The sequence below is a fragment of the Mastigoproctus giganteus genome, chromosome 4 (assembly GCF_048544385.1).
Source record: "Mastigoproctus giganteus isolate SK-2022 chromosome 4, ASM4854438v1, whole genome shotgun sequence".
Taxonomy (NCBI): Eukaryota; Metazoa; Arthropoda; class Arachnida; order Uropygi; family Thelyphonidae; genus Mastigoproctus; species Mastigoproctus giganteus.
In genome coordinates, this window is record NC_143578.1 from 17,316,867 (window position 1) to 17,893,582 (window position 576,716).

At 37.3% G+C, this 576,716-nt stretch overlaps 1 protein-coding gene across 8 annotated transcripts; it reads left to right on the top strand.

Moving 5' to 3' along the window:
- The first annotated feature begins 22,527 nt into the window (after positions 1 to 22,527).
- Positions 22,528 to 400,919, top strand: LOC150086442 (prominin-1-A-like). 8 transcript variants are annotated; one of them, XR_016546893.1, is made up of 25 exons: positions 22,528 to 22,690; positions 242,512 to 242,802; positions 251,170 to 251,231; positions 261,350 to 261,555; positions 263,091 to 263,211; positions 270,900 to 270,966; positions 277,855 to 277,935; positions 279,866 to 280,071; positions 286,030 to 286,104; positions 286,927 to 286,990; positions 287,896 to 288,043; positions 299,641 to 299,793; positions 303,396 to 303,528; positions 307,879 to 307,955; positions 314,543 to 314,663; positions 320,589 to 320,741; positions 323,682 to 323,771; positions 332,865 to 332,945; positions 334,565 to 334,630; positions 337,034 to 337,114; positions 340,914 to 340,982; positions 356,947 to 357,036; positions 359,370 to 359,491; positions 381,619 to 381,730; positions 399,994 to 400,108. XR_016546893.1 is itself a non-coding variant. In XM_090372582.1 (25 exons), the coding sequence occupies exons 2-25, from the start codon at positions 242,571 to 242,573 to the stop codon at positions 400,286 to 400,288; spliced, it is 2,844 nt and encodes a 947-aa protein (XP_090228708.1). In that variant the 5' UTR covers positions 22,528 to 22,690; positions 242,512 to 242,570; the 3' UTR covers positions 400,289 to 400,919. The 8 variants fall into 8 exon arrangements, 7 of the variants coding, with proteins under 7 accessions (XP_090228708.1, XP_090228715.1, XP_090228713.1 ...); XM_090372582.1 differs by lacking the exon at positions 381,619 to 381,730 and adding an exon at positions 380,867 to 380,917 and having other exon boundaries at positions 399,994 to 400,919; XM_090372589.1 differs by lacking the exon at positions 381,619 to 381,730 and adding an exon at positions 369,002 to 369,084 and having other exon boundaries at positions 399,994 to 400,105.
- The last annotated feature ends 175,797 nt before the right edge of the window (positions 400,920 to 576,716 follow it).

A 576,716-nucleotide genomic window follows, 5' to 3' on the forward strand; every position in this document is an offset into this window, starting at 1 on the left:
GAACCCTTTGGAGATGAAAGGGGTGTAAGGAATCGTCGTGCCAGCCACGCTGTACACTGCAACGAGACACTCCTAAGGCAGAGGCACGGCACGTGTGCTGGTAGTAGGATTATTCTGGACGGCATTCAACACACTTTCTTCCATGGTGGGAGTTCGCATTGAACGTGGTCTGCCCGCACTCCTGTTACCTCTAAATGACCCATAATTGCGCAAATTTTGATGGACATGCACAAACAAACGGTGGTCCGGTACATGTCTGTCTGGGAAGCGTTCTCCATAAATTCATTGAGCGGCTTGTCCATTGCCTTCTGCTAATCCATACACTAGGTGCATGTCTGCCAGCTCACAGTTCATATATCGATGCATGCTCTTCTTGCGGTGACTACTGCTTGAATGAGTAAACCAAAAATTTTCCCCTCTTATGAACTGATGAACAGCACCGTATACCGACTTAAGGTGACGTTTCCGGTTATGGGTTCCTATGCGATTCACATTCCTTTAGATGTTACCTACCTCTCCTAAATGTTTGTACCAATATTTTTGAGACACCCTGTATATTTTGTATGTCATACTTTCCGGATTGTTTCATGATTGCTCCTGAAAGTAATTTAGAAGTTTATATAAATGTGTCTGATTCTGAATAGTTACAGAGCTATGACTTTTTCGATATTTAATAAAATGTTTATGCTTACCAGGTACACGTATTCTTATTCAGTTTTATTATTATTTTTTATCATCGAAAACTCCTAGGTGTTTTTTAAAATTCAAAGGCCATTGCTTCATAACCATTCAGATTCAGACACAAACACACATTTACAGGGACTGTGTTGTTTATTTAATTTTTTTTTCATGGTTTAAAGTCCTAAATCAATCCTGAAATTACAGCTCACATGTTGTGAAACACCCATATATGTACACACACATATATAGGATGGTAAAAATAAAGTGGAACACTTTGGTCACCTACAGGTGACTCATAGTTTCAACTGCTCAGAGATGAAATTTTGAAAGAACAGTTTATAGACTCTGACGAAATAAAAGGTACAAAAAAAATTCCAAAAAGTGCTACCAGAGTGCATTTGGCATTGCATGTAGCAACAAAGCTGGTACACAGTGCAATTTCTTTAATCAGATTACAGTATAGTAGACTAAAGTTATAAAGATAAAACTATGCAATGTGATAGCAGTTTATATTGTGAATGTGCTGGAAATGCAGTACAGCAGAGTCAGGCCGTTGCTAAAACCACGTCACGGAAATGTTGCAAACATGCTTTGTGATGCTTTCTTCCAGGTCAGCCAATATTGCGTAATAAACTTGCTAAAGATGTTCCTATAACCAGAAGTCATAAATGATAAGATTTGGAGGAAAAGGTAGACGGACATTGGCAGAATGCTAGGAAATGATATGAATGAATCCTACACCAAACAATAACAGATGGCATTGGAGAGAAACTTTGGTAATTGTGGACATACCACTGTTATTCAGAAATAAGCCTCTTCAATCCACATGATATTCCAAGGTCACATGTTACCTCCATCCTAGCCAAAACCTGCAAAACGAATTCAGTATTATTGTTATGGATCGTATGGAGCTAAATGGTGTGGCACATGGACCTTATGAAGAAACCATTGCAGAAGGAGGGATTAAACAGTTTTTCGAACTGATATACCATCATAACATTGCTCTAACACCATCAGTGGAGTGCATGGCACATTGGCCATAGCAACAGTCATTTTGTCAACAACAACTTTTGCAATTGGTTAGTATCCTACACCAAACAGTTGCAGACAAAATGCCTGTCTGCTCTTATGTTGTCTAATCCATTTTGGAAATGGAATTTTCTTAATTTTTTAAATGGTGTTTCTCCCAAGGTGCAGCCAAGGTATTACTTGTTTTGATAAAAGAACCTTACCAGTAAAGTCTGATAACTTATTTGCAGCACTATGTTGGCTTCTATGTTTTAGTGTGGTTGCATCTAAGCTGTATGTATCAGAAGTCATGCCATAAGATCTACTTTGCTTACTGACTGTAGCACTAAGTGTACCCAGGTGTCACTTTTTTTTTTTTTTTTGTGCCTTTCATTTCTGCTTTAGACATTGTGTATTCCAATCATCACTGCTGGACAATTTGCCGTTTGCTGCCTATAGGTTGCCAAAATGATGTACTTCAATCAGTATTAGTATTAGCTGTATGGTGCAAGAAAGCTTGAGACTTTTGCTGCACCGCCCAAAAAAATTAATTAAAAAAATAATAAATGAATGAATAATAAAATAAAACAAACTACCTATCTGACTACCTCCTCATGTAGGTATCTATCCAACTGATCTTTGTTCCCCCATTATCAGCTTCAACTGCTCATTGAAGCAACTTATATTTCTCTCCCCTAGTTTTGCAATCATGCTATTCATTTTACTTTTCCTGAGGGCCTTGTACACCTCAGCCAAGTCTTCTCTAATATGCCTAGTTACCAAATTCTGTAGCCCACATATTCAGTCTTTCCTCATATGGAGATCCCTGTGCCAATCTCACCAGGCATGTTGCCTATCTTTGGACCCTTTCAAGAAGCTTGATATCTTTTTTTAGGCACAATTTCCATGCCTGGGCACAGTGTTCCAAGTGTAACCTTGCAATTTCCTTATACAGTATTATTATGACCTCCCTATCTCTACAAGCAAACATTTGATAAATCATTGAGAGGACACCTTGGGCCTTTCTTGCTGCCTGTCTACACTATTCAGAGAACTTCTTGTCCAACCATATCACAATTCCCAACTCCCTTTCATCCTTTGTTTTTAGTTCAACTTCTCCCCCCCCCCGGTGTATGTTATTTGGAGTTCATATTCCCAAGTGTAAGACATTGCATTTTGCTGCATTAAAACATAGTTGTTATTGTTATTAAGAACTTTATGGCACAAGAGCAGTCAAAGGCCAAAATGTGCCAAACAAGGATTCTAAGTAACAGCCCTGCATGAAGTCAAGAGTTTAAAACATATCTGCCACTTTTCTGACCATCCCTCACACACACAATTATCTGGAATATTTTGGAATTTGAGGGTTTTTGAGTTGTATGAGTATATTAATTCTCATGCAAATGGCATGAGAATTAATATGCCTCTTACATTTTGCATATTATAGATGCTTACACAGTAGATACAATGAAATGCCATAATGTGAATTAAACTTCTTAGTCACACCAATACCATACAGTAAACCATTGATTTAACAGACTTTGGAAATAATGGAGAGCATCCACTGAGCTTTTTTTTTGTCCATACATGATCTAGTAATATGATTGTCTCGGTCTGATGGCATTTACTATCAGTTAAAACAGGTTAATTAACAATAAATCAGATTTAACTCACAACTGATGAGAAGGCTGGCCTTGATAATCAGATAAAAAAAAACCAAAATACTGTATGTAGCATTTTGTACTCTTTTATGATCATTGAAGTAGGAAACCAGAATTTTTTTCTGTTTATCACTTTCCATCAGCCTATCAAAAGACAGGCTGATGGAAACCTACCAGATATCATTTGAACCTCCTTTGAGAGTACTTGGAAGCTCTTCAGACTGTCAATAAACTTTAGTCAGAATTAACACTGCCACTATATGACATTGCAAAATTTCAAGCCTCCACACAACTGACAAATGTAGTAAAATACAGTATTACAACATTTATTGTTTTTTATTTCAAAGCACAGTACTTTTTTTTTTTTTTCATAACATTCATGCAACTTTGGAAAATATATGCATTTCTTTTCAGTTTAACAGACAGTTGGATTTAGCAGACATGCCCTATCTCCATATGGTCCATTAAATGGAAAATGGAAGTTTTGCTGTGCTTTATTTCCTTTTGCTTAATTTTAAAATAAAACTTCTTTCTTATCTTATATATTATTATTGATTGTGCTTTAATATCATAAATTGTTGAAGGACTTTAATAAGTGCATTATGGATTTTACCTTTTAATAGTCTTTTACAAATATTCAGTTTCGGTTTGAGGTTATTTCACAGACTTTCTTAGCTTTTTGTTTTGGATATCATAATTGATGGATGGATTGATTATGGATGTGGTGATATTAATTCATTTGCTCAAATGACTGCCACTTCAATGGCAACAGCTTGACAAAAAAAATGACAGACTTCAGTTCCTTTGCTGATCACATTTTGATTTAATGTAAGCAGTAAATACAGTATTTTTGAAGTTGCTAAAATTTTTTAGTTAATTTTTTCATATAAATTGTTTTCTTATTATTAATATATTTTTTTGTTTAATGCATTTTTAAAATTTTTAATTATTTAATTCACAATTTCTTTTTTACTGAGCAGGCAGGTGGTGCTACTGTCCTTTAATGTATTATTTTTCAAAGGTGCCAATTGCATGAGTTTTCTCGATAGATGGATTGATGGGTAGCTGGATTTTAACTGTATATAAAGCTAAATATAGGATAAAAAAAATTTTAAAAATATATAAAAGCCTTCTCCCCTTATTTTAAGGAGGGGGAAGAATCCAATCTCTGGCATCAATTTAAAACTTAATGATCATATTTAATGCAAAACATGTCCAATAGTTTTTCCTCTGTCTCTAATGCCATGATCTAAGGTAAATTCAACCTGCATATTCCAACAGACAAGTATAAATTTTATGTATTTTTATATAAATTAGTAAGTTCTTGTAATATTTTGTTGTTTGTTTAAGGAACCTTAATCACTTTTGAGGCTTCTCTGATTGTCACTAATATGGAGATTGAAAAGAGACACTTGATCTCATACTTCCTCTTCTCACACAGATGAGAAGAGCATACCTTCAGTAGAATATCCGTAATTTGTTAAGTTTTCTTAAGTAAGTATTTTGCAGTTTCCATGTTTGAGTATCTATATGTGTGACCAGTTAGCTAACTGTTCCCTGCATCATAAGCAAGATCTCTGCATCAGAAACAAATATTCCAGAAACACCAAAATTTGCTCTTAAAATTATATTGAAATAAATACTGCATTTGAATAATGTTGAGAAATAAAACATTCCTGTGAGATCTTTTTCTTCTAACAAACTCTGTGCTCAAATGAATGGTGATGAAATAGAACTAATTTGTATCCATAGTTTTGTGCTGGGTAGAATTTTTTGGAACACCTTATTTGGATACTTTGGAGCACCAGAGTAGCTGAAGCCATTCTGTTTGCTTTCAGGAGTAGCATTAAAGACCTCGGATATCAATTTATCATGGTACTATTTAGAGTGTTCCTCGGCAGTGGTGCATCTAGTGCTAAAATTGAAAAATTTAGTGGTCAGTTTGCTTGTGTTGTGTGGTGAAAACCTTGAGTTTATTGCTGAAAAAAAGTAATGTGTCCACCATCCAAAACTAATTAACCTGAACTACAGCTTGAAACAAAAAAAAACCCCATAAAAGTTCCATATCAACTAAATTGAATTAGTCTGTTGAAGTCATCCTGAAGGAGCGTTGCTTGACACTGATTAAATGCATTACTCCCTCCAAGGAGAATCACCATACACCCAGCAAATGACACCTGCTACCTCCATAATGAATGAACTAAGATAAATGAACTGAATAAAGGCAGAGAACCCCAGGAAACGTCAGTGTTTGTCGGTTCCAAAAGGATCATATTTTGGTCACTGACTGCCATATAGCCAAATGCCAAAAGATGTCTGTATTCAAATTGAATACTAAATGAAAAGTATAGTCATTAAAAAAATTATTTATTGCTCCATGTTCATGTGCAAAGTGCACCATATGCCCCTTTCTTTCTAATTTTTCATATTTTCATAAATCTTTGGTTTTGCCAGCTTACCAGGTGGCTAGGCAGTGATAGCTGTTAGGGCAGTAGTATTTGTACAATGTCACCACTGCAAAAGAAAGAAAAAAAGAGAAAGAAACAGATGAGCCAGTCCTCTGTAAGTATATATAGAATAAAAAAATAAAAATAAAAACTTGGAAGATAACTGTTATAAAACAGTGAAATGTGATAAGCTGTTTGCTTTATTAAATTTAATCATATTGTGTGCATCTATATACCAAAGTGTAGTGCACTTATTTGCTTAGCTTCTCTGACATGGGATGGGGTTAAGACAGATCTTTACAGGAGGATGAATAACTTCAGTTTTAATTTCTTTAATTATATGGTGTTGCTGCTGTAGACACTAGGATTTAAATTTCTGTGAGAACAAATTATCATAACTTTATTTTTTTTTTAATTATTAATATTAATTTTCAATTATGAAATCATTACCTAACTCTGGGTTGGCACATATGTATAAAATTCTATTCAGCACATTAGTGGATGACAACACTTTTTCATATTATTAACATTTATTATATATAGCAGTCAAATCATTATATAATACAATGCTTCCTTTAGCAGCATGGTAGCTTATTAATTCTAGGCTCAATAACACCATGAAAGGACGCAACAAGAGAGAGAGAGAGAGAGAGAGAGAGAGAGAGAGAGAGAGAGAGAGAGAGAGATTTGTTTAAATGCTAGAGTTTAATGTGGGGATGGGAGACTCAAACTCTAGAACTGGTTTGACACTGCTAGTGGTACTGTTACCCAAGCACAGTACTAAGTACTACAGGTTCTAATACCTCTCGTGTTTGGAGTTTTCATAAAAAAAAAAAAAAATATATATATAATGATAGAAAGTGTGTCTGTTCTTTAAATATGAATGAATACTTTTGATTTTTGTACTGTTTATTGTTTATTTTATGAATTATAATACTGCTCATTGCTGTAGAGAGGTTCTCCATTCAAATTGATGAAATTATCCATGTAATAAATTAAGTTGATAGTGTTTAGAAATATTCTTGTAAAAGTGAAGTCCTCTTAATAAGTGAACTCATAAAATCAGATTCCATTGCAATTTGTATAATGCTACAAATTCCTTCTTGATTTATTACAGTCACATTTTGAGTCATGCTATGTGAAGCAATATTTATCATCCCAGCTGATAAGCGATATTAACTCTCATCTACACATTAGATGATACCAGTGAAACTAAACTAGTACCATTTTATTGTATTTTAATTGTCTTTCTGTTCTCTTTGTTTTAATGTTTTGTTGTTTTCATTTAGTTTTCTTGACATATTAACAGTATACTAAGAAAACAAATTTTTCAGTTATTTCTGTTTATTTTTATTCAGATATGGTTTATCTTAGTTATTGTAATAGTCCAGCAAGTTAAATTAATCCACACACTAATGTGAACTGAATTAACTAGTAATTGATGAGTTTAATTCTTCTTATCAGAACTCAAATTATCAGTATGTATTATTCTCAAGTTTATCTGAACTCAAATTATAAGTATTTATTATTCTCCCCTCCATCACTGTTATTTGGTTTTGAAACCAAATAACAGTGAAGGGTACTATTTGGTGTAAGATGTGGATGCACATCTTACACCAAATAGTACTGAGTATTATATCTGTACAAATCTGCACAATCTGGGAAAAAATAAAACACTAAAAAAAAATTAACTCTTGGTGGAATCTTGCTCTTTGCCTGAGATTGACTAGCTATGGCTTTGATTGAAACCTTCAAAATCTCTCTATTTTGCAACAGGATTTAAAGCCAAACCTCTCTAAATAAATGACAAGTGGCAAAACTAATGTACTCGCACAGAATACAGTACCTTCAATCTTTGATTCTTGGTATTGATGGTATTATTTTCTAAGGCACCAGCTGATGTTATATCTTTGTGAAACCTGAAGTTAGCTAATGAAGTTCAAATAGGTCTATGAAATTATATGTAATTTAACATTTGAAGCAATTTAAATAGTGCCATACTTGCTGATTTTTCTTATGGAACATTCTTACAATTTTGGGTTGTTGTTTTTTTGGAATTGATTATTTTAGACAGAGATTTATACTAACCATATTTATTTTCTTTACCATTAGAGATTCTTCACATTAGAGAAGGTAAAAAGATCAGTTTTCAGATAAATATTATGGGAAAATCTTCTTCCCCCCTCCCCCATCATTTTGTCACTTTTAATCTGAAGCAGGTCTTTGTTTTAAAAATAGTTTAGAAAATGTGTAATCAGATTTTTATGGCAAATCCTTTTTAAATGCTCTATCAATTAATACATATTTAAATGCATAATGTTCACTGTAAAAAGTACCAATATTTGAGAGGGCCTCCATACTGAAATTCCAGTTATGCCTCTGACTTCAAACTTGGAAACTGATTCTACCTCTTCATACTTAAGTAGGGCCATAGAAAACTTCTATGGCCCTACTCTTCTTTATGATCTTTCTGTACATTTTGGTGTCATGACTGAATGACAGCGAGAATTTTCTACATTATGTAGAATAATCTTCTTATGATTGAATCCAAGGAAAAGAGTGAATTCATGTTAAGCTATATTGAACAACTCAACTTTGCTACCAATTAAATATTTTAGGTACCAAAAATTGTTTCACCATTACCAAAATGATCAGAAAACACATAGAATGGTCTTATATGAGCAAAATAATAGAAAAAAATATATTTCCTGTTTATACTCCAAGATGGCTGCATAGGATCAGAAGACTTCAAGAAGAGAGAATATAATAACAGCACCATATTTAGCAGTCACTTGTGTTTGAACCATGGTCAACTCAAATGCATGCTGTACCCTTACATCTGACTCATCTGTGTGGCTTCTAATCTTCTCTACATAGCAGATGACCATCTGCTGATCAGATATTGATACATAGCTATAATTTCTTTTGCTACAGATAGTGACAAATAAGGTTAAGTATTTTTTTTTTTTTTTAAATATTAAATGTTTTTGTATATAATTAAAACTGGAATATTTTGCATTAAACTATAAATTAGTTTGCCATTTCAAATAAAAATATGATTTAAAATTATCTAAGTTACCAGTTCTATTTTTGATCTAAAGAAGAGGTGCTCAAAGTGCAACATGAGGGCTGGGGGTGCCCTTGGCCAAGTTTTACCAAGCACAAAAGAAATTTGAAAATTATCATTAGTCAAATTAGACATCCTAGAGGTAAAGTAACTATAGTGTTTTACATGGCATCAGTAAGCTTCGATGCATTCATATATAATCATGCATCCCAACCCAATATTTTGATATACACACATAGCTGCAAGTACTTGGAGATCATTCTTTAAGTGTAACTAGTAAAAGTTTGTGTTTTCTTTTATTGCTATTCATGATTAAATATAAATTTAAAAAAATGTATATTTTCTTGTTAACCTTATTTATGTTATTTTTTAAGGAAGACAACATGCATCTTCCTTGGCTCTTATGGAGCCAAACAGTATGATAGTAAATTAAACCCTACATTTACGGTCTCCGAAAATCCCCAGTGCAGCCTTTTAACAATAAAACATTGAGCATCACTGGTCTAACGTGATTAGTTAAGCAATTAAATAGTATTTTGTCAATGTAGAAATTTCATTCTCACGTGATTATCACACTGAATAAAATAGTGTTTTTGCCAGTGATAATGAAAAAGTAGCATATTTATCTGATGCTGACATTATTTCTGTTGTTCTTGTAATGTATATAGTCAAACTCTATAATCATTTGTTTTTGAGAATAAAAGTTTAGTGTAGTTTAATTGTAAATGAAATTTGAAGATACTTTGCTGTATTATATCAGCTTTGTGATTGTAAGGAACACACACACACACACACACACACATGTTTAATTAGACATATAGCCCATATTTAACATCTTTTGTTCATTCAGGTGCTAAAATTACACATCTGCTGGTGATAGCATGTAATAGTGAGAAACTACATTGTGTACAAGAAATGAAATATAGGAATTATAATATGTTTTACTAACCTTTTTTTATATTCTTTTGAATTCTTATTTCATTTATGATATAAAATGCCATATTTAATATAGAATGTTCACTATCAAATTTACAATTTGGCATCTATTTAGAAAACTTCTATTTTTTTTTTTTTTTTTTAATAAATGTTTGGTGCCCTTAAGTAATTACAATAGTTTTCACTATTAATATGTCAATTATAACGTACAGATATATGTATTGTTTCCTACGATGTTTATAGAATAATAAGAAATATTTATATGTGATTTTTGATACAGCTGTGAATAGTTCTGAAAACATGAATGTACAAATTCAAATAAATTTTCCACCTGAACACAGGGAAACTTCATAGTTGAAGTGTTTCATTTTATTGTATGTAGTAACAAGAAAACAGTTCTGTCCATATATATGATTCTAACTAATCAGTATTGAATACAACAAAATCTACGAGTGAGAATGTTCATTCCAAAAAATAAGTATGGGGTGGGTGATGCAAAATATACCTGTCAGACTTTAAAGCCAAAAGGGCAGGAGTGAAATAATGTACAAAGCTGCAGTTTTTCCTCCCAAAATAATTTTTATCTTGACAGCAATCTGAACAGATATGTTTTGGGGGAAACAGACCAATAACTTAACGAAAGCCAAAAGCAGTTTTAAAACTAATTCTTGCATTGCTTCTGTTGTGACATGTAGTATCATAAATAACAGGAGGTAATGCAATTATAAAGCCTGATAAGTGTCCACATGGGACTAGTAATGAAGTAGGCTGTGTAAGTGTTACTAAAAACAAAAGGCATGTTGTTACTTGCTTATACACTACTGCTAGGAATCATCGAATGGAATGCAGAATTTAAATATCACAATTATAATGTATACAGAAAGGATCTATGTACGTATTTCAGTGTTGTAGTATTTTTGTGTAGTCAATCATTCATGTAATGTAGGTTTGTGTGTTTAGTGTTGCATTGTGTTGTATGACTTGCTGTTTAGCAATCAGCCAGCAGAAAATGACCCACCTGAAATTTTGCTGGCTAGTTCCCATCTTTTGTTATGAAGAGGTGAGCCATATGCACCATTCATTTGTACTCTGCATTGGTCTGCTCCCTGGGATGTGTGAAAAATAAAGTGGGAGCAAGCCTGTTTGCTCTTGCTGCCAAGGGGAAAATGGGTCTTCCATGTCTGAAAATAATTGTCCCTGGGATTGGGAGCACAGTGTGGTGAATGTATTCATTTTCATTTGCAAAATGAGAATGGTAAATAGTTCTGAGGTGATAATAGGCTGAATAAATATGAAGCACATTTTTCTTTCTTTTTGAGTTGAAGTTGTAAAATATATTTAGCTACAGCAATAAGCTACGAATCTATTCTTTATAAGTTTCAATTTTAAGTTTACTTTTTCCTTAAATGTGTTTTAAATCATTAGTTTATATCAGCATCTAAGCCGATGCTGATGTCCATTGATTTGGGGATGCAACGAGGTCTGGATATGAATAGTATGACTGTTGATGATGCTTTACAAATTGCTGATAAACAATAAATATTTTTCATCTATATTTGCACATGAAACTTTTAGGATTTGGTCAAATATTTAACTTTGAGTTAAATGATTTTACGAATAGCAGAAAGTTAGGTCATAGAGAAATTGCTGCAGCTAAAATTGAACAAGCCGTTGGGCTGAGTATCTATTCAGTTATATGAAGACCAGTTGCAAAAGAGGCTTAGACAATAATAATAAGAGCATTCTTAGCTTTACAGGAATCTACTCTGTAGATTAGAGATGTGCAAATGTATCCCTATTCACAAAGGTAGGATAAAGGGTGAAGTGAATAACTACAGACCTGTCAGTTTAAACTCTATGCTAGGGAAAATAATGACATTATAAAGAAGTAACCCATGATAACCTTGTTAGGAGTGAAGTCAAAAGGTGATCATGCCTTACAAATATGATTAGCTACTATGAAGTTATTAGAAAGGAAATGGAGAGAGAATAATTTTGACATCTACTTAAGATTTCAGTAAATCTTTGACATTATTCCACATATACAATTGTATAAATAGGAGCAATGTGGCATTGGGGTGAAGTTACTATTTATGTACAAGGCGTTTCCGAAAAGTAAGGTAACACATTTTTTCTCTCAATGATGTTTAATAATACGAAGTTGAAATTACACACCAAGAAATAAGTGAATATGCACTACTTCTCCACAGTCTCCAGTTTTATTGATGCACTTGTCCCAACGATGGATCAGTTTATCAATACCAGTACTGAAGAAGTCCATGCCCACACGCAGTAAAGAACATTACACCGCCTGATGAACTTCCTCATCCGTGGTTAAATGCTTTCCTGAAACATGTTTTTTCAGAGGGCCAAACAAATGGAAGTCTGAAGGCACTAAGGCTGTGTGGGGGGATGTTACAGAGTTTCCCAATGATTACAACGCAACCACTCGCAAATGGTGTGGCAGTGTGTGGAGTTGCGTTGCAGTGCAACAAAATCATGCCATTTGTCAGGTGTTTTGGTCATTTGCGTCAAATGTTGACTTTCAGTTTTTCCCAACATTGCACAGTAAAGCTGTGCATTGATTGTACCTTCCTTCGGCAAGAAATCCACCAACAGAATGCCTTACCAATTCCAGAGCACTGTGGCCATGACTTTTCGGACACTGGGAACAGTTTTGAATTTTTTGCACACAGGAGATTGTGGATGTTTCCAGATCATGGAGTCTTGTTTACTCTCCGGGGCAAAGTGATGAACCCACATTTCGTCTGCTGTAACTGTGAGCAAGAAAATCCTCCCCTTCATTGCTGTATCGCAACAGGTTCTCCAGACACATCCCCATGCGTTTTTCTTTGTCCGCCTCTGACAATTGTCAGGGCACCCAGCGGCAGCACACCTTTCAAAAGCCAAGGACATGACGAACAGTCAACTTACTCGTGTTCACTATTTGTGCAATTTCACGCAGTTTCAGTTGCCTGTTTTCAAGAACAGTGCATGAAATGTCTTCTGTCTTGCTCGATGAAGGCCTGCTTGATGTTGATCTTCAATGTCAACACGGCCCACTTTAAATTCATTGCACCAAAAACACCTGCTCTTTGTCATCAACATCAGCATACACAGAAACCAGTTCAAGGTGAATTTCACTTGGTGAAGACCCTTTTGCTTGCAAAAAGAAACTTTACGAACACCTGTTTTGGGCCACACTCGCACGGTAACCACCATTTTGCAACTGCAATCTTCTATGTGGCGACAGTACTGCAACATTGCATTGGCAGTCTTTTTGAACGTTATTAACAGGGCTGTCTGTCCACCGCGTTTCATCTCATTCCCTTTCGCCATTAATAAAATATATGTTACCTTACTTTTTGGAAACCCCTCGTGTAAAGGGATGGTCAAGGTGTAGAAGAAAGTGGTTTTTAATGGAAATTTCTCTTCACGGACTAACGTGATGAGTGGAGTTTCACATGGGTTGATGTTTTTGTACTTTAATTCTAATGTTTATTAAAAGATTTATCTAGGTATTTCAAGTGTGATGTCTAACTGTTGTGTCCAAGGGTGGGCACAGCAGTTAATGATAATAATTGGAGCATGCCACTTCAAGAGGTTCTAGATAAATTGGACTGTAAAATGTCATTTGAGGTTAAACATCAATAAATGCAAGGTTCTGCATTTGGGTAGCAGTAAGGACAGAATGACATTAGCATTAGTAAAGCATATGCAAGAAAACAACCTTACATAGCATCAGCCAAAAAAAAAAAAAAAAAACCCCCATTTCACCCATCCATCCACTCCAAATATTTGTCTAATTTTACCTTGAACTTATTCACGTTGCTGACCTTCACTATAACAGATGGTAGTTTGTTCCAATTATCAACTACTGGCCAAAGGCAAACTTTTGCACATCTATCCTACAATTTTTTCCTCAAATTGAATTTATGTCCCCTCAGCTGATTAATCTGGGCTAGAGGAAGAATCCCATCGGCATTGAGCTTGCCCAAACTATTTATGGCCTTATACACAATCAGATCACCTTGCAGGTGCCTGGTCTCCAGACACTGTACTTTGCAGAACTTAAGCCTTTCTTTGTAAGAGCAACCCTTTGTTCCATTCACTAATCTTGTTGCTCTTCTCTGTACTCATCCCGCAGCTCTACATCCTTTCTAAAACGAGATTTCCAGACCTGCATACAGTACTCATTGTGTGGACTGATCATTGCTTTATACAAGGGGACAATCACCTTATCCCTGCCAGCAAAATTTCTGTATGTCGTTGACAAGATACAATGGGGTAGCCTTTTTGCACTGCTCAGAAAATTCATATCTGACTGCACAATTACCCCCAGGTCCTTTTTATTCCCCACTACCTTGAGTGTAGTACCACGCAGTTGATAGGTTACTCTGGGGTTACTACTACCCATATGCAGTACTTTACATTTGTCAATGTTAAACTTCAGTTGCCACCTCTCAGTCCTCAACTTTTCCAGATCCTGTTGCAGTAGTGTACTATCATTAACAACCCTGCCAACTTTCATATCTGCAAACTTAGACATTAACCCTGATACGCCTTCATCACCATCATTGATAAATACCGAAAAGAACAATGGACCCAACACCAAACCCTGGGGAATTCCGCTAATAACATTAATCCATGAAGAGCAGTGTCCATCGATAACCACTCTGGCTTATCCCACTCAACCATTCTTTTATCCATTGTAGCAGCTTGCCCTTAATGCCATACTGCTCCAATTTGTACAGTAGTCTTCTATGTGCCACAGTATCAAAAGCTTTCGTAAAATCCAAGTACGTGATATGAAAATTATTCATTGCATCCAATTCCTTTGTGACCACATCAAAGTATCCAATCAAATTTGTCAGACAATACTTCCCCTTAACAAGCCTATGCTGTATCTGAACTATAACTGCAGTCTTGTCTAGATGATCCTGCATCACTTCCTTAACCAGTCGCTCTATTATTTTCCCTGGAACAGAAGTTTGACTAACAGGTCTGCAATTACCCTTGTCACCATTTGTGAATTGGGGACACATTTGCAAATCTCCAGTCCATGAGCACCTCCCCTGAGTCCAAGGAAGTTCTCATAATTATGGCTAAGGGTTTGCTTCTTTTGCTGCCTCTAATAGAACTGGATAAATCTCATCCACCCCAGGTGCCTTATGTTTAACTTCAACAATTTCTCCTCCACTTTGCTCTCAGTTATTGCAAAATCACTTAGCTTCCTCTTAGAGTTGGAGAAACGTCTGGCATTCCCCTCCTTGAATAACTCGTGAATGTAGATGCAAAATACTCATTCAGTTTATCAGCTACCTGAGCATGATCATCAATAGTCAGACCATCTATGTTAAGTTGTCCAGTCTGATCCATCCCTTTCCTTCTAGAATTTACATAAATAACTCTTTGCTGTTTTTCTTTGCATCCTTTGCCAAAGATTTCTCGTAACCTGCCTAATCTCCTTTGTGACTTGATTACATACTATCTGATATCCATTTAGACCTAAACCTTGAACAGTATTTCTTACTTGGCATGAAAATCCTAGTACCCTCCAAGATTACTAACCTGAAGGCTTCCCATTTAAAATTCACCATTGTTAACATAATCAGTTGATTCCACTGTATAGAATTTAAAAGCCCTCTGAGACCACTGTAGTCACATTTATGAAAGCAAAAACCCTTATCCCGGATTGCAGTTATATCTAAAACAAACATCGGTACACTGTGATCACTGCTGATAATAAAATTAAGAGTATTGCTCCTTCTGGTTACCTCTCAAACATGTTGCTGTAGAAAACATCCAATAAATCCACAAAAATCTTGCTAGTGTGCGAGTGACCAGTCCACAAGTTCCAGTCAATATCTGGAAAGTTAAAATACCCCATTATAAGACATTCGGATTTACTGGCCCGCTCTATTTCTCTACACAATTGCTCATTATACTCATCAGGTTCATTATGTCTATAACAGACCTATTCTTATTTTCCATTTCCCAGTGCTTGTCACACCACACTGACTCAACATTGCATTGTCTGCCAATGTAAATGACAAAGGTCAGGGAATGACCACCGCATATCTCCAGAGCAATATGGCCTTAGTTGCTAATGTTCATAAAAAAAAAAAAAAAGAAGCCAATGTTAATTGGATGCACTTCCTTAGATTTTGTTTTTCTTAACTAACAGCATAACCCCTCCTCCCTATCTTTTCTGTGCACATTGTACTCCCCAAATTCCAATTCAGCACTGCTTATATCCATGTGGCACCACGTCTCTAATGTCCCAAAAATATCCGCCTTTGATGTCTTGACCAGTACTTGAGATTCATCAAATTTATTTACTATACTCCTAGCATTGGTGTACATGCAAGCATACATACACCTATTCTTAACCTTAGTTACCCTAGCACAACCCATGTATTTACTTGTTCCATGATTACTCCCAGCAGCCCCTGAAATCCCCAGTACCTCGTTTTGCAGGCTGCTGCTCATTTCAATAGAAGGAGCGCACGAATCACTTCCACCTCTGCCTATGACTACCGTTTTGCATTCCATTTGGGTGATATAAAAATGGGTAACTGGGCAGATATGAAATTATCAACTGCAGTGCAAACTGCCTGAGCAGCCCATGCGATTCTGCCAATGATATACAGGAGCTTTGGCAGCAAGAACAAAGAGGTAATTATTGAATTGTATAAGGGAATGGTCAGGCCACATCTGGAATACTGCATAGAGGTTTGAAAACGTTATTGTTGGAAAGAGTGCAGAAACAGGCTCCGTGATTACTTGGGGAATAAAGAGATATTCTTTCCAAGAAAGACGTGCCACCAGTGTTGTGGAGGTGGCTTTAAAATAAATTTGAGTCAGGCTTGGACAAATTACTGGAAGGAATAGACAAATGATAGTTTGGATAAATTTAAGGAAAGTTTTGACAAATTACTGTAAGGAGTGAGCAAATGATAGGTTGGATAAATTTCTTGAAAAAATGAGCAAATTATTTATTTTTTTATTTTTTTTAAATTTCAGCTGATGTATATGTATAAGCCTTGCATTACGTTACTAATGCTGATTAATGATGAGCATATTGGAGCGGACATATAATTGAAATGATTGTCATTTCTATGATTGATTGGATACATTTTGTTCTCAATTTTCATGTTTCCTGGACAAAAACATTTCTGATGAAAAATCATTCAACCCTCACGAGAGACCGACTAATTTATTCTAGTGTAAAAGCCCATAAAAATTCCTCACATTGTTGATGGGAGTTGACCTGGGCACTTTCTACCGGATGTGGAGGGGCATGATTATATCTACTATGCTGCCTGTGAGGGCTACATTCAGTCTTTGATTCAGCAAATTTAATGTGTGCCATGAAAACACTCCGCACATCACTAGCCTACAGCTTTGTAACATATGAGTCTATTGATTCATACTGCTGTCACTATATCCTCTCCTGCCACATAAATTCTAGTGGTTCTCTATGGAAGAAGTGGAACAAAGATTCATTACAGTAGGCTAGCTTTGTTCTACTTATCTAGTGTTTGTATGCTCTTCATACCCACCCTCATAGATACCACAGTTATCGACTTATCCAATTCATCTAAGCTTCCTCTTCCATTAATACCTCACATTCAGATTACTACTGACTACCAAGAAGAACGGAGCAGAGTTAGGTATGCAAACTATGTATTCGTCTTCAAATATAGACAAATACATAGTTTGTATTCGTCAAAATTAATGAATGAATAGTCAAAATGAGCTCGAAAAAAGTGGAGATGTATTATAGGGTTTAGGAGCATCGGTCATATTGCTCCTTGTATATTTTTGTGTGTTCTGTGATCGATTTTCTGTTCAGATGAAAAACACGATTTTCCCGGAAATAAAAACCATGCTACCCTTTCCTGAGACGGATAAACTCAGCCAGGTTCTGAAAAAGGCTCATAAAAATTACTCATGTCATCGACGAGACTCCAACTAATGCGGGGAGAACAGCAAAAATACCTAGAACATACATACAATACATAGCGTATTGTATGTAGAGTGTGCAAGAACTGGCATCTCAGAAGTTTAAGGCTATTTTTTCTTCATGACACCAATTGAAAAATATTTACTGAACCTTTTAGCTTCTGATTTTCTTCACCAATCTTGTGTTTATTGAAAATTTTCAATTTTGGATCGCTTTGTACACTATGAGAAAGTAAGATGACCAGCCTGTTACTGCAAAAACTGGGGTGTGAATTAAATATGCAAATATAGATTGTGGCCCACAAAGATGATGATGGGTTTTCCCTATCATTGCAATATTTTCACTAAACAGTTAGCACAACTAAAAAACTAACAAAATTTCAGAGGGGAATGATAATTGGAATGTCATGGGGTGAAAGTGTCTGTGTATGATATTGCCCAGGAATTCTACAGTGAAAAGTTGTTAAGTGCAGAAAATATAAAAAAGTAAGCTCTGAAAGGGGTAATGGAACGTACTGGCTGATGGAATTTGTGTGCTTTGAGAAAAGTGGAAACTTCATCTCTTTGTTGGAACTTAAAAAATCTGAATTGAAAATGTGTAAGTGTTTTCATGACATACAAAGTTGAATACTATTAATTTCCAATGATTCCAGGGAAAACAATGGAGTCGCTGGTTAAATAAGCATTGCAGAGAGTGGTAAAATGGATGCTCTTTCTGGACCAATGTTACTGGTGGAGCACCCCAGGGTTTGGTATTGGGCACAAAGTTGTTTTCTATATTTATCAATGATATTGATAAATATTGAAATTACCATTAATTTCCAATCATTCCGGGGAAAATAATGGAGTCGCTGGTTAAATAAGCATTGCAGGATCTTGTAGATAACACTTGAGTAATATTTCAACACATCATGGGTTTGCTAGGGGGAAGTCTTGTCTGACCAATTTTGTGACCAATTGGATACTATGATGTGGTCACAAAGGAACTGGATGCAAAACTCAATTTAGATATCATATACTTTCAAAAAGCTTTACTGTTGCATATAGAAGACTACTTTACAGATCGGAGCAGTATGGTATTAAGGGCAAGCTGCTACAATGGATAAAAGGATGGTTGAGTGGGAGAAGACAGAGAGTGGTAAAATGAACACTGCCCTTTGTGGACCAATGTTATTAGTGGAACTCCTCAGGGTTTGGTGTTTGGCCCAAAAGTTGTTTTATATATTTATTAATGATATTGGTAAAGGTATATCAGGCTTAATGTCCAAGCTTGCAGATGACACAAAAGTTGGCAGGTGTTGTTAATGACATTGATGACAGTATGCTACTTCAAAAGGATCCATAAAAGTTGGGCAGATGGGCTAAGAAGTGACAACTGAAGTTTAACATTGAAAAATGCAAAATAGCGCATATGGGTTACAGTAATCCCAGAGAAATGTACCACCAACTATGTGGTTCTACAGTCAGGGTGGCAGAGAATGAAAATATACCAGAGGGTAATTATGCAGTCAGATATGAAGTTTCCTCAGCAGTGCAAAGAGGCTACAAGAGCAGCTCATGGGGGTATTTTACAATGATATATAGGAATGTTGCCAGCAGGGATAAGGAGGTGATTATCCCCTTGTGTAAGGCAATGGTCAGGCCACACCTTGAGCACTGCACACAGGTCTGGAGGCCTCATTTTAGGAAGGATGTAGAGTTGCTAGAACGGGTACAGGGAAGGGCAACAAGATTAGTGAGGGGAACGAAGGAGTCTTCTTACCTAGAAAGGCTTATGTTCTGCAAATTGCAGCGTCTGGAGACTAGGCACCTGCAAAGTAATCTGACTGGGGTGTATAAGGTCTTAAATGGTTTGAGCAGGCTCAATGCTGATGGGATTCTTCTCTTGGTCAGATTACGAACTTGAGAAGCATAAATTCAAATCGAGGAAAGACAGTTGTAGAATAGATCTGCGCAAATTTGCATTTAGTCAGCGGGTAGTTGATTGCTGGAACAAACTCCTATCTGTCGTTGTAGTAGTAGTAGTAATAGTGGCATGTGATGCAAGAAAGCAAGTGTATGAGCTTATGCAGCATCAGCCAAAAAAAAAAAAAAAAAAATCACACCATTCCCTTGAAATGCCTGTCCAGTTCCTCCTTAAATTTATTCAACCTATCAACTTCCACAACGACAGATGGAAGTTTGTTCCAGCAATTAACCACCCGCTGACTAAAGGCAAATTTCCGCACATCTATTCTACATCTGTCTTTTCTTAATTTGAATTTATGTCCCCTTAGGTTCATAATCTGAACAAGAGGAAGGATCCCATCAGAATTCAGCGTGCTCAACCCATTCAAGGCCTTATATACTTCAATCAGATCACCGCTCAGGTGCCTAGTCTCCAGCCACTGCAATTTGCAGAACTTAAGCCTCTCTTGATAAGAGGATCCCTTCATTCCCCTCACCAATCTTGTTGCCCTTCTCTGTACACGCTTAAGTAAATCTACATCCTTCCTAAAATGAGGCCTCCAGACCTATACGCAGTACTCAAGGCGTGGCCTGACCATTGCCTTATACAGAGGGATAATCACCTCCTTTTCCCTGCTAGCAAAATTCCTATATATCATTGACAAACCCCCATGACCTGCCCTGGCAGCCTTCTGCATTGCTCAGAAAACTTCATATCTGCCTGCACAATTACTCCCAGGTCTTTTCATTTTCTACCACCTTAAGTGTAGTACCACACAGTTGGTACGTTTCTCTGGGGTTACTTCTACCAATATGCAGTAGTTTGCATTTGTCAAGGTTAAACTTCAGTTGCCACTTCCCATCTGCCCAAATTATCTAGATCCTGTTGCAGTAGCACACTGCCATTATTGTCATTAACAAACCTGCCAACCTTTGCATCATCTGCAAACTTCGACATTAAGCCTGATATACCTTCATCAACATCATTGATAAATATACAAAACAACAGTGGACCTAACACCGAACCCTGTGGGACTCCACTAATAACATTAGTGCAAGAAGAGCAGCACCCATTGATTACCACCCTCTGTCTTCTCGCACTTAACCATCCTTTTATCCATTGTAGCGACTTACCCTTAATACCATTCTGCTCCAATTTGTACAATAGTCTTCCATGCGCAACAGTGTCAAAAGCTTTCCTGAAATCCAAATATATGATATCAAAATTATTTTTTGCATCCAGTTCCTTTGTAACCACATAATAATATTCTATCAAATTTGTCAGACAAGACTTTCCCTTAACCCCATGCTGTGTCTGAATTATTGCTGCAGTCTTGTCTAGATGATCCTGCAATGCATCTTTAACCAGCGACTCCATTATTTTACCCGGAACAGAAGTTAAACTAACTGGTCTGTAATTACTCGTGTTACCCTTCGATCCTCCTTTGTGAATTGGGGATACATTTGCACATCTCCAGTCCGTGGGAACCTCCCCTGAGTCCAAGGATGCTCTCATAATTATGGCTAAGGGTTTGCTTAGTTGCTTTGCCGCCTCCTTTAATATAACTGGATAGATCCCATCGACCCCAGGTGTTAGTTGATAGCTTAAATAAATTCAAGGAAGAACTGAACAAACGCGCAGATTATGTTAACTTCGATATTTGCTCTGGCATAGTTTCGCCATTTAATCTAAACAACACTAACTCGAAATCTGAAAATTCATTTGACTTAAATCGATGAAAATTCAGTGTTCGCCGCTACCTTGTAAGAGATAGTTTTGTTACAAGTTTTGCAGCATAAAAGTAAGTGAGAGTGGAATGAGCATTTGCATTCCACTCGCACTTACTAGTGCGATTTTAATTTAAAAAAAAAATATTGCTAAATGATTTATCTGAAATATAATTTATCAGTCTAATTTGTTGCATACACTCTATGTTTTATAGTATGCATAATTCTTGTAGTCGTTGAATCCAGACTGTTTTTCTAAGAAGGGTGGAGGACGATTTATTTATGATAGTATATGTGATCAGCGGCGAAACTATGAACTGAGGGTTCCCCGAACGGCACTCGCATATTGTTTAACAACCAAAGAAAATTAATCGTTGGACCACCTGATTCTTCCTCCCCTGTAATGGTGGACTTGGCTGTATTGTAGTTTCTGCACTCTATGTGATAATTTATATCGTAAAGCACAGCGCATTTGTTCTAATATATTCAAGCTTTGGAGGAGTTCGTTCCTACTGGATCTGCCAATTAGTCGGTCTGAAAATTATTTAAATTTCATGTTTCTTTGGAGTGTCAACTTTGTATAAATTCCATTTTTCCCCATGTTTGAAATATGGCATGCTCTGAATTAAAATTTAAATTTACTTTACATTATTCATTTTAATTTTACAAAGGCAAAATTTAATTATTTCTTTATTCTTTTAAATCTCTTTATTGATAAAAAAAATAATTTTTAATTTTGTGTTGGATACCATAGTGAGTTTTAACTGTAAAACTATCCATTTAATATCCATTTCAATTGTCCATAATGTATAGTTAAAACTATACAATGTCAAACTGTCCATTTAATGTATAGTTTTTCAGTTATAACTCAGTTTTCAAATTTTAAAACTATTCATTAAATGAATTATGATACTTCTTTAAAATTTTGCAAACATGAACACCATATTTCTGGACTTGAGCTTCAATCAGTAAGGAATGATTTCCTATGTTATTAATATTTTATCCGTTAGGTGGCGGGCTTGGCATGCTCATCTCTATAAGAATGCTACAAAGATAGGAGAAACGCGTGTAGATGGGAAGTTGATGTTTCGTCTGTTGGTGGATGCAAGGGAATTGTTTAAGTTGAGTGATTTGACGTGTGCTTCGATTTATTACCATAATTTGGTACTGCATTCTTGTAGAAATTTGTTTTGCAGAACTTTATTAAATATGTCATGACAAAAGTGTCCTGCGATATACAGCCAAAGGTATGAAAATGCCACTTTATAGTTTTATTTGTAAACATAGCCAAGGAGGAATGAACTATTTTTGTAACTTTCCTCAGCTGGCGTGATTTCTTTATGTTGTAAGTATGTTTTCCGCAGACTGTTTTTACGAAATAAAATAAAATAATAAGTGTATGCAATTACGGAGATACCTTTGACTTTTCGTATTATTATTATTATTATTTGATTTCACGAAATCAAAGGATAAAAACCCCGCGCTTTGCTTGATTGTCTTCTTACCCGGTGAAGAAAAACAGCATTTTTTAATGTGTTTTTTCATAATCCCATGAATTCTTAATAAGAATATTTCATGTGCAGTGACAAGAATAGAATCTATTCTGGATGTCTGTGTGATTCTGGAAGAAAGGGGCAGTAGTCTTAGGGAGAGAGTGTGTGTGTGTGTGTGTGTGTGTGTGTGTGTGTGTGGGGAGTGATCAACAGTCGAATTCTAGTTAGACATCGAGGCAAACTGGTTTAGACTTATTTAAATACTTCCATAGAAGAAGCGTACAAAGTTATGTTGCCTTTGCTAACGTTCCTTACTTCAAAATTTTTTTTCTGATTTTTAAACTTGACGATTTAATAATGTAATTGTCTTGTTTATAGCAGTCGTGATTTTATATCTTTTTCCCTCTTTGAATAAAGGAACAATTCACCCAGTATGATATGCACAGTTTATTTTCAAGTGAAATAATTTGTTTAGCCTTTGGGATAGTTAAAAAAATTAAGATCTGTGGCTGTTTTTCTATAGGTATTACCCCTATTGTAATTTTGAATATCCATATTGCAGCGAAATATCTTTCGCTTATTAAAGTGAAAACTAATGTTCTTTTAAGTTAATGGAATATTCTGATATATGGAGTATTTTGATAAAATGAATAGGAAAAAAAATACTTTTTTTTTTTCACGACTATTATGTAAAACTTGTCATTTAGATTTATTTTGTTTTTAGATACATTTAGTGGCCTATCAATGTATAGGGCAGAGGACCCAAAATGAGAAGAAGAGCAAAAGTCGCATAAAAAAACAAATAAAATATTGTGGATCATATTCCGAGCGCGTGATGATATGCTACCGTTCAGCTTCATAATTCTTAGATTATCAATCATTATTCTTAATCTTTTCGGTTTTATGTAATTCATATTGCAGGTGTGCGTTAGTTTAGTTTAGTTTTCATTCGTTTAATTGAGCGAAATTATTTGCTAATGAGCAGTGCTATTTTCAGTTTTTTTGCATAATTTTTTTTTCAAGATTGATTAGTGAGAATAAGAAGAAACTACCAAAAACCTCTTGTAGTACATATTTTTCTCATTGAATGAAGAGATCTGCGTTCAGATCCTGTTTATCGCCCATCATCAGTTTTGTGTCAACCTGAAATTTTAAGGGATAGTACACTTACTGCTAATTATAATTTGTTATTATGTATTAATTTGCTTATGAAAGCAGATTTAAATTACATGGCACACAAGGTCAGGTGAATAAAGATTTCGAAGTGTTTAGAACGCTACTACTGTTATTGAAAAACTGTCTGCACAATGAATAGAAGCACTGAATTATTCCTAATATTTCTGGCTATGCAGATCAGGCCTCTTGTTTTTGACTGCATCTCTGATCTCTTAATAAGAATATATATACACTTAATGATTTCTAACTTTATATACTGCTTAGTGTAAATTTGTAATGAATTATACCTTTTTATAGTAAAAAAATAATTTTAGCATAACTTAACTTTTATACCTGTCAATCAGAATTCCCCCCTCCCTACCTCTGTGAAATGGAAAACTGAAATCTGAGGACTGATGTTTTGTTGCAAGTTATCACTATTATTTTTAGAAATGCTAGATCATGATCACACTTCTCCAGTTCTGAAATTTCAATTGGTGTTTTCCATCTGATTTTTTTTTTGTTTAAAAACTAGTAAATAAAGTTTTTATAATCTTTTCATCTTATCCAATATGATACCTTGACAACTACCTTAGGATATTCCAATTTGGAGGCAATCTTCAGTATTTGATGATCAGCCTGAATGTTTCTAATGCAGGAGAGTATATCCCAGGGGCTCACATTTGGCTATCCCAGGGGCTCACATTTGGTTATCCCAGGGGCTCACATTTGGTGAGTATGGGCTTGGCAAACCCAGGGTCCTGAGCTGGATATCATCATTCTTCTATTTCTTGCTTTCTTGGTGATTCCCTTTTACACTCTCTCTCTCTCTCTCTCTCTCTCTCTCAGGGTAATGTGGGAAATTTTTTTTTTTTTTTTTTTTGGCTGGTGCAGCATAAGCCTCAGGCTTCCTTGCACCATATGGCTAATAATAATAATAATAATAATAATTTGTCGATGTGCAAAGTCACTAATGTGATGCATCATCATCAGTAATATCACATTTATCCTTGTATTAACACCCTGAGGTTTTATTATAAATATAAAATAAACCTTTGTGTATATGCAACCAAAGAACCACTTTTAAAAAAATGTGGACATTGTGGGATCCAAAATAAAAGTTTTTGTTATGCAGATATTTTTAACAAATTCAGTCTTGGAACTTCATGATGCTATGGATTTGTCCACCAGATTATTCAGTTAAAACTACCCTTGTTCCCCCTAGCCATAGTGAGGTAGCTTTGTGGCAGATTTTGGCTATTTTTGGGTCCCTAAATGCAGTTTTTGGAACTAATATCATCATTAGTATGACAGTCATTTGATAATTTGCAATGAAATATAATCAGTATTTATAAATAGTGGTTACATTATTTATTTAGATTAAATAGACTGCTGACTTATTTCATTATTAATTTTCATATAAGAACTTTTTTTTTTAGTTTGAATGGTTTGGTGCATGTCTTTTTGCGCTTAATGATAAATTTGTCTCAGGATAATGTACCATCCTAATAAAATTTAAAACTGACTAACCACTGCTAGTTCCATTTTGTCTAAACATATCCTAGCACATTGTAAAGCAACTGGAGATATCATTCAGAATATAATTTACTGTTCTGTGGGAAAAAGCCAAGCAATCTGGGTAGATTATCCATTATACACATTTTTATGTGCATAATACTCAGTATTATGTGCATAATTTATGTAATGATGCACTTTTAAACCTTATTGTAGCATAAAATTTTTAAAACAAACTTCACTGTAAAATGAAGTTTGTTGAATATGGTTGGGTTAGTTTTGGTTAGTATTATACAGAAGTGATATTGATGTAATTTACTCTTGTTTCTCTTGTTCTACTTTATTAAGTAGAATCTATAAAATTATTATATTCATGTAATATAGTTTGTTACTCATAAAAATGTGAATTTATTTGAAATTAAATGGAAAATAAAAGCAAAAAATTTTAGATAACTAAATTTTGGATAACTAGAATTCTCTACATCCTTATGAGCATAATATTTATCAGATTATTTGTTATTGTATTATATCATTTATTTATTCTACCAAATTGATTTTGTCATGAACAGTGGCCCCTAGTAGGGCTTTTGGAATGTTATGGATTTCTACATTTGGTTTAATATAACCAGTATTGCAATATTCTTAAGTTTACTTGTTTTCTGGTACTCTTACCATTAGTCATTTATTTGCAAACTTTCCAGATATTCTAAGGATGGACATAGCACATTAACTCATTCTATCACTTTTGATTCATTGACGTTCTTTCTTATACTGCCCATACTAATGTTTGCTGGGAGCATTAGTTTTACAATGGTAGAATTTCAAGGGATGAGACTAAGTGGCACTTGAGAATTAAACTAATTGAATGTGGTATAGGGGTTAGTAACCTTCTAGGCTTCCTGTGGTGTGGTGTTGATGGTGAATTTTTATAAAAAGGGGTCAGTATAAAGAAATTGTTTGTGATATTGCAAAATTATGTATATACAAAGGAGCATCTGGAGGAGATTCTTTCCACTAACCAATAAAGTTCCTCCCCCCTCCATTTAAGTTTAAAATTAATTCTTGGTCAGTTTTTTTTTTTTTTTGTTATATACTAATGATCAAAATGAAGAGGGTGCATTTTTACCATTTACTTCCAGTTGTTACTATTTCTTTAATCATTTATTTTTACTCCTGATGTTATGGCTTGTATTTGGAGTTTTCCAGTTACTATTTCTTTAATCATTTATTTTTACTCCTGATGTTATGGCTTGTATTTGGAGTTGTCAAAAGCTAAGCAAAGAATTTTTCAGAATAAGCCTTCTCAAACCTTGTTTGTAATGCTAATGTTGTTGATATTTGGTTTTTAGAAGCATTAGCAATTAAGGCCATATTGCTCCGGGGATATGCAGTGGTCATTCACTGACCTTTCCGTATCCTCCACATTTGGTGGTCATGGGCTCGAACCCCCCCATCTAATCAAGAAGCATGTGCTACGCACTGCTGCTCCTGGCTATGGAGGTGCTGTAATGCTAATGGAAGGAGACCTAAAGCAATTTTCTCCATTTCATTAGCAAGAGAATTACTTGCATGTACTCTTTTTAAACTGAATTTTAAAATACCTTAAAATGAACATAAAAATTGGACTCTTATGTAGGAAAGTAAATGAAGTTTTCTTTTGCAATTCTAATTAAAATTGCAGCTGATAAAGATTTTAAATCAATTTTTTTTTTTTTACTCATATGATGGCTTAATCCAATTTTTAACCCAGTGTAGGAAGTTTATTTCCCTTGGATTTTGATTGATGTATGGGTTTCTTCTACGATGCAGTTGTCTGTAGTAGATTTGAATGAAAGTAAAAAAGTAAATGTTTGAATAAACAGGTAAAAGAATATTCACAATCTTCCCTCTCAACTTTGCAAATTTTTGTAAATTGTAATGCAAATTTATTTTTGACTTCTTGAATTTGATAACAAATTGTTTTGACCCCATCTCCCTGTTATATAACAAAATACAGTACTCTAATTCATTTTATTTCTTAACTTTTTCACATGAGTTCTTGGATGTGTGTGTGTGGGCTTACAACAGTTTTCAGAACATGTGTAGGCTATGTACGTTTAATGCATTTCTAATGGCAGCAGGCTCTATGGAATAGGTTTATTTGTGGAATTTTCAAGTTTTGGTAAAATGAATAGTTTGTACATAACTGCTTTTAAATCTTAATTTGTTATTTTGGCTTGAATGTCCAATTTTAAGAAATTATTTCAAAAATCTAATGAGAATTTAAAAAAAAATGACATTGTGGGGGGAAAATTACTTTTTTTTTTATATGCCGTAATCAGTTGATCTATGGGCAGATTTAGTGGAAAAGCTTGGCGAAACTCAGTCAGTTGCTCTTGACATTTCTAAGGTATTTGATTGTTTGGCATAAAGATCTTCTAAACAAGCTTCCATCTTATGGATTGCAGATTTTTTTTTGCAATTGGGCATCCAGTTTTCTCTTTGACTGCTCACTCTGGCTGATGGTAGATAGCTCTCTCTTCCAACTTCTCCACTAATGCTGGTTGTTTGCAACATTAATTTTTCTCCTACTCTTTTCCCTCTTGTATATTAGTGACTTCTTCCACTGACTAGAAATCTTACCTGTAGTTTTGCTGATGATAGCCCACTGCATTGCACCTTCCAGTTCAATAAACCTTGCCATGCACAAACAGTCTAACTTCTTGATTATCCACCACCAGTTCTTAAATGCTTCTCTCCAGGTAAATTTCTCAACTGTGTTAAAGGTAACTTAATTTCTAGCTCATTTTTGTCTTATATCTTGCAAAAAGTTCTTCTGTGCCTATCTTATCATGCAACTAGAAATAAATTTTTAGATAAGATCACTTAACTCTGTTAGGGAATTACCCTGACTTCTAATCTTTTGGCATAAGCATATCACAAATACTGCTTCCTCTACATCTAAAAAACTGGGTTCTCCCTTTTGCTCTTGGCATTACTTTTCTTCTAGACAACTGCTTACCCTGTACAAATCTTAAATCCACCCTAACATGGAATATTGTTTCTACATTTCTTCCCAGGGAATTCAATGGGAGGCATTGGGGCATATTTCTCCCTTAACCATCAGTATAAGTGTTCCTAGGTCTAAAAAACTAACCTGGTTGTCATTGCCCTTATGATGATACCTGGATATGATAGTAGTTCCCTCTTTTAGACTATCAAAAGAGATCTCCTGCAAAGTCTATCCACTTTGTCTTGTAGATGTTCTGTTTTTGCTGCATATCTTTTCTACAGATATGCGGCAAAAATATTAGCACTATTCTTCTGTAATTCCCCTTTCTCTCTTTTAAGCAGTCTGAATGCATGCTGCAACTAGTCAGTATCCATTTATTTTTGAACTTTGGGCTCACAGGACCAACTTTTCTTCTTCCCTTTGCATTATGTAGAAATTAAAGTCTAATTTCAACAAGTATCTTCTCTCCTTTTGACCCATTGACAGTACTTACTACTACAGGTTCTAATACCTTTTTTTTTTTTTTGTATTTGGGGTTTTCATAAAGTGTATGTAGTAAAACACAATGAGATTTTTCTGTATATATGTGGTCTCTGTTATTGGGTATATCCACTGGCTTATTTTGCAACTTGTTGCAAAGACAGATCTTGGCAGTATTACTTATATGTACTGATTTTGTGTACATGTTGTGTGTTATGGTCACAGGCAATGGTATGGCAGTTTAGCTAACAAGAGACAAAATTAGGTAAGGAATTAGTATAGATTTGCACTCCTGCCTTTGTCTAATAAACTTAGAATACTGAAAGAAGTAGTTGGAGGAAAGTGAACAGTAGTGGCCTCCGTAGCCGAGTGATCAGGAGCAGGAGTGCAGTAGCACACGCTCTTTGAGTAGACCGGGGTTCAAGCCCCTAACTGCTAAATATGGTTAATCTGCACTGGACCAGCGTGGCAGATAATGGTCCACTTCCCTCATCATGAATTGTTAAGGAGGCTTCCCCCTGCGCATGTGTGTGTAGAATCAAGAATATGAAGTTATTAAAATCTTGTTTATACTCTGGCACGACCACCATGTAAGTAGAGTATTACAATAAATCAATCAATACAAATCATTAATTGTATTTAGCAGTCATGGCTTGAACCCCAGTCCACTCAAAGAGCATGTGCTATTGTACTCTTGCTCCTGACCACTCTGATACGTCAGGCATATTGCTCAGGTTATCCAGGAGTGCAATTTCCCGGCCTTGGTAGTAATGGTGCTGGATTTTGTAGATATGCAGATCAGTAAATAGTTGTACATATCATATTCTTTAATATATTTATTATCTTATAATAATCTTATATGACCACAACACTCAACATATATACAAAATGAGTGTGTCACCTGATTCAATTTCATCAACTTTAAATCAAATCTAGAGAATTTATTCAGTTTTGACTTTTGTAAGCCCAAATCAGAAATTTGAAGCTAAGTGCAAGTGTTTCTATTATAAACTGTTTACTAGAAATGCAGATGTTGCAAACACTTAATATTTATAGGCAGTTTGGTCATTATTTGAAAATGGTCTTTGAAACTTGTTTGTATCACAAAGCCTGCAGAGGAAAATTGTATGTATCCTCCACACAATAGAGTATTCATGAATTTGAATATGCAGATATTTTCTTGAACCTTCTATCAAAACAGTGATCTTTCTTTCCAGTCCACTGGTTGCAACTTTGGAACATCTTTACTTTTATTTTCTTTGCAATTGTATTTTTTTTAAATTCACCTACAAACGTTTTCCTGTTAATATCTTGCAACCTGTCCAATTTCTGCATTACAGCTAGCCCTCCTACAGTATGCATTAACAGAACAAACAGTTAATAAAGGTTGGAACCAGGTTAATTTATTTTAACAAAATGAGGGTTATTAGCAGTTAATCAAATTCAAAATGTAATTTCAATTAAGACTGGGAATAATGGCCATATAATGAGCATCCATAGATTCAGAAGCAGTGATTGCAGATGTGTAAATATATTTTCTGTTAATCTGATTAACTACTGTGAAGTTGTTGCAAAGAATAATTTTGACATCTACTTACATTTCAGTAAAGCCTTTGATGCTGTGCCACAATCTATGATTGTTCTGTAACTTAGAGCAGTATGGCATTAGGGGTAAATTCCTGCTATGGATAAAGGAATGGTTAAGTAGTACAAGACAGAATAGCTATTGCCCACTGCTTTTCATGGACTAATGTGATATGGGTTCCACAAGGGTGGGTGTTGGTCTCCTTTACCATTTTTAATATTTATTAATGTAGGTGACTTAAGTTCGATATCCATGTTGCTAATGATAAAAAAGTGGGAATGGTTAATGACAATAAGCTGGGTGCAAGAGGATCTAGAATTAAACTAATCAGGTGGGTTGGCAATTAAGGCATTAACAGTGACAAGGTATTGCATTTGAATAACAGTAATCCCAGAATAACACGCAATTTGGGTTGTGTGAAGTATAAAAAAGATTTAGAAGTACAGGTAATTGTATAGTCCTATGTGAAATTCTCTGAACAGTGCAAATGAGCTGCTAGGATGGTTTGTGGGGGTTCTGTCAGTGACATATAGGAATTTTGCCAGAAGGGACAAGGAGGTGATTGTCCCATTGTATAAGGCAGTAGTTAGGCAGCAGATTGACTACTGCATACAGGTCTGGAAGCCTCATTTTAGGATGGAAAAAGTGCAGAGAACAGCAACAAGATTAGTTGGGAGGTAGAATAGAGAATAGTTCTGGAAACTAGGCTTTTTCTTTGTCATGTGCATATTGTGTTCACCATGTTCTCTAAAAGTAACAACTTTACTCCCAGGGGATGAATTTTCGTGAAATTTTATATATGGGCCTTTTAAAAATATTTGCCAACCCATTTCAAATTTCATAAAAAAATCATCTGACAAATAGAAATCCAGTTTTTATATATATATTTATATATTTTTTTCATGCAATTTATATAGAATAGAATTTCTTAGATTTAAATATAGTTTTAATGTAGCATTGTTAGCTTTAGATAGTCTATATACACTTTACATGTCTTATGTAAGATGTGTGAACTGGTATCACTTCTGAAGAGATGCCTATGTATAGGGAGAAAAGAAAATTAATAAATATACGAGAGGAGTAATAAATATTAAACAATTGTAATTAAATTGAACATCCAAGTTTATTGAATGTAAAACTATAGTTTTTTACATTCTATAAAGTTTTAGTAATTAATTGATAACTATTTTTCAATTTCTGTTAATTGCAGAAAAAGAAAAAATTGAATTATGCCTGTAATGTAATGCAAAATTTATGTTTAGCCAAATATTTAATATTTGATCATGTCACTAAAATTCAAACTTCTTACCATTTTTAAGTTTCATGACCTGATTACTTGTGTTAGTTCTTCCCAAAAAATTTAACAATTTCTTCTGTAAACTTAACTTCTGATAGAATTAGTTTCTCCATTATGAAATGGCTGTAGACTTTACTATGGAGTCCTGGCAAAGAAAATAATACAAATAGAATTAAAATAAATATTGTAAAGCAGAGCAAGCCTCAGAGTTCCTGATCATGATTCCACATGACGGTATGAATTGGCATAAGATTATCTTCTTCCCCTCGTGACTTGCATTTGCTCATCAAACAAATTTTTATGCATAATAAAATGCCCAAAAACATGAAATATGTTTACTAGTGCAAGGATTTTTTTTTTTTCATTAAAAGTTTTTCTAGCCCAAGGTCAGGTTAGAATACCATAAAAGAAATTTTCTGGTTCTGTTATTAAGTGGGATGCACCTTTTTGTGTATCAGTGATGCCTAATGAGAGGATCCCCCACCCATGTTAGTGGAACCAATAATTGCCATTTATACTTGGTTGCAAGGCAAATAGAAATAATCATTTAGTTCTGGGTTTTTGATGACAAGTGTGTATTTGTATGAGTATTCACTGTTACAAATTCCTGATATCATTCATCTTTGGGTATATCTCCTTTCAATGAAAAATTTGTTATGTTATATAGGGAAGTTACAGGTGTTGTATTAATTATAATAAATATCACAGGCACAATATGGCCTTAGCAGCCCTTGTGCCATTAAACAATAATAAATATCACATTTCTAAATGTAAAGTTTTTCACTTTGGGAGTGGGGGGGAGAGAATTTGAAATTTGGCTTGTGTCACTTTTGTGGGGTTGTGAACCACTTAGCTTCTGGAGTTGTTTTCTAAATGTAATATGCCTTTGATTATAGAAAATTTGAAACAAAAATTAAAAACATGAATTATTTCTATATACATTTATGACCTTGCTGTGTTATCACTGAGGTAGAAAGCAGAAATGAAGAAAAAGTAGTGGAGCCTACTTTTTGCTTCTTTTGACATAGTGATTAATGGAACTTATTTCAATATAATTTTTTTTTCTAAGATAAACTGAAATAAAATAGCACATAAGAATAACTTAATTCTTTCCTCCTTTCCTGGTATGTTTGTAAACCTCTTTTGGATTGGACTGTAAACACAAGTGTTCCAAATAGCCCTGATAATGAGGGTGACAACCATTTTGTTTTAAGATGGCCTGCAATAGTCTCATTGAGAGAATCTAATAGGTCCCTCCACATTGTGAAGAATCCTAATAAGAACATAGTTGTGTTCTTGTAGGCATTCTATTTTATTATTATTATTTTTTTTTTTTTGAAAACATTGTCACTGAAGAGTTTTCCAAAGCATTCTTGCAACCCAGATTGCATGGATGCAGTGTATAGGTATATCATATGACAATTTTCTAAGTGTGTTCAGATGTTTTACATTTGGACGCTCTAGGTGAATTGCACTAGACAGGAGGCCAGTAACAAGTAATTCTAATTAGAATGATTTTCACTGAGAATTTGCATTTTAATTTTTGAAATGTAAATACATCTTAAATCTTTATATATACAACATGGTATTTGTAGTTTTAATTCTAAGTTCAGTTGCATGTTTCTATTTGCTGTCATTAAGAAACCAGAGTAAATCAAGCAAAAGATTAGGCATGACCTTGTTGATTGATGCTGATATGGTCATGTTTGTAGTCATTAATCAGAGTGGAAAGTTGTAGTTAATGGATTTCTCTATGGCTTCGGAGAAGGTCAAAGTGATGCTAATGAGATAATTGATTGTAGATTTGTCTTCCTTCTTAGAGATGGATTAAATATGGGCATATATTCATGTAATAGGAATGCAAATATGCCATCAGAACCTGAACTTTTTGGAATAAGATTATTCAAGATTCTAATGTGCATAGCTGTGGAACATATGTTCAGTTCTGAAACATGCTCATCCATAGAGTGAATGTTTTGGCAGTCAAATGTTGTTCTTCCACACTGTGGGGAAGGGGGAGCTGGTTTTGATTCCCATATGGATGGGTTTGTATATTGTGGCAGAGAAGTCAAAGCTTGCTTTTCTACACACCTTCCATTCTAGGAAGTAGGCTTATTAACCATAGAACAGACTATTTACTGGTGCCTTTTTTGTTAATTGTCTAACACTTAATCTTAACCCAGTAAAATTGTTGTACCAAGTAGGTGTATTATCCAAGAAATTGCTTTTGGTGTTATTTCTTAAATACTAATAATAGGTCAAAAAAATGAAGTGTGTGTCCTTTATACTTGAGGATATATCCATGGTTACTAACAGTCCTGGCATCTTGAAGACACAAGCAGAGGAGTTGTTTGTTGCAGAATAGCAGGACTTCACTGAAATTCAGTTTGAAAAGCATTTGTCTGCCATATGGCAAGCCCTAGATGTCATACCTGGAGAATGACTGAAAAACTTCAGGAAGTGCTATTTGTACCTAATCTACAAGCTCTAATCAAAAATATTCTAGTACTGTACTTCATCTTAACAAAAGGAGAAAAAAAATACATCCAACGTTCTTGCCATTTTTGAAGCATTATTTGGGGGTATTTCATTGTGAGCTTGATTGAGTTATACTGTCCCATTCAGTTGGATGGGTGGAATTTCTTCAAATCTGTTCTCTCAGCTTCATTTTGAATTTGGGGAAGAGAGAAATGGTATGAGCTAAGTTCAAGTAAATATGGTACTATTTGAGCCTCTTGTTAAAAATATTGGTTTAATAAAATTTAACAGGACACTTAGCTGAAATTCTTAAGTGTTTCATAAGTTGGCAGCACACCCTCTGATTAGGAAAGTGTACTGTTTAATTTTCCTATATTCTGGTAAGTCAGTTTCTTTTCATATTTTTTGAAAGGTATCTAATGTTGCCATTTTAAGCCAAAATCATAAGTGTAAAAGTTTTTTGGTAGGTATATCTTTCTGAACATGGTTTTTATTTTATTGTATTTTTCTCCATCTTTGAGACAAGCTACTTCTATGGCTAATATTAATATTGCTTAACTTTCTGCTGCTTCATTTTAACTTTTCATTCATTCAGTTCTAATGGGAATAGAGCCAAAGCCATGAAGTTTTCAGAGATCTTTTTATAAAGAGACGTAATAAATCTCCTCTAGCATTTTTGGCATTTGTACCACTTTTCTGTTATATTGCCAATTTTTACGTCAGTTTTTTTTTTTTTAGTTATGTTGCAATTAAATGAAATTAAGGAAGCTATTTATGTTTGTTTTTCTCTGTTTAAAAATGCTATAAGTGGTTATAAAACAACCACTCCACCCAACTTTTCTTTTTGCCACTTTTGGGATAAATTCACTAAACAGGCTACAAGTCTTTTTAATTATTTTACATAGCATATACATAAAAATGGTACCAGTGGGAGATGCTTGGTGTTTACTTTTACCAATAAGTTTTATAGGATAAATAAGCAATAAATAGTTAAAAATAATTTTAATTCTGACATTGTATTCTATAATATGATCAAAAACACCATCAGAGAAATCTTTATCAGGGGGATTCAACTACTGAACGGTGAAAAACTGAGATAGCAATGTGGGGGAGGGAACAGAACTCTGTGAAAATTATCACAGCAACTGGGGTTTTTTGGTTTTTTTTTTTAATGAATGTGGTGCTGTAAAGATTTTTTTTTTGCTATATTTTTCCCATTTAAAAAGTAATTAATGATGGAAATCAAAAATGGATACCACACTAGAGGAATATATTAACTCTAAAGGTATTTGGGATATCAAAAGCAGTACAAAACTTCAGTTGTCTCTACGGTAATACCAGGAGTGTTGTAAATGAATTTAAATGATTTTGGGCTTGCATACAAGATGAGAAATTTCATTTTAGTGAATATTGTGTTCAGGAGAGATATGAAGGCAGGGGAGGCTGGGTGAATTTTCTGATCAAAACTTACCTGAAGGTGGCAAGCATGTTCCTTGAGTCAGATTGAGGTAATGCAGTGTAGTCAGTATAGTATGAAATGACTTGTAGTGATTTGAGAGTAGGACAAAAATAAGCAAGATTGTCTCATTATGAGTGACTTCAGCCTACCTCTTATAGACTAGGAAATATATGGACTAGAAATATGCTGTGGTAAGTTTTTTTTGAATAAACTGGTTGATTGGTTACTACTTATCCTAGATGTTCAAGAGGCTGTAATATCCTAGATTTGGTTATAAGGAGCCTAACTGTATCAAAAATTTGGCAGTGACCACAATGCCATAAAGTAGGTTGTATCTAAAGAAACATGTGGTCAAAGGTAAAGGCAAGAGCTTTAGTTTCAAGAGGGGGAACTAGAATGGAATGAGATTTCTTGAGCTCAGTTAACTGGAGAGACTGTAGTATCAGATCAAAATATACTATGGGAAATACTAAAGGGATTGTAAGATGCCAAAATGGATGCTAGTTAGGTTAAGAGTTCAAGCAAAAGAAACAAGCATAGAACAATTACATGATTCAGAGCTCTATGAATATTATAAGAGAATGTTACAAAACCACTGATAATTGGTGGAATTTGATTATGAGAAAGCACTAGCAAAGAGCTAAGAAAGGGGGTATAGAGATATCCTGTTTCCTATTGTAAGATGTAGACCTTACAAATTAAAATAGAAATATTTGTCTTGCTAAAATAAATCCACGAAGGGCAATGGAAAGTGAGAATTAAGTTAAAGGCAGAGTATTAAGTTAAAGATAGTAAGTATTAAGATTTCATATTTAGTTTTAATGTAAATAAGGTTAAAGTTGGAAGAATGCTGGATTTAGTAATGAATAGTTTTGGATGTGGGAATTAAAATAGTGGCTAAAAGGTAAACAAGTAATTTAAATAATACAGGAGAACAAATAGATAGCTCAATGACTAGAGAAGGGGTGCGATTTGAGAACAGGCATAAAAGGGTTGCTGAGGGAAAGGACAATGGAATTTATGAAGTGTCTCTTTTGATCTAAAAACTGTTAGAAACTAAACAGGAAATGAGTGGACGTCCAGTGTTAGTGTCAAAAGAAACCGGCATCAGGCTGATTGATATTTGAGTGTTTCGATATATTTAGAGAGAAAGGTGTGAAAACAAAAATGAGAGTTTTTGGAGGTTACCAGCAAACATGAAAGGTCATACTGGCGTGTTAAAAAAAAAAAAAAAATAATAATAATTTCTAGAGAAGGGTTATGTTGTGCGCTAGAGAGACAGCTGGGAGAGTTGTTTTGGCAAATAGAAAGGAGTGGAAATTTAAACAGAAAATGGGGATTGGTTGGAGTCCTTAGGGAGGCATTCAAAACTTGAGGGAAAGAGTAAAGTTTGGGGTTGGAGAAAGTGTCCATTTCATCTGATTTCTGTGTGGCGTGGTCTAAGGGGAGAAGGTTGTGAGTTGCAGGTTGAAGTAGAGGTAGGCAAATTTGGTAATGTAGCACTTGTAGAAAAAGTGTTGAGTAGCTTGCAAAAGAACTGCTCGTAGGTTCCAGCTCCCACCCATAGAGAATGAGCCAAGAGTGTACACATGTGCCTATATAGCCTACCTGAGATGGTGCATCCTGTCTGCCACTAAGGAAAGCAGTTGCCCAAGAAATGGGAGAAACCCAGAGTGCCACATAACCGAAGTAAGCCTGAACGCAAGGAATGTGGGATCAGCAGCCATTTTGGAACGTTAAGTCTGTTCCCTGTTTTTTATTGAACCCTGAACTCTTGCACTCAATCTGAACTCCTGTAAGAAATTGATTGACAGTTCTTTCTAATGAAGTTAAATTTGAAATAGGCAAGTTAGTAATAAGGTTGCAATAGTTTGTTATGAATGTAGATGATTATGAATTAGCATAAGGGTGGTAAAGGGGATGACTAAGCTGATAACTAACGAGTAATTAAGGTAGAATGAGGGATTAATAATGAATTTTACTGATGTAAGAGGATACCAGTTGTAAAATCATTTCACATGTTAAAGGCTAGAAACAAATATTCTAAAAGAGTAATAAGAGCTGAAGTAAATATTACTGATGTAAGAGATAAAAACAATTGGTAATGTAAGAGGATGATTGAGTAATCGAGGATTCAAATTGAGTAGAATACAAACTGTGATGTTAATAATTCGTAAATTGAGAATAGTTGATGAGATAGTGTAGTGTATAGTAATATGGTTTACATATGTATATGGAAATTGGTATGCTTGTATGTCATTATTTGTTTCTTTTATGTAATGTTGTCTTTAATGCTCATTAAAGATTTGTAAACAAATGTCTTTACATACCCTAGAATTTTTGAAATTTTCTGTAAATTGCAGTCAGATTTGCATTTGTGGGATGGGATTGTGACATCAGTGGGATATTCAGTGAATTGCATTTTAAGTTAATAATTATATTATATTCATTCATCTCCCCCCCCACTAGGATGATATGTGAGTACAAAACAGAAAATCAAACAATCCCTTAATTCATTGCAGTGAAAAGTATATAGAAAACCCAGCAGAAATGGCAGATGAGTTAAATAGTACTTTTCAATGATATTTATAGTTGAAAGCAAGCTTGAATCTCCTGAAAATGATCTCAAAGTGTTTGTTAGAAAAGTTACTGAGAATAAAGGTGGGCAAAACTCAAGGGGAGGTTATATATATTTTTTTATAATTAAAGAAGGCTGCATGTGAGTATCAAACCATTGGGAATATTGAGGTTCAAGAGAAGTGCTGTCTTCCCAGTCCACAGGTGATGCCAAACAGGAGTTGGGTAACTATAGTTGAGAGAGACTTCTGGTATGGGATCATCTATGGTTAAAGATGTGATTTGGGAATATTTTGACAAAAATGGTTAGGCATGATCTATCCTTAAATTCATCTGGGATCTATTTGCTATATCAGTCTGGTGAATTACTATTGACATAATTGTTAAAGAATTGTATGCAGTAATGTAACAACTTTGACATCATGACTTCAGGAAAAAGTTTGGTGCTGACCCCTGTGGAAGGTTGCTATATAAACTGGAAGTTGAGTTATCAGTAATATCCTCTGTTGGATTGCAGTCTGGCTGAAAGAGAAAAAGGGTTATCATAAATGGTCAATCTTTGGGGTGGACAAATGTAATAAGTAGTTTCTTCAGTACTTGGTGTTGGATCCCCTCCTATTTTAAATTATCATAAGTGATATTAATGAGAGTATATAAGAGCTGTCAAAGTTTTCTGATGATTTGAAGGTAGAAAGGGTGGTTAACAATTGGAGCCAGGCCATGATGCTTAAAAAAAAAGACTTGATTTGTTGTACATGTGGTCCAAGAAAAAGAATATGGCAACTAAAGTGTAATCCTTCTAAATGTAAGATTATGCAGTGTATTAAAAAAAAAGCAGTTAAGAAAGAGCATGCTGTCCTCTCCATGATTTATAGGACCTTTGCTAGTAGGACATCATTATTCTGCTATACAAGACTGCATTTGGAATATTTGGTTCTGGAGCCAACATTTAAAAAAAAAATCCCTCTGAGATGGGTTCAAAGAAATGTGGCCAGATTAATGAGTGCAGAAAACGCACATAATGAAAGGTAGCTTAGAAGGTTGGCAACTAAGCATTTTTAAGGGAAGATTTGATTGGTGTGTATTAGGTATTAAATACAAAGAACTATGAAATTTCACAAACTGCATTGCAGCCATAGATAGAAAACAAATTTAGTGCCCAATTGATGCAGGCTCAACCTTTTACAATTATAGGGAAGATCATTCTGTTGTGCTGTTAGTACTTGTGAATCCTGAATGTAAATTTATTGCAATTTATATAGGTTCACATGGCAGAAATAGTGATGGAAGTGTGAGTTTGAAAAAAAAAAAACAAAACACAAACTTTGGTAAAAAAAAAGTCCAATCAACTCGACATTCCTACTGCCACTCCCTTATTTAAAATGGTGAGCCATAGCCACATGTTATTGGAGGAGATGAAACATTTCCATTAAAAACTTACTTGCTTCTAGCCGACATCATTCAAGGAGGAGATGAGGCTAAGAAAAAAATTTCAATTATCGATTGTCCAGAGCTAGACGAGTAGTAGAAAATGCTTTTGGCATTCTAACTGCTCGATGGAGAGTATTTCGTAGGCCTTAGAGATACAACCCCAAACAGTTGACAAAGTGGTGCGTGCTGTCTTCACAATATGTTATGCAAAGAAAGTGAAATGCCTGCCAAAATAGAACCTTGACCACCATATAGAATTTAGGTTTCCTTCGAGGAATTGCTACACTTGGATAGCTTCACGTGCTACACCGTTACACGTGAAGGTATCCAAGTTCGAGACTCATTTAAAGACTTTTGTATCTCCTGCTGGTTCGTTACCACGACAGCAAACGCAGTTCGTCGTGGAAGAACACAAAATTAAAAACGAAAACCATGTACCTAATTTTTTTTTTTTTTTACACTTAAACAACACTAAATTCAATTTCCTATTATAGTACAAGAAAATATGCATATGTATGTCATTCACACTAACTTGAAGATGTTTATTAATTAATTATAATCATACAGATGTATACAACCAGTATAAAAACACTTAAATTTATGTCATTTTGAAATCTCTTCCTATTTCTTGACGCATATGTTGATCTCGGTAATTTGGTGACTTATTATTATATAGCATCTCGTGCAATCTCACTTTTTCTATCAGCATTTCTTCCATTTTCCTCTGCTCTCACCTCATGAAATTGCTGTTCGAACGAAAATGTAAGCTCCTGAAAACGTGAGTTGGCCTACAGTATCATGTGAAGTACAGCGAATGAAAAGTCTCCTACCAATACAACTAAATGGGAAACACGAGATCTCACAAATTTGATGCTTTCGTGTGTCAGACCAATGTATATTTGTGCCCTGGGCAGAGTTTTTCAGCGCCCTTTTACTAAGGATATATATATATTTCTTACCTCATTGTTCTTCTGTTTTTGGTTCCCCGTGCAAGAACCCTACTAGCCTGTACCTTAATTCAGCACTGCCTACCAATACAACTAAATGGGAAATATGGCTCTCACAAATTTGATGTTTGACATGTTTTTATGTGAGCTCACGTTACGTGATAATAGTATTTATACCTTAAGGAGAATGCAAGAATAATATCCCAAATGATGTGCAACAAATTCAGACCTACGGGTTCCACAGCAGACGATCCAAGAGCCACCCTCTCCTCGCTGCTGATCATCGTCGGCGGCTGTGCTGTCAGCAACGCTCAGAAGGACTGGAAACGAGTGTGTTGTTGGATGACTCCAAATATCTGGGGCAGCACGCCGACCGACGTCTTCGTATGTGGCGCAATCAACGAGTCCACTAACTCATGGTGACCACCACCCATGCAAGTGGCGTTGGTTGCTTAATACAAAGGGTACTAGGAAAGTTTTGCAATACAACTTTGTTTATTTAATTTTTTCAAAGTAATTTCCTCTACATTCAATATACCTCTCCATCCTCCGAAACCAATCTTTAAACCAGGTCTGCCAAGTTTCACTAGGGAGTAAAGCACACTCGTTGTCCCAAGCCCGTAGGTCCTCATCACTGGAAAACCGCCTCCCTTTTAGCTTCATTTTCACATGCGGGAACAGTGCAAAGTCGCAGGGAGCAAGGTCTGAACTGTAGGGAGGGTGCTCGAGAAGTTTCAGTCCTGTCGTGGTCAAATATTCGGTGCAGGCTTTGGCGCGGTGAGCTGGAGCATTATCGTGATGGAGGTACCAGGTGTCCATTCTTGACTTTGGCCGCAGGTTCTTCATAGATCCAATGACTTTAGGCAGGCATTGTTCAGTATGCCACTTAGCTGTGACTGTCTTCTGCGTGTCCAAAACGACACGTTCCACAATTCCACTCGATTTGAAAAATACAGCAATCATTTTCTTTACAGATCGGGATTTTCTGACAATTACGGGTGTCGTCGTCATCATCAAAGACCCAAACTTTGTTTTGAGCCTTGGTCGGCAGATCGTAATAGTACAGCCAAGTCTCGTCACCTGTCACGATGTTGTTCACATACCGAGATTGTCCCTTATCAAACTTTTTTAACATCTCCCGGCACCAAGTCACACGTCGTGTCATCTGCTCTTCAGTCAGTTGATGCGGCACCCAGAGAGAACAAAGTTTCTTCACGTGCAAATGATCTTGCAGAATCGAACGAATTGCTGGTGCATTTAGGCCCAAAGTATCCTCTATCTGTTGGTAGGTCACTCGCCTGTTTTCGTCAAGCATTTTCCTCACAGCAGTAACGTTTTCCTCCGTAACTGACGTTCGTGGCCTTCCCGGCCTCTCAGAATCCTCCAGAGTGAAATTTCCCCTTTGGAATTCTCTATACCACCTGAATATCGTTGTACGATGTGGACAATCATCATCTAGTGCAAGAGTCATTTCTTCTAAGCACTGGTCTATGGTTAAACCACGCACGAAATTATACCGCAAAACTGTCCCTATCTCATTTCGTGACCACGATGCCATCGCAAGCACTTTACACTCTCACTACTAATGAATAACTGAGCCCATCGACTTGGCGCGGCGGCTACTATGCACGTATGAACATGTCTCAACAAGCAGCTTCCTGTGATTCATTGTTGCGTCATATTGCAAAACTTTCCTAGTACCCTTTATATTGCACGTGCGGGGAGGTCGAAAGCTGGGACCACCTGCTTTACGACTGCCCACAATACGAAGACCTCAGATGCACCCTCATCACGAAAATCCATTACCTCCCCAAAGGACTTGAACATCACTTCATTGACACGGAAGAGGAGTACCGAGCGCTCTCCCAGTATGCACAGGACCTCTTCACAAGGAGAAGGGTGTTAATTGCTATACATCGAGACTGATAGTACAGTAACATAAATCGCATAAGACAGAGACAATTCCTGGAAAAGAAAACTGTGGAAGAAAAGAAAATGAACGGAAAAGAAAGGAATAAAGAAAATAAGGAAAAAAGAAGAAAAGAGAATCAACGGAGAAAAAAAAAAAAAAGGGGGGACAGGGATTGCCTCATGAGTGTCCCAATCTGAATCAAGTGGACAAGAATAGAGACAACAAACTGCAGCCTAGCTCCCAAAGCCTCACGGCAGCCTGAAGAGGGCACCCTAGCCCCCTTCACCTTTAAACCCTACTCCCCCGGGGAGACGATTCTCTCGTCGCCCCCCCCCCCTCATTTCCACTCTGGTGGGGCATGGGCATGCCACACTAAACTTGGGGCTGTCTTCCCTATTGGCTCCATATTTCTGTCTTTCTCCCCCCAGACTTCAGCCTTCCCCCCCTCTCTATCTTCACGCTAGCGAAGTCCCACACACCTAAATTTAAATACATCCAAAATATCTTCACCCACGTTCTGGCCCAATTCAAGCGACGTCAACCCCACGATTGACGTTGGCACATGTATGCACGTTGTGTGTACATATATGTGCTTGTATACATGCATATATGCATGCAATATAAATACATTCTTTTTTTTTTTCTTATTATCCTTTTATTTATTTATCCTTTTATTATTATTTTATTTATTTATTTATTTTATTTTCTTTTATTTATTTATTTATTTTATTTTCTTTTATTTATTTATTTATTTTATTTTCTTTTATTTATTTATTTATTATTATTATTTTTTATTATTATTATTATTATTTATTTTTTTTTTTATATATATTTTTTTTTATTATTATTTTTTTTTTATTTTATTTTTTTTTTTTTTTTAGGTCCTAGCCACTGAAATCTCAGGAAATTAGGTGGCAGGACCTGCCAGAGTAACTTAAGTCTACTGGGTTCCTGGTCTGCCTCCACGGGGCTAAGGTGGGGCAACGTTGGGCCTCAGCAGGGGTCCAGCGGCTAAACGACCAGATGAACAACGGTACACGGCACTACACATATACAATATCCATACACTTTTAAATCTCTGGCATTTCCAGTGAACTGGTACACCCACAATGAAAACTACGCGGAGATGGGGGGAACCCCTGGTGCCGTCTGACACTAAATACACCTTACCTTAGTACCCTTTGTATGTGGCATCGTTTGCTTGCAAGAACTAAGCGTTGGTCCGTATGGACCAACGCTTAGGCAGCTCTTAGGAGACCATGTGTACCTTTTTTTTCTTCCTTCGGATAGAAACGGGATCTTACAAGACTATAATGCAGAATGGTGGACTCAGACCTGGTTCTATGTGCCTGGGGTTGGCCATCGGAGGGGAATGTCCGGGTACCGACTGCTCCCAGTGGAGCAGAGGCCCCTTCCATACAGGCCATTTTGCAGAAGTTCTGTGTAAATTCGGCTTTTCAGGTGGAGATAGACTGAAGTCTAGGTGCCACTGAGTCAGTCCCCAAAGTTTCATCTCATACTGACATGGGACTAACGTGGAATGAATACTTAAATTTCAAGGAACACTTCCTAAAGGAAAAGAAGACCTATGCTGCTTTCTGGGCTATCTGACAGGAGCTTGCAGGCTGTCACAACACCAAACATACTTTAATAGATGTCTCACACCCATACCACCATATGCCTCAGAAATCTGGTCCTCTGCATCTACCGCTCGATGTAATAAATTTCTGTCAATGGAATATTGGATTCTGCGGTTGTGGAACCGTCTGGGAGGGAACCCCTTCAACTCGAAATCCATTCTAGTCAACCTAGGCATGACCTCCTGGAAGCTCACTGTCCTCAAAAAATCTGTCAACGCTTACCAAGCTGCTAACTTGCCATATTGATGCCCCATCAATAGAAGATATCATCGCACTAGCAAAAGGAAGAAATAGAAGCCATCGCCCACTTAGGATGAAGCTATCCAACTTGGACTTCCTAAAAGGAATGTTCCCATGTAACACCATTGAACACTTCAACACCTCCTCCATTGATCCGGTAAAGTTTGAAGTCAATAAAACCTGCAGAAGCCAAATTATAGACCAAATCTGGACTAATTTTCTCAACTGGACTCAATTTTCACAACAGGACTGTTGTGAAAATTGAGCAGTTTTTATTAGAAATTTGATGATATGAACAATTAAATGCAATAATATAATAAATATAAATAAATTTATGTTAGTTGCTGATAAAGAAGTTAACCTATGTATTTAACTCTTCAATTATCAAGATCTGTTATTTCAAAGTGAATACAATTAAGCAAATGTATATTTCTATTTAATAGTTATTATTATACAATAATTGTATTGTAAAGATCTGAAAATTTGTACAAAAGTGTATAATATATATTTTAATTTCTGTACAACCTCATAGCCCACTTGCTGTACAGGGGGTGAACCTTGTGTTAATTAACTGATAGTAAGTAAAATAATGCGATAATGCGCCATGTCATCAGGTCCGCACTGTTCGCGGTTTCAGGAACACACTGCAGATATCACATATCTTGATTGTCCTCTGAATTCATCTGACCTCAATCCAATTGAACACCTGTGGGATGTTTTCGGACAGGAAGTGAGGCGTATGGACACGCAACAGTCTTCTATTCAGACACTGTGGAAAGCTTTGCTGGCAGCATGGCGGCAGAACCCTACGGACGTCTTCAGACATCTAATGAAGTCAATTCAATGCCTAGGCGAATAGCGGCTGTTATCCGTGCGAACGGTGGCCGAATCACCTGTAGGTGGTCATAATTCATTGATTACCTAGTGTATATGCTAACATTGCTAATACAAGTACAGTATAAGGATGTTTTTATTTAGGAAAAGTCTATTTTAACATTCATATTTAATTTACTGCTGCCCGTTATGGTTGACTGCTAGCAGGTGTGTATCACAGCTTATTTGGTTCGAGTGATCCCACTTATAAAATTGAACTGCTATATTTCATTCCCAGTCTTGGCTGGGAATGAGTGACATGTTTGCGTTGTTGCAAATTATAAAATATATTATGAATCCTCTGTCAGGATGTGATTAATCATCTGTGGTTTTGTAGCCTGGAAAAATCCTCATGTCCCTCCATAGCTGATCTACTGTTCTAAATTACTTTTATTACATTAGAAAATGATCCTCATATCGCTGAGGATCGTTTTCTAATGTAATACTACTTTTTCATTCATCATTTACAATAATCATTCTCTGATATTGTACAACATTGAAAATATGCTGTTCTCTTTAGTTTGTCGATTCAGAGCTATAAAGCATCTGTCCTAACGATTCTTATCTGTTCTGACAGTATGAAATTTGCTATTAATATTTTTGTTTCAAAATGTTTTTATTTTTGACGGGTTGTTATATGATACCCCCTTCCCTCTTGTATTTGTACTTTGGTTTGACAATAACCAAAATTAATAAGTAGTTTACAGAAAAGCAATTAATGTAAGTGAACAGTTCCACAAAGTTCAAACATGTTGTGCTTTCAGCTGATTGAATTAACTAGGTTTTCATGCAGATGTAGGAACTATATTAAGTAGGGTTGTGATGAGGTAATGATTTTAGCCTAAGGTGTGTCGTAATTTGAAATCTTTACTGTGTGTGTGTGTGTGTGTGTGTGTGTGTGTGTGTGTGTTAAAAATGAACTCTTAAAAGTTGTCTGTGGTAGTGGTCCGGTATGGCTATAGCCAGACTGTGTTGCCATAATGACTGGTTGCTATGGTAAATGCATTAACCCAAACAAACAAGCTATTTTGACTTAAGTAGATTCAAAAATCCCATCTTTATTATATAGCCAGACATGAATATTTCCCATTTTAGTTCCCCCTGCCCAGTAGTCCTAATAAATAGGTTATGGCCGCAGATATTATAGAGTTGTTAATGACTGTTGTAAACCAGTAATAAATTTTGGTGGCAATTAATTTTCTCATCCATGGGAATTTCTTTATTGGCTACCAGCAAATATTGTTTGTCACCAATTATTGAAATTCTTAAAAAAAAAAAAAAAACAAACCGCAAAGTTGAATGTGCGGTGTTTGTCCTATGAAAAAGGTCAATCAGTGCTCCTGAAAAAGAGGCCAATCACTGGGCACAGGAATAAAATTATAACTTTCTGGTTAACACTAGTATAAAAAATCTCATTAATCGTCTGCCCTATTTGGTTTTAAGTTTTTACTTAATTTTTATTTACTTGGGTGGTTTAAAATCGTAATAAAAAATAAATAAAATAATTCTACAGCAAGCGTATTTTAACTTGAAAAAAACATTGATAGGGCGATTTTTAAGGGTTTTTATGTTGTAACGTGCTCATTTGACGAAAAAGGTTGCTGGCCACTGTTCTAATTTCTCACAGTCGTGAGGGATTAGAACAGTGACTAGCTGAGGGTGGCGAATTACCGAAATTATATTGTACTGTTTATTTTGTATACACTGCTAGACTTTAGAAAAAAGGGCAAGGGTTATAAAATTGATAAACATCCTTGCAAAGGGCGAGCCATTTTTTTTTAAATCAAAAGCCCCTCTCCCACACTTTTCGTTCACCTCTTTTTTTTTTCATCAGCCTGCAATTATTTCACATAATTGCATCCTCGTTGCAATTATGTGAAATATGGCAATTGCACTGTTTCAATAATTTCAGTAAAACTTAAAACAGCGTTCAAGTTCTCGCCAACTGGTTGGTCTGTACTGATTTGGGGGAGCACTAAGCAGTCTCTTCATGATATCACTTCTGAAAACATCGTGGCAACTAAATAAGACAACTTATTTTTCTTAAATTCGATAAGAATAAATTTGTTCTTTTCGTTTTTGCGCAGAGGCAACTGAGGCTTCGCATTGTAAATTACGTGTCGGTGGCCAATTCCTCCTTTTTATTTCTTTAAAGGAAGTTTGAGATGCGGCAGTTTAAAAAAAAAAAATAAAGCAACCTCTCGCCAAAGACAATAATTCAAATATGGCATGGGGGGGGGACAAACAATTCATCCCATCCAGGAAGTTGAACCCAGTCCTCTTTCCCTCGGTATAGCAGGTGTAACCTGTTTTATGTGAGGGGAGTGAAGTAGTCATTGAGCTGTCTGACTGTTCAATTTTATCAAATGTGCTGCAAGGTTTAGAAACAATCCATATTTAAACTAACGAATATTTATATTTTGTCTCAACCTACAGAATGTCTAGATCCGACTCAGATGGCAACATCCAGTATTATAATACAGTATTCAGTTGCATAGAATGTGTCAAATCCTTTTTCGTACAGATTTCTATGCTGTAACCAATTATAGTGTCTGTCTTTTGAGACTAGTGAAAAATTCTTATTTAGCTTTATCATCTGTTTCCAGTCGCTGCATGGAGTCCAGTGACTTTCCATTACTGTCTGAAAGATTTATTGTGATATAAAGTTACTGTATTCGTAATACTGTTTTCTGATGCTTCGCCTGAAAGATTTTTCAGTTGTCTGCTAGAATTCTTTCACATTGAACTTTATTCACGATATTCGATTCCGGAAAAGGTTCTGACAGCCAGCCAGTGCTATTTTAACATTTAATGAACTATTCTGTTTGACAGACCCGTACTCACAGTTGCAGTCGTTGGATTACTTTAAAGTTGGTCGTGAAAAGAAGGGAAGCGGGTAAAAATTTGATTTGTTTATATTAACCAATGTAGTGCGCTTGCCCATTTTGTTTTGCTTGTTTTAGAGCACTTATGCCATCTTTCTCAATCGAACTTTTACACTGATATCCACAGCGGGATTTTTAGCCAAATCCAACTGAAATATTTGCTAAATCGGACTGTCGTGATAGAAATATCAGCGATAAAAGGGATAAAGATGCCCATTAGATTAAGGTCAGTACTTTTCAGCCCCTCTTTCTCCCCCGTCTGTGTAGGAGTTCATTTGGGTATATCCCCCAAATTTGTATTGTTTATTTATTTAACTTTTTTTTCAGAAGTTTTCCAATTGTAATGTAACTTCTTTGAGAACTAACCTATGGTACCATTCTTTGGGATGTATATCATAGCGCCCCGCACTTTTCAGGTAAGCTTCCGAAAAAGAGTACAATCGAATATTTATGAAGAGAAAAACGTTTGCTCTTGTGGTCTGTAACTAAGCGCGGGCCTCTGGTAAAAGAGTGTGGTGTTTTAAGGCTTTCAAGCGGAATTAAATACTCGGAATTTTTTTTTTTTTTTTTATGTGAACCCCAAACACGAGAGGTATTAGAACCTATAGTACTTAGTACCGTGCTTGGGTTGGAGATTGAGAAGACGAAAGAAGATATTTGTTGACATTGGACTTGAACTTCTGTAGATTGTAATTTTCAGGAAATACGTATGAAGGAAGGTTGTTCCAGAAAACGGCAGTTGAATGAATAAATGAGGAAGATGAAAAGTTGGTTCTGTGGGTTTGAAGTTGGACAGTAAATGGATGTTGGCTGGTGGCGGCACGTGTTCGGACTGTTTTGAAAGAAAGAGCGGGAATTATAGAAGCTAATTCAGAAGAACAGTGCCCATGGAAGTATCTGTAGAAGAGGCATGCAGCAGAAACAGTGCGTCTATGAGACAGCGAGTGGAGAGACTGTTAGAGATGAATCATTAATTAACCTAACTGCCCTCTTCTGAATGGAATCAAGAAGCCTGAGAGAGGTTTTGGGGGCACCACCCCAGATGTGGGAACAATATTCCATGGCAGGGCAGATTTGCGATTTATACAGAGTGAGCAGCTGTTTGGAAGAAAAGTAACGGCGAGAGCGAAAGAGAAAACCAAGTTTTTTAGACGCAGAGGAAGCAATATTTGTAATGTGCTTGTGCCAAGAGAGATTAGAAGTCAGGGTAATCCCCAAAAGAGATATCCTTTTGCCTAGAAATTGGAGTGTCATTAAAGATAAGCGTAGGAGCAGAAGAATCCTTTTTGCGAGATATAAGACAAGACTGAGTTTTAGAAGGGTTGAAATCAACTAAGTTGTCTTTGCCCCACTGGAGAATTACCTGAAGATCGGCATTTAAGGAATTGGTAGCAGATTTTCGAGAAGTTGAAGCCAATTGAGCAGGACAAGGTTTCTCAAAATGGAAAGTTGAATGCAATGTGCTATCATCGGCAAAACTATGGATAGGATTTCCAGTCAATGGAAGAAGGTCATTGGTATAAAAGAGGAAAAGAGTGGGGGAAAGAACTTAACCTTGGGGGACACCGGCATTAGTGGAGAAGTTAGAAGACAGAGAGCCATCACCCTCAGTGAGCGATCAGAGAGAAAACTGGATAACCAATTACTAAAAACAGTTGGCAAACCATAAGATGGAAGCTTGTTTAGAAGACCTTTTATGCCAAACACGATCAAAAGCCTTTGAGATGTCAAGAGCAACTACTTGTGTTTCACCGAACCTTTCCATTGAATTAGTCCATAAATGGGTAACATAAGCCAGAATATCACCAGTGGATCGACACTGACGGAATCCATACTGGTGATCGTTGATCAGACGGAAGGTTTCTAGGTAGTTTAAGAGTTGGCGGTTAATTGGTTTCTCCATTACTTTAGAAAGAGTAGAAGTAATTGCAATGGGACGATAATTGGATGGGAGGGATTTGTCACCCTTTTTAGGAACTGGCTGGATATGAGCAAATTTCCAAGCAGAAGGAAAAACACCTTTAGAATAAGAAAGTGAAAAAAGGCGGCAAAGAATAGGAGTAAGATATATTCCCCCCCCCCCTCTTTTTTCCTGAGGCTTCGCAAACAAGGGGACAATTTAAATTCTGAGTGATCAAAGTATCAGAATTTTTTTTTAACATATAAGCTACCGGATCAAATATTTCTAGCCTTCTGATGCCTAGGGAGCTTGTGTAACTTAGAAATTATAATTTGGATTACGGACATGATCCTTTGATTTGATTGGTGGAGAGACGGAAGGCAGAGTTGTTAGAAATTGCCATTCTTCAGAGTAGATTATGGTTATAAGTGAGGTAAATTTTTGTTTAAAATTGGAGGTTGGTGGCTGAGCTCCTTCAGAATGGAGAGGCTTCTTTGATGGCTGGAGAAATGGCAGTTAAGTCTTTAATTTTTCTGAATGCAAGATTCTGTATTTAAGAAATATTCATTTAAAGAATTTGGAAGGGCCATATCCTCAACCGACGAGAAATTCACTTAACGTAAAGGTTAGTACAATAGCATTGTGGTTTTACGTAACTGATTATTCAGTGTAGTGCAATATCAGGCAACTCGTTGTGAAAGTATTCACAATATGAAATATAAAAACGATGCCATTTTCACCAATTTGTTGTCACTTAACGTAAAAACATGATGCTAATGCACTAATCTTTACGTTAAATGAATTTCTCGTAGGTTGAGGCTATAGCCCTACCAAATTCTTTCAGTTTACACTTATATATCATCTGGCGTCTCGTCTACACTGAAAGGACAGAATTCATGGGATACCTGGTTTCTGGGCAACGCGACGCTCAGTGGGTGATAGTGGGTGCCCGACGCATGGGTCACTATCGCGGAAGTGGTACAGAAATTGCAACATCCCCGTTCGGCAGTATCAAGAGTGTATTGGAAATAAGCCATTTCCGGAATAACATCTCATCGTGGACAGCGCTGTGGGCTGAGAAAGGATGGTGGATGAACGTGGCCGTCGACGTCTGTCTCGCATTGTTTCAGCCAACCGGAGAGCGACAGTGGCACATCACCGCAGATTCCAACGAGGGAGTTTCTAGAAACGTCTCCACCAAGATCATCAGGCGATCATTAGCTGCAGTAGGTTATGGGGGCTGCCTAGTCACCAGAGTCCCACTGCTAACACCACGACACAGGACTACGCCTCAACTAGGCGAAAGAACATCGGCACTGGACCTTGGATGATTGTTGTTATTTGGTTTTTAGGAGCATTAGCAACTAAGACCATATTGCTCCGGAGATATGCGGTGGTCATTCCCCGACCTTTCCGCATCCTCCGTATTTGGTGGTCACGGGCTCGAACCACGGTCTAATCAAGAAGCGTGTGCTACGCACTGCTGCTCCTCCCCACCTGGCTACGGAGGCACCCTTTGGATGATTGGAGATGGGTCGCCTGGTTTGTTTTGTTTCTAGTTATTTCGAGCGGACGGGAGGGTGCGTATCTGGCGCAAACCGCAGGAAGCTATGCATCCGTCACGTCAACAAGGAACTGTTCAGGCAGGTGGACTGTCAGTAATGGTCTGTGGCATGTTCGACTGCACACGTTGAGACCTCTGGTACGTCTAGACGCATCTCTGAAGTCCAGCTTACGTGTCTATCTTTGCAGACCATCTGCATCCCTTCATGGTCATCGTGCATCCACAGGACAATGAGCTTTCCCACAGAGCCGTGCTGACTAGAACATGGTTCAAAGAGCATTCTGCAGATTTTTCCACCATGAATGGCCGACCCGTTCACTGTACATGAACCCTTTGGAGCATCTTTGGGATGCTGTGGAAAGATCCGTTTGAGCTTTGGATCCTCCACCCAGGAATGCGATGGAATTATGGACAGCGGTACAGCAAGCATGGATGGAAATACCCGTGGAACATTTTCGTGAACTAGTGGACTCAATGCCTTGCCGTGTGACTGGGCGAAAGGTGGGCCTACCCGTTACTAGGTAGGTATCCCATGATTTCTGTCCACTCAGTGTACTTAACTGCGTTGTCTTATTGTAACACCAGGATACCTACCCACCCACCGATATAGGCCAAACAGCCTTGAAACGGCTATCTGGGTGGTTTTATCCACTAAGAATAAGTAACGATAGTGTTCTACACTGACGAAGCGTTGCCTAATCGAGGTAGTGCAGTGTTAAGCAACTCATTGTGAATGTATTCACAATATGAGATGATAAAAACGATGCCTTTTTTTTTTCACCAATTTGGTGATTCACTTACGTAAAAACATGAATCTTTACGTTAAGAAATATTCATTGATAATGTTGGAGGTAATGCAGAAGGGTGTAAATGAAGATTAGACTTAAATGCCATCGTGTAATTGAACATGAAGGTTATTATTCAGTATAAGTAAATGGTTAGGAAAGTGCGTTTTGTAAATATCAGTTATTTATCGTACCTTTTTCTATTTTGGGAGAAAGAGCAGTGCTGAGCTGCAAGATGGTTCGAAGGAGAATCCGTTGATCCAGCGTTCGATTCAGACATTTTTGTTTTGGGGAAGAATTAAAAATTTAACTGGAGGATGCATATGAAGAAACGGATCGAAATTCTTGAAAGCAAAAGATGGGTAATTCATCTGGTGAGAACAATAAAGGAGAGAAAACTACGAAGATGTTATGGGTGACAATAAGTGGTTGCTGTGTTACTCTCCGTCTGCTTGAAAAGTAACAAGGATACATATTTATAGTTTCTTTTTTCCTTTTTTTTTGTTAATGCAGCAAAAGCCTTGGTTTCCTTGCATCTTTTGACCTTGACTATTACTAAACAACTAAGTGTTCACTTAAAAGTAATAATAGACATTATTTTTCTGCTTCGTTACCAGTGGGCGGTCAGAAAGCAGCAAGAAATGACATAATTCCGTGTAAAAATGGCGTAATAGTTATAACATCCAGCGTCAAAATCGAAGGATTTTTATATTTACTAAAAATAATAAGATAAACATAGCTGTAATAAAATGTTTTAATAAACTTTAATTTCTTTGTTGGCCACCTAAAATGAAACTAGACAGGAACTAAATTTGTCAGTTCGAAACTGACAGGTGACAATCCTAGAGTTTTAATTATTTAAAGTTTAAATATCCTTTTTTCAAAGGGCAAAAATTATTTGGGTGCAAAAAAAAAAAAACCCTTTGTACCGATACAAAATAAGTTGCCTATGATTATATTTCTTATGAAAGGTTCTTGGTTAACCTAAATTCGGTAGTTGTTACAGATTTTGGGTTGAACTAGTATAGAAAGAAGTAGAGTGGAAATAGATCTTGGAAACAAACAATATTGAAACTTCAGCAGCATTTTTTTGTGACCCCAAAAACCTCGGTATCGGAGAACCATTACAATTACTAGCCATAAGGGTACAAGTAGTTTTTAGCAAGATGATGGAATGAAATACAACTGACATAGTTTCATCAACTCCATTAAGCAGTAACTTTTTTTCCAGAAGGATCAGTGAGATGGCGAGTTACTTTAGTCAACTATAAACTATCCGAACGAATTGAATTTTCTTTACAATTGGATGAAACTACTTCATTACGCAATTTCCTTTAAACATTTTGTAAACAATCCAAGTAAATTTAGTGCATAAAGCCTGGTGCTTCAACACGTATAAAGCATTATACAAGTAAGTTATAACCTATTTATGTAGGTAACAATGAGCAAACGAGGTTTGCTGCTTATTTACGATCTCATACTGATGGTCCTTCGTCAGGAGTTGTTTCTGTATTGCACTCATCTTTATTTAGTAGTTGCAAAGATGAGTGCCAAATTCGCTGCACCTAAGATTATTCTAAAATAAAACTAATTAACCGAATGTATCTAATGTAGGTACTCTGCATCATGAGGTTCATTAAGAATCGTGCAGTATTTAGAACAACCTTTTTTGAAACAGTTCTTTTGATTTTATCAGATAACCATCAAAAAGTTCTGGTTCCATTGATTTAAAAAAAAAAATTGCCGACTGTTTTATAAACAGTTTTTTTTTTCCCCCCCCTCGTTACGGATTGTACAATGTTGAATCATTGCAGTACAGCAAGAACTCAAATCTTAGGTAAGTTACCTAGAGTCAATCCCCCCCCCCCTTTTTTTGTTTAATTATTATTTTTTTTTTTGTTTAGGCGTGGGTTTAAGAAGTGCAGCCAATTTATTTTTCAAGACCAATCTGTCAGAATATCACCTTTAAGCATTATCTAGTATGCTGGTGGTATCAACTTATTTGAAAACCTTCATGTTTGCAACGTAATAAGAATTGCAGTGTAATTTTTTTTTTTTTTTTTTTAACCTGCAATCTGATTTTTACTTTCACCCCCCTCCCGAATTTTTAGCTGTTCGAATCCTTTAAATTGTAAAGCTAGCAAATTGCTCTAGAATTCTGTATATTGATTGAAGTTTACAGCGTCGTTGAACCAGTGGTACGTCTAGGAAAATATTATTAATTATTTACATTATTTGCTACTTTTTATATAATTTCAGAGGTAAGGCGTGAGGGTGTATACTGTATGTGCTTTGACTGACCGTAGTTCAGAACCCGCCTAACTCATGGTTACATGAGTTAGACGGGTTTATATAAACAGAATACTGTATTTATTTATTATTTAAAGTCTTAACTAATTTTAGTCACTAGGAGCGTTAGCATATATGTATAATACGCCTATTGCCTACCGGGCTAGCCAGTGTCTGCCTGGCAACCCAAAGGTCGCGGGTTCGAATCCCGCCTCGGGCTTGGATCGGAGTAAAAAACCTTGGGAGGTGCATTATGGCCACAGAAGCCGATGCGCTAACAACTAACAAAAAACCCTATTATCTAAACCAGGTCTTTCCGTCTGCCCGCATGTAGTAATCGTGAGAGGTGTCCTATAACAGTAAGGCAACTGGTAAAGTTGAGAATGTTAGTAGGAAGTACGCACAGTATTCTCCATGATCATTTGCATATGGCACGTGTTTGTTACGCTGGGTTCCAATACTACTCACACCTGAATAATAGAAAGTTCGCATAGAGGTTTGTCAGGAGTTGCAATGGATGATTACTGAAAATTGTGATATGATCACGTCAGATGAGACACGAATTCATTTCGACCTAGAGAGTAATCAGCAAAACTGTTTGGAAGTGTAACGTCATCGCCAACACTGACAAAAATCAAAAGTTGTGGCATTCTGCAGGAATGGTTTACCAGCATTGTGCTACGTAATACTGTACAGCTGTTATGGAACCTTAGAGCATACTTTGCTGGATCGAATTCATCGCAAACGACCACAACTGCATGCAGGTGAGTGGAAGAGCTGACATTGCGCATACAGTCATCAAGTATACTTAGCCAGCATTAATGGCAAGTGTGTTCCTCATCCTTCCCTACAGCTCAGACCTTGTAACCTGCGATTTATTTATTATTTTTTTTTTATTTCCAAAGTTAAAAAAGGAGCTGCGAGGAGAACGTTTCGAGTCGTCAGAAGTTGTAAAGCTATCGGAGGCTATTCTTAAACGCATGTCAAAAGGTTTCCACCATGTTTTTGAAGAATGGTGGAAACGTTGGAGTAAGGCCATTTCAATAAATGGAGACTACTTTGAAAAGGACCATCAAAATATGGATGATAATAAAGGTACGTTGTGGAAAAAAAAAAATCATCCTTTATTGAACAACCCTCGTATTTTCCTCGTCCGTCTGTAATAACTCGACTCCCAGTGGATAAAATTTTATATAAAATTTTATTTTACTCTAAGTACTATTTTTCGAGCCGCACCAATGTTTAAAATCCGGCAATTCTTTTATTTTTAATGTCTGCATGTAATAACTCGATTCCCAGTTATTTTCGCGAAATTTCATATTTAGATGTTTCCGAAAGTTTGTAGAGCTCTTTTTAAATTTCATTAAAAATGGAGTTATTTATTTTTGTTTTCATATATATCACATGAGCTATCTATATACCGTATATTTTAGCTGCATAATCATCTGTTATCGTTCTGCTATTTCACGAGTCGACGTATGAAGCCTCGCCACCATGCCCTGTCCGTGTACTTCACTGCAGTTTCCTCTTCTCTTAATGACATCAGTCTTTATCATGTCCTGCCACCTCATTCTTGGTCTCCCCTTGGTCTTTTGTCCCTTAATTGTAAATCAGCCATTCTTCTTGGCAAACTCCTCTCGTTCATCCTCTTGACACGTCCAAACCATTTCAAAAGGGCCTCTCAGTCCTATTCTGGAGTTTTTCAACCTGAATTCTCTCTCTAATCACATCATTCTTGATTTTGTCGCGTCTTGTCTTTCCGGCTATGCTTCTCACAAATCTCATTTCTGCCCTCAGCATTCTGCTTTCATCCTCTTTCTTCAGTCCAAGTTTCAGATGTATACGTCATAATTGGTATGCAATAGGTCTGGTATAAGCCTTCTTACACTTCAGTGGTATGTTCCTGTTCCAGATCAAATCTTCTGTCTGCCTATATTTTAGTTGCAGCACTGGATATTATGTTTATCATGCACTGGTTGAAACTTCCTACCAACGTGAAATATGTTTATTAAGGTCGTAGTGCTCGATTTTTTTTTCAGGTCTTGGTTTACAGTACACGACATGTTATATTCGATGTTTACTATATGCTGAATTGCAGAACTTTCATCTGTTTTTCTCGTAAAATTTTCCGTGAAACATTTTTTCAACGTTGCTTTCTAATCTTATTAGACCTAGTCTTCCAGAGTGTGAATGTTCCTCGGAAAGTATTCTGGAACTAACCTCCAAATTTTGAAGTTGCGCTGACTGAGCTCAGGCGAGCGAAATTAGGGGATCTTAAATTTGTCAGAAGCGGCGAAGCGAGCAGTTGTAACCATTTCCTTAATCAAGTATTATGACAGCTTTATTTGATTGCATTATTTGGATTTTTGTGTTTAAATTTGATTAGGCAAATCAGTGCAGTTCACAAACTCCAGGTTGTGAAGGGTCTTTTTATTGCACTACAATGAAGATTGATTAATGAAAGGCTAAAAATAAGATTCCGGTTTAATGTTCAGTGGTTACTTGATTTAATGGCTAAATTCTCTTTTCAGTGACATTCTTTTTTTTATCTCATTTATATTACTTCGTTCAGTTCTGTTAAAATAATCACAGAATTGTGATTATACTAACAACCCCCTCTTCCAACCGTCGGGATTTCATCACACATCCCCATTGTAATAAAAACACTCGTGAATTACTTGCGCAGACATCAGTTAATTTCATATTTAAAAATTCTCACTAAATTCAGGTTAATATTTCAACTCCATCGAGACTTCGAATTATATGTGATTTACCTTTGGAAATTCAAGGCCAGTTGTGATCGTGTATAACAGAATTTACCTTTGTGCTTATGCTTTCATTTTCTAAACAAACAGCCCAGTGGATACAATATCTTTTGGTTAGGCTGTTCCTTTGAACAACAACCAGAGGTTAACTGTCGGTTAAAAGATCCAAGCTAGCAAAGCAGTAGTGTACTTTTTTTTTTTTTTTTTTTGTGGATTAAAAATCTGTGATTGGCCCCATCAAATGCACCACTAAAATCCGAAACATCAATTTTGGATACTGGTTGAGTTTCAGGTATCTTAAAACTCCTAGATGTAACAACTTTTTGACGAAGTTGAACTGATGGATGCTCAGGTCGATACTTTTTTTTTTTTTTGCTAGGATCTTAAGTTTTGGTATCTGTAATCAAACAAAGGAACCATATCAACTTTCTTAATGGTAGGAACAATGTTCACATGATTGAAGGCAACAAATTTATAATTGAGAAAAAAAAAAAAAACGCTGAAAAAGGAACAAGAACTTAGCACAAAATTCATTTTTTTAATAAAAATGAAAATCAATATAGGAACAGATGAAGGATCTGTTGAAAGATTATCCTTCATCATGAAGGATAATCTAAAAGATTATCCTTCGTGATGCCACATGATCATGAAAGAAATAAATAACCAAAATAAAACAAACTTCGAGCGTATATTAGAAATTTATTTATTTTATTCTATATAGAGACGAGTAGAAAACTTTCAATGTCAGCAACGGCTTTTGGAAATGGAGAGTCCGTAATCCTCGTTGCCCAGACGATCTTGATACTGTAGCATTGGGGGGGAGTGATAAAATAAGGATTGAGAGCCTATAAATATCCTCAAGTGTTTACTGTGGGAAGACGATTAGTGGGACATTTAACCTAAAAGCGGTAACAGTCAGAGCGAAGCCAGGTTGAATGAGTCATTTAGAACGGAGCGGTGTTGGTGTGCTTCGGCCTCCGATGTTCGATTCAAGTGTGTTTTTGAGATTCTGAGTATTAGAGCGTGAAGGCTGGGGTGATACGATAGCCCTGTTACTTAAGCACATCCGTTGAAGCTGTGTGATTAATATGTGAATCTTTTCAGTCAAAACGTTACGTATAAGTATATAAATGTTTGAAAGTTCAGTACTTAAATTGAAAACTTCAAATAACTGTGTATTTATAAAACAATGATAGATCGTGTACCTAGTCTCCTTATTAGTGAAGACTTTGGTAACCTGAAGATGACAGATGGCTGTTAAGTAAGGTTTAGTTTTAAGTAGTCCAAGGTCGGTTTGCACTGTTTTCTTCATCAGTTCGAGGGGAAGTTGAGGGTGAGTAAAATGAACAAGAATTTTTTTGTTTTTTAACCTCGTTTGGAGAGGTTTGTGTGCGAATCTCCGACGGAATTCGAACAGACCTTAAATAAAAAAATTTTTCTGTTTATACTCCGGGACGACCAAACGGTCAGAGGAGTTCACAAGATAGACAGAATACAAGAAACAGCACCGTATTCAGTGGTCACGGGCTTGAACCCCGGTCACTCAAGGCACGTATACTTATGCACCCACGCGCCTGACCACTATTCTACAGCTTCGCCTTCGAGACTAGTTTGCGGATAGGGGAGTGGTCCCCCCTCCAAGTTATTTGAGGTTTTTCAGCGGCACAGCTTAATGACCTTAGATAACATCTCAATTTGGCGGCTGTTGGTCATATATAAATTCTAAAATATTTTTATTCCTTAAACTATAACAGAACGAAGACCTGTTTATTTGTGCTTTTGTGTCAACAATACCACAGGCAGATGAGCAGTTTGGTGCTACAGTAGCATCTCCTTTCCTCCCTTCCTTTCGTTGCCACATAAAAGGTCTCCGACAAAAAATGAGTTATAATTATGGCTGTTGGGAAACGTACAAATTGGACTTAATGGTAGCATCCTGTTTCCCTGAAGTTTTTGAAGAGTTGCTACTTCCTTTCATTCGTGCATGCGCGCGCGCGCGCACACACACACAACTCTCTCACTCAGTTGCTGCTTGCTCATTTTATCATAAAATATCTTTGTTCCTCAACTTTGAATAATATATAACGCGTTATTAATCTTCGTTTGTATAGAGAATGTACTGTTTTGGACTTTATTGGTACTTTCTCGTAGTCCCATGTAACAAAAAAAAAAACATTTGTTTCTTAAATTGGGTGTTCTTTCAACTCAATTGCTGAGCAATTCAGTTTTGAAAGACAAATTTAATTCTGCATAAGAAGTAATCCATAAATGTTATTAAAGGGAAGAGAAGTTCTGAATTTTTTACCAATGACGTTGAACCTGCACTTTTTTTTTTCATTATCAGAACTACATTCCATTTTGAATTCTCACCTCCATCCCGATTCAGTCTGAAAATTTCATCGTCATTCGGAACAGTAATTATAGGTTCAATATGTTTCACGAAAATAAAGGAAATTAATGCATAAAAAATAGGCTAAACTTTATTGGTTGCAGAGACTAGGGGTGGTTTTTTTTTTAGCTCACTAGGTTCACCATGGAGCCTTTTGATAAATATCTTATAGCACCATCTAAAGTATAAAATAAGAATAAAGTAAAAAGAATATAAAATTAAACTGGTGAAAAATGGAATCCTTAATTTAAGATAGTTTTGAATATAGGAATGTGGTCAAGTGAACACTAATTAAAAAGAAAAACCAGTCAGCATAAGATCGGCCGTTGTAGCCGAGTGGTCAGTGCGCGGGTGCATAAGTACATGTGCCTTGAGTGACCGGAGTTCAAGCCCGTGACTGCTAAATACGGTGCTGTTTCTTGTATTCTGTCTATCTTGTGAACTCCTGACCGTTTGGTCGTCCCGGAGTATAAACAGAATTTATTTTATTATGATCGCAGATCTGTGCATCTGTTTTATCAGAAGATCGACATTGAAATTTGATCATTTTGCTATTAGCTAGCGACTGGAAGATCTTGAATTGCAAATTTCCGTTTAAAATAAAAATCAACCGCATAACTAAATCAAAATTTTTTTCTATTTTTTTAAATAAAAAGAAATTGAAACAAACTGCTCTCAACAATATCGAATGTTACCGTTATAATGTAACCGGAAGAATTTTGTATCGTTCAGGTGAATCAAAAATTTATTCTGAAATACAGTATTGATAAAATAAGTTGCCTTTAGTATACGTATATATTATGGTCTTAGTATTAAAAGGCGAATCTTCAAATTCGCCTTTTTTTGAAATTATTTGAAAAACATTTCAAATTTACTTATTGTTCATTAGTCATTTACTTATTAATTCCAGCAAAAGAAATTCAGTTAGTTTAAGAAATAAAAATCTAACGTACATTACCTAACTTGTTTTTACTGCTCTATAGGATAATCCTAAAGCAGTTAGAAGAAAGACCGATTGCAGTGGAACGTTGATTATCTCAAGTAGGTAGCAACTAACCATTTCGGATAAAAATTGAAGAGTGAATCTTATTTTTATCCGAATGGTTGTCAACGTGGCACATACAACGCCTTTTCTCAATTTTTAGCCAAAGCCTTGTCATTAATGGCTAGTACTAAACTTCTGACGTTTCATGAGCATTTGAGAGCGAAATAACGTGCTGGTTCACTTGCCCATAAGTATAATAGCAGACTACAATACAAGGAGGCTTCCTTAATCGCTTCGCTTAAAGTACTGTATTTTAAAAGGTTAAAAATAACTGGAAAACATAAACATGGCGTGACAATGTATTACTAAATTCTCACGAGAGCAAAAATTCTCTTACTCGTTAGGAGTTTCACTCAAAAAGCATTCCGAACATTAACAAACACTTTTCCACTACACAAATATAACAGTGTAAATGCTACTCCGTATGCAGTATTTCCAAAACAGTTGCGTTGCTCATGATTTTTCTTCTTTTTTTACATTTGGTGTGTGTTTAATTAATTGAATTTTTATTTTCTGATTAACGTGAAAATTAGATAATTAACTTATATCTAAAAGTAATTTGTTTTCACTTCATTGCACATACCTCAACATATTTATTCAACTTTTAATGTACTTTACTTATTTTCTTCTGGATTTTAATAAAAAAAATAGAAATAACACTTATTTTACTCTCTGATTTAATAAATTAAGCAAATAGCAGACACATGCATCAGATGATAGTTTGCTGCCAACACTTTCGTAATGTACTTTTCTTATCAGGCTTGGAATGTAAAGCAAGCCTACTTGTCTTCCAAACAAAGGAACCTTAAAACGCACCGAGTTTACAGATGTTTTATAGATTTTATTCCTTTTTGATGCTAATCAATCAGCGAACTCTGTATCGTTTTTTAATAATAATATTATTATTTTTGCCCCTTTAACCTATTCGAGAAACAAGCATGTTTTCATTGGCATTTGTCCTTATATAATAAATGAGTTTAATAAACAAGGCTTAATTAACACTGCTGTTATTCTGTGTGGCATGTAAAGCAGAAAGGATAGGATATGGCATCATCGAGGGAGCAACACCAATTACGACTTGTTTTTAATTTAGCTGTTTGGAAGCTTTCCTATTGATGATTAACATTGAACATATTTAATTAAAAAACTGTCGTTAGTTCATTAAGCTGCTTTCCATAATTAATTATCATCCTTGTCCCATCAGATGTTAAGCAAGCTCACAAATGACAAAACTGATAAAATAGATAATTGCAAGTTCGTAATTGACCATTTCCAAAGAATAACAAATGAAGCAAACTTAGATTCATTCAGTACATATTTGTCTTATTAAACAACTTGTTTGTAATGTATATGTTTTAAAGTATAATTTTGAAATGAGGTAACACAGGATTCAGTTTTTTGAAAATAAAACTAATGGTGAAAGAATGAACAACGCTAATAATGGGCTAATTCCGTCGCCCATCTATAAAGGTGTTGCTAACAGGCAATTTTTAATAGAAATCCCGTTGATTTACAAGTTGGTAATCCAACTTTTTTTTTTTTTTTAATTCATGATTACAACTTCCCAAGAGTAACCTTCACTGTTAACCTGATATGTGACGCCGTGCATAGTCGTAAGCCAGTCTAATTAACTGCGCCTGCCGATTGGGGACTTGGAGGATTGTGCTACTGCTACTCGTGCGTCAGACAGAAAAGAGGTCAATTAATAATGTGTCGACAACCGTTGTTCGATTGTTCATGGTGGAGGTCATGTGTGGAAGGCATTTAATGAGAGTGATTTATGAAACTTCTAGATTGGCAGAGAAGATAGCTTCCTCCTTTCAAACCCTGGTGAATAGGGGCTTCTGTACTATATATTGTGTAGTGGTGTTACTTCCTTCTAGGTACCTTCCCCCTCTAAAAGGTAAATATGTATCATGCGTTTTCAGTGTTCCATAGGAATGATGTCCAATCATCCCAGTAATTCAAGAAAGAAGTTATTAATTTTCCCCATCCATTTTGAAGGCATTGAAAGAATGTGTTTTTAAATACATTCAAATATGAAAGGCGGTAATGTTCAAAATAGAGTATTTTGAACATTACAGGAAGCAAAGAAAAGTAGGCATTAATCTTCGAACCTACCCACATAAACAGAAATTATTAATGAAGTACAAACCAGAATGTGATCGCCTTCTTTAATGATAGCAAAGATTATTAAAGTGGGCGATCTAAATAAATAAGTATTATCTTGTAGCCGAGTGGGCAGGCAACGTGCTTTGAGTGACCGGGGTTCAAGTCCCTTGACTGCTAAATATGGTGCTGTTTCTTGTATTCTTTCGATCTTTTGAACTCTGACCGTGTGGTCGTTCCGGAGTATAAACAGAATTTATTTTGTCGCCCTCTTTATTTGTGCGCTATCTTTTTGGTTCATGTCTTTAGGCGAAGCCTTTTAGATAACCCAAGTGATCAAAGGGTTGAAGCTGGCCTGCGAAGTGACTACTTTGTTTATAAATCTCTTAACAATACAGTAACTCTTTGTGGGGCATCCCATCCTGTTGAAAGGTGAAAGATCACCTGATCCAACTTCTCCTTTCATCTCTAGTTTGGATTGATGTGTTCCAACATATCTGTATTCACGGATACAATAATCAAGAGTTTATTGACAACGAAATACTGTCCAGTTATGAAAGTGGTTGTGAAACCGGACCGTAGTCTTGTTTTCTCATTACATAAGAGTTTGTTATTGCATGTGTTTTCTACAGCGGAACTTAGGCCGTTTCACGTAATTGCTACTATACAAATTTTCTATTGCAGTGTAATAAAACTATGTAGTTAGAAATACAATGAAGTAAATGGGAGTTTACTGTTTTCACGTGAAAACTTATTCTTCCTTCACTTATTAAACATGACGTTATGTCTAAAGTATTGGGAGAAACATAATTAGATTATTCACCCACCAACCTTCATCCCAATTTGATTCATCTCCTAGTTGAGACGCAACTTAGATTTTAAATACATCTAAGGTCTCAAACGAACGTAGCCGTTGTAGTTCGAATTAGATAACAATAAACATGCATAATGTTAAATTAGTTCTAAGTCCCATAATACAACACTAAAATTTGGAATTTGTTGTTTAATTGTAATAGTAACTGAGTTTGGTCCGCACAAGTTAAACTTGCTGGATCCAGCGTAAATATCTATTCGGTGGAACTATTTTTAGAGCTCTCTTCGAAGATGCACGTAGAAGGAACCATCTGTTTATTAATGATCAGTATGTTGCAAATTATATCGCACCGAACCATCGATTTGAACCTACTTCGATATGCATCATGAGCACCAAAATTACTTGTTTTTATATTCTTTATATACTTTCCCCCTCCCATCCTCGATCATTAGCTGATGACTGTCCCGGATAATTATACGGTATTTGAAATGCCCTGTTAATAGTTGTTTACTGTGAAATTTGATTCATAACTGCCGCAGTAATAAATTGCTTCTTAGCACAGCGATAGAATCATTCACTTCGCCACGACCACTAGGTCAGAGGAGTTTACAGTTATTCTTTGACAATGAATACAATCATTAACACCGTATTTAGCAGTTAAATTATTCTTTTCGACAATGAATACAGTCATTAACCGTATTTGGCAGTCGTGCAGAATTGAACCATGGTCCACTTCAAACTTGTGCTACTGCACTCTTGTCCTTGACTGCTGGGCGTTGTTACCAGTTAATTCCTAATTAACTCATTATAAAGTAATTGTTTTCATTTCACTGCACAAATCTCAGAACGTAATATTAACTCACAACGTAATATCTATTTATTTATTATTAACATATACACAACAGGCCTACGCCCAGTTAAAGTGTATAACAGAGCAGAAAAATACATGACGATACAAAGATTGTACACTAATGTATAAATAAATAGAAGAATACATACCATTTAATCATTACTTTTACATTGAACTATCCGCAAACCTGCTCCAGATAATTCTGAAACTTTCCTGTCCACAGCCATATCCAGATCATACTACTTTAGCCAAGAAGAACCATAGTTAACCATAGTTTCTTCTTGGATTTTTAATAAAATTGAAATGCAATGAGAATTTCACGTATATTTTGTGCTTTAATGGATAAATAAATAAAAACCTCAGATCGTAGTGTGCGGTTAACATTTTTTAAATGTTCTTTACTTATTTCTAACCCGATTTTAAATATAGGATGCTCCCTTAATGGACATCGTCTATAAGCGATACCTCTTGTTGACACCTAGGCCTGGGTTCCGGCCAGAAGTGACAGTATTAGAAATTACATATTAGACACTCCCCCCTCTAAAATGGACACTTTCTAATACGGACGCGGTAACTTTAATAGATGCCCTTTTGGTATTTTCAGCTTCGTAGGTGGGAAACTTTCAAGAGTAATTGAACGCGCACACGCAAGGTGACTAAAGTTCGAGATTGGTGCAATAAAAAGAACACAAAGTGAAGTATCTCAAAAATGGCTTTATTTTTTATTCAAAGTAATCACCATCTGATTGAATACGTTTATTACACCTTTCTAAAATTTTCTGGTAAGAGTCTGCTAAGGCATCCAAATAGAGGATGTTCAGTTCAGCGGTTATATTTTTCTTTATGCCTCAACATCCTGAAATCTTTCCTTTTAGGGCAGTTTTCACTTAAGAAAAGTCTGCTATATCTGGAGAGTAGGATGGGTGGTTGAGCTGTACGCTGCCACATTTTGGTCAGAAATGTCCACAAAAAAAGTGCGGAGTGGCCGGGGCATTGTCGTACAACAAGAACAAGCTGCCTTCAATAGTTTAGAACGCAGCACTGACTCTTACCCCTTCAGGTACAAATTCCTTGCGAATCACATCCTGTTTGTCGAAAAACATGATCAGAATTGTCTTCATTCTGGACGTCTGTAAACTTTTTGGGCCTTGATGATGATTTTGAATTCCACTGTTGTTGTTTTTTGGTTTTTAGGGGCATTAGCAACTAAGGCCATATTGCTCCGGGAATATGCGGTGGCCATTCCCTGATCTTTCCGCATCCTCCGTATTTGGTGGTGATGGGCTGGAACCACAGTCTAATCAAGAAGCGTGTGCTACGCACTGCTGCTCCTTCCCACCTGGCTACGGAGGCGCCTGAATTCCACTGCATGCTTTGACGTTTCGTCACTGTGTCGTACTGCAACACCCAATAATCATCTCTAGTGACAATAGTCAACGAAATTAGGATTGCCTTGACAAGTCTCGGTGCAGTCTTTGTTTGATGACACTGTCCGTTGCTTCTGCTCATCTTTGAGGCTGTGTAGCACAAATTTTGCAGACCTTCCTTTTCCCTGAATCTTCATTCAGAATATAACGAATGGTCTTCATATTCAACTCATTAGCTATCGTTTTAGAAGTCAACGACGACTCTTTCCGCAATTTCCCTAACTTTTGCAACTCTATCCTCATTTCGAGAGATTGACGGACGCCCACTTCTTAGATCATTGCCAGCATCCTCAGGTCTGCCTTTGAGCCGCTTATACCATTAAACTTTAAGAAGGATGTAGAGTTGCTAGAACGAGTACAAAGAAGGGCAACAAAGATTGGTGAGAGGAACAAAGGGATGCTCTTACCGAGAAAGACTTAAGTTCTGCAAATTGCAGTGCCTGGAGAGTAGGCACCTGCGAGGTGATCTGATTGAGGTGTATAAGGCCTTGAATGGGTTGAGCAAGCTGAATGGTGATGGGATTCTTGCTCAGACTAAGAACCTGAGGGGGCACAGTTTCAAATTGAGGAAAGATAGTTGTAGAATAGATGTGCGGAAATTTGCCTTTAGCCAGCGAGTAGTTGATTGGTGGAACAGGCTTCCATCTTTTGTTGTGGAAGTTAAATAAATTTAAGGCTGAGCTGGACAGGCATTTGGAACGAATGGAGGGGTGAAATGGGAGCCGTTTTTTTTTTTTTTTGGTTGATGCTGCATAACCTTGCTTTCTTGCATCGTATGCCTCTACTAATGCAAACGCACTTGTACGACTTAGCGTTTCATCACAATCATTGGTAATACCAGCATTATTATTCAAGTTAGGAAGTAGGTGAAAGTCCGATGATGCTAGATCTGATGAATATGGGAAATGGTCCAAGATTTCAAACTACACTCATGCAGTGCAGCCCTGGTGGAACAAGATTCCTTTGGGTTTTCATCGGCGTTTATCTTTGTTTTTATGAAATACCTCACAAGGTGTGCGTATTCTACCTCTGTGACTGGCCTTAGTAATCCACTAGCAACTGTCCATCAGCATCCAAAAAAAAAAAAAAACGGTGCTACCACCTTGCTAGCAGAAGGAATAGACTTGGTTTTCTTTAGAGGCAGAGAAAAGCTGTATTTTCAGTTTGGACTATACTTTTCTGTGGCTGAAAATGGACCAACGTCTCATACATTGCCACAAATCTTGTAGAGAAATTTGCTGCTTAGGGACCCATCGTGTTGACATCTTTTTCAGAGCGAGAACCCGTTATTACGTGGTACACACATCCAGATGTGTGTGGCCGCCTCCGTAGCCAGGTGGGTAGGAGCAGCAGTGCGTAGCACACGCTTCTTGATTAGACCGGGGTTCGAGCCCGTGACCACCAAATACGGAAGATGCGGAAAGGTCAGGGCATGACCACCAGCGGAGCAATATGGCCTTAGTTGCTAATGCTCCTAAAAACCAAATAACAAACAACAACATCCAGATGTGATTCCCCAAGTCGCTGGCAATGTACTCAACTGCCACTTGTCGATCACTCATCGTCAGATCATGACACCGTCAACAATTTCTGGAGTGATGAACGTTGCAGGTCTTCCACAGCATGGGTCATCATCCAGGCTCTCCCCACCTCGTTTGAATTCTACTGCTCACTTAAGCATGGAATGGGCGTTTTCTCCCACTGTTGTAATTATATCCTTCTGAATTGCTTATGGCGTTAGTTCCTTTTTTTCCAAATATTGTTATGATTGCACCGTAACTGAATTTTGTCCATCTTTCCTCATTCACACAACTTTGACTTCACGACTTGTAATTAAAGATGTTATTAATACACCCATAATGCTGAATGTATTATTGTTAGAATATTATTCTTATGAAATGTTTTGGATTCCAGAAAAATGATACTAACGTATAAGCTTTACTTTTTTCTTCTGGCTTTCTTTCTTTTTTTTTTTATATAGTTTAATCAGCTGCACTTTTCAGATTGAAGATCTGTGCCAAACCACCAGAAATCTCTTCAAAATAGGTCACGCAAGGATGACACACTCATTTTTCTTAGCTTTGACCTATTTTCTGTGGGTAATCCGCTCATGAGCTTGTCGAAGGAAAAGCCAAGACATTTATTTCTAACTGAATTTAAAGTCTATCATACGAGGAAAAGAGTACTGTGTATCTTCTGATCTTAGTTGGAAATCAAGTTTCGACTTTTGGAGCAGTTGACGTATTCTAAAACATTGATTTTCATCAAAATAAAATCTATACTGGACACTGCATAAGATTCTTATGCTGGAATAGATATACTATCACAAGGCTTGTTTTTGATCGATAAAAATCGTGAGCAAATAAAATAACTCATTTAGCCAGAGGTTAGTACGCGAATTCTCCTAGGACTAAGATAAAGTAATCAATCATATGGAACATCGCTTGCGTGATGAAAAACATGCTACGTGTCATGTCTACACGTGCGACTGTCAAATTCGCTCCTTCTACTCAAGAAAGAATATTCTTCGTCGCCTCTATCATAACAGATATTCGCCTCTCGATTCTTTATACCATTAGATTTTCCATATTAATCTGTATCAATTAACTTTACTTAAGGAATTTCACTTTTTTTCCTCTGGATTTAGTTAGGTTTCATTCTTCAACTATCATTTCCAGAGTTAATTATGTCTAACTGAATGAAAGAAGTCTCTGGCATAACTTTAAAACTTTTTCACAGGTCCTGTAAGGATTGCAGCTTCTTACATCGTGGACATTTCCTCACCCTCGTCTTAAACATTTTGTCAATAAAATCTTACTCTTGATATTACTTTTTTTTTTCATCAGCTGCAGACTTGTTTTGAGGCACGTTCAGATATATTTGCATAAAGCGTTCGTTGTCAGCGTCCGTCTGTCTGTCCATCCGCCAGCATTTAACTTACTCCTAATGCATCGATTTTCATGAAAATCGTACAAATATTAATCCTGCAGTCCCCCCCCATATGCCGCATAAGCTATTCAGCTACTGTATATTTTAGATAAAGAAATTTTTATTATGTATGCTTTTGATTTGATGAATGAACGCCGGATGAGTGGAAGCAAAATGTTCTCGGTTTGCGCATAGAAGTCATTGGTTTTTGAGCTCCTCAAAAACCAGTGAAACAGTTTAATAAATTTGTTACTATTTGCTTATTTAATTACAGCACAAACGCAAAGAATTATTTTACTTATTAATATCTAGGAAGAAATGAAGTGCATTACGAAAGTGTTTACGGTGTACTACGATCTGAGGTATGTGCTGCTATTTAATTTATTAAATCAGACCATGAAATGTCTTGCATTTTCAATATTTATTAAAATCCAGGAGGAAATAAGTATGTTTCAAAAGCTGTGTAAATATTATGTTGAGAGATTAGCAGCGAAGTGAAGAAAATTACTTTTATATGTTATGGTTATTTACTTTTCACTGCTATTAATCTCCGAAAATAAATTCAATTAAAAATATTTTTAATTGAATTTATTAAAACATTTTTACACTGGTTGAATTTCTAAATAGTAATTGGCTAAAAATTAATTCAATAGTATCAGTCAAGGAGCGCGTATAGGGGAAGCAATTGTCGCTATTAGAACATAAGTTTTATTGGCCAAAATGTTAAATTTTGGCTAATAAAACTTATGGCCACACTATTTTGATTCGCACCCTCTCTTCCCACCAAAGAACTTTGTAGGTTCTGTTGTGTGTAGATACATTGTGATAGTTCATCGCCCCCCTCCCCTTCCAGTGAATAATTTTCTCTACATAAATCCATCGCTTTTTGGCTTCCTCCCAAAAAGCGTTGCAGTCTGCTGCTCAGTTTAAAAGTTCTAATTGAAGAGATTCAACATTCAGTTCAACTTAATTGTCTTGTTTAATTCTTTTATTTTGCTTCTCCATCCCCTCCGATTATAACTTCTGGCAAGGTTGCTGCTTTACAGATTTTAGCAAAAGGGCGAGGGTTTTCGTCTCGTTAATTTTGAAAGATGATAAATATAGTGGGAAATATAGTAGTGGCAAATGATGGAAGGAAGCAAACTTATATACAGCATAACAAAAAAAAAAACTCATGTCTATCTCATCTGATATTTCTTAACCCGATTCGCGTCCGTTGTCTTTAAACTGCCCACTTCCACAACATCAGATGGACGCTTGTTCCGACAACCCTCCTGGCTGAAAGCAATTTTCACACATCTGTCCTGCAACTATCTTTTTTTCAATTTTCCGTTGTGTGTGTTTCTGGTGTCCGTGATCAGCAAAGTTTGAAAGGCCCTTTAGATAAAAAGCTTCTTGTTTAAGATATTTTTGTATAAAATATTTTATTCATATTGACTGGCCTCTGGCTTTACCAGGTGTACATTAAATAAATAACAGATAATGAACTAAATCACTGTATATTATGGTATAATAGCAATGTAATATACATTAATAATAAAATCATGAACCAAAACATTAGGACCACTCCATCTCCATGAGTGGACGCATACCGCCTCACGAGTGACGTCATCGACCGGCGCAGCATATATCGTGATGGCACGGTTAGTGCTTGGCACTTCGTCAATACGAAGATATGATTCCTTAACATGAACCTCAAAGATTCTAAGCAGATTCCTTACGTCAGAAAAGTGCTAAAACACCAAATACGGTTGCTTCAGAATTAATTAACCTGAATTAGACTAGAGTTTAACCCAGTAATCTGCTCAACTGGTAGTGACAAAAAAAAGGAACACAACGTTGACATTCGAATAGGTGGCACCCTAATGAAAAAAGTTCCTTACGTGGGACGAAGGCTTTGCTTTTAGAAGGCACTTTTGCTTACATAAGCCAAGGCGTACGCAGCCGGTGGGCGATTAGGCGAGATCCAATGAAGGTAAAGGACCCTGCAATAATGATACAATACGTCTAAAGGTGCCCATTTCCGATCCCACAAGCACAGCTCAGTAGGTAGGTCAACAAATTAACTCTTGCGACCTTTCCGAGTGGTCAGGAGCGGGAGTGTAGTAGCACACGCTCTTTCATTAGACTTGAGTTCAAGCCCTGACTGCTAAATACGGATGGACGTTCTGCCAATTGCATTGGACCAGCGTGGCAGATTATGGTTCATTTCCCTCAATATGACTCATTGAGGAGGCTTCCATCCTGCAGTGGATTGATAATGGCTGCAGTTTTTTGTTTTTTAATAGCTTATATCGTTCCCTTCTGGGATATAGATTCCTGTTAATATCGGTGTTAATTGGGCCTTATATACGTATGTTGTCTGATTTTGCGTGTGCACACTTAAAAAAATTTGAGAATTTACCATAGAGTTTTTGCCTGTGTTTAGACAAAATTATACATTAGTCTAGACTTCGATCATGTTTTCTAACCCTACGATTTTTTTGCTTATTTTCAGAACATTTTTGTGGCACTCTTTTCCTACTGAGTATTATTTTACAAAACTTTCTAAATATTCTTCAACTATGACCCGGACTGGATAACATGTCCACGAGTTAACTATAGCTTTTCATGGTGCTACAGGTTTTAATTTGGGGATATACTACCACTGTCTAGTTGACGGTTTTTTTTTTGCGGTGTACATCAAGATTTCTTGACTTGTATTTATTGTAAATAATTGTTGTTAAAATTAATTAGTTTAATGATCATGTATACTGTATATGTTATGCATATTTACTGGTCTTTGCAAGTTTGAGACCACTTCCACTATCTAATTTTTTTTTTTTTTTAATCCCTGATTGGGGTCTCCATGGATTTCCTTGCACCCAAAGGTATTGAATTCTCTTCTTTGGGTGTAGAATTTCGTCTCTGTTGGGACAGTTGTGTAGATATTAGAATTGGCCCACCTTCCATTGGTTAGGGATTTGTACCCAGAGGTGGTCGTCCAGGTGATTTCCATTTCTGGTTAGCCAAGTGGCCAGCACAACGCAACAGGCACAATATGCACAAACATACACAACTACTCACATGCCTGTCCTTTTAGCAGAGTTCTTTATTTGCGCCGTGAAACGAGACGGAGTTGAACTACGTTCCACGTGCCAACCCCAACAAATTATGCATACCTACTGGCAAAACTCATCACAGGAATCCTAGACGCACCCTCTATTTAATATTATTAGATGCTCAAGCTTGTGGGTCGAGAACAAAGACTACCGTCAGATTTTGTCTCAAACGTGTTCCTGTCTAAAACAACTAGTCCTTATAATTCATAATCCCTACAAATCTTATAAAGAAAACAGCTACAGGAAAGACACACAGCAATCATTTTCGATGGTGGACAGCAGCGGAGTAACTATGGTGACCGGTTTAAACACGTAGAAAATAGTTTCTTCTCTAAAATGTTGGGTTTTCGGCCCATCACCGTGCAAAAATTACCTTGAATGGTTCGAGGAACATTCAAGATTTCCATCCATCTATCTTGGCCTTAATTGTCGATCTGAATCCAGTTGAATTTCTGGGTTATGTTGGAAAGGACAGTTTGGCTTTTGGTCGGAGTTCTCTACCGACCGCTACAGCCGCCAGATGTCGTGATTTGAAGAAGCTCCAAATCTGGAGCTAGACTTCCGCATACACCTAGCGGAACCCATGCCACCACTTGTTCAGCATGTAATTGGTGCGAAAGTTGTTTATACTAGATATTAAATGAAGGTTTCTAATTTTTTGGTCGGTGAGTGTATATTGAATATATTATACTATTAGGAATTCAATACTGTTATATCTGGCAGTTGTTTGTAAACAGAAGCAGGTGATAAAAATAAGCACCCACTCATAACTGACGGTTCTTCCACGAATAATTGCGGTGTTCTCGGACACCTCCAAACTGTAACCAGTAGCCTGTATTTGTTGCAGCTGAGGTTTCGCAATTTCAGCCTTTCCCTACCTAACTAGCTGTAATCAACTTTATCCTTTTAGCCCCTGCCGTTCACGATTTTAATTATAATATGGTCATCACTGCATCCAGCGCTGACATTAGGGTGAACGCCCCGAGCTTCATCGGTAATGACTCAGCGGCAGTGTCTGTTGGCACGCATTTTTCTCAATAATGACAAGAAGTCACGATGATGGCTAATTTTCTCATCAACGGCAGACGTCACACAGTCTCAAGACGCCTGGTGCATGCCTTGAGTCTTTCCGCCCGAAAAGCAAAGACATTCGCTTCATCGAACGTTCAGAGAATTGAGTAAGTGTATATATGCGGTTATGACACTTCGTTTCTTCTCGATTGGTGAACTCATTTATTTTTTATTTCTGGTGAAGACGCGAGAATAGATTATCGTTTGACTAATTTGGAATATCTTCTGCAGTTGTGCAGAATATCTTCTGCCATTTCTACTTTGGCTAATCTTACCAAGTACTAGTTCTTTAGCATTTAGTCAAAGATTATTCTAAATTTTTTTTTCTTCCTACATTACTTTTTTTATTTTTCCCTTCCTTCCCTTTTCGTGTCCGCTGGTCAGTCTTTTTTCCTCTTAGCTTCCCATCGTTCACTTGATGACGTTGAGCTCTTGTGTTAAGCGTGTTCCCAATAAAACTAGTTTTGCAAGCATTATTGTGGTGGGTGAAATTCCAGGTAAATAAGAAAACTGGCTTCCCTTCTATTTAGTGACTGAGGAAGCTACGGTACATGTTTTGAAAGACTTAAGTCTTTTTTTTTTTTTTCTTTTTTGTAGGCTAATGGAAGCTTGTTTGTACCGAGTAAGAAAATGGCTGCATGTCACGTAATGCCGGCATTTATGAGCTAAACAAATTAGGTTAGGTGATGTTTGGAAAAGGAGTGAAAGAAGTAAAATTAGCTGGTCCAGAAGAGATGATGTTGTAGTTGCGTGTGCAAGACCGGGAGAGATAAAAACGTACGAACGGTGTTTGTTTACAGTTATCGGGAAACTTAGATTATCTTGACTTCTATAACAGTGTGGGTTTAACCTTAGTGTCAATTACGTCATTGCACTTAAAGATTAAGTGGAAGAAAAGGATTTTTCATTTTCGTTTCAAATGTTCTCCGACGAAAATAGACTTAAAGCGTTTTAAATTGTTCTTAAAATGGAAGTATTTTTTAATAACCTTTTTTTTTTTACGAATGATTACTAGGCACGTTGTGGGAGGGGTATGTAATGTTTCTTATTTGTATATCCCTTGAACTGTATTGCTGGCAGAATGGCAATTGTTGCTTATAAGTTGAAACAACAGCTTCCCTCAAGCACTGAGGCCTACAAGCTACCTGGCAGCGCTGGGGAGGACCAAAAAATTATAAGGAGCTGAGCGTCCTTTTATACTTTATATGTGAATATAGGGTGAACTGCCAATTTCTCTTGAGCAAATGGCACACAACATTAAAGAACAAACATTTATTGTGTAACCTATTTCCAGGTATACACATTAATGGTATTCATTCACAGTACAAATCAAGTTGTTGCTTTTTTCTTTTAATTCCTCGTGCAATGTAGAAGACATTGCATTATTCATCATTTTTATAGTTAAAATCTGCTCACATTACTTCATTTATATACACTTCATTCCTATAATAATCACAGCATTCATAGTATTATTCACACCCCAGTATTTTCAACGCTACACAGGTTTGGTCAATTCTGTTTCTAAATTTAATGAAGTCCTGAAAATTTCTGAATTCCCCATTGTTTGTTACCTCTTTCTTCCAGCCACAATGTAATATACTTCTTTACCATCTAGTATTCTCATATCACTCTTGCAGCACGCACACAACTTTTTTGCTTTCACTCTGTCTTTTCTGGGGGAAAACCCCACATTTTTTGCTTTCAACTTCCGATCCCCGCCTCATTAATTATAACTTACTCTAATCAAAATGTTATTCCTCCAAACTCCCATTCTCATACGCCAGCAGACTCTAATATACATTAGAGTCTGGCGTATTAATTCACTATTCACCACTCGACTCGTCCACCACTTTCCACAGGCCTCCCGCTGACAGTGTTAATGAGGCCACTGTACTCAGACGCTCTACCCAAATCACCTTAAGTAGCGGTGTATGTTACAGATTAAGCTGTTTATCTGCCTAACCTCCTCTAAGTGCCCTTTTAAAATTACCCTCTTCTTTCTACTCACTCATAGCCACATACTTCCCACTTTTAAGAACTCGGAGGTCTCAGCTCCGTCTGTTTATTTCGAAAACTACTTTCCGATTGTACTTTCCGTGTTTCTCTTTATTTCTCAGGTGTTATGCTGCCAAACATGCTTTCTCTAAAAGTAATACATTTGTAAGACTATCTTACAGTGTTTTGACTATTATAAAGCTAACTCCTCCACCTTGGAAAGGCCCGAATTCAAATCTCATCGTTAATGGAACTTAGTCGAGAGAATTTCTCTGGGGGAGGTCAGACATTCATGCTACAATTCCTTTCTCAGTTAACGAACTCTTGGTCTAAGAAACGCACTACTTATGTCAGAAATTGTGGGTGAAAGGGATAATGAAACGGGGAACTAACGAATGACCTTTAGTCACCTATAATTTCTATCCACTATACTGTAATTTAAGTTTTTGAAGGCGTGCTCCAGGAAGTTTTCGGATGAGAGTAACTTGCGTTCGTGGATTGACAAAAAAACGCAACGAAAATGCGACCGTTGTCATAAGTAAACGCATTACAGGCGTTTTGAGCAGCCAACTATCGTACTAGACTAAATGTTCTGGTTCTCGTACGATCACTGCAGTTAGGCCTTGTTAGTAAAAAAAAAAAAAAAAAAATTCTGTTTATACTCCGGGACGACCAAACGGTCAGGAGTTCACAAGATAGTCAGAATACAAGAAAAATCAAGCTGCCGTAGCCTAGTGGTCAGGCGCGCGGGTGCATAAGTACACGTTACACGTGTCTTGAGTGACCGGGGTTCAAGCCCGTGACTACTGAATACGGTGCTCTTTCTTGTAATCTGTCTGTCTTGTGAACTCCTCTGACCGTTTGGTCGTCCCAGAGTATAAACAGAATTATTATTATTAAACAGCACCGTATTCAGCAGTCACAGGTTTGAACCCCGGTCACTCAAGGCACGTGTACTTATGCACCCGCGCGCCTGACCACTAGGCTACGGTGGCCTCTAAATTGGAAGAGTGACCACCTGGGAATACGCTGCGTAGTTTTTGCTTTCCTTTCCTTTAGTGTTTTTTTTTGGTTAACCTGTGGAAAATATTCTTCCAATTTTCACGTATCATTTAATTTTGTTAATTGGTAAAAGGTAAAGGTAATAAAGTGTAAATCTGTGCTTTATATCTCTACTCTTATAGCCTGTGTGTAATATTCCTCCTGTTTTTTGCTTATTAGAATCGCCATTAGTAGAATTAAAATTTAATTCGTAAATGTGATCACAATGACTGGCGCTTACTAAATATCGTATAGGGAATGGTATTGTGTTAGGGAGTGTGTCCATCATAAATTGATTTGATCGTACAGTGAGCCAATCCTAAAGCGGAGGTCCACTGTAGTGAGCCTTGTAAGGCGTATAGAGCATGTATACTGGCAATGAGTCAGTGGATTGACAATCGCCAAGACAATGCGACACGAAATGATTCGCCCCCACCAACCATTGTACCACACTCCATACCAGGCACGAGCGACGCATGACCCAGTCAGTACCTCTACTGATTGTGTCATGCTGTTTTTTTCGTCATTCTCCACCATATTTAATAAAATTTCGATGAAAAAAAAAATATAATTCAACATCCTCAAAACTAATTGACTAATGTTAGAAGTGAATTTGGAAGAGTCATGGAAGTTGATACTGCAAATGAAAACGATGAAGAGTCCTCGAAGCCCAGTGGTAAACGAAAAGCGAAGAAGCGAAAACAGACTGCCAGAAGTAGTCCATCAAATTGTTCAACACGTAATACACAGCTGGAGCAGCAACAGGACTTTAAGAAACACCAAGGCATCCACGCACAGTTTTTAAACGTACATTCCTGAATAATGATTTCGGTTCAGTCTGTTCCGTGTGTTTGGTTCAAGAACGATGTGGAGATCTTTTGTCAAACAGCATTTCCAAATGAGGGGATGTAAGTCAAATGTCAGCCTGTAGCAGCTGTCGTGGCTCTCAAGAACAAAGTGATTCCGGCTCTATCGAAGTCAAATGGTTTGAAATATCATCCGATGCCACAGCAATTGCCGAAACTAGATTTGGTAACCGAACGTCTTGTATCTCCGAGGCTCCCAGTTCTGCAGATTCGTCGCCTGCGGCATTCATACGGTCAATACGGGATCCTCGGTCAAGTGATAAAAGCTCACCTAACTTAACTTCCGCTATTCGTGCTCGGCGCGCACTTTTTTTTTTTTCAAATGATTAGTCCCGTCTGGAAACTATGCCAAGAACTGTTTAAACTAACTGTCTGAATCGGCTTCCTAAATAGCCTAACTTTGTACGAGGTCACAAAGTATTGTTTTTATTTTTCTTCTGAGAAATATATTGCGACTGAAAGTAAAAATAGTTTAGTTTTTTGCGCTTCATTGTCGCGGCAATGTCAAATTGCTATAAAAGTTTCTAAATGATTTACTCAATTTATGTACTTAATTCGTCTCGGACCGGCACCGGTCCCGCTGACCACACTTTGAGTAGCATTGGAACTTAAGTTAACTATAACGTGTGAAAAATATTTGCACTTAAATTTAACAGTGCATGTTGAAGTAACCATTTTTGAACAAGGTTTTCGTAATGTCATTTCAACACTGGCCATTTTCGAGTACAAATAAGAGGATGGATTGCAAAGTAATGTTTCTTAGTTCAAAGCCCACCGCTACGTAGTGCAACAAGTTATAATTTATAGCCAGTAGTTTCTACTGGAACTTATAATAGAGAATAGGTGTAAAATGCCGCATCTGCGATTTGGACCATATTGTGCATTGTCTTTAAAAGTGTGTTCCCCGGCTGGTTTCCATATTGTACGCGCTGAAAAATCCTGAATAACTCGTGGTGGAGGACTATTCCCTCCGCCTGAGATCGGATAACTACACCCTTTACTGGCCTCTAGAAATTCCTTCGGTCTATCACAGAACTCGAACCCAGACACTCCAAAATTGGTAAGTGTCGAAACCACTATACTGTCACGCAGGACCTAAGTTTCTATTCAGCATGTACACAGTAGTGTTAAGGGTTCGTTTACAAGTCTACTTGTTTAAATGGGAAGTGCCGTTGTTGTGAGTTTGAGACACTGAATAATTATACCAGACCAGTAAGGTCCGACAATACTAGTGATAAGCATAATCGATTATGGCATTTTCATAATGCCATATGAATATAGCAATTTCAATAGAGAAAAGCTTGGTCAACGGTGCACCAAACTTGAATGAAAAAGTTATCTATTTTCAACAAATAAAAACCGAAGAATGGATTCTGTTTTTAAATAAAAGTTCAAGTCTGTTAATGGTAAATGTCTAGTTAATGTTTTGTAGTATTTTTAACTTGCTTATTATTATTACTGTGTATGTCTACATGTCTTATAACCAAGGCAATTTAATGTAACTTTAAGACGCAGCACCCCCACACAGTCACGAGCCGCCACTGGAACTGGCCTGTCAAAGCGACGGGCTGAGGTACTTTTGTAGGGCCATTCAGATTATTCGGCATGAGTGCTCCAGAAGAGCAAGTAGAATCGAGAAATATATTTGAATGCGTATTTGGAGAACTTGACATTGTCAGACAGAGGACTAGGGCAGCATCCAAAGTCAGGTGAGCAACTTGATTGGAAGTAGCTTTACCATCCAAATGCAATGATAATGACGTGACGCGACTTAGATTCAGCTGATTGATGAGAATCACTGAAGGAAACCTGCTTGGTGATCAACATAGTTGATTACAAAATCAACATAGTTGATGATTGAAGAAGAAAAGTTAACGAACATGACTTGATATTGGCGGGATTCGATCCCATATTATCAAAACCAAAGATAAAGTGCTCCACTCATTTATGCCCATCACTACATGTAGCGTTCGTAAGAACTTAGTTACTGGAATTAGTTCTGCACCATCCCATAGCTCGGATTTGGCTCAAAGCGAATATTTTTTTTTTTATTTGCTCCCAAAGCTTAATGAACATTTATCTCCGAACCAGCAGATAAATCCGATGAACAAGTCAAAAGTAGCCGCGAAAAGATGGTTTCTCAACCGAAAATTTTGAATAGCATACACAAATTTGTTAACCCCTGGACAAAACGTATCGGTTAGGTAGAGCGTATTTAGAAAAAAATGATGCATGAAATTTTACTTTTTTAATCTATAATTCCATTCTTATTTCTCTTCCTTCAAAATTGAGTCATTCCTTTTTTAAAAACTCATATTCCCGCTCCCGATGGTGAAGACCTTTTTTCTAAATGTTTCCTTAACAAGATTGATTCAGACTGTAATTCCATCATATTATGTTTGGGAAATTGTGTTCGACTGTTATGCATTCTATTGTTCGACTGTGTACTACAGTACATACAAATATTTAGTGTTTGGGCTGTCATGTACGGTACTTCAAAAGTATTATATTTATTTAAATAGTTCTGAAACTGGTTCATCTGTTTATTTTAAGTTACCTTAGGACGAAGTGACCTTAAATGAAGACAAATGACTTAAGCTGCAGACGACCGGGCTAGCCTGGTGGGTAAAGTGCCTGCCTGGCAACCCAAAGGTCGCGGGTTCGATTCCCGCCTCGGTCTTGGATCAAAGTACTGCATAAACCTTGGGAGGTGCATTATGGCCACAGAAGCCTATGCGCCAACAACTACCAAAAAAAAAAAAACTTAAGCTGCATGAGTCATTTTCAGAAACACTGGAGGAAATAGAGGATGGTTTGCCTTGCTCCTTAACACTGCTTGAAGTTCTATTGTTATCAGCCTCTGCAGCTTATGAGTTATGAAAGCTTCCTAATTCCTCTCTCGATTTTCTTGGCAGATTTTTGACTGTAGAGTGGTACTGCTTCATCATTTGAGGAATACTTTTATCCTCAAAATTTAAGAAATCTGCGGTGACGCCATCCTGCACACCCTTTTAAGATGAATTGCATTCTGCTTCTCAGTCCTTAGCTACTTCTGTTTAGTTTACTTTTCGCAGTTAACCTGGGTTTGAATCTTATCAGGTGGAAGGAATTTTTATGACCATTCTTTAAAAGAAGTTTTATGAATATCTTCATAATGGAATTATTTCATGTGACGTATGGAGTCTTTTATTGCTATAAAATGTCGTTGGACGTTCATCCTAAGGTTATTTGCTTGCGTGATAGTTCAGTTTTTCGTGATTAATGTTGCCTGGTTAAAATGCGAAAAGAATAGAGGGTCATCATGTAGCTCACTACTAAGAATTGTGATTATGTATGCATTAATGTTTTCTGGCAAAATAGTGACTTCCCGGAATTGATATCTTTCGTCCAAGTTTTCATGTCTATAAACGGGCCATTTGCAAAAAGGAACAAAGGAGGCCTTTGGCCGCGAATTCTACCGTGCAGAAGACTTGGCGAGTTGCCTCGACCTTCTGTACCCGATTCGATTGCAAAATTCACGCGTATTCTCCACAGACTAAGCGATTTTTGAAAGTGTCACGATGTGCAAGGACAACACTTATCCTTCGGATGAACTTTCGGCTGAGACATTATTTTAATGATGTGAGATAGTATTGATACATTGAAGAGAAATGGTCTTTTTTGGCTGCTCTTAAACACTACAGTAAAACTTCTATTTTACTATCTCCGATTTTTATATTTTATGTATTTTTAGTTTTATGAAAATCCTCTTTAAAGAATTGACTTCAATTTTTCTTTGAAGTCGTGTGTGGTTACTTTGGCTACTTCGATATTTTGTTTATTTACTGTATTTCAGCATCGTAATAAAGCTTCCGGGATTTTATCTTCGGTTTTAGGTCATTGAAATGTGATAGAATTTTAAAACTGTCTTGTTATAGATTTCTGTCGTCACAGTATCTATACTTGTTATCTTCACTCGTTTTTTATATTCGAGGTTAACTATATTCCACAGTTGTAAGATGTCAGTCTTTGATAGCTGTCCTGGATAGAGCTTGATCTATAAATTGATATGCATCTGGTGCATTCATTTTATTGGTAAGAATTTGAACAAAGGGTAACTGTTTCTTTCTGTTAAACTCTATCCATAGGGCGATGTCGAGTGTTACAGAGAAGTGATTTCGGGGTAGCAAAGGGATTCGTAACAGCTCGTAATCTATCTGAGAATCCAATATGCATGTTCCGATTTTCTTAAATGAGATTGACGAAGCGATACAGGGCGTAATATCAAGATTGGTAGAGTAGTTAATGCAGCAAAATGCAAGGTCACTTGGGAATAGCAACCCCAAAATAACTTGCCCACTTGCGGTTGAATTAAAAACAGTACAGGAAGAATGGGATTTAGGCGTTACGGTACTGTCGAACATTAAGTTCCCCGCGCAGTGTAGACAGGTGGCAAAGAAGGGCCACGGTGTCTTATCGATGATTTTTCGTACATTTGTTTATAGAGATAAGGCTATCATAATATCACTGTATAAGGCAGTTGTAAGACCCCCCACTTGGAATACTGTATTCCACTATGGAGACCACACCTAAAGGACACCAAGCTTCTTTAATCGGTCCAAAGGTGGGGCAACGCGCCTATTGAGATCGGCAAAGGAGTTTCCATATGAGGAAAGATTTCGAATGTGTGGGCTTCAGGCATCATAGAGGACACCTGATAGCCCGTGGCCACCAAATACGGAGGGTGCGAAAAGGTCAGGAATTGACCACCGCATATCCCCGGAGCAATATGGCCTTAGTTGCTAATGCTCCTAAAAAAGCCAAATAACAAATAACAGGACACCTGATTGTGGTATATAAGGCTCTTGGAGGGAGAAAGTAAAATGAGGGTGAAAATTTACTGTTATGCAGAACTAAGGGACATAAACTCAAATTACGGGATAAGAGGCAATGACTGGATTGCGGGAAGTTTTTTTTTCTTTTGACCAGCGATTTTTGATTACAGGAATCAAAAATCGCTGGTCAAAAGAAAAAATTCCCTCCATGAGGCCGGTAGCTTAGTGCGCCTCTGATTCAAAGATTAGTTGGATAGGTACTTACTTGAGGAGGAAGTCAAATAGGTGGTTTGTTTTATTTTATATTGTTTTTGGCTGGTGCAGCAAAAACCTCGGGCTGCCTTGTGCCGTATTACTAATACTTCTGTTGTTTTCTGAGGACCCAAAGTTTCTGTGCAGTCGCTTGTTCTTTAATATCTCAATACTTCTAGTAACGCAGTGTATGTTGAAGCTAACAGAAAAGTGCTTTAACTGCGCACAGATGCTTCCTTGTGCCGTATTACTAATACTTCTGTTGTTTTCTGAGGACCCAAAGTTTCTGTGCAGTCGCTTGTTCTTTAATATCTCAATACTTCTAGTAACGCAGTGTATGTTGAAGCTAACAGAAAAGTACTTTAACTGCGCACAGATGCTTTGGCAAAAATTCAGATCCCCAACTTGTTTAAAAGTAATTTTAAGTCGTCTTCTACAAAATAACATGGGCCGTTTGGATCCTCATGGTGGTTATGAATAGCGTTAATTCTGCTGTTTTAGTTTGCCTGAAAGGATATTGTGTGATATAATTTAACCCCTTCCATTTGTTCATAATCTAGATGCATTACCATACAGCAGTGGTTAATTACTTTAGTTGGAGCCATTTTCACTATTCTTGAGATAATACTGTTCAGAGTTTCCAGAACGTTTCTGTCCAACTAATTATGGATTACAGAAATAGGATATTGGAAAAGCAGCTCTTGTATCAAAGTTGCTTTACATTTCTCGTATGCGGAGTGCGTTTAAAGTAATAGAGGTTGGCTGCTTACCACTGAGATGTATCAGGTAGAGGCAACGTGGGCGCACTATCTTCTGTAATTACGATAATTGGTTCTACCAGCGGGTCATTTGACTTTGATTCAATTGCTCTCCTATTTCAGCATTGTGTGAGAATAGATGTGTATTACAATTTTATGACATGTGCGTGTTAGGCTTCCCTTAATGAACGTGTCTAAATTAGGTAAGCAACTCGCAGGGGGATGCTTGATTTTGATCTAGCAGGTGGCGTTCGTTACGCGTCGCTGTTGGAAATTTTCCATTTTTCTATTTTTTATGCTCTCTGCTTATTTAAACATAAACCTAATATATTAGTCTCGTTTTCTCATATGCAGTACGGGACTCAATAATACCGAGCCTTTGTTTTATGATTCCAGATTTAACCAAACTGATTAAGAGGAGAGTACCGTAAAAAAAAGTTATAGCTAAAAAATATTTAATGATTCCAGACTATTATTAAATACTTTAAATGTCTGGGATGAGGTTTTGGTATTGGAAAACCTGATAGAGAATGAATGCATCAGTTTAGTACAGGAGTGGCAAACCTCTTTCCTGCAGCGTATCACATGCCGGAAATGGGTATGATGCCATAACTTAATTGTATCAAATATATTCAATAAAAGGAAATCAGAATAAAATAATGCTGATATGGAGGCGGTCCTAAGTAGAGGTTGAAGGCAGAATACAGCCTCTCTCTCATGATCAGAATAATGTGAATTTTTTTTTTCATTGCTACATAATGATTCCTCGGAAATTGCTTTAGCCCCCACCCCTTTATAAAATCTCAGGAACACCTCTCTGCTGTACCCCTATAATACTTATTTATTTATTTTTTTTTTTTTAACTGCTAAACACAGATGAAGGCTTAACCAGTTCTAAAAGCTTGGACGCCAGAGACAGTTAATGTGAGGAGGATGGTCAGACTGGAAGATTTCCGAAGTCGTTTAAGATTTTTATTCTCGTTTGATGGATTTTTTGTAGAGTAAATATTGACAAGTGTTTTTTACCATTTAAGTTAAAAAGGAGCATAATTTACATTTGGAATGATTTAAGAAATTTTCTTTTATTAAAAAAAACTGATAAGGTGGGTAAAGATTCTGCACTGCTGAGAGAAGAAATCTGACTTTCAAGATGTTGAAGCCTAGTGAATAATTTTTTTACTCTGTAATAACAGACTGGAACACCAACTACGTGTGTGGGGGACCTAAAGGGGAAACCTTTCAGGTACAAGGGGAAAAAAATAAGCCATTCAAGTTTTATTTATTTATTTTTTTTTTGTCACCACTAAATTTTGCATACATTGGCTTAAGTATAATTAATATTTGTAATGTGCTTATTTTATTTCTTTTTGTTTATCCGTACACAGTTTATTTGTAGTCATCTCGGAATAGAAAAATACAAAAGTGAAGCAGGCTAGATAGGTTACAGCTTCATAGTAAAAAATTCAGGTTAATATATATGATAATACTAGAAAGAATAATAAAAGTAAATTGGTAAATTAAAATTATCTTGCATAGATTGAAATGATGGTTACAGGATGAGGCAGGAAAATGAGCAATTTTAAAAACTCGATAATGAAATGAAGAAATTGTATCTGCCAAATAAATTATAAATATGCTATCTTAAACTATATAGCGTGGTGTTTATTTTTTAAATATGATATCATCGAAGCTACTTCCGTCTGCGCAAGCATTCTTCTAATCTTCCACGCATGTTATCCATGACGCTGCGCAACATCTCCAAAAGAATTCCCGCAATTTCTTCACGAATTCTTTCTTTCAGTTCTTCAATATTATGTGGGCGATGAAAGTACACTTTGCTTCTTAAGTGCCCAATTAAAAAAAAAGTCACGCTAACAGTCTGGCCTCCAAGGTCCCCAATGTCACCATTCCTGGAGAACATGTGGTTATGAAAAAGCAGTCGAATGGCGTCCATTCTCACTCTGGCTTTTTATGAGATGTCGCCATCTTGAAATCAACTGGCCTTATTAACTTGAGGAAACCCGCTAGTTAATTCATCAGTCAAATTTGCGACGATGTTAGCATATCGGCCTGACGTCAGTTTTTAACCTTTCCATTATCTTTAAATATATGGGCTGATAATACCGTGAGATGAAATTGCACACCACAGTTACCCGATCACTGTGCAATGGTTGCTGGTGGAATTGGCGAGAGATTTTCTTTTGACAAATAACCAAGTGTGTTTTTTTTTTTTTTTTTTGTATATTCACAAAATCGTTTGGATGGAAGGTGAGCTTCATCAGACAATCCATAGATTGTGAATAAAGTCTTCACCATGATCCACTTGAGTTAGCTTCCTTGACAAAAACCTTTTACGAGTAAGGAGATATCGAGGTTTTAATTATTGTATTTAGAAGAATGAAAATTTGTCTTAGTGCAGTATTCGTAGTACGCTTTTATTGGATAACTTCAACGACAGTACAGGCCGACGTGCAGAACGCTTTGGACTCCATATGAGAGCGTTTCTGACAGTTGCAACGCTTTCTGGTGCACGGGCACTTCTTTATCCACCAGCAGGCTTCTTTTTGAGAGAAGAACCAAGTTTCCTTCAAAATTACCTGTCCATGTTTTAATGGTAGAGCAGACTGAACAGGATTTTGACGCTTCGGCTTAAAGTGAATGCGAAATAAACGTCGAGCGGCTTCCGTAACAGTCGTTTTTGTAAAATGCCTTTATGGCGAAAGCACATTGTGCACCACACCACTGTTTCATGGTTACTAAGTAATAAGGACTTTATTGCTGTTAAAAACAGATGAACACTTTACCAGTGTATGTAAATATCTCAGTTGAAGTGGTAGACCAAATAAAGGTTGGCTCTTTATTTGGTCTCCTCCTTTGTCGATTGTATGAGATGAATATTAAGATTGACGTTTTTCATCATAAAACAAAGTTGATTGCTCTATTTCCAGCTCTACCAAACAGATGTACAAAGGGTACTAGGAAAGTTTTGCAATACAGCTTTGTTTATTTAATTTTTTCAAAGTAATTTCCTCTACATTCAATACACCTCTCCATCCTCCGAAACCAATCTTTAAAACCAGTTCTGCCAAGTTTCACTAGGGAGAAAAGCACACTCGTTGTCCCAAGCCCGTAGAAGGTCCTCATCACTGGAAAACCGCCTCCCTTTTAGCTTCATTTTCACATGCGGGAACAGTGCAAAGTCGCAGGGAGCAAGGTCTGGACTGTAGGTAGGGTGCTCGAGAAGTTTCAGTCCTGTCGTGGTCAAATATTCGGTGCAGGCTTTGGCGCGGTGAGCTGCAGCATTATCGTGATGGAGGTACCAGGTGTCCATTCTTGACTTTGGCCGCAGGTTCTTCATAGATCCAATGACTTTAGGCAGGCATTGTTCAGTATACCACTTAGCTGTCACTGTCTTCTGCGTGTCCAAAACGATACGTTCCACAATTCCACTCGATTTGAAAAATACAGCTATCATTTTCTTTACAGATCGGGATTTTCTGACAATTATGGGTGTGTCGTCATCATCAAAGACCCAAACTTTGTTTTGAGCCTTGGTCGGCAGATCGTAATAGTACAGCCAAGTCTCGTCACCTGTCACGATGTTGTTCACGTACCGAGATTGTCCCTTATCAAACTTTTTTAACATCTCCCGGCACCAAGTCACACGCCGTGTCATCTGCTCTTCAGTCAGTTGATGCGGCACCCAGTGAGAACAAAGTTTCTTCACGTGCAAATGATCTTGCAGAATCGAACGAATTGCTGGTGCATTTAGGCCCAAAGTATCCTCTATCTGTTGGTAGGTCACTCGCCTGTTTTCGTCAAGCATTTTCCTCACAGCAGTAACGTTTTCCTCCGTAACTGACGTTCGTGGCCTTCCCAGCCTCTCCGAATCCTCCAGAGTGAAATTTCCCCTTTGGAATTCTCTATACCACCTGAATATCATTGTACGATGTGGACAATCATCATCTAGTGCAAGAGTCATTTCTTCTAAGCACTGGTCTATGGTTAAACCACGCACAAAATTATACCGCAAAACTGTCCTTATCTCATTTCGTGACCACGATGCCATCGCAAGCACTTTACACTCTCACTACTAATGAATAACTGAGCCCGTCGACTTGGCGCGGCGGCTACTATGCACGTATGAACATGTCTCAACATGCAGCAACAAGCAGCTTCCTGTGATTCATTGTTGCGTCATATTGCAAAACTTTCCTAGTATCCTTTGTATTAGGGATTTCAGGACGCTCTCTTCCTCTGCTTTCGGTGCTAATTAAAGAATTTGTACCTTCTCACCGTAAGCTCAAACAATAGACATATCTTCCAATGCCGTACTTTGTTGCTCTACCAGTATTTCTTATCAACCTTTCTTTTCTTTAAACGGTTTTTTCCCTGCCGAATTGTCTTGGTGGCCGTTATTTTTATCCGCTCGTATTATCTCACTTGGACGATCCCTGATAGAATTCTTCCACTCACGACAGCTCCTTCATGATGGCAGTCCATAGTTGATCCAACTATATTTTTCTTTTCAGTTTTTTCCTCTTTCAGAGACAAGCTTCCTTGTCTTATAGAACTACTTTGTATCCGCTGTGCTTTTTTTTTTTTTTTCTCAGTTAGTTTCTTAGGCTGTCGGGTATGTCAGTGCATTCTAGTTGGAGTACCTTACTTTGTTCTGTTTCAGAGAATTAAATTTTTTGCTTGTAATAATAGATGTAGGGTTAGTTTAGTTTCATGCTCTTATGCGAGTACTTTTGTCTGGTTTTTAGGTCCATCTACAGTCTCCCCGAGCGGGGTTTTTGTTACTTAAAAGCTACCGATTAGGAAAAAAAAGCATTTCGGAATGCAATGCGAGATCGAAATAATAAGATGGAGTTAAACAAAACAGAAAACTTCAACGTTTCATATTATTTTGTTATCTTTTAAGACGTCGGTGTGTTTTCTTGTAAGGTAATTTCAGAAACTAGATTTTCCTCTTAACACAACATTTTCTTTTTTGTGCGTTTGTTCAAAGTTTTCACTCAAACATCGCATTCTGGAAAAGGAAACTGGAATTCGCAAGGTGGAAAACTCATTTTCCTTCTCACAGCACTTATGATGTCAGAAAATCCATTAGAGAAGAGGGGGAAAAAATCTCGAATCACATTAGTTTACGATGCGCGTTTTCAGTGTCTTCATCACGTGCGAGAATGTGATTAAGAAAGGAATGTTGTCAAATATTTATGCATTCTTACTTGGGAAGGAAAGGAAATCTTGGCGCATGGCATCTATCTTACGACTTCATCTCTTTTTTTTTTTTTTCTCTTCACGTTTTCTACATAACGGGAAGATAAATTAATATCTCGTTCTTCCCTGGACTTCGTTCTTCTGTTATGGCCAGAACCCAGAACGGGTGTTATTTTTTTCTCCCCAACATATTAGCCAGCAATGACACTTTACTTGCTAGAATTTCTAATTTAAAACAGCCTCCTTGGAATATTAATTTCCCATTTTTTTCCGCAGCGTTTATTAGTATCGGAAATGGTTGTGCCTGTCGGGATGCAAATCCCCTACAGCAAATAGAATATTCTGTAATTATTTTTTCGCTTAAAATTATTATAATGAAAATACTTCCTACCTTCAAATTGCGTTTTGTTCCCTTTTTTAGATTTTGCTTACAAATAAATAAGCACTGAGGAAACCAATTTAGTAGTATTTATCATAAATTTTAAAATGAAGTTACAAAAAGACTTCTTCCTCACCTTACGGTACTACATGAACTTCGTTTATTGTTTCACAAGGTGCCCTTCAGGGCTCGCCCTTCGTTCCGTTTTTTTTTTTTTTTTTTTTATCTATCGTTTACGATCTCTCAAATGTATTTCATTTGTTAATGTTGAGTGGCAACTCCCTGCAGGTGAACTTAACTTCTCGAAGTCTAATTCTCCGACTGATAGAGGCGAACTATAATCCTGGTTTTTTTTCTCACTGTTGCTTAGCAGAAATGTTTCTAAACCCGGTGAAGTGTAACTTACGTCGCTTCCAGTTCGACCGATTATTTTATTGGACTAATTAGGAACCTCTCTGATTATTCTATTGGAAATTCTTTTCCCTCTACCAACACCTTCGAAGATTTAAGTGTCTCATTTCATTCTGATCTTCATCCCTGCTGTCATATCGATCTCATATCTTTGACTTCTAAATTTCTTGATTTAATTCAGCTCTACTCTACTTTGTTTAACGGTGTCAGTTGTAATCCTTTTCTGCAAATGACTTGCACGGCTACTTTGACTGTTGTGATTTTGGCAGTTACAGACTTTGAAAGGCTAACTCAACTATAGGATTAAATAGGCATCTACCTCCTTAGCGAAACGACAATAGTTGTACTTCTCTTCAGTAGTGTGTCACGAAAGAATTTATGGAAGATCTCGTGACATGTTTTTGACATACTTAATGTAAATTCCAAGAATTAGGCCTTACCTTTTCATTGAAGGTCTCCTGTTTGTTTTCTAGAACAGCAGGGATTCGCTTCTGAACTAGATAACATTGGCGTTCCTTGTTTATATTCAGCCATGCATGCAGATTTGGGTACTCTCCCTTTTTTTTTTTTTTTCCGAATTTGTTCGGATAGCAAAAGAAACATGTTTAAATAAAATTTCTCGAGTCTTGTATACACTGTCTTCTTAGAAGTATTCCTGCATCAGTAATTGAATAAAATGCATTTATTTACTTTATTAAAGAAATTGATTTGTCAGTCAGCTTTGGCCTAAATGATAGTAGTAAACCCTCGCCTCTCAATCACCTTGTTTTTATGGGACGAATAAGTTGAAACAGCCAATTCTATGGAATAGAATTGGCTGTTTCAACAAAATGTAGGTACTATGGAAGTTGCCCAAAATGTAATTATACGAGGTGTTGGTATTGAACTTTACTGAGTTCTTAGAGTGTGTAAGTGGTTTAAGATTGACCTGGACGCTTAAGTTGTTTTTATGCTGGCTTTGGCAACATTGCTTTCACTTCTTGCTCCAGGGATATACACTAGAAAGTTTCAGAACCTTACTCTGAATATGGAACAAATTTGTATGTTTGAAGTAGTAACCAACTGATAGCATGCTCGTGTTTAGCTGACCCTGTCACCTAGCAAGAACATTCGTCGCGTTGAGTAACTCTTTTTAGAAAAGGGATACGCCACGGGGCATAATATTGCATTTAAACGGTCCTTAAGTGTTGGTAGTGTGTAAACTATTATTCACGATCACTTCTGCTAAAAAGAAAAATCGTGCATGGATGCCAGTGATGTTAATGTTAAACCGGAAGGTGCAGTGCGTTGCTTCTCCATAGATTTGAATCGGAGTGACTTCATTGCTGCAGCGAATACTGACTTGTGACAAATTTTATTCACTTGTTGAGGATTGACAAATTCCGAAGTGCAGTGCTCAGAATTGACGACGTAATCAGTCTATATGATTTCTCTGCTGCCAGCATTGGCCCTTCCCATGGTGATGGAATATGTCTGTATAGGAAGAACACCTTAAAGGAGCGATGATATCGTAATGTAGTACTTAAGTACAACTCTTAATGACTTGTCACTTCTCTTTTTGCCCTCTTTTCCTAAGTATAAGATTAATGTTTTAAAAATGTACATCATTTGAAATTTATTTTAATTTCCTTTTGTTTTCTGGCGGTTATTTTGAGACGTTTTGTCTTCTTGAAAATGAGAACGAACTTCTCTTTTCTTAGTCTCTCTCTGCAGTTGTACTACGTGGTAATATAATGAAAGTACTTCGCTATTTATTCCTTGCAGTTTAAAGTTGAACTGGTAGTTGCTGCAAGATGCGGCATGCCAGACATTGTGGTAATTTGACGTAAGATGTACGAATCCCATTCTCAGGTGAACTGTTATGGGGCTAATTAGTTTTGCTTTCTTGAATGCAAACAAGGCACTGTAGGAAGAATAAAACACTCCTTATATTCAAAACTCACGAAATCGTTATCCAGCTCTTGCTTGCGTATCGAGTTGCCAGACTTCCCACTGAGTTGACGCAAGATACGTAAAACTCATCCTTGAGGTGAACTGTCAGAAGTTAAGTGTTTTCAGTTAGTTTGCACGCAAGTTTGTTTAGATGGCTAATTAGTTTAATTCATTTTGTACTGACTACTGTTTCTGAAAAATCTGGTGTTACAGGTCTGAATGATTTAAAAAAAAAAAAAAACAGTGTGTCATCCTCTTATATTTGATGCTGTTAATTTTTTGTGTTAATATTCACGGCCTTGCTGAAGTCTCCACAGAAAAAAAATGTTAAGATTCGATTCGGGTCTTACAATTACTTTGAAGACCAATCATGGCTTATCATAAAAATGATATGATATATTCAGATCTTCGAAGAGCCGGTAGGACTTAATGAGGAATAGTGGAGGCTTCTCCAGTATTGTAAACTCTTCTAGTTTACCGTGCCATTGAAATAGTGATTCGGTAATCTTCTCCTAATCGCCTTGTCGCTATAGAAGGTGTGAGCAAAAAGTTTGGGAACTGACTTTATCATAAAATGGCGATGTGGTTGCCTGAGTTGCAACATGTTGGATGAGTCATCTAGATAGAGAACGCTTGAATCATCCGTTTATCTGCAGTCAGCGAATTTGCACGCGCGTTGAATAGAAGGTTTTTGTGTTTCTTAGCAATTTAAAATGATTTTTTATTGGGAAGCTAATTTGCGTCAAATTTTGGTTCGAATTGGAAAAAAGTGCAATAGAAACCAACGAAACGTTAAAAGCAGCTTTCGAAGAAGATGGCATGCGTTCTAAAACTTCAGTGGCTGCCAAAGTTTAGAGGCCCTTGTCCATTGAAGATGATCCTCGCTCTGGCCGCCTTTCAGTTTGAAAGACTGTTCATTCAATTGCTTGCTCGTGTTCATGATCTGATCAGAAGTGACCATTTAATTATCTAAGTTCCAGTTGAAATTACCATTTCTTTTGGGACATAATGGCCGCCGTAGCAGAGTGGTTAGCACCTGTGTGCATACGTACACGTGCCTTGAGTGACCCAGGCTCAAGCCCGTGACTGCTGAATACGGTGCTGTTTCTTGTATTCTCTCTACCTTGTGAACTCCTCTGACCTTGTGGTCGTCCCGGAGTATAAACAGAATTTATTTTTTTATTTATATTCATCAATTTCCATAAAAGAATGCCGCTCCTTTCAGTCAACTTTTTACTTCTATCTTCAATGAGGCTACTTTTCGCATGTTAGGATTTTTTTTTCCCCGACATGCTGCTGCTTCTCTTCCCCCCCCCCTATCCACACACGCGCGCGCGCGCACACACTTCTGCCATTACTGATAACGAACCGTGGGTGTGTCGCGATGACCCAGAAACAAAGGCCCTAGAATTCTTAAATGGAAAGCACCCGGTGCTTTCCATTTAAGGGTTTCTTGTATGTTGTTGTGGTCCCCACAGTCATAAGTTGAGTGAATGTCTGTTATCCGAACTCTTACGTCCGCCACGGCTAACTTTCTATGAAAGAATTCATAGAAATGAATAAAATGCATGTTATAAGGTATATCACCAATTTAGGAAGGATATGGAGCTGCTGGAACGAGTACAGAGAAGGGCAACGAGATTGAGGGGAACAAAAGGTTGCTCTTACCAAGAAAGGCTTCAGTTCTACAAATTGCAGCATATGAAGACTAGATGCCCGCAAGGCAATCTGATTGAGGTGTATAAGGTCTTGGATAGTTTGAGGAAGCATCAATGCTGATGCAATTCTTCCTCTTGCTTAGATTACGTACTTGAGGGGGCATAAATTCAAACTGGGGAAAGACAGTTGTAGAATAGATGTGCGGAAATTTACCTTTGGAACAAACTTCCATCTGCATTGTGGAAGTTGATGGCCTAAATAAATTCAAGGAAGAACTGGATAAACTTTTGGAGCTAATGGATTAGTAAAATTTTTTTTTTTTTTTTTGACTGCTGTATAAGCTTCCATCATATGCCTCTACTAACTCTAATGGCAGAGTTTTTTTTTTTTTTTTTTTTTTTTTAAATTCCGAATCTCATCTCAAATTCCTCTGTTATTCGTGAGCGACTGCATTCAGGGTGGGAACGTGTACATTTCACATTACAGAAAAATAAATAAATAAAATTTAAAAAATATTTACTTAAATTCGGTGGGTATGCGATGACCGAAAAAAAAAAAAAAAAAAAAAAATATATATATGAGATGCCATTCCGAAAATAAGTTTCGCTATTCAGAAAACCCTAGAGTCAAAACTGTTAGAGATAGCGCTGTGAAAATCTGTGAGTATGTCATTTAGGGTATGGGGAAGCGATTTGCAGAAGGAAAAAATTAGTTAATTTCTGCTACCAGGTGAGAAATTGGCACTGTAAACATAAGAGGGAATACTTAACTTAGAATTAGATTTTAATATCAGAACTTAGAAATCTGCAGATTGTTCTATGTGCTTTCCTTCACTTGAGAAGACATTCCGAAAATGGACTGCGTGCGACACAGTTTCGCGTAGCATCTCATTGGAGATGTTAGACACATGCTGTTTAATGTTTGCTTTCAAATCGACAAGCGTCTATGCCGCCACGGTAAACTCCGTCTTTCAGGTATCCTCATAGCCAGAAATCCCAGGGATTGAGATCTGATGATTGGGCTAGCCAGAACTGCGTGAAGTCTCTAGAAATGATTTCCTAATGTTGAACGGATCAGTTCCCTCGCTTGTCGACCAACGTGGGGAGGGGCGCCATCTTCCATGTACACTACGGTCTCCAAGCATTTGCCTTTTTTGCAGAGTGGGAATAATGTGACCTCTTAGAAGAGCGGAGTACCGTGCACTAGTTACCGTACACCTTACAGGGCCATGAAGTGTGGACTCTTCAAAGTAAAAAGGTCCAATTATAAACTCTGCTGTGAATCCACACCACACTGTAACGTATGGACTTTGTAGTGGTCTTTCATGCACAGCATGAAAGACCACGAAAGAGAAGTTCCCCGAATTCGGCAGTTTTGTGCATTTACAGCCTCATGAAGAGTGAAATGTGATTATCAGACCACAAGATCATTCGAGCCCATGTATCGTCAAGTTCCATACGAGCTAGAAATCGTAGAGTAAAGTCTATTTGTTTGTTAATCACAAGACTTTAGTTCTTGCACTACTTGAATCTTGTACAGGAACCTGCGTAAAATTATTCAAAGCACTTTACGTACAGTAGACCAAGGAAGCTTTCAAGTCTCTTGACACACCTCTGGCACTACTGACCTGGTAGTGTTTCGCATTCTGACTTGGAGGCCATTGCTACCTCCATCCGATAAGTGGTCGTCCCCTGCCTGGAATTACACCCAACTCACTGGTCGTTTCAAATTTCTTTATTAGTTTTCGAAGCCCTACTGACGTCAAAGGTCCTTTACGCAAACCTTTAAGTTTCCGATATTCACGCATTGCGTTACTATTATTCTGGTAGAAGTTTTACTAAAAGAGCACGTCCATCTTTTTGTAAGTGCCATAATGGTTATTGACAGTGGCGTTGGCATTTCTGCTTTTATCTAACAGGATATCATTTGCGTGAGCAGCGTGTCGAAGTAAATGACAACTTTTACATTGCAGCGCCGTTTTTACCCTGGTGGCAGAAATTTGAACCAATTTTTTTCTTCTACAAATCGCTTTCCCATACCCTAAATGACGTACCCACCGATTTTCACAGCGCTAACTCTAACCGTTTTGATACTAGGGTCTCCTGAATAGGGAAAATTATTTTATAACCACTCGGTATACTGTATATAATTGTGTGCGCGGGATATCAAATGGTTCGTATTATAATACAAATATTGTTCGCATTATTTAAGGGGAACTGCCCTGTCTGGATGAAAGGTGATGAATGAAACAACATAAATATGTGAGGGGAAGTTATTCTAAATGTCAGATTTTTATTTTCCCTAAATATGCCCCCCACCGAAAAAGTTTTCTGTGTTTACATGACAGGTGAGTGAATGGCTTGCATACGTGGAGTGCGTATGCTTTTTCTAATAGCCCCCATCCCCAACTTCTCTATTGCAGAGGGACAACCAACTGTGGAAACCCCGTGTTGTTGACGCTCTGCTGATTATAAACGCTGCTGTGCTTTCTGTGTGGCTTTGGATTTGCCGACACTGGTTGTTGGTCTGTTCGGTGTGGGACATTTAATAATGTACTGATAACTATAGCGACGATCTTGCCCCCCCCCTCCTGGCCCGCTGACTGTGTTCCCCTAAACCCATTGCCTTGGCCAATCCCACTACCTCCCAGTCCACACCTCTCGCCAAGTGTGGGCAACGTTGGGCCTCAGTTGGGGTCCAGCGGCTAAACGGCCAGATTAACATAACACTACACATTAGCATTAGTAGAGGCATATGATGCAAGAAAGCAAACTTATTCAGCATCAGCCAAAAAAAAAACCCACTCCCATTTCACCCCTCCGTTCGTTCGAAATACCTGTCCAGTTGAGCCTTAAATTTGTTTAGGCTATCAACTTCAACAACAAGTGATGGAAGTCGGTTCCACCAACCAACCACCCGCTGGCCAAAGGCAAATTTCCGCACATCTATCCGACATCCGTCCTTCCTCAATTTGAATTTATGCCCTCTGAGGTGATTATTCTGAGCAAGATGAAGAATCTCATTGGCATTGAGCATGCTCAAACCATTCAAAGCCTTATACACCTCTATCAGATCACCTCGCCGGTGCCTAGTCTCCAGACTCTGTAATTTGCAAAACTTAAGCCTTTCTTCGTAAGAGCAACCCTTTGTTCCATTCACTAATCTTGTTGCCCTTCTCTGTACCCGTTCCAGCAGCTCTACATCCTTCTTGAAATGAGGCCTCCAGACCTGTATACAGTACTCAAGATGTGGCCTAACCATTGCCTTATACAAGGGAATAATCACCTCCTTATCCCTGCTAGAAAAATTCCTGTATATCATTGACAAGACACCATGAGCTACTCTTGCAGCTCGTCTGCACTGCTCAGAGAACTTCATATCTGCCTGCACAATTACCCCCAGGTCCTTTTCATTCTCCACCACTGTCAGTGTAGTACCGCAGAGTTGATACGTTGCTCTGGGGTTACTGTTTCCCATATGTAGTACTTTACATTTGTCAATGTTAAACTTCATTTGCCACCTCTCAGCCCATCTGTTCAACCTTTCCAGATCCTGTTGCAGCAGCATAGCGTCAGTAGTGTCCTTAACAACCCTGCCAACCTTTGTATCATCTGCAAACTTGGACATTAAACTTGATATCCCATCATCAATATCATTCATAAACACCGAAAACAACAACGGACCCAACACTGAACCCTGAGGAACTCTAATAACATTAGTCCACGTTGAGCAGTGTCCATTGATTACCACTCTGTCTTCTGCCACTCAACCATCCCCTTATCCATAGCAGCAATTTGCCTCCAATGCCACACTGCTCCAATTTGTGCAGCAGTCTTCCATGTGCAACAGTATCAAAAGCCTTTCTAAGATCCAAATATATAATATCAAAGTTATTCCCTGCATCCAGTTCTTTTGTGACTACATCATAGTATCCAATCAAATTGGTCAGGCAAGACCTGCCCTTAACAAAACCATGCTGCGTCTGAGCTATAACTGAATTCTTGTCTAGATGATCCTGCAGTGCTTCTTTAACCAGTGCCTCCATTAACTTACCTGGAACAGAAGTTAAACTAACAGGTCTATAATTACTTGTGTCAGCCTTTGATCCTCCTTTGTGAATTGGGGTTACATTTGCACATCTTCAGTCCATGGGTACCTCCCCTGAGTCCAAAGAAGCTCTCATAATTATGGCTAGGGGTTTGCTTACTTCCTTTGCTGCCTCCTTTAATATAACTGGATAGATCCCATCCACCCCAGGTGCCTTTTTTATGTTTATCCTCAACAATCTCTCCTCCACTTTCCTCTCAGTTATTACAAAATCATCCAGCTCACTGCCAATGTTTACTTTACCTACATCATTCTCCTTCCTGAATAACTCCTCATGCGTGAATGTAGATGCAAAATACTCGTTTAGATTGTTACCCACCTGAGCAGGATCCTCAACTGTTGAACCATCAATATCCAGTGGACCAATCTGATTCATCCCTTTCCTTCTCGAGTTTAAATATGTAAAGAACTCTTTTCTGTTTTTCTTTGCATCCTTTGCCAAGGATTTTTCGTAGTCTGCCTTTGCCTGCCTGTACAATATCCATACACATATACAATATCCATACACTTTTTTTTTAAATCTCTGGCCTTCCCAGCGAATTGGTATACCCACAATGAAAGAAACGCGGAGATGGGGGAAACCCCTGGTGCCGTTAGGCACTAAATACACTATACTTTACACACCTCTCGCCTTTGAGCCTTACCACCACAAACCTTCTTCTCTTAGCCCCTGCAGAAAATGGGCTCCTCTGTCTAACTTATTTTTTGGTGGAAGTCTTCCTATCATCCACCATCTTTACCCTCACTTTTTCCAAACTTAGACAATTCCCCCCCCCGTGCTCCTCTTCCAATAAACTTCCAGTTTTTTTTTTTTTTTTTAACTAGGGGCCACTCCCTGGCAAGCTCAGCCGACGTCCAGAGTTCATCTCTCCCAGGAACCTTCGCTCTCTACTGCCCGGCCCACCTCACGTGCTGCTGGACGGAAATTGTAGGACTGGTTTTTCGCAGGCCCCTAGGCCAATCGGCAGGGGGTACAACAGACCAACATAACCCAACACTACATGACACAGACTACACAATCTCACTCTTTCTCGCCTTTACACAGTTTGTATTGCGTCACAATCATTACAAACACAGGATACTCCCCAGGAGCTGGAGCTGGCGCCTCCGTAGCTTCTTGATTAGACCGGGGTTCGAGCCCGTGACCACCAGATGCGGAAAAGTCAGGGAATGACCACCGCATATCCCCTGAGCAATATGGCCTTAGTTGCTAGTGCTCCTAAAAACCAAATAACAAAAAAAATCCCCCAGAAGCTGCTTGACAAGAAACATTTTTTTGTTTGCAAGCTGAACCCGACACAAGAACTATTAGAAATTCCAAAATATGCTGATCAAGAATCCTTTCAGAAGTTGCATAAACTTTGGAATCAGTGTATACAGTGTTAAGGCATTAAACATAAGGTTTTATCACTGGAGGGCATGATACAAATTAAAATGCATTAATCTCTGCGAGATTTCACATCTGCATTCAAGTTTGAATTATAATAAGTGGTTTTAATTAACATTGGATCATGACATTTGTACTTATTTACAGATGTGTTATATATTCTGTTGTAGACGAGTAGTTGAGTCCCGGGTACAGAAGTACACGAGCTTGAACACCACTATTACCGGTCAGTGATCGTGGTGTTCAAGCCGGCGTGATGCGGTAATGTTTTTGTGTCTATCTTGGGAATTCATGACTTCCGAAAGTATAAACAGAATTTATTATTTTAATTTTTATGAAAAACTTGTTATCGCAGTTATTCCCTCTTCTTCGAACTATGAATTCGGTACGTGATTCCCGAAGCTGTTTATATTGCAAAATTTGTAGAGATCTGTGGTGAGGGAATTAGACTTGCTTTAATGGGAATATGTGCTTTTAATAGTAGATATAAAAAAATTGTTGACGGTAGTCAAGAATGGAAAATTCTTGCGACCTTGTTTTCGTAATCGAAGGGGCATCTACTATTCCTGTGAGTTTTGCCAACAGTTGAATATTTGCCGTAATTAAAAATTCTATGATATTAGGCCGAGGTTGGAGTGGAGAATCATCTTGAGATTGAACGGATCCATCAGAATAACTGGTAAGCTTATTTTCTCCAATATCAGTTCAGTCTTCAAACTTTTTTGATGACCCCTTTTGTGGGCAGTTTGAGTGGAGAGAGACATTTGATTGTATTCAATCAGAAGTATTTCTAATCTGTCATTTTCACCTTTGTTAAAGGTGTAAATGGGCCTTATCCCCCGTGGCCAACATTCGATCTGTAACAGCCGGGCTCCTTATATACGAACTAAAGTAATCCGAAAGAATGTACATCGACACTCGGAGGTGTGTAGATGTACATTCTGTGTACATCTACAATTGGAGGTTTTCGGTGAGAAAAGTAAAGTTAGTAATTGGGAAAGTTGCAAGAGAAGTCGCATTTCGGGAGGGGGAACCTGCTACACACCTTCAACATTATCCGTATTACCTACCGATGTTTCCTAGCTGGGGCTTCGTTGGGACCCATGTTTTCATTATTGTCCTGCTGATTGAATGAAAAAAATAATCCTTGTATGCACATGGAATGTAAACTCACGAATGTATTTTGTGAAAATTTGTGCGAAATACGAGGATGCATAATTAAAATCTAAAATGCTCAGAATTTTCTTTTGCTTTCACAATTTGCTTTTTAAGTTTTGTTTTGCGTCTACAGTTGTATTCTGTGTGATTCAGTTTAATGACACATACGTAAGTTGGAACAGTGCCGTGGCGGCTGTCTGTAAAGGGCCATTGAACCCTGGTACTGCACAATAACAGTGAAAAATAAAAGTGAATACTGTACTTTTTTTTTTTTCTTCTATTTATTACTGAATTATATGTATTTTGTTTATTGCTGATTCATTTATTTTATGTTTATAACCTATGTTATTAATTATTTAAATTAAGTATAACAAAATATGCTCATAAGTCAACAGAACGAAGAGAAGCAACATGTCACTGTCAAAGTGACTCTCATAGCTTAAATATAGGAAAACAATTTCAGAGTGTCATTATTCTTCCGACATGTAATTATTTGTAATGTCGGTTATTTGGGGAAAAGAAATCTGGGAATGACATACTGGCTCGGGACACAATTTAAAGGTGGTCCAGGATGAGAAAGATATAGGGGTTACGCTAACAACCACATATGGTTTTTCTTGCAGTGTAAGCAGGTGGCTTGCAAGAGTCAGGGCCTATTATCAATGAGACCTTTATCAGCAGGGTGAGGTTGTTTATAATTATTACTCTGCCCTCGTGGGTTGCACAATTGGTGTAATCAGAATCCTGTCAACGACAAGAGGAATTTTTATGGGTCTTTTTCACAACGTGGCTGAATTAATCGGTCTCAGGCGAAGTTAGCATGGTTTTATTTTTCTTCCGGAACTCTGGTTTTTAGTCCAGCAAACAAATCGACCACTGAATACACTCAATTTACAGACATATTACATGCTGATGCGCTTTAAAACACGACAAAGCATTCATTAAATCTCTTTATAGAATGAAGGGAAACCTCATTTGAAATATTGTCTTCGGATCTGGAGACCCGACCCGATTTCCCTAATGAGGAATGATCTTCCGGCTAAGTTGAAGTCGATTTTTTTTTTCTGCTGATTTAGAAACCACTTTTCTTATTGACGGTTTGAGGTAGTGAAACTCATGTTTAGTCTCCAGAGGAGTTTCTGGCATCGCTTCCTCCCCCCCATCTCCTTCTGCCCATGCACGCTAGTAAGTACTACATATTTTTGGTACCTTTCGTGTTTAGGGTTTCATAATAATAAAAATCTTTCATTTGTCTTGATTTAATGCCAATAAATTCACCTATGCGCATGGAAACTTTGGAATTCGCGTATGCTTTGCTAGTGTTTTCGCATTAGATAAGATAAAGCAAAACGTGTCCCCACTGGAACACATTGAACATCTAGATATTATCCAATAAACAACTAGCCACCACTACTGACTTCGGGAGAAACAAAAAAAAAAAAAAATAATAATAATCTTGTTCATATACAGGTGGGAACTACTGACAGAGGAATTTAAGAGATCGTTTAATTTTGCCTAATAATATTGTAACTTGTTCTCCTTCCCATTGGAGATCTTGGTTGTTAAATATATGGTCATAGTCCACGTATAGACTATGATCATTTATATCTAGATATTATCTAATTAAAGGCAAACAAATACAGGTAAACTTCATTACCGATTACGATAACTGGTCTCTAACGTACACAGAGCTTGACTTAATCAAGTATTAACTGGGAGGTTGTCATTGAGTTCCAGATGGAGTGATAAGCCTCCTGTGGGCTGTTTTCGTTTCGTATCAGCTCGATCATTCTTGTCTTGTGAGGGAAGATTCTTACGTGCGCAAATCGATTTTTGTCTTCCTCTGCATCCACGGAGAAAGTGGGCCGGTCGTATTCTGCCTGACGGCATCTGATTGTCGCCCGTCTTGCTTATTGTCACACCGTTATTTACGCTTCATCGTTCTGACTTGGGAGACTATAGTCATGCGCTCCGGGATGCAGCAGGGAAAGAAGTTGAGAGAGACCTATAGTGGTAGGAGCGAGCCTAGGCCTGACTTGTTAACGGTACTGTATATGGACTTGTTGCGCAGGAAATAAAGGGGGGGGAACACTAAATTTCTGGTCACCTCTAACAACAAGCTCCATCTTTTTCGCAAACGTTGACCATATTAAAACTTTCTTATAAGAAAAAAAAAGTACGAGAGTTTGAGTGATAACTTAAGATTACTGATTTCAATAACAGCAGGCTTTACACACAAAGCACAGAAATTGACGAGGTAAATTGTACAAAAGTAAACTTTTTTTGTACCACTTGGTTAACCATTGAAGAAAGAAGTGGTACAAAAGTTATCTTACTTTTCTGACGGATATAGTTGAGCAGGATTATCTTTTTGCTTTCTTCTGTTTGTTGCTTTTTGGATACCCAAAGGTCGCGGGTTCGAATCCCGTCTCGGGCTTGGATCAGAGTAAAATGCAAAAACTTGGGAGGTGCATTATGGTCACAGAAGCCGATGCGCCAACAACTAACAAAAAAAAAAAAACCACTCTGCTCGTAAACTTTGAGAGCCAACCTTTTTGTTACTCTCTAAGATTTTATTTGTGACCACTAGTCTTAGTTTCTTCTGCCAATGCAAGTACTGTACCTAGTTTCTTTTTATTAATCTCCATCGAGGCCGCATGATTATTAGTTTCCCTCATCCTGTCTGTAATCCTAATTTTAAACTCTACATTCTGCACCTTAAGCCATTTTTTAAAAATATTTACACCTAATCTTGTCTGTTTATTTCAAGTTGCTACTCCTGTTCTGAAACCACACACTCGATATGAAGTTTTAAAATTAATTACTCAATATTTTAAATTAAAGAGGGATAGGTGGGGTGGTTAGTTAGCAAGTCTGGTATTTCATTACGAAATTCATGTTAAGTGTTTTAAAATAAGTATCTAGTTTTATAATATGACTAGCACCTTGATATAAACAAAGATAAAATTCAAACATTTTCAAAGTAACTTCCAGCTCAAGGTATATTGGACTTTTCTTTGGTTCTTCTATTAATCATAACTTAAGCAACCATTAAAGACTTAATCTCATTAGGGGTAGTGACTTATTTACAGTCAACTGATGTGCTAACCTCAATTTTAAATAAGTATCTTGTAAATACATATTTTCATAAACTACATCGATGAAGGGATAGAGGGCGTGATGTCTAAATTTGCAGATGTTAAAATTGGTAGAGTAGAGTAGTTAATGATCACTGTCAAGCTGAGCTTCTTCAGAGAGACCTAGATAGACTTCAGGAATGGTTAGAAAAATGGCAGCTATGCTTTAATCCAACAAAGTGTAAGGTATTACACCTGGGAAACAGTAATCCCAAAATAACTTATTCACTTGGAGTTCAACTAAACCCAATACTGGAGGAAAGGGACTTGGGTGTTACGATACGGTCAGACATTAAATTCTCTGAGCATTGTAAACAGGTTGCAAGGAAGGCCCATGGTGTCCAATCGATGATCTATAGAACTTTTGCAAGTAGAGATAGGGACGTGATAATCCCATTATATAAGGTTTTTGTTAGACCACACTTGGAATACTGTGTTCAAGTATGGAGACCGCACCTAAAGAAAGACACCGAGCTTCTTGAAAGGGTGCAAAGACGGTTAACTCGCCTGGTGAGATCGGCAAAAGGGCGTCCTTATGAAGAAAGACTTTGAATATGTGGGTTGCAGAGTTTGGAAACTAGACACCTTAGAGGAGATTTGATTGAGGTGTTTTAAGGCTCTGAGAGGCATCAGTAAAATGAATGAGGACGAAATTTTCAAGATTATAAATGATGCTAGAACTAGGGGACATAAATTCAAGTTACGGCGGGAAATGTTTAGATTGGACTGCAGGAAGTTTTAATTTAGCCAGAGAGTTATAAATTACTGGAATAAGTTGCCTACATGGGTCGTAGAGACTGACAGTTTGGGGAAATTCAAAGGTCATCTGGATAGTACCTTCGGGTCAGGGAAGCGCATAGGATGATAGGTTTAATTTCCTTTTCTTTTATTAATTATTATTATTATTTATTCAATTCCTACTATTAGTTCACACTCTCCCTATATATATTTATATATCTTGTTCAAATTTTCAATCGTTAATAAAATACTTTTTATTCATCCACTCAAGTTCAAATACATTTTTTTAAACTTGTAGTGGATGACACTTGATGTTAATACAGTTTTTTCAAATATTAATTTATTAATTAAATTTAATCAATTTTAGTTTTATATGGGAGAAAAAATTTCTCTTATATAAGATATAAATTTAGGAATAAATACCGTCAGTGGCGAAGCGTGTAGATCGCGGGAAAAAATTTCTTTTTCAGATTCTTTTTTTCATTCTGGGTTCTAGTCTGAGTCAAGGAGGGAACAAAATGGAAAATGAAACATGTGAATAAAAATAATAGTCCAACACCATATATAGAAAGGAAAATGGAAAATTGCAAGGAAATTCGCTTTCTATTTTTTGCCACTTAATATTGTGATTCTGTCATATGTATATACATATTTATATTAATTGTAATTATTTAATAAAGTAACTAAAATAATTTTTCTTTGTTGACCTAAGTAGGAATTGACTTTAAAAATTTTTTTTATATTACTTGTTTTATTTTTTTATCATTGTTTTATTTTATTATTTTTTTTTTTTTGCTGGTGCAGCATAAGCCATAGGCTTTCTTGCACCATGCGGCCATTACTAATACGAGGTGATAGAAATTTCGCAGACTTGCTCTGTGGATTTTTTTTTTTTAATGTAGAAAAGCATATATTAATAAGTATGACCCATATGTCAGTGAGAAGTAAAAAGTACTCTAAGTATTTCGACATAATGCTAGTTTCACACTGACGACGTTGCCAATCAATTTAGTAACGTCCGATGTCGTATTTTGGTCACTGTAAGACACTCCATTTGGGTAGACTTGTTACCAACGAACGATAGTAGAGATTGTAGTCCTCCATTTCTCCTACAGAACATCGACTAGTTGGGGAATCAGTGTAGGTAGTGTTGGTTTGGTCCTCAGTGGACGTTTCAGTTTGTCCTATAGGTGTTCCATAAGGTTCAAATCGGAATTCTGTTTCAGCCATTCCAAATTTTGTGCATCATGTCCCACAACCGTTATTGAACAGCACTGGCAATATGGCACTTGACATTATCCTGTTGAAACAAGCATGGGGCTGTACCAAAGGATTGCTGCATCGTTCGTACCACGGAATTGTCCAAAATGTTAGTCGGCATATTTTCTCTCGACGATCAAAGGTTGAGGGAAATATGCTGAATATCATACCATGATAAATAGCGCCACCCCATAACCGCACCTCCTCTGAACTTCATTCTTGGCACTCCGGCAGCCCGCTTTCTTCATACCCGCTGATCTGATTGGGATAGGGTATAACGAGATTCGTCAGGCCAGAGAACAGATTTCCACCCATCTTTGGAACAGTTGCAGCTTTCATTGCGCATGGAAGAGGAAAGGGACAACTAATTGCGGTTGGCGATGTTTGCTCCTTTGCTCTCCAGTGAAAACAGATGCCTTAAAGTCGTGGTTGATATTTTGCAGGGAAGTTCGCCCTTTCATTTCATGATAACATCGCCAACAGTCGACTTCGGATGGTGTCGGAAGACCAAAGTCTACTGTCGCTTTCATACGTCTTCCTGATGTATCTATCTGAGTTGTTTCTTTATCCAGGAAGATCCGATGGACTATGAAAACAGAGGTTTCTGGATGCTTTTTTTTCGAGAGTTTTGAAGATTCCTAATATTTAACACTGTCTCTTGCTTCCTTGCGAATTTACTTTTTTTTATCACACAAACAGATGATTAGCATCTGTCATTCTAGCTGTTATGCAAGAATCGAATTCGTTCCCAACTATTGCTAATCACTGTGACACATGTCAGCTCACTTCTTTGAAGGAAACTGATTTTTTTTTTGTGAGAATTGTCTGGTAGAATCCAGATAATAAAATCCACTTCGTTACTTTGTTCCCGATTTCTTTTTACTTTAAAAAAAAAGGGGGAGGGGAAATCTTGGAATTCAATAACGTGAGAAACTTGGGTTTTACAAGCATGGATGAGTTAGCCGGTTTCATGCGGAAGCATTTGATTTTTTTTATCATTACAGAAGCAGAAAAACAAGTGTCACTGAAGCCAGTTGGTTTGATTTGTTATTTTGCAATCTAAACAGCCTCCCCAAAAGAATTCTTATTTGGAGAAATTTTTCCACGTAGTTTCAGAACTATTGGAACTGTTGCAGGTAGAGGTGATCACGGATTTCAACGTTCTGACCCCTTATCTTTTTGTTTTTCCTCGTTGCTCTGGTTCATAAAACAGTCAACGCTGGCTGATAAAGCAAACGCTCGCCAGCCTTCGACCACGCACAACTTTCAAGTTACCTTGGCGCTAATCCGAAGAAATCCAACTCGGAGTACTTCACTAATTAAAATAGGAGTTCCGCCATAGTTCTGCAAGCTAAGCAGACTGAGCTTTGCATAAGTCTTTCTGATAAGACATTGGCCTTTCACCCGCGCGGTAATTGTCTTTAGTTGCTCGTGACTGCACTTCTTGAATATAACAGATCAATGCCTTATTAGAAAATTCTTTTGCTTTTTTTTTTCCTAAAGCAAACCTCGCTTTGTCGCCCTAATTATAGAACGAAGATTGGAAGTCCTGCTATTTTAATTAACGTTAGTATTTCATAGGTATAAAGTTTCTCAGTTGCTTTGTTCTAAACTTCAGCTTGCCCTTCTCGGATACAACTGACATGGTGAGATAATATTAAAAAATTAATTTTTCTTTTCTGTAATCCTCTGCTACTGTCTGAGTCATTGTTTTCGGACCACGCCGGATGGATAGAATGAGAGGTGCATGCCTTCTAGCTCAACTTGATCCTTTTATGCCTTGGGAGAGGATATTGGCATGCTCATAAGGATAGATGTTTTGGAATTCTGAAAATGCACCTTTACTTTCTTCTTTAATTGGCTCTGTTTTCCACTACTAATAATGGCAGTGGGAAATTAAAGTTTTAAGAGTAATTTTATTTCTCATCTCTGTGAAAGATAAAATTGCAATGGTGACGTACTCGTGTTACGATATTCATAACCACGAGTGTGTTCGAATTAACTTGAGTTTTGATTCCGTCATCTTTTCAGCCTTCTCAGGCACGTTCGGAAATGCATAACCCGCCTACCGTCCTCATTTTCTTCCGTCCGTTCGTCTATCCGCTTGTAACAATGCCTGACGTAGCCGAGTGGTCAGAGCGAGTGTGTATAGCACGCGTTCCTTGAGTGGACCGGGGTTCAAGCCCGTGACTACTAAACACGATAAATATTTGTATTGACGATTTATTGTAGAACTCTGGCAGAAAATTCATTCATTTCAACTCTACTCCAAGTGGATGGTTTGAAATTTCATATGTAGATCTTTCTTTTAACCTTAATTTTTCGTCACTTGTTCCCTAAGTTTTGACAGGGACACTCGCGTGACGCCTCTGATTTCCCTTTTTTTAATTATAAAAAAATAAGTTTTAGCCTTTTTACTTGATAATAAAATGGTATATTAATTATGATTTTCTGAACCCAATCAGAAATATTGGGGGGAAAATAATAAACGAGAAAAACAAATTTTTTTTTTTTTTTTTTTTTTTTTTTTTTATAATTTCAGGTCGCTGATTTTCCCCATATTTAAAACAAGGCGCTCGCTTGGCGTCCGGCAGACACCCGTAAAATTTGTCAGTGTTCGCGTTTAGTCAGCGAGATCAGAGACCAGTGCCACTTGCAATATTATTGCAAATGGCATTGATCTCTGATGTCAACACTGCACCAGAAATTCATTACCGAAACCCAGTACAAGTTCAGCGATATTGAGTTGTTTTCGTTTCAGGTTTTCAGACGGCCCGATATGCAAATCAACCAGTCAATTCCTGTACAGACGATAATCCATGTTAACTGGCAAACTATGATCAGAGTAATCAATGCAACAGGCAACCACTCAGTTTTGTGATACTGGGCAATTCGATCAACAGCAGGAAAAGTGGGTTTCAGGGACATATAGACATGTATAGTATCATGTACGGCTCCAGGAACTTTAGTTCAACTTCGCCGTGGAACACTGATGCAGAACTCTGTAAACGGCCAGAAAGGCGTGTAGTGTTTAGTTGTTTCTGGCTACTTAGTTACTAGGAAGACGGTCACCTGGAAAGAATGTCCAGTGTCCGTCTGTACCGCGGAGAAGCTTGCCACAACTGTGTAATTGTACCGTAACCCACAGTTACAATCTCGTACAGAATGTCCAAAGCAAGCTTGGGATCATTTAAAAAAAAAAAAAAAAACTAATCCCGCTCCAAAAGCCTGAAGCCAACGCTCATTCACCTTCCAGCATTCGCCTGATAGGGATATACTAAAGTGAAATGATAAGCTTAGAAAAGCAAAAGGATGAGAATCCCGCACAAGCAAGCCTATGCCAGCAGTAAATCCTCCGTAGAGCTAGTGTGAGGCCAGCAATGATTGTAGAGAGAAGGTTCAATAAAATTCAGCAGATAGTTGTAGCTCGGCAGCAGACGGCAGTGTAGATTTGTGGTCCAGGTAATTTCTTCAGATGGGACCTTCAGGGGTGATGGAAGCCGCATCAGTGGAATCGCCGGAGTCTCGAGAATGCGTGGGAAGTGGCACTTGCATCATGCCAACTTCCTTGCGCACTCAAGCACTTTGTGTTCAAGAATTTTGTATTTTTTGTGAAGCTCTCAATCACTGTCTGTCGGAATCACCGGATTTAGCTCTGAGATTTTTATTTATTTTTTTTCTCTCCTCAAAATTAAGTTTCCATGTAAGATCAAAGATTTGCGAAGATGAAAGGTGACAACAGAGAAACTACTAGCACTACTATTCCCGATAAGCCAAAAGAAGCCTATTGAGAATTCTTCCGGAAGTTGCAAAAGCGTTGAAATTGGTGTATACCGTGTCAAGAAGACCACTTCGAAAGAGATCCGCCCGAATGACCTGTAAGCTTCATTTCACAATTATGTGGTGTGATCGAAGTGTTCAGTCCCCGAATACTTGGATTATATATCATCCATTCCATTGGCCTTTGGAGTCCGGTAAATTACGTACCTTCGAATTTAAGTGCGATTGTGTGCTACCTCTTTCATTAAAGTAATCGTCCTGTAGTTTGTTGTCGATACTCTTTCAGCATAAGCAGGGAACTGTTGAAATTCATAATATTTAAGTAGCATTGACTGGGGAATATGTAATACACGCTCCATGTATCTTCCTAGATATACGGTCAACTACCTTTTGTGAAGGTACAGCCTGTCTAAATTCATAACACCGATGGATTTCGAAAAGACACCGAACAACAAACATACAATAGGCGGTCAGTAAGCATTTACCCTCACCTAGAAGTATGAGTTAGGAATTTGAGACATGCACCACGCACAAGTCTCATAAGTTAATGTATATTTAATTTGATTTTCTAGATCTGTTGGTTACTGAACTAGAGCGAGAGGTACTGTGCTGGAGAAGGTAGAGTTCCGATCCGTTATGAAATCTCTTCATTTGCAAGGCAAAGAAGCAACGTCCATGAGGAGATGAAAGCTGTATAGCCTCATTTGAAACGAGAGAGAGAGATTTGATAGCAACTGAAGTGAATATTAGCAATGAGTCTCTTTGCGCCATAGTGCGAGTTCCTTCACATGTCTAAGGTGGTAGCCTGATGGTTTCCGAAATTAGTGACCTAGCCACAAGTGTGGAACACAATTGTTGGGCTGCTTATTTATTTTAATTTTGTGATGATGGTTGAATTCTGGGTACATCACTACGACCCAGAAGAAACAACAGATATGCAAAGAACGGAAGCATTCATTTTCACCCCCACCTCAAAAATGCAGGCTTCAACAAGGTCATGTTCTTAATCTCCTGGGCCTCTAAAGGTACCACTTTGCAGATTGTCTCCCAAGAGACAGCACCATCACTGGGGGAGTACTCCGGAAACCTCCTGGGAAAATGTGTTTATCAAGTTGAAGAGAATCAGGAAACTATTCAAAGGTGTTCTCTTAGCCAACCATGCTCCTGCTCTCATAGTGGACTTGTCAATCAGGTGTGCAATATGACTTTGCAAATCTGCACTACCCACCTTATTCTCTCGACCTTTTTCCCTTGAGACACCTTTTTCCCTTAAATGAAGAATCCATTATGGGGCCACAGATTTCAGACTGATGTGGAGGTAATTAATGAAGTGGAAGCCTGATTTTCTGCTCAAAAGGAGTCCAGTAGTTCTATTCAAGAGGCCTGACAGAGCTTATCCGCAAATGGGGAAAATATGTAGCTCTAGAAGGTGGCTTGTAATTTAATCCTTATTTATGTAGCTAAGTTTCAAATTCCTAACTCAGGTGCAGGTGAGGGCAAATACTTTTATTTTATTGACCATCCATCGTATTTCGTCTTAATAAATTTTGATTAATTTGGTTAGTCTTCATGGGAGCTACCTGTTTATTTATCTTCTCTATCCACGGAGATGTCGTATATAGAACTTCCGCTTATTATATTTTATTAAATAAAAAAAAATAAAAAAAATCTTTGAAATATTGGTTTAATCCTAGTGTAAATATATACGATTACTAACTCCAACGAATATCCTTTCATTCTGCGCATATATATTTATTCTGTTTGAAAGAAGGAACTTGCTTTCGAAGGAATCTCTTGAGACCACAGTATACTTCTAAAACCACCCTTCTAATCAAAACATGTCTTAGAAAATTGCCAGAGATCTTGTCTCTTGTGCAGAGTATTAAGTTGTGATGGTAATAAATGCATATTTAAATTTGCATTCGATTCTACTTATAAACGAGACTTTCCGTCGTAATTAGCCTTAAGCCGAGATGGGCATAATATTAAATGTCAGATTTATGGAAAGGATTTGTTAGGCAAGTATAGTTTCATCCTTATTTATTTGACACCGTTCACCTCTTTACACATGCGCACAGTTTAATCTCCCGTCTCCAACTACTTGTTGGAAAGAGTAGAATGACGGCTTCAGCAGGTTTAATGCACAAATCCGATCGTTATCAAGAGCTGTCAGAGCGCTCTGCCTTTGCCCATTATGACTCGAATCTGGCGCAGCGAAGTAATATCTCCGTCCTACTAGTGCATCGGTGCATGACGAAACTCTATTTGCCTAAGACTGAAAGTTAAATGAGTCTTGTTTATGTAAAAAACGAGACCACTATCGCCTTAGATAGCCTTTGTTGGAGTAGTTTTAGTTACATTTCAAAGCAGAGCGATCCTGGCGTACCGTGATTTCGTTTTGTTTATTGTTAAATATTTTTCTATTTATTTCAACCAAAGGAAGCGATATGTGTTCCAGTTTGAACGTCAAAATAGTCTCAGCGCAATATTGAACTTTAGCAATCATAAGACTGCTGAATAATAAAGAAATTAAAGTAATAATTGCATATAACACAAGGATGGACTCTCCTAGTTAAAAAAAAAAAAAAAAAATGTATGGATGCCAACTTCTAATTTGTTGCTAATATTCTAGAAATGGGTGAAACTGCTAAGAGTATACGCTCCAAAAGGCATAGTTCTCAGCTTCATTGACACGCTCAAACACTCCCGCCACGATAAGGCATCGATCTCCTAGAAATAAATTTTAACAGATGGAAATTGAACGGTGCATAAAATTGAGGCGGCAAGCATTTGGAAAGCTTAATATAGTCTTCAAGACAAACTTTCCACTCTGTCTCAAACGAAAAGTTTTTGATCAGTGTATCCTCCCTGTCCTAACACGTAGTTGTGAAACATGGACATTGAATGCCAAGCTTTACTGAGAAGTATGATGCGCTGAATTTTGAACATAACCAAAAGAGATTCTTCTCCTTTGGTTATATTTGATTATGAAGAAACCAAAATGGATTCTACAATAAACCAAGGCCTGCTACATCATTGAAAGAACAAGCATTTAAAATGGAAATGGCAGGGTCACATACGAAGAATTGACGATAGATAAGACTACCGAATTTTGGAATGGACACCGCTTGACTCAAAATGCCAAGAAAAAGATCAAAGAAGGGCGGATCGGTGAAATTTGCTGATACATTAGCAACAGAAAGCACAGGACCGCGGTTTTTGTAAACTTGGAGGCCTTCATCTTGCAGTGGATCGATAGTGACTAAAGATGGTGATGAGTATGTATATTTTAGGAATAAGAGCCAAAACACCGCCCTCCCATGCCACTGAGAGGTCAGTATAGAATAAAGATGTCATGAACGTTAAAGCAGTTTGGAGGATAGCGAAGTGATCGGTAGTAAGCCACGACAGTCGCGGCAAATGTTACCGTAAATGTTTCATACTAAGTTAAAAAAAAAAAAAAAAAAAAAACGAATTTTGTCAAGGATTAAATATTTATTTGAAGCTCTAACACTCCATTGGATCGTATCAGCTCATAGCAGAAAGCTGTATAGCTTTGGAAAATTTGATGCATCATGGGCTGGGTTTGTCGGCCAGCTCACCTTCAATCCCGAATTCCTAAGACCAAAGAGGATGGCGAACTGATCAGTTCGCCATTGGTATCAGGATTGAAGGTTCAAAAAATCCTTCAACCCTCCAATATTGTTCAGGAAAATTCGTTTTCCTCCTGTAAGCAGGAGGAAAACGGATTTCTTGAAATGCCGAAAACAGATCTTTTCTTCAGCTGCCCGAAAATCAATGTTGCAAACTGATTTTAATAAAAGGAACCAAATACTGATATGCAATGATACAAACAAGTAGCTATAATACCATAGTGTCGTTGTGGTTAGCTTCTTTTTAATCTGTTACAGTAGTGGATTTGAAGAATCTTTTTTTTTTTTTTTTTTTGTTGTTGTTGGATTCAAGTTTGAAGGGAATATCTGTAAAGTTATGGAAGTGACGATTTTGCGTAGTTTGATATTAAGGATGTGTTGCTTGAAGTATTTAGTTCCTTTTAATGTTCCCTGTTGAAAACATGTACAATGGTTTGTTATGTAGTAATCTTTTCTGCGGTGTTTAAAGTTGCTAGATTATCCCCGATAAGTTGTTGGAGTGGTGGGTTTTTTCCCTTTTTGCGCAAGGCCTACTATGGCCAAATTTCGCCCTCCCAATAAGTAACGATTCCAGATTGGGTGAAGCGAATTCCAGCTTGGTAAGGACTATGTCTTATGAATTACAAATTTGTGTATGTTCCAGAGGGATATTTTCACGACGTTGAGGAACTCCGAAATCTGTCTAGTATCCCACATGTTGTTCACATTCTCATAGTCCCTTGTTGCGTGCGACTGTCGGAGACAACTGCTATCTGCAGTTTGTAGAGAAGGTAGAGATGTGTTGAATCACTCTGCGCATTCTCTGTTCCCTAGATTCTTTTACGTAAGTTGTGAATGATAAAATTTCTTGATTTTAATTTTACTAAATGCAGATTTTTGTTTTTTTCCCCATCATAATATGCCTAATACAAATCAGATACATTCACAATTTGGTAACATCAATAACCTTAATTTTATTGGTACAGGCGGTGTAACTATAGAACGTGTTTGTGGTCCTTGTATAATTCTAACAGATAGCAGCTAGTTCCAAAATCTAGTTATTGGTCACTGGATTCCATTAGCAACCTTCGATTGGAAGGGTCGCTAATGTAATTATTTAATTACAGCAGTTGGGTAATAGCGGGAAGAAACTCGCATATTTCGTCTTGATGCGCTTGGTAATTACAAAGTGGAGTATCCCATGCACCACAATTACCGTCTTTGTTCAGAGAAATTAATTAGTTACTCTTTACTTAATGTATTGGGACACTAAGGAAAGACAACTGTTTACTGATCAGATTTGAATACAGTTTATTATTATTTATTCAAGTCAAGGGAAAAAAAAACTTACATCTACCCCTAAACAGCAAATATTTGCTAGGAGGGTGAACATAACTATAACAGATTAACAATGTATACATTAATGTAAAGGATACAGATCAAATTTATTACAGCAGGCTAAGACAATGTTAAGGATAAATTCAGCATCCCCCCCCCCCCGAAGCACGGTGCGAGAGAACAGGCAAGTTGTAGATGGTTGTCCAGAACAGGAGGGGAGTGCAGTTTGTCCTCAAACACAGAAGCCTACAGAGAGCGGAGGAGACTTGAACCATCTAAAATTGCAGTATTGCGTAGGTATCCGCAAAGACTTTGCATCTGTAGGTCCTGCCCACGCAAATCGCCTCTGGGTTAATATTTAGGTCGTTCAGGAGACCAATCGTTTTTGCTGGAAGCATGACTGAGCGAGCTGATGTGGTTGAGGTCAGGTCGGATCTTAGATGTTTGGTGATTAGCATTAGTAGAGGCATATGATGCAAGCAAGCTTATGCAGCATCAGCCAAAAAAAAAAAAAAAAAACCCTCCATTCATTCCAAATACCTGTCCAGCTCAGCCTTAAATTTATTTTGTCTATCAACTTCCACAACAAAAGATGAAGTCTGTTCCACCAATCAACTACCCGCTGGCTGAAGGCAAATTTCCGCACATCTATTCTATAACTACAATTAGTTGCTCTTCTGTTATCTTTGGGTAGAATGATGAGCCTATTGATGATGGGAGCATCTAGTCTTTCCGAAATAAGCTTGGAGAGGGTCATTATATTGTTAGTAGTGATTGTTTCCATGGGGGTCATTCCATGCAGTGAGTGCAGTATAGCCCTAGAGATAGTAAGGGGATGTCCTGAAGACCTATTGCGGGATCGCAGCAGCTAATAGGTTGGAGGAGCGGAGGACCAGAATTCTGACGCGTAGAGAGCCATGGGCACAACACAAGTTTGGATAAATCTAGATATTAACTCCTTATTGCTGTAACCAACCAGTTCCTGACGAGCAGACCAAAGGGCTGCGAATAATTTGTTTCTTTTTTTATTATTATTATTATTATCTGTTTATTTCCATAAGGAAACCACCCCGGGACGGCAAAGTGCCAGGAGGGTGCTAAGTACATATCAGGGTACGAGATACTACGTGCAGTGGGTTACATATACTGAACACGTAGTCTCGTCCCGAAATATTATATACACATTTTATGTTTAATACATACAGTATTTACACATTTATGATTGTGTACAAACATTATACAGCTCATATATTTACAATTCATTAATAATTCCACATATAACTTACATATTAACATAACTGTTACAGAAGGTATATTTTTACAGTCAACAGATTATTATTGTTCTTAAAGCAGAAAGCTTCACTTTTATTCACAATTCTTTAGTACTTTGCGGCCGATTCATATTTCGGTAAGTCTGTACGAATCCTGGAAGATCTCTTTCCGGTATGTTGCATCCTCACACAGTTTTTCGGCATCTATCTGTAGTGAGTTAAATATTCTCGCTGCATTTGATGGGAAGAATCTTTGCAGGCTACTAAGATTGTTCAGGACTGAACGCAGTGGATTATTTAGTTCTCCGCAACGTCTAGCAGTGGCACGCGGTTTAACTAGAATATTATCCAGGACTGGAGCATCCACTCTGCCTGTGAGCATTTGTGCGAGAGTGTGTATGTTCCTGTTAATTGTCTGCTGCATCCAGGGTGTGATGTTAAGGTTTGAGTAGAGAATGGCCCTTGAGATAGTAAAAGGGTGGCCAGCAACTCTGTTAAGCCATCGCAAGAACCAGTACTCGATCCCAAGGACGGACTTATAATGTGAATCTGGAGCTGAAGACCAGATTTGCGAGGCATCTTGCTTCCTTGAAGTGCTCCAGAAAAGACAGATTTGAATCCCAGACAAAACCGAGGTCCCTGTGAGAGCTGACAAACTTTATTTAATATCAGTTTATAGAGACTTGCATCGGGATTATTCTTTTCCTCTTTGTGAACGTCATCCGGGCAGATTTTTCTGCTTTTATCTAGAGTCCAATGTAATGCAGAAAAATGTTTACCTCATTTATTTGCTTTATTGCAGCTCTTTGGACTGAGAGAGCTCTCTTTATGTGTAATGCAGCACGTAGTCTTGATGTTAATAGAAATTTCTTTATTCCCGTCCAAAAACGTAATAATATGCGTATTTGTTAGTCCCGATACGTTTGGTAATTTAATGAATGTTGTTTAATACTAGTCTTAATTTTGTAATTTGTATCGCTTAACAAGTTTTAGGATTAACATAAAACATGCACGTGTGTGTGTGTATATATTATACAAATTCCAAGTTTATTTCCGTATTGTTAGTCAAAAATTTGACTTTATTCCTATAGATTTAAGCAGAGAGTGTCACAAAATCGAAAAAACCGATCTTTAAAACACACGAAAGAGGAATCGCTGATTTTTGATCCAGCGAACCGATTGAAGAGTACATGGTTACTGACTTGCATTAGATTTTTTTCCCCATTAAATCGTAAAGAGATTTCGCCAATGATGATATCTCTAAACTGCTTTTGTTGTTCTGGTGTGCGAAGGATGTCATTAAATTTCAGCGTGGGAATTTAATGATGAGGATTGGGTTATTACCTTGGCATTCGGTTACTCTTAAGTAGTTCAATTTTTAATCAGTAAAGAGTCGATTAAAAAATGACTGAGTAACTACTTTACTTGTAATAGGGATCAGTAAACTTTGAAAGGTGCTGTGACCTCTCGTTCCTTACTGTTCTCCCCCTCCATCAAACAAAGTTCACTCCCATCTCCCCAAAGCACATCCACCTCCCCACAGCACATCCTAAAGAATTGTTTACTTATTCACTCCCAGCGTGAATTCCATCTAGTTAATGAGTTATACGCACATTTAAAAGTCACTGGACTAATATTCTTCACTGCTAATATAAAATTTTTATTCCGTCCTCAAACCTCCTGATAATTGTCCACGCTTGAAATCATTCACGCATTCTCCGTGAATGATAACATTTAAATCTCGTTAATATTAATTTGACTTAAGAGAGCTCTTTAAGGCGTTATTAGGATGTGAGTGCCGACTTCACGTTTGTTATATGTTGCAGTAGGTTGGCCATTGCCATTTTAAGAGCAGATTTTAACGTTGACTCGTCTGTGTAATGGAATTCAACTGTAGAATTCTTTATCCATTAGTTAGAAGGTATTGTCTCTTGTTTAGAAACAATTTTATTTTTAATTTTTTTTATCTTCTGATTCGTTCTGTTTTTTATTATACTTGGGGCTATTCATCCTGTTTAGTTTGCGATGGGCATAATTATCATTCGATCTTTTTGTTCGCCCCCTTGATAATTGTTCGTTGGTGTTCTTACTACCTCCTTTGGCTGTTTATTCAAGCACAGAATTTTTTGCTTTTGTGTTTTTCTTTTGCTTCAAGTAATGGACGAAATTTACTTGAGATATCTAAGTTATTCATCCTACCGTAGAAGTTGCGAATGCTATAGTTCTTAGGTAGGATGTATAACTAATCCCATGCTTCACTAGTTGGACCGCACACCCCTAATCGGATGTCTCACTACATGAGAAATTTAAATGTCTTAACGCCTCACTAATTTTGCATAACCTCTTTTAATCATAGTATTTCATTTCCGGCATCTTGCTGGCTAGTTTGTTTTTGTCCCATTTCTTTGCATTGTAGAACTCTATGCGACTTGCCATATGCGGCCCCGATGAAATAATAACGAAGGTTAACATTTTTATTTTTGATTCTACTGCTATTTGTCACCTTTTTGTCTAATGTAGACAGTAGACTTCCTTCCCCCTTTTTTTTAAAAATTAATTTGGCCGGAGTTTTGCTTTTTTTACAACACAACCGGTGGATTCATCCTTTCCTATGTGTTCGTGAAAAGGGGGGAAAAAAAACCATTTTATATGGCGGCCTGATGAATTGTGTTCTGAAGGATTGTGGGAGGTTTGGGTTAAGAATTATTTATTATTTTTTTCATTCATAATTTATTTTAAATTTAATAATCTCTGAAATTTTATACATTCAATTTTAGTAATTTACTATAATTATTTCCTGTTATATTTTCTTAATTTCATTTTGACCTTTTGTAAAGTTACATTTTGGTAAGTTACAATTCTTTTCGGTACCTTGTAAGTTCAGTAGTCGATAAATTGTTGCAGTAATTATGATATTTTGTTAATTTAAATCTGATATTTTGTAAAGCTAATCTAGTAATATTTTGCCATTGTTAGGAATAACATGTTTAACTAATGTGGTTAACTCTTTATTATAAAAAAGAAAATAAGATAATTAATCTACTCTTGTTCTTCAATATTAAGAGGCCCGTAAGCTGTTATGTGATGTATCTTTTGAACGATAAATTGTAAAATAAGTTTTCACTTTCCTAGCCATTGTGGCCGTACAGAGGGTCTGTTGTGTAACTAAACTGAGTTAAATATTTTTACAGTCAATCATGAACTGGATGTGAGAAGCAGAAACAGAACGCCTATGAGTTGGAGAGAGACTTTGTAAAGATGGGTCATTAACTAACATTACTGCCCTCTTTTTCAAATGGAGTCTAGAAGGCAGAGAAAGGTTATGGGGACACCTCCCCTGATATGGGAACAAAATTCCATGGTAGGACGGATTTGAGATTTGTACGGAGTGAGTAGCTTTTTAGAAAAAAAGTAACGCCTAGCTAGAGCTAAAGAGAAAACTGTTTATTAAATTCAGAGGAAGCAGTATTTGTGATGTGCGTATGCCAAGAGATTAGAAGTCAGGGTAATCCCTAAATAAAGATACATGATCTTTCCAGAAATCGAAATTAAGTTGTATTTGCCTCACTGGAGAATTACTTGTAGATCAGCATTTAAGTAATTGGTAGTGGATATTCGAGAAGTTGAAGCAGTTTGTGCAGGGCAAGGTTTCTCAAAATGGAAGATGGAATGCAATATTTTATCATCAGCAGAAACTATGGATATGATTTCCAGTCAGTGGAAGGTCATTATTATACAAAATGAAAAGCGTGGGAGAAAGAACTAAACATCGGGGATTAAGTAAAGAAGTTAGAAGACCAGTGGGTCATTACCATAATCGCAAATCCATAAGATGGAAACTTATTTAGATGTTTATGCCAAATACGATCAAAAGCAACTGTTTGAGTTTCACCAAACTTTTCCAATGAATTGGTCCGTAGACTCGCCTTTTCCCTAATTTGGGAAAAAAAAAAACCTGGCTGGCATCCTTTTCCCCACTGACAGTGACGTCATTTCTGCAGTGCATGTATTCCTAGAGGCCAAAGAGAACTTTTCTTCGCAGCTGGAAACAATCCATTGCAGCATCGGTGGCAAAAGTGTTGATTCCAAAGAAGTCATGTTGAAAAGTAACATATTACCAGACTTCTCCCCTTTATACTCAGGCCACGAAATTTCAAATGGCCCTCGTCCGATGCCTTAAGCTGACCATATGCATTCACTTAATACTTCAAACAACCTTTAGATTATTTCGTCTGTGAACGTTAAATCAAACATTTAATTGTCTCTGTGCGTCTGCACCTGTTTCACATTTTAACCGATTTCTACTGTAATATACTGATTCTCATTTGGGTACTCGAACGTTCCGATCTGTCGCAAGACAGATCAGAATGGCATAGTGATACCTAAATGCACTGTGCCATTCAACCTTGATCTAGTGATTATACGGGCTATCTAATTTTACTGCATTTTCACGATCTAGGAACAACCGACTTTAAAAATTCTGTTCTATAAAAATTCATTACATCGTTGCTGTACGAAATTTGTTGCACAGGGGCAATTAAATGCGAAATTACGTGGTTACTAATCCCCGGTTGCCCACTATTCATCATTGTTAATGATAAAGATAATGGTGTTGCTAATGATGTATTCCCAAGATGAACGTTAATCTCGTGTCGCGTCTTGAGAATCTTTTGAAGTGTCTTTTCCGGAGCATTTCACTTATTTCGCTTGCATTGCCGCTTAATATGTTTAAGTGACTTCGATTTGCGTCCTCTAACGTCTGTTTACCAGATTTATTGGAGGGAATCAACCAGATATCGTTAGGAGTGATAAGACTTCTATCATGTTTAGTTTTACCGAAAATTAGTTTATTTACTGATCAGTGGTATTCGTATTCTTGACAACTTTCTCTTTCGTAGTTCATGGAATGAGTCATAACAGTCCATCTCCTAGCGTGTAGTCATTTCAGTGAATTCCTTGAAGCTTGCAGGTAACACCTTTTTTTTACGATGCAGTCATGCATTTGTAATTGCATGGCCAAACATGGAGAAACTCGCTGAAAACAACTGAACTGGTTCTTATTCATTCCATTGCTTCTTGAATTGTGTGGTTCGCGAAGTCAGATTTAAATAAACGTGCGAAAGTTAATATATTAAAGTGTAGGACTAGGGTAGGACAGTCGTGTATATATCAAGTGGAAGACTTCTGTGAAAAATCCTAATGATTTGCAAAATTCAACAATATTTTACCACTTATAAGAATTGTTGCAAACTGCATTGCATATAAGCACAAAAAAATTTTCAAACTACCTAACGTTTAAAAAAAATTAAACAAGCAAGGATCTGCACTCATGCGCAGTGCTGCCCTTGGTGAGTATAGGGAAGGCTAGCTAATATTGGTACAACTGCTGCCTGAAAACACAAAACCCATCCATTGAACAAGCCTGATGGGCGAATAAATACTAAAAATAATACAGTTCAGAGAAACCACAGTGACCACTTCACGGAGACTACTACCTTGTCGATGTCTCTTATGACACACGCGCGCGCGATTAAAAAGTTCGGAGGCAACTAATATTTTAGCAAATGAAGCTTACCAGCTTATTCAGATGGATATCCTTCGAAGTAGTTTTCTTGACACTGTATACACCGATTCCAACGCTTTTGCAACTTTTAGTACAATCTTTATTGTATAGTTAGAATAATATAAAATCCATCAAAGCTATACAGCTAGGGGCGTTTTACAGATATGTTCTGCGTTTTATGACGAACATGTCATTGCTGATTAATATGAATACCTAATAATACAAAATAACACGGGGGTATCTATTAAAGTATGGCGTTCATAACTATAATTAGAGAGAGACCCTTGCATGTGCACAGGTTGCAATTAATTCATCGATTGTAGCGTCACTACCGACAAGGCATGTTGAAAAACCATTAACAGTGCTTTCAAGTTTTGTAAGCGTTGTTAATATAGTTCCTGTGTCCAATTTGAATAATTTCCCCGGTCGTCAAATCTGTGCCCTTTCGGGGGGGGGGTAAGCTTGGGGAACGGGGGAACCGCCCTCGTGGTAGCACAGTTGTTACAATGATCGTCCTTCTCACAGCGGGTGGAAAAGAGTACGAATCCCGCCAATGACGCGAGGAATTTTTGTATGTCATTTTCGTAACGTGGCTGAGTTAGTCGGTCTCAGGCGAAGTAGCGTGTTTTTTTTTTCTCACGGAAACTCGAATTTTTCGCCCAGCAAACAGCAAATCGACCACAGAACATACGCAATTTACAGACATGTACTGAAATATGGTTTAAGTTGCTTATGTGCTTAAAACCCTACAGCACAACGGGGAAACCGGACGCTAAATCCGGAAAGTAAGGGTGTGTGTGTGTGTGTGTGTGTGTGTGTGTGTGTGTGTGTGTGTGTGTGGACATGGGTTGTTTATGTGGGAGCGGCTGCCGAACTGTAGTTTCACTCTGCCATGGTACTGTGTATTTCAGCACTGTGATAATACAGAACTTTATAAAATGGCTAGAAATTAGTGCTGTTTGTCTGGTTGTTTCTGGCCACTTTGTTACCACTTTACTTCCCCAGTACCCGCTCACACCACGAGGAGGGCCGCAACTGTTCACGTACTTTCCTTAGACAAAATCTCGCACCCACAAGTAGCGCAAGTCCTATGCGTGCTAGCGGATCCCGCATCGATAGGAGGAGCAAGAAAGGGGGCAAACTCAGACGCCAACATCCCATCTTATCCCAGTATAGCAGTACATACTTGCATAAACACACAGAATAAATCATATTTAATAATGCGGCTGAAGGGTCTCGAGTTCATCAGAAGGGTCCCAAGGCATTGAATGAATGTTGGTTCAGTAGGTTATTCGACTGTTGCATTGAATTATTGATATAATTGAAATAGTTGAAGCTCCAGAAGTTGCAGTTCCAGGAGGATTGGGCCATCTATGAACATGGTGGTACGTTTTGAAAGATAATGGAACTTTTTGGTTTGAAATAAGGAAATGTTCCTTTCCTGGAGAGATCTTGTGTTAAGGTTGATATTCTTGAAAATCTTGGTAGATGCAGTAAAACAATACATGCAGTGGGAGACAATACTGGAGTGCTTTGCGAGAAATTCTTAATGGAAAGTGGAATGTACAGAGACATTGTCTTGATGCAAACGCCCAATTTCCTGAAGCCTATTTTTTCCGAACAGCATCGTGCGATAGCCGTAGAAGTTTACTAGTTCACTGTTTCATCATAGGGAAATAAATTCATTATGAACAACGGTCTCTGCTAAAAAAAAAAAAAAATACGGTAAACATGATCTTGACTATTGATTGAATTAGTCTTGCAATTAGCAGCACATTAAAGAAAATACTGACATGCAAGAATTGTCGTTTTCTGACCTTCAGTGACGATGTGAGACACTAGTTTGGCTGAAGAGCATCAAATTTTTGCCAAATCATGTGTTTAAATTGACATACTCCATAAAAAAATAGCAATATTCAGCAGATTTGCCGTTAGTTAATTGTCGATTATTCCTGATAAGAACAGGAGCAATTGAAAGATTGGTGTTTGAAGACAGCCAGAGCTAGGATCAGCCTCGATGGAAAACCGCCCTTTAAACTCTTAGAACTACTGAAAAGTGTTGGGCCGAAAGCCGTTTTTAACCCTTCTTGGGTGCATGTTATGTTTTTTCCTAATTTGAAACAATTTGTTGCAAATTCTCTGCTCAGTAAAATCATCCATTTTAAAATGCGACGAAACACATGATAACAAATTGACGAGTGATTCATTAATACTCGCAACATTGCACACGTACAATGACTTTTTATGCTTTTATTCAGATAGCATTTAGCGCCTATTCAGAAATACGTCTTGCAGTTCTGTGGTAAATTGATATTTAATTTTTAAAATCATTATTTGAATATATCATTTATTTTAATTCTAGTGCCCAGAATTTGTGGCGTCGCTGTCGCATCAACCTTTCCTTTCTTCGTGTAACTTAACCAGTTTGTAGTATTTTAGATTTTATTTGATCTTTTGTAAAATTGATACAAAGTGGACACTTCATTTCATCCTAAGAACTTGAATTCAGTTTCATTTTATTCTAGCATACCCCGGTCTCAGTTTCGAAATTGGGTTTCTTTCTTTCCGGTCCACATCAACCCTTTTAATTTCACCAGTTCCGTAAATTCTGTTGCATATTTTACTTTTCGAATATGACAAAACCTTATTTAGCTTCATTCTTACTAAAAGTCAAATGTCTCCCATGAAAAGGAACTGCAAAGCGTTAAAACTTAACAACACACGAATAAAATTGGTTAATCCATGGCTTTTTTACTTCACAAATAAAATTGTATTCGTTTTCGATTTTCCTAGAAATTGCGTAGTTTTCTCCTCCGCTGAACTGTTTTATAAACTGCCTCTCCCACCCAACAAAAGCATCAGTCAAACAGCCCTGAATTTAACTTCGCCTCACTCGTCTTGACATGGCTTCATCTTCCAAAGATAATGGACAGGCTGACTTCATTCTGACTGGCGTGTGTAGTGTTACAAATCTTCGCAGACACTTAATATGGCCATTTTGTATTTTGCTCTGTAACCAGAGCCATCTTTTAACAGCAAGCGGAATCTGATATTGTATATATCAGACAGTATTTTCGCACGTATCTGTTAGTTATCAGTGTCCCAAAAACACGTAATAAGTATCTCTTATTGTCTTGTCTAGTTTGGTTTGGTATCCTTTTTCAACTTTCCCAGTGATAGTTTAAGGAATACGTATATTGTACGTACTTTAAGGGATATGGTTGTGTGCATTTTAGTTGAAGAGTGAAAAGTTTAACTGAATTTGGTAATAACGATGTCAGTTGGACAAAGCATTAGTCTCTTGTTACAGTTGTCAGAATAGCTTACAGCTAAATTTATTTTTTGACATTCTTCTTCAAATGAGTAAAGTCTGTTGGCTTGGTATGTATGGTACTTAGACTAACCCACTTCGCTGTGCCTTGTATGATTGGGTTTCGCAGCAGCAAAAAGCAAGGTGCGGATACAGTTGGCTCAGAAATACCAACACTGGACAAAAAATTCATATTAGGGCTACCCGAAAATTACCTTCATCTGCCAGTGTGTATTATGTCTCTAAATTGTGCCTATTTTGCTGGACTTAATCCAAGTTTCTGAGGGGGGGGGGAGACCGTGCTATCCTCGCCTGGGACTGACTAAAATAGTCAGTGGAGGAGAGGAAGTGGAAGTCAACATCTGAACAGTGAAGAACTTAAGTCGTTGCCTGGTCTGACGATGTAAGGTTTAGGCGCGTCAGCAACTTAGACCATATTGCGCCGTATATATATTCGTATTGTGCGTGTGTCCTGTGGTCAATTTTTCTGATTGCTGAACAAAACACGAGAGTTTTTGGGAGGGAAAAAAGTGCTACACTTGCCTGATAACATTCAGTGATTTTATGGAGAAGGTCCTTGAGTCATTGGTTGAATTCGAACTCTGGTCTTTTCCACCCAGTTTGCGGAGAACGGTTATTATATCAACTCCGCTATCCATGGGGATTTGGAGGATCAGAATATGGCATCAACAGCTTGAGCACAATGACATCCTGTCAGGTGCCAACAGTGCAGGCTGTTGCAGGGGTAATATGTGAAGGGTGTTTTTCCTGGTTCACATCAAACCCCTTGAAACCAATTAATGGAGTAACATTTGGATCCACGGGTTATCTGGAAATTGTTTCCTACCAGATGCTAATTTTCTTCATGGCTGGACTTCGTGGGCAGCACAGTTGTTATAACCACCGTCCTTCCCACACCTTTTGGAAAAAACCTGAGTACTAATTCCGTCAATGACAGATTTTATGGGTATTTTTCACAAGGTGGCTGAGTTAGTCTGTCTCAGACCAAGGGTGGCATGGCAAACCGATCACAGAACACTTGTATATACATTATATACGGCGCAACGTGGTCTATTGCTCATGCGCCTAAATAAACAACAACAATATTCTTGGCCACAGCGCAACCATCTTTGAATAGGTTGTTCCAGAAGATTAATGCACAACATCACAAAGCCAGAATTGTACAGAACTATTTCCAGGAATAGAGTAAATTCGCCTTATTGTGATGGCCTCCACAGTCGCCAATCTCCAGTTAAGTACCTATGGATGAGTGGATCCACAACCATCCAGTTTGCTGAAACTCTTGGAAGCAGTTGAGTTATCGTGGACCATTATCCTTATGGCACGCTCTCGACACTACGTTGAATACATGTCGCGACGAATGCCGGCTGTTCTGAAGGTTAAAAGGAGATCTATTCCCTTTTATGTAGGCGAGCCTAATAGTGGCCACTCAGTTGCTCATTGAACACTGAAATATGACAATTTCCGGAGTAGAAATGCCACATACCGCCTTTAAAAAAGGGAGATGATACTGTTCAATTTACAATGATAATGTACCAGTTAAGAAAACTAATGCATGAATGAAAATGTTGATTTTAAGTATTAACGTGGTGAATTTAAAAATCAGCAATAATAATTGTACATAATATTTAAGCAGTTTTATATAATTAAACTAATTTGACTGATATATTCAAATTAATAATTCACTCGGATTGAGTTAGCAGTTTTTTCCTCCTTCAGGGAAGTTGTTCATTTTTCATGTTTGTGTAGATACAGGCAATTTACATACGTAAGACACAGACTCCTCACGTCTGTGGTGCCTGGATAGTTATGTTCATCATCAAGAAAATGCATTAATGCGTGTAATTATATATGCCGTCTTCTGCAGGACCGTGCATCTTCCACAGGTTGGAGTATAGCAGAAACCCCCAATGCTGACATCCTGACTAATCTGACAACAACTGTGACTTGTACAGTGTTAGGAATATTTGACAGTTCTGAGTTGTGGAATGGAAAAAGAATTGTGGTCTGATGGATCACGTTTCCTTCTGCACAGTTCTTACGATGGCGAAAACATAAGCCAGTGGACTTGCAAGCGTGGCCGACACAGTCTATGGGCTTTTTGAACACTAACTTGTGGGCCGTTTCTTAACGAAATGGAATGCATTGTATAATTATAATGCTATTTGGCATTATCGCCTTGAAATTACATCTTAAATTCAGATGTAATCTTTCATGCACTTTTTTTTTTTGTTTAACCTGATGAAGAGGTGTGCATTTCGAAACGTCGGAATGAATAGTGAACATCTTTTTATCATTAAATTCAAACCTAATATTCGAATGAATTCAATATATTTTCGATTTTTATCAGCTGTTGGTTGCGAGCAGTATAAAATTTGTTAATCTGTCGGCATTTTTTCAGAGAAAATGATGTTTACGCAAGTTTGTAAGTTCTACTCACAATCCCCTAAAGTGGAAACTCATTAATATGTAGTCCTTTCTGCCACTTCCCAGTACCCGAGCTAAAATAATGCGTATCTGTTTTGACGCCTTAAAGGAGGAACTTGAGACATCGCGGCGCAATTCTGTTTGTGTTCGACCTGAAGCCCCCTTAAACCAATTCCCAGTCGGTTACTGAAACTGCACTTTATCGATTATGGATGATCTCGTTTTTGATTTTTTTCCCCTCTTTTTGATGCAGCTATTGTCTTCTCGTCAGCATGTTTGCTCCTGGGATATCACGGACTGTCTTCCTCCAGCGAGGTAATCGTTCGCAGTGGGGAAAGATGGAGGGAGGGAGGGAAGGATGGATATGAAGGAAACACGTGAGTGTTCTCGAATACCCGCTTTTATGGCGCCTTTTCTTTCCGTTTTGTTGCCGTCTCTTTTGTGTTTCGCATGCGTTATCAAGCTTAGGCTCTACGCACACACTGGAACGTCTCCTAATTCATCGCAGCTTGCAAGGTATAAAGTTGGCGGTTTCAGTGACAACTCAAGTGGAAAGTATTTTAATCGTTAAAGTGAAACCTTGTATGACAAGATCGAGTCTGTTATTTTATCTCACTTTCAGCCCCTGTTGATTACACTAAGTCTACGTATAATATAGCCTCCGGGTTGCTTGATGAATAGCAGTTTATGGATACCGGTACTTTGTCGAAAAAATAAGTACAGTAATGGTATCCTCGTGACATGTCATTACATGAAAATCAGGTGTTAATTTGCCGTAGTGCGGATGGAGCCAATTTTGGTTAGATTTATTGTATGTACAGTGATCATAAAATAACTTCCGGGATTTTTAGGACTTATTTCTCAGTACTTGTTTTGGCCCCCTTCCCAGGGGAGAAGAGCATCTGTTCATCATAGGAGTCAAATTTATAAAGCCTTTACATCTTTTGCGCAGAACTATCCAAAGAATGGCAATTCAGCCCCCCCAGAAATTAATCATTAGTTAAAATTGCCCAAGTTTCCCACCACGCCCAGACGATGACTTAAACTCTCAGGATAGCAGTATTCTGCACCCTGACAGAAACCTGACATGACAAACCTCCCCAGGACTACCCTGCAATGTGTAGGAACCCGGGGCCCCCCATGCCAAATAAGTAACCACATAGGGAGGGAGATGTACAGGCAGCCAGGGAAGCAGATTAGCTGAAAAATATCAGTAAGCTAGTAGTAAAGGGATGCAATGTAGAATGAAAGAAAGATGGAATGAATAGGCTGGACACTGAGTGAACTAGGAATTATGGTAAAAGGGAATAAATGGCAGTTTTGGTGAAAGAAAGTGACCTAGCATGAGGGGAAGAGTGAATGGGAATGAGTTGAAGAGCAAATATAATTGGCCGAAAAAATACAGAGTTAAAAATAACTTACATTACTTTATATATACTAACAACACAAACACTATCATTGCATTGTCCCGTGGCCTGCAAAAAACTTGTGGCTAGGCCTACACCGCAACTGAAGAATAACAGTAAGTTGAGGTGCCCAGAGAGGGCAGTGCAGAAAGCAAGAGTCGAATAAATGAAATGAAAGCCAGAAGAATGAATGAAAGTGTAAGTGTGTGAGGAAAAAGAACACAAACCGTAAATGCTAGTTTTAATTAGTATTTACTTAGTTAGTTAATTAGTATTTAATTAGTATTAAAAAAAAAAATATATATATATATATATATGAAACTTAAAAAAAAAAGGTATAAAATAGAATGCAAGTAGAGTGAGAATGCAGATTATGAATGAAGTAAATGTGTGTTTCTCCTCCCCCTCGCCTGGTGGGTTAACCACTGCCAACAAACATATCCCACCGCCAGAGCGGGATGGGCAGTTGACCTTCCTACCGGATTTGACACTACATGGACATGACGCCGATGAAGACATTCTGTGGCGTTGCTCCCAACACGCCATTGGCGATCTGAACTGCGTACTCTAACCAGGTTCTCTTTAAAAAAAAAAAAAAAAAAAAAAAAAAACCCATCCGCGGGCAGGGGAGGGAGGAGACAGGTCTCCTCTCCTGCCTGCCTACTCCCATACTTCGCCTGGTGGGGCTCGTTGCCACTGACCTCTTTGGGAATGCCTACTCTATCATCCCTGTTCTTCTCTCCCCCCCCAGTCTTCAGTCTCCCTCCCTTCTCTCACTAAACTGACCGAGTACACACCCTTTAACAATGCCGCCAAATTCTAATAAAAGTCTAAATTATACAGTTTTCTTGTAAATCTCTTTTGACAAAATTCTAGTGTACACCCCCCCCCCCTTTTTTTTTTAGGTTTGCCACTGAAATTCATGGAAATTAGGTGGTGGAGCCTGCCAGATTATTTAATAATCTACTGGGTGCCTGACCCGCCTCCTCGTGGCCAAGTGTGGGCAACGCCTGAATGATCAGAGAAACAACAGAACATAACGCTACACACTTAAATCTCTGGTCTCCACAGAGTCACTCACAAAGACTACAACGCGGAGATGGGGGAAATCCCTGGTGCCGTCAGACAACTAACATACTACACTTTGCGGTAATTGTTTTGAAATTGTATAGCTCTTTGACGAGACCGGCTAACTCGGCCACTGTACGAAAAAAAAGCCCATGATTCTGCCGGCTTTACGGAATTCACATGTCATTTTATTTATCCTAATAATAATACTCCACCTGGTGGCACAAATCTGATATTTAGAGCACATGCCTATATAGTAATATTTCAGTTATCCTAAGTTTCAACTACTTGTGCATAGGCTATCAATTTAAAGATTAAAGAAAATTTTAATAGTGAAGAGAATCATTGTGCGTTTTTTCTTTTTTTTTCTGTACTGCTACAATAAACTTTTCGTCCTCCCTTAAAAAAAAAAAGTCAACGTCTGACCGTTTGTGAAAAGCGCTCATCCGCTGTGCTGATTTAATTAACCTTGACATGGTTTTTGGCGACGATATTCCCATTTCAGTGTCCATTACCTTTTGTTGAGAGAGCGAGGACGACGAATCTGTTTGCTTACATCCTTGATCGCTTCCGCAACTCTGATTGTGTGGAATACCAGATCACAAGCCCTCAACTATTATTTGGGTTCACTGGATCTTTTAAGGATACGGTAGACAAATTTTCTATTTCCTATTGGATGGCGCAGTTAGAAAAGATGAATGACGACTGCTTTTTTGCATTACTACAACAGCTCTATTTTTTTTGTTATCCCATTCTATTTTAATATATAAAAAAGAGAAACGTTTACTTTGATATGCATCGCATAGTGACTGTACTAAATACGGCAATCGAGGTCGATTTTCTTTTAAGTATTTGATTTGTACAAATTTAATATTTATGGCATTACTACCTGTTCGTATATTAGGGTAAAGACAGGACCATGCAATGGCAGCATTTTGTACATCCTTTCTTTTGGTCCCCCTCTGCATCAGAACGCGGCTTTGACTCATCCAGTGCACCAAATTTTGCATAGTCCGGGACAACAGTACTACACACACACACACACACACGAACAGGCGCTTTCACACTGAGTTGGCTTTGAATTAGCACCACCTACCGAATATCTCGTGGGAGCAGGGTTTTTCCGTAACATAGCCCGCAAGGTGTTAGTTTTTATGTGGATAGTGCTAACCATGCATTGTCCAGTAATGCCGTAGGTGGGTGGTCGTAGCATCGAATGTCCGTTTCTAGTAGGTCCCAAAAATGCCTCCATTGGATTGAAATCGAATGCGTGGGACGGCGGAGAATTCATTTTCTTATTCCTAAAATCAATTAGCGACCTTGAGGCATGGCATGCTTTGCTTGTTGATGGACTTCGGAGTTGGGCTGGTTACACCGTCATCATGAAGGGGTGTACGTACTTGGTCGGGGACGATAGATAGGTAGGCCTTCCCGTTAGCCAACAGTGATCGGTGGACCCAGGGCATGCCTAGAAAAGTCCCCAAATAATAATATTACTGCAGAATACCAACAGTGCATCCAGATGTCATGGCTTTGCAATTTTCCAAATGTGGATACTCCATCAGCATAATAGAACTGGAAACGGGATTCATTAGACCAGGAGACTCGTTATTATTATCCGTTTATTACCCACAGTTTGTGGGTCACCCCGGGACGGCAGTGTGCCAGGAGGGCGAGAGATTTACATGCTGAGGTGCGAGGAACTACATGTACAAGAGTACATGCGTGCTCGATCCGAGATATTTACACAATTGAACATACATATGCTTTAAATAAAAACAGTTGATAGCAATAGACATCAGAAGTGGGGAAAAAAAAAAAAAAAAAGCTGCAGGCAAAAAGACCAGGTGTAGGTGATCGTCACAGGTTCAATAGTTGGTAGCAGTTCTTGAAGCATTCCTTTCTGTAGAGCTTGTCCTCACAGAACTTATCAGGGTTGATGCCCAGTTTATTGTAGATTTGGAGGCAGTTGCCCGGAAACATGCCTCCTAAGAGAATCAACATAAGTTTTAACCGCAGAGGGTGGCAGGAGTCGCGGCGTTCACCTCTTGTCTTCTTTGAGCCAGAGATTAACAGGGACACAGATGAAGCATCTATTTGGCCTATGATAAGCCGAGCAAGCATGAGTGCATTACTTCTCATAAGTCTCCAGGGAGTGGTCCCTAGATTAGTTTGGAGGATGGATCTAGAGATAGTAAAATGGTGACCCACCACCCTGTTCATCCATCTGATCAACCAATATTCCAGACTGAGGCATTTTTTTTTTAGGTGGGAGGCAGGAGCAGATGACCAAATTTCAGATGCATAGAGAGGGATAGGGGTAATGCACCTCAGGAAGTACCGACAAAGCAGCGCTGGTTGATGCACACCAACGAGCTCCTGAGCAACGTACGTGACACTGCCCAAAGTGCCGCGTACGTCTTCTGTCTCACTCTGACAAAGTGAGGCTGGAAGGTGAGTCCAACATCCCAGGTGAGGTCTAGGTCTGTGTGGAAAGTTCAAATCTTGGAACGTCATTTTTAACTTTTTTTTTTTGTTATCTGTAGTTGAGCAGATTTGGAAGAGTTCAAATGCAACCCAGTATGGCTAGATAGTTTCCAGTTTCATTATCTGTGTAGAGGCCTGTTGGTTAGTATCAAGGATCTGGTCAGAATGGTTTGAAGTCACATAGAACTTCAGATCATCGGCATAAGAGACAATGTTAGAATTACATGCTAGGAAAGGTTCTAAAACTGCTGCGAAGAGAATTGTTGAAAGCACCCTCCCTTGCGGGATGCCTCTTGTGACGTCGACAGTTACCTGGAAGTCGTTGACAGTAACAGACAGGTGTCTGAGAAGTAGGATGGAGTTCAAGATTTATAGTAAGGTATTTGCCAGACCGAAGTAGTGCTTCACAATAGTAAGCTTTAGAATAGTAAAATAGGCTATCGTATGCCGATTTAATGTCCAGGAAGATGTCAATCTGGGATTTGTTATTGATGGCCTGTTGGATTCTGAAGAGGGCATCTAGAAGATTGGTAGCTGATCTCTTGTGCAAAACGGTATGAAGGTACCCGAGCCTGTGACCAGAGCAGTGCTGGGCAATTGCTGGCTGAATTGCTTTTTCGAAGACTAAAGAGCAACTGATGGAAATTGGTCACAGATCTATTGGAGATTTAGGTTTCCTAATTTTTGGAATAGGCTTGACATGGTAAGATCTCCAAATTGATGGAACTCTTCCAGATTGTAAGGTTCATCTAAAAATGTAGAGTAGGTCAATGTATGTGCTGCATATTTTTACTATGAATAGTGGGAAACCGTCTGGTCCTACAATAGCTTTGTTAGGTAATTTATTGATGAAATCAATCCGGGTCTCCCTAGATATTTTTGTTGTTCATCTGTGCCCTAGGTAATCTGGGGCTGTTATTATTATTCTGTTTACTGTAGGAAGCGTTCGTATGAAAATGTTCGTACCCTTACCTAGAAATAATAGCCCTAGAAAGGTGACTTCACAGGAACTTTAATCCAGTCCTTTTCGATGTACCCTCCATATATGGTAACACATTTCTCCCATCTATGGATCAGTTGTTTAATGCCTTGATCATAGAAGTCCGCACTTTTTGCCTGAAACCACGATTCCACTTCACTTACGACTTCCTGAGACGAATAAAAGTGGCGTCCATGCAATGGTTTCTTGATTTCTCAGAACAAGAAGTCTGGTGCTAGGTAAGGAGAATAGGGTGGGTGCTGCAGTAGTTCGAAGCCGCACAAAAATCGAACAGAACAGTTCGCGAAAACATTCCATTCGATATTGCTTCTGCAAAGGCTTCAGCAATCTTGGAATCCATTGTGTGGAGACCTTGGGCATGTGCAGATGGTCATGTAAAATGCTATGGGCAGACCCATAAATTCCCACTGGATTTGCGGTGAAATGAATTGTCACATGTCTGTCACTCAGCACCAGCTGCTCGACCTTTGGAACCGTCTCACTGTCTGTGGATGTTGATGGCATTCCTTCTCTTGGCTCGTCAAAGACACCTGTACGACCGCATTGGAACTCCCGTTTCCACTTTTTTTACAGTGTCATAGGATGGACGATTCTGCCCATACACAACTTTCATTTCTTCATCAATTTCCTGAGCTTTCTTGCCCTGCAAATGCCAGAACTTGATCACTGCTCGATACTTCACTTTGTCAACCATAGCCTCCTTCCTCAGATTCCCCCCTCTATCTCTGATGTGTAAGATCACCTACGGGAATGCAACGATTTTTAGGTACGATGTGGCATTCAGACGTGAATCTGTATCAATTGACCTAACGTGTGCCAAGAATTATCCCCACACCATGACACTGTCCCCGCCACCTTGCACAGTAGTCGTCAGACATGACGGGTCCATGGATTCATGTTGGTTTCACCAAATTCTGAGCCTTCCATCAACATGGTGCACCAGGAACTTGGACTCGTCAGACCTAGCAACTGTTTTCCAATCATCGATAGTCCAGTGCTGGTGTTGCCCACAAGAGGCGTGCTCTCTTGTTTTACATTGATAACAAAGGTACACGATGTGGCTGTCGGCTGTTGTAGCCCATTCGCAAACAAAGTGCGATTAGTAGTCCGTTGCGATACTTTGTTCTGCGCACCAAGGTTGTATTCTGACGTGATGTGCGACTTTGTGGCCAGTCTGTTTGCTTGCACAATTCTAGCCATCCTCTGACCTCTCTCATCAACAAGCGATTTTCTTCCACAGGAGTGCCGTTGAGAGGATGTTTTTTGTTCTTTGCACCATTCTCTGGCGCCTCCGTAGCCAGGTGGGAAGGAGCAGCAGTGCGTAGCACATGCTTCTTGATTAAACCGGGGTTCGAGCCCGTCACCACCAAATACGGAGGATGCGGAAAGGTCTGGGAATGACCACCGCATATCCCGGAGCAATATGGCCTTAGTTGCTAATGCTCCTAAAAACCAAATCACAATCACCAAATCGCACCATTCTCTATACACTCTTGAAACTGGTGCGTGAAAAGTTCAGGAAAACTGCCGTTTCAGAGATGCTTTTCCAGCACGTTTTGCACCTACTACCATGCCACGTTCGAAGTCCGTTAGATAATAATATGCTTTATTAACATAAATTTTTGTACAATATTTTATACAAATATCATTCCTTTTCCCCATTCTTGCTACGGTTTGTACGCTTAACTGATACTAGAAAGGTTGTTCTGCTGCATTTATATCCACAACTGTGGTCAAGTGACTTGCAACGTTGTGGGACAAACCATTTGTATGCACAGCAGGGGTGTACCTAATAAGTGGCAGCACAATGTATATACAACTCAATATGGTAGTAAGTCGCTGATGCTTCTAAAACCTTACTACATATTCCAAGTTAATCGTACCTATAACGTTGTTAGACTAGTCTCTGTCCAGTCTTTTATACAGTCAGGGTAATCATCATCTCGCTTTCCATTTGTACTTTTAGTGAACAACATGCCTTTTGTGCAGAGGGTGTAAAATCCTCCCAGATTCACAGAAGATTGTTAGCTCAATGTAGAGTGTATTAGTTAAAGAAAGTATAACAAAAGGGTGGAAGGATTAGAAGTGATAAATAAGTGTGTGGTCGTTAAAGATCATTGCTGATTAAGTTAATGCTCTCATTCAATGAAACGGACTTTACTTGAATGAGATTACTTGTTTTAATTGAATGAGTGTTAATTTTGTTTAGTTTTGTGCAAGGTTGGTTCTCAAATTCTCACTAACGAGTATAAACTGATGCGTTTGGAGGTCACGCAATTTTCACAGCGGTACCGAGATGGAGAGGCACTCCGACGAATTGTGACTGAAGAAGCAGCAAAGCATGGAGTGGAAACACACGTCATCCCAACAACCAAAGAAATTGTGTCTGCGTTTTTCCGGCAAAATCATGTTTACGTTGTTTGGGGATTTAAATGAGCGTATTATAGACTGCCATTTTGGAAGAGAAAAAACTTACTTTTTTGATCTACCCTCATAGGTAAACAAACAGCTTTTTTTAGCTGATAAAATTAAAACCGGAATAACAGTAAGAGGACTTAAAGCTTCCGAAGATTTTCGGACTTTGAACTTCACCGGGAATGCTAGAAAGGCATGCAATGAACAGCAATAAATATAAAGCAAAATCACTTAAAGAATACCTGAACCAGAATCGATGAATCGACCATAAAATACCTGCTATTTACTGACATAACATATGATTCCTCATGGCCGTGCCACGCAAATTCAAATCTTTCACCTATGTGGACAGATTATACAAAGTAAAGGATAATAGAGGTACTTTTATGTTGTTAAGAATATTGTAGATTGCCTAAAATCTTGGAAAAGCAATTAACGCCATCTCGCTGTTTAAAGTTGGTCACTGACGAGAATCCACGAACAAATTAGTCGACCTTTTAAGGTCTAAATGAAGTTCATAATAAAGCATAGTTTAATTTCTTAACATTTGATCTGCCTGTGCCACCACATTCGAGGGCTGAGGGGTAAGTACAATTTATTGTCATGTAGTTGATTTATATTCCTTCAGTACAATTTCCGTGCCCCCTAACTTTCTGCAGGCGCCTCCGTGGGCAGGAGCAGCAGCAGTGCGTAGCACACGCTTCTTGATTACACCGGGGTTCGAGCCCGTGACTACCAAATACGGAGGATGCGGAAAGGTCAGGGAATGACCACCGCATATCCCGGAGCAATATGGCCTTAGTTGCTAATGCTCCTAAAAAAAACATAACAATAACATAACCTGACTTTCTGCCATAGCTATGAGGAAAAGGTTATGCAGTGGGAATAGATTATAAAGATGGGAACTCATCTACAGTGGATTTTTTTTTATATCTGTCTTATAGGAGTAGGTGTGTCGAATGCTCCAGTATTTACAGTTCAGTTGGTTTAGAATTTTATAGGTGCTGCTCCATGGTTTCGTATTGAAGACAACGGGCCATGGCTCTCTGCCCAATTTAGGTCGCAGTTTGGAGGAACGAACCGCAGTAATATTGTGACTTTGATATCGCTGGGCACAAAATCACGGGTATGAACAGTAATCATTATTACCTTTTTATGTTACTTTGTTCTTCCTTGAATTTTTTTTCGGTCGATGAAATTCTGATGGCGCTATTGTTGTTTGATCGTTTACATTCACTTCCATACGCCTAATTTACATAATCAGTGTAAATATGGATTACCATTTAGAATTTACTTTGACAACTGATGGAGTTGCAGTTTTACAAGGATTTAGGCGTTATGTTGGATGAAAACCTAACTGGCTAGCAGCTTCCAGGTACTTAGTCAGGTATAATTAGAACCAATAACTTGGGGATACTCGACTCAGTATGCTGAATTATCCAATTGATTTCTATGCCTCAAATTTGGTCATCCGCACTTTACTTCCTTGGAATTGAATACTATTGTGAGGCTGCTCGAATGTGCCTTCTTTAGAACTGTCGGACATTGTTATGGAAATAATCCATGCTCGCTAAACTTTTATTATAAGAAAGATTCTCTATAAACCTTAAATGATTTCTACCATACAAGGATAAGAGAAACACTGAAAGCAAGCATCATTAGTGTTCCATCAAATAGCCGATTTGGAAATTTGAGATTGCTATCTCCAGATAGCATCGTGATCTTCCTAAATACGATGAACATCAGCCTAGTATTATTTTGTGAGAAAAGCACTGGATGGTAGTCCTCAAACTCATACCTGCATTTCCAACTTCACACCTTTTGCAGCATGAATTTCAGCAGAAGGCTCTTCCATCAATTTCTTGGTGATCTGTTGGATTAAAGTGACAGTTTATGGAGACAACTACACTGATGGATGATACTCACGCAATGATACAATCACCCAGATGATTGTAATTATGTTCTCATAAGATGATCTAGAAGTAACTTGATGACCAGCCACAAAAATGTGTCTGAGTGGATAGATACAAAAATCCCAAAAGAAAGTATTATAAGGTATAACAAACACCGGGTAATAATGAGAATAGGAACCAACAATGTACAGAATGGACGCAGAAAGTTGTTAAAGATAAATTTTTTTTTTTCTCGAATTTTTCTTCTTTGAGATATTAGTTAACGGAAAAATTGTTAATTTGTATAAAAATTGTTAATTTGCTGTAGTGATGTTGGTGAGATTTATTGACCGGTCATTCCTGTTGAGGATAAGGTCACTGTAAAAAGGTGTTCCCTCCGAAATATGGACGCTGTAGGATTGGTTCTTTGAGGTGATTCAAATTTCGCCAATCAATATGTCAAGTTATTATAACAGATAATTATTTAAAAAAAAAATCAAACGTTGAAAATAACCACCACCTCCTTGAATACATTGAACGTATGTTCGAAATTTCATTCTGTATATTGGCTTTTGGTTCCTCTAGTCTGTGTGAGAATTATTTGTATACCCTTTGCTTTTTAGCATATCCTGCAAATAGCAATCCGTCCACGTTAAACATAGATTTTGAAATTATGCAGATTTGAATATCGTTCATGAATTTAGTTTCAGTTTTGGTCATTTAATTTTTTAGGTGTGACCACCATTACTCTTTCGACTGGTCATTCTGGTTCTGTGGTTGAGGACATGGTCACTGTAAAAAGGAGTGTTCCCTCCGAAATATTTGAATTTATACAGTGCTACTTTTTTTTTTTTTTGTTATTGTTAATTTTTCTTTTGGAAGAATACACTTGAAGTATTCGCTTTTGTCTTGAAGTATTTTCTCTTGTATGTTCGATCCCTTTCTGACTTATGGGTATACTGTTTGGTCTATAGCAGCCCTAACCTTAGGGCTCGAATTCTGGATGTTGAAGTGGCTCACTAGAAAATTAATTTCCGGCAGTGTCTTCCAAGAAAGCCCTAGAATCTTAGTATACTTTCGGTTAAAGCAGTCTGGCATTTACAGTTAATAAGATCGTTCCTAAATCTATTGCCGTAGCCGAGTGGTTAGGCGCGCTAGGGTGCATAAACACGTGCTTTGAGTGACCAGGGTTCAAGCCAGTGACTGCTAAATACGGTGCTATTTCTCGTATTCTTTATATCCGGTGAACTCCTCTGGCCGTGTAGTCGTGCCGGAGTTATAAACAGAACTTATTTATTGTTTTAGGATTTCTCCCATTAGGGCAGACTGATTGTAGTGCCCGAGGTCCACCACGTTTCACGCTTAGTTATGTCGCTTGGGCAATATCACCTTCCTGGTGACTAAATGTTCAGACCCCCCACCCCACACACACAGGCGGACTTGTACTGACGTTCTGGAGCCGCTGAACATACGATAATATACAGGTCTACAAATCTATTGAGTGTTTCCACACCGCGTGGGAAAGAGCTGAGTTCGAGTCCTGTCCATGACGTGAGGAATTGTGCCTTTTTCACAACATTACTGACTGTTGGTCTCAGGAGAGGGCAGTATGGTTTGTTTCTCCGGGAAACTCTGGTTTTTCATCCAACAAAATAGGTAACCGACCAGAGAGAAACAACACGAGCAGTTTACAGACATGCGGGTTGATGAAGTAATTCTCCGGTGGCCGTAATGAATTCCCCACCCAGTAAATTGGAGTTGACGATGGAATCAGTCCCTGGGATTTATATTAGCATGTGTGTGAGAATTATTACAGATTTGTTACTTGTGCAGCAGGCCTAATTTTCGTTTATAGTGGAAACCGGCGTAGCCTTTTTGCATATATTTTATCTTGGTATTAAAGTATCACATGTAATATTAAATTCTGGTATATTTCGGTAAAGTGTTTTTTTTTTTTTTTTTTTTTCCCTTCTTGAAGAAGAGGTCCATTCTTTATTAAGTTTATGCATTACATGAATACGATAAGAACGGCCTTTCGTGTACTTGAATGAAACCCATTTGTGATGCAGATCTTCTCGGTGATTGTTTTATTTAAATGTTGATTTGGAATCTTGGAGTTTTTCTTCTTTTAGCAATGAAAAATGTCCTGTTTCACGTAAACGGGTTACTAATTACGAAATTGTCGATCTGTTTGGTACTGATGAAATAGGATATTTTCCTCGGAATTCGCTTTTTTTTTTTGTTCTTTTACGATTTTGAACAAATGTACTGTTCAAATATACATACATGTTCACAAATTTCAACGATTTCTTTGCCACGAACAAACTGGTATTGGTAATTTTGTGTAAGTGCAACCTAAAAACTATTATTCTGGGTACTGTGTACAGTGTTACCGATGTCGTTTTGTAAGACTTGCGTATGGGTTACTAAATTGATAAAAATTAGCTCTTACATTTTTGGTTGTGAGAATTGAGTCACTCTGTAGACTTAACTTTGTTAAAAAGGGCTTACCAGGTGTAACACGAATACTCGGATGACCGGGGATAGAGGAAGACAAAGGGGATAAATTGGCAACTCATTCACGTTTCTCATATCAAACTTTTTCTCCTCCCTGTAAGGTAAAGCAGGTATGATTAATCACAATTTCCAGACCCTCACATAGTTGAATAGCAGGCACGTATTTCAATCTTGGAGGTCAAGAACACGCTTCATATCCTTCCAGTCAAGAAAACTTCTGTATAAGGAGCAAAAATAAACATTTACGATTTTTGTAAGATTCCGCATACTCACTAAGTCCAACCTTCCTGAAACGCAAGGTTCCTTTAAAAGTAAGTAATAATGCAGCTTGATTAAAAATTAACGTCTCGAAATCAAATATTTACTCACGCATTCTTTTCTTAACTTTAAATCACGAATCTTTCCGTTACTGCAGGGAATCGATAGCTCTGTCGATATTTGGAAAGCTTTGGATCGACGAGTCCATTATTTCAAAGAGAACTTCGCTCAACGAGTTTCTCTGCTTTGGACAAGCAATGAAAGGAATTTACTATTGGAAAATTCTAATAGTTATCGAACGCTACTAATCAATAATGCCGGGGTTTTGTGTACACGACAATATCTCGTACTACCGTCAAGTTTCGGGAATGTCTTACGACGAAATGTAGGTTCTATTTTGAATGTACTTAAAAACATTGATTTCGGTAAGACAAGATCTTGCTTTAAATTGCAGTTGTCTTTTCCCGCTCCCCCCACGCAAACAGAAAATTTCTGTTTTTATTCTGAGCATCTACACAAGGAATAAGGAAGAAAAATAGCTCTATCTTATCAATGTTTGGGGAGAAGTTTAAAGAAATCATCTGTGCAATCCAGAAAGAAGCCAAGACACATGAGCAAATATACAAATGTCATAGAAATTGTATATTAAGGATGAAAGTTGTACCGTGACACCCTTTAATCCTCGTTCTTCGTGATAGTATGTGCTTTCATCACTTGTTACTCGTCTATAAAGGTTGGGCTCGAATCTGGGGAATTTCTTAGGGGCTCTTGAAGTGATCATTTTAAAAAGAGAACCTATGCGAATAACTTCGATTAAAAGAGTGCCAAGGAAATGATATTTAAAAGTATCGTTTTGTATTCTCTGACGTTTCCTTAATTTTACACAAATGGAAAGGATCACCATAACTGAGAACTTAAGAGTATGGTTCGAAACACAAGAGTGACGTTATGTTTCTTTTCACTTCTTTCAGAATGCGTAGGTTATTGTTGTGGGCGTTTTCTTTAACATATTCCTACAAAAGTCTATTAACGACATTTAGCGAGTGTCGTGGTCTTATTCTTTTTGAAATTGTTTTTTTTTTTTCCTGTTAGCGCATCGGCTTCTGTTGCCATAATGCACTTCCCAAAGTTTTTGCACTACTCTGATACAAGCTCGAGGCGGGATTCGAACCCGCGACCTTTGGGTTGCCAGGCAGGTACTTTACCCACCCGGCTAGCCCAGTCGGCTTTGAAATTGTGATAATCCCCTGGCATTCCTATGCCAGATAAAGATTATACATATTTGTATCTCTGAACAAGGGATAGTTCGGCCAATACACACATGAATTGTGACTTACGTTGTCTTGCTGAACTCGCGCTTTAACAGCTACTCCTCGGCGACTTTAACTCATTAAATTCTAGTTAATAGCATAAACTGGAATTCAGGTGGAGACTTTTAAAAGAATGCGTAAATTTGCTTTGCAAAAACAAGACATCTTCAACAGAGTCGGGATTCAGTTCGGTTCCTTCTGGAGGAGAAGAAAAAATATTTTCCTGGCTGACAGGGATGGCAAGAATGAAAAAGCAAAGCTATTTTGTGTAATAAACATGGCCAAAATTTATATAAAATAGACATTTTCCTTTTATGTTCACAAATATTTTCTTCATTCATAAGTGAGGGTTTGGTGCCGTTCAGGTCTTCTTAACGAGACTATAGTTAAATGTCACATTGACTTGTACCTTGAGGCCTTTTTTAAATAACTCCATAAATGTTGCAATATTTTATGCCCCTTGTATTTTTTCAGCAATATTTCTTTAATTTGGTCATTGCTTGTGACTCGTCTAACATCGAATTTTTTTTTTTTTTTTTTTTTATGGCTTAAAAATATGTAAAAGGATTTTTACATGTCTTTCCATTTGATATAACACTTGAGTCTAGGGAGAATTTAAATCCCAGTTCGATAACAATGATTTGGTATTACGTGAGGCGATAATAGTATCTGGTAACTTTGTTTTTTACTTAACACAACTCTACCTTGAAGTGATATCAGTAAGATTGTGTAGATTCTTTAGCAGGTGGGCTTACCGGGATGCTGTATGGGTGCAGTCCAATGCGAGGAGAAAGATTTAAGTGGCCACTCAGTGTAAAAACCCTTTCAGTCAATTTCAGCCCTGTTGGGTTTTTCGTGTATAACTGTCTCGGGTGTATCGCGATTGGTTCAGTTACCAAATAACATCCGGCCAACTGTGATCCTATGGTCGGAAACAGCACTTTGATGCGGGAGGTAGACAAGATTTGTGCTTGTAAACAAAGGCTACAATCAGTCAAAAACTCAGTACAACAGTGATAACCAAAGAGGCGTTTCAGAACAACTCGACTTACGTCGTCACGATTGGGGTATTGCAACAGACAACTGAACTGATACTGTCCTGTCAGCAAAAAAAAAAAAAAGGTACGGTTACAGCAGGTAGTGGCAGATTGGGGGGGGGGGGATTCCTGGTCTAACAAATCCCGGTTCCTGCTGTTTCAGCGCTATTAGTATGATGAAAACTGAGTCCATGGTCACTGCCGTTGTCACCTATATCTGAATTGGAACTTTCCTTTTGCCTGCTTAAATGGAACTTATAATCCAAGAAAAGGAAGGTATTGGTATGAAGGTTGTTAGCAGGGTACTCTCATACAATGGCATATGGTCGAAAGCGCCTTACAGGATGTTATGGGAAGACAGTCATAGGGCTAGGGCGCCATACTTGGGATCCTGTGGTTAGTTGAGTTAGAAAAGTCTGACAATTTTGCACTGGTCAGGCCAGTTGAAACAGTGTCAGCATCCCACGTCATGCCGCCTAAGGACATTAATCAGCATGGCGTCAGCAAGAGCAGTGTGGGGGCTTCAAATTTGGATGCCCCCACACTGCAGTCATGATGAGGAAAGGCTTCTGGCATTCATACAAAACATGCACGCCAATTAGTCATATTCCTATCATACCTACATTCACACTAGAGGGTTTAGGGTTTTTTATAAGATTCAGGGTGCACATTATTGTTATTATAAGACTGCTGATAGCATTTAGCATTCACCCTCCATTTGCCCTGTATCACGCATTCTTGTACACGGAGTACACTACAGCATCCTGAATATGAATACCACACACAACTTAATTTTTAATAATAATTAAGACCAGTCACATAGCACTCACTTGGTCACTTTTATCCCTTTTTTTATCTCTCTTGCATCATATGCCACTACTAATGTGTGATAAAAATGTTATATGTGCAAAACATTTTTTTCTATAGCGCTCTACTAGCATATGAATGCTATGTCGGGGCCACTTTAAATTATTTTCCCAGTAATAATGATATGGACTGCTTTAATTTTGTGTTGATATTCACCATTTTTCACATTATTAATGGTGCAAATCGTTCCAGTTTTGCATATTCATAAGAGAATCGTTTATGTACTAAGTTTTATCTGTTTAAATAGGATGTAGTAGCTGCATCCTGCCTAACAAAGGGTTCGTTACAAACTATTTACCTATTACTAGTTTATAGGTAAATTAATTCTGACTTGAAGATAAAGACCTGCTTAAGGCTAGTTTTGAAAAATCTAGTTTTCCTTGTGTATGCACAAGAATCCCTGAACTGTTTACCATCTTGATGAACGTGTGGATAATACTAGTTCCCAAAGGATGAATACCAATTTTAATAGAACAAGTTGGAAGGTTGAAGACTTTTTTTTTTTTTTTATTCACCTTTTGAATAAGAGTCGTTTGAAAGCCTAATGAAAAACTGTAGACAGATGAGTTAGCTAGCAGAAGTATATGATGCAAGAAAGCAACTTTATACAGCATCAGCCAAAAAAAAAAACCTCATTTCACCCATCCATTCGCTCCAAATATTTGTCTAATTCTGCCTTGATTTTATTTAAGATATCAACTTCTACAACGACAGATGGAAGCTTGTTTCAGCAATCAACCAGCTGCAGGCTAAAGGCAAATTTCCGCACATCTATTCTACAATTCTTCCCTCAATTTGAATTTGTCTCCTCAGACAATTAATCTCTGAAAGAAGAATCCCATCAGCATTTGAGCTTGCTCAAACTATTCAAGGCCTTATACACCTCAATCAGATCACCTCACAGGTGCTTAGTCTACAGACACTAATTTGCAGAACTTAAGCCTTTCTTCGTAAGAGAGCAACCCTTTGTTCCATTCGCTATTCTTGTTTCCCTTCTCTTTACTCGTTCCAGCAGTTCTAAATTCTTCCTAAAATGAGACCTCCAGACCTACAGTATACAGTACTCAAGGTGTGGTCTGACCATTGCCTTATAGCATTCACACAAAATAAGGGATATTCACCTCCTTATCCCTTCTAAAAAAAATTCCTGTATATCATTGACAAGACACCATGAGTTACTCTCGCATCCTGTCTGTTGCTCTGAAAACTTCATATCTGACTGCGCCAGTTATCACCAGTTCTTTTTCACTCTCTACCACCCTGAGTATAGTACCACACAGTTGATACGTTACTCTCGGGTTACTGCTACCGATATGCAATTTACATTTGTCAATGTAAACTGCACTTCTCAGCCCATCTGCTCAACTTTTCCTAGATTTTGTTGCAGTAGTATACTGTCATTAACAACCCTGCCAACTTTAATATCTGCAAACTTTGGACATTAAGACCATCAATATCATTGATAAATGCAGAAAATAACAATGGGCCCAATACAGTACCCCTGCGAAACTTCACTAGTAACATTTGTCCACGAAGAGCAGTGTCCATTGATTATCACTGTCTTCTCCACTCAACCATCTCTTTATCCATAGCGGCGATTTGCGCTTAATGCTTTACTGCTCCAATTTGTACAGTAGTCTTCCATGTGCAACAGTATCAAAAGCTTTCCTAAGATCCAAGTATATGATATCAGAATTATTTCTTGCATCCAGTTCCTTTTCGACCACATCGTAGTATCCAATCAAATTGGTCAGACAAGACTTTCCCTTAAACCCATGCTGTGTCCACACTATAACTGGATTCTTGTCTAGATGATCCTGCAGTGCTTCTTTAACCAGGGCATCCATTAATTTCCTCGGAACACAAGTTAAACTAACAGGTCTAATTCCTGTTAGTTCCTTTGATCCTGCTTTGTGAATTGGGCTCACATTTTCACATCTCCAGTCCATGGTACCTCCCTTGAGTCCAAGGAAGCTCTCATTATTATGGCTAAGGGGTTATATGAAGGTATGCTGAATAGGGTTATATTAGCCCTATTCAGCATACCTTCAATTTTTAGTAGAGAAATTGGTTAAAAAAAAAAAAAACAATAACTTAGATTAGAACTGATCGTGTAACGTTCTTAAGATGCAAAGTAACAATTATCGATTCGCTTTCTAAATGCGTGCCATTTATTTTTAACAGAGAACGTTTAAATGTCTTTCAGCTTCAGAACTTGGAAACGAAGTTGTCAGTAAATAGAAATGAAGGCTTAAAATACGTTAACACACTTACAAATGTCCACACAGGATTTCGTAATGGATGACAGGTTAAGCCTTGTGAATTGTATATTCCATTATTGGTAAAATCTGCATTGTAGATATGCCCATAGGGGTTTCGCTTGGTAGTGATCGAGTGCAGATGCGATCTGCGATGCTTAGTGCTGTCCCCTTAAATACAATGAATAAAACATCTGGCAGATTGTGTGGTTCGAATAACAAGAATAGATTTTTGCATTTTGACGTGCAGCTTTGTTCCGATCATCCTTCATTACAAACTAACGGCAGGTGTTTTCAAAGTACGCTTTTATTTCGATAAAAATAAATATGCAGCAACTGAACTTAAATGTTCCCAGATCAGAAGATTTAAAAGCTTAGATTGCCCTTATTGCTTTCTTGAATAAATTGCGCAGAAAAGAAATAATCAAAATATATATCCAATTTCTCAAGAAACATTTTTTTTTTTCCCTCCATCAAGAGTTTCATTTCGGATGCACTCTGGCGTACATCCAAATCGAAATTGCATTATATTCTTTCTTATTGGATTCTGCGAAACACTTTCTAAATAGCATCAAATTAGAGCCATCTTGAATTGCGCCAAGTCGGTTTCTGATGGATGGAGGGACTCCCACTTCCCCATCCAAAGATTGATTCTGAAGTATTTTTGTATGTGATCAGTAAAATTTGCAGACAAAAGCAGTCTTTATAAGTGGTACACCATAGAAACCTGCATATATCTTCCAATGAACGTGCCCACTAGCCAAGATCGACGTACTTCTTCCATCGGTTAGGTAGACGATCAATCACAGTGCTGTAATCAGCCATGCTCACGCAATGGCCGATGATTTGATGGATGTCAGACGATAATTGTGCAAATTATTGTAAAGATCAACGTGCTGATTTTTTAGCGAGATTCTTCTGTAGTTGAGTGTAAAATTCTGCGTATGCGTTTCAGTATTTCACACACTCCCTGTACGCATTTCTTAGAGCGCTACCGCTTAGGGCAGGGACGTTTACTGCATTTGGAGTTGAAAGCATTCATCCACTATCAAACAGCTTCATATGATCCGGCATGATTATGCATTTAGGTTAAAACTCCTGGAGTTAAATAAACGAGCTAGGGGAAGAGGAGTTAAGAGTGGTTCAAGACATGTCTTAGGTGTTATGATTCAGTCTGACATGAAATTTTCCATGCACTGTGAACTGGCAGCTAGGAGGGCACATGGTGGGGAGAATTCTTTACAAGGGGATGGTTAAACCGCATTTAAAATATTGTACTCGGGTCCTGGAGACTAGGCCTAAAATATTTTTAAATAAATAAAACAACTTTGGGAGAGGGCTCAGAGAAGGAAGACCAGATTGGTGACGAGTGCAAAACGATGCACATATGAAGAACAGCTTGGAAGGCGTGTGCAAAGTTTGACAACCAAACTCAACTAAAGGGAGATATAATTGAGGTGTATAAGGTACTGAAGGGATTGAGTAAAATAAATGAGGTTTGTTCTCCCTTGTGGGTGAGACACTAGCTTGGGTATACAAATATAAAATAGCAGAACATTGGATCCATGAATTATGAAGTTCACTTATGAGGAACTGGTTGCTAAACACTGGAATAAGTTTTTACCCAACGTAGTGGGGGCAGTGAATCTGATTAAGTTTAAAGTAGAGTTGGATGATTACTTTGTGGGAATAGTGTTTTATTTGAATTTACTGTTATTTTATTCGTTTTTGGCCGATTCAAAGTTTTCTTCCTTGCATCATTCGGCTTACTAATACTAAAATCTCCTAAACCTTCTCTACAGGTTGACACACAGACATTGTTCTTCCTAATAAGACATAATCTTAATTACTATCCAACAGTCTGTACACGATAAGCTTTCTTTCTTGACCCATAGCGAATGATTGCCGAACACGCACACTCATTGCGCCATTTATATGAAACAGTCTAATATTACCTAACGGGAGTTAACTCGCGCAACTCGTTGCTTTGTTTCTAATCCAAAACAACTTAGCTCCTAATTCCTAAGGGCGGATAAGAACAAATGTAGGTTTTATGGCAGAAGCCATCTTATATGAGCTTCTGCACTTCTCACTGGAAGAGAAACTTTTTTTTTTTTTTTTGTTACATCTGCCTCAGTTTTTATAGCACTTCACTGATATGGGCATTTTAAATTAGAAGCGAAATGGGGGGGGTAGAGGCAGTTTGTGTCAGCAGAAACGTAATCTTTAAGGGATTTCTATTCGATATTTATAAGAAGTCGTTTTTCTGGTATTCGGAGAACGAATTACAGGATACACCCACATAAAACTTCTGTAGAACGGATATAAATGAAGTGATTCGCCCACATTGTTTCAGGTCGGAGAACGTGACTTGACTCATACAATGAGCTTCTTTATAAAGAATTTCTACTATATTTTTTATTTTCACAGTTAACACTCACTGGGAGGAAGTAACATCATCAGGTGATGAGTGAGGACAGTTACAAAAAAAAAGTCTATAAATAGTTTCATATTGAAATTTTAGGTGTCATTCATTTCAGAAATGTGTGGTCCCAGTCATTTCCACTCCCAGTATTCCAAGCCCCACTACTTTTTTCTGACAGTATCTCAGCTACCATGCATGTCACTTGCCCTAATTACTCGCTGTACGATTCCTTCCTTTTTTTAAAGGTGGTTCTTGTGCATTGTCAGTCTTCTTCTGAGAAGGAATATCAGAACACATGGATATCGGAGAGACATATTAGACAGAATGAGTCTTGACTAAACAGTAAAGTACTGTATTCTTATTTTTAACGAACTAAGAAGTGCATGGCGCATAAAATTTCTGAAGTAGTCAGGGTTTAACGATTTTGTGGTAATTAAATTTGATAATGTTCTGATAATTTAATTTGGTAAGTCTGTTACATGTGGATGGTTATAAATAAGTTTGTAAATAAAGTAAGTTAACAGTGTTATTTGAAGTTTAAATTCCTTCCCCTCAGTTTGAGGGAAGTTTGCAGAAGTAAAAGTATCGTGTAAAGATTGAAGTTGTAGTAACACTTGCCTAATACACCGACCGCCCTTCCGTTGTTAGTCACATCCTACCCAAGCACCACGCGTCAGATAAATCTATGAATATGCTTGTAGGTAGCGATCCACAGAGTTATAAGAAGTGTCTGTATATGGTATTTTAACGGCTCTGAAAATCGGTGGATGTGATCTGAGGCTGTTTTGCTTTGCTTGGAACCATTGGGATTTTTTTTTTTTTTGAACAAAACCATGAATTCAATGCTGAAGTCTTTTCTGGATGTCCTGGACGATAATGGACTACCTACATTTGTGGCAGTACGTCGGGAAAGACCTATGCCCGTAGCAGCAGACAACGCCCCATGTCTTATTGTGACGGACTGGTTTGAGACCATGAGCATCGAAAAGTTGGATTGGCCAGTCCAGAGCACTGATCTCGATCCTACAATTAACTTTTGGGTGGAACTGAATCGTCGGGTGCTTGCGAAGAGAGACTCGCCAAAAAAAGAGAATTGGTCGCCGTTGCGAAGGCCAAATGGCAGAAGATATTAAAGGACACTTACAAAAAAAAAAAAAAAACCCGGTGGAGAGTGTTACACAGACTAAAGGCTGTCAAAAAGGCTAAACCTTTCAGCGCACATTATTACTGTTCCTGTAAATAAAAGTGCAATGTAGAAGCAATTAGTCTAATATGAGACTGAATAAGATATTTTTCTGATATAAAAATGCCTTGTGATGGTGGTATAAAATATTTTGAAGAATACTTTATTCAGAAAAATATTAGGTATAAAATGGCTTCTGTTATCTCCACCATTTGAAACTCATTATTTCTCAATATCTTCGCAGTCCTGTGTGCTTCTCACCATGCTTGACTAAATAATAGTCTTTAGCAATCACTCTGGGAATACCTTTTACTAATGTCAGCTTCTGGTGTGTTCTGTCGGTTCTCAGCCGTAGATATAACCCCCACGTTTATTAAAAATGCAATTATAAAAATCGTTTCTTCGGTGAAATGCTGCATCAGAGGCTTCTTTTCTCCAAGGCTCCTTTTGCCTTAATTACCTCTGTCATTGACTGTTATTTCTGTACCTTATTAAAATAAGCATCTTTTTAAAGGAATCCCGAAAGATCGATATTGCCATGACGACATTAGACTGAGTTGCCGGTGGGAAGATAATATTGTTTCAATTAAGAAAAGTTGAGTATTGGCAAAAGTTTTTTTTTTTTTTTTTTGCTTTAGAATCTTCCTTACTTTTAACGTATGTTTATAACATCTTCATGTTTAAGTAATTATGGTTCTTATTCATAATGGAAGTTTCCTCGCACTTTTAAGTTATTAGTAAATTAATAAGAGGAGTTTACCTCAATATAGTACGTGGAACACTTCCGTATGATACCCTCCAGAAATTAAAACGGATATTAGTAAATTAATAAGAGGAGTTTACCTCAATATAGTACGTGGAACACTTCCGTATGATACCCTCCTGGAGGGTATCATACGGAAGTGTTCCACGTACTATATTGAGGTAAACTCCTCTTATTAATTTACTAATATCATTATAAACGTAGAACATATTGAGTATTACAGCTCTGATTCATACTATCACTTTTAAGTTATAAACTAAGGAAGACAACAGATGTACTGTATTTCAGTTTGCGAAACTCGCTGCGACTTGGGTCGGTGTTGTACAAGATTGATTATTTTTAAATGAGAATCCATGAAAATGCAAGTAACTTTGAGTAAAACATTGATGCTAGAGATGAAATTTTACAAGAAAGGTGTAATTCTCTGTATGCGCCTTGCTAGCAGTAAATTAACATGACTTTCAGAATAGAGGTGCTGCTGTTCGTTGTGTAATATAACTCAAAAACAGTCGTTTAACACTTGTCATTTACTTGGTGATTTTTGTGGGAAATTTCGATATCGTAAGACACCATCAAAATCTGCAATATGGAGGATGGGCGCAGGTTAGAGCTGACAGCAGTGCAATATAAGTCACCGTGGAGGATGTCATAGTCAAAGGTAGTTCCCATGTAGTGGTGAAGAAATTAAACGCTTTGGGCAGAAACTATTTCCACCAGACTGGAAAATGAAGCCCTTACTGTTGGTTACTGGAAAAAGTGGACAAAGACCCTTGTCGATTGAACTTCTGCTCTGAGATCTGGTTTCATCCGATTGGGTATGTAAACTCAAATAGTACTTCTCTGTGGTGTAGGAAATCCCCTACGCCCTGTGAAAATTGGTGTGGTAAGCGATAATCTGCCACTGGATAACATAGTCCATGAATCCTGGAACTCTTCACAGAGGAGTATATTGTTAAAGCTTTATTTCAGCAAGATAGCGTAACAAATCACGTCACGTGCGTCTACCGAGCTATCTTATTTTTTCCGAGATTACAATTTAAAAAGGGATGTGTTGGTCAGATTTTCACTATTTCACTTGGGTGGCAACGTCAAGCAATGCCTACAACAATCACTAGAATAATCGAAAAGCAACACATCAAACATTTCCTACATACTCCGCCGTTTACGAACATTCTTCGTTGTGATCATGACTCACTTTCAATATTTTTGTGGCAAATTAAGTAACATTAGAAATGTTGTAAATTTCATGTCTCCAGCACTCTTTTACTCGAAGTTATTTGTATTTTCATGGGTTATTATTTAAAGTGATCACTCTGTAGTAAAAATAAACACTTCACATCTAAAAAAAAATAGATCTTTTATTTGTTAATGGAATTTTCAGATTTCTTCACTAAATTTCTAGTCAAACCAAAGTGGCCTCTATATTGGTTATTTACTTCTCCAGTTTAGATCCGCACGAGACGGATCCACCCATTTCTTTTCTTGCTGAATACATTCAGTGACTTTTGACTTTGCTATTTGAAAAATTCATTTTTACCAAATTTCAATTGTTAGAACAGTTTTTTTGTTTAAAATTGCTTCAATTAAAATTAATTGAACTATATGGACAGCGGAGGTTCACTAAGGAAGGAGATTTATTGTTCTGGAATGCTTATAAAACATTCTGGATCTCTTATAAACTGGAATGCTTATTTTTATTCCTTCATAGAAGTTTTTACATCCAATCTTCTCACCACAGTTTCTAGATCAGCCACCGGGGCGCTTAAACAGAGTTCCGTGAAAGGCTGTAACAGGCGTATGATGTTATGCGCAATGCACTTTTTTTTTTTCGTTCAGCTTATGTAGCTGTATTTCTGTGTTCCACCAAAAATCTAAAAAATTCTGCTTATAATTTGCTTAATTCGAGGATGTTATAATTTATGCTTTGTGGTCTTTTACACTTGGCGAACTTCCAGTTATATTTTTATCTTTTTGACATGATTCTGTTGAATTTATGCGTGACTATGTGAAGGCCGTACCTAGTGCGCCTTTCTAGTTTGCCATTCCTACCTGCAAGTGGAAGTTTGACTCGCCTGGTTTATCGTGGTGGCAGCTGTCAAAAGTGGAACATGCATATCGCGCCACTGATTGCTGTCAGATGAAAGTAAACAGCCCACAGGGAATGTTGTCCATCCAGGAATTAAATGCTCAGTTTCTTCCGGAACACAGTTTTTTCCTTATCGTACTCTTCTCTTAACTTTCTTCCTTTCCTCTCTTCCCTTTCCTGTCATCTTTTTTTTTTTCCCCATTTTTTTTTCTTATGGTGTTCCCCATTTTCTCTATGGCATTTTCCTTAAAAAGTTAAACTAATTTTCCCTAGGACATTCCCCCCCCCCATTTTTTCTGAAGTATTTTTCCTTGTTTCCCTTTCTTTTTTTCTCCCTTATGGTACTCTTCCTTAATTTTTCTTTATGATCTTTTTTTCCTGCGGTATTTTTTTTAACTTCTACCTCATTTTATAAAATCAGTTTATATACTGTCCCTTGCTTTTGATCAATTAATCTACCTTTACCTGTAAACAAGATTAAAAACCTCCGTTTTTCTGCTGGATTTCAACTCTTACAAGCAGATGAGTGGCATGGTAAAGTCAGTAGGATTGGACACCAGGTTTAATTTCAGTCTAGTAAATTTAAAATATTCATCTATAAAAATGCAAATTATTTTCATGTGCTCTTTTTCGAGAAACTTGTCTTTTTAAACCCTAGAAGAATCTGCATTCCTTTTTGTAGCCACGTGGTTTCTAACAGAAGTACTGTGACCTTTATCAACTGCGCTAAGTACAGGACAAAGCCCTTTGCTATGGTTCAGTAGCCACCTGTCCATCGATTGCGAGCTTCCCTTTTAGCGCCACGCATCTAGACAGGTGTTCGGTAAACATTACAGGAAGTGTTTCAATCTGCAAGCTAAGGCGTACGCAAAATGGGATAATGCCAATATAGTAAGAAACATTTCTCTATTCAAAAAATAAGGTTTTTTGACACTACTTCAACGATTAAACTAGCAACATGAAAACCTGTTCTATCATGTTTTTCACGTCCTACCACGAATGTCATGGATTCAGTTATTTGATTTTAAATTCATTAAAAGCCCGTTTTGTGTGTTCAACTTTAAATGACTGAAAAGTTGTTACTTCTAAAAATTCATTTTCCAAATGGTGATACACTCGAGGCTCTCTTGAGTAGTTGGTTAGTTGAACCCTTCATTTAAAAAATCTCTAGCATCACATTGAACGACATACGCTTATTAAGTATTTTGCATGAAACTAAAGTCTCCAAAAATCTTCCTTCAAGTACTATAGAAAAACAAGCCTGCTCTACAGGCAGTTTGCTTATGTACAGCATATTTTGGATACTCCGTGTTGGCAAGGAAATTTCCCTTTATTATCGAAACCCCGATAAATCGCAAAATGAAAAACTTAAAGGTGACAGAAACGTACTTTTATTTACATATTCATAAAAGTATATCACAACCTCAGAAGGTGTAGGCATAAAATTTGATATGTGCATTTTTGAAAAAAGAAAAAACTAAAAGTTTACTATTTTCTCTTGGATGGTGTTCCTGTGAATGGTGCTCGATAAATTTTGGAGCATCTTGTCAGATTGGCTTTCTTGGAAAACACAAAGGGAGATTACTTCGGATGTACAGACTAGTTGAACCGCCCCCGGATCGGGAGTCTGCTGTTACTTGTCGCCGCTCTCGGCAAACTACTTTTCTGATTGTAACGAATGTGTGTGTTTTTTTTTTTTTTTTTTTCAGTAGTCATGAAAAAACATAACACAACTTGTAAATGAACTCTGCAAATTTCTTTATTTTTCTTTCTCCTCTGTCGTGTCAACCGTAGATTACATGCCTGCTTTATATATCCTTATTATTTTTTTTTTTTTTATTTTGTACAAAGATATCACGCCCATCGCTTTAATACGCGTCTGAGTTATGGACCCCATCAAGTATTGTCAAGAAATTCCTGGCAATTGAATATTGGGTATTGAGGTAATTGAACAGGACCCAAGGGAAACCCTGTGGGGGTGGGTTTAATTATCTTTATTATTCTGAAAATCCTATTCCTCAAAGAGGCCTACAATTATATTATATTATGTTATATTTTTTTTATCCCCTTATTTTAACCCCTCCCACTTTAACACCTGACTTGATTGATTTCAGAAAATTCCCAGACTCACGGGGACCCCTAATATAATAAGGTATTCTTCCACTGGACTGGCTGAGTTTAGAAATGACAGACACACACACAAGAATGTAGAATATACAAATTTGTTTATTATTGTCATATTATATATAAGAAAATTACAATAACCTTTAACAGAATACAGTATTTAGTTTGACACTTGTTATTTTACTAATTTTTAAATGTGTATATATCTTGTAATTTACAGTCAACCTTGTTATCAAAAGAACTACTAAATCCTAATACTTATATATATCTACATATATATCACTGTGTCTCTTCATGTTGCTCTACAAAGATTTCAGTAGGTCCGGGCATTTTTTACCCCTCACAATGCACAATCTGTCTCTTTGCTCCTTAACAGTCCATGTAAGTCAATAAACCACCATCAGCCAATGAACAGACAAAATATAATTTCATAAGTGCTCGTTTCCCAACTTATTAGGAAATACATATATATTCATTCCAGAATCCTTACTTGCAAACATGTCAACAGTCAACAATATCCAACCAATTTACTTAGTTACCTTTCCGTTCAATTAATCCACTATTTCACAATTAGGGCTAGATGCTCATTTAATTGTTTACCTGTTTAATCATTTTCTACCCCAAATAAGTCATACTCACAGCAATTTAACATTCACAATAATTCAAGGACAAAATTTTTACTTCCTACTACAGATTAACTTACTCTTAAATTGCATTACTCTGATCTCTATACTAAATTGAATTATCACTCCTTAAGTATTACACTCGTTCAAATATATATGTATATATATTTAGTACTTTGACATTCTCTCTTAAAACTTATAGCGTCCTCCTAGAGTCCTTTTCATTATTAAATTAGTTCCCCTTTTTTTTCAAATTATATTCTCAGTACTTATTCTAACACTTACGCAATGGTCTGGTATTCCTCCCTGCTCGGTCTCTCTTCCTATCTGCTCGGGTTGAGGACTGGAAAGCGAAAGGTTGCTCATCCGGGGAACACAGTAATCTATCCTGGGTTTCTCTACCGGGTACGGCACGGCTGAAGATAATACCGGATCTTATCTCCTTTCTTCTTCCATCTGCGTTGCGTCCGAGGACTGGGATACCTTTCGGGTCGACTAGTCACTCAACTGCTCAATCGAGAAATTTGCTTCTAGGGCGTTTCACCATTCTTCCTCCATAGACTGCATTAACTTCTTCAAGGGAACGATACTTCCGACTCTATACTTTCACAAAATAAATTCTTATAATCAATTCTCCCACTACAGCTTCCATCTCTCCAGGACTGCTTCCACCACAAAAACTCCTCTCCGAATGATCAGTATCAATTTTTTCTTCCCTTCTCTCCTTTCTCTCAAATTTCCCACCGCTTTCTTACTGGCCAATCGTTGACTTCCACATCCTTTCATTCGTGCTCCTATTCGTCTCCCTTCATTTCCGTGGGCGTGCTTTCTTTTTCCTAGTGTGACCGAACTTCCGATAATCTGGAAAATACTGGTAATTTCTCGAAATTAAACGTAAGTTCCGGTCAGCTAAGAGTGTTTCAGGCTTTCTTTGTGACCTCACCCCCATTACTACGTCGCCCACACCTGCTAGAGGTCGAACCGTGAAATTTATTAATAGGGCCACTTCCGCACTCAGCGCCCTTTCTATAGTGTATATGCTCCTGTCTTAAGTGGGATTTGTTTCGGTCCATTATGATTGCTTTTACTGACTCGCTTAAGGAATTTTTCCATACAACCGAGATTTAACTAACTGGGTGTGTTTGGACTAACCTTCGAATTTCAGTGTTTCTTAACAAATGATACTTGTCTGAAACTAACTATATACGCCACAATTAATTCTTCCAATATTTAACAAACTTTATTAAATTATTGTAAGGCTGGGTCCTTACATTGCATTTCTCTCCCCCTAAAATTTATATCCCATATATATAAATTTTATACAGGTCCTCAGGCGGATGTGCCTTCTTCCAGGGCCTACTTATTAACTACAATCTATCCCTCCTTCTAAATTTTCTATATACAATTATATACATGACATTACTTAAATTTTTTTTTTTCTAAAACTATTCCCATCCCATGTTTTCATTAAATACTGCTCCTAAATACATTTGTTGTAGTCTGTTTGTCTCTTTCAACTTGAGGGCCCTTTCCCCATAGGAAGTTTCAGTTCTGTGGTTCCATGGCCATTCGATTCTCTTCGACTCTGTTGATTCATTTACCCAGTTGTCATTCTTTTCACCTCCACTTTCTTCCACTTTATTTAACAGTTCGCTATCTTCATGTTTCTCTTTATCTTTCTCCTTTACTTCTAATGTTCCCACGTGTAGTGTTTTGGTCCTATTCCGCCGTCTGGGTCCCTTCTTTCGCCCTTTCACATCAATTTTTTCAGTCTCTTTCCACTTCTTTTCTTTCCTTTCAATTACCGAGCTTGATCTCTTGTCGTTTCTCTCACTTACCGGACTTCCATAATTCATCTCTCTCATTTCTGGCCTATCCTTGCACTCTATTGGACCAAATATGAGGTTTCTTGAGCGCCAAGGATAAAATCGACCTCTCTTGATCTTCCATGACTTTCTGGGATCAGTATTCCCATACTTGACTCCCTGATCCACCATCTGAGTCCGGCAGAATCTGGCTATATGCCCATATCTGCTGCACCTATAACACTTCACCTGACCTTGATGATTCCATTTATGTCCTCGATTGGCCAAAACTATTGGTTCTTTATTCATAAACTTACTTCTATGTGTGAGGGGCATCGTCCTTGTGCTGCCTGATTTATTCCTCCCTTTTTCACAGGAATTATTTTCCCAGTGTCTAAGATGCAGAGCATTCATACTTATATGCTGCCCTTGATTTGTGCCCCTGTCTTGGCAGTGTTCATTTCTGTCCCCGTGATATCTATCCCTATACCAGCAGTCTTTGGCCCAGTGATTGCTTCGCCCGCATATATAGCATTTCTTTCCATATCTTTCTCGCCTAACTTCTTTGACTTCCCCTTTCCACCCCTCTGTGTCGTTGTACTTACCTCTTGTGCTCTGCCCCGTTTGCGGTCTTTCACCCCCCTGCCTATTATTTTCATCTAGTGCATTGTTTTTTGTGTTTAATTGCTCTAATAATTTATTTAACTTTATTTCCATTCCCGCTATCTGTTTTTCTAGCCCTTCTAACTTAATTTCGCCTTCCCTTTCTTTATTACCTTTCGGTTTTGTCCCTTCTCCTGTGGCTAATACATTTATGTCCCCTCTTATTGCCCCCCGACCTTGGAGATCTAGCTTTTCCTCATCAGTGGCTAGTTTCATGGCCTCGGCTAATGAATTGGGTTTTCTCCTTAGAATCTCTCGCTTATATTTATCCCTGACCCCCATCAAAAATTGTCCCATCAGGATTTTGTCAAAGGCGCTATTTTCTTTTTCTGATACTTCTGTATTTAATTTTACTGTTAAAAACCTTTTGTAATAGTCCTCTATGCTTTCGCGATTATTTTGACTATAATTATTTAATATCCCGATTCCTTCTAGGAACGTGATCTTTGGGGAAAATAACTTCCTTAATATCTTTTCAAATTTGTCTAATGTTGCTATTTCCATCCCTTGGGTCTCCTCTAAATACCTAGTCTGGGCCCTGCCCTCTAGCTTGAATTCCGCCATCATGACTATTTCTAGTTCCGTTAATTCTTCCTTTTCCTTAATCATTTTTAGTTTTCTCAGAAAATGTTCCACATTTTCTGATGGTTCCCCTTTAAATACTTTTAAAAATTTGCTTAACTTAATTGGGCCCCTATTATCATTCCCTATACTAACAATTGTTTCTCCTGATGTCTCCTGCCCGTTGATATTTTCCTCCCTTTCTCTATCCCTACTGCTGTTCGCTCTCCTTGTAGCCATGACTTATCTTTCGAGGTTGGGGTTTAATCTAATTAACTCGTTATTTGTTGTCAATACCTTTCTTATTCTATAACTTAATTCACCTAATTCTAAACACAAGGAAATTCTATTTCAGTACCCACTTTAACTACTTACTTTTTCACTTTTCACTTTCTGGCTCGCCAGCTGAATTTTTTTCTATCAGTTTCAGCAACTGGATTACATATATATATACATATATATTTTTTTTCTGTCGTTCTGAACTCAGCCTTCCGTCGTGAAGAATTATCCTGGCTGGCTCGCCAATTGTGGGGGTGGGTTTAATTATCTTTATTATTCTGAAAATCCTATTCCTCAAAGAGGCCTACAATTATATTATATTATGTTATATTTTTTTTATCCCCTTATTTTAACCCCTCCCACTTTAACACCTGACTTGATTGATTTCAGAAAATTCCCAGACTCACGGGGACCCCTAATATAATAAGGTATTCTTCCACTGGACTGGCTGAGTTTAGAAATGACAGACACACACACAAGAATGTAGAATATACAAATTTGTTTATTATTGTCATATTATATATAAGAAAATTACAATAACCTTTAACAGAATACAGTATTTAGTTTGACACTTGTTATTTTACTAATTTTTAAATGTGTATATATCTTGTAATTTACAGTCAACCTTGTTATCAAAAGAACTACTAAATCCTAATACTTATATATATCTACATATATATCACTGTGTCTCTTCATGTTGCTCTACAAAGATTTCAGTAGGTCCGGGCATTTTTTACCCCTCACAATGCACAATCTGTCTCTTTGCTCCTTAACAGTCCATGTAAGTCAATAAACCACCATCAGCCAATGAACAGACAAAATATAATTTCATAAGTGCTCGTTTCCCAACTTATTAGGAAATACATATATATTCATTCCAGAATCCTTACTTGCAAACATGTCAACAGTCAACAATATCCAACCAATTTACTTAGTTACCTTTCCGTTCAATTAATCCACTATTTCACAATTAGGGCTAGATGCTCATTTAATTGTTTACCTGTTTAATCATTTTCTACCCCAAATAAGTCATACTCACAGCAATTTAACATTCACAATAATTCAAGGACAAAATTTTTACTTCCTACTACAGATTAACTTACTCTTAAATTGCATTACTCTGATCTCTATACTAAATTGAATTATCACTCCTTAAGTATTACACTCGTTCAAATATATATGTATATATATTTAGTACTTTGACATTCTCTCTTAAAACTTATAGCGTCCTCCTAGAGTCCTTTTCATTATTAAATTAGTTCCCCTTTTTTTTCAAATTATATTCTCAGTACTTATTCTAACACTTACGCAATGGTCTGGTATTCCTCCCTGCTCGGTCTCTCTTCCTATCTGCTCGGGTTGAGGACTGGAAAGCGAAAGGTTGCTCATCCGGGGAACACAGTAATCTATCCTGGGTTTCTCTACCGGGTACGGCACGGCTGAAGATAATACCGGATCTTATCTCCTTTCTTCTTCCATCTGCGTTGCGTCCGAGGACTGGGATACCTTTCGGGTCGACTAGTCACTCAACTGCTCAATCGAGAAATTTGCTTCTAGGGCGTTTCACCATTCTTCCTCCATAGACTGCATTAACTTCTTCAAGGGAACGATACTTCCGACTCTATACTTTCACAAAATAAATTCTTATAATCAATTCTCCCACTACAGCTTCCATCTCTCCAGGACTGCTTCCACCACAAAAACTCCTCTCCGAATGATCAGTATCAATTTTTTCTTCCCTTCTCTCCTTTCTCTCAAATTTCTTACTGGCCAATCGTTGACTTCCACATCCTTTCATTCGTGCTCCTATTCGTCTCCCTTCATTTCCGTGGGCGTGCTTTCTTTTTCCTAGTGTGACCGAACTTCCGATAATCTGGAAAATACTGGTAATTTCTCGAAATTAAACGTAAGTTCCGGTCAGCTAAGAGTGTTTCAGGCTTTCTTTGTGACCTCACCCCCATTACTACGTCGCCCACACCTGCTAGAGGTCGAACCGTGAAATTTATTAATAGGGCCACTTCCGCACTCAGCGCCCTTTCTATAGTGTATATGCTCCTGTCTTAAGTGGGATTTGTTTCGGTCCATTATGATTGCTTTTACTGACTCGCTTAAGGAATTTTTCCATACAACCGAGATTTAACTAACTGGGTGTGTTTGGACTAACCTTCGAATTTCAGTGTTTCTTAACAAATGATACTTGTCTGAAACTAACTATATACGCCACAATTAATTCTTCCAATATTTAACAAACTTTATTAAATTATTGTAAGGCTGGGTCCTTACAACCCATTCACCATCTCTGGATCTGTTCTATATGCAAATATGAATATGACACGATGAAAAATTAATATTCTGGAAAAGAACCTCATCACTCTTGCCAAACTGCTAACTAATAGGATTGATTTCCCCCAACGTGCAAGAAATCATCTTAGCCTCAAGTACCCATCCAAGAGAGCAACATAAACAAGGTTATAGGTCAACTCTTACAAACCTCGTTTGCCTTAGATGTTCCCAGCAAACATCACGGAACATTTCAACAATATGCAAATTACCCGAACAAACTAATGGAGGACAAGAAATAAAAGAATATCTTGGAAGACTTGTATCGAAGCACCTCCCTCCAGTGAATCTACCAGTCCATCACATGCTATCTAAAGACGCATAAAATCAGGAACCTCTATATTTCGAGACTTTGGCCGTCTTTTTAATAGACTGTAAACTGAATTTATATTGTAAATTTAATCAATTCTCCTGTGTATACATGTTCAAACCTAAGTTTTCTCCCTCTTGTGAACATGTATACCTATATTATGCCTACTCCAGCTAAGTGCGTTGTCAAACATTATCTGTTCTTTTAATTTATGTAATTTTCACTTATACTTCTATGTACCATCTTCTAGCCAATATAGGGGGTGAAGTCAAGCTTAATAATAATATGCGTTAGCACTTTTTTATTATTATTTTTAAAATCATGCTCGACCACGCGGCCGTAGCCGAGTGGTCATCGGAAGGGTGCATAAGTACACGTGCCTTGAGTGACCGGGGTTTAAGCCCGTGACTGCTAAATACGGTGCTGTTTCTTGTATTCTCTCTCTCTCTCTCTCTGTTGTGACTCCTTTGGCCGTGTGGTCGTCCGCGAGTATGAACAAAAAATTAATTTCAGTGAACCGATTTTTTTAGAACGATTTGTGGAGACATCCGAAATCCCACTGAAGTGGGACAAAGAAATAATTGGAGGAATGAATGGGTAATATGGCGGATCGTAGAAAGGAAATATTCTCGGTTCAAGTATTGCGCATATGAAAATCCACTGCTAGCTCGTTTCTTTATCGGTTTATCAAACTTATAAATCATTTAATTATTATATTAACTAGAAGAGTGAACTAATGTCTTATTTCAGTTTTTTTTTTATTAAAAATCTGAGGAAATTAGGAGAAATTGAGTGAATATTACGAAAAAGAAATAATCGATTTAAGAAATAAAAAGCAAACTGGCGTGAAATGTAACGTACATACAGACTTTTTTTTTTTTTTTTCTCGCTCAGTATTATGGCTAGTGTAGCAAAAATATTCAAAAAAACATCACCCACAATCAAACCAGCCATCACGTGACAAAGGGTATGTTCTAATTTTGAAGATTTTCATTTACACGCATTTGAAATGAAATGCATGTATCGTACATCACTTTTCCTAGATTGATTTAACCTAGTAGTTAAAATATTCATACGTGTTTTGGGCAACCCTTGTTGTGTTTGACTCCAGTACAAGAATTTTAAATTCTGTTTACTAATAGATTATTTCATTTATCTGAAACTTTAATAATGCTTGTTTAGGCTTCAGCAGATGCCCTTGGTTACTCGTGTATATGTTTAGTAGTTATATAAGGCCTTATTTTATATATCAAGCAATGTAAACATAACTTTGTGTTAACGTCTGTGTGCTCTTACTGCGTGGTGTTGTACAGACGTGTTTATTACTCTGTAGAGGGAGTAGGTAACGCTGTTTGGCAACAAAGTGCAGAATACTTTCGTATTCTCTGCCCTAGGGAGTAAGTAATGCTGGAACGTTGACATCCGTCAAGGATGTGGAATTGTAACTCGCAATAACTAGCCTATCACATTTTATAGCTTGGGTCAGCAGTGGAAGCCCTCGTTTGGGAACTCTTGGTTGGTGAAAATTGCATAGGTGAGCCTACTGTGTGTGGTGCGACCACTTAGGTTTAAGACGATATTGTTTCTGAGCAAGCTCTTATGTGGATTACAGGATTCTATTTATTTCTCTCTAAGCAAAGGCAGTCTCATTTCTAGGTGCAAATTTTATTTATTTATTTAAATCAGATTGAGGAGGTGTACACCTTACCCCGGAAACAGCATACAAAGCCAGGGGGTTTCTTGCTAATATACAAGGAGAGTAACCATTTAAGAAATTGTCTCAGTTCAATAGACAAAGTACTTTACAATATTACTTGAATGAATACATAAACGTTACACGAGTGAATATAAATAGTCAAAGAATACATATACAGTCACATGACTAATATATAAGGAGAGTGACATTTAAGGAATAATCTCAGTTCAGCGACATAGTATATGACAATATAGTACATAAATGCATATCATGAACATAAACAGGGAAATAGTCACATGATTAATTGGTTAGGGCATTTCTTTTACCAATATCGATCTGGTAGTTGTTTGGCAGGATGGTATATACGCGATGCACAGCCTTGGTCTGATAGTTCTTTTATTTGTAAAATCGGTCAGTCTGTCTGTCCAGGGTGAGGACATATCAATAGTATTGGAAGGGAACATCCTGTCTATAGATTTTATATCCTGTTCCTAAGTGGAAATACCAAAAGAACTTTCTTATGATTTAGCATGTTTTTAGATGTTATTGGAGGTTTTACAACAGCAGCAGCCATTATGCATCAATATTAGGAAATAACAGGTGTTATGAAAAGTGAAGATGTGTGCGTTATGTGGGATTAAGTATTATATTCTGTCATAGCATTTATCTTTTTTTTTTTTTTTTTAGGAAAGTGAGAACTGCATTAAAAAAGAACCGGACCGAAGCAGAGTTAATGTCAGATCTGTTGTCTAAAATTTGTTGCAAAGTTGTGGATTGTTATTGTTTATAGTCCGGCAGGACCACTAGGTCAGTGGAGTTCGCAATAAATCATCAATACAACTGTTAATCGTATTTAACAGTCACGGGCCTGAACTCCAGTCCACTCAAAGCGCGCGTGCTACTGCACTCACGCCTCTGACCACTTGGTTACGCCAAGCGTGGAATTTTAATAATAGAAAGAAAAGAAATCCCTCCTGGGGATTTCTTTTCTTTCTATTCAGTATGGTCCATTTGTAGATCAAAGATTGTGACTTGAGCATGGCAGTTCGGACAGAAAGGCGGATCTGAGGAAGAGAGAAGATACAAGTGGGCTGTATGTCCTATTTTTAGTCTTGGAAGCGTGACTAGATGCGGAAGCTATATGGCCAAGACTGGAGATTCGGTTTAATCTGAAGGAGTTTGTTGCCTTCTTGCTAAATGATTTGCCAGTGATTTGTACTTCGATTTTTTACAAGACTTCTATAGTCAGTGAAAGGGATTTTGAAAGAAGCATCAACTGGTCATAGTAAGTTTGGCTAAGGACCCAACAAAATTTTACTATTTTCATGTCCATAGCTAACTCAGTCATCAAGTTATGATAATGATCAAGTAAGATAGTTATATTTCTTTGGTTGCTGTAAAGTGAGAAGGGCACGTTGTTCATCTGGTAAGGTAACTGACTGGAGATTATGGAGGATGGAAAAACAACAGCAGCGCCGATATGATGGTCAGTTTTGCAGGCATCTGTTATATCTGGGTAATAAGATTCATATTTTGCAATTAGCGGTTTACGAAGCTGTTTTATATTCTGTGGAGAAAAGAGTTTTTCTTCAATTATTTGAAGGGACAGATCACATGTTGCAGGACAGAAAGACCATGGAGGAGCGGTGAACTAGTGGTGGCTATTTCGGAAAGGTCTAGCTGTCAATTATCAAGTAATGAGCGAAGAAGTATGTCTGTCAGCAGGTCGATTTATTGATGGATAAATGAATAAAAGTTCTCCCAATCTGGATGGAGTAAACAGATGTTTCCAAGCTCGATGCACGCGTTAACTTTTGATTTTGATAGCTTAATTTAGTAGCAAAATTTCTCGCCGTAGAGAGCGGAGGGTCATTAGACATTATTTGGGAGTGTATTTCCTCTGTTTATCATCTTTTGCTTTCTTTGTTCTTAGCGTGGTAAGTTTGCTTATTCTTCAATATAATGAAATGAGTCTCCCAAATTAGCTTTGGGGGAAAAATCGCATTGAAATTTAAGTAAATATTTTGAGGAGACTTTTGATATAAGCTTTTTTATACTTCGGAACAGCCACCGGGAGGTTATTCCTAAGGTGGAGGCTGGTCCAGACTCCTCTTTCCTACCATATGGTGGCATATAACGACAAACGCGTTTCTTTAAATATAAGTATAGAATTTGTCTTAATAAGTATTCTCTCTCAAAGGAGAACAGGCGATATGAAATTAGCACTATTTCACATTTTCCTAAAGCTGCATGTACATTCAGATACATGTATCAGCACAAGTCGCATAACTTAAGTTTGTGTTTATGTAAAAATCACACGCTAAGTTGGCAAATCATTCCAGGAATTTTTTTTTTTTTTGTGTGCATTCCAGCATGTGTTCATTTGGTTATTATAGGACAAAGGTTGGAAAAAAAAAAAAAAAAAACATGTGAAAATTATTATATATTCAAAGCGAAATAGAATACAGAAAGTACAAATCAAATAGAACACGAATAATGCGAGTTTTAAACAAACATGTCTTAAACATTAATAACTTTAAGAGATATATGAAGTCTTTCTATCTTCCAAAATATTACTGACGGTTTTTAAAGAAATCATCTAGGCGCCTCGGTGGGCAGGAGCAGCAGTGCGTAGCACCCGCTTCTTGATTAGATCGGGGTTCGAGCTCCTGACCACCGAATACGGAGGATGCGGAAAGGTCAGAGAATAACCACCGAATATCCCCGGAGCAATATGGCCTTAGTTGCTAATGCTCCTAAAAACCAAATAACAAACAAACAAACGAGAAATGATCTGAAATTCTGTTGACCTAAAAGTAATGTATTGTATTGCATTGCAGTTTCATTCTGTCTTAACGTTTTCTTTTGTATTTATTTTTTTTCTTTTACGAATCAGCTCAAATCATTTTTAATAATACTGTAATAAGAAAATCATAAGCTTCGCATGGCATGAGGGCCTCACATTTCAGAATCATTGTTCAACCATAAAAAAAAAAAGCGTACCCAGCGTTGTGAACACTTCGGCAAGAATTGGCGGTGTTACTCAACGTGGATGTGGTCGCGAGATACGCCCAGCTCTGCTTACAACCAATTGCACTATATGCATCTCTTGTTTGGTCTTCTGCTCCGCCATCGTATGTAAACACAATCCTGCTGTCGAGTACTGGATAATGAGATGGATGAATAGTGATGGGCAACCCATTCATCTCTATACCCATTCATCTGTATTATATACCAACTTAAATATCACCTCCTGGCGAGTTCGCATAGCATCATAAACGCTCATCGGTGTGATGAGTTTAAGGCTTTTTATCTCTACTCATATGCTGAATGCAGTAATGGATACTCTTTCCTACCTGCTATTCAACCTCTCTTGTCTAAAGAATTTCTTTCCATATAACATAGTCAACCCTGTTAATTCATTGGCAGTAGATCCTGTGTCGGAGCAAGGAATGCAGAGTGAAAAGCCTATCTGTGAAGCCCACACCTTACTTCAACTATAGAACGGGAGCACCCCGAAAGAAACTCCTCCGATGAAGATGGAACGAGATATATTACTATGTAAAGTAATACTCTGTAGTAATGAGCTCTAGTAATATAATATAAACATATGTAATAAGCAGTTAAATCTTTTATGCAACGTAAAATCACGGATGAACCACCACTTTTGTAAGATACTGTAAATAATTGCTGTTCACTTTTTTTTGTACACCCTTCTAGCCAGTAGTAAATGGGGTGAAAGCCAACACGTGTTGGAATAAACAGAAATAAAGCTGATTAATTGTTGAATCTGTGCATTCATCAGTTCCACCACTTTATCGTAAAATCACCAGATACAAACTGTATCTGGAAAAGCGATGCGAGAAGCGTCTCATATAAATGTAGGAGCTGAAGTATCGCGACATGTCCATTTGACATGTATCCAGATGTAAACGTAGCTTAATAGAAATTGCCATAAAACTTCTCGTATAGCACTTATGTTACAAAGTCCAAGGATAGGCTTGTCGCCAAGCGGACACAGCTGATGTGAAATCACGCTGTTAGTGTGTCCCCCTTCATCTCTGTTTACACTCCAGATCGCAATATCTCGCGTGTGCGGTTGTGGGGAGAGTGTCTGCAGTTGGCGTGGGAATTCCTCCCACCCCGCTCTCTACCTAATTGCCTGTTGGTTCGATTGCACTGTGTGTTTACCAGTTCCTCTAGACCCGCAATCCCCCGAGTGTTGAACTCGTTTCAGATGTTGCATTAAAAGCTGTCAGATTCAAGGAATTCGCCTTTCTGCGAGCAACCAGCCTTTGCTACGTGTTTACAGTGTTTTGCGGTGAACATTACTGGGAATTTGCTCAGCAGTGTTTGGGAATGGTGCGTGAGAATGTTGCGTGAGAATCTTTTCAGTTTGATATCACATGTCGCAGGTCGCGATGAATATCCTTGTATCACTACTTAGCAGTGGGAGAAGTAAAAATAACTGTAGATTTAATTTTTGGTACCGGGTGTGCCATATCTGTGCAAAACTTCATCTTCGTGAATCTCCTGGAGTTTTGTTCTTGTAAGAAGCTTGTAGAGGATGTTCTGAGAGATCTGCAGTCTTGTTTGTGACGCAAGGGTCGTCCTCGCATAAGGAGGCCAATTAGTATGTATCCATTTTCATAACTTTGTAGATCTACTTTTGAAAGTTTGTCTTAGATTACTAAATTCATTCCATGAGATTTTAGAAATTTAATTTTATTTTCTCTCGGACACCCTTTTTTTTTTTTTTTTAAATGGATTTTCAAAAAATTAAGTTCAAGAAATTGGTCCAATGGAGGACATCGTTCCCAGTTTTCAACATATATTTATTGTTACGAGGGGGTGTCAAAGTTCTGAGTACGAAGTATTAAAGACAGGTGCAAAATTCTGTTGGTTTTTTGTCCTCTCTTGTTCACACCGAAGTTCAGTAAACTTATATTTAATCTTCAAAGCCTTTAATCCTTATTCTCCAGGTTGGGTATCAAACCAGGCTTGCACAGCTGCTTTTATCTGTTCATCTTTAAAATTACAAAGATTAGACTTTGTTTCTGAACAAATAATAGTCACTTGGGACCAGATCTAAACTATACAGAGGAATGATTTAATTTTGGAAATCTGTATTCATAAAATTTAGCCTGTGCAACGCAGGCTTTGTATACGGGTGCGTTGTCACGGAGAGTAAAAACCCGATGACTCTGCTTTCCTAGTCTTTCCCCCCCCCCCCAATTGCTGCTTTTAACACTGGCATAATACATCCCTGTTATTGTGGTTTTAGTTGCGAGGTAGGTAATCAATTAATCCTTTTGTGTTCCAGAAAATTAAGGCCAGCACTTTTCCATCTGATGGTTGGGTTGGAAACTTTTCGTGGTTGAAAATCCCTTGTGCTTTCTCTGCATGTTTCCTGTAAAATGTAGCTAAGTTTCGTTACCAGTCACCAAACTGGATAAAAATCTACCTCGATTAGCAAGAATTAATTTTAAGCTCTTTTGATGACTCCACCCTCTGTTTACCATGAATGGAAGATTTTTTTTTATTTTGTTATCCATCATGCACAAACTTTTTTGAATATTCCCAAATGCTCGTGCATTATTGTTAATGTTTTCGTGTGAAATGTTCAGACTAAAATTCTTCTGATTTTGTTCAATGCTAGCAATTGTTTCCGAATGTTTTGCTTTAGGGGGCAAGCTGACCCCCAACTAATCTCATCCTCAACTAATCTGTATTTTGAACTCTGCTGACCATTCTACAACGGTAGCATAATTGAGTGTTACTGTTTCAAACACCTTACCATGTTCTTTCATGGATTTTTTTTTAGCATTTTTGACCAATTTTGGTCGAAAATTTGATTACTGAACGCTGCTCGATTTTATGGGTATTCATTCTTCTCTTCTTCCACCTACCAACATCAAATTTTAGATACGGCATGACAATTTTTTTCCCCCTTATTTCATAAGACATTAAGCTATCCAAATAGCCTGTTATGATTTATTAATAAATTTTCAGAAACTCATTACTCCGTATCTCATTTGCGCATTTTGTTATTTATTAAAGCGGAAAAATCTAGATTTCAAAGTTTTATTACTATTGGATAATGCGCCAGGCATCCAAAAGGTTTAAGTCATCTGAATGTTGAAGTAATGCTCCTACCACCTAATACAGCTTCTTTAATTCAGCCATTAGATCAAGGCATTATATCTACCTTTTAAAACTCATTACATCAGAAAATCGTACAATGGATTTTGGAAAATTATTCCGAATCTGTTGAAGCGATGGAGACATGGAACTTTTTTTTTCAATTGTGGACTGTATCGGAATCATAGCTTTTCCTCAAAGAAGTAAAACTGTCAACCTTAATTGCAGCATGATATACATAAAATTAGTCACGGCATGGTGGTGCCAGAGGTTCATTAGGCGGCATATCTGTAAACTTTTAAAGCGGAAAATATTCCTCTTGATGAAATTCAAATAATCTTAAATTGGTGACTGAGGACATGACAGATACAATTATCAAATCGACAGATGCTTGAAATAACTCCTAAGCCAGTAATTTTGCCAGTTTTGGTCGAAATACTGATCCAATATAGTAGAAATAATTCCAGATTGTTACATGATCTAGAAATTGAGAAAGATGGATTTATAGAGAGCCCATTGTCTGCCGCCCTTGCACAAGTTTGTGTAGAACTGGCGGAGTTGAATCTGGCCTTAGCTGGAAATTCTTCCGGTCAGACAGATTGTATATTCCTGTCTGACCGGAAACAATTGGTCGATAGCCGGTATAACCATACCGGCTATCGACCAATTGCTTTTTCGTCAATAATTACTAAAATTATTGAAAAAAATCATGCTCCCATATCTTGATCTCAAAAAAGCTTTTAAAATACAAAAAAACATTTTTTCTCATTGACACAATGATTATTTCCTATCTTCAATACAGCCTAAATCGCAGATTTCTCCTGTTCCTCACTAGTACTGACAATATTCTCATCACAAACTCAACAGGCATTCCTCAAGGTGGTGTTCTCTCCAGTACCATATTTTCAGCATCTCTTCAACCACTTCTACAAGAAAATCCAAATCTACTGGCATATGCCGATGATTTAAAGTTATCTCCAGAGCCAGTGATGATATTCGCAAAGTTATCCATGATGTGAAATCAAATATCTGAAAGAACTGTCTGACTATAAATGCGAGCAAATCTACTAAAATTACTTATTCCCTTCAGAAACAACCAAATAGAAATAAAAATTGCAGATATCCCAATCCTAAATGTCTATGCTCACAAAGATCTTGGAGTTGTCTTTGTTAAAAATCTGTCCTTTAATGCCCGCTATTTATGTTGCTCAAAAAATGCAAAGTGGTGAATGAAACAGCAGCGATTCAAGACAAAAAGTCATTAAGCATGCTCAAAGATGCATCTTTCACATTCTGTCTTATGCTTCCAAAATCTGCTCTGGTGCTCAAGTAACCGTCAAGAAATTCCTTGCCCTAGAACAGGGGGCGACCAATTTTTTTTCTTCAAAATGTGCCGCGATCTACCATATCAAGAATCTCATTGCACAATGGTTAAAAAAAGTTAATCAACACATATTGAAAAATGTTTATAAACTTAAATTAAATACAATTCAGAATTCTTATTTAAATTTTTAATTCATACGAAGTTTGTGTCTTCATGTCATCTGCCAAGCTTCCGAAATCGAGGATATACTGTGATAAGGCCAACCGTAAAAAATCTTCTGTATGGAAGTCCGTAAGAGTAGTCTTCGTTTATTTCAAATACAAAAAGGCCGATTCACATAGACATGTGGAACCAAAACAGGAATTTAAAAGGTCACTGCATTTTTTTTTTTTTTTTAAATTTGGATACTTTTCTTGGCAAACATATTTCCAAAAGCCGGCTTCTGATGATCTGGCTTTTAGAAGTTAACGTTTCGCAATGTCATAATTTCATTTTCAAGTAATATTTTCTCCATGAGAAAAATCTAAGCGATTTTTTTTCTGCAATTTGTTGCATATCTAAGTCTACATTAAATGGATAAGAAATATATTGAACCATGCTTCAATTGTTTCAAAATCATCCACAACTTTCTCAATTTCAGAAACATATTTCTCGCTATTAAATTCAAAAACAGGACATTTTTGCAAATGATCTTGCATATTTGCAGAATGATCGGAATTTTTTTTTTTGTTTTTTGTTTGAGATCCTTAAACATTGCCAAAAATTGATATTTATATGCAGAAATGCTAATCAGTGTGTTGAAGTGCCTTTCTAAATTTCCTTTTTTGGGCTTAGTGACGGAACCATTGCAAATCAAACATTTTTTTCTTTTATCCTAACAAGCTATTCTAGTTCCCACTCTTGACGAAAATGATACGTTTTGCTCTTTTTTGTAGTATTCATTTAAAACAAAGGGTATTAAATTAACGTATAAGTACTGTCCAGTTATTAATATTAAGTAAGCTAAATAAGAATTTGACACATACACTATGCTCTCAACAACGTAACTGCGTGCATTTCCATTAGACAAGCCTAGGGCTGCGCAGCGACGAGTAGTCACGTGGTTCAACGGATTTGTAATAAGCGTATATAGTGGAGTGGAGCGCATAATAATAATATTTACAATTTGACTAATCTTTTTATATATATTTAAGATTCGTCGTGATCGACCGAAATTAAAGCTGCGATCGACTTGTTGGCCACCCCTGCCCTAGAAGATTGGGTTCCTAGATGGCTCCAATAGTAAGCTTTGTTTTCCCATGCTGTACAATATCCAGGCAACCGCTTTATGAAAACTGAAAAACAAAGCCTCTGCAACAGATGATCAACGAGTCTGCAGTCATGCTTCTTGAAAAGTTAATTACTTCCGCATGCGATTCACCAAACTTAGCCAGTATAATAGTTTCTCCCAACAGAGATTTTGTCGCATTATAGCCTTGGTTGCTAATGCGCCAATAAAACCCAACAACCAACCAACTCAACAGAGAAAATTCAAGAAACCAACAATTCAAATCCAACCTCTCCAGGCTCAACAAATGAACAGAATGTTCCCAATGCATTCCTTTATCTCCTAAATCATCACAACATTGATTGCAAAAGGTTTACTCAACTCTGAAACCTACAGGAGTCAGATCTTCGATAAAATGAAGAGAAATAAAAACAGCCTGCCTTCAACCCAGTAATTGCAACCCAAATTTGCTGTTCTGCAAATTTTTTTTTATTAATTCATAAGTATATTCATTGTTAATGTTTATATGAAATCTGCTAAGTATTCCATTATTTTATTTCCTTTGTATCATATTATCTGCCCTTAGCCATGTTCTGTGATGGGCTTGCTGTATTTGCAATAAATGAATACTTATTTATTATTAAATGCAGTCATTTGAATTAAAGTTAATCGTGGAAAAAAATTAAGTGAAAATTTACTTCCTAAATTTCAGAAGCCACAGTAGTGTTGTAATTCACTTGGGTTTAGTATTTGCTAAAAGGCAACCCATATCGAATCAAATGCTGAAAGGTTAAAAACTATCATATTACGGCCACCCAAGGGCTATCTTATCTACCCATTTGTATATTATGCCCATAAATTACATGTTCTCTTGTTCGTTTCCGAGGAAGAACATTGCTATCCATGCCTGAGACCAACTCAGCGAAGGATGGGAAGGTGTAGCCATAAGTACCTCGCGTCGTTGAAGGATTCGAACCTGGTGATCTGTGATAAACAGTGCTCCTGCGCAGACTAGGCTAAAAGGTTAGAAAATAGTGTGACAAAAAAGTAATTATATATATATATCAACTGGGGAAAAGTTGCACTGAAACACATGAAATATTACTAACAGCTTGTGTGGACGAGGCTCCATCCCGAGCATAAACATTTCAATAGTTTAAGCGTTTTAAAGAGGAGAGCGAAGATTATAGACTATCTTCGAAGTGGACAGCCCGGAATTGTAGGACAAAGTACACTAATTCACAAGCAAGTGAGCGCCGATTAACACTGAGGATGCTAGCAAGTGCGTTAAATGTGAATGAGGAATCGATAAGGTTCTTATCGATTCCTAAAGTTTGTTTCACACTGTTTGTGATGAGAAAAAAACTCGGACGACTGGGATGCTTGCAAATATTGACTGATAGTGAACCAAGTTTTCTAAACACATTTTTACTGGGAACGAGAGTTACTTCAGTAAGAGTGATCCTGTTACCAAAAGGTATCGCAGAATGGAGATTACCAAGACCAAACAAGATTCGTTTCCAGAAATCGCGTGTGGAAACAATGCTGATCGCATTCTTATATCAGAAAGGGATAACTCAGAGTAATTCGTTTTAGAAGGTATTAGAATTTAGCACTATTGAGCCACTTTTTTGGCGAGAATCAAACGCTTGCAATCAGATTTGGAACAGTCTGGTTGGCGATTGCTGCATGATACTGTTGCACATGGAAGACTGCTACACAAATTGGAGCAGTGTGACATTGGAGGCAAATTGCTGCTATGGATAAAGGGGTGGTTGAGGGGGAGAAGACAGATTGGTAATCAATGGACACTGCTCATCGTGGACTAATGTTATTAGTGGAGTCCCTCAGAGCTCAGTGTTGGGTCCATTATTGTTTTCTGTATTTATAAATGATATTGATGATGGTATATCAAGCTTAATGTCCAAGTTTGCAGACGATACAAAGGTTGGCAGGGTTGTCAAGGACACACTACTGACACTATGCTGCTGCAACAGGATCTGGAAAGGTTGAGCAGATGGGCTGAGAGGTGGCAAATGAAGTTTAACATTGACAAATGTAAAGTACTACACATGGGAAACAGCAACCCCAGAGCAACGTATCAACTCTGTAGTACTACACTGACAGTGGTAGAGAATGAAAGGGACTTGGGGGTGGTTGTGCAGGCAGATATGAAGTTCTCTGAGCAGTGCAGACGGGCTGCAAGAGTAGCTCATGGAGTATTGTCAATGATATACAGGAATTTTTCCAGAAGGGATAAGGAGGTGATTATTCCCTTGTATAAGGCAATGGTCAGCCACACCTAGAGTGCTATATACAGGTCTGGAGGCCTCATTTCAAGAAGGATGTAGAGCTGCTGGAACGAGTACAGAGAAGGGCAACAAGATTAGTGAATGGCACAAAGGGGTGCTCTTACGAAGAAAGGCTTAAGTTTTGCAAATTACAATGTCTAGAGACTAGGCACCAGCGAGGTGATCTGATAGAGGTGTATAAAGCCTTGAATGGTTTGAGCATGCATCAATGCTGATGGGATTCTTCCTCTAGCTCAGAATAATCACCTGAGAGGGCATAAATTCAAATTGAGGAAAGACAGATGTACGATAGACGTGCGGAAATTTGCCTTTAGCCAGCGGGTGGTTGGTTGGTGGAACAGACTTCCATCCCTTGTCGTGGAGGTTGATAGCCTAAATAAGTTTAAGGCTCAGCTGGACAGGTATTTTGAACGAACAGAGGGGTGAAGTGGAAGTGGTTTTTTTTTTTTTTTTGGCTGATGCTGCATAAGCTTGCTTTCTTGCATCAAATGCCTCTACCAATGCTAATGACAGTGCGCCCTCTCACACAGCGATCAATTTACAGACGTTTCTGACTCACATGCAGATTGTAGCGCTCAACCACCGTCCTTACCTCACTTGGCTCCAGTGTTGAAATTCAGATTGCAAGGACACTGATTTGATTGCGTTTGACATTCAGCAGAATTAAATTTCAAGGCAGACAATTTTTCCAAGTCAAATCTAGCATGAAGCTTTAACAGGTGTATTCGCCCTCTTGGGATGGAGTAAGAAAATATTTTCCTTTACCATATTTGGCCTTATTTGAATCCAGTGTCATTACTTTTCTTTGCTGTACTGTATGTTAATAAAGAAGAATATTTCTTTAAAATAGTAAGTTTTGTGGCTTTAAAATTTAAAAAAAAAAACACTTCTACATTTATTTCATATTTTAAGATATATAACGTGTTTACTCTTGAGGACTGGTTCATTCATGGACACATGAATTATGCACTTGACGCAATAACTGATAATGGTATTATGAGAAGTGAAATGTGATACTCTCGCATTTCACTTGTCATATGTGACAGCAAGTTGACTTTAAACTTTGCAGCTATGTTTGAAATACGAAGCCTGACCAGATTTAGTTTAGCAAAGACATCTCTTAATCAAAGGGTTGTATTATGAGTTAGTAAAAGAATCGCCAAATGGCCAGTACGTAACGATTATATGGAATCATAAAATATGACCTAGTTTCACGCAACTACTGTGATATAGTACCATGATTATTTTGAACATTTGTACCTAATATTAGTCCTTATACTATGCTTTCAGCAATCAAGAGGGTTCTACATTGAGATCAAAAGCTTTTGAAACTCGAAATAACACTTCTATATGAAGTTTTTATTTATGGGCATTGCTCTTGCAATTACAGGGGTAGGGAAAATAACGTGATTTGAACCCACTGCGAACAGCTGTTGCGTAATCAGACAAGCAGCCTTGAAGATGCATGTAACGAAGAGAATTGGAGGATATTATCCTGTATGGGGCTAGGAATTATGTATAATTCATGGCAAGCTTTAAACGCGCCAGGAGCTCCATTTAAATATTCACTTAAATGAATATTTAAGTAGTTTTACTTTTGCTTGATTATTACCAGTGCTGTGTAATTTCTCTTCATGGTGATTTTAGGAAGGTGTGGACAATTGCAAAAGTGAGTGATATACTGCAACCTCCATATGACGCTGGTGTCAGGCGGAAATGTTGATACCCTCATTATAAGCGAAGAACATTATAGCCGAAAAATTTACTTTTTTTTAACATAAATACACCTTATTTACTAATATTTTTATAAGTATAATACAGACTAAAAGACAGTAATAATGGACGGCTGTATGGTGGTGAAACATGGTCAATAACAGCAATAGATTGGAGGAGAATTGAAGCATTTGAGATGTTTTGTTGGGGAATCTTGATGAACATCAACTGGAGACACAAGAAGACGAATGAAGATGTCCTCAGAGTAGCTGAGGAACAAAGAACAATCAAGAAAATCATAATAAAGGAGGAAGATGCGGTTCCTATGATATCTCTGGAGACTATGATTGGATAGTAAGTATACTTGAAGGCGAAAGGCAGAGGACGACCAAAAATCACACCACTTGAATGACTTTCTCCGACTCACAAGAATGAACTACAGTGAATCAAGACAAAGCCAAAATTCGGAATGAGTGGAGAATGGCGACAGGGCTTTGCCCTTAGAATGATGATTATAATGGACGGCTACATTTACACACAATTACTGCTCCAGAGGCTGTAAATACCCTTTTATTGTACAGTATATAGCTTAGGGGAGAAACTAGGTGTCTCGAACGAGTCCTGTTTACAAAAACTTACTCTGTTGGATATAATTTCCCCTCTTGGAAATACGGGAGTAGGATGTACAATAGATGAGTATATACAGTATTCACCTTTTTTCGGTTTCCAATATGAAATTGCTGGTTATCTGAAATACTTTTTTTTTTTTTTTTCATAATTCGTTTTGAGGGAAGTGATCATACCCACAGTATATCCGAAACCACGTTATATCGCGGTTTCACTTTATTTTATTATTACTTTGTGTGTGTTTTGAATATATATATACTGTACATATATTTTTATTCTACTATTTATAGGTTTAAGTTTCAGAAGATACTTGACATTGGACTTGAATTCCTGTAAGGTTGCAATTTATAAAAAAATGTGAAGGTGTTGATTGTTACATGTATGTTAAGCGCCAAAGCAACTAAGATTTAGAGGCGTGAGTATGTAGCGTGTGTATTCTTCTGTCATTATCATGTTTCATGTTTGCTCGATGAAATATTAGTTTCCAAGAAGAAGAGGGGGGAGAGACCATGAAACCCTCTCCTGAGAAAGACTAACCCAGCCACGTTGTGAAAAGTCTATATGTTCTTTGATGGGATTCGAACTCTGCACTTCTTTCACCGTCCTTCCCGGTGTAGGACGATGATTATAACCACTGCTGTCTGCTAAGACATACAAATGATAGCTGTTCCAAAGTAGGACAGAAGGATCTCACTCGAGATCTGGGAGATGTATCCAATTCTAGCACGAATATTTCTTATTTTTACAGAAACAAGAAGTATTTAGAAGAAAAGTAACGCTGAAAGCAAAAGGAAGAACCTGTTTTTCTGCGGAGGAAGCAATATTTGTGATTTGCTGAAGTCAGGATTATCCCCAGTAAAGATACAAAATGTGTTTAAATGAGAGTTGTTGAAGAAGCGCTTGCCAGAAACAGGTTTTTTGAGAAACAAGATAGGGCTTTTTTTTTTTTAAAAGAATTGAAATTATCAGACGATCAGCATTTTAAGGAAGTGGTAGTTGATATTCGAGAAATTGTAGCTGTTTGTGGAGAGGAAGGTCATTAATATATATACGCACACACAGGAAAAGAGTGGGTGAAAAAATATAAAAGTTGCAATTCCAGCATTAGTTGAAGTTTGATTATAGAGAGCCATCTACCGTTACAAGTATTGAAAGGTCAGAAAATATTGGCTACTGAAATACAAAAGGCAGGAGACAGACTATAAGATGGAAGCTTTTATGAAATGTTTATGCCTATTATGATCATTCTGGCCTTGGAAATGTCTAGAGTCTCTAGACCAACCCTCTTGAGTTTTTCTGAAATTTTCAATGGAAGTTGTCCAAAGATGAATAACAAAAGCCAAGATATCACTAGTGAATACACAGTAATCTGTACTGGCGATCAGATGTACTTTCGAAACGGTGTAAGACTTTTTTTGATGGATTTCTCCCTTACTTTGAGATAAGTACAATGCATCAATAGTTGGGAGGGATTAGTCATCTTTTTTACAAATTAGCTCAATATAAACAAATCCTCATGCAGAACACCAGCTTAATAAGTTTTTTTAAGGTGACGCAAAACAGAAGTTACTCTTCATCACAGTTTTGAGAGAGAGAGAGAGAGAGAAAGACTGTAAACATCTTAACATCAAGATTGTTAAGAATTCTTCTAATCCCTTTCGGAATACCAAGGAAAAGATTTGAATTGAGTGTTTGCCAGTATTAATTAAGTTAAATGATGCAAGGAAGTGGGCTTTACTGTTCCTATTCGTGCAAGTTAACAGACCAATTTTGTTTTGAACTTATCCAAACTCACTACTTCTGCAACGTTGGGAGAAAACATAGTCCAGTGTTCTCCAACCTGATGCCACGAAAATCCAGTATTCTGTTATTCCCTGAGATTTTATATTAATATCCACTGGTTCCTGTCTCACCTACGATGGAGAATAGACCTATCTCACTCATTTTATTCATCGCTGTATACGCCTATCTTATTCTCTCTCTTTTTCAAACTTTTAAGTCCACACATTCTGAGTCGTTCTTCAGAAGTACATGGATTTGCACTCATCGCTACTCTGGTTACCCTTCTTCGAAGCTTCTTCAGAAGTTTTCTTTTTTTTTAGGTGCGATTTCCAGACTTGAATGGAGTATTCCAAATGCGGTCTTGATCATCGTCTGGCATAGATATGATGATTTTCTCGCCATTAGCAAGGACCCTGGAAATCGTGGGCAGGATATCATGTGCTTTCCTAGCCGCCTGTTCACACCGTATGGAAAATTTTATTTCAGATTGAATCGTTATCACCTGTCTTTTTCGCCTTGAATCATTTAGCTACTCTCCTGCCTAGCTTATACGAGACTGCAGGATTTCTGTTCCCTTCCCCAAATGGGTAATTTACCATTTAGAAACATTGAACTTTTATCATTGATGATTGTATAATAAAAAAAAATTCTGTTTATACTCCGAGACGATCAAACGGTCAGAGGAGTTCACAAGATAGACGGAATACAAGAAACAGCACCGTATTCAGCAGTCACGGGCTTGAACCCCGGTCAGTCAAGGCACGTGTACTTATGCACCTGCGCGCCTGACCACTAGGCTACGGGGGCCCCTACTCTATTAGTGAACGGGTTAGTGCCCTTTCACCATGTTTTGTTCGTAGTCAAATGCCGAAGTAGATAATTGGTATCGTTTTAATTGTATCTCATATTATGAATACCTTCACAACGATTTGCCGTGGTATTGCACTACCTCGAATAAGTAACGCCTCTCCAATGGAGAAGACTATTGTTACTTATTCTCTGCTCCGCCACACAGATTGCTTCGCTTCAAGGCTTGTTGGCTTCTCATGATTCAATGGCACTAACCCGTTCACTAGTAAATCTTACACGCAGTCTCATGCTTTATATATATATATATAAACCATTTCGATCGCTACATATGTGACTGCTATTTTTCGGACCGTTTATTTAATCCACCCACATCTTTTTGAAGCAGCATGGCCTGGCTGGAATTGTTGAAAAATTGTTAATTTTTCAATAATACTTATTTTAACAGAATTTTGCACACACTCCTCGTTTTTTTCTTTCCCCCCTCTCTTTTAAAGATTAGTTTGGAAAACTTTCAAGTTAGTAAACTTGAATGTAAGCCCTAGTGACTCTGATCGGCACTGATATGATACTCTCCCACAATAAAAAAAAATAAATGAATAATTAAATAAAGTTGGACTTATTTAAGGTAAGCGAGCTAAGAAGCAGTTGTTCCACCTCCAAGACCTGAGAAGACGATGAAGTATAAAATACTGCATGATGGTGAGGGGTGTTGGGAAAACAGTGCACGTGTTGGCTGAAAATAATTGTCCAAAACATCAAGATAATTTATCCCATTTACTTTTCAATGGAGAAATGGGCTAATAATTTTGTAACGAAATCCACCGCTGATTAATTTTTATGTTTATTGCGCATTTGTTCACACACTGCATGCTGGCAGAATCCACTGTGTGATATAAAAACACCCAAAAATAAATTTTACTTCGTTAGAGAAGCACTTCTTCAGATGAGTTATAAAATCGAAACATGGCAGTAAAATGTTCACGTGCCTATTGGTAGTGTTCTTTAAACCAGTTACAGTTCGTAGGCAATTGAATCTTTTGTGGAGTACACTTGTCGCTGATAAAAACTTACGCGAATCGCATCAAATTGAGTTGCCTTGGCCTCGCTGGAATGCTTCATAACTTAAAGTAATATTCATGGACGTTCTTTACCTTTTAGCATGACAAAGTTGATGTTTTTTAAATTTATTCATCACAAATTCTGGTAGACCTTATCCTTTTATCCTACGATAATTTCACTAGCATTGGTTCTGCATTATGTGGAAATAAGCCACTAAAAACACATTGCCGTGCTATATTAGGTCGAATGTAGCTCTGCCTAACGGTCTTGTATACAGTACGGTAAAAATAACTTCTTAACGTGATCTTTTAATGGTGACAACTGCAAACTATATCAAAAGTTATAGTTTATCTCACCCAGAATATTTAAATGAAGATTCCGTTGCTCATCTGCGATTCAGGTTAATCACCTAGTACTGCACTTACATGGCACTTCGGAGATTTGGAATTCTCATACATGCAGTAACCTGTTAGACAATTGGTTAGTGACAGGACCATTGCGGAGCAAGTTTTGGCGCTGGGTACAGTCGCCCCCGCCAACTTTCCTGGAGAAGGTGCTAGTTAAGAAGGTCAATAGCCCTGTGGACGAACAGTCTTGTTTCATTAAAAGCGAGTATGCAAAGGCAGCACAGTTTAGGAGTAGCGGAATGGCCTTGCTTCAGGGTGTCATATGGATATATATAAAAGATTCCTGTCATTAGCATTTAGTTAGAGGATATTAAACTTCTATGTACACAGTTGTATATCGAACAACCCAATTAGGGTACCAACCTTGCTAATTACAATATACATCGATGATATAACATTGAGCCTTTCCAAATTCGGGTCAGCATATCAATTATATTACAGAAAATACATATGAGATTGTAAATGGGGTTAATTGAGATAGTTAGCCAGTTGGATAATGACTTAAGTTGATCTTCATTCCGCAAATCTTTTCAAAACTGTTTCGCAAGCAGATATCAATTTGTCTTGCTTAATTTATCGCGCTTTTAATTATGTACTCGTATGGTACAATTAGGGTATATACTTAGATTTTAATGTTTTGTATTTTGTAGCCATCATGTGTATAAATTGATTCCTCAGAGACGTGTGTGAACCCACCAGCAACAAAAAAAGGTTTTTATACACACTCGGGCTTTGTGTATATTGAATATGCTTGGAATTGTAAGGTCATCGTCTTACCTTGCGTTTATTTCATCTTAGTGGTCTTTAGAATGAGTCCGGCTTCGTCTGTTTGATTTCCAGTTAATGCCGTTATTCTTTCTTCTGTTATTTCAAGGAAAAATCGAGTGGCATATGATTCAGCGATTTTAAGAATCATGGGGAAGGATTCCTAAAATCCAAAATAAAGTCCTGTTTTTAAGCTTTCCATTCAGCATAGGTGTTGATGGCTTTGAAGGATATCATACTAAAACACTGGTTCCGGGAGCTTTTCCTAAATATATATATTTTTTTATTTAAACGTGAACAGTAGATACATTTTCAACAACTATTTATATTCTATGTACAAAAGCAAAAAGGAAAAATAAAGAAACTTTTTAGAAAGAAATACAAACGTTTCAACATTTCAATTTCAGGAACTAAGAAAACAGTTTCTTGGCATTGGATCAGTCTTATTTCACACGTTGATGAACTCTTCAGTGATGGTGAAGAGGTGACCGCCACTGTTCCATTCGCTGTTAAGATGATCCAGAGTTTCTGGTCTTTTGCAGTGGAATTCGAGTAGAAGTCTGCTCTGCAACTTCTCCGTAGGCTCCACTTGAGATGCTGCGCCGATGTGTCGACAGGAGGCACGTCGTGTAAAGCTGTGTCATCAGCCGGTCTAAAGCGTATAAATATAAGTGACACTTGTGAGCCCTCGTGGGTAGCATAGTTGGTATTATTGCTGGGTTGAAAACATCCGAGTTCGAGTCAGTGACGTGAGAAATCTTTATGGGTCGTTTTCACAGCGTCGCTAAGTTAGTCGATCTCAGGCGAGGGTAGTATGTTTTTGTCTAAATTCTGGAAACTGGTTTTTAACAGCAAATCGACCCCAGAACGTACGTAGTCCAGATAAATTGCATATGTACAGCGCAATATGGCCTAAGTTGTTGATTCGCCTAAAATCCTGCAACAACCAACCAGCCGACACGAGTGATTGCGTTCTGCAATAAAAACAAAAAGGTAGGTTGCTTTTCACATGAAGCAGCACACAAAAGTTCACCTTTTCGCTATTCCTCTACCGTAATCTGTACGCCCATGAAGAATTTCTAGTCTACTACATCTGATATTGCAGGCTTTATCTTCCCTGAAAAGTGACATTTCAGACCTCCGTGATGGTATAGTACACTCGCTGGCCAAAAAACTAGAAACATTGATTCAGTATCTAGCAGGACCACATTTTTGCCCGAATTGTGCAAGCCTTGCAGCATGCCATGGATCTCTGAGGAAATTTAGCTCTAGATTTGACCATTCTTTCATCAGGTTATTTGGCAGCTGCTGTATTCTGGTCTGTAGGTAACTGCGAAGCCGAACTGCTCCTTCGAACATATCCTAGACATTTTCAATCGTTTTCATATCTGGAGAATTCGGCAGCCAGAGCAGATGTTAGAAATGTTATGAACGTTCTTCGAACCATTCAGACGCAGTTTTTGCATGGTGGACAGTTCCGTTGTCCTGAAAGAATCCATCGTAGTCCAGATAAAAATTATGCATTGCTGGGTGAAGTTGGTCCCATACGATAGACGATATTGCCAAGAAAACACACCACGATGCCAGTTCGAGCTGCTTGATCAAGACAGTCTGGATGCATTACTCAATGAGATTCTTGCCATACTTCACCCTGACATTCGCGCAAAAAAAAAAAAGTGTAAATGGAGACTCGTCGGAAGCCCACTTGTTCTTTTTCCACTGTTCTACAGTTTAGCTTTTGCGTTGGAGTCATTTCCTGCATACTGGACCGATACTCTGACAGACAATTTGTTTTAAATTCCTGTGGTCTCTGACTTGGGGCCTTTCTGCCGCATTTCTTCCTTTTTAGACCTGCATTCTCATTTCGTCTTTGTATACTTTTTTGAGAAGGCTGCTTTCGAAACCCAAGTGACGTCCTTTGTTTTTCTCTTAGTTGTGGTTCCTGTTAAACGTGATCCAACAATATCTTTCTGAAAATTGAAAAAATTAGTGCTCCCTAACTGGATCGATTTAAGAAGCTCCAGGAAAGTATACAGTATTTATCTGATAACAAAGAACATTTTTGATGATAATGTGATCATCTTTTTGCAATTCGTACATTTAATTATCTGTTGGTACCAATTGTAATCGTGATATTTCACATAATCCTCTTCTCGCGATCTCTAAATTAGAATGACAACTTTCCACTTTTACATGGGCTCAGATTTGACTGAGCCCATGTCAAAAACCCACTTAGATGCAGAAAAATCATTTTGTTTTTTGAATTACTTTAAAACATCGCTATTGTTTTAATGAGGATATCTGTTTAATCAAATTGAATCGTCAACTTAATTAAGGAATTTATGTACCCTCCACAAATCGACTCGAACCGGTTCACTGGTTATTGCTAAGACAAAACCGGAACCAACCAAATTTTCTTTTGCAAGAAAATTCAGTTCGATGTTCTGTCACGCGCTGTCTGGAAACAACCTGCCAATAATGACTGACGGCTTGCGGGAAGATAGATGACCACCGCCCGAGATAATTTTGTAAAAGTACTCTTGAGCTGCGAAACAGTTAACCTATGGTAGGATGGATGCAGCTCCCGCCGTATTTAGACATTATATTAGCATTCTCCCCACCCGTAGCTATTCGTCATTAATGTGCCCTAACTCTATGATCAATAAGGGGAAGGAGTTGGGGGAAAACAACAAATCTGAAAGACTCACAACTACTACCGGATGAAAATAATCTCCGAGAGGACTCCCTAGCGGGATTTGAATCCTCATCGTCGGGCTCATCACGTCAGCTGTAATTCACCCGTAACAATGGGGAACTCTAGGATGATACCGCGAGTACGTGCGGTGCGGAAAAGTGGCACTAGCGACCTCTCGTGTTAGTTTACTTAAGTGTATACGTTGCTTAATGGTAGCACATTCTGATCTTTTCGAAAATTTGAAATTTGAACAGTTACAGTTCACTCTTTATAAAGTGAATTCGTTTAAATTGGCATATCAATTTCACAGAATTTGAAAATATTCAGCATCTCCTAAAAGGTTCGGAGGAGGGGTAAATCAATAAGTTTCATAGCATTTATTGTGAAACATTCTAATTTGGGTCTTTGTTTACAAATCAGGGACTTGATTTTCCTGTCCACAATGTTCTTAACGTAATTCTTTAAATGAGTGGAGTTAAGCGAGAGTGGTCAGCAAGCAGGTGGTCTGCTATGACTAACCCAACTACCCGCGAAAAAAGTTTCAGACCTTTCACAACATACTTCATTCAGAGATGACTACAAATCATTATATGCGATTACCTTTTGTTAACGGCATCATGTTCTGTAATATATGCTAGCTCCTTGGTTAATGATTAGGATGTCCAAGAAAGTAACAGAAGGGAGATGACTGTAACAGCGATTTACCCCTTATTTGATGTCAATCGGAAGCTCATAATCCCATTCTATCTTGTAAAGACTTGTATACATTGATTTTTAATCCCTGATAAGGAAATTCGGATTTTATTATTATTTTTATTAAATTTATATTCTGTTACCAGATATTTCCAGTGCATCTACAGTAAATTGGCTTTTCATTAGCGACACCCGCTACTTTAGTCTGACGCTGAAGGCTCAGAGTCGGGAATGGCTGATATAAGATTGTAGTGTAGTCCATTGTAAGACGTGGCGATCAATTTGAATATCTGTGAGGAAGAATAGGTCACCGTCGATCTTTTCCACTTCGAACGTGCAATGATTGTGGGAGCAAGACGTGTAGGTGCCAGTATCTTGAGAACAGGCAACATGACATCCGTTCTGTGGTTCACAAGTCTACTGTGATACCACGGAACGGAAGAACTGTAGTGTCGCGAGTCTGCAGTGACTCAACAGCAATCGAACAAGCAGCCAAAGGTGGCTGCACTTGTGGTCGACGCCCGTCGTGAACGTAATGTCTCGTCGTATAACACAGCAATAAAGCAGCACAGTGGCCCAGCTAACAATTAAGTACAACGTAGGGGTATCAAGACCAATATCAACATGGACTACGCGTCGGAAATAGCCTCGTATAGGCTATGCTAGTCGATGCTCGTCATGGACACACGAGCACTAACACTAGGTTACCGACATGTGGAATTCTGTCACTTGTCTGATCCCATTTTCAGCTATAATGCTGATGGGCTTATCTGTATTTGAAGAAAGCAACATGAGGCTATAATACTTGGATGCACTGTTGATTGATCGGCAGGCTGGTGGCAGTGGTGTTATGATTTAGGGACTGTTTTCGTGGCATGTTCGGGATCCTCTGATTATCGGAAACTCGGAAACTGGTTATATCATATTTATATAAATCGATGGTGGGGGAGGGGGACTCCTTTTCTGTCATCGCCGACCGAATAGAGACACATGGTGATAGTGTATCCAGAGAACTCCGGCGTCTATCCACAATTCCGGTAGGTTGCTAACTGGTTTCAGGAACATGGCAATGAATTGTCCGTCCTCCCGTGGCCTCTCAACTCGGCCGATCTTAACCCAATTGAGAGCGTTTGTGACTTGGTGGAAAAGGACATTCGATGCTACTACCGTCCAACCGACAATGTGCAGGAATTACTGGACGCAATGACATCCTACAACACCATGTGGAGTCCATACCAAGGCTTGTATGGCCTCTGTTATGGGCGAAACGTGGCCCAACGAGATATTAGGTAGATGTTGCTTAATGCAAAGCCACATCTCAGTATCCATATTTCTAGGAATAGGAATTCCATCCTGTTGAACCTCGATGTTAAATCAGCTGGAAACAATTCTCTAACACAGCAAGCAAAGTTGCTCAATTTATTGAGTTCTGAATTGGATTTAATAAAATAATAAAAGACCAGTCAACTTTTAATTAGCGACGAAGTCTCCACACACTAATTTTGAGTTAATAATTTTAATGTATTCCTTTCAGTCTTAAGTATATTTGATTTCTAAATCTTAATACTTGCACTACAATCTGCCCTCCCAATTGATCCAACAGGTTTTAGTAGGAAAGAGCGTTGTATATTCTCTTCTTATAGAGTTCTATTTTTATTTTTTCTCCCAGTTCGACTGAGCAAAGTTTTATCTTTGTGTGGGTATTGAAACAAATATTCCAGGAAGTGTGCTTTCCAAAGTTGTTCCAGCGAACTTCAGCAACATTTGGAGGTATCTACCAATGCAAGGAGAAAACTACTTTGTTCGAAGCAAACGACTAATTAGGGACTTTTTTTTTTTTTGTGTTCAGTTCTAAAGTTTTTGAGACTTCGGTTGTATGTAATTAAAGCTAGATTTTTACACCATATTAGGTGCCATTACTTTATAAATAAAAATCGATTAACTGAAGGACAAAGTTATCCATTTGCCTTTTTCAAAACAGGAAATACTGCTTTGACTGGAAACGTAGAGGTTATCTGAACACGTACGCACGTATACTGGTTGTTTGCTTTGCTTCTTTTAGATAGTTTGACAGCTGTTTCCAACAGTAAACCACGCATTTCTTAACTTCCTGGAGTCTAATTGCTTTTTGGCTAGGCTTAGCGAATTTATAAAACATAAATACGTCAAAAGCAGGGGACTTAAGTATCGAACAAGAAGTCAGATATGGTGGGGTATAGAAATAATAAATATAGTTGACTTTAAGTTATAGTAAGGGAAAACCACTAGAGGCTGTCATTTACTATATTTCAATGGGCAGGAACCTGTCCACTTTCCTGAGCCTTCATGCTAGAGAAGGGAGGGCTCTTAAGAAGTGTTGGGGGAGATTCTGCATTGACCCAGTTGCCAAAAATTGGACGTTTATTTCGCCCGCCGTCATTTTTATTGTTGCGAGTTAGCGGATGGCAAATATTCTTTCTGACACTTTTCTGAAGTTCAGTAGTTCCATTATTTGTGAAATGTATGTGAGTGGAGGAAGGTTATGCTTGTATAGGATCTAGTGAAGAAGCCAGTACTCATCAGACGAGATAGTATTTGTCGCAGATGCCAGATTTCAGCTCCACATGTAATGAGGGACTGAACAAACTTAAATATACTGCGTGTATTTTTACACACTGGGTGACATGCAGGTGTTTTGACTTGCCACCCAGATCTACAGACTTTGTGGATGTCTGCAACTTGTTTGAAGCTTATTTTTGAGTCAGAAATTACCTCAAGATCTCTGTACTTGGTGACTAATGGTATGGGAGTTCCATGGATTTCTAGGTTCAGCTGTGTTGGATGTGATTTTAGAGAAAATATCACGAGTGCAGATTTCGTTAGATTTATTTTCAATGAGAACTGCGAGAGAAGTTGCTAGATTCTGTAGCTGTTGATGAGAATCCACGCGGCTGATGCAGTATTTGGGCTGTCGGTCTCGTGGATTCGATAGAGGGAGCTTTGGAGACCATCAGCATAGCTAATAAAATTAGTCTGCTGGCATAGGAATGGATGGATTGCGGCAGTAAAGAGGAGCCCAGATAGAATTCTGCCCTGAGGAACAAACTTTAACTGTCCTTGTGAAGAATTTTTTTTTATTCACAGTCAGGTGGAGAACCTTTGTCGTAAAGCGCGACTAAGAATTCAAGAACATCGCTTTAGTATCTGTTTAGCAGTCACAGGCTTAAACCACGGTCTACTTACAGAGCGTGTGCTTTTGCACTCTCGCTCCTGATCTCTCGGCTACGTAACGTGTTTCTTGAATACAGTGCAGAGTACACCACAGCTTGATAGTGAGGTTGGATTTGAGGGGAGAGAGAGAGCCCCCCCTTGTACGACAATTTACCATGGCCCAGTTCGTTGATGCGCTGTAAACCCAGCAATATTTAAGTGACCAAATGTAAAATTTCGTCGAAATACATTTGTACATCCACTCGGATTTGTATTATTATATGCGGGTGGATCATGATGGAGACAATAGGCGCCCTACGTATATGCGAAAACTCGCTTTAAAAATCTGAGACGCTGTTCTTAAAGTTCGAATCGTTTGCAAGAAATTCCATTCCCTTAATGAAAGAGGACACTACGTGAATACAAGCCTTCTGCTTCTGGCGTTTTAACCCAGGGTGTGTTTTAGCCTTCTCAATGATGTTCCACCAATAAGCCTTCCCAGAAGTCAAACTTCTCCAACTTATTATGATTTTTTTTTTTAGTCCTCTTCTACTTCATTCATTCATCTTTTCTGCGGTCTTCCTCTCGCCCTCCTCCCGGTATGTTTGCATTTTATTATACAGGGTATGTCAAAATTATGTTAACACTCATATGGGGAAAAAAAAAACAAAAACACGTTCATTGTAATCAACATAAACAACAATAAATTTCAAATGTTAATTTCATATAAATGTTAACATAATTTTGACGTACCCTGTACTTTTAGTTGACCTGCTGTCATCCATTGACCTCTAAGCAGTCAAAAGTACTGAACGTTAATGTGTGTACATCTGACAGGTTCCACCATGTTCCAACCAGGCAAGTCGCTGGCTCTTCACAAATCTGACGATAACACTCTGGTGTTCAAATAAATCCTAGGATGTCAAATCTCGATCTAAATATAGCCCTTGACCACACCTACACAATCCCTCTATCGGATGAAAGAAAAGGTCATGCAAAATTTTGGTTGAACTGGTTCCAATTGAGTCCAAGGAGGTTGCGAACAGACAGACATTCCAAATTATAAACGGTGTTCAGAAAGTCAGTATAATAAAGAAGGAAAAAACTAATAAAATGATGTGCTTTGTTACTGAAGGCAAATTATTTTGTAGTCAGTTCCCCTGGAGTTGTGGGACTGCTCTTTAAGTGTGTGTGGGGGGGGGATAAAAATAATGCGCAGACAAAACTAAAAGGAACCAGCAGGCCGGAAATAAACAACTAAGCTTAAATATGTAAGTAGCTTGGACAGCATATTTTATATGAGGTTTAAGTGCTCGCTGGTGGTTAATAATACGTAGAACTTGCTGGAAGTGTAGAAATATGCTTTGTAAGCTGGCTGGCTTATTTTATTATTCTATTTCTTTCGAAGTACCGGCGACCAGTCCTTAATATGCAATTTAATATTCACAGACAGAATTATAAAGTTACTGTTTTTCTTCCCAGTTGGTAAGAACTTCAGCTTTTCTGTGTAAACGTACTCAAGGAACCGTATCCAATTAAGACGCTATTGTTCCTAGACGTTTAACGTTCTGCAACAAAGCACCATGAAATTATCCTAGAATTTTCTGCAGCACCACGTGTGGTAAGATTTGTAATTATTACCTTACATAAATAATTAAACTTTACAACTTTCTTTGTATATACGACATCTTGCAGGTAAACTGCATCCACAAAATATTACTCACAGGTGTTGTGTATCCGCACTGGCTCTGCTGGCTGGATCAAACTCTTTTCTCCTTCCAGGGTTTTAAGCTGAAATAATTTCAGCTAAAGTGTCGATAAGGTTTCAAGAATGACCGTGACCTTAAAGAAGGATGCCTATTCAGTACTTATTTCTGCTTCACGGCCAAATTACTTAAATATGCTTGGTGATTCAAGGAAAGGGGTCACGATAAACGGGTCAGTTGAACTGGGGATCGCAATAAAAAAAAAAAAAAAAATGCACCCACTCGCTATGAATCATAAGAAATATTTATTTTTCTGGATATTATGTTTATTGGCATGCGCTGGTTGGAAGATTGAATGGGTAATGCGTAGAAATTTAAGTGTTTTTTTTTTCATTCAGTTGATCATGTCACTCAAACTCTACTCTTGATATTTTTGTATTCCAATTTGAATTCACCTGTCCACCACTCTTCTGTTGTGCAATGTTGATGGCTCTTAGCCCAAGCAACCGCAACTTTAGATTTTTTTCGGTTTTAATAAGGGTTTTCGGACCGCTGTATGACATAAAGTAATGCATGTTTAAGACGAAGTTCTACTGTGGATGTAGACAACAGTTTGTAAAGGAGGGGGGGGGGGAGAAGGGAAAGGGAAAAGGTGGGAAATTACGAAAGAATTAGAAAATGCAAAAATAGTTTGCTAACAAGAATCATAATCGTTTTCAGATAAATATTTTGCTTTTATGTTTGCCATTAAACAAGAGTTTATTGATAGCTAGTAGGGATCCGCCTCCCCGAGACAGGGGCGGTGACGTGACCTGGAAGTTGACTTGTCGGGGGGGGGAATCAATTAAGGATAACATTATAGATTAAAGATTTTAATCGTGGATGAGCTGTTGCTCAGGTAGCGCATTATATGTAGGTCAGTGATGATGATGTGGATGTAGACACGGCGGTTTCTACATCCTGTCGAACGCAGCTCGAATTTCGGGTGCAGTAAGTCGTCGATTACGTTTAGAAATCGGTGTTACGGTCATATCTTGTGCTTCGGTCGTCTTGATTATGGTTTGTCCTTTAAACTCGCTCTCCTTGAATCATCGAATGGTAATTTGTATTCTTTTAAATGAAACATCCAGATTTTTGCCAATATTTATCATGGAATAACTTTCTTTGTAAACTTATTCTTTCTGAATGACGGGTGTTCGATTTTTAAGTTACCGCTCTTAGTTCTCAGTTTATATTATTGCAAGACACTAATAATTTACAATCTTCTATAATATTGAAACAATACTCGCACTTTTTATAATATTCTAGAATCATCTACGACTTTCTGGAATATTCTCAGATTTCTTAGTTATTAGTTTATTTTTATACATAATAGAAATTTTTTTAATAAGTTGGTAAGCAAATTGGTCTTTTTTTTTTTTAATAAAAACATTGAACAGATATTTATTTAAAGTATACCCAGTAAAATAAAATAAAATAAAATATTTCCAGAAGCTTTCGGAACTCGTGTCCCTTTCTCAACTGACAGAATTTTTGAATACATTACAAGCAAAGTGTGGCACGTTACTCATTCGTCATTGTTGTAGCACGGACGTGTGCTGCCTTGCGCCAGTGATCATCCATCAATAAAACGGTTGTCTCCAGGATTGGATGTATACGCATGCCTTTCTGGCGATTTAATGCCTTAGGGTTGTTCATTATGTTTAGTGACTCTAGCCATAGGCGGTGGCGAAAGTGTCGCGCGTGGTCCACTATCTCAAAGTCGCGCTTGGGGTCAAGATCGTGGTTGGTAGCCCAAAAATGTTCTGCAAGCGCGGACTGGTCAGTTTCGGCAAGCCGGATTGCTCTGTCGTGTTCCGTGAGGCGATCCTGGAGACGTCTCGATGTCTCACCTACGTAGCAACTGTTACAGGCCCTACAGGTGATACGGTACACTACATTGCTGCGTAAGACAGGTGTGACAGGGGTCTTCACACTGGAGACAAGTGAACGCAGGTTCCTACCTGGTAATTGTACACATTTTATGTTGTAACTTCTCAGGATCTTCGAGATACGTCCTGACACTCCTGGATAGTACGGAATGTAGGCGGATGATATGCCGACTTGCTTCGGAGGTCTTGGGTTGGAAGTAAGTTCTTGTGCCTGTAACAAGCATCTGTTTAGTACATGGGATGGATAACCGCATCTGGTTAAGTCCGCCTTCACACGGGAGATCTCGTTACGTCTAATTGTGTCGGTGCTGGAATGGCTCCAGGCCCTGGAGAACAGGGTGCGGGCAGTGCTATTGAGATGGCTTGGAGCGTGGCCGGACCCGTAGTTGGTGAATTGACCGCACCACATGGGTTTGCGGTATACTGAGGTCTCTAGATGTGGGCCTACGCGATGCACTAGCACGTCCAGAAACGGGAGCGAACCGTCCACCTCTGATTCTACGGTAAACTTGATGAAATTGGATAGAGAGTTGAGGTATTCTAGTACCGTTTCAGAACCACGTGGTATTATGGTAAAAATATCGTCGACATATCTACACCACGTTGTAATAGGTGTAGGTGGGTTCTGGTGTATCTGCTTCTCCAGATCTTCCATGGCGATGTTAGCTACTACGGAACTGACAGGGGCACCCATAGCAGTGCCATGTACTTGTTTGTAGAGTGAGTCTTCAAAGGTGAAGATGCTGCTAGAGAGGCATAGGTTGAGGGCGGTACAGATGTCATCAGTGGATAGTGACGTCCTGGATTGGAGGCTTAAGTCGCTCTCAAGGAGCCTTCTGGCGCAGTGCACGGCCTGTTGGACGGGAATCGAGGTGAATAAAGAAACCACGTCAAATGATGCCATGACAGAGTTATCAGGGATTGAAATGTCCTTAATGGTGTTAATGAATTCACTGCTGTTTTTAACGGTGTGAGATGTATTACCTATAAGAGGCGAGAGGAGGCTCGCGATGTGTTTGGACAGTTCATACGTTGGGGCACTGCAGCAAGACACTATAGGTCTGAGAGGAATACCCGGTTTATGGATCTTTGGTAATCCGTAGAATTGTGGTAGTTGGCAGCCAGTAGCACGCAGAAGATGGTGAGTCGCGGTCGGGATCTTCTTATCTTTAAGCCATGCGTGGACAAGTTTATTAACATTTGCTTCCAGACGTTTCAAGACTTTAACGGGAGGATCAGGTAGAGGTTCATATACGTTAGGATCGAGTAATAGGGCCAAGGCTTTCTCTCGGTAGGCTGATCGGTCCAGCACAACAGTCCGGCGCCCTTTATCCGCAGGAAGTACAACGATGGAGTTGTCTTTTCTTATAGATGACAGGGCGGCACGTTGGCGGTGGTTGAGGTTTGAGCACGTTTTTCGAGTGTTGCGGAGGACTGCGGCAGTCTTGAATCGGATCTCGTCGGCAGTTTCTTCGGGAAGGTTGGTAATACTGGCTTCTATGCCCATAGCGAGCTGTGTGATGGGAGGTTTCGATGGTATAACGGCGAATTTCATACCGTTTGATAAAACACTCAGCTGCTCGTTGGACAGTTGTTTGTTACTTAGATTCAAGACGAAAGAAGTCGTGTCGTCTGAACGAGTGTTCGTCTTTAAGGAGTTAGTTTCTATGCTCAAGTTTATGAACTTGCGCTGTTGGCGTAAACGGTAGGTATCCGAGGTCTGACTAGCCCGATGGCAGATGGTATGTATAAGGTTTGTAAATACAATAGGCGAGACCTTACCTTGTATATGTTGTATATGTTGTAACAGACCTCGGATACCTACCGTTTACGCCAACAGCGCAAGTTCATAAACTTGAGCATAGAAACTAACTCCTTAAAGACGAACACTCGTTCAGACGACACGACTTCTTTCGTCTTGAATCTAAGTAACAAACAACTGTCCAACGAGCAGCTGAGTGTTTTATCAAACGGTATGAAATTCGCCGTTATACCATCGAAACCTCCCATCACACAGCTCGCTATGGGCATAGAAGCCAGTATTACCAACCTTCCCGAAGAAACTGCCAACGAAGAAGCCAGTATTACCAACCTTCCCGAAGAAACTGCCAACGAGATCCGATTCAAGACTGCCGCAGTCCTCCGCAACACTCGAAAAACGTGCTCAAACCTCAACCACCGCCAACGTGCCGCCCTGTCATCTATAAGAAAAGACAACTCCATCGTTGTACTTCCTGCGGATAAAGGGCGCCGGACTGTTGTGCTGGACCGATCAGCCTACCGAGAGAAAGCCTTGGCCCTATTACTCGATCCTAACGTATATGAACCTCTACCTGATCCTCCCGTTAAAGTCTTGAAACGTCTGGAAGCAAATGTTAATAAACTTGTCCACGCATGGCTTAAAGATAAGAAGATCCCGACCGCGACTCACCATCTTCTGCGTGCTACTGGCTGCCAACTACCACAATTCTACGGATTACCAAAGATCCATAAACCGGGTATTCCTCTCAGACCTATAGTGTCTTGCTGCAGTGCCCCAACGTATGAACTGTCCAAACACATCGCGAGCCTCCTCTCGCCTCTTATAGGTAATACATCTCACACCGTTAAAAACAGCAGTGAATTCATTAACACCATTAAGGACATTTCAATCCCTGATAACTCTGTCATGGCATCATTTGACGTGGTTTCTTTATTCACCTCGATTCCCGTCCAACAGGCCGTGCACTGCGCCAGAAGGCTCCTTGAGAGCGACTTAAGCCTCCAATCCAGGACGTCACTATCCACTGATGACATCTGTACCGCCCTCAACCTATGCCTCTCTAGCAGCATCTTCACCTTTGAAGACTCACTCTACAAACAAGTACATGGCACTGCTATGGGTGCCCCTGTCAGTTCCGTAGTAGCTAACATCGCCATGGAAGATCTGGAGAAGCAGATACACCAGAACCCACCTACACCTATTACAACGTGGTGTAGATATGTCGACGATATTTTTACCATAATACCACGTGGTTCTGAAACGGTACTACTAGAATACCTCAACTCTCTATCCAATTTCATCAAGTTTACCGTAGAATCAGAGGTGGACGGTTCGCTCCCGTTTCTGGACGTGCTAGTGCATCGCGTAGGCCCACATCTAGAGACCTCAGTATACCGCAAACCCATGTGGTGCGGTCAATTCACCAACTACGGGTCCGGCCACGCTCCAAGCCATCTCAATAGCACTGCCCGCACCCTGTTCTCCAGGGCCTGGAGCCATTCCAGCACCGACACAATTAGACGTAACGAGATCTCCCGTGTGAAGGCGGACTTAACCAGATGCGGTTATCCATCCCATGTACTAAACAGATGCTTGTTACAGGCACAAGAACTTACTTCCAACCCAAGACCTCCGAAGCAAGTCGGCATATCATCCGCCTACATTCCGTACTATCCAGGAGTGTCAGGACGTATCTCGAAGATCCTGAGAAGTTACAACATAAAATGTGTACAATTACCAGGTAGGAACCTGCGTTCACTTGTCTCCAGTGTGAAGACCCCTGTCACACCTGTCTTACGCAGCAATGTAGTGTACCGTATCACCTGTAGGGCCTGTAACAGTTGCTACGTAGGTGAGACATCGAGACGTCTCCAGGATCGCCTCACGGAACACGACAGAGCAATCCGGCTTGCCGAAACTGACCAGTCCGCGCTTGCAGAACATTTTTGGGCTACCAACCACGATCTTGACCCCAAGCGCGACTTTGAGATAGTGGACCACGCGCGACACTTTCGCCACCGCCTATGGCTAGAGTCACTAAACATAATGAACAACCCTAAGGCATTAAATCGCCAGAAAGGCATGCGTATACATCCAATCCTGGAGACAACCGTTTTATTGATGGATGATCACTGGCGCAAGGCAGCACACGTCCGTGCTACAACAATGACGAATGAGTAACGTGCCACACTTTGCTTGTAATGTATTCAAAAATTCTGTCAGTTGAGAAAGGGACACGAGTTCCGAAAGCTTCTGGAAATATTTTATTTTATTTTATTTTATTTTACTGGGTATACTTTAAATAAATATCTGTTAAACTATGGACCCCAGTACTCCAGGCCCATTTGTCACTAAAAAACATTGAAAGTTATAAAAAATGAAACGTGATTCCAAACTTTTAGATGGGAGTGTACATCCTTTCTTCCATAACCTAATCAGTGCCTTATACAACAGGAAAGTCTTTCTCTTTGCTGGAAAAATTCCTTCTGTCATTGACAGAACCCACGAGCTGTGCTCACAAGAACTTCATATCAGATTGTATAATTACCGTAGTTTCAATTTCGGTTCCAAACATTAGTCTAGAACCGAAATTAGTGCCATTCAAATATAGCATCAATTCTAAACTTCATTTATCATCCTATATGCCCAATTGATCCAGGATTTGTTGGAGTAGTAGACCCTGATTAATGTCAATTAATCATCCTGCCGACCTTTATATTGATATAGGCATATGGAGTTAAACATTTAATTCCAGTATTAATGAACTGCTCAATCTGATGATACTGTTGTTTATTTTTACTTTAATGACCATTGTACATCCATTTTATGTTGAATATAATAACTTTAGCAGCAGTTCATTAGTAACGGTATGGTTAAAAAAACATGTTTCAATTAATTTAAGCGCGTTGCCTTATGCGTAAAGCGCCCCTTCTCTCCACAAGGTTTGTCTGATTGCAACATAACTACAACGCCTGATCAGTGGCGGCTCACGCAGTCTCAATGAAAATGTCCTGGTGCTACTACATTTACCTCATTGAATACCTTCTGGGATTAACAGAAATGTCGACTTCGGACCAGGACCACATGCTCACAATCAGCATTTGAATTGACTGTTGTGTTGAAGCTGAAATGGACCAAAATATATATCGAAAATTAACTTGAATTTGGGGATACATGAGAGGCTACCGTTTTTTTGTTAAGTCAAAAGTTGTCTCCACGTAAGCTTTGGAACTTTTTTTTTACATTTGATTCAGACAGTGTCATGTTGTAACAACATACGTTGGTATGGGTACACCCCAACGGAATTCTTTATCTCGGCTAATTCTTGTTTAACTGAATATAATGCATTATGTTGTTTGCGTGCTAGACATTGTGGCACATTCCAGTTGACGTGATGTAGTAATTGCGCAACAATTTGATCCACCTGGCCAAAGTGTCGATGATTTCAAATACATTTCTGGCTAAGAGCAACATGACCATGCTCATCCACTTTGTGGTTCAGCATGACTCCAGATTTATCGTTTTCGACACTAAAGTTTGCACTCAAAGGGCGATGACTTCATGGAATTCCTCCAGCAGTACAGAATCGCTGTAAAAATTCCAATGGATATAGAAATTACGAAGTCCAGACTGTCACCATCTAATAAGATGTCACATGATCTTTTTTCCCCTCTTTTATTCCCTCCCCTCTCTCCCCTCAGTTGGCAGTTCACCATGGGTATACCATCCACTGTTAATTGCTACATACCAAAAAGCACGATTACAATCACCGCAACATTGTGTAATTAACCTGATCCATTATCGTAGAGCATCCGCATCGTTACTGATAACGATTTTTTTTTTTTTTTTGCTCTTAAATCCTTTTATCAAAATTCGTGGCTTGAGGCTGGCGTTGTTTTGGGATAAGATGTTTCACGAGGTCATACAGGAACTGTTAGCCGTGATCTACTAGATAAACATCAAACTTATTATTCCTTCGGGCATTATTTCGTAACGGAGAATTAGCTGACATTTAGATCCTCCCGATAGAGACGCGCACATGGGGCAAGTAGCGGCTGCTGAAGATTGACGGCCACAAGCATCTAATATGTCCCGTGAATATTAAAAGCTGAAGATAACAATGGATGATACTTGAATTAATAACTGTCCTTTGTGACGATGATAGAGGCGCCGACCTAATTTAATATCTAGGTAGGATTTGTTTTAGATTAAGCAGGCTAGACTAATCGATTTTCCTTGAAATTTTAACATGAAATTCCCTGGATGCATATTCTATTAAATTCTCTTTTCGCTTTTAGTCGAAAGACAACAAATGATCGTAATCGACGTGTATTACGTCGTTGTTTTGTTGGTTATTTAGCAATGGTACCATTGTAGCAAAGAATTCTTTGCTTATTGAAAACATTACAATAAAAGTTACTGAACGATATCGGTTGTGGACAGTATCTGTTGATACTGATGTTGTTAAAGAAGTGGCCGATGAGTTGAAGGCATCGATGTTCGCGCGTGAATGTTTGCAGACTCAAACAGGACTATTGACCTGTATAAAAGTTATTGGGGATGCACGGTTCTGTAAGCCCTTTAAATAACTGGTTATTGTATTCTCAATAACTAGTTTTTTAAAGGAAAAAGGTTGAGGTTGTCAAGCCATTAGCTATACTAATGGGAACGTCCTTGAATATGGGTGAAATCCGTGGAAATGGGTAAACGTATCCCTGATGGTCTGTTTATTGTTAATGTAACCAAACTGCACACCCTGAAGAAAAATTTCTACATAATTTAGTATAATCGTAAAGCATTTGACAAAGCATTAGCATTTCACTGGTTAAAAAAAAAAAAGTGGAATATATATATAATTTTTTTTTTCTCATTATATATTCCATTAGATGTCTGAGGAATTCTAACTTCAGATCTGACTATTCTTCCATCAGGATATTTGTCAGCTGCTGTACTGTGATCGGTGGAGAACTGCTTTCTAACATTTCTCGATTGGATTCAAAGGTGGAGAATTAGGCGGCCAGGGTAGATCTTATAAATCTTGAATGTTCCTCCTGCAAGAGAGAGAGAGAGAGAGAGAGAGAGAGAGAGAGAGAGAGAGAGAGAGAGAGAGAGAGATTCTACTCGCTTTGGTGGGAGACCGTCCTCAGGTCATTAAGGTCTACTCACTGTGATCAATACATGGCATTCTTAGATCCTACTTTGATGAATGGTTTGTTAAAGTTTGCGCCAAACATATCAACGCCCAGACTTGACGATCTTGCAGCATGGGCGAGTATGAACAAGCTAAAAACCTCACAAGTAAATTAAACTTCTGGGCTTATTATTGGATGACAAGTAAATCTCAAGTAGATTAAACTTAAATCTTGGCTTATTATTGGATGACAAACTGACCTTTTTGCCAAATGCAACTAATTTGGTATATAAAATCAAATTTTACAGCTGCTGTAACAAGAATTTCTAATGTCTGAATAAGAAAACATTTGATGTATTTCAAGACCATATTCTTACAGATTGTCTCGCATGCTGCAAGCGTTTGGCATCAGAATATTGTTAAGGTTGCTGTGAAGAGTAATATCAATTCAAAGATCTGTTCTTCTAACTGTTCACTGCGTCCCTCGTACGGTTTCAAATAATGCACTCCAAATTCTTGGTGGTGAAATGCTCATAGAGTTATATTTGTAAACTAAAAGTTAAAGAAAGGGATAGCTACAACGTTTTTGGACGTACCATCAGACTTAGCAAATGACATTAAAGCAGAAAATAATCTGGACTGAGAACAGCTATTTGGCTGTCCAGATGGGACAAATCTGTCTGGACTGGTAACAAAAAAGTTTATTCAACAAGTGACTTGTGTGACTTCTCCGGGAATCTGTTCATGGTTCATACCATCTATGACTACAGCATATTTACTAACGGGTCACGGTTCTCTCAGGGCTAAGCTCCATGAGATGGGGCTGGAGCCAGATCCATTCTGCATTTGTGGTCAGAATGAGGATTGGGAACATGTCCTGTTAATGTCCACTGTACTCGGAACAGAGACGACGTCTTGTAAATTGGCACCCTAATCTATTGGTGGATAATGTTCATATCCTTCTATAAAATGAACAAAATTTTACCGCCCTCCAGATCTTCTCAGTCTGAGTTTTTTCAGAAGATAACTGAACTTAGGAATCAGTTTAGTTAATTAATTTGAAATCAAATTGGTGTGCAAGTTGCATGAGCTGCATTTAAATGGGAAAAATAGGCTACTGTGATTTATTGGAATACCTGGTTACAATTGTTGTAAATAAGGCAGATATCAAGTAAACAATGTAAATAATAAAAATATCAATACTAGGAGGGAAGCCCTTAGGACACTTCGGGGGGGAAAAAAAAGAAAAACCCTCTTAAGTTCATTATTTGAATCTTGTTACCTCCCACTTGTTGGACTCTGTTGTGACCAATATAAAAGTCAAACTACAAGCTCAAACTCCACTTTTGGATTAGATAATATAAATCGTGCCATGACAGTCTCATTGCGACTGTTCACAGCAAATTTCATCACTCTCAATTTTCTGATCAAATGATTTCCTAGACTTGACTACGTGGGAAATGATGAATTGTGAAATAATGTATTATAGGAGCACTGTCTCATTGTGGCTGTTGACCTCCTTCCTGACCCTTAGAAGTTTTTGTCATCTGCATTCAGTACATCTCTTTTGTGGAAGATTGAAAAGAAAGATTTCTAATTGTTGAGTACCTTTGACTGGAAGGATGACAAGGATCATTATGCTTTTCCGTGGCAGTGGCCTCTTGTAAGGTTGATATTTCAAGTTGGGTAACGTCGTTTTGGACCAGCTGATGTTAATGGGCTGTGACAGTCTCATTGTGGCTGTTCATAGCAATCATCGTCACCATTAAATTGTTGATAAAATTTTCCTGAATTTGACTGCGTGGCAATCAGTGCTTTATAAAGAACCAGTCTCATTGCGGCTGTTGTTTCCACTGTCGACGCTGCTTCCATCTGCTTCTAGTACGCCTCTTCGCGTGGAAAATTGTAAAGATGTATTTCATTGCTGTGTATTTTGGAGCGAAAGTGACGAATATCAACATGCTTCCTGTGGCAGTAGTCTCATCGTGACTATTTGCCACTTTTAAATGCTTTTGTATATAGTTTTAACTTTTAAATTTCGTTGTAGTATCTAAAAGTTAAATTCCAGTAAGATAAAATATCAATTTCTGAGTAAAATAATTACTAGGTTAATTTACACAGGGGTTTTTTTTTTTTTGCACTCCTGGTTTGGGCAACCTGGAAGCGGGATTGCATTATCTCCGGTGGGTGCTGGATTTTGTGCGTTTCAGCACTGCAGGTGATAGTGAACCCAGACCAGCACACTAGACTGACACACAAGCGTCAACACTTTTTCGGGCCTACTCTCTGCAGAGATTCTGCACTACCACAGATGAACAAGGTGGAGATGGGCAAATGCCTAGGCCCCCACACACAGGAGATAACACGACCTTTTAACGGTATGAAAGGACACTATATCAAGGGAACATATCCCATACAATGATATCACCTCCAGCCGCTTGAGTAGTGGACACGAGACAATCTGGATTCATGATCACGTTCACACCACACTTTAAACTCACCAGTGGGGGTGGGGGAGTGTAAATCGAGACTTGTCAGACCACATGATCCTTTTCTGCTGTTCCACGCTCAAGTCTCGGCTTTGGTGGTATCACCCAGTCGAATATTTCGATTTTTTTTTTTTTACACAACGTAAAAAGCTTTCATAAGGCACGCGATTACAAAATCTCGGAACCTTAAACTCGCCGCAATTGCTGGAAGAACAGTTGCAACGTCGAAATGTGAAAGATTCCGTCATAAGAGCAACAATTTAGATCTGATAAAATTGCTTGTTCTTGACTCTGTTCCTCACAAGGAACAGTCAAGAACACAATTTTGTGATTCTGCTCTGGCTCAATACGCCAGATCTTATTGAGAAGAGCAGCCCTATATTTTGTAAGACTAGCCTTTGCACAGGGTGCAGGACCTCTTGGTCCTTACAGTGCTATTGCTGCACGGCCTTTGACCATATGGCGCAACACTGCTGTAACGACGTGTTTTGTGGGCACGGTGCGGCCAAAGATCACTCTTATCGGGAGTGTCCGAGTAAAACCGTATTCTTACCTAGCTAAACTCCACTCGTGGGTAGCAAGGTTGGTATAATCACTGTTTTCCCCACACCTAGTGGGAAAACCTGAGTCGTGAGGTTATCTTTCAACAGATAGCAGATGAAATGTTCAACAGTCTTTTTTGGAAAAGGTACTAAGTGTCCTTCGTAGAATTCAGTGGTTCTTAATGTTTAGTGAAGGCTGCTAGTCCGTCAAAACTATTTTCTCTCTCTCTCTCAGCTATCCTTCAACTTCACAAACCATGATTCAGTGGCTCCTGTTCGTGATCTGATTAGGAGTGAGTGACGTAACTATCTATGAACTTATTGGTTAAAGTGGTATTTCTTATGGAACAAGTCGACGTAACACAAGATTTGGGGATGCAAGGCATTTCAACCAAGTTTGTGCCTCCCTGATGATCAGAGTGGCAAGTTCTGGTGTCATGATTTTTCTCAAAGTGCTGCTAAACCACATTGTTTCGTTTATCATTGCTGATTACGAAATCGTGGGTGTATGACTAACCCGGAAACAAATGACGAATCCTCTCATTGGAAGACTTGTTTACTCCGAGGCCCAAAGAGAGCAAGATAATCTCGATCAGATGTGAAGATCATGCTTATCAGGGTGTGTTTTTTTTTTTTTTTTTTGCTCGCTGTTCGGAGAAAATGGCCAGAAAAGGAGCTCCAGTTGTAGGGTTTAGAAGCTTCGGCAATTAAGGCCAGGCCATGTTGTTCTATGTTACATATTGTCTGTAAATTGCATGTGTTCTGAGGTCCATTTTCTGTTTGCCGGATGAAAAACCAGTTTCCGGAAAAAAGGAGGATGCATTTTGACACTTTACGTTCAAGAATTTTTTGTTAAGGAGTCCATTGCAGTCCCTCATATGCCATACCTGTTTTTTTATCCCCCCCAGCTTGAAGTCCCCCCCTTGAAAGGTCATAGATTTGCCACGACTGAGTCGTTGTAGGGTTTTAGGAGCATATTAAGGCTATATTGCTTCGTGTAGTGTCTGTAAATTGCGTGTGCTGGACGAAAAACTCGAGTTTCCGGAATAAAAAAAAAAAAGTAATAATGCTACCCTCTCCCGAGGCCAACTAACTCAGCCACGTTATGAAAAAAATACCCAAAAAAAATTCCTCCGGTGATCGATGGGACTCGAACTCGGGTCTTTTCCAACCGTCGTGGGGAGGACGGCGATCTTGCCAACTGTGCTACCTCCCCCCGAGGGCGTAACGACTGAGGAAATTACTCAAACGTAACACTGGAAGTAGTAGCAGTTCCAAAAGAAGCCTATCAGGAATGCTTCCAGAAGTTACAGAAGCGTTGGAATTGAGGTGTAGTGTCAATGAGACTACTTCAAAGGATATTCATCCAGATAGCTGGTAAGCTCCGCCAGTCCCGAAACTTTGATTACAACTCGTTCAAAGTTCATCTTGCCATTACACACCATTTTCTCAACTAAATGAGCCACAGGGACTCCTCTAAAAATGTTTTTAACTTAGACTTTGTTTGCTATCTGCTTCGTAAACAAAATTGAACAAAACTGTTTCCTGTTCGTAGAAGGGAAACCAGGATTAGTGATTATAGCTAAAGCGTATTTCCTTGGAATTTCCTGCCCTATTCTGATAGTGGATATTGTAATTCTTCTGAAACTGATTGGAGAGGGAGGATAGGGAGAGTTTTCCGCATGGTGATTATTTCCCATTAGATGATGGATTCCTGAAACTAACCGTTATGCGACATTTTTTTGGGTAGAGTAAAAAAACTCTACCCAAAAAGTAGTTCTCATGCAATTGAGACTACTTTCATTTGTTAAATTAATTTCATGCATCTTGCCGTGAAATTCAATTTACTGTCGTCTGTATAACGTTTATTTTTTTTTTTAAATATATTTAATGTTCTGACTAGAACCCCAACTAAACAGGGCGATAATACGGCAAAACTCGGTTATAACTTCTCTCCCTATACAACCAATTCTAAAATAGAATTGGTTGTACCAATTCCAAGTTATCTGAAGTTGATTCACAAGCAATAAAAATCTAGGATTACATTATCCAAATGTAGAAGCAGTTAATATATTTCGGACTTGTTCAAGTATCCATACCTTGGTTATTATCGTTAAATTCTCTCCCAACTTTTTCATCATCAGCAAATCTTGAAGGCCACGTTAGGTAATGTTGCAGTGCGTTACGTTTCAGACGGGTTCGGTTTTTCGCCTAAATTAATGGAATTTTTTCATAAATTTAAGAACTTCTCAGGCAAGAGCTACTTGGGTGGTGAGAAACCCCTGCACTAATGATACAATACATCCGAAGATGCCTCTTTATAACCTACTCTCTTCCTCCGTTATCTGTCCTGCTCCGCAAGCACAGCTCATCCGATGCTATGGAGTAGAATACTTGGTCCTGAGGTGGGGCAACTAACAATCTATAGGTGGATCCTCCACACCAACCTCAGTCCTAACCCCATGGAAAATGCAGATTTCCATAGCAAATCTCCACTTGCAAGCAACACATCACAGGGATTGTAAACGCACCCTCGATTTCAAGCATATGTCCAAACACGATGGGCCGAGAACAAGGACGCACGAGATTTTTGCTGCCGGACTGCCGTTAACAATTTAGTATGTTTTCCCTTTTGAAATTTAATCATCATAATTGTTGAAAATGTCCACCTTCTTTAATATATGCACGGACTCTTCATCATATTCAGTTCAGTTCATTTTTTTTTTTTGTAATGTTTGAACGTCTTATGTTCTCAGTTTCAGTTTGCATATTAAATCAGATGTCTTTCAGTTTACTCAGTGTGTGTGGAATTATTTTGATGCACTTTGCCTTTCAACAAGGCTCAAATAATCGAGCGACGTTAAATCTGCGGGGACCTTGCTGGCCACAGATGATTAGAAATTATACCGATATGAGTCTTTCCATGTTGCCATAAATTCTTTGGCTGTGTTGCAAGTGGCCTGCCTCTTGTTGAAACCAACCACAAGTAGAATTTTAGACTTCCACCAGTCCTTATCCTAGACGTTCTACAATTATAAGAACCTCAATAAATGTATAACCTTTCTTGAAGATAGTGAAACAACTGTTCAGAACTAAAGAACAAGTAATTTTAAAAAAAATTTTAAAGTCAATTCCTATTTAGGTCAACAACGAACTTTCGACTTCAAAAATTTATCGATTTTCGCAAGAATTGAACTCTCATTTTTCACCTTCACGTGAAAAATACTGAAATCCTTGCATTTTACCGATTGAGCTACTGCCTGTTGATTTCAATTTTATTCCTAAATTTATATCCTGCTAAATATCTTATATAAGAGAAATTTTTTTTTCTCCCATATAAAACTAAAATTAATTAAATTTAATTAATGAATTAATATTTGAAAAAACTGTTAACATCAAGTGTCGTCCACTACAAGTTTAAAAAAATGTATTTGAACTTGAGTGGATGAATAAAAAGTATTTTATTAACGATTGAAAATTTGAACAAGATATATATATATATATATATATATATATATATATATATAGGGAGAGTGTGAACTAATAGTAGGAATTGGAAAAAAAAAATAGAATCTAACTGGTAATTAAACTGTATTAAAATAATATAACAATTTAATGTATAAGAGGTTCATAAGCGGTTATGGACTATACTTTAGTAACTGTTCATGAAATTCATATACGATATGAATGTGCCAATATCAGTAACTTGTTGTAACAATAAATTGTAAATATGCAGTAAATAAGTCTTCACCCTCCAAACCATTTTAGCCGTACAGGGATCATTTGTGAGGGGGGAAGGATAATAAATTAACAAAAATAAATGTTTGTCATTATTGATTAACTTAATAAATTGGTGTATTAAATTACTTTTTTTTTCGTTAATCGCCTCAAGGGAGTAGAGGTCCGATTGACGTGAACGGCACACTACTGTCCAAAATGCAAGTTTCTTTCCAATCAAAGCAGCAAAACCAGCGACAATAATGCAACCCCTTTTGCTTGTGTGCCAATATATGAACACGATTGTGATGGGGGCCTGACTGTAACAGCCTTTTGTGTACATGAATGAGACATGGTCGCTTTCAGTGTTAGACTGCTCAGCATTTTTTTTTTTTTTTGAGCGATAGCATTGAATGCTGTTCTTCAAATAGGCCTCTGGGGTTGGGTATATTCATACTATAATTTTTTAGTGTTTCTCACCAACCATTTCAAAGGCCTTCTTCCTCAGGAAGAAGGCCTTTGAAAGCTTCAGTTATTTTAGCGCTTTTAATCTAGTATATTTTATTGCATTTTAATTCAGTTTTATTATCATTTTATTTGTATATTCACTGTAAATTACATTTGTTTTATTTTATCCTAATTCAATATTTTATTATCAGTAACGATTTTGTATAATCGTATTTTGTTTGATCTACTGTAAAATTTATTGTAAACTTAAACTTTAAGATTTTGGTTTTCGTTTTTACTTCAATGGTTGGTGAGAAACACTAAAGAATTATAGTATTGAATGCTGGTTAAATCAAGTTTTTCTTTTGCTTATTGAAGGACGTCCAGTTTTTTTTTTTTTTTTTTGTTTTGTCACGAACGTACCTCTTTCACGAAAACTGGTTAAGTTATTGATTTATGTAGTATTGCTGAATTGGGATATTTTTTGTCAAAATTTAGTTTTGACTTTCACATTATTTAGCTAAACAACAATAGGTTCAAAAATTTTTAACCTATTATTCGTCTATAAACACGTTCAGACTGAGAATGTCACGATGGTTTCATGAACAAACCGATGTAGATATTTTTGTAAGTGTATCCTAACAACTACTGTTTCTGCGTGCACAGGTAGTATGTAGTGTTATCAAATTGAAAGACATTAAGTTCTTTCATTTCGGGTTGCGCGAATTTTGAATTACCATGTAGTACTAACTTTTACAAATTTTTAATTGCAAAATGTTCGTCATCGAAATTTGATGAATAAGACGCACTTCCCTAATATCTGGTAGTCACCTTTTACAAAATACATGTATGACATGCTGTTGTTTTGACATCCAAAGATGATTCATATTTTAAAGTATTTGCATGCTCGTGTGCCAAAAGAAATAACTCTTCACTAAGCTTAGCCCAGTGCTTGGTGTATCTCTCCACCTATTTGAACCCGTTATCTGTACTTCTTGCACCAATTTCGAATTGCAGTCAAGGTTGATTAACGTATTATCTTATTTCGGTATTTGTTCAGCTACACAAAAACAGGAACTTCGTCTTTAAATTCTTATTTTGGTAATTATGTAGTAAATAATTACTTAATATTTATAAAAACTAATTCTGATTAGAGGGTCGACTGTCTTCCAATTAGACAGACATAATTTATTAGAATTTGGAGTGAAAGATATTTAATTTTGCCGTTTCTGCGGTTTGACTTGAATTTGAAAATCTTCAGTCGGTGCTAACTAGTGATGAGCATAATTGAACGGTAGTACTCGAGATATTTAAATAATCGAATGATTAGTAGCCACTAATTACCGGTTATATATTCAAATAAAATATAATTTATTTAATAAAGTAAATTTTAATTCTAATAACAATTTCATTCTAATGATTATTTTGGTGATGTCATTCGAATGACATTATATCCAAATAATTGACTTTCACAAATGTGGGGGCACTCTCGTTCGTACTGTTAAGCGCCATGGTTACTTTCAATAACAGTTGCAGGCTTAAACTGTATGTGACCTTTAGGGCAAAAAAAAAAAAAAAAAAAAAAAATAAATCGAAATGGCTCACTTCTGGGTTATTTGCACTCTGGGATTTTTGTTATGTTACTTGTGGGTTAAGAAAGTACTTCTTGACTGTTCATTAACTAAGAACCTGGCAATTATTTTTGCCAAGCGATACTCTGTTGGATGTTCTCAGACGTTGTGGGAAGAGCAAGAGATGCATCTAATTTTTTTTTTTTTACTCCCTAAAAGTTTTTCAGTTTGTCTCTCTGCAGTTTACCTGTTTTCTAGTTTCACGTAGAATCGATTTAATTAATTCTCTTCCGCCTTCGTAGCTGCAAATTACCGAACCCAATCCTACTGTAATGACCGTGCAAATTTAAATTGGTCTCGTGTCTAGCTAAAGTAGCATGCCGTGAGCGATATGCGAGATCCTGTCATTACCGAGCATGCGCACTAGCGCTGTTATCAGCTGGCGCGTTCTTGTAACGAAATTGCTAAAATTACTTTTCTAGTGTAGACAATTTACAGCTTATTGCTTCAAGGGTAGTACGTCTAAATATAGAAGATGACAAATTTTCATTCAAATGTTTCTTCTAGCCAATCTGCCTAACCGACTTGCGGATTTACCTGTAGATGTGCGTGAAATTTCCTGACGCAATATGGATCCCCCCCCCCCTTATGCATGGTAGCGAGGATGTCGCTATTAATTTTCTTCGTGGTTGCCTTTTGCCTGGTGTTAAATTCTCCAGCAGAATTGGAAAGGCTGAGGCGTGTGTGAAACTGTTACCGTATGTTGAATCCACTGATCATTTACCGTTAATTTGCATAGTTCTTGTTAGCGTCTTTTTTAGAATTTCTTCCGCAATGGTTTTGATCTTTTAAGGAAATTTCGTACAAGATTCGGCAAAACTATACCGAGCGGATATTTGATCTCCGATTGGTAACTTTAACTGTAGGATCTTCTGTGCGCCAACACAGTCCACAATAAATCAACTCGCAAAGACATTGTAAAGAATGTTGTGTAAGCGGTTACAGATAGTACAAAGCCATTACGGTTGGTAAGATCAGATGTCAGGCATTCTGTGTACATGTTTACTCAGATGGCTGAAAATGAATGGCTGTTGAAACGCCTTGTATTTAATGACGTTCCAAGGTGAACACGCACATATGCATTAACTTTGCCTGTGGCGTGGAACTGTACTAATATTATTTTGGAACAAGTCTGAGACTTGCCAAAGTTTAATTTGTTTTGGGCTGCAGAAGGGTGTACGGCTGTTCTTCTTTACAGAAAGAACAATCACTGGACCTTATCTAGACACGCTGAAGAATTATGTAGTTTCGCAAATTACTCTGGATGATCCTAACAACAATGGCGTCTATGAGACAAGATAAGCAAGTTTCGCACAAGGTGAGCCATTTTCCTGGAAAAGAACTGAAAATGGCTCATCCCCCTTCACTTCCACAAGGCTGTTTGGATCTCCACTTTTCAGGGAAGATGGAAAGTGTATATCCTGATGTGAACGACTTATTGTGAAGAAACTCTGCAACAATTGACACATGGTGGCATAGTGTTTGGAGGTAAGGCGCCACCGGTGATCTCCCAGAACTGTGGCATGTGTGTGTTTAATATTGGGTTGGGTTTTGTTGTTTCTTTTGATACTTCCCCGCAGGGCCCCAAATGGGACCCGACGTTGCCCGCCACCACCACCACTAGGAGATGATCCCGGTTGCCCGTCATTCTCTGGCTGGTCTCTGCCAGGGTCGCCTAAGCTTCCTGAACGGAGTTAATAAAATAATAAAAAAAAGTGGGAGCAAAGGTTGATAGTCGAAGAATGGGAGTCAAAACAGGGAGGGAAATGGAAAGATGAAGAAGGTGAGGGAGGCAGAGAAGGAACGAAGGGTTGGACACACCTGGGCCGGGAAGCCCACCCAGGGAAAGTAAAAGTTTGTAGAGCAGAGAATCCTGCAAAGAGGAGCGACATGTGGCATCCTACACCCGAAGGTGTCATCGGCACCAGACCCACTTTACGGTATACAGGGGCATGGTCGCCCTGCACCTGAGGGAGTCAATAGCGTCCGATCCACTCTGTGTTGCATAGATGCATAGTTATACTACACCCGAAGGTGTCGGCGAAAAATTCTCCGCTTGTGAGGGTTTGTAAGATATGTTATCACCCTGCACTCTAGGGGAGTGCCAGTGGGGTATGCAGATGAGGTATCCCACACAGCGGTTAGCAAGGTGGAGAATCCCGCACTCAGAGGTGCCAGCATATGAAGTCTTACCGCAGCTGAGAGGTTGCACTCCCGAGCAGTGCCAGCAAGAATCCTACCCCACTAGGGATTTTTAAGGGGAGGGAAATCCCGCACAATTGTGTCAGTATAGAGGTCTTGCCTCAAATGAGGTTTGCATACTGTGGGCAGTGTTTCCTGACATTAGTGGTTGGGAACACAGAAGTCAAGGTTAGTTCCGTTGTGACAGGAGGTCTAGAGTCTTTAAACACCCAGATTAGATATTTCTTCTTTGTCATGTTCGCCTAAGGTTGAATGACTGAGTGTGCGAACTCCGAAAGAGCTGCTGTGTGATGTTCAACCTTAAGGAAAAGATGTTAATGATGGCGGGGGTCGTCTTGAATTTTTGTATCACCTGAGTCGGAATTCCCTATATAATGGGCAGGTATACATAACATGGTCCCACTTTTCCAGTTCGTCACAGTTTGGGTTTAGCAGGCATCTTGACGAATGGCCGTACAATGGCTCCACATCTTTCAGGGAAGCACGAAATCCTTGAGCTTGTGAAGCGTTGTTTTCTAAGAGATTTTTACATTCGATTTTGGTTAATTTTCATGGATTATTAATATTCTTCCACATGGGCTCAACTGTTGACGAATTCTTTCAGAGTGAGGATATTCTTGAAATGGTGTTTCCAGTCAGGTTTCGAATATATCTTGGAGGTTTTAGGGAAATGAATTAAGGCAAGTTGACCCCCTACCAAGGCCGCCGCATCCGAGAGGTCAGGCGAAAGGGTGCATAAGTACACGTGCCTTGAGTGACCGGGATTCCAGCCCTTGACTGCTAAAAACGGTGATGTTTCTTGTACTCTCTTTATCTTGTGAACTGGTCGTGCCTAGTATAAACAGAAAATTTATTTTACTAGCCCTATATGCACGAACATTCGCACTTGTAGAGAATGGATTTATTACAAGCCCATAACCAGCCTTCTAAATGACATGAGAGCACATTTATAAAACTCAGTCGTTTAATAGTCGAGGAGGAGTGGTTCTTTCATACCTCATCGCCTATTATAAATGCTTGAATTAGCCGTTATTGGCTCTTTCAGTTTTGGGTAGTCATGATCTCATGGTTATGATTCATAAAAATAGCTATTTCTTTTCAAACTCAATATATGCATCATGTAATATTCTTCCACAAGAGATTAGAATCCCATCAAGTACATTTTCTTATCACATATTTTATCGTTGTAATTTAATTTTTGGACATTGGGATCAAGTAGGTGCACCACTTGTTTGTTTGTTATTTGGTTTTTAGGAGCATTAGCAATTAAGGCCATATTGCTCCGGGGATAGGTGGTGGTGGTGGTCATTCCCTGACCTTTCCGCATCCTCCGTATTCGGTGGTCACGGGCTGGAACCCTGGTCTAATCAAGAAGCGTGTGCTACGTACTGCTGCTCCTGCCCACCTGGCTACGGAGGCGCCGTGCCCCACTTAAAACGTGTTCTGATCACTGGAAGTTGTTTCCTCTGAAAAGCCACACATACTGCCCTCCAAAAAGTTTTGGGACATACGTCGATTTCACACTGACTCACTGCCACACGCTACAATAGGGTTTCGATTTACCTTTTCCTGCTGTGACCTTAGCAGATATCACAATGGATATAATCGCTGCCCTACCCACACCGGGTGGATCCTTTTCCACCCGGTGTGGGTAGGGCAGAGTTTGAATCCCGTCAATGAATTTGAATCCCGTCAACGAATTTTTTTTTATTATTATTATTATTACAAGGCTGAGTTAGTCGGTCTCAACGAGGGTTGCATGATTATTCCCCTCCCGTAAACTGGTTTTTCGTCCAGTAAATAGACCACAGAATAAACTGTTTAAACGCAATGTACTGGCTCCTAATAGTCTTACCGTTTGGTCGTTATGACACGCTCCACCCTCCTAGGTGGTTTGGTTTTCCTACCGACAATTGACAGGCTGCAGCGAGTAGTCGTCGATTTTATCCCATCCCACAGGTGTTCCTGTGTGGTTTAAATTGGCTATCTGTGCCAGTCATTCCAACTTTTGTACATTCGTGTCCATCAATCATTTTCAAACATCGTTGGTGGTGTGGCACGGTGTACTATGCCGTTGTAACAAACATGGGTGTGTACTAATCAGCTGCCACATTTTAGGGATCCTCTGTGACAGTATGGTGGTTTCTCACTCCTTTGAATCCCATGGATGACTGGGAACAGCTAATGGTTTCTTCAATTGGAGATGTAATTAGCTGATCTCAGGCGGAGGGAGTACGGTTTCTTCATTACTTACTCGGGGTTTTTCAGCCCTGGCAGCAATTTGCCCGTGAACACACTCTTGTATAGTCACAATGGAGCAATACGGTCCTAGCAGCCGACGCCCCCCCCACCCACCAAAAAAAAAAAAAAACCAACAACATTGTTGGGAAGATAGAATTCATCAAAATATTCTCATACCGCCTTCCTTCATTGTTTTCACAATGCACGCTGGTAGCAGCGTTCTTCATGTAGCCTCAACATCTGCTCATCTGTTCGGAATATGGTGTAACCAAATTTATCAGCCCATAGAACTTATGTCCACTTTTATACGGACCTATTACTGGGTTCGTTACACCTTGCAAGGCCAGACTGCTGATTGCAGTTGATGTTTGGCATTTTCACTGCCCCTCTACCATGAAAATCGAGGTTGTGAATCCCTGTATGTAATGTGATCGTACAGACCTCTTCTGTTTTGCATGAATGATTATTGTTATTACCCTTCCAAGTACTCTAGTCATGTAGAGTTAGTGTCAGTGGTTTTTCTGTGCGTTGTTGGATGGTGGTGGTATCGTCATGCTTCCATTTGATTATACCATCACCGACGGTTGGGTAGGCTGTCACCAGTTTTACAAATCGACAAACCAGCAATATGACATCCGACAGTAATACCCCTTGCTTGGTTGCACGTACGTTGACCAGAAGAAATTTGTGTTGCTCATACGCCTTCCTTATATACTGATCTGAATCATTTGTTTATCTGGGATGGTCCAGCGGACTATCAAAACAGGGGTTTTCAGATGCTTTCTGGAGGATGGTGTATGTTGTAAACCACACGGAAACCTTAGTGATGGTTTAAATTAACATAATCGATGTGAACTATCTGCCAATAATGATTCTGATATCAGGAAGTATAATGTAACTAAACTGGACATAGATTTATTGGCTTGTAGACCGCTCGGTGACAAGTTGTAAACAAGTTAACACGAAAGCTCAGCCTGCTGCAGAGCAATTCCATCTTTGGGTATTTCCCATTAAAGATTTTTATTGAATTATTTATAATCACCCTTTTGTTTCGATAACTTGAATTAAAATGCAGTTTTTCAAACTGTTCGAAAAGCAAACACTAAAGCAAAAAATATTCCAAGTTGTAGGTCTACCTCTCTGATACAGACTGTCCCGTTATGGTAGTTTTGCGTGCGTTTTAAATCATAGCTGACCATAACTTTCTGGTACTGTTATGACGTTACCTTTCATGAACTCCGGAACTGTGCTCCGTACATCAGCACCGATTGTGGCCGGATGGGTGTGCTTTGTAGCCACCGCGTTTGTCAGCTGAATTCAGCTGGGATTTTAATGTTCATTCGTCATCGAATGATAAAGGTGCCCGTTCTTTTGCAAGCCAAACGTTTGTGCCACCCCGGATGTTCTGTTATGGATTGTTGACTACCCAAAGCCCGCTTTTGTTTGAAGTTTTTTGACATTAAATAATAGTAAGTTCTATTTTGTGTTGGGTGTTCTGCGGCTAATGCTTCTGTTTATATTGTGCTTCATGTCATCGTTATGATAGCTGGAAGTGTTAATCTATAAGGGGATCTTTAAGTGGTAGATTTTCTTGCATCGTGTGCTGTCTGAACTTACTTTTTTGTATATCTACTGTTTTTCTTTTTCCAAAAGGAAAGGATGGACTGTTGACCGAATCAAGTGAAGGTTATGGTGAAGATTAATTTGGACTAATACTTACGAATCCTCGGGGACGTTGAATTGTAACGTGTTGAATGGTAAATTACGTGCATTAGACTATATCGTTTTTAAACCTATTACGGAATTACCAATTAAGACAGTTATCTTTGTGAAGATCTTAGAATTATTCCTATTGAAAGACTAAATTATTTTAACTTGACTATCAGTTAAGCATAGTGTTGCTTCTATCTGGCTAATTATTAAGAATAATTATCACAGTTTGCTTTTGCAATTTTTTTTTTCTTGATTATAATGTTATGGTTCTTTAAATTGACTCCAGAGTCTTAGGATGAATTTTTTCCCATTTTTAAACTTGTACCGGTACAAAAAACCTCCATGATGAATACGATTATTAAAGTTGTTTTGCATATCGTTATGCCTTCAGCTATGTTAACCTCAATTCTTAAGCGAAAATAATAGCTGTCTGTCCACTGATTTATGTCAACTTTGCTCATTATCTATGGATAACGGTGCCTCCGTAGCCAGGTGGGAAGGAGCAGCAGTGCGCGCAGCACACGTTTCTTGATTAGACCGGGGCTCGAGCCCGTCACCACCAAATACGGAGGATGCGGAAAGGTCAAGGAATGACCACCGCATATCCAGGAGCAATATGGCCTTAGTTGCTAATGCTCCTAAAAAAACTAACCAAACAAACATATCTATGGATATCCTCTTGTGCCAAGAGCATCTAGTTAATAATGATCTTTGCAGATGAAACATTTAGGTCGATTTGTTCTTTTTTTTTTTTTTATATATCATTTTACATGCTTTTTTTCTTTCTTGGATCCGTGCAGATACAATAGTCTTATTTTGGGGAAAAAAGTTGTAAATACTTGATGAATTATATTTATTCTCGATAGAAGTGAAATAGTCTTTCGTTGATGGTTATAAATTATTGTTTCACTTGAAATATATTGTTTCGAATAAAGCTACACGCTTGCCTACGTTTTTGGAATGGCCGTTTGAACATGGTGGTTTCCTCATTACAAACTATTTCTAACTTTTCCTTGTAATCGTCCATTGGTTGTTGAATTCCCTTGAAGAGCCTGAGCGATTTTCCGGTGGATAGCATACGAACATTTACCACTTCGGTTTTATGGTCTCTATGGAGACGGATTCTCCATAGAGACCATAAAACCGAAGTGGATTCTCTATGGAGACGTATTCTCCACGGAGAATCCATCTCCATAGCGGTAACTTGTACCGGTAAAAAGCGGTAACTTGTGTCTACATTAAAATATTAAACTTAAGTTAGGTAGAAATAAAATAGCCTTTTATTAATATTCGTTAAATTTTTATACTGAAGCAATTGATGGTAAGATGAGCGGCAACATGCATATCTTTATCGATTTAGAGAAAGCTTATGAGGGATCCCAAGGAAAGTAATATGGTAGGCATTGGGAAGAAAGATGATCCTATATGGGTACAGTGTTAAGGCTATCCAGGTTATAATTTTAGACGAGTTAAGGTATAGAAGGAAATCCCATATTGTTTTCCGATGTTTTGTTAGTCTATAAGAGCAGAGAGGGGCGATCATAAAGTTGGAAGAGTAGACAAGTTCTGGAGTGTTAATGGTTTGAAGACTAGTAGAACGAAACGTTCATGGAGTATGGAGGGGAGCGTGGTGAGAATGTAAGATGTGATACAGAAGAATAAAACAGAGTGGAGAGATCGCAGATATAAGTAGAATAGGTTCAAGTGGGGGGGGGGGGTGCTTTGCCATCGGCGTAGTACCAGTAAGGCTTAAAGGACAGTAGTGAAACAAGCATTGATGTATAGAATGGAATGCTGGCCAGTAAAGAGACAAGAGGAACAGAGGTTACATGTAGCGGAGATGATGCTAAAGTTGATGTGTGGTGTTACAAGGAAGGACAAAGTGAGGAACGAGTATGTAAAGGGGTGGGGGGAAATGCTGGAAAGACCTGAGATGGTTTTGCAACATAAAGCGACGGCCATAGATGGCCCTAGTGAATAAGATCTTAGGTATGCCAGCAGAAGGGATACAAAGAACAGGAAGACCAAAGAAAACGTGGTAGGCGACAGTGGGAAGGATATGGCAGAAAGTGAATTGGATGAGGATTTGTCCCCAAGTAAGAACAAGTGGAGAGATAAGAAAACTGGCCTTCAAGTAGGCGGAGATATAGCTTAGGAAAACAAGACACTTAAATTTCAGTGACGCTTCTTTTTTGATAGTTGTACATCAGCGTTTCCCAAACTGGGGTCTGTAGACCAGTTCCACAGGGTCCGCGAAACGTTCAGAAGGGGTATCAAGTAATGTTTGTTTGTTTGTTTATATATATATATATATAGGGGTGGTCCTCAAATATTTTTTATTTTTGAAGGGATCCTGAGATCTCAGTAGTTTGGGAGCCACTGTTATACATGATCATGATCGACTGATGTACAAATTGGAAGAGTGCCATTGAGATAAGTCATTGCTATGAATAAAGGAATGGTTGTATGGCAGGAGACAGTGTATTAATGGCTGCTGTTCTTGGACTAATGTTATGAGTAGGGTCCATCAAGTTCTGTTTTGACTTCTTACTGTTTTAATATTTATTTACGATTTTAATGTAGGTATATCAAGTTTAATGTCTAAGTGTGCTAATGATACAAAGTTGGGCAGGGTGGTTAATGACAGTAATCGGGTAGATGGCTGAAAAATGCCAGTTGAAGTTTAATATCTATAAATGCAAGGTATTGCATTTGGTTAGCAACAATATCAAAATAAAGTACCATTTGAATGGTATCAAACTCAAGGTGAGGTGTGATGAAGAACTTGGGGATGATTTTAGAGCTCACTGGGGTTCTGTCAATGATATACAGGAATTTTTCCATCTGGCATTAAAGAGGTGATTATCCTGTTGTATAAGGCAATGATTAGGCTGCACATGAATACTGAAAACTTGAGAAACTGTAAATGGCTGTCTCATTTTAGGAAGGATGTGGATCTGTTGGACCGGGTGCAGAGAAAGTGCAACAAGATTAGTCATGGGCGCAAAAGGAAATTATAAATTGCTGCTTCTGGCCTTAAATGGGGTTGAGTAAATTGAATTCCTATGGCATTCTTATTCTTTCTCGAACGACATACGCACGAGGGGACATTTATAAATTGGAAAAGGATGGTTGCAGGACAGATATGCGAAATGTTCTTTCAACCAGAGAGTATAGTTGATTGTTGAACATTGAGACTAAATTGTTGGAACAAATTAGACTTTGTTAAAATTCGATCGTTAGAAAGGACGGGCAAATGAAGGGAGTTTTTTATTTTATTTATTTTTTTAATGGCTGATGCAGTATAAGCTTGTTGCGTCATTTTGCTGCTACAAATACCAAAAAGAACACTTTTTTTTTTTTTTTACTTTTTTTTTTTTTTTTTACTTTTTTTTTTTAACTAATCGATGGGAGTTTTCGCATTATATTGGGATGTACCACGAACAATTTTATTGCATGGACTACCTTTTTAACGCTACATGTGCTACTCGACAGGGCAAAGTCCGCTATTTCATAAAATTTATCTTTCTCATATTATTTGGACTTTTGACTGTGGAATATCCTTTGTGTGAGCAGGTTTGTGTTCAGCCGTCTTTTTGTTTAGCTGTGACACAATACCGTTTCCAGAAATTCAATTTCTTAGTCGCCTCTGGCAACCATTTTTTTCGATCTTTGGTCAGTATTTGCGTTTGTTCTTTTAGATTGACATCCCTTTGGTATAAAATTTTCAGACTCCTTCCTATGTGCCCGTAATTTATTTTATATTTGTCTAGAATTATGCACCATTTTTGCGTCATCGTGATTAGATTTGGCCCAGAAACTGCAGTTTTCTTTAAATACCTGTCAGTATTCGTCTCTATAGGATTCACACCGCAAGTGTTCTTCAAATAATGTATAACAAAATGCTTCTGTCTTCAAATCTTGTATTATTCTGCTCGCAAAAAAATGGGCCATACATTTAAGGACATGCTCTCCTGCCATCTGTCAGCAATTCGCCGAAACTTGAGCGGTTGCACGGTAGTCCTACCATTCAGCGAATTAACGTTGGTGTGGAGCTTCCCTTCACTTTTTAAAGGTTCAATAAACTGGTTAACTTATTTCTCTGGGCTTGGAGGAAAGGTCTTATTGATTTTGGACACTTTTGGAGGGCTAGTAGGGTCGATTTAATTAAGAATGTTAAGTTGTTTTATTTTTCTCCTAGAATAGATATCAATCATCCTGCGTTTTGATCTTGTCTAATCAGGGAACGCACAAGTAGAATATTTGGACAGTCTACGCCGGAAGTTCTTTGGTTGTTTCCTGTATAGGTCACAGCCCTATACAGGAAACAGTTAGTTAGATAAAGGAAATGTCTAGTAATTAGTACGGTTTTTTTTTTTTTTTTTTTTTTTTTGCGATTATTGATTTTATCCGTAGAAGTTAGATGCGAGTAGAACACCATCTTTGGAGGAAGGGGAATTTTTTTTTTTTTTTTTAAGCACTAAGCTATTCCCAGTGTTAACATCGTATGTGTGTAATCTTCCTGCCTTTATATAATAATTTTGTGATTTTTACTCGTGCGTTTTTTTTTTTTTTTTTGGTTAAAACTTAGGATGCTTTGAATGAGTTTTTGGTGCCGTTATAACTTATAGACAGTGTCCACTCAAGTAGACAGAGTTTACTAATTCTTTAATGTTATGCGCTCATTGCATAGTACATATTTTAAAACGAGCTGGATTATCTAACCCTGAAGAATGTATCCTATAATGAAACCGCACCAATTAAACAACAGTCCTGGAGGTTAAACTGTTTTTACTAAGATTCGTCGAAAAACGTGGGAAGTAGAAAGGTATGTGTAAGTTATAGTACAACTGAATGCCTGTAGTAAACAAACGCTTCAAAATCATTCCTCTTCACTCTAGACGACAACTCCATGGGTCTTTTTGTCTACAATATCAAACTCTGTTATCGACTCTCCATCTCTTTTTGAACAAATACCTTCCACTATACCCCGTTTGAATTATCACTGCCTGTTCCTCGTACTCATCACTTACTTGGTAGTCCTCTGTTTCGAATACAGTAATTACAAGTATTGATCCATCTATACTAATTTACACTTAATCCATCTATCTATAAGAATTTGCTCCTTACGCTCTTTTTCTTAATGTAAATTTTGTATATATTTTAATTCTAGTTTTGTATTGATTACGGTTTTGTATTTTCTGTAACTACTAGCGTTCGCACCTTTATTTAGTGTGTGTACAGAGTTGATAAAAACATAAATATCACTTTATTGTAAGCAAATACCATACACCCAACAAGCATTGTAGGAACATTAAAACTTACATGCCATGGATAGCTCATAGGGCATCTCTGTGTTTGTATTAGTCAATTTCGAAATTGCTGATTGATTAATTTGCTGTTCGGATGGATCTCCTTCAGAGTAGTCTACCGTGACCTTATACACAGAATCCGACGTTTCTGCAGTTTCTAGAAACATTCCTAATTCGTTGGAAATCTAATGTTTAGGGGGGGGGGGTAAACTTGAAAATTAAAAAAATAAATAAATAAAATAATAAAAACGCCTAGCGAAATACGGTGGGTATGGTATACATGGGAGACCAGTAATGGAGTGCTTCGCAAGAAATTTTTTAATGGGAAGTGCCAAGTGTGCAGGAGCATTGCCATGATGCAAGTAAATCTCTAAAGCTCACTTTTCCGGCCGTTTTCTCCGAACAGCATCTCGCATTCACTGTAGAACTGCTTTGTAGTATTCCTAATCACCGTTTCACCATTCTGGACATTTTTTGGTCCTTGGAAAAGATGGTCTTTCTTTTTTTTTTTCCTGGTCAATAACCATAAACCCATAATTTGTCATCAGTAATGATAAAAGAAAGTGGGAGTCAGCAGCACGTGGATGAAGATCGTGACTTGCGAGAATTGGCCACTCTCTCCGTGATCATCAGTGACGATGCGAGGCAAAAACTTGTTGAAACGCGTCGCATTTCCTACAAGTGTATTGAAATTGATGTAACATGGTTCATAAGAATTACCAGTTTCACTGATAGTAAATTCACGTCACGAAGTTTCATGTAAACTTCGATCACTCCTGATTGGATCATGAACACGAGAAATTGAATCATTGGTTTGTGAAGTTGAAGCTCGGCCAGAGTGGGATCATCTTCGATGGAAAGCGGTTCTCTTTAAACTTTGAGAACCGGTGAAAAGTCTTATAACAACATAGCATCTTTTTTTCGAAGGATGTCTTTAACATTTTGTGGGTTTCTGTTTGACCGAAATCTACGTTTGACCGAGCACGTTGCGACATGTCGCATTTCGTTTTGAAGCTATAATTTCAAGATACGAAATCGGTCCCTAGACTTAGATCACACTTTATTAATTCTGTTTTGGATAGATGGACTAAATTTTGTTTTGAAGTCATACATTCTGATTGTAGAGCACTTTCTTAAAGTTCTTTTTTTTTTTTTTTTTTAAGAATCAAGACTAGTTTTGATCGTCAATAACTCTGAAATCACGAATAAGAAGAAATGGACTGCTTTTCATTAATGGAAATACGTTCAGATTCCTTTGCATTTATTCGGAAACCATACCTAGAAAAATAATTTGATTACTGAATTAATGGAATTGTTTTCTCAGGAGGAAAAAAGGACCTGATCTTGAGGTTTCGATGGAAGAGGCATTTTTTTAAAGAAAGAGTAAGAGCAATAATACCACAGAACAAAATTTAGTTAATGTCCGCTTAATGATTTATAACAATTTTTTTTTTTTTTAAATCCAAAAAGTCGGCTACCTTTATGCGTGAGCCGAGAACATTTCACTTCTGCGCAACCGCCACATTGTCCGTTTATTCCTCCATCCAGCACATGGCAACAACCTGATATCCAGTGTTTCAGCTGCAGTATACAATGGGAAAGTCTATGCGATATGTATGAAAAATAAATAATTGCCAGATTTCTATTCGTTCCATTTTAATGAAATTTGGAAAGGATAGTCAAATCGGTCTGAAAGAGCGAAATATGTATTAATTTCATGTAAATCCATCCATCGAGAGTAGAATTATTACATGCCGAACGGATGGACAGAGAAATAACTGCCGGATTTATATTGGTCTGATTTTAAAGAAATTTGAGGTGACTTTTTTATAAGCTCAAATATAAAACTATTACCCTGTACACCTACACCCACTATGAGCCGAGTTGTTATTACGCTTGGACGGACGAACAGACGTGGTGAAGACAATAGGCACATTACGTATATATGCTATTGCCCTTAGGGGCGCGGAAGATAGGTACCACTCTGTATTACTCCCATTGAAAGCCTCAATATCCAAAGATAACTTTATTTGCTAGCGACGAAAGAAAAAAGTTAAGGAATTCCTTCGAATATCACAGAAAGACTAGTAGGGGAGGGGAGGGGGGAGATCTTTTCAGTATTAAAATTTAATTTACATTTAAGTTTAAATACTAAATAATTTAAAAATTTGGAATATTTAATTCATTTTAATAAGACTGATTGAATTGTTTTTGATAAATTAGATGTGCATTCTCCGTTATTAAGCGACTGTGTGTATAGGCTTTAATTTTTTTTTAAAGAAAATTAATACTATTGGGAAACTGATGCGCCGAAATAAAGCTTATGTAATCAAAAAAAAAAAAAAAAAAAAAATTGATTCCTTGTATGGAAAGCAGCGTTTCCCTTATGGATTTTTATTTTTGTTCTCTTAAGTATTTAGTAATCCTCTAAATTTACATAAGCTTTTCAGCTTCACAAGATTAGCGGGAAGATTGTTCGAGTAGCTAATTAATCTTTGGTTAAAAGCAATTTTTATTTATTTTTTTTTTTTACCTTTAGTCTGCAAATATCCTTTGATTAAATCCATGTGTCCGTTTGCATCTTTGAGAAAGAGGAAAGATCATTATTAGTGTAATTAAAACTTTTAACGAATTAAATACTTAAATCGTTTCATTACGCAGATATCTGGTTTCCAGATTGTGGATTACAGGACTGGAACCTTTTTAAGAGAACACGATCCACAAAAACTGAAGCAGTCTCCTTCATTGCGACGTGGGTGATATTGTCATGTTGCATCGGTTTTTTGGGTTGATTTTCCTGACACTATCATCCGGTTGACTAACAGAAGCTAGGAAAATTTATCAGAATTTTCTTATTTTCAAGGAAACTTAAGCCGATCATGCTTATTATGGAGTTAATGCGCCTTAAAGAAAAGCAAACGAACCAGAAGATTACGGTGGTCTAAATTCAGACGGTGGTCATTATCTACTGTGGAAAATGTCGCATTGATGAACTCTAGACGTAGTATTTCGATGGGCCAATTGTTTTTGAACTTTCTTCCTGACTCATAAACAGTTTATGCTATTATTATTATTTTTACTGTACGATAAAATATAATACTTTTCCATCCACTCTGTTACTTGAATAACTCTACAGTGCTACGTACAATATACAGTATTTTATTTTACAATCGGGTATCTTTGTATTAGGAATATTTTGTGTAGTGAATACTGCACGGCAGACCGCCATGCAGCGGTCTGCCACCTCTGTATTAGGGCAGAATCTGGCACTTCAGCATTCGGTATACTGTGTATCGCGAGAATAGGCTGGAGACTTGTCCTAACAGTTCCAACAGATAAAGAAACCCCAAACTCTAAATATAATCATAGTTTTTCATGTAGAATAATTTTATTTGGGATGATAGATGGGACCAAATTGGCGGGGACGAGTTCCTCGGACTTCGGACCTATCAGATACCAGGTAGATATTTCTGACGCAAAGCTATCTTTATATTTTTTTTTATTATTATTATATTTAATCCCCTCTTATGTACGTTCCAAGATCCTGCAAGTATCGGATCTCATGGCTTTCGAATTTGTGAGATTCAACTGTTTTCAAACCGATATCAAACTCAAGACTTCTGTGACTCGTCTTCAGAGGTCGTCGCTAGTGTTGCAGCAATGTAATATTGCTTAATATTTCAGTGTATTGACACTTGCCCACAAACTTGCTTGCCAAACTTAAACACATCCTTGTTTAACATCGTTACAAACCTGTATGTCTTCGTAGCTTAGTTGCACTGCTGAGAAAATTTTAGATTATATAATTTCGCCTACGTCTTTCCTCATTAGCTACCCTTTTAATTTAGCCTAGAATCTTGCAGTTACAAAAATATCTCAACTGATACCTCCACTGCGTGTCTCGAAAGGTCCAAGTTCAAACTGCGTTGATAAGACGAGTAGCTTATTAATATCTTGCGAATCTAGAGAAACTTACTTCTCGGATAGTAGCCTAGCTTTATTAAAGACCGGAGCGACTGGTGGTATAGGTTGCTTAATTCAATTCCCACCTAATAGGGGTCTCTGAGATCAGCACTAATTAGTAAGTATAGTACTTGTTTTTGACCTACATCACAGGATGAATCTAAATAACATTGCGTGAATCTCCACGTTGCAGTCATCATGCTTTTAAATCATTAATCTCTGATAACAGCCCATTTAATCATACAACATTACGAATGTTGTATGATCGAATGGATTATTTATATTTAGGAGTGAATATCGCCGACACTTTGTTTTAGCAAGTTGGCTCAAGATCTAATGTTGCAGGCATTCAATGGCAGAAGTCTTTTTTTTTTTTCCCGCCATATTAAAGTTAGTAATATTAGGACAAAGGCCTACCCCTCAATATAACCGTGTTTTTCATCCAAAATGAGTTTTTGATTAAAAACAACTGAAAATCTTGTTCGTGAAGTTGCTGGTTGACATTATTATATTATATTATATTATATTATATTGTACACTGGTGTGCAAAACTTAAGGACCAACACTATGTCTAAAGGTTACAACCACTAAATCTTTACTTACGGCACTCTTTACTGATGAGAGTAGATTCAGTCTCAGCAGTGATTGTGGACGTCAGCTAATCTGGCGAGGTGGGTTAGTACAAGGTATCACCCCGCAAACATCGCTGAAAGGGATCGATATGATGGTCGAGGTGTTCTAGTCTGGGGAGGCGTTATCCCTACTGCTTTTGCGGACAAAGTGAAAGTTGGAAACACTTGCTTCTGGAGTGTGTACATTACCACGGGCATCAGAAACCGTCTCCAGAATAAGATCCAGGACTCCCCCCCCCCTCCCCCAGCAGATCTGCATCAACTGATATGTACCCAGAACAACCTTGAAGCCTTCCAGACCTTTGCAGCTGAGGTATTGTCCTGGAGGACACTGATCGCCAATCACCGACGTGGAAATCCCGATCATTAACAGCGCCACTGCCAACTGAAAGTCACTTCTTCTACTGACTGTTACTTCAGTGCAAATCCCCTCCTCCCCTCTAACCTGCGTTCTGCACTGTTTCCTGGGCCTGCCGTGGAACAAGGTGCAGCCTTGGCTCACTTTTTCTTTCTCACTCTGTGCAGGATAGATAACCACTCTCCCATTTATTTTATTTTTTTTTATTTTATTTCTCTTTCTCTGCTGGCACCCCGACTTACATCTTCCTCTTCACTTTAGCCAGGGTGTGGGATTAAAATTATTTCTTTAATTATTATTTTTCATTTATTAGCGTTTTTTTTTTTTACTCGTGCTCTGTTCTGATACCTGGAACTTGGGCTGTCACTGGTGCCAGGCAGCTCTTTCTTTTTTTTCCCCTTTTTTATCACAGGAATTTATTTTTTTATTATTTTTTATTTAATGTTATTTTTATTTATTTAATATTTTCTTTTTCACCACGAGAAATTAGTTTTTTTTGTTTTTTTTTTTTTCACCACGGGATTTTTTTTTTCTTGCACCACGGGAAATTATTTTATTTTTTATTATTGTTATTTTTTTCCCCCTCTCTGGAGTGGGCCCCCAGAGAAATCTTGCCCACCTTTTGGCAACGTGCTCCATTGGGACTGGCCCACCTTCCCGTGGTGTGGACGAGTACCCAGAATCATCTGTCCAGGTGACAGAACACACATATAATACACACAAACCTACGTCACACATATCTGACCCATTTGTAGTGATACTGATCTTCACAGAGATAAGAGGCGGAGATGAACTCACGTTCTAGGAATCGCCCCCTTACAAAAACACATGTCCACATGTTTTCTTGGATGGATGTACAAAACTCCAGATACTGGAAGGCGGTACTGTAACTGGTGCACGCTGCTGTACTGAAGTAATCCTTCCCCATGTGCGTTTGTTCCGAGGTGCCATTGGCCCCGAGTTCGTGTTTATGGATGGTAACGCCACACCCCATCGCACTGCAACTGTTCATATGCTTATGGAAAGCGAGGACATTGTTGGTATGGATTGGCCTGCCCGTTCCCTCGATCGATCTAAATCTCATCGAACATATATGGCAGTGTTTCTCAAAGGGTGTGCCGCGTCACATTAGTGTGCCGCAAAATTTTTCAAGTGTGCCGCGAAATCTTAAAAAAAAAAACTAGCGTCGTTTTTATTTTAATATCACTGTCCGAATATTTTATTTTGGTTGTAAGAATTGTTTGCATAACACAAATATAATAAAAGTATAAATAAAAAAATTGTTAATATTATTTTTCGTTTTATTTATTTAATTTAGAAATTTCTTCTATGACTACGTAGGTGTGCCGCGAAATTTTTCTTCTTTGGAAAATATGCCACGAGAGTAAAAAGATTGAGAAACACTGATATATGGGACGCTCAGATGAGACGCCTAGGGGCACGTCCACACCCACCAGAAAATCTTCACCAGCTGAAGATGGCGCTGACAGAGGAATGGACGATGTTACCGCAAGTTATTCCAAGTGTTAACATTATTCCAAGTATAGACATGCGGTGCAAAACCTGCATCGACATTAGGGATGGCCATATCTCCTACTGAGGACCACCTCTTTCCTTTGTTCCATCTTTGGCAGTGATGCATCTGTATCATGGCAGCCAGTACTATGTTGCCATTTTTGAATAAAGTCCATCTGTACCATTTTTTTCTGTTGTGTCGGTGTTTCCTTCATTTCTGTACCTCACGAGGTTCCTTTGGTATGCTTTTCCCATATCCAGGTCACTCCTATGAGAAGCTACAGGTGAAAATCTGCTGGTCCTTAAGTTTTTCACACCAGTGTATATTCATGTCGCTTGGTAGCTCCCAGACATACGTCTATCTCCACCTGTGTACTCCGTTAGCAAAAGAAACTGTATTCAAATCCAAACAGTAAGTGTTGTGTAGTGTAAGTGAAGTCGGGTCACTTTTCCACCGGGGGCAGGCCACCACGTGCAGGATATCTTCGGAATATTCACCGCATTCCACGTTCATTCGAAAATAGCAGTAAAGTAAGGATGCAAAAAGAGAAAATATTTGCTGGGAAGCCAACTAATATTTCCGTTAGTCAAATATTTTCTACTGTCGTGTTTTTTTTTTTTTTTATTATTATTTTTTTTTTATGTGCAGCTGGAAATTGTTTTCTTTCAAGTCCTAAGTTTTTCTTGAACAGGATTATCTGGTTATAGCTCAACCTATTGTGAATGATATGTACCAGGGTAACTATGGAAACGGCGCTTACGGATGTGGATGAGAGCAGTACCACATTTATTAGTGCGGTGCGTAAAATGAACTTTCTCGAAAACAATGCGTTTATTTTGAACATTAATGTACATCCAAAGCATTTATGTAATGAAAAGAGATATTCGACAATAAATATTCAAACAGGCGTGTACTAAATAAGATCGAGATTTTCATTTTGTTTCTATTTTTCCAGGCATTAATAGCTCTGGCTGTAGTGATCAAGGGCTGAAGCAAAACATTAAACTACGTTCGCGTCATTCATTTTTAGTGTTTGATGAAAATAAAACACTAAAATCAATGCTCGATTATATGAGCAAGGTGGCCTCTAGCACATCCTGTAAAAGTTTTAATTGTATTGTAAAGTGGGTTGAAATTTAGAATAACCTTGTATAATCTGTAGCACGTTCATGAGGCTCCTCCTAGAGTAAGATTTCTAACTTTGAATTCGCGTCTCTTTTTTTATCGATACCATTTTATTAATTTGGAGAACATAAAATTCAGTGCTGTTTAGAAACAAATTTAATATTTGAACTGTTTAGCAGTGTTGGGGAAATTTGAACACTGCTTTCTGGAGCGCAGGAATAGTTTGACTGTTATCTGAGATGACTAGAGATAAAAAATCATAATCATATGGGTTTAAATCAGATGACATTGGAGGCCAAACCAATCCTTTGCCTCAGAGTAACTTGTATACTTTAGAGAGGGGGAGAATAGTGTTTTGTCCAGCGGCACCGGGTATTGCCCTGTAAACCACGAGGTATACTTTGTGACGCAGTATAATCTCTGCAAATGCTAGAGATGGTGTAAGTTTACGTTGTGTAGTGTTGGTCTGTTGTTCCTCCAGCATTTAGCTTCCAGAGCCCCAAGTGGAACCCAGCGTTTTCCGTCCACCGCTTCTCGGATGCAGCTGAGGCGGTGGACGAGAGAGAGAGAAAACGAGAACGCGCGCGCTCTGGTGGAGACGAACCTGGGCTGCGCCTGAGCCTGCCCGGAAGGGTTCTAGTTAAAGGAGGGGGAAGGAAATCGCTAGAGGAAGACGTGAAAAGGGGGTGTGGTGCTTTGTTTCTCTATCCATCTTTAAATCATCATAGTATTTATCAGGTTCAATTAAATTAGTAATGAACCAGTGAATTAAAAGATCGATAGTGAAACTGCATCCTGTAAGGAAGAATGATTTCATTCTAAAATAGTTAGTCCCTTCTGCGGTCCATCTAGCAAACTAAGACGCATTGTATTTTTTCTAGACATTTCTTTATTGTAAGGTTATAAATTCGTTCTTCTCAAGCTAATGTCGCAGTGGTAAAATCTTCATTGACTGTTTTCCGTTAGTGTCTGTGGTGTTGGAATGGAAGGGGAAAGCGGTGGGACGAAAAAGAAAATCCGATAATGTATCAGAAGCAAATTTAACAGGCCCGAAACTACCTCTTCAAGACTTGAAGAAAGCTTTAGAAGATTTTGACTCCACGAAACATTCTGAACAGACGCCATCCCTTCTTCTGTCTTCTCAGTGCATTTGTATTAATTTTTTTCATCGATTCTACTACAAACAGGCTTGCACGAGCTGCGATCATAGTATCATTTCCGTTAATGGAAACGGCTAGATTCAACAGTTTATATTGATCTGTCTAATCTGGCACGCCACTTACCCCACGTAGTGCAAACTTGCTGGGAGAAAATGACTTCTGCTTAGCCAGCCGAGAAAGTGGGATGGAGGGTTGTATTGTTTGGCTTTAGAGACTCGGGGATAAGAGGGTGTTATCAGAAACTCTTTCGCTATCTTATGTCTGCCTTCCGTGTGTTGTTTTTTCTGAGATTATTTTCTGTTTCTATTGATTTGATGCCAATGTTTGATAAAAATCTCGCATAGCTGGAATTTCAAGTTTCAGTCGAAGAATGCCTTGTATTATAGCGTATTAGTTATTTTATTTTTTTAAATTCAACGTTGAGTAGCAGTTTTGTTATAACACCAACCAAGTTCCTTTCATTCATTGCCGGAATGAGAGGAACTTGTGCAGGTTTCAGAGCCAAGCCTCTTCAAACGAATAGTTGGCAAATTCCTACGATCGCTTAAGACTCTGCTTATCTCTGGCATTGGTGCTATTTCATGACGACTGGAATTATTGGTGTAAAATACAGTTAGATTCTTTTTTCAGTGCACATGGTGTGTCGTAGTAGTTAGGTTGTTTTATCAATGATGTATAGGAATTTTGCCAACAGGAATGAGGATGTGATTATTCCATTGTATAAGGCGATGGGTAGGCCACATCTTGAATACTGCATACAGGTCTGAAAGCCGCATTTGAAGAAGGATGTGGAACTGTTGTAACAGGTGGAGAGGAGAGCAACGAGATTAGTAAGGGAATAAAAAGGGTATTCTTACTAAGAAAGACTTCAGTTTCGCAAATTGCAGTGTCTGGAAACTAGGCACCTTCGAGGTGATCTGATTGAAGTATTTAAGGCTTCGGATGGATTAAATAAGCCAAATGCTGATGACTTGCATACTCTTGCTCAGACAACACACAGGAGAGGGCAAATTTTTTTAAATTGAAGGATGGTTGCAGGATAGATGTGTGGAAATTCTTTCAACCAGCGGGTAGGTGATCGTCTAAACACTTCCATCTGTGTTATTGTAAGTGGGCAATTTGAATTTTAGGAAGAACTGGATGTTCTTCCTAAAATTCGCAGGCCGACTGTTAGATATTATTAACTCTGGGAGGCATTTCCAATAGCGCTGCAGGTCCAGATGGAGTTCATTATGTAATGCTAAAGCATTTACTTGAAGAATACTTGAACCTTATTAATTTTTTATAATCGGATCTTCTCTGAAAATGCCTATCCTTCTTCATTCTATTCTTTCATTATCGCCTTACCAAAACCAGGAAAAAATCCTTCCTGTGTTAAAAATTACAGGGCAACATCTCTTACGAGCTGCATGGGAAAAATTTTCGAAGGAATGGTTCATACTAGGTTCACTTACATCCTGGAGTCAGAAGCTCCTTCCAGATCATCAGTATGGCTTTCGAAAAAAGATCAATCCTAGATGTGCTCATTAAAGCCGAATCTCATATCCGCAATGCCTTTTTTCATGAAACAATATCTAGTCATGGTCTCTTTAGATCTTGAAAAGGCATTTGATACTACATTGCGTCATGGTTTTATTATGGACCTTTACCATCTTGGGCTTAGGGGCCATTTGCCGGAAATAATTCAATTTCCTGCAATTGCGTTCTTTTATCCTCTGCCAGGAGCAGTTTATGACTCTGCCAAGAGCAGAGTCATAAACTGCTCCTGGCAGAGGATAAAACGGCTAAATATGCCGTTCCATCACAGTGCTGTGAGGATTGCTCTTGGGAACTTTCAGAACTCCGATCCAAAGTCTATATATTGAAGCGCATGATCCCCATTACACCTGCGTAGAAAAACACTACTGCTGCACTACACTGCTAAGATCCAGAGTCTACCATCGCACCCAAGTTGGGAGTATCTATATAATACTCGTTGGAATCCTATGAGAGCAAGCCAAATGAAAATAGACCTGCCTCGCTCTGGATCAAAGAGCTTGTTCAGACTTGGAATGTCAATTTAAATGAAATTTTCCAAGACAGCTGCACCTGTTGCTCCTTGGACATGTCTGTCTCTCAAGAACACTTCCTCCAGTGGGGAAAAAATATTATACCTCCCTGCAATATCAGACAGTTACATTCAGCTCATGCTACTGTGAACAACCATGCCTGTAAAATTTATTTATACGGATGGTTCCAAAACAGAGTATGGTAGGTGCTGCGGTAGTTTTTCCTTTATATACAAGTTCAGCCACACTACCGCTTGCTTGCAGCGTCTTCATCACAGCTGAATTATATGCCATTAAGTCAGCGCTTAGTAAGATTATTGACGTTACTATCTCGGCGTTACTTTTCTTCTAAACAGCTACTCATTCTGTATAAACTCAAATCGCACTACCATGGAATACTGTTTCCCTCATTTGGGGTAGTCCAGGGTGTAGTCCAGGGTTTTTCTCCATTCAGAAGGTGGTTAGGTTAATCAATGACCCATCTCTTGCAAAGTCTCTGGTTAATAGACATCCCGTTTCTGCTACATGCTTCTTCTCTATATACATCCACAGACACGATTCTTCTGAATCGTAGGTCTCTCTCTCAAATCTATCCGAACACGTGCTGCAACCAGCCAGCATCCTTTTACTGTCCAATTTTAGACTCACAGAACTAACTTTCCCTCTTCCTCATTTATTCTTTCGACTTCCGTTTTTTTCGAAGAAACTCCTCTCATGTATTTCCTGAAAATTACGATCTGCATAAATTCAAGTGTAATGTCAGTAAATATCTCTTCTTCCTCAGTCTTGAACCCATACACCTTATTAGGTATTATAGGTTCTAATACCTTTTTTGTTTGGGGATTTCATAAAAAAAAAAAAACCGTCCATCCCCTCTGATAATTTGCCTAGGTGTGTGTGTGTGTGTGTTTTTTGTTATATGAGCTCGCTTCTTTGCGTCGTTTGCTACTACTAAAGTTGATATTTAAATTACTTTTTTCATGTGAATAAGTTTTGCTGCTCTGTTAATAGGCCAATTTGTCTTTCATTATTCACTATTATTTCTGAGAATGAATTGTGAATGATGAACACACTCCCTACTGTGTTTTCATTTATTTTCTATTTTTAGTTATGCCTTGCTAGTTCTTCCATCAGCTCTGCTAGCTAAACTGGGGGTTGTATGTCTCGTATTTTGAAACCTTAAAGGAAGGTGCTGTCTTTGTGTTTTTGCTTCCTCAAAGGAACTAAGGAATAAAGAAGGCTACACGGAACAGTCGAGTCCCCGAGTGGAGGCTGCGTTTATACTTTGCAAAGTTATTTCTCACCCTCGAGGGGACTTGTTTTCTGGTGACACGCCTAAGCATTTGACTTTTAAAAGTGAGGGTTGCGTAACATGTGACCACAACTCAGTCAGATACTTCCACCGGTGGGAGTATCCGACTCGGTTGTGATATCTGACTCAGTTTACTTTTAAATTTTTGAATAATTTAAATGGCGAGTCGAAATTTTACCTCCTTAAAAAAAAAAAAAAAAAACTCAAGTAACTCGGAAGTATCTTCAAGCCGACCAAAATGGCCTTCGGTTTAAGTCCTTCACTTTGGAATCCTAATTATTGCAATTAGATATTAACGACTTGATCATTCGTAGGCTCATTTTCTTTTCTCTAATGTGCCACAATCGTCCTTGGCATTCTTTCTTGCAAAAGAATACCAAGAAGCTGAATATATCACCTTCTGTTAGTGGGCATTCTCTGCTCAATTTGCGTTGTTCATTTTGTCTGTAGTGGCTGTTTAACAAATCTCAAATCTTCATTCTTGAAAAAAAAAAAAAAAACTCTTTACCTCGGAAGCCTGCTCATTTGATGACTTTCCTATCTTTTAATACATTGTTTATTAGATATTATAAGAAGTGCTATTGCGATTTTTAACTTTAACATTATGGGGCTTACTATTAAACTGATTATTACAGATTATCTCTACATCGTTAATGTAGAAGACTGAATATTGTTCCAGTTTTTCGATTTTACTTTTCAGTTTATTGCGATATGATACTATCGCCTTGGAAATTATCCGTTTAGCCTGAAGTGTATTCTGAGTTTGCATGTCTCCAATTTTAGGTCAACCGTATTAGTTCGTGTGAGACTGATCGCTTCCTGTTTCATACTGTTGGGACTTTCATCCATTGGGAGTAGTAAGCACTTATGCCTTTAAGGTACCTATTAACATAAGTCATTGTTTATGATCTTTCTAAATGTGTACTCGCCTTATTTTTGCCCTACTACTTTGCTCTGGAGTATTTCCGGTATCAGACTTCATCGCATACAGTAAAAAATAAAGTTATAATCAGATTTGAATAATTAACAATTACATGAGTAGCCTTTAGCCAAATACGTTATTTTCACCTGTACGAACAGATCAGTATTGGGTATATTGAGAAGTTTTAATTGTTTATGGACATAATCTGCTTCAGATATTCTGAAAAACAGCAAATTCTAAGTTTCTCAGAAAGAAAAGTTTAGACAATGCACCGAGAACTGTTCATGGGCCTCTTGGATTCTCTGGTGCAGCAGGCAAGTAGCTAGCGTTGGTGTGATCATTTCTTTTTGTAACATCCATTTTAAATTTGTCAAGGACATACTCCATAACCTTGTGTACATATTTAATGCCAGGCATTTTCGTACTTGAGAGAAACAGCACAGAAACTCATGGATAAACGAGCATTTTGCCTATCGGCGTTGCCATAACTTTGCATTGATCCTTTCTCGAAGAGCGAACCATGTTTCGCCGTAAACCTACTGCTATCGTGATTCTGAATACTTCAGTTCTTGTTATTTAGAGTTGTGCGTACCTGAAATATGTAGTTCAACGTTTTCGCAGGAAGTCTATGAATAAATCACGCAAACGCGAAAACTTATGACTTTTTGACTTTGCCACTGAAATAGATATGTCAGAGAAAAGTATATTTGCTCTATTGAAGCTCTAATGCAGTGTGGGCATTACATAACTGAAAAGCTATTGAAAATAGGAACACTTTACTGTAAGGAATTTCCGTTTATATGTTATATACGGTTGAGGTTGTAACTGTTTAATCGCTGCTGGGATAACAACGCAACATTTAACAGTGGTCCGTTTTACGTTGCAGCGTACGGGTTCGATTTCGTAACATGCAGATCGAATGTTAAAATATGCTACCCCAAGTATAATAATACAATACAGTATATTTATTCTATTCTCGTTGAGGGTGGAAAGATTATTTTAGGGAGTTTTGAACATCAGGGAAAAAAAGATATATACAAAAGATATATATGGAAGAAGAGGTATGGGGAAAGTGAGGACAGGGAGAGAGGGATATCAAGGAGTGAAGTGGTGGCACCAGTGGAAAGGAGGTAAAACGCTAGGGTGTGATGAGGTGACTATAAAAATGGTAGGATATGCTAGCCAAGCAGGGCTGCAATGGATGCACAGAGTAATGAAAGTAGTGTGGGAGGAGAAAAGGATACCGAGAGAGTGGAAAAGAGGACTTGATTGTGCCTATATATAAACAAAAGAGGATAGGAAAAAGTGAATTATAGAGAGATCACGCTGACCAGTCACATATGGAAATTCAACGAAAGAATTATAGAGAGGAGAGTACTAGAAAAGATATATAGATAATCGGATGAGAGAAGAGCTGAGTAGCTTCAGAAGAGAGAAATCGACCACAAATCTAATTTTTGTTGCGAGACAAATGATAGAAAACACTAAGAGTATGGAAGGGAAGGGAAAGCTGTACATGGCTTTTTTGGATAGGTCTATAATGAAACCTTATCGAATGAATGGTTGAAAAGCCATTGCTATCGGACTTGGACATTTATACTAGAAGACACTGAAAAAGGAATTGGTCCATAGAATGAGAATTTGTTTTGAAAGCATATGACGTATCTGCACCAAGAGCTTGTTTCGTCAAACTTTTCTATATAGGATGTCTTTACAGTTGAGTCACACAGCAAAGATTCTCTCTCTCTCTCTCTCTCTCTCTCTCTCTCTCTCTCTCTCTCTCGGTGGGAATCCATATTGACCATCAATAGAAAGTTTTGAGATTCGAAAGTGTTAAGATCTAGAAAATATATTTTATCATTAGTTTTTGTAGTCTGGGGTACGTTATGCCTGGTTCGGTCCATCTTGTTAGATTTTGGACTATTTCAGGTCGCAGGTCGTCATTAATGAGTAGCCCATCTATTATTTAAAATAAGGTGATAATGAGGTTTTTTTTCAGTTCTAGGAACTTCTGATGTGGAGAAAATTGCCACGTAGAAGGGAAAATAACAGTTGAGCAAGACTACGAAAAGACGACTTGAAACATAAGTTAACTCTGAAATATTTTAAGAATAACTGGAGAAACACCACTAGGAGCTGGGCTCTCCTTGACAATATAGTGACTTATTTGGAGAAGTCACTCTAGCATAGGAGCTAGGCTCTCCTTGACAATATAGTGACTTATTTGGAGAAGTCACTCTAGCATCGCTCTCGTGGGTAGTACAGTTGGTATATTCATATAATATCGGTGTTTAAATACACCATAGATAACTCTTAATAAACTACAAAGTAGTTGTTGTAGGCATCATTTGCTCTTTCTCATTGTGCTCTGCCTTCACGACGAGTTGCCATGATATTGCACTACTTCGAATAAGTAACTCTTCACTAATAGAGAAGGCTATTGTTACTTATTCTCAGTTGAGTACCACCACCCAGACAGCACTGTTTCACGGCTATTGGCCGATCATCAGTCATGTCTGCATTACCAGGGTACCTGCCCACCCACTGATGATCGGCCAATAGCCGTGAAACAGTGCTGTCTGGGTGGTGGTACTCAACTGAGAATAAGCAACAATAGCCTTCTCTATTAGTGAAGAGTTACTTATTCGAAGTAGTGCAATATCATGGCAACTCGTCGTGAAGGCAGAGCACAATGAGAAAGAGCAAATGATGCCTACAACAACTACTTTGTAGTTTATTAAGAGTTATCTATGGTGTATTTAAACACCGATATTATATAGATACCAAACTCTTAAAGTATTATGCCTTGTGCATTTATTTATTTTAAAAAGTTGGTATATTCATACCATCTTCCCCACGCCGGGTGGAAAAGATCGAATTCGAATCCCGTCAATGACGCGAGGAATTTTGAGCCTTTTTCACAATATGGTTGAGTCGGTCTCAGGCGAGGGTACTAAGGTTTTTTTCGTTCAGCAAATGTTTGATAGACATTTTAGTTGCTGATGCACCTCAAACTCTACAACAGCCTCTAGCAGGCGTGACAAGAGAACGAGGGTTGCGTGAATGCAAGTGTTGCAGGCTTTGTCTCCTGAAAACGAAGCTGGTGATTTGAACAAGCCAATTGCGACGTGCTTTAGTATTTATCCTCCACCTCGACTGTAGAGCAGTCGTGCTCTTTCTTTTGTCACAGGGCCGCATTTGCGATTTTCTGTGACTCCTGGGCTGAGTAAGAAAGTTGATTTAATGTTGTATTGTTTTGCTCCATATGAGCTAATGAAGATCTTTCTCTAAAATAAAATAAACTACAGCATTTAAGCTTAATAAAAAGATATTTATGAATATGAATACAAGAATATTTACAATTTAAGCCAGAGGTTTCCAAAGTACATGCGTAGTGTGTTGGCATCTGAAGTTTGTAAAGCATTGATGGAAGTATATTCAGCGGTGTCTATATCAGAATGTTGAGGTGCTTGCTTGTGTCTAAATATCTTTGAAACTGAATGTCATGCAAACTTTAGGAAGTCTTTCTTAACTAGCGATAGTTTTCAAAATTCTTTCGCGGGAGGGATAAAACCTTGTCGAGTGGTCGGGGCCGGCTAAATGGTATTATTAATAATGCTGCATTACGATGGTAGTTAGACCTCGGCACGATTTTCCTTTTCAAATTGATTTTTCGTGTTCTGCGATTTGTTTTCAGAATAAATTGGTTCCCACACTTATCAGCCATATAAAAAAAAAAAAAAAAAAAAAAAAAAAACCAACCTAAACTAATTAGGGGAATAAAGACACTTCTCCGACAAGCCACTCGGTGTTGACAACTTTAAAAAAAAGTGTTTTCTTTATTAGCAATCTCGTTATTGCATGGAAAAACCCGAAACAAATGACTTTTTTCGTTTTCTATTTAAAATTTTTATTTTTCTCATTCCTTCTTCCCGTCGTCTACTACAAGAATCATTTTACAGTTCAGTAAAAAAAAAAAAAAAAAAAAAAAACTCTAGCCTTAGTAGAAAACATAATGAGACTTCTAAACAAAGTCGTCTTTTTTTTTTTTTTTGTCATTAATCGTCACTTGTACACTTATCTTAAATATGAGTTGAGATTTATTTTATTGGAAAATTCTTTAAAAAAGCCTTTATCTCTGCAGTATTTCCATCAGTACTAAGATTCTGTATTGCGAGGAATAATATTGGTCCAATTGAGGTTAACAGGACTTGAATAGAGGCTAAAGAAAGTGGCAAGTTTCTAGAGCCATTACATAAAATTTTCAACAGTCGAAGCACGCTGCAAATTCCATTAGATCTATAAAAGTAGAAAGAACCAAAAGGGAGGAGAAAAAAGCGTGTTTCTGGAATAGTGCTTATGAACCATGGCAGAGGCACACATTCTTTAGCAAAGTTTGTCGGCACACAATCTAATGAAAGGTCGATCGCCCGCCACATGACAGTTTAGATAAATTAGACTTCGGCAAACTGCTTATCGTATTATATTTCAGTTTTCCTTCTGGAAAACTTTGTTTTAAACGGTTCGTAAAAGGGGAAAATGGAAATACTTGGTCGACTGGAAACTTAGTGATATGGATGGAATTTCTCATGCGAGATAGTGTCGCTTTGTGTTCCAGTAAGACTTTTCTCATATGTGTTCCTTATCTAGAAAACAAGGCAGATGGAACAATAGAAGTGACTAAACTCTATTGTTCGATTTAAATTAGCTGTCTTCATATTTGTGACTAGGTGTGAAGGTACTCGATTGAACGAATTTTGGAAATGTTCCCGGCATTGTATAAGGCTGTGTTCCCCTGGGATTTCTCAGTTATTCAAATTAAAAATTATTTATATTCTGTCATTTGGATTCTATAAAGCTTCATAGAACAGACCCCAATTCATACGCAGTATCTTTTTTTTTTTTTTTTTTAATAAAGCAAAAAAAAAAAACCCAGCATGGATTGAAAATAATGAGTTCGCTGTTTCGTTTTCGCAAGATGTTCACCCCTTAATCCCCTTTCCATTCAGATCATGTTCTCTCTCTCTCTCTCTCTCTCTCTCTCTCTCTCTCTCAAAAAAAGTTAGTTTGAATGTCCTTTTTAGTTTTACCGAAACTATTGATCCCTGCAAAATGCTTACTTACAAAACAACCACCACCACCTTGATTGGGAAATCTCACCCCATCTAGAACTGGGTGATTGATTATTGCTTTTATGTAGAATTTTCTTTGGCAAAAGCCGATTCATATGTTGCCATGCGAAAGAATATCGTATATCGTGGAACTAGCACCAGTACATTTTTTTTTTTTTTTTTTTTCCTCTTATTTTTTTTTTCCCTCTCTTCCGAAAGGGTTGTGAGAAATCAAGATGTAATAAGATGAGTTCACCAACATGTGATGCTCATCTGTTCCATTTAATTCTGCTTTAAAAAAAAATCGAAAAATTTTATTCGAAAATATTCCATTTAAATTTCCTGTATTTTGATTTAAATATAGGAGTTGTATTTCTGCGCCTTTTGAATGTTACGGACCAGTTGAGCCGTGTAGTCGCGCAGTCTGTTCACATACCGACCTGTTGCTATACTCCGCTCTTTTTTTTTTGTGTGTGTGTAGGTTTAACCGTGCTGCCGCGGGCCTAGCATCAGACGTGTCTTTTACGGGCGCGTTGCTTCTAGTGAAATTCCACGAACCTGCTCTAGGACCAGCGGGGATGAGTCACCGACGGATGTGACCCTGGGCGGCAGTATGTTACACAAAGCGTACTGTACGGCTTTGACGGGAGGGGTGGCGTGTTTCTATTGATGAGGCGCTTTCGGGCCGGGACTGCTGAACGTGTTAATGTTGGACGAGCTGCCTGTAAGTGGGCTGACGGCCTGTCGAAACTTCTTCGGAACTGTTTTCAAAAATATTGTACGCCCAAAGAGACGGACCAGAACAGTCTTTGTCTTGTTATGTTCATTACACGCGCATATGTATACATGATTGGGATTAATCGTCATACCTTGGAGTCGTTTTACTGTGGTCATTCTGTTCTTCGTGTGGAGATATTTACTGGATTTTAGTGAATAATGATTTTAATTCAGTTATGAGCCAGTTATTGCGTATTGTCTGTTAATCATGGCTGGATATTTTGTGTGCACGCCTAGTCAAGAATTGGTTAAACGAATTTCTTGGCAAATAGCCTTGTTTTAATGCCACTGGGCTGGTAAGTTATAGCTTAGCACCGAACCCAACTTTCTCTCAATATTCAACTTTAGTAATATACAAATAACGGCAAATATGCAGTACACTGAATTTTTATTTATCTGATTTCTACTGAGAAATTTATCATTAGCATGTTTTATTCAGTCAAAATTCTTGTAGGGTGTATAGTGAAATAATTCAGATGGGCATTCAGTAAGTTTGTGTGCATGACCAGTAGTAAGATGCAGCTATCTGGCAAATAACCATAAATCTTGCATCGATCTTATCTCTTGAGTACTTTAGGCAAACACAGATGCTTTTACATTTTGCATACGGTCTCAGGGCAAGCGGTTGGAACCTACAAAGATGGAAACGTTAATTTAGTGTACCACGGAATTTTTATAGTCTCTTATATTTGTTACGGAGTTTCCACGAACTATATATTTATTGACGCGAGTTTGATATATTTAAATGTTCACCCTAAAATGAGAAAAAACATAGTGAACTACCAAATTATAGATAATAAATTATTGACAACTATTTATGAGCTGCTTTATATATATTTAATTAAAATCGATTTAATTTTGAAGTTGGTATTGATGGGACTCCAATTGAGGAGATTATTGACAAAGACAACCACTGTTTCCTCAATTGTTGAGGATTTTGAATCTCAATAGCGAAATTAGATAGGCTATGTCGGTTAAATAAGCATTAAATACTCCATGGATAACATTGAATCAGCAGCGAATTTTTATCGCTGCTGGTTCATTTTAAAACTGTGATATAATAATAATAAATTTTCTGTTTATACTCCGGCACGACAACCAAGTCAGTAGAGTTTACAATAAATCGTCAATACAAATATTTATCGTATTTAGTAGTCACGGGCTTGAACCCCGGTCCACTCAAGGAACGCGTGCTATGCACCCTCGCTCCTGATATCACGATTTGATTTGAAATTTCAAGCAATTTTTAAACTGCATACTGAACCCAGCGTACAGCCACGAAGAATAAAACCAGGAGAGTAGAGTTAGTGGTCCAGGACGGAAAAAAAAAAAAAAAGAAAATGAAGGAAGATATCAAGCTTCTAGAAAGGGTTTAGAGAAGAGCAACCAGGTTGGTGAGGGGGTACCAAATGATGTCCATATGAAGAATGGCTTAGAAGGCAGGGGGCTGCAGAGTTTGGTAACTAGATATCTTTTGGGGAGGGGGGGGGCTGATAGTGGTATATGATTCCCTGAAGGGAATCAGTGTAATGAACGAGTGGAGTATGTTTTCATTGGCAGAAGAGAAAAGAAATCGGGCAACCTAAATGCAAAAAGTTGGAGAGGAGCGGAAAGCAGGATCTCACGAAGTTTACTTCTGGGTGGCGTGTTGTCGATCATTGGAATAATTACCTGTCTGCTACAGCGCTCGAGGGAAAGAGTTGGTAAAGTTTAAAGCAGAGTTGGATAGCCACGTGAAGAGGTGTTTTTTTTTTTTTTTTTTGATACTCAGGAACGACCACCGGGTCAGTGAAGTGTACAATAAATCATGAATACCTTCATTAATACTTTTTTTTTTTTACCTTCATTAATCGTTTTTATCAGTCGTGGGCCTGATCTGCGTTCCACTCAGAGCGTTTTCTACTGGAGGGGGGGAAAAAACTTCATTGCACTGTAATTATTGTAATTAGTTTGATACCGAAAGTGAAGCACTGTTACATATCATGTAACAGTGCTTCACTTTCAACATTTTCTGGATTTTTATGTATTCTTTACTGGTTATTAGTAGCAGTTTTGAACTTTCCGATCCGCCTCACCCACCAAAAGCATTTAGAAACGTTTGGGACGAAAGTTTCTCATCTTCCCCCCCCCCACGTCCTGTGTGGAATACCGTTTGTAGTTGTACACGTTTAGACATTTAATTAGGGTAACGAATTTGTTGTATGCACAACGCCGTGTGCATTTGCCATCGCACACTTGTGTATATATATTTGGCAGTTAATCTGAATATTAATGATTGTGGCTTCAAATTTTTTGTAATTTTTAACCACAGTGAAAAGTTAATTAACTGTGAACGGTTTCCAAATGGATATTAATATCGGAGCAATTATTTTTGTGTGGAGCAGGACTGTTCTCCTAACTCCAAAAAAGTCATTAATGTTGTCATTACTACTAGTTCTGTCATTTACATCTCATCCATTAAAATTTGTTCATTTAATGGTCGATATCGTGGTCGTCGCTCCAGTTGTGCTTGCTACAGTTTGTTGCGTGGGAGTAAGCCGGCTGTCGAATTCTTTACTTTTCTTGTGAATTTTCTATTAGTGCGGAAATTTGTTTTACATTGTGTGAAGTCATGGAAAAAATCCCCCCCCCCACCCAAATATAACAGTTTCTTCTTTTGTTCAATGACAGAAGTATTGCACGAAAGCTGCTGCATGTTCAACAATTTCCGTGCGAGGTCATTGCAGTTTATTCATTCTATGATCGCGAAGTCACGTGCGTTTCTACCTTGCTCATTCGCACTAGACTTTTAAACCGCCATAGTTTAAAAGTTTTTAAATATCCAATCCCGCTTATTTAGGAAATTTAAAATTATATTATGGAATAAAGATATTTATATAATACAACTTCGCTTTTGTAATTCTTTTTGTACATGAAGTAATTCATAAATAACTTGAACAGGAAATGGGTGTGAAGGTGCTTTCAACCCCCCCCCCCCCACCACAAAGTGAGAAGATAGTTCATTTCTGTTGACCTTGAATACTGAGCTAGACTAAAATGGATGAATTCGTTAGACAACCTGTTGATACTTAATTTATGATAGCTTATATTATATACTATTTTGTGGTACCTCAAGGTGTACATGCATTCTTTTAATTCCATTCAAAATTTTCTTAAATCAAACAGGCAGCTTTTAATTCCATAAACTTGCAATTTTTTACATAGTAGTTTATGATGCACAGTATAACAAGGTTATGCTTCGCAAAAAACAATGTAAATCACATCAACAGACTTAAAATGAAATTTCTAGTAGAGAAAGGGAGTACTAGTAAATTGAATAATTTTAAGGGTAGCATTAGTAAACTTTGGATAATTTAAGTATTAAATGATTTATTTAAATCTGATTCAACTAATTTGTTTGATTTTTAGAGGGATTAGGACATGTTTTGTTTGTTTGTTATTTGGTTTTTAGGAGCATTAGCAACTAAGGCCATATTGCTCCAGGGATATGTGGTGGTCATTGCCTGACCTTTCTGTATTTGGTAGTCACGAGCTCGAACCCCGGTCTAATCAAGAAGCGTGTGCTATGCACTGCTGCTCCTGGCTACGGAGGTGCCTACAAGTAAACTTAAGCAACTTTTTCCAGAAGTCTCCTTACTTCCTGGGTAAATTCAATGTGTTTTTCAGAATCTTTCTGTGAACTGTCCATATTAGTTCAGTATTTTAATAAGCACAGTTAATTTGAATGGTCAATTTTTGGAGCCATTTATATTATGGGGGGGGGACTTTGGATAGGGTTGTGCATGAGCACACACTCACTCATACATAAGAGAGGCCTGTCCCTATAAAACAGTCATTTGACTGAATTGCTAACTTGCTGCGCCATCTAAAGTTTTGCTGTTATTTTAGAAGGCACATATTGTTGTTCTATAACTCTTTTTTTTTAAAAGAAAAAAGAGAATGAATGGTGATCTTTATCGTAAGTTGAAAATGAATTTTGGCCTATTATTAGAACAGTTTGGTTTAAATCCATGTGATATTTTTACCAGTTGTGATCTCTCTCTCTCTCTCTCTCTCTCTCTCTCTCTCTATTTATTGCCGTTTGAATAACTTCTTAAATTCCAAATAGTCTAGAAAGATCATTCTCAAATTAATATTGGATCTGTTTTATTTTTGGCATTTTCATATATTTAAATGCATTTGAAAAGAGTGTCAGTTTCATGATAATAACCAATTGTTGGAAGTAGTTAATCTTTCAGGAATGCAGAATAACAAGATTAGAACTTATCACATTGACTTTTGGAGCTGGTCTGTTTATCTAGTTAATTGTGTCCATTTTTGATTTATGTAGATAGGGTAATATTCTGTATATACAGTAGAACCTCATAAATCTGGCATCCTCAGGATTCAAGCACATGCCAAAATTTTGAAAATTCATTTTTTTTTTTTAAGTTAGATGCATTGCCCAAGTAAGTGTTCAGGAGTAATTCATTATTTTTTATTAGATAATTATGATCTTATCCCTATAATCTCCACACAATGATAGTCTCCAGCATTATACCAAATTGTTAAATCATACTGCTGAAATGGTCCAGTGAGTGATGTATTTGCCTAAGAAATAAAGGTCTGGGATCATATGCTGCCTCTAATATTGTGTGGGGATTGTCCAATATTTTTTAATATGAGGTATTATTAGTGTGATATGATATACTTGAATCTTAGGAAAGCTTTTGATACTGTTGCACATGGAAGACCACTGTAGAGGTTGGAGCAGTATGACATTAGGGCAATTTGCTGCTATGGATAAAGGGATAGTTGAGTGGGAGAAGACAGTGGAAATATTTGTCCACTGCTCTTCGTGGACAAATGTTATTAGTGGAGTCCTGCAGGGGACTGTGTTGAGCCCATTGTTATTTTCTGCATTTATCAATGATATTGATGAAGTTATATCAGGCTTTATGTCTAAGTTTGTAGATGATAGGTTGACAGGGTTGTTAATGACAGTATGATACTGAAACAGGATTTAGTAAAGTTGAGCAGATGGGCTGAGAGGTAGCAACTGAAGTTTGACATTGACAAATGTAAAGTACTGCATGTGGGTAGCAGTAACTCAAGAGTAACGTATCAACTGTGTTGTTGTTGTTTGTTTGTTTTTAGGAGGATTAGCAACTAAGGCCATATTGCTCCATCAACTGTGTGGTACTACACTCAGAGTGGTAGAGAATGAAAAGGACCTGCGGTAATTGTGCAGTCAGATATGAAGTTTTCTGAGCAGTACAGACAGTCTGAAAGAGTAGCTCATGGTGTCTTGTCAATCAATGATAACGGCTCCTCCATAGCCAGGTGGGAAGGAGCAGCAGTGCGTAGCACACGCTTCTTGATTAGACCGGGGTTCGAGCCCATCACCACCAAAAATGGAGGATGCGGAAAGGTCAGGGAATGACCACCGCATATCCCAGAGCAATATGGCCTTAGTTGCTAATGCTCCTAAAAAAAAAAAAAAAAAAAACAATGATATACAGGAATTTTTCTAGCAGGGATAAGGATGTGATTATCCCCTTGCATAAGGCAATGGTTAGGCCACATCTTGTACTGTATACAGGTCTGGAGGCCTCATTTTAGGAAGGATGTAGAGCTGCTGGAACGAGTACATAGATGGGCAACAAAATTAGTGAATGGAACAAAGGTTGCTCTTATAAAGAAAGGCTTAAGTTCTGTAAATGACAGTGTCTGGAGACTAGGCACCTGTAATGTGATCTGATTGAGGTGAATAGTTTGAGCATGCTCAATGCTGATGGGATTCTTCCTCTAGTCCAGATTAATTGCCTGAGGGGACACATTCAAATTGAGGAAAGACAGTTGTAGAATAGATGTGTGGAAATTTTTTCTGTAGTCAGTGGGTGGTTGATTCCTGGAACAAACTTCCATCTGTCATTGTAGAAGTTGATAGCTTAAATAAATTCAAGGCAGAACTAGACAAACATTTGGATTGAAGAATGGATGGGTGAAATGGGAAGGTGGTTTTTTTTTTTTTTTTTGTCTGATGTATAAGCTTGCTTTTTTGCATCATGTGTGTCTGCTAATGATAATATGAGAAATCAAATTGCCTTAAAAACTAAATGCCTACTATGTACTATACTCTGAAGCAGCATTGAATGTCTTGCAAAATAATTTTTACATTGTAAAAACTTAGTGACATGCAGTCTAGGAAATATGTAAAGGAAACTAGTGTTTAGAAATTTATTAATGGAACATAATGCATAAAGTCATCTGTGGTGCTTTATTTTTTTACTTCAGCTAGAGTGTTTCCCCTCTGCCTTTGTATGTTTGACTACACTCACAGAAATATTCAAAAATTACCACATTTTTGAGGTTCTGCTATATAAATGCTTTGTAAAAGTTGGCATAAATTAATTACTGAGCATCAGCAAGAGCAATATAACTAAAATGCCAAAATATGGTTAGTTTAAATCCAGCAAGTGTTCACCTGGTTATAAACAAAGTAATTTTTATAAATGCAGAGTCTCGTTCCTTTATATTTGTTTCCTACATAGATAGTAGCCTTTAAAACGTATTTATCAAGAAAATTAGAACACTTGTATTGCAAAGAATGGGGATTATGTTGAAATAAAAAAAATTTTTTTTTTTGTAGTAAAATTTGTTACTCTTTTGAATTCTGTTTATTTTTATATATATAAGTGCATGCTAATTTTTAATGTTTTTTGATAGGTTCTTTCTGTAAACTCCCTTCTAGCAAGGGCTAAGTGCCTCTGAGCTGTAATATTAAGATGGCCAGCAGTTTATTGATTTGCACATGGATTATTGTAAAGATCATATATTCAGAAGGTGCTGAAACTGAAGAGTCTGCTAGTCAAAATGTTAGTGTACTACACTTCAGTGATCCTGTGCTAGTAGCAAAATATGAAGCTTCACCTGCTTTCGACCCTCGAGGGATGGAACACCTCTATACTGTTACAAACTTATTTCTTGACCTCATCCAGAATGAAGGGCTTCCACCAGGTAGGCAAAATTCTAAATTCATTAGTGCAAAATTTAGCAAATCAATGGTGTAACAAAAAAAAAAAAAAATTGATTTAACTGCAAAAATAATGGAGGGAAACTTAGTTAAAATAATTTAATTTTATTTTTCAATTTGACATCTTTCTTTTACCACTTATGCACTTTGGTCTCACTGTAACTGTAGTAGCATAATTATACCTCCTGGTTATAGTACAGCAATAACAGTGAATTGTATAATTATCCAGAAAGGGGATGGGTCATACAAGTAGACCAAGATAAAAATTGCATGGTCTTGCAGTCACTTTCTGATAACTTTTCAATGTTTCTATCATATATATATTTGTAAAAGAATAAGTTTACCTCAATATGATATGTAGAACACTTCCATATGATACTCTCCAGAAATTAAAACAAATGAATAAAAAAAATCAAATCTTACATTACAGTAAGAAATTATTAACAATAATTAAAAATCAAATGAACACAATTAAAAATCAGTTTAACGCAACTAAAAATTAAGTAAAAAATTAATTAAAAGAAAAAAATGCAAAACGATTTTCCTTCTTGAAGCTGACAATGCTTTTCTACTATACATCGTGATCACAGGAATGAAAATTACCGAATAGGGGTGAGCATGCAACTTAAATAGGGATTTTGTCCTCGCGCATGCACATAAAAAACACACACGAGTTGGAGATTAGATATGGTTGTCGAACATTAACAGAATTCTCATGTAATTTAATTTTGACTGGTTCTGCAATTAGTCTTGTATAATTATGTTAGACACTAAGTATTTTGGCCTTGTTAAATAAGTGTTTTTCATTAATGGCATGAAATGCTAATTCTGATGCTGCTGAACGAGAAGTATGAACTGAGGCTGTGTGTTGATTAACACAAATTCAGACAAATCAGTGTAGAACCCTGATAAGACAAGTTGCAATGACCACAAGAAATGTATAATAGGTCATTTATTTGTGTTGCAAACAAGGAGAGGGTTTTACGTGGTTTCCTCTGAACTTTTGCGTTAATCAGCATGCAGCCTCAGTTCGTGCTTCAATTTTCAGAAACCGTCAATTAAATTACATGAGAATTCTGTTAATGTTCACTGACCATATCCAATCTGGTCCTTTACGTGCATGCGTGAGGACAAATAATCCCTATTTAAGTTCCATGCTCACCCCTATTTGGTAATTTTGATTCCTGTGATCATGACATATGGTCAAAGCATTGTCAGCTTCAGGAAGGAAAATAGTTTTCCATTTTTTCGTTAAATTAAATTTTACTTGATTTTTAATTGTTCATTTTGATTTTTAATTATTTCTTAAGATATATATATATATATATTTTTTTTTTTTAAATTGTTTTCATTTTAATTTTTGGAAAGTATCATTCGGAAGTGTTCTATGTATCATATTGAGGTAAACTTCTCTTATTCTTTTACAAATATTGATATCAATGTAGAAGGTATTGAGCATTGCATTGCTCTGGTTCAACACACACACACACACACACACACACACACACACACACACACACACACACACACACACACACACACACACACACACACACAGTGAAACTCCAGCAAGATACCTACGTTTTATAAAACATTTAATAATATGTGTAATATTTCTTTTAAGTAATATCAAACTGGTGTAGCTCACATGATCCTCTGGGTTTTATATCACTGGTTTGTGTGATACAACTGTTATTTGGAATAAAACATGTCAACACAAACAAGGGAAGACTGGAGAACTTATGTGGAAATCCTCAAACCTTGGATACTATGTTCAGATTTTGGAGTAAATATCTAATCAGCAGTGATGGATAGTAGGTTCAACCAGAATTAAAAATAGTTGAAAAATAAAATAGCTGTTGAATGTCTACAAAACTTAAGCACCTTCAACAGCTATTTTATTTCTAAACTATTTTTGTTCTAAATTTCATTGTCTGTGGTCTTTGTTTCAGAAAACAAAACTAGAAAAAAATTAGTTCTTACTTGTTTCTGAAAATTTAGAACAAGGACCTAAGACAACGTAAGAAATACTTGTTTGCTGCTGTGTGTTGATTTATTATAGAGAGAATAAATATTTTATTTAGCTAATGCCATTAGAAGGCCTTCTGAAAAGCATTTAGTATCCCTTTTCTAACTAGTTTTTTTCACTTTGCCACATCCTAAAATGTGGCAAAGTCATGCTAAATTCTAAACTTATGTACTGTATTGAAATTTTTATTTCAGCTTGCCTCCAATATTCAATTCTTATGCACAACCATTAAAAGAACTGAAACTTGAAATTTTGTACAGCCAAAAATTTTGGATAATGTAGCATCTTGTCACAGATTTGGGGAAAAGAGTGAGGTGACCCTTGTATGTTTGGCCTTGAGAAAAAGAACAAGGTATATAAACTAAAACAGAAACTAATGTTGTGCGAGATGTGGTTACCTTGAAATTATGTTGTATATAGTATCTTGGCATTGTAGGAGTTGAAACTTGTCACAGCATTGATACCTGAATTGCCCATTTAATTTGCAGTCAGTTCAGATTAGCATGCATTGAATAAAAGTTGTTTTATGGGTTTAATTGCATTTCATGGAGCAGTGAATTTGCATCACCTTTTGTTTCAGATTAGAGAAAAAAGCAATAACTCAATGTTCTTTTCTGCAGAGTTGCTAGTAAAATTGGTATTTTTCATGGGACATATATCAATTTTAACACAAGATTTTGGGATTGCAACTTGTTTCAGCCAAGTTTAGGCTTCACATTCTCCCTGATGGTATATGCTGCTGATCCACAATGTTTCTTTCATCATTAATGAGGTGACAAATCGTAAATGTATGACTATGATCAGGAACCATATTCTCAGTTTAAGACTGTATTCGTCACTGTCCAGAAAAGCAAGACAGATCAAATGTGAAGATTTTTTATTTTTTGACTTGCAGGACATTTTTTATTATGAACTTGTCCCACGTAATTAAACAGTGAACCAGAAATAGTATAAAACAGTTCTGTAGAAATTGAGTTTAGATATTTGGAATGTGTGAAGCAAAGTGTGCTTTGGGAAATTGGTATTGCATATAACACCACCTCCTGCACATTTGGGACTTTCCTTTTCTAGAATTTCTTTTGAAGCACTCCCTCTGAGATCCCAAGATTTGTCCTCAGTAACAAAGAACACCACAAATTGAAAAGATAGAATAACAGGTGGCATGACCCATGGAGTTATAACACTTGTCTACTTATTCTTTAGACAGATTAAATACTGCACTAGAAATAGCAGTGATGTTCATCTCCATTGGGTTACTGCTGTACATGCCACCAAATCATAAATACTGTGTCTACTAGATTTAAATTTTTAAATACTTCTCCCTTTCTGTATAACTGTGGGACCTTGATGGACACTGTTCCTAATGTGGAAACAAATACTGACTGGATAGATAAATGGATAGGTAAATATTAAATTTGATTGATCAACATATCCTGCATGCATATTGTGCACCTATCTGGAAATATCATGACATTAGATCTTTCTCTATGCTTCCCACACTGATTGGACAGTGGTTGCTTTTCAGTAATCATTTCCCATACATACTGTGCCACATTAATGATCCTACATGGAAAATAAACAAAGAAAATTGTATATTACAAAAATAAGTCTAGCAAGACTAAACAAACAGGCCATCAGTCTAGCGTTAAGGCTTAGAAGTAACACGTGTTATAGACAAGTTAATTCAGACTGTGGACCAAACAGTACTGAAAAAAACCCATGCAATTCCCAAAAGATTAGAAATAATGGTGAGAGAGCTAAAAGAGAAAGAAACAAAACTCAGTACATTTTTTGCAGAAATCCTCCCAAAGATAACCTTGTACAATTTAAGCCTTTAATATGTGTGAAAACACATGAAATAATTCAGAATCATTAACTTTTACAATGGCATCTTAATTTTCAATCATTTATGAGCATAACTGTAAAAAATCAATTTTTGTATTGAAAACATTTTTTAATTTTTAAAATAAATCTCTCTGACACCCTTCATGTGTTTTTTTTTTTTTTCATAACATCTTTAATGTCTGCATTTAGACGTTGTCTGTAAGCAAAATGAAAGAAACATAAAAAAAAAAAAAAAAAACTATGCCCGACACTGATTGGTACCTTATTACTTACATAAACAGCCTTTGACACTAGCAGCATTCCCATTTGCTTCCTCCTTTGGATCAAATGTTATTACAGCACCAGTCTTTTATTGGACCTACAGATACTGCTAGTTTTAAATTCTTGCTTTGGAGCACTTGATAATTATATTCAAGAATTGGCATTATGAAGCTAACAAAAACTTTCCTATTGTTATATTTTATGCCGTGATTTCTTTCATACAAAAGAATAAATGATAGATTGAAAGTCAAGTCAAACCAGTAATGAAGGAATACTAAAATTCATATTGACCTTACTTCAGCAGATATTATAAACTTTGTCACTTTGGTGGACATTTACTGCCAATGTGCCCAGTAAGTGGTTAAGATAGCATGGGAAAAGGCCAGGTACATCAGATAGGCTAGCAAGAGTATTCTGATCATTTTCATCTCAACACTTATCAGAATAAAATCTGAATAGTCTGGAATAAAATTGGAAAGACTAATTGGAAGTATCAAAATAATCCCAACCAATATTAAACCAGAAAGTACAAGTTATTCAATTCAAAGGAAATAGCTCCTGCTCTAAGAGAAACTTCTACCAGAGTATCTGCAGTTACTTAGATATTCCATGAGCAGTGTGCTGTGTATGTAAACTGTACTATTTGAAGATGATGAAGCACCCGAATCTATGTTGGTTTAATTATCCTTCTTTCCTATTTGGAAATATGTACATAATGGAGTCAAATGTTAGGTCACAAGAACTTGTCTTTGAGACCTTCTGTGACAGTGGTATTGCAAAGACAGCTTTCACTGAAGAAGAAAGACAATACCACAACGTTTGACTATGTACATATTTCCAAATCAGAAATAAGCATAACTAAACCAACATAGGTTTGAGGGCTTAATTAGCATTAGCAGTGGCAAATGAAGATTTTTATTATCTTCAAGTATCTGCAGTTACCTCCTACACACCTGCTTTAAAAGAAATATATTTTTTTGTTTCTGACTAATATTCTCAGAATCCGTGTAGATGGAATTCTAAGAGTCAACTAGCTCTATACATTGATTTTCTAAAACTTCAAATAAAAGTTATTCTTTCTTTTTATATGGTTTGATCAATTATGTATGATCGTTCAGTTTTATTGACATGTGGCAGAGAATAAAATTTCTGTTCCAGTGGAATATGTTCCAGGAAGTAGATTTTCATGTTTTGTTGCAAAAATTTGCAAGTTGTTTATTCAAAGACTAAAATGCATTGTGTTTATTCTACTTCTCCAAAATTTGCCACTTTTTTAGGTGTGTTAGCATATATATGCATAAGTGCCTGTCTGAGTGGCTGCATAAGTCTTCACTGTGTCCGTCTGTCTGGTCCACACATAACAACTCTACTCCCATCCAAGTTGATGGATTTTCATGAAATTTTATATTTGGTTCATATAGAAAGATTTCTTGAGCCATCCCAAATTGACAAATAAAATCTGGCAGTTATTTCTTTTTTTATATACAAATTGTATTGAAAAAAGAAATAAAGAAATTCATGGATTAAATGTAGTTTTAATGTGCTATTGTTAGTTTTAGACAACCCATGCATGCAATGCATGTATTGTTATGCAAGACTAGAGAGAGAGAGAGAGAGAGAGAGAGAGAGAGAGAAGAAAATTATTCATTTTAATTACACTATATAATATTTAAGTTTCAAGAATGTCAAAATAGAATGCACCCAAAATGTATCATACTATGTTCATTACTTAGCTTGTAATGGAAGTATGTTATCAGACATTACTTAATAAGAAAAAAGTTCAGTCTGTCACACTTTCAGTATAAGTTTTAATGCCCCTCCTCCCAACCCACGATGATTGGTTTCAAAATCAGTCTGACTACAGAAATCTGTTTGTATAAATGAAGTGCATATTGCTTGAATGAAAAGTTGGATCGATGCATAATTTTCAACTTGTGTCCTGTTTTTCCTTGGAAAATCAGGTCCACTTATGATTTTAGTTCCCCCACCCATACACAAATACAGGCTATTCCCGCTGTAAGAGTTTTTTTAAGCATCAACAAAATCGAAAATATGAACATTAATTTCAAAAAAAAAAAAAAAGTGAATGCTAAACATTCATAAATACTGCATTTCAAACCATGTGTGTAGCTATACAATAGTGTTCCCCACTTTACGATATTAATCCGTTCCAGAGACACCATTGTATCGTGAAAATATCGTAATGTGAACTGAATAAGTTTTTTTTTTTTTTTTTTGGTAATTCGTTCCACGACCTCGGAAGTTGAAATATTCGCTATATAACTCTAAAAGGTGGTTTTTATAGTGTAAATTGTATTAGTTACCAATTCAAATCATTAAAATGCACTACACCTTCATTGTTATTATATGTTCTGTTTTAAGAACCAATTTTGAATGGCTTTGTGATATTTTTCTAAAGCACATTTTTGGAGGCCACTACCATAAAACAATTTGCACTTTCTGGTTCATTTGGCTCTTTTGTTAGTGCAAGCAATCATAAATGGGTAGTAAATTTTATCTTAATTGCATTTTCAAAAATACCGATAGCTGGAATTGTGGTTTTTTTATGTTATTTTTTTATGTTTTTTTATGTTATTAAATATAAAATATTTTTATATTTTTTATGTTATAAAATAACATAAAATGTTATTTTATAACATAAAATAACATTTTATGTTATTTTTAATGTTATTAAAAATAACATTAAAAATAACATTTTTTATGTTATTTTTATGTTTATGTTAGTGAAATGTCTTTCCCCTTTACTGAAACTTTCAATCGTATAAAAACAATTTTCAGAATCTTCTCTTTATTTTTTATTTTTTTAAGCTTCGTAAACTTGTTACACCATGCATATCTTGTTAGTTGCAATTTGTGTGGTCATTTAAAAAATGCTTATGCATGCTATTGAAATTCATAAAGAGAAGATTATCTTGGAAACAAACACCTCTTGAAGCATTTCTGAAGATGACGACTCCTTGTGCAACAAACCAATGAGTGCAGAGCCAAAAAGTAAAAAAGTAAAGTGCAGCCATTATCAACCCACTGCAGGATGGAAGCCTCCTCAACAATTCATGCTGAGGGAAACGGACCATAATCTGCCACGCTGGTCCAGTGCGGGTTGGCAGATCGACCATATTCAGCGGTCAGGGGCTTGAACCCCGGTCTACTCAAAGAGAGTGTGCTACTGCACTCCCGCTCCTGACCACTCGACTACAGAGAATTTAGTTGATGATGATGATGAAGAATTAACATTTGTACATCATAAATAATTTCTTTATCATTATAATTTGCTTGATTTTACAAGCTATGTTATCATTTCTTTGGATAAATCAAACATTGTTTAAACAAACTAATTAGCTAACTAATTTCATTGTTGAGAATATAACCCCCATTTTTAACATTGTCTGTGGGAAATAAGTTTTTGCTTTGAGTGTGCTGCGATAGGAAAGAATTAACTCGTAAAGTCTAACTACCTGTATTGGCATACACGAATGTATGTTTTTGCATTAATTGACAAGAAAAATACAGATTGCTCCAAATTTTCAACATGTACTCAGTTCAATTCAGATTTCTTAGCATTTATAACAGTGTTAAATCATTAATTATTACTGTTTGATGAAACATGAAATGTAACACATCAAATATTAACTGACTTGTTTGTTTACATTATGTGTATGCTAACAGTTAACTTTTAGGCTCCAGTAAAAAGAAAAAAAAAGTTTTATATAGATTTTATTCATATTGTATATTTACTAATTCAAAATATATGAAATTATGGCCTTTAAATATTATGAAGCTAGCCAAAATGTATCTTAAGCATTCGCTCAAGTGAATATAGTGCTTCAGATGGATTTTGGCTTCCTTTGGTCAAAAGTGAACCAATATTGGTCTAAATGAACCTCTGTTCATTTAGTTTTATACAGTATTGAGTTTTAAGAAAAAGAGACCCTGGCAGCAAATGTTCATTGAAAGGTTTATTTGAAAGGAATGTTTATTTAAAAGGTGTTATTCTGCTTTCATTTGGTTTACAGGATGTTCGAGGATATTTTAAGTAAGTTGAATGAAGATATAATAATAAAAAAAAAGAAAAAACTAACCTAGAACTATGACTTGCTTCAACATTTTTCTTTATTAAAGAAGACTATATAAATAGTTTCTAAGTTTATGAAATGCTAATGCTATGCAAGATGTTAACTTTATTGTAAACTTTCAGGTGTTATAACTCAGGAGGTCTTTAGAACACCCTTGAAAGTAATAAATAAGAATAGAGGAGAGGTAAGGATCAAAAATTTTTTTTTTCCTCTTGACCCAAGCTCAATGCTAGTAAAACAGTGATATGAATTTTAAGGTAGACATTGACAGCTAGTTTGACTTGAAAGCCTCCAGGAAAGTGTGAAACTTGTGTGTGTGTAAATCTATTATGAAATAATGGAAAGGTATTAGAAGAAAGAGTGGTAAAATGTATATCAGATCAGATTAATGCCATCAAATTATAGATTAAACATTACACCAGTCTGTAATCTAATCACTACTATAAGAGTGTAATTTGTACCATACAAGTGCTCAAAAGTATTTAGTATAAGAGTACATAGTGGGCCATAAGGCAAAACGAACCTGTAAAGACTAAGATAGCCTGTGCTTGTTTACTTCATTATACTCTATAGATAAATATAATTAACAATAAAATTATAAAATAGAATAAAGATAAAATAATGATTGAGGCTAATTAATGATAATAGGATACCTTGAATGGTACTTTTTCGAGGGCTAGCTCCATTCAATATATCCAATCAATAATTAGCAAAGCTCTGTTTCTGTTTGTTATCTGCCTGTTTAACTAGGCCCAAATTATAAATGTTAAGCCAGTCTATACTTGCAAACAGGCAATATAACAACTAGTCCAACAGATAGTGTTGAAACAAATAATACAGAAAATGTGAGCCAATCATAAATATCACTTGAGTTGTGGTGTTTATATTATATACATGTGCAAAAGAAAGCTTATGCTGCCATAAGGGGAAAGGAGGTAAGAACTAGGAAAGCAATTTCCCTCTAAATACTGTAATAGATCTTAAGGTATGAGGCTTATATATACACTGTGCTGCCACTTTATTAGGTACACCCCTGCCGTGCACACAAATGGTTTGTCCCAAAACGTTGCAAGTCACATGACCACAGTTGTGGATATAAATGCAGCAGAACAACCTTTCTAGTATCAGTTAAGCGTACAAACCATAGCAAGAATAGGGAAAAGGACTTCGAACATGGCATGGTAGTAGGTGAAAGAAGTGTTGGACAAAGCATCTCTGAAACGGCAGTTATCCTGAACTTTTCACACACCATAGTTTCAAGGGTGTATCGAGAATGGTGCAATGAACAGAAAACATCCTCTCAATGGCATTCCTGTGGAAGAAAATCGCTTGTTGATGAGAAAGGTCAGAGGAGGATGACTAGAATTGTGCAAGCAAACAGACAGGCCACAATGTTGTACATAACGTCAGAATACAACCTTGGTGTGCAGAAGAAAATATTGCAACAGAACACTTAGTCGTACTTTGTCGCGAATGGGCTACAACAGCTGACAGCCACATCGCATATTTTTTGTTTTCAATGAAGAACAAGAGAGCACACCTCCTGTGGGCACAGCAACACCCAGCACTGGACTATAGAGGATTGGAAAACAGTTGCTTGGTCTGACGAGGCGAAGTTCCTGGTGCATCATGTTGATGGAAGGCTCAGAATTTGGCAAAAACAACATGAATCCATGGACCTGTCATGTCTGATTACTGTGCAAGGTGGCGAGGGGAATGTTTTCTTGGCACACGGTTGGGTCCATTGATACTCAGATTCACATCTGAATGACACATCATACCTAAACATCGTTGCTGACCAAGTGCATCTGTTCATGTTGACAGTTTATCCTTAGTCAGATGGTTACTTCCAGCAGGATAATGCAATGGTGCACAAAGCCCCAGTCACTATGGAATGGTTCCAGGAATATGACAATGATTTTTCTTTGCTGCTGTGGCCTGCTCAGTCCCTGGATCTCAATCCTATTGAACATTTTTGGGATGAGCTGGAAAGGGCTGTTCGCTGCAGGCCTACACCTCTGTTGAATCTCAAGGAACTGCGTGACACATGTCTGCACGGTACTCCATTCCTGCAAAAAGTTTTCAGCATCTTGTTCAATCCATGCCTAGACAAATTCGTGCTGTTTTGAAGGCTAAAGGAGGCTCAACATGCTACGAGGTAGGTGTACCTAATAAAGTGGCAGCACTGTGTGTGTGTGTGTGTGTGTGTGTGTGTGTGTGTGTGTGTGTAATATTCTTGAACACAACTTTTAAGCCTATGTTCTATTTTAATTAAATTTTCAGTTGTGATAATGCTGCAGTTATATGGCATTAAAGCTATTGTAGGATTAAACATTATACGTGCATTGATATATTAGGTCAAAGTCCTGATTGATTTTTGTTTTGCAAGTGGTAGTGAAAATTTTTATTATTTTGGGCAGGAGGCATTACTGGTAATTAAGGCATAACTAACTGTAGTATGGCTGTCTGCTCAAACCCCTGAGGAAGTAGCAGAGAGATGGCCATGTGAAGGAATGTTACCTTCCTAATTCTTCCTAGTTAGGCGCCTCCGTAGCCAGGTGGGAAGGAGCAGCAGCAGTGCGTAGCACACGCTTCTTGATTAGACCGGGGTTCGAGCCCGTCACCACCAAATACGGAGGATGCGGCAAGGTCAGTGAATGACCACCGCATATCCCGGAGCAATATGGCCATAGTTGCTAATGCTCCTGAAAAAAACAAACAAACTTCCTAGTTATTTTTTAATTTTTCTTAACTTAATCTTTAATAATTTCCTTTCTCCTCTAACTTTAAACCTCTAATCTTTTCAAACTTTACATTTATATATTTCTTTTTGATTTCATGTGAATTGTTAACTTAGAACTATAGGCACACCAAGAACTGCTAGAACAACAATGGCTATCCAGTTAGTTAGGCCTTAATTACTGGTAATGCTTCACCCAAAATAATAAATTTTCAGTACCACTTGCAAAACAAAAATCAGTTGGGACTTTTTGCTCGCACTACACCCTGTGTGTGTATACACACACAGGGTGTAGTGCGAGGGTGTCTCAAAAATATTGGTACAAATGTTTAGGGGAGGTAGGTAACATCTAAAGGAATAATGAATCGCATAGGAACCCATAACCGGAAACGTCATGGGAAAGAAGTAGCAGAGGCACAAGACAGTAATTAGTGGCAAACATTTATTTGACATATTAACAATGGAGTACGTGACGGATGCATTTCATGATGCTAAAACAGATGCTCGAAGGCATCCACCATAAGACAAGATGCATGCGTGACACCGCAGAATGGATTGGTGGACATGGTCGAACACATCTAGACTTTCTTTGACAGTAGCAGCAGTGCAGAAGAGTCTTGCCACGAGATCCATTTCTGTCTCCACAGGCTATTCATACACGATAGATTTGAGGGCCCCCATAGAAAGAAATCAAGGCTCGATAAATCAGGTGAGCGTGGGGGCCAGGTAACGGGTTCACCACGGCCAATCCATCGACGCCCAAAACGCCTGTTCAAATGGTCACTAACACACCTTCCATAATGGGCAGGTGCCCCGTCATGTTGAAAACAAATGTTGCATCTCACATTTGCTGGAACATCGTCAAGTAACCCTGGTAGAGCTTGTTCAAGAAAGATCTGATATTTAGCAGAGTTAATGTGGGATGGTAACAGGTATGGGCTGACTAAGCAGTCATCAACCATACCTGCCCACGCATTTATTGCAAAGCAATGTTGTGCTGCATGGGGGCGCACATCATGTGGGTTGTCGTGAGCCCACACATGAGCATTGTGCTGATTTGAATAAGCCTTCCCGAGTGAAATAAGCCTCATCCGTGACCAAAACATAGGCTGAAAAATTCAAGTCTTGAACACTTCCTTGGAGAAGCTACTCCGCAAAAGCCACACATGCAGGATGACTTGGGGAGCAGTAACTGAACCCTTTGGAGATGAATGGGGTGTAAGGAATTCTTGTGCCAGCCACGCTGTACACTGCAATGAGACACTCCTAAGGCAGAGGCAATGGCACGTGGTTTGGTAGTAGGATTATTCTGGATGGCATTCAACACACTTTCTTCCATGGCGGGAGTTCGTGTTGAACGTGGTCTGCTCGCACTACTCCTGTTACCTCTAACTGACCCATAATCGCACAAATTTTGATGCACATATGCAAACAAACGGTGGTCTGGTACATGTCTATCTAGGAAGTGTTCTCCATAAATTCGTTGAGCTGCTCGTCCATTGCCCTCTGCTAATCCATACACTAGGTTCATGTCTGCCAGCTCACAGTTCGTATATCGATGCATGCTCTTCGTGTGGCGACTACTGCTTGAATGAGTAAACCAGAAATTTTCCCTCTCGCAAACTGATGAACAGTGCCGTGTACAGACTTACGGCGACGTTTCCGATTATGGGTTCCTATGTGATTCACATTCCTTTAAATGTTACCTACCTCTCCCAAACGTTTGTACCAATATTTTTGAGACACCCTGTATATTTAATCTCATATGAAATATAAGAATAGATGTAAAATGTATATCAAATCAGATTAATGCCATCAATTTTAGATTAAACATTACATCAGTTTTTATCTAATTACTACTGTAGGAGTATAATTGGTACTATATAGGTACTCAGAGTATTAAAACATTGGCATAAAAGTACTAAGTCCAAAAGAATCTATAAAGACTAATATAGCCTGTATTGGTTCATATTGCTATACCCTATAAATAAACATAATTAGCAATAAAATATAAAATAGAATAAAGTAATGACTATGTAGCTAATTATTGATAATCGGATACATTGAATGACACCTTTTCTAGGGCTAACATCATTCAATATATCCGATTACCAATAATTAGCAAGGCTATCTGTTTCTGATTGTTGCCTGTTTAACTAGGTCCTAATTATAAACATAAAGGCAATCTATGCTAATTTTTAAATTTAACAGCAAATAGGCAAAATAACAGCTAGCCCGACAGATAGCTTTGAAACAAATACAGAAAAAAAGTGCCAACCATAATTTTCACTTCAGTTGTGAAAATTATGGTTGGCAAAAGAAAGCTTATGCTAACATAAGAAGAAAGCTTGAGGTAAGGATAAATATAGTAATAGTACCTCAGTTTCCCTCGAATTACTCTAATAGATCTTGAGGTATAAAATTTAGGATAAAAAGTGAAAAAACAAAGAAAATAGCTTTTAAAATGGTACTTAGGATATACCGGGAGTGTAACTGCCTGACCCTTTAGTAAGGGATCCTGGTATAACTACAAGGGTTAAAAGATTGTATGTAATAAACCAAAAACTGGATTATAATAATAAAGAAATATAGAATAACAATTGTAGATAGTAGTAAGGAAATATGGAAATAAAAGAAAACTATTACCAAATGTAGGAATATTTAAATAAAATTGCCTTTTGTAAGAATATTAAAATAATTCATCCTATCTGATATAAAAAATAAATAGGCAACCATCCTTACAGAACTGTTCAATTAAAAGTAACCAGTTATGAAAAAAATAAATAAATAGGAATTTACAGCTTACCGCCCTTTTCTGCACTAAGTATAAAAGAATGAAATTGAATTCTGGTCTTTCCCCTAATCGTTTAACTTCAGCCTCGATTGAAGATTTCTTTAGAAATTCCTCCAGTCATCGACTGACTCGAACCCAGACATCTCTGAAATTGGTGCATTGCTTCCTATTGTGGGAACTGCCAGGTGAAAGATTATTGAACAAATGCATAGAAATTGAACACTGGGAATCATGATATGAGATGTCTTCTCATATGAGAGTGGTGAAAGCCTAAGAGAAGGCACTTCATCACTCCTTAAAACTGTAATTGTTGTCCGAATAATGTAAGTATATGGCAATATTTCTTACAGATTTCATCAGATGAGATCGATACATGTAGGTGATGACATAATATTGCCTCAGTTGTTGCTTTCAGCTATACAAACACATTCTGCAACAGTTGCAGTTATTCCTTGCTTGTGTCAGGATGGAGAGTTATGTGCAGTTGATGCCACGAAGAAAGTGCTATTGCTTTATGTGAGGAAGGATGTTCTTCCTGTCATATTGCTTATAGAGTGTCTTGTAATCAGTTGACAGTGAGTAGATTTCTTTCCAAACTCAAGAATACTGGTTCTACTGATAGGAAAAAAGGAACCGGATGCAAACGAGTCTATGCCAAAACAGGACTGAGTTTTGAAGCACTTGCACCTTAAAAACCGTAAAGCTTTTTCGTCTGAACTGAAAAGAGAATGAGAAGAGCTTACAGGAGTGGTAGCAAGTGCAGTAACAGTTAGAAGACGCCTCTTCAAAAATGGACTTGTAGCCAGTTATCCTAAGAAGATGCCCCTCCTCACACAAAAAAAATGAAAAAGGCCCAATTAATTTGGTGTAAGGAGCATGTCAAATGGACCCAAGGCAGTGGAAATCAGTTATTTTCTCTGAGAAGAAATTTAACCTGCATGTCTCTGATGGGGAGACAAAAGATTTGCCATAGATGTGGTGAAGAATACCATCCAGACTGTATGGTGTCTACAGTGAAATTCCCTACCAGTCAAATGATATGGGATTGCATTTCATATGTGGAGTTGGTCACCTGCAGTGTATAAATGGTTTTGTAAATGCCAATGGATATCTGGCTGTATTGGAGGGCAAATTGCTGCCAACCATTAGACCATTTCAACCTGCCAAGTAACTGCATCTTTCTGGAAGACTGCTCCTTGTCACTGGCAAAAAGTGTAAGCTAGAATTTGTGTTTGGAATTGCAAACTATCAGTTGATTATCTTCAGAAATTGATGTCAATGCCTAGACAGTGTGCTGCTGTCATCAGGACCAGAGGTGGTTCAATTAAATATTAGTTTGCACTTGGTGAACATTTTTCATTTTGTTTTCCATTTAAAATGATAAATTGAAGCAAATTGAGGGCTTCAGATAACATTTCAGCCATAATTGTTGTGTTTATGAAACTGTTGTATAAATATTGCATATGCTCATTTTGGAATATTTTGAGAGCACCTGCCAAATATTACTTAGCTTTGCCTTCTATTAATAGGTATTTTTTGCTTATATTTCTATTTGTGATGCTAGTCATTAATTTAACACATTATGGCAAAAAAGGGTTAGAAATGTGAAATTCTTACTTGAACACCAGTGTATATATATTTTATTTTTTCATTATTATTTTAAATGGGCGTTAATGTGAAACTGCATAAATTGAAGCATTGTAAAGTGGGGCCTACCTATATATGACATCAAAATTATTTTTTGCATCCATTTACTTTGTGACCACATCATAGTAACCAATAAAATTGGTCAAACACTATTTCCCCTTAACAATTCCATGCTGTGTTCGACACATTCGCACATCTCCAGTCCTTGGGGGAACCTCCCCTGAATCCAAGGATGCTCTCATAATTATGGATTATGGCTAAGGGTTTGCTTACTTCCTTTTCTGTGTCCCTTAATATAACTGGATAGTTACCATCTACTCCAGATGTCTAAGTTTAACTTCAATTTTTCCCCCCACTTTACTCTCAGTTATTGCAAAATCATTTTGCTCCCCCTTAGAGTTAAATAAACTTCTGGCCTCCACCTTCCTACAGAATTCCTCATGTGTGAATATAGATGCAAAATACTCATGTAGTTTGTCAGCCACCTGAGCAATATCCTCAACAGTCAAACCATCAATATCAAGAAAACACTGATTCATCCCCTTTTCCTTCTAGAGTTTGCATCAGTAAAGAAGTCTTTGCTGTTTTTCTTTCCATCCTTTTGCCAAAGATTTTTTGTAATCTGCCTTCACTTACCTTAATCTCCTTTGTGACTTGATTACAGACTAGTTTATATCACTTTGATATTATATCCATAATTCACTAAAATGAATATAGTGACTCTGACAGACACCTTGGCCCTATTTGCCCTTCTGTTGGAAAACCTACATAACTAGTTTATATCTACCATAGGCTTTTGTGGCATCCGATAATTTATATACATTTTATGCACTTATTCTCAGCTTCAAGTTTCATCAGTTAATCTGACATCCATTTAGGCCTCTTGAAGACTATTTCTTAGTTGTTATGAAAAGCCTAGTAGCTTCAATGTTTAATTCCTTGAACACTTTCTATTTAGAATTTGCTGATGGTGACATCATCAGTTAGTCCCACTCTGTAGAATTTAAAAACTGTCTGAGACCACTGTGGTCACCTTTTATGAAAGCAAAAACACCTCCCTTTCCCCTTGATGGCAGTTACACATTTAAGTAAATCCCAATATACTGTGATCACTGTCACCTAGTTGCAGGGATCACAGTGAATTGGGATTTACTGAAAGATGTAACTAATGATTTTTATCTGCAGATTCTTAATGTATGAATAATCACTGCTGATAATTAGAACAAGAGTATTACTCTCTTGTTGCCTCTCTAACAGGCTTCTGTAGAAAAAATAATCCAATAAATCCACAAAAGTCTTGTTAGTCTATGAATGACTAACCTACAAGTTACTCCCACTTGCATAACAACTTGTGTGTGTGGCCGACCGGGCTAGCCGAGTGGGTAAAGTACCTGCCCGGCAACCCAAAGGTCGCGGGTTCGATTCCCGCCTCGGGCTTGGATCAAAGTACTGCAAAAACCTTGGGAGGTGCAATATGGCCACAGAAGCCGATGCGCCAACAACTACCAAATCAAAAAAAAAAAAAAAAAAAAAAAACAACTTGTGCATCTTCTGTAAAAATTATAATTTAACAGTTCCCTGTTGTAGTCTTTTAATCTACTTATTTTGGATAATTCAGGTGTGTTGTAATCAAGGTTTTATGTTATATTATGAAAAATCTCTCCCTTTTGCATTCCTTATTTTCATAGTATATTGTTAGATTACTATAAGATTTTGTTGTATCTAACTCTAGCAATAGGTGGATGATGTCATTGCATTACCTATACGTCATTTTATTCCTGCTGATCTTTAGCATCCAAGGCATTAGCATTAGTAGAGGCATTTGATGCAAGAAAGCAAGCTTATGCAGCATCAGCCAAAAAAAAAAAAAAAAAAAACCCACTTCCACTTCACCCCTCTGTTCGTTCAAAATACCTGTCCAGCTGAGCCTTAAACTTATTTAGGCTATCAACCTCCACCACAAGGGATGGCAGTCTGTTCCACCAACCAACCACCCGCTGGCTAAAGGCAAATTTCCGCACGTCTATCCTACATCTGTCTTTCCTCAATTTGAATTTATGCCCTCTCAGGTGATTTTTCTGAGCTAGAGGAAGAATCCCATCAGCATTGAGCATGCTTAAACCATTCAAGGCTTTATACACCTCTATCAGATCACCTCGCTGGTGCCTAGTCTCCAGACACTGTAAGTTGCAAAACTTAAGCCTTTCTTCGTAAGAGCACCCCTTTGTTCCATTCACTAGTTGGACCCTCCCACTTCTTATTACCTCCCACTCCTTATTCCTGCTGATCTTTAGCATCCAAGGCATTAGCATTAGTAGAGGCATTTGATGCAAGAAAGCAAGCTTATGCAGCATCAGCCAAAAAGGCAGTTGGACCCTCCCACTCCTTATTACCTTTTTTTTTTTTTCCAAGTAATATTTGCTCACATTTTTCCTCATTTGTAATTCAACATTATAGGTTACCTTTATAAGAATGCACTGCATTGAATGAGCATAATTTAATTTAATTCTTAATTTAACTGTAAATTACAAATTCCAGATGTTTTGGTACTGGAGTTTAGAAACATTCGTAATGTATAGTATATTTAAAATTAATTGAATATGCTTATATTCAATTAATACACAGTGTGTATATTTCTTCATTAAATTATTTGTACCTGTGTATATAATGTCTTTCAGCTCCTGTATTAGCTGACTGTCTCTCCTCCTTGCATTATGCAATTTGTGAAAGGCACCATACAGCTTTTCCATCCCTATCTCTTTGCTATGTTTTATTATGATTTTTTTTCGTTACATATTTTTTTTCTAATTTTTCATTTTTTCCCCCCATTTCTTATTAGAAAATTGTTTTCAAATATAAATTCCCTATTTTTTTTTTTAGGCTACAGTTATGCATTGTCTACTTAATGATTTAAATAATGTTTACTGATGGAGTGCAGAATTATTCATTAATTCTCTACTTCATTTAGGGCTGAATGAGCTGATACTTTGCAATGTGTGCTTGAGAATTTTGTGTGTCCATGAGTGAGCTTATGCATGTTTGTATGTTATTAAGCAAAGATCTCTGTATATTATTCTATTTAACACTCTGCATAAATATTTTTTTTTTTTTTTTTTTAAAGCTGCTTTCTCACTTCTTGGGGATGTTATTAGTAGCCCTTTCTGGTCTGATATTGGCAATATTGTTGCCAATTGCTGGCATTATGTTCTGTTGTTGTCGCTGTGCTGGTCGGTGTGGAAGTAAGAGAAATATCATGGAAAAAAGAAGAGACCCATGTCGTCGTATTGTTTATGGCCTCTTCATGTTTCTTTTTATTTTAATTATGATGTGAGTACCTTTTTTATTTGATAAGTTTATTTTGAATGTTACAATTTATTTTATTTTAATTAAACCTTGTTAGTTTTAAATTCATTGAGTTAAAATTATGATTTAGCTCTTTATCTGAAATCATTGAATCTAACCTGATGCTAGTTTCATTTTGCTTTTAATTTTTGTTTTAAGTTATAACATGATATTTAATTCAAGGTAGTGTCGTATACTCTTCATTAGTATTTCATGCAAGAATGCAAGCTTATACAGCATCAGCCAAAATAATAAAATTATAAAAAAAAAACCATGTCATCTGTCCATCCCTTCTAATAATTTGTTTAATAATTCTTTGAATTTGTTCAGACTACCTACCAGTGAGTAATTGATTTCTAGCAATAAGTTACTCTCTGGCTTAAAGAAAATTTGTTCCCTTATGTGCATTATCTGAGAAATAGTAAGTTTGTGTCATCAGCATTCAGTTTAATTTATTTAAAGCCTTAACCATTTCAATCATGCTTCTTTGAATCACTTTATCCACAGCAGTAAACGTGTGCTTAATGCCATGCTGCTCCAATTTGTACAGTAGTTGCTCATGTGGAATGGTATAAAAAGTAGTATTTGCAATCTAAGTATATGATGTCAAAATAATTTTTTGTATCCTTTTATTAATAAATCAACTACCTAATCAGATTGGTCAGATAAGATCATCCCTCTCCAAATCTGTACTGTGATTGCCATGTAACTCCTTTCCTTTCAGGATGATCTTGCCTTATGTACTTCTTTAGACACTTCCTCTTGAAAAATAGGGAAGACATTTGCACATTTCCAATTTGTAGGGACCTCTCCTGAACCCAATGATGCCCTTCCAAACAAACCTTTAGCTAATGTTGGCTAAAGGTTTGTTTACTGCTATGCTGCTTCTTTTAATATAATTGGATCGATTTAGTCAACCCTTATTCACTTTGAGGTTCATTGACTTCAGTTTCACTTCCCTTCCAGTTATGAAATCATTTAGATTGGGATGTTGGGTTTTAGGAAACTATTTGTCTATGTAGATGATAGGTGGAAAGTGCTGCTGTTAAAGAATGCTGTTGTAAATAGTAACCAATTCAGGAAAAGGTGAGTAAAGCACTTCATGTGAACTGCAGCACACTATTTGTACTGTTGCTGGCATTGCAGCAATTAGTTGTGGGGGGAGAGGAGGGATAGATAGACAGATTTAATGGTAACAGTTGTAAAGATTGCCGAAGTTATCATTGTATATCTCGTTTAATGTTTTTAATTCTATAATTTTCCCACTTCTGTAATTAAAAGCTCAATCAGATATTGTTATTAGGCTGTATGGAATGAAATATATTTAGCATACTTTTTCTGTTTACTGTCATTCAACAGAGAACTCTTAATTTGTACATTGACTACCTTATCTTGTAATGATAATCTTTTATTCTTACTTGCTTGAGTATATAGTTAGAGTAGCTCTGATTGTAATTTGTTAATATTTTTAAAGCTGCAGTTTTGTTAATGTGCTAATTCTTCCAACTCTCTTTATCTAGGTTTGGTGTTGTTTGTGCCTTCGTTACCAATGAATATGTAGAACATGGAATTCATGCATTACCTCAAACCTTTCGACAAAGTATTTCAGATTTTCACTTGTTTTTAAACAATACTGATTCTGTAAGTATGAGTTTTTATTCAGACATGTATTTATTTTAAATGTTTTGATGTAATATCTTAGTTCTAATGTTAGTTCTAATACCTTTCTAACTTGCTATTTAAGTTGTGGATGATTTGTCATGCTTCAGTATAAAGTTTTTAATTATAAATGTTAAATTGTGTTGCTGTTAATTTTTTGTTTTGATATTTATGTCCTATTGTTCTACAGAACTAACTTCAAATAACATTTACCTCTAACAAAAAACCATCAGCTGTTGAGATACATAGGATAGTTATCCTCCCCTTGCACTGTTTTCAATTCTAAGTGGAGTAAAGGTATTTATAAGTCTGTCCTATTTATGCTGCTTTGTTTTTTTTGTTGGGTTCTCCTTTTCCCAAATGCTAGATCCAGATACCCGACTTAACCTTTTTAATCTTTTTGTCAATTTGATTCAGTCGATAAAAATACAGTTCTAAGGTAGTCTTTTGTCTTCTTCTGAGATAAAATGAGATAATCCAATACAAAAAATATTATGCATTTCAACATTTGATAATTAAATCTAAGATTTTTTTTTTTAAAGATACATTTAAATATATTGGTTATTGTTATGATGGTTTAATGGCACAAAGGTTGCTGTGGCCTAATTGTGCCTATCTATATAATTTAAACATATTGGTGGCCACCTGAATAAAACTAATTGTAATTCTAGGCATTATAAATATAACTAATTGTATTTCTAGACAGTTTTTTTTGAAATTTTTAACATTAGAAAAGGTATCATTTTGTTTTTTGATAGCATATTTTCTTCAGTTAAATTCAAAGAAACAAACTTTGTGCAATTTGAGCCACCAGTCTTTTCTTAGCAGAATTCTTGTCTCTTTAGATTGCAGATTTGATTGGATAAAATATTTAAAACCCTTTGTCAATCTTTGTCTCTGTTTATATCATTTTTCAAAACATATAAACATATACTTGACTTTTTATTAAACATTCCATAGTGTTCATTTCATTTAACAGAATTATCTCATGTAGATGGTCAAAGTTTAGAGTCACTATATTAAATTTCTTTTGAAAATTGCTTTTATAATTCCTTTCCTTTCCTTACCTTATGAGTTATCATTAGAATGTACAGTATTACATCACTTTCAGTATTTTTTAACTGAGAAAACTTCATTTAAACATTACCTAAATATTGCATTGTTGCCTCTAGTAACATTGCAATACTTAAGTTGTCTGAATAGTGTAATTGCTTGCTTGTTTAGGACTAAGTACATGTGTAACATATTTCAGGCAAATATATACTAAACAGTAAACTGTTATTGAAATAAGTAATGAACAAATAAGTAAGTTTCTTACAGTTTTAAACTTATTGTTTCAAATAAATATGATAAATACAGTAAACTCTCGCTAATCCGTCTACAGTTTATCTGGATGTCAGATAATCCGGATTGAAATATGAAAAATTCTATTCACAGTTGGGTACTTTGAAAGACATGGGATTTAGGAAGGCAGTTGAGTAATTCTCTGCACGAGCAACATACATTACATTGTCTTGCGCGTTGTTCAGTATCTTTGACTCTGAGTCAGACAGATGTTATTACTTATATCGCTTCATTTGCGTACTTCTTTATACATATATATGTACATAAGTGAACATAATTTATATAATTATGGGTTCTAAAGAATTCAATTAGTGATAGAGCAACTTGAAAATGATGTTCCTGGAAAAAAATAATTGCCGAAGAATTTGGTATTGACCCACAGGCTGTCAGATATTAAAAAGCAAAAAGAATCTATAAAGACATTTCCTTTAAAATTCTATATAAGGGGGTGATAAAAGCAGTGTTTCAAATAAGACAGACATTAAAAAAGCCAAAAGAAGCATTGCTGGAAGAAGCTGTATTTAAGTAGTATTTGCAGCAATGATCAGTTATTGAAATTTTTCATTTCAATAATATGAATCTGGAGCGCATAGGCCTCTTTCACCATATTCGGACTGTTCTTGGCCAACCAACATACGACATGGTTGTGAGTCTACAGGATTTCATCTGTATAGCCCGTGGCAGACAACACCTGAGGTTTGCTCATAGATGCAAAGCAAACACGATTATCCCGAAAGGATTTCGGTACAAACAACCATTTTCTAATGAGCGTATTGGACGTGCCTGTCGGAACTTCAGCTTCAAGACTCTGCGCATGTGGATTGGCTGCCTCCACCGTGACATACAACGTGCTTCAGTGAGCAAAGCAGCCCTACTAGTTGACCTTAAGGCTCTGATTCCCGATCCTATTTACACCAATGTAATCAATACTTTATGCTACCAGGCCGTCAGAGAATCAGATCGTTATTGTGCACGACAGAAACGTAAGTTCAATACTTTAATGAATCCCGTCAATTTCGTCGCCAGCATAATGCCCCTTCCACAGGTTGCACAGATTTCGTATTGAACCTGAGCAACAAGCAGTTATCTGCGGAACAAACAGACCTATTGACTCTTGGCATGGCATTTGCCGTTCTTCCAAAGTACCCACCGATCACTGACATCGCCTTAGGCGTGGAAACATGTTTATCACGCCTCCCAGAAGATGTGGTCAACGCAATCCGCTTAAAGACTGCAGCAGTTCTACACCATGCTCGCCCTGTCTCTTCAAACCTCAACCGTATGCAGATTTCTGCCCTCAAGGCACTAAAACAGGATTCGTCCATCGTCATTCTACCGGCATACAAAGGCCGTCGTACGGTTGTAATGAACCGCGCTGATTACGTGGCGAAAGCCTTACTGCTTTTGCGAGACACTTCAGTCTACAAACCCTTAACTGTTACCCCCAGCAGAGCATTGGAACGATGGGAGTCAGAGGTGAATATCCTTATCAATAGTTCTTCTCAAACAGGGGAAGATAACACAGTCAACCTGTAATCACCTCCATGCCTCCGGGTGTCAGATCCCACTGTTTTATGGCCTGCCGAAGATACACAAAGAAGACACACCACTAAGACCAATTGTATCCTGCTGTGGATCACCGACTTAAGAGTTGTCTAAGTTTGTCTCGAGGCTTCTTTCTCCTCTAGTTGGCAAGACCACCTACACCGTCTCCAACAGTATTGAGTTCATAGAAAGGATCCGCACTATATCCATCTCACAAGATCAAGTCATGGCATCGTTCGATGTAATATCACTCTTTACCTCCATCCCAATGGAACTTGCCATCTCTTGTGCAAAACAACTCTTGGACAGTGAAACCCTTAGCGACAGAATCAGACTGACACCTGATGACATTTCCACCGCCTTCAGACTGTGCTTAACAGGGGGTGCAATCATGTTTAGCGACTCAATTTACCAGCAGGTGCATGGCACAGCCATGGGTTCCCCTGTCAGTTCGGTCACGGCAAACATCGTGATGGAGGAGTTAGAGGGACGTGCGTTTAAAGACGCACCAGATCACATCGCCTTTTGGTGTCTCTTTGTAGATGATGTGTTCGTAGCTGTCCCTAGAGACTCAGGTCAGCATATCCTAACCCACCTCAACTCACTATCGCCCTTCATAAAATTCACGATTGAGCTGGAGTCTAACAACACCATACCATATCTAGATACCCTCGTCCAGTGCGAAGACACATGCTTGAAGACGACAGTTTATTGTAAACCTATGTGTGCTGGCCAATTTACCAACTTCCGGTCAGCACACGCATGGGGTCACCTCCTCACCACTGCCCGAACCTTGCTAACTCGCGCCTGGACACACTCTAGCTCTGCAGGTGAAAGACGCACAGAGATCACCAGGGTCAAAGTGGACCTTGCGAGGTGTGGCTATCCCATCGACATCCTTGACAGGTGTGACCTACAGGCACGCGACAACGTAGCGACCAACAGTAACGTCAACAGTGGTGAGTCATCCACGAGGGCATTCATCCCATACTACCCCAACCTGTCACAACAGATCGGTAGAATCCTAAAATCACATGGGATAAAGTGCATCCAACTCCCAGGCAAGAAACTACGTTCTCTCATTTCCAATGTGAAAACACCTGTCCCCACTCTTCTGCAGAGCAGTTTGGTCTATCGCATCTCTTGCCGTGACTGCACTAGCTGCTACTTTGGAGAGACTGGACGTCGGCTCGAGAAACTTCTTCTCTCAGAACATGAGGGCGATTCGTTTAGCAGATGTGGAACAATCAGCTATTGCCGAGCATGTCTGGACAACCCACACCGTGATGTCGTGGTTGTGGACAGGTCCCACCATTACCTACGGCGCACCTGGTTGGAATCGTTAAACATAAAATGCTCGGATACCTCTTTGAACAGGAAAAGTGCTGTCAAGTTAACCCCATCACAGAAGCAATAATTCTGTCCCTAGACAAACGCTGGCCGCGTCACCACCATACGTCACAGCCACAAACTTCAACCTCAAACAATTAGCCACATGCCTCACGCACCAACTTGGCAGTGCACATCTCCATTCTAACTGCCATTCAATATATCTAACTGAAGAAGGCTGTCTACTCAGCCGAAAGCTCTTTTGAATACTAACCGTTCTCTATATGTATATTCTAGTATTAACCGCTCTGAGGAATTATAATTTTTCATTTCAATAATGATCAAGTGGTGTTGGCATGTGCCACCTGATAAATGTATAAAAAGGCAAAAAACAATACATTTATCCATCTATCGATGGATAAATGATATATGCAGTGAAACTTTCCTTTAACGGACAGCCATGGGGAATGAGAATGTGTCCGTTAGAGAGGTGTCCACTAACAAGAATTCTGAGGGAGAAAAAAAAAAAAGAGAAAGAAAAATCATTAAATGTTTAATGTAAAATTAAATTATATACAGATTTTCCACAATATTTTTGTAAATGATATACATACAATTGTGCTATGCATATTATGACTTTATCATAAATAAAATACATACAGTAATCACTTATTTTCTTCTGCACCTTCTTCCGGCTGATAATTTTGTTTTCAACATTTGTTTGAAGTGAAGAAACCATCGAAAGTCCTTCAGTATCTTCTTCAGCGACGAAAAACATCTTTAAATGATTGATTTGAAATTTTCATCGGTGGTTTGTCGTTAATATATTCTTCAACAGAATGACCTCCTTCCATTTCTTCATCCTCATGAGGAATTTCTTGAAAAATATCAATGATAATGTTGTCGATATCTAGAGCACCATCTTCTGTAGTGAGGTTCGAGTCTATATCTTTGTAGCCAGGGTCACTTGTAGCAGAAGTATCGTACATTATAAATAGATGTTGAAGTTCTTGTTCTTCTTGGTGCTCCACATTGCTGTTCACAACTTCAATTTTTGTGTTTGAGAAGCCAGACTTTACAAAACAGTTCACGACAGTTTGTTTTCTAATTGCGTTTACTGAAGAGGAAATCCATTGAATCGCATCTAGGATGCTGAGTTCCTTTGCAAGGTCACTCGCACATGTTACATTGTTCATGTTTGCAATGAGATGTCTTAAAACAAGTTTTCTGTAGTGGAGTTTAAAATTTTTTATTATCCCTTGATCCAAGTGCTGACACTCTGCAGATGTGTTTGGTGGCAGAAAAACGATTTGAATGTTGGACAATCCAATGTGCTGGTGAGATGCAGCATTATCCATGAAAAGAATAATTTTTCTGTTTTGACGAATCATGTTTTGGTTAAAGTGACTTATCCATTTGCTCATGATATCTCATGTCATCCATGCGTTTTTTATTAGACTTCCAGTCAACATTCAAAAATTTCAACTTTATGCTCTTGAAACGACGAGGATTTTGTGGTTTTCTTATAACAAGAGGGTGTTCAAAGTCTCCCAGCATATTTGTACACAATAGTACAGTCAAGCGTTCCTTAGAAATTTTTCCGCCCTGGCACTTTTCGTTTTTTAGGCTCATTGTTTTTTCAGGAAGAGCTTTAAAAAACAACCCTGTTTCGTCACAGTTGTAAATATCCTTAGCTTCAAAATCACTTATTTGAACTCATTTGCTCCCATAGATTTCGCAACCTCCAAAGCCTTTTCCCTAATAATAGGCCCATTAATGGGAATTTTTTTAGCACATGCGCGACAAAATCACTCATACTTAACATTGTCAATTTGAAGTCCAACAGTTTTCAGGAATGATTTTTGAACCTGATCATTTACGTGTTGCCAAAATTGTTTGAGCAGTTAATTTTTTTTCTTTAGGATGTCACTTACCTGTGTCTTCCCGATTTTGAATTTTGCAGCGAGATTGCGAACACTTTTTTGCTGATCATACGCATTAATGAGTTCGACTTTATCTTTTAAAGTTAAATGTTTACGAGAAGACATTGTGCACTTCACACGACACCGAACAAAACTGAAAACTGAAACTCAAAAGACGAAAGGCCGACCAAATCCCCCCCCCCCCTGCACACACTGAATTCATCAGAAGTTTTACACGTGCCTTAAAATTCTTGAAAAAGGGTTTAGAACCGCGGCGTAAACCTTGATAAAATTCAGAGAATCGGAAATAGAAAATAAACACACGATTGAGGCAATACATGGAAGAAACGTTCCTAGAAAAAGGACCGTGAGCTTGCCTGCTGTCCGTTATGGGGAGATCAAATTAAGTGCTAATCTAAACAGAACAGTGCAGATTGCCTGTCCGTATCCGTTACAGAGAATGTCCGCTAGACAGAAGCTGAAAACATGTTAAAACCAATAGAGGAGAGTTGGGGAATTTTGGAAATGTCCGTTAAAAAGAGGTGTCCATTAGAAGTTTCACTGTAGTTTATAGTCTATATATAGTTTATAGTCTTTTTATAGTTTTTAAATAAAGGCTCTACAGGGATATTTTTTTTTTTTTATTTATTTTCATCTGCACTACCATATCATTAAAATTTCCATTTATTTGCATTCTAATTTTTTTATCTTCTAGGGCTTCACTTTTCTTCACTAATCCCAATGACCTCTCCCCTAATTACTTTGGATTAGTGAGGGTTTATGGTACATAATTTTTTTTTTTTTTTTTTTGTATTAAACTGTATCACATGAATTCTTTCTGTTAAAAGTTTATTGGTGTTACTAATGACAGCATATTTTCATAGTTCAAAATAAATCTTATTAACAATATAATAAGCATGGGAAGATTAGTCTTTTGAAATACAAACTTACAAAAGTAGTGTATTTCAACAAACATACCAAACAATCCAGTTAAGCTGTTGTTGTTAAGCTGTTATGTAATACAAGTTGGTTGCTATGCCGGTAATAATTAATCAGTTAATAACACCTGATATGTGAGAAAGTTATTGTGTATTATTTGGCACTGTCTACTGCAGCCTTATTAAAATTTTTCCATGGTACAGTTGTTAGTTATACTAAAGTTACTGTGAGAGAGACTAAACTCAGTAATGTAACATTTGGCATGGCTACTGCAGTCATAATTAAAATAAATGATAACATACCAAATACAAATTTGGCCCAACCAATTAAGAGGTTTAAACCAAACACAATATGCAAATTAAACCATAATAAGTTGAATTTTCTTGAAACAATACCTTTTATTCTCTGTATATAATCATTAAATGCCACATTATAACTTTGGCAGTTAACAACAGCGACTGAATTAAGGTAATGTTTGTCCTGTTTGTCAAAATAGTGCAGAGTTCCTTAACTTCATTTTGTCTTTTTTTTTTTTTTGAAGTTGTGTATGCAAGGAAATTTGTTCTTATAATAGCTTTTTTATTATTATAGGAAGTTGAAAATCTTTTAAAAAAGAACTTCAGACAGCTGCAAGCCAAATTAGAGGAGAGTTTAGACAGTAAGATATTATCGTAAAATTTAATATATTTTTATTTATGTGTTATTTATATATTTTGATAGCAATCAAGTCAGAGTTTTCACTTTGTATTTTCCATGCTAGTGAATTTTTATTATGTATGTCTTAATACTCTCAGCTTCTGCTATGAGGTGTATTAAGTGCTGTGAAGTGTATTATTAAAGAATTGATGTACAGTGATGTATGTGCAGTTGGGAATTCAAGTGTACAGTGAATCATGAAATATAAAGTTATTCTAAGTCATTCCTGGCATTTTAAGAGTTGCTACAGAATATTCAGTCAGGTTTAAAAAAAAAAAAAAAGAAATTACAGATCTCTTTCTGCTGAAGCTTTGGAAATGCTCTTGACAACCAAAACTAAATAGCAACACAGAAACAAAACTTTGACTTGACATTTGTGAAGAGGGCTAAGTCTGCATTAGTACCTTTCTTGAAGGAATTGTGATAAATTTTATTGCATCACATGCCTATGCTAAAGTTGATGTCTGACAGACAATCCAAACAGAAATCCACAGACAGAAAAATCCTGGAGAAGCTAATGTTTGGAAGCATACTGTACTGGTAAATGGTTGTGGCTTTATTGTAATATAATATGTGCATGTCTGTGAAATTTAATTTTGAGTGCTGTGTAAACTTGAAAAAACCTCCTGCTTATCCTGAGGATTTTTTTTTTTTGTGAAGATTTTTTCTTTTTTTCCTTCCTAGAAAGGTAACTTCACAGGAACTTTAAACCTTTTCTATGTATTCTCCATGTATAGTAGTACACTTCTCCCATCTATGGATCATTTGTTTAATGCCATTGAAGTCTGTACTTTTTGCCTGAAACCATAATTCCACTTCATTGATGACTTCCTCAGATGAATCAAAGCAGTGCCCATGCAATGGTTTCTTCATTTCTCAAAACAAGAAGGCTGACTGTGCTAGGTCAGGAGGATAGGGTGGGTGCTGCAGTAGTTCGCAGCTGCATTAGACAACGAAGTTGGTGGTGGCAATGGCCATGTGAGCCGGTGCATTGTCTGACAGAAGACTGTAGTTAACACACCACACCTTTTCACCTTCAAACCATTGTGCAACTTTTTCAAAAGATTTCTGTAGTATTCTCCAGTAAGTGTGGAACCAAGAGGTAAGTAATCTGTCAGGATAACCCCTTTTCTGTCCCAAAACATGGACAACATCACCTTCTTTGCAGGTGGAGTGGTCTTTGTCTTTTTGGGCAGTGGGGAGATGTGCTTCCACTACTTTGACCTGTCTTTAGTCTCCGGATCATACTGGTACACCCAGCATCAGTCATTTCTTACCAATCGATAAAAAAAAATTCTCAACATCCACATTACTCAAATTTAACAGTTAACGAGAATATTGCATTTGGCATTGCTTCTGCAAAGGCATCAGCAATCTTGGAGCCCATTATGCGGAGACCTTAGACCTGTGCAGATGGTCATGTAAAATGCTGTGGGCAGATCCAAATTAATTCCCACTGCATTTGCAATGCAATGAATTGTCACAAGTCTATCGCTCAGCACCAGCTGCTCAACCTTTGCAATCGCCTCACTGTCTGCAGATGTTGATGGCCTTCCTTCTCTTGGCTTGTCAAATACACATGTATGACTGCACTGGAACCCCCATTTCCACTTTTTTATGCAGTGTCATAGGATGAACAATTCTGCCCATACACAGCTTTTATTTCTTCAATTTCCTGAGCATCCTTGCCCTGCAAATGCAGGAACTTGATCACTGCTTGATACTTTACTTTGTCAACCATAGTGTCCTTCCTCCGATTCCAGACAACACCTCTGGTGTACGATCACCTACGGGAATGAAATTTCACACGTTAGTTATTGAAAATGTAGACAACGTATATTAAAAACTGCATCTTCTTACCGATGTTTTATTTAGGTCAGGGTACAAACTTTTTGATACCTCGTTGTATAAGGTTGTTATTGTTGTTACTGGAACAACAACTTTGGTTTTTTTAGGAGCATTAGCAACTAAGACCATATTGCTCCAGGGATATGCAGTGGTCATTCCCTGACCTTTCTGTATCCTCCGTATTTGGTGGTCACGGCTCAAACCCTGATCTAATCAAGCAGTGTGTGCTACGCACTGCTGCTCCTGCCCACCTGGCTATGGAGGTGCCTGTTGTATAAGGACATATGATTATATGTACTGTCACCACTACAACTTTCTTATTGTTTAGAGGGCTGTGCTATATTAGAAATCTTATTTATTACAGTGGCATTTTACAGGTGATAATAACAACTGACACACACACACACCACTAGAAATTAAATTTTACACAGCACTATCAAGGATGGCAGCAGAGCTTGCCCCTTGTATGCCCATTAATTTATCTGCTATATATATATTTTAAAATCTTTTGTGAAATTTAAGTCTTATGAGAAGCATCCTTTTTATGAATTGTACTGAAGTTTATGCTGTTTTTCAAATATGCATGTCTGATATATTCTTGTATACAAGATCTATAAACTTGAAATCGCAATTAATAGAATGAATTTTTATAGCGAATATTCAGCAAAATATATAAATTCTCAAGTTAGTTGCACACATTGCTATCTTTCCCGATATCTTTACTGAACAGTTTGAATCATCCTCTGACTATAGTGGCCGTGTCACTCATGTGGAGAGCTCTGGGTTTAAATCCCATTGGAGATTGGGGTTAGTTAATGTCAGTACTTATGTTTCGTATGAGCTGTGTTTTTTTTTTTTTTTTTATCTGCCTCAGGAAAATATTGGTATAACCATTCTTGCATAACATTGGCAGAGTGATTTGCTAGTGATACTGTCAGAGTATCACGAAGAACCCTATAAATCATTCTGCCTCCAAAGTGGAAGAGTTTATTTTTGTTTGGGTGGTGTTAATGCTTTCAATGTAGGGTTGCTGTAAACACATGCTGGTGGCAGAAACACAACTTTGCAGAAGTGGTACTAGTTGCTTGCATTTATAAATGTACTTTCCAAACTGAAACAAACTATTTTTGTTTCCATGGCTGTAGAATGGACAGGTCTCTTTTCATGGTGGTTGTACAGTAGATTTTCTGCAGTGCTGTATGATATGTTTATTAATATTAATTTGGAAGAAACATTCAAAATTTATATTTTTTTCTGCAGAAACAAGTCTATTAATTTTATGAATTTCAGTTCTTAAAGGTGGCAGGTATGTAACATCCTTAAAACAGAAGAATAACTTATCTTTCAAAGAACTAATACCAGAATTAGTGATAATATAACTTATCAAAATGTCACTTTTTTTTTTTCAGTTGAATTATTGGTTTTTATGGCTCATCAATATCTTAGGTCAAGTTGAATCAGTGTATTATGTCTGTAATAGGGCTGATTTGCATGTTGTATGGGCTGAAAAACCTGGAATAACTCATGAGGGGGTTTGATTCCTACTCACATTGCCTTTGATTGACATTCCTGGTTGAAAAGACTAAGAATTTTCATAGTGTATAATGGGATTTGAACAGACTTCTCCAGATGAGTGTTAGTTGGTAAACCCAGTGTATTTATGTGGAGAACAGGAATCCTTTTTGGAATTATTTCAATTCCAAAAAGGCTTCAGATGATTGGCAAGTAGCAAACTTTCTTTATTGTAAATAGGTGATGGGGTTGCCAGGAAAGCTTTGCTGGGACCACCCATTATTTTATATATATATATATATATATATAAATAAATAATAATACATACAAAATTAAATAGAAGAGTAAAGAATATAAAAAATAGTTAAGCAAACAACAGTGGCAGCAAAAATGCACAAACTGCTACATGTTGAGTGTAATAAACTATAAATAAAATGTATGCCAGTAGTATGGCAAACCAGTAGGGTGAGAAAATGAAAGTAAAAGTGTGTATAGAGTCAGAATTGAAATTGAAAAATATGAAGTGAAAATACAGTAGCTCTTGATTTTCCAGGATAGATGGTAAAAAAAAAAAAAAAAATCCCCGTTTAATCTATTTCCTGGTTAATCCAAAAATACAGCAAGTCTCCGACATACGTAACAGATACTCTCCAGGACTTGTGTAACTCGGGAATGACTAATAAAATATTGCTACTATACAAAATTACAAAAACTACATATCCTCAGAAGAATGAAGAAAAATAGTTATATATTTTTAATTAGTTCAATTAAAAACTTATTCTGGGGACGGCAGTAAAGTAGCCAGAGTAGCACATAAGAAAAGGAAGCAAAAATGCATGTTAGTACTGTAAAAATTGATATGCGTTTCGTAGCTTTGGTTGTTATAATTGCCTTCATTGGTACCGATCCCTTCACCACTTCTCGTATTCTGTCTTTCTCCTTTATTATCGTGTTCACCATTGCCACTGACAAATCTGAATTCCCAGCAATACTTGGCCATTTTCATACATCGTTATTATTTTAATTTTCTGATCCAACTCGATCGCTTTCCTTTTCTTGATAGATTTAGTAGTACCGCTGTCACTTATTCTCTTAGTCGGCACCATGATAACAGACAAAATTTCATTTTCTGAAACGAACTTCACAGGGTTAAGGCGAAAACTCACTATCACCCCACGCGAGCTCAGATTTTACTAAAGCACATTTCCAGAGGTCACTACTATAAAACAATAAAAACAAGTTGCACTTTTCGGGTTACTGGGCTTTTCTGTTACTGCAATTCATTATAAATGAGTAGTAAACTCGATCTTATTGCATTTGCGATAATACTGATAGCTGGAATTCTGTGGGTTTTTAAGTTACAGTATTATAGTGAAATGTGTCCCCTTTTCTTCAGTCATATAGAAAAAATATAAATAATGTAATGTAAGTCAGGGACTTACTATCTCAAGAAATGTTCAGCAACCTACGTAAAAAAAAGTATGGTAAAAAAAAAAGTATGGTGATAGATAAAAAAAAAAAATGAAATTTACCACATACTACTCGTGTGTCTGATATGATGCTTCCCCTTATTTTTTACAGTGTTGTATATGGTCTGGTCACCAACATTATAATGGTTTATTAGAGATTTAGCGGATGCACCGTTTTCAAACTTTTGAATAATTTCAAGTTTGTGTTTAATTGAAAGAACAACTCTTGCGTTTGCTCATCATTTTCGCGATTTCTGAACATTCGGAGTCTTGAAGTGTCTTGGTTAATCCGATTCCGGTAAATTTGAGTCTGCTGTACATTTAAAGTTTCGAACATAATATTGCAGATCTTTATCTTAGAAGTTGTCCTTAACATTTCACAAATAAGAATATGTTAGCATTTTTTTTTTTTATAAGTAGACTTGCTGGGGTGTGTGTGTGTATGTTTTTCCATTTTGTTTCAATGTAGTCTCTTTATAACTACAGATCATCTTGAAACTCTACAGATACATTCTGCTTCCTATTATTTTCAAATATATTTATAAATAACAGGATTTTACTACCATTTTTGTTAATCAGTAATCGTTTTTATCTTGGAAATCAGAGTGTAAATACTGTTGGCTTCATTTCACTCATGGCAATTTTGTGATGTTGTGGGCTCATGCAACTCTGGATCCCAATTCTCTGGAATTGGGATCCAGAAATTCAAGTTAAATCAAGCAATGCAGAAATAAATGTGGGGGATAGTGCCACATAAAAAAAAAGGAAAAAAAAAGCTATTTCACTTCCTCAGATAGTGAATAATTGAGAAAACAAGGGAAACTTCAGAAGAAGAGTGGATCTTGACTTTGAATAAAAAGCAGTTGGTAATTTAAAAATAAGTTATTTTTGAATTGAATAATAATCTCAATGTCATTTCTGTTAACCTTTGACTATGAAGTCAAAATAAGAATGTTATTAATTATTTAATAAATGATATTTATTTATGTACATAATTTTCATTTTTTATTAGCATTTAAAATTCCATGAAAAAAACTTGTTTATCAGGTGTTGTGCAATATCAGACAATTTGTGTTAAGGAGGTACAGGTAATTTTTTTAAATATGATGGAGAACAGCCAAAAAAGGAGTCGGTCTAGTTTGAGTTTTTTTTTTTTTTTTTCAGTGACCTGATGTTTTTTGCTAAAGCAGCCTGCTAAAGAATAGTGTAGCCATGATTGCTAATGTCTTCAGTTACCTTTTTAATGCAAGATTTAATTTGCATTTGATACTAAGGTATCAAATTTCAATAAAAGTTCATATTTCATTTTAATTAATTTTATTTAAAGTTCATACCTCTAGGGAGCATATGTTGAGAAATACTGTGACATAGTGGCATCACCAGATCTAATGGCACCTCTGTAGTCAGGTGGACAGGAGCAGCAGTGCGTAGCACATGCTTCTTGATTAGACCGGGGTTCGAGCCTGTGACCACCAAATATGGAGGATGTGTGAAGGTCAGGGAATGACCACTGCATATCCCCGAAGCAATATGGCCTTAGTTGCTAATAGGATAGACGTGTGGAAATTTGCCTTTAGCCAGCGGGTGGTTGGTTGGTGGAACAGACTTCCATCCCTTGTAGTGGAGGTTGATAGCCTAAATAAGTTTAAGGCTCAACTGGACAGGTATTTTGAACGAACAGAGGGGTGAAGTGGAAGTGGGGTTTTTTTTTTTTTTGGCTGATGCTGCATAAGCTTGCTTTCTTGCATCAAATGCCTCTACTAATGCTAATGCTCCTAAAAACCAAAATAACAACAACCACCAGATCTAATCTAAGATACCTCCATGTTGTCCAGTATGGAATTATGTGATATTTAGGTGGATGTGTAGACTTAAAAAAAAAAAAAAAGTTCAGACCACAGAATCTTTTGTATGAGTTTTTGCATGAATACCTTTAATTAGTAATAGCTCATTATAATTGATAAAATTTGAATATTTCATGCTTCATATTTGCAATTGTTTTTTTTCCCTCATCAACTCAGGAAGTGGGGACATTGTCAAAACAAGGTTAGGAGAAGTATCTCAAGCAGCAGCAGTTGACAATCTGACTGAAATTGTTTCAAGTAAGTAATGTATATAAAATATTATGTACTTATGTATGTATACAATTTTTGTATACATACATATATACGTATACATTATACATATATTTTCCAAAAAGTTTTGCAGATAATTTCCAAAAATTCTCTGCAAAAATTTTGCTATTATTAAAAGGAGCAGAAATAAAGTTTTAAGAGAACTTTTCTGTGGTAGCCTTAAAGAAGGTTCTCTGAGTTTTAAGTTTCCAATTTAGTATATTAGACACAAACAATGAATGGCAAATTTGTTTCCTGCTTAATAGCTGTGTTAGTATTTACTGTACTGAACCAAAGTTTGTTTGAATTCAAAATTTTCCCTTCCACCCTTTAATTTTTTTCCCCCTAATATACAGTGAAAATCAGTTAATTGATTTTCAGTCAGTTGAAAATCAATTCAGTAAGCTGAATTGTTGAAAGTTTTGATGTCAAAATTTTAATTTTAAAGTATGCTACATGTGTACAGTGATTAAAGAATATAACTAAATTCAAGTCGGTTGATTTCATTTAATAATGTAAGTTTTGGTTTGCTACAAAATTAGTGGTTGGATGAAAGTTGTGTAAATGTCCAAAATCAGTTGTGCAAGATGTCTACACAATCTTCGTCCAACCACTAATTTTGCTGGTGGAGGGAAATCGCCAATTTATTATTTTTATATTATAATAATGGTAATAATTATTAAAAAACATTAATAAAAAAATTACAAAATCAGCCACTTATAATGATTTTCAATAAAATACCAGTAGAATGATTTTTCACATGCAGTATATAGATATGTTTAGTGAGGCTGCAAATAGATTTCTTCTTCATTTTCCTGTTTTCCGGTCATCTTTAAATTCATATGATAAACTTTCATCCTCCATAAATGACAATTTTCAGTCATTTATAATTATCCCTTCTCAGTTTGTGTTTGCTTGTATATGAAAATGACAAGTCTAAGGATTCCTTCACCCCTAATCTAGTTTCTCTTTTCTGTAACTCTCTCCAATAGGTTTATATTTTTATTAAAATATAAATCTCTAGCAGTAATATTATTACTAGCTTGTAAACCTTGTTTTAGAGTTTCCATGCCTGTAATAATTTTAAAGACTAGATTGTAATGATATTAAAGATATATGGCCTGTGTGCAGTCTTAATGATATGGACAAACCATTGATTTATGGTTTATCCATATCATTATGGACAAACAATCTCTTTGTGTCTAACGGTAAAGTTCCTGTATATCATTAACAGAACTCCATGGTCTGTCCCAGTAGCACATCTATACAGAGTTCAGAGAACTTCAGACTCTACAGTTACTCTTAAATTTTTAGATTGCTGTAGCCTAGCTACCATTTCTCAGCCATTCAAATCTGTTTTGTTGAAATAGTGGAATGATTAATGATTACTGTCACTGACTAGCTTGACTACCTTTGTATCATAAGTAGAGTTAGGCATAAACATTAATGTTGGTATATCTACATCGGTGTCATTAATAAATATTAGAAACAGTAAGTGGTTCAGCACTGAACCTTCTAGGACTCCATTCATAACATTAATCCACAACGAGTAGTGCCCATTTATTTTTTCAATAGTGTAGTAGCAGCTTTATGTGGATGTAATGTTTGTTCTTGATATTACTTAACAAAAGTAAATTTGTTTGGGTATAATGTAACTAAAGTTCTTGGAATTTTATTTGGAGTGTCACATAGCATAATTGACATTAAACACACATTTGTGTGCTTCAAGTCAACAGTCACTATTAAATTACAGTGGAAAGAAGTAAGATAATATTTTAGGTAGAATGATATTTGCTAATGAGCAATGTTCTCTGATGGTAAGTAGTTCATTAATGAATATTAAATGCTTTTTTGTATTTGTTTCTGTAATGATATTTCAAGTGAGATTGGTCTAATGCTGTTTCGTTTTGTTTTGAAGGGTTAAGCCAAATACAAAGTAGGCTTCACATTGCTGTTCAGTATACAAAAGAATTGCAAGAGCAATCAAGTGATCTTGAAAGTAAGCTGTCAAGTGTGCGTAGTAGGCTTGATGATTTAATGAAAAAATGCACAACCCAAGAATGCCAGTCTGCACTGAAAAATTATAACATTAGTGCACTTACTGTTTCAGCTGATTTTTATAAAGTAAGTAAAGAGTTTTGTAGACAGTTTTTCCTTGACAATGTGATTGAATGACAAATAATATATTGTGAATATGTAATAGAGGATATCTTGAGATTGAGACTAGTTGGAAATTCAGTTGTTTTTTATCAGAAAACCATGCCATTTGTAGCAAAAAAAAAAAAATGTATAAGTGATAGAATATATTTATTACTTATACATACATTTATTTTATTTGATTTAAGTTCAGAGCCATGATAGTGCTGCGCTGTTCTGACAAAGTGTCATCAAACCACTCAGTCATGGCTAAAATTCCATGCACGTGTAGGCCTTTGTCTGGGCCCCCCCCCCCCCCCCCCATGCCAATGGGTCATAGAACACTTACTGCCATGATGATAGCTTGTAGTCCTAATTTAATATAGCAATAGTGTTTAGCTCAGCATTGAGCTAAACATTTTTGTCAGTGTATTAAATTAAATTGAGGTAGAATCAAGTGATATCATCTTGATTCTGTCTCAAAGAATGTCACTTTTATTCATAACCAATACTCTTAATTGAAATTATACATAAATTTGTTTTTAAATTATCTACATAATTGTAAAATTTCCAAAAGGTTCATTCTCTCTTCATAGTTTCTCACTGATAATGAATAAATTGTCATATTGTATGGTCCATTGTAGTTTTGTAGGCTGATTTTAGGTATGGTAAGGTGGGTCCCCTCTGAGCACATTGATTGCTTAATTGTAATTAATCAGGCTGGAGCTTAAGGTATAACACCTTCCTTGCTTAGTTTATTGTTTATTTGCTTTATTGTTCTTATTGCTTTCAAAGATATTTCTTTTGGCCATTTGTATTTATGATTTACAGTTGTCACAAGATTAGCATTAGTACAGGCATTTGATGCAAGAAAGCAAGCTTATGCAGCATCAGCCAAAAAAAAAAAAAAAAAAAAGCCCACTTCCACTTCACCCCTCTGTTCGTTCAAAATACCTGTCCAGCTGAGCCTTAAACTAATTTAGGCTATCAACCATCCACGACAAGGGATGGAAGTCTGTTCCACCAACCAATCACCCGCTGGCTAAAGGCAAATTTCCGCACGTCTATCCTACATCTGTCTTTCCTCAATTTGAATTTATGCCCTCTCAGGTGATTATTCTGAGCTAGAGGAAGAATCCCATCAGCATTGAGCATGCTCAAACCATTCAAGGCTTTATACACCTCTATCAGATCACCTCGCTGGTGCCTAGTCTCCAGACACTGTAATTTGCAAAACTTAAGCCTTTCTTTGTAAGAGCACCCCTTTGTTCCATTCACTAATCCTGTTGCCCTTCTCTGTACTCGTTCCAGCAGCTCTACATCCTTCTTGAAATGAGGCCTCCAGACCTGTATATAGTACTCTAGGTGTGCCCTGACCATTGCCTTATACAAGGGAATAATCACCTCCTTATCCCTGCTGGAAAAATTCCTGTATATCATTGACAATACTCCATGAGCTACTCTTGCAGCCCGTCTGCACTGCTCAGAGAACTTCATATCTGCCTGCACAACAACCCCCAAGTTCCTTTCATTCTCTACCACTGTCAGTGTAGTACCACAGAGTTGATACGTTGCTCTGGGGGTTGCTGTTTCCCATGTGTAGTACTTTACATTTGTCAATGTTAAACTTCATTTGCCACCTCTCAGCCCATCTGCTCAACCTTTCCAGATCCTGTTGCAGCAGCATAGTGTCAGTAGTGTCCTTGACAACCCTGACAACCTTTGTATCGTCTGCAAACTTGGACATTAAGCTTGATATACCATCATCAATATCATTTATAAATACAGAAAACAATAATGGACCCAACACTGAGCCCTTAGTGTCCCTAATAACTAATGTTATTATGGACTCCACTAATAACATTAGTCCACAATGAGCAGTGTCCATTGATTACCACTCTGTCTTCTCCCCCTCAACCACCCCTTTATCCATAGCAGCAATTTGCCTCCAATGTCACACTGCTCCAATTTGTGTAGCAGTCTTCCATGTGCAACAGTATCAAAAGCCTTTCTAAGATCCAAGTATATAATATCAAAGCTATTCCCTGCATCCAGTTCTTTTGTGACTGCATCATAGTATCCAATCAAATTGGTCAGGCAAGACTTCCCCTTAACAAAACCATGCTGTGTCCGAGCTATAACTGAAGTCTTGTCTAAATGATCCTGCAGTGCTTCTTTAACCAGTGCCTCCATTAATTTTCCTGGAACAGAAGTTAAGCTCACAGGTCTATAATTACTTGTGTCAGCCTTTGATCCTCCTTTGTGAATTGGGGTCACATTTGCACATTTCCAGTCTATGGGTACCTCCCCTGAGTCCAAGGAAGCTCTCATAATTATGGCTAAGGGTTTGCTTACTTCCTTTGCTGCCTCCTTTAATATAACTGGATAGATCCCATCCACCCCAGGTGCCTTTCTTGTGTTTATCATCAACAGTTTCTCCTCCACTTTACTCCCAGTTATTTCAAGATTCTGTAGCTTACTGCTAGAGTTGAATACACCTCTGGCATTCCCCTTGCTGAATAACTCCTCATGTGTGAATGTCAATGCAAAATATTCATTTAGTTTGTTAGCTACCTGAGCAGGATCATCAACAGTTGACCCATCAATATCAAGTGGACCAATCTGATTCATCCCCTTCCTTCTGGAGTTTACATAAGTAAAGAACTCTTTGCTGTTTTTCTTTGCATCCCTTGCCAAGGATTTCTCATAATCTGCCTTCGCCTGCCTAACCTCCTTTGTAACTTGGTTGCATATCAACTTGTATCTATCATAGGCTTCTGTGTCATGTGTTAATTTGTAAGTATCCCATGCATTTTTCTTCTCTGCCATATGCCTCATTAGTTCATCTGACATCCATTTTGGCCTAAACCTTGAACAATATTTCTTAGTTGGTATGTAAAGCCTAGTAGCTTCCAAGATAAGTTCTTTGAATGCTTCCCATTTTGAATTTGCTGTTGGTAACATCAGTTGGTCCCACTGTATAGAATTTAAATACCGTCTCAGTCCATTGTAGTCGCCTTTACGGAAGCAATAACCCTTCCCTTTACCCCTAATGGTAGTTACCTCTTTGAGTAAATCCCACTTCAGCACACTGTGATCACTGCCACCTAGTGGTTCATTTATCTGCAGATTCTTAATGCATGAAGAATCACTGCTGATAATCAAAACAAGAGTATTACTCCCTCTAGTTGCCTCCCGAACATGCTGATGTAGAAAACAATCATCCAATAAATCCACAAAAGCCCTGCTAGTGTGTGAGTGACGTGCCCCCAAATTCCAGTCAATATCAGGGAAATTAATATCTCCCATTATAAGACTCTCTGATTTACTGGCCCACTATTTCCCTGTACAGTTTCTTATTATACTCATCAGAGTCATTAGGCCTATAGCACACTCCTACTCTCAATTTTGATCTCCCAATGCTTATGTCACACCAAACTGACTCAACACTGCACTATCCAGCGATGTCCACTGGCTTCACTTCCTTGGTTTTTATGTGTTTCTTAACTAATAGCGTAACCCCTCCCCCTTCCTATCCTGTCTATTCTTTCTGTAGATGTTGTACTCCCCAAATTCCAGTTCTGCATCCCTTATATCTGTGTGACACCACGTCTCTGATATCCCAACAATAACTGCCTTTGATGTTTTGAGCAATACCTCAAATTCAACAAATTTGTTTACTAAATTCCTAGCATTGGTGTACACGCAAGTATACCTGCACCTGTTTCTATTCTTAGCTACCCTAACACAACCCATGTGTTTACTTGTACCGCAATGGCTCCCAGCAGTCTCTGAAATATCAAGCATCTTGTTTTTCAGGCTTCTGCTCATTCTAATAGAAGCAGTGCAAGAATCTCTTTCACCTCTGCCAGTGGCTGTCAATCTATTGGTCTTTGTCTCCCCCCAAGCTAGCAGTTTTCTGACCCACCTAATAGCCAATTATTGGTAATAGCTATTGATTTTCTTATAAATTAGTTACCATACATCTGTGGTGGGTGAAGGTTTGTGCATATTTGGTAAGTAGTTATTTTATGCAGGTTTTAGAGTGGTCATCCAACTTCTAATGCACTATGTAAGCATATATAAAGATGGATAGATGGTATATTACAAATATTTACACTATTTAATAGGTATTGACATGGGAAAGCTTCATTTTTGATATTGAGAAATTTTTCATTTTAACAGGAAGGATTTTCGACCATAAACTATCTGCCAAAGTGAGAGACAAAAAAAAATTGAAGAAAAAAAGAAAAGTAATCAATGTTATTTTCCCTTCATGTCATTTACCTGTTTTTTTTGTCAAGTCTCCTTAAATTTGAATAAACTTCCAGCCACGTACAAGGGTAGATGTGAGTTTATTCCAAACAGTCATTCACTCTGACTAAAGGAAAGTTTTGGAAATCTGGCCTACAAACATGCCCTCTCAATTTAAATTTATACCCTCTTGTGTATGTCACATAACTGGCATAAAAATTTCTCCTGACATTTAGTTTACTCAAACTTTAAGGCCTTAAACTTCAATCAGGTCACTTTGCAGATACCTTCTCAGGTTTCTGTAGCTTATAGAACTCAGTCTCTCTTTACAAGAAGTCTCAAGTCTCTCTCTTGATATATATCTCTTTCTGTTCTTTTGCCAATTTTGCACTCTTCTCTGTACCTTTTTAGTGTTCAGAGGAAGTTTCCACATCAAAAAAGTAATTGGTTTTTTCTTTTACAATTTTTTTTACAGAATATTTTTTTATTCTGATTTGATTTGTGACAATTTCTGTCTAGTATTGGGTAATCAATCAAAAATAAGTAACTTACCTGAAGCCCATACACATTTGGCAAAAGTGTGAAAACTGCTGAAAAGGATTAAATAATTGTTTGCTTTTTGTAGGGCCAGATACTGCTATATTGTTTGACTGTTGCAATGTGGTTATTAGTTGTCTGCCTCTAGCCACATTAGCATTAGCAAAGGCACATGATGCAAGAAAGCAAGCTTATATAGCATCAGCCAAACAAAAACCCTTATTTCACCACTTGCTCCAAATGTTTGTCAAGTTCTGCCTTGAATCTATTTAAGCTATCAACTTCTACAATGACAGAAGGAAGTTTGTTCCAGCAATCAACCTCCCGCTGGCTAAAGGCAAACTTCCACACATCTATCCTACAACAGTCTTTCCTCAATTTGAATTTATGCCCTCTCAGGCAATTATTCTGAGCAAGAGGAAGAATCATCAGTATTGAGCATGCTCAAACCTTTCAAGGCTTTATACACCTCAATCAAATCACCTCGCAGGTGCCTAGTCTCCGGACGCTGTAATTTGAAAAACTTAAGCCTTTCTTTGTAAGAGCAACCCTTTATTCCATTCACTAATCTTGTTGCCCTTTCTCTGTACTTGTTCCAACAGCTCTACATCCTTCTTAAAATGAGGCCTCCAGACCTGTATGCAGTACTCAAGGTGTGGTCTGACCATTGCCTTATACAAGGGAATAATCACCTCCTTATCCCTGCTAGAAAAATTCCTGTACATCATTGACAAGACACCATGAGCTACTCTTGCAGACTGTCTGCACTGCTCAGAAAACTTCATATCTGCCTGCACAATTACCCCCAGGTCTTTTTCATTGTCTACCACTGTCAGTGTGGTACCACAGAGTTGGTACGTTACTCTGGGGTTACTGCTTCCCATATGTAGTACTTTACCTTTGTCAATGTTAAACTTCATTTGCCACCTCTCAGCCCATCTGCTCAACTTTTGTAGATCCCGTTGCAGCATTGTAGTGTCATTAACAACCCTGCCAACATTGTTTTAGTTGATGATGTACTCTAAAGTAAATGTGTAAAGCATGCTCAGTTGTGCTGTGAATTAAAATTCTGTTTATTTATTACTTCATATTTATGTGTAATTGTTTTTTGAAGTGCAGTTAAAAACTTGCATTTAACTTTTTATTGTATTTTAGCTTCCAAATTTAACATCAATTGTGAACAATATATCAGCTTTGTTGAAACAAGACATTGAAGAAGAAATTAGAAAGGTCAGAAAAATTTTCAGCCCTCAAGTTTTCCTTAAATTCATTTAATTTTTTTAGCTCAGTTAAATTTAACTTTGTTAAAACAAAATAATATAAGGAACTATTACTTATTAGATATTTTATTAGTACTTAATTTTTTTCATTTTCTAAATATTCTTTATACACATACCAGTGAAGTTTCACAAAAAAGTTACAGCAGTTGATAGAATTTAAAGGGTAGGGTTTTTTATGTATACTACTTTGTGTTATATAAAGAGCTTAATGGTAAAGTTGTTAGAATGCTTGCTATGGTAAATGGTCACAGCAAACGACAGTGTGTAGTGAACTTAAGTTCGCTACACATTGTCGTTTGCTGTGAACCTCAAAAAATATTTTGATGTTTTATATATATATATATATATATATATATATATATATATATTTTTTTTTTTTTTTTTTTTGGAAAAGAAATATATATTTTTTTTTTTTTTTTTGGAAAAGAAATATATATTTTTTTTTTTTTTTTTGGAAAAGAAACATTTTTATAGCTATTACCATTAAATAGCTTTGGTTTAGTTGAAGAGACCACCATTTTTATTCAGAATTCTTTAGTAAATATATTTGATTTTTCCAATGAATACTGTTATTTGTTAAAGGGTAAAGAACAGATGTGGTTACCCTTTTCAACAAGAAATTGTTGGTTTGTGTATGATAGAAAGTGCTTTCCATTATAGACAGTTTCATTTACTTCTCATTTTCTGATTTTGCCTATTAGCAATAATGATGCATTATTCTTTATTGTCTTTAAATTGAATAAAAGTTTATTTCAAAATTCTGAACTTTTAGGGAAAGGATGCATTTGACCAACTTAGTGACACAATCCAAAGTACAGTCAACAGAACAGTGCCTGGTAAGTATATGTTTAAAGTATTTTCAAGTAAACTGAAGCATCATTAAAAAAAAAAAGCATATTCATTAATTTTTGCAAACGAGAAAACTGAGTTTCAAAAAAATTGCATTTTTATTGATTGGAAATTTACTCATTCAAGTAAGAAATGCTTTAAGTTTTGTTGATGAAATGATTGATCTAGGACTCCAGGTGATATGTTGTCATTACTACGTTTTTTATTCACATATTATAACATCCAAATGTTTTTTTAATCTCTAATAACCCATTCTATTGTTACCATCTAGATAATATTTGCTATTTCTCAAGAAATTAAATGCTGTATCTGAAATAATGAGAAAATTGTGCCAAAGCTGTCATGGTAAAAGATTCCCCTTTTGATTATTTTACTTTTTTCCATATGGTAGGAGTATGCAAGGCTGCAAACCTCTGAATTTGAAAAGGTTATGTTGGGTCATCTCATGTAGATATGACCTGTTGCAGGAGCTGCTTCGGAATAGTTTTTTTGAAAAGGTGAAACCATGAAGAATAAAAATTGATCTTCTGTTTTTTATTGAAGATGCTTTTTCTTTTATAGTAGGCATCTCTGAAAAGTCTCCTCTTGCATTTTGTAGGAATATTTGTTGTCAGAATCTTAATTCTGAGAGAGAGATATAGATAGATAATGAATGAATTAGTCATCTTGTGTATTTATCATTCTATGCTGTACTACAAGGAGTGTCTGCAGGTTATTGTGGCATTTAGAAAAGTGCATATATATCATGCTGTCCTGCTAATTTTGTTGCTTAATCCATCGCATACTGTTCTCTCCCCATGTGTTCTCCAATCTGAATAGAAATAATTTCTTTGCTTGTTTTATCAATAATAATATTCATATAAAGGATACTAATTTTATCTCTTATTTTCAGACATAAAACAAAAAATTGGAAGAGTAGGAACGCGGTTATCCATAGATGCAGATAATATCAGTCAAGCGCTTCAAGCATCGCAGTTACAGTGGGCACAGGTTTTTGTAAAGGATGTAGAACCACATATCAATGAATATGGAAAATACAGGTAAGGAAGGTCAAAGGGTGCACTTTGTAAAGCTTAAGTGGTACAATATTCTCATTATGACATGTTATGCGACAAATGTACAATATATAAACTGTTGGTTAATATTATTTATACACATTACTATAATAATAAAATATAGTAATAAAGCTTAATGCCCATTTAGCATTAGTAGAGGCATTTGATGCAAGAAAGCAAGCTTTCTTTTTCTTTTTATGCAGCATCAGCCAAAAAAAAAAAAAAAAAACCACTTCACCCCTCTGTTCTAAAGGCAAATTTCCGCACATCTATCCTACATCTGTCTTTCCTCAATTTGAATTTATGCCCTCTCAGGTGATTATTCTGAGCGAGAGGAAGAATCCCATCAGCATTGAGCATGCTCAAACCATTCAATGCTTGATACACCTCTATCAGATCACCTCGCTGGTGCCTAGTCTCCAGACACTGTAATTTGCAAAACTTAAGCCTTTCTTCGTAAGAGCACCCCTTTGTTCCATTCACTAATCTTGTTGCCCTTCTCTGTACTCGTTCCAGCAGCTCTACATCCTTCTTGAAATGAGGCCTCCAGACCTGTATACAGTACTCAGTATGATGCCTCCAGACCTGTATGTTATAACTATAGAAGGAATTTAAAATTCCTTCTATAGTTATAACAATAATGCTGTACCCAAGTGTTAGCATAGAGTTGCAATAATCCTCTATGTGGATGTTTACACATTAACCACAGACCTTTAGGGAAGCATACAGATGGCAACTCATTTGTCTAATCGTTGTCTTTCACGGTAATCATTCAGATTTAATGTTAATATCAGTATTCCAAACCTGCCAAATTTATTTTTGATGGAGATTTTTTAAACTAAATTTTGGCCCCTTCTCCATTTCTGCATTGTAACACTTTCTCTTGTTTTACTATTACAAATATCAATTATAAAATTGATATTTACAAATGTGTAATGCATAGAAACAAAAACCAAATGTAGTCTTTCGAAATGAAATAGTAAAGCTATGACTAAATTCAGAAAATTTTTTTTTTTTTTAATTTCCACTTGTTTTTGTAAACAAATTAGTTGTATGTGCTGGTCTATGTTGCATAAAATGTGGAATGTGCAAAATAGCTATATAGTGTTTACCATTTGTGTGTGTAGCAAAGTTAATTTACAAAATCCTTTCGTAAGGTGCCAAAGAAGTATGACGTAATATTTAAGAAGAAGAAATAGAGGATAAGATTTTCCATGTATTCTAAAATCTAGAAGAGTTAACACATTTGCTTTGTGTCCTATATGTAGATATGATTTTTCAGCTTATAATTTGAACTTAGGAGCAACTTTTCATGCTTTCCTACAAGTGGTGAAAAAATTATAAAATTGATATTTACAAATGTGTAATGCATAGAAACAAAAACCAAATGTAGTCTTTCAAAATGAAGATGATGATAAACATTGAATGTTTTGTATATGCATCATTGAGCACTTCATCATAATAGGCAGCTCGTGTCATCCGTTGTACATTATGGACCCAGCTGTCTGTGCCATAAAGACTAACCAACTAATGAACCTTGTCATCTGATTAATATGCGGCAGTTTCTGGATTTAAGAGTTTTTTTTTTATTTTTTTCCAAGTATCAAATATCAACGGAATCCAAAATATGAATGCTAAATGCAAAAAAATGAATGTTAAACATTCATAAATACTGCATTTAAAATCATGCGCTTAGCTATGCAATGCAGTGTACCCCACTTTATGATATTGATGTATTCCAGAGACACCATCGTATCGTAATGTGAACCCAATAACACTGTTTTTTGGTAATTCGTGGAACGAATTACCAAAATTGAAGTTGAAGTTTTCACTATATAACTCTCTAAAAGGTCGTTTTATAGTGTAAATTGTATTAATTACCAATTCAAATCATTAAAATGCACTACATTTTCATCGTTATCATATGTTCTGTTATAAGAACCAATTTTGAATGCCTTTGTGATATTTTTTAAAGCACATTTCTGGAGGTCATGACCGGGGCTTTTCTGCTACTGCAAGCAATTATAAGTGGATAGTAAACTCCATGTTATTGCATTTGCGAAAATACCAATAGCTGGAATTGTGTGGTTTTTACATTATGGTGAAATGTGTTTTCCCCTTTACTGAAATCTTCAATCGTATAAAAAAAACAAATTTTCAGAAATTTTTTTTTTTTTTTTTAAAGCTCCGTAAACTTGTTACTCCATGTAAATCGCGTTAGTTGCAATTTGTGCATTCAGTTAAAAAAAATGCTTGTGCATGCTATTGAAATTTATAAAGAGAAGAGAAGATTATCTTGGAAATAAGTGCCTCTTGAAGTATTTCTGAAGAAGACAACTTGTGCAACAAACCAATGAATACCGAGCCAATAATGAGTGATCGAGTGTGCATTTAGTCGTTGAAGAATAAACATGCTTTAACATTTGTAAGTCATAATTTCTTTATTATTATAATTTGCTTGATTTTACAGGCTACATTTTCATTTCTTTGGATAAATCAATCATTGTTTAAACATAAACTAATTAGCTAACTAATTTCATTGTTGAGAACTTAATCCCTATTTTTAACATTATGTCTATGGGAAATAATTCCCACTTTACGAGTGTGTGCTAGGAACGAATTAACTCGTAAAGTCGGGAACTATCTGTATATGCAGAAAAGGGGACTTATGTATGTACACCTTCTCTGAAGGTGTACAAATATTTGGTGAACATTTACTACATCCTAGAAAAGTCTTAAAATGAAAGAGAAATAAACAGTTGAAGCATGTGTATGTGTTGGCTGGTGGGGAAAAGTTGACAACCTTTGACAAATCTATTTAAAGAAGAGGTTAGAAATAACAAGAACCTATGAGCATTTTTAAAAGTTACCAAATTCAAAAGTATAACAAGCATTCACTAGTGAGTAACACCAATTTGTGTCCAAATCCAGTTTATGATCCAAAATAAGTTTTTAAAAAAAAAGTAAAAAATTAATTCCTCAAGGAAAAGAACTTGTTATTTTAGCTATTTCTCTGAAGTGCTAAGTGTGAGAGGATAATCAGCCATGTAGGGGGAGGAAATTGCACTTCAGATCTATTTTTTTCTGGTGAAGCTTTGAAAATGCTCTTGACAGCCAAATCTGAAGAGCAAAATCATTATTTAAAAAAAAAAAAAAAACCCACTTTAAATCAACATATCTGAAGAGAGCAAAATTTGGTAAAGGGTATCTTCCATGAAGCTATCGTAATCAATGATACCTAATAGACAATCTAGACAGAAATCCACAAACAGAAAAATATTCCATGAGCTAATGTTTGAAAGCATACTGTGCTGATAAAGAATCCTATGGTATGTAAAATGTATGTTTCCAGTGAAATTTAACCTCACACCCAAATTCCACATTGTAAAAAAGTGGTCGCATTTTTCCTACTTTCCTCCTGCAGGAGGAAAGTAGGAAAAATGTGACCGCTATGATATTGGCAACATGATGCAAAGAAAGCAAAGCTTAAAAAGGTTAACTGCAGCCATTATCAACCCACTGCAGGATGGAAGCCTCCACAACAATTCATGCTGAGGGAAATGGACCATAATCTGCCACGCTGGTCCAGTGCATGTTGGCAGATCGACCATATTTAGTAGTCAGGGGCTTGAACCCCGGTCTACTAAGTTTGCTACTGCACTCCTGCTCCTGACCACTCGGCTGCAAAACTTGTACAGCATTACAAAAAAAAAAAAAAAAAAAAATTCAAAGTTTATTCCAACAATTCATTATTCTTCAGCTGAATGCAAATTTCTGCACATCTCTTTTGCTACCATGTTTTTTCAATATAAATTTGACCTCGTCTCAGAAAGAGTAAAGATGCCATCAACATTTAGTTTACTTAATCCTTTTCAAGACTTATACATTTTAATTAGATCGCCACCAGATGCTTGGTTTTCAGAACCTTATTCTTGGTAAGAATATACTTTTCTTCACTCAACTAATCTTGTTGCCATTTTAGGCATTCTTTCCAACAGATATGTCATTTCTTAAAATGAGGTTTCCAAACCTATATATACAATTGTTGCTATGTGAATGAATATATATAATTATACATATATTTGAATAGCATTTAAAATAGTTGGAAACATTATCTTTCATAATAAAATAGTACAGCATACATCAGAGGCAGCAAAAAGCATATTCCTCTACATGATGCTTGAAATATAACCATATGAATAAGAGTTAAAATAAAATAATGCCAGCAGTATGGTAAGACAAGAGCGTAAATAATCAAAATTAAACCTAAATCAAACCAGGGGGAAGAGAAGGGTAACAAGAGTAAAAATATTGCAGTAGAAACTCTCTAAAATAATTTAGAAAATCTAAATGAAAGAATAATAATTCATTGAATTAAATGAAATTTAACGGCGCCCCCTCTGACGGGCACGAGGTCCAAATTTATGCGAAATATCACGAGCAGAGATGTGAACAACTACAATAAAATGAAATAAACCAAAAACATAAATAGACTGACCATTATGCCCCATCTCAACAGAAGACCACAAGACCAATAATGGTCAGAGAATCGCTGCATTTCAATCGCTAGCCAAATCGCCGCAAAGGCGAATCGATCGAAAGATCAGTCCACCATCCGATCCCCTTTCCGGCGATTTGGCTAGCGATCGAAATGCAGCGATTCCCTGACCATTATTAGCCTTGTGGTCCTCTGTTGAGATGGGGCATAATGGTTAGTCTATTTCCGTTTTTGTTTCATTTTATTGTAGTTCACATCTCTGCTCTTGATATTTCACATAAATTTGGACTAGGTGCCCATCAGAGGGGGTGCCTTTGATGGGCACAGTTAAATTTCATTTAATTGATTATATTTTATTATCTTTGTATTTAGACTTCTAAATTATCTTGGAGAGTTTTTGCTACAATAATTTTATTCTCTTCCCTCCCTGTTGGTTTGATCGTTATGCATAATTTCACAATTTTTTTTCTTCTGTCTTGCTATGCTGCTGGCATTTTTATTTATTTTTTATCATTATTGTCACTTGTTTATATCTCAAGCGTCATGTAGAGGAAAATGCTTTTTGCTGCCTCTGTATGCTTTATCCTCTTTTTTTTTTAATGTAAGATTTAGTTTTTAATTATTTCAAACATTATTCAAATATGTGCGTGTGTACACGCCACGCGCCCGTTTGTTCTTGGATGGCTTCGGGTATTTTAAACTACAGGAAGGTTTTTACAATTTAACATTATTTCATTCCTGCATATATTTAACGACGGATGTAATGTTCTATCTCAGATGGCATTAATCTGATTGGTTAATATAATCTTATAATATCCCAGTTCTACGCTTTAGTAATTATAATAAAATAATGGTGTAGTCTCTTTCACAATGGGTGGACAAATGCTGATAAAAAGAATATAATAGCCGAGAGAACAAATATAGATACATATAATTATAACCCAGTTTAATGTAATAATAAAAATATACTAATAAGTAACAGGCAGTAGCTTTCAAGACTAACGAGTCTCTTTTTCAACTGAAATTCAAATACAACGGATAAGTGCAATGAGCTGAGTGAGGCACGTTATTCATTTGCTATTGTTGCACGGACGTGTGCTGTTTTACTCCACTGATCATCTAGCATTAAAACGGTTGTCTCTAGGATGGGGTGTAGACGTATGCCTTTGTGGCGGTTTATTGCCTTTGGATTGTTTAATATGTTAAGTGACTCTAGCCATAGGCAGTGGCAAAAGTGTCGTGAGTAGCCTACTATTTCAAAGTCACGTTTGGGATCATGGTTGGTGGCCCAAAAATGTTCCGCGACTGCGGACTGGTCAGTTTCGGCAAGTTTAACTTAGACTTAACTTCAGTCTACACACATTAAAATTGTGGATAACCCATCTCCACCGTGAAATGAAGAGCACTGACTAAAAGTCCAGACTGTTACAACATTTGCAAGGTAAGGTCTCTCCTATCATATTTACGAACCTTATACATACCATCTGTCATCGGGCTAATCTCTGATACCTACTGTTTATTGCAACAGTGCAAATTCATAAACTTACGTATAGAAGCTAACTCCTTAAAGGCGAGCACACGTTCATGTGATGCAACTTCCTTCATCTTGAACCTAAGCAGCAAACAACTATCCATTGAACAGCTGAATGTCTTATCTAACGGCGGCGCCTCCGTAGCCAGGTGGGAAGGAGCAGCAGTGCATAGCACATGCTTCTTGATTAGACCGGGGTTCGAGCCCGTCACCACCAAATACGGAGGATGTGGAAAGGTCAGAGAATGACCACCGCATATCCCGGAGCAATATGGCCTTAGTTGCTAATGCTCCTAAAAACCAAAAATAACTAAATAACTAACTAACTCTTATCTAACGGCATGAAATTTGCTGTCATACCATCCTCCATTCACACAGCTTGCTATGGGTATAGAAGCTAGTATTACCAACCTTCCCGAAGAAACTGCGCCATAAAAAATCAAATCAAATCAAAAAACCCGAAGAAACTGCCAACGATATCCGTTTCAGGACTGCCGCAATCCTCCGCAGCACTCAGCAAACTTACTCAAACCTTAACCATCGTCAACATGCCGCTCTATCATCTATAAGAAAAGAAACCTCCATCGTCATACTTCCTGCTGATAAAGGGCACCGGACTGTTGTATTAGACCGATCAGCCTACCGAGATAAAGCCTGGCCCTACTACTAGACCCAAACGTGTACGAACCTCAATCTGATCCACCTATTAAGGTCTTGAAACGTCTAGAGACACATGTCAATAAACTCGTCCATACATGGTTTAAAGATGAGAAGATCTGGACTACAACTTAGCATCTGCTACGTGCTACTGGCTGCCAACTACCGCAATTCTATGGATTGCCAAAGATCCACAAACCGGGTAATCCCCCTCACACCAGTAGTGTCGTTCTGCAGTGCTCCAACATATGAACTGTCCAAGCATATCGCGTGCCTCCTCTCACTTCTTGTAGGAAATACCTCACACACCGTTAAAAATAGCAGTGAATTCATCCACCTCATTAAGGACCTTTCAATTCCTGACAACACCGTCGTGGCATCATCTGATGTGATTTCTTTATTCACTTCAATTCCCGTCCAGCAGCCGTGCACTGCGCCAGAAGGCTCCTCGAGAATGACTTAAGCCTCCAATCCAGGACATCACTATCCACTGATGACATCTGTACTGCCCTCAACCTATGCTTATCAAGCAGCATCTTCACTTTTGAGGATTCAGTCTACCAGCAGGTACATGGTACTGCTATGGTTGCCCCTGTTAGTTCTGTAGTAGCCAACATTGCCATGGAAGATCTGGAGGAGCAGATATACCTGCACCTATTACAACATGGTGCAGATATGTTTACAATATTTTTACTGTAATACCATGTGGCTCTGAAACAGCACTACTGGAATACCTCAACTCCCTATCTAATTTCATCAAGTTTACTATAGAGTTTGAGGTCAACGATGCGCTCCCGTTCCTGGATGTCTTAGTACATCGCGTAGGCCTGCATCTAGAGACTTCAGTATACTGCAAACCTATGTGGTGTGGACAATTCACTAACTACAGATCTGGCCATGCACCAAGTCATCTCAATAGCACTGCCCGCACCCTATTCTCCAGGGGTTGGAGCCATTCCAGCACTGATGCAATTAGGCGTAACGAGATCTCCCGTGTGAAGGCAGACCTAATCAAATGTGGTTATCCATCCCATGTGCTAAGCAGGTGAGGTGCCTATTACAGGCACAAGAACTCACATCCCACCCAAGACCACCGAACCGAGACGGTATACCGTCCACCTACATTCCCTATTATTATCCAGGTGTGTCAGGACGGATCTCGAAGATTTTTAGAAATTACAACATCAAATGCATGCAGTTACACTGCAGGAACCCACGTTCACTTTTCTCCAGTGTGAAGACCCTTGTCACACCTCTCTTACACAGCAATGTAGTATGTCGACTGACAGCTGCTACATAGGAGAAACATCAAGGCATCTCCAAGATCGCCTTACGGAACATGACAGAGCAATCCGGCTTGCCAAAACTGACCAGTCCGCAGTCGCGGAACATTTTTGGGCCACCAACCATGATCCCAAACGTGACTTTGAAATAGTAGACCACTCACGATACTTTTGCCACCACCTATGGCTAGAGTCACTTAACATATTAAACAATCCAAAGGCAATAAACCGCCACGTCTATACCCCATCCTAGAGACAACCGTTTTAATGCTAGATGATCAGTGGAGTAAAACAGTGCACGTCCGTGCAACAATAGCAAATGAATAACGTGCTTCACTCAGCTCATTGTGTTTATCCGTTGTATTTGAATTTCAGTTGAAAAAGACTCGTTAATCTTGAAAGCTACTGCCTGTTACTTATTAGTATATTTTTATTATTACATTAAACTGGGTTATAATTATACGTATCTATATTTGTTCTCTCAACCATGGACCCAGTACACCAGGCCCATTCATTACAATATAATAGCCGTTTTACCTCAGCCAAAAGATCTTGTTCTGTAAATCGATTTTGGATATTGTACCTTTTGACTTCCATCTGTTCAGCAGGTTACAGAAACATCTTTGAAGTTGGCATTTTCAATTTGAAGGGTGCATTCAAAGACAATAAAAACATTCTTTAGGCAGCTAAGGTGGGAGATGACTTTCATCAACCGGTGAAATACCACCACTTTGCTTATTGGAGGCTTGAAGTGGTGAAACCCATGTTTAGTTTCTAGAGAAAAGTTTCCGGCATCCCCCTCCCCCCCATATACTTCAACCCATGCACGGTACTAAGTACTATAGGTTTTGATACCTTTCGTGTTTGGGGTTTTCATAAAAAAAAAAAGCAAGGTGAAATTTTCTACATGACACACACACAAACACAAACCTGTTCCATGGGCCAAGGTAGGCTCTCCATATAATATTCATTAACAAAATTATTTAATATCTATTTTTGTTGTTTCAAGCTTCCCATGAGGTTTATTGAAAAAAATTTTTTCCGTAAGTTTTTTGAAATATTTGCAGTTCTTCCAATAAAATAAATTAAATTTTTTTTTATTAGTACAGTGGGCCACCGGTTAGTCAGGGCAGCCGTTTATTTGGGACAAATCTTAAAAAAACAGAAACCAATCGAGAAAATAGCCAGAGTTTACTTTGCTTAATTGGGGCAGCATGCAGTTTAATCGGGGCAGGAGTTCGCAGCACTGGAGATCGCCATACGATTGTCTCGGACAGTCCCACGTGGTTCGGTTGAAATTCTGGAGGTAACAACCATAAAACAATAAAAACAATTAGTAGTCACCTGTTTATTGGGCTTTTCTGTTAGTGAAATCTATCATAAACGGACAGTAAACTTGATCTTACTGAATTTGCGATAATACCAACAACTGGAATTCTGTGGGTTATTATGGTGAAATGTGTTTACACTTTCATGAAATCTTCAATCATAAAAAAAAATTTTCAGATCTTCTCTTCATTCCTGTTTTTAAAGCTTAGTAACTCTTTACTCCATTCTCACTTGCACATATTGTGTTACTTGCAATTTGTGTTCTAATTTTAACCCCCACCCACAAATGTCAGTGAACAGAAATGTCAACTAGTTAGTATGTACATATTACAGTACGTATTAATTATTCTGATTATCATGTATATTCTTCCGATTTTCACATATCATTTAATTTTTTAATTGGTAAGGTAATAAAGGGTAAATTTGTGCCTAATATACTTTGCTTTTATAGCCTGTGGATAATATTCCTCCTATTTTCTCTAATTAGAATTGCTGTTTAATAGAACTAAAATTCAATTCACAAACGTGATCGCAATGACTGGCGCTTACTGCACATTGTATAGTGAACAGTACTTTACTATGTTGAGTTCGTCATAATGTGATTTAATTGTACAGTGAACCAGTTGTACCCCCCCCCCCTTTACATTGTATTTTTAACTATTTATGTGAAACTTCGGATAATTGGGGCAGCCGCTTAATCGGGCCGAAATGCACTAGTTCCGATGTGTCCCAAATAACCGGAATGGACTGTATTTGATTTCATATATAAAAATTTGAATAATTTAACCTAATTTTTCAATTCTTTTCATTGTCTCTAAAAAATGTTTCATAAACAATGAACAGGAATTGAAAGCAGCAATCATGCTTAATTAAATTAGTGTAAAACAGAACTATGAAGCTAAATATGTTCTTCATTGTATTTTAATATTTGTAGAAGAATAAGAAATTTACCTCAATATGATACCTAGAACGTTTCCTAATGACATTCTCCAGCAAATAAACATATAAAATTAACACAGAATAATCACAGTAATAAATGTATTAAATTAATTAAAAAAAATTAAAACAAGTTCAACTCAAATTTTTGTGAATAAAAGGCTTAATTTTTGCTCAAGTAATAGTAATCTTCTAAAGTAATGAAAAATATGTAAGTAAAGGGGAAAATATGCTGGAACTAATCTACTCAGTTTGCACTATGCTGCATTGAGATTGAAAGAAATAATTTCAAAAACACTTAATGAAGTACTAAAACTACTGGGAGGATTATTCTGTCTCTTTTTCATCTGATGCTTTTGAAAGTTGTTGGATTTGTGAACAAAAATGGAGAAGGATAAAGAATATGATAAGGGGGTTAAGCAAAAAAAAAAATTCATGAGTGCTTCCAAAATTGTTCAAGTTAATTTCATAATATAAATTGATCAGAAAGATAATTCAAAATGCAATTGTAATACCCTTAAGTGCTGTACTATTGTTAAATTTTGCTCTTGATCATAATTATTTCTTTGACATTGTAAGTTTGTAAGGACAATAGCATCTTTAGGATTACAAAAATTTCCTTATTGAAGTTGAACAACAGCTAGAGCCCCCTTGTTTTTCATTGACACAGATTGTGATGCAGTGAAAATTCACTTATGTCATACCAGATTCATTTAGAATTGTAGAGGGATTTCTACATTTGTGCCTTCTTGCTTCAAGATGTTTGTTATTCAAAGTAAACACTACCAATTTAGAACTTGTTTTACAGTTCACCCAGATGAAATTTAATATGGGAGGGTGAAATCAAATAGCTTGCTATTCTTGGTTCTTGAAATCACTGTATTTTTTATATTCAAATTAATCCATGCACAGAATAATAACATTTTATTGCCACTGTTTGCTGCTAAAAATAAAATATTTTAAACTGGGATTGCATTGTTTATTTGTGCATTCAGTATTTTGGAATGAAGTAGAAAGATTAGGGCTGACTGGGCTAGCCAGATGGATAAAAGTGCCTGCCTGACAACCCAGAGGTCGTGGTTCAAATCCTGCCTCTGGCTTGAATCAGAGTAGAAAATGCAAAAACCTTGGGAGGTGCAATGTGGCCACAGCCAATGCACCAACAACTAACAAAAAATATATATTAGGTATTTAAAAATCTAATTTTTTGAATAGGAGAAATGTTTTTTATATATATATATATATATATATATATATATATATATATATATGAATTATTATGGTAACTTTGTAGATGTAAATTTGCTTCATTAGTGTTTATACAGATATCTGCTGCAATCCTTTTTAGGTGGTATGCCTGCATTGGATTTTGCTGTGGCGTTCTTGCCATTGTTTTATGTTTCATATTTGGTTTGATTTGTGGGTCTTGTGGCCGTCGTCCTGGTAATATATATGGTGACAATAGCTGCAGTAAAGGATCTGGTGCAAACTTCTTAATGCTGTAAGTAATTCTGCATGTTATTTTTTATTTTTATTAAAAACATCTTTATTTTAATTTTAACAAATCTTAATATTCTTTATTTAATTGATGTATAAGTATACATTCAATTTCATCATTGTATGCTTTGCATAGCATTATAAATCACCTCAGTTTTAACAAAACCACTTTACAACTTAGAAAAAAAAATTACTACCAAGTGTGTGTAAATGGGTCATGTTAGTGTTAAAAATTTCTAGTATCAAACAGCTGATGCTGCCAAGTTAGTATGTGCTAAGCATTGTTGTAGTCATACTTTAACTTTTTGCAGGGTGTTTTTTAACATGTCTGGGCCCTAAGCAGTGAGTTTTTTTATTAGTTGTAGAATCTGTGGAGTAAGTTTCTTCACAAATTTTGGAAACTGTATATAATTATACAGGGTGTCTCAAAAATATTGGTACAAACGTTTAGGGGAGGTAGGTAACATCTAAAGGAATGTGAATTGCATAAGAACCCATAACCGGAAACATCACTGTAAGGGTGTACCCAGTGCTGTTCATCAGTTCGTGAGGGGGGAAAATTTCTGGTTTACTCATTCAAGCAGTAGTTGCTGCACGAAGAGCATGCATCAATATATGAACTGTGAGCTGGCAGACATCCACCTAGTGTATGGATTAGAGGGCAATGGACGAGCTGCTCAACGAATTTATGGAGAACGTTTCCCAGACAGACATGTACGGGACCACCGTTTGTTTGCACGTGTGCATCAAAATTTGTGTGATTATGGGTCATTTAGAGGTAACAGGAGTAGTGCAGGCAGACCACGTTCAACGCAAACTCGTGCCATGGAAGAAAGTGTGTTGAATGCCATCCAGAATAATCCTACTACCAGCACACGTGCCGTTGCCTCTGCCTTAGGAGTGTCTTGTTGCAGTGTACAGCGTGGCTGGCACAACGATTCCTTACATCCCCTTTCATCTCCAAAGGGTTCAGTTACTGCTCCCCTAAGATCAAACTGCACGTGTGGCTTTTGTGCAGTGGTTTCTCCAAGAAAGTGTTCAAGACTTGAATTTTCCAGCCTTGTTTTGTTCACGGATGAGGCTTATTTCACTCGGGAAGGCTTATTCAATCAGCACAATGCTCATGTGTGGTCTCGCGACAACGCACACGGTGTGCGCCCCCATGTGGCACAACATCGCTTCGCAATAAATGTGTGGGCAGGTATGGTCGGTGACTGCTTATTGGGCCCATACCTGTTACCATCCCGCATGAACTCCCCTAAATATTGGATCTTTCTTGAACAAGTTCTACCAGGGTTACTTGACAATGTTCCAGCAAATGTGAGGTGCAACATTTGTTTTCAACATGATGGGGCACCTGCCCATTGTGGAAGGTGTGTTCGTGACCATTTGAACAGGCATTTTGGGCGTCGATGGATTGGCTGTGGTGGACCCATTACCTGGTCCCCCACGCTCACCTGATTTATCGAGCCTTGATTTCTTTCTGTGGGGGACCCTCAAATCTATTGTGTATGAATTGCCTGTGGAGATGGAAATGGATCTCGTGGTGAGACTCGTCTGCGCTGCTGCTACTGTCAAAGAAACTCCAGGTGTGTTTGACCATGTCTGCCAATCCATGCATGCGTCAGTGTCACGCATGCATCTCATCTCATGGTGGAACCTTCGAGCATCTGTTGTAGCATCATGAAATGCATCCGGGATGTACAGTCTGTCCTCGTATAGCATGATAGTTGTGTTCCTAGAAACCCTCGTGCAATATAAACAACAGGCCCTATGGGAAAAGTGGGGTTAGGTGCCGACCACCCAAGGTTGAACACACATTTGGAACCAAAACATTACCAAACCCAATAAATAATCGGGTAATTTTAATCGTTATAAAATACGTATTAAAATACGTAATAAAAAATATAATGTATATTTTTTATTATAATATAATAAATAATAAAAAATAAATATTTTTTATTATATTATAATAAAGTATTTTTAGTATTTTTTAATACTAAAAAAGTATTTTTTACGAATAAAATACCTATTTTATTCGTAAAAATTATTATATTAAATAAAATAGTTGTAATAAAATACTTACGTATTTTATTACGTAATAAAATATTGCTAATGCTTTTGCTTTTATTGTAAGCAAACTTGTTTTTTTTTTTTGATTTTCTATCCAAACAGATGACAGTCGTTCCATCTCTTCCAATTCTTCGTGTCTTAATCTAATGGATTTTAATTACACTTTGAGTTGTTCCCGCTATGAAAGTTGTTTTTATTTTCTCTGCATTCTTTATAATTCTCGGCGTTGCCTCATTTAGATCTGTAGCACGTGCAATATCACATGGTCTTTCATTTCGCTCAAAGCGTTTCACAAGTTTTTTTTTTCTCTATCAACAGAGGCGGACTAGCCATAAGCCTTACCCGGGAAATCCTGGTGGGCCGGAGGCCGGTGTGATTTTGGCCATAAACCGTAGTATGAGGCCACTATAAATTTTCCCGGGTAAGAATTTTTGACCCAGTCCACCTCTGTTTATCGATATTGCTTTTTTTTTCTCTCTCTGAATCTGCAGTGTCTTCACCAGGATGCTTCCTTTTCACACCTTTTAAGTATTTCCCTAATTTTTAGGGAATAAAGCACAATTACAAAACAAGGAGGCACGCTTAATACACATAAACAAAGCTGTGCGCGTATAGCAACTGAATAAACAACATCGTAAAGGCCGAGATACACTATTAACACCCCACATTTTACTAAAGCACATTTCTGGCAGTTACTACCATAAAACAATAAAAACAATTTCCAGTTTCGTTTCTGCTAGTGGAATCTGTTATAAACTGGTAGTAAACTCCATCTAATTGCATTTGCGATTATATTGATAGCTGGAATTGTGTTGGTTTTTACGTTATTATGGTGAAATGTGTTTCCCCTTCACTGATATAAAACACAAATACATTTTCAGACTCTTCTTCATTCCTATCGTGTTGCGTTCGGTTGGGGTGATTCCGCGTTCGACTGCCATTTCTTGTAAACACAAAGGCGAATCGTGCATAAGTGAATTCGGTTAGTGTTATATAAGATAACGTTCCCCTATTTATAAATCATGTATGATCAAATTCGTGTAATGTAAACACGTGTTATATGAGGACCGACTGTACTCCATTGTTAATATTATGTCAAATAAATGTTTGCCACTAATTACTGTCTTGTGTCATTTCTGCTTCTTGTGCCTCTGCTACTACTTTCCCGTGACATTTCTGGAAATGTCACGGGAAAGTAGTTATGGGTTCCTATGCGATTCACATTCCTTTAGTTGTTACCTACCTCCCCTAAACATTTGTACCAATATTTTTGAGATATCCTGTATATAAATTTTTTTCTTATTTTGACTTGTCCATTTTTTAATTGTTGCATAGGTATAATGGCTGCAATAAACAGTTGCAATGAAGATTGACTATACAGAGTATAAATGATTTACTTATTAAGTAGCATTAAAAATGTATAATTTTAACATTAAGTTGATTGATTTTGAATTGATATAGTGATGAGAAAGAAATTTCAATGCATCAGTGTTGGTATATATAGCATACAGATGAACTTTCTTTTTATTTTAGGGGTGTCATTCTAGTATTCATTTTTTCATTTTATTTGCTCGTTGCCATGACAGCTCTTTTCTTGGTTGGTGGCGTGATCGAAAAAGTTGGTTGTGATATTATTTCAAATAGCTCAAATTCTCAGTTTCAACAAGTGAGTGATTGTTTTATTTAAGCTATATTAGTTTACTTTAAGGAATTATATAGCATTAATGAGTATGTTATGATGTTTAATTATATGGAATTTTGGATCAATATATTCATTAGCATTAGTTGAGGCATAAGATGCAAGAAAGCAAGCTTAAAGAGCATCAGCCAAAAAAAAAAAAAAAAAAAACCACCCTTCTCAGTTCACCTGTCCGGTCACTCCAAATGTTTGTCTCGTTCAACCTTAAATTTGTTTAAGCTATCAACTTCCACAACAACAGATGGAAGTCTGTTCCAGCAATCAACTACCTGCTGGCTAAAGGCAAACATATGACAAAATTGGCACATCTATTCTACAACTGTCTTTCCTCAATTTGAATCTATACCCCCTCAGGTTCTTAATCTGAGCAAGTGGAAGTATCCCACCAGCATAGAGCCTGCTCATACCATTCAAGGCCTTGTTATACCTCAATCAGATAATCTCACAGGTGCCTAGTCTCCAGATGCTGCAACTTACAGCATTTAAGCCTCTCCTGGTAAGAGAAACCCTTTGTTCCTCTCACCAGTTTTGTTGCCCTTCTCTGTACTTGTTCTAGTAATTCTACATCCTTCCTAAAATGAAGCCTCCACACCTGTACACAGTACTCAAGGTGTGGCTTGACCATTGCTTTATACAAAGGAATAATCACCTCCTTGTCTCAGCTAGCAAAATTCCTATATATAGTAAACCCTCGCTAAACCGGGGTAATTGGGGGAGAGGTCATCCGGATTATGCAAGGATCCAGATTAGTGAAGCAAAAGATAGCCCTAAAAGACAAAAAAAAAAAAAAAAAAAACTTAACACAAATAAATGGAATATTTAATGATATACTGATGAAAATAAATAACAAAATCACTGTATAGCCTTTATTTAGAAAGGAAATAGTTTTTATGTTTTTAAATGTCTTATCAGGTGGCGCTGGCATTGCACACCAACGCAACTTGATCGTTGCTGTGAATACCACTTAAATATATCTTCCAGAAACACTTCCTTTGGCATTTTTAATGTCTTTCTATTTAATACACTGCTCTTATCACTCTCCACATCGAATTTTAAAGGACTGTCTTTATAGATTTTTTTATTTTTTGATATCTGACACAGCCTGTTGGCCAATACCAAATTCTTCAATTTTTTTTTCCCAGGAAAACAATTTTCAAGTTGGTGTTTTCTTTTATTTCACTTTAATTCTTTAGAATCCATAATTATAGAAAATGTTAACTTATACATATATATAAAGAAGTATGCAAATGAAACGATATAAGCAATAGCATCTGTCAGACTTGGAGTCAACAATGATATTGAACAACACTCAAGATAATATAATGTATGTTCCATCTCTCTCTGTGCAGTCAATCAGCGTGCAGTAAGAGTTACTCACCTGCCTTCCTAAATCCCATGTGTCTTTCAAAGTACTCAACTGTGAACCAAATTATCTGACATCTGGATTAACTGTTACCGGATTGAATAGGGTTTACTGTATTATTGACAAAACTCCATGACTTGCTCTGACAGCCTGTCTGCACTGCTCAGAGAACTTTATATCCAACTGCACAATTACCCCTAGGTTTTTTCATTCTTCACCTCCCTGAGTATAGTACCACATGGTGTTTCTCTTAGGTTACTGCTACCCATATTAAACTTCAGTTGCCACTTGTCAGCCCATCTATATAACTTTTCTAGATCCTGTTGCAGTAGCATACTGTCTTTATTATCATTAACAACCCTGCCAACCTTTGTATCATCTGCAAACTTGGACATTAAGCCTGATATACCTTCATTGATAACATTAATAAATACACAAATCAACAATGGGCCCAGCACTGAATCCTGGGGGACTCCACTAATAACATTAGTCCACGTACAGCAGTGTCCATTTATTACCAATCTCTGTCATCTCACACTCAACCATTCCTTTATTCATTACAGCAACTTGTCCTTAATGCCATACTGCTCCAATTTGTACAGCAGTCTTCCATGTGCAACAGTATCAAGAGCTTTCCTGAAATCCAAGTATGTGATTTCAAAATTATTTTTTTTGCATCCAGTTCCTTTGTGACCACATTGTAGTATTCAATCAAATTGGTCAGACAAGACTTCCCCTTAATAAACTCATGCTGTGTTTGAACTATTACTGCAGTCTTGTCTAGGTGATCCTGCATCACTTCTTTAACCAGTGACTCCATTATTTTCCCCAGAACAGAAGTTAAATTAACAGGTATATAATCCTGCAGTGTGTCCAATCAATCAATCAGTTTTTGCTGGTTCCCCGGCCATTCTGGTATTCCGGGAAATGAAAGTGTGGACCTCGCAGCTAAACATCCTCAACCAGCTGTCCCAGAATATCCCGAGGTTCCTTACACTGATTATAAGCCTGTTATTTGCAAAGCAAGTTAACGACAACTGGTCACAGATCTGGAAAAGTAACACCAACAATAAACTTTACCAGATAAAGCAAGAACCAAAGCTGTGGCTCTCAAGCTTTCGACAAAACAGACGAGAAGACGTGGTACTGGCAAGACTGAGAATTGGACACACTCATCATACCGATCTGTTCCTGCTACTGGGAGAAGATCCACCCCAGTGTTCATCCTGTGATAGTCAACTTACTGTTAGGCATTTCCTCTTTGATTTTCCCTTATATTCAACCATACAGTCAAACACTTTTCAGTCTGTCTCTAGGTTGAACCTCCCACATGATTTAACTCATATCCTGGGAAATGAAGCAAACATAAAACGAACTTGTAATCTATTTAAAATGTATTGGCCTATATAGGAGTATTTAACATCTACAGCGGTATATTTAGACTAAATAAACTATGAGCAGACAACTTGGCTTCAGTAGCCCTTGTGTCGTTAAGCTAAATAACAACAACAACAGGTCTATAATTATTTGCTTCGTGCTTTGAACCCCCTTTGTGAATTGGGGATACATTTGCATAACTCCAGTCCCTTGGGTCTTCCCCTGAATAAGGATGCTCTCATAGTTAAGACTAAGGGATTGCTTACTTCCCTTGCTGCCTCCTTCAATATAACCAGATAGATTCCATCTGCCCCAGGTGCCTTTTTTATGTTTAACTTCAATTTTTCCTCCACCTTGCTCTCTGTTATAAAATCATTTAGCTCTGTTAGAATTTAGTAAACTTCTGTCCTCCCCTTACAGAATTCCTCCTGTGAATGTAGATGCAAAATACTCATTCAGTTTGTCAGCTATTTGAGCAGGATCATCAACAGTTGCACCACCAACATCAAGTGGACCAATCTGATTCATCCCCTTCCTTCTAGAGTTTATATAAACAACTCTTTGCTGTTTTTCTTTGCATCCTTTGCCAAGGATTTCTCATAATCTGCCTTTACCTGCCTAACCTCCTTTGTGACTTGATTACAGACTAGCTTATATCTGCCATAGGCTTCTGTGTCACCTGCCAATTTACATGCATCCCACGCATTTTTCTTCTCTGCCACGAGCCTCATTAGTTCATCTGACCTTCATTTAGGCCTAAATCTTGAACAGTATTTCTTAATCCATATGAAAAGCCTAGTAGCTTCCACGATTAGTTCCTTGAATGCTTCCCACTTAGAATTTGCAGTTGGTGACATCCTCAATTGGTCCCACTGTATAGAATTTAAAAACTGTCTGTGGCCATTGTTCCAGTGACTATGCCAAAGAGTTGCATGTCATCTTATTGACATGATATTATGAATTATCTTGTTGAACCGTTTGTATAATATGGGTTAGGGGAAGTGATAAAATAACAGTACATTAGGCTGTTCATTCCTCCTCCATTCATTCATTACTGTTACTCTATGATACTGAAAAAAAAAAAATAAATAAAATTGGGAATCTCTTGTAAATTAATTACATGCCTCTATATTTTTATTTCATTTTAATCGTCCACCTCCTACTTATGGATGGGCAGAACTGTAAACAAATTTTTTGTAATAAAAAACTGTATTTGAATCTTAGAATATATTCTAATTTTGTTGCTTGTGAATCTTTTGATCACTTGAGCAAATGCACCCAGCATTTTGTCTTTTGAGGTTGCTATCCATATGACTCCATTAAAGGGAAGGTGAATGTAATTGGTGTTTTAAGTATGGTTTAATTATTCAGCTTCAGGCAAAGATTAATCTAAAATATAAATAATTTTAGTGTTTTTTTTTTTAATTTGTTTTTTAATGAACTGACAAATTTTTAGATTTATCTTAATGAACTGTAAAGTTGGGTAGGTGTATGATATCTTATTTCCCCTCTATACTTAAGTTCAGTTAGGTATTTTTTATATTAATATTCAAAGAAATACTTTGTTTCATTACTAGTTGGTGATGCTGGCTCAAGAACAAGATGGTGAATATCCTATAAGTGGACTCTATGTTGATTTTGTTGAAGTTTTAAGGTAGTTATAATTTGGTAGTCTCTGTATTGTATTCTTATTGTCTTATTAAAACACTCTTGATCTACTGTATCATCACATATGGATGTTAGTACACTCGTAAATTCCTCACTTATTTGCCATACTGTACATGTAGATCTTTCCTATACCATAGACAATGTGCATAACCTTCTTATTTAACCATATTAATTTAGAAGTGACACTATTATTTAGGGTAGGGGTATGCAGCTCATTCATTCACATTATGTGAGTAATGGTAATGCAGAAGCCCAGAATATTATGCATTCCCAGAGTATAAAACAAGCGTGTCGAAAATATGGTTTCACATTAAATTTTCTCTGTTGCTTTCTTATGATGCATTGTGCTTTCCTCAGTATTTGACAATCTTAATATAATAAGAATGAGAATATTATTAGTGTTATGTAGTAACTATAGGATTTTTGTGTTCATTTATTAAATAACAAAATTAAATGTTAATTGCAAAAATTAAATTCCATTTCTAATAATGGCTAATTGGTAGTAAGGAATTACTTTTGTGGCATGTTTACCATGAAAACTCATGTAGCCAAGGGGCCTGTAAGGTTATCTGTTTTGGCCCATAGCCAAATAAATTTGGATGCCCTGAGGCTTCCTGTTAAAATGGCAGAACGATGCAAGGAGGTAAAGTGTATGCAGCAACTGCCATAAAATAAAAGAATAAAAGTGGAATAATATGAAACTAAAGAGACATTTTATTTACTTCTAAATATTTAGAAGTAAATAAAATGAGTGGGTGAGAGTACATGTGAATAGGAGAAATTTTGACGGCTCCAGCAAATAGAAGTTTTTGCTTTTTTATCGACTTAAATTGGCATATTAATTTATTTTTTAGAGTTGCTTTATATTCCTAGTAACAATACTTTAGTTTAATTTGAATTTAGATAGAGATTTTGTAGGTTATTACTTAGTATCAATAAGGGTATCAAATCCATGTGTGGACAGGTTCTGCAGCTCCCGCGAACAAAAAGTTTTTAATTATACTTAGCCGCTTTATTGACTTAATTGTTAGATTAAATTATTTTCTATAAGTAGCTTATAGACCTAGTCAAGCTCTGTGGTTTATTTTGAATTTAGATAGCACGATTTGGAAAGTAAATAATACCTCGTGTCCGTAGATTAACTGTTCGTAACTTGCTGCCATTGTTATACGATATGTGTGCTAGCATAAGATTTAATGGAAAACTAGATAGCGAGTATAGTAGTATCAATTAATCAGTAAAATTAATCTTATTAAATTTCATTGTCAATTGAGTTGTACTTTTTTAACTAAATAAATATAGCAACCTAGTTATTACAAACGTAACATCATAAATTAATACACAAGTTGAGAGGGGATAAGAAAGTCATAATGTAACTCGGAGATAATATTCTATACATACCTATATATAGTGTTATAACTGCATTGGGTTATATTTTGTATTGGAATTTTATTGAACTTGAATAGAAATCATGACTCAGACCAGAGCAGCAAAGCAAAAGGCTCACACTATTGGAAGTGCTGTGGCTCAGGGAAGAACCGAGGGGGCAGTTGTCCTCTGAATCAGTCTTTTGAAATGCACTGCTTGTTTGATATTTGTGGAGCAATCAGGAACGGGACATGATATTGCCAAGGCGAATGTGTGTGCGTGTGCACGCGATGTAAGGAGTGCAAGGAAATCGGGTGCCAACTCGGCATTGTTATGGGCTTATATGAGAGCTTGAAGGACAGGGTGGATGCCCCCGAAGGATTTAAATTGAGGGGCCCATCAAGCTATCAGCTGCCCACATCAATGCCAGAGCTTGCACTTGAACATCACGCAACACAGCGGCAATCCCCAAGGCAGAATGCGCTGGTTCCATAAACTGGATAACCAATTACAAAAAAAACAGTTGGCAAACCATAAGATGGAAGCTTGTTTAGAAGACTTTTAAGCCAAACATGATCAAAAGCCTTTGAGATGTCAAGAGCAACTGCTTGTGTTTCACCGAACTTTTCCACTGAATTAGTCCATAAATGGGTAACATAAGCCAGAATATCACCAGTTGATCGACACTGACTTAATCCATACTGGCAATCATTGATTAGACAGAAGGTTTCTAGGTAGTTTAAGAGTTGGCGGTTAATCGATTTCTCCATTACTTTAGAAAGAGTAGAAGTAATTGCAATGGGACGATAATTGGATGGGAGGGATTTCTCATATTTTTTAGGAACTGGTTGGATATGAGCAAATTTCCAAGCAGAAGGAAAAACACCTTTTGGAATGAAAAAAGGCAAAGAACAGGAGTTAGTTCAGGAACACAGATTTTGAGAACAAGTGGAGAAATACCATCGGGACCTGGAGCTTTCTTAGCATCAAGGTTCGTCAAAATCCTTCTGATATCCATCATTGACAGAAGATCACAGGAGGCATTGAATGGAGCATGGTGGGAGGTGTTTTACCAAGATCATTAATACATGAGTTGGAGGAAAAATGGGATGCTAGCAGGTCAGCTTTACCCTTTGTTCAAGTGACAACAGAACCATCTGGTTTGGACAGAGGTGGGAGCAGAGATGGCAAAAGTTGTGGCCAATAGCTTTGGCAAGAGACCAGAATGCTTGGCTACCATTAGGGCAAGAAGCAAGTATTCTACTCTTAGCCTGTTCAAACTCTAGTTTGGACTAATTAATAACTGCTTTACAATTGTTGCGAGCTTTGGTGTAGGCAGAAAATGAAACTGAAGAATTAGAAACAAGCCAATTATGATATGCAATGTTTTTCTCTTGAATAGCGTTAGCACATTTATTGGAAAACCAAGGTTTAGATTAAAGGACCAGATTTTAAAGTGGGGTGTGGGATAAAGGATTCCATTCCTGCAAGAATAATTTCACTGACATGATCTGAGCAAACATTGACATCAGAAGTTTTGAAACGGTAATCCGACCAAGGAAAAGAAGGAAAGAAATCTCGCAGGTCATCCCATTTTGCATTCTTGTAATGCCAGACAATACGAGGTTGGTAATATCCATGAGATAAAGGCTCCATTGGAGGAGACAGTCACTAAGTTGTGATCTGAGGTGCCTAAAGGACCTCACTTCGACCATGTACTTAGAAGGATTGTTTGTGAGAAAAAGATCAAGCATGTTGTCTGTATGGTGAGGATTGTCCAGTATTCTTGTAGGTAAATGAACAATCTGTCCAAGATCATTAGTAATTACAAAAGCCTCAGCATCTCAACCAGTTTGGTCAGTGTGACTAGAAAACAGAAACTAGCTGGAGTTGTGAACATTAAAATCACCAAGGAAAATTACCTCACTGTTGGGAAAGTTGGACTGGAGAAAGTCAAGTTGCAAAGAGAGGAAGTCAGAGCTCCAATCGATTAGTGGAGCTGGGAGAACGGTAGAGACAACAGATGAATTTGACACAATGAGGTAGAGAGATTTTAAGCCAGAGAAGATCGAAAAGAGGAGATTCCAAATTACCAAGTCTCTGACAGAATATCGGAATGGACATATGCACAAGTACCACCTTTGAGGCGAAAGGAATCGTACAGTGAATAATTTGGGCAACTGAGATGAGCAGTAGTTGAATCAACTGATAACTGAGATTCTGTCAGAAAAAGTACATGGGGTTTGGCACATGTAAGTGGAAATGGACATCGTTGAGATTAGAATTGAGACCACGTATATTTGTGAAATGAATTAGGAAGTGTTTGGGTGCTTTAGATCTTTTTGCAGATAAGCGCACTCTATTAGTTCGACAATTCATGGTGTATTCAATAATAAGAAAAAGTGGGTGGGACATGCTTTATGAAGTAATGAAATTTTTGGATATGCGTACATGTGGTAAGAATATACCGAGATCCTTGACATAACGTGGCCTCGGCAATGCCCCACACATACACACTACTCGGTCTCCCTCCAGTCACTATCTGGCAGAGTAGAGGTAGCAAGGTTATATATTAGCTGATCCGGACGCCTTCTAGAGAGTTACCAATAGGTTCGGTCTGGTGTACTAATTAGTGGCTGGCCTGCAAACTGTTTTATAGCTGTAACCTTGAAATGTAAGGAAGATTGGATATCACCACTATGTTCATCATAACCTCAAAAGTCATCAATCATACTGCATGATGGAAGGGATGGGGAATGGTTGACTGAAACTTAGCTCTGGCGACTTAACGTGGGTTCCACCACTTCATGCCTCCAATAAGCAAAGTGGTGGTATTGCACCGGTTGAGGAGTCATCTACCACCTAGTACTGCCTGGTAACACAGAGGGGCGGCATTCCTCCATGCAGTGTGGGTGCCACACTTTGGCACCCACACTGCAGTTGTCACCTACCGTGTGCATGGAGGTTATACCCAGGATTACTAACAGACCCATCATTGTGAAGGTTTAAGCAGAGGATTTGGCTATCACAGACCGTCTCACCCAAATATCAGTTCCATCAGTGTTTTAGACTCCCACATAGCAAATACAGCTTGTCTGGCCTATCTGAGAGAATGTCTGTGTCAACCTCAAAAACCAAGAAGTAAGCTGGCAGGAAAAAAATACGTAGCTGAAGGAAAAAGGTGGCGAAATACAGCGTGCATACTTATTAGAGTACATGAATGCCTGTCAACCATAACCACATTAGTAACATAGCTACATGATGAAGCAATTTATAGTAGCATAAGACTTAATAGAGAGCTCTGAAGAAATGGAAAAAGATGGGAGAATAGTGACTTCTGTTGTCTTATTTTGAACAAACAAATGCATGTAGATAAGATTAGCATTGGAAAAAAGAAATGTGGTTGGAATAATAGGATGGACAAGTATAGAAATGCAGTTCCAAATACATTGTCACGTGTAGTCCCCTGATGAAATACCTGACCATGTATCAATATTTACTTCAGCTGACATCAGATTCTGCATATTTGCCTTACCTATATTTGACTTTTATCTAAACATGCCCCCCCTATATCTGATGACAGCTTTATCACTTTATTTTATTTAAAATTAATTTTTTTTACTTGTATTTGTATTATATATTATTATTAATAATTTAACTTTACAATTCACTCACCTCCTATTGGCTTTGTAATTCAGCCCATAATTTTCTCAATTCATCATAACTTTTAGGATATTAATATTCTTTCACCTTTTACATATCTACTATACTTTTTAGAAAAAAATTACAGAACTTCAGAAAATTACACAAAGTGCCAGTAACTGGAAGGGTGAGGAAAGTAGAAAAAGAAGTATAGTAGATCTGTGAAAAGTGAAAGAATGTTAATATGCTAGAGGTTATGATGAATGAAGAAAATTATAGGCTAAATTGCCAAGCCAATATAAAGCGGGGGAACTGTAAAGTAAAATTAGTACATCAAAATGCTAATAAAATGAAAATGGTAAAGTTGTCATCAGATATGAGGGGGGGAAACATTTTTAGTAAATGGTCTAATATAGGTAATGCAAAAGTCATGATCAGGTATTTCATCAGGGGACTACACCTGACCATGTATCAGGAACAGCATTTCTATACTTGTCCATAGTAGTAGAAGAAAAGTGAAAGGCCAAAAAAACAACAAATGAAATTAGCACTTTTTAATACAGTATGGACAAACCTTCCTCACTTGTTCATCTCCTCTAATAATATTTGTCTAATTCTTCCTTCAGTTTATTCAAATTGCCCACTTCCACAATGCCAGACAGAAGAATGTTCCAGCTATCCTCTGGCTGTAAGCAAATTTTACACCTCTATTATAGATTTGTATGCAATTCAACCATTGCCTTAAACGCATGGGATAATTCTCTTTATCCCTTTGCTGGCAAAATTTCTGTACATCTTTTGACAAACCATGTCAGGTGTTCCTAGCAGCCTCTTTGCACAGCTTAGAGAATATCATGGCTGACAACACAATTACTCTGGGTTGGCTTTTTGTTTCCTACTTTGAGTGTGGTACTGCAAAATATGTTACTCTGCTGCCCATATACAGAATCTTGCATTTGTCAATGTTAAACTTCAGTTACCACTTCTCTGACCATTTGCCTCATTTTATAGATCTTTGAAATAGTATACCATGATTACTGTTATTAACCGTCCTACCAACCTTTGTATCTTTTGCAAAGTTAAACATTAAGCCTGATATGCTTTAATTGCAATATCATTAATAAATTTTGAAAACAATTAAAAAAAAACTGAATTCACCCTGAGGAACTCCATTGATAACATCATTCCAAGAAGAGCAGTCTATGCCCATTCTAAGAACAGTGCTCTATAATATGATTTGGCTGGCAAAATATACAGATTTTTTCTATAAGATAATAGATGTTTTATATGAATTGTCTTGGATCATATTCATTTTTTCCGAAATTGGGGATGAATTGCATTTAACAAGTTTGTTATTTTAACCTTGTGTGCATGCATGTACCATTTTATTCATAATAAAGCTGCTTCTTTATAGTATTTGAATGTGATCTTTTCTTTGATCATATTTAATGTTGTTTTTAACTTCTGTATTTTCTCTTGCTTTAGCCTGTACATAAGTCATTTTATGTAAAATAAGCTAATTTTATTAGTTTTGCTAAATAACAAATATTATTTGATTAATAGGAAATGTCATCATAATGAAAGTTTATACAGAGCTCTAGGATTTGATGAGCATGATAGAATTCAGATTGGTCGTAGGGTACTTCCAATGTTCAATCTCTCTGACATCAAGAATTATCGTCAGGTAAGATAAATTATCAAGCTCCTATAAATTATTTATTTAATTTTTATTTGCATGTTTACATTTCTTCCCATATTGTCTTGGATATAATCACAAGAAGGCTTTTTTAGGGAAAGTAAAATAGAAGTAATAGTGCAGTTACCTGAAATATTTAAATTCTTTGTTTATATCTATAAATTAAAAATAATTATTAATTATAATTTCATGCACTCAGCTTATGTTTCCTACCAATTGAGACTATCTGCTAGATACACCTTTGCAAGGCTTTAGAAAGGTGTGTCCTTGGGGGGGGGGATTTCTTCTTTCCATGATACATTCCACAAAAGATGTGATGGGTAGCTGTAACTAATCATTCCTGAAATATGAGGCGTGCACCACTTAATTGACCATGTAGTCTGATGGTATTTTTACACATTTTTATCCAAGGTTCATAATGTCCATAAATGCACTCTGAGTGCAGAAACATGAGATAAAAGTGAGTTGACTTTTCAGATGATTCATATTTTTAAAAATTTTCAAGTGGTAACAATGTGCTTCATTCAGCCGAAAGTTTTATAATATTAATGATGGGAAGTGTTCAGCTGCAGCATCTGACAATTGAGGGATTGATATAAATCACCGAAGTTTAATTACCTATTAAATTGGACTGATTTAATTAAATGATTAATTGATAATTAAATGACTTGCCTTCACAATATGAAAATAAATAGATGTTATAATAGCTGGTTAGACAGCATTTTTTTCTTCACTTTACATCTCATCTTGTGATTTATATCTAAAGTAAGTTAGGGCAAAGGTCTCAGGTCTATAAGAGCTATAAAACATTATACAGGTAGGGTTAGTAGCTTCAGTTTATACATAGCTGTGAGTGACTTAATTTTTCCTTGAAAGGCATTGATCTTATGTTGTGAATATAAGTCAATATTAGTTTCCTCAGTATTGCACCAGCAATTCAAATGAAAACCAATGCTGAAATTGCAGTAAGTACAGAAACTGGCCATATGGGGGCTAATAGCATGCATTTCAAATAGTGTTGAAGTATCAAGTTGACTTGTAGTGACTTGCCTATGAGATAAATTCATTTCAAACAAACTTATGACATTATTATTAGATTGTCAGATGCTCTAATGATGGGGAACATCTAGTCCATCTTTTTTGGAGAAGAAATCATTATTTGTAGTGCAGTACCAGGCTTAGTTTTGTGAATAATATGAGAAATCATTGACTACTGTAAAAACTTTCATTAGCTCATTGTTATCTGCATTTGGAACCCTCGCTTTTTTTTTTTGCTTAGCTTTTTCCTCTAAAATTAGTATTCCCTCTGGGAGGTAGGTGTGTGTTTTTTATTTATTTTTAATTTATACCAGTTTCTCTTTAAATATAATGAGAATGAAAATTTGTTATACAAAGTGGGGATAACTAAGATTTCATGGGACTTACACTGGGTTAAAGTAAATTATTTTCACTGAGCAGTCCCCTATTATTATAAGTGGGGTGAAACTTTTTAAAGTTATTTATCTTCATTTTTATAAATTGACTTTTTCTAGTCAAACTTACAATAGAGCAATCAAGTTCTAGAAATTAAATGAACATAAACTGTTCATTTAATTATTAGAACACTTAGATAATTCTCAGCATTCATTTTTTATTTTTTTTCCTTCACTAATACACTGAAGGAAATACATTGTATTTCTAAAATCTCTTCCATTACTTGATACTGATGTCCCCTCTCTTATGAAGCAGGTGTTTGGTATTGACCTCTCCCATGTGGCCCTTTCCTGGAATCATTCTGATCATAGTCTTGTTTGGTTAAAATGGTTAACATTTTAACCATTTTGATCTTAGTCTTGATAGTCTGTGTAATTTGACAGTGTCAAAAATCATCCTATCAAATATCCCAATTTCATCACATTTCATGCTGTTCTTTATTTAAATTTCTTCTTTTCTTGGATTAAACTGTTGTATTGTTTTCTTATAGTCTGTATTTGTTTTGACAACATAAATGAAACTATTACTCCTCATTGCTGCAAACTTTTGTCTAATAAATATCAGGCAAAAGTTGCTTTTCTAATAAATATCAGACAGCAGTGGTTTAATTGGTAACAACTCCACATGCCAAGAGGAAGGGCTAATTTTTAAAATACATTTTGTGGCTTTCCACCCAGTTTACAGTTAGTATCACTGAAGGGCATAGGGATTTATCACTCGTAGGCATACATTTTACAAATAAAATACTTTGACACATCATCAGAATTGTATTGGTCATAATTCCTGCCTCTATTAAAATCTTCAGCTACCTTTGAAAAGTACAAAAGTACTTTTCAAAAATTAATTTTTCCCAAAAGTTTTGGCAAAAATTTATCTTTATATAAAAAGGTGTTCTAGTCCTGACAGAATTTTGCTCATTATTTAGTATGTGCAGGTTAATTTCTGTCATCTTTTTACATTTTGTTCTGTTAGTGTTTTTGCTGAAGCATGAAAACATATCCAATCTGTTCAAAAATAACTTAATGATTTTTTTTTTTTTTTAATGATCCAGTTGGCTTGAATTTGACTTCTAAATTATATAGTAAATTCATCAAAACAGCTCTTGAAGTACCTTGAAATGGCCTTGGTTGGTTGGTTTGTTGTTGTGAAGTTATACCAAGGCAGAGAAGGCTATGAGACATTATATTGTCCGTGAATTGTGTGCATTTTAAGTTGCTCCACCCGGTGTTAGTTTTAAAAAAAAAAAAAAAAGTTGTCACAGGGGAAAATCATTCTCCTGAGACATACTCTGCTACAGTGTGAAAAAAGCCCATAAATATTCCAGCTGTTAAGACTGATTCAAATCCAGGTCTTTTCCACACAGTGTGGAAGGAGTGATTATAACCCTTGTGCCAACCACAAGGCATTTTAAATGCTCAGTTTGGATTTTTATGATGTTCTTCTTTCTTATACTCTTCTTTTATGTATCTGTGATTTTTACTATCTTCATTGGTGAGGATAACAGGCTTTATTCTTCATTGTTTGCAAGCTTTGTACTGTAAATAGTTCCTTACTTGTTTCTTTTAGCATCTTTATATGCCAATCTCCAGCTAGTTTCACTGGGCATCTAATATCCTTGTTAATGTCAGTTTTCCACTATAACTCTTACCTTTAGTAAATTTGAACCTAAATTAAGTGTAGCCCTATAAATGCATAACTTTTATAAATGCAGCCCTACAAATTGAACTTTGAAAATTATCTTGCCACAATTGGGCTGCACCTGATCCCTTCCAAATAAGTGAAACTGACGATAACCAAAGAGTCAAAAATGATATCCAAATCTTTGTCAGTGAGGAACCGGTGCAAAAAGTGACCTCTCATACTGACCTTGGCCTCACCTGGGATGTTGGGCTCACCTTTCAGCCTCACTTTGTCAGGATGAGGCAGAAGACATACACAGCTCTTTGGGCAGTGCATCAGGAGCTCGTTGGTGTGCATCAGCCAGCGCTGCTTGTTTGGCACATCCTGAGGTGTATTACTCGGATCCCTCTCTATACATCAGAAATTTGGTCATCTGCCTCAGCCTCATACCTTCACAAGTATCTCAGTTTAGAGTACTGGTTGCTTAGATGAATGAACAGGGTGGTAGGCCACCCCCTATCTCCAGATCGATCCTACAAGCAAATCTGGGCACCACTCCCTGGAGACATCATGACAAAAAATGTCCTCATGCTTGCACGGCATGAGGACATTTTTTATATAATGGGGTGAATTGATGCTCCATTGGTATTCACATTAATCTCTGGCCCGAGGAGGGCAAGAGGGGAGCACCCAGACTCCTGTCTCCCTCTGCGTCTTATATTGTCAAGCATTGACTCCCTGAGGAATGTTTCCAGCCAATTGTCTTTGGATCTTCAATAAATTTAGGATCCACCCTGATAGGTTCTGTGAAGACAAGTCCTACAGGAAGGAAATCCTAAAGAACTGCTACCAGATAATGAATCTATGATACTCACCTGCTCCTGGACATGACTGACTTTTTTTAAACTTGCCTATTTGTATTTGACAAAGACTTTGTCTTCATGCAATTATATATTTTGTATGTTATTTTATATATTATTGAATATTTTGTATATTTAATCCTGTAAATGTCTCGGGTCGAGCACGCATATACTCTTGTTTATTATACATGTTTCTCGCACCTTAGTCTGTAAATATTCATACCCTTCTGGCACAGAGCCATCTCAGGGTGACCCAAGGTAAGGTTTCTTGGGAAATAAACTGATTTTAATAATATGCAATTTATTATTAAAATTATCTTTTGTAGATTACTAAAACAAGTAAGAACTAGGGCTGTTAAACTTGTAATATTTAAGAAGTGTGTTCTAAATGTTTTTTCTTTGTTTTTTCAAACACAAGATGATTCATTACATTCACAAGATAATTTATTTTGAATTCATTGAAGGATTTTTTTGCCAGAGAATCTGTTTTGAATACAGCCACTCCCCGGCTTAAGTAATATTTGACTTACGGAAATTTGACTCTATGCAAACTTTAAAAAAATCGTGGAAATGTAGGTTGTATCCAGTAGGAATAAATGCCGGTATCATGAAAACATCGTAATGTGAACCCAATAACACTTTTTTTTTTTTTTTTGGTAATCCGTGTCAAGACCTTGGAAGTTGAAATATTATTTGCTGTATAACCTTGGAAGTTGAAATATTATTTGCTATATAACTAAGCTATTTATATTTCTAAAAGGCAATTTTTATAATGGAAATTGCACTACACTTTCATGGTTATCATATTTTCCGCTAAAAGAATCAATTTTGAACACCTTTGTGATATTTTCTAAAACACATTTCTCGAAGTTATTATCATAAAAACAATATGCACTTTCTGGTTTATTGGTATTTTCTGTTAGTCTATTATAAACAGATAGTAAACTCTATCTTATTGCATTTGTTATAATCCCGATAACTGGAATTGTGTGGGTTTTTACGTTAGTGTTATGGCAAAATGAGTTCCCCCTTCACTGAAATCTTCAATCGTATAAAACACAAATTTTCAGAATCTTCTCTTCAAATGGTGAAGGGAAAGCCACCAGTGGAAAGTGAAAGTGCTGGCATTGCTAGGAAACAAAAAATTGATTTAGAAATGAAGATGATTAATTAAGAAGTACGAAGCAGGACAAAGTTTGTCATCTATTGCAATGAATTAGGTCTCGCTGCTTCAACAGTGAATGCTATTTCAAAGGACAGTGCGTGTATAAAAGAACACGTTAAAGGATCAACACATTTAAGATCAACGGTGATCACAAAACTGCATTCAGGTGCTATATTGAAGATGGAAAAGCTATTAATAATATGGATGGAAAATCAGATTCAAAAGTGAGTGCCCCTGAGTCCACTGACTCAGGGGCACTCATCTTTGAAGATAAACGATAAGTATGGCAAACCCCAAGCCAAGTTCGAGGCAAGCAACAGGTGGTTTAATAGGTTCAAGCATTGTGCTGGTTTCCAAAACATTAAAATATGCGATGAAGTTGCCAGTGCTGATTCTGCAGCTGCAGAGCAATTTTATGATGTGTTGGAAAAAACCCCTTCTAAATCTACACAGCCTTCAACTTCCACAGCAGTGTGCTTATGATGTTTGAAAGGTAAAACTTGAAGTTATGTCTGTCTCCTCTCTCTTTTTGTATTTTTGTAATTTTGTACACTTTTGTAATTTTTCCTGTGCACAAGATAAAAAAAAAAATTGAATAAATAATTCCATTTACATGTTCGTCAAACATTTCTTTTTTGCTTCAATCAAATTTGAGTGCTGCATAAGCATTTAGGGAAATTCCTACTTAAGTAGAATTCTGCAGAATGCAACCCTTATGTAAGTTGGGGAGTGGCTGTACTTCTGGAATTTTACTACATGAAATTAAAAAAAAATTTTTTTCCTTCCATATTACAGCATTATGAAGTAGATGCCAAACTTGAAGAATTTTTACACCACCTCAATATAAGTCCTAATGTTACTGTGCTCACAACCCAAGGAAAGGAACTGTTGAGAAGACTGAAAGATACACCTGTGTCTGCTATAAATTTTACTGCATATTTCAGTATTGTAAGCTACATTTATTTTACCATTTCTTTTTCAAAAAAATTCTTTGTTAGTAGTAATTTGTGGGTTATTTGTTTTAAAAATAACCTAGTTGGCTAGTACATGGAATATGTGAAGTACACATTAATTGCAATAACTTAAACATTAAATACCACTTGTTATGTGTCTATATAAGTGAGAGAGAGTGAGTTTGTTTGTGCCATGATAACTTTCTCTATATGCAGAATGGAGGAATTTTATTTTGAATGAGTATAGTAAACTTGATATTGTCCATGCAAGAGGATTTCTTTTAATTTTAGTTACCTAATGAATTTAATGATAATTTTATAAAACCATGCATTATCGTACCTGTGCATGATTGAAATTGTTCTTTTAATTTTTAATACATTGCTGTAGACTTAGTTCAGACTAAGCTTAGTTGCTAATGTGCCAATAAAACCCAACAACCAACCAACCATCAGACTAAGTATAGTTCAAGGTTGTTGCACTGCATTAGCTTCTTGTTCATTTAAAATATATTGTCACCCTTGGTATATCTTTCCAGTATCAGAAATCTTTTGCTTTTGTTACCTCAAAAGGTTACAAAGTCAAGTTTTTTTAAGTATACAAAAATTCAATATGTGTTCAAATTCAAGATGTTACTTTGCCCATATCATTACAAAAATGCATACTGTATTACCATCCCCTCCAACTAGCAGTTTCCCTGAACTTTGAAGGTCTCCTCAATGACATCAGCAAAATGGACTTGCATCACATTTGTTTAGATCTACTTTGTCTATATTAAACAGAATTATCCCTTTGTTTCTTCTAGCTAGGGGATATGGAGGGAACAGTACATGGCAATAAACAAAAAAAAAAAAACTTTTTCCCCCAAAAATGCCTTGCAGTGTCTCTGAAGTATTGAGTTAAGTCATAAGCATTCAACATACTACCTTGTTATCATGTACATCATGTAATGTAGCAGTTTTTTTATAGCACTTCCCTATTCTAATCACGCAAGTCTCTTCATTTTTTAATTGCATTAATATCATTAGTTCTCACATGATTAATAATATTTTTAAATCTGATAACCTGTTGGTAACATCAATTTTGCCAGCTTAATAACCACTAGATAAGTAAAATTGATCTAGTTTGCCCTTATTTCCTTATTACAAAAATGTTGCCCATTTTCCCTGACAATAAGAAGTGAAAACCTTTTGAATTGAAGCAGTATGCACTTGGCAGTCCAGAATTGTAGACAAATCATTCAGTGGGTCACTGGTTACAAGAGTTCTTGACATAGGGGACGTAGAAAAGAATTGCCCATTGAAGTAAAATTATTTGTAAGAGTTGCCTACGAATATGTGCCATGGGTTATATAAGCAATGTACTTATGACTCATAGGGGGAATTTCCTGCAGTCAATCCTCCATGACAGTATAATGGGTCTGCCACTTCTCACTCATTTGGAGAGGTCTGGATTTAATTCTTGTTGGTCAGGAATTTCTCAAGTCCTCTTCAATCAAGGCTATAGTTAACTAATCTTGTGGGGAGGGAGTAGTAGTAGTAGTGGCATGTGATGCAAGAAAGCAAGTGTATGAGCTTATGCAGCATCAGCCAAAAAAAAAAAAAAAAATCACACCATTCCCTCCAAATGCCTGTCTAGTTCCTCCTTAAATTTATTTAACCTATCAACTTCCACAACAACAGATGGAAGTTTTGTTCCAGCAATTAACCACCTGCTGACTAAAGGCAAATTTCCACACATCTATTCTACATCTGTCTTTTCTTAATTTGAATTTATGTCCCCTTAGGTTTGTAATCTGAACAAGTGGAAGGATCCCATCAGAATTCAGCATGCTCAACCCATTCAAGGCCTTATACACCTCAATCAGATCACCACGCAGGTGCCTAGTCTCCAGCTACTGCAATTTGCAGAACTTTAAGTCTCTCTTGATAAGAGGATCCCTTCATTCCCCTCACCAATCTTGTTGCCCTTCTCTGTACATGCTCAAGCAAATCTACATAATTTCTAAAATGAGGCCCCCAGACCTGTACGCTGTACTCAGGGTGTGGCCTGACCATTGCCTTATACAGAGGTACAATCACCACCTTTTCCCTGCTAGCAAAATTCCTATATATCATTGACAAAACCTCATGACCTGCCCTGGCAGCCTGTCTGCATTGCTCAGTTCTTGACATAGGGGTTACTCCCAGGTGTTTTTCATTCTAATTCATGGGCGGAGTAGGGCTCCACCCATGAATTAGGCCAGGTTTTTCAGCCTGAACAGCAAATTTGTATGGTCATTATGCACAATACGGTCTTAGTCACTGACCTAAACAAAAAAAAAAAATAAATAAATAAAACAGCCAATTCCCATCCAGGTCATGTGTAATGCAGTGTTTTGTAGTATACTGCTCAATCTTGTGTTAACTATTATTAAAGTAAAAGTTATATAGCAATATATTTAGTACAATACTACTTAAAGTCACAGAATTTTCAAAATAAATATTCAGTAGAGCACTGATTAATGTTTAAAATGTATTTGTAAAAATTAAAAGTTAAATTACAAATATGTTCAATAATAAAAACCAGTCCTTTAAGTATTGATTATAAAATACCTTGAATGTATTCCAAGTGTTTTTTTTTTTTTTTGTTTTATTCTGCTTCTGTTGATATTAAATTCTCCTTTAGTAGAGCTTATTGGTAGTTCCAACTTATGTATTATTTATTGATAGTAATTGTCTTTTTTTTTTTTGGCTGGTGCTATATAATCTTGCTTTCTTGCATCATGTGCCTATGCTAATGTGCAAGATTTATAATTATTATAAATTATGAAACTGCAACCTATTAAAGATAGTTTCAGGAAATATTTTTTTCAAATATTAAACTTTTGCAATTTTTATTTTGTTAATTTGATGTAACTTATTATCAGCATATATTAACTTTATTTTTACTTTTTAGGCCCAGGAGCATATCACTGCTATTAATTTACTTGATGTAGCAAATGATCTGAAAAATTTTGCGTCATTACTGCCCTCTTCACAACAAGAGGTCAGTAAATGTTTTTTCTTTTTATATTAAAAATTAAATGCTAAATAATATTACTACACTTTAATTACAGTATTCTTTTCACATGGAATATATTGAGTTTTTTTAAATTCAATATATGTACGAAATATGGATATTTTGTGCACAAAATATCCATATTTTGTACACAAAGGTAGTATGATATTTTGTAATATCATTTTATACATGATATTACAATTTCTTGAGAAAAATTGCCTTATAACATGTTCAAATTGGTGTAAAAAATTTTAGAATGTAGTGAAAAAGGAATTTAAAAATGTTTACTTCCTTGAGCTATTTTATTTTTTTATTAAATAATAATCTCTGAATCATTATACTTTGCCATTTAATATTACAATATGTTTATACCAATGAAGGATAAACATATGCAAAATAAACATTTGTTTAAATTAGTTCAATACTTACAGATTTGGTGTATAAGATATCACTGAGTTTGACTAATGAAACCATCTCATATGTTGGTCAAATCATCCACTGACACTGTACCATTAATGAGATTGTATGCTAGTGTTATCATACAGAAAATGTGGATGCCTTTTAACAAAATTTGTAAGTGCAGCTGACCATTGCAAAGTTTGTGTTTTCTTTTCAGCCATGAGCAGAAAGCAACTTTTGTCTCTGTGCTAGGACCTCTGACCTTTTGTTCCCCTAGGTAAAATTGCAGCTGAAAGGATGGAGAATCAACAGTGTTAAGATGATACTGACAGAATCGCAGGTGGTATTTATTACAAACTGAAAACAGCAGTTTCCGATGGTGGCAATAATGCTGGAAACTATTGTAAAAACCAAGGAGAATAAAGACGTAGGTAAGTAACATGGGAGCAAAAAAGAAATGAAAGTTGTAGCTGAAAATATTAATAGAAATATATATTTCCTTTAAGGTTCATAAGGATACGGAGTAAAAAAAGTTCAAAGTTTGCTGGCTTTTTTTTTTTCCCTTCTCCACTTTGAGTTGAGCTGGGATTTCTGTGGTTTTGAGCTTCATTTACAAGTTGCTGAAAATATTACTAGAAACAGTTGACTTATATCATAAACCTGGTCTTAAAGTTTTACCTGGATGAATCTTAATATTTTTCTGTGAAAATTTTTCTTCTTCCTGACTTTCTGATATTTATTTTAACTCAGATTAACACACAAAAATACACTGCTTAGTTCAAATGTTACAATCATCCCTTTGTTTTAGCAGTCTGCCATTCCTACCTGCCTGGTGGCACTCATCTCATGATGAGAACTGGTAAACATGATACTACCCTGTTGTACTGTCCATATGAAGTACTTGCTTGATATAGGAGCATCATTTATGAGAGTATTCTTAGATTCAGGGGCAGTCCCAATGGACTGAAGATGTGCAAATGTATCCCAAATTTACAAAGGGGGTTTAAAGGATGACGCAAATAATTATAAACATGTTAGTTTAACTTCTGTTCTGGGGAAAATAATGGAGTCACTGGTTAAAGAGGTGATACAGGATCACCTAGACAAGACTGCAGTAATAGTTCAGACACAGCATGGGTTTGTTAGGGAGAAGTCTTGTCTGACCAATTTGATTGGATACTATGATGTGGTCACAAAGGAACTGGATGAAAAAAATAATTTTGATATATACTTGGATTTCAGGAAAGCTTTTGATGCTGTTCAAATTGGAGCGGTATGGCATTAAGGGAAAGTTGCTGCAATGGATAAAGGTATGTTTGAGTGGGAAATGGCAGAGAGGGGTAATAAATGGACACTGCTCTATGTAGACTAATGTTATTAGTGGAGACCCCCAGGGTTTGGTGCTGGGCCCATTGTTGTTTTGTGTATTTATCAATGATATTGATGAGGGTATATCAGGCTTCATGTCCAAATTTGCAAATGATATAAAAGGTTGGCAGGGTTGTTATTGACAGTAAAGATAGTATGTTACTTCAACAGAATCTAGAAAAGTTAGACAGATGGGCTGAGAAGTGGCAACTGAAGTTTAACATTGACAAAAGCAAAGTATTCCATATGGGTAGCAGCAATCCAAGAGAAATGTATAAACTGTTTGGTATTACACTTGGGGAGGTGGAGAATGAAAGACCTTGGGGTAATTGGCAGTCAGATATGAAGTTCTCTGAGCAAGTCATGGAATTTTGTCAATGATATATAGGAATTTTGCTATCAGAGACAAGGTGATTATACCTTTTGTATAAGGCAATGGTCAGGCTACACCTTGAGTACTGCATACAGGTCTGGAAGCCTCATTTTAGCAAGGATGTAGAGTTGTTAGAACTAGTACAGAGAAGGGCAGCAAGATTGGTGAGAGGAACAAAGGTGTTCTCTTACCAGGAGAGGCTTAAGTTCTGCAAGTTCCAGCATCTGGAGACTAGGCACCTGTGAGGTGATCTGATTGAGATGTGTATAATGCCTTGAATGGTTTAAGCAGGCTCAGTGCTGATGGGATGCTTCTGCTTGCTCATATTAATAAGCTGAGGGGACATAGATGAGTGACAACTGAAATTGAGGAAAGACAGCTGTAGAATAGATGTACGGAAGTTTGCTTTTAGACAGCGGGTAGTGTTTTTTTTTATTTTTTGTTTTTTATGGTAACCCCAAACACGAGAGGTATTAGAACCTATAGTACTTAGTACTGTGCTTAGGTTGGGGTTGAGAAGATGAAAGAAGATATTTGTTGACACTGGACTTGAACTTCAGTAGACTGTAATTTTCAGGAAATACGTACGAAGGAAGGTTGTTCCAGAAAACAGCAGTTGAACGAATAAACAAGGAAGATGAAAAGTTGGTTCTGTGAGTTTGAAGTTGGACAGTAAATGGCTGGTGGCGGCACGTGTTCGGACTATTTTGAAAGAGAGTGGGAATAATAAAAGCCAGTTCAGAAAAACAGTGCCCATGGAAATATCTTTAGAAAACGCATGCAGCAGAAACAGTACTATGAGACAATGAGTGGAGAGACGCTGTTAGAGAGGAGTCATTAATTAACCTAACTGCTCTTCTGAATGGAATCTAGAAGCCTGAGAGAGGTTTTGGGGGGCACCACCTCAGATGTGGGAACAATATTCCATGGTAGGGTGGATTTGTGATTTGTACAGAGTGAACAGCTGTTTGGAAGAAAAGTAACGCCAAGAGTGAAAGAGAAAACCAAGTTTTTTAGATGCAGAGGAAGCAATATTTTTAATGTGCTTGTGCCAAGAGAGATTAGAAATCAGGGTAATCCCCAAAAGAGATATATCATTTTGCCTAGAAGTCAGAGTGTCACCAAAGATGAGCATAGGAGCAGAAGAATCTTTTTTGCGAGATATAAGACAAGACTGAGTTTTAGAAAGATTGAAATCAACTAAGTTCTCTCTGCTCTACTGGAGAATTACCTGGAGATCGGCATTTAAGGAATTGGTAGCAGATATTCGAGAATTTGAAGCTGATTGAGCAGGGTAAGGTTTCTCAAAATGGAAAGTGGAATGCAATGTGCTATCATCGGCAAAACTATGGATAGGATTTCCAGTCAATGGAAGAAGGTGATTAATATATAAGAGGAAAAGAGTGGGGAAAAGAACTGAACCTTGGGGGACACCAGCATTAGTGCCAAAGTTAGAAGACAGAACCATCTACCATCACCCTCAGTGAGCAATCAGTGAAAACTGGCTAACCAATTACTAAAAACAGTTGGCAAACCATAAGATGGAAGCTTGTTTAGAAGACCTTTATGCCAAACACGATTGAAAGCCTTTGAGATGTCAAGAGCAACTGCTTGTTTCACCAAACTTTTCCATTGAATTTGTCCATAAGTGGGTAACAGAAGCCAGAATATCACCAGTGGATCAACACTGACGGAATCCATACTGGCGATCATTGATTAGATGGAAGGTTTCTAGGTAGTTTAAGAGTTGGCGGTTAATTGATTTCTCCATTACTTTAGAAAGAATAGAAGTAATTGCAATGGGATGATAATTGGATGGGAGGGATTTCTTACATTTTTTAGGAACTGGTTGGATATGAGCAAATTTCCAAGCAGAAGGAAAAACACCTTTGGAATAAGAAAGTGAAAAAAAGATGGCAAAGAACAGGAGTAAGTTCAGGGGCGCATGTTTTGAGAACAAGTGGAGAAATACCACCAGGACATTTTCTTATCATCAAGATTTGTCGAAATCCTTCTGACATCCTTTTGATGGAAGACCACAGGAGGCATTGAATGAAGTGTATTGGGAATGGTGGGAGGTGTTTTACCAAGATCATTAATACATAAGTTAGAAGAAAAATTGAATGCCAGCAGGTCAGCTTTATCCTTGGCTGAAGTGACAACAGAACCATCTGGTTTTTGCAGAGATGGTAAAAGGTTACAGCCAACAGCTTTGGCAAGAGACCACAATGCTCGGCTACCATTAGGGCAAGGAGAAAGTTTTCTACTGTTAAGCCTGTTCAAAATATAGTTTGGACTGATTAATAACTTATTTGCTTTACAATTGTTGCGAGCTTTGGTGTAGGCAGAAAATGAAACTGAAGAATTGGAAACAAACCAATTATGATATGCAACATTCTTCTCTTGAACAGCCTTAGCACATTTATTGGAAAACCAAGGTTTAGATAAAGGATGAGATTTTAAAGTGGAGTGTGGAATAAAGGATTCCATTCTTGCAAGAATAATAATCCCGAAATCAACTACCTGCTTATCCAGTGGGTAATTGATTTCTGGAACAGAATTCCATGTGTTGTTGTGGAAGTTGATAGCTTAAATTTAAGGCTGAACTAGAGAAACATTTGGAGTGATTGGATGGGCAAAATGGGAAGTGTTTCTTTCTCTTTTTTTTTTTTTTTTGACTGATGCTGTATAATCTTGTTTCCTTGCATCATATACCTCAACTAATGCTAATGGGCAAGGGATGTGATTTGACATCCCTTGTTAGGTGCTAGCAGAAGAATGACGGTATTATGGAAATAGCAAATGCCTTTAGCTCTTCTTGGATTGCGGTAATTAAGATGTTCCAAGAGTGGATGGATGGTGGACAGAGCAAAAGTTGTCAAGCCAGTTTGCTATTTACTGCAACTATCGATCCACTCTTTATCGATAGTTGTAGTAAAAGGCTGTCCCACCTTGTGTGAGCAAATAAGTAGAAAATGGTGGAACAGCTGACCATGGATTTTAACCAGAAACCTAGTAGCAGAGTTTTGAAGACTGAACCAATGAATCGTTTTCCACATGGGACTCCGGAGTAAGTGCCCAGTTGAGGTACCCTTGCTTATGGCCACTCATCACCAATGATCCCTGAAATTTGCATCTGAATGGCATCATTGGACTGGTGACAACTGAAAAAAAAGTTGCATTTTTAAATGAGAATCATGTTTTCTTCTCTGCTGTATGGACAGTAGATGGAGGTACAGCAAGAAACTGTGGAGAGGAATCGCTCTGATGTCCTGGTTAACAGAAACAGGGAGGTGGTGGCAGTGTTTTGGTATGGGGAAATATTTTCCTAGGAATCTTTTGGAGCCCTCATACCTGAAGAATGTTGAAATTTATCTGAGCTGTCTAGAGAACCACTCACCTTGACCATGTACTTAGAAGGGTTGTTTGTTAGAAACAGATCAAGAGTATTGCTATGTGTTTAGGATCATCTGTTTTCTGATAGTTAAATGAATTATCTGTGCAAAGTCATTGGTAATTGCAAAAACCTCTGCATCTTAACCAGCTGGGTCAGTGTGACAAGAAAACGGAAGCCAGCTGGAATTGTAAACATTAAGATTACCAAGGCAAATTACCTTACTGTTAGGAAAGTTGGACTGGAGAAAGTCAAGTTGCAAAGAGAGGAAGTCAGAGTTCCAAGTGATTAGTGGTGTTGAGAGAACAGTAGAAGCAACAGATAAATTTATCAGAATAGGGCAGAGAGATTTTAAGCCAGAGAAGGTTGAAAAGAGGAGATTCCAAATTACTGAGTCTCTGACAGGGAATATCATAGCAAACATATGCACAAGTACCACTTTTGAAGCAAAAGGAATTATTGTACAGCGAATAATTAGGACAACTGAGGACCAGATAATAATTATCTAGAAATTTAATCTTTTACTCACTTTAAATAAAATATTATTCACACTTGAAAAAATAAGACAGATATATTGAAACAAATCTTGTAATGAAATGATGAAAAGTAAAAACATGAAATAAAACTTTATTAAAACACAGCAATAAATAAAGTACACTATACAGAATCTTTATAAAGAATAGAAACTAAGACAGATAAAGTTTAAAAAAAAAAGTAGAAAGGCTAATAGTGATAATTGTATTGAAAGTGATGAAACAAACCAAAATATACACTAAGATGCTTTTGAAGTGATGTACTCCTTGAAGATGAGTAAGACAACATAACATTATATTTTGAAGAGTTACATATAGGTGGCAGTGAGCACAGTGTGCTTCTGTTGGATTTACTTAGACATAACTACTGTCAAAGGTAAATGGAAGGGCTTTTGTAAGGGAGATCACAGTGGTCTCAGACAGTTTTTAAATTCTATGGTAGATATAAACTAGTCTGTAATCAAGTCACAAAGGTGATTAGTCAACCTAATACAGATTACAAGAAGTCTCTGGCAAACAATGCAAATAAAAGCAGCAACGACTTCTTTACTTATCTAAACAATAGAAGGGACTGAAACACATTGTTCCACTAGATATGAATGGACATGATGATCTTGCTCAGGTTTTTGACAAACAATGTGTATCTTGCATCTACATTTACACATGAGGAATTTTTTAGGGTTGGGGATACCGGAATTGGGTCAAATTCTGGTGAGGAACCGAAGAATTTTGTGATAACAGAGAGGAAAGTGGAAGAGATTGTTTTAGTTAAATGTAAAAAAAAAAAGCATGTTGGGTGGATGGATCTATCCAGTTATATTAAGGGAGGCATCCTATGAGGGAAGCAAATACTACTATACAAATTGGAGCAGTTTGGCATTAGGGGCAAGTTGCTGTTATGGATGAAGGGATGGTTGAGTGGTAGAAGACAGTATAGTTATCAATGTGCACCGAACTAATCTTCTTGAACTAATGTTATTAGTGGAATCCTCTAGGGTTTGGTATTGGCACATTGTTTTCTTTAATGTCTGAGTTTGTAAGTGAGATGAAGGGTAGTTGATCACAGTAATCAGGTTATGCTACTGCAACAAGATCTAGACAAATTAGACAGACAGGCTGAGAAGTGGCAGTTGAAGTTTAATATTGACAAATGCAAGGTACTGCATATGGGGGAACAGTAATCTCAGATTAACCTGCCAGCCGTTTGGTACCACACTTGGGGCAGTGGAGATTTAAAAAGACGTGGAGGTGATTTTTGTGCAGTCAGATATGAATTCTCTGACAGTGCAGACAGCCTTCCAGGACAGCCCATGGAGTTTTTTTCAATGATATACAGGAAATTTGCCAACAGGGATAGGGAGGTGATCATCTCTTTGTATAAGGCAATGGTTAGGTCACAACTTGAATACTGACGCAGGTCTGGAAGTCTCAGTTTAGGAAGGACATGGATCTGTTGGAATGGGTGCAAAGAAGAGCAACAAGATTGGTGAGGGGAGAAAAACAGTGCACTTACTAGAAAAGGATTCAGTTTTGCAAATTGTAGCATCAGGAGATCTGATTGAGGTGTTTAAGACCTTGATTGAGTAAGCTGAATATATATATACATGGAAGCCTTCTTGCTCAGATACATTAGGGGCATAAATTTGAAATGAGGAAGGATGCTTGCAGATTGGGTGTATGCCTTCACCCAGAGAATGGTTGATTGTTGAAACAAACCTTCATCTGGTTTTGTGGAGGTGGGTAGTTTAAATGAATTAAAAACTAGAAACTTTTTGCTGTATAAGCTTGCTTTCTTGCATATTTTGCCATTACTATAATAATAATATACACCTAATACTTTACTACAACAGACCTATGCATCTTGTGAACAATGAAAAAAAAGAGAGAAAGAAAAGGGGGAAAGACTATCAATCAGACTCAATGTACATTTGCCATGTACATAAGTTCACCTTCTCTCATGTTGTAAAATGACTGCTTTCGTAATAGGATATATATATGGGTTCCATGGTTGCGATTATTGTTGGATGTGTGATGATGAGAATCACATGTGCAGTCCAAAATTTCGACATTGGAATGTGGGGTTTAATTAACCCACATTGCATATTAATTTTATCGAATGCCAGTTTTATGCTCCCTTTATTAGAGGATAGAACTATATGACGTTTTGGAAAATATGGTATTGCAAACATGATTAAGCATAATATTTTGAGCTGATAAGAAACAAACTCCTGTAATAGTTAAATTTTAAAATTTATAAAAATATTTATACTTGCTGCTAAATACTCAAATTATGGTTTGCATTCTTATAAACTTTTACTTTGAAAAATTTTAAAAATAAAGAGGGTGCTGACCCATTTTTATTTTTAAAAGTCCTTGTAAAAAACCTTTGCCTGCAATTTTTTTTTTTTTTTTTTTGCTTGTGCTTATCACAAAAGCACATCATACAAAACATTCACTTGCTGTTGGTCTGCATGTGTTGTAAGACATGGATTATGGCCCTTGCTGATTGTTATCATGTGGATATTTCAAATAGTTGGCCTGTGGAGCTCAAATATATTCTCACACTGCAGTTACTTTTTTTTTATATCTTGTTAAGTTAACATAATTACCATTTATATTATACCATGCAAATTGAAACCTATATCAGCTGCAAAAATATGGCATAACTGTAAACAACTAGTGTGAAACAAGCAGTGCGAGACACCCAGCATGTCTCATTTGATTTTCAGAAGTGACTTTTTATTGATTTATTATTGATGTTAAACAAGTGTTAGAGGAAAGAGGACTTATTCTGGACAGGTCTAAAGGTCTAACAGGAAAATAGTAAATGGAAAGGCAGAAGTACTATAGTTATCTGTGCATCCACTGAGTATAATCATAATTTTTTTAATACTATATAAATATTTTTTGCTTTCATTATAATAGTAATCATTAGTGTAGCATTGTAATAATCATTTTTAGTGTATTTTCTCTCATTTTGCTGCTGGACTCAGGTTTTTTTTATATATTTTCAGAATATTAGTCAGTTACGTCAGCTTGCTTCACAACTTGAAGAATATCATGGAAAACTAATTTCAATATTAAAAAAAAGATTAGTAAGTAATTATATATAAGAAAAAAATTAATTGAAAACTACTTCGCTTACCATTAATAGTCAACATTATAGTCTGCAGTCATTTTTTCACTCTAAGTGATTATCTCATGCTTGTTTCATAACTAGGATTAAAAGAAAAAAGCAACAATTAAAATTAGTTTGCTTTTTATAAATATTATTATTACTATTTTTATTATTTTTAATTACCAATAAGAATTTTATGTCTAGTGTTTAGTCTCTATCATTGTGAGAAATAGAATTGAATTATTTTTTTTTATAACTATAAAAAAATTATGGAAGATAAGCACATTTTTAAAAATCACATTCTTATTTGAAAAACAGTAATTTTAAATATATTGAGCTGTTAAAGCAAAAAAACATAGTGGCTTTAAAAAATGAATAATAATGCAGCAAAACCATTATATTAAATGTGATTTTAATTCAAATTGCACACTAACCATATGTTTAGGCTTCAGATGACTTACTAACTGGTATGGTACATTGATGTAAAAAGTTTGATTCCTTAGATTTAGAGAAAAAAAAAAAAATTAAAAATAGTTTATAAAGTGGTGCACTTTGCCATACTACTTACTTAACAGTATAAATGATATGATTATGAATATTTATATATTTTTAATTGCAACAGAGTATCAGTAGTGTCATTCTTCCTTGGTTCAAAAAATTGTTAGTGCATTGGTGTGCGTGCTGCACAAAATGAAATGGTTTTAAATAAAGGAGTTTTTTTTCCTTTCATTACTTTAACAATTTTAAATATTTTATTTAAATTTTTAAATAAAGTTTGTAGTGTCAAAGTGTTGCAAATTACAATTAATATAAAATAAGCTTAATACAGCCAGCACTTCCTATACTTTGGAACCTCACCTTTGGAGGATTTTGTAAAATTTAGGAAGCATTGGCAGTATTGAGCCAAAAATTAACATATGAAAATGGGCCTGTAGTACTGGATTCCATGTTTTGAGAATTAATAACTAAGATTAATTTGGTAGCTTTTGGGGTAAACCGCTTCTTGAGCAAGTGAATAAATGCATACAGAATACTAACAAAATACAGACAGACGGAATAAAATAAATACTAAATGAGTTGTGCCATGCTCAGATGTGCACATGGTTGCGATACTACATTTATTCACTTGCTGAAGAAGGGGTTCATTTATCCTGAAAGCTACAAAGTAATCTTAGTTATTAAAAATTTAGTTATTGTCTACTGGGTGTGCTGTATTATTATCTCATATTCACAGAGCTTTTTTTCACAGCTGGGGGAAAAAAAAAAAAAAATTGACTTAATTTTAAAATTACTATTACAAATAGTACAGATATGTGCCACTTATCCTTATTTCCTTAAATTCAAATTTTGGAAATATAATATTTTAAAATCATCATCACTGGTTTAAAAAAACCAAAAAAAAAAAACAAAAAAAACAAAACTAGCCTTAACCATAAAAATGAAGTATAGTAAACAGTTTCTGACATGTTAATTAATCTATCACTAAATTTAACATGTATATATGAAATAGTTAATGAATGTAGAGTTAATTATTAGAAGTTAATGGATATGGTTGATCTATAATTACCCCCACCCCACTTTCTCTGAACTTTATAGGAACAATTACAGGAAGTAACTGAACAACTTCAGAAGGATTCAGAATTTGGAGGAAGAAGTTTGCAGGTAACAGTAAAAAAAATATTGTTTTACTTAATAGCAGGTTTATGTGTGTTTAATTCATTTATGTTGGCTTTTTTGCCAGTTAGAATTATTTCTAGTTTTGAATTATAGCTGTCTTACTATGGTTTAACATGATATTTTGTAATAACTTATGATTTATTTGATTTCACTGCCTTTTTATGTTAGCAATTGCAGATAAATTGGAATAGTTAAGAATTTATCATCATTTGTTTCTGGTGGAAGAGGAGGAAGAACTAGAGAGCACTCTTCTTTCTTTCTTTCTCCGTATCTACTCAATTCAGTATTGAGCTGATTAAGAATAGAAACTTCTTCAAAAGGAAAAAAATATTATGATTAATATTAATAAACTAATTTATTAACAAGTTTGGTATATTTAAATTTTATTTGCCAGGTTTTCAAATACAAATGTGGGCATGTGGTTAATGACAATCAGTCAAGGTATTCTACTTCAAGAATGACAGCTGAGGTATAACACTTAAATGCATGGTACTACATTTGGGTAGCACCAAATTCAAGCTAATTGATAATGAAAAAGACCGAGGAGTAGTCTAGAGGTGCATTCCTTTGAGTTCAAACCCTTGCAGCCTGCTTTAATTGCTTATAGATATTCATGTTCTCTTTGCAATTCTGACAATGTGCTATTATGGCTTGGGTTCTGTCAGTGATATATAGGAATTTTTTTCAGCAGGGTCGAAGAGATGGTTATACCATTTGTATTCTGCATCCATGTGCACCTAATTAGGGGCGCCTCCATATCCAGGTGGGAAGGAACAGCAGTACGTAGCACACACGCATCTTGATTAGACCGGGGTTCGAGCCTGTCACCACCAAATACGGAGGATGAGGAAAGGTCAGGGAATGACCACCTCATTTCCCGGAGCAATATGGCCTTAGTTGCTAATGCTCCTAAAAAAAAAAAAAAACAAACAAACTAAAGCACCTAATTAGGCATGTTGGCACATGTGTAATGTGCCTATTGTGTTCACATCTGTATACCCATTCACCTTCATGTAATAATAACTGCACTCTTAGTGGGTGGATTTTCAAGGTTTTATGTTGCTTTGAGAAAGATTTAAGCCTTCCTAATCTTTGTTAAATTGGAATCCAATATATATTGAAATAATAGAAATCCAACAACTTTTTTTTTTTTTTTTTTTACACATTACAGAGAATATTCATATAACTGTAAATGGTAGCAGAGTTTCTATGCAGGATATTGTTTGTTGCTTTATGCTGATTTCAGGAATGAATGGGCAATATGATGGATGCACAAAAAAGATGTTTCAGTGTTCATGTGGTGCCTCCATAGCCAAGTGGGCAGGAGCAACAGTGCGTAGCACACACTTCTTGATTAGACCGGGGTTCGAGCCCGTTACCAAATACGGAGGATGCGGAAAGGCCAGGGAATGACCACCGCATATCCCCGGAGCAATATGGCCTTAGTTGCTAATGCTCCTAAAAACCAAATAACAACAAATAAGTGTTCATGCACATAATTTTTTTTTTTTTGTTAAATTATGAATTATTACTATTTGATAATATGCCTGAAATGTAATGCACTGCATACTTTGATTATTTTAGGAAGAATATAAATTTATTAAAATGATTTAAGTGCATTGAGCCACAAAGAAACTAAGGCTATGTTTTTCATTGTATATTGTGCCTGTAAATTGTGTGTTCTTTGCTAGATGAAAATCCCAAGTCTTAAGGCAGACTTGATTTTCCATCTAGCTCTGACAGTCTTGAGACTCATAAGGAAATTGTTACATTACTAATGAAAAAATTGCCACAGCATGCAAGTTTCATGTTGGTTCAGTACATATACGTACTATCATTAGTGAAGTTGTACATTTTGAAATGTCTGCTCAATAAATTCCTTGACACATAACACCAGAACTAAAGACTATTTTTTATTCACTGCATAGAAATGATATAGAGGCAGTGAATATGTTACATGCTTCCTCTGGTTGAGGAGAATCTTTAACACTTTCAGTACCATGCTTAAAGTTAAATTTACTTGCTGTAGATCCAAGTATGCTTCACCATACTTAGCCAACATCCAGTGATCATTGTATTTAGATTCTCATATCATGACAATAGGTCTATTAATGTCTTAGTTGCTAGGAGAATATATACTTGTATTGCAATTAATTTTAATTTGTATTGCAATTAATTGATTTTTCATACTTATTCATTGCCATATAAAACTAATAAAAACAATTGAAAAAATAGTAAAGGTTCAAATAGTTGATGTTCTTGGCAAAATTGCCACAATTTTAGCATATTGTTTTTGTGTAGCTGTGGTTGGAAACTTATGGTATTTTGTTATAATATGGATAGCTTGTGTATCTAACATAAATTTATAATTTTGACCATTTATTTTAGGAAGCTATTACAGAATTACTTGAAAAAGCTCAAAGTGCACAAGAGTTCATCCAGACTAAAGGAAAGGAAGAACTGAAGAAGGTAAAAACCACATGTTGGCATGAGAACTTACTATGCATAGTGGAAATAAATGTTATTGCCACTTTCATTTTTTAAGCTGTTTTTATATTAGTATTTTATTATCCTCCAGAGTTTCCAAGAACTTTTAATGGTGTGTTCCCAGTCATTAATAAAGTTTTGATAGTAAAATATTCAAGGTTGTTTGCACAAAAAGCATCTTTCTTTTTTTTAGTTGAAGTGGAAGATTTCAGACTGAAAAGATTTTAGTTTTAAATCTTTTGACAGCTGCATATGATTTATTTTTCTAAACTTTTCCACTCCATGAATTCATGGGCTTCTCTTCATAAAAAAATTATTTGATGTGATGAGTTTGTAGTGATGTGCAGGCATTAGCAATGTTACCCATGGGCCACCTTTGTTTCGTTTTAAAGTAAAATGATTATAATTTTCAGAAGTTAAAGAACATTATATATTTAATGTGTTTTTGAAGTTTACAAACTATAGTATTAGATAGTATGGATCAGAGCTGTACTACTCATATTGAAGTAAACTCCTCTTATTATTTTTACTAATAAAACTATAGTATTAAAAGTTGCAAGCATATTAAATGCAGTTTTCTCCAAAATCGCAATTCCAGACCTCTTTAATGTGTAATTTTATACTACTTTACTTTAGTAGTTCAGTAGTTTAGCAGTAGAGATGTGGCACAGTTGCTTTCTCCTCTGACGACATTAAGCATTTTACATTTTATTCCTAGTAAATGTAGAGCTTACTTGAATCTAAAATCACAATTTTCTGCAATAAATTGTGAAATAATGTAGAATTTCTTTGAAATTTTGGGTAATCACAATTTATATATTGATGCCAGATTGATTAAGTATCAATCTGGCAGAAAAGTGAACCCTGTACTATGCAGATATTATTGTTTGCTACCATTAGATATAAGATTAAGTTTTTATTATCATTTGTTTTTTATTTTATTTTTATGCTCCCCTCCCCTCCTCTCCTCTCCTCTCCTGACATGGACAGTAACTAGACACTAGCAGTTGTGTGGGCTAACTGGCCAGTCACTCAGTACAAACAACATAATGTGAATATTATGGTATTAGTTGTCACTTCACTGGATTGGCTTCACATAGTATGATGTCTGTATTACTCTCTAGGTTTACCCAGCTGGAAAAGAACTATACTTATTATAAATAAATAAATATGCTAGAAATTGTATGGTAGATTGAAATTTAACTATAAACCTGTCTTTATTGCTTGGCACATTGACTGTGCTGATCATAGAGTATCAAATTCATTTGGTCATGCACGTGATCTTAATTATGTGTATTACTTATACAAGTTTACTTCACTGGCTGATTTGCAATTGTAGGCTGGAACAAACCTTGAATAATGCATGGAGAAAATCTTCTCTCTATTCTCTCCCCCCCCCTAAGATATCAGCTAACTATTGCCCATTTTGAAGGATTCCTAAGAATTCTTTCACAGGAACTAAGAATTCATCCTGTTTCAGATAAGATCTATACTCAGATCTCTCTAAATAATTGAAACTGCCACTGCTTAATTATATAGTATGAACCAGAGCTGTGATGCCCAATACATTCTATGTTGATATCAATATTTGTAAAATAATAAGAGAAGTTAACCTTAATATAGTATGTAGAACACTTCCGTATGATACTCTCCAGAAATTAAAACGAAAAAATCAAAACAACTTACATTAGAGTAACAGATAGTTTAAAAAATAATTAAACTATTTAAAGCAATTAAAAATAAGAAAATTAAAAGAATTTAATGAAAAAAATTGCAAAACGATTTTACTTCCTGAAGCATTGTTCCACATACTATATTGAGGTTAACTTCTTGTATTATTTTACAAAAAAACTCTGCTTAACGTAAAGATGGAGAATTCAAGAAGAATGAAGTGTTTCCTTTATGGTAACTAAGGTGAAAGTCAGTTGTTTCATTCATAAAAAGAATTTTATTAAAGTAATAGTGGTCAATCAAATTGTTGCTACTGTAACAAATTAATATACCAACAGGAGTAAGTGAATTTCATTATATTGCGCCATTCTATCAGAATGGTGCATTGACTAGAACACAATTTCTGCACGCACACTCTGTACATTATATTAAAATACTTCATAATTACTGGCATAAAAGGTGGTAGACGACTTTCATCAACCGGTGAAATACCACCACTTTGCTTATTGGAGGCTTGAAGTGGTGAAACCCATGTTTAGTCTCTAGAGCAAAGTTTCTGGCTTTCTGGCATCCTTCTCCTTCAACCCATGCATGGTACTAAGTACTATAGGTTTTGATACCTTTCATGTTTGGGGTTTTCATAAAAAAAAAAAAAAAAAAAAGCAATATACATTGTTCATCAATAGTTCAATTTTACAATTTTCTTAATTGTTTCTTCATTAAAATAATAATGTATATACAGTAATACCCCGCAGTTACGCGATAGGTGGGTCCGACGAAAATCGCATAAGTCAGGGTACAACTTTGCATATAAATACATAAATTTTGCTTAATTGGGACCAAGGACTAACAAAAACACTAGTTTAGAAGAAAAATATTAATAAAATTGCAGTTCTTTATACATATTAATACAAAATGTATTAAAAAAACAAATGACTTACGTTAAAAAGTTATTTCGATGTCGATGGCTTCATAAAATCTAACAAATTCATCTGACGAAAAATCGTCAAATTCGTTCCTTTTTTTCACGCAGAATTTCTTCATAGCAAGCTAATAATTTTTTTATTCCTTGCTTTGTAGCTATAACGCGTTCTTCATTGGAGTCTGTTTTCTAAAATTTTTAAGCCCTTTACAATTGAGCCCTTTTCAATTTTCAACCTGTCAAGTTTGCAATTGTCATGTGCTTTTCGCTGTTGCTTCATTTAGGCCTGTAGCACGTGCAATATCACATGGTCTTTCATTTCGCTCAAAGCGTTTCACAATTTCATATTTTTTCTCTATCGACAGAGGCGGACTGGCCATAAGCCTTACCGGGGAAACCCCGGTGGGCCAGTGTGATTTTGGCCATAAACCATAGTGTGAGGCCACTATAAATTTTCCCGGGTAAGAATTTTTGATCCAGTTCGCCTCTGTTTATCGATAATTGCTTTTCTTTTTCTCTCTGAATCTGCAGTGTCTTCACCAGGACGCTTCCTTTTCACACCTTTTAATTAAGTATTTTACTCATTTTTAGGGAATAAAGCACAATTACAAAACGAGGAGCACGCTTGATACGCATAAACAAAGCTGCGCGCATGTAGCAACTGAATAAACAACAACATAAAGGCAGAGATACACTATTAACACCTCACATTTCTAGGGGTTACTACCATAAAACAATAAAAATCCAGTTGCGTTTCTGCTAGCGAAATCTGTTATAAACTGGTAGTAAACTCGATCTAATTGCATTTGTGATTATACCGATAGCTGGAATTGTGTTAGTTTTTACGTTATTATGGTGAAATGTGTTTCCCCTTCACTGATATAAAAAACATAAAAGCAGCAAAGTTGAATTTTGTTCATCTTTCGCTCTCAATCTCCGCCGTCGCACCGTATATCAATAACATATGAAAAACGACCTTGAAAATAGTGGGCGGCAGCGTTGCCAAACGAAAAAATCAAGAACCGCGTAACTCAGAGTTTGCGCAAGTCGGGGTATTACTGTATATAAATTGCTCCCATATAGTTAATATCATATGGTTTAAATAAAATTAACTTTTTTTTTTAAAATTATATATGATTTATTGTGAAATTCTCTTCATGATTTGTAATACTAAATTTTCATTTTTAGTTGGCTGAAGAATTCATTTTAGAATTCACACAATTAATGGATCAGTATGCTGCACATGTGGAATATCAGGTAAGTATTGAATATATAAAAAAAAATTACTTAGTATTAGCCATGTAGTGCAAGGCAACTACAGGTTTTGTTGCACCGTTCAAAAAAAAGAAAGGCGGGAAAAAATATATGTATATATACAGCAACTCCCCGACTTAAGTAATACTTGACTTATGCAAATTTGACTTTATGTAAGCTTTTGCCAGCCGGTGCAAACTGAAAAAAATATGGAAACAGATTTTGCATCTGTAGGGATAAATGGAGGTATTGTAAAAATATCGTAATGTGAACCCAATAACATATTGTATATATTTTTATGGAAATTGCACTACACTTTCATCATTATCATATGTTCTGTTATAAGAATCATTTTGAATGCCTTTGTGATATTTTTCTAAAACACATTTCTGGAGGTCACTACAAAAAAATAATAAAAACAATTTGCACTTTCCTGTTTATTTGGCTTTTCTGTTAGCGCGATCTATTATAAACGGGTAGTAAATTTGATCTTATTGCATTTGCGGTAATCCCGATAACTGGAATTGTGTGGGTTTTTACGCTATGATGGGGAAATGAGTTCCTTTCAGTGAAATCTTCGATCATATAAAAAACAAATTTTCAGAACCTTCTCTACATTCCTATTTATGTATTACAATGATGAAGGGAAAGGGACCAATGGAAAGTGCAAGTGCTGGCAGTGCCAGGAAATGAAACGAAATTGATTTAGAAATGAAGATTAAAATGATTAAGTACGAAGCAGGACAAAGATTGTCATCTGTTGCAAGAGAATTAGGTCTCGCTGCTTCAACAGTGAATCCTGTTTTAAAGGACAGTGCACATATAAAAGAACTTGTCAAAGGATCAACCAATGCACTTAAGATCAACAGTGATCACAAAACAGTGCGTTTAGGTGCTGTATCGAAGATGGAAAAGCTATTAATAATATGGATTGAAAATAGGATTCAGAAGTAAGTGCGCCTGAGTCCAATGGCCATTCAAGCAAAAGCAAAAATTATTTATGAAAATATTATGGATAAGTACGACGAACCCCAAGCCAAGTTCATGGCAAGCAACAGGTGGTTTAATACGTTCAAGCATTGTACTGATTTCCAAAACGTTAAAGTATGCGGTGAAGTCACCAGTGCCAATTCTGCAGCTGCAGAGAAATTGTGATGTGTTGGAAAAAAATTATTGATGAAGGCAACTATTCAACGTGTCAAATTTTTGACGTTGAGGAGACTGCTCTGTATTGGAAAAAAATTCCAGATCGAACATACATTACCAAAGAGGAAAAGACAATGCCAGATTTCAAGGCTTCAGAAGATAGAGCCACAGTCTTGCTTGGGGCTAATGCAGTGGGAGATTGCAGATTAATACCACTGTTTGTGTACTATTCTGGAAATTCTCATGCATTTAAGGGCATCAATAAAGCCACCCTACTCGTGCATTTTTGATTGAACCAGAGAGCACTGATAATAATATCTCTTTGACGATTGGTTTAAGTGCTGCTTCATTCCTGAGGTTGAAAAATATTGTAATGACAGTGATGTTCCTTTCATGATTTTTGTTTCTATTAGATAATGCTCCTGGACATCCTACGCGTCTAGATTTCAATTTGAATGTGAGAGTTATATTTCTACTGCCAAACACTACTTCACTCATCCAACCTATGGATCAGGGTGTTATTTCGAATTTAAAAGCATACTATTTATGCACAACATTTGCTCAAGCATTGTCTGTATTAGATGGTGAAAAAAAATTTTACGCTAAGAGACTTGGAAATCTTACAATATTTACCATGCCATTTTAAACATTAATAAGGCCTGGCCAGAAATTACTGAAAGTAGTTTAAATGGTGCATGGAAGAAAATATGCTCACGACATGTAAAAGGCTTTGAAGGTTTTGAAAAAGATGAATCATATGAAGAGGTTACATATAAGATTGTAAAGGTTGCAGAGCTACTTCAGTTGGAGGTTGTTGCCAAAGACATGGAGGAGTTAGAGGAAGAAGAGAAGGCATTATCTAACTAAGAACTTATTGACTTGCAGGCAGCAATAGTGAAAGAAGAAAATGCTGATGAAGCTCAAGATGAACCAAACAAGGAGCTGAGACACTTCATCACCAGAGAGATGGCAATGGCATTTCGTGAAATTGCATCGCAATGGCGCAGTTTGAGAAAATGGATTCTGACAGTGAAAGATTCTTAAAAGTTAACAGAGGGGTAAATGATATGCTTGCTTGCTACAAAGAAATCTACTATGAAAAGAAAAAAGCTACCATCCAGTCATCCATTAATATGTTCTTTCGTAAGGTTGAGTGGCCGACCCCTTATAAATCTCCACAGCCCTCAACGTCTGCAGCGGCATACTTGTCAGCTGAAGACAGATTCTAGCAATGATGTTCAAGAGGTAAAACTTACTGATGTTATGCCTGTCTCCTTTTTTTTTTTTTTGAAATTTTTTAAACTGCACGCTCTTGTAATTTTTCCTGTGCATGAGATAAAAAATTGAATAAAAACAATAAATAATTCTATTCGCATGTTTGTCGAACATTTTCTTTTTTGATTTAATCAATTCAGCGAGCACAGTTGTGAGTGCTGCACATTGTAGGTGGTAGATGACTTTCATCAACCGGTGAAATACCACTACTTTGCTTATTGGAGGCTTGAAGCGGTGAAACCCATGTTTAGTCTCTAGAGCAAAGTTTCCGGCATCCCCATCCCCCCATACTCCTTCAACCCATGCATGGTACTAAGTACTATAGGTTTTGACACCTTTCGTGTTTGGGGTTTTCATAAAAAAAAAAAAAAAAAAAAAAAAAAAGCACGGGGGAAATTCTGACTTATGTAAAATCCGTTTTACGTATTGTTCCCCAGAATGCAATCCTTACGTTAACTGGGGAGTGACTGTATATATAAAAACTAAAATAGAATGTGTGCCAGTAGCATGGCAAACCAGTCGAGTAAAATAATAAACTAAACCAATGAAACAATACAAAATAAAATGAGGGGCAAGTTGAAGGTACTGTAAAAGGAATGCTAATATAATTTAGAATTTGAAAGCCAATTAATTAAAATTTAATGGCACCTCTCGATAGCACCAGGCCCAAGTTGCATGAAATATCACAAAGAATTCGGACCTGGTGCCATTAAGTTTTAATTGTCTTTCAAATTCTAAATTATATTGGGAGCGTTCCTTCTACAGTTACCCTCTTTTTTGTATTGTTTCATTGGCTTAGTTTACTATTTAATTCTACTGGCATAAATTTTATTTTAGTTTATTTTATGCAACATTTGGTGGTGCATATTTCCTGCTGCTGAGTTTCCATTACTACTTTTTTATTTATTGTTTATTCATTTTAATTTGTTAAATTTTATATTTATATATATATAATCTAAAAAAAGAAAGAAAATACATAAGAAGTAGAAAAAAAAATAGACTAATTATGTGATTCCCACCTCATGTAGCTAGCTATCTATTTGACGTTTGAATTTCTCCAATCTGTCAGCCTCAACTGCATATGGAGATAACTTGTTCGAGTAATTAACATTCTGGATAAAAAAAAACATTAGTAGGAGCATATAACTCAAGAAAACAAGCTTATATACCATCAGCCAAAAAAAAAAAAAAAACTTTCCATTTCACCCATCCATTCACTCCAAAAGTTTCTAGTTCAACCTTGAATTTATTTAAGCTTTTAACTTCCATAATGACAGATGGAAGCTTGTTCCAGCAATCAACCACCTGCTGGTTGAAGGCAAAGAATCTGAGCAAGAGGAAGAATCCCATCAGCATTGAGCTTGCTCAAACAATTCAAGGCCTTATACCCCTCAATCAGATCACTACGCAGGTGCCTCATTTCCAGACTCTGCAATTTGCAGCACTTAAGCCATTCTTGATAACAGCAACCTTTTGTTCCACTCACTAATCTTGTTGCCCTTCTTTGTACTCATTCCAGCAGCTTTACATCATTTCTTAAAATGAGGCCTCTAGACCTGTATGCAGTATTCAAGGTGTGGCCTGACCATTGCCTTATACAAGGGGATAATCACCACCTTACTCCTGCTAGAAAAATTCCTATATATCATTGACAAGTCCCCGTGAGCTACTCTTGCAGCCTTTTTGCAATGCTCAGAAAACTTCATAGCTGACTGCACAATTACTCACAGGTCTTTTTCATTCTGCACTACCCTGAGTGTAGTACCACACAGTTGGTATGTTACTCTGGGGTTACTGCTACCCATATACAGCACTTTACATCTGTCAATGTTAAGCTTCAGTTGCCACCTCTCAGCCCATCTGCTCAACTTTATCAGATCCTGTTGCAGTACCATACTGTCATTAACAACCTTCAGATCATCTGCAAACTGGGATATTAAGCCTGATATTTCTGTATCAATATCATTGATAAATACAGAAAATAGCAATGGGTTCAACACTGTGCCCTGTGGGACACCACTAATAACATTAGTCCACAAAGAGCGGTGTCCATTGATTACCACTCTCGTGTCTTCTCCGACTCTACCATCCCTTTATCCATAGCAGCAACTTGCCCTTAATGCCATACTGTTCCAACTTGTACAGTAGTCTTCCATGTGCAACAGTATCAAAAGCTTTCCTGAAATCCAAGTATATGATATCAAAATTATTTTTTGTGTCCAGTTCCTTTGTGGCCACATCATAGTATCCAATCAAATTGGTCAGGCAAGACTTCCCCTTAACAAACCCATGCTGTATCTGAACTATGACTCTAGCCTTGTCTAGATAATCCTGCAATGCTTCTTTAACCAGTGACTCCATTATTTTCCCCAGAAAAATTTAAACTTAATTATGTTTAACTTCAACAATTTCTCCTCCACCCTCCACTTTGCTCTCAGTTATTACAAAATCCTTTTGCTCTCCATTAGTTTAACTTCTGGCATTCTCCTCCCTTAATTCCTCATGTGTGAATGTAGATGCAAAATGCTCATTCAATTTGTAAGCTACCTCAGCAGGATCATCAACAATGCAGTATCTTCACTGCTGAGCTTTATGCTATTAACTTGGCTCTAGATTACATTACTCAACTTCTAATTTCATCTGCCTTAATATACACTGACTCACTCAGTGCTGTTTCGGCCATAAATAGTAATACCAACTCCTCACCTTGTAATAAAACAAATACATTCTAAGTTCCTTGCCTGTAAGGAATCAAACAAACTATGACATTCTGCTGGATTCCAGGACATTGTGGAATATCAGGGAATGAAACAGCAGATCTTGCAGCCAAACAACTGATACTACTCTTCTGCAGTCTTTTCAAACTCCATATACCGATTATAAACATTATCTGTAAAGCATGTTACAATAGCTGGTCACTAATCTGGAGAGGTTATCCAGGAAACAAACTATACGAAATAAAACCAGAACCAAATCTGTGGCTCTCCAGCTTCCAGAAAAGCAGACGAGAAGAAACAATTTTAGTAAGGCTTAGGATTGGGCATACTCATCTCACTCGCCTGTATCTATTAACTAATGACAGCGCTCCCCAATGTACATCATGTCAAGTACAACCGACCATTTGCCATTTGCTAGTGGACTGTCCCCACTTTCAAAACATCCACTTAGACACCTTTAAATCAATTGCTAATACAGTCATCAATAAATTTATTGCAGATCCTGGGAGATGATCCTAATAAAAAAAAACTATTTACTTTCCTAAACTGGATAGGAATATATCATAAAATATAGTTATTTCATATTCACCATTAGAAAAACACAATATGGCGTTAGCAGCCTATGTGTTGTTAAACTCAGTCATCAACAGTCAAGCCATTGATATCAAGTGGACCAATCTGATTCATCCCTTCCTTCCGTCTAGAGTTCACATAAGTAAAGAAGTCTTTACTGTTTTTCTTTGTATCCTTTGCCAAAGATTTCTCATCTGCTTTTGCTTGCCTAACCTCCTTTGTGACTTGATTACAGACTATCTTATATCCACGATAGGCATCTGTCTCCTGATAATTTATATGCATCTCATGTATTTTTCTTCTCTATCACGAGTCTTGCCAGTTTATCTGACATCCATTTAGGCCTAATCTTTGAACAGTAGTTCTTAGTTGGGATTCTTCGTCTTACTCAGATTATCTTAGTTGGTATGAAAAGCCTAATAGCTTCCAAGATTAATTCCTTGAATGCATTCCACTTAGAATTTGCTGTTGGCAACATCTGTTGTTCCCACTGTATAGAATTTAAAAACTGTTTGTTTGAGACCCCTTCAGTCATCTTTATGAAAGGAAAACCCTTCCTTTTCCCCCTGACAGTAGTTACAACTTTGAGTTAATCCTACATCAGTACATTGTTATCACTGCCACCTAGTGGTTCCTTTATCTGTAGATTCTTAATGCCTGAATAATCACTGCTGATAATCAATCAAGAGTATTACTCACACGTTGCTCTAGAACATGCTGTTGCAGAAAACAATCATCCAATAAATGCACAAAAGTCTTGCTGGTGTGCGAGTGACCACACAAAGTTCCACTCTATATTTGGGAAGTTAAAATCGTACTCGTCAGAGTCATTAGGCTTAACACACTCCTACTCAATTTTGCTTTCCCCGTGCTTATGTTACACCAAACTGACTCAATGCTGCACATCCATGCCAACTTGATGCACTTCCTTAGATTTTGTGTTTCTTCACTAACAGCATAATCCTGTCTATCCCTCCTGTACACATTTTACTCCCCAAATTCCAATTCTGTATTTCTTATATCTGTGTGACACCACATCTCTGATATCCCAACAATATCTGCTTTTGATGTCTTGACCAGCACCTCAAGTTCATCAAATTTATTTACTATACTCCTAGCATTCATGTAAATGCAAGTGTACATGCACCTATTCTTACTCTTAGTTAGCCAAACACAGCCACTGTATTTACTTGTTCCATGATGACTCCCAGCAGTCCTTGAAATCCCCAGCACCTCACTTTCCAGGCTGCTGTTTATTCCAATAGAAACAGTGCAAGAATCACTTTCACTTCTGCCTGCAGCTACTGTTAATCTATTAGTCAGTGAATCCCCCCCCCCAAGCTAGCAGTTTTCTGACCCACCTAACACTGCCTTGATAGCATCAGCAAATATTCTTGCACCCTTTCTATTTAAGTGTATCCCATCCCTGTAGAAACACTCTCCTGTTAACTTTCTACAGTGCAGTCTAAACCTCTTTCCCCTATAATTTGAATATATGGTCACTAGTTCTGAATCCTTTATAAATTAAAATATTAGCTTCATTCATTTTACTATCCCCTCTGAGCTTTTAGACCTCAGTCAAGTCTTCTCCAAGGTTCTTGATTACCATTCTCTTGTAGCCTGCATAATCAAAGCCTTTTCTTGTGAGGTCGGACCTTTTGCAAATCTCACCATGTGAGTTACCCATCTTTGGACCCCTTCAAGAAGCTCAATGCTTTGTTTAGATAAGATTGCTATACAGTGTTCTAAGTGTTGTCTTAGTTGTCTTATACAGGGATTAACAGGAGCGACTGTTTCTGCAGGGATGGACAAACACTATTATATCATATCTGACTGCAGTCCCTTGCAGTAAGATATGAAGTTTTCTGAGCAATGCAGACAGGCTGCCAGAGCAGGTCATGGGATATTGTCAATGATATACAGGAATTTTACTGTCAGGGAAAAGGATGTGATTATCCCTTTGTATAAGGCAATGGTGAGGCTACACCATGAATACAGGTCTGGAGGCCTTATTTTAGGAAGGGTGTAGAGTTGCTTGAGCATGTACAGAGAATGGCAAAAGATTGATGAGGGGAACAATGGGGTCCTGTTACCAAGAAAGGCTTAAGTTCTGCAAATTCCAGTGGTCGGAGACTAGGCACCTGCGAGGTGATCTGATTGAGATGTGTAAGGCCTTCAATGGGTTGAGCATGCTGAATTGGCATTAGCCTTAATAGAGGCATACAATGCAAGAAAGCAAGCTTATGCAGTATCAGCCAAAAAAAAAAAAAAAAAAAAAAAAACCCTCCCATTTCACCCCTCCATTTGTTACAATGTCTGTCCAGCTCAGCCTTAAATTTATTTAGACTATCAACTTCCACAACAAAAGATGGAAGTCTGTTCCACCAATCAACCAACTACTGGCTAAAGGAAACACTGGCATCAAGTTGAATCTATGTCCCCTCAGGTTCTTAATCTGAGTAAGAGGAAGAATCCCATCAGCATTCAGCTTGCTCACCTCACAGGTGCCTACTCTCCAGGTGCTGAAATTTGCAGAACTTATCTCTTTCTTGATAAGAGCATCCCTTTGTTCCCCTCACCACTCTTGTTGCCCTTCTTTGTACTCGTTCTAGCAACTCTACATCCTTCCTAAAATGGGGCCTCCAGACCTGTACACAGTACTCTAGGAAGAAATCCAACAATATGATGGGATTCTTCTACTTGCTCAGATTACGAATCTGAGGGGGCGTAAATTCAAATTGAGGAAAGACCGTTGTAGAATAGATGTGCGAAAATTTGACTTTAGCCAGTGGGTGGTTAATTGCTGGAACAAACTTCCATCTGTTGTTGTGGAAGTGATAGCTTAAATAAATTCAAGGAAGAACTGGACAAACTGTTAGAGGGAATTCAGAGAACTTTACACCCATCCAAAACCTAACTCCCATATCTCTTTTTTCCTCAATGGTTTCTAATTCAACCCTGCTAAGTGTATAAGTTGTTTTGGTTGCTGGTTTGCAAGTATAAGGCCTTACATTTTGCTGCATTAAAACATACCTGCCACTTTTCTGACCACCTTTGAAGCATCTTCCAAGTCATCCTGAAGGAATGCTGCTTGACACTGATCATTAACGATTCTCTCAATCTTTACATCATCTGAAAATTGACTTCATACCCTCTGTCACTTCTTCAGTGTTGATTTATGAAAATCGAAATAACAGTGGTCCAAGAACCAAACCTTGGGGGACCTGCCTCTGATGTTATACCAGTCTGAAGAGGAATATCTGTTAAACACAATCCTAAGATAGATTGTGATTAATAGATGGATGTCAAGGTGGCTTCTGTCCTGCAATCCATTTTAGGCTTTTACATGTGATCCCAATATCTTCCAGCTTGCACAGTCCCTCTCATGGACTGAATCTAATACTATGCAGAAATCCAAATAATGTTGAAATTATTTCCTGCATCCACTCCATGAGTGACTCTGCCAACATGGCTAACCACATTGTTAATGGAAAATCATGTTTAACTAAAAAAAAAAAAAAAAAAAAACCATGTTATGTACTTCAGAATGTCTTTCTATCTAGGTGTCCCCAGATTGAACTTCTAATCATTGCCTTCAAGATTTTTCCAACCACAAAAGTCAGACTGACCAGTCTATAGTTATTACCACTTTGCTCTTAAGACTGCCTTTGCATATTGGAACTTCTGCCAAAAGGAATTTCTAAGGCCAGTGATGTCATCATGATTAACCCCAATGTACTCCCTGGCTCCTTCTTTCAAAGTTATCAGGTATATGCCATTAAAGCTAGGAGCCTTACCTGACTTTAGACTTGTAGTTTATTTCTAATAAACAATTATTTATTGCTAATTTATTATATTTCAATCTCACTTGCACAGCCTTTCTTCACCACGAATGTTCTTTTTTTTTAGTAAAGAACAATGCAGAGTACTTATTCAGTTCATCAATAACTTCAGCTGGATTATCTAAGACTTTCCCACACTCATTATACAAAAGTCCAGTCTGATTCAATTTCTTCTTTGAATCACATATATTAAAAAAGAAAAGAAAAGAAACCCTACTCTTCCCTGTTCTTTGTTTTCTTATACTCAGCCTTTGCTGCCCTAATGTCTTTCTATGGCACTAAGACAGAACAACTTGTAGGTGTCGGTACTTTTCCTTCCTGTATAACTTTCCCACGCGTTCTTTTTCTGCCATATTATACTGGTCAGCACTATTCACCCATCTCAGGATCCTCCTCATGCTGTATACTTTCATATTGGTATATCTGTGTTCGTGGCTTCTGTGACTATTGCTTCAAAGGTATTAGATAATTTTATTCACCCTCCCTTTGAAATCTGCCCAGTTGTTAGATGTCTTAAACTGTCAAGTCCCCTTTCCTGAAATTGAAACCTTTTTAACAATTGCAACATCTTTCTTCATCTTACAACTAATGTCTACATGAACACTACTTGCCAGTGGTTCCTGTACCATTGAGCCCTATAATGTAATCTGATTTGTGAGTAATGACCAGGTTTGGAATCTTCTTACCCCTAGTGTTTTCTATAACATGTTGGTAAAAATAATAGTTTTATATTATTTTTACTATATTTAAAAATTTAATTCCTTTGGTGTGAAGTTCTATCGCACTTATTCCAATCGATTGGGCAAATTGAAATTGCTCTTGATAAGACATTCACACTTGCTCACCATTCCACCTGCATATAAAAACTTTTATCATACCCTTCACAATCTTCTGTTCTGCAGATTACCACCACTCTCGTTATATCTTTGCTTCCAAGTAATTTTCACCGCAGAGTCTATGGTAGCGTGCCCCCCCATCCTTCCTAAATACTTTGTATGTTCTATAACGAAACTCATCTGTATTTCTAGGTGACATCACATTTCTATTAGCCCTTCTATAATTTGCTACCATGACACATCCTTTGATTAAACTCTGACATTATTATAGACTGAGTTAAACTGAGATTATTGTAGATTGAGGCGCCTCTGTAGCCAGGTGGGCAGGAGCAGCAGTGCGTAGCACACGCTTCTTGATTAGACCAGGGTTCCAGCCCATGATCACCAAATATGGAGGATGCGGAAAGGTCAGGGAATGACCACTGCATATCCCCGGAGCAATATGGCCTTAGTTGCTAAAGCTTCTAAAAACCAAATAACTAACTAATTGTAGATTGATTAAATCTACAATAATGCAGTCAGACCTCTCTTTAGCGCACTTCCATGTAGTGAATGTTTTAGATTTCCCCTTTGTCATTACATTGAAAATACAGTCCATTCCGGTTATTTGGGACAAATCGGGACTAGTTCATTTTGGTCCGATTAATCGGCTGCCCCAATTATCCGAAGTTTCACGTAAATAGTTAAAAATACAATGTACCCCCCCCCCTTTTTTTTTTTACAATTGGTTTACTGTACAATCAAATTTTTTTTTTTTTTTTTTTTTATAGGCCCTTGCCACTGAAATCTTAGGAAATTAGGTGGCAGGGCCTGCCAGAGTAATTACTTCCAATGCGATCCCTCTATGCCTGACCTGCCTCCTCGGGGTTAAGTGTGGGCAACGGGGGGTCCCACTAGGGGCCCAACGGCTAAAAGGTCAGAGGAACAACACAACATGACACTACACAACATAAACCTTACACTTTTTAAAATCTCTGGCCTTCACAGTGTTCTGTGTTTCACAAACAGAGTACACAACACAGAGATGGGGGAAACCCCTTGGGCCGTTAGACAATGAACACTTTACACTTTTGTACAATCAAATCACGTTATGACGAACTCAACATAGTAAAGTACTGTTCACTATACGATGTGCAGTAAGCGCCGGTCATTGTGATTCACGTTTGTGAATTGAATTTTTATTCTATTAAACAGAGATTCTAATTGGAGAAAATAGGAGGAATATTATCCACAGGCTATAAAAGCAAAGATATATTAAGCAGAAATTTACCCTTTATTACCTTACCAATTAAAAAATATGTGAAAATTGGAAGAATATATGTGATAATCGGAATAATTAATATGTACTGTAATATGTACCTACGAACTAGTTGACATTTCTGTTCACTGACATGTGGGTGGGGGTTAAAATTTAAAACAGTAAAAAGATAAGCAATCAATAACATAGAACACGGCACACACAAATTGCAAGTAACACAATACGCGCAAGTGAGAACAGAGTAACGAGTTACAAAGCTTTAAAAATACAAATGAAGAGATCTGAAAATTAATTTTTTTATGATTGAAGATTTCATGGAAGTGTAAACACATTTCACCATAATAACCCACTTAATTCCAGCTATCGGTATTATTGCAAATTCAGTAAGATCGAGTTTACTGTCTGTTTATGATATATTTCACTAACACAAAAGCCCAATAAACAGGTGACTGCTAATTGTTTTATGGTTTTGACCTCCAGAATTTCGACCGAACCACGTGGTACCGTCGGAGACAATCGCAGGGTAATCTCCAGTGCTGCAGTCTCCTGCCCTGATTAAACGGCATGCTGTCCCAATTAAGTGAAGTAAATCTTGGCTATTTTCTCGATTGGTTTCTGTTTTTTTTTTTAAGATTTGCCCCAAATAAATGGCTGCCCTGAATTAACCGGTAGCCCAAATAACCGGAATCCACTGTAGTTTCTGTATAACAAAGAAAGTTTTCATATAACGAACTGATTTCGAGAGACCTGGGTGCGCATTGTTTGCATCTCTTGCATACTCCACAGCCTTTCTTTTATTAATGGCCCTGAAGCTAATTTAAGAAAGGCTGTGGAGTATATCTTTTCTGGGGCATAAAACATTCCAAGTCAGTTATGGTTGGCTGGACATTTTTTTAGCTTACTCGAAAAAGTTATTTCTGATGAAAGTGGAGCTTCAATCAAAGACTATACCCGTTGGAAAGAAATTTCAAAAAAAATTATGGAGGGCTAAGAGCTCAAAGACATTCAAAGTTGATGAAACATCTATTTTTAAATGTTTGCAGAACAAGACACTGACTTTTAAAGGTTATAAATGTTTATCTGGTAAAAATAGTAAGGATAGAATGGTTGGTGCAAATATGGCTGTAATGAAAAACTGAAGTTTTGGTAATAAGCAAAAGTAAACAACCCCAATGTTTCTAAGGAGTAAAGTCGCTAGAGTTGGACTACAACAAAAAATCATGGATGAAAAGTGAAATTTGAGCAGTGAATTTTAAATTTTGATAGAAAGATGACGAAAGAAAACAGAAAAATTGTGTTGTCAACAACTGCCCTGCCCACCTTCGTTTGGTAATTTCGAAACTTACAAGTGTGAAGATTGTTTTCTTCCATCCGAATACCTCATCTAAACTGCAGCCAATGGGATTTGAAAATGCACTACCAAAGGCGCATACTGAAAAATTTCTACTGAGAATAGAAACCAACCAACCAACCTATAGATTTGTGGATGTGCATATCAGAGTTGGCGAAAGTGTGGAGTTAAGATGTGATGGAAACAACAATTAACAATTGTTTTTCAATAGCAGGTTTTGCTAAAACACCAATTAACAGTGATGAGAGTGAACTACTACAAGATATTGAGAAATCTTGGGAAGAGTTCCAAGCAAGGTTTGATCAGTGGAGAAATTGTTCTTGGCAAATTTTTAGGAGTTGATAATGTCATAGTAACCAAATATCTGAGTGACTCCAACATTTTGGAGAGCATTCAAAGAACTAGTGACAATGTCGACGATGAATAGATGAAAATGAGGGAAATATTAAATGTTGGCAGCATTTGAAACTTTGCGTCAAGGCCTTAAGTGTGAAGAAAATGTGCCAAAAAAATATCTGAGTGTTTAAACAAATGCAAACATTTTTATAAATGGTGTGTACAACAGTACAATGCAGTGTACAACAAATAGCCAACTATTTTAAGTCATAATTCTTAAGTGTACCAATACATTGTGCACATCATGTAAGTACTGTAGTAATTTCTTAATATGTATATATTAATATTTTAATTTTTTTTTAAATGTTAGAAAATTTATTCATTCCCATTTATTTCTAATTCATTTCTCATGTTTTGCCATATTTCTGAATTTACATTTTTCATTGTTGAATAGGTCATATTTCTTTATAACGGAATTTCTGTTTAACGAATTTTTTCAAGGGAATGATCGATTTCTTATATAGAGTTCAGACTATATGAATACTCAATTAAATCTACAATAATGCCATGATTAAATGAAATCAAGTGAACTTTGTTCATTTGGCTTCATTCATTTCTATTTTATCCATGATCCTCCCCCCCCCCCTCATGAAGTTCTCTGAGCAGTGCAGACGAGCTGCAAGAGTAGCTCATGGTGTCTTGTCAATGATATACAGGAATTTTTCTAGCAGGGATAGGGATGTGATTATTCCCTTGTATAAGGCATTGGTCAGGTCACACCTTGAGTACTGTATACAGGTCTGGAGGCCTCATTTCAAGAAGGATGTAAAGCTGCTGGAACGAGTACAGAGAAGGGCAACAAGATTAGTGAATGGAACAAAGGGTTGCTCTTACGAAGAAAGGCTTAAGTTTTGCAAATTACAGAGTCTGGAGACTAGGCATCGGCGAGGTGATCTGATAGAGGTGTATAAGGCTTTGAATGGATTGAGCATGCTCAATGCCGAGGGGATTCTTCCTCTTGCTCAGAATAATCACCTGAGAGGGCATAAATTCAAATTGAGGAAGGACGGATGTCGGATAGATGTGTGGAAATTTGTCTTTAGCCAGCGGGCAGTTGGTTTGTGGAATAGACTTCCATCACTTGTTGTTGAAGTTGATAGTCTAAACAAATTTAAGGCTCAGCTGGACAGGTATTTCGAACGAACGGAGGGGTGAAATGGGAGTAGTGGTTATAGTGGTTGTTTTTTTTTTTTTTTGGCTGATGCTGAATAAGCTTGCTTTCTTGCATCATATGCCTATGCTAATGCTAAATAAGTTTCACTGAGCCCTTAACGTGTCCTGAGTTTTATCTGCAAAAAAACCCTGTCACCTTTGTTCAAATTTCATCTCTACAAAATTGATTCCTTTTACCTACAAGTGCTGGCCCTCTGGTACAAATCTCTCTTCCTATCACCACACACACACATCAACAAAACTGCAGACTTTCTCAAGTCTTGAGTTGATCCACAAGGCTTTCAGCCTATAACTGTGTCTGTTGTCTGGACAGGATCACACACACACACACACACACACACACACACACACACACACTGCATTTTTTTTTTTTTTGTCATTGTCCAGAAATCAGAAGTTCATGTTTGTTTAATGTTATTAGTCTCCATATGAATAATAATGCTGTTTTCTCCCCTCCCCCAAATCTTCAAATATGGTTATTTGTGGTAAAATCATCAATTGTTGCTCCCCACAAAACACCCTGGTTCTATGTCCATCTATAAGAGGGGTGTTTGAAAAGTGAATGGCCTGCATATTAAGGGTTTCTTTGAGGAGTCTGGTAACTATGTTACTTTTCAACATAGTCCACCTTTGGAGTTGATACGTTTTTGCCACTGAGCTGCATTGATTCCAGCTGCAAAGAAATTTTTTTTTTTTTTTTTTTTTCTTCTCTCTTTGGTCTTCAGGAATGCATCCACTGCAGCAGTGATGTCACTGTTAGTAGGAAATGGATGCCAGCCAGGCTATACAAGTGATGAACTCGTAATCCATATTCGAAATGCCTGCAGCCATTTCCACATGGGTCCTGATATCCTTGGATGAAGTTTTGAAAGTGGATTTTATAACCATTATTTAGGTACAATTTGAACTTAGAAAATATTACAAAAGTTACACCAATTAAACTGTTAAGAAAACTTTATCTAATAATAAAGTTGAAGATTAAGCTACCCAAGTTATTGAAAGAATGTAATTTAGCAGAAATAACCTTTAGAAAAGGTAAGTATTAAATTTACAAAATTATGGAAATTGAGTTTACAAGGTATTTAAACAAATTAAGGAAAACAAATTTATGTTGTATACCTGATCTTAATTCTCTTCAATCAATGCACCTAAGCTAACTTGAAACACGTCCACTCTTTGTGGCTGCCTACAGTAGTAGTAGAACAATTTTTGATAATAATAACCTTCCTTCACATATGTTTCGCAGAAGTTCAAGTCCAATGTCAACAGGGCTCTTTTGTCTTTTCAGCCTTCAACCCATACAAAGTCTTTTGTGTTTGGGTTTTCATAAAAAGATATGTATTTCCTAATGGACCTTTTTAAATAAGACTAAAAAAAAAAATTAATTTTCTGATTTTCAGGTTGAAAATGGAGTTGGGAGATGTGGACCAGTAAGCAGAGCATTTAATTCTTCAGTTGTAGGAGTATGCAGTGAGATTATCCTACCATTTGTAAGTTTTTTTTTTTTTTTTTTTTTTTTTTTTTGCACTGTCAAATTGATTATTGATAAATTAAAGCACTGTCTTTAAAACCTTAAGTTTAGTATACAAAAAATGCTGCATGTTTGAAAGAGTAAAGTTCTCTGCCTGTGGGGAGGAAAAAAAACTTTTTATTCTAACAAGTAATGATACAAGTATTTTTAATTTTAACTAGTTAGTTGCATTTTCATTAAGAGAAATCCAATTACAGCCACTCCCCGATTAATGTAAGAGTTCTGTTCTGCGGAACGCTACACAAGTTGAATTTTACATGTCGGAATTTCCCTAAATAAGCATTTAGGGAAATTCTGCACTCTCAGCTATGCGCTCTAAATTTTATAGAAGCAAAAAAAAGTTTGAATGTGTAAATAGAATTATTAATTTTTTTTATTTTGTGAGCAGGAAAAATTACAAAAATTATAAAATTGCAAAAAAAGAGAGGAGACAGGCATAACGTCAGCAAGTTTTACTTTTCGAGCATCGTTGCCAGAATGAACTCTGGAGAGTTCATTCCGGAATGCAGCGGAAGTTTGAGAGCTGTGGAGATTTAGAACGTTTTTTTTCCCAACATATCACAATTTCCCTGCAGCTGCAGAATCGGCACTGGCAACTTCACTTGTACTTTAATGTTTTGGAAACCAGCATGATGCTTAAACCTATTAAACCACCCGTTGCTTGCCTCAAACTTGGCTTGGGGTTTGCCATACTTATCGTTTATCTTCATAAATACTTTTTGCTTGAATGGCCGTTAGATTCAGGGGCACTTGCTTCTGAATCTGATTTTCCATCCATATTATTAATAGCTTTTCCACTTCGATATAGCACCTGAACGCTGTTTTGTGATCACTGTTGGGGCAGATTGGCCCTGGTGTGAAATACATTGATCCTTTAATGTGTTCTTTTATACGCACACTGTCCCTTAAAAGAGTATTCACTGTTGAAGCAGCAAAACCTAATTCCATGCAATTGATTAAAACTTTTTCCTGCTTTGTACTTCTTAATTAATCGTCTTCATTTCTAAATCAATTTTGTTTCATTTCCTAGCACTTCCACTTTCTGTTGGATGGCTTTCCCTTCATCATCATAATAAGTAAATAGGAATGAAGAGAAGGTTTTGAAAATTTGTTTTTTTATGTTGAAGATGTCAGTGAAGGGAGAAAACATTTCACCATAATAACGTAAAAACCCACACAATTCCAGTTATCGGGATTATTGCAAATGCAATAAGATTGAGTTGACTACCTCTTTTTTCCCCTTCTTTTATACACCTTATAATTAGATGCACTAACAGAAAAGTCCAATAAACCGGAAAATGCAAATTGTGTAATGGTAGTGATCTCCAGAAATGTGTTTTAGAAAAATATCATAAAGGCATTCAAAATTGATTCTTATAATGGAACATATGATAATGATGAAAGTGTATTGCAATTTCCATTATAAAAATGACATTTAAGAGAGATAAACACCATAGTGAAAATTTCAACTTTTGAGGTCTTGGAATGAATTACCAAAAAAAAAAAAAAAGTTATTGGGTTCACATTACGATATTCTCATGAAATCTCTATTTATTCCTATGGGATGCAAAATATGTTTCTATGATTTTTTTTTTAAGTTTGCATTGGCTGGCAAAAACTTATAAAGTCGAATTTCCGTAAGTAGAGTATTATGTAAGTCGGGTAGTTGCTGTAATGTTGTATGCAAAAATTAAGGTTATAACATAACCCATTGAGTAGTTTACTACTTTTAAGCTGTTGCTCCTTTTATGTGAGTTCAAATATTGTCTAATGAGAGAAACTTCCATGCATTTTCCTACATTGGTTGACTTTTTTTTTTTTTGGTAGGGTTTTTTTTTAACCCCAGACATCATGGCTTTTCATCCTGAAAAATCAGATGACTGATCACAGAATATATGCAATTTATAAACACTACATATTAATGTCTCGTGGTCTTTGCTTGCCACAAATTCTAAATAAAAAGAAAAATTTACAAATATTTAACTGTTTTGTGGTGGCATGTGCCATGTAGAATTCTCCACAGCTTACTTTTCACATTGTTACAGAGCCCTGTAAGTGTACTCTTGTACCTACATGCTATATTCTCACCTAATCTATATTCATCTTTTGGCGAAAAACGATTAGTTACAGAACATCAATTTCACTTATCCCCCTTTTAATATTAAGAGACTTAATATGTTAAGCAGTTAAATTTTGATGTGTTGTGTTATGATTAATAGTATTGCTAAACATCAATAATACAATTTGTCTCTCCCTCCCCCCCCCGTTTGTTTTTTTTTTGCTAAACTTCAGAATGGATTTTGGGCCAGCTTGGGTTGGTGTATAATGGTATGCGTTCCAGGAATAATAGTAGCTATCGTGCTTGCTGTGTTATATAGACGTATTGATCCATATCCTGGTCCTCTTGTGGACTCGTAAGTATAAATTTTCCCCCCCCCTTTTTGGTGTTTAATCTTTGTTTTTCATTACCACATGTATTCAAATTAAAATGGAATGAAAACATGTCATACAGAGAATAGGATTTTATTAACTTACTTTGAATAGTCTTACCAAAATTAATATTTCATAGAAAGTTGCTTGTATTGGGAATTATGTTTGATTGGTAAAGCTTTTGGGAAATTTGTGATCTCTCTCTCTCTCTCTCTCTCTCTCTCTCTCTCTCTCTCTCTCTCTCTGTGTGCGTGCGTGCGCGGCCATATAAATGTTCTGGTGATTTTGTGATTCATTTGTTTAATTACACTCAAAATTTAGAGGAAAAAAAATAAAAAAATCTCATCCTTTCTGTATGAGTCTGAATTTGTGATGAGAAAATGTTGTGCATATAAATCAATCAAATGCATAGTTTCAGCAGTTGACCTGACTTTTTGGCCAGATGCCCAGCACTGTATAAGGAAACTTAACATTGTACAAGGTGTGGCAATAAAGTTCTGACAGGTGCCTAATAAAAAAAAAAAAATACTAATTTATTTATTTAAAATAAACATAAAATTAAAAATGAAATACTGAAAAAAAAAAAGTGAGAGCTAAAAATGGTTTTATTTTTTAAATCACCACTTGATTGACTGCACTTATTACATTGTTCTAACTCTTTCTAAAAAGAGTCAATGAAAGTGACCAAAGGGATGATGTTCAGTTTGGCATTTTTATTTATGTCTTCAACATCCTTCCTGAAATATTTCCTTCGAGCACAGTTTCATCTTGTGAAAGAGGAAAAAGTCTGCTGGTGCTAGATTGGGAGAATAGGGTTAACTTCTGACCATGTTGCTGTGATGAGTATTAGCATTTAGCATTAGTAGAGGCATTTGATACAAGAAAGCAAGCTTATGCAGCATCAGCCAAAAAAAAAAAAAAAAAACCCACTTCCACTTCACCCCTCTGTTCGTTCAAAATACCTGCCCAGCTGAGCCTTAAACTTATTTAGGCTATCAACCTCCACTACAAGGGATGGAAGTCTGTTCCACCAACCAACCACCTGCTGGCTAAAGGCAAATTTCCGCACGTCTATCCTACATCTGTCTTTCCTCAATTTGAATTTATGCCCTCTCAGGTGATTATTCTGAGCTAGAGGAAGAATCCCATCAGCATTGAGCATGCTCAAACCATTCAAGGCTTTATACACCTCTATCAGATCACCTCGCTGGTGCTTAGTCTCCAGACACTGTAATTTGCAAAACTTAAGCCTTTCTTCGTAAGAGCAACCCTTTGTTCCATTCACTAATCTTGTTGCCCTTCTCTGTACTCGTTCCAGCAGCTCTACATCCTTCTTGAAATGAGGCCTCCAGACCTGTATACAGTACTCTAGGTGTGGCCTGACCATTGCCTTATACAAGGGAATAATCACCTCCTTATCCCTGCTGGAAAAATTCCTGTATATCATTGACAATACTCCATGAGCTACTCTTGCAGCCTGTCTGCACTGCCCAGAGAACTTCATATCCGCCTGCACAACCACCCCCAAGTCCCTTTCATTCTCTACCACTGTCAGTGTAGTACCAGAGTTGATACGTTGCGCTGGGGTTGCTGTTTCCCATGTGTAGTACTTTGACAAATGTAATGTTAAACTTCATTTGCCACCTCTCAGCCCATCTGCTCAACCTTTCCAGATCCTGTTGCAGCAGCATAGTGTCAGTAGTGTCCTTGACAACCCTGCCAACCTTTGTATCGTCTGCAAACTTGGACATTAAGCTTGATATACCATCAATATCATTTATAAATACAGAAAACAATAATGGACCCAACACTGAGCCCTGAGGGACTCCACTAATAACATTAGTCCACGATGAGCAGTGTTCATTGATTACCACTCTCTGTCTTCTCCCCCTCAACCAACCCTTTGTCCATAGCAGCAATTTGCCTCCAATGTCACACTGCTCCAATTTGTGTAGCAGTCTTCCATGTGCAACAGTATCAAAAGCCTTTCTAAGATCCAAATATATAATATCAAAGCTATTCCCTGCATCCAGTTCTTTTGTGACTGCATCATAGTATCCAATCAAATTGGTCAGGCAAGACTTCCCCTTAACAAAACCATGCTGTGTCCGAGCTATAACTGCAGTCTTGTCTAAATGATCCTGCAGTGCTTCTTTAACCAGTGCCTCCATTAATTTTCCTGGAACAGAAGTTAAGCTGACAAACAAGTCATCTTCACAACAAGTGTGAAGTGGGTGGGAGTATTGTTGTACAGCAAGAATCAGCTGCCTTTCTCTTGAAATTGTGCCCTCACCTGGGAAATGCATTTCAGTAGTCTTTGAAGTACCTGTATGAAGAGCACAGCATTGACTCTCTTCCCTTCAGTTACAAATTCCTTGTGAATCAAATCCTGTTTGTTGGAAAACATGATCAGCATTGTATTGATCCTGCACTTCTGTAAACTTTTTGGGCCTTAGTGATGATTTAAGTCCACTGCATGCTCTGGGTCATACTGAAACCATCTCCAGTGACACTACAATCAAGGAAATTAGGATTGTCTTGACAAGCTTGGATGAAGTCTCATTGCATGATGACAATTTTCGTTGCTTCTGCTCATTGAGGCTGTGTGATACAAATTTTGCACAGACTTTCCTTTTCTCTAAATCTTCATGCAGATTTAGAGAAAAGGAAGGAGATTTAATGATTTATATCCAGTTCATTAGCCATCATTCTGAGGGGTGATGAGTTGGATATGAATAAGATGTCCTCATTTCAAGAGGTTCACAGATGTCCTCTTTGGGTCATGCATACATCCTCACATCCATTTTAAACCGCTTACTTATTCAAACACACCAGTAGGGCTTAATGTTTCATCACTATACAGATTTTCCCAGTTTAAAGCAAACTTTGATATTTGTTCATTGTTTCATTGCAAAATCACGTTATGTTAATGCTGGTTGTTACTTGCAACATGTCAGTCAATCTCTGTACCAACATCTGTCAGAGGAAAATTGAATTGCATCATACTGCTTCAGTTTATTTTCAAACTGACTGCAACAGTACCTGTCCAGAAACTTTATTGCCACACCTCATATATAGAATAGCATTGGAATTGTGATGGCATTTACAAAGCTGAAACTGATCTACCAATAAGAAAGCAACTGAGAAAGCAATTGTTGCTGTTCATGCATGGAACCCCAGTCATAATGTCAGTCCTATGAATACACAAATCATAGGATCTGCCACTCACTTCTATTGCAGGAAATGGTGGAATAAGTTTTCATCACACAGTATCTTAACACTCAACAGCCTTTGAAACAGTACTGATAGGTACAGTACAGAAACAGTTTCTTGTATAAAACCAAGGCTTTAGCAAAATCACCAGATGTCCTGCCTTACTCCAGGACAGCTGAAATACTCTGAGGCCCAAACTAGTTGCCTTCTGATTCAATCAGCAATATACACAATGAGTACCCAGACACATGCTGAGGAAAAGAGAGCATAAATTATCCAAAAACTCTATTATAGATTTATTTATAGTTACAGGTTGATACCACTTCCAAATTATGAGTCATTCTTTTTACTGTATTGCATTAATGACTATAAATAACACCCTGCATTAATGATAAAAATTAAAATAAGGGATACTGATAGCGTAGCAGTTGGATATTTTTACTGTAATTTTTGTAAATAAATAAGTTGTTATTTTGTAGAGGTAAATAAGTCTGTAGAAGTTAACTTGTTTCAGTTTGAGGTGTTTTGGGTCCACCTTTGAAGATGTCAAGAATAGAGATAATTAAATTACAAAAAACAAAACAAAGGGAGTTGCTTCTGAAGGAGGAAGGTATGATTGTTCGTCCTTTCTTTACAGCTTGGCCATAACTGGTGCCATCTGTATTTCTTGTGTTTATTTAATTTGCGAGCAGCACTTCAAAATAGATAGGTATCTGTTGTGCATTTTCTATATATGGTTGGAGCCTACTTCTGTGGTTTTGAAATTTTATTTATTTATTTTTTTTAATTCATCCCAGTTGAAAGAGGGCTTTTATGTTTTATTTACTGTGTATGTGATGTGAGATAAAGGGCATTATACTACATGTTATGTTATTTCAGCTGTTAAAAATAAACTTTTCAGAAGTCTTTTTAAGCAAGTATTGTTCAAATTTGGTTAACAAAGTGTAATGTCTGAAACAAAGCTGTGTGCAATAATTGCTGTGCAATTTCATATGCATATGGTTATTATGAAAGTTTTCGAAAAGGAATATGATGAATGGCAATAAAGACTAGTTTATTTTTAAATATTTTATTTGAAGTATGCAAGGTAAAACTTTTAATATGCTGTAAGTGGATAATTTCAATGAAAAATAAATTTTTCATTGAAATTACTCACTTACAGCATATTAAAAGTTTTTTTCATTGAAATTACAAGGTCTTTAAAGTATCTTTCCAAATGCTATATACTCTAATTGTTTTAAAGACAAATAAGAAGGTAGAATTCCCTCCCCCCATTTCTATTGGTCGTGATGCCTTATTGTACACTATTGCTTCTTGTTATTGTAATTTCCAGTGGCATTCAAAATACAGGTGTCTGATTCGTGTTCCCAATATCTGATAGGATATATTAAATGCATAGCCTGTGAATGTGTACAATACTTGGAAATTATTTCACAACTTGTCCTTGAAGCCTAGGATAATGAAAAAAGCTACCAGCTACTACTGTTTTGGAACATTAAATTCTTCAAATTTTGTTCCCAATAAAAGAACATTTTCTTTCAGAAGATCATATGTACTGTTTGATTCATTTTCAGACACAGAATTGCTTTACTTGGATTTCTAATCCATGATATGATATATTGTTGAAATGTGAAAATGAGTTCTCATCTTAGGTACAGCTGCCTGAGAATGAAGATGGATATGTTGACAAACTTATTGCTGATGTGGCATCTTGGTTTGTCAACATATCTCAAGACTCCATAGTACATATCCTTGTATAAATTCACCTTGATTTTTATGTAAATATATTTTCAGAAAGGTGTATACAATAATTGGATTAAATGTATGCAAATGTAATTTTTGGATGGCTCCAAAGGAAGGCCAAGCAGCAATGGATGACAAGAGAGTACTATATTTAATGGAGCACAGGAAACATTTTAAGAACAAAAATATAGAAAAATATACGATATATGACAGTTTGATTAAAACGGAAATAAGGAAGACAAAACAGACATGGATGGTGGAGAGATGTAAAAGGATTGAATATCTGCAAAATGAGCATAAGGAACATCTAGTCACCAAAGAAGTGAAGGAACTATGCAATATATCAGGAAAGACTGTGCAAGAGGCCACATTCTGAATAAAAACAGGGAAATTGGACAAGCAATAGAAAAAGGATAGATGGCAAGAATATCTGAGGGAACTATACTGCGAAGATGACAGACAACTAGAAAATGACAACACCCAAACACAAGGCGAACATCAATACTTTCTGATGGAAGAATTGGAACAAGCGATAAGTCAATGAAAAATAACAAAGCAACTGGCATTGATAACATTCCAGCCAAAATTCTCAAAATACCTTGGAATAAGAGGAAAACAGCCCCTCAGTATTTTCAATGGAGGGAAATTACCCCTGGGCTTTCTGAGATCCATCTTTATTTCCATACCAAAAAAGGCAAGAGCAGCAAAATGTGCAGACTACAACACAATAAGCCTCCATGAAAGTCCTCTTGAAGGTAATTCTATGCAGAATTGAAGGCAAGATTCAAGAACAAATTGGAAAAAAACCAGATGGGTTTTAAAAGGGGGGTAGGCAAAAGAGAAGCAATATTTTCTCTGAATATACTGGCAGAAAGAGCAATTGAACAGCAGCAGAACCTATTTGTCAGCTTCATTGACTTTAACAAAGCATTTGATTGCTTGAAACATGATATCCTCTTCCAGCTCTTGAACAATCTAAACATCAATCCCAAGGAAATAAGGATACTATGGTTACTATACCTTTGAGCAAGAAGCAGCAATCACTGTAGAGGGGGAAAACAGACTAGGAACAAATCCAGAAAGGAGTGAGGCAAGGATGCATGTTGTCTCCTATGCTGTACAATTTCTATGCTGAAACCATTATAAATCTAATAAAGGATTCTAAAGAAGGAACTGCTGTTAATGGTTCAGTAACCTGCAATATGCAGATGATTCTGTCCTCATTGCAACATCAGAGGAAAAGCTACAAACCTCAACAAAGTGGTAACAGCCAGTGAACAGATAGGCTTAACAATTAATGCCAAAAAGACCAAAATTATGGTCATAAACAAAAAATACCTTGCCTGGAATCAAAATATGTTGTGGCAACTCCCCCTTCAAACAAGTGAATAGCTTTAAATATCTAGGGAAGATCTTTACTAATAATGATGACCAAGGCACAGAAATTATAAGCAGAATTGGTATGGCTAAAGAGGTATTTAAGAACTTCCTCTGTGACACGAAACTGGATATTCAGGAAAGATATCGAATGGCCAAATGCTACGCATTGAGCACTCTACTATATGGATGAGAGACCATATGGGTCATGCGGAAGGCAGGAAACTGGAAGCCTTTGAGATGTGATGCTCAGAAGAATGCTCAAAATTCCATGGACAGATCGGGTCACCAATGAACAGGTCCGTAAGAGGGCAAGGACCACAAGGACACTACTAACTACAATTGCAAAGAGAAAGACTGCCTACTTTGGGCATATTATAAGAGGCCCACAATATGACCTGCAGAGACTAATCCTGAAAGGGAAGATTAAAGGCAAAAGAGCAAAAGGAAGACCAAGAAAAGTGACTTGATAATATTAAAGAATGTACAGGGGGTCTTACGACAGAAGAACTATTTCACAAAGCAAAAGACAGTTGCCTGGAAAATGTTGGTCTCCAATGTTCAAATTGAACACAGAACCTGAATAAGAAGAATCTATAAACATAATGTAGTACTGATATTGGCAATGTCATGAATTAAATTCCTTGGGGGGGGGGAGAAGATATGTTGAATTCTGCTGAAGAAAATGATGGTTCACCTTGCAATCACAGAGACTGGTATTTTCTCTGAATAGTCAGTTTAACTTCTTTGGTGGGTCAAGTATGTGAAGTGCTTATAAGGTGATCATTGTATTCAAAAAATGATCCATAGCCAGATGGCATAAGGATAGCTTACGTTATTGCTTATTTATTATTATAACCCTATGACTATCCCATTTACTTTATGGGAGAAAATAGTGCTTGGACAATCATTTTATTTGTATGTAAGGGTTTAAAATGTAAACAATATGGAACATATAAAAAAATTAGTTTGCTTTCTGGTTAACCAAATGACATCCATGTACTCCTAAGAAGCAGGATATATGCAGAGGCAAATGTATTAAGTCCAAAGTTCAGTTTGATAATCAAGTATGCAAAGGAGGTCATGATCTTAGTCTTCTGTGGTTAGTCATTGAACCTGTGAGCATATTTTAGGAATTCTCTGTGTTTTGTGATGTATTGAGATGCATTTTGTTTACAATATTTGGCAAAGACGTGTTTTAAGAAACTGTTCTTGGCTAAATTTAGCTTTTTTTTTTCTCTTTAAGTATGAAAGATTTACAGGTTTCTGGTTATTTCAGAGGGAATTTAATTGAGGTTTACTGTAGCAGACTTGAGTTTTACCAAGTAATCTTATGGAGGAGATTGAGGTCCAGAATATATCTCTCAAATGACATAGTTTAAAATAGTGAAAAAGCTGTCTGTGATAAATCAGTATGCATCTACATTCAATCCACTAATTGTTGAAAATGACAGATACAATGAAGTAATTGGATATATAAGTATCTAATCATATCCAAATTTTGGAATATTCTTTAATTTCTGCAACATTTAAGAAGGATAACTGCATTTTCATGGCAATCATAAACCATGTAATTTGACAGATATTAAGTTTTCATTATGTATATGTAGATTAACATTCTTGTCATTTTTAGCAATATACAAATGATTTGTCCTGTCCATTTAAAATTGCATGAAAATAGCCTGCGAATAGGTTTGCTTTCTAGGTTTGCTTTCTCGTTATGTTTGACAAAAACTGTTGGTGTGTGATAAAATTAGTTTTCACAAAAAACTTCCCAAGATAAAAAGGAATTTATAGAGACATTTGCACTATGAGCAGGATCTCTCTCTTTCTCTCTCTCTCTCTTACATTGAAATAACTTTGGATTGCATATATGATGCACTGCTGTCTTAGCAGAAAAAGCTGATCAAGCTATGTGCTAATGTTTATTTTCATTGTAAATAGAGTAACACAAGATTGTTATACTGAAATAATTCTTGCCACTACCAGTGAAACATAAGAAATAAAACCATTAAAATATAGTGAAAAATTTTTAAAGAATAAAAAACTGAAACATAGAAATAAAGCAATAGGAATATACCAATAAATGATAAAAGCAGTAAAAACAAAATATACACAAAGAAGCTTTTGGAGATATGTACTCATTTATCAATGTTAAAGAAGTGTAGTATTTTTCAACCTTAAAAGTAATATGGCATACCATCATTGTATTGCAGAGAACATGTGACAAATTAATGTAGATCATGAATTGTGACTAGGAGAGATAAAAATGGGGAGTTTTTTCTTTTTTTACATTTATTTATTTGTTTATTTTTTGTGAGATCATAGGCTTTGTTATTGTCTCTTGGAGCATGAGGGAACCAAGCCAATTTTTGCATGTTCTACTATTGCTGATCATTATTGATGCAAACAGATATTAATCGTAACTCACATCTCAACGTTGAAATTTTAGCCTGGACACATTTTTGCCATTACTCCTGGTTAGAGGTGCTTTTGGCATACCAACATTTTAGTTCTCTGCAATATTGGTATGCCACACTACTTTTCTTTACATTTATAAAATAGCACATTGTTCCAAAAGCTTCACTGTGTATATTTTGTTTTTGATTTTAATCATTTTTATTATTTATTTGTGTATTCTTGTTGCTCTTATTTATATTTTAGCTGGTGCCTCCATAGCCAGGTGGGCAGGAGCAGCAGTGCGTAGCATACGCTTCTTGATCAGACCGGGGTTTGAGCCTGTGACCACCAAATATGGAGGTGCGGAAAGGTCAGGGAATGACCGCCGCATATTCCTGGAACAATATGGCCTTAGTTGCTAATGCTCCTAAAAACCAAATAACAAACATATTTTAGCTTTTATTCTTTAAAAATTATTCACTATTTTTTAGTAAAATTTTATTTCTTACATTTCATTACTTATCTCAACACACAAGGCCTTTTTTGCTAATAAGATTATTAGTTCTTATTGCAAAATTTGTTCATTTTTAATATAAACCATTTTTCAATCTGTCATTTCTAATGCAATCTATGAAATAATTATGAAACTATCAGCTGAATAAGTAGAATTTAAAACAAAAAGTGGCATTAATTTAGAAATATGTAATAAATGTGTTTTTCAGTATATTATAATTCATTATTGTTTTGACATCCAAACACAGGAAAAACTCATTAATTCGGTATCGGATAATTCGACAGCCCGGTTATTTTGAAGTGGATTAAATTTTCCTGTCAACAGAATAAGGTTTTGTATGCTTTTTAATTCAACAATATTTGATTATGTTGAAATACGGTTAATTTTTAATTCAGAAACAATATTTGATTCCTTCAACTATTAAAACAGTTGTATTTCAAAATAATGTCTGAAATTAGTTGGTTGTCTGAATTAGTTGGATCAGTGATGCCTCTTTGTGCATGTGTAAGTGAAAATGGACCATGCAGTCCCGTGTGGAGTACATCTCAAGGTGTGGTCATTGAGAGCAAATATCACTTTGTGAAGGAGTCTAGAGTTTAATCAAGTCTGCTTTTTGTGTAAAATGAATCGTGGATGAGTGTTGGCTGTAAAATAATATGAGCTACCTATATTAGATACTTCCCAAATTCTGTGGGCCACGTATCAATAACCAGATGAATATTGATTAAACACTCCTTCAGACATTTTTCGGAGCAATATGGCCTTAGTTGCTAATGCTCCTAAAAACCAAATAACAAACAACAACAATAACAGACATTTTTGAAGTGTAAATTCTGTTAACTTCATTAGTAAATGAGTACAGCCTTAAACAAATGCATCATAAGTAAACTGCACTCTAAAAGAATTGCATACCAGATAATAGTTTTGCTGTTGTAAACTAACACTATTGAAAAACTGAAGCTACTTGGCAACAACAGAAACAAAAACCGTTCTGTTTTAAAAGGGTAAAACACCTTACTGCATGCAAATCAGACAAAAATAGTTGGATCAGTGAAGTTTACATAATCATGTGTGCCTGAATTTAAACAATTTCTGTTTCTGCTCTCCAGTGAAACAAAGTATTTGTAATCTAGCTTGTATAATTATATGCCAAGAAATGGTCGATTCAGTTGTCTTTATAAAAATCAGCTGAAATATTTCCTTAGCAGATATCAGTGCTATAAGAAATATATAGTTGTAACCTTGGGTGTCATATTCATACCTGCCAACTCTCCAGATTTATGATGCAGAATCCATCTTTTTTTTTTTTTTAATTTTTTTTAATGTGCTTTGACCCATTCTCTGTCTTGCCATTGTAACAGTTTTCTCCACTTTTCTCTTGCCATTGTAACAGTTTTCTCCACTTTTCTATTTTTTTTGTTTGGAAAAAAAAAATAAATAAATAAAACTATGGCTTTGCCATTAAATTTGGATATTTTTTTGATAACTGATTGTCAGGTGTGCTGGCCTGTTTTGCATGAAGTATGTGGAAGAAACACTTGGTGTTTTCTGTTATATATTACTGCAGTGCTTTATTGTAGTTTGTGTGTGTGTGTGAAGGTAATTAACAATGTCCTTCACTGAGATTCCAGAGAATTAAAGGAACAACATTTGCTTTGTGTATTGTATAAAGGTGTGATTTTCAATTTCGAGCCGTGGTATAAACACTATATAATCAAACATCTGCAAACAAAAATGCATCAGGACAATGTGTACAGTGTCAAAAGAATTGCAGAAATATATGTAGCATCTTACAGCGAAGATGATACTGTCATGCATGTTGAATGTTTATTTGCTTCATTTATTGTAGAGCATAATCTTCCTCTGAGTTTTGTTAAACCTACAAGAGGATTCTTTGGAATTGTTTTCTGATAATGAAGTGGCAAAAAGTAATGTAGTTGTGGAAGAACAAAAACATTAGGCATGGTTAATGAAATTGCAGAGAAAAGAGGTAGTGGTGATCCTGAAAAATGTGCTGTTTTCAGTTGCTACAGATGGAAGTAAACAGTTTAATACTAAACTATATACCATTTGCAGTGATTTACTTCCTAAAAAAAAATCACATTAGATTGAAAACAGGATTGCAAGGGGTGATCACATGGCACAATGTTTGGCATCTTCCTCTGAACAGCCTGAAAGCATGTGGCATTCCTTTTAAAAACTGTACACTTAGTGTTGTATTTACTCTTTGCACTTAGTGTTGATGATGTCCTTGTAATGGTAGACCTAAAAACTGGAGTAGCAAGGGCATTAAAAGAGAAAATTGAGCACTTTGTGGTAATAGGTTGTCCCTGTCATCTCATTAATTTGTGTGCTGAAAAGGATCTGCATGCCTTCCTGTGAAAGAGTGAATATTTGGCAGGTGTTATTACATCGAGAGAGAGAGAGAGAGAGAGAGAGAGAGAGAGAGAGAGAGAGATTTTAACAGTTGAATGAATTAATGCAAGCCACTGAAGTAAACAGATTTTGAAGCATGTGTGTTTGCTGTTTTTGGGTAAATTTTTAAGTAGGCTGGTAGAACATAGGCAATTTCTGACAGATCTAAAGAAGAGGTTAGAACTGGTGAGAAAAACCATACAAAACTTTTCCTTTTTGAAAAGGACAACAAGTGATCACTAGTGAGTGCTACTCACTGATGTCCAAATCCAATTCTTGAGCCAAAAGAAGTTTTGAAAGAAGACAAATTAATGAACTCCTTGAGAAAAACTTCTTGTGAAAGCAATCGTGAACAGGCCAAGCAAGCTGATAATTCTAGTCGTGTTATCTCATGTGTATGGAAAGTCTGTTCAAGTTCTTCTCTTCGGGTTTGAATAAAACAGTTTACTTGTTTTATTCAAATGTTATGCCAACATTTGAAAATCAGAATAAAGCCCTTCAATCCATTATACCACACATTAAGGTCATTACTCCTAGATACGTTGAAGAATGTAATCTGTAAACTTGTTATGCCAACAGTTTTAAAATCTTTCATTTTGGAAATAAATTACCAGATTACAAAAAATTAGAAGGATGATTCTGGCTTTGTGATATACATTTCTACTGTCAAGTTTGTGGAGAGTCTAAGGGAAGAGAAGTTTCTTTTCTTTTGTTTGGTGAGGATGTGTTTTATTGCAACTAAGTGTGACTACATTCTACACAAGTTCCTATTGAAAAATTGTTCTTATAAATGCCAACATAGTACAGATTTAATCAATTGGCTATACATCATTTAAAATTTTTTGTGGCAGATTTCTAATACTTCATTCCAATTAAGAGGCTCCAATAACAATATGAGTTCCGTATTGTTATTTTTCATCACTGCCTCCCCGTGCCAGGAGTGGATAATTTCCATGCCTGCTACCGTCCTTGGATGTGGTAGCCATTTCTTAGGCTCCCTCTCCGGAATAGTACTCCGATTCCCTATTACTTTTTAATGTCATCGAAGATAAAGAAATAGCTGAAGCAATTAGAAACTACTAATGCTATTATGAAAGGAAGAATTTATGTACAGCAATACTTGATTGGAGAGCTGGCAAGTGCACAAGGAAGCTTGAAATTAACAGAAAAAAAGATCAAGATGCTCGTGATCTTTTTTTTTTTTTTTACTTAACATTTCTGAAGAGGGCAAATTCTTCAACAGTATCTTGAAGTAATCATAATCATAATTGATATTTTATGTCTAACAGAGAAATCTTAGGTAAGTTAATGTTCAAAATCACAATGTACTGGTAAGCAATCCTGTGGCTTTTTTTTTATATATATATGTGAAATGCATGTGTTGTCAGTAAAATTTAATTCCAAGTCCAAAGTGTGGATTTTAAAAAGCTTTCTTCCCCCCCCCCCCCCCAAATCTGCTTTCCTTATTCTTAAGGTTACTGATTTCCAGGTTTTTGAAGGTCAAAAGTTGGCAGGTATGCATATAGTTGACTGCCATTGCAAATTGCTTTGGAAATGCTTAGTTTGCAGACAAGATGTGCAATATAAAAGTAAAAAAAAACTATATAGTAGTGGCTAAGTGTCAACCATTTTTGAATTGAATGGTAACTGCTTCTGGAAGTAGAGACATCCCTGACATGTGCATTTAGGTAATAGCTGCAAAGTAGAGCAAAAAAAAAAAAAAGTGAGGAATCACTTTCTGACCTCAGTTGCTCCTTCTTACACACAAACACCCATTCTTTTTCTTTGTGCTTGAATTGCTTATGAGTTGTGATCTTATTGTTAAAATAATAGACAAATTAGATGAGTTTGACAGGGAAATATAAGACATTTTCAAAGCAAGGTGGTCAAATTTTGATACCTTTAAACAGATGATCTTAAGCGTTTCAATGAAAAAAAAAAAAATTTTTTTTTAACCATATTCTGAGGCAACTTTCTTCTACTATAAATAAGAAACAGCTTAATACATTTTACATGCAAACATTATAGTACAAAAGTATGCAGTTATACTGAAAGAGTGATTTCTGCTTGCAATAATCAGCATATGTTTTCCCTAGCTTGTATGTTATCAACCTCACTGTTATGTGCCACATAAATGAGGTACAATGGGTTCCTGTTATTGGTAATCACTATTCTCACTTGATGTTGCATTGAAAACTTATGTATCAGAATGTGTAGGTAGTGCAATATTAGTTTTTTTTTTAATAAAAGACCCCCTTTTAATCTGCCTATTCCCCAAGATAATTTGCTCTGCTGCACAAACTTCTCCCAATGATGCTTCCAATTCAGTATTTTGTAATTTGAAGGTAATTTGTGTTTTCATGATTTGAATTAGCAAACTTTTCTTGTGTTATGTTATATTAAAACTATCATTCTTGTAAAGATGGGTAATAAAAAAAAAAACATTTTCAAAGTTATGTGAGGCACTGCATTTTTCTCTCTGCTCAATTTGAGGAAGCTATCAAGCAAATGTGAAATGCCACTGAATGTTTATACTCCCAAGAGATGTAATTTTTAAGATTTGTTATTCTTGACTTGGTTTATGGCCTGGCAGAGCTTTATTTTTGAAGTTACTTTGCTTTTTCTGAGAATCTGTTCACTCAATCTTTAGTATTATATTGCAGATATATAATGATAAAAGATTTATGTCCAGTATTGAATTATATGAATTAGGACCAATTCCTTTATTTTAGATTTTTTTTATTTATTACGTTTTTGAAATTTTCATTACAGCATCTTCCTTTTATTTTTTTTCACCATAAAAGCTTAAAATTAAATAGCTTATTTGCTAGGATATAAACCACCCACAAATATAATCTGCACTCCCAAAATTATACATGGTTCTTGGGTTGAGGGAGGGAATTTAAGCACTTATCTACTTTTGTTACATACCTTTGCACTAGCTGATACTTGCTTTGAACTTTCTATAAGACAAAACCAGATGGTTAAATTTTTGGTGCTTTTAATTGAATGATTTCTGACCAAGATTCATACCACCCTTTTTTCTTGCAGAAAAGAAAGAGGGTGTTCATCAATTTCTGGTTGCCTACCATGTTTAGGCCTTCTGAAGCTTAGCTTTGTGGAAACTGTTTACTATGGTTTATTTTTCATAAACAACCAACAGTACACTTTTGATTCATCATCTCCAGACTTCCTAGCAGCTTCTCTTCTGCTGCTGTTCATTTCTGTGTGTTGCACAGTAATTATTTTGAAGTGGCCATTGTAAGCATGTCATAGTCCTTTTAGTTTGTACATTTAGTTTCAGTATGGTTTCCCATTCACAATTTTTACCATAGCACTAACATATCTTATATTTACAGCCCTGTTAAAAACATGTTGATGGGTCTAACTATGGTGATTAAAAAAAAAATAATAATAAAATGCATGTACATAACACTGTTCTGCTTTTATTTACTTCAGTGCCAGATGCATTGTGAAAGCCATAAATATAGAATGCTTGAAAAATATAGTAAATAAAATTTAGATGCATCAAATTATAAATGTCTTGTGCTGATGACTGTCAGCTCTGGGAGTTTGAAATATGAATCCCTTGTTATACATTAGTGCCAAACTCATTACATCAGAATACTAAGCTGTCGTTCAAGATTCTATGTGCAACAATCTGAACAACCTCAGAGTAAGCAGGCTTCATGTTGCTCCATCCAAGTTGCATACATTACATAAAACAAGTTCATTCATATTTTGCAATTATTGAGAAGCTGTAAAGATCTTAAAAAAAAATTAGGTATGATATATTTCCATTAGGACATTGACAGATGCTGACATTGATTCAAATTGAGTTTACATTGATGTAACATTTTTAAATGAGGAATCTAAAGGATTTGTTGTAACAAATGATGTAACTTTACAAGATCCAGATGATCCAATGAGTTTTTTTTTTTTCCCCCCCTTAAAGGACTGTTTGTAAGCAACACCCTGACTCCAGAAGAATAGATTTAGGAGTGAAAAAAAGACCACACCTTAAAAAAAAGTGTATTGAAGTAGGAGTTACTTAAAGAAGTAACTACTGTGAATGGTAAAGAGAAGGGCTTTTGCTTTCATAATGGTGACTACAGTGAGACTAACTTATGCTATCTCCATTACTGTTCGATCTGGGGGGGGGGAAATGGAGGCATTGGAAGAGAGAGCAGAAGGAATTGTTTTAAATGGAGTAGTCATCAATAATATTTGCTATGCTGATGATACAGTTATCATTGCAGCAAGTGATTCTGATTTTCACACACTCATGGAAATAGTTAATGCAGAAAGTAATAAGATGGGTTTTTGAATAAATCCCAGTAAGACTAAATGGATTGTGTTGGTCCCAAGAATTATACAAATCTCACATTTATGGTCAGTGGGAGACTGATTGAAAAAGTTGATAGTTATGTCTATGAAGGGAAATTAATGACAAAGGGGATGATTCCACTGAAATTAAGAGTTGAAATAGCAAGAATGGTCATTTTGCAAAATGAAAGGTGTTAATCTAAATCTTTGACTAAGAATAATGGAGTGCTACATCTGATCCACACTACTCTATGGTTGTGAGACTTAGGCATTAAAGAAAGCAACAAATAAGAAATTTGTGGCATTCAAGATATACATGTATACAATAATATTACTTATTCCACGGACAGTGAAAGTTACAAATGTGGAGGTGTTGAGATCAATCAGCTGAGAAAGGAAATTGCTGTCTCTAATCAAGAAACGAAAAACTTTTTTTGGTCACATTATGAAACGTCAAGAAAAGTATGCAGTGCCACAAATCATTCTGACTGGAAGAATTAATGGTAAAAGGAAGAAGAATATCTTGGCTGGATAATTTGAAGGAATGGATGGGCAAAACTGTGGAACAGTTATTTCATGATGTTTACAACAGATGCTGATCTCCAACCCCAGATGAGACAGCAACCTATGATGATGACTAATGTTATTAGTAAAGTTCCCCAGGGTACAGTGATGGACCCATCCTTGTTATCAATATTTATTAATGATATTGATGAGGGTATACCAGGCTTAATGTGTAAGTTTGCAGATGATACAAAAGGTTGGCACAGTGGTTAATCACAGTAATAAAAGTAAGTTACTACCACAAGCTCTAGAAACATTAAGCCAATGGGCTGAGAAATGGCAGATGAAGTTTAACAATGACAAATGCAAAGTACTATGTATGGATAGCAGTAATCCCAGCATAATGTACCAACTGTGTGGTACCTACACTCAGAATAGTGGAAAATGGAAAAAAAAAAAAAAAAAAACCTGGAGATAATTTTACAGTCAAATATGAAGTTCTCTGAGCAGTGGTGCCAGGACAGCTCATGGGGTATTGTCAATGATGTACAGGAAGTTTACTAGCAGTGATAATGGGGTGATTATCCTATTGTATAAGTAAATGGTTGGGCTGAATCTTTGAGTATGGCATATTTCAGATCTGTCTGGTGGCCCCATTTCAGGAAGGATGTAGATCTGCTGGAATGGATGTAGAGAAGGAAAATGATACTGTATTTTTTTCACAAACAACCTTTCCAAGTACATGATTGAGGTGAGTGATTCTCTAGGTACTTCATATCAAAACTTGGTAATGGTATCTTTTTCCAATTTCTCTCTCATGGCCATTGTCAGCATTGTATTGGTTGGATTACCATTCTAAATCTTTTGATGTCAATATTTGCTCAGACTGTCAGTAAAATTATTCTTATAGTAACGAATTCCTTAATTCCATACTCCACCTTAATCTTGTCCTTTATCTAAACTTTGGTTTTCCAGTTGCATATTGCAATTGGCTTGCATCCATCTCTCCAGGTTCATTTTATGTCTGCATGAAAGCTTTCAGCAATTGCAAAGTAGTTTTCCAATAAATCAGTCCAAACTAGATTTTGAACAGGCTAACAGTAAAAAAAAAGTCTCCTTGTCCAAACAGTAGTCAAGCATTCTGGTCTCTTGCCAGTGCTATTGCTTCATCTTTTGACCATCTCTACTTTCACCTATGTTAAAACCCTGATTGTTCTATTGCCATCTCAGCTAAAGATTAAGCTGACGTACCAGCATCATACTTTTCTTCTAACTCTTGTATTGATGATCTTGGTAAATCACCTCCTAACGTTCCCAGTATATGCCACTCATGCCTCCTGTAGTCTTCCATCAAAAGGATGTCAGAAAAATTTTGAATAGTCTTGATGCCAAGCAGGTCCTGATCATATTTCTCCACTCTTTCTCAAAACCTGTTCTCCTCGGCTTACACTCAATCTGTGTCGCCTTTTTTACACCTTATCTATTCCACTGGTGTTTTATCTTCTGCTTGGAAATTTACTTATATCCAGCTTGTTCCTAAAAACAAATGACAAATCCCTCCCATCCAGTTATCGTTCCATTGCACTTACATCCACTCTTTCTAAAGTAATGGTGAAATCCATTAACTGCCAGCTCCTAAACAATCTTAATTTTTCATCTGATCAGTGATTGCCAATATGGAAATAATTACATCAGTGTTGATCCACTGGTTACTTAAGTTATCCACCTGTGGACAAATTCAGTGGGAAAGTTTTGTGAAACTGAAGCAGTTGCTCTTGACATTTCAAAGATTTGATTGTTTGGCATAAAGCACTTCTAAATTAGCTTCCACCTGAGGGATTGGAGACTTTTGTAATTGGGTATCCAGTTTCTCTCTTACTGCTCACTTCAGGCAATAGTAGATGGCTTTGTCTTCTAACTTCTCCACTAATGCTGGTGTTGCCCAAGATTAATTTCTTTCTCTCACTCTTTGCCTCTTGTATATTATGACCTATCCATGGAAATCCTATGCATAGTTTTGTTGAAGATAGCAGATTTTATTCCATCTTACAGTTTGAGAAACCTTGACCTCCACAAACAGCTTCAACTCCTGGAATATCCACTACCAGTTCTTGAAATGCTAATCTTCGGGTAATTCTCCAGTGTGGCAAAGATAACTCAGTTCATTTCAGTCCATGTAAAACTAAGTCCTGTCTTATATCTCACAAAAAAGGATTCTTCTCCTATGCTTATCTTCAATGCTATTCAAATTTCTAGACAAGATCACATCTGTATTATGGATTACCCTAAGCCGGGTGGGCAAAGTGCCTACCTGGCAACCCAAAGGTCGTGGGTTCAAATCCCGCCTCGGGCTTGGATCAAAGTACTGCAAAAACCTTGGGAGGTGCATTATGGCCACAAAAGCCGATGTGCCAATAACTACCCAAAAAAAAAAAAAAAACCCTAAGTTCTAATCTCCCTTGGCATAAGCAAATTACAAATATTGCTTCCACTGCATCTAAAAACTGGGTTTTATCTTTCAGTCTGCATTACTTTTCTTCTAATCAGCTACTCAACTCTGTACAAATCTGAAATCTGCCTTATGGAATATTCTTCCTACATCTGGGCAATACCCCATAACCTCTCTTAGGCTTCTAGATTCTATTCAAAACAGGTCAGTTAGGTTAATTAATGACCCGTTTCTTAAAGTTTCTTCACTCTCTGTCTCATAGATATTGTTTCTGCTGCATGCCTTTTCCATAGATACTTCCATGGGTACTGTTTTTCTGAATTGGCTACTCTAATTCCCCTTCTCTTCCAAACCAGTTTGAACATGTGCCAACACTAGTCAACATCCACTTACTGTCCAACTTAACTCACAGAATCAACCTTTCGTCTTCCTCATTTTCCCCTGCACCTTCCATTTTCTGGAACAACCTCTTTTCATACATAATTTTCTAGAAAATTACAATATATAAAAAAATTTGCATCTAATATCTTCTTTCATGTTTTCAACCTTCAGTGCATGCACAGTACTAAATCCTATTGGTTCTAATACCGTTTGTGTTTAGGGTAAAAACCACAGACCTTCGAAGAGTCTGAAGACAGCCAACACTTGGTGACATTTGCAAAAGGACACCTGTATAAAAAAAAAAAAAAAACACTTTGAATATGTGGGCCACAGAGCTAGGCAACTGAACATCTTAAAGGGGTGGGGGGAACCTTGTTGAGTTCTATGAAGCTATGAGAGGAATGGAGGTGCAATTTTTGCTGTTATAAATGGTACTATAGTTCATAAATTCATTGTTATTAAATTATGCACAAAGAGATGGACTGGTTTGTAGGAAGTTTTCATTTAGCCAGTGAGCTGTTAATTACTGAATTAAGTTATTTCCATGGGTAGTTGAGGATGAAAGCTTTTTATATATTTAGTTTTTATTATTTAAATATTTTTAATTATTTTATTTTTTTGGCATGGAGTTAAAGCTTCTTTGCACTATATGGTTGATACTAATACTAAAAAAAGTATGGCTTATATCCAAGCAAATACAGTAATTTTAATGTGTGTGTGTGTGTGTGTGTGTGTGTGTGTGTGTGTGTGTGTGTGTGTGTGTGTGTGTATATATATATAAAAATCATGGCTGTACTATAAGTAACTGAAGGCATGTGAAAATCATCTGATGTTAGTTCCTGAGCTCCTTTGGTTGGAAGGAAAATAGTTAAGTAATTATGGCCACTGTTTTTTGTCAGATACTTTTTTTTTTTAAGGAATAGTGAAATGACTTAACAGTGTTCTGCTTTATTTGTGGAGTTCCTATAAGGAGCTTTCAGGATATGTGAACTCTTTATAGGAATCTTGATATGTCCTAACAATTGTGCAACTGCTGTACACCTTTTCTTGCTCTTCATATCTGTATTAACCTTTGTAATAATTTTCCTCCCATTGAAACACCTTGCTTAAATGTCTTTTCCCTTATTTTGTGAGTCAGATAGCTTCCCATGTGAGCTTTTTGGGACACCTTAAAAAAAATAAACCGTGGTGAAACAATGGTTTCATCATCATCAACTGCACCACTGTTTCCCTATGTGCATTCTCACTTGTAAAGTGAAATTACATTTTGCTGTGGCACTTAGAAGCATAAATAAGCAGTCAGGCATCCTTGCTAAGTTATTCTTATGTGACATTGATTTCAACACTTTAAAAGCTGACTGCTAGTTTTCCAGACTTTGACACTGTGCTGTGTTATGAAAGTTGAATATTTATATTTAGTTTTCTAATTTATAGCATTTGTTCCCAGCTTTACTAATCTTAGGTACCCCCCCCCTGCAGTTTCACTGATGATCCATAAACACTAGTCAATTTTATTCTGTTAAAAATTGGTAAGATACTGAAACAAGAATGTCAGATTGAATTCATAAACCTTTATTAATTTTTGCAGATGGCTTTTTTTTTACAGATTGTAAGTGTATTGTTTATAGGGAAAAATTGAATATAACATCAGTATTTTATGTATTACTTCATCTAAAATAAGAAATGTTTGTTACTCTTTCTCTTTATAAAATGTGATTTTATTAACATTGAAATAATACATGAACCGTCCATGCTTCATGCATTGGAGGGAGATGGCAATTCTTAGGCATGGCTTCTATATCTACTACTAAAAATTCATTCTTTATTAATATGCATGTTTTATTTCATTTCAATTAACTTTCTTCATAATCTTGATTATTATGCATAAAACTTCTCTTTGCTATACCATATTGCATTTATCTAAACGTACAAGTGATGTTTAACTATTACAACTTCTGTTACCCTGCATGTTAATTATAAGTGTAATTGGTGTTTTTCTTTTTATCCCTCCATGATGGCTTATAACATCTATTGCAGGGAATATAACTCAGATAGCTACATGGATAGAGACAATATTCCTCTTGCACAGTAAGTTTCCTTCACCCTCTATTACAAATATTCTGCTTTATTCTGTTTCTGTACTAACTTCTTTCTTAAACTGCATGTTTTTTTGTTTTTTTTATGAATGATAACATACCAGTATATAGTATGTATGCTGGTCCATGATAAATCAAGTTATTTGACCTACTTATCTATTTGATGTATCAGTTATATTATTTTTCTATCGTCATATACTGTATTATTTTAATTTGGAAACTTATTTGCTAATGATGTATGTATAAATGCATATTATTGGCAAATCTGTCCATGATAGCTTTAGAGAATTAATTTTTTGGTGAACCATGGCATTGTAAATATGAATGCATTCGAACTCCGTAGCTTGGTTATTTTGCACAATTAATACATTAAAGTCCTGTCAAAGAATCCATCAATTCTATAATTAATTTAGTTGATATGAAGTCTACAATTTAAACCTTTTCATTTGTCTGCAAGGTAGAATGGTTTCCTATACGTTGTTTAATCTGAAGTCATTTTCTCTGCCCATAGTGGAAATATTTGATTATCAGAAACTGGAACTAATTAATAGGAAATTTTGTAAAATTTCAGCCAAGTCATATTTCCTTCATTTTCATATGTATTAATTTTACTGTATCCAATGATGCAAAAGCACCAAGAAGTTCACCATAAGATGTTACATTTAATTTATAACATTTTCTTTGGTTGTTCAGGACTTCATGGCTTAGTCAATAATAACTTGTGCCTGCTGAGCAGAAAAAGGAGGAACTCTTTCTAGGATGTTTTTCCATTCACTATTAAATTAGCTGGTCTCAGGTAGAGGTGGTAAGATTTTTCTGCCATGAAATTCTAGTTTTTTTCCAACATACAAAAGAAACTGACCTTTAGAATAACCACAAAATGCATCGTGGCCTTTATACTAATCCAATAATACAGTTAAATTATTTAAATTCTGCTCCTCCATATAGTTCTGCTTTAATATTCACTTGAATGATTATCTTATTAAAAGTTACAGATTGATTTACATGATTTTTAATCTACCATTTAATTCCTCCTATTTCTGCTTGCTTATGATAATGTTCACTAATACTAAGCCCAGTTTTAGTAAACACTTTTTTTTTTTTTTTTATTTTGGTAGTTGTTGGCGCATCGGCTTCTGTGGCCATATTGCACCTCCCAAGGTTTTTGCAGTACTTTGATCCAAGCCCGAGGCGGGAATCGAACCCGCGACCTTTGGGTTGCCAGGCAGGTACTTTACCCACTCGGCTAGCCCGGTCGGCTTAGTAAACACTGATTTTACTTTCTTCATTTCAATGGTTCCTGTGTCATTTGGAACTTTTCACATAAACAGACATGTGACATTGCCTTGATAAAGGCTCTGCATCAATCCTTTCTGTCAAGGAAAGAATCTTACTGATATAAATTAGGTTTAGCATAATCTGAAATTATGCTAATTTTCTTTTGAAATTTATTGGCAGTTTATTGACAATCAAGAAATGAGCAAAGCATGCTGTGAGAAGAACATGCTCCTAAAGGATGATATATATATGTATGTAATCTATTATGAAATTATGGAATGAAAGTAAGAGTGGTAAAATGTGTTTCAGATCACATTAATGTTATTGGTTATAGATTAAACATTACATCAGTCTGTAATCTAATTACTACTGTAAGAGTGTAATATGTACCATATGTGGTGCCTCCATAGCCAGGTGGGAAGGAGCAGCAGTGCGTAGCACACGCTTCTTGATTAGACCTGGGTTCGAGCCCGTCACCACCAAATACGGAGGATGCAGAAAGGTCAGGGAATGACCACCGCATATCCTGGAACAATATGACCTTAGTTGCTAATGCTCCTAAAAACCAAATAACAACAACAATATGTACCATATGATAAAACTTTAGCATGTAAGTAATGAGCAGGCCATTAGGCAAAAAAAAATAAGCAGGCCATTAGTCAGAAAGAACCCCTAAAGACAAAGATAGCCTATGCTCGTTTACTTCGCTATACCCTAGAAATAAACATATGATTAGCAATAAAATAAAGAATATAAAATAGAATAAAATAATGATTGAGGCTAAGTACTGATAATAGGATGCCCTGAATGGCACTTTTTCGAGGAATAGCACCATTCAATATATCCAATCAATAATTAGCAAGGCCATCTGTTTCTGTTTGTTATCTGCCTGTTTAACTAGTTCCAAATTATAAACTATATGGCAATCTATATTTAAATTTAATAGAAAACAGGCAAGATAACAGCTAGCCCTTATAGATTCCCATATAGTTTATAATTTGAAGCTAGTTAAACAGGCAGATTTTGGATTCAGGAAATTTTGGAATTGGTGAAAGAAATGAAAGAGGTGAAAGATTTGTGGAATTTGCAGAATCTCGAGGGATGTCAGTAATGAACACTTCTCAAGAAAAGGGTGAACAGGAAAGTGGACATGGAAGAGCCCAAATGGCTTAACTAATGAAATTGACTTCATCCTCACTAACAGAAGATATATTGTGAATGATGTTACCATCCTGAACAAAGTAAATGTTGGAAGTGATCACAGAATGGTAAGATGCACACTTGATATAGATGTAAGAAATGAAAAAAAAAACCTGACTAGAGTAAATAATATGAAGGTCTTTCAGATAACAGAAGAGAAGAAAAAGCAGTATGTACTGGAACTTAAGAACAAGTTTGAGCTTCTGCAGACTGCTCAGGACCAAGATATCGATGAGGAATATTACAACTTTCTGAAAGTGATAAAGCCAAAGAAACCTATAGGTAAAAAGAAATCCGAAGAAGAAAAACTTGTCATGATGAACCGAAGATGACAAATGAGGAGCAAGATAAACACTGACAAGGATAAAATTGAGTATACTGAGTTATGCAAAGCCATTAGAAAGACTCAGAGGACATAAGAAGATTTACTACAAGAAAAGTAGAACAAACATCAAGGGAAAACAAGCCGACCGGGCTAGCCGAGTGGGTCAAGTACCTGCCCGGCAACCCAAAGGTCGCGGGTTCGATTCCCGCCTCGGGCTTGGATCAAAGTACTGCAAAAACCTTGGGAGGTGCAATATGGCCACAGCAGCTGATGCGCCAACAACTACCAAATCAAAAAAAAAAAAAAAAAAGGGAAAACAAAGGATGTAAATCAGCAGCCATGAGCAGTAATACAGAAAGACAAATGAAACTGAAGAATAGCAATGGAGTACTTATAAATAGCAGAGAAGGCATAATTCAAATAGCAGAAGACTACTATAGAGAATTATACAAGGAGTGAGGGAATGATGGCAGCAGTGGGGAAGATGGATTGCAAATTAGTAACACATACAACATACCCAATATCCTTCCTGATGAGGTAGAACATGCATTGAAGAAAATGGACAATCAGAAAGCCCTGGGGGAAGATGAAGTTACTGTAGAGTTGTTAAAATTGGGAGGAAGAGACATGCCACAAAAAATGGCAAGACCCTTCACAAAATGAATTAGAAAAGGTGTGATGCCAAAGGAGTGGAATAATGCAATCATAATTTTTGCTGCATAAGAAAGGAGATAAATTGGAAATTATAGACCAATTAGCTTGTCCCACATCTACAAGTTGTTCACAAGGGTCATTACTAACAGATTAGAAAGAATACTTGATGAGAATCAACCGAAAGAGCAAGCTGGCTTAAGGACAGGATTCTCAACTATGGATCACCTTCATGTAATATCACAACTAATGGAGAGAGCAAATGAATATAAAATACCATTATGCCTGGCATTTGTGGATTATGAAAAGGCATTTGACTCCATACAGCATAAGGCAATGTTTCGGGCACTGGAAAGACAAGGCATAGATACCCCATATATTGTGATTTTAAAGAAAATATGAGAATGCTACCTCCTTTATTAGACTAGACAAAGTCAGTAGCAAATTTTAAAATTAAGAAAGTAGTTTGACAAGGAGCCACGTCTCTGAAGTTGTTTAGTGCTGCCCTTGAGGAAGCTTTCAGAAGATTAGACTGGTTGCAGAAAGGAGTCAATGTGAATGGAGAGTACCTAAACATTTACGATTTGTAGATGACATTGTGGTCATAAGCTATGATCCCAAAGAATTGGAGGAAAATCTTATTCAGTTGTGCACAGTTAGTAAGGATTTTGGACTAAAGATGAATATGGCTAAAACAGAAGTAATGATGAACAAGTATGCCACAGAAAGGGATATAATCATTGAAGGAGCAGTAATTGAAAAGGTGGAGTCATATACTTATCTGGGACAAATCATCAGCTTGTTATTAAAGTCATCAGATGGACTAAGAAAATAACAGAATCCAAGAGCAGCTGGAAGACAACGATGGAAATGGACAGATGAAATTCATGAGTTTTTGGGTGATAAATGGGTGGCCATTGCACAAAACAGAAGAAACTGGAAAGTTGCTGGAGAGGCCTCCATCCTGCAGTGGATTGAAAATGGCTGATGATGATGAAACAGGCAGATAACAGAAACAGTCTTGCTAATTATTGATGGGATGTATTGAATGGTACTAGCCCTTGAAAAAGTGCCATTCACGGTATCCTATTAGCAATAATTAGTCTCATAATCATTATTTTATTTTATTCTATTTTATATTCTTTATTTTATTGCTAATTATGTTTACTTCTAGGGTTATAGCAAAGTAAACCAGCACAGGCTATCTTTTTGCCTAATGGTGGCCTGCTTATTACTTATATGCTAAAGTTTTATCATAAGGTACATATTACTCTTACAGTAGTAATTTTATATATATAATATTAATATATTGAATAAAGTATGCATAAATGGATGTGAAACTTACTCAAAGTGCCAGTAACTAGAAGGGTGAGGATAGTTGCAAAAGTAGATATGTGAAAGCTGAAAGAATGTTAATATTCTAAAAGTTATGATGAATTAAGGAAATTATGGGCTAAATTACTAAGCCAATAGAAGGTTGGAGAACTGTAAAGAAAAATTAGTACGGAAAAATACCAATAAAATAAAGATTAAAAATAGAGAGTGGTACAGTTGTCAGCAGATATGGGGGAAAAAGTATTTAGGTAATGGTTGAATATAAGGCAAAAGTGACTGAGCTGATGTCAGCTACAAAAAATATTGATACATGATTGGGTATTTCATCAGGGGACTACACCTGACCATGTATCAGGAACTGCGTTTCTATACTTGTCCATACTAATAGAAGAAAAGTGGATGGCTATAAAGTAACGAAAATAAAATTAGCACTTTCTAATACTGTTTGGACAAGGTAGTCCCAATGCATAGTAATTTATTAAAGTAAAAATAAGGATCAAGTTAGAATAAATATGGTTAATATAAATATGTAGAATTTAGTGTAGGATTTAAAGGATGTAATCGGAATTTTGTGTAGCTTGGAATTCAATGGTTCAATAAATAATTTTGGAGCAAGCATTTGGTATAGGGTGAGGTATTAAATTGAGGATGGGGAAGGGAAAAGGAGTATTTTAGATAAATAAAGACGAAAAATAGCAATAGAGGTAAGAATGTTCGTATCACCCTTGTATACACTAATAGTTTTACGAATGGGAAGAACGGTAGAAATAGACAGTAGAAAGATAAAAGCAAAGAAAAAAGTTATTAAATAACACTAAGCTTACTAGGGTTGTGAAGCCCAACCTTATAGTAAGAACTCTGGCTTATGTAAGCATTAGTATAAAAGGGAGCTAATACCAAATGCTTGTATTGTAAGGAAAAAATTATGTAGGTTGAAACATGCTGAGAAACGAATCTAAAATGAAACCAAAAGTATAATAAGTGAACGATACCTGGAGTTTTCAAGAAAAGCATAGCAGAAATGAGCTGGTGGGAAAAATATATGTAGTAGAAGGAAAAAGGTGAGAAGATGAAGTGCACATATTCAGTAGAGTAGATGATTGCATGCAAATTTCAACCACATTAGCATTATATCTACATAATGAAGCAATTTATAGCAGCGTAATGGACTTGATAGTAAGCTACGAAGAAATGCAAAACAGTGGGGAAATAGTGACCCCTATTGTTGTATTTAGAACACAAGTGTATGGAGATAATTTAAAATTAGCATTGGAAAAAGAAATGTGATTGGAATAGTAGGACTTTACAGTGATAAAGTCATACAAAAATAGACAGACTGCCTTTCATATATAAATAGTGTTGAACAAGGCAGTGGTAAAAAAAATGAAGATCAAATTTATATATGGTAGACGTGATCAGGCTACATTGTACTAAGCTGAATAGTCTTATATAAGGAATGATCGTAAGCATATCAGCACATAGAAAGCGAGAATCATCAAAAGTTTTGAGATAGAGAAAAATTAATAATTATAATCTGTAGTTCAAAAAGGTATAGTAAGAATCCAAATTTGAAAGAATCTAATTTAGCAAGAAAAAATACATCCAAGGATAAAGAACTACTTTAAATCCATAGATGAGAGAATGTCATATAATTCCATGGATATAAGTAACATGGTGACTTTAGATCCAATGGTGGTGTAGTTAAGAATCCAAATATTAAAAGAACAGGAGATAAGTCCTTGTATATGAAATAATTCCAAGGAAACAAATAAATGGATGTCTATAGACGTAATAGTGGTGTAGGAGACTTGATTAAAAAATTAGTTTCTTTAACTATAGAAACTAATTTTTTAATAAAGATTAGTGGTAAAAATCAAGTCACTAAAATCTAAAGGCAGCTATACAGTTTTTAGTAAGTTCAGAGGTGGATTTTCAAAGGTATAGTATGAAAGAATAGGAAATAATTTCATGTATATGAAATTAGTTGAATCCACAGGTAGTATCAGGTGTGAATTCACTGTTGAAAAAATAGTAAATAAATCCAAGGATAAAGACCTAGTTGACTTTATATCCAATGGTGGTGCAGTTAAGAATCCAATTATGAAAGAACAAGAAACATGTCTATGGACATGAAACAGTTTGATCTTAAGATGGAAGATTATGAAGTAATTCCAAGGAATCAAATAATTGGATGTCTTTATACCTAATAGTGGCATAGTTAGGAGATTGTATAAAGTAATTTGTACAAAGATTAGCAGTAAAGACCAAAGTCACTAAAATTTGAAGGTGGCCATCCAATTTCAGTAGAAAATTCAGATGGATTCTTCCTCTTGGCATTTCACACAACTTTTATTTAAAATTAATTTTTGGATTTTGTTGCTTATTTATTAATTATATGTTACTTCCTCTTATTTCAGTCTTATGGAATCTATTTAGTGCTCTTTAAGCGAATTTATTAATGCCCATTAGGAAAAAAATTACAAAATCATTTCCATTGGAAATAATTTTATTTAACTGTTTAATGACTGTATCATAGATTGTGAGATATTATATTACCTCACTGAATTGTGTAATTTTTATATTTTTCATTTAAAATGCATACTTCTTAGAAACTCTAAAAAGTATGTCATAGTGTTCTAAATATCACTTAATTTTGTGTACAAGTGTCATTGAGATAATTGTCCATTTGACTCTTATTCTTACCGTTGATAATATGGTGTTTGGTGTCATGCCTGTAAATGTATGTTGGAAGTTTGAAAACTAAAAGTTGTTTAAGAAATATGCTAAGCTTGGTTTGACAGGCTGTTTTCATTTTTGAATTAAGTATCTGTTTTGATTGTTTGTGGAACACTTTTTTTTTTTAAGTTTATATCTTGTTCAAATCTCTCTAATTGTCATATGTGTATATGTATGAGAATTAAATTAAGAAAATGCATTGAATTTAAAATTTTATCATTAGCTAATTACTGCTGGACTTAAATAATGGTCTCTTTCCCATACTTTTTGGTTCTCAATTCAATCGTAATGAAAACTTTTTTTGGAACATGACCTTAACTTAATATAAAAGGTTATTCTGGAAAAGAGAAAATAGCATAGGTTAAGCTTTAATAAAATATTAAATAAGCAGTTTGTTAAGAGCCTCTAAACAGTATGCGTTTTAAATGGAAATATAGTAATTACACAGTTAAGTGAGATAAAGTGTGACAGTTTTACAGTATTCTTATGGAAATAATTTTGTTATTATTTTTTATTTCCAATGGGTATCTATACATTTTATTTAACTAAATAATATTAATTTTGTATTGCATCTAACTATATAATGACTAATTTTCAAGCTGAAAGCTTGAAGTACTGTTGATTATCTATTAAGATTCTTAGCAAAGCTTATTATCTTAGTACTCACTTCACCAGAGGTGAGTACTAAGATAATATTCTTTGCTAAGAATCTTAATGATTCCATCATAGTAATTAACTAGATTTGTCAAGCATGTGCATTGATCACGAACACCTTGCTTGGATTTATAAAAATGAGATACCCTGTAGGGGTACACACACACAATTTTGAATACAGAGTATTTAGAGTATTTTATTTTGATATATTTATCAAATTTAAAAATTAGAATTAGCAAAGGCACATGATGCAAGAAAGCAAGCTTATATGGCATCAGCCAAAAAAAAAAACCTTATTTCACCCATCCACTCGGTCCAAATGTTTGTCAAGTTCTGCCTTGAATCTATTTAACCTATCAACTTCTACAATGACAGATGAAAGTTTGTTTCAGCAGTCAACCATCAGCTGGCTAAAGGCAAACTTCCACACATCTATCCTACAACAGTCTTTCTTCATTTTGAATTTATGCCCTCTCAGGTGATTATTCTGAGCAAGACGAAGAATCCCATCCGCATTGAGCATGCTCAAACCATTCAATGCTTTATACACCTCAATCAGATCACCTCGCAGGTGCCTAGTCTCTAGACACTGTAATTTGCAAAATTTAAGCCTTTCTTCGTAAGAGCAACACTTTGTTCCATTCACTAATCTTGTTGTTCTTCTCTGCACTTGTTCCAACAGCTCTACATCCTTCTTAAAATGAAGCCTCCAGACCTGTATACAGTATTCAAGGTGTGGTCTGACCATTGCCTTGTACAAGGGGATAATCACCTCCTTATCCCTGCTAGAAAAATTCCTGTATATCATTGACAAGACACCATGAGCTACTCTTGCAGACCGTCTGCACTGCTCAGAAAACTTCATATCTGCTTGCATAATTACCCCCAGGTCCTTTTCATTCTCTACCACTGTTAGTGTGGTGCCACAGAGTTGATATGTTACTCTGAGGTTACTGCTTCCCATATGTAGTACTCTTTACATTTGTCAATGTTTAAACTTCATTTTCCACCTCTCAGTCCATTTGCTCAACTTTTCTAGATCCTGTTGCAGCAGCGTACTGTCATTAGTGTCCTTAACAACCCTGCCAACCTTCATATCATCTGCAAACTTGGACATTAAGCTTGATATACCATCATCAATATCATTTATAAATACAGAAAACAACAATGGACCCAATACTGAACCCTGAGCGACTCCACTAATAACATTAGTCCACGATGAGTGGCGTCCATTGATTACCACTCTGTCTTCTCCCACTCAACCATCCCTTTATCCATAGCAGCAATTTGCCTCCAGTGCCACACTGCTCCAATTTGTGCAGCAGTCTTCCATGTGCAACAGTATAAAAGCCTTTCTAAGATCCAAATATATAATATCAAAGTTATTCCCTGCATTCAGTTCCTTTGTGACCACATCATAGTATCCAATCAGATTGGTCAGGCAAGACTTCCCCTTAACAAAACCATACTGTGTCTGAGCTATAACTGAAGTCTTGTCTAGACGATCTTGCAGTGCTTTTTTAACTGGTGACTCCATTAATTTTCCTGGAACAGAAGTTAAACTAACAGGTCTATAATTACTTGTGTTGCCCTTTAATCCTCCTTTGTGAAATGGGGTCACATTTGCACATCTCCAGTCAACGGGCACCTCTCCTGAGTCCAAAGAAGCTCTCATAATTATGGCTAAGGGTTTGCTTACATCCTTTGCTGCCTCCTTTAATATAACTTGATAGATCCCGTCCACTCCGGGTGTCTTTATGTTTTTCTTCAACAATTTCTCCTCCACTTTCCTCTCAGTTATTACAAAATCATCCAGCTCACTGCCAGAGTTTAACTCACCTCTGGCATACCCCTCCCTGAATAACTCCTCATGAGTGAATGTAGATGCAAAATACTCATTTAGTTTGTTAGCCACATGAGCAGGATCATCAACAGTTGAACCATCAATATCCAGTGGACTAATGTGATTCATCCCTTTCCATCTAGAGTTTACATAGGTAAAGAACTCTGTTGTTTTTCTTTGCATCTTTTGCCAAGGATTTTTTGTAATCTGCTTTCGCCTGCCTAACCTCCTTTGTAACTTGGTTACAGACCAGCTTATATCTATCATAGGCTTCTGGGTCACATTAATTTATATGTATCCCATGCATTTTTCTTCTGTCACATGACTAATTAGTTCATCTGACATCCATTTAGGCCTTAATCTTGAACAATATTTCTTTGTTGGTGTGAACAGCCTAGTAGCTTCCAAGATTAATTCTTTGAATGCTTCCCATTTTGAATTTGCTGTTGGTAACATCATCAGTTGGTACCACTGTATAGAATTTAAATACTGTCTGAGACCACCATAGTCACCTTTATGAAAGCAAAAACCCTTTCCTTTACCCTTGATGGTAGTTACCTCTTTGAGTAAATCCCACTTCAGCACAGTGTGATCACTGCCACCTAGTGGTTCCTTTATCTTCAGATTCTTGATGCATGAAGAATCACTACTTATAATCAGATCAAGAGTATTACTCCCTCTAGTTGCCTCCCTAACAGAGGCAGATTTAACGGCGGACGCACCAGGGCATGTGCCCTGGGCCCAGACTTCTGAAGGGCCCACGCAAAACTCCAAGTTGGTTTAACTAATATGTTCAATTATTAGTTCAAAACTTTGTGATTATTATTATGCTATTATTAATTATATTATACATATATTATATTCTGATTTTATTGGAAATAAAACATTAATAGTACATAATATTTTTTTTATTTATTTAAAAAAATGGTTAACATGTATTTTTATTTTCCCTGTCTTTTTTTTTTTTTTTTTAAGGGGCCCAATATTTTCTTCTGCGCCCGGGGCCTCAACCGACCTTAATCAGCTGCTGCTCCCGAACATGCTGCTGTAGAAAACAGTCAACCAATAAATCCACAAAAGCCTTTCTGTCTGTGTGTTGGAAATGAAAATCCCCATTTATAAGACACTCTAATTTACTGGCCCACTCTTTCTCTGCACAATTGCTCATTATACTCATCAGATTCATTAGGCCTATAACACACACCTACTCATTTTTCCTTTCCCAGTGCTTATGTTACACCAAACAGATTCAACATTGCATTGTCCACCCTCATCAATTGGATGCACTTCCTTAGATTTTGTTTCTTAACTAACAGCATAACCCCTCCTCCCTACCTGTCCTGTCCATCCTTTCTGTACACATTGTACTCCCCAAATTCCAGTTCTGCACTGCTTATGTCTGTGTGGCACTATGTCTCTGATATCCCAGCAATATCTGCCTTTGATGCCTTGAATTGCACTTCAAGCTCATCGAATTTATTAACTATACACCTAGCATTGGTGTACATGCAAGTATACATGCACCTGTTTCTACTCTTCATTACCCCAACACAGCCCATGTATTTGCTTGTTCCACTATGACTCCCAGCAGTCCTGAAAATTCCCATTGCCTTGCTTTCCAGGCTGATGCCAATTGCATTTCAATCGAAGTAGTGCAAGAATCACTTTTACCTCTGCCACCAGCTAGTTTTCCGACCCACCTAACTCTACCTCGATAGCATCAGCAAATATTCTTGCACCCTTTCTATTTAAGTGTATCCCATCCCTGTAGAAGCAGTCTCTCCTGTTAACAAGTACAGACGAGGCTGAAAAAAATTCTACCCCTTGAGCCTTGCACAATCTTTCCAGGGCCGAATTGATCGACAAGGCTCTCATATTAGTTCATATTGTACTAAATGTTTTCTTTGAGAACACTAATGAGTATAAATTGGATTTATATTTTAAGTGAAGAGAGGGGAGGGGGTATGCTTACATTCAGTGACATATATAGTACTCTCTACAAAATGAACTGAATCTCAATTATGGATAAGAGATCAAAAGAGTAATGTTTTCTTACTCTTAAATTTTATTGACTGATTTTAAGTTATTTGTTTCAGCCTCACTTTTGCCATATTCTTGCTGCTTTCCTGATTCAAATTCCAAAGTAATTCATACTAAATTCTGTTGTCATGCAATAACAAACAATGAAGTTGACTTTCAAATCTTATAATTACAACAAGACTACCAGAGTGGGTGTCTCCAGAACACTTCATTTACTCTTTAAACATTGTGTAATAGAAATTGCTTGGTGTCCAATAAACCTCCCAATTTAAAATTACTCCATATATGGAGTTCTGCATAAATTATTTTGATTTTGTGATGTAGAATATTCACATGTGCCTTTCATAAAACATTTAATAAGTTACCTTTGTGCTATCTCCTATTTATTGCCCTTTAGCAAAGGTACTTCACCATTACAAAGGAAAGTGTTTACAGAAGAAAGACCCTTTATCTCAATGAGAAATTATGGGAGTGAAGTTGAAAAATATATAATTAATGATATTGAAATTTCACTTGATTATTTAATAAAAACTTGAGCCCACAGCCAAGTAAGGCAGGCTCCTGATGTTGATGGCACATACCCTTGGGAAAGTGCCATCAACAACAATTTCCGACAAAGGGGGATCGAAGGGTGACATGATTAATTACAGACCAGTTAGTTTAACTTCCCTTCCGGGTAAAATAATGGAGTCACTGGTTAAAGATGCATTGCGGGATCATCTAGACAAGACTGCAGCAATAATTCAGACACAGCATGGGTTTAAGGAAAAGTCTTGTCTGACAAATTTGATTGGATATTATGATGTGGTTACAAAGGAACTGGATGCAAAAAATAATTTTGATATCATATACTTGGATTTCAGGAAAGCTTTTGATGCTGTTGTGCATGGAAGACTACTGTACAAATTGGAGCAAAATGGTATTAAGGGTAAGTTGCTACAATGGATAAAAGGATGGTTGAGTGGGAGAAGACAGAGGGTTGTAATCAATGGGCACTGCTCTTTGTGGACTAATGTTATTAGTGGAGTCCCACAGGGTTTGGTGTTGGGTCCACTGTTGTTTTGTACCTTTATCAATGATATTGATGAAGGTATATCTGGCTTAGTGGCGAAGTTTGCAGATGATACAAAGGTTGGCAGGGTTGTGAATGACAGTAATGGCAGTGTGCTACTGCAACAGGATTTAGAAAATTTGGGAAGATGGGCTGAGAAGTGGCAACTGAAGTTTAACATTAACAAATGCAAAGTACTACATATGGGTAGAAGTAACCCCAGAGGAATGTACCAACTGTGTGGTACTACACTTAGGGTGGTAGAAAATGAAAAGGACCTGGGAGTAATTGTGCAGTCAGATATGAAGTTTTCGGACAGTGCAGTCAGGCTGCAAGAATAGGTCATGGGGTTTTGTCAATGACATACAGGAATTTTGCTAGCAGGGAGAAGGAGGTGATTGTCCCTCTGTATAAGGCAATGGTCAGGCCATGCCTTGAATACTGCATACAAGTCTGGAGGCCTCATTTTAGGAAGGATGTAGATTTGCTTGAGCATGTACAGAGAAGGACAACAAGATTGGTGAGGGGAATGAAGGGCTCCTCTTACCATCTGCAAATTGCAGTGGCTGGAGACTAGGCACCTGAGAGATGATTGATTGAGGTGTATAAGGCCTTGAATGGGTTGAGCACACTGAATTCTGATGGGATATTTCCACTTGTTCAGATTATGAACTTAAGGGAGCATAAATTCAAATTGAGGAAAGACAGCTGTAGAATAGGTGTGCAGAAATTTGCCTTTATCCAGCGGGTGGTTAATTGCTGGAACAAACGTCCATCTGTCGTTGTGGAAGTTGATAGGTTAAATAAATTTGAGGAACTGGACAAACATTTAGAGGGAATGGGTGTGTGTTAAATTTTTTTTTTGGCTGATGCTTACATAAGCTTATATGCTTGCTTTCTTGCATCACATTCCACGATTACTATTAATCTATAATTTTAAAGGAGGTGGTAAACGAGTGCATTGAACCATTAAGACTAATTATGAGCGCATCACTGGACTCAGAAAAGATTTCATTGGATTGGAAAAGGTGCCAATGTATCTCTCTAATACTTAAGGGCAGTTCTAACAGTGTAGTGGGAAATTACTGACCGGTCAACCTAACTTCAGTAGTAGGTAAAATCATGGAGGCAATGATCAAGGGTGGAATTCGGGATCATTTGGATAGAAATGGAATTCTGAAGGATACGCAGCGTGGTTTTATAAAGGGAAAATCATGCTTAACAAATCTGGTTAGCTATTTTGACAGGTTGGAATCACAAAAAAAATGCTTAGATGCATAGCAGGATGACTTCAGGGCAGGAGGCAGAGGGTTGTGATAAATGGTTATTCCTCAAATTGGGTAATGTAAAAAGTGGGGTGTTCCCCAAGATCAGTATTGGGACTGCTGTTTTTGATTTTTTAAATGACTTTGATGAAGGGATAGCAGATGTGATATCTAAATTTGCAGATGTAACGATTGGAATAGCTAATTATCACTGCTAAGCAGAGCTTCTTCAGAGTGACCGAGATAGACTTCAGGGAGGGTTAGAAAAGTGGCAACTATTCTTTTAATCCAGCAAAGTACAAGGTCTTGCACCTGGGGAACAGTACCAAAAAAACTTGTACACTTGTGGAGTTGAACTAACTTCAGTAGTGGAAGGAAGGAACTTGGAAGTTATGATACGGTCAGACATGAAGTTCTCCAAGCATTATAGATTGATCGCAAGAAGGCCCATGGTGTCCTGTCAATTTTATGAACATTTGCTAGTAGAAATAAGGATGTCACAATCCCATTATACAAGGCTATTGTTAGACTGCACCTAAAGAAAGATATTGAGCCTCTTGAAAGGGTCCAAAGACTGGTAATTTGCCTGGTGAGATCAGCAAAAGGGTGTCCATATGAGGAAAGACTTTGAATATGTGGGTTTCAGAGCTTGGAAACTAGGCACTTTCGAGGCGACTTGATTGAGATGTTTAAGGTTCTGAGAGGCAATAGTAAAATGAATGAGGATGAAATTTTCAGTTATAAATGATTCTAGAACTAGGGGCCATAATCTCAAGTTATGGGGAGAGATTTTGATTGGATTGTGGGAATTTTTAATTTTAGCTAGTGAATTATAAATTACTGGAATAAGTTACCTATACGGTAGTGGCTGACAGTTTGGGGAAATTCAAAGGTCAGCTGGATAGTTACCTACAGGAGGAGGGAAATGCATAGATTGTCTGTTTCTTTTTCTCTTATTATTTATTTTATTTTATTATTTTTATTATTATTATTTTTTTCCTTTTTGGCTGGTGCAGCATAAGCCTCTGGCTTTCATGCATCATATTGCTAATGCTAATTAATAATAATATACTGAGAAAATACTTCTTGGTGATAGTTCCTTATAGCATTCTGTTCTGAAATTTATCTATGAAGTTAGTGGACACAATTCTATTTTATGCAAATGAACTAATATTTAGCATTAATAGGGCCAAATGATGGAAGTAAAGCATTTTCTGCATTAGCCAAAAAATAATAAAAATAAATAAATAAAAATAAAATTGAACTATCCATACTATTTCCATCCAGTTCTACCTTGAACCAAGCCAAACTTGTTGTCCCTGTCATGTGGGGAAGCAGCCTTTTTCATTTCTTAATAACCCATTACTCACAAGTGAATTTCATGACATCTAGTCCTCTGTTCTTCTTAGAGATTTTGTTTGTACTTACACCCTGGTGTTTCCCCACCTAATGGGAGAATAAACTCATCAATCTGTAACCCCTCTTTGAATCTTAAGAATTTCTTTTTTAAATGCAGTCTCCAGATCTGGATACAGTGGCATCCTTCTACTTTGGCACATCACATACCTTCCAAGCTGATATGGTGAAAATTTCATGTCTGACTGAATTGCTAGCACCTCTGCCTGTATGTGACTCTGGGATTTATATTCTCCAAATGCATAACCTTTACTTAGAAGTATTGAACTTTAATTGCCATTTTTCAGACCATATCTCAACTGTTCAAGTTGTTTAGGCACATTAGCAATGGCCACATTATGCAATTTGTGTATTATGTCTAAAAAATGTTTTCACAGGCCAGTTTACATTATAGAGTGCCTAAAACCTGCAATGACTCATGAAACAAAACCCTACCACTCTGAGGTTAGTTAATTACAGTCTTGACTTTTGAAATTCCTCCAGTCTGTGCTGAGACTTAATCATTTGGAGAGATCTCAGTTTAAATGGTGAACCGTTATACTGATAAGATACTCTGACAATTACCCCCAGGTCTTTTTCATTCTCTATCAGTGTAGTACCACACAGCTCATACATTACTCTGGAGTTGCATATTGACAAATGTAAAATACTACATATGGGAAACAGTAATCCCAGAGCAATGTATCAACTCTGTGGTACTACACTGACAGTGGTAGAGAATGAAAAGGACCTGGGGTAATTGTGCAGGCAGATATGAAGTTTTCTGAGCAGTGCAGACTGGCTGCAAGAGTAGCTCATGGTGTTTTGCCAATGATATACAGGAATTTTTCTAGCAGGGATAAGGAGGTGATTATTCCCTTGTATAAGGCAATGGTCAGGCCACACCTTGAGTACTGTATACAGGTCTGGAGGCCTAATTTCAAGAAGGATATAGAGCTGCTGGAACAAGTACAGAGGACAACAAGATTAGTGAATGGAACAAATGGTTGCTCTTACGAAGGAAGGTTTAAGTTTTGCAAATTACAGTGTCTGGAGACTAGGCACCGACGAGGTGATCTGATAGAGGTGTATAAAGCCTTGAATGGTTTGAGTATGCTCAATGCCGCTGGGATCTTCCTCTTGTTCAGAATAATCGCCTGAGAGGGCATAAGTTCAAATTGAGGAAAGACAGATGTAGGATCTATGTGCGGAAATTTGCCTTTAGCCAGCAGGTAGTTGGTTGATGGAACAGACTTCCATCCCTTGTTGTGGAAGTTGATAGCCTAAATAAATTTAAGGCTCAGCTGGACAGGTATTTCGAACAAACGGAGGGATGAAATGGGAGTGGGTTTTTTTTAGCTGATGCTGCATAAGCTTGCTTTCTTGCATCATATGCCTATGCTAATGTTACTGCTTCCCATATGGAGTACTTTACATTTGTCAATGTTAAACTTCAGTTGCCACCTCTCAGCCCATCTGCTCAACTTTTCTAGATCCTGTTGCAGCAGTGTACTGTCATTAGTGTCATTAACAACCCTGCCAACCTTCGTATCTTCTGCAAACATGGACATTAAGTCTGATATACCATCATCAATATCATTAATAAATACAGAAAACAACAATGGACCCAACACTGAACCCTGAGGGACTCCACTAATAAAATTATTCCATAAAGAGCAGTGTCCATTTTTTACCACTGTCTTTTCCGACTCAACCATCCCTTTATCCATAGCAGCAATTTGCCTGCTATGCCACACTGCTCCAATTTTTACAGCAGTCTTCCATGTGCAACAGTATCAAAAGCCTTTCTGAAGATCCAAATACAGTGGATTCCGGTTATTTGGTCCACCAGTTAATCGGGGCAGCTGTTTATTTGGGGCAAATCTTAAAAAACAGAAACCAATCGAGAAAATAGCCAGGGTTTACTTCGCTTAATTGGGACAAAATGCCGTTTAATTGGGGCAGGTGACCTCAGCACTGGAGCCCTATGATTGTCTCCAACCGAACTACGTGGTATGGTCGGATTTCTGGAGGTCATAATCATAAAACAATAAAAAAAATTAGCAGTCACCTGTTTATTGGGCTTTTCTGTTAGTGCAATAAACGGATAGTAAACTATCTTATTGAATTTGCAATAATACCGACAGCTGGAATTCTGTGGGTTATTATGGTGAAAAATGTGTTTACACTTCTATGGAACCTTCAATCATATAAAAAAAATAATTTTCAGAATCTTCTCTTCATTCCTATTTTTAAAGCTTTGTGACTCGTTACTCCGTTCCCACTTGCATGTATTGTTACTTGAAATTTGTGTGTGCCTGTTTTTTTTTTATTGATTGCTTATCTTTTTACCGTTTTAAATTTTTACTCCCACCCACAAATGTCAGTAAACAAATGTCAACTGGTTCGTATGTACATATTACATACGTATTAATTATTCCGATTATCACATCATTTAATTTTTTAATTGGTAAGGTAATAAAGGGTAAATTTGTGCTTAATATATGTTTACTTTTATAGCCTGTGATAATAATCCTTCTATTTTTGCTAATTAGAATCGCTGTTTAATAGAATTAAAATTCAATTCACAAATGTGATTGAAATGACCAGTGCTTACTACGCATCGTATCATGAACGGTACTTTACTATGGTGAGTTCGTCGTAACGTGATTTGATTGTACAGTGAACTAATTGTAAAGGGGGGTACATTGTATTTTTAACTATTTATGTGAAACTTCGGATAATTGGGGCAGCCGCTTAATCGGGCCAAAATGCACTGGTCCCGATGTGTCCCAAATAACCAGAATCGACTGTATATGATATCAAAGTTATTCCCTGCATCCAGTTCCTTTGTGACCACATCATAGTATCCAATCAAATTGGTTACTATGATGTGGTTACAAATCATAATAACCATCAGTATCATCAATGATACTGATGAAAGAGACCAACATTGATCTCTGAGAACCTATTGCACTGGTCCACCAATTATGACAGTTTGATCATTTAACTAAAACATAAAAGACAATCCTGTCTGTTAGTCAGCTTTACTGAAGTCTAGATAAATAATAAAATTGTTTATTGCATCTAAACTGTTAATGATTATCATAGTAATTAACCAGGTTGGTCAAGCGTGTCCATTGATCATGAACACTGTGCCAGGATTTATAAAAATGAGATAACCATATATATAATTTAGAATGTAGAGTATTTAGAGTATTTTATTTTAAAATATTTATCATATTTAAAAAATAGTTTATATTGTACTAAATGGTATTGTTAATGATCATTTCAGTGTCAATCGTAAGCATGGAGACCGTGAAATATATGAGAACCGTAATGGCTACATCCATGACTATAGCCCTGGATATAGGGAGCGTGTTCCTCTTGCTTCTGCCAGTTATCTTCCTAGCCGACAAGTAGACTATGCACGAGGCTTGGAGCCTATAGATACACCCACATTTAATGCTTACCATCCACCAGGTTCCTCATCTCATAGGAACCAGTCTACATCTTCACATAATGGAGACTATAGCCATCCTCCTGAATATGCAAAGCCACCACCTTATTATTTTCCTGGACCATCATAAAGTTTGTTTTTGGATAGCTATCTATCATCAAGAAAGTAGGTTTTGATGCATTGCACTGCATTGCATTCCAGGGAGGTATCAAATGACTCTTTAGAATTAACAAAAAGTGGCACAAATGTTCATTTTGTATGTTTCATTAATGTGTTTCTCAATTGTCAATGTGGCACTTCTTGGTTATCTGCTGCTGTGGCTGTCTTGGGAATCAAACAGCAGAAACTAATTTACACAACATTAGCCTGATAGTGTTTGCTTGAAATTATATTTCAGCCTCCTCTTCTATCCAGATTTGAAAACAGAAAACATTTTATTTTACTGATTATCCTTTATTGACAGCTCCTGAAGCTTGGGGGAATTATAATTTTTGCAATTCTAGTCGCTTGTAGTGATCTGAATATAGAATCATTGACTGAGTTCTCTGCTGAACTACAATGACCTTGTTCTGTGCCAAATTTTAAGAATGTACAGGAGACTCTGTAGGAAGTATCAGATCTGAAGAGCTAAGTGATAAAAGGAAATAAGATTTTATTTATTATTCTTTTAATTTTAAATTCAAGTTTTCAGCTTTGTTTGGCACTCCAGAAGCTCAAACTCTGCACTTTTTTATGTATTTCAAAATTTGTATAATTTTTAAGACACCTGTTTGAGAATTAGGATTATACATTTTTTATAATTATATTTTATTGATGTGCAAGTTGTAATTCCCAGCTAGTTGATACTATTCACTAGCTAGAGCTAAATTGTGTTATATTTTCCTTTATATTTCTGGTTTTTAGATATCATTTTGGGATTTTTTTTCTTTTTTTTAGACATACTTTCTGAAGTAATTTTAGATTTTTTTTTTTAAATTCATTATTATTATTAAGGTTCCTTAGAGTAGTATACTAAGCATAACAATAAACCACTTGGTTAAGCATTGTTACTGCTCATGATGTCAGAAGTATTAGCAGTGGGCAGCTCAGAAACTGCTGTGCTGCCCTTTTCACTGATGTTTAGTCAACATGTAAATGTGCTGGTTTCCTTAGGTCAGTAAAATGTGTTAGCAGTATTTGAAGTGAGGGGGGAAGAAGAAGCAGGGTGGTTTATAAAGTTTTTCTAAGCTATGAAACAAAAAAAAAAAAAAAAAAGTAACAGAATAGTTTATAAATTTCTCGAATAGGCACTGGGGACATTGAGTCAACTGGGAAAGTAACAGGATGGTCTTCAAACCTCCTGAAGAAAAGTGCAACATCACTACACTACGTCCCTATCCTACTTCAAGTACTGTGTATACTAATGAGAAATTTCATAGCCCAAGACTAAACTAGTAATGAATAAAGGCAGAAGAGCTTAAGTACCACAGTTGAATTAAATTTACAGTCTTTCAGAGGTATATAGTAAGATCATATGGAAGAAAAATCTGTAATTGAAACTATTGGCAAGATGTACCTTTCAACAGTTTAATATGTAATTGTTTCAGCCAATTATCTTTCTAGTGAAAATAGCTTATTTCTATAGTGAAGTTTACAAAGTAAACTTTTCACTTGTTTCTTCTGTCCAGTTCTTGATATATTTAGAATTATACCTAAGTCCTGTTAATGCATAAATATAGTTTTTGTAGACAAATAATAGCAATTGTGATATATACAGTAATGTGCTAAAAATAGGAAGATAACTGGTAAATACTAATCGGGAATAGTAAACTGGTTTATAAACCTATACTGTTAAATTTACACGTGATCACTTATTTCAGTTTTAATTTTTTTTAAATCTATTTTGGTACACCAGTGTTAATTTCTACTGTTGCTGTTGTGTTGTGTTGTTTCAGTGGGGTTGAATTATTTGCGACTGTTAATGTACATTCACTGAGAAATGTGCCATGTACACAAGAATCATAGAGGCTCACTTGGAACGCACAACTTTTATTGCCTGCTCATCATTGGCCAAGTTTAGGCAGGATTTAAAGTGCAGAATTTCATCTTGGGATGACTACTCAATAAAATGTAAATTTTGTAGACTGTAATGTTGGATTTTCATTAACTTTCGGTACTCTTCATTACTAGATACTGACCGCCTCAGTATTTTTAATAGAAGGTGGATGTACTACAATGTAAATACATTTCAGAATGCTGTCCATACTCTTATCACCTGCCTGTTTCTATATCTGTATAGTGTACATTTCTTGATGTGAATATCTATTTTGAAACTGCTCTGTGGATGTTGTAAGTACCACTTATTTTTTCTATGATTCTTCAAGAACCATTTATCTTGCAGAATTTGACAAATAGATCTTTTCCTCTCTGCTGTTAACTGTTTATAGAAAGATTATTGATGTTTCAATTTTTTCTTAAGCTTAAATTATCTGGCAACAATGCAACAATTACTCAATAAGTTGACATAATAGATAATTTTAAATGTTAACTAGAATAGTTAACTTCAGTTTCCACAACTGTGGTGCTTGTCATGCAAGACGTATGCAATCTCATTTCATTTGTTTTTAAAGATTGGGCCTTCATTTAAAATGTATCCAGTGCTGTCAGCGTAGTTCTCTGGGCTTTGATAAGTCCATTTGTGATAAATCCCGACATTACTATTTTTATGTGCTGAGCTTGTATAACATGTAAGAATGAATTTAAAATACTCTGGTACCCAGTAAAGGGTAAAAATTGTCGCACTTTCTGTTCGTCAGCCAATTTATAAATGTCTTGTTTGATAGAAGAATTTAGTAATAGCTACCATTGCTTCAGACTGATGGTAGTTAAATGTGGTATTACTGTGAGCATAAAGCATCACATGTAAATTATTGTGTAATGATCAAATTATTTTTAGATGGTCTAGGAACCATTGGAAAGTTTTACTGTAGTGTAAAAAAAACTAGCCCGTCCATTAAACTGTAAAGCTGCTTGCAACCTTTACAAGCGAGTAGGATGAAAGATGAAAAGTTTGTAATAAAGGGTTTTAAAGTTGGTTGTGATTATTTTCTTTATATTGCTCTCATACACACCCACACCCCTAATACTTTTGCAGTATGATTTCAGGACAGTTCAGTTGATCATTGGTATTTTTGAATTTCATTTACATGAGTGCTTTCTTATATTCTAGAGCAGTCCTCAGTTCCTGCCTGATTCTGTTACAGATATACTTCACTTAACACTTAGTCACCATCAATATTTGGTTTGCACCGTCCCTCACCTTGCTATTATGACCCCTTAAATTTCTTGAAATTTGGTTTAACCTCAATATAATCGGGTATCAGGCAACAACCACGAAGTGCATTATACTAAAAATTTTTTTTTTTTTTTTTTTTAAACATAACTACACTTTACTTAGTAAATGAATACTTTATTTACTAATGTTTTATAAGTATACAGACTAAAAGAAAAGTATTATTATTATTATTCCCATTACATTCTACTGATACACAATGCTGTTATGGACTTGCATTTTATACATCCATTCTAAAATAGTCATGTAATTTCTGCTGGAACTGATGACACTATTTTTTTCAGTACATGATTCTTAATGGTGGTCAGATGCAATAAATGAAGGTGTTTGCTATCACTCTGACATTCATATCACACCATCACCTTGTTAATGTTTTCAAGCACTTTGTTCATTTCTGGTGCTTTTTCCTTACATGACTCATCCACATCTTTTGAGTCACTTCTCATGTCACTGGCCTCCTGTATGTCAATTGTATTCCCACTATTCAGAGGCTGTGATTTCTTCCTCATTCAGGTAATGTGCAACTGGAGCTTCCACATCCACCTCAGTCCAATCAGTCAGGTCATTTGCTCCAAGTTGCCACCATGTATGTTACAAACAGCCTTTGCTTCTTGTTCAGGAAATGCTGCTAATTTGAGATTATTATTAGTGATCTCATCTTTTCCAGTATGTTTTTTTTTTTCCATTAGTTTTCAATTGCTGTTGAGCTTATTTTCTCCATGTTAGTCCAATATATTGTGTGCAACATCTTTCAGCATTGTTTTCAGAAATTATAGGACTTGAATTTCTGAGTTCACAACACCAGCAAATAGCTCACCACAATATTAAGCTTTGAAGGCTCAAATAATGCTCTGATCCATGGGATGAATTAGTGCAGTTGTGTACCTTGCCAGAAATGCAACTCTGGTTTTGGCATCTTTCAATTTTCAGGATATCAGCTGAGGGATGAGCTAGGCATTGATCTAAGTAATAGACTTTTCTTTAAGATTTTTGGAAGGCAAATGGTATCTCACCAATTGTACAAACCCTTTCAAGCGCACCTCTGTAGCCAGGTGGGAGGGTGCAGCAGTGCGTAGCACACGCTTCTTGATTAGACCAGGGTTTGAGCCCGTCGCCACCAAATACGGAGGATGCAGAAAGGTCAGGGAATGACCACCGCATATTCTTGGAGCAATATGGTCTTAGTTGCTAATGCTCCTAAAAACCAAATAACAAACAAACAAAAACTCTTTCAAACCATGAAGCAAAAATATCAATCGTCATCCAAGCATTTGACTTTTTTATATATAAACCACAGGTAGAGATTTCGTGTTGACGTGCTTAAAACACCTGGGACTTCAACTTTTACTGATGTGTAATGGCTTTAGCTTGTGATTTCCACTCTTGTTTGCAAACAGTAATTCTCTTTGTTAGTTTTCATGCCTGCTTTGTTGGTTGCCATTTTTAATATCCATGGATTCGTCAGGGAGAAGCTTATAGTGCAAGCACTGTTTTGTGATGGTTGTACAACTGTTCATCTGTGAATTCACCATCATGAATCACATTACATTGAAATTCATAAAATGCTTCTGCTGCTGTAATGTCACCAAATGTAAATTTACCAACAAGACTAACCCGGGATATCTCATGATGACCCTTCCATCTCCATTTTCTTCTTCCCATCCAACTGTGGATTGTTCCTTTTGGAATTCCACTCGCAAAATATACTGCATTTTGTTTTGCCACTCTTAGTTACAATAATCTAATTTTCTTCAACTGTTAAATTTTTTTCTTTTGGTGGCCATTATTTCAGTGCTACTGAAATTTTGCCATGTAGTTATTTCTGATTCCCTAGAATCTGCCATATATCAACAAAACTAAATCAAAACCAAACTTCCCAGCCTAGCATAGTGCTGCATGATTTCCCCATAAATTACTTGTCAGTTCATGTGTATTTTTGTCTAATCAATTTTAGCAGTTTTTACCTCTCCTAAGTGTAACTTAGCCAAACAAAGGATATTGTGTGCTGTTTGCAAAATTTACTTTGTAACTAATGTAATGCGCTTGAATGGCAGCTGTATTCCCTTCCAGATGTAGCTGTTTTTTATTAGCATTCCACTGGTGTACATATCACATCTCTAGCTGAGGGGAGAAACTGCAGTTACAAAAATTACTCAGCAAATGAATATATTGAAGTGAATATACAGCCAATTTTTAGCTAATTTTTAGCTAAGACATCAAATATAACCTAGCACAGAGAAAACATGGCCTGATTATATCCAAAATTACCTTACTGTCTGGGAGGTGGTATCTGCTGAGAATAAGTAACAATAGCCTTTTCCTTTGGTGAAGCGTTACTTATTCGAGGCAGTGCAATATCATGGTAACTGGTGAAGGTATTCACAACATGATACACTTAAAATGATCCATTTTCAGCTATTTTAGAGTTTGCCGTGTACTAACATGATGCTACTGCACAAACTGGTATGTTAAACTTTCAAGCAACCCGAGGCTTAAGCCTTAAAAGTGTTTGTCTGATTCACTTCATACACGATCAGGCATCTCATATTGTGGAGTTATATTTCAAAACTGAATTGCCATCATTGCATCACCAGGGTACCTACCTACCCACCCAACCAAGGATAGGCAAAGTAGCCTTGAAACGGTACCATCTGGGTGGTGGTATCCACTGAGAATAAGTAACAATAGTCTTCTCCATTGGTGAAGCATTACTTACTTGTGTAGTGCAATATCATGGCAACTCGTGAAGGTAGTCTCAATATGAGATACACGCTATACTAATATGATGCTATTGCATAAACTTGTACAATCCAAAATACCTTGCATTGGAAATGGCAAAGAATAATATATTTTTTAAATTTTATATATTTTTTTTCAAACATCTCACTTGGATAATGTTAAAGATGCTGATTTCGTCAATTTATTTGAATTATATGGCAAAGATGTTAATTACGAAAGAACTCCATGAAATCTTAAAATGAATTCAAAGTGTGGTTAAAGAAATGCTAATGCTGCATTCCCATAAATTAACCAAGGGCATGTCTGAAATTTTTACCCATTTCTAAAATCTTCAATTGCTTTGCTGAGAAAGATAAAGGAATAAAAGACAATAGGAAAGGGGGGGGGGAAGAAAATATTATTGCTGTACGAAGAGATGAGTAGAGATACTCTTCTCTTTGTATAAGAGAATAATGTATAGATGTCAATAGTTGCATTGTAAACAACTTGAACCACCTACCTTTTAAACAACCTACTCTAAGTAGTAACTTGTCTGTGACCAACTATGATTTAAAAAAAAAAAAATTGCTTATTCTGTGGTTGTACTTTCTTCCCTGGTTATAGGCACAATGGAGATGACTGTCTTAAATAAACTAATGATCCATGAAGTTTCAATCTTTTATTATGCTGTTACATAGCTAGGCTGTTGTTGTTAAAACTACCTCGGATGTCATTTATGCAAAATAGTTGTCTACTTTTGTTTTTACTATATTATGTTAGTACAGCTATTATTAGTTAATTAATACTTAGTTCTTCATATAAAGAAAAATATGTTATAACATTTGTCTTTCAACAGAAGTTGACTCACAATTTGAAATTTAGATCATAAAATATAGTTTTCAATGCTAATGTTTTTCAAGAATTTATGCTGAAATGAAAAATTAAAATGTTCATTGCAAATTCTGAAAAGGATAATGTTCTAGTTCCAGACTGCAAATTAAATTTAAATTGCATTAAAATTTACCAGAAACTGGAAGAATTCTCGAAAGGCCTTTTTTAAGTACAAAACTTTAGGGCTTAGTAGTTAGCTGATTGCATTGGGTAGTTTCCCCTCTCTACAATTCAGCTTTTTTTTTTTCCCCCAATTTTAGCATCCAGTTAACATTTACAGGGTAAATTAGTATTTATCCCATATAGGAAACAAATTGGATTTGTTTTGCATTTAAGTGCTGAAGTTTCATCATTTCAACCTTTTCTGAATTTTATAATCAGTAAGTTTAGTTTAAATTTGCATCTGTTATGTGGATTTTGTCATTTATTTTGCCCTCGTGGTTGGCACAGTTGTTAAACTCATCATCCTCTCCACACCGGGTGGAAAAGACTTCAGTTAAAGTTCTGTTGGTGATGTGAGAAATTTTTATGGGCCTCGTCTGAGACTAAGTCGTGGCTGACTTAGTCTCAGGCAAGGGTAGCATGGTTTTTCCTCCCAGAAACTTGGTTTTTGTTCAGCGAACAAAAAATCAACCACAGAACATGCAATTTACAGACAGTATACACGGAGAAACATGGCCTTAGTTGCTGATGCTCCTAAAACCCTACAACAACAACAGCAATGCTTTATTTGATTTATTTCCGAAGATTCTGATTTTCAACCAATTCCTTTATTTCTTACCCAGCTGACAACTCCATAAGCCAAAGTAGAATCTAGATGTATAAAATTAGGTGGTTCATTTTCTTCTTATTTAGTATACATCCCAGAATTTTTTTCTTTTCTTTTTTCCCTTTTCTTTTTTTTTTTTGCCTTTATCCTTTCTTTTTTTGCCTTTTTCTTTTCTTTTTTTGCCTTTTTCTTTTCTTTTTTTGCCTTTTTCTTTTCTTTTTTTGCCTTTTTCTTTTCTTTTTTCCTTTCTTTTTTTTCCTTTCTTTTTTTTCCTTTCTTTTTTTTCTTTTCTTTTTTTTCTTTTCTTTTTTTTCTTTTCTTTTTTTTTTTCTTTTCTTTTTTTTTTCTTTTCTTTTTTTTTTCTTTTCTTTTTTTTTCTTTTCTTTTTTTCTTTTCTTTGTCTCGTCTCTTCTGACCCAGAACAGTTTTTGTGCAACTGATTTTCATGTAAAATTTGCTACAATCTTAATCAAATTTATTTAGAGATTCTTGAAGATGTTGCAAGCTGCTATTGAATAGCACAATATCAATAATGATTGTTCTCCACACACCAAACTTTGTCAGTAACTGTGTTCTTTTATTAAATGGTCCATGAAAATTGTAAAAATTAGAAATAAAGTACAGCTCTTCCTATTCAAAGTATAAACCATTTCCAATTCTTCCTTCAATCCTCTACAGATTTGCTAGTCTTATACAAACATATAATTCCTTTAAATCAATGCCATATTTTCATTGAAAGATCTGATATCTAGGTACTTTGTTATATGTTCTTTAATTTCTCTTAATGCAAATATTTTATTCTGGCATTTCCATTTTCGGTCTCTAGCCTGACTGTTCCTTCCCCAAGGTCAGAGGGTCAGAAGAATTCAACAATTCTTCTGACCCTCTTAGAGAAGGGGGTCAATAGTATTTGCATAGATTTTACTTGGTACACTAATGATTGAAATTCCTCCATAATTTCCACCCTTTCATAGGGATGAAATCCTTTATCCTTTTCCCATCTTAAAATACTTGCAGTTTAAATGTTTTTCCAACGAATATTCCAAGGCTGTCAAAGTAAGAAATTAGCATATTGTAAATTGGCTTGTGCCCTAATCTTCAGCTTCATTTTTGTCTCTGAAGCTCGAAATAGTTTTTTTTTTTTTTTAAGTTAATACTGTATAACCAAATTTAGTCTTGAACAGACTAAGAATAGGAAACTTTTGAATGGTTATTTGAACCTTCTGGTCTCTGGCCACAATTGCTTCTGAACTTCCACTTCTATGACTAATGATTCTGTTTCATCTAAATATGAAGTGGACTTACTAGTGTTTTCCACTTTTCGTGTTTTCTCTAACTTATGAGTTTGACCCTTTTTGGAATTTATTGGACTGTCATAGACTCCAATCAAGTGGTCGGTTATTAAGAATCACATTTTTATATATATATATATAAATACTTTCTTTCTCTATATTTACAGTAAAAATTTTTGAATAATGGAAATGTTATACGTATGGCAACAGAATGCAGATAACTTCTGAAATTATAAACCGAGAAAATAAGTAAAACTAAACTAATAGAAACTTCTTGCAGAATTTTATCAGTATTTTTTCCTCATTGTGAAATGTGGGACTGATGATGAGCATTAATAAGGACTTGATGTCAATGATCAAGAGTTTTGCCCTTGTTAAACCGAAAAGAGTTGCAAAGTGTTTGCTTTAAATTTTGGCATAGAATACTTACTAAGAATGTATTGCCTTGGTATATGCAGGAATTAATGTGGCCACAAAAACCTAGTTTTGGTTTACATCTCACTCTCTTGGGATGTATCAACATAAATCAAGGACAACATAAAGATTTAATTAAATAAAAAAAAAAATATATACTTTATGATTAAAAGAGACTTGGAAACTCTGTCTGAAGAATGTCCTTTGATCACATCAAGAACGAATATATTTATATTAAATATTGATGCTGCTTCTTGAGTTAAGACTAGTATCAAATCAATTATCCCCAAGGAAAGCTAATCTTATAACATGAAGCATTCAAGCACTGAAAGGTCACTGATCCGACGTTTTTACTATGATAGAAATATTAAAACTGATGCAGACAGTCTACACTTGTTCTGTCTAATGCAAAATATGATGGATGGAGTTGAAAATATGTCCAAGTCCTTAGGTGATCTACAGATTGCCAGTGCTAAGCTTAGCAATTGATCATTGCAACCATAATTGTGAATCATTGTTCATAGACTCCTGTTCACTAGATCTTTATTGACCCACTGGGAATCAATAAATGCCACTTTTAGTCAGTAGTCAGCTACTGACTACTGCCGGGTGGGTAAAGTGCCTGCCTGGCAACCCAAAGGTTGCGGGTTCGAATCCCGCCTCGGGCTTGGATCAAAGTACTGCAAAAACCTTGGGAGATGCATTATGGTCACAGAAGCCGATGTGCCAACAACAAAAAAAAAAAAAAAAAAAACTGACTACTAACTGATAAAGATCTTTTTAAATCTTCATACCAAGCATGTTCTGTTCAATATCTGTTTTTGTGACAGAAGAATCCTGAACAACGTTAAACAGTCTTGAGATCCTAATGGAATTTCTCCAGTTGGTTTCAAAATTCTGCCCCGGAAATTTTGTTGGTTATTTGGTGTTGTTTTTCCATCTGCATGGAAAAAATTCAGCCAGTTAAAATCCCTCCCTTCTGGATATTGTTCCATAATGATTCACTATTTCATTAACGCTATTTCAGCATCTGCCAATATGGATTCCATCTGTCTTGATGCACCAGCAATATCTTAGTTATGCTATTCGTCTTTGTTGAATTTGGTAGAAATGAGGTTGGGTAGCCAGTATTTTCTCTGCTTGCTGTGGGTAATGGTAGGTGCACTGTCTTCTATATTTTCAACTAATGATGTAGTTATCCGAGGTTCTCTTATGCTGTATTAAGCTTGCTTTCTTGCATCATATGCCACTGCTAATGCTTTCTTGCATCATATGCCACTGCTAATGCTTTCTTGCATCATATGCCACTGCTAATGCTTTCTTGCATCATATGCCACTGCTAATGCTTTCTTACGCTTCTCGTTCTGCACATTGAGCTTCTGCGATGAAATCCTATCCATTCTTTTGATGTAATTAAGGCACACTACACTTCACCTTGTAATTTGAGAAACTGCTCAGCACAAACAAACAAAAATCCTTCACTTCCTAAAATTCTGAACTCCAGTTTAATTGTCTAGTGGGAAGGAGGAAACTTTGTTTACTCAAGTCCTAAAACTCCATCCTGTCTTGCTTGCAAAAAAAATATTCTTCATTTCCATGGTTGCATTCAATAACTGATTTTTAGCTGTGATAACATTTAATGGGGATTAATAATTAATACCCCCGAATTTTAACTTCTCTTGGCGTAACATCAAAAATATTGATTCAAAAATCTTAATTTTTCTCTTTGGCTCTTTGCATTCCTTCTAAACAGCTACTGACTACAAATATCAAAACTTGCCATAAAACCCTAGTGTGGAATATTGCTTTCACATCTTAGGTTGCTCCTAAAATCTCAAATTCCAAGGCTGTCCAAAAGCGATCTACTGGTTGGTTGCCAAGTAAGTGTTTTCTGTTTTCCCGTGTTGGTGTCTGAAGAAATAGCTGTAAGTTGTAGTTTATGTAGAGTGCAGGAGGAAATATTAATTTTTTTTAATTGCTAATGAAGTTTTGCTTATTGACTTCCAATTTTGAGTAGTTACCTACTAGTGGCCTGCTAAATGCTCTCAAAAATTCACGTAAACGTGACTTATTTATTTCTCTCCTACACTTCATACATCAATTTTGATATATGAAGTGTAGGAGATGATGTAACAACAGCTTTTCTGATATCTTATTGCCACAAGTTGTGCTTTCTGAATTAAATATTTATGCTTTCTGACATTTTGCATTAAACATGCTTCCTGAATTAAATATGGTGATGCGCGAATTAAATGAAAATGCAGCAGTATGCATCTACAAATTATGTATAAACTATCTGCTAGAAGTAATGAATTTTTATTCCATGGGGAAAGACTTTTTCTTCAGAAGGTGTTTCTATACAGGCATATGTCTTAAATGAACAAGGCAAGATTACAAGAGGTATCTTTATTTTCTTCAAAATCGTAAATACTTTCTAAGCAAAAAGCTGCATGACGCATCTAATGGTGATTTGGTTTTGAACAGCATAAAACAAATGGTTATCTTGCATCACAGAAAAGATAAATAGAAACCGGGAGATTTCACTTCCCATAACATTAGCATCAATTCATCAGGCACAGCATCCTACTGTTTATAATTTTTAGTGCAGTGTAGCATTACTTCAGGACTATCTGGCCAGGCATCAAATCTGGGCAGAAATGTGGTAGCAAACGTTTTAGTGCAGCAAAATCCAAGGCCGTATGCTTGTAGGACAACTCCAAAATAACCTGTAAATTTGAAGAGGTCTATATAGCAGCTGAGTCGTCACGTGTATAAGCGTTTTGATTCGAGCTCGCGTGACTACTAAATACACTATGTTCTTGTATTCCTCTGTCCTGTGAACTCTGACCTAATGGTCATTCCAGAGTATAAACAGAAAACATTTTATTAATAGTGGCAAAATGATGCAAGAAAACAAGATTTCGTTTTCCTTCGAACTTATTGTATTTGACTGCGACAGCACCAGTCAGTGAACTTTATTGCCACACCATGTAATAAATTGCATGGTTTCTGCTCCTAAAACCCAATAACAACGACAACCTCTTCTTGATCTTGGCTATAACTAGATTGTGTTTGAATGGTAATTTAAAAGGTTTATGGTAGCTGCAACGAAGAGAAGAAAAGAGTTGTGTTGTAAATTTAGGTAGTTTAAGCGTGACATTACATTGAAATTCCAATATTGCTAGACAGGGCTGATTCCCTCTAAGGGGCTGAAATAATAACCAGGGTGGAAGTGGAGTGGATTGAGTTTCGAGTTATTTCACTACCATGCAGTGCCAAGGATGGGGTAATTCGTTTGGTAATTTATTGATTGTTATAATAGGTGTTCTAAATAATGTCTTGGTAAAGGAAATACTTTTAAGATGAGCATAAACTTTTGCCTGGGAAGCATCTAATGAAGATAGAGGTTAACCTAATGTCATGAAGTATGAGTTGTTATTTAACCATATCCAATTTTCTGAGATGAGTATATCTTTTTTTTTTTTTTTTTTTTTTACAAAGAAAATGTACCCCTTAGTATTTGTTATCAGTTTATTAGTTAAAATAATGCACTTCAGTAAAAGGAGGCAAACGTGGACCTGGGTGAGTGGCTGGACTAAGTTTCCAGATCTAAATAACTTCCAGCTCTGTCTAACCTGCCAATCTTCAGTCACTTTCAATCCTACTGTTGGTCGTGCTACAATCCTCCAAGAAACAGCTGATATAGGCCGTTAACGCTCTCCCCCACACCGGTAATTAACTTAGGGGATGTCATCGTCTAATGCTTGTCTTCATTATCAATCATTGATCCACTCCTCAACCTATATAACAGGTGCCTTGAAAATCATTGCTTTCCATCACAGTGGAATAGATACTCCATCTAGGCCCTTCCTAAGCGCCAACTCTTCCAAGCCAACACAGGAACATCGCTTGCACCTCTATATTGCTAAAAATTCTGGAAAAAAGCACTGTAACCGTCCATCACCCACCAAATTCTGTGACAGTTCTCAGAAGATACACTATGGGATCTCAGAAAGGTCAACTATAACCAATCCTGCGACAACAACACTGCACATTTTAGAAGCATTAGAACAAAGGCAGGTACGGGCAGCAGAGCAATTAGGCGATGCCATCTGGTTCCTAGAGTTTCTTATCCGAGAGGACCCTTTTGCTAAAGATCAGAACGAAGACCTCATGTGTCATATATTTGCTGGTGTTCCCTTCATGGCAATCATGGTGCCGTTTGTGGCCAGCAAATGTAATTATCAAAGATGCTGACGATGTAAAGCTCCTCACTAGAATATCGCCATCCGACTCGGCAGCTGAAACCACTCAGCAGATCAGCAGGAAACTACAGGGCATGATGACTACCTCAATGCATTAAACCTCCAAAGCAGTCTTCTGAAATCGGTATAAATTGTTTTCTCATTAAACGGCAACCTAACGATGGTACAGTCTGCATTCACGAGCTCAGTTCCAAAGATCTCGGAATCGTTTTCGACTCCAAGTTATCTTTAACCGATCACGTTAACCTAATGCATTCGAGGCTAATTTCATTACGATGGACTGCCATGCATCAGCTGCTCCACACCTGGTAAAAAGGTATATCGTACCCAATCTATACTGGACTACTGTACGCTTCAGAAATATGGGCCTCGGCTGCCAAATCCAACCTTAAAAGGATATTGCTGCCGAATTCTGATTGTTAAAATGGACCAACACCAAACTCCAGCTCTCAGAACAGCGCAGGCCTGAAACTGCATAGGCTTCGATCCTATATCGAAGAAAGAAAGCTGTTATTCACAATCAAGATAGCGACGAGTAAAATTGCGGAGCTAAATTTCTGGGATCACTGCTCTTGGTTCATTCCTCCCACTTATCTCTCTAGTCTTCAGCACAGCTACTAGCATACTATAATCAGCTAGTACTTACTAACAGATTCCTGCCAAAACAAATGGTGCCCTCTACCAGCGATCGGCGGTGAATTCCAAGAAGTCGTAAACAACAAAAAAAAAAAAAAAAAGTACAGAAAGAGAATTTTCTGTACACTGAAAATTTAGAATTGATCCTTTGCCTTCCAGTAGTAAGACCCCCGACTACCACAGATATTTCCTCGATATACTAAACGCCTCCTGCACATGTTGACCTCGGTCGACTACGCTTGTGTGACTATATTCTGCCATTTAAATAATATCTTATTGCTAATTATGTGGTTATGATTGATGTAATGATTTAATTATTTATGTATTTCTATACAGTATGCGTTTCTTATTTGTGTATCTCTTATGGATGAGAATATAAATATGCATTGTAAACCCCTGGTACCACCATGCTGTGATGGAATTAATTGTATGTAGCTCATTTTGAAATTAAAGGTTCTATTCTATTAGTAATTACGACAGTCAACTTTATTTACCAGCAAGACATTTACATTCATTACATGTACAACAGATTAATCATGCATAAAATCACAATAATTCCACAGCAATTGCCCTCTTCTATAGCAATCCTTTGCCCTTCATTTCAGAAGCACTCCAAAATCCTTGTAAGGCCTTCATTGTTTCCATACAAGCATCCTGGAAGAAGCGGTTCTGATCAAATCCTCTGCTTGAAGTTATACTAATCCACAGATGCTAGATGGAAAAATCAATTCATGAATAGTGAACCGGATCCATAGAGGGGGTTGCCCTTACGAAGACCACCAGCAAGATCAGATGTGAGTGCACTGTATACCTCCCCCTGTTGACGGGCAAACGTCTGCCGCACTGGTCCATAATAAGCCCATCCTCCAACCCTGTTATTATAAAGTAACAGTTTTTCGGTTTCTCCCCTCAACTACCCTCCCGATGAGCTTTGATGGACCCGTTCGGCTTCTACTATGCGACAACCTGTGTAGGAATAATGAACGTGCCCTCCATCCTCCTCAGTCATCATCCGGTCAGCAGTGTGCTGCTCAGTTGGGATCCATCGCCCACCACATTTCCTTTAAAAAAAAAGTCTGCTTATGAAATATCATTATTAGTAAATTCATTATACATGTATTACAAAAGAGGTCCTAAAATGATAAATATCTTAGTTTTAAATTCTTAAAAAAACAATCTTAATCGCTAAGTAAAATAATTAGAACAGTTCTGCCTAGTAATTACAAATTATTTATTTAAATTATTTTTAAATCGTTTTTAATCAACGGAAGATAATAAAATCACCTCACTGATTGGTTGAACATTCCCGGATGGATAGATTTCATACAGTGGATGACAAAAAAACTGCATCACTTGTGAATTTTGCAAATGTTCGAAATGCATTTGTTAGGTGGGATGTATCTCTGTGAATGAAATCCAATAAAAAGACTCCGCCTGATATACCTAATTCCCATAAATATCTTCCCAAAGAGTAAAATGTGTAATTAATGGAAATATGAGAAATCATGCAAAGGGCAATCATGACAACCAAACATACATTTTATTGCATTTACGTGTACAAACTGAAATGACAAGTTAACGTAATAGTATTATGTACTGTAAATCAGTAGGGTAAGTCATCAATATTTTCTTGTTCCTCCTCGAGCTGTAATTAGTCTTGCAATGATCTGGCATAGAGTTAATCAACTTCTGGATATACGGTTGTCCAATTTCATGGTACCATACCCTTACCTTGCTCTCCTGCAGCTGAATCTTTCTTGTTGGCGGCTTCTGAGATTTTAGACGACATTATGTACCAGCAATTTTCAATAGGGTTCAAATAATTATTGTTCAAATACGGGCCAGTCCAACACTAATGCTCAGCATTTCTGAGGTATGACTGCACCTTAAGGGAGAAAAACGACGGAAAACATTGGTGTAAGTATGTTTTAAGTCTTGTGAGAGAAGACAAACTCAGCATTAAACCTAATTAGCATAAAACTTACCAATTTTCTGTGTGGCAAGGTGCTGAGGCCTGTTGAAAAATACAATTTTGGACGTCTGTGTGGTGATCCCTAATAACAGGTTTCGGGCACTCCTCCAAGTTAGCAGTTTCTGCATTCACCATTCTGTTAATAAACTTAATTCGCTCTACCTCTTTGCTTGTTATGCATCCCCGGACCATCTGACCGGCGGGGAACTTTACAGTCTGTTATGCAATCAGGACGGTATGCCTCCGATTTTCATCTTCTGACATATCGCTTCCCATCCGAGCCATGCAGGTTGAATTTCGTTTCGTCAGAAAAGATGGTGTCCCTTTGCTCTTTTGTGTGTCTTTTGCCCAAGCAAGTCGCTTCTTCCTCATTTGTTGAGTCAACAAAGGCTTCTTGGCCCGACAGGAATGCAGACCACATTCCGAAAGCTGTCTTTGGACAGTTCGCACACTTGTTTCAACACCACAGGCCATCTCAGAGTCCAGTTGGAGATCAGGAGCACTAGCATGGCGATTACGAAGCCATAACCCTTTTTTGTGAAGGCATAGTCACCCTTTTACGGCCTGATCCAGGTCTTCTTTACATCACCGGTTTCATGCTTTAATTTGAGTACCCGGGATGCTGTTGACTGGTAGCAGCCTATTTTATCAGCGATAGCATGCATAGAAAGCTCTTCCCAGAAGAGAGCAACAACTATACTTTTTTTTTTTTCTTGGTGTCAACTGAGCCTATGCTTACCCCTCCGCAAAATAGGATACTAATGAGCGTGTATACCCTTCCAACGCCGTATTTTTAGAAATGGCTGATGCAATACCTTGAAATTACTGTCTGACGCAATACCCTTGCTTTGCGACAAACAAAATGACTCTAATCAAACATCTTATGTTTCATTACAAATGTTACTTTTTTTTTAAGGTGATGCAGGTTTTTTTTTTTGTAATCTGTCACTGTATATTACTGTCTTTGCTGTTTAGCAACAACTCAACAGTAAAGCAGGGACTACTTCCATCTGAGGATATTTAAATACTTGACCCACTTCGTATGGTAGTTCTTCTGGGGTAAGAAGCGACACCTCAATGAAAGTGGTTGTAGATCCAAAGTTTTTTTTTTAGGTGTTAGTATGGGTGCACGTTTAGCAGGAGCAACGATTTAAGAAATGAAAGACATAACTGGTTTCTCAAAAGCATCCATCTCAAAGATTTTCAATGACTGGAAGGAAGAGTTTATTTCACATGTCAAAGGCATAAATTTGGCAGAAAATCAATACTTCAGGTATTGTTTTTCTGCTCTGAGGAGGACTCTATGGAGAAACAGAACTTCCAATGTGAAGCAAATAACATCTGAATTCCACCAAGTCCAGAATGCCCTATTTCAACCAGTACCATGCACAGCGAATTGAAAAATTGGGTATTGGCAGTCACTTCCCTATTCAGAAGCCACTTGTTTCAGAGAAAAACAGAAAAATCCGCCTGCAGTGATGCCTAGAACACCACGATTGGACAGGGGAACAATGGACGAAAGTCATGTGGCCAGATGAATCACGATACTCTGTTTTGCACTGATGGTAGGCAGAGGGTGTGGGGAGAATCTCACTAAGCGATGTACGCTGTATGCCATGTTAAGATAACCAAACATCTGGAGATTGTATGGGGAATGATTTGTTGGCATGGACTGGGTCCATTGATTGCAGTGATGCCTAGAATACCATGATTGGACAGGGGAACAATTAGCATTAGCATTAGCATTAGTTGAGGCATATGATGCAAGAAAGCAAGCTTATATAGCATCAGCCTAAAAAAAGAACTTCCCATTTCACCTATCCGGTCACTCCAAATATTTGTCTAGTTCAAACTTAAATTTATTTAAGCTATCAACTTCCACAACAACAGATGGAAATCTGTTCCCGCAATCAACTACCCGCTGGCTAAAGGCAAACCTCCGCACATCTATTCTGCAACTGTCTTTCCTCAATTTGAATCTACGCCCCCTCAGGTTCTTAATCTGAGCAAGCGGAATTATCCCATCAGCATTAAGCCTGCTCAAACCTTTCAAGGCTTTATACACCTCAGTCAGATCACCTCGCAGGTGCCTAGTTTCCAGATGCTGCAACTTGCAGAACTTAAGCCTCTCTTGATAAGAGCACCCCTTTGTTCCTCTCACAAATCTCGCTGCCCTTCTCTGTACTCATTCTAGCAACTCCACATCCTTCCTAAAATGAGGCCTCCAGACCTGTAAGCAGTACTCAAGGTATGGCCCAACCATTGCCTTATACAAAGGGATAATCATCTCGTTGTCTCTGCTAGCAAAATTCCTATATATCATTGACAACACTTAATGACCTACTCTGGCAGCCCGTCCGCACTGCTCAGAGAACTTCATATCTGACGGCACAATTACCCTCAGGTCTTCTTCATTCTCCACCTTCCTGAGTGTAGTACCACACAGTTGGTATGTTTTTCTTGGGTTACTGCTACCCATATGTAGTACTTTGCACTTGTCAATGTTAAACTTTAGTTGCCACTTCTCAACCCATCTGCCTAACTTTTCTAGATCCTGTTGCAGTAGCATATTGCCTTTAGTGTTATTAACAACTCTGCCAATCTTTGTATCATCTGCAGAATTGGACATTAAGCCTGATACACCTTCATCAATATCATTGATAAATACACAAAACAACAATAGGTCCAGCACCAAACCCTGGGGGACTCCACTAATAAAATTAGTTCACATAGAGCAGTGTCCATTTATTACCACTCTCTGCCATCTTCCACTCAACCATCCATTATCCATTGCAGCAACTTTCCTTTAATGCCATACCACCCCAATTTGTAAAGCAACCTTCCATGTGCAACAGTATTAAAAGCTTTCCTGAAATCCAATATATAACATCAAAATTATTTTTTTAATCCAGTTCCTTTGTGACCACATCGTAGTATCCAATCAAATTGGTCAGACAATACTTCCCCTTAACAAACCAATGCTGGGTCTGAACTATTACTGTAGTCTTGTCTAGGTGATCCTACATGATTTCTTTAACAAGTGACTCCATTATTTCCCCCAGAACAGAAGTTCAACTAACAGGTCTATAATTTGTTTAACCCTTTGTGAAATGGGGATACATTTGCACATCTTCAGCCCATGGGGACCTCCCCTGAATCTAATAATTCTCTCATAATTATGGCTAAGGGTTTGCTAACTGCCCTCACTGCTCCTATAATATAACTGGATAGATTCCATCCACCCCAGGTGCCTTTTTTATGTTTAACTTCCACAGTTTCTCCTACACTTTGCTCTCCATTATTTCAAAATCATTTAGCTCCCTGTTAGAGTTTATTAAACTTCTGTCCTCCTCTTCCTTACAGAATTCCTCATGTGAGAATGTATACGCAAAATTCTCATTCAGGTTGTCAGCTATCTGAGCAGGATCAACAGTCGAACCGCAAACATCAAGCGGACCAATCTGACTCATCCAATTCCTTCCAGAGTCCACATAAATAAAACAATCTTTGTTGCTGCATCCCTTGCCAAGGACTTCCCACAACCAGCCTTCACCCGCCCAACCTCCCCCGTGACCAGACCACAGACAAGCCTATATCCGCCAAGGCCTCCTTGTCACCTGACAACCTATATGCATCCCACATATCCTTATTCTCTGTCACGAGCCTCATCCGCCCTCCATTCAGGTCTAAACTGTGAATAGCGCTTCCCAGGTGGTATGAAGAGCCCAATAACTTCCAAGACCAATTCCTTGAAGGCTTCCCATTCAGAATTCAATGTTTTAAAAATCATCAGTTTTTTTAATTTTTTATTTTTTTTATGAAAACCCCAATGGACGAAAGTCATGTGAAAACAATGGACGAAAGTCATGTGGTCAGATGAATTACGATACTCTGTTTTGCACTGATGATAGGCAGAGGGTGTGGGGAGAATCTACCGCTTGAATGCACTCTAGGGAGTACCTGAATTTTTTTTTTTTATCAGATCTACTGCACCGTCTTCAACGTTACGTTGTTTTTTTTTTAGGAAGATCGACGACTAAGGCATGTTGCTCCTTGTATACTGTCTGTAAATTTTGTGTGTTCTTTCTGTTTGGACGAAAAACCCGAGTTTCCTGGAGAAAAAAACCAGGCTACTATCGTCTGAGACTGTTGTTTTTGATTTTCATAAAGACATCGACGAAGGCATAAAGGGCGCGATGTCTAAATTTGCAGATTGTGTAAAGATTAGAACTAGCAACGCCGAGCATAGCTTCTTCCGAGTGATTTAGATAGACTTCAGGGAGGTCAGAAAAATGGCGGCTATGCTTTAATCCAGCGAATTGTAAGATATTGCACCTGGGGAACAATAATCCCAAAATATACACTTGGTGGAGTTGAACTAAAGCCAGTAATGGAAGAAATGGACATGGGCGTTATGAATCAGTCAGACATGAAGTTCTCCGAGCATTGCAGACAGGTTACAAGGAAGGCCCATGGTGTCCTATCGATGATTTATCGAACATTTTCTAGTAGAGATAAGGAAGTCATAATCCTATTATATAAGGCTTACATGGAATAGAGGTTAAAGCACACCTGGAATATTGTGTTTAAGTATGGAGTCAACAGCTAAAGAAAGACATTATGCTTCTTGAAAGGGTCCAAAGATGGTATAACTCGCCTGGTGAGATCTGCAAAAAGCCGCCCATATGAGGAAAGACTTTGAATACAGTATATTGGTTGCAGAGTTTGGAGACTGGTCATCTTAGCGGAGACTTGATTGAGGTGTTCAAGGCTCTGAGTGGCAAAAGTAAAATGAATGATGACGAAATTTTCACTGTTAAAAATGATTGTAGAACTAGGTGCCATAATTTCAAGTTATGGGGGAGATGTTTAGACTGGATTGCAGGAAGTTTTATTTTAGCCAGTGAGTTATAAATTACTGGAATGAGTTACCTGCATGGGTGGTAGAGGCTGACAGTTGGGGGAAAATCAAAGGTCAGCTGGATAGTTACCTACGGGAGGAGGTAAAATGAATAAGATAAAAGGAAATAGACAGCAATGCGTTTCCCTCCTCCCTTAGGTGGACACGTGCACATGTCCACCTACGAGAGAAGGGAAACGCGTTGGCTGTCTATTTCCTTTTATTTTATTAATTATTTTTTAAAAAATTTTCTTCATATTATTATTTTATTTATTTATTTTTTTGCCTGGTGCAGCATAAGCCATAGATTTCCTTGGATCATGTGGCCATTGCTAATACTAATTCAGCCAAATTCTGGCAGAAAAGATTGTGTGATACCTGGTTCATCAATTATAATTTCCTGAGTGGCGAAACTACCATACCGCTAAGGCTGTAGCGCGGAGTGGTCCCGCATGGTCAGGAAGCTCGGATGGTTTGCTTTAATTAGTTGTTAAGGAGAAATCGGGAACAATTCTTTCGCAAAGGAGGGCAGAATTTGTAATTTCGCTACTGAAGTTGTTGCTATTCAACCATACCTTCGATTCCAGGAGTAGTACAGTGTAAGTACATATAAAGTTGTGGCAATTCTTAGCTGTGTTGTCAATTGATTAGTTAACAACTAATAACAAATGAATAAAATTTAATTAACACAGGTTGATTAATAATAACAAATTGACTTTATATTCAGAAAGAAATTTACACTCATGTTTGCATCTACACCATATTAATTGTACATAAATACATAATAATATAATCCATAGCAAATACAGGCAATTGTCCTTTCCAGAAGCACTCTATCAGAATTCTGGAATGTTCTGTCCTCCTTTGATGCAAGCAACCTGGAAGAAACAGTTCTTATCGATACCTCCAACTGGATATCTGTCAATCTGCAGATGCCTAAACTGAGAAAACAATCAGCAATTAGTGAACCGGATCCTTAGATGGGATTGCCCTCACGGAAGGACACTAGTACGAACAGATGAATGCACCGTATACCTCCCCCTCCTAACGAACACTAGTCTGCCCCACTAGTGGCCGCCACCCTACCTTCGGGATCCAGTTCTTTCATCTTCAATAAGCCCGCCCTCCATCCCTGTTCTTACAAAGCAACAGTTTTTCTGTTTCTCCCCTTAACTACCCTCCTGATGAGCTCCTTTGATGGACACGTTTGGTTTCCACTACGCAGCACCCGGTGTGGGAATAATGAACGTGCACTCCATCCTTCTCACGGGCATCATCCGTACAACAGTGTGCTGCTCAGTTGGGACCCAACATATCCATCGCCCGTCACGTTCGCACTTATGAACTAATATCATAGTTTAAAAATCCTCTAACTATCATAACTGATAAATTTAACATTTTTTAAATACTAATTCTAATTATTACTAATTTTCTGGTATTAATTAGTTAAATATCAAAGGCGATGGAAAATTATTTAAAAGTCAACGGGGAGATGATACAGTTACCTTCCCGTTCATTAAACATCGTCTTTACTATTGCTCAATAATCGGACAAGAAAGCAGCGATAACTTCCTTCCAAGGATATTGGAATGGTTGATCTTGTCTACAAAGCAGTTCCTCCTGTGTAAGAAGTGGCACCTCATTAAGGATTCGCCCATAGACTGGGTAGATGCTCCAAAGTTGTAGATTTGAAGTTTTCTGGTTCATTTGATGGGCTAATCCAATCAGATAAAAAACACGCCATTTTTCTGAAGAAGGAAATACTTCTGTGGCCCTAACTAAACAACGTTCTGCTAATTGTATGATTTCACCAGAATGAGTGAGTCACAATCAGTGGATTGTTGAAAGTAGGTTGTTAAACAGTTGAAATTCGTTACAAGAATGAAGAGAAACTTCTGTAAATTGAAAATAGTGTTGTTTTGTAACAATGGACGTTGTGAAAAAGCTAAAATTGCAACTTTAAACCTGATATACCTTTATCACCACTGATAAATATTGAAAATAAAGATGGGCCCAAAACCGAAACCGGGGGGGATTTCACTAATAACATTAGTCCCCGAAGAGCAGTGACCATTGAGATAACCACTCTTATGCTTCTTCCACTTCACCATCCCTTTATCCAAAACAGTAACTTTCTCTTGATGCCATATTGCTCCAATTTGCAGACTAGTCTTTTATATTCAGTATAAAAAGCCTTCCTGAAATCCAAGTATATGATATCAAAATCGTTTCTGTGTCCAATTATACCTCAACAAATCCATGCTGTGAATGCAGTATAATTGCATTCCTGTTCAGATAGTCCTGCATTTATCCTTTAACTAGTGAATCCGTCATTTTCCCTGGAACAGATCTTAAGCTAAGAGGCCTTTAATAACTCATGTCACCTTTTGATCCCTTTTATGAATTGGGGGTACATTCGCACATCTCCAGTCCATAATGGCTTCCCCTGAATCCAAGGATGCTCTCATAATTATGACTAATGGTTTGCTTATCTTTTTTGATGCCTTTCTTAATATATTTGAATAGATCCCAGATGCGCCAGGGGCTTTTGTTGTGTTCATTTTCAACAATTTCTCTTCCGCTTTCCTTTCAATTTTAACAGTCATTTAGTTCCTCCTTAGAGTTTGATAAACTTTTGGCAACCCCTACCCTAAAGAATTCCTCATATGTGAATGTAGATTCACAGTACCTATTTAATTTGTGATCAATCTGTGTAAGGTTATCAGCAGTTCACCTATTGACATCAGGTAACCCAATGTGATTCCACCCCTTCCTTCTGTTAATATTAACATACAATTGCACAGGCTGTTCGACTGCAGCGATCAGTTTTGAAGCCTGAATGGTGGGAATGCGTGCTGTATCAGACTTTGAAAATGTCTTATCGTGGTGCACATTTAGGAGGAGCCAGGAATCAAGAAACGTAAGACACAATTGGTTTCACAAAAACATCCATCTCAAACGTTTTTAATGACTGGATAGCAAGTGGTTCTTCCACATCTCAAAGATGTAAATGTAGAAAGAAAAACAATACTTCAATAACTGAGCCATCGTGCTCTAGGGAAAAATAATAGGACATCCAGTGTGCAAAAAATAACATTTGAATTTGACCAAGCCTAGAACTGCCCTATTTCAACCCGCACCATGCGCAAGGAATTGAAGAAATTGGATACTGGCAGTCGTCTGCCTATTTGGAAGCCACTTGTTTCAAAGAAAAAATAGGAAAATCCATCTGCAGTGGTGCCAAGATTGTCATAATTGGACAGTGGATGAATGGAAGAAAATCATGTAGTCAAACGAATCACGATACTTTGGTTTGCACTGATGGTTGGCAGAGAGTGTGGTGATCATTACGCGAAGCGACGGACCCTTATTGGCTCGATAAGACAATCCAAGCATGTGGAGGTGGTATCGTGGTATGTGTAATGTGTTGTTGGCATGTACTGGGTCCGTTTATATCAGTGGAAGGTCGAATGCCATCCAGAAGTACATGAATTTTTTTAAAGATCTATTGAACCCTGTAACATTGCACTTTTATCCCGAAGGTGATGGGTTTTAAGGACAACAATGCAACAGCGCATAGTGCAAGAACTGTTCGGAGAACTTGACACGGATTTCCATCTTCTTCCCTAGCCCCCACAGTCAGCCGATCTAAAAGGCTGACTGTGGGGGCTACGGAAGAAGTTCAAGAAGTTTCCAACATGTTTCACATATTCAGAATGTGTGGAACATGTTGGAAAGAGCTATTCGGCAACGAAGTCCTCTTCAACTTTATTGCAGCCACGCCATAATTTGCTGGAAGAATGTTTATAATTAGACCAAAGTCGCACTAAAGCAGACATGAAATATTATCGATGACTTCACAGTGAAATCAATTAATGGAACTTGATTGGCATTCTGCATCTCATTTGTCCATAATTTTCAATAACAGTGAAAATTACAGGGTTAACAGGGAGAGTTTCGCAGCTAGGTCTTCGGCTGAGATACATCATCCGTGACAAGGTATAACGAGCTGTACGTTGGGTTATACATTTGTGGTTTTTCTGAGGTTTGAGTAGTGGGGGTGCAGCAGGATCATTGTATCCATGCAGACATAAAAAGCAATAAAAAATTATAATATTGGAGATAAAAACTAGGCAGATCGGTGGGACGATTGCTAGATATGTGTTAAGCGCTAAAGGAACTAAGGCTATGAGGAGCCACTATAATGTGTCTGAAACTGCTTGTATTCTTCGATTGGTTTCTGGACGAAAAAACTCAAGTTTTCCACAGAAAAACCATGCAACCTTCGTCTAAGACCGACTAACTCAGTGGCGTTGGGTAAAAGCCTATAAAAATGCCTCGTGTCTTTGACAATTCGAATTAAGCCTTCTCTTGGTGTGGGAGAAGGTGATTATAACCAAGTGCTGCCTGCGAGGGTGTCTGTTGGGAAACCGGGAATACAGACAGCATAGTTATATTGTGCTAGTGGTTCTTAACCTTTAGTGGTATAAGGACCCCCCTTTTAGCTTGAAAAAGTGTTGCGGGTCCCCACATTTATCAGAATTCCTTCTGTTCTAATTTTTTTTTATTCAGTTTTTAGACATTGATATATGATGAGTTCATATTGATTTGAAAGAATATCGCATTTCTTAGTTTTGTTGTCAATTGATTAGTTGAAACAGTTAATTAAATGAAAAACTTTAACACTGGCTTTATTATCAGCAAGAAATTTACATTAAACTTTGCATCTACAGCACATTAATCGTACATAAATACACAATTTTATCCAGCAAAACAGGGAAAAGGGCCAGAGAATACTTACAATTTACAGATCTTATAATTTTATTTCTTGAGTGGTCCTAACTGACAATTTTTTTTTAATATTTTCTGTACACATTGTACAGTTCATGTTCCAATTCTGTATTCGTTATGCCTGAGTGACACCACGTCTCCAATACACCTACAATGCCCATCTTTGATGTCCCACAGATCTGTAACAATCTCAAGGAATCAAATGCCAGATCTATAGGTCCATGTAATCCCATACATGTTCTGGTGGGATTCATATTGAATTCGGCGGCCAAGGTGGTATCTGGAAGCTAATTTCTTGTTCAGTGAATCACTCCCGAATAATACCAGAAAAGTGCTTTTGTTTTCTTTTGACCTGGTGTCCAAAGGTAAACAAACAAATTAAAAACCCAAATTGCACGCAAATCTTAACGAATGGTAACTCCAACACCCCCATATTAGACCATAGTCCTTATGAAGTGACAATGTCAATGAAATTTATTAAACTGTGTATTAAAAGAGGGAAAGACCGGTCTCTTCCTCCCTTTTAGAAGAGTTAATTATTTTGGGTATTACTGTAGTTGGTTATTGAAGTTCATCTTCCACTTGTACGTATTATCCTTCTCAAAAGTTCTATGCCAGTTGAATTCCGGACACGGTAAAGTAGCACGACAAATGGATGCGATACGATAATTACGATACTTTTGTGGAAAAGTCTTGTGGCTCTTTCTGCTGCACTACTTAATTGAAGATATGCTGTGACTCCTTGTGTCACCCTTTATTCTAATCTTACAATGTGACTCCTTTTGTCATCTTCTAAAAGCAAAGTTCTGCAGTTTTTTGGAGCATAATTTATATCTGTGTTATGGATTATATATTACATTTTTGTGTATTTTGTAGAGAATGTATTTCCTTAACTTAGTGAAGAGGGTTATACATGCTGTGACTCCTGGTGTCACAGTGATGTGTATGGTGTACGCAGTGATCCCAGAGTCATTGTGGAACATCATACTGCACTCATTGCTGTTGTAACGGAATGAAGAGCGATCAGTTCTTATAGTTGGTTGTCGTTAGGGTTCGAGAACGGCAATCTGACCGCGAGGTCACTGAGATTCTGGAACCCGTTGCTCCCCCCTTCTTACTGGGGTGACTGACAATTTTTCAGCAGGACAATGCTGGAACGCATACCGCAGGGGTGTCCTCTGAGTGTCTACCATGCAACCTGTGGATGTACTTTAAAAAATGATTATATTAGAGTTACTCATAATTTAATACATAAACTCGTATTTGTAAATTGCATGTGTTCTTGGTCGATTTGCCTGTCTTGCTGGACGAAAAATTCTTGCTATCTACGTGTGAGCCCGACTAACTCAGCTGCGGAGTGAAAAAAGTCCATCGCGTCACTGACGGGATTCGAACCCGGGCCTTTTCCATCCGATGTGGGAGGACTGTGACGATACCACTGTGCTACCGGCGCAGACAAAGGTGTGTGGATGTACTGTCTTGGCAAGCCAGATTCCCAGCGGATTTCTGCCCCATCAGACATGTGTAGACCATGATTGGACGCCATATACAGAGCACCCGCAGCCAGCAGAGACCACAAATATTCTGTGGGACCAGGTAAAAGGGGCGTAATGGGAAATACTGCAGGAAGCTATTCGACAACTGTACGTTCCAATTGGCCTGACGCTTCGCTCAATGTATCAGCATCCGTGGTGGATTTATATCACATTGATCTGTCCCTTGTAAGCATCGTTTTGTGTCATTAAGTGTGTTCACACACATTGGCATCTGCAACTTTTATCATGTGTTCCTGAACTTCTTGACTTTCATTACTCAATGTCACAGAGCATAGTAAGTATCGCGTGGAGAACACAGTAATTTAAACGCCAGAGGATAACAATATTTCTCCATCATTTTTAGCAATAGCACAAACTTCAATTCCACCGATCCTTTGTGCAAAGGATAGGTGGAATAGGACCATATCCTTTCCCATTTCCCTGACAATAACTACCTCCTGTAGGACCAACGCATTCTGTCTTGGGGACTGCTGCTACGTTGCCTGATGTGAGGGCCCTGGCTTTGAGTTCGGAAGTTAAGAGCTTGATGGGCCCTCCATTTTAATTCTTTCGAGGACATCCACTTGAAGGCTCTCATAAATGCTCCTCAGAAAGCTGAGTTCGCGCCTAATTTCCTTATACTCGTTTCACCAAACACCACAGTCATCCCCTTTGCTGCATCATCTCTCGTTCCATATATTCCTCAATCATTGCACAATTAGCACATATCGTAATTCCGCGATTCTTAAGAGAATCGTCCCTTTGAGTTCATCCCGAACCACAGCACACTCCCGACACTTTGAACCGGTTCTTTTTCTATTCTAATGTGAGGCATGATTTCCGTTTAAATTCAAATTAATTTGGGAATACTATACTAAACTGGCAGATACCATTTTCAAACTTATTTCAAAATCTATTCGTAGAGTTTTAAATTGGCTATAGCTTTACTAGAATTAAATTTTCTTAGCTAAAACAAGAAAAAAAATTAGCCAACCTATGTGATTAGAATCTACGAGCTAATTATTTATCACAATTAAAACCCTTTTTTAATTTTTTAAGAAACATCAACAACTAAAGCCATATTGCTGCGTATATACTGCCTGTAAATTACTTGTGTTCTTAGGATGAAAAATGCGAGTTTCTGTGAGAAGAAACCATGCTACCCTTGCCTGAAACCAACTAACTCAACCACGTAAGAAGAAAAGGTATATAAAAATTACTCACGCTATCGACTATATTCAAATTCAGGTCTTTTCCATGTGGGGGAGAGCAGTGATTCAACCAACTGTGCTGCTCTCGAGAGCCGCCCACGTGGGTAGCGCAGTTGGTAGAATCGCCGTCCTCACACTGGGTGGAAAAGACGCGAGGTTGAGTCTCGTCGATTACGGAGGGAATTTTTATGGATCTTTTTCACAACGTGGCTGAGTTAGTCGGTCTCAGGCGAGGGTAGCATGGTTTTTCCACCCGTAAACTCGGGTTTTTCATCCAGAAAACGGAAAACCGACGTCAGAACAGATGCAGTTTACAGACAATATAGACGGAGCAATATGGTCTTAGTTGCTGATGCTCCTAAAACCCAACAACCGCGAGAGCCATGGATGACTATTTATCGTCCAACGCTTTCTGGATCCTAAAGAAAGTTTTAAGGAGATTGGCATCTGTTGAACTTGAAATGAGTGTACCTAAGGGTGAGCTTAAATATAGCTTTTTCAAAAGAGTTTTTAAAATTCCATTAAGATTTAACGAAGAACTCTTTAAAGAGTGTGAGTAGGTTCGTATTAGCAAGGATTTTAGATTTTATTGGTTAACAATCCGAAAAGGGAAGTAATGCCAGGTTCAAAAATGTTCGGCATGCCACATTCATCTTTCTATTTGAGTCGAGCGAAAAGAGACAAATAATTTTTTGTGCTCAAATTTGTTCTCAAAATAACTTTGTATGCCTATGTGAAATCTTTGTTAAGATGTTGACCCTTTCGTCAATGGAGAGCTGACCTTAGATAATGGTTATATTAGAGAATGGTTTCATCTCTATCTAGAATCCACGAGAGAATTTAGGCGTTATTTCTCAGTGAGGATTGGCTGTGGCCTTAATACGAGCTGGGCAAACGTCCATTGAGTTCTGAATCTTCCATTGCCACAGTGAATTATACTTGTTATGACCAGTGATGGGTGAGTGAATGTTTGGTGGACTTCGTCACGTGACTTTTTATTACTAATAAAAACTGCTCGTGATTACCAAAGCTGAAGATTGGAAAATACTAAATAAAGATAAATATTTACACTGAAATGATAATTGCAGAATCCACCTAATGAAGACTTCACAATTCTATTTTTGGATTTCGAAGCTGAGAAATTTTAAACTGTCTTTAACATTACATAATAAAGATTTCAAGACACAGAGAGAGGATTTAGCCTGTTGTTTTCCTCTTCATTGTTTTATCTATTTTAAAAAAAAGAATTTCGAAGCAAAAAACCAGACTTGAGACGATGTATCCTGCAACCACCAACATCATGGCCATTTGCAGATGATTCAAACTTAACGGTTGAAAATCTGTGCTTTCTTCTACTATAAAATCGGATCTCTTCCTTGCTTTTAAATCTTCTTTAAATTGGACGCCAGCTTTGAGCGCATTTATGATACCGGATTCCTGGAACTTCAGAACCCTAGAAATGATTTGAAAAAATTATAATGCTATTCAGTTTGAATTTTTTAACAGTTTGTAAAATTAAACATTATATAAAAATAATTTGGATATTTGTAATTTGTACACATCATTTCTATTATGCAACTATAGTGCTCTATCAAAATATTAGAGATCGAAATTAATAGACGCCGGTCTATCTTTACTTTTTTTTTTATGAAGACCTCAAACACGAGAGGTATTAGAACCTATTGTAAGAACAAATTCTTACAACTCCTAATAAGAATATTTTTATAATTTGGAAAATTATTAGTTTTAAAGTAATGAACGAATAAGAATAAAGATGAAGATAGAGAAATAATAAATGATTGGTCAAGAAAAGAGGGAGAGAGATGAACAAAAAGGAGATGGGGGGTAAGAGAGGGAACCCGAGACAGATGCGTGAGAAGAGGTCGGAGAAAATCGCTGGAGAGCGAGAGAGAATTTTTGGGAGTGAGAATGGTGTTGGAGGTGTGTGGGAATTGTTAAAGGGGGAGTTTTGGAAATGGCACTATTCAGTGGGCATTAATGATAGTAAAAGGGGAACACGATCGAGAATAAAATCGGATCGAGCTTCAAACGGATAGCCAAGGCAGCAACCCTGGAGAAAAGTCCTTGTGCGTCGAGAAAACCTACAGAGAGCAGTATGATGATGTGCGCCTAGTGGATCCTCAAGGACCAAGCCAAGAGAGATGACCGCTGGAAAAGACCTGAGACCGGAAACACCCATCCAGGTAGAGAGAGAGAGAGAGAAGAAAGTGCAAGTAAGTTTGGAAAATTTTTCTAACGAAAAGACTGTATATAAAGAAAATATAAACTGGGGAGAAATGTTCATGTGAATAGAGTGAGAGAGGAAAAATAATGTAATTACTTATATACATAAAATATATAATTGCATATATTAGTATAGTTCGTACTTTGTATTGTTTGGAAGTTGTAGAAGGTTATGAATTCATTGAAAGAAAGGAAAGGTGTGAATATTATGTTATGTATAGCAATAAGGGATTTGTAAGGAATTTTGACACCCTGAATTATTTAATATGTGTATTTTGATTATGTACTAAAACAGTGAAATGAACTATATTATGTTAGTAACATTTGTCTTGTCCTTGGGGAGAAACACCACAGCTCTATAGCAAGTATCCGGAATTATCCAGGCAAGGGAAGTATAAAAAATAAAAATCCTCATTACTTGGAAACTTCTGACAAAAAAAAGGGTTGAACGGAATAAATTTGTTGAGTAGCAGATAGCTTGTGGACCTTGGAAGGGAAGTCCTCACTTCCCTTCCAAGGTCCACAGAATCACCAAGGAAATTACCTCACTGTTAGGAAAGTTGGGCTGAAGAAAGTTAAGTTGCAAAGAGAGGAAGTCAAAGAGTTCCAAGTGATTAGCGGATTTGGGAGAATGGTAGAGACAACAGATAAATTTGACACAATGAGGTAGCGAGATTTTGAGCCAGAGAAGATCGAAGAGAGGAGATTCCAAATTAACAATTCTCTTACAGGGAATATCGGAACGGAGATATTCACAAGTACCACCTTTGAGGCGAAAGGAATCATACAGCGAATAATTTGGGCAACTGAGCTGAGAGCAGTATTTGAATAAACCGATAACTCAGTTTCGGTCAGAAAAAGTACATGGGGTTTGGCAGACTGCAAGTAGAAATGGACATCGTTGAGATTAATTGAAACCCCGTATATTTGTGAAATGAAAGTTTAGATCTTTTCGCAAATAAGCTTACTCTATTAGTTTGACAATTCATGGTGTATTCAATAGTAAGAAAAAGTGGGGAGGGGGACATGCTGTATAAAATTTTTGGATATGGCGTACACATGGCAAGAATATACCCAGATCCTTGACATAACATGGCCTCGAAAATGCCCCTCGCATACACACTACTCGGACTCCCTCCAGTCACTATCTGGCAGAGTAGAGGTAGCAAGATTATACACTTGATGATCCGAAAGCCTCCTAAAGAGTTACCAATAGGTTCGGTCCGGTGTACTAACTAGCAGCCCATCTGCAAACACCGTTTTAGAGTTGAACCCTCGAAATGTAAGGAATATTGGATCTCGCCACGATATTCATCATAACCTCAAAACTCATTAGTCATACTGCATGATGGAAATGAGCTGACCGGAACTTAGCTCTGGAGACTAAACGTGAGTTTCACCACTTCAATTCACCAATAAGCAAAGTGGTGGTATTGCACCGGTTGATGAAAGTCATCTACCACCTAGTATTGCCTGGTGACACAGAGGGGCGGCATTCCTCCATGTGGCATGGGCGCCACACCTCGACCCCTGCTTACGTTGGTTCATTCCTGGGTGATCACCCACAATGTGCTTGTGCATGGAGGTTATACAGTACTCAGGATAACTAACAGTCCCACCATCGCGAAAGTGCAAGCAGAGGATTTGGCTGTCACAATCCGTCCAGACTTCACCGAAATTTGGTCTACTTTACTTGAAAGTCATCTGAATATCAGTTCCATCAGCATTTTAGACTCCCAGGTAGCCAATATACCTTGTCTGGCATATCTGACAGAATTTGCTTGCGATGGCAGTGGAAAACTGTGGTGCTTGGATTCGAATAAGCGGGCACAACCGTTCTTATTGATTTTAATCTGATCCTGTTGGAAATTACCTTATGATTCGCCAAATTCGTTGGAGCCTTGGATGTACTCTTTCAGATGGTCCACAGAACTGCAGGCGACTAACTGTAACTCCAGTTCTGCAACCTTCCAATTGTTCTATTAGATACATTTATTTTCTGTTTGATTTTTTTTTAATTTGGGAGGATGTATACATATAAAATCATTTTGTTGTTTGCCAAAAGGAAAAATAGGAACATTTTTAAAAATTTCCCATCAGATTGCGTGCATTTTGTTTTCTATGTCCATGCAATAATTGCGTCAGATTCAGTCTCCAAATGTGAACTCCACGAGCCAGTTAAGAGAATAACCAAAATGGATAACTACAGTGCTATATTAAATTAAGAATATAAAATAAATTAAAATAATATTATCTTAATTAATTAAGGTACAAGGTTTGATCAAAAAAATAATCTTCATAAAAATATTGTCCAATAGGCATTCAGGCAATTTTTTTGTAACCTTAATATGTACACACACATCATCATAATGCAGTACTGCTGGAATTATTTCCACACATTTGAAGGTCAATTGAGGTAATTTAGACAACGTTTTTCTTTGTTAATGGTGCTACCTACTTGATAAATCGAAGAAACAGTGTCTTCACATCCTGGAGACGGAAGATGCCCTCTCGCTTAAAATGTGTCATATTGAACGTGTCTCATTCTTAAAACAAGAAACCGTAACATATGTGGTGAATATGGTTTAATGCTACGTTAAATCCACCCAGAATTCTTTTATATTAGCATTATTTTTGAAGTTAAGGACTAACAGAACCTTGTATAACAAGGCAATTTATTCTCTTACATGAATGCAAAGGTCTTTTTGCATGGATGAGCTTTTGGTAGGTAGTAGCCCAGAGACGAGCAATAGAAACCATCTGGTGATATGAAAAAATTATGAGCTCCATATTTGTAAATAAGAAATTCGAGGTCGTTTGCGAGCATAATCAAACAGTATTTCTGGTTCAAAAGTTTGGGCACACTGTCGTGCAGTGTGGATACAATCAGAGATGGATCGTTCTCGACGTATTTCTTGATCTGTAAAAGGGCACCGCTAGTGGAGGTCTGTTAGAGAAGACAAATAATAACAAAGAATAAGTAAAAAAAAGATGACACTGACAATTCTCTACAATTAATTATAAAAATATTTCATGGATATTTTAATTTTTAAGAAAATTTTTAGAACCATATTAATATAAAGTTACTTGGTCTTTGAGTGCGATGTTTTTACAATTTTAGGTTTCACCAGCTGTGATCTATCACACTGGAAATTCAACCCTCGTTAGTAGCAGGTGGTTATATCACCGTATACTCACAATAGAAAAGGGCTGATTTCGAATCCTGTCAATGACTCGAGGAATTTTCATTAGCTTTTTCACAACGTCGTTGAGTTAGTCGATTTGAGGTGAAGGTTACATGGTTTTCTCCCGGAAACTCGGGTTTATGTCTTGTCCAACAACCAGACAAATCGATAACAGAATTCACGCAGTTTACAGTCACAATGTACTGATGCCTCATAGTCTTAGTTGCTTAGTCCCTTAATATGCATAGTACATACCCACGTGTTTTGTCTTAGGCTAGGTTTGGTTACTGCAGGTTTTATTCTCCACTAAAAAGAGAAAAAAGTTAACGATGATAAGTTTGCTATTGCACAATGTTTTAATGGTTACTTTATAGTAACAAAAAATATATATATATATACACAGTATATGTATTCAAGTCTCAATTTTTTCCCATGATTTGCAGACTAACCTGAAAATTTCCTTACCTTACCAAATTCTACCCTAATAATAGTGATCCTTAGTTGCTCCGAATATCAACCAACATACATTGCCTGATCATTTTATTAGGACCATGAGCGTATTTGACTTCTGTTGGCACGAATCACTAACACGATATGGCATGGAATATTTATGAAACCAATTAAATTCCTCGATATCTGGATAGTCACAGGCGAATGACTTGGCTGACGAATAAACTTTCCCAGTTCATCCGGCAGATACCAGAGAAAATTCTTGAATTCTTCCTCCTGTTCCGCAAACCACTTTTTCACATTTGATACGGTGGATAGTTACAGTCATCTCGAAAAAATCCATGTCAATAGGGGCATACATGCCACCTCTGGCGTTCAGGATGCTCTGGAATCAGTTCAGGGAACCCAAGGGAATGCCATGATAATATTACACCACTGAATCACCTCCAGCAGACTGTACCTGCCAATATACAACATGATTGTTCCAGTTCCTGGTATGAGGTTTTTCCATTTGTTCACCTTTCCATCACGTTTTTCATTCAATTTAGATATTTTTGCATACGTTTTGTATGCCAGGTGCTATGGTCCTAATATAATGGAAAAGTAATTGCGATATGATGCGCCCTACAATTTACAACTATGATTAAGTTTTATACGAAGGGAAGTAAATTAGTCAATCAAAAAATCGTGCAATTAACTTTGTGATGATGGTTGTATAATGTTTTTAATTTTGTAATCTTCTTTAACGAAATCATAACGCTATCAGCACAGAATAAGCATTTTTATGGGGAATTCGACCTACCATGATGGCATCCAGTTGAGCAGTACCTTTCAGTGATCCGCAAGTGATCTTTTCATTTTTCAAAGCAATCGACAGCTGATTTATTGTCTCAATGAGCTTTTCCTTCTGCAATACTGTCATATGGGAGAGAAGACATCCACTGTATGATGCGACCATGATAAAGGCAAATGACAACCAAAATATGGCAAACACTTGAAACGCTCGAAAGCGAAAGAAGAGGGAATCTATCCCTAAAGAAAAGAGTTAAGAAATAAACAGAAATAAAAATTAAATCTTTAAAACTTATAACATGCAGCACTTATTTATGAAATAGAAAAATTTTTCATTCTAGAGTACATTTTTAAAAGATCACTTACCTTCCGAAGTCAGTGTTCCAAATAAGGACCAGAACACATTGGATAAAGGAATGCGTTCACGTCTTTTCAAACGGCAGGACACTTCTAGAATGATATATGCAAACACGCTACATAAGAGTAGCGATATTACCAGAAAAATCCACACCTGAAACGCATAAAAATATTTAATGAATTTTACAGAAAAAAATAAAATTCGTTCATTGAAGATAAAATAAATGAGTAAAATCATTATTTTTTAATTTCTTAGTAATACTAAACAGTGTCTGCATTTTTAAATAAACATGAATGCAGCTAAAGCCATGAGGCACTGGTTACTAAGTTGGTTAGGGGGTTTTCTTGGCGCATGAACTACTCCAACTGCCAATGATATATTGAGGCCCAGTGTATTCCGTTGTGGATTGAAGTTAAAACATTTGAAGTTAGGTTATTTAATCAATTATATATTGCGCAATTTATTATGTACTTATTTGAGACCATCAGGATTTCACTTCAAGAGGGCATAATACAAAAGGAACCATAATAATCATGAAACAAATAAACTGGTTAATTCATTCGAAAATCTTTGTGAAAATCAAAATATCTTACCATTAAAGAGTAGGGTTGAAGGATTGCAGTTGGGGAAAGCATTCTTCTTGGGCTTCTAGTCATGAAGACTGTAGCAGTAACGTACATTGGATTAACTATGTCAGCAGCAAGAGTTCTGTCGTAGTTCATAGTTATTGTTATGCCGTTAATATCAGCCTCCTAATAAAACAAACCAATGTCATTAATTCTCCAAGAAGATATAATAAAATTGATTGAATGGAGTATGTAAATCAATGTAAATCTTATTAGTATAAGAAAGCAAAGGTAAGTAAAATGAAAATAATTTCCGAAAGTTTATATAACGCCCTTCCTCTGCTGGTCAGCTATTTCATTAGATATGAAACAGCCATCTCAAACTCGCACATGAATCCTCAACGATCTGCGACATGCCATCAAAAACAAGACTCAAGCGTTTCACTGACAATATCGGTTTTCTATTCAGCAATGCATGACCGCACACGGAGCTGAACACACAACGGGAACAATATAGAAATTACAATTGAAAGTCATTGAACCGGTCTCTGAAATGTGACCTGGTACGACTTCGATTCTACACAGTTGATGTAGTGAAGGAATCTGTTAAATTGCGATGCCAACAGCAACTACAAGACTTTTATGAGCTGATTATAAACATCTGGTATACAGATAGGATAATTGCCTAAAAGAGGTCGGGATTTTTTGAAAAATAAACTACCATTTATTGCAAAAAATCTTGTTTTAATTTGATCCGTCCATGTCCTATTACTGTTAGTATTAAAATGTCAGAACGATGCAAGGAAGCAAAGCTTATGTAGCATCTGTTGTCAAAGGCCCGTTTCATCTTCAACGATGTCACCCTTTGAGTATGCTCACCCACCATTGATAATTTAATTTGGGATTACTGCCACTCAGATGCAGATCTTTTGCATTTACTATCATTAAAGCTGAATTACCATTACACCAATCGTATAAATTGTCCCACTTTTGTTGCTGCAACATGCACTGCTCTGTTATAAATGGACATTGATCGAAATGTACAAGGTCTCTAGAACAGCATCCAGAAGGGATTCTGATCTAGAGAACTTTGTATTTAAATCACTGTCCATTTGTAACCCTCTTTGTTTTCTACCAAAGTAAACAGATATTTGTTATCATCCGCAATGTTTACTTACAAGTAAGGTTTCTTATTTCCATAACGTAGAAGTTTATATAGCCGTGTCGCTATCAAAAGTTTTTATAAAAAAAATACATCACTAATATATATTCAGTTTACAATACTTTAATTTCTTGAAAGAATCCATATGAATAAATGTTTATACCTGACGATTCAGCATGCCACTTATTCCAATAAAGCTGCCGTTATCCACTCCTCCAAAATTTCCATCCGGTGTCCTCCATAACTTATACCTGTAACAGATATCATATTTGGTCACTATATATACTATAGCAAAAATAATCTTACCAATATAGCAGGATTAAAAACCTACTTGCTTATTTCTAGATCGAAAACCTCGACAACTATTGGTTACTAGTTTCTGAGATGATACTGAAATTCCAATAACTGTTATAATTCCAGAAGTTGAAAGTTGAGTACAGTTCTAGTAACCATGCAGAAAGTTAACCGTATGCTTGAAGGAATGAGGATATTTCAATGTTGGAGAGTTTCAGAAAATGATCCTTTCCTTAAAATTCTTTCACAGAGTTTCGTGGTGGCACTATGAGATAAGATAACATCTTATCTCATAGTGATAACATCTTATCTCACTATGAGATAAGATAAGATAAGTTAAGATATCATAGAGATAAGAGATACCATCTTATCTTATCTCATCCGGACCTCCACTTATATGAGATAAGATAACATCTTATCTCATAGTGCCACCACGACATCGCCAATGATAACTATGTGGTGTGAAGCGAATCATAGAAGGCATTGGCGCTCCTGGAAATATTCTCTTCACAGAAGAGTGGTTCAGCGGTCAAATCCGCTTCTCTGGATTTACCTATTTCTCCAAAATTACCCTGTGTTTTGTGCAACACATCGAAAATCGCAGTAATTCTAAATTGGACCTGATCTAAGCATTTGATATTGTCATGTACTACTTTCAAACACAAAACTGCACAACTGAAATAATATATAGAATAACATTTCAGACAAATATTTACCTAAAGTTCATATGTTTCGTTAAGGTCAGCATTACGATCCCATCCGGACCTCCACTTATATATTTCTCTCCGTTTTTGTCCGTTGATACATCAAGGTAAAAAGGAAACTACAAATAATCAAAGATTTTAATTATATAATAAATTATTCAACATAAAAATAAATGTCTACCACACAGTGAACTTTATGTATTACAATAACAGCAAATCTCAAATCTATAAAATATTTTCTTGTTATTGTAGGGCATATAAGAATAAAAAAACTAAATAAACCGAGATTTTTTTGTGAATTAGATATCCTTGAAATCATTCAAGTATATTAATTAAAGAGAAAAGTCCTTACCTACCTCTTCGAAGGCAATATTCACGATGGTATTGTTTAAATTACTGCATGTATAAAACATGGTTGGCCTCAGTTTCTGAAAATTGTTAGCAGTCATTGAACCTGCGGTAATATCCATCGAATTCGAGGGAAAACAAGGTCTTCTGAACCACTGAATCGAGTATGATAAATCATTCTTCATACTAGTGTGTTCTGACGTCTGCAACAAAATATTGAAAATAGTCTGGCATTTAATTTGCATTTAAGAAAGTTTAACACAATAGATTTCTCTCTGTCTTATAAATGTAAAGAAGAATATACACCGATGAGCCAAAACATTATGACAAGCGGGTCGTTATGCAAATCGAAGCAACAGCAGGTGAACAACGGCGTGTTGCTCACCTGCTGGTAATTGGAATGCTGGTTACAGCAGTAATGGACGACCACAACTCATCGATGCTCGAGGTGAGCGAAGGCTCTCCCGGATGGTACGTGGCAACAGAAGGGCGACTGTGGCACAACTCGCCGGTAATTGGAATGCTGGTTACAGCAGTGATGTGTCACAACACACAGTACATCGAACCCCGCTGATAATGGGGCTGCTTAGCCGCAGGCCGCTCCGAGTGCCCATGCTAACCACGGTTCACCCGCGACATAGCCTACAATGGGCACGCGAGCAAGCATCGAAACTGGACCTTGAATGACTGGAAGAAGGTCGTCTGGTCCGATGAATCACGTCCATAAGATTTCGTCTGGTCCGATGAATCATGTGGACGGCCGGGTATGTGTGCGTCGTTTACCTGAGGAAGTGATGGCGCCTGGATGCACCGTGGGACAAAAACAAGCCGCCGGTGGTGGGGCGTTTCATGCTTCGGGCGATGTTCTGCTGGTATACCCTGGGTTCAGTCATCCATGTGCCGGGCACTCTGACGTCTACCACCTACCTAAACATCATTGCTGATCAGTTACACCTTTTCATGGCAACTGTATTCCCCTCTGGCAGTACCAACTTTCAGCAGGATAATGCGCCATGCCACACCGGCCCGATTGTTAGTGACTGGTTCGAGGAACCTGAGGAAGACTTCCAGGTATTGCCCTGGCCTCCAAATTCCGCAGACATCAATCCCATCGAACCTCTGTGGTTTGTGTTGGAACAGCAACTCCGATCTGCGGCGTCTCAACCATGGACCTTACAAGAGTTAAAGGATCTGCTGGCTACATGATGGTACCAGATACCACAAGACACATTTAGAAATCTTGTAGCGTCCATGCCTCGCCGGGTACGAGCTGTTTTGGCTGCACGTGGAGGACCAACATCATATTAGGTAGGTGGTCATAATTTTTTGACTCATCGGTGTAGATTTCATCGTAAAGACGAATCTTTTTGATTTCAAGAATAAAAATATAGTTTAAACTTTGTTTTGTTTTTTCAAGAACAATTAAAAATATTTATGCCATCGTACGAATCGTCCACCTTATGGTGCTCTCGTGAGTAGCACATTTGGTATAATCACCATCCTCCAACCATAGGCATATTTTGGCCTCAGTTGCCGTTGTGCCGCTAAACCTCTACACCACCTCCACCCCTTTGGCGGAAAAGACCTGAGTTCAAATCCTTCAATAACGCGAGGAATTTGGCTGAGTTAGAATGCTGGGGGAGGGAGCAAGGTTATTTTCCTCTCGGAAACTCGAATTTTTCGTCCAGCAAACAAAAATCGACCACAGAACACACGCAATTTACAGACACATGAGTGTTATATACGGCGCAATATGGCCTAAGTTGTTGAAGCACCAAACCCTGATACAATCAGCCAACCGTCCATCTTACTAACCAATGTAAATTCATGAATCTGTCGTATATTGCTGAACTTAGTGTGTGTAAGAAGAAGAATTTTACATTTTACTGTCTTATAGTGGAGGGTTGGAAACTCACTAAAGCTTATTTGGAGTTATAAGCTCTCGTTTAATCTCGCCAGAGGGTCAGATGACTCCCTCTTGCTTGTCCACCATGCTTGGCAGGCTGATAAATGGTGTTTCCACACGATTTAAAGGTAATTGTGTAGAAACTCATATCTCAGACCTTTTTTTTTTGTTAGCGCATCAACTTCTGTGACCATAATGCACCTCCCAAGGTTTTTGAATTTTCTACTCTAATCCAAGCCCGAGGCGGGATTCGAACCCGCGACCTTTGTGTTGCCCAGCAGACACTTTACCCACCTGGCTAGCCCGGTCGACCTCTCAGACACTCCTCCTAAATGTAAAAATATTTTAACGAATTTTAGTTACATTATCGGGTCCCATTAGGACAAAAGGCTGGATTCATTGGACACTGTCCGTTACTTCTTAAGTCCATTAAAGCGATGGTTTTGTTGGTAAGAGGAATAGACTCCGGTATCAACAGAAGATATGCAGTTACAGTGTATGTTGAAGTATACTGTGTCCAAAACACATGTCCGACCTAACCACATTTATAGATCATCCCTCTACGAGCATGATCTTTTTAAGGAAGGTCTTTTATTTCAATATTAGAAAAGATTATATACTGTAGTTAATTGCAATGAATGAGGTACTGCATAATTACTTACTTCATCTTCAACAGGAAAATCACGTGAAATAAAGACTGCGTAATAAATTCCAGCCATTCGTTTTGAAAAGTGATCTGATAAGCTTTGAGCATTCCATTCTTCGCTCACGAAAATAAACCATCTCATGTAATATTTTATGGGAACGGGAATCTGAAAATATGAATTCAAAAGGAACAGTACCACGTGAATAATTTATTTCCAAACAAAATTTCACAAATAGTGGTTTATTAAATAATTTAATTTAATTACTTATTAATTTAATATTTAAATTAATATCAAAAATATAAGAATTGAAATAGTGGGGGATCATATCACCGTAATATATCTGGGCTGTCTAGCGAGAAGATTTATAACTATTTTACAAGCAATCAATTCATAAAGACTTAGGATTTTCATTTGATAAAATTAGTTTGTGGAAGTCGAATAAAAAAAATTGTAGAAATAAACAAAAGAAGGAAAGAATTTCATTTCTTTATTTTTATCCTCGCTACATGGATTCTACAAGAGACTTTGCCACTAGCCCAGTGATCATGATCGGTGTCCTTCCACACTGTATGAAAAAGGAGTGGGTTTGCATAATCGTAAATATCATACTACTCGAGATATTTATGATACACTGAATGATCACTGAATTATGACTACCGTCATGAAAAGTGAATGTTGCCCGTTGACCACGCGAGGTACGAGAGGGCGCAGTTAGTCGACTTACGTAGCATAGATAAGGCGTCAGTGGTTCAGTAGGTAGCAAATTTCCGAGCGTGATGGGTAAAAGTAAGGATTTATCGGACTTTGATAAAGGATGGATTGTGGGAGTTCGACGAGCTAGTGCCTCGATTTCCCAAACGGCTGAACTGGTGGGGTGTTCGAGAGTCGCCGTTTTTAAAGTGTACCAGGACTCGCACACTTCAAAATGGTCAAACAACGGCCCAACGGCAAAACTGCAAAGGTTGAAGTTAGATTTGAGCGGCGGGTCCGACGACTCGTACAGGCGAACAGGCGCAGCACTGTTGAAGAGTTGACTACCAAATACAACAAGGGCCAACCGGGAACAATATCAGGCATATATCTGCCCGTACGGGCAGATATATGTGACCTCAATCTACATGCGATGCCCAGCTAGAAACCAAGAAATTACCCCATATCTAAATTTCCTAGAGACACTGCTAAACACCCTTCCTGGGAAACAAATCATAATAATGGCGGATGCCAATGCATCCTCACCACTATGGAACAGCCCCAATCTAGATGCAAAAGGGGAGCTACTGGAGGAACTCATCATATCGAAAAATCTGATGGTACACAATACCCCAGGGCATCCACCAACATTCTCCTCGGAAGTAGGAGAATCATACATAGATGTCACCCTCACCAGCAGCTCACTGGCGAATGCGATTACAAACTGGAAGTTACATCCAAACTGGTCAACAAGCGACCACGCAGTAATAACCTTTGACTATACAAAAGCGCTGACCCCTCAGGATAGTAAGATCTCTCAGATCTCTCCCAGATATAAAACAAAAAATATAAACTGGGACGAGTTTGATAAACAGGTGATAGACAAATTCACTACCACCTTTCTAGAAACAATACAGCACCAGCCTACGGAACAAATAGTGGAAAGAACAATGTCTCTCCTCACAGACATATGCGATGCCACACTAAAGAAAAAACGGAGGAAAACAAACCAGGTGCCGTGGTGGACCAATGACCTAACAACCCTACGGAAATTAACGAAAAAAGCTAGAAAAGACTTGAGGAATGCAAGGAGAACAAATAGACCACAGGACCAAATAGAGAGACTGCAAGAAATATATAAAGAGAACAGACGCAGATACAATAATGAAATATACAAAGAAAAACACCTAGCCTGGAAAAAGCTGGTTGAAGTCACATTGGGAAAAGACCCATGGGGCCTGATCTACAGGCTAGTATTCGAAAAACAGCATCCAGGAGAAGTATTCTCCACGATCACATGCTCCCCGAACAACGAAACACTAACATGGGAACAATCAGTAAATAAAATCCTGGATGGAATTATAAAGCAGGATATAACAATCCCTGAGAGCCCGACGCAGACAGCCATCCGACTTCAACACCTGACATACAGAGGGCAGCAGATAAAGAGGACGATTTTACACACGGGGAGATTAATGATGCAATACTCTCCTTTAGTGATGGAAAATGCCCAGGACTGGATCTAATAGAGGTGACTATCATGAAAAGACTGTGGAAGAAGAACAGCACAGTACTGGAAACCCTTTTCAATAAATGCCTACAGGAAGGCATCTTCCCTGCCCCCTGAAAAATAGCAAACCTCACAGTCTTAATTAAACACCCTGACAAGCCCCCAAACCTAGCCTCCTCCTACCGCCACATTGCCCTACTCTCTGTGATAGGTAAAGTCGTAGAAAAACTAATAGTAGGCAGATTCCTACAATACTATACTAAGAAAAATCTATCCTCAAACTGCCAATTTGGTTTCACCCCTGGCAAGTCGGCCGTGGAAGCTATCAAGCAGGTCCTAAACACTATTATTCCCTCGGAATTTAAGTATGTCCTAGGTCTCTTTGCAGACTTTAAAGGTGCCTTTGACACCCTATGGTGGCAAAGTGTGCTGGCGAGGTTTCGAGAGGCAGAGGTTTCAATTCCGATTTATCGTCTAATTACAGACTACTTCTCAAACAGGCACCTCGTGGTCTCAAGCGGAGCATGCTCCGTAACAGGACCAGTGACCCGCGGCTGCCCACAGGGATCTGTTCTTGGCCCAGTCTGCTGGAACACGGTCCTTGATGAGTGGCTCGCAAAAGATCTCCCCCAAATAGAGAAAATAGCTTACGCAGACGATCTTGTTCTGATCCTACAGGGTAACTCAAGGCGCGAGCTGGAATCCAGAGCAAAAGAGGCCCTGGAAGATCTAATGTCCTGGTGCACAATAAATAAACTGGAAATATCAGCAGAAAAAACAAAACAAGTCCTATTCAAGGGAAAGCTCAATAGAAATAGACCTCCATTAATTAAAATCAATGAACAGATCATAGGCAGGGAATCCAAATACAAGTATCTAGGAATAATATTAGATGAAAATTTAACTTTCATAGAGCATGCAAAATACTTAAAGAAAAAAACTCAAAAATTAACCGGAAAATTACTAAGAATTGCAAGGAAAAAATGGAACATAAAACCATCCACACTGGCATTGTATTATACAAGCCTCTTCCTCCCCATTATATGCTATGGAGCGGGTGCCTGGGCACCTGGCATCAAACGCAGCCTAGTAAACAAATACCTATTACAGGCACAAAGAATCTTTCTTTTGGCCACCTCCAGAGCATGTCGAACCATCTCAACTTCAGCCCTCCAGATAATATGTGGAAAGCTACCCATAAAATATGAAATCATACAAGCATATCTAAATTACTACAGGAGACAAAGAATCCCACATGCCTTTGAAGAATATGCAATAAATCTTAATGGAACAGACAAAGAAGATCAAAGAAGACTAAGAGAAATGTTTACTACACAATGGCAAAGAGAATGGAGGGAAGAGACCAAGGGGAGGACAACGTATCAGTTCTTCCCCCTTGCACAAGAAATAAGCAAGACAAACAAACCTTGGCTGCAACCAGGATTATACACTACTTTCCTCATGTCGGGCCACGGAAGCTTAAACTCAAGACTACATGCTCTGAGGCTGGCCGATTCTCCTGACTGCAAATGCGGGTCGCACGAAACAGTGCAACACATAATGCTGGACTGCATTAACTACACGGACCTGAGGCAACCGTTCCAGCTAATAACAGAGGTGTACCACACGGAGGATTTCTTCAAAGTGACGGAATCACTGGAAACCTTCCAAGCACTGGCGAACTTTGCAGAGAGAACATTCCAGAGAAGGACTCTCCTAGGCCTGCCAGACTAGCAGGTAACCGTGTCCTGTGACAACACTACACTGTGAAGGTAACGCGTGTTGTATTGTCAATAATTACCAAGTGAAAGGAAGAAGGGCAGGACAAGGAAAACACAGTCTGCCATGGACCTATGGCTTGAAAAGTAAGACAGTATACCTGCTGACCACACGAAAAGGTCAGGGAACACACAAACTTGTACGTGACACACAAAAACTCACCTAGCACATAAGAAAACAACAGTGATTATAAGAGACTGATTGACTTTTATGCCTATGTAAATGATAAAGAATTGAAATGGATATCAAATAACCTAGAATGCCTGATTGACTTTTATGCCTATGTAAGACTGACTGACTATATGCCTATGTAAATGATAAAGATTTGAAATAGATATAAAATAACCTAGAATGCCGGGCTTCTCCACAAGGACAGGATTGGGCCCTGCGTGTACAGGGGTCCGGCTACTAAAAACATCCTAAAACGCCTGTCCTAGGTCAGGACTGAGTCCTGCGAGAGCCAGGGTGCTACCAAAATATTGTTTAATAAGGAAATGATTAAGAGTGCAAGAGAAACTGGCTGCTTCCACGTGGCAAGTGACGGGAGCGGGGGGTCGGGACACTACAAGTCCGCGACTCCCTGCTGCTAAATGCCAGTTGCCAGCCACAAACAACGAGAACAACACACTACATACACTAAAAATACAAATTAAAGGGTAAAATAAGTGTTTTTTTTTTTTTTTTTTATATATAACATAAGCATAACTAGACCTAAGTAAATATATATATAGATATATATATACATACATTTTTTTTTTTTTTTTTTTTATTAGTCAAAATTCAAAATTGTATGCGTTATCATTAGAGAAATTGTTAAAAAATTTTATGCTGGCAAAGATAAACGCTTAAACAACGGCGGATATAGGGGAAACCCTGGATACCGCTAGTAACCTACCAAAACACTATGTCAATATCAGGCATGACTATACGTTGCACGCTCGCACATATGGGCACCAGCAGACGACGGCATCCTCTTCTAACCAAGGTTCACCGGCGTAAAAGACTCGTCTGGTGCAAAGAGCATGCAAGTTGGACGTGAAAAGACTGGAAGAAGGTGTGCTGATCGGATGAGTCACGTTATTTACTCCACACCGTGGTGGTCATGTACGGATTTGGCGTGAACAACATGAGGTACTTGATCCATCATGCATGGTATCAAAAGTGCAGGCCGGTGGAGGCGGTTGTATGGTGTGTGTGTGCATGTTTCACTGGCAGGAATTTGGATCCCTGGTGCATGTGGAACAACTTATCAGTGGTCTCCGCTATCGTAAACTGCTTGCTAACTGTGTACAGCTCGCTATGTTACACTTTTTCGCGAATGGCAAGATGACAATGCGCCGAGTTATCGGGTACTTGTTGTGCAGGAATGGTTTGAGGAACACAGTTCTGACTTCAAGCATATCGGTTGGTCTCCGAACTCCCACGATATCAATCCCATAAAGCACTTATGGGACACTATGGAAAGGCATATCAGGCATCTGGATACACCAATCACCTCCATACCTGCATTGCTGACTGCATTACACACAGCTTGATTTGCCATACCCCCCGAACGCTTCCGACATCTTGTTGAATCAATTCCACGTCGGATAGCTGCTGTACTGAGGGCAAAAGGAGAACCTACGAAGTATTAGGTAGGTGGTTATAATTCAGTGATCACTCAGTGTATTATTGTTATTATAACAGAGTTCTTAAGACTTCCCCCTGCTAAAAGAATAATTCAATTGCATAGTTTACCTCATCTAGATATTCCAAAATGTTGTCGCTTGGGTCAGAAAGATAGATTACTAGTAGTTTCTCGATATTCAAAGAGTAGCGTTTCCGGGACGCGAAAGGATTATAAATTTCCATCATTTCCTTTAATCCGTATTCAATTTCGAAGAGCATATGCGAATATCCTTGTATGAATAACTCTGTTGAAGCACAAGACACTGTTTTGGGATCTGCAAAATCAAAAAATACATTTTGTCACACGAGATATAATCATTTTAATGTGAACACAGAAAATAATGCGCTGGCGTAAGATATCTCATTTAATTTTCAATATTTTCGATAGCTGATGCGTTTTAAAAATGATATTAGCCTTGCGAATATTTGGTTAGAAGACTTCGTTTATATTAGAAATTTAAGTTAATAGATGGCAAAATTATGTAAATGCTACTGAAACATGCTATATTATTTAAACGACATCTCCTAAATATGAACAAAAATATATGGAACACAGAAACAAAATTATTAAGCGAAATAGAAAACTTGGGCTATATTTGGGCAGTCTCCTGAACTTTGGTGATAAACATCGTGTTATTAACGGTGACTGTGACGTCATGTGGAGAACTGTCATGGCCGTGATGCAGAGGTAATATTTATTGTTGCTTCAAGAAAAATCGTGAAGAAATAAAACATTGTACAACGAAAAAGTTTAATAACACTATTAGGTAAGAGCATGATATTGAGGTTTAAGTTTTTACCTGATTTTGTAGAATACAAGATCACTATTTGATTTTCACATTCTGTATTTCCATGATATATGTCTTCCAACAGATCAACGACAGCTAGGCATTTTTGGTTGTTAGCAGATTCCATTGACGTAACTGCAAAATCACAGATTAAAAATCTGCAACATTAGTATTAAAGTTTTAACATAATTTATTATTTAAAATTTAAGATTAAATCCAGTGTTATTCAAAGTTAAAAATAAATTTCAATAATCACATTCTGTAACTAAGCACTGGTCAGATTTTATGTTTTAATGCAATTAGAGAATTCCTTAGAAATACGATGTTTCTACCAAATGATATTTGGTAGAAATTTTTATTTTTAAACAAATAAAGAGATAATTTTTAAACAAATGAATTGTGGAAATGGTTGGGATTCAAATATCTGTCTACATAGACGAAAGATTTATTTATTTATTTTACCAGATTTCATGAAATTCAGTAAAGTTTTTGCGGAATCCGAGGGTAATGAAACTAGTCGAATAATTTGTCTACGAAGTGGACACACAAACTGTCGTATTAGGGCAATTCAAGAACTATCTTATGTTTATGGGTATGTCTACAAATTGCTTGTGTTCTCTTATCAAACACTGCCTGTTTTGTTGGATGAAAAAACCTGAGTTTCCGGGAGAAAGAACTTACTGTCCACCCCTGAGACTAGAAAAAGGCCAATAAAAGTTCCTCTTGCTATTGACAGGATTCCAACCCCCAGTCTTTTTCACCCTGTGTGGGGAGGACGATGATTATAACCACTGTGCTATCGTGCAGACCACACAAATTGGTGAACGAGAACTCGTATGTAGAATTTCCTACTTACCACAATAATCACGTGCAGAATATAAAAGGTAGCAGAGCAATAATCATACAAGCCAAATAAAAAACAATATAGATAAAACTTTAGCCGGCTAATAGCCGAATAATCATTAGTGGAGCACACAGCAGCCATTTCAAAGAATGCTACATGTTCAAGGAAACATAGCTAGTTTCGTTGTCCGTTTATAGGTCCTTTGTCTGTAATGTAATTTATAGACGTAGCAATTCATACTAATGTAGAAATCTTATTGTTTTCATGTCTGCAAGCGCAAATTTGAACCACTGAAAAATAATAAATTACTCTATTGAAATGCAATATTCCATTAAAGGTAATTTTCTAGTCTCTTACTGCGTGCTTTGTAGAATTCTGAGTGAGTCAGAATTTCAAGAAATTCAATAGATGCATCTTCGTTCTTTTAATAAACGGTGGTATAATTTTGTTAGAATATGATTTAGTCGTATTCATGAAGTTGAATTGCACGTTCATGATACATATACTGATTTCGTTTTATTAATGTTATGGCTGTTTTGAAACAGATTTAGGTATTAGTATTTTGCAATAGGAATCAAAATATTGATTCCTATTGCGATATGAAGTCTCGTAAGACTGCTTTAAATAATGGTAGAGTGGTTTATAAAAATGAAGTGTGGTACTAATAAAGAGCATCAATACAGGAAGTAGAATACAAGCCGAAACCCCAAAATTCTTAAACGTATCTTGCATTTCACGGAATATCAAGACGTTCGCATTTTTCTCTCCCTTTCCAGAAGTATTGTAAAACAAGAGAACCTTTCTTGACTTTGACAATGTGCTTATCCATACTGTTATGGAAGATCTGGATGATATTATATAATTCGTTTTCATATAGGGCCACTCGAGAACTACCTTATCTATCAGTGTGTATTATGTCCGTAAATTATGTGTGTTCTCTGGTCGGTTTGCTTGTTTTTGTCGATGAAAAACCCGAGTTTCTTTCTGGGAAAAAACATCGCCTGAGAGATTAACTCAGAGTGAAAAAAATACTCATAAACGTTCCTCGCGTCATTTACATCTGGAGAGGACGGTGAGTATAACCACTGCGTTACTGCGACGACACCAAGGGGCTTTAGCGATATTTAGAGCCTATTATGTCTGGGACTAATAGGCTTTGAGTGCGATATCTGATTTGAGACAGATGGCGAGGACTAGAAATTAATTTGGTAGGTTGGGAGCTGATACTATATTAAAAGACCAACAGATAACATTGCGGCATCATGGAAGGGAGTTACTCGATTTTCTTTAAATAGTGTGTGGTGGAATATATGGACGCGATCTGGTTATGGTGTCTAAGAACTTGCTGTTGTCTCTGAAATACAGATTGTGGAATTGGTAAATGAGATTAGTCAATCTGTATTTCAGAGACAACAGATGAAGTTGACATAAATAATGTGGAGAAGATGCAGTACTGACCAATGAGATTGAGTTGGAACTACGAAGGATAGGCGTGTAGGAGGAAGGGCAGCCAGAACTACCCAACTAACTACAAAATAGGTCTGTAGCCTTCGGTTTCATCGAAAAGGGACGGCCATTCTCGTTAAAAACTACCCCAACACGTGGAACGGAGCAGAAAGTTGAGTCTAGGATGGAATGATCGGTAGCGTTGCTGTAATGAATTGTATTAGGAGAATTTTCCGAAAACCTGTTTGATTTGGCATGACTTTTTAAACTGTATAGCTTCACCTAAACAGGAAAATCTACTCTGCATTGCTTTGATGTTTTAATATTATTTTAATTTTTGTTTTTAATGAGTGGTTTAGTGAAGCTTAAATTCAGTTGGAGGGTACAAAAATTTGACCAATGTGATCAATGAGTGCTTTAGTGAAGCTTTAATTTCAGTTTTGTTATACATCGCCGTTCATAGAAACACATCTCCAACATAAATCGATTACTGCCAGTAAAAAAAATAAAAAAAATGGACTTAGCATGTGAATAGTTAAAATTAAGATAAATTCCTTCACTAATTATGCTTAAGTTATATTATTATTCAGGCTTAATTGGCTTTACCGACAACGTTGACAATGCTAGTTTTCCCATCGAACTCGTTGGGGATACAAAAACTACCATCGAAGTCCAGACTTTTAAAACTCCAAAAAAATATAAAACATTAAATACGTAGTAAAACTTTAATATAAATAAAATTAATATTTACAAGTGTTTTCCTTCTCCTCAGGTGAACGGCGCCCAAGAAGTCAAGAAACAGTCTGTACCTGCTCGTCCACAACATCAGTATCAAAGGTGTTCAAAATTTTTTTCCCAATATCATTATACATGACGCAATGCCTTATAATGTAATCAACATCCTCCATCTGTCCCCATACACAATTGGGGTTCTCCTCAACCTGCAATTCACTCAGTCTGCACCGAAATCCATGCCCAGAATTGAGGTGCAGACTGAGCACCATATGCAAAACTGTTATTTTATTTTACCAGCAGGATGCCAGATTCTGTGATCGACTTGTCTGTGATATTTGTGACCCAAGGGAATCATAGAATGCCTCAAAGGTTAATTAAGACTAGAAATAAGACAGAACTTCATATATATTGATACTGACCACAATTAAGTTGCAAAACTCGAGCCCAATGTCATAAAAATTATATTCAAGAACGGTTTTAATAATTTATAATATTAAAATATATAATTTATTTATAGTTTATAATAGGTGGCGAACCTATGGCACGCATGCCCGAAGGGTCACGCGGAATTCAGAGCGTCCCAAAATATTTGAGTCAACTATTGAACAGTTTTCTTCAAGATTTGTCAAGTTCAGATAATTGGAAGAAACTGCAAAATTCATTAAGTTTGCAGACAGTGTTAAACTATCCGAACCGAACCTGAAAATGTTTCAGTGGATCGACTTGGATGATTTTGAGAGCCGACAGGGCTAGCCGGGTGGGTAAAGTGTTTGTTGTCTAAGCGGTCCTTCGGCAACCTACCATAATCAAGTGTACCTTTAAAGATCATTAACTTGCTGGGTGATATTGTTAATTTGTTTGTTGAGACCAGTCCATAAGGTCTTGCAAGATGATCTGAGCACAGTCTTTTAGAAACTTTCGGGACCTACCTAACATGCAGATGACAAGGTCATCCACATGAGCATATTAAGGCAGCTCTGAAAGTTACGTAAAAGCAATTGGTCAAGGATCACATTCCAGAGGAGAGGCCCAAGGACTGATCCATGAGGGCATCTTCTGGAAACAGATTTAGATACTTAAGGTGCTGAGCAATAATCTTGATATTTCTAGTCTGGAAATGAGATCTAACTACCTTATATTGCTGATTTCTGAAATTTGTCAGCAAAGGGACCTGAGGGCGCTCATCCACCAAAGCGAGTCTAATGCCTCCTCAAAGTCAATAAAAATTGCCATTTCATATATGCTGAAGAATTAGGGCACTGCTTAACTAATGTAGCAGCTGCGTCTTCTGCAGAGCGGCCTTTTTTAAAACCAAATTGGTTATCGGAACATCTTCTTTTGGTTGAATGAGGTTCTGTTCCGGGGAGCGAGAACTCTCAAAAAGCTTACCTCTATTTCTAAAACGGATGATATCGGAACAAAACAAATCCGGTAATTATTATTTATATATTTTTTTCAGTCCTCATGTAATAACTCAACTCCTAGTGGATGAGTTTTCATTAAATTTTATAATTTAGCCTGTTATAAAGATTTGTCTAGACTACGTATAAGTATAGTGAAAAAGCACTATACTTACACATAGTCTAGACTTTTCCATAGCTTGAGGCTTACTCCCTAAACGCTTTATAGTCTAAATACATCATACACCATCAGGCATCTCTCATATTGTGGAGTTATACTTCATAACTGTTTTGCCATCATTGCATCACTTGGGTACCGATCCACCCACCGAAGAGGGGCCAAATAGCCCTGAAACATCACTTGAGTACCTACCCACTCACCCACCGAAGAAGGGCCAAATAGCCCTGAAACGGCACCAGAGGGAGCCTAATGATGTCCGGAGTTTCCAAGAAAAGGTACAACAGTTTTCCCCACTGGGGAAGCGTTGCCTATTCAAGGAGTTGGAGTTTTTCAGTGGTGTGAGTTGGAGATACTGTCCCTTTCATTCTTCTACACCGTTTCTTTTCCTCTTCCACTCCTACTATTACTTTCCCTCTACCTTTTTGCTTTTCTAAGTCTAATAGGGACAAGTGGATAGTCGAGTTATTATCCCACACACATACAAAATAGCCCTGAAACGGCACCAGGGGGAGCCTGATGATGTCAGGAGTTTCCAAGAATAGGTAACAACAGCCTTCTTCACTGGGGAAGCGTTGCCTATTCGAGGAGTTTTTGAGTGGTGTGAGTTGGAGTTACTGTCCCTTTCATTCTTCTACACCGTTTCTTTTCCTCTTCCACTCCTACTATTACTTTCCCTCTACCTTTTTGCTTTTCTAAGTCTAATAGGGACAACTGGATCGTCGAGTTATTATCCCACACAAATACAAAATAGCCCTGAAACGGTGCCATCTGGGTGGTGGTATCCATCTGAGAATAAGCAACATTAGTCTTCTCCTCAGGTGAAGCGTTACTTATTCGAAGTAGTGCAATATCATGGCAACTCGTTGTGAAGCTATTCACAATATGAGATATAACTTAAAACGATGCCGCTTTGCTAATATTCTGTTCATTCAGATTTGGCTATGTATTATTGATGCTTTTGCACTATACTTATACATAGTCCAGACTTTTCCATAGCTTGAGGCTTACACCCTAAACGCTTTATATTACAAAATGCAATTATTGAAGGCGCCTCCGTAGCCAGGTGGGAAGGAGCAGCAGTGCGTAGCACACGTTTCTTGATTAGACCGGGGTTCGAGCCCGTCATCACCAAATACGGAGGATGCGGAAAGGTCAGGCAATGACCACCGCATATCCCGGAGCAATATGGCCTTTGTTTATAATGCTCCTAAAAAAAACCAAATAACAAAATAACTATAGCAATTATTGACAATATTACAAGAAGCTAGTATTAGTATTAGCAATGACACATGTGCAAGGAAGCCTATGGCTTATTCTGCACCAGCCAAAAAAAAAAAAATAATAATAAAATTATAATAATAAGAAAATTTAAAAAATAATAAAATTATAATAATAAGAAGAAATAATAAGAAAATTAAAAAAATAATAAAATTATAATAATAAGAAGAAAATTAAAAAAATAATAAAATTATAATAATAAGAAGAAAATTAAAAAAATAATAATAATTAATAAGAGAAACGGAAATGGGCAACCTATGTATTTCCCTCCTTCCTTAGGTAATTAATTATCGAGCTGACCGTTGAATTTCCCCCAACTGTCAGCCTCTACCACCCATGTAGGTAACTTATTCCAGTAATTTATAACTCGCTGGCTAAAATAAAACTTCCTGCAATCCAATCCAAACAATCAAATTTAAACATCTCTTCCCCGTAACTTGAAATTATGGCCCCTTGTTCTAGAATCATTTATAACCGTGAAAATTTCGTCCTTATTCATTTTGCTTATGCCGCTCAGAGCCTTAAACACCTCAATCAAGTCTCCACTAAGGTGTCTAGTTTCCAAGCTCTGCAACCCACATATTCAAAGTCTTTCCTCATATGGACGCCCTATTGCCGATTTCACCAGGTGAGTTACCCGCTTTAGACCCTTCAAGAAGCACAATGTCTTTCTTTAGGTGCGGTCTCCATACTTGAACACAGTATTCCAAGTGTGGTCTAACCATAGCCTTATATAATGGGATTATGATGTCCTTATCTCTACTAGCAGTCTTTGGCTAAATCATCGATATAACACCATGGGCCTTCCTTGCAACAATGTAGACATGTATGGCATCTTATGTAGGACGGCACCTGAACGTCAGTTCAATTCTGCCTTTGTTCATTGTGATGATTACAGATTACAGAGCTCTGTAAAAGGCCACCAGTGTGTGTAATGTATGTTTGTGCAGTGTGTATGTTGTTATGTTGTTTAGTTGTTTCTGACCTCTTTGTCACCAGGCAGGCGATCACCTGAAAGCCTGCTCAATGTCCGTCTACACCACGGGGAGGTGGGTCACTACGCATGTACTGTGGTGAACTTCGAGTAGCTCATACAGAATGCCCAAAACGAGTTTGGGATCATTCAAAGATAAAAAAAGATAATAATAATAATAACTATAGAAAATACATCTCAAAGGAGCCCGGAATGTCAGATGACACATGTCGATGATGCCACCCGGCCTCAGAAACGATACAACACATCACCACGGGGTGCAAGGTGATCACCCGGACTTGAGTACACTCATAGACACGACCAGGTAGCCAGGATAATACATCAGAAGCTATCGAGGAAATACCAGTTGATCAAAGAAAGTGTACCATAATACAAGTACGAACCCCAGGCAGTAATAGAAACCCCAATCCACAAGCTGTATAGTGTTTTTAGGGTCTAACAGCACCAGGGGTTTACCCCATCTCCGCGTAATATACATTGTGGTGTTATACAGAACACTGTAGAGGCCAGAGGTTTAAAAGTGTATGGATATTGTGGTGTGTAATGTTTTGTACCGTTGTTCATCTGGTCTTTTAGCCGTTGGGTCTCAAATGAGACCCACCGTTGCCCACACTATACCTCGTGGAGGCAGACCAGGTACACCAGTATTTTAGAAATTTACTATTTACTCTGGCAGGTCCTGCCACCTAATTTCCTGAGATTTCAGTGGCTAGGACCTTAAAAAAAAAAAAAAAAAAAAATGGAGGGGGGGGAGAAACGCTAGAAATTGGGTCAGGCCGAAAGAGATATAAGTTATACGGGTTATAGTTCATTTTTTATTATTTTTTTATTTTTTAAATTTTTGTGTGGGGCTTGTGTAGTTTTGGCAAGGGTCAAACGCTAGTCGCAAGATAGCTAGAGAGGGAAGGGAGACTGAAGACTGGGGGGGGTGAAAGACAGAAATATGGAGTCAATAGTGAAGATAACCCCAAAAGTCGGTGGGGCAGGCCCATGCTTCACCAGGTGAAGATAGGGGATGGCAGGGGGAGGGTACAGAGTAACCATCCCCTGCCAAGGGAAGGGAAAGAAAGTGAACCGAGTGAGGGTACCCGGTTCAGATCGCCTAATGATGTTTCAGCAGCAAACAGCATAATGTCTTTGTCAGGTCTTCATATGCCATTCCTGGGACATGTTGTCCCGTCCGTGTGAGTGATCAAGTCCAGATAATGACTCCAGTTTAAGCCAGTGGTCAGATCCAGGTTAAGTTAATGATTAGTTTTTCAGATTGTAGCTGTTAGGTTTTTGTTTGGTTGACACATCTAAGGATCTTTATTATGGATGATGAGTGGTTAGTTTGTGGGAAAATTCCTGCTAAGGTTGTGGGTATGTTCTTCTTCTAGTAAAAAGATCCTGCGCAAACTGCGTTAAGGCTTTATAGTTTTCCTCGCTCTCCAGGAGATATTGTTCTTGGTTTATTGGTGAGAAACGTATTCTAGTTATTAAGAGGCAGCGGAGGTCTTCGTATAGTTGGCAGTGGTGCATGAGGTGCTCCCACGTCTCTGACTGTCCACAGTGGCAGAGAGGGGTGTCACTCAATCCGAAACTGGAGAATTTTGCTCTTATTGCGCCATGTCCCGTGAGCAGGTAAGATGTCAGCAGACCCGGTGAAAACCAGTTTGGGCTTTTGGGAAACACTAGTTGATTATCCGGTATGAATCTTCGGGTGACTTCCCCTTTTGTCGAAGTCGTCCAGCGGGTTTGCCAGGCCTGCTGTAGATGGGTGAGAAGGCGTTTTTTCTCGAGTTTACGATCGTTCGCCGGATCAGTTGTGTAGTCTAGGCAGGTGATTGATTTGCCTTTGGATAGTTGATAAAGCAACCCACAGCGGACAATCTCCAGGTCCAGGGGGAGAGCACCCAAGAGGACCTGGAGGGCGTGGGTGCTTACAGTACAGCAGGCTCTCGAGATTGTTAGTAGGACTGAACGTTGAATGGTCTCTAGCTTCCTTTTGTTTACTGCTGTTACCGCCTTGTGGAACCAGACTCCTGATGCGTATGTTATTGCTGGTAAGAAGACTGCCTTATAGAAGAGGGCTAGGGTCCTCTTCTTAAGTCCCCAGTCGCGACGAGTGACTCTAGCTATTAGTGCAGAGTATTTTTTGATTTTGCTTCCGAGGTAAGTAAGATGGGGTGTGAATGACAGATTTTTATCCAGCAGAATACCAAGATATTTAAGTTCGGTGGAAAGTTTAATTGTTGTTTCCTGAATCTTTATCTGGGGAGGCCTTCTGATATTGAGAGAACCTTTAAGTAGGATGGAGCAGGTTTTTGTTGGGGGTATCTTTAAGTGGTTTTGAGTGGCCCAGTCTTGTAGGATATTTATAGCACGGTTTGCAGAGATCTCTAGTTGAGTTCTTGAGTCTGCCGCCAGCATCAGGATCAGGTCATCCGCATAGGCCTGCGATCTCACATTACCAAGGTCGAGCTTTAGAAAGCTGTCGAGCACCACGTTCCAGAGAAGTGGGCCAAGTACTGAGCCTTGTGGGCATCCTCTATAGACTGGTTGTGTGACTGAACAGTAGGGAGCACTGACGGTTACTGTTCTGTTTGCAAGATAGGTTTTTATACAATTGTACAAATTAGCTGGTAGTTTTGCTTTTCCACAAGCTGTACTGGGACCGTGCCATAATAACGGATAAGACCATCCCGCACAACAGACCCAGACATAAAAGGCCGCCGTAGCCTAGTGGTCAGGCGCGCGGGTGCATAAGTACACGTGCCTTGAGTGACCGGGGTTCAAGCCCGTGACTACTGAATACGGTGCTGTTTCTTGTATTCTATCTATCTTGTGAACTCCTCTGACCGTTTGGTCGTCCCGGAGTATAAACAGAATATTTATTTATTTTATAACCCTTGTAAACAAGATGGAAAAATCTACCTACCTGATTAACATAGCGGTGCCAACACTAGCAATGTTCAGAAAACCCATGAGGAAAAAATTAGGAAGTACACGAACCTGATACATGAAGTCAAGGAGATGTGGCATATGAAAGAAGCAACGACCATCCCGATCATCATGTCAACCACCGGTATGGTGCCAAAGACCACATAGCAGCCTAGCAGCAATAGGTCTCCCAGAGAACACCTACAAGGAACTCCAGAAAGTCGCAATCCTGAACACCTGTAGGACAGTCAGAGAGTTCCTCGACCAACAGTAACACCAGGCATAACAACAACCACCCTGTGTACTTGTAGCAGTACCCGTCACGGAGTGGAATCCCCCAATCAGGGAGAAAAAGTATATGAGATACAATAATAAAACAAAGCTTCTATTCCATTTTTTTTTTTTTTTAACATAGTCCCTAGCCACTGAAATCTCAGGAAATTAGGTGGCAGGGCCTGCCAGAGTAAATAATTGTAATACTGGTGTACCTGGTCTGCCTCCACGGGGCCGAGTGTGGGCAACGTTTGGCCTCAGTAGGGGTCCAGCGGCTAAACAACCAGATGAACAACGGTACACGACAGTACACATGTACAATATCCATACACTTTTAAATCTCTGGCCTCAACAGTCTTCTGTTTCACATGACAATATAAAACAGAACTCCGCGTATACTACGCGGAGATGGGAGAAACCCCTGGTGCCGTTTGACATGAATATACTTTACACTTTACACTTATACCTTGCTTCCAACTTTCTCACACCATACGGATTCAATACTAGCACGTGAAACATCTGAATCCTGGAAAGCTGTCGTCGCGCTCAGGCTGTTTTTGATAAGAAGCATGACCTCACCACCCATTCTATCTTCCCTCTCCTTTCGAAATACATTATACATACCGTACTGAAACTCATCATCCCCTATCTGCGGGTGGCACCACGTTTCCGTAAGCCCTATTATGTCAGCGTTACTTGACCTCACCAGCAGTTAGAATTCACTCATTTTATTGACGACACTTCTGACATTACTGTATAAACAATTAAGACCCTCTCCTGTCTAAAGAAATTTCTTTCCAAACAACGCAGTCAACCTTATGAATTCATTGGCAATAGACCACGTGAAATACTGTGAAGCCCACGGCTTGCTTCACCTATTGAACGGGAGCACTCCTGAAGACACACCGTTCTTGTATAGTTAACTACCCTGACACACCCCTTAAAGTTATTTAAGCTCGCTTCCCTGGTATTAGTTGCCCGCTCATTTGAAACGTTTCTGCCCTCAGAACATCTTGCTAATATGTTCTGTTGCGGTAACAAACAAGAACTCTTGAGGTATGTGCAAGCGTTACTTTGACCAATATTATCAGATAAACGCGAATCTCTATTACCCTTGTTTCCCCCAAACTAACAGTTTTCCTGAACCTTTAAGGTATCCTCAATAATATTGGAAAAAAACCCTTGCACCACCTTTATTTACGGTATCTTACAAAACTAAATGTTCAACAGTGATTTTATATTGCATATTAACTTACATTTTAACATTTTCACACAGGATAATACTTCTTAGTTATAATGTTACATCTCGTTCCATCTTCTTTATCCGAGTAGTTTCTTCAGCGGTGCTCCCGTTCAATAGGTGAAGCAAGCCGTGGGCTTCAGAGTATTTAATGTAGTCTATTTCCAATGAATTCTTTTTTTTTTATGTGAACCCCAAACACGAGAGGTATTAGAACCTATAGTACTTAGTACCGTGCTTGGGTTGGAGGTTGAGAAGACGAAAGAAGATATTTGTTGACATTGGACTTGAACTTCTGTAGATTGTAATTTTCAGGAAATACGTATGAAGGAAGGTTGTTCCAGAAAACGGCAGTTGAATGAATAAATGAGGAAGATGAAAAGTTGGTTCTGTGGGTTTGAAGTTGGACAGTAAATGGATGTTGGCTGGTGGTGGCACGCGTTTGGACTGTTTTGAAAGAGAGAGCGGGAATTATAGAAGCCAGTTCAGAAGAACAGTGCCCATGGAAGTATCTGTAGAAGAGGCATGCAGCAGAAACAGTACGTCTATGAGAAAGCGAATCTGTTAGAGATGAATCATTAATTAACCTAACTGCCCTCTTCTGAATGGAATCAAGAAGCCTGAGAGAGGTTTTGGGGGCACCACCCCAGATGTGGGAACAATATTCCATGGCAGGGCGGATTTGCGATTTATACAGAGTGAGCAGCTGTTTGGAAGAAAAGTAACGCCGAGAGCGAAAGAGAAAACCAAGTTTTTTAGATGCAGAGGAAGCAATATTTGTAATGTGCTTGTGCCAAGAGAGATTAGAAGTCAGGGTAATCCCCAAAAGAGATATATCATTAGGTTGACTGAATTCATAAGGTTGACTGCGTTGTTTGGAAAGAAATTCTTTAGACAGGAGAGGTTGGACAATATAGAATGTAACGGTAACCAGGGATTGCCATTATTGCATCAAATACGTGGAGCAGAGATAAATCCTTATATACTGGAGGCGTCAATCACATCGGTAAGCATTTGAGAAAGAAGAAGACTATTCCTGGATGCTATGTGAACCCTCCCAATTTAGGTTGGTATATAAAACAGCCCTGGAGATGGTGAATTGGGTTGCCCTTGACCCTATTCATCCAGCGCATTATCCAGTATTCGACTACCAGGAATCTGTTTATATACGATGGCGGAGCAGAAGACCAGATTGGTGATGCTTAGAGTGAAATTAGTTGTAGGCACCGCTGGATGTATCTCCCAACTACATTGACGTTGAGTAATCCTAATTTCTTGTCGAATTGCTGACATCGCCGAGTAAGCCTTAGTTTTCATGGTTGAACGGTTCCTCGAATGGTTCCGAGGTGGGTGTGAAACTTCACTTTCTTTATGTGCAATCCTTTTTGATAGGCTCTGATGTCACTTTTGTAAAGTAAAGGTGATTTGAGCTGATTTAGATATGTTTAGTTCCAGAGCTATTTGCAGTAGATAGGCTACAGTCCTATCGATCAGGGCAGAGACTCGCTGATTTATGAGGTGAGTCTGTTCAGCGTCTTTCGATGTTTTATATAATATGTTATAAAATATACAGGGTGTTTCAGTTAAACGTTTCAGAACTTCTAAGAGGGGTAGGGTACATCCTGACAACTCGAAATCATATAGCAATGTGGGGTCGGAAATGCTTTCCTGAATCGGTGTTGTACACAGAAGCACCATAAAGAAAAGAGACCGTAAGTGAGAAATCGTTTTTAATAATACATGAAAAAAAGCAAAAGGTACATGGATTAAAGTAAGTGTTCGAAGTTTCTTCCACAGGCTACAATGCACGCCTCACATCTCCGACGCATGGACATCCGAACATTCTGGAATACTCCAGGCGAATTTCGAATTTCTTCGGCAGCTACTGCGATTCTTGCAACCAGCTCCTCAGCATTGTCAACAGGGGTGTCATAAACTAGCGATTTCATATGACCCCAGAAATAAAAATCAAGACATGATAGGTCGGGTGACCGAGCAGGCCAACGCACGGGACCACCACGTCCGATCCACTGTTGACCAAATGTGACATCCAGGTAGTTACGAACATCTCCGCTATAATGGGCAGGGGCTCCATCGTGTTGGAACCACATTGTCTGTTGCGTCGATGCAGAAATCTGTTCATCTCTCAAAAGCTGTGGCAATACTTGCTGCAGAAAGATCAAGTAGATAGGTCCGGTTAGACGACACGGTAACAGGTAAGGTCCGATGAGGTGATCTCCCATAATACCGGCCCATACATTGACCGAAAATCGAATCTGTGCTGCACGACGTCGCACGACGACTTCTGTGTACAACACCGCTTCAGGAAAGCATTTCCGACCCCACATTGCTATATGATTTCGAGTTGTCAGGATGTACCCTACCCCTCTTAGAAGTTCTGAAACGTTTAACTGAAACACCCTGTATTCTACATCAAGGGAACATATTTTGAAACTTCATATATTTAAAAATTGGAAAAGAAAATGAAGCAGGAAATCATCATTACTTCCATTTTAGCACTGTTATCAGCAATCTTTCGAGAATAAGGAATATATCCTCCCTATTCTCTTCTTTAAAAATCATAAAAGTGATAATCGGGCATAGCGTTTTTATTGCTAAGCAGCACCGGTGGTTTTCGCAACTCCGAAATCAATTCTGTTGTGTTGATACAGCAATGTGGTTTATGCAGTGTAATGCTGCTGATCTGGCTTTTTAACCTAGTGGGGGGGGGGGATCCGTGGGACACCACCGTACCAAACGCGGGAAGCGGTGCTTGGTATGGAAGTGAGCGCGGAAGTGACAGTTTAAGTAATGGTAGTAGATGAAGGCGAAGAATGTAGATGATAGAAGACTTCCACCAAGAAGAATAGGGTATTGAAGGGGCACCCTAAAGAGGCAATCCGCTTTTCGCAGGGGGAGACTTTAAGGACAGCAGAAAGGGTTGTAGGGTCCAACAGGCGACGTTTTTGGGTAGGGAGGTAGAGTGTGTTTAGTGTCAAACGGCACCAGGGGTTTCCTCTATCTCCGCGTTGCTTTCATTGTAGGTGTACCATTTCACTGGGAAGGCCAGAGATTTAAAGTGTGTGGATATTATATATATGTTGTGTTTTGTGCCGTTGTTCCTCTGGCCATTTAGCCGCTGGACCCCGGCTGAGGCTCAACTTTGCCCGCCCTCAGCCCCGTGGAGGAAGACCAGGTACCTAGTAGTTTGGATATTATTTTTTTACTCTGGCAGGTTCTGCCACCTACTTTCCTGAGATTTCAGTGGCTAGGACGATAAAAAATAATAAATAAATAAAAAATAAATAAAAAAATAAAATAAAATAAAAAATAAAAATGGGGAACACGCTAGAATTTAGTAGCCAAAAGTCGTTGTGCGAGGTTCGATTTTGCATGATTCAATTTTGACGTGTGGGGGGTACTCTGGTTTATAGGTAGAGTGGGGGGAGGGAGACTGAAGACTGTGGGGAAAAGACAGAAGAATGGGGACGATAGAGAAGACGACCCCGGTGGTCAGTGGAGCATGCACTGGCCCCACCAGAGGAAAGGAGGGTATAAAGTAAATCGTGACAGGGAGGTGTGGAAAGGAATGGGCGATGCCCTGAGTGTTTGTAAGGGACTAAAGGCGTAGGGTCAGAATATCCTATGTAAAGAAAGGCGGTCGCTATCGGGCAGTTTTAAAGAAAATCCCGCACTGGCCAGACTAGCTACAGCCAGTGTCAGCATGGCGTTAGCACAAGCAGTGGAGAAAACTCTAGATTGGGTTCATCCCTCAAATTGCGGTCATGTTTGCCGGGGGGGGGGCTCCTATCAGCAAGACACGTGCACAAGTCGTATACCTTACCATATACAGGACATTTTAAATGTTTTTTTTGTTTTTTTTTGTATTTACGTATATGCAGGGGTGCAAAGAAAACAAGATACATCACTTAGTCCCACATTTCTCCGGTTTTACTCACTAATCTTGCCCACTGTTAGTTGATAATTGGACAGTGCGTAAAGGCAAGCAATGACAATTTCCTGCTTCATTCATCTTTTCAGTTTTTAAAAATAGAGCATTTGGGAGGCGATAACACTCATGAGCCAAAATAAACTCACGACCACTCCTGTCTCCATGAATGGACGCATCTATCAACACCAAAGAGTGAAGTCACAGACCGGCGTAGCACGACCCGATTTCGTGCTTTTACAGTAACACAGAGAGAACGAAGAAACAAACAAATAAATAAACGAGGACAATAAACTAACCACGAAAGAAATAGATATAAGACAAACAAAACAGAGAATAAATAACAGACGAATGTTGTATTCAATCTCGTCAGGGAGTCCATAGAGACAACAACCGTGGTCATTACTGAATTTCAAAAGTAATGCAAATTACCGCAGCTACTGACGTTCTCGCAAATACCAGATTGGTAATAATATGACACCACGGAAGCCCTAATGCAGCAACTAAAACCAGGACAGCTTAAGCCAGTATATATATGCCATTTGCTGCACATCTTAATTAAATGATGATCAATTAGTCTGATCAATCTCTATTACACGGTTTGTGATAATTTTGAAAGGTTTATAGTTAATAGGTATGTCCATGCATTGTGGTAAATGGGTATGTTGCGTAATAAGGCCATTTTCCATGGCATTATTATGTGATAAAACGAATACCAAAAGAATATCAAAATGATGAATGAAAGTTTTCATCCATTTTGCTATCCTTTAAGTCAAAATTCAGCGAAGTAACGTCGAAGAAAACAAGTCTGTTTGTTGAACACTGGTTTTTGATATGATGCAAAGCATCTTATGTATTCGCCACTCTAAATTTGGAATTTTTGAGCGTACGATAGTCTGAAATGGCCGAATTTTTTAATGAACCTATTGGACGAAGAAGAAGACTGCTCTAAGTAATTGTGCTCGATCGAAATCGTAGGGCATGATGAAACTCCTCAAACATATTTTATGCGATGCAGTTCTTAAAAACAAATCTTGCTTTCCTTTCACCTTGGTTTATATTAAAGCTGGTTTTAAAGAATACCTTATAGTTTTCTATTGTAATCGATTTTATTTGGGCTGAAGTTTGTCTCCGTCAGTTTGTTGCATTCCTTTTGGGATTCTTTCTGTTCAATTTTCTACCACCTATTTTAAATCAGTCTTGAGCGCTGAACACACTTCTTCACATCGACCAGTTTGAAAGTGAATATTGTAAAATCATGTTTTTCCTTCAATTTTAAATTGATTATTTTTTTATACTGGCCGTAAACAGTCTGAATTAAAAAGTAAATTGGAAGACCGCATTTGGAATACTGTATTCACATTCGGAAGCCACAAATGGGAAAAAACATCAAACTTCTCAAACAAACATTAAAAGGGCATGAAACTTCTCGAAGGGTCTATAGCAGTGCTTCTCAAACTTTTTTGGATCACCACCCCCCCCTAAAAAAAACGCCCTCGCCAGGGCTTTTTTTTTGCCCACCAATATAAAGTGAAGCTAAATAACAAATGAATATTTGTCTGTTTACCTCCAAAAATGTAAATGCAGCCCTGCATGTGTGTGTGTGTGTGAATTATAAAGAAAACTGTTTACTGCACTTTATTCCTTCTTCGTAAAAAATTACAACTACATAAAGTCAGTTATAGTCACTTAAATTAAGTCATAAAAATTAAAGTTAATTACATAAAGAAGTAATGATATTAATGGAAATAGTTAATTATAATATTTTAATATTTAATGCGATGGATGAGCTTGGTGGAGATTGATTAGCTTATCAATATTAGGTTTAATATCTGTAAGTAAAAGTCGTAAATCGCCACGTTTAACAACATCCAGACAATTTGTTTTGTTTTGTCAGCAATTGAGATACAGCACTGAAACCGGTTTCGACTAGATATGATGTTGGAAAAGAAATAAGTAATTTTTTTTACAATTCCCCACAATGCAGGATAATGGTCAGGGATTTTCTTTTGTAACCAAAATTCCTGATATGAATTTTGAAATTTTGGCTTCAGTTCAACTTCATCTTGTAACTCAATCAATTCTTCTTCTACAAAACGTTCACCATCGTCATTATTTAAAAAGGATTGATAACCCAATCTGGAATTTTCAAATTAAGGAGATCTTCGAACCTTTCCTGCATATCTCTGCGCAACATTTCAAGACGATTACAAAAAGTTAGTAGAGCTTCATCAGCTATTTTTTCTTTTTTCTCCATTTCCAACAGATTTGGAAATTGATACAATTCACGTCATCCTACGTTACGCATAAAAAGCTTTAATTTTGAAATAAATGCTGAAATTTGAGTTTTCGCCTTAATAAGAGCTACATCTTGTCCTTGTAAATGTAAGTTCATTGAGTTGAAGCTAGTAAATAAATCTGCACGATAAGCAATATCAGTTTTCATTTTCTTGAGGTCATTACTAAGGTCCTACTTCAAAAAACTCGACAACAGTATCAAAGAGTTCATAAAATCGTTTGAGACAGTTGCCTTTTGACAGCCACCGAACCTCGGAGTGAAGTAGCAATCGTTCAAAATCTTCACTGTTTTGATCACAAAGCTTTTGAAATATACGATCATTCAAAGAATGTGCTTTAATTTTGTTTATTGCAGTAATAACAGTTTATAGAGAATTGTGCAGTTGGTCACCAAGTTTTTTCCCAACTAAATGCTGACGGTGAATGACACAATGAATAGTAATAATATTTGGCACAGCATTTTTTAAATAAGCCATAAAACCCTTGTAACGGCCAATCATTGATGGTGCTCCATCCGTTGCACAAGCAAGTACATTTGTAAGTGGAATTTCCCTGTCTTAAAAACTTTTCAGTAACCTGAAATATAGACTCGCCTTTGGTATACGTTTCTAGACATCTTGCAAATAATAATTCTTCGTTCAACTTTTCATCTTTTATGAAACGTAGGTATTGTAGTAGTAAAGATTCGTTACCTGGCAGAGTTGATGGCCTATCGCCCCCCTGTCGCCCCCTTTCATGCCTAACGCCCCCATGGATAATTCAAAAGCCCCCCAGGGGGTGATATCGCCCACTTTGAGAAGCACTGGTCTATAGCATGTCACTAGGAGGAAAGACTCCGAAGTTGTGATTTTCAGAGATTGGAAAATAGTAGAGACAAGAAACAAAAAGCATAATCTGCCGGGAGTACCAATAGTTTTGTTCAGGAGGTTTACCCTTTGCCAACGGACTATTCCATTGGAATAAATTAACTACAGATGTGCTGAAGTTTAGAAGTTAGAAAATTTCAAAGAAGATGTGGATGGTTGCTTGCTAGTGCTGGTTCGAGTATCGTTGGAAAGGGAAAGTTTTATTTTTTGTGTCGGATGCATTTGCCATCTGGTAATTTTAATTATAATACTAAATAAACATTTAATTTCTCAAAAAAGAAAAAGAAAATTAAAAAGGTCAGTCTAGTAATAAAACAACAACAACAACAACAACATTGGAATAAAATACAATGAACTTACCAAATGAAGAATTTTCGCAATTTGTGATTTTACTCCAACTGATGGAAATTATAAAAAAATAAAATGGCCGCAGGACTCTCATTGTTTGATCGAAATCTGTTCCTCTCTATTTAATGTTCCTGCCTTTGGGCTGGTTACTGAGACAATATGAGCCATATACAAGATCTTTTCGTTAAAATTCATTCTCTTCGAGCACTGCGCCAAACTTTGGCGTGACAGTTACATGGAGAGGAATTGTGTCCTGCATATTTATGATTTTTACTAAAATCTGTACTGTGAATAGATACCCAGACAATTGTTATTTCTTACAAGCAGCATATTTTGCTATTCTATTATTCATCGTGTGTTTCAACATGTTGCTATTAGTTGCTATTCTTCCAGGAATGGTATCGAGCCTACGATTAAGAGCTGGTCCCACGGTATTTGTCTGCAGGGTTAACAAAAACACCTTGTCATTCGCATAGTAAAAGAAGCCGCCTGTTGAGTGTAAAAGGAGAACATGAACATAGTTAAAAAGCTATTGTTCATGGAAGCATTTCTGTACGATTGTGGCCTTGTAACATGCTGCATTATCCTGTTGGAAGAACCCATTCGCAGATTACACTGAAGCCATGAAGGGAATTTTATTGCACATTTATTTTGTTAATGTATTAATTAGATTAATTAATTAATGAGTAAATACATATAATGAGAAACTAAACAACATAAACAATAAATAGTACAACAGTAAAATTCCACTTATCGGATATTTCTATTATCCAAAATCTTTTTCAAAGTGTTTTGTTTTTATTTTTTCCCATAATTCTACTCAAAGAAATTGGCGCATATTACTTAACTTTTTCATATAAAAGCATAAGCATAAGCTTCAAAGCGTTTTGAAGCGCTTATGCCTTAAAAACCGTAAAGCTTCTTCGTCTGAGCTGAAAAGAGAATGGGAAGAACATACAGGAATGGTAGTAAGTGCCTTAACAGTCAGAAGACGCCTCTTCAAAAATGGACTTGTAACCCCTCCTCACACAAAAAATGAAAAAGGCCCGATTAATTTGGTGTAAGGGGCATGCCAAACGGACTCCAGTGCAGTGGAAGTCAATTATTTTCTCGGATGAGAAGAAAATCAACCTGCATGGCTCTGATGGGAGACAAACGATTCGCCGTAGACGTGGTGAAGAATACCATCCAGACCGTATGGCGTCTATTGTGCCTATGGTGTCTATTTGGTCCCTACCAACCAAATTATATGGAGGTGCATTTCGTATCACCTGCAGTTTATAAAAGGTTCCTTAAATGCCAGTGGATACCTGGCTATATTGGAGGGCAAATTGCTGTCAACCATTAGAGACCATTTCAACCTGCCAAGTAACTGCATCTTTCAGGACGACTCTGCTCCTTGTCATCGGGCGAAAAGTATAAGTAGGCACTTTTGTAGTTGCTTTAGGTTCATTCCTGCATTAGAGGTTCGACAGTAATGCGTGTACATTTGTTACAGGTGAAAAAATGGTTGGAAGAACGGTCCATTACAAGTCAGTTGGCAGGGAAACTGTTGGCATCGTGTGGAATCTGCAGTTTCCAGAAAGAAACCAAAGACCCTTCGTGAACATCAGGAAGCCATAATTCGTATTTGGAACCACGAACTATCAGTTGATTATCTTCAGAAATTGATCTTGTCAATGCCTCGACGGTGTGCTGCTGTCATCAGGGTCAGAGGCAGTTCAACTAAATATTAGTTTGCACCTGGTGAATTCTTCATTTTGTTTTCCATTTAAAATGATAAACTGAAGCAAATTGAGGGCTCCTGATAACATTTCAGCCATAATTGTCGTGTTTACCAAAACTGTTGTATAAAGGTTGCAAATGCTCATTTTGGAATATTTTGAGAGCACCTGTCAAATATTACTTAGCTTTGCCTTAACTATCAATAAATATCTTTTGTTTATATTTCTATTTGTGATGCTAGTCATTAATGTAACATACCATCCCAAAAAAGGGTTAGAAATGTGAAATTCTTAGGTGATGCACTTTCTTCGAACACCACTGTACTGTCGAAAAAATGATTATCAAGGAGTAGAACTGTCTCCAGAAACTGCAAATAAACGGCTGTCACTTTCTAAGAAGGGCCAGCAACAGATTTCCTTTAATTATCTGTTCGTGAATTTTGAATTCATGATCTTGTTTGGTTCAATATGATAAAGGCGTTAATCGATTCATAAGTTGTGGTAGGACTCAGTATCAGAAATGGGAAACTGTGTTATACCTAATTTTTCCTATTTCAAATTCTTTGTACCTATATAATTTGAGTACAGAATAAATCCATAGTGAAATCAAGCCACACTTGGGTCAATTTGTGCGGCTCCAGAATGAATTTTTGCTTGAATCTGAGGGATACGAGTATACATATTATTTTTACTACTGCTTTAATACCTTCGTCATTAGTTGTAAGAGGCATGTGTGATCACGTTAAAGTGTTAGTTGTCTGACGGCACCGGGGGTTTCCCCCATCTCCGCTATGTGTGATCAGGATATTCAGTTCGGCATCCAACAATAAACTCAACAGGTATTCAAAACAAACAGAACTTTATTAATTAAATAGTTCTTGTTTATACTCGGCACGACCACTAGGTCAGTGAAGTTTACAATAAATCAATCAATACAAATTGTTAATCGTATTTAACAATCACGGGCTTGAACTTTGGTCCACTCAAAGAGCGTGTGCCACTGCACTCGCGCTCCTGACAACTAGGCTACGTCAGGCCTCTTAAAGACTTATCCAAATCTTTACAATTATATAAGTTGTTTAAAAAGTGGGATATTTGTTCATTCTTATTAGATCTCTGACTACGTATGGACATTACTATTATCTTCACTGCTCAACAAAATTAATAGAACATATAGAAAACGTGGCCTAAATCGTGCAGCTTGCATTGAAGCTAGACAAAATTTGGTATGGCGGTGTACCATAGAATAACGATGAAACGAGAAGATAGAGAGAAACTTCAGATAGGTATAAGGGACATTTATAGAGTTTGCGTAAGAATCACCAAAAAGGTCACATAACAGAAGTCGGTCGATACAAGATGCTCAAAAATATGGTCACTAGATACAGCTAGAGTGGCCTGACAGCGGTGAACCATGCTTGATATAAGGGAACAACTCCCATTTTTCCACCAGCGCAGACAGCTCACAAAGTGGCCGAGTAGTTGGCAGTCGGTGCGAAATGTGACGCCTAAGGGCGTCCCGCACACGTTCGATCGGATTTACATCTGGTGATAATGCTGGCCACGGCAATCGTTGGATATCTTCAATTTCAAGATATTTCTTCACCACTTGAGCTCTATGGGCAGTAGCGTTGTCGTGCATGAAAATAAAATCTGGGCCAACTGCACCCCTAAAACATCGCACATAGAGTTCGAGGATCTATTATCGGTACCTCTGCGCAGTTACGATACCTCTCTCAAAAACATGAAGAGAGGTGCGGCAGTTGATCCATATTCCACCTCACACGAGACCCCTCCTCCACCGTAAGTGTCCCTTTATTTTATTTTGGCGGGATGGTACTGCGTTCCTCGTTGTCTTCAGATGAAGTAGAAAAATTTTTTATTGCATACAAAACGCACATGCCGTACACAATACCCTTCACGGCTACAAGGCAGGGGTTTACAGTAAAGGCTGATACAAGGTTACAAAGGCACAAAGGCTAATACAATATTACAGTAAAGGCTAATACAATGTAATAAACAAGGATCAGATAGGAGAAAAAAATAATATTATTACTAATTATACAAGTGTAGGAAAGCAAATGAAAAATTTAGATATGAACATATATATACACACAACAGCATGTTATCATGTTAAATTATTCTGCAGGGAACAGTCCTTTTACAGTGCTGGAGTCATCTAAGCAGGAGCAGAAAGTTAGAACAATGTAGTGAGGGATCCATGGAAGTGATGGACAGGTCCTTGGGAGCAGGTTCTAAGGTCCTGTGACGTGGTCCTGAGAAGGAAGTGGATGGAGTAAGTTCTGCCTGTATGTATTTTTTATCCAATGCGAACTTGTGGAGGTCGCCATCCAAGGAGTATATGTACTGCAGCATTTGCATGGGTAAGAACCGATTGGATAACTTTAACCGGTTTGGGGTGGCCTGAAGGACTGGATTGGCCCGAAGGCTTGGGACTGGGATCCTCCAACCGCAGTTAGTCTGGGTCCGAAATTATGCCAACCATCATTTTTACAGCAAAGACGAGTCTTCTCTCATGGATAATGGCAGGAAGACATCTGATATTTAGAGCTGCTGCCATCTGGGTGGTCCTTGGTGCAGGGGGAAGCCGAAATTTCCATATGGCCCACTTCAATAGCCAAAATTCGCCTACAAAAATCCGTCTCAGATGCATTGCGGCAGTTGAGGTCCAGACTTCTGCTCCATAAAGAATGACCGGATAGACACATGTTTTAATATACCTGCACCCAACGGCCTGGTCATGGACATGCATAAGTTGTTGCTTAAGCATCCACCGGAGTCGACCGAATTTTTTTTGCAGGTGGTCTCTGTGTGGTAAAAAGGAGAGCTTCTGGTCAAAAATAACGCCCAGATCGGTGTGTTGATGAATAGCAGAAATCGCGGATCCTCTTATATTGGGTTGCACCATTGTTGGGTTCCGTTTGGGGGAGAAAGTCAACTGTTTCGACTTTTCAGGATTGATGTGAAGGCCGAAACCGGAGAGGAAGGCCTCGTGGGTCTGGATTTTCTGTACGATTAAGACATTTGTGTAGTCAGCAGTGTCTCCGGGGTTGATAGCAGTGAACAGCTTTATATCATCAGCGAAGGTGATAATATCAGTTCGGCCCATCACGAAAGGCAGAAGAACAGCTGAGAACAAAATACCAGAGAGGACCCCACCTTGTGGGACTCCAGCTGTAATAGTTCTGAAATAACTGAAATAACTTCTAGAATCTGTTTGTAGGCTAGAACGGGACTCATCACAGAAAAGATCTGTATTCCATTTATCAGGGCTCCAAGTCACATGTTCATGGCACCAATTTCGACGAGCTCTGCAATGGTTTAGGGTTAATGGGATACAAACCACTGACTTCCTTGTGTAGAATCCCTTGAATTGAACTTTTTTAACACAGTCCGGTTGGAAATGTTTTCATATGTGGTCGCAGCAACATCAAAAGACGGTTGATGACAGGGCATTGTAGGGTTCTAGCTTGCAGTTAGAGCCAGATAGCGGTCTGTTCTGATTGGTGTAGCCCTCGGGTGACCTTGGCCAGCTGTTCTTGTAATGGTTCCTGTCTCCTGAAACTGCTTCCATATTGCCAAGACGACACTGCGTGTCACCTCCGCGGGCTTTTTGCCCGGCTTCAAGTCGATCAACGGCCCACCATCTCTAAGAATTATCTACACGACCATGACTTGCCATCCTGAGTACTGGAAATGTGATTGTCCCACTGAGCAAGCCAAAATACAGGAATGAGTAATTTGCATAATGCTCAGCTCTGTAAGGTGGTAGATAGATTTCTATTGGATACTTGGAATTTGCATGCCAAGATGACTATTGCGGTATATGAAATATTTGCCTTCGTCAAGACTGTTCACAATAAAATATTCATGAAGAATATTCTGTTCCGTTAATTTTATAGAGCTGTGTATTTTACGACTTCTTTCCTTAATCTATTTTGTTTTGAGAAGACTAAGGAACCCATAAGGTAGGATGTAAGTGACAAATCATGAAAAAAAAAAATATATATATCTCCTTTACTGGAGACACCAAAAAATCTTTCCTCCCAGGGTGCGAAAATACCTTGGTCCGGCACTGCGTGGGTAAGACGTGCTGGTGTCAGTATCTCCACAACAGTCAACATGATTAAGTGCTCCCGTTCTGTGGTGGCATTACGTATCTACTGGCTCAATTGCGGTCCAACAACTAACCAAAGGTCACACTTGAGACAGTCACGTGTTGTCAACGCCGTGGTCATCATCGTGTGTCTAGTCTCCTCTCGTAACGCAGAAGCGACGCAATGCAGTGACCCAGCATGACATTGAAACAGAAAGACCAATATCCAAATGGAATATGCGCCGGACATTAACTCGTATAAGATTAATTCAATGATGCGAGGAACTCTTATGGGCTTTTTTAATTCTGTGGCTGAGTTTGTCGGTATCAGGCGTGGACAGCAAGGTTCACTCCCACTAAAAACTCGGATTTTGTGTCCAGCAAAAGAGGCAAGTCGACCAGAGAACACGCAATTTATAGACATACACTGGTGTGCAAAACTTAAAGACCAACACTGTTTCTAAATGTTACAACCACAAAATCTTTACTTAAGGTACTCTTTACTGATGAGAGTACCTTAAGGTACTCTTTACTGATGAGAGTAGATTCAGTCTCAGCAGCGATTCAGTCACGATATCACCCCGCAAACATCACTGGAAGAGATCGATATGTAGGTCGAGGTGTTCTCGTCTGGGGAGGCGCTATCTTGGATGGACGTACACAACTCCGTATACTGGAAATCAGTATTGTAACCGGTGCACGCTACTGTACTGAGGTAATCCTTCCCCATGTGCGTCTGTTCCGAGATGCAATTGGCCCCAAGTTCGTGTTTATCGATGATAACGCCACACCCCATCGCACTGCAGCTGTTGATATGCTTTTGGAAAGTGAGGACATTGTTCGTATGGATTGGCCTGCCCGTTTCCATCGATCTAAATCGCATCGCACACATACGGGACGCTTTGGGGAGACGCCTAGCGGCACCTCCACACTCACCAGAGAATGTTCACCAGCTGAAGATGGCTCTGACAGAGGAATGGACGATGTTACCGTAAGAACTTATCAACAACATTCTAAGTATGGACAGGTGGTACAAAAGCCTGCATCGACATTAGGGGTGGCCATATCTCCTACTGAGGACCACCTCTTTCCAGTACCGTTTTGTTTCCATTGTTGTGTCGATATTGTTTCCTTCATCATTTCTGTACCTCACGAGGTTCCTTTGGTATGCTTTTCTCATATCCAGGCCACTCCTATGAGAAGCTACAGCGAAAATCTGACAGGTCCTTAAATTGTGCACACCAGTGTAATACGCATGGATAGATGAATTAGTTCTCAGATGGTCCTAATATGACACTTGACTTTTTTTTTCTCTGTTCAACTAAAGACGACATACGTACTATAACATAGAGACACTACTCGAAGCAGTTCAATACAGCACTTATCAGTGAAGTATGTTCTGTAATCTCAGAGCCAATGGTGTATTATGTATTAATGGGCATGAGGAGTGTTCACAAAATATTGTTGTTGTTTTCTATACCTATGGAACAGTTATTCTACCTTAGAGTATTACATCACACATATCTGTCCTCAAAGAAGCATATATGAACCAGAATCAAGTGTTGTGCATTAGTGAATCCAGTGAAGATTTTACTTTCATTTCTATACATTAACGAAGGTTTCGTAAAAGTGATGTGTATTATGAATTCTGGAGTATTTCATTATTTCAGAGAAATTTCCAAAGATCATTGCCGCGAAAGTGAAAGCGGGAATCTTTATAGAACCTTTAATTAGGGTGCTTCTGTGGGATGTAAGCTTTAAAAAAATGCCTGAATGTATTAAAATTAAAAGCCTGGGAAGCTTTCGAATGGCTTTATGGAAACTTATTGGATACACAACGACATATTTCAGAAACTGCACGATACAATGCTCTCGCTGGTGGCATAGTTGGTAGAATCGACGTCCTCCCCACACCGAGTTGAAAACACTTGAGTTCGAATCCCGTCAATGACTGGAATAATTTTTATGGGCCTTTTATACAACGTAGTTAAATTAGTCGGTCTCAGGCGCTGGTAGAATGGTGTTTTCTCCTGGAAACTCAGATTTTTAATACGTCGGGGCACAAGACCTTACTGCGGGAAAGTTTACGTAAAAAACACAGGCCTCCTTTTTTTTAGAGAGAGGCTGCAAATTATATATTTCCAAATATGAGTCTTTTGATACGAGTCTGAAAATTATACATTTCCAAATATTGATGTTTATAATATATAATCTCGCTATCTAATTTCAATAACTGAAAGGGACATCTCTGAACTTTTTCGAACTCGGAGATCAAGGGTCTGGAATGAGGCAAGCAAAATTCCAGCACCATCGTTGTAAAGGGATTTTTACAGAGTGGTAGAACCCAACACAAAAGGAAAGCATTTGAGCAGTGCTGTTAATTGGTATCCTGCTCGAATAACACCGTTAATATATTTGGTCTTTATAAATGGTAACTCTCGTTGAAGATTCTATTCTTGATTAGTAAAGTAGTCCAAGTGAGGACGAAGAATATGGTGATCTGTAAAAGTCATAATATGGTATTTATGAAAAAACCTTGTTTGCTGCCCATGTTTGAAAAGAATCCAGTGCATTTTGATTATCAGCAGCACTAGATATACGACTATGATTTCATTCAGTTGTTCACCATTTATCGATATTTCTTAACAACTGTATCGATTGATTCATTTTCCCATTTCTTCTCAAATCTGTCCAATAAATATTGGACAGATTTGAGAAACAAATGTAGCGTTGGTCGTTATTAAATTTTGTCTTTAGAACGGAACAACCTATTTTGTCCTATTCTGTCCTGATTCTCTAAAGCCGTTTTCACTCAAGCAGCGCGTCTTCTTAGAATTTAATTCTACAACATTATTTTTTCCCTATTTATTTCATATTTATGTCAGTAAGAGCGGCCTCTTTCAATCATTGTGTAGTCTGTAGTGGCTTTTTGTTTGCGTGATCAAAATCTCTGCAGCCCTCCCATGAGACTGACTAGGTCGGCCACGATACGAAGCTAGCCAATAAGAGAGATTCTGCAGTCGTGATTAAAAGACGCGTAATCAATAAGGCTCCTGAGCACTCACGCAACATTGAGTGCTGCATCTCAATCACAGTAAACCAATGATTTGCATGCTTACTGGATTTGATTAATGCTACTAAATAAAATAAATTAATGATCAGAAAAGTCTTTTTTTAACAACATCACGTTTGCTTTGTGCGTTTTATTATCGTTAGAAAAACAGATTACACTGTGGTTCAGATTCACAAAAGAGATATTATAAAGATGTGCTTCGAATTAACAATTAACTGTGGGTTATAAGATGAAGAAATCAAAGAATTTTAAGTTTCATAAATGCTGAGAGAGAACTCATCACTGGAAAGCCCGAATCTGCCACATATTATAACATATTAACTGTCGCATATCCTTAATGTAAAATATTATTATCTCATTCCTTTATGCTTAAAAAGTTAATACTATTTATTAATAAGCTTTTGCAACGATGAATAAAAAGATTTTTTACACGGGTAAGTAATTTTTAAGATATGGTTCTGCTCTCAGAAAGAAGCTTCCAGTTGCAATAAGAAGTGCCCGTATACCAGAAAATATCGCAGGTGTCAGGGCCGCTCTCATACGAGTTCCTAAACCTTCTGTATGTCAGTATGTACTGTCGTTGAACTTACCCAATAGGAGTGTACTACGAATGTTGTGCCAGAACTTAAGTTTACAAATTTACAAGGAATGAAAACCTTGCGATTTCCTCACCTGTAAAAGTTTTTGCTAAGAAATGCTAAGGTTGTTTATTGTAAGGTTTTAGGCACACCAGCAGCTTAGGCCATATTTCTGTAAATTGTGTGTGTGTTCTGTGGTCGTTTTGCTGTTTGCTGGACCAAGAAACCGAGTTTATGGAAGGAAAAACCATGCTACCCTCTCCTGAGAAAATATAACGCAACCACGCTGTGTTTGTGGGAATGGCAGTTTCAAGCATCTCCCTCTACACTTGTGCACCAATGCTTGCTTGTACTGGAGATAAAGTTAAGAGCCACTGTTTTAAATGAAATACAAGGATGAATCAAATTTTATTGTCCAAATTTAAATTATGCTTTGCCATGGGTATAATGTTAGGGGCAGGTACTAATAATTCTCCTGAATAATTAAGGTTTGTCGCCTTTCATGTATACACATGAATAATGCATGAGCAGGGGCAATATTAGTTCATAATAATGCGTGTGTCCAAGGCCAGTATCCGGAAATGCGTGAGTAATTTCACTTCATTGAGTAGTGACAAGCATTCATTGTGCTGTGCAGACTTATCGCTTTGCAATTTTCGTGTTTTCGGAAAACAGAAGAAGCGATCTGGCAGACTTAAATTCCACTCAGACAGGGAAATAATCGCAAAACATTGATTAAGACAACGTCCAAAAGACATTTACGAGCAGGATATAAAAATGTGATATGCAGATGCGATATGACATGTGCTCTACCGTGGTTGCAAGCTTATTGAAAAATTAATTATCAATTATTGTTAAAATAATACATATATTTATTGAGTAACCCGTATGTATTAATTTGTTTCCATTGAAAACTGTCCTGTATCAAATGATTACAATATTTCTATTGAATGGATTGAAGTATCTCAGAAGATAGAGAGGTAGAAACGAGTGTTGTAATTTAAAAGGCATATGTTATTCAGATAAACTGAAAGTTTATTTATATTTATGGCTCTAAAGTATAAACAATTTTATTTTGTATACTGAAAGCAGTGTAATGAGAATGCATAATTAAATCAGTGCACGGACAGCTTGAGAAAAATAAATGACTTTCCAAGGTGAGTAAGAATAAAAATATGGGTGTGCTTTAGCATCTGTGTTCTTGCCTTTTGTTTTTCATACTGAGTTTGAAAAATCGCATTTCGAAGAAAAGACTTGAAATGGAAATTACGTATCCTGCAATCAGTAAAAACGTTGCCATTTTCAAGTGGTTTAAACTTAGGACTTCAGTTCCTCCTCCTCCCTCTTTTCGATTAATATTATCCCCCCTCATTTTTAATTCATCTTTGAATAACTCCAACGCTTTGATCTGTCTTATGGTACCAGACTCCCAAAACTTCATTGTCCTGTAAAAGAATAAAATAAAACTATAAAAGAAATCTTTTGCAATTATTTATAGTAATTTTTGTAGTAAATTTGTCCTAATGTATACTCATAATTTAACATGATAAATCTGAATATAACGTTAGAATATGATTTTGAATTCGGATCATGCAAATCAGTCGAGAATATTGAGCATTCGCTTCAAATTGACATTGTTTCTTTTGAATGCATCTTTCTGGAAGATTAAGGGAGTTGTGTCATTCATAGGACAATTTCGATAAATGAGTTGATCAAAGCAGTAACTGCGTCAAAAATTTTGTTCGAAAGATTATGGCAACATCAGGATGACTTTGAATTTCGATTACTACAGAGTCAGTGGCACATCCATAATATACTATTTATATGAATTGCGTGTTTTATGTGGTGGATTTGTAAAAAAAATTCGAGTTTTTGCAAGGGAAAAACTCTACCCCTGTTGGAGACCAACTAACTTGGCCGTAATGTGAAACATGTCCATAAAAACTCCTCGCGTCATTCAGAATCATTCACTAAATTCGAACTCAGACCTTTTCCACTTGTGTGGGTATTCTTGTAGGGTATTTTCAGGCGTATAAGCGACTTGGCCGATTTGCATGTCTTGCGTGATGAAACACCAGGAATAACTCACCAGGGAGGAGGGAATCTTCAGTCGAGGCTGAAATACTTCCAGTCGTCCATGGAAATTGAACGAAGGAACTAAGATTTTGTTCCTGAGCAAGTCCAATGATAGGAATACTTAGATATGAATCATCATTCCTTATAATAAGAATGCAAGACTGTTTTGTCTGACCGAAACCTGGGGGCAATTAAACTCAGTTAATATGTGGAAGCGTAACTAGGGTACGGCAAGGATGGTTCTGGCCACAAGCGCCTATTGTATGTGCTAGGTGGAGTTTAAGACTTAGAATTAATGAATCTATAATTAATTTTTAAAATATGACAATCATTATTATTATAATAAATTATAAGAAACATTTATACAAAGGTATCATTAAATGGTTTTCTTACATAATGGCCAACGACTCTTTACAAGGATGTGCTTTCGAGATGTAAAAGCCTACGAACGAATTGTAAAATGCATCCTTTGACATAAAAAAATTCTCCGGCCCATTTTTATGAATAAGAAAATCCAGTGAGTTTGAGCTGAGGATGTAACAATACTTCTGGTTCAGAATTTTTGGTACACAAGCGTAAACTTCCTTTGGACTAAGCGAAGGTTCACGTATATTGGCTTTTCTGACTTCATGTAGAACCCCACTGGTGGAACGCTGTTACAAAAACGATTAAAAGTTATTATCAAGAGATTACAAGTTATACATTTATAAAATTTATCAAATTTAATTAAATTGTTACAGGATGATTTTTCATCCAGCATACCAAACATCTTATTCATCTGAAGAACATAAAATATTGTTTAGAAATAGAAACTAACACATCAACTCTAGCAGTGTTGATAAATTCATGACACAACATGTTCAATGTGTCCTCCACGTTTATTGTGAAGTTACGAAGAACATGCTAATGTTACCTCCAACACGGAAAAAAAATAATCTTCAATAATTTTCTTCAGCGCAGGAATCGTTCATGGAATCTTTTGAAACACTCTCTTTGAGGTAACCACAGATATTAAAATCCAGTGACATCGAGGATCAATTTTTACCATACACCTCAAGGTAGTGATTGGAAAACATTCTATTATCAAACAACTCCAGAACAAGTCCTGCAGGATTGAATGCTGGCAACCAAATCTCTCCAGAGTTGTTGATGTAAAACAAAAATCTTTCTCTAAACGTTTGGCTACAAAACATTGTAATGCATTTTTATCTGGATATTAAAGCTGCGTTTTATTTGCATTTACTATTACTATTTTATGTAATCATTTTATACGTTTAGTTACAAATTTTATTGTTTTACCATCGTGTTTATCATCACTAGTTGTCAGTTAACTAGTGATGATAAACACGGCAGTGCCTAGCTGATTTAGTGAACGGGCTTGTTCTCACTACTTCCCTAACTTAAATTTAATTTCATTTATTTTTAAAAAATTAAATCAAGAAATGCCCCTAATAGAAATGCGCCTGAAGCGAGCGCCATTTCACACACGCTTTGCTGCGATCAGGCATTTTTAGGCTAGATCCCTTTTAAGTCTGGCATTTTATACTCCCAGTAATTGGATCTTCATGAAATTTTATATTTTCTTTTAGAAAGATTTGTTAAGCTTTAAATTTAATTAATAGACAAATAGAAAGCCAGTAATTATTATTGTTATTTACTATCAAAAGGCTTACAGAAAATGACAGAAAACCAGAACCGCTGAAGACTACATCGCTTACAAAAAGGAACGAGCCTGTTTCTTAAAGCACAAACGCCAAGAGTACAACTTTGCAATTTCTAAAAAGCTTAAACAGTCTAAAAGAATCAATAACAACAAGAATACCAACTTCACCATGGACGAAACCTTATTTAGGGAATGGGCGAACAGTGCCTTCGGAATCTCTCCAGATCCTAATTTAAAGTATAACTCTCTCGCACCAGACAATATCAGTTGGCTGGTAAATTACATGAATAACATGACTCCTTCCGGATCCAATCTTGATATCAGACCTCTACTAACAGAAATCACCATAACCAAAGAAAATGAAATTCAGGCATTAAATAGTCTCCCAAATAAATCCACTTCTGGCCCCGATATGTTCCCCCTTTTATCATGAAAGTAAGCAGTCCATTCATCATCGAGGTCTTGCTACACATATTTAGAGAAACCCTACACACTGGAATTATCCCTGAAATATGGAAACATATTGTAAAACCCGTGCCTAAAGTCAAACATCCGAAAGACAAGAAGGATTTTCGTCCCATCTCTATAAGCTGCAATTTACTAAAATTGTCCGAGAAGACCCTGCTGCCAATTCTTGTCATGCATTTTTTCCATAAAAGACCACCATATTTACACACTGTGATTCCAAAGAGATCAACTGTGACTAACCTAATGGACACCCTATTTCGGATCCAAACGACTCTGAACGCCAAAGAACAGATTGATGTAGTATTTTTAGACATTAAATCTGCTTTCGATAATGTCTCAATCAATTACTTGAAAGGCATTTCAGAATACAGGGAGGCCTATTAAAAGTCATCCTTTCCATTCTCAAACAAAGGCATTTGAGAGTAGAACATAGAACCTTCCAATCGAACCACGTCGTCTACAGAGGAGTCCCCCAAGGTGGCGTCCTTTCCGCACTATTTTTTGCTGCCGCTTTGGACCCCTTCCTCTCTACGCATCCTGACTGCAGCTCTTACGCAGATGATATAAAACTCTTCATCTCGTCAAAACACGGTGACAAATCTGACGCAATCACCGCCCATGCCACTGCCCTAATAGAAGAACTTGACCATTATCTTGTGAATATTGGCCTATCCATAAATCCGACCAAGTCAGCACAAATGTCTTTCACCAATTTGAAGAAGAAGATGAACATAGACATCTACATCAATGGTATTAGAGTCCAAAAGGTTTCTCATCACACTGATCTAGGGCTCGCCTGGGATGAAGGCCTGACCTTCCAACAGCACTTTGTAAACACTAAGGCAAAAACTCTGTCAGCAATGTGGGCGATAAGACAGGAACTTACTGGAGTAAACAACCAAAAACTTGCCACTCACTACATACAAACATGTCTTGTTCCGATTCCCATGTATGCCTCGACGATCTGGTCCTCTGCTTCCCTCACTAACATCAAAAAATTCATGGGTATTGAGTACTGGATTTTAAGGTGGTTGAACCGTGTTAATGGCCACACTTTCACCATCTCGAGATGAATCATGTATGCTAACCTTGGTTGCACTTCTTGGAATCAGTTGCTCATTACAGGAAATCTGCGTAATCTCTGTCAACTCCTCACCGATCGCTTTGACACTCCAAATGTCCATAATCTTGTTGCAGGCCCTAGGCTTTCCCGCGTCCTTTGCAATAGTTCATGGATTCCCCTAAGAAGCGTATTACAGAATTTAACTATGCTTAGAAGATGTTTTCCGTCTAACATCCTCTAAACGTACAACACCCTGAAGATTGATCCCTATGTACTGTGATGAGAAAGCGTACAGATCTGAGAAGATACAGGACATGTACCATCACATACAACTGTAAAAGTTTCCTGATCCATCAACTCTACTTTGCTGAAGAATTAATTTGTTTTAAATCATTGTGTTTTGTATGTATATGTATTAGCTGTATATGCATATATTAGGACGCGTATGTGTTTATATGTCTCTACCTTTTGCTTGTGTCACTGTATATATTTGTATCTGCTTTATTTGCTCACGTTAGATGTTAATTGTTGGAATATAGAAACTAATGTTTATAATATTATATAGAAACTAATGTTTCTATAAAATAGAAATAATAATAATATGCGTAATTTATGTACGATTTTTATGTTTGCTCTCTAACTTATAATGTACAAATGTATATAGGCACCCTCCTAGCTGAAGGCTGTTCAGGGGTGAAGCATATGTAATAAATTGAATAATAAATAAATATAAATAAATTTTCCGGAAAATATTAATTATCTGGCAAATAGTAAACAATAAAAGAGTATACAGGAGAAGAGTAATAAATATTATGCAGTTTTTATTAAACTGAACAGCTAAGTTTAGAGAATGTAAAACTAGACTTTCATTAAGTGTTCTATAAAGTTGTAATCTTAGTAATTAATTGATTACGAGATTATATATTTACTTTTCATTTCAATTAATTACAAAAAAGAAGAAAAATTAATATCAATTAATTTAAGAAAAAATCGAAAACTCCTGTAATACACTGCGTACATTAACTAACTTGTTAGAATAATAGGAGCAGGATAATATAATACTGTATAGTAATAATATTCCTATCCTCTTCGCTTGTAATATTTGAAATCTCCTTTCTTCAAAATTGCGGTTTCCTTATTTATATATTATTGCATTTTTTATTTGTTTTAAATATAACTTACGTTTAATTTCTCAGGTAAATCTAATATCTGATTAAAATCTGCTTACCATTATCGTATTGTATGCAGCTCCACGTAACATTGTGCCACAACCTATCTCATTGGTTTTCAAAGCCGTGGATAGTTCATCGAGTGTCTCTATAAGTTTTTCCTTTTTCAAAATCGTCATGTAGGAGAGCAGAGAACCACTGTAGGATGACGCCATGATTAAAATGGATAATAACCAGAATACGGCAAACACCTTAAAAGGAGTGGAATCAAAGAATGACTTGAAACCTGGAGAAAATAAAATAAAATAAAATATTAAAATTCATCCATGAAATTAATTACAAACTTCAGAAACTATTGGGTGTATATAGAAGCAGTAGTTTGTGGCCCATGCTGAACTAGCTCAGATGTCCAAATTGCCCACCATTTATTTCTAGGCGCTGTTAACGACGGCGAACAACTGAATAAAACATTCTTCAATATAACTGCTAGGACAACCCTCGCATTTGTTTAATTTCATCCATTAACCGTTGGAGTGTGGTTCGTTTGATATCGAATAGCATTGCAGTTGAGTCCTTCCGTATAGGCGACTCAACATGCAGAAATTAAATAAATAATTGCTTATTTTTTTGTTTGCTGAGATTCAGGGATGCACCTAGGCATCTTTGTTAGTATTGAAGAGACTAATTCGAAATGAGTGTAGAGATGAGAAGCCAAGGAAATGCAGACTTGTATTTAGGATAATCCTAGTGAGCGTTGGGTAACTGCCTTCAGCTCTAAAGGCTGACGGGCTAAAGGATCCTTTCAGGCGAAGATTCTTGAAGGCACCTGAATTTTCAAATGACCAGTTTCAGAAGATTGGTACAGGCAATTTCAGAGTTCAGAATTTTTTACGAAAATATGAGGTCTGAGTATTTAATTTCTCTACGCAAGGATAAGCACCGGATTAAAGAGATTTTAGAGCTCTGAGCGACGCTGTTTTTTTTTGGAAATGGGATCTCATTTTTGTAGCATAGGTTTATTATTGCATATATTGTATTAGAGTATATATATTAGCGTAGGTCAGGCGGCGACGGTGTGAGTTTCAAATTATAGATGATCAGTCGATGACTTGAAACCTGGAGAAAATAAAATAAAATAAAATAAAATATTAAAATTCATCCATGAAATTAATTACAAACTTCAGAAATTACAAACTTCAAACTTAAGAGTAGGAGACCGGCGGAATTACTTGACAAGTACAGGTCACTGATGAAAAAAAGCCGTGAATTAGGGTTGAAATTGAAAGTGTCTGCAATTCTGCCCAGACACGATAGGAGGGAGTATATGATGAGAGCCCTGTCAATCAATTCGGCCCTGGAAAGATTGTGCAGGGCTCAAGGGGTAGAATTTTTTTCAGCCTGGTCTGTACTTGTTAACAGGAGAGACTGCTTCTACAGGGATGGGATACACTTAAATAGAAAGGGTGCAAGAATGTTTGCTGATGCTATCGAGGCAATGTTAGGTGGGTCGGAAAACTGCTAGATTGGGGGGATACAAGGACTAATAGATTAACAGTAGCCACTGGCAGAGGTGAAAGTGATTCTTGCACTGCTTCTATTGGAATGAGCCGCAGCCTGGAAAATAAGATGCAGGATATTTCAGAGACTGCTGGGAATCATTGGGGTACAAGTAAACACATGGGTTGTGTTAGGGTAGCTAAGAAAAAGAACAGGTGCATGTATACTTGTGTGTACACCAATGCTAGGAGTTTAGTAAATAAATTTGATGAATTTGAGGTATTGCTCAAAACATCAAAGGCAGATATTGTGGGGATTTCAGAGACGTGGTGTCACACAGATATAAGAAATGCAGAACTGGAATTTGGGGAGTACAATGTGTACAGAAAGGATAGACAGGATAGGAAGGGAGGAGGGGTTATGCTATTAATTAAGAAACACATAAAATCCAAGGAGGTGAAGCCAGTCGACATCGCTGGACAGTGCAGTGTCGAGTCAGTTTGGTGTGACATAAGCATTGGGAGATCAAAATTGAGAGTAGGAGTGTGCTATAGGCCTAATGACTCTGATGAGTATAATAAGAAACTGTTCGGAGAAATAGAGTGGGCCAGTAAATCAGAGAGTCTTATAATGGGGGATTTTAATTTCCCAGATATTGACTGGAATTTGGGGGCTGGTCACTCACACAGTAGCAAGGCTTTTGTGGATTTATTGGATGATTGTTTTCTACATCAGCATGTTCGGGAGGCAACTAGAGGGAGTAATACTCTTGATTTGATTATCAGTAGTGATTCTTCATGCATTAAGAATCTGCAGATAAATGAACCACTTGGTGGCAGTGATCACAGTGTGCTGAAGTGGGAGTTACTCAAAGAGGTAACTACCATTAGGGGTAAAGGGAAGGGGTATTGCTTTCGTAAAGGCGACTACAATGGACTGAGACAGTATTTAAATTCTATACAGTGGGATCAACTGATGATATTGCCAACAGCAAATTCAAAATGGGAAGCATTCAAAGAACTTATCGTGGAAGCTACTAGGCTTTACATACCAACTAAGAAATATTGTTCAAGGTTTAGGCCTAAATGGTTGTCAGATGAACTAATGAGGCATATGGCAGAGAAGAAAAATGCATGGGATACATACAAATTAACACGTGACACGGATGCCTATGATAGATACAAGTTGATCTGTAACCAAGTTACAAAGGAGGTTAGGCAGGCGAAGGCAGATTACGAGAGATCCTTGGCAAGGGATGCGAAGAAAAACAGCAAAGAGTTCTTTACTTATGTAAACTCTAGAAGGAAGGGGATGAATCAGATTGGTCCACTTGAGATCGATGGGTCAACTGTTGATGACCCTGCTCGGGTAGCTAACAAACTAAATGAATATTTTGCATCGACATTCACACATGAGGAGTTATTCAGCGAGGGGAATGCCAGAGGTGTATTCAACTCTAGCAGTAAGCTAGAGAATCTTGTAATAACTGAGAGCAAAGTGGAGGAGAAATTGTTGAAGATAAACACAAGAAAGGCACCTGGGGTGGATGGGATCTATCCAGTTATATTAAAGGAGGCAGCAAAGGAGGTAAGCAAACCCTTAGCCATAATTATGAGAGCTTCCTTGGACTCAGGGGAGGTACCCATTGACTGGAGATGTGCAAATGTGACCCCAATTCACAAAGGGGGATCAAAGGCTGACACAAGTAATTATAGACCTGTGAGTTTAACTTCTGTTCCCGGAAAATTAATGGAGGCACTGGTGAAAGAAGCACTGCAGGATCATCTAGACAAGACTTCAGTTATAGCTAGGACACAGCATGGTTTTGTTAAGGGGAAGTCTTGCCTGACCAATTTGATTGGATACTATGATGCAGTCACAAAAGAACTGGATGCAGGGAATAACTTTGATATTATATACTTGGATCTTAGAAAGGCTTTTGATACTGTTGCACATGGAAGACTGCTGCACAAATTGGAGCAGTGTGGCATTGGAGGCAAGTTGCTGCTATGGATAAAGGGGTGGTTGAGGGGGAGAAGACAGAGAGTGGTAATCAATGGACACTGCTCATCGTGGACTAATGTTATTAGTGGAGTCCCTCAGGGTTCAGTATTGGGGCCTTTATTGTTTTCTGTATTTATAAATGATATTGATGATGGTATATCAGGCTTAATGTCCAAGTTTGCAGACGATACGAAGGTTGGCAGGGTTGTCAAGGACACTACTGACACTATGCTGCTGCAACAGGATTTGGAAAGGTTGAGCAGATGGGCTTCGAGGTGGCAAATGAAGTTTAACATTGACAAATGTAAAGTACTACATATGGGAAACAGCAACCCCAGAGCAACGTATCAACTCTGTGGTACTACACTGACAGTGGTAGAGAATGAAAGGGACCTGGGGGTGGTGGTGCAGGCAGATATGTAGTTCTCTGAGCAGTGCAGACGAGCTGCAAGAGTAGCTCATGGTGTATTGTCAATGATATATAGGAATTTTTCTAGCAGGGATAAGGAGGTGATTATTCCCTTGTATAAGGCAATGGTCAGGCCACACCTAGAGTACTGTATACAGGCCTGGAGGCCTCATTTCAGGAAGGATGTAGAGCTGCTGGAACGAGTACAGAGAAGGGCAACTAGATTGGTGAATGGGACAAAGGGGTTCTCTTACGAAGAAAGGCTTAAGTTTTGCAAATTACAGTGTCTGGAAACTAGGCACCAGCGGGGTGATCTGATAGAGGTGTACAAAGCCTTGAATGGTTTGAGCATGCTCAATGCTGATGGGATTCTTCCTCTAGCTCAGAAAAATCACCTGCGAGGGCATAAATTCAAATTGAGGAAAGACAGATGTAGGATAGATGTGCGGAAATTTGCCTTTAGCCAGCGGGTGGTTGGTGGGTGGAACAGACTTCCATCCCTTGTCGTGGAAGTTGATAGCCTAAATAAGTTTAAGGCTCAGCTGGACAGGTATTTCGAACGAACAGAGGGGTGAAGTGGAAGTGGTTATTTTTATTTATTTATGTTACTTTTTTTTTTTTTTTTTTTTTTTTTTGGCTGATGCTGCATAAGCTTGCTTTCTTGCATCAAATGCCTCTACTAATGCTAACATTGACATTGACTGGCAGAACAAAAGGTTGGTAGAGAAATGCTGGAGAAGTCAGTTTCAAAAATATTGATATGCATTTTGAGGAAGTCTACTGCCCCAATTCCTACTCTGTTTGTGTTAAGGATCTGGTATCTAAAGGATACCCGAAGAGTGAAAATGTACTTCTAAGTCTCAGACAGAATCAACATAAATGACAATATTACTTAAAAGGAGCAGTTTGTGTTTGTTTTTGAAGGAGAGGACGTGATAATTTAGAAACATTTAGAAACATTTCACAGCTAGAAAAATGCAATTTCTGTCTCACCTTTCTTCTAGTTTGTCAAATGATCTTTGAAGCTCCAGAGCACCCTGATCATACACGATGGTTGTGTAGATCTTAAGGCCATCCGCGTAGGCATCAAACCTTGGGGACCATGTTACTCATATAGATGCAGAACAAGAGGAGGCCCTATAATGATCCTTGTAGGGACTCCTATATCTATGGGGAATGTCCTGGAGGCTGGACTTTTCATAAAACTTCATTTTGCCTTTCAAAATTATACAGAAAAGATATATACTTTTCTGTATAATTGCTTCTCTCTCAAACAGTTGAGTGATTAACTATTTCAAGTTATCTGTCTCTAATTGGTTCCCTTATTTTTAAAGAAAATCTAACTCTAAACAAAATTTCCCTCAATATGAATTCCTAACTTAACTTAAAATGGTTTCCTTCATGTTTATTTTGGCGTTCCAGATGTCGCCATTCATCAGCCACTTATTTATTTATTATTATTATTTCCAGTAATGTGGGTCTTCGCGGGTTCGGGAAAGAGCCTTTCCCGAATCCCTTCGCTGACAACAGGAAGGTTTATGGGCTCTTTTCACTCCGTGGCTGAGTTAGTCGGTCTCAGGCGTAGATAGCAAGGTTTTCTCCCCTAGAAAAACTGGGGTTTTTCGTCCAGCAAAACAGATAAATCGATCAGAGAACACACGCAATTTACAGACACAATACACATGGTAGTTGAAACTGATTTTCCAGGTGACCCTAATATAATAGGTTTTTTTCCCCAATTACTTGGTTTTCGATGCATCTGAGGAGGGTGTCTACAGTAACGTAAGTAGGGTGAGGATGACTAGTAGTTGGCTACGGTTGATAGACGCCTTAGTCAGGTCTGTGTAGATGATGTTCACAGAGTGTGATCTGCCTAATACAATCGTCTGCGCGGGTAGCAGAGTGGTTATAACCACTGTCCTCTCCATAAAGGTTGGAAAAGGTCCGGTTCGAATTCAGTATGTCGTGAGGAACTTTTATGGACTTTTTCCATTTCGTGGCTCAGTTAGTCGGGGTCTCAGGAGTGGACAGCAAAGTTTTTCCCTCCACAAAAACGAGTTTATCATCCAGCAAAACAGGCAATCGACCAGAGAATAAAAGCAATTTATGGACATATTACCAAAGAGCAGATGAGTTCGTTCTCGGGTGACCCTAATATGAGAGGGTTTATTTTTTTAAATCGTGATCTCATCTCGGAGCACAGCCCTTATGGGCACAGTGGTTATAATCACCATCCTCCCCACACTGGGTGGGAAAGACCTGAGTTCGAATCCCTCGTCAATGACGCAAGGAATTTTTTGTGTTTTTTTTCACAACGTGGCTGAGTTAGTCAGTCTCAGGCGTGGGTAGCATGGTTTTTAGGCCCACGTATTGCTCATAAAACCGTACAACAACCAACCAACCCGCAGCACAGCTAAATTTATTACAGTTACCCTTTTAAATGGTGAATAAAATTTTCATAGTGTTGTTATTTGGCCAAGAAGCTATGAATAAACAACTTAGAGAAGTTATGATAGTAATTAGTTTGTAATTAGAAATTAAAAAAAAACCATGCTATCCTCGCCTGAGACCGAATAACCCATAAAATTTGTGAAAAAGGTCCTTAAAATTTCCTCGCATCATTGACGGCATGCGAACTGAGGTCTTTTCCACCCGGTATGTGAAGACCTACCCAACTGTGCTGCCCACGAGGGCGTATAATAGGTAGAATGTCGTGTAGACTAGGAAATTTATTGTCTTAAGATTAAGGCAGCCACTGTACTTGTAGATATACTCCCTGGAGATGTGAACTTCTTGAGATGGAGATACAAGCAGGAGACCCAAAATCAGTGGCTAAACCTCAGCTTATTTTTCTTGGCTGTTGGGTAAGGTCTGCATAAGCTTATTAAGGATTCTCAGCTTGGGTATGAAACTCTGAACGTGAGGCCAGAAAGATTTCAAGTTACGATCCTGCATGTTGTTCTATTAGACGTGACTGAGATACTCTCATATGAACTCTTTATGGTAGTTTTTACTTGTAAGCCAAGGCATAATATTCAATGACTCTTTTGAATCATCTGTTGCATCCTCTGTGAAGCTTATTTTTGTGGTTGATTGTGATGGGAACATTCCAAGAAATCTATTGAGGATGCTGCTTCAAAATGTCATATTTAGTTGTAATGAAGGTGATTATCTATAGATGCTGAAGATGTCTTTGTTAAAAGAATCTGTAATATTCTCTAAAAATAAAGCTCGTACCTTTCATAGTCATCGTTGAAAAGAAAATCCAGAAAGTATCCGCTACAGCAACCTTTGGAGTAGAATTCAATCGGGATGAAAACTTTAGAATAAAATATGCGAATAAACTGGATATTAACAGTGATACGGTGATAGCTGCCCACACCTGAAATGTATACGAATATAGATCAGAAGATCATAAATTAATAAAGAAATATTTAACTGAATTGTGTTATTTTTTTAACTAGATGCTTATAGAGAGAGAGAGAGAGAGAGAGAGAGAGAGATTCGTATGATCGATAATTTGTCGAATGCTGGCTCAATAAATATGATCTTTATTGTAAGGTTCATAGGTACACGTAGGTACCCTGATATAGGGGAACTACAAAGCTTAAATACCAATAATGTTAAGGACAATTATGTGTTAATAACATCAGGCAGATTATATTAACTTAAAAAAATAATAATAATACATAAAAAATAAAAATAAATAATAATAATACATCAAAAAATAATAAATAAAATAATAATAAAATAAATTAGAATAACACCAAATTCTTCAGTTGGGTTTTCCGTGAGACTGTTGTCGAGCTGGAACGATCTCAGATCAGTTTATGGCTGTGGAAACAACGTGCGGATCTAAGATGAGATGTCTACACATCTTGTCCTCTCCCATTTTACACATGTCGGCATTCAGGAGTTGAACTAGATCGAACTTCTGATAAGGGAGGAAACGATCTTTAAGATGTATCCTCGAAGAGAGAGCAATAAGCTTGGGAGTGGAACGAAGAGCTGGTTGAGGGATCCGCCGACACACGTTGTCCCAAATGTTGGGCGCTGAGATTCTCCCAGCGATCATTTTGATGGTTCAGATTAGTTTTCTTTCATGGATTAAGGCTGAAAGCCTAGTTAAATTCAGTGCTGTGGCCATCGGTGTTGTGTGCTGCTGTGGTGGGAGACGACATTTCCAGGTCGCCCACTTCAGAGCGAGTATTCTGTGGCGTTTAAGGATTTCATTGTTGTGTTTGCAGCCGAGCCCCACAACTCTACTCCATACAGTATGCCTTCGAAAATCGTCCCGATATACATTTTAATCAGATTACTGTTCTGAATATGTAGCAAGTGCTGCTTGGCCATCCACCGCTTCCTATTGAATTTGGCACGTAGTTCTTCTATATGAAGATGGAATTTTAGTTTTCTGTCAAGGATCACACCCAGATCTCTTTGGTTTTCGACGCGGGGGACAAAGCCCATTCAATCGCCGGCTGAATTATTGTTGGTGTGGGTTTCAGTGAGAAGACCACGATGGCGGACTTTTTAAGAGTTAATTTGCAAGTTGAATCTCGAGACGTACTGCTGTATTTCTGATAAGGTCTTGTTGATGATTGCTGTAGTGACTGTTGCTTCGTCGGCCGATTTTATTTTTGTTAAGAGCTTCAAGTCATCGGCATATGATAATATATGCGTTCCGTTGTGTATTAACGGGTAAATTATAGCTGAAAAAAGAATGCCAGACAGGACTCCCCCTTGTGGCAAGTTCAGTAAACACGAGGAATGTGAGATGGGTCTAAAGTGCTTGCTTCAGTTGGCTGAAAACCTTTGGGAGTGGCCTAACAGAATACATATTCCATGTTGGAGGGAAAAATTCTCCTTTTAATATGCTATTAAACATCATTAACAGAGGATCAATTAGATATGGGCTGAAACATTTAATAATAAATTGTGGAACTTTGTCAATCCTTGAAGTATCAGCTGCAGTCAATTGATTAATCGCAGATATCAGATCATGTCTTGTGATTAAGATGATTGCAAATGCATCTCTGGGAACATCATCATCAAACACGGAAATATCACTGGACTCATGGTAACCTTGCTGAAATCGTGCAATAAAGTCCATCCAGACTTCAGGATCGAGCTGTGAGGAGAGTTCACAGTGTTTCTGTGGGTATGATAGCGCGCAATTACAAAGTGTGGCTTCAACGTGATGTTTTATGGTTTGAGACTTGAGGCGGTTGAAGCTTGCTCGTGCTTTGGAGCGTTGCGACATGTTTCAGCACATGTCGCAACTGTAACAATCTGTAACTGTACAACACCTGTACATCATGAGGTGTTGTACAGTTGCACGAACACCTGTACTGTTTTCTTCAGTATGCGTCTCCGCACCTCGTTATCTGCGTGTTCTGAGAAACTGGTTAGAATGTTTTGATTGGATTTTGTGGACCAGAGCTGTGGATTAAACAAAATTAGTTGCAGAATGGCAGTCGAAAGTCTGTTCTAAGTGAGTGGTCAGCGACGATTATCGCATTTTAATAAACGAAAAACCATTTCAAACATGGTAAGAACTGCTGCAGACCCTTTGTGGATAGCACAGTAAATATAATCACCGACCACTTCACACCGAATAAAAAGGCCTCAATTTGAATTCCACCGCTGACGTTTGAATTTTTAGGGTGTTTTTTTTACAGTATGCTTGGGTTAGTCTGCCTCAGGAGCGTTGAAAGTTTCTTTTCCTCCAGGAAAACTGTAATGTGCTAATAAATCCAAACTTTGCTTGTATCTAATGATCAGTCCGTCGCAGAGTTATTGGGTCTCAGGAGTAGATAGCAAGTCCCCCCCCACCCCCGAAATTTGTTTCTCGTCCAGAAAATAGACCAAAGAAACATTCAATTTATGATCATAACACTCATGTGCATATAAGTTAGTTCTTGGGTGTTCCTAATGTGACAGTTATACAAATATTCTTGAATATAAAGTCGTGCCCTTTGCTGAACATTTGAAGGACACTCATAATTTCAATAATCTGGTATTCCAAGATGACAGGCCTTTACTGTTTTAAACTGACAAGAGGGAATGGCAGGGTATTTAAACCGGCCACCCAAGTTCCCAGTTTTAAATCCTATAGGAAACGTATGGAATTATCTTGAACAGAAAGTGAAAAACACAACGATATCCACGAGACCTGAATGAGTTACGGGCTCGGTTCTTTTCACAATGGCCTAATATTGATATAAACTGGTTAAGAGGTGTAGTTGAGTCCCTACCAACGACAATTCATGAAGTCTTCGTATTAAAGGAGGGGTTGTGCATTATTAATTGAAAAATTACATATGGGACTAATTTTTTGTCCAGTGTCTGTATATATTACATTATTTTTAAATTATTACTTTTTGCGCCACTGGTTTTGTTCTTCCGAGACAAGTGTCCGATTTCGTTACCGAAGTTACGGCTCTGCTGAGGACTTTGCATGGTTTGATATTGCCGATGCACAGATCTGTTTTCTTGATGGTTTCGGTTGTAAGGACTTCAGGTTTAGAATCTACTGTTCACGCCCAATGCGTTGATGTACAGATGTTTGCAGATATCATTCAGTTGTGGCATAAATGTTAGAAGATTCTTAGTTATCTCTGCTTTATTAATTAAAAAATCTGTGGTTTACGTTTTATTCTTTTTTTCGTTATATGAAAGAGGTTAACTCACTTTCGAAGAGAACGGCTCGACTATGGCCCCTGGTGATATTACTTTTTTCGGGCTTCTGGTCATAAAAGTAACGGGTGATGCCCAAATGGGGTAAACGACATCGGCTCCTTGATTCCTTTCAAAGGTAAGCGTCATTGTAAGTCCATTAATGTCAGCTTCCTGAAATGCAGATAATTAGAAGATATTATAACTAATATGGTAGTTTTCCAATAAAGAAAACTGAACGTGGAAAATAAACTTCTTCATTCGCATTTAGATTGCTCATCATTGAGATGGAATGGAACGGTTTGTCCATTCCTAGAATATTTATGTATTTGACAATATTTAAATGACTGTTTTGATATATGCCTACCTGCCTGTTCAACATGCCAATTATACCCGTAATGTTTCCACCTTTTGCAGTTCCCCACTGCCCATCAATCGTATCCAATAACTTGTATCTGCAAATGAATAAAGTAAAATTGCAAATAAAAACGTTTATCTCTAAAATAGGCATACAGCAATGTTGTGCAATTTGATTTCCGGCTATTGCTAACCACAGACTATTACATACTTCTTTGGTCGTATAGTCGTTGTGTTTCAATTATTATATTATCATTATACCTACACTCACTGACCAAAACGTTAGAGACCGTTTGCAATTGGCGTTAGTAAATAATTAAACGTACGCTATACAGATTTAAGTTGTTACGTGGTGTGATGCAATACTACAATATAAGTTCTTTGGTTTGAGATAAATATTCTTTCTTGCTTTCTTGGGGTTCCGTGTGGATGAGGGGTTATCTTTCTGATTTTCAGAAGGGTGTTATTATTGGAGAATGTTTATCAGGAGCCACAATTGAGAAAACAAAGGAAATAATTAGTTTAGAAGAAGAAGAAGAACTCTTTATTGTATACACAAAGCACATCGCCGTATAAACGCCCTTTACTGTTAAAAGCTGGGGGTTTGCATAAAAGGATAACATAATATAATGAAAAAGGGTGAGAAACGAAAAAAAGAAAAGCATTAGAGAACCATATGATTAAAGATTGGAGAAAAAACATTAACGAATTTACATAAGAAAATGTATATACAAGAGTGTGTTGGGATGTAAAATTATTGCTAAGGAAAGTCCATGAATTGTGCAGGACAGCCTTCTTAGCGGCCACAGAAAGGTTGGAACATTGGAGTGATGAATCTGAGGCGTTGATGGAGAGGTCCACGGGAACAGGTTCTATTACTAACATAGGTCTGAAAAGAAGGTTTGCTTGTTTGTTTGTTGTTTGGTTTTTAGGAGCATTAGCAACTAAGGCCATATTGCTCCGGGGATATGCGGTGGTCATTCCCTGACCTTTCCGCATCCTCCGTATTTGGTGGTCACGGGCTCGAACCCAGTCTAATCAAGAAGCGTGTGCTACGCACTGCTGCTCCTGCCCACCTGGCTACGGAGGCGCCTGAAAGAAGGTCGCTGGAGTAAGGTCTGCCTATCTTTTTTATCCACTGCGAACTTATAGAGATTACTGTCCAGGGAGTTTATGTACTGCAGAATTTGCGCGGTAAGGAACCGATCAGAAACTTTAACCAGGTTGAGATGGCCTGAAGAATCTTCCAGTTGCAGTTAGCCGAGGGGTCTGGTTCGGAAATAATACTAGCCATAATTTTGATAGCAAAGACACGTCTTTTCTCGTGAATGATGGCATGAAGACATCGGATGTTAAGAGTTGCCGCCATCTGGGTGGTCCTTGAGCTGGAGAAAGTCGAAATATTCAAATGGCCCACTTCAACAGCCAGAATTTCTCCGCGAAAATCCTTCTAAGATGTGTCGTAGCAGTTCATATCCAGACTTCGGTGCCATAGAGAATGACCGGAAACACACGGGTATTAATGTACCAACATCTTGTTCATGGACGTGCTAAAGTTGTTGCTTAAGCATCCAGTGGATTCCGCAGAACTTAATTTGCAGGTGGTCTGTGTGTAGCAGAAAGGAGAGCTTCTAATTAAATAACACCCAAATGGGTGTGATGTTAGACAGCAGAGATCTCGGATTCTCTTAAAATGGATTGCACCATTTTTGGGTTACGTGTGAGCGAGAACGTCAAATGTTTCGACTTATCAGGGTTAAAAGGAAGACCGAAACCAGACAGGAAAGCCTCTAAGTTCTGGATTTTTTGCAAGATCACAGTATTGATATAGTCAGCAGTATCTCCAGGGTTGATACGAGTAAACAGTTTTGTGTCATCAGCAAAGGTGATTATGATCAGTCCGATGCGTCAAAAAATGCACAAGAACAGCAGAGAACAAGATATCAGACAGGACCCTGCCTTGTGGAACCCCAGCTGTAATTTTTCTGGTATAGATCCGATTGCCATTGCGAACAATAATAGCTCACTTCTCAAGCATAGTCAGAATCAACCACAGCACGTTGCCGCCATTGAGGTAATACTCAATACCGCCATTGAGGCTTGCCAACATATGAATGGGTTTGGCGTTAAATGTAGCCTGGACATCGACGTACGTAACGGTGATTACAGAACAGAGCTCAAAGGCTTCGAGCATTTTTATAGGTATGGTAACGAGATTTGTAGTAGTGGAAAGGTGATTTGTATTGGTGGATTTTGACTGAGTTACATAGTGAATCTGCGAAAACTGTTGTGGGTTCTCAGAAGAGATTTCTCAAAGAAATTTAGTAGATTTGATGAAGAAGAAATTGGGCGGAAATGACTAGGTAGGCCAAACGTATTTTTGATAGCGATCTTAGTGGATAGACAAGTCATATGGGAGGGAAAATTTTTGACGGAAGATCTTGTTAAATAATGACAGGACAGGATCAATAATGATTGTACTCAGGCATTTCAGCATAAACTGAGGAATTCCATTGGCGCAGGTCGCAGCCGTAGGTGCTAAGCAATTTATTGCGTTGATCAGCGAATCTTTGGATTCCAACGGATTCCAATGAATTTAAGGGGTCTGTTGGAATCAGATTGAGTGGGAGTTCCAGACGACACTATTTCGAAACTATGCAAAAAGTACAAGACGAAAGGAGAATGCAGCTTTCAAAGGAAGAAATGCGGCAGAAAGTACGTATTCGAAGAACGGGATCACAGCAATTTAAAGAAAACCATACGTCAGAATTGAAGGTAAAAAAAAAAAGGTAAATCGCAGCCATTATCAACCCACTGCAGGATGGAAGCCTCCTCAAGAATTCATTGCTGAGGGAAATGTACCATAATCGCCATGCTGGTCCAGTGCGGGTTGGCAGTTCGACCGTATTTAGCGGTCAGGGGCTGGAACCCCGGTCTACTCAAAGAGCGTGTGCTACTACACTCCCGCTTCTGACCACTCGGCTACGGAGGGCAGGGATTTATGGTCAAATGTTCAGAAAATAACTGAAAAATTCCATTAAGCAAAGAATCACCCATTTCCAACAGAACTATACAGCGGGAGTTGAAGCATCTAGTATTTTCTGGTATAATGTACGAAAGCCACTTCTTTCCATAATAAATCAAAAGATTCGACTCGAGTGTATTGTCGTATTCAAAATCTGGAATTTATCTTAGGTAATATTACGGATTCATGATGTTTCATCATGAAAAAACGAAAAAAAAAAAAAAAAAAAAACTATTACATTAGGGTCACCCGGAGAGTTAATTCATATATCGAGGTGTATTGTATCTGTAAATTGCATGTGTTCTCTAGTCAATTTGTTGGTTTTGGTGGACAAAAAATCCGAATTTCCGATTAAAAAACTGCTATCTACGCCTGAGACCGACTAACTCGGCCACGAAGTGAAAAAACCCATTAACATTCCTGTCGTCACCGACGGGATTCGAACGCGGGTATTTTCCACCGAGTGTGGGGAGGAAGGTGACGATAGTACTGTGCTATCGCGCAGACTGCTTCATTATGAAGAGAGTACCAGAGATATCATGTCGCATTTCATACCCACATTAGCCCGTGGCTCTTGAGAATGGGGTGTATCGCCAACGACAAGACTGCTGTGGAATAGTAGTCTCACCAGTTCCGATTTAAATAAATAAATAAGTACATTTTCTGTTTATACTCCGGCACGACAACCAAGTCAGTAGAGTTTACAATAAATCGTCAATACAAATATTTATCGTATTTAGTAGTCACGGGCTTGAACCCCGGTCCACTCAAGGAACGCGTGCTATGCACTCTCGCTCCTGACCACTGGGCTACATCAGGCCATTCTTCAGTAACCATAGTGGGGCGAAAGTGTGCTGTGAACCTCGTAAACCCGTGCATCCAGATTGTCTCAGTCCACAGTGCAGCTAAAAGTCAGTGGTTCCAAAATGTACCCCGACTGCTTAATTCTCCAGCTGTGATCCGTATGAGAATGTCTGGAATACGTTAGAATTCCCAGTTCGGCTACGCGGTTCTCTACCGGCAAGAATATTTCAACTAACAAATATCTTGATGGAACAATAGTCAAATTTGTATCTAGAATTCCTCAAACACCTAGTGGAATCCATGCCACAACACATCTCTAGTAGGGCTACTCTTTAGCCGAACTGCAGTTCGGCTAAAGGGTAGCCCTACTGGAGATATTATGTAGGGTAGCCCTACTAGATAGTGACAGGGGAAAATACACTGCAAGAAATTACGGGTGGCCCCAAAACCACCGCAGAGCTCGTCGAAACTGGTGCCATGGACATATGATTTGGAGCCCTGACAAATGGGTACAGTGCTGTTGTCCGTTTTAGCTTACAGATTCTAGACGTTATATCATCTGGAGACGAGTTATGCTGTTCTATCCCTCCAACATCGAAGAGAGGGGCACTTGCGATGTAGGCGGTGTTTTCGTGGTGGGGCGGGAGAATTATCAACAGCCGCAACGCCCCTCTTTTTTTGATAAGGTATTGTAACTGCGCTTATATACCGAGAACAAATCCTCCAGCCCTCTGTGCGACTTTTTAGGGGTATGGTTGGCCAAGATTTTCTTGTCATTCACGACAACTCTATTGCACATTGAGTTCAAGTAGTGGAGGAATATCTTGAAACAGAAGACATTCAACGACTGCCGTGGCCAGCACAATCATCAGACTTCAGTCCGGTTGAATGTCTGTGGGACGCCCTTGGTCGTCATATTGCACGCCGACAGGCAACTTCTCGGTCACTTGATGAAAGGTTTGCACTGGTGAAAGAATGGGATTTGTTGCTTTATGTCGAGCATGGTTCACCGCTTTCAGGCCTGTTTAGTCATTGGAGGGGATCATACGCTGTCATGTGCCCATATTTTCGAACATCTTGTATCGACTTCTGTAATGTGACCTCTTTGTTAATTCTTACACAAACCTATAAATGTCCCTCATACTTGTCCGGAGTTTCTCGCTATCTCCTCATTTCATCGTTATTTTATGGTGCACCACCATAACAAATTTTGTCCTGCTTCATCACAAGCTTCACGAGTTACACTACGTTTTCTACGTTTTCTGTTAATGTTGCCGAGCAGTGTACATTACCATCACAATTTTTCGAGATTACACCATTACGATATTCAAAGGCTTACTATCGTAAGTAAATGAAATATCCTGTGATATGCTGTGCCTTTTTTTCCTCATCCATCTCATTATCCTTTCTGCTGGGCCATTCTTGCGATGCCCGTTCCAAGTTGGAATAGAATTCACCATCAGAATAGAATTCACTAGCATCACAGGTTCGTATTGTGATTCTTATTGCAATTGTTTTTTGTAAACGTGCTAAATTCTCTCTGTAAGTTACTTAAATTCTCATTTCAAATATGCGCCATTACTGATTGTAATATTAATTAAAATCATGCTAAGAAAGAAAGCAAACTGGCTGCTTAAATGTCACTTGAAATAAGAAAAAGTAAAAGAAAGTATTTTAATTAATATGATTGGAATAGTTACGACATTAGTTAATTCCGATATTATGAATAAATTAATTGAATTATGTAACATATAGTAAACATTCGAAACATTTTCAATCAATAAAAGTTCAAAGAATTCATCAATCTGAAATGCTATTAATGCAATAGAGCGCTTTGAAGTACATGCAAGATCATGCAAATGTACAACATGGCTGCGTACAGCGATGTTGTACATTTACCTGAAAGTAGACTTATACAAGTAGATATATACCTGAATTTTAGAAATTTTGCCAGCGTGAGTGTTATCAGGCCATCTGGACGTCCAGTTATAACTCTCTCCCCATTTTCATTCTTCTTTACTTCAAGGTATTGGGGATACTTCAAAGACCAGAAAGAATAAGATATTTAATAAATAATAAAGTGCCAAATCCCATAAGTTGAAAAAACCTACAATAACTTATTAATAACTTATTCATTATGTATACACCGAGTGACTACTTTTTTAGGTACACCTACCAAACAGCGAGTGGGTCCCCTTCATTTAGTCCTCAGAACAGGCTGCATTCGTTTTGGAAAGAGCTCAGCGAGATGTCGAAAGCATGCAACAGGGATTCATCGTTCATGTTAACTCAAGTGATTCCCGCAGTTGCTGCAAATTGAGTTTTGTGAATTTCTACTCCAAAGATCTCGTTCCTCCTCCTCACCGCACAGCTGCTCAATTTAATTAAGAGCTGTCGACTGGGGAGGCCATTGGAGAAGGTTGAATTCAATCTTACCTATTTTGAAGCTGTTCCCTACAATTATGGTCTTATACTATATACGGCGCATTATCGATCGTGTTTGAAGAGTCCTATTTGTAGATGATTATATTGCAGCCATGAAGGGACAGCCCTGTTCCCAAACACTTTTCTGGATAACCTGTGACATCCAAATGTATCCCAGCTGGTATCAAGGGACTATTATGCACCCGAAAATATTCTCCACACCTTTGCATTATTGAAACCTGACAGAATAGATCAACGGACTCGGGTTGTTTTCAACATATTGTAATCTTTTAAAACGTGCCTAAGTTAGTCGGTCTCAGGCGAAGGTAGCGTGATTTTTCCCCCCCGGAAACTCGGGATTTGTCAGATTTATTTCAAAGAAATCTGACAAATGCGAAGAAATGTAACACATATTATTCTTCACATACTATTTGTGTAAAAGCATTTATGTCTCCAAGAGCTTGAAGAGTCTCAGCAACTACTTTAATTTAATAAAAGTATAATATAAAATAATCAGTTATTAAAAGTAACTTAATATACTTAACCTTTTTGATTGCTAAGTTTACTACAGCATTGTCCCATTTTTTACATCTGAAGAACATGGATGATTTCAAAGAAAAGAAATTCTTGGATATGCTAAAATCTCTATTAATTTCCTTTGAATTTGATGGAAAACAACGTCTTCTGAACCACCTTATAGAGTACAAAATGTCTTTATTTCGAACTGTTGTATTAATTTTGCACCACAAATCCTACAAATAGAAGACAAAGAAAATTTATTAAATGCTGTGGCACAATAATTGCTCAAAATTTCAACATTTATCATGCAGTTTTCTTCTCCGCCAAAATTTGAATTATCGAATTACATCAAATGTTTTCTTGTTTAATTACTTACCTCACACTGCTCATTTTCAACAGCAGGTAAGTAATAAGAAATAAACGCTACGTAATAAATTCCCAGCATATATTTGGAGATATGAGCTGGTAATTTCTCCACATCTTCTATGACATCTACGAAAACGAACCATCTCATGTAGTATTTTAAGGAAACAGGGACCTGCAAATATAGAGAAATGGATCCTTGTGAAAAGAACCAATTCGTTCCTTTTTTACTTATCAGAATCGTGAAAAATTCATTCAAAAATAAATTTATTGGATAGGACTATACAACACTATTGCATATTATGCTTAATTGAATAATTAACTCAATATAACTTGATCATGATAAGTAATTTTGGCATATCTGATCGTGTGACTGTTCATCTGCAGAAATCTTTAAACCAATATAAAAAGGGCATGTCATCAAAAAAGACTGAGGACTATTCATTAACCACGTAAAATATTTGTAATGAAATTCCGATCAAACATACCTTATCTAACAATTTCAGATTGGAGTGATCAGTGTCAGAAATATAGATCAACAGCAGCTTTCCTATTTTTAAATTGTAGCGCTTAACTGTGAAGAAAGGATTGTAAATGTCAATGATTGTCTTCAAGCCTTTTTCAGCTGCAAATACCATATGCGGATATCCTCGTATGGATAACTCTAACGTTGCACAAGATACTTCTGTGGGATCTATGATGGAGAAATCAATCAGGAGAATACTTAAATATTAAGAATATGAAATTCCAACAAATTTATATCATTGCAGCCATAAAAGTATTACCTAAAAGTATAATGAATCCTCTCTTTGAAATTATTAATCGTAGCCTCTAGACTCGTAATTAGATCGATCACAGAACACGTTGAATTTACAGACATATACACTGCCCTACCATTAATATACGGACACCTGCCTTTAGACATAAAAATAACTTTTATTGTGTCATTTAATATTTTGTGCTGAAATCTTTTTCTTTTATGACGGCCTTCAATCTTCGCGGCATTCTCTCAACCAGCTTTTTTTTATAAATGTCTGGTGATATGTTCCTCCACTCGGCCTTTCACTCAGCCACCAGTTCGGCCTTGCTCTTCCGGCGATCTCGACGTGCACGTACACAACGATCCAATACATCCCAAAAATGCTAGGCAGGGTTCAGATCAAGACTCTGGGCTGGCCAATCCAACTTTTCTACACCCGTGTCCTCAAATCACTCTGTTACGACCCGAGCAGTATTACGTGACGCGTTGTCTTACTGATACAGGCATGAGCTTTCCCCAAAGTATTGCCATAATGTTGGAAGTGCATAATTGTCCAGGGTGTCCAGGTATTGCACAGTATTCATGGTTTTATCGATAACGATTAATGGGTCCAAGTCAAACCATGAAAGGAGCCCCATACTATGACATTGCCTCCACCAAACTTCATTGTTGGGAGGATACAATCAGGAAGGAACTGTTCCCCTGACATACGCCACATCTAGGAACGGCCATCAGACTGGTAGAGTGCGAACCTCGACTCGTGTGGCCGTAGGCCTGTTTTCCACTGCTCTACAGTCCAGGATTCGCGCTCCTTACACCACGTTAATCGGCATCTAGCATTTTTTGAGGTGCAGATTCTGCAGATTATAGCAGATTCTGTGACGTTTGTTGCTTGCATAGGACCTGTTTAACCATCCATGGAGGGGTGTGCGGATGATAATGGTAGGGCAGTGTATTTCGTGCGCGCAATCTGAAAGCAGGCAATCTTAAACTGTTTATCTAAAAATACCAATCTGTAGACTTGTTCCTCTGATGGTTTCTCAAGAGTTTAATTATATTATGATGCTGATATCGTTATGTACTAAACAGGTCCGCACCTGCGAAACAATTTTTACCTGATTTCGAAGAATACAGAACAAAGAGTTGATTTTCTGTAGCAATATTTCCACGAAATATCTCTTTTATCATCTGTGGTATCGCTGAGCATTTCCAGTTTTCATAATGCACTTCCGGATATGATTCTGCATGAAATAATAAAAAAAAAAACTTCTTTAAATAATCATATTGTAATTAATTTTTGAAATACTTTTTCGGATCAATTAATCCAAAAATGGACATACACAAGTTGGAAATTATTGATAATAATTAATAATTCAGAACTTGTGTATGTCCATTTTTAATTTGAATTTTTATTATTAATTATTAATTTTAATTAATAATTAATATTGTTTTTGTTAATATAAGACCAAAAGACGGAGGAAAGGCAGGCTTTGCTGCAACAGAAAAAAAAGTCCGCACAACTATTTATATGACTATTGTGGAGTTTGAAGGTAACGGAAAAAATTTAACTGTGGATATATCAAAAGTTAAATATTCACCATTTCCATTGTCTTCAAATTCCACCATATTGTCAACCTTATCGCTTTCATGCCCAAACGTATATATGCGTGAGTGGACTCTGTAAAGTATGCTCATATATATGCGTTTCTCCAATTTCTGTTAGATTTAATGTCCCATTTCATTGTGGATTTTCCTGCCTTTCATATTATCCATCCCAATGCTTTCTCTCTCCTCTCTTTTAAGACTTAGCGTCTAAGCAGTATTACCCACTTCCTAGTCTCTCCTCACATGCTTTGCTATTATCATCAGACGAGTCTTATGCCTTTGGACCTTTCCAGGAAGCTGAATATTTTTCTTTAGATATGGCACCAGACTTAAATACGATATTCCAAATGCTACCTCATTATTAATTGTATGATGGAACAAAGGTGCTGGAAATCACGAATAAAAAACCGTGCGCCTTACTGACGACTTGCTTACATGTAAAGTGACCTACATGTTTGTATATAACATCCAAGTGTCCTTCCCTCCTCATTATTTATTATTTTAATAATGAAGAATTAAAAGAAAGAAACACATGAGCTCATAGATGACACCTCTCGCACTGAAACTGCTCTATCATTGTTTTCGATATCATTTATGAATATCGAAATCAAGGGTAGTTCTGGCATCGGACCTTGAGGGTCTTACCTTATAGTCCTTATTTACTCTGAAGAATGACCATTTATAACAACTCTCTGTTCTTGTCCATACATCCTTCAATCCTCTTTAGGACATTGCCTACAATCCCAATGCATTGGAGCTTGTACAGCAGCCTCCTGTGTGGGACCATGCAATATGCTTTTCTAAAGTCGAAGTATGTAATAGCAAAACTTTCTTGCATTCAGTTATTGTCTGTTCTTGTGATCATTGTAGTAATTTACCAATTTGGTCACTCTTAATAAAACTGCATTTGTATCCAGTTAAATTTCTCAAGCTGGTCCTCTAACGCGTATTTTACTATACAGTATGCCACTCTACAGTATTACACTTAGGGTAGTAGAGATTGAAAGAGACCTGGGAGTAATTGTGCAGTCAGATATGGAGTTTTCTGTGCAGTGTAGACAGACTGCCAGAGTAGATCCTGCGATCTTGTCAACGATATACAGGAATTTTGCGAGCAGGGATAAGGAGGTGATTATCCCCTTGTATAAGGCAATGGCCAGGTCACACCTTGAGTACTGCGTACAGGTCTGGAAGCCTCAGTTTAGGAAGGATGTAGAGTTGCTAGAACGAGTACAGAGAAGGGCAACAAGACTGGAGAAGCGAACAAAGGGGTGCTCTTATGAAAAAAAAGACTTAAGTTCTGCAAATTGCAGCTTCTGGAGACTAGGCACATGCGAGGTGATCTGATTGAGGTGTATAAGGCCTTCAATGGATTGAGCAAGCTCAATGCTGATGGGATTCTTCCTCTTTCTCAGATTACAAACCTGAAGGGCATAGATTCAAACTGAGTAAAGACAGTTGTAGAATATATGTGCGGAAGTTTGCCTTTAACCAGCGGGTATTTGATTACTGGAACAAACTTCCATTTGTTGTTTTAGAAGTTGATAGCTTAAATAAATTCAAGGCAGAACCAGACAAACATTTCGAATGAATGGATCAGTGAAATGGGATTTTTTTTCTTATGCTGTATAAGCTTGCTTTCTTGCATTATGTGCCTCTACTAAAGCTAACGCTAAAAAATGCTAAAATACATCAGTAAACCAAATACGATATATTTATTTATTATTTTGATATTCAAGCACTGAAAGAAAGAAAGAAACACTCACCTGAGCTTATAGACGAGACTTCTAGCACTGAAACTGCTGCTAGAAGGAAAAATTTCGCAAATAACATGCTGATAGAAGCTGAAGCGAGTGGAAATTCAGTCTAAAACGAGTTGCTGAAGAGAGGAATCTGAAAACTCAAATGATGATCTGTTGGAAGCTCGTACTAATCACGGAATTCGAGCATATTCAGGTTAGTGGGAATTTGAATACGAAAGATGGTCATTCATTTTGCGAGTAATAACTGCAATTACTCTGGTAATGATCCGTTTTGATCATAAAAGAATTTAAGTTGATCGATCTCTTCCAACAATATATATATCTAGGATTTCAAAGGACCTTTTGTAACTTATGGTTATAATCTTTACTCATTGTGTTCAGAGATAACATTGCTTGATATTCATATGTATTTTAAAGTTTTCCTGATGAATATAATGATAGCAGTGTTGTCCACTTTCTAACTGTGTCGTATTAGATGCCGTTATAGCGTGTGGTGAGCAGGACAGAACCATACTGTATTGTGTTCTTACGTTTCTAGAAGCTTTTATGCACATAAAATTGTATGTTTTCAGTTTATGACATATACCTTTGTACGAAATGCTCTAGAGAAGTCCAGTCTTTATGTTTAATTGTGACCTTCGAGGGTCCTTTATGCGTAGTGTCCTTCACTATTTTCATGTTAATTTTGTTCACCTTGAATTCTTTTCAAACTGCGTTGGATTTCAAGTAAGATCTTTATTAGCCTCAGGCTTTTGCTACACTATGCAAAACGAGAAACATAAAATAAAAATAAATATATAAAAATTAATAATAAAAAGTATATTAAAAATAAAAAGATAATAAACTATATATTTTTCTCCTCACTTAAGTAACTATTCAGGAGACCTTTGAATGTCTTCAAACTTTCAGATTCAACTACCTCGGAGGTAACTTATTCCAGTAGTTCCACACGCTGGCTAAACCTCTCCTCACGAAGTCCGAATTTAACACCCAAGTTCTGGAATAATTTATAACAGTGAAAGTTTCTCCACTCATTTTACTACCCCCTTTCAAACCTATATATCTCACCCAGCTCCCCTCTGGCTGCTAAGCTCGGTAGTTCACATCATTGAAGTCTTTTCTAATAGGAGCCCTTTCACAGATCTTATCAAGCTGGTTACCCGTCTTTGGACCCTTTAAAAAAGTTCAATGTTTCTTTTTAGGTGAGGTCGTGAGGTCTCTGTACTTGAACAGAATATTTTAAGTTCTGTTACAATGGCCTTGTGCAGTGGAATTGTGGTCCAGAAAATGTTCGATATATCGTCAATAAATTTCCCACTGTCTGCTCGGAGAAATTCATGTCCATTCGTATTGTAATTCCAAAATCCTTTTCTTCTACTGTTTTTATTTCCTCCCAATGTGTATAAGTTATTTTGTTGTCGCTGTTCCCCAACTATGTAAGGCCTTTCGTTTTGCTGCATTAAAACGTTGCCACTTTTTTGACCATTCTCGAAGCCTATCGTTATTGTTGAAATAGGGTTTTAGGAGCATTAGCAACTGAGGCTATATTGCTCCGTATATACTGTCTGTAAAATGCGTGTATTCTATGGTTGAATTTCTGTTTGCTGGACGAAAAACCCGAGTTTCTGGGGGAAAAAAAAACACGCAATTCTCGCCTGGGACCGATTAACTCAGTCACACTAGAAAAAAGCCCATAAAAATTCCTCACGTCATCGAACTCAGTTCTTTTCCACTCGGCATGTGAAGGACGATTCTACCAACTGTGCTACCTACGAGGGCTGATGTTATCCCGAATGAGACTACTCATTAATCACCAATTATCTGAAAACATTTTAAATGAGATTCCATTTCGATTTATTTTTTTAGTTTTTAAATAGTTTTTAAGGATGTTGCTTGTTAATTTATTTTTAAAGGGTTTTCTTGATACCCCGGAATTACCAAATCTACTAGCGTGCGTTATGTCTGTAAATTGCTTGTGTTCTCTGGTTGGTTTGCCAGTTTTGCTAGACGAAAAACCCACTTTTCCTGGGATTTGGCTAGGGATCCTTGCTACCCTCACCTGAGAGCATATTCTTCTCTTTGGTGTACGTTAGTTTTCCATTTTATTTTATTATTTTAATAGTTATTAATGTATTCGTGTTTATATACCTGCTTCTCACCACAAGAGTGCAGACCCTAAATTGGAAAGAGACAGCTGAAAATTACAGAATTTATACAATTTAAAATTTGTATAAAATTAAGATAAGTGAAAAGTAAGTAAAGTCTTATATACGTTGAAGGGTTAAACATATTATCAATGTGGTGATTATTTATTACCATGTCCCAGAAATGAAGGAAAAGTAAATTGTACACTTGAACGACTTTGTCATCCAAACCCAAGAAATATAACTAGCCTTCATCTTCAAACTTCTTCTACCTAAACTTCTTGGTACGTCTTCAGAACGTGTTCTAAATAGTATCAATATTTTCAAATAAGTAAAACAGAAGTTAAAAATCGCAAATTAAAAGTAGAAATCTTCCTCCGGTTAATTAAAACAATTTGTTTCTTAAAATGTACATTTTAAAGTTCTTGTCTTTTATGGTAAGTGTGATCATTCCGAAACTAAAACCTATATATAGTCAACTATCCTAGCTTCATCCTGGCTTCCTTGATACATTTTCTCCATTGACTGTACGGTAACGAGCATAGGAACACTCTTGGAGAAATCTTCCCGGTGCTCTTTGCCAATATTGACCAAATTTGATTTGAAAATATCCAGATGAGAATGCAAGAAATAGAGCTCGAAGGACACATTCTGCATCTATTTTTCCGCAATTTTCAGTCAGCTTTTTTAAGTTTTCAACAAGTGTGCAGAACAGAAATCTCCGGCGCTTCAGGTAGACTGAAATATGTTTGTAAGACTCATTCCCTCCCTATCTTCTTCCCGTAGAAGCTCTCGTGGCGAGCATAGCTGATGGAACTGCCATCCTCCCTACACCCGGTGGAAAAGACCTGAATTCGTGACTGCGCAAAAAAAACTTTCAGAAAACCATAGCGTCTATGCCATTTTTAGTTTGATTCAGAGTACTTTGAGTAATTGAGCATTGTGTTATGATTCACGATTGCTTCTGAACACCATTGTTTATCATACGGAACTTTTAACAGTTTAAGTATGAAATTTTATGGTGAAAATTTCATACATGTCTGGTAGAACCAAAGAATGTAGTTACTCATCGTTGTATAAATAAGACATCGTACTATAAATGAAAGGGGACATTATAATCTCCCTTTCATTGGAAACTTAGAACTTAGAACCCTTTGTTCCTGAAAATTAATGAAAATTCATCCACTGTGATTCGAGTTATTACATGCAAATTAAAGGATAAAATAATAATAATTGCTGGATTTCTGTTGGTTCGATTTTAATGAGCTTTAGGATGGCTGGCGAAATCTTTCATCCACTTGGAATCATTACACAGGGTTGTTTCATGCGAAAGGACAGACAGGGGAGCTCCTCAATGGTATCTAAGCGTTCTCTCTATTAGGAAGTGTCCACATTCATAATATACCATTATTTAGATGTCTCAATGAAACCTGTTGTTTTAAAATATCAGTTGAAATAAATCGTTATCAGGGTTCATTGGTGGGGCTTTCTGCATGAAAACTACCACAAGAAGAAAATTAATTGCAAATAACATGTCGATAAAAGCCACAGCATGGAAATTCTCTTTCTTTTTCGAAGGAGGCGATGAAAAGAGGAATTTATAGTTTAACCGTCCTCAAAACAGAGATAATGACCTGGCCGGAAAATGAGCTTCCTGGAAATCTGGAATGTCTTGTTTGTTTTGCATTAGATACGCAAAATTGTAGCGTGATCAGAATGAGACGCGACTGAGGGTTATAAAACTATTTTCTGAAGGCAGTGTGAATTTGAATTTGAAAGGCTTCATAAATTTGAATTTGAAAGGCTTCATTCATTTTGGGTTCTTGTGGAGTAATGTGCTCTCTAGAATAATAAATTGATGGCTAATTCTCTCCAAGGTCCCTGCAACTGGTTTACAGTATTGATTATTATACGTGTACTATAAAAATATAATCAAATGAATATAATGTGTGTTATTACACTGTGTGTTATTACACTTTGTGTGTTATTACAACCACAAAATCTTTACTTAAGGTACTCTTTACTGATGAGAGTAGATTCAGGCTCAGCAGCGATTCTGGACTCAGCTAATCTGGCGAGAGGTTGGCACACGGTATCGCCCCGCAAACATCACTGAAAAGGATCGATATGGCGGTCGAGGTGTTCTCGTCTGAGGAGGCGCTTCCTTGGGTGGACGTACTCCACTCCAGATACTGGAAGGCGGTACTGTAACCGGTGCACGCTACTGTAATCAGGTAATTCTTCCCCATGTGCGTCTGTTCCGAGGTGCCATTGGCCCAAGTTCGTGTTTATGGATGATAACGCCACACCCCATCGCACTGCAGCTGTTAATATACTTTTGGAAAGTGAGGACATTGTTCGTATGGATTGGCCTGCTCCCCCGTTCCGGCCGATCTAAATCCCATCGAACACATATGGGACGCTCTGGGGCGACGCCTAGCGGCACGTCCACACCCACCAGAAAATGTCCACCAGCTGAAGATGGCGCTGATAGAGGAATGGACGATGTTACCGCAAGAACTTATCATCAACATTGTTCTAAGTATGGACAGGCGGTGCAAAGCCTGCATCGACATTAGGGGTTGCCATATCTCCTACTGAGGATCACCTCTTCCCTTTGTTCCATCTTTGGCAGTGATGCATCTGTGTCATGGCAGCCAGTGCTATGTTGCCATTTTTGAATAAAGTCCCTCTGTATCGTTTTGCTTCCGTTGTTGTGTCGGTGTTGTTTCGTTCATCATTTCTGTACCTCACGAGGTTCCTTTGGTATGCTTTTCCCATATCCAGGCCACTCCTATGAGAAGCTACAGGTGAAAACCTGACTGGTCCTTAAATTTTGCACATCAGTGTAAAATTTAATACAGTGTTCCATGTATTTCTATCCCATTCGCTATCCATACTGGTTGTTTTGTTTCTTCACCAAAGCATCAAAGACCACGAGGCGTCATTATTGATTTTGTAAATATCTTACACTCTACCTATTCTCAGTTTACTTCTTTTTCTAGGATGAAATACCTGACTTGTGAAAAAGACCATAAAATTCTTTCCCTCTGGAATCTAGGATGTTTTTAACATGGGGTGGAAGGACAGCCTATGATTAGTTGGTCTGGTTGTTGTAGAGTTTTAGGCGCTTCAGCAAAGTAAGCCATATTGCGCCGTTTATATGTCTATATATTGCATGTGTTCTGTGTCAATTTGCTGTTTGCAGGACACAAAACGGGAGTTTCCAGAAGTAAAACCATACTGTCTTCGTTTCAAACCGACTAGCTCAGCCACTTTGTGAAAAAGCCCCCATAAAAATTCCTTGAGTCACGGACAGGATTCGAATTCAGATCATTTCCACGCGGTGTAGAGGAGGACTGTGCTACGCACGAGGGCATAAACTCCTCCTCCTACACTAATCTCAAGTGCACCGGTGTAGCGTTTCATAACTTTCTGCCTTCATGCACATAAAGTTCTTCCACCTTTAAAAACTGGTTATGCTATTCTATCAAACAGCCCCGCGATCGAAGAAAATTCTGCAAGACTACAAAATATTCAAATATTTTGGCTTTTATAAAAGCCAAAGTGAGCAGCGTTGGATCTGCAGTCCATTTCGAAATGTTCGCTGCAGGATATGAGCTAACAGATGTCAGGATGGTTGATGGACGCGTTTAAATGTCTGGGTTAGTATACAGGAATTAGACATTCCAAAGATAGTAGATTAAGGGAGCTTGTCACTCATACCGTGTACTTTGTTTGTAGAAGTGTGTGTGTTGATGGGCTACTTTGCATGCTGTTTGAGATGGAAAAGCACGCCAGATATCACTCGGGCACTCTGCGATATTAAATTTACAGCGCTCAGGAGGAATGATCTGAAGTGCATGCAAATCAGAAGGCAGAGGAGTTGCTCAGAGATATACAAATTATTAAAATAAGGAGACAATCGGGCAGAAGCTTAGAGAGTCATTTGCTAAGAGAATGTAACTCTCTAAGCAAATGACCTTACTTTGAAATATCACATCTAGTGGGTTTAGAATTTAGAATTTATCATTGTTATATCATGGTTTGGACACATGAAGAGAATAAACTCGAACAGAATACCAAGAAGAATGTTTGAGATGAAAATGGACAAGAAAAGGCCGAGAGGAAGATCCCGGAATAGATGGAGAGATCAGATTAGGGAAGATGTCGAAACGCAGGGAATTTAGTGGGAGCGAATGACAGAAGATAAGATTTGGGAAGATAGAAAAAGATGGAAGCGTTGATTCACCTGACCCAAACCTAGGTTGGAATAGAGAGGAAGATACAAATTGTATCACTTCTATAAAGTTGCACGCAATTCTCTTTAGTGTTTTAAAACGTTTCATGAATATAATATCCTCTGCGCCATAACGATGAAGGAAAATTTGTTGAAATATTGGATCTTCAGGGTGACACCTTTGGCATACACAATCTATGTTTCCATAATTGGCTGATGCCAATGTGAAAAGTGATATATTGATACACAAGTTAAGAAGATGTTGGATCACAAGAACTGTAAGAAAAAATGACTGATGTTGCGCGAGGGAAAATGCCTGGAAGTTGTTTCACCTCGCAATTAATGGCTTTCTTGGTGAAAGTTAAGAACGAAAATTACGAGAAATAGTTGACAATTGATTGAAATTGATATTCAGGTAAGAGTACAATTGATTGCACTCTATGTGGATATTTCCGGATCAAAAATGAGCAATATTATCGAAGAAAATGAATAGGCATTCTACCAGGACATAGTCAATGGTGAAAAGGAACAAAGGATAGTGGGACGAAGCTATGATGAACTATATATGCCTGGTTCGGGATAATTACGCTGGCCACAAAACACAAAAACGTTGGAATTTAAATTTTTAATTAGTTTTTATTAACCGGGAAGAGTTTCTAATTTTTGATTTGTTTACTTTCTCTGCAGAGGCTAAAAATTGTTAATAAATCTGATATAATTACTGACCAAACCATTGATGCTATGCAAAAGCTGAGTTTATATTCAGACTCAGCACTCAGCATACTCAAATTGTTAAGGAAGCACCAAGAAATGTGTATGAACAGAACCTTTTCGAAAATTTGTTTCTTAGTGTTTGTTACATGTAATTTTGTGTGAAAAATCTTTGAAATACTTTTGAAAAACCTTTGAAATATCCGAGAAATACTTTTAGTATTCAATATAATTGGAACATTGAAAAAAAAAAAAAGATTCACTTTGTAGTTTAAGGAGAGTTTATTTGCATCTGCAGTTTACATCTGTAACGTAAGACTAACCTCACTTAACTTTTGAGTAGAATAAAGTTTATTACTGTTTGCCCATAAATGTATTTTTATTAAAAAATTAGTATACTTATTTTATGGTTGTACTTATAAATAATTATCTACATTTAGGTAAATAGGTTATTCCATCTGGTGACAAGGATAAAATGATTTGGATTATGCAGTTCAATAAATATTTATAACCCTCCAACGGACTTGTTTACATAAGCATCTATTTTTTATAATTCATGTCTAAAAACTCTGTTTTGCAGCTAAGCAGGCAACAACTTAAAGTGGGAGATATAGTTTCATATTTTTAGAAACTTTGATTGTGCAGTTTCAAGTAGAAAGACAAGAATCGAAATGCTGTGACCCACAACAAGCAGCATCATCGCCATTTTGAGGTGGTTTATATTCAGGACTTGAGAGGATTCGTTCTCATCATACGAATATGTATAGTTGCTATTTTCTCTTGCCATTTCTGCAAGGAGGGTGTATTTCATTTGATTAGCTATTCCCGATTCCAGACTCCTCAGAATCCTGCCAAAAGAGAAGAAAAGAATGCATTATTTTTCAAAAGTTGATTTTACATTTAATGTTTTTAATTATTAAATTAATTCAATACATTTATAGATTTCAATACTTAGTCAAATTCTTCAAGAGTAATTTCATTTTTTTGCATCAATTTTTACTTTTCTGATTGATTAAAATAATCCGATATTAATTTCTATTAATAAATCTTGTATTCATACATGATATCAAATGTTTCTTTACATGGATGAGCTTTGGTTAAGTAATGGCCGGCAGAAGCCAGATAGAAGCTGTCGCGAGTTATGGAAAAGCGCTCAGGCCCATTTCCAGAAGAGAGAATTTCCAGTGTATTAGCTACACTGATTAAGCAATACCTTTCTTTTAAGATTTTGGGAACACTTTCCTCTAATGTTGGTACAATAAGCGAAGGGTTACGTTCTATCGCTTCTTTAACTTCTTTAAGAACTCCACCTGTTGAATTCTGTTGAGATAAAGAAGGTAAAAAATAAGAAAATGAGTTCGGATATATTTCTAAATTCAAATTAATATTCACTATCTACACTGCTCAAAAATTAACAGAACACGTAAAAAACATGGTGTAACTCGTGGTGCAGTCTGTTCTCTGATCAGTCCCATTTTAGCCTCAAAACAGATTCTAGACGTTATTTCATCTGGAGACAATGAAGAATGTGGTACCATACCTCCAACATCAGAGAAAGGGAAACTTACAGTGGAGGCAGTGTTCTTGTGTGGGACAGATTAATGATCAACAGCCTCACCCTTCATGCTTTTGATAGGGAAACCGAAACCGCGCAGAGGTACCGAGAACCGATCCTCGAACTGTACGTGAGTCTTTTTAGGGGTGCGGTTTGCTCAGATTTTCTTTTCATGCATGATAATGGCACTGAACATAGAGTTCAAGTGGTGGAGGAATATCTTGGAACTGAAGGTTCCAAGTGACTGCAGTGGTCAGCGCGATCATGAGACTAAATCCGATTGAACATGTGTGGGGCGCCCTTTTGTGTCGCATTACACACTGACAGCCAACACCTCGGTCACTTGGTGAACTATGGTCTGCGCTGGTGGAAGAATGGGATTTGTTGTCACAGACATCCTTGTGTGGAGCATGGTTCACCGCTGTCAGGCCTGGTTAGCTGTTGGAGGAAATCATACGCCGTACTGATGTCATCTGACCATATTTTCGAGCATCTTGTATCGGCTCCTGTAATGTGACCTTTTTTGGTAATTCTTATACAACCTCTATAAATTCTTGTCCTTTATACCTGTCCGAAGTTTCTCGCTATCGTCTCATTTCATCGTTACTTTATGGTACACCTCCACACCACATTTCTCCTGCTTCATTGCAAAGACGAGTTTTCACCACGTTTTTTTCGTGTTCTGTTAATTTTTCCGAGCAGTGTAACTGTTACAGAATTATTAATGGCAGCTCATTTTTACCAGACTTCTAGCTATCGAAATCTAACATATCTTTATTTAATTACTACCTCAATTAGTTAATGAATATTGCAAGAACTTCCATTATCGTATCCAGTGTAGCAGTTCCACTCTTTGCTCCACAAGTTATTTCCTTATTTTGTAGTGCTTTGGACAATGCATACAGTGTATCTATAGGCTTTTCTTTTTCGAAAATTGTCAAGTGGGATAAAAGGCAGCCGCTGTAAGATGACACCATGACAAGGGCAAAAACCATCCAAAACCCAGCAAACAGCTGAAAGGCTGCAGAATGAAAGAAAGAACTCATTCCTGAAAAAAAAAAAAAAGGAGAGAAATTATAAAAGTGGTAATAATTTAATAAATTGTTTTTTGTTAGAGAGTAAAAATGTATGTACCGTGAGTTGTAGTATTCGTTATTTATTGAAATTATAAGAAACACTTACCTTTTAAAGTCAGTGTTCCAAAGAATGTCCAGAAAATCTTCATTAGAGTAACATTTGGTCGGTTTGAAATTACCAGGATGAAATATCCGAATAAGCTGCATGCTAATAGTGCTACAAAAAGCATTATCCATACCTGAAAAACATGGAAGGTTTATATTCTAGAGTCCTGAAGGATGAAAATGGAGGAGGGAGTCCTGAAGGATGGCGCATGTGCAGTTTCTTTAATCAACATTTAATTAAAAGTTTTTTAATCAACATTTTCCAGAACAGAAGGGAATTCTCCCACGTTTGTATTTCGTTTAGTTTATGGCAACAATTTTAAAAAATTCGATATAGAATTATATTAAAGGCTCACAAAGAAATTTGTATTACAAATGCTTAACTGCATGATTGAATTATATGTTTTGTATTTTAGCAGTAATTTTAAATAAAACGTAACAGTTAAGTTACCTTTATTTGAACTTATATGAGACGTATCTCAGAACATGTATGAAGCAGGTCATACGAGCTGCTTCCGCATTGATATTTTCAGATATATTTTGTGTATAATACTTTTATCATATCCATGCAAGCTGCAGAACTGGCGCATGTGCAGTTTCTTTAATCAACATTTAATTAAAAGTTTTTTAATCAACATTTTCCAGAACAGAAGGGAATTCTCCCACGTTTGTATTTCGTTTAGTTTATGGCAACAATTTTAAAAAATTCGATATAGAATTATATTAAAGGCTCACAAATTTGGATCTTCTTTAATTCTGACTACTTTTTTAAGTATGTATTTTATTTCAGGATTGAACATTAAGCATTTCAGGATCCTTGCAGGATCCTAACAGACTAATATACAACGTTCATAGCTGAGCTGATACCAGTATAAACGTATGTGAAAACGTAGCTTATAGGCTTGGCTTTTTCAAACTTAGATGTCAAAAGAATTATCACCATCTGTATGTTATGGAACTCGATATATCAGTGAAGTAATTTAGAAAGAGGTTTTCATTCAACAGCTGCATCGGCCGAAAACATGGGCTTCCACTGGCTCCACAATTTTCTCTATAATTGTCTAAATATCGGTTTCCCGAGCAGCCTGCAAATGATTTTCCTCCTTATAAGTTTTACAACAGACTGGCAGAATCCTTAAAATTATAGTTGAGAAACGCCAACGACTCCATAGATTGTTCTTTAATTTATTGCCATTAAAATTACTGAAAGAAGGCACCTCTGAGTGGAGATCCATTTCTTAACCTCTGGATGGATATCCTTGACTAGTGATGTTCAATAGTAAATTTTACTTTGCAAAACTTGGGTGATTCCTTTCTTAGTTGCCAAATCAAACACATCGCTGACGGATTCCTACCTCAAAAAATACTGAAGGTTGTACAAGCTTTTGATACAGATGTTTATGTTTATCTAATTTATGGAAATCAGGGGGTCAACGTTGATTTTCATTTTATTTTGTATTGATTATAATGATTTTATGCGTGCTTGCATGATGTTTTTATCACTTGTTTCGTAAGTGGCGCATTAGATTAAAATTTTTCCTTTAAATTATTCTGAAAAGAAATAATGACTCACTGTTGAGGAAAAAGGGGCAACAATTGCCATTGCAGAGAGCTTTCTTCTTGGGCTTCTGGTCATGAATACAACAGGAGATGTCCAAAGAGGGAAAATGTTATCGGCTCCGAGACTTCTTTGATAGTTTACATATATAGTCATACCAGTGATGTCAGCATCCTGAAATAAAAAAAAATAATAATAATGGGCAGATTGGCTAGCTTAAATTATATTTTTCTGAAATACCAATTTCTTTAAGGAAATTAGAGAAAAATGTTGAAAATACGGTCTGGGTTCGATTCTCGTTGAGAGGAAATTATAACGGATTTTTCAAACGATAGTTGACTTGGCTGTATCCCGGATGGAAGTGTAGGAAACTTTCTTCCTACAATTCGGTATTTCCTCTATTATATAGAGAAACATGTTAACATCTTAATGCCATGATCAGTCCAGCCTTTAAAACATCAAGCATGCTGTTTGGATTTCGCCGAAAAATGGCAGGAAAAACAAACCTGCCAATGAGAATCAGTCGTTATTATCACTGGCTGTCCTGCGTAAAGCTTACTGTAATGCCCATAGTTATATTCTCACTTGTTATCCTATGCCTTCTCCCTTGAGTTACGCTTTAAATTCCTCACACCGACATGATTTTAAATCGCAAAGATTGGATTCTTGCTCTTCGATCAAGCAACGTAGGATCCATGATCAACTTTGAGCCTTCCGGCTTGTCTTTTTTAGAATAATCTCAACAGCTGTCTAACTCAAGCACTAAGACAGCTGGTTCCTTTCAGACATTTGTACTTAACTCACTGGAAACTCCAACTCATACTGGTTCAATGTAGTATGTTAAATTTGTCCCACGTTTTTAGTATGTAGCGATCCGTTTCGTGGGTTTTACAATCTAGGTTTGAGGCATAGTTAGTTTAAGAGATAGTCTGAGGCTTTCTGCTCTAAAATTTTATCAATATATGTTTATAATCTTTGCAACGTAACACAGAGTAGGTATGGTGCAAATAATTTATGAGCAGGTGACTTATTGGCTCTGGTTCTGTACAGTATATGTACTGTGCTACCACAGTACATATACTGTGGTAGCACAGTGGTTATAACCACCGTCCTCTCCACACTAGGTGGAAAAGCCACGGGTTCGAATCCCACCACTGACGCGAGCAACTTTTATGGGTATTTTCACTCTGAGGCTGAGTTAATCGATCTCAGGCGTGAATAGCAAGGTTCCCCATTTCCCCTGAGAAACTCTGGTTTTTCGTCTGGCAAAACAGGAAAATCACCAGCGAACATAAGCAATTTATGGGCAAAATACGGCTTATAAATCCGGTCTTGGGTGTCCCTAATAAGACAGTTTTATATTTGTCCTTTCCGATCATATTTTAATTGTGAATAATTTTAGTTTATTATAAACACAGTGATTGTATTCGACACCTGAGTTAGTTATACTGAACTCAAATTTCGTAATTTTACAATATCTTAATTTTCTCTTTAAAGTCCCCTTGCCAAAGAAAGAGAAAAAATGAATAAGCAAACAGAGAATTAATTTATATATTTGAAAATGATTAATCGTAATACTCACATTGCTGTGTAACATTCCAATCATTCCAGTGAAACTGTTGTTTTCAATGCCACCATATTTGCCATCCACCGAACTTCGAATTTTATAACTGTAATGATAATTACATTTAGAAACATCACTGTATATATATATATATATATGCATACTTTGACGATTTGATTTTCTTTAATGGTTAACTGGCAAAGCTCATTGCTGAATTTTAGTAATAGAAAGAAGCATTTTACCTAAAATTTAATTGTCTCGCTAAAGAAAGCATTACATTTCCATCTGGTCCACCGCTGATAATGGTTTGGCCATTTTTATCCTCTTCTACGTTGAAATAATATGGATACTTTAAAGATACACAATGATTTCATTGAGAATGAAATATTTCACATTGATAAATATTACTTAAATATGAAATACGGTCACTAATGTACATAACATTGTAGCATTATGAAGTTATACATTGAAAGCTAAACAAATATTAAGGATACTTACGTTTTGATATACCATATTGACTGTAGCATTCTCCAAATTTGTACATTGATAGAACATGGTTGATTTCAGCCACAAGAAGTTCTTTGAGATGCACTGTTTTGCCGAAATTTTCATCGAATTGGAAGGAAAACTTGGTCTTCTGAACCACTGTATTGAATAAATACTCTTTTCTTGGTCATATTGTCCACAATTCTGAAGTTCCACTTCCTACATTAATATGTTAAATGGATCAATGTATACAAATATTGTTATAACAGCTGATAAAAGAATTGGTTTCAAGAGAAACTGAAATTTTGAACACTTACCTAATCCAAAAAGAAACTGATGCCTAAACTAAATTAAACTAATTAAGTTTAAAATAAGAAAGGGTTAAAACCTCTTTTTCACATTATTTTAACCATGTACCATTTTAAATTAAATTTAATTAAATTTAATTAGAGGAACTGGCAGGCCATCTACCACCGATCTCGACATCCAGCAGTGGACCAGGATCTGAAGGAATTGGAAGGGAAATTTGGGCCTGAAAGGCTATGTACCACAGCTTCCATAGTAGTTTTCACCGTTCCGTAGGTTGCAGGACTGAGGAAGTCTAAGGAAAAGTCTGTGAACTCTTAGATAAGATAGATTGCTAAAGCTAGCAAAACGGTATCATGGCGGTAGTAGTGGTGTGTCTGTTCCTCTAGATCTTGAAGATGCAAAGAGCGAGTTGCATACTCCTGGATTTCATGTAGCCCAAAAGGGAGAAAATAGTCGATAGGCGTAAATTTCGAAAATCAAGGTGGCCTTGACGACAAGGAATGAGCACATGGTATCTACCCATGTCCAAGTTTTTTTTTGGTTCTGTAAATAGTCTTCTATATGCTATTTGACTTCAGATTTATCATTAATGTTTTTCAACTTTTGACTTGATCCTATTGTGCTACCTACTGGTGTTACGGAATTAGTACCACTAACTTCCCACTGAAGAACACGGATTCCCGAATTTTATCCTGGATCACACACACATACACGATCGCGTACGCACACACACACTTTCTATTATATTACAGCAATATTATAACTTTTATCAAGTGAATGAAATAAAATCTAATTCTATAACTAGTGTTCAACTTACATCACACTCTTCATTCTTCTGAATTTCCTTTTCATTCATGCAAAAATATTTGGAAATAAAAGCAACATAATAAATTCCCGGCATAGAATTCAAGAAGTAACTTGTTAAACCGAAGTCTTCCAGTCCAGGGTCTACGAAGACAAACCACCTCATATAATACTTTATGGGAGTAGGTACCTTCAAGGAAATAAATATAAAGAGAGATATACAGAAACGAATGTATTTATTAATTCGATATACATAATTGGGAATATATAATTAATATACAGTATATAAATTCATTTTATAACATGCAGTCCCTTAATTTGTGATGTTGGGTCTTTGACAGATCTTCCACTCCCTGGGAATAGGTATAACCCAAGCGAATATTAACTGTCCCTAACTTTCTGAGAATGCCACACGGATTGACTTTATTGACAATATTTAACCAAGTTCCAGCAGGGTAAGTTGAATCCCAATTGGAACAGTTGCTTGGTTAGATAAAGGAACCAACCACTTGATACCCGCTTTTCTTAAAAGTATGAAGTTCAATGTCGCCACCTTAAACTGAATCGGGAAGAATGATTTTTGAAGGAAACAAATACAACTATTTTTTATGAAGTAAACTTTGAAAAATTTTGAGAAAACAGGTTACGTAATTCACCTCAAGATTTTACTTTAAGGTTAATCACCACCAATGATTTTAATTTTTCGCTAAAAAACGTAAACTATTAATAATACAGTTAAAATTATATTACCTGGTTTAGATAATTCAAGATGTAATCTACGCTACTGGATAAACAGATTAGGAGTAACTTGTAGATGTTTGAAGAGAAACGTTTTTGGGTGAATGGATTATAAATGGTGATCATATCTTCCAGCCAATCGGAATTCCTGTAGAGCATGTAGGAAAATCCGTACATGAATAAACCTTTCACTGTACAGGCCAGAGTTGTAGAATCTGCAAAATGAATCATTCCTGAATTAAAAAGTAAACGAAATTAAAAGAATTATTTAAAATAGTTTTCACAAATTATTATTTCACAGATGATTACTGAACGTTGTTTTCCGTTGACATTGGAAAAACGAGAATTCGCTCTTTTTATGATACCGTATGCAACAAAAATGATTAGCATAGGTCAGAAGTAATATCGTGGTTATTCTATTCATGGCTCTTGCAGAGAATGCTCCATGAGTAGAGAAGAAGATTTAATGTCCAAGTTGGTTGTTATTGGTTTGTGTAATGTCCACAGAGTGAGACAACCCACTGAACCTGATATAACGGTGACCATAGTTAGGTGATAGGTTAAAATCACTGCAGATTTACTAGACGAGCAGTAGCAGAGGTAGTTTGGGGGCTAGTTTGCTAAATCTTGAATAATTTCGATGGTTGGTCCTAGAGGAAATATAAACAGAACCTCTGTCAATTCGGCTCTAAGTGGAATCGCAGAGAACCCCTTTGTCTTTTGTTTTGAAACAAAACAAAACAAGAGAAGACAAGACAGGACAAAACAAAACAAAAAATTGAGTCTTTTAACAGATATTTATTTAAAGTATACCCAGTAAAATAAAATAAAATAAAATATTTCCAGAAGCTTTCGGAACTCGTGTCCCTTTCTCAACTGACAGAATTTTTGAATACATTACAAGCAAAGTGTGGCACGTTACTCATTCGTCATTGTTGTAGCACGGACGTGTGCTGCCTTGCGCCAGTGATCATCCATCAATAAAACGGTTGTCTCCAGGATTGGATGTATACGCATGCCTTTCTGGCGATTTAATGCCTTAGGGTTGTTCATTATGTTTAGTGACTCTAGCCATAGGCGGTGGCGAAAGTGTCGCGCGTGGTCCACTATCTCAAAGTCGCGCTTGGGGTCAAGATCGTGGTTGGTAGCCCAAAAATGTTCTGCAAGCGCGGACTGGTCAGTTTCGGCAAGCCGGATTGCTCTGTCGTGTTCCGTGAGGCGATCCTGGAGACGTCTCGATGTCTCACCTACGTAGCAACTGTTACAGGCCCTACAGGTGATACGGTACACTACATTGCTGCGTAAGACAGGTGTGACAGGGGTCTTCACACTGGAGACAAGTGAACGTAGGTTCCTACCTGGTAATTGTACACATTTTATGTTGTAACTTCTCAGGATCTTCGAGATACGTCCTGACACTCCTGGATAGTACGGAATGTAGGCGGATGATATGCCGACTTGCTTCGGAGGTCTTGGGTTGGAAGTAAGTTCTTGTGCCTGTAACAAGCATCTGTTTAGTACATGGGATGGATAACCGCATCTGGTTAAGTCCGCCTTCACACGGGAGATCTCGTTACGTCTAATTGTGTCGGTGCTGGAATGGCTCCAGGCCCTGGAGAACAGGGTGCGGGCAGTGCCAGATGCGGTTATCCATCCCATGTACTAAACAGATGCTTGTTACAGGCACAAGAACTTACTTCCAACCCAAGACCTCCGAAGCAAGTCGGCATATCATCCGCCTACATTCCGTACTATCCAGGAGTGTCAGGACGTATCTCGAAGATCCTGAGAAGTTACAACATAAAATGTGTACAATTACCAGGTAGGAACCTACGTTCACTTGTCTCCAGTGTGAAGACCCCTGTCACACCTGTCTTACGCAGCAATGTAGTGTACCGTATCACCTGTAGGGCCTGTAACAGTTGCTACGTAGGTGAGACATCGAGACGTCTCCAGGATCGCCTCACGGAACACGACAGAGCAATCCGGCTTGCCGAAACTGACCAGTCCGCGCTTGCAGAACATTTTTGGGCTACCAACCACGATCTTGACCCCAAGCGCGACTTTGAGATAGTGGACCACGCGCGACACTTTCGCCACCGCCTATGGCTAGAGTCACTAAACATAATGAACAACCCTAAGGCATTAAATCGCCAGAAAGGCATGCGTATACATCCAATCCTGGAGACAACCGTTTTATTGATGGATGATCACTGGCGCAAGGCAGCACACGTCCGTGCTACAACAATGACGAATGAGTAACGTGCCACACTTTGCTTGTAATGTATTCAAAAATTCTGTCAGTTGAGAAAGGGACACGAGTTCCGAAAGCTTCTGGAAATATTTTATTTTATTTTATTTTACTGGGTATACTTTAAATAAATATCTGTTAAACTATGGACCCCAGTACTCCAGGCCCATTTGTCACTAAATTGAGTCTTTTGTTTCAAAAGATTTAATTGCAGTTGTGGTTAAATATTCCTAGAAGAATAGGGAGGACTTGAACAGTATGGCCACTCTCCATCGCTTATATAGTTCTCCCTGGAGGCAAGAACTATGTGGAAACCAGCAATAACAGGGAAGATTAATGATGATATCTCGAAATTAAACAATTATGATAGGCGTCCTGCGATGGCATGGACATAAAGCGCGCTTACCCAAGTCAATAGAAACTGAATTTGAAGATGCATATCGTCAGAGGGTCTCTGGATAGCATAATTGTCGATGGTGTTGTGCCACGCGAAGTATTGCAGTAGCAACACTTGGCCAACCAGAGTATAATTAAAGGAAGCCTGCAGAGATCGTTAGAAGTTTCCCGGAGAAGATGCAAGTCCGCTGTAGTCAGCATGATGACGCTGATTATGGAGAAAAGGAAGGGGAATTATGATTCTCTTTTCATAGAAAGGCCTAATAATTGTAGCGATGGTCCAGATTGATTCGATGCCAGTTAGATCACTCACGCGCTGTGAACAGTGAAGATGCACAGAGAGGTTCCTAGTGCACAATATCTCTCTCGAGGAACGTTTATAAGCGTTTTCATTTCGTGGCTCAGTTAGTCGGCCTCAGGAGTGAACATCGTTTCCCCCCGAAAGCCGAGTTTAACTCATTCAGCAAAACAGGCAAATCGACTAGAGAACTCATACAATTTATTTCACATGGACAGAAGAATTAGTTCTCAAGTCACTCTAATATGACACTTTAATGCCCAATTTCTATACATTTAGCTTCAGATTGTTGTCGTTATTATAGGATATTAGGCGCATCAGAGACTGGGACCATATTGCGCGGCATATTTATTTCTGTAAATTGCATGTTTTCGGTCGATTTTCCTGTTTTCTGAATGAAACACCAGAGTTTCCGGAGGAAAAACAATTCTATTCTCGCCTGAGTCCAACTAACAGCCACGTTGTGAAAAAGGCCCACAAAAATTTCTCCCATCGTTGACGGGATTCGAATTCACGGCTTTTCCACCCGGTGCTGGTAGGGTGGTGATTATACCAAATGTGCTACCCGCGAGGCTAGTCTGAAGTGTAGGTGACGTTGTTAGACTTAAGTCAGTAGTTCTGGTGTGGTATGTGGGACCAAACATATTAAAAGTGCCCATTAAAGGGCGTGAACATTAGTCCATAGTTGGTCTGTTACGAGGCTGCAGCTCCCAGTTGATAGAAGTTCCAGTCGAAGCCTTTTATGTTAAGATGGGCCTGTTTCCCCCAGATGAGTGAGATTTTTTATACGTTCTTCTTGTTGTATTGTGAAGCGATGGACTGCCCTGGTGGAGTAGGCTATATCCATCTGTGATTGTGACTTGGAGTCTGCGTGGACTGAGAGTCGGCTTAGGATTACTCCAAGGAGGAGCAGGACAGTTGGTGTATAGCGATGGAGTGGAAGCATGGCCTTTCACTTAGGTAGACGCCTCCATAGAGTGAATATTTGCAGTCCAGAGATAAGTATAGGACTTAAGCAACTTGATTGGAGGTTTATGGCTTATCAGTGGTTGTCTAGATGCTGGTCCCCTGAAGATATTTACGCTGGCTAAAGATATTTGTGCCTTCTCAGTTTCCAATGTCGCGTAGATTTTATAACTGCGACATAACTTTAGCCACGAACAAAAAAGAGATGCTTTTAAAAATATGATTATACTTAGCTTATAGGGAAGATTTATTTGTATCCAGGTTCGCATTACGATTCTGGATGATATTTGTAGGTGCTAGATAGAATATTGGGTCACAAGTAACTGTAATATTAAAGCGAACACTTAAAGCACATAAAATGAACATTGGCATTCTAGGCGATCACAACTTCCTCTAAAAAATTCTATTTATACCCCAACACGACCAGAAGTCAGAATTTACAGTTAAACATATCCACTGAATAAATACAATCTATCTATCTATATATATATATAATTTTTTTTTTTAAATTAGGAGGGTAATTAGGATAAAAACTCCTGCCCTCGTATTACACTAATAGCTCAAGAGTGTGGAAGAATTTTAGTTGTAGGAAAGTAAACAGTATGTGATTGAAGAATATAAAACTGGTGCTTAGGTTATCCGGGGGCTCAGTTTCCCGTCCGTGTTAGTAACGGCCCTGGACATGGTAGATATATGCATTCGGAAGTGGTTGCCTGTATATCTATATGCACAAAATCTTATATATAACTAAAATTATACTTCAAATTACAATTCTATTTATCATTACTGTATACTCTTATACTTATGTTGTTATAATTTTAAATTAAGGTTTTAAACTTAAATTAGTGGGTAGCAGGCCGATATATGTGAAACGATAATTTTTCATGCAAATTACTCATACAAAAACCCTCACAAATCACACACATATATATATATATATATACGCACACACGCACACTAAATACAATTAATATATACTGACCGGTTAGTATGACTTTAGTGGTAGGGAAAATCTTTGAGGCAACGATTAAGAGTGCAATCCAGGGATATTTAGATAGAAATGACATTCTGAAGGATGTACAGTGTGGTTTTGTTTAAGGAAAAATCACGTTTAGCTAACCTGGTAAGTTATTTTGATACAGTTACTCATGAGCTAGATGTAAGGAACAATTTCGACATAGTGTATGTGGATTTTACCATTAAATTTATTAATTGGGGTGCTTCAGATTGCTGTAACGTCAGAGGTTGGTCCCCCAAGGATCGGTTTCTGGACCATTGGTGTTACTGATTTTCTTAAATAACATCGACGAAGGGATAAAGGACAAAATGTAAAAATTTGTAGACGACGTACGGGTCAGGAGAGTCGTTAATGATCAGTGGCAAGAGCGCACCTTCAGGATGATTTGAAGAGGGTTCAAGAATGGTCAGAAAAGTGGCAGCTATGTTTTAATACAGCAAAATGCATGGTCTTACAGTTATGAAATGCTCTCGTAGGTAGCACAGTTGGTAGGAGGACGGCGGTACTCCCGGTGTGGGAAGGATCGCCGTCCTCCCCACATCGGGAAGACGGCGATCCTACCAACTGGAACTCAGGTCTTTTTCGGATGGAAAAGACCACTTTTCGACTCGCGTCGATGCCGAAAAAAATTTTATGGGCCTTTTTCTCAACGTGGCTAAATTAGTCGGTCTCAGGCGAGAGGAGCATGATTTTTTCTCCCGGAAACTCGGGAGAAAAAAATCATGCATTTAGCATTAGCATTAGCATTGGTTGAGGCATATGATGCAGGAAAGTAAGCAAGCTTGTATAGCATCAGCCAAAAAAAGTTTGTCACTCCAAACGTTTGTTTAGTTCAGTCTTAAATTAATTTAAGCTATCAACTTCCACAACAACAGATGGAAGTCTGTTCCAGCAATCAGCTACCCGCTAGCTAAAGGCAAACTTCCGCACATCTATTCTACAACTATCTTTCCTCAATTTGAATCTATGCTCCCTCAGGTTCTTAATCTGAGCAAGCAGAAGTATCCAGTCAGCATTAAGCCTGCTCAAATCATTCAAGGATCACCTCGCAGGTGCCAAGTCCCCAGATGCTGCAACTTTCAGAATTTGAGCCTTTCTTCGTAAGGGCACCAATTGTTCCTCCCCCAATCTTGTTACCCTTCTATGTACTCGTTCTAGCAACTCTACATCCTTCCTAAAATGATGCCTCCAGACATGTACGCAGTACTCAAGGTGTGGCCTGACCATTGCCTTATACAAAGGTATAACACCTCCTTGTCTCTGCTAGCAAAATTCTTACATATCATTGACAAAATTCCATGACCTGTTCTGGCAGCCCGTTTGCACTGCACAGAGAACTTGATATCTGACGGCACATTACCCTCAGGTTTTGTTTTAATTTTCCACCACCTTAAGTGTATTACCACACATGCAGTATTTTCCATTTGTCAATGTTAAACTTCAGTTGCCACTTCTCAGCACATCTGCCTAACTTTTCTAGATCCTATTGCAGTAGCATACTGTATTTACAACCATGCCAACCTTTGTATCATCTGCAAACTTGGACATTAAACTCGATATACCTTCATCGATATCATTGATAAATATACAAAACAACAATTGGCCTAGCACCGAACCCTGAGGGACTCCACTAGTAGCATTAGTCCATGTAGAGAAGTGCCCATTTATTGCCACTCTCTACCGTCTCCCACTCAACCATGCCTTTATCCATTGCAGCAACTTGGCCTTAATGGCATACTCCTCCAATTTGTACAACAGTCTTCCATGTGCAACGGCATCAAAAGGTTTCCTGAAATCCAAGTATATGATATCAAAATTATTTTTTGCCTCCAGTTCCTTTGTGACCACATCGTAGTATCCACTCAAATTGGTCAGACATGACTTCCTCTTAACAAACCCGTGCTGTGTCTGAACTATTACTGCAGTCTTGTCTAGGTGATCATGTATCATCTCTTTAACCAGTGACTCCTTTAATTTCCCGGGAACAGAAGTTAAACTAACAGGTTTATAGTTACCTGTGTCACCCTTTGCACACTCTTTGTGAATAGGGGGTACATTTGCACATCTCCAGTCCCTGACTCTAAGGATGCTCCCATAATTATGGCTAAGGGTTTGCTTACTTTAATTCCTGCCTCCGGCAATATAACTGGATAGATTCCATCTGCTCCAGGTGCCTTTTTTATGTTTAACTTCAACAATTTCTCCTCCACTTTGCTCTCAGTTAGTAAAACATCACTTAGCTCCCTGTTAGAGTCTGATAAACTTATGGCATTCCCCTCCTTGAATAACTCCTCATCTGTGAATGTAGATGCAAAATCAGTTTGTCAGTTTTATGAGCAGGATCATCAACGGTAGAACCACCAACGTCAAGTGGGCCGATCTAATTCATCCCCTTACTTCCAGAGTTTACATAAGTGAAGAACTCTTTGCTGTTTTTCTTAGCACCCTTTGCCAAGGATTTCTCGTAATCTTTGTTTGCCTGCTTAACCTCCTTTGTGACTTGATTACAGACTAGCTTATATCTTCCTTAGGCTTCTGTGTGGCCTGAAAATTTATGGATTGTGACTAATACTAATTACATATATAAAGAGAACAGCAATGAAATCAAAATAAAAACAGAATAATGAAATCAAAAATTTGAAATTCAGTTTCATAACTTTTTTGCCAGACTGTTATAATATATATTTAAGACATGTACATTTGCCATAAAGATCATGGATGGTAATAGGATTCTGTGTTGCTATTCATAGGAATGAACAATCTTCAAATAAACATTTGAACAGTATTCATTCATAAAGGTATTGCATTGTATATCTTATGGAACTTTGTTCGTAAGTCAGGGGTTTGTAACTTGGAAAGTGAACAGTAATTTATAATTTTTTTTATCAATTTATGTTTCAATATATTATTAACATTAATTTTATCGTATATAATTAATATAACACATATGATAATTTTTAAACATGTAAAGATATTTAAAAACGTTTAATTTTCATGGAATTTAATTATCGATTATACGAGGCGTGATTCTCTTCTCCAAAAAGTTACAGCAAAGTTTGTCAACGGAATATAGTTAAGCATATAGATGTTTGTACTGGTTGGCTCAACTTTAAACCACTGTATTCTTCAAAATATGCCGATAAATCTCATTAGTTTCAGATAAATGATTTTCTTTTAATTTTTGTTGTTTCAGGAATTATATTTCAATATTCTTAACCCATAATCTAAAATTTTGCATTGAAGCGGAGGAAGAGAACTTTGTAGGATTAGAAATAGTAAAAGGTTATTACAAGAATTTTGTATTATGCTTATTTCTGTTGCAAGAGGTTCACTGAAATCCTCCAATGGATTCGCTTAGAGAAAAAAGTTGGGGAACATTTTAAGTGGACCTGTTGTTTGGCTTCCAGATTCAGCAAAGATAATCTGATTTTTTTTTGTCCAGGGACTTAAGAAGAGAATTTCCTTTGAACGAATCTTTGAAAAATTATGATTAAATGAAAATTATAACAGCTTACCAAGAAATCATACAACAGATGATGGAGGACACAAAAAAGTGCTGGAAAGATGCCTAAATTCTGTCGTGTATTCCTATTCCTGGCTGGTGGTGTTAGTATTAAGTCCGAATGATCATTAACAATATTAAATTAACTTAAATTGTATTCGCTTTTACCTGATTCTGCTGAATACAAAATTACTATCTGATTTTCAACAGCCAGCTGTCCTTGGTAGATATCTCTCAGCAACTTCTGTACAGCTTCGCACTTCCACGTCTCGTTCAGATTCGTGTGATGATATGAACCTATGTTAAAAAAATTATAGAAAATTCAATTCAGTGCACAAATTCTCAAAACTAAAACAACCATTCTGTTTATCATATTAACAGTTCCTCATAATCGTGGTTAAACAGTGTTTATATTAAATCACTTGATTTCTACAACAGTTTTATTTCGTTTTATCTCATCGTAGAGCTAATTAATATTTTAAATTTACTTACTAAACCAGCTGTCACCTTTCGTTTCGTTCATACTTGACGTCATTTTAACTAATACTAAACTAACAATTATATTTATTATCATAATTTTAAGAAATAGGCTCTACAACTTTTTCAGCGAGCTCAGCTGCTGTGCTGGGTGTCTAGAAGAAAGCATAGCTTTTTGACCTAAGCAATATATGGTTCGGCTAGCACCCCTCTTCACATTATTTTCTGTCGAAGTTGGAAAAGATATATTGATTGTGGACATGACACGAAAAAGGAGGAAGGAATTAAGAGGATATTTAATGTAATGACGTTGCCGTGTTGCTATTCAGTGTTACATGAAAGTAATAATGGTTGATTGCAACACTTATCGATTTTCTTCGATATTTTCAAAGAAAGTTTTAACTTGGACATGAACTGTCGTGTCTTAAGTGATTTTATGGAATCAATAAATTTTACTTTCCGAGAAGGAAGGACAGGATATCTAGTTGCATTTTCCAATTATTATGGGAGGTTCTAGAATAAACGTATAAAGCATAGTCCGTTCGAAAATAACTTCCCTTTTTTAAAAAGCAAAATGAAGCAATCAATGAAAGCAATCTCTATTTTTTTTTTTTTTAATTTCACAAGATGCTTATCCAGACTCCTTGGTCAAATATAACGGTACGCGTACTGATTTTTTTCTTCTCTGCCGTTACACGGCAAAGATGTTAGGCTCACCTTCCACAGTACGGGGGGGGGGACTGGCTGCACATGATGGTCTATCCTTCAAGACTAACGTCTGCAGGAAAAAGGGCCGAAACCAGGTCATAAAGAATTATATCATCCCACAAGTTTTAGCGCTCACAGGCTAGGACAAGTGCACACCTGTACAAGAAGAAATGTCTCATGTGAGAAGATGGCCTACCTAATGCGAAACAGGTAAGACGGTGATTTATCGTGTTCAAAATTCTTCGACCAAGGATGTACAGAAAAACTGAAATTGTAGCCCTAGGTATATTTAAATTTGCACGATCAATTAAGATCATTAGGCGTAGATGTATTATGCCTTTGAATTGCGTATTCTGGCATAAACTAAAAGAGACATCGAAAGTAATACGCAGGAATGCTGGCCCATTTTGACTGAGTTGTATCCCACAGCTGTTACAAAACTTTATCCATTTCTCATGTGCTCAGTCGGATTGAGATCTGGTGACTAGTAAAGCTTTCAGAGTAAGCTGAGTCGTGTTTTTGGAGCCAATTCTGTACAATTCTGTGATTGTGACATAGCTCGCTGTTGGAAGAACCCATTATCAGATGGTAACACTGCAGTCATGAAGGAATGTGCCTGACAGGAACAATTTCCAGATGGCCTGTAACATCCAAATGTTACTCCACTGATATCATAGGTCCAAGTGCAACACCAAAACACTCACCCACATCATTATCCGCCGCCACCAGTTTGCATTGTTCATATCCAGCAGAATGGGTCCAAGGACTCATGCTGTTTCCTCCATAATGCGGTCTCCCATCAGCTTGAAACAGTAGGAATCTAGCTCAGGAACACAAACACTGGACAGTGTTTGTGTTCCTGAGCTAGATTCCCAACAACACAAACACTGGACAGTGTTTGTGTTGTTGGGCCAGATTCCTGCTGCTTCAAGAGCTAGTTCCTCAGCTAGGTTCCTGCTGTTTGGTGTATAACTGTTATTTCATCTACAAAACAAAAGCAAGACGAGACGTGCGTTTTGTATTGGGTTGTTACTTGACTAACTGTAGCCTTTCTATTGCTCTACATAAGTCTTGTCAGCCTACATTGGCCACGTGCACTGATGAAATATTTCTGGCCAAAGAATCGCCATTGGCTGGATGTTATTTGATTTATTAGACCAACCTTGGTTTTACTTTTTGATTTATTTGATATTTTCATATGAAGGTGATATTTGATTTGTATTCTGTTTTATTTCCAAAACAGAGCATTAAAAGTTTAACTTGTGATTGATGAAACAAAGCTTCTGTAGAAAAAATTAAATTTTTTCAGTGGTCAATTTATAGAGTGAATATATTCAACAGTAACATAAACTTGTCAGAAAATTAGTTCATGATAAAGTCTGCAATATCTTTTGTGCATTAAACTTATTATTATCTCTTTTTGAAAAACAAATACAAATAAAGTATTAAACAACCCAAAAAAGTTAAATTTCACCGTTTCATAATTACCAATTTAGTTTTCTTGAAATTAAAATTACTATGTACAGGACAAAACGACTGAATAATAGTTGTCAATAGTACAGAGCCCGAATAATATAAAAATGAATTAGTGTCTGAGAAATTTTTACACAATTCGTGGTATACAACATCGTGGTAAATTCTATCAATGTCTTCAGTGCTGGAAAGGATTAGCTGTTCTGAAGATAAACAAAAGAATCCGATTGTTTTTCAATATCTATTTATTTATTTTGCTTGTTTTTTGAACATATGTCATGCATTTCCTTTGTTTATCATGATATTCTCAATAAACTTTCTATATAAGGTACATGTAATTCATTCAATCTCTTGGAACCACTGCTTACCAATCATTGTTTAAGAGTTCAAGAAGGTGTGGCTACACTTCATTTCGCTGACATCTGCCTTCGCTGGCTTTCCTCTAAGTCTTCCTTTGTTTATCTTGTATCTTAATGATGTGTCGACCGTGTTCTACTCTTCTAACATGGGGGTGTCAACCGTTTGTGAATAAGTTGAACATCTACGAAACCATTGATCCACCCTCTGATAAAATAGAACTTCTATTATCAGTCTGTCTTTCTCATTGGCTGAGTGAAAGTAACAGTTGGAGAATCCATCAAAATAAATTGTTTTTTTCTTTATCGTGTGGTCAGACTATATTAGTTCTCAGTATATCTGTTTCCAATGTTTATTTAAAATATGTAAGTAGTTCATCCAGTGAAAATACAAATCTTTGTGAAGACTTTTGAACTGCCTTTTTCACTCGATATCCGAGGTCTCCAAGCTTTTGTGGCTGTAGTTAAGAGTTTATTATCTGCTTCTTTGAGTGAAAGTTATAATTTTGACTTCTTATAATTATGTATTTTTAGAATAATCCAATTTAATTTATTTACAGCCAAGTATGCAAAAATTAGCTTTCGCTTTTGTTTATTTCTGTGAAATATTTTTAATAAGTTAAAATGCAATTCGGAATGATTTATTACGATCTCGGATAAGTCTTAGATTACACAATTTCTAGAATCAAGGCAAATAATGAGACATTATATTCGTCAATTTGTATCATCACTGAGATTTGTAGATGATTTAGATTCAAAATGCCATAGTCTTTAGATTCCGCTTCTGTAGCACTAATTATGTTGATTTTTATGTTCCTTTTTTCTATTATTTGCTTACAATTTGATCTTTCATGGAAAGGCAATTGGAAATGAATATAACGAAATGAAGACGTAATAAATTCCAGTCAAACTGTTGAGAAGGGATTTAATAATTTGTTGAAATCTTGCTTTGTATCCACAAATAAAAACCATCTGAAATAATATTTTATAGTAGCAGGCATCAAGAAATGAAGAAAAAATCAGAACACGATTTCTTGCAAGAAGTAATAAGACATTTATGAATTTTCTGTAATACTAATTAAATATTCATTTTTTTCTGCTTATTGATAAACAAATCAACATTGATAATACACATGAAATTATACTTTTTAGAGATTTATTTAGAGGCTGGAGATCTTCATCCAGTCTTAGCACTTTTATTAGAAGATCAAGGTTTACATAAGAGATACGATTTTAGTACTTTTTGAGTAGCGAATAATCTAGATAATTGAGTATTTCGATTATCTGGATTATTTTTTGATAATTGATTATTCAGAATGATTATTATCTTGATTATTCTGAATGATTATTATCTTGATTATTCTGAATGATTATTATCTTGATTATTTCTTGAATTTTATTTTGATTATTTCTTGAATATTATCTTGAACACCTTGATTACTTATTTCATTATTTCTTATAATATTCTTTAATATTTCTTAAAATGAAAAAAATCTCTATTATACAATACAATAATTAAGATAAAAAATGTCACACCAGTCAAGAAAATCAATAAAAAAAACTTTATTTCCATTCCGTATATAGAACAATAGCACAAACAGTCCATCAGACTCTTTAAAGATACATAATTTAAATATGTAGCAAGATCTATGCAGAAACTTCATTCTATTTTGAGAAATTACACAGTCCTTTCTTCTTTCTCGGGACAAGTAAATGACGTCGTATACAATATTTCTTGTTATGAATGCGACTCATCGTATCAAGGCTCTACAAGGTGTACCCTAAATCTGACGGTGAAACAACATTCCGCTTCAGTCCGTACCTCAAGCAAAACTACATCAGAATTGGCTTTTCGTGCCATGCATGAAACTCATACGTTTCTATTTAATGAGGCAAAAGTTCTGAACATACAGCATAAATACATAAAGTTACTAATCTCTGAAAACCTTGAAATCAAATTACACGAAAATTCTATCAACGTGAGTCGTTCCTACCTCATTTCGGATTCATGGTCTTTTTTACGCATGCACCAAGACAAATAATCTCTTCGTTTAATAGCTTGACACACACACACGCTTCGCGTTATTTCCGACCTGGGATCAAGACAGTTTGTCGAAAAGCTTAGTCAGCTTAAGGAAGGAAAGTTTCGTATTATTTGTTTAGTGTTTTCATCTTAATTTATTTCATCGCCGTGATTTTAATTTAATTTATTTTATTGCCGTGATGAATTCTTTCGTTTTTATCAAATTTGGCAGAATGTCTTCTCACACTCATAATTTCATGGGATTGGTTTGATGTGATTTGGGATCGGGTTTGGGTCCTTGGCCTTCGATTCCGGAGTACATCGGATCATTCGTGGTTCTGTGAATGCAAGAATTCATTTAATTAGTTTATCCTTTTGCATTTGGAGAGTATCGTCTTGAAGCATTCTATGGACCATATGAGGTAATCTCTTTTATCCTTTTAATTATCGTTACAACGTAGAATTTATTGAGCCATGTAGCTCTGACATCTTATTCGATTATTACAGTTTTATTCTGTACTCTCAACTCTTGAAATCCATATTCAATCTTATGTTCTTCAGGTTATTCTTAGAATATTCTGTAATCAAGAGATTACAGAATTCTGTAATCTGAGAGCACAAAATACTCAACATATATAAGAAGAAGAAATCTTTATTGTACAGCAAAGATACAATATGTACCCGTCACAGCCAGGGGCTTGACAAGGTTATAGGGTAATACAAAAACATGTGCAGTATAAAGAGTCGACATCAGGGGCCATACAAAAGCGGAACAAGTTCGGCCAACGAGCGCCTGTAATTGCGATTCGAAGCGAATTTGTGGAGGTCAACTCCGATCATTAGCAGAGCTTGTATTGTAGGAAGTACTTGGCCGGGTAGAAATCTGTCACTGATGTTCAGCCTGTTTCGCTGTAGCTGAGGAAGAGGGGTGGCTCCTAGGGAAGGAAGTGGAACATGCCACTGATATATATCCCAGAAGTCAGGGGAGTTGATCTTTCCAACCAGCATTTTGATAGTGATCACAGTTCTCCTCATGTGGATTATTTGAGATAGCCGTGGGTTTTGAAGTTGGTCGGCCATGCTGGTGGACTGAATTTGGGGAGGGGGAATCGATGTTTGCGGGTTTCCCACCTCAGTATCCAGTATTCGCTGGCGAGGATGGGCTTCATGAGAGAAGATACCGCGGAGGCCCATATTTCAGAGGCATACAGAAAGGTAGGATACAGAAGGGTTTGCAGATAACTGATTGTAGTTCTTGCATCTGTGTTATGAAGAAGACATTGACGGGCAATCCAGCGCATTCGGCTGATCTTGCGTAGAACACATTCGATGTGACAGTTAAATCTAAGGTTTGGGTCGAAGGTTACACCGAGATCTTTGTGTTTAGTTTCACTTGAAATTATTGCGCCCTCCAGTGAGGGTTCTATGAATATGGGACACTTCTTCAGAGAGAAAACCATAATAACGGATTTTTGGGGGTTCAGTTTAAGACCGAAATGGTAGAGATGGTTAGAGACAGCTATGATCTTATTAAGGATTTCCGACGTGATCACTCCTCTGTCGGCTGATGGTGGAATTTCCGTTAAGAACTTTATATCGTTGGCGTAGGCAATAACTGTTACCTACGCCGACGTTCATCTCTGTTACACACAAACGGAATAAGGAGGGCGGTAAAACGTAGCCCCAATAAAACGCCACCTTGCGGCACACCTGCATTGATGGATCGGGTATAGGAGATGTTGCGATGAGTGAGGTACACTGTTCTGTTCCAGAGGAGTGAGTGAGAAAAGCCGAAACGTTACCTTTTATCCGGAAGAAATTGGTTAGGAGATTCAGAAGGTCTGTGATGTTGAGGCTATCAAAAGCAGCTTCGATGCATAAACAACCGCCATTTCTGTTCTGGCCTCATATGCATTTAAAATTGCCGTTTGGACTGCTAGACGGTTGGAGACAGTTGATCTGTTATGGAGAACATAATGGAGTTGCTTTGGTGGTTGTGGAATAAAATGGCGTGAAAGACTTTTTCCAGTAGCTTTAGGAGCGTGGATGATGCAGTGGATATCGGTCTATAGTGCTTCGGCTGGCTTAGTAGTTGAAATTTAGGTAGTGGGGCGAGAGCGTATTTGCTCCAGGATGCAGGAAACACTCTATAAGAGAGGATGGAGCTGAACATGGTATTCCACTAAAATGTAGCTAGGTTTTGTGCAAAATGAGTTCATAAGACAAATTGTCTCCTTAGTCTCTGTGGAGTCACTAATTAAGACGGTTAAAGTTCAAGTCACAGTTCAGGTCTGACTTGGGAGCAGTCTGTTATAGTTCCAGTCTGTAGTCGTTGGTCTTGATTTACATTGTTAATTTGTCCTTCACATTTTCCTCAGGAACCCCAGAGATTCCAAAACTTTTAAGAGAATGGAGGTATCTCATTTCCAGACGGTTTGTGAAGACAGTGGCTGAAAAAGACTGTAAAGCACTAAAGTTTATTTGATTTTCCACAAGGGACTCACGTTTTCCGAGAGGTCCGTCACAATACTTGGTAGTTCAAAACGTGTCTGATGATACTGGGTACACTGAAATGATACTTTTGGAAATAAACAAGGAGTTACCTTTTATTCAGTCCATAGGATTTCTTCTTTCCCAAATCTCCTTATATGAATAAATTACGAAATGATACTTAAAACAAAATCACATAATTAAAATAGTTTAAAACTCATAATGTATTCTTCACTATTGACACATGGACAGTCCAACACCCCAGGATCACAGCGGTGAACCCTACCCCGAACCCAGAAATATTAAACCCCCATGCAACTTCTAGTGAAGTAAGACATTTTGTCATAAACGCGAAATTGGAATACAAATAAAATATTATTAAAATAAAATAAAAGCACGATAAAATCATGCAATTAAAAATTCCTCACTGGAATACGAATAAAATGCGATAAAACAAAGAAATTAAAGGATTCCTCCCTTTGTTTTATCTTATTTTAATAGTATTTTATTCGTATTCCAGTGAGGAATTTTATTCGTATTCCAGTGAGAATCGTATTCCAAGGAGATCAACCAAGAGTTGATTTCCTTGGCAGCAGTGAAGTTAACTTTAGGTATAAATTGTTTGGTTACCAGTTCGTGTTCACTGGAATAAGAAATAAGCGGTTGTTCCCTTCATAGGGCACAACCGCTTATTTCGCGTTTGTGCGTTGTGGTTGTGCCCTTCATAACAACTAAGTAACCAGTTCTCTGGTTACTTAGTTGTTATGATACTGTACCGTCGCCCTCGTGGATAGTGCAGTTGGTACAGTCGCCTTCCTCCCTCCACCCGGTGGAAAAGACCTGAGTTCGAGTCCCTTCAATGACGTGAAGAATTTTTATGGGCCCTTTACACAACTTGATAAAAGAATTGAGTTTTCTCAATAAAAGAACGTTCGCACTACCAAAGCTAGTGCGAACGTGCTTTTATTCAGAATAATAATACCGAACCCGCATAAGGAAGTTCATGACCAGAGTGTGGCCGCAATCCAGCGTTTTTTAGTCATATTTTCTCCCCTCGGAACTTCCGTTTCATTAGCTCCTTGGCAGCTATCGACTTGGGAATGTTTACTTCTTGTATGGTCACGCACAAGTATTTTCCTCTGCATGATATCTAACCATCTGTTTGCTCATTACACGTGCATATCGTGCGGCTCATCCTACAGTAATAAAAATGGTTTTCCAGCAGTAACATTCTCCTTTTAAGGATCGATGAACTTTATGTGCATGAAAGTTTTTCATCCAGGAAAAACATGCAACCTGACCACAGAAAATGCGATGTTTGCACGAGCAGTAGCTGACGTCTTGTGGCCTTAGGTGCGTCGGGAGAAAAAAAAAAACTAAGCAAAGAAAACTTTGGATTTGCTCATACCAGATCAGCAAGGAAAACTAGTTAATAGCACAATCATATTTATTTGATTATCAATAGTAAATCTTTCGAAACGTGTCACATGGTGTTACTACTGAATGCCATAGTTACAAACATAAATTATGTAAAATTTTAGATGAATTATTTTGATATTTATCCAATTGCAGGATAAATATTTTCCAAATTTCTGCAACAGAGTATTGTAGACTGCATTATAGAAGTGTACACTATGGAGATCTCAAGACAGGAGTTGTGTGAAAGATCACATCTTCATTTCCAACAAAGCTTGTGAGGTTAATGTGCAAGGTGGCAATACGTTGGTGAAATTGAAGTTTACAATCGAGAATTATCTAAGATCCTTGTGGCTGGGCACAATAATATTGGAGTGTTGTGACGCGTCGGCTGGATTCGATTCCCATTGAAGACTGGAGGAATTTTCAAAGTTCTCTTCATTTAAGTGTGTAATTAGCTGAACTCAGACGGAAGACGTCGAGCCTTTTCCGTGATACATTCCGGGTTTTTAGCCTGCAGAACACGCAAACAGCACTTGAACCCACACGTCTATAGACATACTTTTATGAGTGCACGCTTAGGAGATTGTTAATACCAATATTTATATGGTTTTATGTCTGTGTTTGAACTGGCCATCCACGATTTCTCTTTGTAATGTATCATCTATTAACCATCCCCTGATGGCAACAAAGGCGAGTAAAACGAGAAGTGCCTACAACAGTTTTACATTTCCTCGTCCACAAAAGTGTTTTCTCACTTCTCACTGTGCAGCCTACATTTAAAAGCAAAAATAGAGTTCATAAAATATTTTAGCAGCAGCTTTTCCTCTCAGTATTACTACGTTTTAAGAAAAAAAATTGAATAATAATTGTCACACAATAATTGCTTTATTTCTCGAGAAGGCAAATAAATTGTCGAATTCTCGCGAAAGAATATTGCGTAAAAATAGAAACCTCGAATCTCGAGAACAGAAAGAAAAGTCGAGAAATCACAAACTGTAAATGCTCCAATTTATACAACAGTCTCACATATTATAGTATAAAAATCTGAAATTTAAGTATATGTAATTCTAATGCCAAAACCCTTTAACAAACCCATGGTTGACCAATCTGATTAGTTATAATTTTTCATTATATGCAATACTTTTTTAACTACTGACTCCATTTTTCTAACCGGGGTCAAAGTTACAAGTCTGTAGTAACTCCCTTCTTCTTTTGAACACTCTTTGTGTGAACAAGAGATGCAAGTCATCTTCCAGCGTATAAGTTAAAATCGATATCTGGAAAGTTGAAATCCGCTCAAGAAATCCCCAATATCAGAAGAACACTATCTTTCCAATATCCTCACAATATCTGCATTTCTGAACTTAACTAATTCTTCTTCATTTGCTATATATAGTATTTTCTTTAGTGTATAAACAAGTAAGTGTGTTCCTTTCTGTGTTTTGAATAACACCTTCACAAACCATGTAATTGCTAGACCCATTTGAATCCCCAGAAGGCCTTATTTTCCCCCTCATCTTCCTTTCCAGGCTACTGTGAGTATAGAAGCATTGTAGGAATCGATGAATTTCCCCACGATTTGTGTCTGCTGTTAAATTGCCGAAACCAGCAGTTTCTTGCCCCATAGTATAAGACGTTAAGTTCTTAGGGTAGTTGTGACAGGCACTGGTTCATTCTGTCCTGTCGATGATTTCTTGAAAAATCTCTTGTGGCTATAGACAGATTAGAATTCCTAGGTATAAGGCCATTGCGAGACCAGGCTTGGAATTTGTTTCCTTATGTGGACACCCAAGAAAAACATCCTGAAACCAACAAATTATCTTCAAAAATTAGTTACAAGTCACATCTACATCCCCATAATATCAACCAAAATAGGCCATTTAGAACCTCCCTTTCCGATACCTACTTTGTAAAGTCAGGACACCGAAGAACATCCAGTATACGTCCATCAACTTACCCTCTGACTTTGGATAATTCTTGAAGATATTAACAAGAAAATGTATCTGAATAAACTGAAAAGATGTAGTGATATTACCAGTACCATCCATATCTGAAAACGATAAATAATTACTAATTAATTTGCAGTTCGTATGTTCAAAACGGATTGGATTCTAGAGAATGTACAATCATTTTCCTAAATGGTTGTACATTCATTGACCATTTACATTAATTGAATAATACACTTCAAGCAAATTAAATAATACATTGTTCAATTTTCTTGAAGGTTAAAACTTAACCTAGATTCAACAACAAAGGGAAAATTAAATGATTAACAATTCCTTACTTTCAAAGAAAATGGAGCTAAAAATGCATTTTCCGACAGGATCCTTCTTGGGCAACGAGAAGTAGAACGCAGGTTCTACTTTTGAAGGTCACTGGAATTACGTATAATGGATGCAGGCTCTGTATGCCCAAATGTTTTTCAAAGGTTTCGAATAGTACTCCTGCAGTAATATCAGCTTCCTGAATACCATTAATTTCATCCATGATATATGCACACGAAAAAAAAATTTAAATAAATATTAAAAATAAAACTACAATTGTAAAATAAAAGGTGTAATAGTAGATTTAAAATGTCCTTCATATTTTAAGAACTGTTGACATCGAGAATCAATATGGGATAAATGAGGACACTTGAGTCCAACAATAATTGAAAAAGATTCATAGATTTTGTGAGAAATGAATTGATAATCGATGGAATACTGCTGAAAATTTCAGAATATTATCAGAATATTTTGATATTTCACGCAGCAAATGTTGATACAGTATTGAGGATTACAAAAGAAGGTTGAACGAAAGGATTGAAGAAGCGACAGGAGAGGAACAACGCAGGTTTTAGAAATGAGCATTGTAGCAAATAATACAAAGAAGTGGACTTTTCTGCATTAGATAAAAACAATAATAAAAATAAAATAAAACAGATTTTAATATTCACGCTATACCGATTTTTACAATATCAGTTGATTTTAATATTCGCCCTATTCCCATTTTGCTTTAAATTAATCAAGTCTCACTGTCTCTGCTACTTTGAATGGACATCTTGTACCAGTGCTCGTCAACCTGTTGCCCACAGGCGAAAATTCCATGTCAGACTTGTGGGGGTTGTACTTCGTTTATTGTGGGGGTGTGGGTATTTATTGTTTTTCTTGGTTGCCCTAATTTTCTTTATATTTTAATTATTATAATTTATCCCCTTTTTTATATGTATATCCCCGTAGTCCAATCCTCCCACTTAGCATCTGACTTGTTTGTTCTCAGAAGATTACCAGACTCAAAGGGGACCCCAATTAATTTAGGTATTTTTCCGCCGGATTGGCTGAGTTTCGGAATGACAGACTCCAACACATGAATGTGAAATAAAACAATGTTTATTAACATATCCTACAGAAACTAGCAATAGCAGTTATTCAAACTATATTTAGCTGGTGACTTGTTATTTCATTAACCTTTATATGTGTAAATATCTTGTTCAAACTCAATTGTTTCATCATCAGATATTCTACTCTAATACACATTATTATTCATTATGTCATGGTATCTCTTCATATTCTTTACAGGGACTTCAATAGGTCGTGTCATACACTTTACATAGATTCTTCCCACTCTTCTTCTGAACAGTCTGTATAATAAACCAACAACTACCCGCCAATGAACTGGCTCACAAAAACCTTCAGAGTTCGTGTCTCAATTTGTAAGAAAATTTCATTTATTCAATCAGACACCCTTTCTGCAATCAGGTCAACAGGAAATATCAATTAATTCAATTTAACATTACCTTTCAGAACAGTTAATCCTCTATACCTTTATATATCACTTATTAATTAGCTCCTACTCAAATTAGAAATACTCTCCGCAAATCAACTCATAATAAATTGAAATTTTCAACCTTTAATTTCATACATATTATAAAAACCTTTCCCAACCTTAAACAATTCTCAGTTATCTATTATACCTTCTCCTTCCAGCAAGCATTTATATGAGGAGCTTCACTCCAAATTATAGGCTGCGTCCGTCTTAAACACATTACACCTTTATTCATATATTCATTACTTAAACGTCCCTCCTTAACCATATATCTATTTATCCTAAAGTCCTCTCCTTAATAAATTAAGTACACCTATGTCGGTAAACTCTCTAGCACTTACGTGTTTGGCCTGGAACTTCCCTCTCTGCTCGGCTTCCTTTCATATCGGTCATTCAGGTACTGGAATGCGGGGGCGCTCATTTGGGGATCTCGGTGATCATGGTGTTTCCCTACCGGGTACTGCACGGCTGGAATCAATCAGTGTCGCATACTCTTTACCGGTCAGCATTTCTTCTTCCGTGGATAGAGGGGTTTTCGAGTAGGTCAATGGTTCGACCACTCATTCGACTGGCTTTGCCTATATAATTCTCAGGGTGTGATTCTTCCTTCTTCCTCACTACGGCTTCCATGTTTACAGGTGAACATTCCTACGGACTGTCGGGATATGCAGAATTTCTATCACTGCTTCCATCTATCTCAGGTATGCAGCTATCACCCAAATTAGACTACTGCTCTGCTTTGTATCGTTCTCCAACTCCTTCAATTCATTCTCCAGACCGCTCCGTGAACTTTTTCCGACTCCTCCGAAAATTTCTTCCGAATGCCACGAAAACTTTTTCAGAATCCCCCTCTCAAAATTCCCTCTATTTTCTTCCTGGCCAATAGGAGGTCTGCACATCCTTTTTCCTGTGTTCTCATTTGTCTCCTCTCCTCTTCCGTGGGCGGGTCTTCTTTACTCTTTGTGTCCCAACTTCCGTGGACCTCGAACATACGAGAACAATCCAGAAAGAGAGGCGGAAGTTCCGGACAACTGAGAAGCGTCACAGCTCCTCCCGTGACCTCACGCGCGCACACCTGGTGAAATCGCCTACCTCTAATAGCGTTTCACCGTGAAATTTCTTAAGAGGGCCAGCTTAAGCACTCTTGGCCCTTACTATGGTGCATCTGCCTCTGTCTTAATGGGGATTTGTCATGGTACATTACTTTCACTGACTCGTCAAAGAACTTCCATACAAACAAGCTACAACTACACAGGGAGTGACTGGAAGGTATTTTTGAATTCCGGTGCTACTTAACTCATGTTGTTTTTACCAGAAAACCACTATTCGTATTACAGTTAAATTCTCATAATATTTAACCATTTTTATTCATTAATGTAAGGACGGGTCCTTACATAGCATTCCTCTTCCCCTAAAAAAATTTATATTCCATATATAAAATTTTTTTGTTTCTGTCCTCAGACGGATATGACTTTATCCCAGATCCACTTTATCGACAGCCAATCTCCTCTAATTGCCTTTCTATATTTTCTAATTACACTTATATACCAGACATTACTTAAACTTATATTAAGCTTCATCAATTACTCCCATCCCATATTTTCGTTGAATAGTGCTCCTAGATACATTTGCTGCATCCTGTTTATTTCCTTCAGTTTGTGTGCCTTCTCCTCACTGGAAGCTTCAGTTCTGTAATTTCCTAATTCTTCGATTCCTTTAATTTCTGTTGCTCCATTTAATTTGCGATCCTTCTCATCACAGCCATTCTCCCCCCCCTTCATGTGTTTTCTCTCCCGAATGTAAACCGACCCTTTCTCTCGTTTCCAAAATTCTTACGTGTAACACCCTCCCCTTCTCTTGGCACTTTCCCTCATTATTCCTATTTGTTTTGGTGTTCTTATTTAATTCCCATTTGTTTTGTGTAACCAGAACTTTATTATCTGTGCTTGCCTTACACCCTTCTAATTCTTCCCCACTACCTTCCTTTGGAGTTTCCCCTTTCTCTGGCTCATACTGGGCTCTGCCGCCTGCCTTTCGCCTCCTGTCTACCTTTGGACTCGCCTGGGTATTACTGCCAAAGGTAATGCGGCCATTTCTCACATCTATCTTGGCTCTTAATTTCCTTAGGAGGTCCGTGCCTAGTATTGCGTCGTGTCGACGACTGTTTATTCTGTTTGCCACAAAATATGAATGGGCCACCAAGTTATCACATCCCTGTATTCTTACCTTGTCTCTGACAATATAATCGGTGTGAATTTCTTCAGCACCTACCCCCTCCACAAGAAAATCGCGGCAACATCTTATATCTCCCTTATTCGGCCCTTTGCAGTATCTAATGAGGTAGTCCCACATTAAAATAGACCTCGAGGCACCTGTGTCCACCAGAAACTTACCTGGTACCCCTCCTAAGCTGCCTCTCACATATAATAGGTCGTTTCTACTGCCATTAGCACTTACCGCACCTAAAGATATGGCCTTTCCTTTGGCGGTGTTTAAGTGTAATGATGGCCTCCCGCAGCGGGCATGTCTAAAAGATCCATGTCTCTTGACTACGGCATTGTTAATGCGCTCTCGTTCATTCCGATACCCCCCCCTTGTTTTGCGCAATGCCTTTCCTCCCTGTGCTTGTCCATGTTTCTGGGGTTTTTTACGTGTGGGTACCTGTCTCGTTCCCAATACTCTTCCCTTTCCCAGCTTTCTTTAGCACCCTGTTTCACTTTGCAGTAGCGGGTCCAATGGTTTGAGTTCTGGCACTTATAACACCATTTTCGACCGCCGTCCTTGTCCCCCCCCTCGTTTGTTCGTGAAACTGTACCCAATCTTTGTTTCACTTCCGTTTGTTGCTGATTTTCTCTAGCATCATTGCTTAAAGAGAGCCTTTCCATCATGCACTCCATCTTTCTTTCGATGCTATTTAAATGTTTAGCTAACCCTTCGATTTCGCTTCCCCATTCCCTCGATTCCTTTCCTGTTTCAGGCTGCTTTCTGTCGGTCATTGCGTTTATTTCCCTTGCCCCCGTATTTCTGCTAAAGTTCTCGAGCCTTTCTTCCTCTAATGAGTGTGTGTACGCTTCTGTTAATGTTTCTGGATTTTTTCTTAGTACTTCTTTCTTAAAATTGTGCCTGAGCCCTGTGATGAACTGCCCAGTTAGTATTTTTTCGAATGCCTGTTTCTCCGATTCCGATGTTTCTGTGTTTAGTTTTAAATTTAGGAGGCGCTGGTGGAATTCGCTTACTGTTTCGCGAGTGGTTTGCGTGTATCCTCCCAATTTTCCTACGCTTGTTAACAAGTCATTCTTTTTCCCAAATAATTTTCTTAATGTCTCAGTGAATCTGTGGAGCATTACTGTTTCTTCTGCCACTGTAGCCTGCCTGTATTTTTCTAATGCCTGTCCTTCTAGTTTAAATTCCCCTATAGTTATGACATCCATATCGCTTAACTCTTCCTTATCCTTAATTAGCTTTAACTTATTAATAAATTTTTCCACCCTTTCACCTGATTCCCCCTTAAATGGTTTCAAATACTTGCTGTATTTGATTTGTCCTGACCCCTTTGCTACCCCGCTTACCATTCTCACCTCTGGTTTTTCTTGGCCTTCATGTTCGTCACTGTGGCCCCCAAAATTTTCGCAGTCGTCGCCGCGTTTCCTACCCTTTCTTGGCATTTTTATTTTATATCTATTAATCTCTAGCTATAAACTTTAACTAATTAATATGTCTGCCGATTAATCTTTCTACAATTCTTTAATTATATTAGATAATCTAATTCAATTTACCATTAACATTTACCTGCTTGATCAATAATCAATTAGTAAAATTTCAACACCCAATAATTATAAAACTTATTAATTTTTTCCTATCTATCCTTGAGGTTTCCCTGTCCGGTCTCACTAATTAATTCAATTGTACATAAATAATAATTTCCAGTTCAACGCTAAATCAATACTTGTCTCTAAAATCCACCGTTATTTACCTGTTCCATCTAAAATTCATTCAACAATAATCAACTCAGTAATACATATATAATTCTAACTTACGCTTTCTGGCTCGCCAGCTGAATTTTTTCTATCAGTTTCAGCAACTGGATTGCATGTATATGTACATGTATATATATTTTCCTGTCGTTCTGAACTCAGCCTTCTGTTGTGCAGAATTATCCTGGCTTACGCTCGCCAATTGTGGGGGTTGTACTTCGTTTATTGTGGGGGTGTGGGTATTTATTGTTTTTCTTGGTTGCCCTAATTTTCTTTATATTTTAATTATTATAATTTATCCCCTTTTTTATATGTATATCCGAGTAGTCCAATCCTCCCACTTAGCATCTGACTTGTTTGTTCTCAGAAGATTACCAGACTCAAAGGGGACCCCAATTAATTTAGGTATTTTTCTGCCGGATTGGCTGAGTTTCGGAATGACAGACTCCAACACATGAATGTGAAATAAAACAATGTTTATTAACATATCCTACAGAAACTAGCAATAGCAGTTATTCAAACTATATTTAGCTGGTGACTTGTTATTTCATTAACCTTTATATGTGTAAATATCTTGTTCAAACTCAATTGTTTCATCATCAGATATTCTACTCTAATACACATTATTATTCATTATGTTATGGTGTCTCTTCATGTTCTTTACAGGGACTTCAATAGGTCGTGTCATACACTTTACATAGATTCTTCCCACTCTTCTTCTGAACAGTCTGTATAATAAACCAACAACTACCCGCCAATGAACTGGCTCACAAAAACCTTCAGAGTTCGTGTCTCAATTTGTAAGAAAATTTCATTTATTCAATCAGACACCCTTTCTGCAATCAGGTCAACAGGAAATATCAATTAATTCAATTTAACATTACCTTTCAGAACAGTTAATCCTCTATACCTTTATATATCACTTATTAATTAGCTCCTACTTAAATCAGAAATACTTTCCACAAATCACCTCATAATAAATTGAAATTTCAACCTTCAATTTCATACATATTATAAAAACCTTTCCCAACATTAAACAATTCTCAGTTAACTATCATACCCTCTCCTTCCAGCAAGCATTTATATGAGGAGCTTCACTCCAAATTATAGGCTGCGTCCGTCTTAAACACATTACACCTTTATTCATATATTCATTACTTAAACGTCCCTCCTTAACCATATATCTATTTATCCTAAAGTCCTCTCCTTAATAAATTAAGTACACCTATGTCGGTAAACTCTCTAGCACTTACGTGTTTGGCCTGGAACTTCCCTCTCTGCTCGGCTTCCTTTCATATCGGTCATTCAGGTACTGGAATGCGGGGGCGCTCATTTGGGGATCTCGGTGATCATGGTGTTTCCCTACCGGGTACTGCACGGCTGGAATCAATCAGTGTCGCATACTCTTTACCGGTCAGCATTTCTTCTTCCGTGGATAGAGGGGTTTTCGAGTAGGTCAATGGTTCGACCACTCATTCGACTGGCTTTGCCTATATAATTCTCAGGGTGTGATTCTTCCTTCTTCCTCACTACGGCTTCCATGTTTACAGGTGAACATTCCTACGGACTGTCGGGATATGCAGAATTTCTATCACTGCTTCCATCTATCTCAGGTCTGCAGCTATCACCCAAATTAGACTACTGCTCTGCTTAGTATCGTTCTCCAGCTCCTTCAATTCATTCTCCAGACCGCTCCGTGAACTTCTTCCGACTCCTCCGAAAACTTCTTCCGAATGCCACGAAAACTTTTTCAGAATCCCCCTCTCAAAATTCCCTCTATTTTCTTCCTGGCCAATAGGAGGTCTGCACATCCTTTTTCCTGTGTTCTCATTTGTCTCCTCTCCTCTTCCGTGGGCGGGTCTTCTTTACTCTTTGTGTCCCAACTTCCGTGGACCTCGAACATACGAGAACAATCCAGAAAGAGAGGCGGAAGTTCCGGACAACTGAGAAGCGTCACAGCTCCTCCCGTGACCTCACGCGCGCACACCTGGTGAAATCGACTACCTCTAATAGCGTTTCACCGTGAAATTTCTTAAGAGGGCCAGCTTAAGCACTCTTGGCCCTTACTATGGTGCATCTGCCTCTGTCTTAATGGGGATTTGTCATGGTACATTACTTTCACTGACTCGTCAAAGAACTTCCATACAAACAAGCTACAACTAAACAGGGAGTGACTGGAAGGTATTTTTGAATTCCAGTGCTACTTAACTCATGTTGTTTTTACCAGAAAACCACTATTCGTATTACAGTTAAATTCTCATAATATTTAACCATTTTTATTAATTAATGTAAGGACGGGTTCTTACAGACTGAATCATAACACAAGTCTTTTTCCTCCTTATTTTCACTAGCTCCACGGACGCTAGCTTATACGTGATTCAAGATTTTTTACACAAATGCATAACCTTATGTACAGAAGCATAAACCTTTATTTGCCATTTTTCGGACTTACGTATGGAATCGATCCAATCTTTTTGAAGAAATATGACATAACTCGAATTGTTAACCAATTCTACCACTGTGATCTCAGGAGAAGATATTTACATCTTGTCTTGGATAGATTCCTCAATATAATTGATGAAAATTAGAAATAGGAGTTGAAATAAAAGTGAGCCCTGAGTGATCACTCTTTACAGCCCGCCTGAAGGTTGAGAATTTATATCAACCCTAATACTGCTGTCTCCTATCTTTAAGCCAGCCAGCAATCCAGTATAGGATCTTGCTAACAATTCCAACTTTTTACAGGTTATATAGCAGCCTTCCAAAATGGACAGAATCTAAAGCTTTACTAAAATCTAGTTATATAATATCAGAATTTTTATCTGTGTCGATCTGTTTAATGACTGTCACAATAATTTGCCATATTGGTCAGAAATGACCTCCCCCCCTAACTACCCTATATTGAGATCTATTTAAATTACCATCCTTGGTTCTAAATCGCATCTTAACCATAGTCTTCATGACCTTCCTTACCACAGAAGTCAAGTTCACTGGCTTATAGTTTACCAGCTCCTCTTTGGTACCATCTTTGTGGCCTGAGGAGAAATTACTTCTTTAGTTCAAGGGATCTTCCTGGATTCCAAATGACCTCATTTGCGTTGCCAACGTTTTGATGCACTCACAGGCAACCACTTTAATTTCAACTGAATATGTACTACTTTTCTCTGAGGCCTGCTCCCCTTGAATATCGCTAGCTTTTCTAATAAAAGCTTCTTTGAGACCATTATATACTTATTTTAGCAATTTGAATCATTAATATTCACCAGATTCCCCTTTCAACAGAAAAACATTATACTGTACAACAGTGAGAAAAGAGTAGGGGATTTTTTGCCAAGGAGAAGTAATATCACATATGTTCCATTGGTTGAACTAAAAAAGGTTCTTCCACCTTTGCGTATAGAGCTTGTTTCAAAGAAGAATTTTTTTGTCTCTGGATAAAGAAAGAAGTGGATGATTATGCAACCTGAAGAAAGAGTTCCCCAATTTAAAAAATGCAAATTGAGAGAAGGAACTTTCATTGGGTCTCAATTAAAAAAAAAACGCTTCAAAGATGGCGTATTTAAAACAAATCTACAGGATGCTGAACTGGAAGCTTCGAAATCTTTTAAAGTAATTGTGCATTGATTTCTTGGAAGACAGAATGAAGATAATTATAATTCTTTGTCCATTTTAGTGCAGTGTTATGAAGATATGGACTACCAAATATATTTTAAAATTCATTTTCTTCATTCCCATCTCAAATATTTCTTCAAATTTAGGAGATGTAAGAACGAGTACATGGGAAATGCTTTCGTCATGATTGAGAAAGCGATACCATGGTCACTGGGATGCCGCCATTATGGGTGATTTCTGGTGGTTTCTTGAGAGGGAAAGCAAAATGGTACTAAAACTAATCAGCTTATTTTCTGTTTCGGGTTTACCAATGATCATATATCTGTATTCTAATTGGGTAATCGTGTGATGTGACCTTTCTGCCAAAATCTGCCCTAGGTATGTACAGTACATGTATATTGTAGATAATAGCGCAGTCAATCGGGAGAGCAAAACAACTTTATTAAGATTAAGGTGATATGAATACATTTTCTTTTAATGAACGCAAAAATATATTTTGTTATATTCATATTCTGACTAATGGAGATTCATTTAACCTAACTGCCTGTATAACATCCCAATTAGGCCAGAAAAGGTGCCGTTTTCCATAACTTCCACTTCTCCACCGACTGAATATAGTATCTTATAACTGGAAATATACATAACAATATATATAAAAGATCTCCTACTCTGATATTTATTTTATTTTCTTATTTGATCACTTCATTTTCTTCTCTTATATGATCTTGAAACCCGGGAGAGCCATAAATGGCAAATTTCTAGAAATTATTCTGTAGGAAGACGAACTTAGATAAGGATTTAGGATAAATCCAAAAATTCTTATTTAAGAATGGATAACCTCAAAATTGTCAAAAAGTCCGAACCTTTGGAATATTTTTCGAGGGTAGTCTACCGTACAAGGGCGCTTTAAAATTATGCTAACGTCTCGCAAATTAACTTATATTCATATAAGAGAATTATGCATAAAGAGGTGTGTTCGCAAGCCGATTTGCCTGTTATGCAAGCTGAATATCCGGAATAATTCACCGGAGCAACCTTACATCCTTCGCCTGAGATTAGCTAATTACAATCTGGATTGAAGAGAACTTTACTTATTGAGGAGACCATATAGAGCCATTGTCATTTGAGGTCTTTTATACACTCAGCGATCGTTGGATTATACCTAATACCGAGTTGGGCCACCGTTCGCACGGATAACAGTCGCTATTCGTCTAGGCATTGGCTCCACTAGATGTCTGAAGACGTCCCTAGGGATTTGCAGCCGTGATTCTTGCAAGGCTTTCCACAGTGTTGGAATGGATGATGATTGCTTGTTCATACGCCTCACTCTCCACTTCAAAACATCCAACCGCTGTTCAGTTGGATTGAGTTCAGTCGAAGTTTGAGGCCAATCACGATTAGTGATACCTTCACTGTGTTCATCAAATCACTCGTGAACGGCCCGGGCCCGATGACATGGCGTGTTATCATCTTGGACGATCTCGTTTCTGTTCTCGAAAATTGAAAAATGATAGAGGGCACATGGTTCTTAAGAGCTATCAGCATGTATGTATGTATGTGTACCCTGTCTATGGTAGCCTCCATACTAATGTTCATCTCCATATAGTGTCACTGTGATGAAATACAGAAACTCTATAAAACGGGCCTGACATGTAGTTATTGAATGTATATGCATCGTTAATGAACGTTCTATAGTAGGTGTTGTGAGTGTTAGGCCTCTTTGGCACCAGGGAGCAGCCTTCACCTGGACAACTGCCACCCAATATCCATCCTCGGCACATGGAGTGGAAAAGAACTACCTACCGGCAACTCTTTTCCACTGTATTTACGCTGGATGACACCCGGAACGTTAGTTCAACTCCTCCACATCTCATTGTGATGATTGAAAAGTCTGTAAAACGGCCAGACGTGGTAGTAAAATGTTGTTTGTGTGAATTTGTGTGTACTACGTTGCTCGTGTTGTACTGGCCGTTTGGCTATTCGGAATCAGCAATTCCCTGGATGGGATCAGCCGCCCGGATTCAACAATTCAGAGGATTACTGATTCCTAGTAATCATCCATTACCACGGGAAATTAGGATGGGGCTACTACCATGTAGCAGTAGAGAGGATCACTATATGTGCCCAACAAAGTTCAAGCCAAAGGCATCTGCCAATTATTAAAAAAAAATGACAAAAATGAAAAAATGAAATCGGTTCTTAATTCTCTGCCATTCATACCGTCCATGATAACTCGTCTTCTCTGAAAGGTTTTCCCAGCAAAAAGCTGTAAATCCCAGAATGACACCTGATGTTTAGTATAAGATGGTTCTTTTCCGAGTACAAGATTCGCAGTGGAAGATTTTAAGGTCTCCCTAAGATTATTATGATACAAACAGTAATATATGACTCCAGCATTCAGTGCTACTACATCCACAACGATCCTTTACTAATAAGCCCAATTGACAGAGTTTATAATTCAAAGAACTATGTCCTTTTAAAATATAAGAAGCATACATATCTACAGAAAACCAGTTTTTGAAGGTTTACATAAGAAGTATACATATCTTGAAGAAAAGTCACTTCTGGGAAAAACATTCTAGTCACTTGACCTGAAACAGTTGTATCCCATCTAGTTTGCCAGATGTTGATGTATTCATTCCAAATTCAAATTCGCGAAAATAACTGCATTATTCACTGCAGTTATTATTCCATTTGTGCAACAGTGAGAAGACATACTCTGCTATGCCGATGATATTAAGATGTATAATCAGATTAACCCCGGCGAACATATCTCAAATATTAATAAAAATACCAATGAAAAGTTGCACGACTTAGGATCCTATCTGTATCACTTTGGCCTCCTGATTAAGCCTACCAAATCAGCCAAAATTGTATTTTCTTTGAAGCGCCAACCCACTGAAATCCAAGCATCTCTAGACGGTATTCCACTTTCAGTGGTCAAGATGCATACGGACTTGGGAGTCGTCTTTGATTATAAACTGAACTTCAATCCCCCCACATTGACAAGCATAACGAAATTCTGGCAAATGCGCTGGACTACTAAACAAACAACTGCTCCTCGTCAGGGATTTGGATGTGATTCATCGGTACATATACACTTCTGTGTACTCCGTCGTATTATATGCCTCAGAAATTTGGGCGTCCGCAGCCCATACCAACATCAAGCGCGTGTACTCCGCCGAATACTGGCTCCTTCGTTTGATCACGCATACACATTGTCATCCACCCCAGCAAAGTACAGCTGCGATGGCGAACTCACTAAACTTTGCCCGACTGCCAAATCTTGTAAGGGAAAGACGCCTCGTCCTCACTGCCGAAATGATACCGGAATAATCTCGGAGTCAAAAATCTGGGAACTGTGCGGATGGAGAGTCCCTCAACGAAAACTGAGGTCAGCTCCCACACTCATAGCCCATCTTAACAGACTATCCCTTAGTGACCATTTTCTTCCCAGGCAGATGCCCCCCTCCCCCCCATAGTCCAAGAAATCGATGGCGACCTCTACAAGTTTGCGAAGGACCGGAAATACCGAAGACTGATCTTTAAGAGCCTAATCTCAACCAGGCAAACTGCACATTAATTATGGGCAGTGTAATAAGGTCTAAAGATTGTAAATAATGTCAAAAGTATAATATCTTTATGAATATATTGTAAATAATGTCAAAAAGAGAATATCTTTATGAATGTGTTGTAAATAATCTGAAACTGGTTCTGTTGTTGGGTCTGGGGGATGAACTCGAATCTTGATGTGGGCCCAGTCGCCCAAGTCCACCAGTCAATGTAAAACCCCTGGCATTGTTGCTGTGAAGGTTATATTGTATATACATGTATATCACTGTTGACATGTATATACATGCATACAATAAAGAAGATATATATGCGACCGGTCTGTGATTCTTCAAGGGCACAGAATCCAGAGTAAACCAAATCCAGATGATTCAGCCTGGGTTTTAGGCATGTGCTGTCTGAGCAGAGCAACCGTTCAGCCCAAATTGTAACCAAGGTCGAATGAAGCCAGTGGTTACCGCTCTTTCAAGGTCATATGGCCAACCTGATGGGAATTCTCAGAGAATTCCTCTGATTGTTATCTAATTGCTCAACGGCATTCTGAGAACTGCTCATCATGGACCCAGGTGTCTTTCGGGTACTCAGGTTGAGTCCGTGATGGTAAATAACATTAGCTAAATAAGAAATCGATTTTGTAAAATGTTCGAAAACTTGCGGCCTGCTATGGCAGGACTTACTAGGGCATGGCCTTGGATGACAGTAAACAAAACAGAATATTGCAACTTCATTATAATTATTTTACGGCATCTTTACAGTGAGTCGCTGCAGCAGAATATAGAAAGATAACATTCATACTTTATTACGAGACAGATAATTGGTCAAACAGTTCATTACCTGAATTTTAAGTACTTAGCAAGATCCAAAAAGACTTTTCCTTCTGGACCATCTGCTCTTATGACGATTTCTCTATTTTCATTATGGTTTAAATCCACAGTGAAGAAATGCTTTATGGAAATGTAGAGAAATTGGGTTACATATTGTCAAGTATCAATGGATATAAAAATATCAACAATGCTAAAAGTGAATTAAATAAAAGACACAAATGATGGCTTTAAAGAGAATACAATCGAATCTTATTTTTGATCCCAATATTTGCATTTCATACTAAGTAGTATACTACTCTACAGTTAATACGCGGACTCTGCATAACTACAAATAATCTTTATTTAAAACCTTTATGACAGCCTCTAGCCTCCGTGGAATACTCTCCACCAGTGTTTTGCAATTGTTCTCAAAATCTCGCCATTCGACCGTAAAACCATCGAACTGTTCAACTCTGTTTTGTTGGCACTCTCATCCTATAAAGAGATACTGCCAAGAAACTAATCTTGGCGAGATTCAGAGAAATTATACAACACCAATGTTGCTTGAAACAATACAACCTAACAAGAATTAATAATAAAGTTAAGGACCTGCAAAATAAATTCGTTATCACAACTACTGACAAAGTCAATAACAATTTTAGCATTATCTGTAAAACATTCTACATAGATACACTTAGAAAGTAAATGGACCACAGTGATACATATAAGATCTTCAAATCCACCCCCAGCTCCATTACCAAACAACTTATAGCAATGCACAAAAAAATCAAAATTAAAATAGATAACACCAGATATCCTTTCGTATATTGGATTCCTAAATTTCAAAAAGTCCCAATTGGAATAAGGTTTATCACCACTTGCAGGAACAGCTCCATAAAATTATCCAGTAATATTATGGAGGGCAAACTAAATATTATAACCAACAATCTCACTAATCCAAAATTTATCACCAATGGGAAGTATATAGACTTTATCAAAAACAATAACATCAGAAAATTATACTCATACGATTTCAAAAACCTATTCACCAGTATCTTACACGAAACGGAGTTCGTGTGAGATACGTGGATTTCTGCTAACGCAACTTCCCACTTGCCATTGAGCGCTATAGCGTCAGCCAAAACAGCAGTAAAATTAGATTGCGTGTTCTCGGGATGAAAATCCATGCTCATATTACTTGGTAGGATTAAGATGAATATCTTTAGCAGGAACCCAGCAGTTATAGGAAGCAGGATATCCTAGCCACTTAACCAGTAATTGACGCTGGCCTTCTCTGTCTGTCAAGTACTTTTTCAATCAGAAAGACATCAGCAGGTAAGCCGTCTTGGACATTAACCAGTTGTAGCCATTGCTCATAAAATGTGCCTTGGATTGTCTCGCCGGCCTTGAGATACAGTGAATACCTCGCGACTCCAAATACCTCAAAATCCATTGCCAAAAGAATGAGAGCCCCTGCTTAGAATGACACGATTGCCTAGTTTAAATTTAGGAATCGTTTCTTTGGGGTTTTTTAAGTACAATTTCCTGTAGATATCTTCATTATGCAATGTGACATTGGCAGGTGGCATCCTGATGGGTCCATGTGATATTCGATTATAAGTTTATAAGTACCTACAATGTCTGGAAGAATGTGAACATAATTCTTACTTTCAGAATAAGTTATCCATTTACATATTTTTTCTTTCAGCGTCTGGTTGAAAGTGCTCAGCTATGGCTACCTTTTTTCTGACCTTTTAGTATAGAAATTAATGTTAAGAGACTTAAATAATGGTCTTACATTTTTATTTGTCAATTCTTTACCCCAATCAGTGTTAAGATGGAAAGGTGTTTCTTCCTTGAAAATTTATTTGAATGCCTTTACCATTTGCTTTGAAGTTTCATTTCTAAGGATTCTCACCCAGGCGTATCTTGAAAATGCATCTATACAAATGAGAAAATAACATATTCCATAATTCTCTTTAGACAGATTGGAAACTTCTGCTAAGTCACACACTGGAATGAGTGGTGGAGTCCTGGAACTATTATCTGGTTCCAAGGAAAATTTGCGGCTTGTGTCTCACATTAGCCGGTTGAGATGCCAAGTACTCTTTCACGACATGCCTGGGTAACTTTGTATGTTTTTCTAATGAAGTAACACCACAGAAACTCCCTACTACGCGTGGGTCATTGAAATCTCGTAACGTCTTGTTGTTTTCCAGATGGTGGCACTTTACGAACTCATTCACAGAACTTTTGGCTGTATCTATAATGTTGGTTCTCGGAGGGATTTATGAGGTGGTGAGGCTGGTCCATGACCCCCTCATCGTAATTTTTGATTTGTATCAATAAAAAAATTCATTTTGTAAATATTGTGACTGGCATTTTTTAGCTACTAGAGAAATAACTTTTTCAAAATGTACAACTAATCAATAATAGCTTTAAAAAACCTAAACAACTTTAGGAAATTACTTTTAAGAAGGAAAAATCATTTTATTTCAATATATATGAAAAAAAAATAAACAAAAAAAACCTATATTCTAAAAATAAGAAAAAAAAAAAATTCATTTTTAGCTTGCAGAAAGGACCGACAGATGGAGCCACCTGACTTGATTGTTGACTATTTTATTGGAAAAAAATATTTTAGCGTCACCAAACAATATGGAACACAAAAAATAAAATAAAATTAAAAAAATCTTTACTTTCAGGATTTCATCAGCAAAGTGGACCACTACTTATAATAACATAGTATATATCTCCAATAGTATTAATACAGAAAATAAAAAAGATATGTTTTTTACAAGTACCACCCATTAGAAGAATAAATAAAATTAGCAACGCAATCGATCTTGATGTCGGGCCCTGCGAAGCAGAGGCTCACCCACACTTCATAGCAGAAAACAATTCAAATTCTTGACGTCACACTTCTATTATAAACAGATTTACATACACTCATTCAATCAGCCCAGTAGCACAGTGGATAAATGCTGGACAACCAATCAGCAGACTGGGGTGCGTGGCCCAGCAAAAGAAATTTGGAAATATTATAAGAAAATACATGCAACACCTACAGACTAAATGCAATGCAACAACTAGGGACTAAAATAACAACTAAACTACAGCCAGGCCTTGCATAGTGCAATTTTGATTAACGCGATTTTCAGTTAACGCTATTTGAAAAATTATACCACTTTTCACTTTACATGATGCAAATTTCCAGTTAACGCGATCTTTTTTTTATGCGATAGTTGAAAAAGATTTTAATTGCACGTTAAGTTTACTGCGAGTCGTACGGGCAATAAACAAACGTTTGCCTGCTGCGCCCGCTTTAGTGTGTTCCATCGGAAGAAGGCGTGTTACTTGTTTGTCTCCTGCTAATAAAGTCAATGCACACTTGCATAAAATTCAAATTTTTAAATGAGCCAGATGAAAATGTTACCGCGAAGGAGATAACGGTAAAAGAATTAGATGAAATCTTTCGTCTCGCATAGAACCTCAAACAAAAGGTTTGATGTTCTCTGCGATATTTATTTTGCCAGGACCCAGAGAAGATTGTTGTTAATGACAGTAATGGCAGTGTGCTATTGCAACTGGATCTAGATAATTTGGGCAGATGGGCTAATAAGTGTCAACTGAAGTTTAACCTTGACAAATGCAAAATACTGTACTGCATATGGGTAGAAGTAACCCCAGAGAAACGTACCAACTGTGTGGTACTACACTTAAGGTGGTAGAAAATGAAAAAGACCTGGGAGTAATTGTGCATTCAGATATAAAGTTTTCTGAGCAAAGCAGAGAGGCTGCCAGGGCAGGTCATGGGGTATTGCTATACTGCGATGGATATTTTTCAATTCAAAATGACGAAATGTGTAAATATGGTAACACTCGCATCATGATAAACCACGTTCAGTACAGCATTGTCCCAATTTTTATTTGAGTACCACATGGATGACTTCAGAGAGAGGAAGTTGTCGGTGATACTAAAATGGACTCAATATCCATTGAATTAGAAGGAAGGCATAGTCTTCTGAATAATCTCAAACTATACAGAGGACCCCTGTTTCTAGACGTTTTGAGGAATGTGCTCTAAGGTAAGCAGATAGAGAATATTAAATATATCAAAATAAATATTATAAATGATATATAAATACAAACCTGTTCCTCCCCACCCAAAATATTAAATTGCAAAACTCTAAAATTCTAAATAAAAGTATACCGTTATTTTTATATCCAAAATTTTTTGAATAACAAATCTTTTCTGACAATGGTTATCCATTTGTGACATTGACAACGAAAATGATGGATACATATGCAAACCAAAAATGGTATGGTGAGAAGAAACCGCTGATGCCTGGAAGTCATTTGCTTTAGTTTGAGGTTGACGTAATTGATCTCTCAATAATAACAACTCCATGATATTATTTCAAAGCCTACACTATTATTTGCAGTTGACTGATCCAAAACTTCGTTAAAATTGGACCAATGGAAATCTGGAAATTATTAACTATTATATCATTTGTTAATAAACTGTATTATTAAATTCAAGTGGTACATGAGTGGTATTAAATATAGTAACAACCTTAACTTGTTATTCTTTGCTTACATTCCGATTGTTTCCTTCCATGTGAGAGTAATACGAAATAAACACAGCGTGGTAAATTCCCGTTAAGCTGTTTGTAAAATGATTTGACAATTCTTCCTCTTGCCTTGAATCAAAGAATATGAACCACCCGATGAACCACTTTATCGTAGTAGGCACCTGTAAAAATTAAAAGATGAATTGAGCGTTATACTTAGTAATCCAAGAGTAGCCCAATATGAAATAAAAATTTGTTTGTCATTGGCTTCCACATACTTTTTGTGAAAATGCTAGACTTTGAACAAACCCATGAAGTCATGCGGTCAGCTGATACTAGTCCGATGGCCAGTATCAAAGAGAAGCACCTCTTCAATGACTTTGTTTTCAAACACCTCTGAGATAATTGCCACTTCCAGCCCAAAGAGCAGATCTGAATCCGAGAGAACATCTTTCGAATGGTTTTTAGAATTCCTTTTCACAACACGACAGATAAATTTGAAGAAAACTGCGTATAACGAAACACATTTGAAAGTTACCTTGTTTAAAAATTTCAATGGGTGGTCTTCACCATCAGAGATGTAAATTACAAAGAGTTTATGAATAGCCATCCAGTAGCGATTTAGGGTTTTCAAAGGGCTATACATATCGATGATTGCAGTCAATCCATCTTCCTTTTTAAAGAGCACCTGTTTGCATTCCTGGATGGATAATTGTTTTGTTGTTCAGGAAACTGTCGTTGGATCTGTAAAAAATAATATCTGTCAATGCAGATATATTTCATTCCCGCTGTTGAAACATCAAGGTTTTGAACTTTGAATTTTGAATGCTTTTCAGGAAGCAAAAGAGTTTAATAAAGAAACATCTATGGGTGTGTTTCGACACATATTTCGATATGATTAACCTCAGAGTAGAATGTGTAGCGTAAATGAATTAAGAGCTATGTATTCTTTAGTAAAGCTCCAATTATTGTTGTATGCGAAATGTAAAGAGGAAGTGAACACCATAAAATCGGCCGATAATACATTTGATGAAGGTAAAATTACTGACGTTCAGTTGGAATACAGTTATATTTTCCTCCTTTTCGATTTTATTCAGTACATGAACATTTCATTAATTCGTTAAAAAAAATATGATCGTGTTAAGCCACCCGAATATTTTTATTAATCTGCTGTTCATTGTATGTTCTATGGTTAATTTGCCTGTTTTGTTAGACGAAAAACGGGAGTTGCCGGGGGAGGAGGAACCTAGCTATCTACGTCTGATACCGACTAACTCAGCCACCGAGTGAATAGAGCCCACTAAAGTTCCTCGCGTCATCGGCGGGATTCGAACTCCGGCCTATTCCACTCGGTGGGGAGACGGTGATGATGTTACCACTGTGCTACCGCGCAGCCAGCACTAGCATTAGCATTACATTATATTAATAGACTCATACGATGTAAGAAAGCAAGCTTATACAGCATGAGCCAGAGGGAAAAAAAACCTTCCCATTTCATGAATTTATTTAAGACATCGATTCCACAACAACAGACGGAAGTTGGTTCCAGCAATCAACTACCTGCTGGATAAAGGCAAACTTACGGACATCTGTTCGACAACTGCCTTTCCTCAATTTCAATTTATGCCTCCTCAAGTTTGTAATCTGAACGAGAGAAAGAATCCTATCATTACTGAGCCTGCTCAATCCATTCAAGGCCTTATACACCTCCATCAGATCGCCTCGGAGGCGTCTAGTTTCCAGATGCTGCAATTTGCAGAACGTAAGCCTTTCTTCCTAAGAGCACCCCTCTCTGTTCCCCACACGAGTCTTATTGCCCTTCTCTGTACTCGTTTTAGCAACTCTACAACCTTCTTAAAATTAGGTTCCAGAGCTATACGCAGTACTCAAGGTATGGCTTGACATTGCCTTATAAATGGAAATAATCACCTCGTTGTCCCTGCTCGGAAAATTCCTGTATATCATTGACAAAACCCCATCACCTACTCTGGCAGCTGGCTGCACTGATCAGAAAACTTTATATCTGACTGCACAATTACCCCCAGGGCTCTTTCATTCTCAACTAGCCTGAGTCTAATACGGCCCATTTGGTATGTTACTCTGGTTTAACTGCTACCCATATGCAGTACTTTGCATTTGTCAATGTTAAACTTCAGTTGCCACTTCTCAGCCCATCTGCCCAAATTTTCTAGATCCTCTTGCAGCAGCTTACTGCCATTACTGTTATTAATTTCCTGCCAACCTTTGTATGAATGCGAACTTTGACATTAAGCTTGTTATACTTTCAACATTGATAAATATTCAAAACAACACTGAGCTCAACACTGAACCCTTGGGGACATCACTATTTACATTAGTCCACGAAGAGCAGTGTCCATTGATTACCAGTCTGAGTCTTCTCCCACTCAATCACGCTTTTATCCATTGTAGCAACCTGCCCTTAATGCCATACCTCTCCAATTTGTACAGCAGTCTTCCATTTGCAACAGTATCAAAAGCTTTCCTGAAATCCAAGTATTTGATATGAAAATTATTTTTGCATCCAGCTCCTTTGTGACCACATCATAGTACCCAATTAAATTGGTCAGACAAGACCCTCCCTTTAACAAACCCATGCTATGTCCGAATTATTACTAAAGTCTTGTCTAAATGATCTTGCAATGCCATTGTGGAATCACAATACCAGTGATTCCATTATTTTCCCACGGAACAGAAGTCAAACTAACAGGTCTGTAATTACTCGTGTTACCCTTTGATCCCCTTTGTGGATTAGAGAGACATTTGCACATCTCCAATCTGTGGGACTACCCCTGAGTCCAAGGATGCTCTCATAATTATGGCTAAAGGTTTACTTACTTCCTTTGCTGCCTCCTTTAATATAACTGGAAAGATCACGTCCAACCCAGGTGCCTTTTTTATGTTTAACTTCAACAATTTCTCCCGAATTTTCTCTCAGTTATTACGAAATCACTTAGCTCCCTTTTAGAGTTTGATAAACGTCTGGCACTCCCCTCAACGAATAACTCCTCGTGTGAATGTAAATGCAAAATACTCATTCAGTTTGTTTGCTATCTGAGCAGGATCATCAACAGTCGAACCATCGATATCAAGTAGACCAATCTCATTCATCCCCTTCCTTTTAGAGTTTACATAAGTAAAGAACTCTTTGCTATTTTTCTTAGCATCCTTTGCCAAAGATTTTTCGTAATCTGCCTTCGCCTGCCTAACCTCCTTTGTCACTTGAACACAGACTAGTTTATACCCGCCATAGGCTTCTGTGTCAGCTGATACTTTATATGCATCCCATACATTTTCTTCTCTGCCACGAGGCTCATTACTTCATCTGATATGGATATCAGATGAACTAATGAGCCTCGTGGCAGAAAAGAAAATTTAGGCGTAAACCTTGAACAGTATTTCTTAGTTGGACCGAAAAGCTTAGTAACCTCCAAAATTAAGTCCCCGAATGCTACCCATTTAGAATTCAACGTTGGTCCCACTATACAGAATTTAAAAACTGAAACCCTTGTAGTCACTTTTACGAAAGCAAAAGCCCTTCCCTTTAGCCTTGATGGTAGTTACATCTTTAAGTAATTCCCACATCAGTACATTGTGATCACTGTCACCCAGTGGTTCCTTTATCTGCAAATTCTTATTTGATTGATTGACAAGACTCTCATCATATACTCCCTCCTATCATGTCTGGACAGGATTGCAGACATTTTAAAATTTAACCCTAACTAGCGACTTTTTTTTCAACATCCACTTGTACTTTTTAAGTAAATCAGCAGATCTCCAACACTCATTTTTATATGATTCACAAAAACCTTGGTAAAGCCATGAAAGAGCGAGTTACCTGAGGATAAAGCAAAATTTCTAAGCAAAATACTGTTGCCAAGAAAAAGATACTGGCAAAGTACATTTTTCCAGAGAATCAGTACCTTGAAGTCTATCTTGTAGATAACTGGAACCCGTTGAAACAGAAATTAGAAATTAAAAACTTTCTTTGGGCGTTAGGAACAGCTATGAACAACTTTATGAACAACATATATACCAGTTTCTCCAGAAAATCTATACTAGCAGAGCAATTATATTTTGTGTACAAAATATTACCTCAGTATAACCATAGTTACTATACGAGTAATAATGGTAAGCAGGGATGAAAACATGTTGCGACTGTTTTTAGAGCAAGTCTTGTTATTGGCGTTCTTTTTATAGAAATTCGATTATCATTGATCATAATTATTTATTTAAATTTTCTGAGGTTTTCAATTGAAGGATGTTTGCATATTTTTCCTATTAAGTGTACAAACGATTTTATTATAATGGTTCGCAAATCTTCTTGGACACAATAGACAGACATGGCTGCCAAAAGAAAAGTGATGAATGCTGCTTAATTATATGATTTTGGAAGGATCTGTAAATTAATGTTTGCTGAAGCAATTTAAATAAACTCTTTCTGCTTTGCTCTGCTTCAATTAGTAAAAGCAAATTTAGTAATTGCGTAATCTTCAACTTTTCTAAAGAAATATGACTTTTCCGAGGTTTAATCTTATTAGAGTTTCTTTAATGGCATTATTTGTAACAGAATAAGAACAGCAAAATATGGCAAATTTGGGGGTATAGAAATATTCTTGGAGTTATATCCAATATGGCTATTGGCTTTTGTCCGGGAGACGTAGAGCATATGTTTTGTGGTCTATTGAGACCTCTGATGACGAATTGCCTTTTGTGATATCCCAGATTCTCAAGTGGATTCACGTGTTAAACTAGGCGGCCAGTGTAGATGTTGGGAATGTTCCTCGAACGATTCAAGTACAAATTTTCCAGTTTATTTCCTTTGTGTTTTCAATTATGATTCCTGTTAAATGTGCTCCAATAGTAACACCTTTCTGAAAATCGAAAGATCCCTTGTTTTCCCTACGACCAGAATGACTGAGAAGTCCCAGGAAAGCGAACAGTATTTATCTGATGGCAATGAACTTGTGATCATACCGTGAAACAACTTACACTTGCTCACCGTACGTATAATTATCTGCTGATGCCAATTTCAGAAGATTTCGAATTTTTACTTTGTGTGTTTTACAAAACCTTGATGAAACCTCAAGACAACTTGGCCATAGACTGAAAAAAACCCACGGAAATCATCTGATGTGGAAAGACTGATTACGGCAATACTCAGGAGGGATGCCACTTTCAATACAACAAGGTGCATTACAGGGACGATATACTACCACCTTACGATCATAATAGATTCAGAGCAAATTCTGAACAGTCCAACCCAAACGTCGGAAAGATTCTAATGAACGGTTTTCTTCTAATTGAACTCAGCAAAGCGCACGAATTTTATATAATTTCAACTGTTGCATTGAAATATCACCCCTACAATCCTATAATACTGTACTGAGTAGGAAAATTTAACCCACTTCTATGGGTAAAAAGTACGGTCATATCAATGGTTCCATTTACGCGTTCAAAATGAAAATTTCCTTCCCTCACCGTTTAGCTGTTCGGGTAAACAAAATATATTCTCCAACACTCGTGGAAAAGAGCTCAGTTCGAGTCCCATCGGAGTTCACCCGCAAGCCAGTTCGAGTCCCGTCGCTAATGAACCACAAACCTGCAGATGAGAACGCAGTAATTTTCGATAAAGCTGTCCTGGCACTGTGCATGATTTTTAAATGAAGAATGAAGTGTTTCCCAAACGTTTAAACACCAATACCCTAATTATATGCCAGGAATAAAAAGCACCAAATAAATTATCAGAATTTGTATCCCCAATGCCGTATATGCCTCTCTGATATAGTTTCAAGGACCAACGACACGGCCCAGCTGTCTCCTAGGGGTTGTAACCAGGAACCTCTTCTGGTAAAATCGCTCCATAGGAAAACCCTTCCCCATATCAAAAAGTATCTTTTACACCTCCAGAAATGGATTCCCTCCCGGCAAAGTTTACTCGTACTCACAACGTACTCACACTGGCAAGGTTGACCTAACTATGGATGGAAGTACCCTCCACGAAAATGTCCTCAATTGGCAATCTAACCCATATCGAACCGTACGGGCAGTGTCTCTCCATTCTTTTTAGGTGAAACGCACTTCAAATCTCTCCAGAGAAAGTTCCTGTAGAATATGTTCAGCATCTTTGAAAGGATAACACGTATATGGCACAATCATCTTCCGACAAATGGATAGAGGGATGGTTGAATATGAAAATACAGGGAATAGTGATTGATGGACACTGCTGTCCATGGATTAACGTTAATACTGGTGTTTCCAGGGTTCAGTGTTGCCCATCGTTGTTTTTTAAATTCATCTAATATATAATTTGCTGTTGTTTCTCTGTCTGTGTCGCTCTTTGAACTTGAATAACTACATGGTATTCTAGTTAATGATATTAATGAAGGAAAGTCACGCTTAACAGTGCAGATGATACAGGGTTACCAAAGCAGTTCCTTTTGTTGCGAAAAGAACAATATGGACGCGGTTGCTAGGGGTTAAAAAAAAAGAATGAAATGATTTACTATATATATACTGACTGGGAGCAGACTCCCAGTCAGTAGAACTGGAAAACCGTCGTAGTGATCTCAAATAAGGTTAAAAGGTAAACCAAGTTTGTTCCAAGTTTTGCTTCATACCTTCTAGCCAAGACATGAAGAATATTGCAACAGGAGGACATTACAGTTAGAATTAGAAAAGAGATATGAATATCTGAAAGTTTGAATGGATAAGTATGGTTAAGAATTATAAATGAGTTGTTGGTTGTGGTTTTTATTGGGTTTTGGAGCATTAGGGACTAAAGCCATATGGATCCATATGTATTGTCTGTAAATTGGGAGTGTTCTTGATGGATTTTCTGTTTGCTGGATGAAGAATAGCCTTTAGATAGGGCCCTCTCTAATAGGTTGGGTTTTTACATCTCTAGCTTGCCCGAGTATCCTTTAAACCCTTCTCTTTGCTTTCTACTCTTCGTTCTTCCGTTCATTGAGCTATTAGCGCAACACGAGGGCAGTATGGACACTTTTACTTTCCTTCTTCTATACTATCTTCGTCTCTTTTGTTTCAACTTTTTTTCCCCTTTCCTTACTATGTTTACTTCCTGTCCCTATACCATTTGCCTTCTTCTTTTTCTATGTTTCTATTTTTGACATACAAAATTACGATTCTGCCAAAATTTCCACTGGAAAAATACTTATAACACTAACCTACTGTTACTTCATATTTATCTCTTATTTAATTACGAACCCTGCGTCGGGGCTACCATACTTATTTTTGTGGAGGATCTATTGGGAGAACATATTTTGTGGAGGACATCTATTGTGTGTTATGCAAGGCGGCGCCTAAACGTTAGTTCAAGTCTTTTTCGCAGCATAGCTGAATTATTCGGTCTAACGCGATGGTTGCATGACTTTTCTCTATATAGGATGAAACTACACACCAAGTGGTTGGAATGGTTCCTTACGGTTCCAATCGCTTGGTCACTGAACAGCCGATAGCAGATCACAGATGGACCATCCTCATGAAAATTCGCAACCTTGGTAAAAATGAACAGGATGTGAGCGATCAACATCCAAGTACAAAGAATACAAACAGAACCAAACGAGAACTAGAGGAGAAACAGCAAGTACAAATACTGTAACCCGTAGCAGCCGAAATGGAAATAGACGAGGTGGCATTATATCCAGAAGAGAAGAGGGGGTGGAAGAACGTCATAGCATAACTCGAATAAATGTACCGACAAAGACCCACACCATGCCGAAGCAGAGACACAACAGACCACATTGATCTGCGAAGAATATTGTATTAACTCAATAACAACGAAGTAACATTAGATGCGATCCGCATAGCCATTGAACGTGCTACAGTAGCAGCCAGCAGGATAAAAGAAGAGAAACGAAAAGAAGGTAGCAGAGCTTAGAATGAAGATGGACCAACCTGCCAGTAACAACGTGGTAACAAAGGTTAAGAAGCTGATCAGAAAAGTGAAGACCATCTCAAGAAACACAACATCCACAACAAACACGAGACCTGTAATCACAAATTTTTTTAGCAATGAATTCCGCGATTATTATAAGAAAGATTGCGGCTTTGCCTCACTCAGTCTACTTTTGGATATCTAGTGATTAAAATTTTTAGGATCTGATATTGTTTTAAAGAGATGACGAAATCCAAAATGTGTATGTTTATAATTACATAATTTATGAACATTAGGGCGCCGAAGGAATACCTTATGTACAGAATGAAGCGAAATGTTGTCTTGTTAATATCTAAAGAAGAAAAACGGTCTTGTTAACATCTACAAATTAAAAGAATTCAAAGGTTTCATTTTGGGGTTATATTAACGAGTGACAACTTTATCAGATACATCTAACTAATAGACAGTAGGTACCACCTTAGTTTTCAGAACAGATTGGAAGTGTACATTAGGGATGTCAGACCATGGTGGTTCAACTGTTTTTCACTGTTGTGAGAGGTGGATGGTAGCGGATTGAAGAACCCGTTGCACCTCGTCGCACAGGTGTCTACTGTAGATTAAGACCTGTTCACTGGAGAGACCATTACAGTAGACTGAAATTATTCCCTTCTTCCACTTCAGGTGAAATCATTTCTGGTCTCTTCATACCTATAATCCTGGTCAAAGAAATAATTCGAACAATGCCTATTTTTGGAATCCTTATCCTATAGGTAGTTTTATACCTCACGACATTGCCATTATTCTAACATCACAAACATCCATGATGTAATATATTAATTTTCGAATGATTTATTCATCTTTGATAGATTTCTTATTTAAATATATTTGTGTTCCCAAGCAATAATGGCCGTGAATCATAAGTTCATTGAAATCAATGAACAGAAAGATAATTTTTTCTATCCTCTGTTATTAATTTCGATTTACAAAACTTCTCAATGGTTTTCAAAGGTCAAGCTTTTAGGGCTAAGCCAAAAAGAAATAATTAGAGATTATTCTGTTATAGACCACAAAACAAATTGTTGCTAAACAAAGTTTCCAGAGATGGAGGTCTTAAAATGATTCCAGAGCCCTCAATATTAGCTTCGATATAATAAAAAGGTATGGAAATAAATGGAAATAGATGGCTGGTACAAATTTGTATAATCTGGCTGTAGTGGTAGTACTGTGGTGAATATCACCAAACACTGGCAGTTATTCCAAAGAAAAATGTGCCAATAAAAATATCTCCGGACGGTTTAATAAATTAAATATTTTCCATCGATTTGAATTCATGATTTGTTGAAAAAGTACGAGTGAATATACACATAAAATTAGATAATTTTTTTTATTATTATCTTAAAACAGTACACATAAACAAGAAAAATTTCATATACAATAGAAGAAGATAAAAATAAAAATAAAATACGTACATAATACATTGTTAACCAACCCATAAATTACTAAAACCTATACATAATTTTGATTGAAAATCGTGTGAAAAAAAAGTAGCACCGGACTCATCTAGATATTTTTAAATCTAGATAAGTCCTCTTAAACCAGATTAGGTGGTTAAACCTCAGTTTATTGTTATTGTTTTTGTTGTTTCACTATTCTCTTCGATTGAATTTTAACTTAGAACACCCAATTTCGAGAAGAAGAACAAACAGCGAAATTGCATATCCCCCAATCAGCAACATCATTGGTATTTTCAGATGACCCACAGTCAAGATGATTAGACTATCATCATGTTCTGTATAATTAGTTGCAGTTGCTATCTGCATCGGCAAGCTGGTGTCCCTTATCAGCTTATCAGCTACCCCCGATTCCACTGTCTTCATCATCCTGTAAAATGTAAAACGAAACAATATTAGAGGTCACAGTTGAAACAAAGTTTTGGTGCATAGGATGATCATTTAATTTGCAAAATGGCAGCGTCAATAACCCAAGTTTCGGTAAATTGCAGTTAGATGGCAGGAGAATATAGGTCCAAAAATAGGTTAGGAGAATTGGAAGTTCTGAAACCTTCCAATTCCATATGCCTTTTATCATTGATAGAGTTTGATTTGCCTGTATTCATTCAGAAATTTCTGGAAAATTTCTACCAGGCAACTTCTGTCAATCCAGAGAAAACTATTGCAGTTGTCTATAAATTGGTTGAAGTTTCTGCTGTACAATTTGGGAATCATCAACCAAAGTTTCTCGATTTTAAATAAAGTCGAGAATGTCAGCTTAAAAATGATGTTGTTCTACACGTTGGCACTAATGATATGAAGAGTAGAAGATCTGTAGACTTACTTAAAAAGTACAAAAAAAATAATTATTATTTTAGGGTTTCCCGTAATTAAATACATTAACCCGTATTCGTGTCTGTAAATTGCGTGTGTTCTCTTGTCGATTTGACTGTTTTGCTGGACGAAAAAACCCCAGTTTCTGAGGGAAAAAACCTTGCTATCTACGCCTGAGACCGACTAACTCAGCCACGGAGTGAAAAAAGCCCACTAAAGTTTCTCCCGTCACCGACGGGATTCGAACCCGGGCCTTTTCCGCCCGGTGTGGGGAGGATGGTGGCGATACTACTGTGCTACCCACGCAGATACTTAAAAAGTACAGGAAAATCATGGAAAAAATTCACGAGTTAGAAATGAATTTGAAAGTGTCTGCAATTCTGCCCAGACACAACAGGAGGGGTATACGCTGACCTACGATTAATATCCGGAGACCCCTCCATGGATGGGGAAACAGTCCTATGCATGCAACGTCACAGAACATGCTATAAACATGATCACTGGGCTTCGAACAGACAATTGCAAAAGTGGGCATGCAAGATGACACGTTCAACAGAATTCATCACCTCAACAAATGCTAGATGCCGATTAACATGGCGTAAGGTGCGCGAACCCTGGACTGTACAGCAGTGGAAAACAGTCCTTTGGACAGACGATTCGAGATTCGCATTCAACCAGTCTGATGGCCGTTCCTGGGTGTGGGGAATATCAGGGGAACAGTTCCTTCCTGATCGTATCCTCTCAACAATGAAGTTTGGTGGGGAAGTGTCATGATTGGGGCTCCTTTACCGTTTGGGTTGGGCCCATTAGTCGTTATCGACAAAAATACGAATGCTGTGTAATATCAGTATAGCCTGAACAATTAGGCACTTCCAACATTATGGCAATATTTCGGGGACGGCACATATCTGTATCAGCAAGACAACGCGCCATGCCTTACTGTTCGTGTCGTAACAGAGTGGTTTGAGGACATGGGTGTGGAAAAGTTGTATTGACCAGCCCAGAGTAGTACTGATCTGAACCCTATCGAGCATCTTTGAGATGTATTGGATAGTCGGGTATGTGCACGTCGAGATCTCCCCAAAGAACAAGGCCGAATTGGTGCTGCGTTAAAGGCCGAGTGGAGGAATATATATCCTGACATTTATAAAAAGCTGGTTGAGAGTATGCCGCGGAGATTGAAGGCCGTCATAAAAGCAAAGGTTTCAGCACAAAATATTAAATGACACAATAAAAGCTCTTTTTTGTTCGGATATTAATGGTAGGGCAGTGTATACAGGAAGGAGAGAGAGACAGGCCAGGAGAGTTGGAGAGATTATCCTCTTAGTTAAGAAGCTCATTAAATCTAAGTCGACATAGGTGACAGGTGCAATTTTGAGTTAGTTCGGTCTGATATAGGAAAACGAAATTGAGATTAGGAGTGGGTTATAGCCCTAATGACTCTGATGAGTATACCAAACAGCTATACACAGAGATAAAGCGGACTTGCAAATCAGAATGTCTCATAATGGGGGATTTTAAACTTCCAGATGTTGACTAGAATTTGTGTGTTGGTCACTAGCAAGATTTTTGTGGATTTCGTGGATGGCTGTTTTCTACAGGAGCACGTTAGAGAGGCAACAAGTGGAAGCAATATTCTTGATATGGCTACCAGCAGTGGTTCTTCATGCATTAAGAATGTGCAGGTAAAATACCTACAGAATGGCAGAGATCACAGTGTAGAATAATGTGGAATTTAATTAAAGATATAACTACATGTCAAAGTTAAAGGGAAAGACTTTTGCTTTCGTACCTGTGATTACAGAGGTCTTAGACAGTTTTTAAATTCTATGCAGTGGACCACCTGATGATGTTCCAACAGCAGATTCTAAATGGGAAACATTCAGGGAAGTAATCATAGAAGCTACTAGGCTTTTCATACCAATGAAAAATACTTTTCATGGCTTAGACCTCAATAGAAGTCAGATGAACTATTGAGACATGTGGCAGAGAAAAAGCGCATGTGATGCATATAAATAATCATGTGATGCCGAAGCCTATAGAAGATATATGTAAATCAGTCTATAATCATGTCACAAAGGAGGTTCGGAAAATTAAGGTGGATTATGAGAAGTCTTTGGTGAAGAATTCCAGAAAAACAGAAAGACTGATAACATATATTAACAGTAGAAGGAAGGATTTGAATCTCATTTGGGCACTTGAAATCAATGGGTTAACTGTTGATTACCCTGCTCATGTTGCTGATAAATTGAACAGGTATTTTGCCTCTACATTCACACATGAGTAATTCTTTATGGAAGGGGATGCGAGAAGTTTATCAAACTCTAAAGAGGAGCTAAATGACCTTGTGATAACAGAAAGGAAGAGACATTGTTGAAGATGGACAGAAAAAGGCGCCTCTTGTGAATGAAATCTATCCAAATATATTAAGGGAGGCAGCAAAGAAGGAAGGTAAGCAAACCCTTAGTCATAATTATGAGAGCATTCTTGGATTCAGCAGACACCCCTATCGACTGCAAATCCTATCGAAGTGCAAATGTATCCCCAATTCACTAAATGGGATCAAAAGGCGATATAAATAATTACAGACCTGTTATCTTAAAGTCTGTTCCAGGAAAAATAATGGAATCGCTGGTTAAAAAAGTAATGCATGATCATCTCGACAGGAATGCAATTATATGCAAGCAGCATGGATTTGTTAAAGGGCAGTCTTGTCCAACCAATCTGATTGGTTACTATGGTGCAGTGACCAAGGAACTGGATGCAAAATACATTGGATTTTACGATGGCTTTTGATACTGTTGCACTCAAAAACCTCTGTACGAACTGGAGCAATTCTGACATTAAGGGCAAGCTACTGCTGTGGAGAAAGGAACGGTTAAGTGGAAGAAGACAGAGCGTGGTTATGAATGGGCACTGCTCTTCGTGGACTAATGTTATTAGTAGAGTCAACCAGGTTTCAATGCTGGGCTCATTGTTGTATTCAATATTTATTAAAGATATTGAAGAAAGTATATTAGGCTTAATTTCTAAATTTGCAGATGATATAAAGGTTGGCAGGATGATTAATGACGGTAATCAGGGTTAACTACTGCAATAAGATGTAGGAAAATTGGGTCGATGGCTGAGAAATGGCCGTTGAAATTTAACATTGACAAATGCAATGTACTGCATAGGGGTGTGTGGTCCTAACTCAGGGTAGTGCTAAATGAAAAGATATGAAATTCTCTGCGTGGTGCAGACTTGCTGCTAGGAAGCTCATGGGGTTTTGCCAATGATATACAGTGATTTTGCTAGCAGGCATAAGGAGGTGATTATCTCTTTGTATAAGTCGATGATTAGGTGGTATACAGATTTGGAGGTCTGACTTTAGGAAGGATGTAAATTTGCTTGAACAGGTGTAGAGAGGGACAACAGATTGGTGAAAGGTGCAAAATGGTGGTCTTAAGTAGAAAGGCTTTAGTTCTACAAATCGTGCAGTCTGGAGATTAGGCACCTGCGGTGAGATCTGACTGAGATTTTTAAAGCCTTGGATGGATTGAGTAAGCTGAATGTTAATAGCATTCTTCCATTTGGTGTCATTACACATATGAGGGGGAATTAAATTCAGGTTAATGAAGGATAATTGCTGGATAGATGTGCGGAAGTTTGCCGTCAGCCAGCGGTTAGTTCATTGTTGCACTAGGCTTACATCTATTGTTATGGAAGTGGAAGGTTTGAAGAAATTCCAGAATGAACCAGACAAATTCTTGGAGGGCATGATGGGTAAAATGGGTAGGTTGTTTTTTGGCTGATGCTGTGTAAACTTGCTTTCTTGCATAATCCACAGTTAGCATGGTTGCTGTCCTGTCGTGCCCACAAAAGGTGGAATAGATCTGAATTCGAGTGCCGTTGATTACGTAAGGAACGTTTTGAGCCTTTTCACAACGTGGCTGAGTTAGTCGATTTCAGAGGAGAATAGCATGGGTTTTTCTCCAAGAACCTCTGTTTTACCTCCAGAAAACAGAAAGTCCACCTCAGGACACACGCAATTCTTTGACAATGTACATGGAGCAATATGGCGTTAGTCGCCGATGCTCCTAAAATCCCTATTACAACAGCATCATTTGCCATTACTACTACCAGTACGTATTCCTGGATATATTCACCTGCCATCTCCCAACAGTTTGGCGAATCTTCAGTACATGCACAGTGACGCCACCATGCAGAAACCAAATTATCAACCCTGAACATTTTATCGTAATAAAAAAGTACATATGTCTGTGCTAATAAAATAACAAATTTTATTAATATTGTAGATAATAATTAAGTTAATTTGGAAATTATTTACATTTGAAATAAAGCAAAGACTAGATCAATCCGAATGAAAAATTAAATTTTGAATAGATCGACTAGTTAATATAGTTATTGTTAAAGCCAGTTGTCATATAGATAATAATATAATTAATTTAGTTATACAGAGTTAATATATTTAAGTATCTAGATAGTTAATATTTTTATATATAAATCATCCTGTGCATTGTTCTGCGACAAGTTTTAGATCAGCTTTTCGCCAGCTATTGAAAACAGTTATAAAAATACTCTTCTTATAGATGCTTTCAAAAGATCTTATTATAAAGAAGTTCTACTGTATGTACTTACATAACTGAAAGAATCTCTGCACAGGGATGAGCCCTTGGTATGTCGTAACTCACAAAAGAAATGTCAAAACTATCTTTCGAAACGCAAAATTTTTCTGGACCATATACCTCAGAGATAAAATGTTCAATAACTACTCTGGAGTCCATGTAGCAATAATTTTCTTGTAGTATTTTAGGTACACAGTCCTCTGTTACTTGTATCTTAAGGGTAGGATCATTTTCGATGGCCACTTTCACATCTTTAAGGACACCGTTCGTGGAACTCTGTTAAAAATAAAACACACACAAAAAATGCATATATTGCGTTTGCATTTTAAGTGCAATCAAAATTTTTAATTCATAAATTTTTGCAATTCAATTTAATTTATTGTTTCATAGGACATTCCAAGTCGATTCATCTTGGATTTTAAATTTCTCTGATTTTTGATAAAATATTTTAGTGCAGAAGAAAACGTAAAAATTACATATGGACATGGACTGACGAAAAGAAAATGCATCCTTCTCAACGCCTTGGAATGATCTTTCTTAGGTGATTAAACAAAAGGCGACCAGTGTGCGAACATTAATAGATTAATAGCAGCAGCAGGCAAATATGTAACTGATTCTTGCACTGCCTGCATTGGGCCATGCGGCAAACTCGACAGTAAGTTGTAGGAGTTTATACGGCCTGCTGAGGGGTACCATCATGGAACAAGGAAATACACGGGGCTGTGTTAAGTTTGTTAAGGGTAAACTAGGAAAAATTTATATCAACAACTAATTGTAGGGAATATCTGTCCTTGTTTACTCCTCCTATGCTGCAAGCAATTCAAAATTATCCTTGAGGTTAGCACAGTGGTTATAATCACCGTCTTGCCACACCTGTTGTATCGGACCTTAGTTTGAATCTCATCAATGACCGGACGAAAACTCGAGGCCACTATCGAGATCAGCGGAAACTCCTACATATGGATTCTCATATGTTTGCTTGGTGTTTGTCTGTGGTTGGATTTACATTTTTTTTGGAAATATTAGGTCAGTTTTTAGTTTAAGATTTTTCTCAATTATTTGTAGCATTGATTTTCTACTTACCATAATCGTATCAAGTAATGAGGTACCTTCCAATACTCCACACTTTATGGTTCCTTCTTGCAATGCTCTTTCTAGCTGATTTATTGTCTCAATAGGTTTTTCCCTCTGTAGAATTGTTAAATACGAAAGAAGGCATCCACTATACGCCGATGCCATAATAAAGCCAAAGAATAACCAAGCGAGGGCAAATATTTTAAAGCCTCCGGACTGAAAGAACGAATTCATCCCTGAAAAAAACATATTCAGAAAGTTTATTAAAGTATTCAAAATAAATGCATGAAAAATAAAAAAAAAAAACTGAAAGTAAACGTAAATAAAGTCATGGTCTGTTTTAGTCAAAAATGTCCATAAAGGCAAATAAATTACATAACACTAGGGTTCAAGCTCATGATCTCCTGCCATGGGAAGATTTCATACACACAGCTATGGTTTAAATGAAACAAAGAAGTGGCTAGAATGCAACGAATATTTCACTGAATGTTGCAAGAAATATTGATGTATAATCTCTAACTAAGATCTTTAGATCTTAGTTAGAGATTATACATAACGTGAGTTAAAGGGTTGTAATTAATGGTTACTCTTAAGAATGGGTTAGGGTTAAAGGAGGTTGCCCTAAGCACAACACAACATACATAAAATACACAACAATTACACTACTATACGCTTGGCCCATTTTTGGGCCAGGCGTATAGTAGTTTGGGCTTTATGTGCCCTTGTGGATAGCACATCTGGTGTAATCACCGTACTTCCCACACCGGGTGGAAAAAACCAGAGTTCAACCCCGTCAGTGAGGGGAATTTTTATGGTTTTTTCGCAGTGTGGCGGAGTTAGTCGGTGTCAGAGGAGGGGAGGGGGCATGGTGTTTTCTTCCGGACATTCTGTTTTATTTATTTATTTTTTTTTTCCGGTTAAGAGAAAATCGATCACAGAACACACGCAAGATTACTGACTTAATATATTTGGCGCAATATATCCAAAGTTGCTGTTGAGCCTAAAACCTTTTAACAACAACAATAGCGGCTAATCGGGCCCCCGCAACATGTAGTCCCGTTTGGCCGATAGTTCTTTGGTCGACACAGTCAGCTTCAGTTCCTTTTTTTGTTTTGTAAGGATAAATATTGTACCCATGTACAGAAGGCTGCCTCAGAGTGTCACGATACCTGGTCATTAAGGATTCTCCATGGAGAAATCTGCAGTTGTTTTAGTCTTTGCTAATTGTTCCATTTTTGCCCTCTTTTCTGTTTATTCTAGCCGTTTATCCGTCCACTCCTCGTAGTACCGAGCTAGAGAAGGATAAGTGCACCTCCTGAGCTTCCTTTCAGCTTTTAAGGCTTCTGAAATCTAAGTATGTGATGTCAAAATAATTTTTTGCATCCGATACTTTATGACAACCTGATGGTAGCTAATCAGATTGGTCAGCCATGAGTTTCCTTTAACGAACCGATGACCAACCAATGCGATCAGCTGTTATCGTCCATTATTTCATTATTACTTCTTTAACTGTTGACTACACTTGTCTTTTCTAGCAGAGATCAAATTTACAGGTCTGCAGTTACGCCCTTCTTCTTTGAACCACTCTTGTGAACAGGAGATGCAAGTCATCTTCCAGCGTATAAGTTCCAATCAATATCTGGAAAATTGAAATCTGCTCAATAAGTCCCCAATATCAGAATAACACCATCTTTCTGATATCCCCACATTGTCTGTATTTGCCATCTTAACCAGTACTTAAATCCTTCTTCATTTACTATAGTCTATAAACAAGTGAGCGTGTTCCTTTCCGTGTTTTAGTAACACTTACAGAAACCACGTAATTTGTAGACGCATATGAATCTCCAGAAGGCCTTATATTCCCCCTCACCTTCCTTTCGAGGCTATTGTGAGTAGAAACTGTATAGGAATCAATGAAGTTCACCCTGCTTTGTTGTTCTGTTAAATTATTAATCTGTATATCGCCGAAATCAGCAGTTTTCGTACCTGCCTATGGCTATCTCCTAGAATAGGGCATTGAGTTCTGAGTATAGTTGGGACAGGCAGAAAGAATCGTTTCATTCTGCCCTGTCATTGATTTCTCCAACAATTTCTTGTAGCTATAGGCATGTTAGAACTTTTTTGTATAAGGCAATTGTGGGAGTAAGTTGGAATGTTGTGTCCTTGTGTGGATTAGACCCAAGAAAAGCATCTAGAAACTAAAAAAATTATCTCCAAACATTAGTTACAAGTCACATCGAGATTCCCACAATGTCAACCAAAATAAGTCATTTAGAATCGCATTCCTTCCCTTTCCGGTGCTTACCTTTTAAAGTCAGGACACCGAAGAACATCCAGTACACATCCATTAACTTAGCCTTCTGACTTTGGATAATTCTCGAAGATATTTCCAAGAAAACGTATCCGAATAAACTGAAAAGAAGTAGCGATAATACCAGTAACATCCATACCTGAAAACCATAAATAATTACAAATTATTTTGTGGTTTGTATGTTCAATACAATACAATATATATATATATATATATATATATATATATATATTGTATAAATTTGGAAATATGACTGCTTATAAATTTATTCAATTTGCTTGAAGTTTTCATTTTAACCTAGATTTAACAAGATAGAGAAGATAAAATGACTAATAGTTACTCACTTGCAAAGAAAATGGAGCCAAAAGTGAATTTTCCGATAGGATCCTTCTTGGGCTGCTAGTTATAAAGGTCGTTGGAGATACAACTACACTACTGGATGGAGGCTGTGTGTGCCCAGATGTTTTTCAAAGGTTTCGAACAGTACTCCTGCAGTAATATCGGCTTCCTGAAAACCATAAATTTCATCCATGATATATCATGAAGAGATAAATATGAAAAAAAAATATATAT

Bases quoted from the DNA above. Each gene is read 5' to 3' on its own strand.
- LOC150086442 (XM_090372582.1), top strand. From the start codon at position 242,571: ATGGCCAGCAGTTTATTGATTTGCACATGGATTATTGTAAAGATCATA. The intron at 307,956-314,542 runs GTAGTTATAATT...TTTGATTAATAG, and splicing joins GATTTTGTTGAAGTTTTAAG to GAAATGTCATCATAATGAAA. The intron at 337,115-340,913 runs GTAAAAACCACA...TTTCATTTTTAG, and splicing joins GAAAGGAAGAACTGAAGAAG to TTGGCTGAAGAATTCATTTT.